Here is a 516,653-nt window from a genome sequence, read left to right on the forward strand (position 1 = left end):
TCTGCTTCTCCTAACCATACATGCGGCTCATCCTGTAACTTCCTTTCGGTTTTTGCTCACCTTCTTGAAAAGGCCTTCTCTGACCATTCTGTTTAATATTCCACCCCGCTTAAACGCTCCTCTGCTTCCCAGCTTTACATTTCTCACGGTACTTACTGATCACCATTTGGCATACTAAGTATTTTATTTGTCCAACTCCCCCTGGAAGAGTGTAAGCACCATGGCTTTTGTGTCGCTCACTGCTGTATTTCCAGTACCTGGCACAGAGTGTGTCCTCAGTACATATTTGTAGAACACATGATTGATGCCCACTTTGTCGGGGTTACCTTGTCAGTTTACAGCTCTGCCTCCACCATTAGACTAGGCATTCCCTAAGGGCAGGGACCACATCTCCTTTGTTCACCTTCAATACCCTAGACAATGCCACTGTGACAAGATTCTCAACAAATGTGGGGAAGAAGAGGCTAGTCTTTTCACTTCACCCCTCTCCACCTTTAGGGCCCAGCAACCCCACTTGCTTGAAGCACCCGCCATGTTGGTTCATGCCTGGGTTTAAGCCCAAATGTCTTTTTCACTCCTTTTCTCCTGACAATTATTTTTTTCCTCCAAAAGATCCAGCTTAGGTGTTATGCCCTCTGGGAAGCCTCCCCTCAGTCCCTGTCAGGTATCTCCTGTGGGATCCAGCTGTCCCAGGGGCTTCCCTCCTCCCAGATAGAGCTGTTTCACTGTGTGCTGACTGCATATTTAACTCTCTTTCCAGGTACACTGGAAAGGAATCTGGTTAAATACAGTTAACATCTACATCCCAGGACCAGTGCAGGACCTGCAGTATTTCATGAATTAAAAAGAAACAGAAAGAGAAAAGGTATCTGGTTTATTTAGGTTGCTGTGATCCCCCTGAGAAATAAGAGTCAGTATAGACCAACGCTGTCCACCAAACAGAACTTTCTGCCATGATGGCATATCCTGTAGCTGCACTGTCCCCTCATGTGGCTGTCTGAACACTTAAATGACTAATGTGACTGAGAAACTGAGCTTTTAATCTGAATTAACTTAAAAAAATTTAAGTTTAGCCACATGTATTTAGTGGCTACTGTACTGGACAGTGCAGGTCTAGCTAGACCAGTGGTTCTCAATTGAGGGCAATTTTGCCCCCACAGATAACATTTGCCAGGGTCTGGAGATATTTTTGGTTGTCACAGTTGGGGGAGTGCTTCTGATGTCTAGTGGGCAGAGGCCAGGGATGCTGCTAAGCACCCTACCATACACCAGACAGGCCCCACAACAAAGAATTATCTGGCCCCAAATGTCAAGTATGAGTTTGAGAAACCCTGGTCTAGACTGTCTAGCACCTGCCTTTTGACAAGGACAGACCCTCAACTGCAGACTGGGAACTGGGATTGGCCAAAGGTCCTGGGCTGCCCTCAGAAAGACAGATGGGTCCAGAGGCCTCAGTGAAGTCCCTAAGCCCTTTATTCCATCAGCCAAACAACAAGCATTACTGGGCATGTGCTGAGCTTGTGCCAGTGCCAGGACAGGACAGAGATGGATCCCATCCTGTGAAGGGCTGCCTGCTCTCCCTCCTTCCAGGGTCCTTCAAGGATCTTGGCAGGAGGATGGGAGGTTGGTGCAGGGAGCACTAAAGGTCCTAGCAGCCATTCATAAGTCCATCTATGTCTCTGGCCCCACATGGTATCAGCCGCTTCCCTCATCCTCATAGGCGATGGCAATCCCTCGTCTTCCACTCACAGCTTCTGTCACTGGTGTCTGACCCAGGCGGGGCTCCAGCCCTTGCCAGCTCCGGGAACTAAGGAATGAGGCTGTAGGGGGAGGGGGCTCAGTCTGAGTGCGCTGCATCTGGAGAAAAAGCTCAGCTGGGAGTGGAGACTTGTACATTTACCTGCAGGACTGCTCTCAGCCAGCTCCAGCTGGGGCCGTGGGGTCAGGGCCAAGCTTCCATGATCATTTGATGACTTCCAGGCAGGTGGGGGTCGGAGATCTCCAGTAATGAGTGACACATCTGGGGTTTCCCACAGCTCTGACTCAGATGGTGGGAGAGGCACATGGAAGGGAGAGCCTGAAAGGGAGGAGGAAAGAAAATCCATACTCGCCCCCTGACTCCGTGCCCCAGGTTTCCAGCTTAGGCAATGCCCCACTACTCACCAGGCAACAAGTCCGCATAATGTGTGAGGTGGGGAGCCAGGCCTGGAGGTGGCCAGGCAGGGTTGCAGGCAGCTTCCAGCTCACATGGTGCCAGTATAGGCTGGAAGAAGCTACCAGAAAGCTGGGGGGCTAGAGCACCCAGAGGACAGGCTAATAGCACAAAGACATCCACCTCAGGGAAGTTGGCAAGCTTGGCAGGGGTGGGCCGCCCCAGGGCCAACACATAGCTACGCTTGCCAGCAGCCTGAGTCAGGTTCCGCAAGTGGGCCAGTGCCTCACGGTGTTGGGCTACACCCAGTGTGCCTACCAGCAGACCTACCACGCGGGCATCTCTGGCCCTCTCTACCAGATATCGTCTTCGTGCCCTTAGCCGTCCAGCCCGGGCACCCTCATCCTGAGTCTTCCCTGTATCTGGGCAGCAGGAGGAGAAGGGTTGACCTGGTGCCCACCCCAAGAGCAGCCGACTCAGGTCTGGGTCAAGGTCCGGGTCAGGGCTGGCCTTAGAGCCCCCTACATAGAAGGCACCATACTCTTCTAGACGCCTCCCTGGGGCAAGGGGGAAGCGGCGCCCAAAACGCTCCAGGGGTTTAGGCTCTGGACTCAGGGAACCCACTGGTAGGGGAAAAGCTGGGCTAGAGACTAGCAGGTCCAGGTACCGCGGGCGCAGGAGAGTAGCCAAAGCCTCTGGAAGAGAAGGAGGTAGTGTCGAGGTTGGAGCCTGGCAAAGCAGGAGCTCCCTCATCCCCAGAAGACTAAATATGACCCAGTAGGCTGAGGCCAACCCATATGGACGGTATATGGAAATAGGGAAATTAAGGCATAAAGCAGTTGGCCCACCCTTTCTGCATACACAGGCAAAACCCCTTACCCAGGGCATGGGCACAGGCCGGCTCACTCAGCAGCACCACAGGCGCTTTGGGGTCTGGGTTCTGGGCCTCAAAGGCCTTGACACAGAGCTCCAAGGCCACAGAACGTCGACAAAGCACGAAGGTGACGGGCAGTGGGCGGGCTGGGGGGCTTAAGCAGGCAGGGCCAAAATGTATGACAGCCTGAGCTCCAGCTTGCTCAGCACCCAGCACATCCACGCAGCAGCTGCAAGGGAGATAGCATCAGAAAAATGGGTTTTCTTCTGGAGGCGAGTTGCTGTCATCACTGGGAAATGTGGTCAGTGAATAAAATGGTTTCACTAAAGGAAGACATTGTCAATGAAGGGAGCTAGCATCAGGAGGGGAGTCATTACCATTATCATCAAGGAGAAACACCACCATTGAAGGCAATCACTGTCATAGAAGTAAAACCCCATGAGCCCCGGATCCCCAGGCCTGGCCCACCTAAGGCCAAGTTCACACCTGCCGTAGGCTGTGTCACCCAGAATGAACATCTTTGACCCTGTCGTCTCCTCCAGTCGTGCAGCCACAGCCACAGCATCTCCCAATAGCTGGTCAGGGAACTGCAAGGCAACCTATAAGCATAAACCATGGAGTCAGGGACAGCCTCTCTCCCACTGAGGGCTTCTTTAAAACAATCTTCCAGGAGCTCCCACTCAACCTTCAAAGCCCCTGGTTCCAGAGGGGCACTCTGTCCCACGTAGTAGGTGGAAGGGAGGGATGGTCAACGCGCTGCGGACAGACTGATTCCCCCACCCTTTCGCCCTCACAAAATCCCCCAAGATCCGGATCCTCTGGGCTACCCATCCCGACAGAGGCAAGCCACCCTTCCCTAAGTCTGTCCTCACTCGTTCACACCCCAGGTCGCGGACAAATCCAGCGACTCGCTCCAGCTCGTACACTCGGTCCAGGTCCGGAAGAGGAGTGAGCAGTCCTGGCATCCCGGCCTCTCGCTGCAGCGCCGCCTCGGCAGGGCTGCTAAACATCGACTCCATGAGGCACAGTTTGGGTGATGGGATGCAGCGGGGACCTCCCTGGGACAGCTTCGGGGCCTGAGTCCTCTAGAGCAGCCCTCAGGAGGTCAAAATCGCCTTGTGGGGGTAGAGGGAATCACAGTCGGCCTTCAGCCGGTGGGTATCCCCCCCAGCCATCCTAACTCCTGTTTCCCCGCTACACGTGGGACTACCGGGGAGGTTACTTCCGGGTTTTAGAGGCGTGGCTGATAGCGATTTTGCCAATCCTAAATCAGCACAGCTCCCGCCCTCCAATCGTCACCACCGCCCCGCACAGAGAACCAATGTTCAGCCTGAGTCCCAGGCCAGCCGGAAGTGCATCGAGGAAGGCGCGGAGCCTTGTGGGCATTGTAGTTCCCCTGGCCTCCTCTCGGGCGCTGGGAGTCCAGTTCAGCCCACCCGCGGCCATCAGGAACACCGACTTCACTGTTAAGCATTTCACGTGCACTCTATCCTCTGGGCGGTATCATTGTATAATTCTTTCATTCAGTCATTCTTTTTTTTTTTTTTTGACAAGGTCTTAGCTATGTTGCTCGGACTGGTGTGTAGTGGCGCGATCTCCATAACCTTCACCTCCTGGGCTAAAGCCATCCTCCCACCTCTGCCTCTTGAGTAGTTGGGGCTACAGGCGCGCGCCACCACATCCAGCTAATTTTTGTATTTTTTGTAGAGACAGGTTTTTGCCATGTTGCTCAGACTGGTCACAAACTCCTGAACTCAAGCAATCCACTCATCTCGGCCTCCCAAAATGCTGAGATTACAGACGTAAGCCACCGTGCCCGGCTACACTGCATAATTTTAAACTTGGTGCCGACCGGCTCGGGCTTGAATATTGTGCTTGGTCACTTGCTACTGAGTATCTTAGGAATGTCCCTATGCCCATTTCCTTATCTGAAGAATGGGGAGTTGTGACAATAGTACCTCTTAATAAGATCGTTGTGAGGGTCAAATTAATTTATATACAAAACTTTACAAAGTAGTTCTTTGGATATCGCATGCAGTGAAAGCATTTGCTATTTAATCAGCCAAATACTGAGCACTTACTGTACATTAGGCACTTCATTTTTAGTGTTTACGGTCTTTGGAGTAAGAATTATCCCGAGTGGTACCAAGGACATGACTAGCACATCCTCAAGTCACAGGAGATGCTCTGCACAGCTCCAGCCATCCTCAAACACTGCTGCTTCCCAGCAATACCCCCAGTGCATACCACAAAGACCTCTACCCTCCAGGCCCTCACATCCCCTCTATCCCCCATGTTTACTCATGTGCAAACACCCCCACATGCACCATCACTTGAAATGCCCTCCTTACATACCTCTGTCAGATACGGAAACTGAGGTTCAAAGAGACTACTTGTGTAATAAGACACTAATTCGGTGGCACAATCAGCATCAAACCCAGATCTATTGAACAGGGAAGGAGTGGGATGAACGAATTCCCCATCACCCACAAGGAGATTGAAAGCTCAAGGGTAAAAGTGGGGAGAACTCAGTTCTGCTCTTCAGATCTTACTGAGGAGAAGCCTGGGGTACCTGAGAGGCAGCCTAGGTGAAACTATAGCTGAGGAGACAGAAAGAGAGGCAACACTGCCAAGGGAGAAAAGCAAGAGTAGGTCAGGAGCTGTCCCTGGTGCTGATTGATCCCTGACCATCCTGTGCTGGAGGTCCTGTGTAAGCGGGGAGCAGCGGACATATGGACAACACTAGGTCCTACTTTCCTCTTTTCTCCTCTGCGGCTGAGATATCTTCTCTCCCTCACCTCCCTGCCACCCACCCACCCCCCAATACACACACACTCAGCCCCTTTCTATAGCCCTCCTCAACCATATGCAAGTTCGATGTTGTATAACTCCACACCAGAAACCCCTCCTAGAAGTCAAAAGTCCACTCCATTTCTTCCTTCCCAAGTGGACCCAGCCCTATCCCACTTGCAGCCCAAAGCCTCAAGTCCTCTACCTAGAAAGCCTGCTATTCCTGTCAAAAACTTTCTCCATGCAGCCTTCCCTCACTTCCTCACCATTCTCCCAGGTTAGCATAGTAGCTATGGACTAGATCCACCTTTGTTCAGGGCAGAACAATGCAGGACAGAGCTAGAGGCCTAATATTCAGCGGTGTTGATTAAATAAATGTATGCATACATGCATGTTGGGATTAATTTAATGGGGATGGGGGGGTTGATGACACTACTGCAACCACCCCACCCCAAGGGCAATGACAGTATTCTGAAGGGCTCCAGCCTAGGTGGCTTGGCTACAGCAGTATCTCTTCCAGTCTGGGAGCTAGAGGGTGTTCCCACCATTCCCTCCCAAGGCCTGGGTCCAAGCATCCTCCCATCCTTCCCCCAGGCCTTCTGGACCCAGGCTTTCAGTTAGGTGGTGGTGATAGCAGAAAGGAGGCAGAGACAGAAGTGAGGGTCCAGGTTTACTCTTTGGGAATAGGGAAGGATGAAGAGAAGGGGTGGGTGGGATGGGGGCACCCCTCAGTAGTCAGCTGTGTAATCTGTGCCATGGAGACCCCGGCACAGCAGTGTGAACTCCTTCACCATCTCTTTCACCCGCCTCTTGTTCACTCGCTCACTGAAGGAGAAAAGGGAGAGCAGGTTAGCACCAGCCACCACCACTGCCCCCTCTCTGCCTGACCCCAGGCCCACCCCAGCTCTGCTCACCGAAGGATCTGCTGGCTAAAGGTATCCTTCTGTTCAGGGCTGAGGCGGGCAGAGGGGAAACCAGGTGGCTGCAGAGCCTCCTTGATCCACATGCTCAGGAGGCTGAAGCAGTGCTTGTTCAGGGCGAACAGGATGTCGGCAAAGCAGTCCATGAGGCTGCGGGAGGCCTGGCCCCCAATGGCCTGAGGGAGAGGGGTTCTCAGCACACCAGGGTGTTGCCCCTTCTGCCCCTTCTGCAGCAAGAATGCCTAACTGCCCCAGGCCCTCTGGACAGTTCCTAAGCCAAACTGCACATCACAGTGAGCGCTGCTTTTTGAGAGCCAGCTGATCCCCACAGCAATCCTAACAACTTTCAGCCATTTAATTGAAGAAGAAACAGAATCTGAGAGCTTAGGGAACCAAAGGCTCGAGCCTCCCAGAAGGCCAGCTGCCTCAGCAGTGAGGGGCCCTCACCCCCATAAACCCCCCTTTGCTCCATCTCACCTCCAGCACTGCTATGAGCAGCATACGACCGTCTTCCTGTACCACCTTTCCCACAGACTCTACTTCCCCACACCGAGGCAGCAGCTCTGTCTGCAGAGGATGGAGAGGCCCATCAGCCCAGCTCCTTCCCACCTCTCCCTGAGGACAAGACCGGTACACCCCAGCCCTACTGTCTGGAGTCCTGGGCAAGGCAGGGCACTGGGGTGGCAGTGGGTCAGGGTTCAGCATGGGACTCACAAAGAAGCCACAGGAGGCCTTGACAGTAGGTGCCTCAGGGAACTTGAGGGCCAGCACAGCTGTGGGAGAGGCAGAGGCAGATCAGTTTAACGATCCTTCTAGGGGAGCCCCAGGCCCACCTGTCCATCTCGCCCCACTTACCACACTGGAACACAGCTTTGACATCCAATCGTTCACACAGGAACAAATCTGGCTTCCGCTTCAGAGCCTGCAGGAGGTGGAGCTGGTAAGCCCAGCCCCAGCCAGCTCCAAGGACCATCCCCCCCACTCACCTGCCACCCCAGCCCCCAACTTCACACCTCACAGGTAGAGGCTGCCAAAACCAGCTACCCAGCCATCTCTGGGGGACCCGGACCACCTCAGAGTTCAGTAGGTCAGGTGAGGACAGCTCAAGGGATGCTATGTACATGTATGTGTACATGAATGCGCAGGTGTATGTGAGAGAGGTTGGGGGTGGTGATCATAATGCAGAAAGTTTGGGTTCCAGACACCTTTCCCTCCCCCTCCATCAGGGCCAGATGTCTCGCAGGCTCTAGGTTGCCAGCAGTGACTTCATGTTGATTCACAGAGGGAGTTAAGCACCCCAGGTTTGTGAACAGGGCAGCAGGAAGAAGAGATGACAGCCAGACAGGGAGCCCTCAGCCCAACAGCCCTCCTCCCATGTCCCTCCTGTATTCCTGAGGCACCCTCCAGCTCCTGCTCAAGAAGAAGAAAAGTATAGCAGGAGCCTCGGCCCCATCTTTCACCCAGGGTACCCTGTATCCAGGCCCTCTTCGGCCATACACAACCAAGGAGCCAGTGCTGCTGTGGGTGAGGGGGAAGAGATGAAGTGAAGGGGGCAGATGGCCTGCCCTGAGTGGTACCAGGACATGACTGTCACATCCTCAGGTCACAGGAGATGCTCTGCACAGCTCCAGCCATCCTCAAACACTGCTGCTCCCCAGCAATGCCCCCAGTGCATACCACATAGACCTCTACCCTCCAGCCCCTCACATCCCCTCTACCCCCCATGTTTACTCATGTGCAAACACCCCCACATGCACCATCACTTGAAATGCCCTCCTTACATACTTCTGTCACACCCATAACATACACACACTCTCCCCATCTGGAACACACCCTCATTACACAGTCATACACCAAACACCTGCACATCCCCAAACCATGTCCACACACCTACACCCTCATCCTTCCCACAGTCCCCCTGTGCACTCTCCCAACATACCCATCCACAAATACACATTCAGACACCCTCCCCATCAAAGATACACCTTTGAAAACACCCACACACATATCCATCCAGGCTCAGAACACTCCCTATTCTTCCCTCCTCCCACCCTCCCCATCCCCCAGAAACTAGACTTGTAAGAACTGTGCCTGCTTTTGCTCACTATCATATCCTCAGTACCTAGCAAAGTACAGCATGTATCACACACTCAATAAATATCTGTGGAATGATTAAGCAAAGAAACACTCCATTTACCCCAATTCACAGGTTAGGGGGTCTGCGTGCTAGGATCCCCTAACACACAGAAGCCGCCATCACACTAACTTCATACCCCCACAGCCCAACATGCATCTCCAAACCATACTCTGATACAGACATACCAATGCCACAACATACACTCCTATCCTCCATAATATACACTCTGACAACCCAACACACACACACCTCCAACACACGTCCACGCTCTAAATCCATCAAGGCCTAACACATCAACAAACAACACAAAACACACATCAACATACAGCACACATTCATCCCAGCACCCAACACAATTCACATACTACTTACAGGTGATTTCTGTTCCCTTCCCAAAGCAAACTCAAAACATACAAAATAAGGTCTCACACACTGAAACACATACAAAATGCAAACACATCCTAGCGTGGAGCCCGCACTCCACCTCCTAGCAGCAGCTCAACCTCTCCAACAGCCCAACTCTGGGCTCCACCGCGCACATTCCTCTTCAGCCCCTCGCTTTGGAGCTGCTCCCGGCCTACCTCTCAGGAGCAGGCTGGGGGCACTGAGGCAGGCAGTTCCCGGCAGGAGCACGGGGACAGTGAACCCCAGACCCTTCAACTCCAGCCCTACCCGTGAACTTCTTGGGCAACAAGAAGCTGCTGGGCGCAGTCACCACCCCCTCCCTTTCCCATTCCCCACCCGACGCCAGCCCAGCTCCCTCCCTTCGGGATCAGCCTCTCCCTGGTCTTTGTAGAAGACTGAGCTAGTGAGGCATAGGGGCACTAAAGGAGGATGTTGGGTTGTCAACTTCCACGGAAACAGATGAAGAAACTCTATTCAACTGAACAGAAAAAAAATTTGTCAACAGAAAGCTAAAAATAGGCTTAAATTGAATTTCAACATAAGAGAAAGAGAAAGAGAGAGAACAGAACGTGAATGAATAAAACTAAAACACACCTGTGCCAGGAGTTGCATAAATGAATCAACAATATCAGGATGATCCCTGGGCCCTAAAATATAATAAAGATGGAACTTAAGAAAAAATTATACAAACAGCAACTCAACCTCATATAGTTATGTGGGACTGAGTGCCTGCAGGGAGACAGCGTGGGGGCACATGAGCAGCAGGAAGCAAGATAAAGAAACAAAACATACAAAAACCATGAACTGGGAGAAGCCCAACAGAAAGAGACGGCAAAGTGAAGGACGGGCCTGCCCCAGCTCCCTCCAAGGGGCCTTCCGCCTACTCCCCACTCCTCCTCAGGCCATCCCCTCATGTTCCCTTGGTACTTGAGCAATTCTAGACTCCATATAGCTGAAGAAACGGCCACCACACTTACTGTGGCCTCTGGCAGGTTTGGGTAGCCCTACACTGCTCCTAGCACATACCTCCCATCAGCCAGTCATCGAAGAGGAGAGCTGGGATGGCGGTGGGGGGTTGGGGGAGGTCAGTCCTTGGTATCTCCTTTTGAGGTTTATCTGAGGGCCCTAGAAAGGCCAGGGCATCAGAGCCTGAGTAAGTGCCACCTCACTTCAATGGCCTTAGGGCTCTTGGTCTGGCAAAGGAAAATAATCTATTCGGTCCACTTAAACCAGAGGACTCTTGCTTAGGTAGGCCAGTGCCCAGCATGCTCTGGAGATGGCCTGGCAAGTCACTGGCAGGGCCCAGAGGAGGAAACAGCATCATAAGGCCAAAAACAAGAGCCCCACCCCAGCAAAGCTCCTCCACATGGACACGGACTCTGCAGAGAGCCAAGCTCAGGGCTGAGGACTAGTTCCCATCATCTGGACATGCCAAGAAACAGGGAAAGCAGTCAATACGTCATCCCATGGTCCAGTAGGAAGGCAGAGCCCGAGGAAGGAATGGCTAAGATTAGGATGGCGTAACAGGTATGGGAGCCATCCTGTCCAGCGAGACAACCAACAAGCCCAACGTATATGATGTTGGACACTGCTGCCTCCAGTTCTGATTATTCCTGAGGCAAGAACATGGCATGCACCTGGAGCTCCTACCCAGGCTTCTCCACTCTCAGGAGGATGTGGTACAAAACCATCTGCCTAAGACACCACTAAGTAGCTGTGTGATCTTGCGCAAGCCACAAATGCTCAGTTTCCCCATCTGTAAAGCAGATAATCTCTGCCCTGCTTCCTTCTCTAGGCTATGAAGAGTCACCAATAAATAAAGTCTGTCCCTTTGGTATCTGAACCCTGAGTTATTTAAGTCCTAGAAAGTGAGGCCCAATGTGCACCATGCAGGTTTGATATTCAGCAGCCACCCTGCTAGAGGTGGGCCAGACAATGAGAAGGAAAGGTTCCAAGGGCAGGGAGCCCTCCCCCTCCTTTATTTAACAGTGTCTGTGGCCTGCTGTATTCTGGCCTCATTCTGGACACTGGGGATGCAGAGAGAAGAAACTCAACCCTACCCTTGAGGGGCTTAAGTCTAGTAAGAGAGACAGACATGAAAGCTGATTATTGTGTGTGATCAGTGCTGTGTCAGCAGTGTGTATGGGATGCAGTTTCAGTACATTTAGAAGCACCCAATTCTGCCTCAGAGAGAAATGACTCTGAGAAGTGATGCAGTCTTCCTCCTTTCTAAGGCATGAAGGAGTGAGAGTTCACCCAGTAAAGGGCATAGGACATTCCAGTCAGAGGAGCAAGGCACAGGGATCAAATGGGACACGGTAAGGAAGAGGCAGTGTGGCTGGAATGCTGGAGTCATGAGGACATTGGCAGGAGAGGACATTAGAGGCATGCCAGAGCCTGTCATGTGGGTGGGAATGGAACAATAAGCTGAGGGCAATGGGAACAACGAAAGGGTTTTAAGCCCGGGATGACAAATGCTCAGACTTGTGTTTTTATGAAGATTATAGCTGCAGTGTGCAGAACAGATTGGAGAGAAGGGGAGATGCCAAGAAAACCCACTAGAAGGTTGCTGATAATCCAGGTGAGACCCTGAACTGAGGCAGTGGCCACGGAGGTGGGTAGAAGTGGACCAACTGAGAGAGAATCAGGAGTCAGGATCAATGGGGCTTGTCCCAGATTGGGTACAGGGAGTGGGAGAGGTGGAGTTGAGGATGACCACACCAGGTTTCTGGTTCAGTTTTCTCCCCAGTTTGGACCTACTCCATGGCCCACAGAAACAGAGGCCAGGATCATGAGACCAGGCACTGAGGATATGAGCCGCGAGTACTCTGGGCACCAACCGAGACCCCTGGTGAGCCTCAAACCTGTGACCACGAATCCAGGCAAGGCTCATGAGGCTAGCTGAGCAGTGCTGTTTTTTTGTTTTTGTTTCTCCAAATTGGAAGCCTGGATTAGACAACACGAGAAGCCTGAATGAAGCCCCTGCTCCCAGCTATCTCAGGCAAAGGGCCACAGTGAATAGAGGGCTAGGACCACAGCCAAAGGTACTTGACTTCTGGCCTAGAAAGTACTAAGCCTCGATGCAGGGAAAGGAACCAGCAGTCTCTGAGTACTTCACTGTGCAAAAGCCCCTGAGCCAGAGGCCCAGAAGATGTGACTTTAATACCTGTAAACAATCATTTCAAGTATATGGTATCTCCGTTTCACAGATAAGGAAATGAAGGCCCAGCAAAGGTAAGTGACTTGCCCAAGGACACACAACTAGTTGGTGGTGATGAACTTAGAATCTAGGTCTAGCTGACTTCAAAAGCCCGTGCTCTTTCCACTTTTCATTATATCCCAAAGTAAAGGAGCCAGCCTAGTGCCCCAAGTCCCTCAGAGCCTCTGCCCACCTCCCACCCCCACCTCCTTCTTCCATATCCAGGCTGGCCCTGAGCCCAGCAGGCCAGCAGAAGACATCATTCACCCTCTTATCCACTTCAACCTAAGGTTTCAACTATTTATAAGGTGTTGTGCTTGATCTCACAGGTTTCCCATCAAGTCCCACGTGTGACTCAGGGGACAGAGAAGAACAGAGTGGGCAGCTTTGGCTCCCCATTTGGGGAAGCAGAGGCAGTGGCAGTGGCAGCAGCAGCAGAGACCCTGGTCAGGACCTACCTTGCTGGAAGAGAGTGAGTGTGACGGAGGTGACGAGCAGGAAGAGGGCCTCAATTGGGGGAAAGTGGGCAGGCTCATGAGCAAAGATGTGGACCAGCTACAAGAAAGCAGGGAATGCTGGTCAGCTGAGAACCAGTCTCACCAGGACAGGGCAATATCCCTGGAATGCAAGTGGGGACCCCAGCCACAGCAGCCATCTGACCCACCCCAACCCAGGGTCAGGATCTCTGCCCCAACCAGAAGGCCCACCTGTCGAGTGAGGTCAAGAGCAGAGGCCTGGGGGATGGTGCTGTACATCCGACCCAGCATCTCACACAGCTGTGGCACCATGGGGGCAAAGTCATCCAGTAGCGTCTTAACAGACTTCTCAAAGATAGCGCACACCGCCTTGGGAAGAAAGCAAAGGGGCCCTGGTCAGCAGGTCATGACTGGCTGGAACAGCGCTGAAGCCCTGCACAGAGGGGGCCTAAGATCGGGCCCTTACCTATAAGCCTTGCCTGGGCCTGCAAACCAAGGAAGGTAAGCAAGTCTGACCCTCACCCTGAAAGGCAGGGGGCAAAGGCCCTTCACTGAGGGGCACAGGATGTAACTGTGGAACTTAACTCCTGCGACTTACATCTCTAACATTTCCTCTCAGGGAGCAGCAACAGCAACAAAAACCTGAATTGAAAAGGGACCAAAGGCAGGTCTTTGGTGCTAAAACAGATGTCTGACTGTCACTCGACCCTAATATTAGAGTCCTTACGTTAAGCACTTCTCATGATATTGGGGAGTTCTAAATGTCTTCCCAAAAGATTCCTTATCTCTATGGGGCAGGATTCACCTCCTTGTTTTCTCCAAACCATTGTAAGCTGAAGTGTGGCAGTAACATCTTACCCTGCTACACCTCTGAGCAGTCACTATGGGAGCGGAGGGCAAGGGTCAGGGCTCACCTCCACAACCTGGGCATCATTCAACCATTTGCTCAGCACCTTCTGGATAAGCTGGAAGACCTGCTGCAGCACCACCACCACCTGAAGGCACAGGAAGAAGTGAGGCGCTTCTGCTATCCATCACTGTGACCCACTTGAGGAGGACTTGGTGGCAGGGAGGAGGGGAGCAGTTCAGACCTATTACCCTGGAACACACATTGAGGACCCAGGGCATGGGACCCCTGGGGGAAGAAGTGGTTTGCTGAACTCTCTTATGAATGAAAAAGGAGTATATCCTGAATTCTAGGGATCATCTCAAAGGAAGCCTCAAACTGCAAAGCAGAGATATCACAAGTGCTTCATAAGGTTACAAAAACTTTGTAAACTTAAAAAAAAAATCTCTCCCTATCTCTGCTCTGTAAAACCAAGGCTATGGGCTAGCCTCTGAAGAAGTGGAGATGCTGTCTCCTCCAAATAGGCTTGAGGTAGGGAGACCCAAGGAATGCACAGATGCAGGCTTAAGCTGCTCTCCCAGCTTATGGAGGAGCAGAGAGCAGACTGAGGTCCTGGGAGGTAAGGAAAGGCAGGATGATGACTACCATGTAAAGAAGCAGCTCTGCGGGATGACAGTGGCCCAGGTGTGGTCTAAAGCCAAGAGGCTAACTGAAACTGGGTTGGGGAGTTAAGCAGAGAGGCCAGGATGCCCATGGCTTCCTTTTCTCCTGGAGAAATCCAGGAGGGAGTTCTGGGAACAATGACCAAAGCAGTCCCTTATATTTGTAAAGAACTTTACAATATGCAAACTACCTTCACTTAAGACCACATCTACTATCCAGCACAGTTCTATGAATTGAGTAAGCCAGACATTTCAATGTTCATAGTTTTTAATGGGAAGCTGAGGCTTGCCCCAGATCAAGCAGCTTGTAAGTGGTCACCCCAAAACCTATGCCCAAGCTTACCACAGGACTTATCACACTGCTTTGTGACAATCTGAGCAACCTGAATTTCCTCTACACTGGGAGCAACTTGAAGGCCAGAACTATTACATGCGGAGGATGTAATGAGCATCCTTAGTGCCCACAGGGGACAGCAAATGTTGAAGTAGAAGGCCCTACAGAGCTAGGGGTTGAACAGGGGCCCATAACAACATCACTTAAGGGTTGAAGGATATAACGTCAATGTCCCTCATGGGGCTGAGGAATCTCAATGACATCACCCTAATTGGGCTAGGGACAAGGACAACATCACACACAGAGTTGAGTGAGATAATGACATTGCTACCTACAGAGTGAGGCAATTATAGGTCATTCATGGAGTCAGAGGACCAAACATATCATGCCCACGGGGCAGGGAGAACAATGACAACATTACGCACAGAATTGAAGAGTGACAATGACACTCCCACAGGTGGGGGTTGGGGGGATGGCAAAGACAATGTCACCCACGGGGTTGGGTCCCTGTGGCACTGGCAGCTTCCGAAGCTCGGGGCCTTCATGATCATCCTCATGATGACTGATGTCCAGTGTGGTGAAGAGGTTGGAGAGAAGCCCCAAGATGTGAACAATGGCCAGCTTGTTGGAGGGATTGGGCTGCAGGGAGAAGCAAACCAAGCTCCAGATCTCCCAGCCCCAGTTTGGTCCCCAGATCACTGAGCCTCAGCTCTGAGGGCCAGCTCCAACCTCACCCCTCATCAGCCACAGCATCTCAGTACCGCTCCCTGGCCCCCAGAGCTCACTCACTATCTCCTCTGCCAGCTTCTCCAGTTGCTGGATATAGGGTGAGATAAGCGAGTGCAGGTTCTTAAGGATCTCCTCCACTTGAAGAGCTGACAGCAGGAAGCCCAGCGCCTGCATCAGCCACATGCACTGGCTTGTCTGTGGGGCAGAACATGGATGGTCAGTCCTGGCCACATCTAGTTGCAGGGTAGGAAGGAAAATGAGCCTCTTGGGAGAAGAAAAACAGAGAATAAGGGATAAGAGGAAGGGGAAGGCCAAAAAGCAGGATTTCAGGGCTAAGTGATTCCCACAAGACCCCCAAGGAGACCCCTAGAAACTTTGAGCCGCACCTTGTGGATCTGTTTCATCAGCACATCCTGCGGGGAGAAAGAAGGAATGTAGTATCAGCACAGTGCAGAGTGTGCTCTGAGGCCCAGCACCATCCAGGGCCCCTGCATACCTGGGACACAGCCACAATGTTGGCAGCATAGGGAGGCAGGTCATACTTGCACTCTCGGCAGATTTTCTTGAGGGTGGACACAGAAGAGACAGAGAGCTCAGGATTGCCTAGGGCATGCAGTACCAGGGGCAGAACACTGTTGATCATGACGGGGTGGTCAGCCAGCCATTCAGACAGAGCTCCTGGAGGAAGGAGGGAGACAGGAGGATCTTTGAGGCAGGCCAGGCTGGCTTTGTACCATGTCTCTGAGGCAAGCAGAGTTCCTGGCAGGGTCAAGTTGCAGCCCCAGCACAGAGCACTGCTCCATTCACAGGACATGTGCATGTGCATGCTGAAACATGAGCCTTAGAGCTGAGAAGCAGGAAGGGGTTACTTAACAGAGGCCCAGTACTGCTGTTTCACTGACAGTAAACTAGCCTCACTGAATTGCAGCTCAGTGTGCCATCAGATGGACCCCCTAGATCTGCCAGTTCAGTCAGTTTGTTACAACACTGATTGTGTGTAGGCATGTGGCTCTCCCATTCTGGATAGGATCCGGCATGCTGGCTGTGGCCAGGGTCGGGTGCTGTGGCTCTGGGAATATGGTCATGGGTGTGTGCCAGGTCTCACCAATGGTGAACATGACAGTGTCTGCCAGCTGCACGTTGCTGATGCTGATCCGTGGGATGAGGCCAATGAGCCCAGGCACCACATCAGAATAGTTGACGTCAATGGTCTCTGCGATGGATTGGAAGCCGTAGAGGAGGGCCTCTGTGTGCTGGGGAAAGAGGGTGCCACTGGCTTGGATGAGGAGGAGGGTGTGACAGGTCTGGGAGGGCTGAGGGAATCAGGCTTAGGAGGTACCTGCCAGGAGTAGGGCTCCTCTGAGCTGGTGAGCAAACGACCCAGCTTGTCATAGAGGTTGCTGAGCAGTTCGGCCCCCAACATCTCATAGACATACATGAGCGTGTCTGAGATGTCCACCCTGAGAAGTAGATGAAGGCCTTTTATACTGCCTGGATCCTGACCCTGGATCCTGCCCCCAAGCCCAGGAGCCTACCCCAGTACCCCCACAACTCTGCACCAATGCCTAGAAAATAGAAAGGAGCCCCAAAATTCAGAAAGCCTGGCCTTGGGCCCCTTCCCTCATTGCCTTCATTATTTCTGGACTCCATTTTAGAGGAGTTGGCCTGCTACCATCACCTGTAAATTCGGAACTGCTCCTTCTCGTCTGAGGACCAGAATCCATATTCCTCATCAGAAGGGAACTGGGCCTTGTGCAGAAGCACATCCACCAGCTGGAAGTAGACTGGCCGGTACACCTGCTGGTATACAGCCTGCTTCTCTGCCTCAAAGGATAGAATATCATCCTGAGAGAGCCAGGGAAGAGAATTAGCCACCTCACCAGCAGCCACAGAAGCCCATGATCCACCTTCTGCCACCACAGCCCAGTCCTACCGGAGGCCACACAGACACACCTGCAGTGTGTACCAGAAGGTGAGGGTTAGGGAGCTGGTGGTCTCATTGACAGGATAGTGGCCAGGGATGCCTGTGCAGAACATAATCATGTTGACGAGTGCCAGGAAACTCTGCCAGTGCTCTACTTGGTCCAGCAAGGCCCTGGGGAGGAGGAGACATAGTCAGGTCATTCTGCCTCTCCAGGGACTTGCAGAACCCCATCTCTTAGAGGGCCCTGCTATCCCACCCCAAGCTGCTCCACCCCTTACCGGGAGTGGTTCTCGCCCAGGGCCACGGCGATGCGACAGATGCCATGGGAGGTCTCCATGTCCCCATTCTGCACTGCCTGCCGCAGTTGTTCCTGCAGACCCAGCACCAGCGGGATGAGTTTCAGGAGTGTGTTCACGTACCTACAGGCAGGAGGTGAGAAAATCCATCAGAGCTCTCTGCTCACCCCCACACTGGCTTTAAGAGAAAGGCATAATCTCCTTGTCTTCCATCAAAGCTCCCCTCCCCTTATCAAATCCTAAGCAAGAAAAGGGTCAGGGTCTACATGGCAGATTTGATGTTCCCAATGTTGGGAAGAACCTTAGGTCAGGGACCCCCAGAAGAACTCTGAGAAGGACGTATGAGAAGGTCGGCATTATGGGTTGAATTGTGTTCTCCAGTTGGACTGAGAGCTGATTCCGGAATGGGTTAAGATTTTTTTTTTTTTTTTTTTTGAGATGGGGTTTTGCTATGTTACCCAGGCTGGTCTCGAACTCCTAAGCTCAAGAGACTCGACCTCCTGCTCAGCCTCCAGAGTAGCTGGGATTACAGGTGGAGCCACCATATCCAGCTAGGTTACAACTTTTGGGGAGGTTGAGATGAAGTGAATATATTTTGCATGTGGTGATAACATGAAGTTTGGGGCACCAGAGGGCAGACTGTCATGGGTCAAATTATGTCCCCACAAAAAGATACATTTTTTGATAAATCCTAATCCCCAGTACCTCAAAATGTGATCTTATTTGGAAATAAGATAATTGCAGATGAGGTTATACTGGAGTAGGATGGACCTGAACTCCAATGTGACTGGTGTCCTTATAAGAAGACATCCATGTGAAGACAGACATACAGGGAGAATGCCACGTGAGGACGAAAGTAGAGAGTGGAGTGATGCAGCTGGAAGCCAGGGAACACTGAAGACCGCCAGAAAACCACAGAGCTAGGAAGAGGCAAGGACGGAGTCTCTTACAGGTTTCAGAGGGAGCACAGCCTTGCCAACACCTTGATTTCAGACTTCTATCCTCCAAAATTGTGAGACAATTAATTTCTGTTTGGCTTTAAAGTCACCTAGTTTGTGGTACTTTGTTATGGTAGCCGTAGGAAACTAACACAGTCTGTCAGAGGTGATTGAACAATTGAACAAGAGTGGGAGGCAGAAGAGTAAACACAGGCTCAGAAGCCCTGATTTAAAAAAAAAAAAAAAAGACTTTGGAAGGCAGCAACAGCTCATGAGAGCATCAATCCCTGCCATCCGCTCCACCCTCTACCACCAAATCCCAACTCTTGAGGAGTGTGGTGGCAGCAGAGAGGAAGAGAAGTAGATAATGAACTCAGAGAGAGCTACCAGGCAAAACAGACAGGACTTGATGACTGACTGGATATGAGGAAGGGGAAGAATAAAGACACCTCTCAGGTCACTGGCTAAACAACTAAGTAGACGGTGGAGCTATTTACTGAGACCTGTGGGGTGAGTAGCGGGGAATAGTAACACCTTTAATGGGAGGTGGAAGGTGATAAGCTCAGTCTTAGACAAGTTGATTCAGACACCTGATAGGTTATGCAGGTAGAAGCATCTAGAAAGAGTTGGATATAAAACCCTGAAGCCCAGCATAGAGGTTAGAGCAAAAGCCATAGATTTGAGAGTCATCAGCTAACAGCTGGTAATTGAAGCTACGGGAATAGATGAGAATTACCCAAGAAGAAAGTGTTGAATGAGAAAAAAATAAGAGGGTCCAGATCAGAGCCCTGAGACACAATGATCTCTAAAGGAGAAGGACAGACAGCCCAGTATAGAAAGGGGACTGAGAGAAGCCTGGCTCAGCCCACTGGACCCCTCTCCAGCACCTTGGTCTGTGGAGATGCGACTAAGCAGAGGAAGCCACACTCTAACAGCGGGGATCAGATGCTTGGGACCCCTCTGTTGTCAATCATAGTGTCACCATAGCAATCTATGTTAGGGAGTCAGGGACTGAGGATCCCAGAGGGAGTTCTATCTGGACTTGCCCCAAGCAGGTTGCTAGGTAGTAGCCTCATATCCTTGGTGGGAGGATGAGAAGGACAAAAAGAGGCAACTAGCCTAGGGACATCGGCCTCCTTCTCCACATCCCCATTCTGGTAGGAAAAGTCATCCATGCCAGGATATCCCCAGCCCAGAGACAGCCCCAGGGGGTGCTGCCTGGAGACAGCCGGGATAGCTTCAGTCTCCTGACCCTGACACGGGCTGTACCACCAGACAATGGGCATTTTCAGGCCAGACTCTGGCACAAAGAGAAGGGGCAGGGCCAAGGCTACGGCCCACAAGCTCCTCAGCAGCTGAGATGGGTGCAGGAGGTAGCGCTCTACTCCCATAGCTTCCCACTGTATTCTAAGACTCCTTCCTCCACCTGCCAAAGTTCACGCAGATGGCAGGGTACTCAGTGAAGGTTCTTAATTTGTCTCATCTGAGCCTCATAATAGGACAAATCAAGGATAATACAGCCTCAAAGCGCTCAGAGTATCATATCACTCAAGGTCATACAGCAACTTAGAAGCAGAATCCAGGTTGAAACTGCCCCTTAAACTGCTACAGGTCTGCTCTTCTTTCAGGGCCCAACCAGAATTTCCCCAAAGGATTTATGTACGTCTCAGCCCATATCTCCAGTCCTAACTGATGGAAGCCCCCAACAGCCTGCCTAATTCACTTTCCCTCCCTCCCCAACTCCCAAGGAAAAGCTTTTCCAGCATTAAAAACATAGTTCAGGAAAAAAAAAAAATACATTTCAAAGGAGAGAGCCAGGAAGCAGCTGTGGAGGAGCAGGAAAAGGGTGACTTGAGTGCAAGCTCAGCCAAGGGGAGGGCCAATGTCAGGACACCTGGGGAAGGCGTGCCTGGATGACCCAGGAGTCAAAGTCACTGAAGGTGACTTTCACAAGCCAAAGGTGGGAAATTAGACTGGGTAGAGCAAGGGTCAGGCTCGGATTCTGGGCTGGATGCAGCTCACCCATGGGAAGAAGTTCTTGCATAAATTTCCTACCACCTAAGCACCTGTGTCTGCGACCTGTGAGTGGACAGAAGAACAAGTCTGAGGTCCTAGAGGTTTCTAGGTTTAGGGGAAGGAGACAGGGAAGATGTCTTTACGACCACAGCTGAGGGTGGGTTCAAGAGGCCTGGCTCCAGTTGGTCAGTTCAAGTAGCCGAGGCAGGGCTGCTGGGACTCCTCTGCTGCTGCTCACACGGAGCTCAGCCCAGACCTGCAATTAGAGCTTCGCTTCAGGAGCAGAGCTGAGAAAATGGGGAGAGTTGCTAAGCAACCAAGGGGCTGCAGCCAATGGGCGCCAAGGAGGCTGTGGGTTACCTCACTGGCTCCTTGCTCGCTCATTCGTTCAGAGGAGAAGGGGCATCAATTACCTGCCAAAGCCCTTGAGACTGGCTGGGCGGGTAAACTTGGGTGTATCCGAGGACACCTCACATCACCCACACACTTGCCCTGATCTGTTTCCCTTAGTCACCAACTGTCGGAGCCCACCCAGCACTTGAGCTTCAGGCTGCCAAGAGAGGCCTTGATCTGGGACTAGGTATCCACCTTAAGCTGGAAAGCCTGGGAAGCCAGGGGATAGGTATCATAATAACTCCCAACACAATAATGAAACCAAATACTGGCAACTGCTGTTTACAGAGTATATAGGAACCATGCTAAAAGCTTCACATTCTCTTATTTAATCCTCATACCGAAACAATCTTTTATTTTTTAAAATCAACCCCAATATTTTGTTTAAAGTTTTAAAAGGCAGTGGTTAAGCACATTATCTATGTGTGTGTGTGTGTGTGTGTGTGTGTATCATATATATATATGTATGTATACACACATATATATATATACGAAACCAACTCCTTTTCAAATTTAGCCACTGAACAACTAGGCACACTTTCTATTGCATGATTCCAGTTCTACTTCTTATGACCAATACTAAAAGTAAACAGCCTTAATCCATTTAATAGTAACTATGTTTCTCTTTTAAAAAATGAACAGTTGGCCAGGCATGGTGGCTCATGCCTGTAATCCCAGCACTTTGGGAGGCGGAGGCAGATGGATCACCTGAGGTTAGGAGTTCAAGACCAGCCTGACCAACATGGCAAAAACCCGTTTCTACTAAAAATACAAAAATTAGCTGGGCATGGTGATGCACGCCTGTAATCCCAGCTATTCTGCAGGCTGAGGCAAAAGAATCGCTTGAACCCGGGAGGCGGAGGTTGCAGTGAGCCGAGATTATGCCACTGCACACCAGCCTGGGTGACAGAGGGAGACTCTGTCTCAAAATAAATAAATAAACAAACAGTTACCATTAACTGATCACATAAAGTATAAAGGTAGAACATATACACACCGTTCCCATTTTAAAACATGTAACGTATCAATAACCCAAAGGTACAAATGCATGCTGCTGACCATCCCAACCCTAGCAGAGACCACAAAAGAACTCCCATTACTCAAGGGGTCAAAATATTCTCTACCAAACACCAGGGGCAGGACTTATGCACATTATCCTATTTAAACCTTTACAACTCTGTAGGGTTGATATGATCATCCCCATTTTATTGATGAGGAAACAGAGCCTTAGGAATGGCTTACCCAAGATTTCAGATCTAATAAGTGAACCATCTGGGATTCAAACTTAGATGTGACTAATGCCAAGGCTTGAGTCATCAGCCACTCTTCCATGAAGTCTCTTTCAATGGTTTTTCTTTCCAATTCTGCCAAGGGTCCCAAAGCCCCATCTCTGAAATGTCAGCGTCAGGACCTCCAGTCTCACTTTTTCTAATCCAGCTCATACCAAAAGTCTCAGTAGGCCATTTTCTCTGCTTATAATCCTTTAATATCTTTGTATTATCTTCAGGATGAAGATCAAAATCTTAAACTTGGCCAAGGTCCTGCATGATCTAGGCCCAGGTCTCCTATAACTCTGGTCCTTAAATCCTGCTGTCTAATCACATCTAATGATTTACAGATCACCAGACCCTCTGGGCTTTCACCCTTCCCTTGCTTGGGCTGGAATGTCCTCCCCATCCATCACTTCCATCTGGCTAACTCTTACACAGCTGGGTTGTCACTTCCTCTGGGAATCCTTTCACAGCCCTCAGACTCAGTGAAAGCCTCCTCTGGGTTCTTCAAGGCCCCTGCGTTCTCCATCAGAGGATTCATCATGTTGATTGTACTTGCCATTCATGTGTCCACTAGACTGTGAGCTCCTGAGACTGAAGCTAAAGCATTTGTCTCTGTGCTCCCAGAGCTCAGCACAGGGCCCAAAACAGGACATGCTCAATGAACATTTGCCAAACACTTCACTACACTCACTTCTTTAGGGCCCTTGAATATATCATGATGCTGCCCACAAGTCTTTGCACCTGCTGTGGTTCCTAAAGCCTAGAACAATCCACCTTCCTCCCGCAATCCCTTCCATCCCCACCCCTCCCAACTCAGGCAACTCCTACTTTCCTCCATTCACAAAATATCAAATGCTACCATGTGCCAAGCATGGCACAATGTGACAAAGTAAAATGACAGAGTCCCTGTCCTCACAGAGGTGAGAGAAATCATGTTATGAGCTAAGAAGGAAAAATACTGGGATCTCTGAGGTAATATAACAGAGAAGATCAAACTTAGCCTTAAGAATCCATTGAGGACTTCCCTATGGAAATGAAGTTTAAGCTGAGGCAAGTTATCAAGTACATGTGATGAGCCAGAGGCTGAAAGGAACATGGGACATTCAAGGAATTAAAGAAACTGTGTGAGAGTGTAGAGAGCAAGGAGAGTAGCATGAGATGAGGCTGGTGATGCCATACTGTGCAGCACCATTATGAGTCACATTAAGGATTCTGAGCTTTAACCTAAGAGCATTGAGAAGCCACTGAAGGCTTCTGATCAGAAAGATTAGATCCCCATTTTCAAAAGATCACTCTGGCTGCTGGGACAATGAAGGGTACAAGAGTGAGGACAAGCTCTACAGTAATCTGGGGAGAGAGATGGTGACAGCTTGGACTAAGGTGGTAGCAATGGAAATGGAAAAAAATAGATTTGCGATATGGTCAGCAGCAGAACAGCCAGGACTTGGTGACTAGTTGAGAGAAGGAAAAGAGAGTCAAATATTTTAATTGAATAACTGATAATTAGTTGTTTAATGTCTGCTTCCCTGTCTGAACCATGAGGACAGGGACCATGTCTTCTTTGGTTCCTTGCTGTATCTCCAGCATAGGACCAGGTATCAGTACACATTCAATTAACGTCTATTGAACAGATGGATGGATGGATGTGTGGCTGGCCAAAGAGGCTGTCTTCTGGGCGAGTGGGGACTAGCTCACCTCTGGGCATCAGGCTGTGAGATGGCATTCACAATGGCCTCCACACTGCTGTCGAAGAGCTCCGAGTCCTGCAGAGCAGCGAAGGCAGCCTGAATGAGCGCCTCACAGTCCTGCAGTGGCACCTCCAGCTGCACCCAGCTGGAGAAACACTTGAGCACCTTCTGACGCACACAGCTGGGTGAGCTGGGCTGCTGTAGCAGCTGCTCCAGCAGTGGGAAGACAGCCCCACATTCCACCGCCAGGCTGGTTCGCACCAGGCCTTTGCGGTACTGGGGTAGGCGACTGGTCTGGAACTCCTCAGGCAGCACTGTCAGCAGCTCTAGCAGGGCTAGGCAGCGGCCCTGACCATCCACTGGTGAGTCCTCAGCCTGGAAGAGTCGTACCATATCTGCCACAGCACATGGCCAAGCGTCAGGCATCATGCTGAGAGCCAGTGAGGCCAGTGCCACGCACAGCCGAGTCAGTACAATCTTGGAGCCACTGGCAAAGCGGGTGATCTGGGTGAAGAGCTGTGCCTTTAGGCTTTCATACTGGTCAGTGGGGATGTCACTCCAGTAGCGAGAGATCTTGATGTGAAGAGCACTGGCCCCAAAGTACTGGATCTCTGGTACTTTGTCAGGCTGCAGTAGCTGCCAGCTGAAGTGCCAGGCCTGTGGGGAGACCTGGGCCTGCATCAGCCACTTCTGAGCCAGGTTCTTGTTCTCAATGTTGGGATCATAGTAGAGCTGGTGCAGCGCCTGCAGGACAGCACAGGACTGAGCAGGTGCTGGCCACTCTGGATCCTGCCAGAGCCCAGAACAGAGGCATGACTTGGTCCTGCAAGGCTGCTCCCTCTCCCTGACTGGGGGGCTGAGCAGGGAGAGCTCAGGGCTCTGCAGTGTTTCTCGGGCCTGGGGTCCTGCTGATATCTTGAGAGCCTGAACCTGGCCCATGCTCTACCATATCCTCTTCTCCTTACAGCAAAACATTATGGGTTCAGAGAGGGAATCTCCACATGAAAGCAAAAAAAGAGGAGGCTGATCTCCCCAAAGGGGAGGCACTTGAGGGCAAGGCCCAGGTGGAAGGAACAGCTTCACAGGGATGAAGCTAAGTCTGAGAAGGGCATGGAACAGCTTGAGGGGACTTGACCCTCCCAGGCACAGCTGCTCCCATCACCTCCAACAGCTCCTTTCAGCTCCCCCAGGATCATCCCTAGGTCACTCCAGATGCTGGCACCAAAGCCAGTGTGAAATCAGAGCAGGACTAAGACTTTTGCCAGGCAGCCCTGGGGCACAGACATGCTGGAGGAGAGGGTGAGAACACTCCTCAGAGGGCACATGTCCAACCAACTGATCCAGAGAAGCCTTGGCCATAGCTGCAGCCCTGGCAAACACCTCGCCTAGTGCTCTCCACTAGCAGAATCCCCAGGGTCTCAATTCCAATGCGACTTTATAAAGTAAGAAAACAGTGAGATTTATCTCCCAATAGCACATGGAACAGTGCGCCACCATGCCAACACTGCCCTGCAGTGTTGGCCAGGACCCCAACCCCTAAGCAGGCTCCATCCAAGTAAGCTTAGCTCTATTTGTACCCCTGACAGCCAGTTATGGCCATTGGCCCTTGTTTGGCCCCTCAGGGACGCCAAAGCAGGCAGAAGAGATGCATCCTCGTTGTTTGTTATGGCAAACGGAGGTTAAGGATAACAAGTGAACATCATTCCCTGCTTTCAAGTAAGGGAGCCCCATCTCCCCATTCATCCCAGGGTGCATGCATTCCTGCATTTCAGGTTGTAGGGAGCAGATACAGAGAAGAACCAAAGAGGCAGTTCAGAAAGATGGGCTGGGCAGTGGGGGAGCCTGGGAGGGCCATGGCAGGGAGGTATGTGGGCAGGCGAGTAGGGAGGAGCCCTGTAAGGCTCCCAGCAGGGCCAGGACCCTTGGACTCAGCACAAAACAAAGGGAGACAGCCCCAGGCCTGCCTGCTCAGGACTGGTCTGGCTTCCATCCAATAAAGGAAGGACCCTTCTCCAAAGAGCCGAAACAACCCAGATTGTTTTAGTTCTAGATTATTTTCTGAGCCTTTGGCTCAACAAAACCAGGTCCAGGATGGTTTGGCATCAGTATAATTCCAGGAGACTGAGCTGCAGGTCTCCTGGGTTCCCAGTTTCCTACTGCACTGCTCATGCAGTTCCTATGGAGCTGGAAAATAGCCAGTCTGGAGGGAAGGCTAAGTCACAGCACCCTGAAGGGACCATCCCAAGACCCTAGAGTATCTATCCACAGGGGACCTGCCTGTAAGGAAAGACAAAAATAGCCCATTAGGGCACTGCAATACTGCCTGCCCAGAAAGACAGCAAATGCCAGGTGCTCTGGGGGCACCATACCAGCGGGCACCCAGCCCAGGCCTGAGCTCTGCCATCAGTGACAGTCCCCAGAACTTCTGCTCTGTCACTGGAGTGCCCACCCCAGAGCCCTCATACCTTCTCCACGTTCTCCACAGTGAAGTCCAAGGCTGGTGCTGCTCCAGCCCCTGCAGCCCCCGGCTGCTCCTCCCGCCGCTCCATCTTTGCTCCCTCCCTGGCAGGGAGGTGGGCCCTGATCTGTCTCCTGCCCCAGCCCCTTGGCTGCTGGCCCCCTGCTAGACCCCGGCTTGGGTGCCCAGGGAGTGGTGGGGTGAGGGGGTGCCCAGGGCGGGCATGGCTGCCGAGGCCTCCCCACCTCGTTTGGGGGTGGGAGGCTTGCCAGAGACCAAAAGCGGTGCTCTTAGGAGACCCAATGAAGGGGTCTCCGAGGAGGGAGCCGTCAGCGAGGAGCTCTCAGGCGGGGATCCTAGTGGTAGGTAACAGCTCTGTCCCCAGAATCTGTGTGGAGGGAGTCACAGGGGAGGGAGGCCTGCGGGGGAAACCGAGTCCCTGGCTCTTGAGGGGTCACAGGGTCGATGGCCTGTACCCACAACACCCCCTCCTGGGTGAGCTCTCGGGTGCTATGAAGAGGTCATGGGGCTGGAGGGTCACGGGAGAGAGAGCCCTTCGTGGTTACGGAGGCGTCCAACGAAGCGCGGAGATGCAGCTCCGCTAGTCTGGGGCGAAGAGTCCGTGGAGTTGAGGGGCTGTGGCAGGTCCCTTCCGTTCGGCCTGGCCCGCGCTGTGCTCACCGCCCAGCTACAGCCCCGCTACAGGCGCTGCCTCCGCCCCAGTGACTGACAAGACAAGCCAGGCCGGCCGGGACGGGGCAGGGACCTCGGCAAGGCGCGGGCTGCCCCGAGCGCCTGTCCTCGGCACCGCCAACTCAGGCCCCCACTCCTGCCAGTTCTGGCTCGGCACGGCCCGGTACAGGCCGGCACGGCCCAGCGGAACTGCGCGGAAACTCATTCCGGGTCCTTAGCCCTGTCCTCGCGCCAGCCCGCGCTCCCCTGAGCAGGCGGTGGAGCGGCTCGCCGCCCCAGGCCGCGGCCGAGTCTAGGCCCCGCCGCTGTTCACCCTGGGAAATGTAGTCCGTGTTGCGCCTACCCGGAAGGCGGCGCCCTGCGGAGGAGGCCGGGAGCACGTGGGCTGGGGACCCGCAGAGCCCCGCCTGTCCTCGGCCTACCGCTGCGAGCAGGCATTCCGGGTCAGACCGGCGCGGGGCGCTGCGGCCCATCTCCTTAGTAGGACAACGTGACTCGAGGGGCCGGAGGACGGAGGTGGGAGCCCGGGCTAGAGGGTGGAGGCTGGGGAGGTTGCCTGGTTACGCTGGCGCTCCGCTGCGGGGGGCATCCTCCGGCCCAGCAAAGGTGCAGCCTGGGAAGAAGGCGTCAGCACCACCCAGAGAAGAGGAGAGGGGACTTGGCACGCCTCAGGAAGAAAAAAAGGAAGGCTCTCGGGACCACCCAATAAGCAACCGGGAAACCACATACCATGGACAGTGCTCGGGGAATTTCGTAAGGTTTTTGGAAGTAACTTTATGTGTAACTAGAGTAAGAGTAGCTTACATTTAAGTGCTAGGAGCAGGACTTTGCATACCTTAGGTTCAGTTTTCTTAATAGCTCTGGGGTGGGTATTTTTATTCATCATTTTCAGATGAGATGAGGAAATCGAGCTTGGGGAAAGTTAGGCTTATCTTGCCCCGGCACACAGACAGGATGGCAGACCCTGCCATAGATCTGGTCTGCCACAGGCCCCGGTAGTTCCTGCCTCTCACCCCTCCAGTTGTATTTTATTGTTTATTAACCCCTGCCAGCTACCCTAGCAGGGAAGAGGAAAAAATTAAAAGTGCAAAGAGCGCCGTAGTTTTGTTCAAATGGAGGAAGCTGGCATTGGCAGTAGCTGCTGAGGCCTGAGAAGGTCCATGAAGGCTTCCTTGAGAAGAGAAACTTGATCTGAGCTTGAAGAATAGAGAGCCTGGGAAGGAGAGGGGCCCATTTAGCTGGTAAGCAAAATCCAGGAGGACTCCAAGTCATTCAGCAAGTCTTCATCAATAAAGAATAGCAAGTAGGCCGGGCGCGGTGGCTCATGCCTGTAATCCCAGCACTTTGGGAGGCTGAGGCCGGCGGATCACGAGGTCAGGAGATCGAGACCATCCTGGCTAACACGGTGAAACCCCGTCTCTACTAAAAATACAAAAAATTAGCCGGGCATGGTGGCAGGCGCCAGTAGTCCCAGCTATTCGGGAGGCTGAGGCAGGAGAATGGCTTGAACCCGGGAGGTGGAGCTTGCAGTGAGCTGAGATCACGCCACTGCACTCCAGCCTGGGCGACAGAGACTCCGTCTAAAAAAAAAAAAAAAGAAAGAATAGCAAGTAATTTATATTCATTTTAAGGGGATATATGTGGGGTGGGGAAGGGGAAGGGTATGAGTAACAGAGATGAGGTTGGAAAGACAAGTTGGTAGCAATAGATTCTTGTAGGAGTTTGGACATTATCCTAAGTGCAATATGAAACCATGATGGGGTTTCAAGTGAGCAATGATGATTACATTTGCATTTTAGAAAAATCTGCAATATGAAAGACAAATTGAAGGAAGAAAGAGAGGCAGGAGACATTTGGAAGGAGGAAATAGAAAGCCAAAATAAAGTAACGGATTCCAGGCCTGTGCCTAGGGTGTGAAATACCTTGTGCCTAGTGCTGGCTGGCGGTTTCACCGGTGGAGGTGGTGGTGGGCCGTGGACGTGGTGTTGGGAGTGGGGTTTAAATGCACAAATTCTGGACTTAGTCCGAGTTCAAAACCTGTTTATGCCTCTTTCTAGCAATGAGACCTTAGCTTCTTCTGAAATTCATTTTAGTTAAGGGGGTTTTAGGGGTGGGGGGCTCAGCCCAGAGACCACAACTTAGTCAGTATGTGTTTTTTTCCTGCTTCCCATCCAGGGCTCCTCCTCATCCCTGGGGGTTCCAGGGATCTGGCAGAGAAAGAAGCCCAGTCTCACAGCAATGACTCCTGAACATCCTTTGCAAACACTATTTAGGACAGATGGACCGAAGTAGGCCCTGGGGAGAGTTGGGGGCATTTCGGGAGGCCAGACCAAAGGTGATCTCCAGGAGATTTGGATGTTAGTGCAGGATAGCTTAGAGCCAAGTGGCAGATAAGTCTTTGGGAGCCAGAAGGGCTCTTCTCTAAGGAACAAGTGTAGACCTATAGGGGCAAGAACCTGTGGCAACCCTGGGAGGGGTCTGCAGACTCAGGAGGGAACATCCCAAAACTCAGCAGAGGGGGAGAGGGAGCTTTTGTTGGTCGCCTGGAACCACTACCAATCCATGTTCATGTCAAATTAAATGATCACTTTGAAATTTTTCAGCCTACCAAAATCATGTGAATTTGGTCTGCAAAACCAGACGACTGCCTGCTTGTAGTTAAGAATTCTCAGGGGGAGGCCGGGCGCAGTGGCTTATGCCACCAGTACTTTGGGAGGCCGAGGCGGGTGGATCACGAGGTCAGGAGTACGAGACCAGCCTGGCTAACACGGTGAAACCCCGTCTCTACTAAAGATACAAAAGTTAGCCTGGTGTGGTGGCGGGCACCTGTAGTCCTGGCTACTTGGGAAGGTGAGGCAGGAGACTCTCTTGAACCTGGGAGGTGGAGGTTGCAGTGAGCTGAGATCACGCCATTGCACTCCAGCCTGGGCAACAGAGTGAGACTCTATCTCAAAAAAAAAAAAAAAGAATTCTCAGGGGGAGATTATTCCCCTTTCTTAGTACCAAGGTTGGATGCAGGCAGTTTTCTTTGTAGTCCCCTGGTTTGAGGTTAGGACAGACAGGGGCAGGTTTCTTTCTAATTCACCTTCACAGTGTAGGCATACACTGGCCTTTGAGGTCCTGGCCTTATGGAGAAGTTTCTAAATAGACTCCCCATGGTGAGGGGGCCCTGGGCTTTGTCTTTCTCATAAGCTCAGGGACCCCTTGAAAACCAATGATCAGGTTCACCGGGTTTCGCAACTGCCCTCAAGATGAAAGCCAATGACAGAGCTTTGCTTACCTTTGTAGCTTCTTGCTTTCGTTTACTTTTTTGGCCTCAATGTGTTTCTTACGTTTTTGCCAGCCTATGGATGCATTTAATTTTAAAGATAGATAGAATCTAGTATTTAAAGTTGTTTTCAGCAGGAAGTTTAGCCCAAGTCCTTAGGCCACCATGTTGCAAGAAAACCTAACGGGCAGTTTTCGGTTCTGATGCAGCTTGATTTTTGCGCTGCATCTGGCCCTGTTGACCAGTCCCTCAGCTCTTCTGTTTGGTTTTGTTTTTCCCAACACTCTGACCACTCCTTTTTGGTTTCCTTCACTGGCCCGTCCCTGTTCCTCCACCTGTTTCTTAAATGTTGGTTCTCCTTAGTCTCCGCTTCTTGCCTTATGCCTCATGATCTCACCACTCCCCCGGCTTCAAGCTGTGACTCCTTGGATTTCTCCAGCCCAGACTGTCCTGGGTTTCAAACCTGCATATTCAGCTGCCTCCTGGCCCTCTGAAGTTGCCACAGGCACCTGAAGTTGAACATGTACAAAACTGAACTCACATTTTCCCCGCATCTTACCCCATCACATGCTAAAATACTACATCCCCTGTGTTCTGTACCAGTCCCCCAAGCTAGACACCTGGAAACCATCTCTCATCCAGCCCTCACCTCTCTTATTGTCCCTCACATCTCTTCTGTCCTTGCACATTTGCTTCTGCCCTAACTCAAGGTACCTGTGCTTGTTGCCTGAACGGCTGTAACTATGGCAGCTCTGGCTGGCTCCCACCTTGCGTCTTCCATCCATACTAGTAGCAAGTGATCCATCTGAAACACATCTCTAACCAAGCCCACTTAAAATCCTTCAGTGGCTCCTTTCAGAGCAAAGGCCGAGCTCCTCGGTATAACATTCAAAGCCCTTTGTGACCTCTCCAGTCTTTTGTCTTGATGAGGACCCTCCCCAAATCCACCTGAAGTTGCTGGCAATCCTGGGAGCGCACCAGGCTGTTTCACACTTCCCTGTCTTTGTTCATGCTACTTCTTCTGTTGAGAAGGCTCTGTGTCATTCTGGATGCCATCAGGAAAGACACCACACAGTCAGCAGGCAGGGAAAGTTTAGTATAAGCATTTTGAAGTGTAACAGGGAATTGAAGCCATGATGAACTGGCTAGTAAGAAGTAAAAAATAAATAAATAAATAAATAAAAATCTAAAGAATATAGGACTAGCAGAGTCTTCAGGCTGAGATGGAGAGCACAAAGAAGAGGTCCTCACCTCTCCACTCCATTCCTGTCCAGGGCTGAGAACCACACCGTGCAGGACAGGACATGGCCACAATGAACAGTGTAAATTTAGAAGTGAGAGGAAATAAAGGCAATCAGCAATAACCAGTTCGGGTTCCATGCCTCTCATCCACCCTATAATCCACCCTGTGCAAACAAACTCATTTTTCAAGACTCAGTTCAAATATCACCCTTTCCACAAAGACTTTTCCTCTTCTGCGTCTGTCCAGGAAAAAACTGATTCCTCTTCCTTTGTGATTATAGAATCTGCCCCCTCCTTGACACACATACCTATAACCTCAGTCATACTTCTACTGGGGTACTTGTTTACCCCCACCTAGGGTTGCCAGAAAAAAATCAGGACACTTATTTATTTATTTATTTATTTTGAGATGGAGTCTTGCTCTGTCGCTCAGGCTAGAGTGCAGTGGCACGGCTCACTGCAACCTCTGCCTCCCAGGTTCAAGCAATTCTTCTGCCTCCCGAGTAACTGGGACTACAGGTGCGCGCCAGTATACCCGGCTAATTTTGTATTTTTAGTAGAGACAGTGTTTCACCATATTGGCCAGGCTGGTCTCAAACTCCTCACCTCGTGATCCGCCCACCTCGGCCTCCCAAAGTGCTGGGATTACAGGCGTGAGCCACCGCACCTGGCCATCTATTTAATTTTGAGTATCAGATAAACAACAATTTTTTTTTTTTTTGAGATGGAGTCTCACTCTGTCGCCTAGGCTGGAGTGCAGTGGCACGATCTCAGCTCACTGCAAGCTCCGCCTCCCGGGTTCAAGAGATTCTGCTGCCTCAGCCTCCCAAGTAGCTGGGACTACAGGTGCATGCCACCACGCCCAGCTAATTTTTATATTTTTAGTAGAGACCGGGTTTTACCATGTTGGCCAGGGTGGTCTCGCTCTCTTGACCTCGTGATCTGCCCACCTCGGCCTCCCAAAGTGCTGGGATTACAGACATGAGTCACCATGCCAGGCCTGAAATCCAAATTTAACCGGATGTCTTTTACTTTTATTTGCTACCCTACCCCTACTTCCATCTCCAAGTATAGTTTCCTTGATGGCAAAACATGTTTCTCACTGGTCTCTGAATCCCTGAAACTAGCCCAGTGCACGACAGTTCATGCTTGGTTAATATGAAGAGAAGGTAACTTATCTGGCTGCAGGGCTGAGAATGGTTGGAGGGAGTTGTGACTGGAGACAGTGAGAGCAGGTAGGAGGATGAGCAATAAACCATCCAAACAATTATGAAGGCTTCAGCAGAATAGCATTGGGGATAGGGAAAGGGGATGGATCTGCAGGATCTAAGGATTTGGTGACCAATGCTTAAGGGACATGACAGAGCTTAAGGAGCCTAGGAGATTGCCCAAGTTTCTGGCTGTGTCACTGGATGAGGTTGGTGCACTCACTGAGCAGGGAACACTGGGGACGGTCTGGAAGCTGGACAGCAGGGAAGCTCATTGATGTGAGGAGCAGAGCAGGCTGGAGAAGGGTGGACAGCAGATCTGAAGGAGCGAAAGGAAGACATCCAGTACGGATATGTTAAGCTTGATATCTCCCAGCATATACAGATAGAGGTATTGGAATTACAGACTTGGGGCTCAGGTGAATGTTCTAGGCTGGAGATAAAATGTGAGCATGGTTAGCATGGAGGTGGTAACTGAAACCATGGGAGTAGACAGTGCTGCTCAGGGAGAGAGTAGAATGGGAAGAGGAGAGAGAGTCGGTATCAGAGCCCTGAGGAACATGAGAGGCAGAGAGAGGAAGAGGAACTCAGAAGTCGTCTGAGAACCAGCCTCTGGAGCAGTGGAAGGAGAACCGGGAGAGTATTGGACCAAGACAGTCACGGGAAGACAGGTCTTCAAGGAGGACTGATACTATCGAATGCTTCTGAGAGTTCAAAGGACTAAATGGCCTTTGGCTTTAGTATTGACCAGAGTCACCTGTGGCCCCAGGAGCTACAATGTGCCACCTGGTGACAGGTTATAGCTACTTTGTGGTAAACAGAGGTACAGCTCTGCAGCCTGTTTCCTTTGGGGAAAACAACCTTTTCTTTCTTGCTTGCTTCTTGCTTTCTGTCTCTCTTTCCCCTTTCTTCCTTCCCTCCCTCCCCCTCCCTCCCTCCCTCCCTCCCTCCCTCCCTGCCTCCCTCCCTTCCTCCTTCCCTCCCCTCCTTCCCTTCCTCCCCTCCTTCCCTCCCTCCCCTCCTTCCCTCCCTCCCCTCCTTCCCTCCCTCCCCTCCTTCCCTCCTTCACTCTCTTCCTTTTGATTTGGGTTGTCCTGAGTTGCAAACTGAGGCTAATTCATATGGGAATGTGTTCTTGGAGCTGTTGCTGTCTTGTTCCGGACTCTGAGATGTTGAGCACAAGCTGTCTGAGGCCCAGAATGCAGCCTCCAGCTGGGGTGGGCCCTATTCCCTCAAAAGTTGGCAGCCTGGGGAATGCTGACAGCCAGCACCTTTGGCTTGGGCTGTGGCCCTCTCACTGTGAGCATTGTCAGAGATGGCTTCAGTCAGTCTCCTTTACTGGCTCTGGAGCAGCCATGTCTACTGAGTGGCAGGGTTTGAGGACTAGGCTAGGCTTTAAAGTCTCACCAGCAGGGGGCTGCCTGGCCCCAATAACCCTGGAATTGACAGAATGTCCTTCTCTGCCTGCAGCCAGCCCTCTGTAAACTGTATGGCCCTGGGGCCATTTTCTTTGCTGGAGGGAAGGTGGAACTAAGGATCCTGAATCCATTTGGAGGCCGAGAGGGGCCAACAGGGTGTTTGAAGGGAGCAAAGGCATTGAAATTTTTGGAGCATCTAGAACTGGGGCAGTGAATGGAGAAGAGTGGGAGCACACACACGTTTCTCCTCCTTGACCCAGAATGGGCACAGCCTTCAGAGAGCTCTTGCCAGCTCCTCACTCTAGCCTGGGTGAAGAGGGCATCTGTGCCAAAGCAGGAAGGCACACAGGCAGATTGGAAGGAATTTCTCTCAGCAGCGTCAAGTGCCGGAGGGATCTCGCCCTCGACCCTCTCTGTCCCTCATGGTGCTCTCATTCACCCCCGGCTGCAGCTCCTGCCTCTGTGCTGACAGCTGTCACATCAATCCAGCCCAGACCTCCCTCGGCAGCTCCAGACCAGCAGATCCCACTGCCTCCTGACAACCCCTCTGGATGTCCCACAGTTCCTCAGACTTAGCATCCTTTCCAAATCCATGCCCCCATCTCATTTCCAAAAAAGAAAAATCATAGAGGCCTCCCCAATACAAATGCATAGGACGTGGGAAACAAGGTTTCAAAGGATATCCAGAAAAGCTCAGAGATAGCCCTGGCCTTTTGGAGGTGACTTAGGGGTGGTATGAGAGGCCAGAGTCAGCACTAACTTCTCCTTTCTTCCCCACGAAGGTGTGGACTTCTTAGCTTCCTGTCCTTTTCGTACCATTTGCCAAATTGAATTTAAATAATTATTACTGTAATTGCTTACTTATTGTCTGTCTCTCCTGGTTGAAGCTTCTCAAGGGCAGGGATCATGTCTGTTTCACTTCTGTATCCTTGGCATCTGTCATATAATCAGTATCTGACATATAATAGGTGCTTAATAAATATTTGTTTGAATTAATGAATATCCTTGTTCATCACCCAAGATGCAGATCCTGCTGGGGCCCTTATCTTTTCCTGCCTCCTTATCCCCATGGAGCTCTGTGCTTTGCTCACCGGAGCCAGCACCCCACCGCACCCTCTCCCAACCCTCAGTTTTTTTCAGATGCCCTCATGCCCTGGGCTGCTTCATGGAATGTGGATAGTGAGTTAACCATGCTGGCCTGTCTGCAGGCAGAGGCATGTGTATATCTGACAAGGCACCTTCAAGACAGTTCCCTGGATGGTAAGACACTGATCAATGACAGTGGGGTGGGGCAATGGGTGCTTCTCTGTGTCTTTACCCACTAAGCGGGGGCCTCAAAGATGCCAGAGGTCACACAGACAGGGCTTTCTCCACAGAAGGCTCTGTAGTCTCTTTCCCCAGAGGTAAGCCCAGGCTCAAGTGAGCAGCCTGCCAGGACTAGTGACTGCACCCTTGCTGCCCGCCCTGCCCCTGCCTGTGTTCCATGCCTCCCATCCTGGAGCTGCTGAGCAGGGGCGGGAGATCCAGGCCAGGTCTGTGATTGCTGAGTCAGCCTGAGGTGTGTGAGTGCGATCAGCAAGGCATGATCTCCATCCAGCCTCTTCTCCCCAACCCCCTACTGCCCAGGAAAGGATCTGACAAGCCACAGAAGTAAATAAATAACTTAGAAATAATAAATAGGGGCCAGCTCCCACGAGTGAGTACAGGCCAGTTCCAGCACAGGCACTTTCAACCAAGCAACTGCAATATGTGTCCTTCAAATGCTGTCCCTACAGGGCCTGGGCGGGGGCTGATGCCTCAGCCACTGTAGGGTTCATCAGAGGAGGGGTCCCAAGTTCGAGGCCTGGCCAGTGCCAGAGTCTGTGAGAAGTGGGTCCGAAGGGCTCCATAGCTGAGGTCTCTGGTGTCTTTTAGGCTGGGATACGCAGGGTGAGGGCTCTGGGGCTGCTCGTCAGTTGTCCCTTCACCTCTCCGGGGATGATGTCCATCACCCACCGGCAGGGGCCTCTCAGCTTTGAGGTCTCCGTCCCTGGCTGAGGCCGCTGGCTAGTGGGACTCTGCGGGAGAGTCTCAGGCAGGAAAAGCCACCGGTAAGGGTCCAGTCTGCAAAGCCCTGGAGCGAGCCCTCAGCCCAGGCAGCCGCACGCGGTGGCCGAGAGGCGGTCCACGGTTCTCCAGGTGCTGTTGACGTCCATGAAGGAGACCGCTTCGTAGCGCGTGGGTCGGCAGCAGGGCTGGCTGACGGGCCGGGAGCCCGGGGGCGGTCGCAGGGCCCCGGCGCCCAGTAGGCTGGCCAGGCTGAGGTCGTGTGGAGAGCGCGCGCGGCGGCAGGAGCCGCTGCAGAAGCGGAAACGCACCAGCTCGTCGGAGCGGTGGCCCAGGCCGAGCGCGCGCACCGGCACCAGCTGCGAGCGCAGGCGGCAGCCCCGCGTCCCCGCTGCCCGAGCGCGGCTGCCCGGGGCCCCAGCCCGCGCCGCGCGGCCCCCGCGGGGAGGAGCAGATGGGGGCGCGGGCGGCGGGGGCGCGGGCCGAGAAGGCTGCGGCGGCGGCCGCCGGGCTCTTCCACTGCACCAGCGGGCCGTGCGTCCCCCTGGAATGAGACCCAGTCACGCGCGGGGTCCTGGGCCAGCCCCGCCCCGCCCCCTCGCCCTCTCACCTACCCGGCAGGTAGCCGGCGGGGGACGCCAGGACAGGCGCGGGGCCTTCGCGGGGGGCAGGGCTGCGGGGCGCGGGGCCCAGGGAGGCCTCTGCGACGCTGCTCAGCAGAGCCAGAGCGGCCAGGGTGGGCCACAGGGCAGGCTGCGCGGAGAGACCAAGTGGAGCCTCAGGGAGAAAGAGGGCGCCCAGGTGGGCTTGGGAAGGAAGGACCTCAAGGAGGGGCTGTCCTCAGGCTGAGGTCAGGCCGGGCATGGGCTCCTAGCTGTGTGGAGGGGAAACTCAGGAAGGGCCTAGGTTCCAGTATAATGGGTTTGCTGCCTCTGGGAGCCCAGGGGAGGAATCACCTGAGTGCACCGACCATTCAGAGAAGTCCCGCTCCTCCTCCCGTTCACCTGGTCCCTCCCTGACCATTTCCCCTCCCACACCTAACCGCTGCCCAAGCCAAGCCCTGCTCTCCCTCGCCAGTCAAGCCGCCTTTCCTCAGTACCAGGTAGGAGTCACTGGGAGAACCACTCACCTGCCGCCTAGGCCAGGGGCAGTGGGACAGCGTGGAGAGGCCTCCAAGTCCAAGTTCCATCTCTGTCAACACCAGGAGCGCCCATCAGCCTTTGTTGAGCTGTTCCCCCACCCTCCTCTTGAGGCAGCTTGCAAATTAAGAGATGAGTTATCTTTTGGGGGGGCCGTCCTGCCACCCCAGTTTCTCCAGGTGAGGAACAAGGGGCCCACACAGCTGGACTCAACCCAGCAGAAGTAGCCGCACTGAGAGCCTTACTATGTGTTAGGTGCTTTGCAGCTATTCTTTCACGACTCCATGAGGTAAATGGTTTAATCCCCTTTTTCCAGATGAGTAAACAAGGCTCAGAGAAGCTCAGAGGTTGTCTAAGGTTACAAGGTCACACAGCTAGAGGGGAGAGAGGGGTCCTCTTTTCCCAGAACTTTCCTGCTCTGTGCTGTAGGGCTGGAGATGCCAGAAGCGGCTGGAGGGAGTTATAGCTGGACACACTTGGTCCTACAGAGGGCTTCACCCCAGGCTGCCGGAGAGGAAGCTGAGGGCTGGAGAAGAATTAGGGTGCTAGCTGGTCACTGTAAGAGTTATCTAATGATAGTGAGCCCCAAGCCTCAGCCTGTGCTGCCCACCCGGAGCTGCTTCACCTTGCCCCTCTGTGAACTGTTTTCTGGACCCAGAGCCACCTGACTTCTCTCCTCTGACCATAGGTGTCCCTCGATGACCACAGAGCCGGGGGATGGTGGGAGCTAATGGGCCCTTTGAAAACATGGGGCCTGGGCCATGACTTCCTGTGGCCACAAGGGGGCAGAGTCAGCCAAGCCTGCAGATTCCAAGCAGGGTGGGCTTTTCCATCCCCTCAGCTACACTCAGGCCTGAGCCACTCCCAGGAGGGCCAGCTAGGCTTCCATACCAGCCTGGTCTCTGAGAGCTCAGCCACCGTGGGAGCTGGTCTAGGTCTGTCCCCCTCCCAGCCTCCTATGGATTTGGCAGCCTAGTCATGCTCCTAGAAGTTTCCCCCTTGAGCCATCGTTCCTGATCCCAGCCAGCCTTCCTGAGCTCCCACTGCTGGCACTCCCAAACACCCTTTTGGGGCCCCAGAGCCTTCGTAAGTCCTCATTAGCCAGCCTCCTCTTGGGTCCCAGCTGCCACCCTCATCCCCATCCTTTAGCACACAGAATGCCTGCACACCTGTGGAACAGACCCCCAGGCCTTCCTGGGGTTGTCCTCCAGGTCCCGGTGTACGCCTCTTGGCTAAGTGGAATCAGGGCCTCTGAGCCAGGCCAGTGACTGTTCTCCGTGATGGAGGGAAAGGCAGGCAGGGAGGGCAGCCTTAGGAGCCCTCTGCGCTAGGGGGAGCCCGGGAGCAGGTCTCTTGAGGGCAGCTTAGGCCCTGCCTCCTACCTCCTTGTGGTCTAGGGCCGTTTGGTTCTCTAGCCCTTGCCTCCCCATCCACCAGCCCGCTACTCACCACGGGGTCCTGCACCGTGTTCTTCTAGGCACCTTTCTGGGGACCAGTGCTGGGCTTTCCCCCGAAGCTCAAACGGCGCATGCCCAGGACTGTACACCTGGCAGTGCCTCTTTTAGCCAAAAGTGTGGCCTTGGCAGCCAGTCTGCACCCTGTAGCGGCAGCGGGAGCGTCACATTACAGTGGGCCGGCAAGGCCAGCACAGTCCAACAAGCGACAAGAGGGACTGAGGGGCTGGGAGGGGCGGAGAACTGTGCCGAGGGCCCAAGAGAGGGAGGATGCAAGAAAGGAGAGGAGGGGGTGGTCCTGTCCACTCCCCCAGCCCAGGAGCGTCCATCCAGGGCTGGGACCAGAAACAGGCAAGTGGGCTGGCTTACCTCGGGTGTGGGGCTCCAGGCCCGGGTGGCAGCGAGGGCTGGGGCCCGAGGGACCTGCTGCTGGCGGAGCCCCCGGGCCTTGTCTGGGGGCCGGGCCCAACTCCATCCCTCAGCAGCCTCCTGCCCGCCGCCGCAGCCGTCCGGTGTCAAATTCCAGCCCCAGCGTCACCAGATCCCGGGGTGGGGCTGGGAGCGCCCCTGCCCCGCCCCACCTTTCGGGGCTCACCTGGCTGCTCCACCCGTTGGATCCAGTCCCCCCTAGCTTGGCTAGGTCCCCTGAGGTTGGGAGGGGGGTAGATGCTGGGAGGGGCCCCTCGGATATGAGTAGAGAACTCGAGCGGTGGAGAGGCACGGAAACTGGGAGTTGAGTTTGTAGACACGCAAAGTAGAGAGCTGGGAGGCCGGGCCGAGGGCGGGAGAAAGTGAGTGAGGGCGGGGAGCGAGGGGTAAGCCGGTCCCTGCGTGGGGCGGCTGACTGTTGGTACGTGGAGATTTGGGGGTCCTGGCTGTCTGCCCTGCAGCAACTGCTTTCTGCTCCACCCGATTCTTCTCTCAGCGGCCAGTTCACCTGCCTTGTTGGGTTGCTTAGCCTCTGCGCAGCTTTCAGAGTCTGACTCTGCTCTAGTCTCCCCACAGCTCATCTCCTGTGCTGCTTAGGGCTTGGAGTAGGGACACACGTGCAAACACGGGGGTCACTGGGGCACAGCAAGGGCCGTGTTGGCAGAAGTGGGTACTGAGGGCTGAAGGCAAGGGTCACAGAGGAGGAACATCTGAGCTGAGGCTTGAAGTAGGTAGCTGGAGGGCAGCATTTCAGATGCCTAATTATGGCAATTTGGCAGGCGGGTTGAGGGCTGGGTGAGTAACATGGATGGAAAGATCCTAACACTGGGGACCATGGGAGGGTTTTGAGCAGAATGGTGTGATCAGACAGGCATTTTTTGTGGATGACTCTGGCTGTAGTAAAGAGGATGGGGTTGGAGAGAAAGGTGGAGGCTGCTGCGGAAAGAGGATGAGGTCTGATGCAGGGTGTGAGGGGAGCGTGGGGCTGCCAGGCCCGAATCTAGAACACGCAATTTTGAAAATTCATTGGTGCCTGACTGGATAGGGTGAGGAGGTAGGTAGGCCCTGCAAAAGTGTGCCTTTGGCGGGGTGACCTGGGGGAGGGGTACATCCCGGCTCCTGGGAGGAAAGGCAGGGGCTCATGAGTTCAGTGTTGGACATGTTGAGTTGGAAGGGCCTGTGGATTATCCAAGTGGAAATGTTCAGGAAGCCGGTGAATTTGTAGCCTGGAGGGAAGCAGAGAGAGCTGCGCTGGCAAAGGCAATTTGGCAATTGTCAACCAACTGGCAATTGGAAGCTGTGGTCAGGGATGAGAGTACTGGGGATGTGTGTGGACCAGCTGTACCCTGGCTATGCTTCCGAACCACTAGGGACCTTTAAAAACTACCCACATCCGGGCCTCAACCCAGACCCAAATCAGACTTTCAGGGTGGGCATGTGCAGTTTTCAAATTGCACAGGTGATTCTGGTGCATGGCCAGGGCTCAGAACCATAGCTGGTGTGAAAGTAGTTTTCCGCGGTGGTGAGGACCAGAAGTCAGACCACAGAGAACTGCTGCTGGAGGTGGTGGGGCTGCTGCAGGCGTGCCAGGAGCCCCCTGGGATAGGAGGCCAAGCAGGGAACAGTCTGCTCTGTCACCTCCCACAACCGGCTGCTCAGTTGGGGCACCTGCCTCGGGGCTTTTTCAGCCAGGGACACCACTTATGGGCATTCAGCCTGTGCCCTGTACAACTCCACGGGGCACCATCCAGGCAGGAACATGTGCATGGTAGTGGCCTTATTTCCGGTAGAAATGGAGGTGGTTTCTGGGTTGACCTGTCCCTCAGTCAGGGCCTCCCTTATCCCCCCAGCCCAGGAGGCTTCTGCCTAAGGCCAGCCACAGTGGGAAGGAGCATGTGGGAGGCTGCTGGTCCCTGGGATGGCCGGGACTCCAGCCTTAGGGCTCACCAGTGGGAGGACAGCCCAGGGCTGCCTGGACTCTTGGATTGGGGTGGGCAGGAGAGAGGAGCAGGAGCCAGCCACCCCACTTACTGCCTGCCACAGTGGCAGTGTGTGACAGGGAGCTCACTTCATGGCCTCAAGTGCAGGTGACAGTCTGGTCTGTCCATTCTCAGGCCTGCCTGGGGATGCTGGGGAAGAGAGGGATCAGACTCTAGGACTCTTAAGAAGGCGACGTGACATTTTTTCTAAAGTATGACAGAGGATGCCTAGAGCAGGGCTGAAGGGAGAGGATGTGCCTCTGTGCTAATGATGGGGGCTGGGGCATGTCCTTCCCTGGACGGGAGTGTCGGTAGTAGGGTAGGTCTGTGAGCCTCTGCTTGCTGCAGGGGCTCAGCAGTATATCTTTCCTGTGCTTGTAGGAATATCTGTCCTTCCAGAGGTGGGGCTGTGGCACCCCAAGGCAATGTCCTAGGGCTCCAGTCCTGTGCCTCTGTCTCCTCTAAGAGTGTGCCCTGAAACCTCTGGTCTCAAAGCAGAGAGGATACAGGAGATGCTCCAGAGGCCTCTGGATGGCTACCTAGGTCCTGCACTGATACAAGAAGTGAAAGGGACCCAGGACTCCGTGGACTGGAGAGAGGGCCCGAGGGTTTGGCATAGTTGCTGAGGCTTTAGGTTCCTGTTTCTTCCAGGAAAGTCAGAGAAGGCAAAAAGAGGCCAGGCTCAGGGAAGAGCTTTATTGCTTCCACGGGGGTGGCCTGGGACGGCTGCCACAGCCTGAGTAAGGTCCTTGGGCCTCACTTCCCTTTGGTCCAGGCTAAAGGCAGAACCCAACCACCTGGCAGTCTTGCTGCTGAAACCTAGAACATGTGGCAAGTTGGTGAGTCCAGGCCTGCGGTAGTCCTATGGATCAGCTGTAGTTGTGGAGGGGAGCTCTTCCCAGCAGGCGGAGCTGGGCATCACCCTCCTGAGCTTTACAGTTCTTTCTGCTATAGCCCTGGGGCGGTCTTGTTGGCTCCGAAGGGATGGCTCCAGGGTTTCCCTATGGGACAGCTAGGGCTGGTGAGTGGGAATACCCCACCTTCTCCCCAAGAAAGGCCAAACAGTGTCATGAGCTGGAGGGGGCTGGCTTGAGATCCTGCCCACCACCCTGTAGCCCCACAGCAAGGTACAGGCTGGTCATGGCACTCCTGCCCCACAGGGAGCTAACTGGTAACACTGCCTGATGGGCCCTCTAGTGGGCCTCTTCCTGCATGGCAAGTGAACCCAACTTGACATCTCCAACCTTATTTAAAAATAAATTATCCCTACCCTCCCCCCTACCCAAATTCACAAAATGATAATACACCAAACACTGATTGGAGAAGTGATTCCGGCAGCAGCCTTGCTGCCCAGTGTCCCACCGCCTGCATGCTGGGCCTGCTGGGCACAGCCAGGAGACTGCTGGCCCTCTGACATCAAGGACCCATGCTGAATGAGGCTGTAGTGCTGGTCTCTAAGACTGGCTGCTGAGCAGGCACAGCTCTGGCTGCTCCACCAAGGCCTCGCTGCCCCTGGGGCCCTTGGCACCGTCCTTCTCTGGGTCTGAAGACTCCTGTGTAGGTGGTGCTGGCTGCTGCTCCTGGTGGTGCCTGGGCCTCTATGGCCATGTGCTGGGCCCACTCAGATGCCACTGCTTAGATCAGTGATGACGCGAGCTTTCACCAGCTTCCGCAGAAACTCTTTCTCTCGCTGAATATTGTGCGTCCAGGACTGAAAGGAGAGATGAAGTGATCAGTTGGGCCTTTGCTCAAACCTTTACTGCCCCTTCCGGGGCTCGGTGCCGTCTTCCAGTCACCACTCTCCAATACTCCGTGACTGTGGAAACCTGAAGGCAGATACTGGTAATCAGTTGTGTCTACAAGGTAATGATGACCCTGCTCTAGGAGTGCCACAGCTCATCCTCCTCCCTTCCCAAGACAGGGAAAAAAGAACCTTCATACCCCTTTCCTCGTCCCAGGAAAACCGTTAAGCTTCCCAACCTCCCTCCTCAGTGCTGGCGGAAGGACCTTGTTCCCACAGACTTCAAGCCACTTCTTGTCACGAAGCACCTAGGTTATAGACACCCTGCGGGCAGGCAGTGTGAGTCACTGAAGTCCAACAGCAAGGGGTGGCTGAGTCACTCCCTGGCCTGATGCAATCTACTCTCCAGGCCTGGGGGCGGCGGATGAAATCCTGCCTCCCAGATCAGAGGAGCCATGAGGCCTGCGGAGAGATGGCAAATCTTTTTTAGAAAATTAAAAATAGGCCAGGTGTGGTGGCTCACACCTGTAATCCCAGCACTTTGGGAGGCCGAGACAGGCAGATCACAAGGTAGGAGTTCAGACCAGCCTGACCAACATGGTGAAACCCTGTTTCTACTAAAAATACAAAAATTAGCTGGGTGTGATGGTAGCGCCTGTAATCCCAGCTACTCCGGAGGCTGAGGCAGGAGAATCGCTTGAACCCGAGAGGCAGAGGTTGCAGTGAGCCGAGATCGCGCCATTGCACTCCAGCCTGGGCAACAGAGATTCTGTCTCAAAAAAATAAATAATAATAATTAAAAATAAATTTTTAATTGAAAGAATTGTACACATTTTTGGGGTAGAATGTGATGTTTTGATAGATGTATACGTTGCGGAATAATTAAATCAAGCCAATCTCACCTACTTACCAATTTTTTATGGTGAGCACATTTGACTATAGTTAATAATAATGTCATATATTTCAAAATTACTAGAAGAGGCTTCTGGGGAAGACTGTACCCGGGATAGGGTCCTTTCCTAACCCCAGGACTCTCACCAGAAAACTTTGATGAAAAAGGCTTGATTTAATGAATGAAGGGCTGAATGACAGCAGCCTTATCAGAGTTTGTCCCCAAGTGACCTCTCTGTTGCGTTTATCAGCATTGAGCTTCACCATAACTGTTTTATTTCTTTCTTTCTTTATTTATTTTTTGAGACAGAGTTTTGCTCTTGTTGCCCAGGCTGGTGTGCAGTGGCGTGATCTCAACTCACTGCAACCTCTGCCTCCCAGGTTCAAGCGATTCTCCTGCCTCAGCCACCTGAGTAGCTGGGACTACAGGTGTGTGCCACCATGCCCAGCTAATTTTGTATTTTTAGTAGAGATGGGGGTTTCACCATGTTGGTCAGGCTGGTTTTGAACTCCTGACCTCAGGTGATCCACCTGCCTCAGCCTCCCAAAGTGCTGGGATTATAGGCATAAGCCACCGTGCCCGGACCACCATAAATGTTTTCATTTTGTTTTGTTTTGTTTTTTTCAGATGGAGTCTTGCTCTGTTGCCCAGGCTGGAGTGCAGTGGCATGATCTTGGCTCACTGCAACCTCCGCCTCCTGGGTTCAAGGGATTCTCCTGCCTCAGTCATCTGAGTAGCTGGGACTATAGGTGCCTGCCACCACGCCTGGCTAATTTTTTGTATTTGTAGTAGAGATGGGGTTTCACCGTGTTAGCCAGGATGGTCTCGATCTCCTGACCTTGTGATTCACCAGCCTCTGCCTCCCAAAGTGTTGGGATTACAGGTGTGAGCCATCGTGCCCAGCCAATAACTGTTAACAGCCACCATTTACTGGTGCTGAGAAGTGAGCTGGATGCAGTGCCCTGTGCCTGTAGTCGCAACTACTTGGGAGGCTGAGGCAGGAGGATCACTTGAGCTTAGTCCACCTGGGCAACATATCGAGACCCCATCTTTTGAAAAATAATAAATAAATGAATTTTTTAAAAAGAACTTATGGCTCGCTCTGTCTAGCCCTTATTCTGATCCAGTCAACCTTCTCCACCTTCCAAATCTTTTACATCTGAAACTCAGGCAGTCATCAGCCAAATTCCCAATATTCCTCTTCTCTGAGCATTCCCTTCAACCTCTTGTGCTAACCACAAACCCAGCTGCCCTGAAGGACAGTGCCCCCATACCCCCTCTCACGTGGTGACCGTTTCTTCCCTCACATTCCACACTCCACAGCCTCTGAAGGCGGGAAGCGTCTTCCTTACACCCCGTTGTCCCTCAGACTCCCTAAAGCCCTCCGGCCCCTTCGAGGCTCCTGTCATTATACTCTGCCATCTGCACTTGCCTCTCCTCATTGCAGATCCCTGGGCGACTCATCCCCATTCTTTGAAGACAGAAGCATCTGGCTCACTGTCTCTCTTTGAGGGTAGGGACTGTTAGGCACAGAGTAGGTGCCTCAATATTTGTTGAATGAAATTAGGTTTTACAGGGAAAACAGAGGCTTGGTGGAATGACAGAGCCAGGATTCAAGCAGATGTGGAAACTCGTTTGCCTCTTTACTGATCCCTCGTCCTCATCACTCCTCTGGAGAAGTAGTAACCAATCTGATGGGTCAGGGTCAACAGCACCCACTAGGAGTCATTGAGGGTTAAAAGGTCAGCAGTGGACTGGACATTTGATGATATTAAGGAATTACTGTTCATGTTTTTAGGTGTAATAATTTAAAAAACAGTCCTTATCTTTTAGAGAAAATGAATGAAGTTTTTTGTTTTGGTTTGGTTTTTGTTTTTGAGATGGAGTTTCACTCTTGTCACCCAGGCTGGAGTGCAATGGTGCGATCTCGGCTCACTGCAACCTCTGCCTCCCGGGTTCAAGCAATTCTCCTGCCTCAGCCCCCTGAGTAGCTGGGATTACAGGCATGCACCACCACCGGCTAATTTGTATTTTTAGTAGAGACGGGATTTCGCCATGTTGGGCAGGCTAGTCTCGAACTCCCGACCTCAGGTGATCCACCCGCGTCGGCCTCCCAAAGTGCTGAGATTACAGGTGTGAGCCACCACGCCTGGCCTGAATGAAGTATTTATGGTTGGAGGGATATATGGTATCTGAGACTTGTTTGAATCAGTGGAGTGGCAGCATGCGACAAAGAAGAGATGGAACAATGTTGGCCGCCTGTTGATGCCTGTGGAAGGTGGGGGCAGGAACGTGGGAGTTCATGATATTATCCTCTGTACTCATAATATGCTTGACAATTTCCATCACAAAAAAGTAAACAGGAAAGTCAGCCCTGGGGTGTAGCTCTCTTGGATCCGGCAATGCCACCTCTCTGGTGCTCTTTTCCTAATTCTATGCAGACTTCGGAGTTCACCTGAGCTCTGAACCGGCTGTGGCTGGTGGAGGATTCTGGTCATCCTGGGGTCTCCAGCCTTACCAGGGCCCTTGATTCTGAGTATTGATGCCCATCCCATGTCACAGTCCACACTCTCAGAAGCTTTTTTTTTTTTGAGATGGAGTTTCATTCTTGTTGCCGAGGCTGGAGTGCAATGGTGCAATCTCGGCTCACTGCAACCTCTGCCTCCCGAGTTCAAGCGATTCTCCTGCCCCAGCCTCCCGAGTAGCTGGGATTACAGGCATGCGCCACCACACCTGACTAATTTTGTATTTTCAGTAGAGACGGGGTTTCTCCATGTTGTTCAGGCTGGTCTCAAACTCCCGACCTCAGATGATCCACCCGCCTCGGCCTCCCAAAGTGCTGGGATTATAGGCATGAGGGACCGCGCCCGGCCAGAAGCTCTTTTTCTTTGGCTCCTCGCCCAACCATTAAGTATCCACGTTCAAGAGTCCTGCCGGGATAAGCTGCGCTTCTCACTCTCTGTCCTCTCTCTGGGAAATCTCATCCTTATATCTGAAGAAGCGGTTGTGCTCACAACTCACAGATCTATACTTCCAGCCTGGACTTCTCTGCTGTGTGACAGATTCCTGTATGAAGCCATGTCATCCTCTAGCTACTGCCCAGTCTCTCTCCTCCCTTCTCTTCCAAGCGTCCTGAGAGATCCCTTACCACGAGCAACATCTGTGGTCTCTAACCACAGATGTAGGTGCCATCTACTCACTGTTCACTACTGCAATCTGGCTTCCACTCCATTATTCCTTTGAAACTGTTCTCACCACAGTCAGCAGTTAACTCTTAACAGCTACATCTGACGGCCACCTCTCAGCCCTCATCTTACTGGGTTTCCCAGCACCACATGGTAGATGCTCTTCCTGGAATGCTGCTCCTTTGGCCTCCACGATGTGGCACCTTCCTGATTCCTCTGTCTCCTTTATGAATTCCCTTGACATCCCTTCCATATCCCCGGCATTCAATCCTTGGTCCATGTGTCTCCACATCCCACACACTCCTGCTGGGCCTGCAGAGTGAGCTGATCAAGGCAAGTGCAGGCGAAGCGAGGGGAAGCCAAGGTGTTGAATGGTCCATGTGAGACACCCCAGGTAACAGAGGGATTCTAAACCCAGGCACCGACATTCTCAGTGAATCCTCTTCTGGGGATTGGTAAATAACAGTAGGGGTAAAATATTAATCATAATGGCTAAGATTTCTGAGTGCTTACTATGTGGAGGCCTTTTTTACACATGATCACATCCGGTCCTTTCCAAATCCTAGGAGGCAGGTGCCGTTACTATCCCTTTCATAGATAAGGAAATGAAGGTCTAGAGTCAGCCCCTGAACCAAGGTCCCGAAGTCATCTTTTATGATTTGAGAAGCTACACTCTTTTTTTTTTTTTTTTTTTTTTTGAAACACAGTCTTGTTATGTCACCCAGCCTAGAGTGCAGCAGAGCTATCTTGGCTCACTGCAATCTCCACTTGAGCCCTCCTGGGCTCAAGCAATTCTCCTGCTTCAGCCTCTGGAGTAGCTGGGATTACAGGCATGCACCACCACGCCTGGCTAATTTTTGTATTTTTAGCAGAGACGGGGTTTCACCACGTTAGCCAGGCTGGTCTCGAACTCCTGACCCCAGGTGATCCACCCGCCTCAGCTTCCCAAAGTGCTGGGATTACAGGCATGAGCTACTGTGCCCCGGCCAAGAAGCTACACTCTTAAGCACTCTGCAGGGAGTGTAGTGCAGCAAATGCTGGGAGCCTCAGAGCCAGTGAGGTTTTACATGTAATGGAGGGACAATGGAGATATGGCAGGTGGAAGCAAATGAAAAGACTCCATCAGAGAGGGCTGCAGAGAAGGCAGTGTCCTACCTCATTCCTGCACCAAGGCAATCCCTAGGTCCTACTGAGTTAAAATCCTATTTCTTGCCTCTGTCTCATCACCTTATACTTCCAGCCTGGACTTCTTGCCTCTGACTAATCGCCTTAGCCAAAGATCTGGATCATCGCCTCTCTCATCACCTCTCTCCTCATTGTCTCAGCCAAAGATCTGGTTCAGGAGTCACCATCTATTGCCCAAAGTGCAGCAACTCCCAACTAGGTTTTGTTCCTGCCTCACCCCCTCTCCTTCATTCTACAGCCACAGTGATCCACTATATGCTAATGTAAGGCCTCAAACTCACCCACGGCTCCCTACTGCCTTCTAAATAAAGTGTAAACTCCTTCTGTGGCATAGAAAGCCCATTGCGATTTGGCCATCGCCCATGTCTATGGCTCTCACCCTCTGCATACAACTTTACATAAAGTTTACATAAAAGGCATTTGTAGACGACCAAAGATATAAATAAACGTAGAAGCCAGGAGGCTGATAAAAGCTGTGAGGGCAATCTGAAGTGGGTGCTGGCTGTGGACAAAGCAGCAAGAAGGCATGTGAAGCGTGGCAGGGATAGAAGACTTTCAGGGCCACGGTGATGGTGAGGCAGTTCTAGAACTGTCCCAGACCCACGATGAGCTTCTCACTCCTGAACCCTATCCGAGACAACAGGAGGCCCAGCTGGAAGGCTGTTTCTAGCTTCCTATGAGATCTCCAAGTGCCTTATATATCCTTGAAATAACTCCCAATCGCTTGAGGTGGTTGGAATAAACCTGCTGCAGACTGAATGTTTATGTCCTCCCCACGAATTCATATAATGAAACCTAACCCCCAATGTAATGGAATTTGGAGGTGGGGGCCTTTGGGGAGGTGATCAGGTCATGAGGGCAGAGCTCTCATGAATGGGATTAGTGCCCTTATAAGACTCAGGGCCAGGCGCAGTGACTCATGCCTGTAATCCCAGCACTTTCAGAGGCCAAGGCAGGAGGATCATTTGAGGCCAGGAGTTCAAGACCAGCTTGGGCAACATAGCAAGATCTCATCTCTACAAAAAATAAAAAAAATTAGCCAGGTGTGATGGCACACACCTGCAGTCTGCTACTAGGGAGGCTGAGGTGGGAGGATCACTTGAGCCTAGGGGTTTATGGCTGCAGCGAGCTATGATCACACCACTGCACTCCAGCTTGGGCAACAGAGTGAAACCCTATCTCAAAAAGAAAAGAGAGAGACTCAGGAGAGCTGCCTTGCCTCTTCCATCATGTGAGGAAAGCAAGAAGACAGCTGTCTATGAACCACCTCTCTGGTGGGTCCTGACCAGATACTGAATCTTCCCGCATCTTGATCTTGCACTCCCCAGCCTCCAGGACTGTGGGAAATGAATTTCTGTTGTTTAAAAGCCACCCAGACTATGGTATTCTGTTATAGCAGTCTGAAGGGGCTAAGAACCAAAAAAGACTAATACAATACAGATGGTACCTGAAGTCATGGACAGGGATGTAAATCTCCCAGAGAACATGCAGAGTGAGAAGAGAAGGCTGTCTGAGATGGAGCCTTGGCTAGTGCCTTTTTTTTTTTTTTTTTTTTTTTTGAGACAGGGACTTACTGTCACCCAGGCTGGAGTGCAGTGGCACAATCGTGGCTCATTGCAGCCTTGACTTCCTGGGCTCAAGTGATCCTCCCACCTCAGTCTCCCAAGTAGCAGGGACTACATGCGCATACTAGCGCTCCCACACAACTCTTCCTATTTTTCTTTTCTTTTTTTTGAGACGGAGTCTTGCTCTGTCGCCCAGGCTAGAGTGCAGTGGCGTGATCTCGGCTCATTGCAAGCTCCACCTCCCGGGTTCACGCCATTCTCCTGCCTTAGCTGGGACTACCCACGCCTGCCACCATGCCCGGCTAATTTTTTGTATTTTTTAGTAGAGACAGGGTTTCACCGTGTTAGCCAGGATGGTCTCGATCTTCTGACCTTGTGATCCGCCCACCTCGGCCTCCCAAAGTGCTGGGATTACAGGCATGAGCCACCGTGCCTGGCCTTTTTTTTTTTTTTTTTCTTTTTTGAGACAGTCTTGCTCTGTCGCCCAGGCTGGAGTGCAGTGGCATGATCTCAGCTCACTGCAACCTCCGCCTCCCAGGTTCAAGCAATTCTCCTGTCTCAGTCTCCCGAGTAGCTGGGACCACAGTTGTCCGCCACCACGTCCGGCTAATTTTTGTATTTTTAGTACAGTCGGGGCTTCACCATATTGGCCAGGCTGGTCTCAAACTCCTGACCTTAGGTGATCCACCCCCCTCGGCCTCCCAAAGTGCTGGGATTACAGGCGTGAGCCATCGTGCCCTGCCTATTTTTCTTTTTTGAGACGGAGTCTCATTTTGTTGCAGTGGTGTGATCTCAGCTCACTGCAACCTCTGCCTCCTGGGTTCAAGTGATTCTTCTGCCTCAGCCTCCTGAGTTGATGGGATCATAGATGCCCACCACCACGCCTGGCTAATTTTTGTATTTTTAGTAGAGACGGGGTTTCCCCATATTGGCCAGGCTGGTCTTGAGCTCCTGACCTCGGGTGATCCACCCACCTTGGCCTCCCAAAGTGCTGGGATTACCGGTGTGAGCCACCGCGCCCAGCCAATTTTTCCTATTTTTAGTAGAGATGGGGTTTCACCATGTTGCCCAGGCTGCTCTCAAACTCCTAGGCTCAAGCAATACCCCTGCCTTGGCCTCCCAAAGTGCTGGGATTATAGGCATGAGCCACTGTGCCCAGCCATGATGAATTTTAAGGCGTAGATCAGAATCGATGATGCTGAGAAAGAGAATGTGAGAGAATGGTGGGTGAAATAAGAGCAACATTGGAAATTACTGACTCAGAAGTTCAAAGAAGGACACAAAATGTTTCTGAGATCAGGAAAGATGACGTTGTGTCCGCTGGAATTGGCCACCTTGAGGTGGTGCCCTTGGTGTGAGCTGGGTCAGATGTGAGGAGAGCCCGACAGACCCGAGTCCCCTCTGTGGCTTCAGTTTCTTCATCGGAAGAGGGAGGAGCTTTTGGGGCATGGAAGGCTCTGGAATAGCGGAGGGGGATGATGGAGAAGGATAGGTAAGAAGAATGATAAGCAGGAATGAGGGCTGAGACGAGAGCCCCCAAACTTACAGAAACAGGAATCTGCACAGATGGGAGGTTCCCTCCAACAACCTCCCATCACCCAGATGTAGCAGCAGAGAAACTGTTGAAGCACTGGCCCAAGATTTCCAGGTTTCAGGATGGGATCAGTGGAAGGCTGGTGGTCAAAGCGGAAGTGTGGCAAGAGGGGTTCAGATTTTCCACATGGGGTATTGGCTAGGGAGGGAGAAATGCCAGAAGAGGCTGGCTGACAGGCTGGAGACCTGTAATGTACCCTACATACAGATGCTTGGGAAGCAATTCTGGGTATGAAGAGCTGCAGTGCTTAGCTGTGGGGAAGGGTGGAAGAGATATGGAGAAGTCCTGAGACCCAGAGGCAGTGTTTAGTTGTGGGTTTTTTGAGGGAAAATGGCATCCTCTGGGGGAAGGCAGGAACTGCAGTAGAGAGGATGGCTGAGCTGGTGTTAGACTAGTGTTCCTGGCTGGGGAATGCAGCGAAGGGGAGGGAGGTGCAGGACCAGGGCAGGGAGAGTCCCTTGGAAGGAAAGTTCAGGGAGAAGGCCCTGGGTTCAGTGGGAGGCTGTGGAGAGGGCACGTAGGATGCTTGGTGTCAGGACCTTCTGGGGAGTTCTGGGCAGCCAGACCACCCACTGGCTCCTCCCTTTACTACTCATTTATGCACCTCCCCCTCATCACCACCCAGGGATTGCCCCCACACCCAGCCCCGAACCTCTTTGATGGCTGCCATACGAACGGTCTCATAGTAGTGCAGGGGTGCATTGGGTGTGTTCATGTCATAGCCAAATCCTGCGACTGCCACTTCGTCACAGCCATGTAGTGCCATGGTCACTGCCACACTGCCAAGGGTAGGGATGTTCTGGAAGATGGGGGTGGAGGGGAGAGAAGGCGTGCAGAGTTCAGCTGGAGGGCTGGGACAGCTGAGACTTCAGCCAAGCTCCCTAGAGCTAGCCTCCATGCCCAAGGACTGAGCCCTCTTCCCCAGAAAGCTATTTTGCAGAAGCACTACCCCACCCACCACCCACCCTTACTTCCAAGGCACTTCTGACCCAGCTTCCCTCCTCCCTCTCCCAGGGCCCAGATATCTCACCCCCCGGCCCATGAGGCCATTGTTGAAGGGCAGGCCAATGAGGGTGAAGGCGGCCTCCTGGATGAAATATGGGTTGAGGATTCGAATCTCAGGGGGCTCCTTGGGCACTCGAGTGGCCACAGATTTCCAGAAGCCATCCGATGCACTCTGTGGACACAGCAAAAGCAGGCCTGAACGAGGCACACAGCTAGGGATGAGCCTAGGGACCCCAAGTAGGGACAGTGAGGCGGGAGCATGAGGCGTTTAATGGGGAACCCAGGGCCTGTGGTGTAGGAAGCCCATCTGTGTTTGGGGAAATGGGGTGTGTGACAGGGACAAGGGGAACGATGGTGAAGAGAGCATGTGGTGGGGCTCCAGTGTGTAACAGAGGAGGACACGAAGCGAGTCGTCGGGCAGGCACAGGATGTGGGATGCTGTGGGTGTGCTGCTGTGGCCTGAGGAGGCTCCTGGGCCAATGAGAAGACCCAGCAGTGCAGCTGCCCTGCCTCCCTATTTGCAGCAGCTGAGGGGCTGGGAGGAGCCTGCCCTCTCTCCTGTCTGCCCTCCTGTGCTCCCACTTCCCTTGCTGCTGTCTCTCCTGGCTCTCTCCATCGACTGTTCTAGAGTGGACCTGAAAAATGGAGACAGAGCGTGAGCAAATAGAGTATAGCAGACCAACACTGCTGTTGACTAGAGTTGGGTGACTGGGCAACAAGCTCTCCAAGCCTGTTTCTTTAACCATAAAAAGGGATCATTCTTACCTGAGGATCTCTGCACTGTACTAGAAAGGCATCACTTCTGAAACCCGACATCCTAGTGTCCATTCTGGGGCACAGCTTCCCCTCCTTCCAAGTCTCTCTCTTCCTCCCTCTCCACGACACAGAGGCCTTTAGCTCCCCAGCCCTTACTGTTCAGTGCGTCCACCCCTCCTTGTCTAGACCCTGAAGTATATTACATCAGCTACTATCATGCGAGCTCCTCCAGTACTCTGCCCCTTGTCCTTCTATTGCCCTAGTCTAGGGAAATCCCGAACTTGGGATCAACCCATACATCCTCTTTTTCTACCTTTACAACTGGGCTCCTGAGCACTGCTGGAGAAGTCACAAACCAACCCTGCAGACTGGAGGCACTGCCAAACCACGGGCTCCAACCGAACTGTTATTTGTATAGAAAACCTAAAAGAATCAGCCGGGCGCAGTGGCTCACACATGTAATCCCAGCACTTTGGGAGGCCAAGGCGGGTGGATCACCTGAGGTCAGGAGTTCAAGACCAGCCTGACCAACATGGCAAAACTCCATTTCTACTAAAAATACAAAAAATTAGCCAGGCACGGTGTCAGTTGCCTGTAATCTCAGCTACTTGGGAGGCTGAGGCAGGAGGATTGCTTGAACCCGGGAGATGGAGGTTGCAGTGAGCAGACATTGCACCACTGCACTCCAAATCCAGCCTGGGTGACAGTGAGAATCCGTCTCAAAAAAAAAAAAAAAAAAAAAGAAAGAAAACTTAGAAGAATCAACTAAACTTAGAATGGATAAAATAATTTACTGCAGCAATAGGAAACAGTCATCAGATATAACAAAAAGATTCTTATTTGCAATCGTAATAAAAAAGTCAACTGTTGAGCAATAAACGTAAGAAATATGTGAGAACTATAGGAGGAAAACTATAATCTTTTACTGATATAAAAAGATGACTTAAAAAATGGGAAAGACAAAATCATATTCCTGGATGGGAAGGCTCCAATGCCAGCTCCTCCCAGATTAATGTACAGGTTTAACATAATTCTAAGAAAAAAATCTCAGTAGGATGTTTTGAAATTTATCAAATGGATTCTAAAAACCCACCCAAAAGATTTATCAGGTAAACATAACACCCTCAAATTAAAAATTAGGTATTACAGTATATTATGGGTTTGCACTTATTACAACAATGACATATATATATGATTCAAAACCAAGATCAGTGAAACAGGGTCGCCTAGAAGCAGTTCAACACAGGTATAGGTTATGGGAACAAATGAGATTGGAATATTTTCCATTTGGGAAGAAGATCCATTTACTTTCTCTCCTCACGCCATATACAAAATAAGTAAGTGTTTAAAAAACAAAAAAAGGGAAATCTAGGCTGGGCGTGGTGGCTCATGCCTGTAATCCTAGCCCTTTGGGAGGCTGAGGCAGGTGGATTGCTTGAGCCCAGGAGTTCAAGAACAGCTTGGGCAACATGGAGAAACCCTGTCTCTATAGAAAACACAAAAATGAGCAGAGCATGGTGGCATGTGCCTGTAATCTCACACCATCGGAGGCTGAGGTAGGAGGACTGCCGGAGCCCTGGAGGCGGCAGCTGCAGTGAGTCATCATCACGCCACTGCACACTCCAGCCTGGGTGACAGAGTCAGACCCTGTCTTAAAAAAAAAAAAAAACAGAAAGGGAAAGAAAAAAATTTAGATGTCTATTTTATCACTGAATTATCTATACATTAATGCAATGGAAGAAATAAAGAAAAAGACATGTTTTGACTTCATAAACATTCTTAAGTGCTTTGGCATACCAAAAATATACGCAAAATAAGGCTGGGTGCGGTGGCTCAAGCCTGTAATTCCAGCACTTTGGGAGGCCGAGGGGCAGATCACTCCAGGTCAGGAGTTCAAGACCAGCCTGGCAAACATGGTGAAACCCCGTTTCTACCAAAAAATACAAAAAATAGCCAGGTGTGGTGGTGTACACCTGTAGTCCCAGCTACTTGGGTAGGCTGAGGTGGAAGGATCACTTGAACCTGGGGACAGAGGTCGCAGTGGGCCGAGATGGCACCACTGTACTCCAGTGTGAATGACAGAGTGAGACTCTGTTTAAAAAAAAAAATATATATATATATATATAATATATATATGCAAGATAGTATAGAGAGGGAAACAAAAAAGTGGTAAAAATTTTGTCACAAATAGTAAGAAATGCATATTTTAAAAACTCATGAAGAATCAATGAGGCCCCATAAAAATGGGTAAAGCACATAAATGAAAGGTTAATAAGCATGGAAAAATTTAACTCACTAATGACAAAGAAATGCACATTAAACTAACAAGTTATTATTTTTTTAACCACTAAAATCTGTGTATGTGTATATTTGTTTATCTATATCTTGGTGCTAGTGGTAGTCTGCTGAGGGAAAATTCTCCTGAACTGCTATAGGAGTAAATTTGGCACAGCCTTTCTAAAAAACAATCTATGTGTCAAAGGCCTCAAAGCTGTTTATATCTTATGACCTCAAAATTTTCCTTCTAAAAATAATCAAAATGAAGACCTTTGTAAAAAGCTCTTTATTACAGCATTACTTACAAAGTGAAAAAACAGAAAAAAATCCAAAAGTTTACAACAGAGGTTTCATTAAACGATACATTTATGTAAAAGAATGTCATAGTTATCAAAATGATATCTTCTAAGAATTTTGGGCCAGGTGCGGTGGCTGGCTCATGCCTGTAATCCCAGCACTTTGGCAGGCTGAGGTGAGAGGATTACTTGAGCCCAGGAATTCAATACCAGCCTGGGCAATATAGTGAGACAGTGTCTTTACAAGAAATAGAATAATTAGCGGGGCATGCGACTGTGGTCCCAGCCACTCGGGAGGCTGAGGTGGAAGAATCACTCGAGTTCAGGAATTCTAGGCTGCAGCGAGCCGTGATAGAGCCACTGCACTCTAGCCTGGGCGAAAGAGAAAGGCCCTGTCTCAAAAAAAAGGAATTTTGTCTTATGGATGTACCATAATGTATGTAACCAACACTGTTGTTGGATATCTAAATTGTTTCTAGTTTCTCCAGACCTCTTCCTTCTCCTTGTTCCCTATCCTCTACTGTCCATCCAGTCTTCCAAACCAGCAACCTGGGAACTGACTTGAGATTCTCCTACACCTTTCCAGTCCATCTTATCTTGTGCTGCTGGTCATCAAGTTCTTTTGAGTCTATCTGCTTAGAACCGTACAGATCCATCCCTTGATCCCAAACCTACTGCCACCACTTCCAGGGTGGGTCTTATCATCTTTCATCTGGACTATATCTGGACTATCCTAATGACTGGCCATTTACAGTGTCTGTCTTTTTGACTGCTGAACACCCCAAAGCCCAGTAGAGTAACTGAAACATAAAACTGAAACATAAATGGTACACAATACATAACTGTAAAATTCTATTCACTTATTCAGCGAGCACTAATGAGTGCCTACGATGGGCTGCCTCTGCCTCCCAAACCACTCCAGGCTGGAGTGCAGTGGCATGATCTCAGCTCACTGCAACCTCCATCTCCCAGGTTCAAGCAATTCTCCTGCCTCAGCCTCCTGAGTAGCTGGGATTACAGGTGCATGCCACCATGCCCAGCTAATTTTTGTATTTTTAGTAGAGATGGGGTTTCACCATGTTGGCCAGGCTGGTCTCCAACTCCTGACCTCAGGTGACCCACCCACCTCGGCCTCCCAAAGTGCTGGGATTACAGGTGTGAGCCACTACGCCCAGCCTCTCAAACCACTTTCTCTCTGCCAGAATGATTTTCCATGTACAAATCAGATCACATCACCACTGCCTAAAGAAGAGCTGAGCCTTTTAGCCAGTAACCTATCTGTCTCTCATTTCAGTCTCAGTCCATCTGAAGTCCCCACTTGCTAATTCATGCCCCACGCTTTTGCTGATGCTGCTCCTTGTCTCTAACATCCTTCCCATCTCTATCCACATGACCCATCCATTTTCTAAGACTCAGCAGCTGCTTCTCCTTCATGTCTTTCCTCACCCCCTCCACCCCAAGGCGGAACTGACATCTAACCTTTAAGAGGTGGTAAAATATGGAGTTCAGATCCTTGGTCCTAGGATTTAACTTCCGATCTGCTCACTCACCATGTGCAGATCCTGGGCAAGGAATGTACCATTTCCTTATGGATAAACCAGGGACATCATGAATATTTAGCTTACAAGCTATTGTAAGAATTAAATGAGCCAATCCAGGCTGAGTGCACACTAGCCCCATAGGGCAGGGACTCACATCTGATTCACCTCTGTAGCCCAGGGCGTGGCCCAGCACAGGCAGCAAAGAGGCATCAGTGACGGTTACTAAAGGAGACCTGACCTCCACCCAGGGCCCCCAGTGACTAGCAGCTCTTCAGCGTCTTCCGCTGCTGCTCCTTTGGTGGATTGTCTCTGTTCCAGCCACTCCCTCCTCACGGATCCCACCTCTGTGGCAACATCTCTTTCTCTGGCAAACTGTCTGTCTTCCAAAGGTCAGTTCAAAAAATGGAACTTTGTGGCAAACTTCTGTTTCAGCCCTGGGCCAGTCAGGCTGAGCAAGCCGACCCCAGTTTTTCCTGCTCCTGTCTCCAGAAGTGGGGTGTGCATAAGGGAGGTAAAGGGAGGGATGCTGGGAGACAGTAGGAAAGGGAAGGGTTAGGCATAGCTGAGGGGAGGCCCCTCTTGGGTGGGCCAGATGTGGACTGACAGGAACAGCAGGTGCCAGCCTGTGCCAAGCACAGCACAGCCCCTGTCCCTTCTCCAGGCCCAGCAGGCCCCAACAGCTTCCCACCTGGGGTTCCTGCCTGTGCCTACCCTGCACACACCTAAAGAGGAGGGAGAAAGCACGGGGGCTGCTCGGGAGGAATAGGGAGAACCCGGATCGGGCACAGCTGGGGACGTGTGTGAGGAGGCTCCAGGCTGGTTTCACGACTGTTACTTTATTATCTCTTTAATTTTCACCCACTTCACAGGTACAGGTCCCAAGATGAAATGACACGACACGTTCAAGGTCAAGCAGCCTGCAAGTGGCTGCAAGTGGATTCAAACCCAAGTGTCCTGACTCCAAAACGGCATTCTTTCCGCCACACCATTTGTATCATTGCTGCAGTTCCCGCCTCTGGAAGTCTGAGGGGTTAGGGGTCAAAGATAAAGGAGACCTCCCCTGTCTCCTCTAAGAGCACTAAGGGAGCTCTTAGCAGTCTCTCTGGTGCCCATGTCCCATTTTTCAGAGGGGACTGAGGCCCAGAATGGTGAGGGGACTTGTCAGGGAACACGCACAGCTGGCGAGAATCTGAGCAGCGTTTGACTTCACAATCTGTTTTTCTGCACATGAAATGCCCTCCCTGAAACAATCCCTCTTGGTCTGTTCCATATGCTAAAAGTCCCGGATTTAATCACCATCTCAAATGGTAGGAAATTCGCTTATTAACTCAACCCCCTTGGCGATCTGATGGGGAGGGGAAAGCTGCCACCTCTCTTCTCATCTTTACTCTTTCCTGGGAGGAGAAATGCCTGATGTGACTGCTTAGATTTGAGGATACTGAGTGTGTCACGATTACTGGTGTGAGGTGAAAATTCTCTCCCACAAAGGCAGCCCTTCCTGACTTGCTGCCTCTGCGTGGCAGTGGGTGAGCTGGGCAGGGCCTCCTCCTTGGAGCAGGCCACCTGTGCCTCTGCCCTTCGTGGCTCACTGCGCTGAGGTCTTACTGCCCTAGGTTCTTACTCAGCCAGCAGCGGCTGAGAGTCATGTTGGGACCCTGGGGAAGGAGCCCTGTTTTAGGTCACAATCCCAGGGAGCCCTGCACTGGAGAACTGGGAGCCCGACACAGCGACAGTCCAGCGCTCCTTTTATTCTTTCTCATCTGCCACTGTCCTGGTGTAGTTTCCTCAGAGATTTCAGGGAAAGGAGAAACAGTAAGACCAAGATATGGTTTGGGCATTTCCGTGTTTCCCCAGCCACAAAAACATCAAGTACCAACAAAATCTCAGCCTGTTTCCTAAAAAACAAGCTGTAACTCCTCTTCTCAGAAAAACGTACACAGGCACATACACAGAACATCTGTGTACCACTGCAGAGGCTTTGGGAGTGTGAAAAACAGAGGCTCAATCCCAGCTCCACATCTCTGTGACCCGGGGCACATTGTGTCCTCTCTTTAAGCCTCAAGTTCCTTGTGCATACAATAGGGCTGACAAGACCTACTTCCCAGATAGCTGTAAGGATTAGAGATGCCGTGCATTTTACAGCATCTGGCACGGGGTCTGGTATATAGCAAGCTCAATAAATCTTACTTATTATGATTATAGTGAGTGTCACAGAGGCCAGGAGAGTGAAGCAGAGGGTGTGGTCAGCAACGTCAGCCACCGGAGAGGCCAGAACACATCCACACATCCACACCTGCACACGTGCATACATCTATCTGAATGGGAGAGCCAGCCTTTCCCCCTGGCTCCCCGTGGGGAGGTGTGCCTGCTGCTGGAGACACTGCCAGCCCTGCTGCCAGCACACAGTCCTATTCCACAAGGCCTGTGCCTGCAAGTGTCCACATCTGGCCCAAGGCTTCTCACATCTCATATCCCCAATCCACAGGACACAACAGAGGCCTATAAAGCCAGCCAGTGCTGCTGGCCCGGCATGGTCCAGCTTCTCCTCAAGGCCAGCTGTGGGCTGCATTCCTTGTCGAATCCCTCCTCCTTCAGGAATGTCCGTGCCTCAGTCAAGTCTGGACCCAGCTCCTCTGTGTGGAGCTGCCAGACTCCTGCTGATGCAACCTGTTCTGCTCTTGTCAGAACATCCAGGAGCAATGGGGAAAACATCTGGGAAGAAAGCACTTTCCCCGCCAGGCTCCTGAGAGAATGTTTCCTGGTGTGCTCACAGGTCTGGGAATAGAGATTAACCATGGTAGGCTTTCACAGCAAGAGTAGGCAGATGTGCCCACGCCTATGCTCCCTGCTGCTACTGCCTTAGGACGGGCCACCAACTCTCCTGGGGTGACTCTAACAGCCATCAGCTCTCTCTGACTCCCTCTTGCTTTCCCTTCAGTTTATTCACATCCCTGCACAAATCTGATCTCGACATTCTCAGGCTGAAAATCTTCAGTGGCTTTCCACTGCCCACTGCAACAGCTTGTGTTGACAATTAAGAGTGCAGGTCTGATTGTGAACCCTCACACCCCCAACTACTCTAACTCTGTACCCCTAAACAAGTTGTTTACCCTTCAAAGTCTCATTATCCTCTCCTATAAAATAAGGGCAGTAATACTAGCTCTCCTTTATAGTGTTTTTGTGTTATGACAGTTTAAAGTCATGCATATAATATGTTTGGCACAAAGTCAGCTCTTGTTAGCTTCTGCTATTATTGGTCCTCAGGATAAGGTCCAGGCTCCTTGATGAGACTTTGGCTTTTAAGACCCTTCACCATCTGTCCCCTGCTCACCTAGCCTCATCTCCAGCCACTGCCACCATGTCACATGACACACATATCACATGTCTAAAATTTAATTCTAAATATCCGAAAGTTATGAGGCAAGCTATCAAGCTGTTAAATATGTTCTAGCACCGTGCGAGGCTGAGGTGGGCAGATCACTTGAACTGACGAGTTTGAGACCAGCCTGGGCAATATGGTGAAACCCCGTCTCTACAAAAAAATACAAAAATTTGCCAGTTGTGGTGGCATGCACCTGTAGTCCCCAGCTACTTGGGAGGCTGAGGTGGGAGGATGGCAGGGGCCTGGAAGGCGGAGGCTGCAGTGAGCCAAGATCGCACCACTGCACTCCAGCCTGGGTGACATGGCCAGACCTTGTTTAAAAAATAAATATATGTATATATAGATAGATATAGATATATCCTTCCTTGAAAAATGTCCTAGAAGGACAGGTTTGAATTTGGAATCCTGACCCTGGAGATCTGTTGTGCTGGACCATGGTGGTCTGGCCCACCTCCCACCCCTGGTCCCATCCCATACCATAAGAAGTCTTGTGCAAAACCCCATCTCTACAAAAAAAAAAAAAATAGAAATATTAGTCAGGTGTGGTGGTGCACACCTATAGCCCCAGCTACTAGGGAGACTGAGGTGGGAGGATTACCAGAGCCCAGGGAGGTGAGGTCAAGGCTGCAATCAGCCGAGATTGTGCCACTACACTCCAGCCTGGGCAACGGAGTAAGACCCTGTCTCAAAAAAAAAAAAAAAAAAAGAAGTATGTGCATGTGTGTAGACTCCTCCTCACTCCACACATCCAAGCTCTGCTCACAGCCTCTGCAAATACCCTTCTTGGGCTTAGGGTACGCACAGAGTGTTATATTCTGCCCTCAAGAAGATGGAAGTGGACTTGGACTTGTCACTTTTAGGGCAAAAAATTCTGAGGTCTCCATTACCTGATAGTGGTCTCTCAAGGCAGATGGACCTGGGGTGGGTACATCCCTCTTGGCTCTGCATATTCCTCTTCACTCCACGGCAAAGGCTGTGGCCAGAGGAGCACCACAGTGGGGCCCGGGGCAGATGCTTCTCTCAGGTCAAAGGGCAGTACCATGCCCATGCCACACCCTGGTTATACTGAATTATTTTTAATTCACTAAATACACCATGCTCTTTGCCAATGTTGTTCTCTATGCCCAAAACATGCAGGTTCATCTGTATCCTGAAGGCCAAGAAACAAGGTGGCAGGACCCTCCTGATCAGGTGGCATCTGTACCCTTGGGCCCAGGCCCTGTTGCTCTCGCCGACACTCTTACTCCTCATCCTGTGGTCTGGGATTCTGCCCAGTGGGCAGGCAATATTTCTTGTGCCCATTCTCACTTCTCAGAAGGTGACTGTCATTGCAAATGAGCACAGTGTGTCGCTGTTCCCTTTGCATTGTCCTACTAGTTCTTATAGCAGAATAACAGGTAGCTATGCAGAGAAGCCTTCATGATTTCCATTTTATAGATGAAGAAAATGAAACTCAAAGATGTGAATTGTGGCAGAAGAAGAGATTTGTTTTCAGTTCCTAACACTGAGGCCAGTGCTTTACCTGCCAATCCTGCCTGCACTGAAGGTTTGGGGATAGCAGCTGTGCTGGCTGGTCCAGCTGCCCACACCCTCGGCAGGACCGCTGTGCTACTGCTTTATACTCCACCATGTAGTGAGACCATAACTCACAGAAAAAAACCCCTTAGGTAATATTTGGGTTTGGCTATTATAAATAACACTACAAAATATAAAGTAACACTACAATAAAAATCTTTGTGCACAGACTTTTCCTGCCTCTGGGTGATGGCTCTCGGTACCAAGTTCCATTTCCTTTCCATAAAACTGGTCCCTATTTGTACTCCGACCAGTAGCCTTTGACACAACCATCACTGCACTCTTGGCATCATCATGCAGGATAATTTAACACATTATTTGAAAACATGGTAGGTGATACATGGCAGCCTGTTTCCTTTACATGAATTTCTCTGACTGCTAGGAAGGTTAAACATATTTCTGTTGTTTACTAGTTATCTTTCTTTCTGTGTGATCTGTTCAGTTTCCTGTCCATTATCTGCTGGGATTCTAATGGCTTTCTTGTTAACTCTCATAATAACCCTTTGCCTGCCATATGTTCTAAATATGTTTCTCAAAGTTGTGTGGCAGTCTTTTTGTGTTAAATTGAAATTCTAATATGTTATCAAATTTGATTTCTTCTAGCACTTGTGTCTTGAAAGTTCTTTCCCTCCAGGGATTTGATTTCTATCCTTACTTTAAAATTCCCTTTGGTTGTATTTTTATATTTCACTTTTTAGTCTGTTTGGAATTTATTTTGATGTGTGCTATGAGAAGAGGGTCAGAAAACTTTTTGAAAGCTATATTTGGAAAAAAGCGATGAACAAAAGGAAGAGCCGGCTTGGGGCGGTCCATGTGATGCCAACAGGCAGCTGAAAGGCAGAGCGCCAGGGACTGTTCGGTTCTCATTTCTTTATCAAGGAGAATGATCTCAGAACTGCATAAAGAAGATCAAACATGGCTAAGAGGAAAGAGATGCCCTGGAGAGGCAAGAAGAGAGCAAAAGGATGCAAGGGTCTGAACCTAAAAGAAAGACCTTCCAGGGCAATGAAAGGAGGCAGCCTAGTTGAGAGGAAAGAGCCTGACTGGGAGGCAGGAGTTTGGGGTTAGAATCCCCACTCTCCTCGAAGGTACTGCTGCACTCTGGGCCTCAGTTTCCACATCTGCTTTTTCACTTAAGTATACCAACTATGCCTCAAACACTGCTGGAGGTGATGGGCTTACAGAGATCAACAAGACAGCTGCTGCCCTCCTGAGGCTTATAAGAAGAGGAGCATCTCATACATCCATGGGTAGGGAAACAGGTAGAACACAGAGGCGTGAAATAGGATCCATAGGTCCATATAGCCAGAGTGGAGAGTACATGGTGGGTGCTAAAGAGTGGCATGGGCCGGGCACAGTGGTTCACACCTGTAATCCCAACACTTTGGGAGGCTGAGGCAGGCAGATCACCTGAGGTCAGGAGTTTGAGAGCAGCCTGGCCAACATGGCGAAACCTCATCTCTACTAAAAATACAAAAATTAGCCAGGCGTGGTGGCGGGCACCTGTAATCTCAGCTACTTGGGAGGTGGAGGCAGGAGAATCACTTGAACCTGGAGGGGGTGGCGGAGGTTTCAGCGAGCTGAGATCGTGCCACTGCACTCCCGCCTGGGTGACAGAGCAAACTCCACTTCAAACAAAACAAAACAAAACAAGTGGCAAGGAGAAGGGAAGGCTTGGAAGGGGGCCAGATCATGGAGTTCTGTGCTGTGGAATTGAAGCTTTATCCTGCAGGCCATTGGTTCTTGAGCTTGAGCCTAAGCAAATCATCCAGAGGTCTTATTAAAAGAGAACGCTGGGCCCAACCAGAGTTTCTCATTCAGAAGCTCTAAGGTGAGGCCCCCACTGAAAAATGTACATCCGACAAGTTGCCAGGTGATATTGGTGCTGCTGGTATGAGAAGGAACTTTGAGAACCACTGCATCTAGGAAATGGGGATCCAAAGCAGGGGAATGAAGCACCTGGTCACTTTAGGAGGATTCTTTAGAATACAGATGTAGAGAATGGATTGGAGAGAGACTTGACTGGAGGCAGGGAAACAGACAGAAAGCTGCTGAAATAATCCAAGCCAGACAGATTTAGAAGGGAGAATGAAAGATTTGGAGACTGAAGAGTTGAATATGGAAGGCAAAGGCAATGGTGGAATCAGGATGCTTCCCAGGTTTTGGCCATGAGTTTTAAGAACCAGGGGCTATCCCTAGAACCCAGCACTGTGCCCACTACACAGTAAATGCTCACTGGATGCTTGCTGACAAGCTGCTCCTTTAAAGGGAGGGCAGAGGTTGAGTCTGCTGGATTTAGAATCAGAAGGTCACTGCCAGGTGAGAGTGGCTTTGGAAGCCATGATGGAGAAGCTGAGAAACAGATGGCAAACAGGGAGACACTGGGACAGGCGATGACTTTTCCCAGAAACTTGAAAGAGAAAAGAAGAGAGGTAAATATAAGCTAAAGAGAGGGCTTTTATTTTTAAGGTGAAAGAGATCCAAATACATTCATAGATGTGAGAGGAGGACCCGGCAAAGAGGTGAGAAAGGAGACAAAGGAATGAAGACAGTCCTGAGAAGGTGAAGGGAAATGGTATCCAGGACAGGAGAGAACTGACCATGAATGGCAGAGGCACAGGAGAGATGGTAGAGGAGGAAGCAGGGATGAATGGGGATGCAGGTAAGTTTGTAGATGGGAAGCAGGAAGCTGAGAGTTCTTGGCTGGTGACAACCTTTATTTTCCCTGTGCAGCTGGACACGCAATTTCTTTGGAATAGGATGGAGGTACAGTGGAATTGAAGATGATGAGGGTAGAGATCTGAGATGATCAAGGACCCCAGACAGGACACAGGAATGGGAAGCAGCACTGAGATGCTACTAAGGTGACACCATGTGTTACCACCTCAGCTGTAGCTTCTCTCCCATGGGTGACATTCAGTCCCTGGTACTAGACTGGCTGGATGTGAAGGAAAGCACTGGGAAAGGGAGCTGTCAAGTGAGTGAGACTGTGCTTGAAGAATGGGACTCCACATGATGTTGGTCATTGCTTTGGATTTGCTGAATCAATGAATAAATGGGAGGTGTTATAGTGCAATGGTTAAAGTGAGACACCTTCAGTCCAAAATGCGGCTCTACTGCTTACTACTACTCATAGTACCTGCCTTGTAGGGTTGTGGAGATGGCTGGCTGAGATGATGCAAATAAACCACATTGTCCAGGGCCTGGCATGGAGAAGAGTCCAGTAAACAGTAGTTCTTACCATCCTCACAGACCACGGCAGATAGGAGCTGACTGATGGAGGATTCTAACCAGGAAGGTATGTGGTCAGATTTATTTCTTAGGAAGATCCCTGAGGCAGTGAGATCTGAGTTTTAATTAGGCTCTACCACTTAACTAGTTGTGTGACCTTACACAAATAACATATGCTCTCTGTACCCTAGTTTCTTAATCTCTAGGATGGGTATAATAACATTACCTAGCTATAGGGTCATTATGAGAACTGAATGAATTCAAGGAAAGCTGATAAACTGAAGAGCTTAATAAGTGACAGCTATGATGATAATGATAGTGATGGCAGAAGGAAGAGGAGAACAAAAGGAAGGAAAAGCAGCAAGGAAAGGAACAGGAGGAGAAAGAGTGGTGAGAAGAGGAACAGGAGGAGGAGGGGGAAGAGTGGCAGGAAGAGCAACAGGAGGAGGAGGAAGAGTGGTGGGAAGAGGAACAGGGGGAGGAGGAAGAGTAGCGGGAAGAGGAACAGGAGGAAGAGTGGCAGGAAGAGGAGCAGGAGGAGGAGGGGGAAGAGTGGCAGGAAGAGGAACAGGAGGAGGAGGAAGAGTGGTGGGAAGAGGAACAGGAGGAAGAGTGGCAGGAAGAGGAGCAGGAGGAGGAGGGGGAAGAGTGGCGGGAAGAGGAACAGGAAGAAGAGTGGCAGGAAGAGGAGCAGGAGGAGGAGGGGGAAGAGTGGCAGGAAGAGGAACAGGAGGAGGAGGAAGAGTGGCGGGAAGAGGAACAGGAGGAAGAGTGGCAGGAAGAGGAGCAGGAGGAGGAGGGGGAAGAGTGGCAGGAAGAGGAACAGGAGGAGGAGGAAGAGTGGCAGGAAGAGGAACAGGAAGAAGAGTGGCAAGACGAGGAGCAGGAGGAGGAGGGGTAAGAGTGGCGGGAAGGGGAGCAAGAGGAGGAGGAAGAGTGGCGGGAAGAGGAACAAGAGGAAGAGTGGCAGGAAAAGGAGCAGGAGGAGGAGGGGGAAGAGTGGCAGGAAGAGGAACAGGAGGAGGAGGAAGAGTGGCGGGAAGAGGAACAGGAAGAAGAGTGGCAGGAAGAGGAGCAGGAGGAGGAGGGGCAAGAGTGGCGGGAAGGGGAGCAGGAGGAGGAGGGCGGAGAGTGGTGGGAGAGGAGCAGGAGGAGGAGGGGGAAGAGTGGTGGGAAGAGGAACAGGAGGAGGCGGAAGAAAAGTGGCGGGAAGGGAAACAGGAGGATGGGGAGGAAGAGTGGCGGGAAGAGGAACAGGAGGAGGAGAAGGAAGAGTGGTAGGAAGAGGAACAGGAGGAGGGGGAGGAAGAGTGGCAGGAAGGAGAACAGGAGTAGGGGAGGAAGAGTGGCAGGAAGGAGAACAGGAGGAGGGGAGGAAGAGTGGCAGGAAGGAGAACAGGAGGAAGGGAGGAAGAGCGGCAGGAAGGAGAACAGGAGGAGGGGAGGAAGAGTGGCAGGAAGGAGAACAGGAGGAGGGGAGGAAGAGTGGCAGGAAGGAGAACAGGAGGAGGGGAGGAAGAGTGGCAGGAAGGAGAACAGGAGGAGGGGAGGAAGAGTGGCAGGAAGGAGAACAGGAGGAGGGGAGGAAGAGTGGCAGGAAGGAGAACAGGAGGAGGGGAGGAAGAGTGGCAGGAAGGAGAACAGGAGGAGGGGAGGAAGAGTGGCAGGAAGGAGAACAGGAGGAGGGGAGGAAGAGTGGCAGGAAGGAGGACAGGAGGAGGGGAGGAAGAATGGCAGGAAGAGGAACAGGAGGAGGGGAGGAAGAGTGGCAGGAAGGAGAACAGGAGGAGGGGAGGAAGAGTGGTAGGAAGGGGGGCAGGAGGAAGGGAGGAAGAGTGGCAGGAAGAGGAGCAGGAGGAGGGGAGGAAAAGTGGCAGGAAGAGGAGCAGGAGGAGAAGGGGGAGGAAAAGTGGCAGGAAGAGGAACAGAAGAAGGAGGGTGAAGAGTGGTGGGAAGAGGAACAGAAGGAGGAGGAAGAGTGGCGGGAAGGGGAACAGGAGGAGGGGGAGGAAAAGTGGCAGGAAGAGGAGCAGGAGGAGGCAGGGGAGGAAGAATGGCGGGAAGAGGAGCAGGAGGAGGCAGGGGAGGAAGAATGGCGGGAAGAGGAGCAGGAGGAGGCAGGGGAGGAAGAATGGCAGGAAGAGGAGCAGAAGGAGGGGGAAGAGTGGCGGGAAGAGGAACAGGAGGAGGGGGACGAAGAGTGGTGGGAAGGAGAACAGGAGGAGGAGAGGAAGAGTGGCAGGAAGGAGAACAGGAGGAGGGGAGGAAGAGTGGCAGGAAGGAGAACAGGAGGAGGGGAGGAAGAGTGGCAAGAAGGAGAACAGGAGGAGGGGAGGAAGAGTGGCAGGAAGGAGAACAGGAGGAGGGGAGGAAGAGTGGCAGGAAGGAGAACAGGAGGAGGGGAGGAAGAGTGGTAGGAAGGGGGGCAGGAGGAGGGGAGGAAGAGTGGCAGGAAGAGGAGGAGGAGGAGGGGAGGAAAAGTGGCAGGAAGACGAGCAGGAGGAGGAGGGGGAGGAAAAGTGGCAGGAAGAGGAACAGAAGGAGGAGGGTGAAGAGTGGTGGGAAGAGGAACAGAAGGAGGAGGAAGAGTGGCGGGAAGGGGAACAGGAGGAGGGGGAGGAAAAGTGGCAGGAAGAGGAGCAGGAGGAGGCAGGGGAGGAAGAATGGTGGGAAGAGGAGCAGGAGGAGGCAGGGGAGGAAGAATGGCGGGAAGAGGAGCAGGAGGAGGCAGGGGAGGAAGAATGGTGGGAAGAGGAGCAGAAGGAGGGGGAAGAGTGGCGGGAAGAGGAACAGGAGGAGGGGGAGGAAGAGTGGTGGGAAGGAGAACAGGAGGAGGGGAGGAAGAGTGGCGGGAAGGAGAACAGGAGGAGGGGAGGAAGAGTGGCGGGAAGGAGAACAGGAGGAGGGGAGGAAGAGTGGCAAGAAGGAGAACAGGAGGAGGGGAGGAAGACTGGCAGGAAGGAGAACAGGAGGAGGGGAGGAAGAGTGGCAGGAAGGAGAACAGGAGGAGGGGAGGAAGAGTGGCAGGAAGGAGAACAGGAGGAGGGGAGGAAGAGTGGCAGGAAGGAGAACAGGAGGAGGGGAGGAAGAGTGGCAGGAAGGAGAACAGGAGGAGGGGAGGAAGAGTGGCAGGAAGGAGGACAGGAGGAGGGGAGGAAGAGTGGCAGGAAGAGGAACAGGAGGAGGGGAGGAAGAGTGGCAGGAAGGAGAACAGGAGGAGGGGAGGAAGAGTGGCAGGAAGGAGAACAGGAGGAGGGGAGGAAGAGTGGCAAGAAGGAGAACAGGAGGAGGGGAGGAAGAGTGGCAGGAAGGAGAACAGGAGGAGGGGAGGAAGAGTGGCAGGAAGGAGAACAGGAGGAGGGGAGGAAGACTGGCAGGAAGGAGAACAGGAGGAGGGAAGGAAGAGTGGCAGGAAGGAGGACAGGAGGAGGGGAGGAAGAGTGGCAGGAAGAGGAACGGGAGGAAGAGTGGCAGGAAGAGGAACAGGAGGAGGGGAGGAAGAGTGGCAGGAAGGAGAACAGGAGGAGGGGAGGAAGAGTGGCAGGAAGGAGAACAGAAGGAGGGGAGGAAGAGTGGCAGGAAGGAGAACAGGAGGAGGGGAGGAAGAGTGGCAGGAAGGAGAACAGGAGGAGGGGAGGAAGAGTGGCAGGAAGGAGAACAGGAGGAGGGGAGGAAGAGTGGCAGGAAGGAGAACAGGAGGAGGGGAGGAAGAGTGGTAGGAAGGGGGGCAGGAGGAGGGGAGGAAGAGTGGCAGGAAGAGGAGCAGGAGGAGGGGAGGAAAAGTGGCAGGAAGAGGAGCAGGAGGAGGAGGGGGAGGAAAAGTGGCAGGAAGAGGAACATAAGGAGGAGGATGAAGAGTGGTGGGAAGAGGAACAGAAGGAGGAGGAAGAGTGGCGGGAAGGGAAACAGGAGGAGGGGGAGGAAAAGTGGCAGGAAGAGGAGCAGGAGGAGGCAGGGGAGGAAGAATGGCGGGAAGAGGAGCAGGAGGAGGCAGGGGAGGAAGAATGGCGGGAAGAGGAGCAGGAGGAGGCAGGGGAGGAAGAATGGCGGGAAGAGGAGCAGGAGGAGGGGGAGGAAGAGTGGCAGGAATAGGAGCAGAAGGAGGGGGAAGAGTGGCAGGAAAAGGAACAGGAGGAGGGGGAGGAAAAGTGGCGGGAAGAGGAGCAGAAGGAGGGGGAAGAGTGGCGGGAAGAGGAACAGGAGGAAGAGAAGGAAGAGTGGCAGGAAGAGAAACAGGAGGAGGAGGAGGGGGAGGAGAAGAGTGGTGGGAAGAGGAGCAGGAGGAGGAAGAGGAGGAAGAGTGGCAGGAAGAGGAGGAGGGGGAGGGAGAGTGGTAGGAAGAGAAGCAGGGGGAGGAGGAGGAAGAGTTGTGGGAAGAGGAGCAGGAGGAGGAAGAGGAAGAGTGGCGGGAAGAGCAGCAGGACAAGGGCGAGGAAGAGTGGCGGGAAGAGGAGCAGGAGGAAGAGTGGTGGGAAGAGGAGCAGGAGAAGGGCGAGGAAGAGTGGCAGGAAGAGGAGCAGGAGGAAGAGTGGTGGGAAGAGGAGCAGGAGAAGGGCGAGGAAGAGTGGCGGGAAGAGGAGCAGGAGGAGGGGGAGAAGAGTGGCAGGAAGAGGAGGAAGAGTGGTGGGAAGAGGAGCAGGAAGGGGAAGAAGAGTGGTGGAAAAGGGAGCAGGAGGAGGGGAAAGAGTGGCAGGAAGAGGAACAGGAAGAGGGAGAGGAAGAGTGGCAGGAAGAGGAGCAGGAGGAGGGGGAGAGTGGTGGGAAGAGGAGCAGGAGGGGGAGGGGGAGGAAGAGTGGCGGGAAGGGGAGCAGGAGGAGGAGAATGACATGGTAATAATTATGAGGCAGTGACAAAGAGCTTACAGAAGACAGTGAGGAAGAGGAGCTGAGGGAGTCCCCATTCTTGAGCATTTTTATCTGAGGGTAGAGGAGCAATGGTTAAGATGTGGCAAAAGGCAGTGACATGAAATCTCCTGGCCCTCCCAGGGATAAGAGGCATGGGAGAAAGAGCTGCGGCCACTGGTGATGGCCGCAAAGGAAATGGTGGAGAATCCTCGAAGGGCTGGTCTCAGAGGCTTGGTGAGAAGCCTGGGCTGGGTGGTGAATGCTGGCTCGGCAGCAGGAGGCCTGCACTGAGTCTCCCAGGAGAGAGTCCACGCTAAGGCTCTGCATCCCTCTCAGGCTTGAACAGGGAACAGGTGCAGGTGCAGGTGGACATCACTCAATCCCCATTTGGGCCTGGTCCAATAAGAGGCCTTACATCTGGGGATGTGGTGGCCCCATCTGCCCTATGGTCCAGCCCTACTGCCTTTCACCAGGAGGCTCCTTGTCTCTCCCTCCTCTAGGCCTGGCCTCTGACCCCTGCTTCTGGGTCACCTCCTAGGTCAAGTCCTACAGCCTGACAGAAAAATGCTTTGCTCCCTGGGATAATTGGGCTTTTCTAACAGCAAAATCACCACCAGTAATAATAAAAAAAATAACATTACTATTTGCTATAGACTGAGAACTTACTAAGTTCTCTATGCTAGATGCTTCTAGATTTCATCTTATCTAATTTAAAAAATAATGCTGAAAGATGCACAGCACTACTCATCTACTGTATCAATGACACTAAATCTAAGGAGGTTAGGTGATGTGCTTAAGGTAGCCCACTAATAAGCGAGAGTCTAAACTTAAACCCAAATCTGTGTAACTCCAAGGCCTAAGCCATTTTCCCCTCTTAAGCCATGTTGTCACTCTAAAATCAGGGACTCAGTCTCCCTGTGCTTGAATGTGGGGTCCTGGCTGGCCTCTTAGATCCTGCCCTCCTCCCTCTCTTCCCAGGGACTGAAGTACAGCTGGAGGGTAGTGCTGTGTCAAGGCTGTTCAGGGACCCACTCCCAACCCTGTCCTCTCCCTTTCCCCTGCAGGGCTGGGACCACCCCACACCCACCCAGCCTAGGCCCCAGGGCCTCACTGAATTGATGACCAGTCAGAGGTGCTCAGCAGCGAGGCTGGCTTTCTGGTTTTAGGAGTGGGGAGGAGGAGGAAGAGGAGGCAGCAAACGGGGCTGGAAGGCAGTTCCCAGGGGCTTCTGTGGCCTGCTGAGGCGCAGTGGGGGAGGCTGGCAGAGGCAAGAGGGCAGGGCCTGAGGGATGGGGATGGGAGGCTCTGCCTCTCACATGTCCTGTCCTCTCCAGACCCCAGGGCTCCGTCCTCTGGACAGTGGATGGGGTGTCTCCAGCCTTCATCCAATAGCAGGAAGGGGATGCACAGGTCACAGCATTGGAGGCATTAGGCAGCACGTTCTGACACACCACCCTCATTGCGCCATGCTTGATCCACACAGCACACCTCCAGTTTCCTGAAGGGAGCATGGTCTCTTGGGTCTACACATGCTGTTCCCTTTGCTTGTAATTCCTTTCGCCCACTCACTCCTAACTCTTCCTTCAGGGTCCAGCTCAGGAGTGACTCCTCCAAGAGGCCTTCTTTTGTCCCCCACCTGCCCCAGAGCTGCATTAGGCCTTCCTCATCATAGTAGCCTCCACACTGTACTGTAACTCTAGCTCTGGGACTCTCCCACTAGACTGTGAGCTACTTTGGTTGGAAACAGTGCTTAATTCCTCTTTGTATTCCCAGGGGCCAATGTAGAGCCTGCAAAGAGAATACCTCAGGGACATCTGATAAGTGAGTGAGTGTGTTGGGGAAGACTGCAGAGGCACCTCTGAGAAGACCTGCACCGGAGCTGGAGGCTGCACCCCCATGTCCCTGGCTCCACCCTTCCTCCAAGCCTCAGCTTCCGTGCTGTGCTTGCCCATCCACTGGTGCTCTTCTGAGCTGCCCTGAGCACACAGCCTGCTGGGAACTCCTATACCTGCTTGCTGGCTTGGCCACGGCTCCTGGGATCTGGGAGACAAAAGGCCTTTTTGTAACCTGTTTGGAGATATCAGTGCCACTGTCCAGTGAGTCAGGGACCCAAATGGCCACAAATGATGAAGAGGAGAGTTCTCAGATGGAAGAAGGTAAGGCCAGCTCTGGCACAGGCTGTTCTCTGGGTTGTTTGGCCGTCCTTTCCTACATCTTCCCCCCTGCCCCTTCCCATATCCTATGAGGACTCCTGGGTACTAGAAAGTTACAGGCTTTAAAAGACTCCTCATGCAGTAAGTGGCAGGAAGCAGCTGTGACTGAGGCCTAATTCCTGTTCCAGCCCTGCCCTGCCAGGCCTTGGCTCCAGAACACAGAGCTGCTTCCTGCCAGAATTCTGCAGGTGAGGCTCCAGACAGGTGCAGAGCTCTCCAGCAGCCCAGAGGCTGCATGACTGGAAACATCCCTACAGGAGCAGGACAAGCTGGTGACTAGGGCACCAGACAGGAGGGGACCTGGAGAAGCAGCCTCTCACATTTTCCTGGGTCTCAGATGCCAGGGAAGTGAGGCAGAGCATGGGTGAGGTCCTGGGAAGGCATTAGCCTTGGGCTTGGGGTGGAGAAGGACACTAAAGAAGAGGTCCCTTGGGCAGCCAAAGGGCCTGGGCAGGTCCACCCTGAGATGGGGGAGGCGAGGCCACAGGCAACCCCAGCATTCCTCTGGCAGCTCACTCTAAAGGGCCAAATTATCTTTCACTTTGGAGCCAAGGAAGGCCCACAGTAATTCAGAGGACTCCTCCCTGTCTCCTGTCTCCCCTTCCCACTCACCCCCACCCACCCTGGGTAGGAGTTCTCACCAATACAAGGCTGGTCCTAGAGCCCTGGGTGTGGCCAGGACGGACACAGATGTCAGCAAGAGTCAGCCTGTGCCTGTGCCTCGTCCTGCAATGCTAGTACCTTGAATCTGCCTGCTGCCAAGGCCAGGCCAGGCGGAGAGCTCCTCAGCTTCCTGGGAAAAGCAAGGCCCTGCTGTCTGCTTCTTGAGTAGCCTGAGTATAGTGAGTTCTCCGACTCTAGCTGGCTTCCTTCCTTTTCTTCTTTCTTTCCTTACTCCCTTGGATGAATTTTAAGAACCTTGAATTAACTGACATTGGTGTTCTTGGAAGGAACATGTGATAACACCCACAACAGGCTCTGACCCACCCCTTTGGCCTGGCCTTATTTGAACTGCCTGGCTTTTCCCAGTCTGCCCAGTAGGAAGTAGGAACTGGTGTTTGAGCCAATTCCAGATCATTTATGGTGACTGAGCACTGAAGGGTAAAAACCAATGGGATCAAGCCCTGCCCCTTAGGAGCTCTTGCCCTGAGGGAGGCTGTGACAGGTGCCCATGGGCAGAGGAAACGATGTGAAAGGAAGATGGCAGAAGGCCAGAGTGAGACAGCAGCCCTTAGGCTCACTGGGGTTCACCAGGACAGACTCTATTTCCTACCATTCTCCCTTAAAAGTGTCTATCTGTGACCCTGATTCTACTGCCCTCAAGGCAAAGAGAGGGACTCTGAAAACACTAGTGTCTCAGTCCCCAGGATTCTGAAAACAGGAGGGTACTCCTGGAACCGCTGTTATTTACCTGGTCTGTGTGGGCAGTGGGCCTGCTTGAAGCTGGGTCTGGCTAAAGCCAAATGATCACTCTGCTGCCTGGCCCTTTCCTCCCCTTTGGGGAGGTGGACTGGACACTGTGGAGCCCAGGTGTCTCATCCAGTCTGGTTCTGAAATGGATTCCCCTTCCCCACTGTCCCACCTACCTGAATTTCTGGACCTGACTTCTGTCTTCTCTCTTGCTTGCTACCTACTTGACACTGCCTGTACTTGGCCTTGCTTGGGAAAGAGCTGTGGAGTTAAACCAAATTGCACTGAGACCCTACAGGCAAGGGAAGCTGTTCCCACTCCCAACTATTCTCTAAACCTCCAGAAAGAACAATTAGCTTCTCACTGTAGGCAGAGGGCTGTCTGTCATCATCCTCCTCTAGTAAGAGGCTTGGGTATTAGAAGATGAATGGCCTGAGCTCTGCAGTACCCCACCCCTGGGGCTGCTGGTGACAGCTGGTTGTGGGGGAGTAGGCCTGGACAAGTTCATGGATGTCCCTGTAGGCCCAGAGCTGGGAAGTAGAGGTCTCGGGAGGGAACTCAGTGGTGGTCTCCTAAAGAGCAGTTGACCTTACTCTGCCACATAAGCTCCCTAAAGAAATGGGCCCAGACCCTTACCTGCTTAGAACAGTCAGTAGAACCTGATCATTCCCAATGATCAGACTCAGTGGCAGGTTGGGGATTCAGCTCTAAGTCAGTGGTAAAAGTACAAAGTGGAAACAGGCCAGGACTTCTAAGTTTGGGAGCTGGCACTCTCAAGTTGAGGGGTCTGCTGTCCCTGCAGAACCCAGGCTGGGAAAGAGGGCAGGGACCACTAAGACCACAGCCAGAGAGACTTACAGAGGAGAAGAGGGGCAAGGGAGGCAGCTACAAGGTCAGGGCAGTAGAGTAGAAAGACTGGGAGTGATACGAAGGCTGGCCTGAGAGACAGAGCTTTCCTCGGCCAGGAGATCTAAGGCCAGGGAAGGGCCCCTGGGGCTGCTGGGGTCTGGCTACAGAAGGCTGAGAAAGGATCTGCACCTGGGCACCTGGAAGCAGGTAGCAGGTTTCAGGCATATTGGCTCCCGGAGTTTGGCCAGTAACCCTGGCAATCTCCTGACCTCTTTGCCCTCTGGTTGCCATTGGGTGATTTCAGCTTTGGGTCATTAATGCTTCTTTTGAAGGTTCTTACTCGTTCTTTGCTGCATTCAAGGGGCGGGACTGCTCAGGAGTTGCGGAAGGCCAGGACAAGAGGGGAAGGAGCTGGTGCCAGGAGAGCTTACCACTCTCTCCTTGTAGACGATGTATTTCAACCACTTAAAGTCCTGCCACTTGAAGCCGGCGAGGACAAAGAGAGAATCTCGCTCGTACTGCTCAGGCCGCTGCATGGCGCCCTCGGGGTAGGTGATGCGCAGTGTTGTTTTGCTGCCCACGTCCTTCTCAAAGCCTTTCACTGGTGCTGAATTCAGTCTACAGAGAGCAGGCCCACTCAGAGCCTGGGCCTGTGTTTGGGAAGGCACCATGACCCCAGAATATCCCAGGCACGGAGAATAGGGAGTCCAGGTCACCTGGACCTATTCTCCCCAGGTGCCACCCCTAGTTGTCTGTTCCAAAGCCCTCCAACCCAGAGTTCTTGAGGCTTCCGTTGACCTCCAGCCCAACTAGCCAGACAGACAGTTCTCAATGGGCTCAGGACTAAGGGTTGGGGCCAGGACACTCACCCGAGGTGCCATTTTGGGGAGCTCACCTCACCACAATGTCATAGTCGTCAATTCGTGACCCCAGAGACTTGTTGGCAAGAACGCCTCCATTGCCCACGATGATGCAGCGGCGGCAGCGGAGGCTGAGGGGAGAGAGGCGGAGACCTCTGTACAGAGAGCTGCCCACCAGGTCTCTTCCCCTGCTCCTTTGGCCCTTGACCCCACGCCCTTGTCCAGGACCAGGCTGGGATAGAGGAAGAAGACCAATGGGCTTCTGGCAGCATTTCTGAGAGAAGGCCTGAACCATACAATGGGTAGCTGAGCCCTTAGACTCTCCAGCATCTCTGTCTAGGCCCAGACACTTCCCCAGGAAAACAGGGCCATGGAAAGGCTTGGGTGCCAGGCCTGGGTGGTGAGGAGGGAGCTTTGGTAAAATGACATTCTAGGGTAAAGGTTCCCCAAGGGGTAGTGGTGTTTAGGCAGGCTTCAGGGGAGGGGGAAAAGTGGGCTGAGCTTGGGGCTATACCAGGAAAGCAAGAAAAGGGGAACAGGACAGGAGGCTCTAGGACTCAAGGCTCCCAGCAGCCACTAGAGAGCTTACCCATCTTGCTTCTCCCATCCCTGGCCCTGGGGCTTCCCGCTCTAGGGTCTGTTAGTTTGGGAGCTGTCACTGCCTTCTGGACTTAAGCCTTGCCCCCCCTTCACCTGCCCCCGCCACCCAGGCCCTCAGTCCCATTGCTGGGCTAGTCCCAGCCCCAGTGTCTTCAGTTCTTACCCTCAAACCTCTGGTATCTGAGGACTGGGATGTCTTGCCAAGTGCTGACAGCCCGTGGGGATGCAAGTCAGGTGGAGTGGTTCCGCTTACCTGCTCCACCCACCCTGTGTGTGTACTGTATGTGCATGTGCGGATGTGCTGGAGAAACTGCCCATGTCCAGGGAAGGCCAGCTGGGCCTCAACACCTTTGCACACCACCAGGCAGCGGTGGGTAGGAGGCTGCGCAGTGTGTGGCTCACCTGTCCAAGGCAGGGGTCAGGCGGTACTCTTTGGTGACTGACAAGATGGCTTTGATCAGATTGTCTGCAGACAGAGGAGAGAGGTTTCTGTTACAGGGTCACTTACGTTTCTATAAAATGTTTACTGACAATCCTACTGGAAGGCACAAGTTCCTAGGGGCTAGAGTGAAAGTGGAAGTGGAGAGAGCTCTGGACACAAGGATGTGTTGGGCCACTGCCCTGACTTTCTTCCTGAGAAAGGAGGTGAAGGCAGGAAACAGACAGGCATATCACTGCCAGGAGCCCGTCCCTAACTGGCACGCAGCTTCTCTCCCAGGCTTCTGGGAGGCTCATCTGGTTTTCTGAGGCTCTGTAGTCAGGCCCCAGGACATACATTCTTAGGCCAGGACCTTCCCTGGAAGCTGGCGCACACAGTCTCCCTGGAATGGGAGTACCTGCTCAGAGCTAGAGACCACCTTGTACTTATCTCTGTGCTCCCACCCAACAGATATCAGGAAACAAATGAGACACCCAGCAACTGAAGAGTTCACCACGTGCCTCATTATCTGACATCACCTTTCCCTCACTTCCTCCCTCTCACATTGCCAACCCTGAATACTGCTCTTTGCCAGGCTGTCTTTACCTCCTCACCTCTTTACTCCCTGAGCCTGGCTCTGCCCACCTGCACTCCACTCAGCAAAGACCCCCGTGACTTCTGTGCTCTCAGACCTATGCCCACTATTTAGACCTCATCTCCTTGGCCTCTCTCTGGCTTTGGCAATAAGGACTGCTCTTCCAAACTCTGGTATCATGAGAGCACTATAATATGATGTATAGTGAATAGCAAGGGTATTGGCTTTGGAGTCAAATACTGGCTGTGCTCTGTGACCTTATAAAAATCATTTCCTTTCTTTGAGCTTTAGTTTCCTCATCTCTAAAATGAAAGTAATTCCTATTTTGTGGAGTTGTTAGGAAGATATAAAATAATGTACGTAAAGACCTAAAAATAAAGTAAACTGGTATCACCACAATGGAGAGCATCTTAATAACATCAAATAACCACGAAGATGTGCATGCACTAAGATCCTACAACTATGCTCCTAGGTGCGGAGCATTGAAAAAGTCACACACTTGCTCCAGGAGACATGCAAAAGTGTTCGCTGATGAACTGTTTGTAATAGCAAAATGTTGGAGGCAAGCTGAATGTCCACCAAAAACAAAAAACCAGATTAAACGTGGTGTATGAAATCCTACACAGCCATTAAAAAAAAAAATCAATGACCTACAGCTATATGTACCAATATAGATAAATCTCAATATTCAGAAAAATGAAGAATATACATACACATATACACAAATATATGTACATATAATGACACCATTTGTAAAGTCTAAAGACATGTAAGAGCGGTACTATATTTTTAATAAATATATAAATATGTAGTGAAAATACATAAACAAGCCCGGGTGTGGTGGCTCACACCTGTAATCCCAGCACTTTGGGAGGCCAAGGAGGGAGGATTGCTTGAGCTCAGGAGTTTGAGACCAGCTTGGGCAACATGGTTAAACCCTGTTTCTACAAAAAAATACAAAAAATTAGTAGTGCTAGTGTGTGCTTGTAGTCCCAGCTACTTGGGGAGCTGAGGTGAGAGGATTGCTTGAGCGCTGGAGTTGAGGTTGCAGTGAGTCGTGTGTGTGCCACTGCACTCCAGCCTGGGTGACAAAGCAAGACCCTGTCTCAAACATATATAAACAAGGCATAAGAATGCCAACAATGAAGCCAGGATAATGCAGAATAATGGCTTCCAGGGGAAGGAACAGAATGGAGCAGGAAGGGCCCCACAGAAGCTTTAATTGTATCTCATGTTTTATTTCTTCAGCTGGGTAGAAGGTACATCAATGCTCATTATTCCTAGTATTTTTTGTATGCTTGAAATATTTCATCTAAAGAAAAGATGTCTCCAAAATTAAAAATAACAAATTTATACTTTTTTAAAGGAGGCAGAGGTAGCCGAGAGGTCATGTTAAGGACTGAGAAGTATCCCTTGGATTTCTCTGGGACACTGAGCAGTTTCACTGGAATGGTGGGGTGGGATGGGCAGGGATGCAGATATTCTTCAGGAGTAAATGGTGAGAAAGAGGAGGCAGTAGGTGCAGTTAATCCTTCCAGAAGTTGAGTGAGAATGGGGTAGGGAAACAAACCTTTAAGCAATGTTCTACACTAAGTGCCTTCAGTTATACCTTATGGTGGGCTTTAGGAAAGGCCACAGATTCCCTCCTTTTCCCACTTCCAATTTCACCTTTAAGGAAGAGCATATTGCTACTAAAATAAGCCAAGGTCAAGGATATGGATTGGGCTTTGTTTTCTAGGAGGAGAACCTCAGCAGAAAGGGCACACATTAGCAGGTGCTCTCTGCTTGCTGGCTGATGGGCTCCATATCAAACTTCCCTGGCCTTTGTAGCTATCCCATCTGAGTCTTGAGTGCAGATTCAAGAGAGAAGAGTGGCCCTCTTGGCTGCCTGCACCCAGGGAAAAGGGGTTCTTCATATGGTTTAACCCAACCCATTAGATTTGTCCTTGAAGGTCTGAGGTCAAAGCTCCAGTTCAACAGTGTTTTTCCTGGCCACTGTCTTCTTTTCAGGGAGAGGTAGTCTGGCTGAGTAGAGGGTTCAGGTATTCTTGAGTCTCCTGGCCAAATGATATCACCCCTTTAGCAGTTATTTTATGTAATTCTGACCACAACTTTACACAGTAGTATTATTCTCTCCATTCAACTGCTGACGGAACTAAAGCACAGACAGGCAACTTGTCCAGGGTCACAGCTAGTAAAGAGGCAGTATGGGGATCTGATCCCTCTCTGCCTGACCCATAAGTCCAGATTATTTTCCACCATGCCATGAAATAGCACAGAACTTGACAAAGAAGCAGAATTGTTTAACTACTAGGGATGGGAAAGTCTTAAGTTAGGAGGGAGCTGTGTGGGTGAGGTCCCCAAGGCAATGGAACAGGAGTTTGTGAGAGTGTAGGGGAAAGGTTAGCCTTGGACAGGATAAGGAAGGGTTGGAAGGGAGACGAGGTTCAGGTGAAAAATATCAGGATGGGCTGATGGGGGGCGTGGGGCACTCCTAGGGGACAGTATCTGTTTTCTCTGGGAATGTCCTTACTATACCTAGTACTCTAGTGTTCCTGTCTACAGCACACCTTTTCTGTGTTCTCACAGCTCCTTGTACTTCCCTCACCAGAGCTCTGCACTCTAAGTATCTGAATCTCCGCTATACCGGAGCTTTTTGAGGAGAGGAAACAATCTGTCTACTTCACTGTTGTATACTCAGCCCCTGGCAAAGCGGTGGGCTCTGTGTAAATATTCCATTAAAGAAGAAGCCGGGCACGGTGGCTCATGCCTGTAACCCCACCACTTTAGGCAGATCACTTGAGTCCAGGAGTTTGAGATCAACCTGGGCAACATGGTAAAACCCTGTCTCTACTAAACATACAAAGAAAAAATTAGCCAGGCATGGTGGTGCCTGCCTATGGTCCCAGCTACTCAGGAGGCTGAGGTAGGAGGATCTTAAAGGTGGAGATTGTGTGAGCCGAGATCATGCCACTGCACTTTAGCCTGGGCGACAGAGCAAGGATCTATCTCAAAAAAAAAAAAAAAAAAAAAAAGAAGGGAGAAAGGTAGAGAAGATTTGTTGAGAGTAGAGGAAGGGTGGATTCTCAGCATGGAGACTTCCGAGGATGTAGCCTTGTCCTGAAGGATAGGGAGACAGTCGGGGGGATGAGATGTTAATGTAGGTCAGGGTTCCCAACATACCTTGACCTTTGATCCCAAAAGGTGGCACAAACTCCCGGATTCTAGCCCACTTGCGAAAGGAGTCGTCCAGGAACATGGGTGCTGGCTTGGAGAACCTGGAATATAACAGGACTGTTGAGGATCACAAAAACGCAACAGTCTGGAGTACTGGTGGCACTTCCGTGTGTCGGTCTTGGCTAAGGATCTGCTGGAAGCCCCCTCTGCAATCCGGCATACCCGCCTCCACCCAGTGTTCACTGGGTAGCTGTTGAGGGGTTTGACAGATCTTGTTCAGTGGAGCCTGAGTCTGAGGGAGTAGGCCTGGTCAGTCTTTATTTGGCCAGCTGTAGGAGTGGAGAGACAAGATTTGCTCAGCAAGGATCAATTTCTCAGAGCTGGAAGCTCTCTGGAAGGTTGTGCAGGCATCCATCAAATAGTCACTGCTGCCCACACTGTTCCTGCAATCTGGGAACACAGAGATGAGACACTGTCCAGTTGAGCAGAAATATATCCAAAAATACAGCCAGTACATGGAGACAGATTTTGGAGAGAATTCTGGGAAGTGGACCACCCACAGTGAGGAAGAAGGAGAATTCATGGTGAGAGGGCAAAGCAGGTTAAAAGCTACAGGAGACAGAAGTTTGGTAGGGAAGAGAAAGAAAAAGCAGAGTCCTAGGAGGCAGGGCCGAGGGGAGAGGTTTCAGACCAGTAGGAATCTGAGTGCATTTGCTGGTGGAGAGAAGGAAAGAGAGGAGGCTAAGTTCCTGTGGAAGTGAGGAGAGACCCAGAGCTTCAGAGGAAGGGTTGATCTAGGCCTGGAGGGGAGATGGGGGGAAAGGCGAGGGAAGGAGGGTGAAGTGATGCTCAGCTGGGGTGAAAGAACAGGCAAGTCTTACTCTTCTTGGAATGGGCAGGGAGGGGACAGGCTTGGGGAGGAGGAAATGAAGTCTGAAGGGAGGCAAAGGGAAGTGAGGAAGAGGGAGAAGGTGCAGCAGGAATTGAGCTCTTCAGAGATGACTGGAGAGCACAACTTCACATGGGCGCTAGCACCCTGCTTTGAAGGCCCTTTTCAGGGAACCTGGCAGCCCCAAAGATGGCCAGTTCCTGATCACTCACTGTGTGCTGAGAATTCTGCCATGGGGCCTGCTCAGGACCTTCCTGGCCATAAATGAATGTGTGGAGGCCTGGGCCTCCATGGCTCTGTGTTGTTATTTCTAACTCACCCTGAATCAGCCACTGAATAACTGGAGGCTGCAGGGGTGGCCCTCCAAGCCCAGAAGCAACCACAGCATGGATTTCTCATCCCTATCATCACTAACACCATTATAACCAGCAGTCCCAGGAGGAACAGTATCAGTTATCACTCAGAGGTCTGGTATTATTAGAGATTTTGACATGAACTTGAAAGAGGCAGAAAACTTGGAATCCTGCTCCCTCCCCCATCACTCTTGCTAGGAAGATGTCAACACTTGGGAGCTCTGAGTTGGGTCCCAGCAACTGAGTCAGTGCACTCCCACTACCACCCCATGTAAAAGGGTAACGCATATTTCTTGTGCCAAGTATATAAAATCTAAGTAAATTAATATATTTGATGTTTTGCTAGAGGCTCTGAGGATCCTGGTCATGGTCTATGTGTAATATCAAAGTAAACATGGTCCCTGGATAAGCCTGCACCAAGAACCTCTTCTTCTGTGTCAGGACTGAGCTTATAAAATTTCTGGAAAGTTTCTCTCAGAGTCAAGCTTGGACAGGATTTTATCTGCTTTCCAATATGTACTAGATGTCATATGCTAATAAAATATGCCTAAGATCTAGCCAAATGATCTCGACATTTTTTTTTCCTTTTCCTCTGCTTTCTTTTTATTCAGATGATTGGAAAAGTTCGGTAAGTTTTACTTTTAAAAACACCTCATTTTTTGTGCAACCTGTATCGTGTTAATTTTGGAAAAAATACAGACAAGCACACATAAAAAATAAAAATACCCATAATTGTACAACACAGAGATAATTAACCTTATGGTATACATCCAACCTGATTTTTCTTTTCCTATATTATTTTGTAGATTGCTTCGTAGACTGCCTTTCTCCTGCTATACAGAGACTGTATCCCAGTTATCTGGGAGGCTGAGGTGGAAGGATCGCTTGAGCTCAGGGGGTTGAGGCTGCAGTGAGGTCAGATCACACCACTGCACCCCAGCCTGGGTGACAGTGTGAGACCTTGCCTCAAAAAAATAAAAAAATTATTGATCAAGATTGGGTTCAGGCTGGGCGCAGTAGCTCGTGCCTCCAATCCCAGCACTTTGGGAGGCCAAGGCAGGCGGATCACCTGAGGTCAGGAGTTTGAGACCAGCCTGGCTAACATGGCGAAACTCTTGTCTCTACTAAAAATACAAAAATTAGCCAGGCATGGTGGGCATGCCGGTAGTCCCAGCAACTTGGGAGGCTGAGGCAGGAGAGTCACTTGAACCTGGGAGGTAGAGGTTGCAGTGAGCTGAGATCACGCCACTGCACTACAACCTGGACGACAGAGCGAGACTCCATCTCAAATTTTAAAAAAGACTAGGTTCAAGTGTTCTTGGCTAGAACTGATAAAAGTTCTCAGCGGCTCTGCACAGAATGCTTGTAGCAGCCACTGAGGATCACCGCCTAGATCTATCCTTTCTTTAGGAGATGCTACAGTACTTCTATAAACTTTCTCTCACTAACTCTTTGGTAGCAGTCCTACAGAAAAGATCAGATAAAATGCTTAATTTTCCCCCTTATTTACCCATTTGCAGAATAATGAGCTGATTCCTTAGCAGCCTCCAAAGATGATTAATGAGGCTTTTTAATATTTTAATCATTAGGAATTCAGACATTTTCATGTATTTGATATATGTCAATCTACTGTAATTTTTGTAGCCATTATTCTTATTTACTTATTTATTTATTATTTATTTTTTTGAGATGGAGTTTTGCTCTTGTTGCCTAGGCTGGAGTGCAATGGTGCGATCTCAGCTCACTGCAACCTCTGCCTCCTGGGTTCAAGTGATTCTCCTGCCTCAGCCTCCCGAGTAGCTGGGATTACAGGCACCTGCCATCATGCCTGGTTAATTTTGTATTTTAAGTAGAGATGAGGTTTCACTGTGTTGGTCAGGTTGATCTTGAACTCCTGACCTCAGGTGATCCGCCCGCCTTGGTCTCCCAAAGTGCTGGGATTACAGGCGTGAGCCACTGAGCCCAGCCAATCATTATTTTTTGATGCTCAGATTATCCCATCTTTGGCCAGTGGAGTCTTTTCAGTTTGGCTCCTGAATCTTCTACACACATCCTAGTAATCTTTGATAATGTCCTGGCTTTCTTGTATGAAAAGATTTTTGAGGTTGATCTTGTACATTTCTTGCCCCGACTTGGAATCAGTCATTTTCCCAGGGAAGCCTGGTTCCTTTTAATTGGTAATGGTATTTACAGATCACCATCAGAGTAGCTAGGGAAGCTCATGTTGTTATGGGTTGGTCATTATTTCCAGGCTCGTCAAAACCAGGACATACACATATTTCCTAGTTCTATGTATACAGGTTATTTGTCCTGTAGAGTGCCCCATATTCCATATTTTCCCAGTTGCATTCAGATATTGTTGAGCACGTTCATCTGTCCCATATACATCTGTTACCCAGGCTGGAGTGCAGTGGCGTGAACACGGCTCATTGTAATCCCAAACTTCTGGGCTCAAGTGATCCTCCCACCTCAGCCTCCCGAGTAGCTAGGACTACAGACATCCACCCCCATACCCAGCTAAGTTCTCATTTTATTTTTATTTTTAATAGAGATGAAGTCTCACTATGTTGCCCAGGGTGGTCTTCAACTCCTGGGCTTAAGTGATCCTCCTGCCTCAGACTCCCAAAGTGCTGGGATTATAGGCGTGAGCCACCATGCTCAGCCTCAAACACTTTCCACTTCGTCTCTCTCTTTTATCAGGCCTTCGGCTTTGGATTTTCTTTCTGTAGCTGCTCTTTCTATTTCTTGAATGATTCAGCCAGCTCTCCTCTAACACTTCTGCTAGTTAGGTGCATTTCTTTGCAAAGGGAACTCATTTTTTTCTCCGGTGTATATATTTTTAAACTTTTCATTATGGAAAATTTCACATATAAAAAGGCAGAAAAAATAGTACTGTCAACCATGCCACCCCCATCACCCAGATTCAGCAATTTTCAATCATGGTCAGTTTTGTTTCTTTTATACCCCATCCACTTTCTTTGTATACTATTTTGAAAATTCCCAGAAATTATGCCATTTCATCCATAAAATATTTCAGCATTATTTTCTAAAAGATAAGGACACCTTAAAACATAAACCATACCTAAACAACCTTTCTTAAAACATTATCACACCTAAAATTTTAACTATAATTTTTTTTTTGAGATAGGCTCTTGCTCTATTGCCCAGGCTAGAGTACAGTGGTGTGATCTTTGTTTACTACAACCTCAAACTCTTGGGCTCAAGCGTTCCTTCCACCTCAGCCTCCTGCGTAGCTAGGACTACAGGCATGTGCCACCACGTCTGGCTTATTTTTTATTTTTTGTAGAGATGGAGTCTCACTATATTGCTCAGGGTGGGAATTAATTTTTTGAGGAAAAGAATACATCATTCATTTGTAACTAGTATTTCCAATTCAAAATTAGGATTATAAGATTTGTATTTATCTTCTTTTTCTTTTTTAAAACAGCTTTATGATATATAATTCACATGCAAAAAATTGTTTACCTACTATATTTGACTTTATATTTGTATCTCTTTTAAGCTGATATCCTTGTTTCCAGTGACATTAACACAACTACTTTTTTTGCTTGATCCTAACGTATACATATAGAAAATGTATATAATGGTTTCAGAAAAACAATACCAGTATACTACTAACACTACCATTACTAAAAACAATTTAAGGTTTCTTTGCAGTTCCTTCTGCCTTAGGGTATACCCCACTAGAAGAACAGACAAATTACTTTGCATTTGCCAGTTGAAATAATTCTGCTGAGTTTAATGTATCAATGACATGATACATAGTTAGGTTCATTTGTTTCATTCTGCTTTTGCTTTTAAGGGAGAGTTTTTCCCTCATTTTCATTGATTTTGTTTAATGATGATATAGAGTTTTGCATAGTTACACAATTAAATTCACAAACAAAATATATTCAAAGAAGTCTAGCTTTCATCTCTGTCAGCCTGTTACTTCTAGTCCCATACAGTATTCATTTTTATTAGTTTTATTGTATCCTTTTTGTTTTCTTGATATAAGCAAATAAATGAAGTGTGTGTGTGTGTGTGTGTGTGTGTGTGTGTGTGTATTCCTGTTCCCTTCTTTATTCACTAAAAATGTAACACAGTATACATACTGTTTTGTCTATTTTTCTTTTATTACTAAACAATATATCCTGGTGAGCACTCCATTATAATTACATACTCAATAATACTCCATGATTGATTATGTACCTTATTTTCTTCAATCAATCTCCTGGGTTGTTTCCAGTCTTTTGTAAAGTAGGTTCTACTAGTAGTGGTTACAATGAATAACTTAATGCATATATCTTTTCTATTTGCCAATGTATCTTTGAAATAGATTCCTAAAAGTGCGTTTGCTGGATCAAAGGGAAAGTGTATATCTTTAATTTTGCTCCATACTGCCAAATTCCCCTCCACAGGGATTGTGCCATTTTGCAATACCCACCAGTGATATATGAAAGTGCCACTCCCCCACAGCCCCTGCAACATCACCAAGAGTACATTGTCAAACATTTCGATTTTGTTAGTCTGATAGAAAAAAAATAGTATTTCACTGTCATCTTAATTTGCATTTCTTTTGTTATGAGTGGAATTTAGCATTATTTCATATATGGAAGGGCCATTTGCAGTTCTTTTTCTGTAAACTTTATTTGTATCTCTTGCCTATTTTTTAGGTATTGTTTTTTTCTTCTCTTTTTTTAAAGTTCTTTATATACTTAATATATAAATTCTCTGAGATACAGTTACAAATATTTTCCCTTGTTTATTTATTTATTTACTTGGGTTATGGTGTTTTCTTTTCTTTATTTCCCCCCTCATTTTTGCAAAAGATTTTTATTTTTTCTCAAAGCAGGAGGCAGAAAGCTGCTGCTATGGTCAGTCACTCTTGGCCTCCCACACAATAGGTTTTTGTTGTTGTTGTTGTTGTTGTTTTAAGTCAAATTTATCAGTCTTTCCCCTATTGCTTCTGGAGTTTGAGTCATAGGAAAGTTTTTCTCATCCCCAGGTTATAGAGAAATTCATCCATACTTTTTTAGTACTTGTGTGTTTTCATGTTTTACATTTAAATCTCTGGTCTATTCTGGTTGGTGTAAAGACCAGATCCAATTTTATCTAGTTCCATATGACTAACAAAGGCCTCTCTTTACCTGTTCTAAGACTATCCTGTGGCTTTTCTTCACCTTTTCTTAGGAGATTTGCACGCTTGTTTTTTTTTTCCTGGTTTCCCCTCCTTATATCATTGATTGCAGCTGCATGGATTCAAGGACTGTTCCCTCAACATGTCCTGTGCTGTGCTCTAGTCTCTTCTTCCTCCTCCTTCTCTTGACCACAGACATGCTTTCATGGTGATGGGGAGATCAGGTTTCAAGATGGGAACAAGGACTTGGAACACTCTACATTCTTGTTACCCTAGAACTCTCAGAAAGGACAGTGGTGGATGTGGAATTTCTAACAATCACAGCCAGCACCATAACTTTGCCCAACATCATCCTCACCTCCATCACTACATCGCCATCACTTTTATTACCAAGTTTCAACCGATCATCTACCAACTCTGCCATATTCATTCAACGTTTCAGCATCTGTCTCATATTCTACGCAAATCCAATTCTTGCTCAATTATTTTCAGAAACTTCAATGCCTACAACTCTGGCCTCAAAGATGACTTACTTGACTCCAGTGACCCTCTCATCTTCACTCCACGTCAGGCACTCAGTCCCACAGCCACATTCTGAAACTCTTCATCACTTTGAAAATATTAATCTCCAATACTCTCTGAATGCAATTTCTTCATGTTCTATTTTCTCTTTCTCTCCTTTGCTTTCTTCACTCCAAACCCACTTGATTTCTATACATACTTCTAGTCTATTATCTCTCTTGGTTAGATCCCATCCATCTCCTCAATCTCACTCTTGCCAGGGTCCTGTACCCGTTGGTTCCACCGTCCTTTTGTCTCACACATTAGGCAAAATCTAACCAGAGATTTATCTAATCTTACACTGTTGTACCTTTTATACTTGAGGGGCTGCGAGAACACACACACATATATACACTAAAGTGCACTGATGCCACCACAAATTTATGAGGCGCTAGGCCCTCAACTTTGCTCAGCAGCTATTCCAAACATTCTCTACTCTCCATAAACTCTATCCTTTTCCAACTCTCTTTAAGCAGGTATCTTTTCTCTTACTTCACAGAAAAACCAAGACCATCAGATAGGTACTCCCTCAGCTTTTGGCTTCCTTACCCACAAATCTATCAGCCCCTTTACCTATTCTTAAATTTGGCCTCCTTACCCCATCCCTATGACACCAAAGCAGATCTTTCTATCATGCTATGGATTCCATTTCTGTTTGTTTCTCTTTATGCACACAATAAGGCTCAGGTCTCTCCCCTGTGAAAAACAAACAAACAAACAAATTCAACAAAGCTTCCTGGCCATGTACCCGCTTTAGCTACCAGCCTCTCTTTCATCCCTTCATGGCAAAAGTTCTAGGAAGAGCAGTGGATATTCTGTCTCCACTTCCTCATCTCCTAGTCACCCTCCAATCCAATGCAATCTAGATTTTACTCCCCTGGAACTACTGTTATATACTCCCAGTGCAGCACTATTTGGAGACATGTCCATCTTCTTGCATTTACACATGCATTATCTCTGCCTGAAATGTACACCTATGCTCTATTTCCCAACCACTTTCCTTCTCTATTTGCCTGGAAAAAATGCATTCTTATTCTTAAAAAAATTTTAATAGGCACATAATAATTGTACTTATTTATGGAGTACAAAGTGATATTGTGATACCTATAATGTATTGTGATCCAATCAGGGTAATTAGCATATCCATCATCTCAAACATTTATCATTTCTTATTTATTTTTAGACAGAGTCTCACTCTGTTGCCCAGGCTGGAGTGCAGTGGTGTGATCTTGGCTCACTGCAACCTATACCTCCCAGGTTCAAGCGATTCTCCTGCCTCAGCCTCACGAGTAGCTGGAACTACAGGTGTGTGCCACCACGCCCAAATAATTTTTGTATTTCTAGTAGAGACAGGGTTTCTCCATGTTGGCTAGGCTGGTTTCAAACTCCTGACCTCAGGTGATCTGCCCGCCTTGGCATCCCAAAGTGTTGGGATGACAGGCATGAGCCACTGCGCCCGGCCAACATTTATCATTTCTTTGTGTTGAGAACATTCAATATCTTCTTTCTAGCTATTTGAAACTATATATTATTGTTAACTACAATCACCCTATAGTGCCATGGAATGCTAGAATTTATTCCTCCTATCTAGCTGTGATTTTGTATAATTTAACAAGTCTCTCCCTATTTCTCCCTTCCCAGCCTCTGGCATCCTCTGTTCTGTTTCATTCTTATTAAGCTGAAAGACTACTTCCTCTGGACAGTCTCCCGACTCCCCCAGGGAGGCTTGCACTCTTCCTCCAGTGTTCCCACCGCACTTTGTTCATCCCCTGTGAGGTGACTTGGCACCTGCAGAGGCCTTGGAAAATGGGCCGGGGCCCATAAACAACAGGAAATGTGGGGGTGGGGTGATGGTAGAGATGGTGTGTGTGTGTGTTAATTATGCAGGTGGCCTAACCTCAGGCTATACCTGGAACAGAATCCAGGGGCTTCCGTCCAGACCAGTGTGCCAGTTTGGGGGCCTGGCCAGGGTGGAGGTGGCCCTTAAGGTGTAGAATGACTGGTCAGACTAGCGGGGGTGGGACGCCTGACCTGCTTGCCCTGGCCTAGAGGGTAGCAGGGCAGGGTGGGGCAGGCTCCAAAAGACAGGCCCCAGCCCGCCAGCCCCGCCAGCACCCCGGCATGCGAGGCAGCCTCAGGATCAGGTTTCAGCAGGGTGTGTGTGAGTGCGTGAGAAGGACCCGGGGAAGGAGGAGACGGAAGTTGCACTGGAACTTGCCTATCCTTTCTCCTTAGATCCTACAGCCTAGTAGTTTGGGGGTTTGGGGCCCTGGGAGAGTACATGCTGAGTGTGGACCTGACCCCCTGTGTCTCTCACAGCATAGGTGGAACCTCAGGAGCCAGGAGGCTGCCCTGCTCCCAGACCTGTAGACTGAAAGAGGACTATGATTAGGCATAAGGGTCAGGCTAACCAGCAGGAAGGGCAACCTGGGGCCCTCCTAAGAGATCTTCCAGCTCACTTAATGCTCAAAAATGTGGCTAAGGTGCAGCGTATAAGGTGAATGTCCTCAACGCTGGCTCATCAACCTAGACTATGTTCTAAGGCTTGGAATATTAAGCCTGTATCCACAGACTGGCAAGAAAGCTGACTGGTCTTATTAAGGAGTGAGGTGAGGGAGTAGTTATGTGTGGGCACCAGCAGATCTAGGGTAGGGTCTTCCTCCTAGTTCCTACCAACCCAACTGAAAGAGGTGCTTCCAGATATGCTTCCAGATATGGGTTTGCTGGATTAGGGTAACAGATGGTTTCAGCTTGACATCTGTGCCTGGTTGGTTGGGTGGCCAGCCTTTTAGCCACTTCTCCCAATGACTGTGACGAGTGCAAGCAGCCCATGAGACAAAGGGAAGGCAGAGCCCAGCAATGACTTCTTAGACCAGGGACCACAGCACATCAGTCTGTTATATTCAACCACAGGCCTTGGCTCCCACAAGGTGAGACTGTCATCCAACAGGATGAAGCCAAATCCCACAGATCCACCTTCCTAGAACCTTCTCTGAGTAGTGGCAGGATAGACATAATGTAGGGAGATAGGTGTTCTAGAGTCTACATGGTCTTGCTTAGGATCTAGCTGCTGCAGCCCCACCATAAAGGGCCATGCACAGGAAGAGCCTGGTGTATGTCTAAGCAAGTAATGTGAACACTTTCTAAATGCCCTGTCAAATATGTGTCTTGCTGCGTTCCCCTTGCTGACCACTTGAATGAACCCCATGGGAGATGGGTCCTATGGGAGAGCAGGAGTCGAAGGAGAAAGGATGGTAAGTTTAAGAGCAGGTGGGCATCATATGTCCTGAGGGAGGCAGCGCAGAGGTAAAGAGACAAACATCAGGTGCCAACCAACACTTGGAACAGTACTATTCCAAGCCTGTTCAGGAAGCTCTTGCTTCCGTATCTTACACGGGACTAGGTGGAGCTGGAAAACACAGCCCCATCCAACAACTGCTTGCCTACTCAGTGCTAGGTCCTGTGCTAAGTACGAGCTTGGAACCTAAAAGTAAATTAGCTTTGGTCCTTTCCTCAAGAAGCTAGTGGTAGAGACAGGTAGAGAAATAATCATAAGAAAATATATGTCCACATTCTATATTCTGGTATAGCATGCTATATTTTGGTACAAACGTCACTGACCAACTTGAGGGTACTGGAAAGACGTCTCAAAGGAGATAATGGCAAAACTGAGCTAAGCCTTGAAAGACAAGTAAATAAACGTAAGCCTGGTGGAGAATGTTGAGAAGGGTAGTTGTAAGACAAAGGCACAGAAGAGAAGAGAACCATAAGTAACTGTCCCTTCAAGATAAGGAGAGAGAATGCTGAGGCTGGAGGAGGGAAGCAGCCCCCATCAAGGGCAGAGGAGCTTCAGCCTGGCACCCTCCCCACCCCGCACCCTTGTAACTCTGCCCTCTAATTCCACCCAGGCAGGTGGAGCAATGTGTGAGGAAGAATGAGCAGGCAAGTGCATTCTGACTAGGTGTAAACAAAGCAGCTGAGATGCAAATACTGCACAGAAGGAAAAGGCCAGGCAGGGCGTGCATCAGCACTGCAGGGCCGGCCTGGTGCCTGAGGCTGTGTCAGGACCAATTTCAAGCTGGATCATCACTGGTACTTTCAGGCACTCAGTTCATGCTCTTTCTTGTTGGCATGTTGCAGTGGATATCCACATCTCTTCCCCTGTCTTCTACAATAGCATCCCCCTTTTCATTCCATATGCTCCTGGTTCGGCTGATCCCCACCACTGCTACTGGGATGGGCACATGTCTGGGCTGACCAATCAGGAGACCCCCCCTTCCTAAGTGGCTCAAGAATGGGCACCTGGCCAGGCATGGTGGCTCATGCCTGTAATCCCAGCACTTTAGAAGGCTGAGGTGGGAGGACTGTTTGAACCTAGGAGTTTGAGACCAGCCTAGGCAACACAGTGAGAACCTGTCACTATGAAAAAAAAAATTGAAAAATTTAGCCAGTCATGGTAGTACACGCCTGTAGTCCCAGTTACTTGGGAGGCTGAGGCAGGAGGACCGCTTGAGCCTGGAAGGGCTGAGGCTGCAGTGAGCTATGACCTTGCCACTGCACTTCAGCCTGGGCAACAGAGTGAGAGCCTGTCTCAAAAATAAATAAATAAATAAATAAATAAATAAAAGAATGGGCACTTGACCTAAGTGCTATGCACCATGATCTTCTCTGAGATTTCATATTTGGATGCTGGGGGCTGTGGGAGTCTCTTTTTTTCTCTAAAATAGTGAGCTATACAAACCATGCAAGCCTAGAACAGGGTCAGGCAAACTACAGCCTATAGGCCAGCTGCCTGTTTCTATAAATAAAGTTTTATTTTATTGGAATACAGCCACACCTATTCGTTTAAACAATGTATGGCTGCTTTTGTCCTACAACAGTAGAGACTTGTGACAGAGACTATATGGCCCACAAAGCCGAAAACATCTACTATCTGGCCCTTTAAGAAAAACAATGTGCCAACTTCAAGCTTAGAACTGCTGGAACCATCTTCTATGGCTGTAGGGAGAAAGACACTGTTTGAGTCCTAGATTCAGGTGGGCCTAAAGATAGTTCAGGTCCTGAACTTCACAGTTATGTAAACTAATACAATTTCCTTTTTGCTCGAATTAGTTTGACATGGGATATTACCAACTGCAACCGCTACCTAGAAGGTAAAGGTTAAGCTCTTCAGTCTGATTTACAAGGCTCCTGTCTACCTCTCCAGTCTCAGATACCCCCTCTTCTCCTCCCTTTCCCTACGCTTTAGTCCCGTACAACTACGTATAATTTCTAGAGTCTGCCAGGCTCTTTAACTCCTCCATGCCTCTACACCTGTTCCCTCTGCCTGGGGTTCTCGTCTCCTTATCGTTCACATGCGGAACTTCTGCTCATTCCTCAAGACTGGACTGCAGCATCTCTACCTCTCTGAGGTCTTCCCTGAGCCACACAGGGCTGACCAAACCCTCCTCTGGGTCATCAGTGTTCTTTGTGCACAGTGACCTCTTAGCACATGCTAATGTTATTGCCCAGTTCCCCAGCAGGCTGTGTGGCACCCCCGGCTCGCAGCCAAGCACATAGCAGGTGCTCAGCAAATGCCTGTGGGCTGCAAGAGACAGGAGCAGCTTGGGGTGACAGCCTCCACCATGTGGATCTTCCAGGGCTAATCCAGGCCAATTCCTGCTCACCTGTGGCGGTCTGGGGACCGCCTCTGTGTGGATCCTCATGGACACTTTGATCTCCCTGTTCCAAAGCACCAGGCTTCCAGTGATGTTTCCAATGTTCACAGATACCCCCACCCCCCGTTCTGAAATACTGCCAGCTACTGCCCCCACCCCGCTTGCCTAGGAACTGTGGCCACATCTGTGTCCAGACAGGCTGGAGCCACATGCATGACATGTGTGACAGGCAGGGAGGCCTGTGCTGAAGGAGGAGAGGAGAGGCTGAGCCAGAGGCCCTCGAGGGGGCAGTGCCTGGGCTTCTGCTGACAGGCTCCCACTGACTCTGCTGACAGCCTGTGCCTTGTGTAGAGGAAGGAGGGAGGGAAGTAGGGAATGTAGGGGAGGAAACTGTGAGCTGAGAAGCTGCCATGACAGGCAGGCGCCCCTGCCCCAGGAAGAGCCTTGTTGATGGCCAGATTGTCTGCAGACGCCACATAACCCAAAGCCCAAAGGCACGGTCCTGTTGGTGACCAGCATCTACCATCCGTGTCTCTAATATATGCTAAGCCCCAGCTTATCTCAGGCTCTGTGCTAGTCATTGGGAACATAAAAAGCTCAGAGGCTGGGCGTGGTGGCTTACGCCTGTAATCCCAACACTTTGGGAGACTGAGGCAGGTGGATCACCTGAGGTCGGGAGTTCAAGACCAGCCTGGCCAACACGGCGAAACCCTGTCTCTACTGAAAATACAAAAATTAGCTGGGCATGGTGGCAGGCGTCTGTAATCCCAGCTACTTGGGAGGCTGTGGCAGGAGAGTCACTTGAACCCGGGAGGAGGAGGTTGCAGTGAGCTGAGATCGCGCCACTGCACTCCAGTCTGGGTGACAGAGTGAGACTCCGTCTCAAAGAAAAAAAAAAAAAGAACTCAGAGTCCCTGCCTTGGTGGATAATGGGTGAGGCAGCCAAACAGAGAGGCAGTTATGAAATATATGATCAACATCACAATAATAACAACAGTAATAATAGCAATAACAACTGAGTTCTTACTGCATTCCTGGCACTGTTCTAAGTGCTCTCTCCATTTTCGTATTTAATCTCGCAATGACCTCAGGATGGGCACTATTTATATCCACGTTCGTATTAACCACATTGCTTCTGGTAATACATGAAAGTCACCGGCCCCTTAGGGAACACACTATTGGGGAATGGAGAGAACAGAACCAACTGCAGGGATTGAGGAGGGAAAGAAGTGAGAAAGTGTTCAAGACAGAGATCAGACAATTTCTAAAGAGACTTGGTAGTGAAGGAGAGGACAGAAGTGGAATGGAGGCTGGAGATGAAGTGGGATGGTGAAGAACTGAGATGTTTGTATTCAGATGGAAAAGAGACAAGCAGAGAGAGGGAGGGGGTAGGTGACAGCGGGCGTAACAGTGGAATGAAGCCTGGGAGGAGAGGAAGGGGATAGATCCAGAGTATGAGGGGAGGAACACAGAAGACAGGATATCTTTTCCCTGAAAAGGGAGGAGGATGTGAAGATGGCTACTCTGATAGGTGAGCTTAGAGGCATGGAGAACCTGAGAAAATGCTCACTAGATGGACTCTTTTCCCTGGGAAGATTTGGGGTTGTGGTGTGAGGGTGTAGACTGTAGGGACTTATGAATAGGAAAGATTTGGGACAGTCACCATGGTAAGTCACACTGACCTCTGAGCACTTAGCACATGCTAATGTTATTGCCCAGTTCCCCAGCACCCCTAGCTCTCAGCCAAGTACACAGCAGGTGCTCCGTAAATGCCTGTGGGCTGCAAGAGACAGGAGCAGCTCGGGGTGACAGCCTCTACCATGTGGATTTTCCAGGGCCAACCAGACCAATTCATGCTCCCCCAGGACAGGGACAAGGATTGCTAAGCTGTGCATAGAGGCTGGAGAGCATGAAGCCACAGTAGCACCAAGGCTGTGTTTGTGTGTTGCCAAGGCAGTGGTGCCAAGCAGCCCAGAAGTAGGAGCGGGAAAAGTCAGATGGATCCAACCACGTTTGGGCCCTGCTGTAGCAGGTTTGATGGAAGGACAGAAGTATGATGGGATTCAAAGCAGTGGTGAGAATACCAGTGATACACAGGGTCACGGTGCAGGAGCAGCGGCTCTGGCTTTGATGGTGAGGAAGGCAGGGGCCAAGCTAATGTAGTTGATCAAGCCAAAACCTAGGCGTCATTCTTTTTTCTCTTTTAGTCCCATATTCCCAGATCCTCACAAAGAGCAACACCTATTTTACAAACAAATCTCTCTCTTGTCAATTGGATGGCATCCCTTGGAGTCAGTCTTGACTCATCTCTTTTTCTTGGCTGCCTCTCATCCAATTCATCAGCAAGTCCTGTTAATACAATCACTAAACATATTCTAAATTCACCCACTTACCTCTCTCCACTGCTACCGCCCTAGTCCAAATAATCATTTCTGGACCACTACAATGGTCAATGTGCAGCTTCCGCTCTTGTCTTTCTCTCAGAGTCCATTCTCTCGAGGAGGCCAGCATGATAAATCATCAACCATACTATGCCAACCATGCCATGAAGATTCGAACCTTCCCACTGTCTCCAAATAAAGCCAAACCACAGGTTAAAGGGCCCAATGCTCACGTCTCACCTCACCCCAGATCCTCTTCCTTCCTCACCCTGTTACAGCATACTGGCCTTCTGTCCAGTCCTTAAATACAAGTCTTTTTCTGAGTCTGGACCTTTCCAGAACAGCTCTGTATCTTCCCAAGGCTGGTTCTATGTTTTCATTCAGATTTCTGTTCAAATGTCACCTCCTCAGGGACATCTTCTCTGACTCTTCTGTCTAAAGTGGTTTTCCTGCCACAGTCATTCTCTAACATGTCATCTTCTCCTGTTTTCTGCATAAGCACGTATCACTCTTTGTGCATTGCTTCCTGTCTCCCATGTGCACTTGTTTGTTATTATCTGGAGGGTGTAATCTCCATGTGAACAGGAGCTGCCTATTCTGTTCACTGTCATGCCCCCCAGTACTTAGAATTGTGCCTAGCATAAAAGGTGCTGAATAAATATTTGGTAAGTGACATCAGAGATCTGCCTTTCACCAAATCTACAAAACTACTGTGTCTGCTCTTCCCTCTTGATAAAACTGAGCAAAATTCCATTCTTCTATCAAAGATCAATATTTCCACATGGGCAACATCTTCCTATCTCAGAGTAAAGGCTGACATCCTTACAACAGCCTATAAGGCCATCTATGATCTCCCTCACCCCAACTTCCTCTCTGGTCTCATCTCCTACCACTCTCCCTCTGTTCACAGTCCCCCAGCCACACTCCTTGCTGCCTTAGGGCCTTGACTAGAGCTGTTTCCTCTGCCTGGAATGTTCTTCCTCAGACACACTTTTGGCTCATTCCTCGCCTCCTTCCAGTCTTTATTCAAATCTCTCATTTCCCGTGAGGCCAACCCTCACCATCCTATTTAATAATGCAACTTGCTCCTGTCACCTTGCCATACTTTCTTTCTTCCCATGGCATTTATCTTGTGGTAATTTACTAAATATTCTACTTCTTAGTTGTTTATTGCTTGTGTTTTCTGGTAGGATGTACACTTCCTAAAGTAAGATTTTGAGATGAGGATATAATCCTGGATTATCTAGGTGAGCCCTAACAGCATTGTGAATCCTTAGAGGAGAGAGGTGGTGTGAGATTTGACCACACACAGACGAAAAGGCAATGTGACCACAGGTCAAGACTGGAGAGATACGGCCACGAGACAAGAGATGCTAGCAGTCACCAGAGGCAGAAGAGGCGAGAGACGGATATGCCCTAGAGCATCTGGAGGGAGCCCAGCCCTGCTAACACCTTGATTTCAGTCCAGGAATACTGACTTTAAACTTCTGTCCACCAGAACTGTGAGGAAATCATCTGTTAGGGCAGCCACAGGAAATTAATACAGATACGTTACTTTCTGAACCCCTAGAAATGGGATTCCTGGAAGGGAAGGTTTCAGCCATCTTTTTTCCTCTGCTAAGGAGTGAGACAACATGACAGAGAATGAGCAGATGCTGTCCTGTGAGATGAGACCCTCTACCTTCAGGGAAGGGGCACGAGGGCAGTCATTGCTGACCACTATCTGCTCTGCATCCCATCATTGCTTACAGTCCCAGGCAGGTTTTAAAAAGAAAAGGCTGGAAAATGTGACTGTTTACAGGAGGGTTCAAGTTCCAGATATCCAGACACATATTTCTAACTGGGGGCTGCTGAATCTCCATCTCAAACTTAGACCTGTATCCTGAGCTCAAGACTTATATATCCAACTGCACCTGGAGTATCTTGCCCAAGATATCCTACTGGCACCTACGCTCAACACATCAAAAAAGGAGCCCATTATCTTCCCCCAAACCTATTCCATCTCTCTTTTCTTCAGTGAAGAGCATCCAAGTCACAGATTAAGGGGAGACCTATCTGCTTGTTCGCTATCTCTGGGGTCTTGAATGTGGCCTCTGTGTGTTTCTCTGCAGGGAAGTGAGAAGGGTGAGCCAACTCTGCTGACCAGGGAAGTCAGAAGACCCTGCACCCACGTGGCTAGATGACATCACAGTCATCATCATCGCCCCAGACTGGGCAATGCATGAATGCAGACTGCTCCTGGAATTTCCCATGGAGGTCCCCCTTAGTCCTAGCTGGGGACTCTGTTCCCACAGGAAAATGCTATAGCTGCCTTCTTCAGTCCAGGGGCTCAAACATTGTTTCTGACTTTGGAGACCTTGGGTGAGGCTGTAGGGGCAGAATCCTCTCTCTCTGAACATCTGATCAAATGGGATGGGTCAAGCTAGTGATAGAAACCTGTCACAGACTATTGTCAAGATACACAGGGAGAACTGTCCCACAATAAGAATTCTAGCCCCCGTACAAACGCAGAGGCTGGTATTCCTACTATTTCTGCCATTTTTCACCTCTGCACGCCTCCTGGGCGAGCTGAGAGGTGACAGTTTTATCACCAGGCCTTGTCTTTAACATCACATGCCTAGTACCTGGAACAGCACCTAGGTAATGAATAAATGAATGAATAGCTACAACAATGGGCCCTGCCCACTGGATAGGGGCCTGTCACAATCATAACTACTGGGCTGCAGCATTCCTCTTTCACATTCGTCCATCCACATGCAACGACCACCCCATGGCCATCCAGCCAACCACCAGGAAGGAGGACCAGAGACTTGCTGTAGGTCATTCTAGATACATGACACCTTCCAGGCCATGGTACTGCCAATACCTGGTAAAGTTATGGAGATAAGCAAGTCCCAGCCTATCTTATCCCTTCATTGGAAGATCTTCAGCAGCTCTACATTACTGACTCAGGCCCAAATCTCTAGCCTTTCCTACCATAGTACCTTACGATGGCCTCTATGGACTGAATCTTTTATACCTGACAGCTAAGAGCCTCAATCTCGATGCTTGACTTGCTCTCTCCCCTCAGGGTCTGCTCTACGACTTAAGCTGCTTTTCTTCCAGTCTTGATGTTCTAGGGCCACAAATCAATTATGATCCCTGTGCTTGGCAAGTCTAGTACCCGCTTCCTTGACAGATCTCTCTCTGCTCAACTATAGGCTCAGTCAAAAATAAAGTGAAGAGAAATTCTAAGCTGGGCGCAGTGGCTCATGCCTGTAATCCTGGCACTTTGGGAGGCGAGGCGGGCGGATTGCTTGAGCCCAGGAGTTTGAGACCGGCCTGAGCAACATGGCGAAACCCTGTCTCTACAAAAAATTTTAAAAATTATCCTGCCATGGTGGCAAGGTAATCCCAACTACTTGGGAAGCTGAGTGGGGAGGATCACTTGAGCCCGGAAATGTCGAGGCTGCAGTGAACCAAGATCACACTACTGTACTCCAGCCTAGATGACAGAGTGAGACCCTGTCTCAAGAAGAAGAAGAAGAAGAAGAGGAAGAAGAGGAAGAAGAGGAAGAAGAGGAAGAAGAGGAAGAAGAGGAAGAAGAGGAAGAAGAGGAAGAAGAGGAAGAAGAGGAAGAAAGAAGAAGAAGAGGAAGAGGAAGAGGAAGAGGAAGAGGAAGAGGAAGAAGAAGAAGAAGAAGAAGAAGAAGAAGAAGAAGAAGAAGAAGAAGAAGAAGGAGAAATTCTAAAGCAATTATCATCAGGTGCAGTATTTTTTGTGTATTCTTTTATCAAAAAGCAGGAAACAGGAGAGATGAATTTTCTTCATGTATTAGTCCATTCTCACGCTGCTATAAAGAAATACCCAAGACCGGGTCATTTATAAAGGAAAGAGGTTTAATCGACTCACAGTTCTGCATAGCTGGGGAGGCCTCAGGAAACACAATCATGGCGGAAGGTGAAACAGGAGCAGGCACCTTCTTCACAAGGTGGCAGGAGAGAGAGTGAGTACAAGCAGGGGAAATGCCAGATGCTTACAAAACCAGTCACTATCACGAGAACAGCATGGGGGAAACCCCCCATGATCCAATCACTTCCCACCAGGTTCCTCCCATGACACGTGGGGTTTATGGGGATTACAATTCAAGATGAAATTTGGGTGTGGACAAAGCCAAGCGATATCACTTCCAAACATAGAAAGTGGTAAACTCCAAGGCAGGCCTGCCTTGGCCTCCCCTCCTCCAGTGATCTTAATCTCTTTCCTATCTCAGCTATTTACTCCTAAATTATATGTTAAACTGGGTCGCTACTAATAGCTAAAGCCCTCTCTAATATCAGTCTCAAGCTCTCACTCCCTGACTGCCTCCATGAATCTATGTATCTATAGCTCACCTGCTCTTGTAGCTAAACTCCAACAATTCTCAACACACTGAAATCATCAAGCCATTGGTTTGGCCATCTTTTCATTGTCCTTTACTTCCTTATATTCTTACTGCAATTCCCATCCAGCTTAAATTCCAAATCAATCATTATAATCACTTCTTTGCATTCACCCTCAGCTTCTTTGTTCCTCTCTCATTTGGGGGAAACACAGCTTTGATTAAATCGAAATTCCTACCTATTCTGGGGATGTACCTACACAGCTGAATATGGCTGGCTGGAGAAAAAGCATGCTGGTTGCTGGCTGGTCTCACTCAAAATTCCAGTGAGGCCCTTATGCTTCCTGGCAATCATATATGTTATCAGCTCAGTCATTCTTCCATTCTCCTGGATGACTACTCACACTTTCTCTTTTCTCTCTACACCTCCAACACCTCCCTCATTCTTGTTCCCATAGATAACCTTGTTTACCATGGTACTGAAATATGTGAAACAAACAGAATAGAATGTTTACAAGCTGCATATCACTACTTGCCTGCATTTGTGCCTATATTCTCTACTTTATGTTTGAACTGCCCATATTTGTAACTAAGGCCAACTTTTGTGCCCTAGACCTTATCTTTTTCATTTACTAAAGGACACTGCTCCAGGAAGTCTTCACTCTTACATCATCTCATTTCTGGATTATCCCCATAGGCAAACAAATATGTTGTTTATCCATATTAAACGCCTTCTCTCTTCTTTTTTAAGGTTTTAAAATTTGCACTCTTCTAACTTTACATTATGAAAAACATTCATACAGAAAAGTTAAAAGAACAGTACAACTATCACCCATATAGTGACCACCTATTCGTTTTATCTCCATCTCTTCACAGAAACACTCCTTCAAAGAGTTATCTACATTTGCCTGTCTCCAATTTCTCTCCTCCCATTTCTCTTGAATCCATACCAATGATCCTTTAAGGTCACGTATTACTTTCATGCTGCTAAATCCAATGGTCAATTCTTTACTTAACCTATCAACAGAGTAACCATACATTGTGATTTGCCTGGGACAATGTTGGTTTATGTGTCTTATCCTGAAGTAATTTATCTTGTCCATTTTCACTCTCAAAAGTGTCCTAGTTTGTATAGTAACTTATACAATCATCCTGCCTACCAGCAACATATTATACAGTTAATTACTCCTTTTGTAATACTTTCTTTGGTTTCCAGAATATCACATTTTCCTGGGTTTCCTAATGTTGTACTGGGCACTCCTCTTTCTCATTCCTTTCTGCAGTTGCTCCCTCCCTCAATGTCCCACACCACTAAGTGTGGGCCATTCTCTGGGCTCAGTCCTGGCTTCTCTCCTCCATCCATATTCACTTATTTGGTGATCTCATCCATTTTCATAGTCTGGACCTCTTCCCTGAACCCCACACACTGCTATATTCCCCTGCCTTCTTTTTGTATTTTTATTTATTTATTTTTTATTCATTTATTTTGAGATGGAATCTCACTCTGTCATCCAGGCTGGAGTGCAGTGGTGCGATCTTGGCTCATGTTGCACGCAACCTCTGCCTCCCGGGTTCAAGAGATTCTTCTGCCTCAGCCTCCCGAGTAGCTGGGATTACAGGCACGCACCACCACACCCAGCTTATTTTTGTATTTTTAGTGGAGATGGAGTTCTGCCATGTTGGCCAGGATGGTCTCAAACTCCTGGCCTCAGGTGATCCACCCGCCTTAGCCTTCCAAAGTGCTGGGATTACAGGTGTGAACCACAACACCTGGCCCTTCCCCTGCCTTCTTGGTAGCTACTCTTGGACGTCTAAGAGGCATCTCAAACTCTGCATGTTTAAACTTGAGTTCATAATGCTCCTAAAACCTGCTCTTCTTGCAGTCATTTCTCCATCTTGGTAAATGGCATCTTCATTCTTCCAGTTTCTCAGGCTACACACTTTTAGTTGGCCTAAATTACTCTCTTTCTCTCATACTCACACCTGTGCTGGCAGCAAACCTGTCAGCTCTCCCTTCAGAATATACCCTGACCTTGACGCTTTCTTACCACCTCCACTGCTTCCACTGTGGTCCAGGTCACAATAATCTCTCCTGTAGGTCACAATAGCCTCCCAATTGGACTGCCTTGCAACAGTCTATTCTCATCAAGGCAGCTAGAAGGATCCTTTAAAACTGAAGTCACTCCTCTGCTCCAAATCCTCCATTCCTAGAGTGACCTCCAACACTCCCATGATTCAGATTTCTCTTTCTTACTTCATCTCTCATATTTCCCACTTCTTTAACACAGGCCTCTTTCCTGCATTTGGATCCCACTTCAGAGCTTTTGCACTGGCTGTTTCCTCTGCCTGGAAGGCTCTTCCCCAAGATTTCAGCATGGCCTTCCCTGATTTCCTTTAGGTTTTTACTTAAATGTCACCTTCCCATGAAGGTCTTTCCCAATCTCAAATGGCAGCCTCTCTCTAACTTCCATTCCTGCTTTTTCTCTAGTGTTTCCCACCATCGAAAATACTGTACACCTTATTTCTATATAATTTCTTTGCCTGCTTCCCACTAGAATATGAGCCCCATGAAGGCAAGAGTGTTGGTCAGTTTTGCTCACTGCTTTACCTCCAGTACAAGAGCAGTGTACTCACTAAATATTTGTTGAACGACTGTAAAAAGGGGCTAATAATACCTACTACCTCGTGGATTATTGTGAAGATGAAGTGAGATAAGGCATGTGAAGTTCTTAGCACACCATGTTGCTCGATGACTGTCAGTTTCCTTCACCTCCCTCTCTCCCCTCCCAGTTTTGGTATCTGCCATGCCCTCCCTCTCCCTCAGGGAATGCCCGGTCAGAGGCAGGGTGAAGAGCAGCAGGTGCCTCACCAGTAGCCCTGGCAGGACTCTCTCTGCCCTGAGACAGTCCTCCCCCCTCACACCCCATCTCGCTCACACCCTTCCCCAACACTCCCCCTCACCTCTCCCCAACACACCCTCTCCTCCTTCCCCCCCTACACCCCCTCCCCACTTCCCCCCCACACCCCTCCTCCCTCTCCTCCTACTCTCAGCCCCCCACACCCCTCCCAATACACCCCCTCTTCTCCCTCACACCCCAGCCTCTCCCTCATATACCATCCTTTCTTAGTCCTCATCCTCTCTCACATCCCAATCATCTCCCCCACACCCCTCCTCCCTCTCCTCCTATTCCCAGCCCCCCACACCCCTCCCAATACACCCCCTCCTCTCCCTCACACCCCAGCCTCTCCCTCATATACCATCCTTTCTTAGTCCCCATCCTCTGTCACACCCCAATCATCTCCCCCACACACCCCTTCCTCCCCGCCATGTCTCCTCCTACCCTCACCCCCTCCTCTCCCTCACCCCCAGCCTCTCGCTCAGACCCCATCCTCTTTCTCACATCCCAATCATCTCCCACACATACCCCCTCCCCCAACACGCCACTCCCCCCCACATACTCCTCCTCCCTCCCACAAACCCCTTCCTACCCTCACACACGCCCTCCTCTCTCCCACCCCATCCTCTCCCACACCCCTCCTCTCCCTCATACCCCGTCTTCTCCCTCACACCCCAGCCTCTCCCTCACACCCCATCTTCTCCCTCACATCCCATCCTCTCCCTCACACCCCATCCTCTCCCTCATACCTCATCCTCTCCCTCACACCCCAGCCTCTCCCACACCCCAGCCTCTCCCACACACCCCAGCCTCTCCCTCACACCCCAGCCTCTCCCTCACACCCCAGCCTCTCCCTCACACCCCAGCCTCTCCCTCACACCCCAGCCTCTCCCTCACACCCCAGCCTCCCCCTCACACCCCAGCCTCTCCCTCACACCCCAGCCTCTCCCTCACACCCCATCCTCTCCCTCACACCCCAGCCTCTCCCTCACACCCCAGCCTCTCCCTCACACCCCAGCCTCCCCCTCACACCCCAGCCTCTCCTTCACACGCCATCCTCTCCCTCACATCCCATCCTCTCCCTCACACCCCATTAGCACAGGTCCAACAGCCCTCACCCATGGGCTCATGTCTCAGTCTCAAAGGTTCATGTAGCACATTGCCTGGCTGTATTCCTAGCCTCCTTCTCCTGAGTTCTCTACCAGGGTTCTTCTGGTCCCCTCGTTGTTACAGCGCACAGCCTGCCAAGTACTTTGGCCACCTCATTCCAAAGAGGCTGGAGTGCTCCATCCACTGGAGCCTGCTGTCATCCCACATGTAGGAGAGTCCTGGGAACTATTATCTGTGACCAGCTGCTCATTTGGGCCATGGCTGCTTCCTTCTGGAATGGCCTGAGTCCTGCCACTGCCCCAAGCCCCAGCACCTTTCTCCTCACTTCAGGAACAAAGGGTGTTTCCTGCACGTGAATCCTAGGAGGCACAATCAATCTGGGCCAAGCTTTCTGGCACAGGGCTTACTTCTCAGAATCCTTACCTCGGTACTGGGAGGACTAAGCCTGTTGGGGAAAACCTACACAAGCAGACAGGTGGCCACCACAGACTCCTGGCCCACTTGGCCTGCTCCGTGCTCAACAGTTTTGGGGTTCCCTAGTACCAGCCTCTTCTCTTTTCCACAGTGGCCCTTGCAAACATTCCACTTTGCCTCTCTGCAGACACCCACTTCACTCCATGGCCACGTGCCCCCCTAGCTTCAAGCCTATCTTCTTCCCATCACAGGCTTTCCCGGGAACAGTTCACATGCACAAACCACAGGTCCTGGCCTGAGATGCAGCCTCATGTCAACCAGCTCCCACCCCCACCCTCCAGAGACACAGCTCTCCAAGAGCTTCTCCATCTCCAGTTCCAACCCCTGAGGTCTCACTCCTGCCTTGCCTCCCTTGGGTTTCAGGCCTTTTATGCACAACATGTGTCCTGACACCAGACCAGTCCAGTGAAGGTGGCCTGTTCTCAGCCTGACTCCAGCCCCTTCTGGCAAGCCTGTGTTCTGCCCTGTCCCAGGTTCCCCTCCCCAGACCTGGGCTTCCCTGCTCCCAGCATGGCCTGTGATTGCGATGGCCTGGCAGCCTAAGCAGACCTCCTGCTGGATCAAAATTCAACAGGGCTCATGGGATTACTACTTATGTTACTTACAGGGCTTACATACTGGCAGGGTTTCAATAAATGTTTATGAAATAATTATCACCACCTCGCGCTTACTGTTTTTCATTATACGATATCATTTTAGCCTCACAAAATTCATTTGAAGTAAGTAGGCAGGCATTCCCCCTAATTTACAGATGAAGACACTGAGGTTTAGAGATTGAGTGACTTGTCCAGAGAGAGAAGGTGCTGAGCCATGTTTGAGCCTCTGATTTCTGACTCTGGGGTAAATGCTCCTTCTAGACTTTGTGGCTCTTCTTTAGGGCATGAGTCCTTGCCTGGAGCTCTCAGGTACCACATGCGGACCATGACAAGGTCTAGGAAAGCATGAGGCAACTGCCCTTCCAGGTGGATTTGGCTACGGGGAGGGCGGTCTGAGAGACAGAAGCTGGTGAACAGCCCTGCGAACTGCCTGCAGCGTAGGGGGCAAGTTTCTGCATTAGGCTTATCTCAGTCGCTGTTTTTATGTGCACTGCTTAGACAAGAACAGAATGGCTTAATCCTCAAATCTATGGAAGACAAAGAGAGAGGAAATGAACAGTTTATACTGGAGAACAAAGAGGATCCAAAATATTCCAGAATGACAGCTACCTTGCCAAGCTTGGTTTGGACCCACACATTCCATCATACGTGCTGAGTAGGAAGGGAGGGAGCTTGGCAAGAGCATGTCAAGAATAGGCTTATGGTCAGTGGGACATGACCATTGAAGAAAATACCATCTTTTGGGTGTGAGGCATTATGAGGAGCATCAAAAATGGGGAGATGCTTCTCCTTCTATACTCCCTGTTAAGCCACTTGGAGCAAGCATGAGCTCTATTTTGGGTGTCCCCTAAATGGAACAGTCATAAGATGGAACTGACCAGAGAAGAAAACCACTGTGATAGGGAGAGGCCCTTTATGATACCCTATAAGGGCAGAGATGTCTGGCAAGAGACATCACCAGCTTCAAATCTCTGAACAACTGATGGAGAAAAGGGATTAGACTTGTCCCATGTGGCTCTGGCAGGCAGAACTAAGACCACAGGGGGAAGCTGCAGAAAGGCAGATTTTGGCTTTTCATAGTTAAACCTCTCCAATTACTGATGAGTATCTTGAAATGAATGGGCTGTTTCTGCAGGTCAAGGACTTCCAGCTATTGGAAATGGGGAATGGACTAGGTAATCTCCATGATTCCAAGATACAGGGTTCTAGAACCACCAAGCCCAGGAAAGTGGCAAGAACCATCTTCTCCCTGGACTCACCCTGGGCTGAAGATAGGCCCAAAGAGGCAGCAGGTCCAGCCTCCAGTCTAACGTCATGGCCAAGGCTGTGGGTTCAGCTGCTCAGTGCTAGCATCTAGGGACTTTCTTCATCGGGCTCTCTACAGTTTGGATTAGTTGTTTTCTCTCTTTAAAAGGAAAAGCTCTGGAAAGGGGCCAGGGGTTGTGGGAGACTATTTCCATCTCGGGTGTCTCTTCCAAAGCTCTGGTGTTTTGCCAGGATTTAAGCATGGTATACACAACACAGTTAAAAATAACCCCTTGATTGAACAGAAGGCGTGGGAGAAAGGGGCTAGCCAGGCAACTTTGCTAGAGGGTGGGGGAGGTAGGCAAGGAGAGGAAACTTGTACACAGAGCCCTGGGAAGGGTTTTATCCCAGAAGAGATATGTAGACTCAAGGGGGTAAGGGTCAGGAAGATACTGTCCCTAACTGCTCCTTTCCAGGAAGAACTGCCCAGTAGGTGCCCTGCTTTGGTATGCCCAGGGTTTAAACAAACTGCTAGTTTTGAAGGGTTCTCCCAGGAATGACTCTGCCATTTTTCAGTCCTCAGTGCCAGCCTATGGGACTAAAGTTAGGGAAAAAAGACAAGAAGCAGAAAGCCAAGAAAGGTTAAACTGTGTCAAAAGCCACAGACAGGTCAAAGGCACAGAGGCTAGAGAAAGGTCTACTAGATTTAGCTATTGGGAAGTTCTTGTGATTTGTGTGTGAAGGCTTCCAGACTTTTCCTTCCATAAACAGACATTTAACATAAATGGAATTATCTTATATATAGTGTCCCATAACTTGCTTTTTAACAAATTTAACAATAAACTGTGGGTGCATGCCAGTAAATACAGTCTGACATCATTTTTCATGACCACATACTATTTCATCATAGGGACATACTACATGAATCATGCTTGGCTCAGAGGCACTTAGGCTGTTTCTAGTTTTTTACTCTTATCATAAACATGTTGCAACAGCATATTACAATAATGCATACACAGATATGATTACTTCTATATGTACAATATTTAGAAGTGGAATTGTTGGATGAAGTGGAATCCACATTTTATACTTTATTATACATGTACGTTGCCTATATAGCCTCCCATAATTCTGGAGAGAAATTCTGTTCTCTTCTGATTTCCTCTAATCTTTCCAGCCATTTTTTCCTATTCTCCTTCATCTTATTCAACCCTTATATATTGGTATTCCCCAGAGTTAGGTCATTCTGTTTTCTTCTTCCTTAAAAAATTACCAACTCAAATGCCTACAAGAGCCAAGAAGGTACGGTAAATATGTCGACTGGGCCAGATATAAGACAACAAGAAGGGGCTGGGTTAGAGCAAGCTAGAATTACACACTGTCTAAAAGTATTATTATTTTAAAACCTGTGCCATAAAGCATGTCTACAGGTAGATTTGTCTTACAAGCTGCCAATTTGGGACCCAGTTAACACACCTTCCCCACACAACTTCACCACTGCCAAAACTTCATCTCTGTGCTGATAACTCCCACTTTAACTCTGACCTCTCCCTGGGAACCCCAGACCCACATATACAAATGACTATCTACATCTTTCCTTAAGTGTCCCAGAGGCATCTCAAACTCATTATGCACACAACCAAATTCATGATCTCTGCCCTTTCCTCCTCCCAAAAGTCAGAAATCAAATATAAGAAAGAAACGATCTTCTTCTTGGGTTCTCTACCTCAACCAATGGCATCTCCAATTTTCCTACTGATATGGTTTGGCTGTGTCCCCACCCAAATCTCATCTTGAATTGTAACTCCCACAATTCCTATGTGTCGTGGGAGGAACCTGATGGGAGGTGATTGAATTATGGGGCCGGGTCTTTCCTGCGCTATTCTCATCATAGTGAATGAGTCTCACGAGATCTGATGGCTTTATTTACTTTGAGACGGAGTCTCGCTCTGTCACCCAGGCTGGAGTGCAGTGGCGTGATCTGGGCTCATTGCAACCTCTGCCTCCCGAGTTGAAGCGACCCTCCTGCGTAAGCCTCCTGAGTAGCTGGGATTACAGGTGTGCGCCACTATGCCTGGCTAATTTTTGTATTTTTAGTAGAGACAGGGTTTCACCATGTTGGCCAGGTTGGTCTCGAACTCCTGATCTCAGGTGATTCGTCCACCTCGGCCTCCCAAAGTGCTGGGATTACAGGCATGAGCCACTGCACCCAGCCTGATGGTTTTAAAAATGGGAGTTTCCCTGCCATGTGAGGGAATGCTGCCATGTGAGACATGCCTCTCACCTTCCACCATGATTGTGAGGCCTTCCCAGCCACGTGGAACCGTAAGTCCATTAAACCTCTTTCTTTTGTAAATTGCCCAATCTCGGGTATGTCTTTATGAGCAGCAAGAAAACAGACTAATACACTCACCTTTGAAGCAAAAAACCTGGGAGTCATTCCAGATTCTTCCCTTTTCCTAGCCTTCCATACTCAGTTAATCATCAAGTCAATTCCATAGGCATAATAAGGACTTGCTGAGCACCTAATCAGTGCCAGGTACTGTCAGGGGCTAGGGCTGGCCACAAAGAGAAATAATATGCAGTCCGTGCTCTGGAGGGGCAGACGGACAACAATGTCATCAGGAAATGCGGTGGTGATGGAGAAGTACCTTTTAAGATGTTCTGGAAGGAAAGAAGGGACACTTTGATTCTATTTCCTCAGTGTTTTTCAAATAGTCTTTATTCTCCATCCCCATGGGACTGCCTTCACCAGTTATCGCAACAGCCTCCTAACTGGGCTTCATGCTTCCAAGTTCCCTCCTCCAATTTATCTTCCACATTGGGTGAGGGCAATCTTTTGGAATAGCAAATCTGATTATGTCATTCTTGTCTCTTGCCTAAAACATGTCAATTATTTCCCATATCTTTTTTTTTTTTGAGACAGAGTCTGCTCTGTCGCCCAGGCTGGAGTGCAGTGGTGTGATCTTGGCTCACTGCAACCTCCGCCTCCCGGGTTCAAGCAATTCTCTGCCTCAGCCTCCCAAGTAGCTGGGATTACAGGTGCCCGCCACCATACCCGGCTAATTTTTGTATTTTTAGTAGAGATGGGGTTTCACCATCTTGGCCAGGCTGGTCTTGAACTCCTGACCTCATGATCCACCCACCATGGCCTCCCAAAGTGCTGGGATTACAGGCATGAGCCACCGTGCCTGGCCTAATTTCCCACATCTTTAAGGATATAATCTAGAGTCCTTTTGGAGTGACTTGTGAGGTCTCCCATGATATTGCTCTAGATTACTTCTAGCCTGTCTTCCAGCATCTAGGATGTAACATATGTGCCAAACGTACCAAACCACGTGCAGTAATCTGAATGTCCTTATGTGCATCATGTTCTCAGTTTATGCATTCCCTCTGTCTAGAATACCTACCCTGTCATTTTTCAACTGTCTAATTCCTTAATCTTTTTTTTTTTTTTTCCTTGAGATAGGGTCTCACTCTGTCACCCAGGCTGGAGTGCAGTGGCACAATCATGGCTCACTGCAGCCTCAACTTCTTGGGCTTAGGGGATCCTCCCACCTCAGCCTCTCAAGTAGCTGGGACTATGGGTGCACACCACCACACGTGGCTAATTTTTTTTTTTTTTTGTATTTTTAGTAGAGATGGGGTTTCACCATGTTGCCCAGGCTGGCCTCAAACTACTGGGCTCAAGTGATCGGCCTGCCTCAGCCTTATAGTGCAGGGATTACAGGTGTGAGCTATCACACCTTGAAAAAAAATCACCTCCTTCAAAAATCCTTCTCTGACCACTTTCCCCCAAAAGATGGCTTCTCCCAGGTATTCTCTGTTACAGATCCTCCCTGTCCTGCAGGCTTACAGTAGGGGAGAAAAAGAAACTTCCAAGGCATTTTCCCAGGCTGCTGAAAGGGGCCATGACATGTCCTTACCTGGGTGTCTTTGAGAACAGGCAGTGCTGAAAATATATGGGAGTGTGGGGCAGACAGTGATGATTCCAGAGGAGGTCAGGAGCCCAGGGAAAGGCCCGGCTGCTTGGCTCTGGTTGCCTGTGGCCTTGAGGGGCCATGAATACTTCAGGTCCACAGACCACGTATCTTAAGGAGCTACTGACATAATGTATCTCACCCACTGACACTTATGGCACCGATCCGTGCCAAAAACAAAACTAAAACAAAAAAGAGAGACTACTTTTCAACTTCATGATGGTGAGTCAGCAATCACCAGCGAACCAATGAACAGGTCTTTTTTGGCCCTTTAATGCTTGAAGCAGATGATCAGAATGAAGGTCAAGAGATCCTGTAAACAATAATGGCAGCAGAAGAGTAAAGCCCAGTGATCTACCTTAGGAAAAAAGCCCCTTCTGACACCTCACTTTGATTAGGTGTCTCCTTTCTGTGTATTCGTGGCACCCTAGACTTTCATTTACCGTCATGTCAGCACTCTCTAATTTTGTTTTCATGTCTGACTCACTCTAGACAAGTTCTGGGGTAAGGATTATGTATTAATTTTCATCCTTAGTACCCAGCATGGTGCCAAATATATGGAAATGCTTATAAAATTAATAATGGAGGAAGGGGAGGGAAGGAAGTTTAAGTATACAGGTTTCAAATTGAGAAGTTTGGTGACTAAAAGGTATAGATACTACAAATTCATGTGATGTAATGAAAAAATTTCTTTCACTATGTCAGAGACAGAGAGGAAGGTGCATAAAGACGTATAAATAAGAATGTTGTGACCGGGCACGGTGGCTCACGCCTGTAATCCCAGCACTTTGGGAGGCCGAGGTGGGAGGATCACGAGGTTAGGAGATCAAGACCATCCTGGCTAACATGGTGAAACCCCATCTCTACTAAAAATACAAAAAAATAAATTACCCGGGCATGGTGGTGGGCGCCTGTAGTCTCAGCTACTCAGGAGGCTGAGGCAGGAGAATGGCGTGAACCCGGGAGGCGGAGCTTGCAGTGAGCCGAGATCGCGCCACTGCACTCCAGCCTGGGTGACAGAGAAGACTCTGTCTCAAAAAAAAAAAAAAAAAGAAAAAGAAAAGAAATTTTGTACATAGATATTCTGTTTGCAATAGGAAGAAATTGGGAAAAAAAAAAAAACCCTTAAAGGACCTGGGTGCTTCACAGGGATCTTCCGCAGGAACTTCAAGCTGAGCTTTCTCCCCAAATGAACTCAACAGCTGCCCCATAAGCGTGCTCTTCTCCCTGTGTTCCCTATGTTAGGAAATGGTGCCACTACCTTGCCAGCTGCCTGAAACAGAAACTAGGAATCCATTTTTACTCATCCCTCCACCAGCCACCTAATGTTGTCATTTCTCCTCCCCTAATATGACATGAACTTGTCCTTATCACCTCTTCCCAAGCATTACCTTCCTCAGTCCCACCTCCTGTAACCCTTTCTCCCCATTTCAGGCAATGACCTTTCTAAAGCACAAATCTGATGCTGTCCTTCTCTCCCTGCTTTGAAACCTTGGCTGACCTCATAATAAATTCAAACTTCTCAGCATGACATTCAAGGCCTCTTACCAAGGACTTGTACTCCAACAGCCAAATTACTTCCAAGTGTGTCTCCTTCCCTCCACGTGATTCCTGCCCTTCCCTAGATTCTCTACCTGGCCAGTTTCTGTCGTCCAATAGGCAGCACAGGTGTCACCACCTCTAGGAAGCCTCTCCTGCTTGCAGTTTGGTCAGGGGCCCTTATCAGAGCACACACAGCTCCTTGTGCTTGCTCTGTTGCTACAGTAACCACACTGCCCACTCAGTTTCTTTGTTTGTTTTTTCCCTGAGACAGAGTTTTGCTCTTGTTGCCCAGGCTGGAGTGCAATGGCGCCAGCTCAGCTCACTGCAACCTCCGTCTCCCAGGTTAAAATGATCCTCTGCCTCAGCCTCCCAAGTAGCTGGGATTGCAGGCGTGCGCCATCATGCCCGGCTAATTTCTGTAGTTTTAGTAGAGACAGGGTTTTGCCATGTTGGCCAGGCTGGTCTTGAACTCCTGACCTCAGGTGATCTGCCTGCCTCAAGCTCCCAAAGTGCTGGGATTACAGGCATGAGCCACCGCACCCGGCCCCCACTCAGTTTCTTATCTGTCGCTCTCCCCTAGACCTCTGCACAAGGCTTGGTAGACAGTGAGTGCTTAGGGGTTCAGGGAGGGGCAGAATACTTGGGGTCTCTGGAGCTTGGAAGTGGGGCAGCAGTCACCATGGGCAGGTCCAGATTGGGATCTATGAGGTACTGATGCAAGCATGCTCTTCTCTGGAGGCCTGGTCGCTGCTCCACAGAGATGGAAGAGGAGGAGGAGGCTTCTCCCACACCCTGAGGACACTCTCTGCCAGACTGGGGCCTCTGTGGGGTCTCCCAGGATTAAAAACATCATACTGAGCAGACAGGCCCCATTCTAGGGGGCGGAAGCTGGCTTAGTGATGGAGCTATGCTTTACCCAACCCATTCTTTATTCTTTATGATCTCCGAATTGCAGAAGCAGAAACTGCTCACCCTTGGTCTGAAGCTTTTCGTGACTTGTGCGAAGAAATGTCATCAACAGCCTTTTGTTTGAACTTGACTTGTGTGAATGTGCCAGGGGACTTGCTCAGAGGAGTCTTTTCAGATGTCATTTCTGTTTGTCTATAACCCTGGTCCATGCAAAGTCATTCACAAGCCAGTTTTTCTGAGGCTCCGGGGCTGTCATAGTCTCATTCTTGCCACAGCCCGCACAGCTACTGTGTGACTGCCTCCAGCCTGGAGTGGGTGCAGGGCTTCGGCCTCCCCACAGCCCCACACTTAGCAATGGTGAGTGCTGTGGCCAGGTCAGAGCCAGGCACTGAAATGCAGCTGTGAGGGAGTACCCAACCAAGTCTCTCACTCTCAACTTGACTTGAATGTCTCTGAAACCCTGAGCTACAACTTCAATTTACTTCCCCCAGACAATGAGCTGGGACCATGCCTACATTTTTTAAAACCATTTCCCAGTGCCCACACAGTGCCCAGCACTCGATAAAAATGTATTACATGAGTGAACAGACAGACATGCAATATCCAGTTATTTGAGTCAACTGAGGGAGCCCATCAAACTCAATGTTTTGAAGGAAGAATAATCCAGAATTTAATATGTTCTTAGAGCCACTTTAGACTCTGTCCACTGTTTTTTTGAAACTGGGTCTCACACTGTCACCCAGGCTGGAGTGCAGTAGCATGATCACAGCTCATTGTAGCCTCAACCTCCTTGGCTCAAGCGATCCTCCTGCCTCAGCCTCCTGAGTAGCTAGGGCTACAAGTGCATACCATTATGCTAATTAATTTTTTTTTTTTTGGTAGAGACAGAGTCTCACTATGTTTCCCAGGCTGGTTTCAAACTCCTGGGCTCAAGTGATCCTCCCGCCTCAGCCTCCCAAAGTGTTGGGATTACAAGTGTGAGCCACCACGCCTGGCTCTGCCCACTGTTGATGCTGCTGGTGTTGGTCCTGGGAAGGAAGCCCAGAGTGCTGGGCCCAGCTGCACAGTGGGACTGGACATGGCAGAACACACAACTAGGTCAGCAGGACCCACCGCTTCCATTTCCCTCCCCAAGACCAAGCCAGCTGCAAGGAGTGTGGTGATAGGATAAAGGCAAGAGAAATGGAAGCTGTCCCCAGTTTAGTCAGTCACCAAGTGGTGATGGAGGGTAAGATAGAGGTAAAAATTAGACAAGGATCAGTAGAGGTCTCAGGAGGGAAATATAATGGGGTATACACAGAACTGTTACAGATAGAGGTGCACACAGAGCTGGGGGAGCTCCAGGGCAGGAAAAGCTTCACAGGGGAGGTGACATCTGAGCTGGAGTTTTAAAGGTGGAGAATGTGAGGACGGACACTCCAGACAGCACATGCATGTGGACAGCTGGCCAAGCTGAGCACCTGCCTTGTCCAGGCCCCTTTGGAGAGGAGAGGCCTGCCACAAGCAGTTCTCTGAGCAGAGACTGCTGTGCCTGATGCCAGGCAACGTTCAAGTTACTCATTGAAGTAAAAGCAGTAGTTCTTTCTCTGTTTTTTTTTTTTTTGAGACAGATTTTCGCTCTTGTTGCCCAGGCAGGAGTACAATGGCGTGATCTTGGCTCACCGCAACCTCCGCCTCCCAAGTTCAAGCCATTCTCCTGCCTCAGCCTCCCGGGTAGCTGGGATTACAGGCATGTGCCAACATGCCCAGCTAATTTTGTATTTTTAGTAGAGACGGGGTTTCTCCATGTTGATCAGGCTGGTCTCGAACTCCTGACCTCAGGTGATCCGCCCGCCTCGGCCTCCCAAAGTGCTGGGATTACAGGCGTGAGCCACTGTGCCCGGCCAAAGCAGTAGTTCTTAAGGCAAAGAATATGGAGAAGCACTCCAGGTTGGGGGACTAGCAGGCACAGCACAAAGGCATAAAAGACTATGGGTTAGTAAGGCATTGGCATCTAGGGGTTATGGCACCAGGAAGCATCAGCTTAAATTATTAATTTAATTTATTAATTTAAGCATCAGCATAAGTTACAAGTCATCGGTTGCATCCTGTGTAGCTGGAGTTGCCAAAAGCCACACTTCCTGATATGTGGAAGTATTTCTGTATCGACAAATGCCAGTCACCTGGGTTTGTATGCAGTCTATACAAGTCCTGACAGCTCCACACCAAGACATATTACTGGAAGGTCTCCATGAGAGTTGAGGCAGTCAGAGCATAAAGACAGAACCACACTTACCACCCCAGACGAAGCACTCACTGCATGCCAGGCACCAGGACACCCATGTCATGGAAATTATTTAGTGTAATCCCCATAAATGCCCATGAGATGGGGGCTGTTATTCGCATTTTGCAGATAAGGAGGCTGATGTTTAACATGACTAAGGGCTTGTCCAAGGTTATACAGCTAGCAAAGTAGCAAAGTTGGGATTCTAACCCAGGTTTGCCTGATTTCAAAACCTAAGCTCTTTTCACTTGCCCAGACGGAGGCAGAGGAGCTCCCAGCTGTATTCCATCTTTGCTGAGAAAGCACGAAGGAGATGCTGTGAACCTGGCACAGGCACACAAGGTCCAGCCACAGGGATTGGTGAAACAGCAGCGAGGCCAGGTGGTAAAGATGTACCCCTCTTCCTCCGACCAGCCTCACCACAGTGCCAACAGATGACAGTCTAAGTACAGTAAGACCACTTTTGCCTCAGCTCAAAAGCTCTCTACTTCCTGCACCTACCCTCAGAAAAGGTCTGAAATTAGGCCCAGTTACAGGCTGGAAAAAATGATCAACCTCTGGCTAGGGAGAACATGGTGGCTGTAACCCACATAGCCTACATCCCTCCACTGCCCTCCCTTTCTGCATCTAGCACTCCAGGGGTTAGGGAAAGGGGCTCATGGCTAGACAGGAAGAGACCTGCTGCTCATGGAGGATGGTCCTTGGGATCCAGATGCATGGCAGAAATGGCCAGTCCTACCTTTCTTCCTTTAGCAAATGCTCCTCTGTGGAGTACCTGATGAGGACTGGAACAGAGATGGATAGAGCAAGGCTCACCCTTTGCTCCTGAACCTCACTCTACATGCAGCTGTGCCTTTGCCAACAGCTTTCCTTGGCCACACTGGGGTCTCTGAACCCTGTGTTTCCTCTCAATAATCTGAGCGGTAGCAAAGGAATGCATCTCTATGAGAGTTAGCAACTTTCCTGGAGGGGGCCCACTGGAGACAGGGCTGCGTCAGGAGCCCAGGCCTCCTGGATGAGCTGTCTTTCCCCATAGCCCTGAGTGTGGGTCACGGTTTGCTGTGCTCTGCCCTACTGCCTCTTGCACTCTTCTTCATTTTGCCCCCAAAATGACTAGGCTACAGCCAGAACTGGCTAAACCAGAGGCAGCTGCTGACCATGTTTAAAAAGGTCATTGCTTTGGAGAAAGGATTCTTTCCATCAGGAGGCCCATATGGGCTCACGGGGCCTGATCCAACCAGTGGTCATTCTTGCATACCCCCTCAGGGGTAGGGAGGGGCAGAGAGAAGCCCTTCAGGGGAAGGGACTTGGGTTTCAGGGGCCCCTGTGTGTGCAACAGCCACAGGGCAGGAAGAGAAGGGCACAGGAGCAGAGGCAGGGGGTTTGAGATGGTCACAAGCGGCCTAAGGGTGAACATATAGCTGGCAGAGTCCTGCCCTTAATCCCTCTTGCTGGTCTTGAGGTACACATGAGGATGGGTGATGGAGATGGGGAATGTGGTGGAGACAGCCCTTAACCTGGCCAGAACCTCACTGATCATAGTCACCCTGGACACATGGGAGCAAGGCCAGTGGAGACAGCAGGTACAGAGCCAGCCCTCATCAGAGCTGGTTTCTGAGCTCAGGCCTCAAGCACATGCCTTGCCCCATTTGGAGGACTTGCTCCAATGGGGCATTTGCTTCTTAGAGCAAGTTCCGCAACTGGCAATTGGCCTCTGACCCAGACACACTATCTGAAGGGGCTGAGCAGCAAAGCGAAAGGTGTCATTTTGTTTTTCCAATCATCTGTTTCTTTTTTTTCTTTTTTTTTTGAGATGGAGTCTCGCTCTGTCGCCCAGGCTGGAGTGCAATGGCGTGATCTCGGCTCACTGCAACCTTCACCTCCCAGGTTCAAGCGATTCTCCTGCCTCAGCCTCCTGAGTAGCTGGGATTACAGGCATGCGCCACCACATCCGGCTAATTTTGTATTTTTAGTAGAGATGGGGTTTCTCCATGTTGGTCAGGCTGGTCGCCGCAATGCCCAGCCCCAATCTTCTGTTTTCAAACTATGTTCAGAAGTTGTCCAGTGTGGGAAACTTCCGCATACTAAGCCCTTGAAACCCAGGGAGAGAGGATGGGTCTATCCCAACACAAGGGCCACAAAGATATCACAGGGCCAGCTGTCAACAGGCCTGCTTTCGTGATGCTGCCACCTGTCAGGTGTGTGTTTCCCTGACCAGGAACTCCTGAGAACAGAGGCCATGTGGCCCAATACTCTCCACATCATCCCTGGACAATCTCATCCACGCTCTGGGGGTTGTGTATGGACCTACCTGCAATTTGTTTTCTTCCAGCCCAGACCTCTCTCCTGAGAGATTCACTGAACTCAGGCTCCCTGTGTAGGGCCGTGGCTTCCCTCTGACACTTCATTTGCCTGGATCTGGACTCTTTGCCTGCGTCAGGGCAGAAGGCAGAGCCAAGGACCCTCATCATGGCAGGCAGGCATAGACTCGTGTCCTGCCTCCACAGTGGGGAGGCAAGGCTTCAGCCCTCCTTCTCCCCTCTAGCTCTGGCTATTTATTTGGGGAGACCAGTCAGAGAGTGACCTGTCTCCCCAGGTGCAGAGAGAGTAGGGAAAGCAGGACACAGTCCTGAAGGTGCCAGCATCTTGCTCTCTGCTGAGCTGCTGCCTCATCGCTGGGACTTGTGTGGGTGGAGCTCAGACCTGGGCCCTCCCTCTCACTGAGGAACTCACAGGGCTGCTTGCTCCTGGCTGGGAGCCTCACACAGCTCGGGAGGAGGGCCAGGATCATGTTCTGTGCTTTCACCAGCTTTTGCTCTTCACAAGGAGCAAGAACTCCCCACGTGGGGATCTTGTACCTGAACCAAAAAAAGCAAAGCTGCTAATCTGACAAGATCAATTCTCAAATACCACAGGAATGCAGCCAGCCTGCCTGCTCTCACCAGGGACTGTGCTTCTAAGCACCCCTACAGTTCCTGCTCTTAGGCTGGAGCCTGGAACTGGTCTGCAAAGGAGGAAGCTGCCTCCACCAGTGTGTCTGGTCTTTCTGCCGAAGCCCCACCCTTCCCAGCATAGCTCAGGCATCAGCCTTCACCAGGACGTCTCCCCAGTCAATCTCTCATCACTCCTCCAGCTGAAAGGCCTTCTCTGTGTCCCCACAACCCTCTGTCCTCACCTCTGGCAGAGCACATATGCCTGGATATGTGTTTGTCTCCATGCACCATTTCTCTTAGCTCTGGGGAAGGTAGGTACAGATGAGGAAGGTGAGGCTCAGAGAGGTTGAGCAACCCAGCCCTATTCACTTCCAAAAGCTGTTCTCTTTTCACTGTAGTCCAACACTTCTCAAACCATCTGTGAAGAGGGATCGGTTGGTTTTGCTTTTTAAATTTCTATTTTGATACAGAATGATAATTTTATAAAATAGAATAAAAATGAATCACTAGAAAAATTAAATAATGCCAGGCGTGGTGGCTCATGCCTGTAATCCCAGCACTTTGGGAGGCTGAGGCAGGTGGATCACCTGAGGTCAGGAGTTCGAGACCAGCCTGGCCATTATGGTGAAACCCCACTTCTACTAAAGATACAAAAATTAGCTGGACATAGTGGCAGGCACCTGTAATCCTAGCTACTTGGGAGGCTGAGACAGGAGAATCGCTTAAATCTGGGAGGTGGAGGTTGCAGTGAGCCAAGATCACACCATTGCACTCCAGCCTGGGCGACAGAGCAAGACTCCGAGGAAGGAAGGAAGGAAGGGAGGGAGGAAGGAAGGAAGGAAGGGAGGGAGGGAGGGAGGGAGGAAGGAAGGAAGGAAATACACATATAAAATATAAGCTCCATTTTTAAAAGTTTTTTGTTTTTTTTTTTTTGGTAACAAATAGCTGAGACCACAGGTGCATGCCACTGTGCCAGGCCTATTTTTTATTTATTAGATTCAGCAACATAAACTTACTCTAATTGCCATAAATGTTTTCAAAAACCTTATTTCCAGTATCTCAAAAATCTTGTGGCAGATCAGTTCAAATCACTTTTGATTCTATAGCACACAACAGGTTCCAAACTGCCTTTTGCCTGTCTGGGACATTCTACCAAGGCTTTGCCTGTCATTCACCTTCCAGTAGAAGTTAGAAAGGGATAAGATGTAGCTCCTCAGGTCCTGTCCTGGGGTAGGAGAAACAATGTACTCTGACACCATCAGAAACAGTTAGCAGGTTGAGGCCTAGAACTTCTCCTACAGCAGATGGATTTATAACCAGCTAGGTCTGCAGGATTCACCTTTGCAAACAAGTGTGGGTCCCTAGTCATCTGGGAAGGAGATCTAAAAAAAAAAAATCCCACAACTTCTGGATGTCTACTGCAGCTCCACCTATGAGAATTGGAAGATAGAACAAAGAGGAAAGAGATTGGGTATACCATTATAGGGAACTGGCAGGCTAAATTCCTTGAATAATGGAGGAGGCAATAAGCTCAGACAAGATGTGGAATTAATTTAAAAGCGGAACATGGGTTAGTTCCCAGAGGAGGTCCCAACACCTGACACTAAGGAATATATGAAAAAAATTGGTGGGCAGAGAAAAGGAGAGGACACAAATGGCAATTCTTCCAGCTGTAAGCTGGAGTCCAGGTCATGGACAGGCATTGAGGTTGTCTAGCCCATGCAGGCTACTCTTAGATGCTCTGCAGAGAAGCTTTAGTTATACAGCGCTCTGCTCTTCCCAGAAAGGTCTGTACCCAAGGATTTCACCACAGCGGGTACCTACTGAATATATTTAAAACATTCTCCAAACAAAAGGAATCTGCATTCCCCTCTAAGTCCATGGTTCAGAGCCTCGATTCAGGACACAGGGTGGGGTTGGTGGGTTTGATTCCTCGCTCTGTTCTACTATGACCTTGAGCAAGTCGTTAGCTTTCCCATCTACGAAATGGGTGTAACAACACTTACTTCACGGGGTTGTTGTAAAGGGTTTTTGCAAATTTGACTCCATAAAAGTGCATTATCACATTGAATTTATGTGTAACGATTGTGTGTGTACATAAAAACACTGAAACTTCCTCGATAAGAGATGATGTCCTTTTTGTATACATGCATTTGTGAAACGTAAAATTTCTTAAGATCTTGGCTCTTTGGACAACTGCATATGCAGTAGTGACCCACTGTGGCTTTTGACTGATCTCGATAAAAGACTGTGATGAGATCAGTCATGGTATTTCAGATGTCTGTCACAGTATTTCAGATGACCGCAGTTGTAAACCTGGGTGTACACAATTATCAACTATAGTGAAATGTGTTTATACGTTTCCCTTTGTACTTATTTCTTTATGAACAGTTTGCCTGTTCCTGTTATATCCATGTGACTCTCATTAGTAACCTGTTCATGCCTGTCGTTAGTATACCTGTTTATGCTAGGCAATAAAATGTGTATGTTATTATTGCCCGTTTCATTGAGTAAAGTGGCCTATGAAGTGTTCTGTAATGTTTTTATGTTTATCAAATAAATCCCTTTTAAGAATGTAAATAAATATATTTTAAAGAATTTTAAAAATTATTTTTTCCAGCGATGTTTTCAAGATTTTAATCCTTCAGAATTGTGATTTTCAGAGTTTTAGAGTTTTTGGGATTCTCATCTTTTAGGATTTCCTTTTTTTTTTAAATTAAATTAAATTTTTTTTTTTGAGACAGAGTCTCGCTCTGTTGCTCAGGCAGGAATGCAATGGCGTGAACTCGGCTCACTATAACCTCCGCCTCCCAGGTTCAAGCGATTCTCCTGCCTCAGCCTCCCGAGTAGTTGGGATTACAGGTGCCCACCACCATGACTGGCTAATTTCTGTATTTTTAGTATAAACGGGGTTTTGCCATGTTGGTCAGGCTGGTCTCGAACTCTTGACGTCAGGTGATCCACCCGCCTTGGCCGGCCAAAGTGATGGGATCACAGGCGTGAGCCACTGCGCCCAGCTGATCTTTTAGGATTTCAGCATTTGGGACTACGGTGTTCATGATTTTGTCTTTTGGAATTATGATCGGCTCCCATTGTAAAGGCTAAATGAAGTAATGAAATACAGTGTCTGGCACACGGTAGGTGCTCTAAAAATGGCGTGACACTTTATGTGCACGGGTTATCTGTGTCTGCCAGTGGAATGTAAGATCTCTGAGGGGAGAGGTTTTATGTAACTTATGCAGTGCTGAAGCTACAGCACCTAGAAAAATATCTGGCACTTTGTTGAATGAGTTTACAGAATAATAGGATCAATGTGGCAACTTTTTAAGAGATGAGAGAGACCTGAATATGATTAAATAGTGGTAAGAAGGAACCAGTGAAGAGAATGAAGATCCAGGTTCCTGCAGAGGTGGGAGAGGTTGGAGAATCAGGGCTCAGGGGAAGGAACTGACCTCAGAAAGAAGACAGTACACAAGTGCCAGGACTTGATGACTCATTAGATATCTGGTTAAGAGGGGAAGGGAAAAGAATTACTCCCAGATTTCTTGCTTGGGTGAGAATGGATAGTGGTGCCATTTTCTGAAATAAGAACATAGGCTGATTAGATTTGTTGGAAATTCGGTCCATTGGATACACTGAGCTTGTGATGCTTTTGAGTCATCCAAGTGGAGCTGTCCAGCAGGAAGTTGGGTATTTGGGTCTAGAGATCAGTAAAGATGTGGGCTGCAAAAAGATTGAGAGTCATCAGCACATATGACGTTAGCTAAAGCAGTGGAGTGAGAAGAGAGGAGAGCTATAACTGAAACCAGGCAAACACCAACATTTAAGGATGGGCATAGGAGAAGAAGATCTCTTGCAATAGAGACTGAGAAGGAACAGAGAGGTAGGAGAACTGGGAGGAAGTTTGAACAAATAATTAAGGAGAAGAGAGAGTTTCAAAATGGAGGAAGAGATCAATACTGCCAAATGCTTCAGAGACATCATAAAAAGAGAAAGACTATCTATCTGTCAGATTTGTCAGTGCTTTTTGGTGGTCTGGATAAGAGCATTCTGAGGAGGAGAGAAGCGAGAGTGGAGGCCAGACTACATAGAGGGATATGAGAAAGCGGAGAAGGTAACTGTAGCAAGTCTTGCACATTCCTGGTAGGGGTATGGGGGTGCCCAATGTGCTCCCAGCCTAGAAGGACAACGATTCTGCAGAAGTAGAGAAGTAGATGGTATTCCATTCTTCTCCGTAATTTATGGTATGGGATAAAATTTGGCAAAGATGCTTCTCAATCTTACCACCCCTCCCTGGTGTTGTAGTGATAAAAATCCCAGGATCTTTTTCTGGAACGGCAGAGAGGGAGGGGCTTTGTAATGTGGGGATACCAGATACTCAGCTATCCTGGCCAGGAGCCCACAAGCTTTCAAAGTCCCCAGGGCAGTGCAATAGGTCTCCTGTACCTTCTCATGCAAGGGTCCCAAATCAGGCAGCTGGGACTGTGTGTCAACTCTCTAGACTTCCTGCCTCAGAGAGCTCTGCAAAGTTTCAAGGGCCGTCTTTGCACTCTGGAAACTCAGCCAGCTTGGACCATAGCAATGATTCCTTAGCAGTATGTGAATCACAGACGCACAGTCACAGATACACACCACACACCCCAGCCTTCCTAAAACAAAATGCATCTCAAGAGAGGTATGGTTTTCCTCTGTAGAGCTGGGTAAGGGAACCATTTCTACATCAGCACCTCATTAGCTACCACCAGGCATCTGGTAGACCTCGGTACCTTGGCCACTAGCCAGCCTGCCCATGAAACGGCAGCTGTGAGACGAAGTAGAAAGCGGTTGTTAAATATGTGGGCTTGGGTTCAAAACCTAGTGTTATTACTTCCTATCTGTGTGACCTCGGGCAAACCGCTTGACTTCTCTATGCCTCTATTTCCTCATATTTAAAACTGGACTAACAAGGGTAAGTCTCATTATATGATTGTTGGGAGAATTAAAACAGAAAAAATAGGAAAAAGTCTCAGCACGGGACCTGATCCAAAGTAAACATCAGTAGGTGTGAGCTCTCACTGTCACTGCTGCTAGTATCACTCTGCAGCATGGACGTGGCTTGGATTAGGGCTCTGCTTTCTGCTGAAACTGTTGGCCACAGGTTTAGCCTGTAGGTGCCTCACTTTCTCCCAACACTGAGTGGCCCTACTGGCCACCAACTAAAAGACATGACACTCAATCATGTCTTTCACCAGAGCACAAAAAGCCACTCAAATGTATGAGGCAAAATATTGGCAGGAAAATGGGGTATGCCAATTATGTGTCAATTTAGGTTTTACGAGTTATATTTTTTCTTTTTAAAGAAAACATTCAAAATGTTTACTGTGACCTACTCTAGGATCTTTATTTTTCTTCCTGAAAAAAACTTATCTAATTATAATGAAAGTCACTGAGAAAACAGAATTCACTTAATTAAGTGTCTAACATTAAATGTTGTTGAAATGATCTAACATTTATGGCCCCAGGACACATCCTCTCATTTCATTCTCTTGACTAATGAGTGAAATAAGGCTCAGACTTTTCCAAGATCACATAGCCTGTGAAGTGAGAAAGCTGTGAGAACTTTCAGTCTCCAAATCTTCATCTCCTTTCAATCTATCATATATTGGAATATGTCACAATAATTAGTTTTCTTCAGTAACTCTCTCCACTAAAAGAGTGTCTTATCAACATTTCCCACATCCTTACACTCTCAATCTCTGGAGGGCAGAAATTAATTTCCACCCAATACCAAGTGTCTACTGTGTGCTAAAGGCTCTGCTAGGTGTTGGCAGCCATGAATAGACCATGCCTCTATGTGATAAGTTCACAGTCTCTATGGGAGAAAAAATACCAGCCAATAGTTACATACACAATAACAAAGCTATGTGTGAGGCACTGTGGTGGTGCACAGGGTAGGGGAAAGAGTAATGGAGTGTATTTCTAAGTAAGGGAAGACTTTGCATTCCATGAGACCAAACAGATTCAAAAGCCCTAACTCAAAATTTAGAGCAAAACAAGTGCTCAATAAATCTGAGTTCCTTTGGACCTACTGCCATCCCCTCCCCATCTCTCTAATTAGAGGAAGATGTATCCAAGTGAGCAATACTCGAGGGAGGAAAGGAGGACTTCCCAGCAGAGAGTACAAAAGTGTGAGAGCAAACAGACTGGCTTCCCAGAGAAGCAGGACTCTAGTCTGGACGGGCGGGCACATCAGCACCCCTTCCTTTACACTGCCTGCTCCCTAGTCTGCACCTAGGGATGGGAGTCAATGACTAGGTGGGCTCAGGGAAGAGTGAAGCATAGGAAAAGAGAATGTACGCTTCACACAGCATTTGGGAATTTTTTTTAAAAAAGGTAAGATTTAGGCCAAGCCTAAGCCTGGTGCAAGGGGTGCACCTAGCAGAGCACTAGCAGTCCCGCACCAAGTTTGGGATTTGGGGTTGGTGTGGCCAGTCACGTGGCTGGCACGTGGCAGCGTACAGGGCATTGGGTCAGCGGGTATGGGACTCTGGTGGCACTGGTGGCGGCGTGGGACTGAGGCTAGGCACGTGTGCGGGGCTGTGTTCCAGCAGCTTCGAACCCATGCAATGGCAATGCCAGTCAACAGGGCCCACAAGGATGCTGACCTGTGGTCCTCACATGACAAGATGCTGGTGCAGCCCCCCAAAGACAGCGATGTTGAGGTTTACAACATCATTAAGGAGAGTACCGGCAGAGGGCTGGATTGGAGCTGATCACCTTGGAGAATTTCGCCAGCTGAGCAGTTTTGGAGGCCCTAGGCTCTTGCTTAAATAACAAATACTCTGAGGGGTACCCGGGCCAGAGATACTAAGGCAGGACTGACTTTACTGATGAGCTGGAGACCCTCTGTCAGAAGTGAGCCCTGCAGGCCTATAAGCTGGACCCACAGTTCTGGGGGGTCAACGTCCAGCCTTGCTCAGGCTCCCCTGCAAACTCTGAGTGTAACTGCACTGGTGGAACCCCATGGGTGCATCATGGGCCTGGACCTGCCAGATGGGGGCCACCTGACCCATGGGTTCATGACAGACAAAAAGAAAATCTCTGCCACGTCCATCTTTGAATCTATGCCCTATAAGGTGAACCCAGACACTGGCTACATCAACTATGACCAACTGGAGGAGAACGCCCGCCTCTTCCACCCGAAGCTGATCACTGCAGGAACCAGCTGCTCCTCCTAAAACCTGGACTATGCCCGCTGCGGAAAAACTGCAGATGAGAATGGGGTGTATCTCATGGTGGACACGGCACATATCAGCAGGCTGGTGGAAGCTGGTATGGTTCCCTCCCCATTTAACACTGCCACGTGGTGACCACCACCACTGACAAGAACCTGAGAGGCTGCCAAGTTGGCATGATCTTCTACAGGAAAGGAGTGCAAAGTATGGATCCCAAGACTGGCAAAGAGATTCTGTACAACCTGGAGTCCCTCATCAATTCTGCTGTGTTCCCTGGCCTTCAGGGAGGTCCCCACAACCACGCCATTGCTGGGGTTGCTGTGGCCCTGAGGCAAGCTATGACTCTGGAATTTGAAGTTTATCAGCACCAGGTGGTGGCCAACTGCAGGGCTCTGTCTGAGGCACTGACGCAGCTGGGCTACAAAACAGTCAGGTGGTTCTGACAACCATTTCATCCTTGTGGATCTCCATTCAATCAAAGGCGCAGATGGCAGAAGGGCTGAGAAGGTCCTAGAAGCCTGTTCTATTGCCTGCAACAAGAACACCTGCCCAGATGACAGAAGCACTCTACGGCCCAGTGGACTGCGGCTTGGGACCCCAGCACTGACATCCCTCGGACTTTTGGAAAAAGGCTTCCAAAAGGTAGCTCACTTTATCCACGGAGGGATAGAGCTAACCCTGCAGATCTAGAGCAACGCTGGCATCAGAACCACCCTGAAAGAGTTCAAGGAGAGACCAGCAGGGCATAAATACCAGGGGGGTGTGCAGGCTCTCCAGGAGGAGGTTGAGAGCTTCACTCTCTCTTCCCTCTGCCTGGCCTGCCTGACTTCTAAAGCAGCTGGCCCACCCTGGACACGCCTGGCGCCACAGAGGAAGCTGCCTGCTGGAGGATCTCCTTGAGAGATGTACAAGCTGCCCCACAAGGGACCCACTGACACTTGTGTCCTTTGAGGGGGTTTCTTTTGGACTTTTTTCATGTTTTCTTCACAAATCAATATTTGTTTAAGTTTCATTGTTAGTAATTCTGGGACAGGTTATTACAGGTTTTTAATTTGAACCTGGCTTTCTCACAGCTGGATATAATTATTCTAGAAAAATAAAAATACTGTGTAGCCACTTGGCCATAATCATTTAGACCGTGGTGTAGGGCAGAGCTATTAGAAAGATTCTAGCATTTTACTCTCCCTAGGCTTTCCTTTGCCTTGCTGCAGCAGAGAGGAAATGCTCCTGTCCACAGCTTGTACACACTGCCACTCTTACTATCTTGTTACCCAGCAGCATGCCAAAGGGGAACTGAATTCACCTCTTAAGCTTCTGCTGTGTGCTGTAAATCAGAAGTGTACATCATTAGCCTAGTGTACACAAGGTGCACCCAGTATGGTGGGAGGGTTTTGCTGTCAGTAGTTCAAAGTATGGTGTAGAAAGGGTCTCCTCCCTCCATCCTGGGAAATCCCAGTCCTCTCCTGGTGTGAGAATCAACCAGGCTTTCCTGCTCCACCTGAGATAACCAACTCCCTCCCATAATCAGGAAACCAAATGTCACCTTCCCAAAGAAACTTTATTTTCACATAGCTGAAGTACAAAACATATACGACCATTTTTAATAAGCACAATCAAATTTTTAACCACTCAATGTCTACAAGATTATAGCTTTAAAAATACAATTTTCATATTTCAAAAATATTTGAACTCAAATTTCTTAAAAAGTTAAAAAAGGTAAGATTTAATGGTTTTTGTAGACCATCTCAAAATTAACACATCAAAAAGAGCTTTATCAAGTCCTTTTCTGTCAAAATATTGATGCTGAAGAAATCAAAACCTTGAATTTACTTAAGTATTTTGTGATCAAAATACCAAGAAATACTAGCTACCCATATGAAAAAAAAAAATCCTAGATCTCAACCTCATTCCTAACACACAAAACCAAAAATAGATGAATTAATAACTTAAATATAAATAACAAAACTGTAAAACAGAAGAAAACAAAGGATGGCACCATCATCAACTACTATGTGTGTATGTAAATCCCAAAATTGACGTGAAGGGCAATTTGCCAATAACTCTCAAAAGGTTCAAGAAGGCAGAAGAAAACACAAACATAATAAGAAATGAAACAGAAGATATAAAAAGACCTAAATGGAACCTACAGAGATTAAAAACACAGTATTTGACATAATAATATACCAGGTGGGATTAACAAATGATTAAATGCTACAAAAGAAAAAGCTATAAATGTGAAGACATAGCAATATAAACTATCCAAAATGAAACAGAGAGAGAAAAAAGACTGAAAAACAAAAACCCAGAGCATCAGTGACCTGTGGGAGAAATAATATAGCATCCATGTAATTTGAATCCTGGGAAAGGAGATGAGGCAGAAAAAATATTTGAGAAAATATGTAAACAAGGTCCAAATGTGATTACAAAGAATAAAACAAAACAAACAAACAAGAAAACTATGAACCTACAGATCTGAGGAGTTAAATAAACTCCAAACCAAATAAATATAAAGAAAATTACAGCCAGGCGTGGTGGCTCACACCTGTAATCCTAGCACTTTGGGAGGCCGAGGTGTGTGGATCACCTGAGGTCAGGAGTTTGAGACCAGCCTCGCTAACATGGTGAAACCCCGTCTCTACTAAAAATACAAAATTAGCCAGGTGTGGTGGCGCATGCCTGTAATCCCAGCTACTCGGGAGGCTGAGGTAGGAGAATTTCTTGAACCCAGGAGGCAGAGGATGCAGTGAACCAAGATCGCGCCATTGCACTCCAGCCTGGGCAACAAGAGCAAAACTCCATCCCTACACCAAAAAAAAAAAAAAAAAAAGAAAAGAAAACCACAACAAGGGACATCGTAATAAAATTGCTGGAAACCAGTGGTAAAGAGAAAAATTTCAACAGGCAGCCAGAATAAAATGGAAATACTACATACAAAGGAATATAGGTAATGACAGAAGACATTTTGTCAGGAATGAAGCAAGTAAATAGAGTATTTAAAGTAGTGGGGGAGGGGTGGTGGAAGTGAGAACAGGGTACTGTCAACCTAGAAGTGTATACCTAGCCAAAACATTTTTAAAAATCTTTCAAAATTGAAGGTAAAATAAAGACTTGTTCAGACAAACCAACGCCGAAAGACTTCACAGTCATCGGACCTGCCCCACAAGAAATGTTAAATGAAGTTCTTCAGGCAGAAGAAAAAGGATACCATATGGAAATATGTATTTACACAAAGGAAGAAAGACCAACAGTAAAGAAAACTTTGTGAGTAAATATAAAAGAATTTTCCCTCTCATTAAAAAAACTTTTAAAATGTTTGAACTGTAGTAAAATACACTAACATAAAATGTACCATCCTAACCATTTTTAAGTGTACAATTCAGTAGTATTAGTTATTTTCACACTGTTGTGTAACCAATGTCCAGAGCTGTTTTTCATCTTGCAAAACTGAAACTCTATATGCATTAAACAGTAACTCTCCATTCCTCCCTCCTCCCAGCACATGGAAACCACATTCTACTTTCTGTCTCTATGAATTTGATTTCTCTACATTCTCATATGAATGGAATCACACAATATTTGTTTTTGTGTAACTGGCTCATTTCATTTAGCATAATGTCCTCGAGGTTCATTCATGTTGTAATATGTGTCAGAATTTCCTTCCTTTTTCAGGCTGAATAACATTCCACTGCTTATGCATACCACATTTTGTTTATCCTTTCATCTGTCAGTGAACACAGGTTGCTTCTACTTTTTGGCAATAATGAATAATTCCTGCTACAAACACCCTTTGGAGCCCTGCTTTCAGTTATTTTGGGTATATACCCAGAAGTGGAATTGCTGGATCATATGGCAATCCTATTTTCAATGTTTTTAGGAACTGCATCCTGTTTTCCAAAGTTGTTGTACATTTTACATTCCCGCAAAGAGTGCACAAGGATTCTAATTTCTCTACATGCTTGTCAACACTTGTTATTTTCTGGTTTTGGGATAATAGCCATAGTATCCTAATGGATGTGAGGTGGAATCTTACTGTGGTTTTGACTTGCATTTCCCTAGTGATTAGTAACATTGAGCACATTTTTATGTGCTTTTTGGCCATTTGCATATCTTCTTTGGAGAAGTGACTATTCAAGTTCTCTACCTGTTTTTAATCAGTTTTGTTGCTGTTGTTGAGTATTAGAAGTTCTCTATATTTTCTGGACAACACTAACCTCTTATCAGGTATATGATTTGCAAATATTTTCTCCCATTCTGTAGGTTGCCTTCCACTCTCATTTTTAAATTATTTTAAATAATTGACTATTTCAAACAAAAATAAATAAGCTGGGCAGCATGGTGGCTCATGCCTGTAATCCCAGCACTTTGGGAGGCTGAGGCAGGCAGATTGCTTGAGCACAGGAATTTGAGACCAGCCTCGGCAACATGGCAAAGCCTTGTCTCTACAAAAAATACAAAAATTAGCTGGGTATGGTGACATGTGTTTGTGGTCCCAGCTACTTGAGAGGCTGAGGTGGGAGGACTGCCTGACACAAATACGTTAAAAAGACAGGCTGCTCCCCAACCACCCCTGGGACAGCTCAAGGGCAAATATAAACATGCTCCTTCCCACAAACAAAAGTAATTGCAAAAACCCCAATTACTTCTGCACCAACCAAATAAAAGGATGGAAAACATACACCATGATACAGCTTATTTTTATAAAGGCCAGAATGGTTTATTAATATCAGACAAGGAAGATTTTGGAACAATAATTATTTGACTATCAATAAGAAAAAGGGACATTTCAAAATAATGAAGGAATCTATTAGAAATGGGATACAACAATCCTAAGTGTGTACACACCAAATGACACAGCTTCAAAACAAATGAAATAAAAACTGATAAATGAAGACTTCATTACCCCTCTGTCAGTAATTGTTAGAAAAAGTGTACAGAAAATCAGTAAGGATATAGGAAACTAGACACATACCATAAACCAACCTAAGCTAATTGCCATTTATAGAATACCGAAAAAGAGAAGTATTTTCTTTTCAAGCACACACAGAATATTCACCAAAATCGACCATATTTTGTCCCATAACTCAGATTTTAATAAATTTAAAAGTATTAAAATCATATAATGTATATTTGGATCACAGAAAAAATAAATCAGAAATCTATAACACAAAGATATCTGGAACACCCACAAATATTAGGAAATTAAGCAAAAATACTTCAAAAGAACTAATAGGTCGAAGTAGAAATCACAAGTAAAGTTAGATAATATTTTTAACTCAACAAAGATAAAAATATGACATATCAAAATTTGTGAGATGTAGTCAATGCAATATATAGAGTGAAATTTATACCATTACAATGTTTATATTAGAAATAAATAAAATCAATGATCTAACATTCTGGCCTAAGAAAAAAACAAATAATAAAGTCCAACTAGAGAAAAGTGAAAAAATAAAAAAATGAAGATAGGCACAGAAATCAATGATATAGTGGAAAAAATATCAATAGACAAGAACCAATGGAACTAAAAGCTAGTTATTTGAGAGGATCAACAAAAAATGATAAACCTCAATCCAGATGAATTAAGAAAAAGAGAGAAAAAAATGCAAATTACTAATATCAGGCATGAAAGAGAGGACTGTCTCTACCCTAGACATTAAAATAATAATAAGGGAATATTATACACAATTTTATGCTAATAAATTCAACAACTTAGAAGAAAGGCAAAACTTCCTTGAAAGACATGCTACTAAAGAAGAAACAGAAAAACCTGAATAACTCTGGAATTAAAGAAATTTAATTTGTAATAATAATAATAAAAAAAAACTTCCCTGGCTAGTCACGGTGGCTCACGTCTGTAATTCCAGCACTTTGGGAAGCTGAGGCCAGTGGATCACTGGAGGCCAGGAGTTCGAGACCAGCCTGGCAAACATGGCGAAACCCCAACTCTATTAAAAATACAAAAATTTGCTGGACGTGGTGGTGCACACCTGTAATCACAGCTACTCAGGAGGCTGAGGCACAAGAATTGCTTGAACCCAGGAGGCAGAGGTTGCAGTGAGCTGAGATTGCGCCACTGTACTCCAGCCTAAGTGACAGAAACTCTGTCACAAAAAGAAACCAAAAACAACAACAAAAGCCTTCCTACAAAGACTGTGCAGGCTATGAAATAATAAAAAATACAAATATTGGTCTTTGCTCCTGGCCCCTATATAAAGCTCCTAAAAATCCTTACAGATAGGGGCACTAAGAGAATCTTTTGTTCTAATATCTAGTCTTCTTTTTTTTTTTTTTTTTTTTTGATGGAGTCTCGCTCTGTCACCCAGGCTGGAGTGCAGTGGCGCAATCTAGGCTCACTGCAAGCTCCGCCTCCCGGGTTCACGCCATTCTCCTGCCTCAGCCTCCGGAGTAGCTGGGACTACAGGCTCCCGCCACCATAGGGCCCACCACCACACCTGGCTAATTTTTTTTTTTATTTTTAGTAGAGACGGGGTTTTACCATGTTAGCCAGAATGGTCTTGATCTCCTGACCTTGTGATCTGCCCTCCTCGGCCTCCCAAAATGCTGGGATTACAAGTGTAAGCCACTGTGCCCGGCCACCAATAGCTAGTCTAGTCTTTGACCCTAGTTTCTGACCCAGAGCTCTTAAGACCTTTGTAATTTCCTGACTGATAAAAGCACATCTGACAGAGAGCTGCTAAATTCCTTCAAATTTCCTGGGTGACAGGAATATCTTTTGTTCTCATGAGGTGGCTTCTGGATAGCCTTATGTTGATGCTGGTTGGCAGGGGAACCAACTATGCAATTAGAGGGCTGGAACTTTCAGTCTCACCCTCTGACCTCTGGGGATGGGAAAAGGGCTGAAGGTTGATTTGATCACCAGTGGTCAATGATGCAATGAATCATGCCTATGTAATCCTCCACAGGGTTTATAGAAGCCCCCATAAAAACCCAAAAGGACAAGGTTCAGAGAGCTTTCAGACTTGTGAACCCCTTACCACACGCCATGCCCTATGCATCTCTTCCATCTGGCTGTTCATCTGTATCCTTTGTGATATCCTTTATAATAAATGGATAAACATAAGTTTCCCTGAATTCTGTGAGCTGCTCTAGCAAACAGATCAAACCCAAGAGGGGGTGGTCTTGGAATTCACAATTTATAGCTGGTTGGTGAGATGTATAGGTAACAACCTACCACTTGTGATTAGCATCTGAAGTGAGGTACAGTCTTGTTCAGCCGTCAACCTGTGGGATCTGATGCCATCTCCAGGTGGATAATGTCAGAACTGAATTGAATTACAGGACACCCATTAGTGTCTGCTGAAGAACTGCTTGATGTGTGAGAAAAACTGCCACACATCTGGTGTCAGAAGTGTGTTCAGTGGCGCATGAGAATAGAGATAAAAAAACTGTCTTTTCTTCAGACAGGCCTAGATTTTGCTGGTGAATTCTACCAAACATTTCATGAAAAATATTACCAACTGTACACAAAATTTGTAGAAAGATGAAGAAATATTTTCCCGCTTATTCTGAAGCCAACATTACTATATTACCAAAACTAAACACATCGCAAGAAAACTACAGACCAGTATCTTTCATGACCAAAGACACAAAGATCCTTGAAAAATTTTAGCAAATTGAATACAGCAATGCGTAAAAAGAACAATACACCAAGACCAAAAGACCAAATGAAGTTTATCCCACAAATGAAAGATTGGTTCAACATTCAAAAATCAATTAATGAGAAAAAAATCAATCAACATAATTCATCATATTAATAGACTAAAAAAGAAAAGGTATATGATCTTCTCAAAATATGTAGAAAAAGCATTTGACAAAATTCAACATCTATTCATGATAAACACTCTCAAGAAACTAGGAACAGAAGAGAACTTCCTCTACCTAAAGAACGGTATCGATGAAAAACCTACGGCTAACACCATAATGGTGAAAGACTAGATGTTTTCCTCCTAAGACTGCGAACAGGCAAGGCTGTTCACTCTCACCTCACCTATTTAATACTGCACTGAACAGTCTAGCCAATACAGTAAGGCAAGAAAAAGGAATTAGACATGCAGATGAAAAAGGAAGAAATAAAACTGTCTTTAGTAACAGATGACAAGACTGTCCATGTATGAATGGTACTGGCACAAAGTCATAAATCAACAGAACAGACTAGGGAGTCCAGAAGGAGACCTACACCTATATGTTCAACTGATTTTCAATAAACATGCCAAAGGTAATTCAATGGAGAAAGCAGAGTCTTTAACAAATGGTTCTGGAACAACTGAACATCCATGTGCAAAAAGTGAACATAAACTCTTTTTTTTTTTTTTGAGATGGAGTCTTGCTTTGTCTAGAGTGCAGTGGTGTGATCTCGGCTCATTATAACCTCCGCCTCCCAGGTTAAAGCGATTCTCCTGCCTCAGCCTCCCAAGTAGATGGGACTATAGGTGCACACCACCACACCCAGCTAATTTTTTGTATTTTTAGTAGAGACGGGGTTTCACTGTGTCAGCCAGGATGGTCTTGATCCCCTGACCTCGTGATCCACCCGCCTCATCCTCCCAAAGTGCTGGGATTACAGGTGTGAGCCACTGCACCTGGCCTCTAAAAAAATATCTGAGACTGGGTAAATTATAAAGAAAAGAGGTTTAATTGGCTCACAGTTCTGCAGGAAGTGTGGTGCTGGCATCTGCTTACCTTTTAGGGAGGCATCAGAAAGCTTACAATCATGGCAGAAGGCAAATGGAGAGCTCAGATATTTTTTTGTAGCAATGCAAGAATGGCCTAATACATAAAATTGGTACCAGGAGTAGGGTATTGTTAGAAAGATATCTGAAAATGTGGAAGTGACTTCGGAACCAGGTAATGGACAGAGGTTAGAAGAGTTTGGAGGGCTCAGAAGAAGACAGGAAGATGAGGGCAAGTTTGGAACTTCTTAGAGACTGGTTAAATGGTTGTAACCAAAATGTTGATAGGGATATGGACAATGAAATCTAGGCCAACAAGGTCTCAGATTGAAATGAGGAACTCATTGGGAAATGGAGCAAAGGTCATAACATGTTATGCCTTAGCAAAGAGCTTGGTTGCATTGTGCCCTTTCCCAAGGAATCTGTGGAAGTTTGAACTTGAGAGTGATGATTGCATATCTGGCAGAAGAAATTTCTAAGCAGCAAAGCATTCAAGATATGACTGGCTGCTCCTAACAGCTTACACTCAGATATGGGTGCAAGTAAATGACTTAAAGTTGGAATTTATATTTAAAAGGGAAACAGAGCATAAAAATTGGGAAAATTTGCAGCCAAGCCACATGGCAAAGAAAGGAAAAGCTTTTTCAGAAGAGGAATTCAAGCAGGCTGTGGAGTAACCACTTGCTAGAGACATTCACATAACTAAAAAAGAGCCAAATGCTAATATCTAAGACAACAGGGAAAAAGCCTCAAAGGCATTTTAGAGATTATTGAGGTAGCCCCTGCCATCATAGGCTCCTGAGGCCCAGGAGACAAAAATGGTTTCATGGGTCAGGCCCAGGGCCTCACCCCTATGCAACCTCAGGACACTGCTCCCCACATTCTGGCTGCTCCAGCTCTATCCATGTCTCAAAAAGGGCAAGGTACAGCTCAGGCTGCCACTTTGAAGAATGCAAGCTGTAAACTTTGACAGCTTCCACGTGGTATTAAGAGTGCACAGAGTGCAAGAATGGAGGATTCTTGGATGCTTCCACTTAGATTTCAGAGGATGTATGGAAAAGCTAGGCTGCCCAAGCAAAAGCCTGCTGCAGGAGTGGAGCCCTCACAGAGAACCTCTACTACGGCAGTGTGGAGGGGAAACATGGGATTGGAGCCTTCACACAGGGTCCCCACTGGGACACTGCCTTGTGGAGCTGTGAGAAGGGGGCCACCATCCTCTAGTCCCCAGAATGGTAGATCCACCAGCAGTTTACACCCTGCACCTGAAAAAGCCTCAGGCACTCAACGCCAGCCCATGAGAGCAGCCACAGGGGCTGCACCCTGCAAAGCCACAGGGCCGGAGCTGCCCAAGATCTTGGGAGCCCACTTCTTGCACCAGCGTGCCCTGAATGTGGGGCATGGAGTCAAAGGAGATAATTTTGGAGCTTTAAGATTTAATGACTGCCTTGCTGGGTTTCAAACTTGCATGGGGCGTATTATAGTCCCTTTCTTATGGCTGATTACCCCTTTATGGAATGGGATGTTTACCCAATGCCTATACCCCCATTGCATCTCGGAAGTAAGCAACTTGTTTTGATTTTACAGTCTCATAGGCGAAAGGAACTCATTTCCAGATAAGAATTTAGATTTGGGACTTAGTATCGGGGGACCTGCCCCGATAATCATGTAGGTTCTTTTCTATTTTTCCTAAGCGTCGGCCGGCTTGAGAAATAAAGGGACAGAGTACAAAAGAGAGAAATTTTAAAGCTGGGTGTCCGGGGGAGACATCACATGTAAGATCCGTGATGCCCCACAAGCCACAAAAACCAGCAAGTTTTTATTAGGGATTTTCAAAAAGGGAGGGAGTGTGCAAATAGGTGTGGGTGACAGACATCAGGTACTTAACAGGGTAATAGAATATCACAAGGCAAGTGGAGGCAGGGCGAGATCACAGGACCACAGTAGGACTTTTGAGTTAATGCTAGAATGAGTTAAGATTTTGCAGGGACTATTGAGAAGGGATGACTATCTGTTGAAATGTGAGAAGGACATAAGATTTGTGGGGGCCAGGGACAGAATGATACAGTTTGAATATTTGTCCCTGCCCAAATCTGATGTTGAAAGGTAATCGCCAGCCAGGCTCAGTGGCTCAAACCTGTAATCCCAGCACTTCAGGAGGCCAAGGTGGGCGGATCGCTTGAGCCCAGGAATTTGAGACCAGCCTGGGCAACATGGCAAAACCCCACCTCTACCAGAAATATAAAAATTAGCCACGTGTGGTTGCATGCGCCTGGAGTCCCAACTACTTGGGAGGCTGAGGTGGCTAATTGCTTGAGCCCGGAGGTCAAGGCTGCAGCGAGCCAAGATCGCACCACTGCACTCCAGCCTGGGTAACACAGCAAGACCCTGTCTCAAAAAAAAAAAAAAAAAAAAAAAAAAAAAGGAAGGCAAAAAAATGTAATCTCCAGTGGGGCCTGGTGGTAGGTGACTGGATCATGGCGGTGGTTTCTCATGAATGACTTAGCACCATCCTCCTGGTGCTGTTCTTGTGATAATGAGTGAATTCTTGTGAGATCTGGTTGTTTAAAAGTTGTAGCACTTCCTCTCTTTCTCTCTCTTTCACTCACTTGCTCCTGCTTTTGCCATATGACGTGCCTGCTCCCCCTTTGCTTTCTGGCATGATTTTAAGTTTCCTGAGGCCTTCCTAGAAGTGAAGCAGATGCCAGCACCATACTTCCTGTAAAGCCTGATGAACCATAAGTCAATTAAACCTCTTTTCTTTACAATTTACCCAGTCTCAGATATTTTTTCATAGACATGCAAGAACGGCCTAATACACAGTACAGAATATTAAATACAGTATGTTCCCACTTTTGGTAATATTGGCTGTCTCTGGGGAAGGGGTCTGGAGTGGCAGTATATACCCTTTTGTACTGTTTGAGGTTTTTTTGTTTTGTTTTGTTTTGTTTCCACATGCCTGTATTACTTTCAATTAGAAAAAGTAAAAGAAACCTATATATTGGTAAAGGAAAACTCACAGGTGTCTGGGCCAAGGGACTGAGTCATACAGGCTTGCAAAAACCTGTGTTAAGAATACAGAACACAAAGCCAGACACAGGGGCACTCAATAAATAGCTGGAGGAAGCAAAATATTTGGAATCAATTCAGAAGGCAGACCCTGGACAAAGAGATCTCTATCTGAGCATCGGATACTCAGCCAGCATAGCCCTTGCTTTACACAAGGAGCTAAGCTGAGACTGCTCACGTTAGAAAAGAAAGGGAGCATAAAAACCAAATATCCTGGAGTTACTTTGGGGCCAGCTGTTTCTCAGCATTCCTTTGCAAGCACATTGTGTGTCCTAACCTCAGCCTTCTAAGAGATGGGAGGCAAGTCCTTCCCTCAGTGAGCAGAGCCCACCCCTAGCACTCCTCTGGTGGTCTAAGTGCCCAGACAATCCTAGGCAGCCTTTCCTCCAGCCCCTCCAAATCAGAAGAAACAAAATGACCCTGACAGTCTCACTGCACTCCAAAGACAATCTCAGTACTTCAGCTCCTTTTCCACACCAAGGCTTCAGAAAAGAAAACCAAAAAGGAGAAGGTAGATCGGTAAGCAAGATCCCTTAGCAGCATTTGGTAAAAGGAACTCCCTGAGTTATGCACAGATTCTTTCAGGTGCCAAAGAAGTCAGCAGCTCCAGAATGCAAAATGGACAGAGAAGGAAAGTGCTAAAACTCAAGACAGCCTCAAAAATTTCTCTTTGTTCCCTGCTTTATTTGGATATGCTTCCCTGAAGCCAGCTAGTTGGTCCCAGCTTCCAAAAAAGTTTGTTTGGTCACTGATACTAGGTCTAGGAGCTTCTGTGCTTGGCAGCCTTCACTGGCTGCCTCTGGATACCTGGCTTGCATGCGGCAACCATGTAGGTTATCCTTCTGCAGAAACAAGCTGTGCCACAAGGTGCAAGCTCCAGAGGCAGGATGAGAGTAAGGCAAAGCAAGGGCATGGAGTAGGAATGGAGTAGGAACCAACTTAAAGGCAGAGTCCTTTCCAGGAACCCATGGTTTCCAGAGCATAGGAGAACATGACTGGCTGTGAGACGCAGAGTTTCTGGCTCTTGGACCCCAGACCAGGCTGTCTAGGCAGTGGAGGGAAACAGGAGCACTTACCGGGGAAATATGGCCGTCATCAAGGCTGAAGCATAGCCAGGCTTGCAAGCTCCCTCTGAAAAGTTTGCGTACTTGGTGGCTAATTCAGCAGGCCTATGGGAAGAGAAGGAAAGTTACAGCTTGCCAGGCACTGAACACTGAGTGGGTTATTAATTCATAAGGAGCTGTAGGTGTTTAAACCTTTTTTTTTTTTTTTTTTGAGACGGAGTCTTGCTCTTTCGCCCAGGCTGGAGTGCAGTGGCGCAATCTCGGCTCACTGCAAGCTCCGCCTCCCGGGTTCACGCCATTCTCCTGCCTCAGCCTCCCGAGTAGCTGCGACAAGGTGTTTAAACCTTGAATGAAGCTTCATTCTCTACAATCAGCACTTCAGGCACTTTTCCACGTTAAGGCTTTAAGGGTAAAAACAAAACAAATTCCCAAACCCTAAAGGAATAGATAGATAAATAAGTCAGGCCCCTGGATGGTATCTGTAAAAGGAACTTAACTGGATTCTCACAGATTTCTTTTTAAGAGACAGGGTTTCATTGTGTTGCCCAGGCAGGTCTTAAATTCCTGAGTTCAAGCAATCCTCTCACCTTGGCCTCCCAAAGTATTGGGATTACAGACATTGAGCCACTGTGCCCAGCTCAAACTCATAGATTCTTTGCAGGAAGCCTGATACCAAGGAAATGAGGAGCTCTATCAAGGCTTCAATATCCCAGGGAGTGGTGCTTGGAGCTCACAGGATACAGCTACTCAGGCTTTGATAGTCAGAGCCCCTGGCCTTTCCACCTTCCTTGTATGTTCCTACATGGCCAGCCTCATCTGCTTTTATTCTCTCCACTCAGGCTATGATCCACCCAGTGGGAACCATTCCCCAGTAGTGGGAACTGTCCCTAACAGTGACTGAATATAGACACGATAAATTATGTCATTGGGGCTACTGACGTAACCATTAGACTTTTAGTTGAGGATGCTTTCCTGGTCTCTCTGCCTGGAATGTTATTCCTTGTCCTTCTTCACCTGGCTAATAACTATTGGTCCTTCATGATTAAGCTTAAATATCATCTTCACTGGGAGTGATTCCCTGACCCTCGGATTGGGCTAAGTGCCTCCTCTGTGCTTGTATAGTCACTCCCCCTTCCCCTCACATCATATACTTACCCCCAGCACTTGCTATTCTGTATTGTAATTTTTGGTAGTATGTCTCCCTTGACACACTGTAAATTTCTAAGGTCAGAGTCTGATTTAACCCTGCCTACCCTCTCCAGTGCCTTGCATAAATGGGCACAGAGAAGACCCCTAAAACTTTCTTAAGGAACAAAATGACCCTGACAGTCTCACTGCAGACAAGGCAATCTCAGGAACCCACAAGGCTGAGACTGCTGCATATTTTTCAGAAGACTTGTGTTCTAATCCTGGCTTGTTGCTGTGTGACCATAATCATGCCAAATCACATCTTTGGGTTTCAACGTCTTATGTGTTCAATGTGGGTCTGGAGTCACTGCCCTGCCACCAAAATCTCCGCACTACGCAATCTAGAGAAGATCACAGCCAAAGAACAGGATATAGTCAGTGAACGGGTTCCATGACTGCCGGGGCTGGAGGCCCTGCATGCTGGGGCACCTGAGTGAGCCCTGGCTGGTTGCCAGTTCTGAGTCCCCACCTCCTCCGCCCCCACCCTTGGGCCTGCTGCCAACACCCTGGTGCCCAGCTGCTCTACTGTGCTGGGGCCCTGTGGCAAGCCTACCCTCCAGGCTGCCTTCTGCAGGGTCTGGACTGGGTGGGTGTGGGGTGGTGGTACCAGAAATGATGATGCCACTGCCTAGTGTGTGTCATGTCTGATTCACCATAGACCCCTCGGGCCTAGCCCAGAGCCTTATACAGAGTAACTGCTCATTGAACAGAGACAAACTCATCTGATCAATGCACAATTTCTTTTAGAAATCTACATTTTCAAGCATCCCCCACCAAGGAAATTCAAAGCCTGAAATGCAAACCTGAAGGCTGAGTGACAAGCTAAGGAGTTGGGACTTTATTTGGTAGGCAAAAGAAAGCCAAAATTCTAACAAGAGAAAAACAATATTTTCTTATGTAAACAACTGTATTTCTGAAATGAAATATAAACCTCAGTGCAATTACGGAACTGACTAGAAGCTTTTTGACTAGGCACAGTGACAAAAACGTTCTAGATGTTTTCAATTAGCTCTCTCAACAACTCTGTGAGTTGGTGCTATGAATTAATTTACACACAAGGCCTAGAAAGATGAAGAGACTAATCCAAGATCATACAAGTGGTAGACACTGGATTAGAACCCAAGGTCTCTAACACTAGTGCAGGAACTCTTAACAGGGCACTGCCACCAACACGGTCATGGAGGAAGGCACAGGACAGCACAGGAGTGGTCAACGCAGTCAGAGACGGGGTGGAGAAGACAGTCCAGAAGGCCTCACTCAGCTTTGGTCTGCGGCAGTGAGGCATTTTGAGTCTCTTCATGTCCTGTCTCCCAATCCCCACCATCTGCTTGCCTGCCTTGTGCTGTGAGTTCCTGTGGTCTTTCTGAATTCCAGAAAGTTTCATAAACAGCAGAAAGATGGACAGCAGGTGCCCTTCTTAACACAGTGCAGTGCAGAAATAAATGAACAACAGACAGACCTTTGGCCACTTCTTTTCTCTCTAGTTTACCCCATCAACTTTTGTCAAGGTGCTTAAAGAATAAGGGCTGTGGGACAGTCCAGGGGGCACAGGATCACATCATCTACAATGGAGAGGGAGCTGGAGCCCAGCAGACAAGGCAGGAGACACTGCTCTCTCCATGGCAGTGCAAGGCAGTCCAATATCAAGGATGATGGGCTCCAAATCAACCCCTCATTTAGAAAGCGACAGTAACTCCTAAAACGTACAACTCTGGGTACAGTGGGTCATGTCAAGTTATTACCAAATTAAAATGCCTTAGAAATGGCCTCCTGACTATCCCAGTGAGAGAAGAATAGGGGGAGTGTTGGGGATTCTGAGTCATCCAGCAGGCTGGGACCTCTGGGGCAGTTAGCGGTCAAAACCACCAAGATTAACGGTCGCCAACTCCCTGGGGCCAGAATAGTTAGTCTCTCTAAGGCACTCACACTCCAAATGCCAGCAGGCCCCCACAGATGTCTGATCAAATCACTCAGCCCTTGTTCTTCTCCTACTGTGCAGCTGGCCTTTCATTTTGGGAGATTTAGCATTAAACCCAGTAAGAGCACCCATTGTCCTGCAAACGTGACTACCAAGCCCCTGGGGTGAAGAGTGTCACCACTGCACTCACAAGAGAAAATCCAGATGGACAGGCTGGAGCCCCAAAGAAGGAACCAGACGCTTCCACTCTCCTGCTTCACTCAGGAGGACCGAGTTTAAGGAATCAGGCCAAGCAATGGGTCATAAATGGAAAAAGCATCCGATCTGAGAAACTGTCACAGAGGACACTGACAAGAAAGTGATGGAAAATCTGATTTTCAACTTCCCCATGTGCAGTGGAAACCACGTAATTCCAAGAATCGCATGAGGATGTGGTGAGGGAGCACATTTGGAGGGGACACACATGCTGTGTGAGAAGCATGGCTGCCATAAGCGCCTGGCTCGGGTTCAGATCCAATCACAGGGAGAGTCACCACATGATATCTAGTGGGAGGGTGCTCTGGCTGAAGTGTTTCTGAAGCATCAGCATTTGGGAGATGAGGAGTAGCATTGCAAGAGGCTGAAAGAGCAGGAGAGTGTGAGGCTGCGGTCAACAAAGTGTCTTAGGAAGGACACAGAGACCAACTGCATCACACACTGTGGAGGTCCAGTAAGGTGTGGCCACAGGACTAAATGCTCGATTCGGCAACAGGGAGGTCATCACCGACCTCGACAATAGCCATTCCACTGGAAAGTGGAGGTGAAATTCTTTTCACTGGGTTTAAAAGAAAACAGGAGGAGACAAACTGAAGTCACGAAACACAGACTATTTTTAGGAGTTCTGCTACAAAGGAACAAAGAAATGGGGCAATAGCCGGAGCGGGGAAGCAGGGTAAAGTGTTTTTTGAGGTTAGAAAATATTTTCCCAAGTTTACAAGCTGGTTAGAATAAAAGAAAAACTCATAATGCAGTAGAGATAGGACAGTTGTAGGGAGAATGTTTCTTTTTGTTGTCTGTTTGTTTGTTTTCTGAGACGGGGTCTCACTCTGTTGCCCAGGCTGGAGTGTGGTGGCACGATCTCGGCTCACTGCAACCTCCACCGCCGAGGTCCAGGTGATTCTCCTCCCTCAGCCTCCTGAGAAGCTCAGGTTACAGGCACCTGCCACCACGCCCGGCTGATTTTTGTATTTTTAGTAGAGACAAGGTTTCACCATGTTGGCCAGGTTGGGGGAGAATGCCTGTGAGAAGGCGGAGGGGGAAAGGATCTAACACAAAACTGGAAGGGCTGGCCTTAGCTCTGCTCCCTTAGCCCACCTTGGCCAGGGATGCCTATTTTCTAAGCACCACTTCCCTTGCAAACTTTCCGTGATACTTCCCTTCTCAGGTAGAACCCATCCCCCTGTGGACCTGCGCTACCTAGGGCAGACCTTCATCTTCACTTGCTCACTTGTTCCCCCACTCTCCTATCGCCTTCCCCTTTCTGCCTCTCATTTCCAGAGGCAACAAATATTGAGAGACAATAGAGTCACTCTGGTTGGATTTTTATCCTGGCTCTCTTAATAGCTGTGTGATTTGGGGCACGTCTTTTAAATAATTTTGTGCCCTTAATTTGCACATCTTTAAAAGTGGGATTATACTAGTACTTATTTTATAAAATTTTTTTGTTAAGAGTTATGCTGAGAAAGAAGGGCTGGCACTGAGTACGGTGCCTGGCCCCTCGTTGGTGCTCAGTACATGCTAACTAACTGGCCTGGGATTAATGATACAATGACGACTAGGACATAGTTAAGGCCTAGCATTACGCTCCATTACACTGAAGAGTAATTGTCCATTTAAATATCTTTCTCTCATAGAATATGATCATTTTAGCAAAGCATGTATGGCACAGAATATACAAGTACCCAATAAAATGCTGGACTGAAACCAGTTGGTTACCTTGCCTTGGAAGGTTAATCAACAGGAAGTGTAAGGGGGAAGTGGGGTGATGGCCAGGGAAACTGGGGAAGGGTCATTGACAGTTATTCCTGAGGACTCTACAGATCAGTGATGGACATTGTGTAACCATCAGTCTAGTTTCTAGAACCATCTCAGAGAGGACTGGACTTAGATCAGCCCCTACCATGCCTGCTCCCTCGTTTCATGTGCTAATTTAGTTTAAAGCATACCTTATGAGAAAAGACCATGTAGGCAGCACTTAGCACACTGCCTAACAACCCAGCAGCTTAATCAAAGCCAGTGTTACCATGCTAGGGGGACATGCATGAGCGTGCAGATGAGCCTCTCCACACAGAGCTCGCTCCATCCACAGAGGAGGGAATTGTTCAGTTCCATCTTCTATCTTCCTCATGAGGATGGCTTTCTCCAAGTACTAGAGAGTTGTTTCTGGGATAATGACATGATGAGGGAAACGGCAGAAGCAGCTTTGCCTAGCTTGAGTAATCCTATTCTGTCATTACATATTTTCACTTTATTTTTTTTTTGAAATAGCCTTTACTGCCATAGATCGTCTCAAGCCCCAAGATGGAAATGTTTCTCCTTAAGGGCAACTTCTATCCCCTCTGACTGCCACCTGTCTGACCTGTTACTCCAGGTCTGCTGGGTCTTGCTTGCATTGTCACCAGTTTCTTCATCTACCCACATATGGGCTGTGCCAATCCATTCTACCCTAGACATCACCGACTCTTTGCTCTTTGTGGCTTCCAATGTAGACTCAGGTTTCTCTACAGCTTTTGCCATCATCATACGTGTACAGCCATCTATGACAAATGCTGAAGCACTGTCAAATGTCTTCTATCACTTTAAGAAAAAAGGGACTGCTTCATCTGAGCCATCTGAAACTTGTGGTATTTCTCAGCTCCAGAGGCCCTGCCTTTCTGCTCTTGCTGCTAGGCACTGCAATACCTTTTCATCAAACCAGGCCACATTCCTATTTGATCAGTGATTCTGGAGCTGACATTAACTCCAGATTACATTTGTCTCCAGAGCCTTGTAATTTACTTCATCTTAGCTCGAGGGATGCTCCCCACTAAGTTCTCTAAGTGCTTCAACAGACAATTTTCACGGAGGCACTCCACCAGAGATCTGCTGTGACTCTCCAATTCAATTTTGCTTCCACACTTTATTTCCTTAAAAATAAAAACACATCCTCTTTCTGGGTGGTAGTGAAAAACACAAGAGAAGTAACATTCACTGAGCACAAACCAGGCAGCAGACAGCAGATCTAATGATCTAATTCAGCTTTACAACAATCCTCTAAAAAGTAGTACCTCCCTTAGACCCAGGCATGTGGGGCTGAAGGAGTCCAGGAGAAGCCATGGTTGGAAGATGCATTGTTCTGTTTACACTATAAAATGTCAAATGATACATTTAATATGACCAGAAAACAAATTACCATTCACACTTTCCCTGCACTCTCTGACACTGGTGTGTGTTCATCACCAACAAAGCAGTCCCATCTTTGAGATACTCCCGGGTCTCAAGAAGGATAGTGCAGCCTCATGAAATGATGCATCCAGCATGAGCTGAATGGTACTGGAGAACTAAAGGGAGAAGATCACTGTTTCCACAAAACAGTTTCCAAAAAGCCATGGCATTGAGTGCTAATAATACAGATACTTGTTGTTTGTGGCAGGAGATATGAAACTTTCCAGCAATGATACATTTGACAATAGAAAACACAAAGAGATGTTTCCTGAACCTTAACAGAAAGAGTTGGTGGTGTCTGGGTAGCAAAAGGAATTTTCATATGCACTGATTGGATAACAAATACATAAGTATCTCTTCTCTACCCATTGTTCTAAATCCTTAGTAAGTCATTATACCATACAGGGACCCATCAACTGGTTTATACAGGCAGAGGCCTTGCAAAACATATTTGGCCAGGGCCCTGTCTACCTTTGGAGCAGTCCTACTCTAAAGTAAGTATTATTTTCATTTTTGACAAGAGAAAACTGACTCCAAAACTCTCTCCTGTTCTTACCAAAGCCCCTACTTTCTTTGATGTAAAGTGTAATCAGCTTAAGGTAAGAAGATTGGAGTTTAAGCCACCAGTTCTACTTACTAGGTGTGCAAACTCAGGTAAGACACAATTGGTTTCCTTAACTCTTAAAATAGCTATAGTAATGTACATTTTATAGGGCTGATGGGAAGATCAATGAATACCTACAGCAATGTGGGTCAGAGTGCCCTTTGAAAGGTTATACAAATATTAGTCACTGTTCCTACTGTTTTAATGTTTGACTTCTGCTTTTACTATTCCTTCTAGATTCATCTGAATTATTATCATAGTTTCAATAATTTAAGAAGGAAAATAACTGCTCCTTTATTTTTCTTATTTGGATTCTTCTTTCTCATTCACATGGCTGTCCATAAATGTATGCCTATTGGGCAGTGAGGTCAAGAGACTTCAGGGGACAGAGAGGGAGGGCCACTAAAACAATTCCATCATCTATGTGCAGGAACTTGTTATAAACTAGCATCCTAGCACTTACGTGAGCCCAGTGGAAGGGCTATATCTCATAAAATGTGTAGTGAAAATCACAGTCAAATCTTCTGTTCAATTCTTCTATAGGTCCCCAGTGTAAGACAGAGGTCACTATCATGATTTCCAGATAACATTGTCCCTAAATCCACTAAGTCCAGGCTCTCAAAGCAGGTGTCACAGTTTGGGGGCTATGTAATAGAGGCTGGAGTTATTCAAAGCCACAGTACAAACCAGTGCATCTTCCTGGAGCAATACATGTACTTGAAGATATGAGGAAGAATGTATTAAGAAAACACATACATACTATGGTATAGAATGCAGAATTTTTACAAGCAAAATGGAAGATCTGAAAGATTCTTTTTTGGGGGGCCAGGTGTGGTGGCTCACATCTGTAATCCCAGTGCTTTGGGAAGTCAAGGTGGGAAGATTCACTAAAGCCCAGGAGTCTGAGACCAGGGGCAACATAGGGAGACCTTATCTCTATTTAAAAAAATTTTTTTTAATTAGCTGGGCATGGTGGCATGTGCCTACAGTCCCAGCTCCTCAGGAGGCTGAGGTTGTAAGGATTGCTTGGGCCGGGGAGGCTGAGGTTGGGAGGATTGCTTGAGCTGAGGCTGCAGTAAGCTGAGATTGCACCACTGAACTCCAGCCTGGGCAACAAAGCAAGACCCTGTCTCAAAAAAAAAAAAAAAAAAAAAGGAATTTTTATGCTTGCAGTGAGTTGCTTTGCAATACATGCTCACTCTCCTCTGCCACTAAGGGTCCTCCGGAGGAAATGTTTCAGAAGCACTGCACTAAGGAACCTAAGTTTTCCATTTTGGTTCCTACTCTCAAAAAGCTTGAATTTCAGTAAGCAAATAGGTAAGTAAATAAGAGATTACCTTTGGATATAAGTACAAACACTGTTATATACAAGGTATGGAGGAGGCAGACAATTTAAAGTGGTCTCGGTAATTAGGGTGGGTATCTTGAGGAGGTACTGTCAAGAAAAGAGAGAAAGTAGAAGGGCATTCTCAGCCGAGGATACAACATGTGCAAGGGTCCAAAGCAGAAAGAGAGCCTGGCACATATTGGGAATTGCAAATATATTAGTATTGACAGAACAAAGCCTGTGAGACCACAGCATGGTCTTGCTGCTAGGACAAGGAGCCTGGACTTGCTGATGAGGCGATGGGGAGCCACTGAAGGATTTTTATGCAGATGAATGACATGCACTAGTCCAAGAGAGAAATGAGGAGACCTGGATGAAGGGGTAACAGTGGATATAGACAGGAAGAATATTTGTAAGATATATTTGGGAAGCAAAATAATAGAGAGTGGAGGAATGTAACTAACAATTATTCAGCAGTACCTGGGGTTTCGTTTTTGTTTTATTTTTATTTACATTATTGTTAATCCTTAAACAGCCCTATATGATAGGTATTATTCTTCCCATTTTATGAACAAAGAAATAAAGAAATTCAAATAGGAAGTGGCAGGAGGAAGATTTGAATATAGAGCTTTCTGATTTCAAAGCCCTTGGATGTTGGTTGTGGCTGTTTTATAAAATACGCTTTTTATATTTCCTGATTTCAAAGCCCTTAGTAGTGTTTTTTGTTTTGTTTTGTTTTGTTTTGTTTTTAACAGACTACATTTCTTTTTAGTGCTGAATAGTAGTCCATTGTCTAGATGTGCCAGTTTGTCCATATACATACTAAAGGACATCTTGATGCTTCCAGTTACTGGCAATTATGAATAAAGCTGCTATAAATATTCATGTATGGTTTTTGTGTAGACATAAGTTTTCAGTTCCACTGGGTAAATACTTAGGAGGGTGACTGCTAGAACATACGGTCATATTATGTTTCACTTTGTAAGCTGCTGCCAAACTGTCCTCCAAAGTGGCTGAACCATTATGCATTCCCACCAGCAGTGAATGAGAGTTCCTGCTGCTCCACATCCTTGTCAGCATTTGAGACTGTCAGGTTTTTGTTTTGTTTTGTTTTGTTTTTTTAGTCATTCTAATAGGTGTGATAGTATTTCACTGTTGTTTTAATTTGCATTTCCTTAATGACATATAATGCAAGCATCTTTTCATATGCTTATTTTCCATCTGCATATCTTTTTTGACCATCTGGAAAGGGTGTCTTTTTGGTTCTTTTGTCCATTTTTTTAATTGGGTTGATTGTTTTCCTAATGTTGAGTTTTAAGAGTTCTTTGTATATTCTGAATACAAGTCCTTAATCAGGTATGTGTTTGCAATTTTTTCCCTAGTTTGTGGCTTGTTTTTTCATTCACTTAACAGTGAACTTCACAGAGTACAAGTTTTGGAGTTTAATAAAATCAACTTACTGATTTTTCTTTTCTGAATTTTGCTTTTGGTTTTATATCTAAAAACTCATTACCAAACCCAAAGTCACATAAATTTTCTATGTTACCTTCCAGAAGTTTATTACAGTTTCAGGTTTTACATTTAGTCTATTTAGGTTCCATTTTGAGTTAATTTCTGTGAAAGGTACAAGGTGAATGATTAATTTGTACATACAGGTATCTAATTATTCCAGTATCATTTATTGAAAAAATTATCCTTTTTCCATTGAATTGCCTTTGTTCCTTTGTCAGAGATCAACAGACTATATTTGTGTAGGTCAATTTATGGGATCTCTATCCTATTCTATTGATCTATTTGTCTATTCTTTTGCCAATACTATGCTATCTTGATTGTATCTTGATAGCTTTATTGTAGGTCTGGAGTTAGGTACTGTCAATCTTCCAACTTTCTTCTTCTTCGTCAGTAGATTCTGGGTCTTCTGCCTTTCCATATAAACTTTAACATAAGTTTATTGATATTCACAAAATGACTTGCTGCAATTTTGATTCTGATTACATCACATTTATAGATCAAGTAGAGAACTGACATCTTCACAATATTGAGGCTGGGCACAGTGGCTCACACCTGTAATCCTAGCACTTTGGGAGGCCAAAGCAGGAGGACTGCTTGATCCCAGGAGTTTGACACCAGCCCCAGAAACATAGCGAGACCCTGACTCTACAAAATAAAAAAAATTAAAAAAAAATTAGCTGGGTGTGGTAGCGCATGCCTGTAGTCCCAGCTACTTGAGAGGCTGAGGTAGGAGGATCACTTGAGCCTGGGAGGTCGAGGCAGCAGTGAGCCGTGGTTGCACCGCTACACTCCAGCCTGGGCAACCCTGTTTCAAAAAAACCCCAAAACCCCCAAAACCCAATACTGAGTCCTTCTATCAAAATGTGGAATATCCATTTATCTAGATTTCTTTGATTTCTTTCATTAGAGTTTTGTAGTTTTCCTCATTCATATACGAATCTATGCACAAACACATTCACACATATTTTATCAGATTTATCCCTAAGTATTTCCCTTTTCTTTGGCACTAATGTAAATGACACCGTGTTTTAAATTTTAAATTCCAATTGCTTCTTGCTGGTGTATAGAAAAGCAATTGCCTTTTGTTTATTAACCTTACAGCCTGAAAACTTGCCTTAATTGCTTATTAGTTCCAGAATGTTTTTGCCAATCTTTGGGATTTTCTACATAGACAATCATGTCATCTGTGAACATAGTTAGTTTTATTTCTTCCTTCCCAATCTGTATGCCTTTTATTTCCTTTTCTTGTCTTACTGTGTTAGTGAAGACTTTAGTATAATGTTGAACAGGATTGGTGAGAGGGGGGACATCCTTGGTTTTTTCTCAATCTTAGGGGAAAGGAATCCAGTTTCTCATTAAGCAAGATGTTAGCTATAAGTTTTTTGATCAAATTGAAGTTCCCCTCTACTCATAGTTTGCTGATAGTTTTTTAAAAAATCATGAATAGGTATTGGATTATATCAAATGGTTTTTTTACATCTATGGGTATGATTATATGATTTTTCCTCTTTAGCCTGCTGACGTAACAGAATATGCATTAATTAATTTTTTAAAGCTGAACCAGCCTTGCATACCTGGAATAAATTCCACTTGGCAGCGACATGTAATTCTTTTTATACATTGCTGAATTCAATTTGCTAATAATTTTGTTGAGGATTTCTGGAGCATGTTCATGAGAGATATTGGTCTGTAGTTTTCCTTTCTTATAATATCTTTATTTGGGTAATAGGGTAATGTCTAGAGTAATGCTGGACGCATAGAATGAGTTAGAAGGCGTTCTTTCTGCTTTGATTTTCTGGAAGACATTGTAGAGAACTGGTATCATTTGGTATCATTTTTTCTCTTAAATTTTGATAGAATCCACCAGTGAAACCATCTGAGACTGTTGTTTCTGTTTTGGAAAGTTATTAATTAGTGATTTAATTTCTTTAGTAGATATAGATTTATTCAGATGGTCTTTTTCTCCTTGTGTCAGTTTTGGTGGTTTGTGTCTTTCAAGGAATCAGTCCATTTCATATAAGTTATCAGATTTGTGAGTACAGAGTTGTTCACAATGTTCTTTTGTTATCCTTTTTCTTTTGTTTTAAGACAGGGTCTCACTCTGTCACCCAGGCTGGAATGCAGTGGTGTGATCACAGCTCACTGCAGCCTTGACCTCTCGGGCTCAAGTGATCCTCCCATCTCAACCTACTAAGTAGCTGGGATTACAGGCACAACCGGCTAATTTTGTTTTTTTTTTGAAGAGACGAGGTCTCCCTACGTTACCCAGGCTGGTCTCAAGTTCCTGGGCTCAAGCAATCCTCCTGCCTCAGCCTTCCAAAGTGCTGGGACTACAGGCATGAACCACCTCACCCGGCCCATTATTCTTTTTAATATCTATGGATTAGTATGTTCACTTCTGATATTAGTAATTTATATCTTCTCTTTCTCTCTCTCTTTTTGGCTAGAGGTTTATCAATTTTATAGATATGTGCAAAGAACCAGCTTTTGTTTTGTTGATTTTCTCTGTTGATTTCTACTCTGTACTTCTATTATAGCCTCCTAAGTACCCTCTCCCTTTCCATTCTTGCCCCTCTCTAATCAAATTACCTTCCTGCGGCCAAAAACATCTTCCTAAGGGTCAAAACTGATTATGTCACTACTCATCTGCTTAAAACCCTTAAGGCATCTTTTGCCCTTGAGATGAAGCCCAAATTTCTCCTTGTTATCTCTAAAACCCCACATAATTTGGTCTCTGCCCCTTCCTCCAGACTTCTCAAGTTCCACCCTCAGGTCTCCTGGAGTTGGCAGCATAGAAAAGACAAATACTACATCTTTACACATATATTTATTTCAATTACAGATAAGGAAGAGATAAATCAGTCAATATAATGTATAGGAAGTTCTTCAATTGGTTGAGATTTTAAAAGACTATTAAGAAAAGCTAGAGAAAAAATTGGTAACCAAAAACTAATATAAAATGAATTTCTGAAAATAGTGTCTAGAGATCTATAGCCCATAATGAAAGTTTGAAAAAATTACAGAAACATCCAAACATATTTTTTCATTGTAAAGGTGTAATAAAAACAATATTTAGAATCAAAACAAAGAAAGTAGCCGCAATTCCACTACCTTAACGTAACTGTTATGATATTCTGCAGTAGTTGTTATATTATATTCAGATATGATTATAGTGACAGGCCTGAGGTTGCTTCACGGTTCTTGACCCTGACACATTAGAATCATCTGGGAGAATGTTTAAACATAAAGGTACCTGAGCCCAATTCCTGACCAACTAAATCAGAATCTCTGGGTAGTGAGGTCTTAGTTATGAATCATCACACATAGACATACTCCTATGTACAGACAGATTTATTCTTGGTATCAATTACCTGGGGAAGTGGAGACTTCCTCAGACAGGAAACAGAATCTTTTATTAAAGCAGTGGTTCTCAATTTGGCTGCATATTAGACTCACCTGGGCAGCTTTAACAATCCTAATGCAAAGGCTGTGTCCTTGCTCAATGACTTCAAAATTTCTAGAGGGTGGGATGCAGGCATCAGTAATTTTTTAGGCTCTCCAGGTGATTCCAACATGCAGTCAAGGTCAAAAACCACTATGCAGACAGAGTCCTTGGTGAGCTGCGAAGTGGGAATTTGGCTTTTTCAGTATTGATCACATAGCTCAAGATGTCTAGGAGAAAGTCTTTGAACAGTGGGCTGTGAAAAAGGCTAGATGTCATGAAGCAAAGAACCTAGCCAAATCCTGCAATGCTGTGCTCTCCTGTTGTGAAGTAAGTATGGCCCTGGTTTGTGCTAGCTATAGAAGAGACAGAATTCTGCATTTTGAAAACCAGCCTACTCCTCTGGATTTCTTGTCCTCTCAAGGTTAATTTCTCTGTTGTCCTCTTTTAATCTTTAGTGAAATATTTTTAGCTTTGCTTAGAGTAGCCAAGAGAAAGTATCCCCCTACCACACACACACCCCTTTCCTCTTTCTTTTTTAAGGCATTAAAGAGAAGCTGGCCCTCTGAAGTCAGCATGATGGTGGCAGAAGTTCTTCAAGTGACAGTCTCTCCAGGAGATGGGGAAAGTCAGGGTTAGATAAAGGAAGGGGCCAACTGACAGTCCTCACCACTGCACTCCCTCTCCCTAAAAATCTTCTAATAACAATACTTGAAAGATCTGGATTTTGTTATTAAAGGTGGCTCTATTCTCTCTTACTCATACCCTCTTCCTTCTGTCCTCGATTGATTGAACAAATATTTACTGAATATTTACCATGCACATAAACACTATACTAGGCATTGTGAATATATCTGTGAGCAGAACATTCCTAGTTCTTGCCCTTACAAAGCTTTCGGTATAGTTAAAACATAGCATCAAACTGACTGAATTTGGAAAAAACAGAAAGCTATGTTGAATAGTGAGAAAAGTAAAAAAGTTTGGAGCCAGGCAGAGAAGGGTTCAAATACTGGCTTGATCACATTTAGTTCTCTGAACATAAACAAATTACTTATCCCTTCTATAGTCATTTTCACATTTGTTAAAATGCATTTAAATACCATCTACTTCATAGAGTTGTCCACCATTTATCCATGCAACAAATATTTATTAATTGATCACTAAGTAATACAGTAGATACTGGTTTTGGTGCTAGAAAATAGTAGGGAACAAAACAGAAGAAACACTCTAGTAGGTGGAGACAGACAATAAACAAGTAAATAAAACATATGTGGCATCCAAGAGTGATAGATATCCTGGAGAAAATGACACAGTAAAGGGGAACAAGGAACGCCAATAGGGGATGGGTCTATGATTTTAAATGGGATGGGCAAAGGAGACTTTATTAAGAAGGTGACATTTGAGCTATGTTCTGAAAAGGCAAGAGAGTGCGCAATATCTGCAGGTATCTGGGGAAGAGTGTTCCAGACAAGGGAATGAGCAAATGCCAAGAGTCTGAGGTGGGAACAGGTCTGGAGTATCCAAATCACAGCAAGGAGCCCAGGATAAAACAATAAACAAGAAGGAGAGCAACAAGAAACAAAGGTGTGGCCATGTAGGGCCTTGATGAGCATTGTAAAGGTTCTGGCTCTCATTCTACAAGAAATGGGGAGCCATTGGGGAGTTCTGATCACAGGAGTGACAAGATCTATCTTGTATTTTAACAGGATCACTTTGGCTTCAGTGTGGAAATAGACCACAGAGAAGCAAGCATAAAATCTGGAAGACTAGTTAGGAGTGCCAAAAATTAGGTAAGAGATGGTGGTTTGGACAGAGTGATGATACAGAGGTAGTGAGAAGTGGCTGGATCTGAGGATATTTAAGGTAAAGCTAATAAGGTTTGCCGATATCAGATTTGAGTGTCAAAGAAATGATGCTACAGTATTTGATGTGAGCAATTGGAAGGATGTAGTTAGCTGCCATTTCCTGGGTAGAAAAGATTCTGGGAGGCAGGGGTGTGAATCTGGAGTTTGGTTCTGGACATGTTAAGTGTGAGATGCCTAATACACATCCAAATGAAGGAAGCAATTGGGTAAATGAGTCTGGAGTGTAGGGAAAGAGAACTGGGCTTGATATAAATATAGGAGTCATCAGCACATAGATGATATTTAAAGCCATGATACTGGATTAGATTATCTAAGCAAATGTTGTGGGAATAGGTAACACAGAAAGTACCTAGTGCACCACTGGGCATATATTAGGTGCTCAATAAATGCTTTCCCCTTGCAGCCCTAGGGAACTTGACAGGCTGTTTTAGAAGTGTTAAACTCACCTCAGGCTATATTTAGACTGCTCCATGTTTATACACTATTACAAATGACCTGGTTTTTCACAAGGCTCTGGGGGATAAGAGTTGTTTGCTTTCATTTTCATATTTTTGTGTCTTCACATGGAATTCCTTATGAAATTAGACTGAGCATTAAAGTCCCCATGCTCTTGCCCACTTGGCAACCGTAAAACACCACATTGTGGCAGCAGACAGGAGCTTTCCCAGAGCACAGAACACCTGCCCACACCCAGAAGAAATAGATGAAACTTCCATTTAATTAAATCTGCTCCCAGAAGGCCCACATCAGCTCAGGAAAGTCACACCTGGACACCAGGATCTGGTTCCTTCAAGGAATCCGGATGGCTCATCTCTCCCCTGGACTAATGGGCACATTCCTGGCTCACTGTGTCATATTCCTTGTAATGGAGACTGAGATTTCCTTAGGGTTCTTCCTGGAATGCTCTGCCTCTCTTCCTTTGACTCTTTGCTCAAATGTCACCTTCTCAATGAATTCTACTTTGACTGTCCCATTGAAACTTGCAATCTCTTCAACAGCATTCCCTTGTCTTGCTCTATTTTCTTTCACAGCACTTATCACCTTCCAAAATCCTAAAAACTTTATTTATAATAATTTTTGTTTATTGATTGTCTTGTTCACTGGTATGTCCTCAGACCACAGAATACTGCCTGATACATATTAGTTGCTCAACAAATCTGTTGATTGAATGAGGGAGTATCCACTTTGTTGTTGGGGCAAGAGCCTTTGACCCTGAGCCTTTTCCCAGGCCCTCAACTTTGAGCCAGACCACAGTAGACCCTTTCAGAGAGCAGATGTGCCTCCTTGGAGGTATCATTAAATCAGGTTGTGGCTGCCTGCACGTGGCAGCCTGAGTGCCCAACCCCTGGGGAAGACGGGGTCAATTCTCAGGCAACCACAAGGCTGGCAATGTCACCAACTCACCAGTCTCACATTCTAGTTATTCCTGTTTCTCTCCAAACCATATTCTTCTCAGTTTTCTTATCCTCAAGTCACTGCTCTCTGCTTCTTCTTGGTCCAATTTCCTACTTCTCCCCCGGCACAGCCCACACTCTAACTTTCAATTATGTGGCATAAAACTGTGTTCCTTTATATCCTCAAACTCTTCGGTGAATGTTCCTTCCATTTTTGCTTTCATAGAAACCTGGGTCTCTTGGGAAAACGCCATTTTTACAGCCCTCTGCAAAGGAGGCTGCTCTTTCATCTATACTCCATGGACCTTGGGATCCCTGGTTATCCTCTTTGTACTCCATTAATGCTTCCAAACCACCAATATGTCATGCTTATTATAAAAAAAGAAACAACCAAAAACTTGTCTGTTGCTCATGCTATCCAGCAATACTACCCTTTACCCTCCCTTCCTGTTCTCAATTGCTTCCTCCCCATTCACTAAGACTTCAGCTCGCAGGATAGCCTTTCCAATCAAGCTTATAAGGCTGTGTCTATGTCTTAGAATTTTCCGTTTATTCCAATTAGAAAACACATAGCTGGTGCTCAAGAAATATCTGCTAAATGAAAGAGTGAAGAAATGAAATCTGGGGTATGGAGCAGGAGGCAAGCTGAAGTCCAGGTCTCATTTTTGGGCTATATCCCTGCTAGTTTACCAGACACTGATAAGGGCTAACTCTCATCCTTGGTATTACTATTGTCACCACTTTAACTGAGACTTAGTAGTTAAATAACTCACTCCAGATTAGAGCTAGTAAGATGTGGAACTGGGCCTCAAAAATTCATGTCTGACTCCATAGCTCACATTTTTAACCACCAAAAAGTTCTGCCTTCTTGAACAACAGATCTTGTAGTAAAAAGACAAGGTTTTGCACATCAGTATTCTAAATAATGTTCACAGCACTAACAAGTGATTTTGTCATGTAGATACAAGCAGCAGGGAATTCTAAAAGAAAATATAAGCCACTCTATTCCAGAAAGACATAATTAAACAAATACAGTGAAGAAAAAAAAATCTAAAATGTCTATTTCCAGGCTTTTGGAATATCACTAGACATAAGGTATTTTAGGAGTATTTCTCCCATTCTGTAGGCTGTCTGTGTACTCTGTTGATAGTTTCTTTTGCTGTGCAAAAGCTCTTTAGTTTGATTAGGTCTCACTTGTCAATTTTTGTTCTTGTTGCAGTTGCTTTTGGTGACTTAGCCATAAATTCTTTGCCAAAGCCAACGATGAAGGGTATGTCCTAGGTTTTCTGTTAGGATTTTTATAGTTTGAGGTCTTACATTTAAATCTTTAATCCATCTTAATTTTTATATATGGTAAAATGTAGGGGTTCAGTTTCATTCTTCTGCATATGGTTAGCCAGTTATCCCAACACCATTTATTGAACAGGGAGTCCATTCCCTATTGCTTATTTTTGTAGGCTTTGTTGAAGATCAGATGGTCATAGCTGTGTGGCTTTACTTCTGGGTTCTCTATTATGTTCCATTGGTCTATGTGTCTGTTTTTGTAGCAGTATCATGTTTAGTTACTATATCCTTATAGTAGAGTTTGAAGTCTAGTAATGTGATACCACCAGCTCTGTTCTTTTTTCTTAGAATTGCTTTGGGTATTCTGGCTCTTTTTTGGTTTTGTATACATTTTAGAATGGTTTTCTCTACTTCTATGAAAAATGATGTTGATAGATGCAGCTGTAAGTCATTACCCTAAACAAATTCACACAGAACAGACAACGAAATATCACGTGTTCTCACTTATAAATGGGAGCTAAATACTGAATACACATGGACATAAAAATAAGAACAGATACTGGGGACTACTAGAGGTGGGAGTGGGCTGAAAAACTACCTGTTGAGTACTATGCTCACTACCTGGGTAACGGGACCATCCATACTCCAAACCTCAGCATCACACCATAAACCCATGTAACAAGCCTGCACATTTACCCCAGAATCCATTTTTTTAAAGGAGTATTTCTATGCAATAGGGTTCCAAGAATAGAAAACATCTGGAGTGAGGAGATAATTCTCAAGATATAGCTGTGTTGCATTCTCAATTAAGGGTGAGCCAACTACACTTGTGGGCCAAAGCCAACCTTTCACCTGTTTTTTTATATGGGCTGTGAGTTAACAATGTCTTTTACATTTTTAATAGATGGGGGAAAAAATCAAAAAGCATATTTTATGACACATAAAAATTATATAAAATTGCTGGGCGCAGTGGCTCACGCCTGTAATCCCAGCACTTTGGGAGGCCAAGGCGGGCGGATCACCCCAAGGTCAGGAGCTCGAGACAAGCCTGACCAACATGGAAAAACCCCATCTCTACTAAATCTACAAAATTAGCCAGGCGTGGTGGCACATGCCTGTAATCCCAGCTACTCGGGAGGCTGAGGCAGGAGAATCGCTTGAACCAGGGAGGCAGAGGTTGCAGTGAGCCAAGATTGTGCCATTGCACTCCAGCCTGGGCAACAAGAATGAAACTCCATCTCAAAAAAATATATATGAAATTAAAATTTCAGGGTCCATAAATAAAGTTTTATTGAAATATAGCCATACTCATTCATCTATGTACTACCTATGGATGCTTTCATGTTAAAACAGCAAAGCTGAGTAGTTGTGACAGAAAAAATAAGGCCCCAAATACTAAAATATTTGCCATTTGGCCCTTTGCCAAAAAAGTTTGCCAATCCCTTTTATAAATAATTTCTTATGTCTTACCTTCCAGTTCACTAACTCTGTCTTCAGTTGTATCTACTCTGCTGCTAACCCCTTTTATAGAGTTTTTAATTTTCATCATTGTATTTTTTAACTCTAGAAGTTCACTGTTTTTTCAAATCTGGTATTTTGCTTTTCATAGTTACCTATTCTACGCATATAGTTCAGTACTGTCTCTTTATTTCTTTAAATACAGTATATTTAATTGCTTTATAAATGATGTGTGGTAATTCCAATTTCAGAAATCTTTGTGGGTACTCCTCTGTTGCCAGTTGTTTTACATGGTTCTCATAAAATCATGAGAACAAGCTTCAATAGAAGCTTGTTTCCTTGTGTGTTTAGTTATTTTTTACTGTGAGCTGCTCATTTCCTTGAAAAGTTATTTGTGAGGAATGCATATGTCTTCCTCTATGGAAAGTCTGCATTTATTTCTGCCAGGTGCTTAGAGGCACTGCCAGTCTGGAATACCTTAAACTGAACTCATGGTTTGAGGTTCCCTAGATCACCTGAGTGATGAGAACTCTGGCAACAAATACCAAGTGTTTTTGTTCTATTGTCATGACATACTCAGTGCTTTGGTAATTGTTCTTGCAGCCTGCTTTGGGGGTGTAGGTTTATTAATAGTTCTAGTTTATCCTTATGCTGAGTCCTCTGGGGTTCCAGTTAATGTGAAAGTAATTAAAAGATGAAAAATATGGAAGATAAGTTAATATAATGAGAAGGTCTAAAATTTAACCAGAATTTCAGAAGAGGAGTAGAGAGAGAGTTGGGTAGAGGGAATATTTAAAGAGATAATGGCTGAAAACTTTTCCAAAACATATGAAATTCATATACCCAAGAATCTAAATGAGGCCAGATACTGTGGTTTACACCTGTAATCCTAACACTTTAGGAGACTGAGGCAGGAGGATCACTTGAGCCCAGGAGTTCAAGACCAGCCTGGGCAACATAGCAAGGCCTGTCTGTACCAAAAGAAGAAGAAAAAACAAAGAAGAAAGAAGAAAGAAGGAGGAGGAGGAGAAGGAGAAGGAGAAGGAGAAGGAAGAAGGAAGAAGGAGGAGAAGAAGAAGAAGAAGGAAGGAGGAGAAGAAGGAGGAGAATGAGAGAAAGAAGAGGAAGAAGAGGAAGAAGAAGGAGGAGGAGGGGGAGGAGGAGGAGAAGGAGGAGAAGGAGAAGGAAGAAGGGGAAGAAGAAGGGAGAAGGAGAAGGAGAAGAAGGAGAAGAAGGAGGAGGAGGTGGAGGAGGAGGGGGAGAAGGGGGAGGAGGAGGGGGAAGAGGGGGAGGAGAGGGAGGAGGAGGAGGAGAAGGAAGAAGAAGAAGGAAGAAGAAGGAGAAGGAGAAGAAGGAGAAGAAGAAGGAGAAGGAGAAGAAGGAAGAAGAACGAAGAAGGAAAAAGGAGAAGAACAAGAAGGAGAAGGAGGAGGAGAAGGAGGAGAAGAAGAAAGAAGAAGGAGAAGGAAGGAGAAGGAAGAAGGAGAAGGAGAAGGAAGAAGGAGAAGAAGAAGGAGAAGGAAGAAGGAGAAGAAGGAGGAGAAGAAGAAGAAGGAGAAGGAGAAGAAGAAAGAAGAAAGAAGAAGGAAGAAGGAAGAAGAAAGAAGAAAGAAGAAGCAAGCCAAATGAATCCCAATCAAGATAAATAAAAAGAAAGCCTTACATTGGCATATTCATTCATACTTTATAGAACACTTTCTTTTATTTTTCATAAAACCATAGGAAGTGAGTGCTATTATCTACATTTTTCATAAAGGAAAATTGGGATTCAGAAAGCTAAAACACAATAATTATCTAAGGTCATGTAATACTATGCAGCAGACAGAATTCAAATCCAGTTCAGATTCAAGTTCAGGTCCTTTCCTATACCTCAGAAATAGAATATAACACAACTAGAGAGGGATTTGGTAAGGGGAGATCTCAACTTTGCTGAGGAACTGCCCCCACCAAAAGCAGAATCCTTAACTTGGAAACTTCTCTCTAGAAGTAGGTGGAAACCTTTCTCAGGTATCTGTGAGACAGCAGAGACAGCACTGGACTTCTGAAGACAGCACTGGACTTCTGAAGACAGCACTGGACTAGAAAAACCTTTGCAGCTAGAGGCAGGACAATTCTAGCTTGTACCTTAGATTGTGAGTTAAATCAAATGAGGCCAAGCCAATTTACTGTGCTAAAGACCAAGTTAACTCACATAGTTCAAAGAACTGGCCTGATACACAACAGAAAGCTACACGACAGCCTACTCTGCAGGACCCAACTGTCAGGACAGCAGGGGACGAGCGTCCTCCTCATCCTCCTCCTTTCACTGCTGAAGACAGTTTAAATACTGTAGTATGTCCTACAGAACATGCCTTTTGTTCATCAATGTGATTCAACTTGGTAAGTACTCTATCTCTTCCGTTCTGGTGGCATTTCACTTGCTTATGGCTTATACTTGATTTGTTTTTTTCCAGAGTACTAAATTTAGGATTTTCTAAGAGTGAAGCCTATGGCTTTCTACCACAATCAAATACCCCATTCCCTAGATGTTAACATGCGGCTGACATCTCTCTACTAGCCTGGTATACAGAACACACACTTTTTCCTTCATAGTTGCCTTCATAATGTGTAAAAGTTGGGAGATTTACAATGCCTGAACTCATAGTATGAGGCACCAGAGCCAAGAAGCCAGATGCCAGACTATTCAGTGGGAAAACCAACCAGCCCCTGGTTTGATGTCTTGTATGTAGGTGTGGCCATCATCACCAGAATCAACTGTGGAAAAGGCCTTATGTAAGACAGAAAAGGAAAGAGACACAATTCTGATCCTTCATGATGTCTGCCTGGTACAGGGCAGGGGACATAGGTGCACAAAGATGACTAACAATAGAAAGGAATCACAGTAGGTAGTAAGGTGGTTCTGCAAAGATTTATTGAGCATCAGCCATGTGAGCAGGCTTGCAGGGACATGAACACACAGAGTAGAGAGAGCTGCAACTCAAGGCATGCTTGTCAAATAGGAAAGTACGCAGTCATCCTATCATCATCCATCCATCCATCCATCCATCCATCCATCCATCCAACCAAGCATTCAGTGTTTAATGGGCACCTGACAAACATACGCCAATACTGTCTAGGTGCTAGAGAGACCAAGAAGGCCAGTAGGGAAGGATCCTGGAAGGATTAGATACTCAATACTTGACAGTCCTCTATGAATTAATAATTTCAATTAAATTCTTACAAAAACTCTGTGAAATGTTTATTGTCATCATCTTACAGATGAAACTGAGGCTCAGAGTGGTTAAGTAGCTTGCCCCAAATCATAAAGAGAATAAAGGTCAGTCTGGGATTTGAACCAAGCTATCTACTAGGCCTAGCTCTGAGCCTGTGCCCTTAAAAAATTAGTAATTATTATGCAATTACAGTATAGTGAGATAATTGTAACAGAGGTAGAAAATTTAAAGGAAGCACAGAGGAAGAGACAATTTTGTGTGGGGAGGAAGTAGTTTTTTTAGTTTTCCAAGTGGGCTAGCAAGGAAAGAGAATTTCAGGCACAGATAACAAGCACATGCAAAGGTAGAGGGAAAAGGAGCGTTCACCTGTGGCAAGAGTGGCAGGAGTTGAAACTGGAGAGTAAGACAGGGAGTGATCACAGAAGGCTGTGCATGTCAGGTGCCAGAGCATCTTTGAGAGGCCCCTACCTCCTGCTGTGACTCAACTGTCCTCTACCCTGCAGGAGAAGCCTTTCCAGGAGCCTCCTAGTCCTTCAAACTCCTGGCAGTGGCCTCCTTCTATAATGAGCTGCCTGTGCCAGCCAAATCGAAGGCCTTATGTTGGCACCCATCATCCCACCCTCTCTGGCCGCTGCAGACTGTAACATGCCCCAAGATTCTGCTGACAGCCTGAGGACTGAGGCCCCAGGGAGTCCCCCAGTCACCAGAAGAGTGATGAGAGCTGACCCTTCCAAGTGAGACCCAGCTCTCACAGATCTCTCTGCCACAGAGCCAAGGTATCTTCTCATTCTACTCACAGTTTAGAGTCCAGATTCAGGAGGAAGCCCAACCGATCATACTCTGAAAAAGAAAAGCAGAAAATGTCACTGAAGTCAAGTCACTGATGATACTAGCATATTGCATCCCCCAGACCTAGACCACGGGGACAGACAACCCTTGGAAAAGAACAAAATTCAACTGCTTCAAAGAACATAACTAAATACATAAACCACAAAACACCAGCTGAACACCTGTTTTGTGAAGGACCAAGTTCAATGCCAGGTATTTCCTATGCATTTTAGGGCAGCCAGTCCTATGTTAGTATACAACTGCCTTCCTTCCTGTATAAATGTGGTAATTGGAACTGAAATTTAGTAAACCATGAAACTGGAACCTGGAAAAGCAAGAGGCTCAGATGCAGTATCTGCTTCCTCTAAGCTCTAAACACAGCATTTGCTGAATCAGCTACCTTAGCCATGGGGTGAGTATGTGGCAGCCAACGGGTCCCCAAATCCATGCCAATTCTGTTCATGGTCATCATAAAGAACCAATAGATCAGATTACATAAAGAACAGCAAGTTTACAATAAAATTTAAAGATAAATTGATGTTTCTAACAAGTGATCAATCAGTATTGTAATTTATTTAAGTTCTTTACATCTTGCTTCATTCTAAAATGAGGTTGAAGCAGTTCTATAAAATTGTATGGAGTACAAGATTTTAAAAAGGAGAAATCTGGGGGCCAAAGTGGACACAAACATAGGAAAATGCAGGTGGGGTAAGGAAAAGAGCAAAAGTGAATATCTTAGGGCTCTGTGTGCTTGCTGGAGGAAGATTACAGATCTGTCCCCAAGATTTTCCATAGCCAAAACTAAGCACAAAGCACTGATTTCATGGTTCAGCAATATTCAGAAAATAAACCAGGAGAATCACAGCTATTCTTGATACTAAGACTTGAGGGAAATTTCCTGTGTCCTCAAAAACATTTGTATAAGGAAAATGATAGGAAGTGTCATGGGATTATTTCTTATGGCTCTGCTCCATAGTTGCAGAGTGTGTGTGTGTGTGTGTGTGTGTGTGTGTGTGTGTGTGTGTCTAGCCAAAGTGTGTGTGTGTGTGTGTGTGTGTGTGTGTGTGTGTGTGTGTGTGTCTAGCCAAAATAAGGTGGCCTATGAATGCAGTTCTTAGCTGGCCTGGCTCAATCTGAGGATAAAACAGAATACCAAGACCAAAATACTGGATGGAAAAGGCCAGGCAGCAAAGCTTTCAAGGAACTCAGGCTGTAATAAGCAGTGAACAGCAAAAAGAGGGAAGTCACACACGCTGACAAGTACCTCCCAGGAGTCGTTCTGCAAGGCCAATTAAGGCCAGACTCACTGCTTTCAAAATCATCTGAGCTGTGGAGAGAGAATAAATCCTCTTCTTAAAATTGAAGATACCAACTAGGACACCAACTCAACTCAAGGTTTGCCTCCCAAGAGAACGGCCTTGAGCAAGTGAAAGCCTTTCCTCAAAATAATTCTGGTTTTGCTCTAATGAAGGCAAATGGATGAAAGACTTGCCTTAACATATCAAGAACTTACAAACATTGGTAAGAAAAACAAAAAAAAGGCTTAAATATAAAATAAAACGAAAAATACAATTTGCAAAGAGTTAGTGTCAAAGTTAAGTGCTCTCTCAACAATCCTATCTTATCAGTCCATAAAAAGGAAGCCTCATCAACTTGCCAAATACCTGTTACTTTTTCCCTCTGTGGTGACAACCCTGGGGGAACTCTCGTGCTGTTCTCCTCAGACCTGAGCTAAGACTCCCTTACACAATGAATCCATACTTAGGCAGATTCCTTCCACAGAGGCCAGAGAATGTTTCCCTCATTGTTGCAAACTCAAATGTCAGGGGCCAAGCAAGAGCATAACACAAATGAGGGAAGTGGAAGAATATAATACTCTTATACAGCAGCTCACACTACTTATTTTAGTTGCATTAAAAAACAAATCCTGTTGCAATGTTTTTTTTTTCAATTCACTGTTTTTCCTCCCATATATTTTCTGTATAGTAAAAATAATTGTATCTGTGGTTTATTATTTGCCAATGGCATCTGAAGTTTTGTTTTGTTTTACACACACACACACACACACTGCATATTAAATTTCTAAGAACTCTGCATTTCTAAAGCAAGTTTGTCCCTTCATGTCTCTCTTGGTCTGTCTATTGTTTTCTCTCTTTCATTAAGAGATATGAGCGCAGGACACAGTGCCTCACACCTGTAATCCCAGCACTTTGGGAGACCAAGCTGGGAGGGTTGTTTGAGCTCAGGAGTTGGAGATAAGCCTCGGTAGCATAATAAGCCCTCATCTATTCAAAAAACTTTTTAAAAATTAGCTAAGCGTGTTGTTGCACACCTGTAGTCCCAGCTATTCCAGAGGCTGAGGTAGGAGGATGGCGTGAGCCTAGGAGATGGAGGCTGCAGTGAGGTGTGATCACGCCACTGCACCCCAGCCTGGGCAACACGGTGAAGAGTCACTGTATCCCCACAGCCCTCAGAAAAGAGACATGAGTACCAGAATAATTTAACAAAAGGTAATTGTGAGCCCACTGATAATAAATGGCAGCTGGCCCTTGGCTCTAGCGTCAGAGCCCAGAGGAACTGAGTCCATCTGGAGAGTGTGTGCCCTGCTGAAGGGCGGCTCCCACCAGCTCCTGCTAACTGTGCCAGGCAGCAACGCAGGCTCCACATTACCCCATCTTCCGATTTTTTTCAAGCCAGGAATCTGGATTTAAGGTAAAATTTCTAAGTTTATAAACATTGGCAAATGGATTCAAGAAAAATGTAAAGATTATGTGGACTGACAGCTCATGAGGGCCGTGGCTGCTCACAGTAGATGCTCAATAAATATTTGTTGACTGTTACCAGGATTATTTGGTCACAACAGTCACAAGTCCAAATCAAATCAGTGTAACAGGATGCTAGAAAGAAAATTTTAGCCGGGCCTATAAGGTGATACATTTCAGACACCACAGTGAAGTGCTAGACTAAGATGCAGATTTTCAAAGGAAATCTCTTAATACTTATCACATAATCTAAAGGCCTTCCCTACATCAAATATAAATAGCAATCAGTTGCTAGAGATGAAGGGAGAGAGGATTTGAAAAACATCTTTGTAGGGAGCTGTGTTATGAACAGGGCAGGATGGGTACCTGTTTCTCACTCCAGCCTCTGAAGGACGCCTAACACGGCCCTAAGGTTTGGAGAACACAGCGGGTTGCCTGGGGCCCACCTCTTACCCAACAAGTCTAGAGGACACAATGGGCAATGGGTGGGCTGGCTGCACGAGAACACTGCCTGGGGACTGGCCTGCACTCCCAGAATCTGTGGCAAAAACTAATGCATGAAGGAGCTGGTGTGGGCTCGTTTCAGGTCCTTTCCAGAAGATCTGCCTGGAGGGTTGACAGGCCCTGGGCCAACAGAAGCAGCAGGTAGATGCTGGGATTTCCAGGAGCTGCAGAAGTGAGGAGCAAGGCAGTGGCATGGGCATTACCCATACCAGGGGAACCGCAGAGAAGAGGCCGCTAAGATGGAAAGGGGTCATCAGAACACTCACAAAAGCACCCCACCAGAGTCAGCTTTAACTGCTTGTCAGGTCCAGAGAGTGCAAACACTCTAGGTCTCTACTGCTCATTCTCTCTCCCTCCAACAGCAATCCCGGAGAGGTCAGAGGCAGCAGCTAGTAGCTGGGAGAGGAGGGAAGAGGAAAGACAGGCAGGGCATGCCCTTTCCCCACCAGGCACCTGCCGGCACTATGAGTTGAAAGCTGTGACTGTTACACAAGATGGGACACTCTAAGTTTGGAAATGGCAACTCACTGTGACCATGGAATTTTTATTACTTCAGATGTATTGAAGACATGAAAACATTTTAAGGGAACAGTAGGAGACAAAATGAAGGTGTCTGTGATGATCCCTTGACATTTCCTGCATGCTCAACATACTGGTTGCACTAACTCAGGGGAACAGGGTGATTTAGTGGTTCACATAACCAAAACGTAGGAAGGGCCAGACTGCGGAGGGTGTCAGGGGTGACCGAAAGTGACTGGAATAGAGGGAGACCATCAGGCCTCCCTCTATTGCCTGTACTCTCTCCTGGTGAGCTTTCTTCGTAAGTGAGGCAACGTGGCCACCAGCAACCTGTAGGCAAACATCTTCCACTTTGCCACTGGCAAGGGATTGCATTCGCCCCTCGCCCCTCTGCTCCAAAGGGCAAAACTCCTGGGGAAAGGCTAGGGCTGGTGGAGCTTGTACCAGCACTTCATTCTGTTCTAGTCACAGAGACTGAGGAGATGGGATTTGTGGAAAATGATGACTCCCATGTGATACACATGGTTACAAGGAGCATTACCAGAAGAAATGTGTTGTCCTGAACAAATAAAGTCCCCTTGCGAACAACAGGAATAATCTTTGGAAAACTAAAGAGCTAGGTAAATCTCCCAGGAAAATGCATAGCCAGCTACAATGAGCCACGGACCCCACTTCTCTCATCCTCAGTCCTCTGTCAAACCCTTCTCATAATGCCCTCTGACTCACGATTCCAACCACCCAGCCCACCCATCTCTACCTCCTGCCACAGCTGAAGCCTGGCAGACCCTACGAGGCTTTTCTTGAGGCTCTCCAGGGGAGGCTGCTTTTCCTCTCCTCTGCCAAGCACCTGTGGGAATGAGAGGGGAGTGCTTATGACATACTTTGCTGCGATTTTCATCATCTTTCCTGTGTTTGGCATCCTTGGGGCTCTTGGATATGTGGGGTTTAATCACATTTGAAAAAAATTTAGTTCTTATTTCTTCAAATATTTTTCTGCCCTTCTCTTTCTTTTAGGGGCTCCAATAACACATGTATTAGGGCTGCTTGAAGTCCCATAGCTCACCAGTGGTCTGTTCATTTTTTTTTCCCCAGTAATGTTTCACTCTATGTTTCTTTTCTTTTTTCTTTCTTTCTTTCTTTTTTTTTTTTTTTTTTTTTTGAGACAGGGTCTCGCTCTGTGGCCCAGGCTGGAGTACAGTGGTACAATCCTGGCTCACTGCAACCTCTGCCTCCCAGGTTCAATCGATTCTCCTGCCTCAGCCTCCCAAGTAGCTGGGATTACAGGCACGCACCACCACGCCTGGCTAAGTTTTGTATTTTTAGTAGAGACGGAGTTTCACCATTGGCCAGGCTGCTCTCGAACTCCTGACCTCAAGTGATCCGCCCGCCTCAGCCTCCCAAAGTGCTGGGATTACAGGCATGAACCACCACGCTCGGCCCTTTTCTTTTTTTAAGAGACAGGGTCTCAGCCTGTAGCCCAGCCTGGAGTGTGGTGGCACAATCATAGCTCACTGCAGCCTCCAACTTCTGGGCTCAAGCAATCTTCCTGCCTCAGCCTCCTGAGTAGCTAGGACTACAGACAAGCACCACCACACTTAGCTAATTTTTGAACTTTTTGTAGAGACAGGGGTCTCACTGTGTTGGCCAGGCTGAACTCCTGGCCTCAAGCTATCCTCCTTCCTCGGCCTCCCAAAGTGCTGGGATTACAGGTGTGAGCCATTGCACCCAGCCCTCACTCTGTTTCATTTTAGATAGTTTCTATTGCTATATCTTCTAGTTCACTATTTTTTTCTTCTACAGTGTCTAATTTGCTGATTATTCATCCAGTACATTTTTCATCTCAGACACTGTATTTTTCATCTCTGGGAGTTCTTTTTCATATCTTCCATGCCTTTCCTTAATATTCTCATGCTTTCCCCTGTCTTCTTGAACATAGGAATATGATGTAATGCCCCTAATTCTCTCATTTGTGTCATCTCCAAGCCTGTTTCTACTGATCGTTTTTTTTCCCTCATTATTGGTTGTATTTTCATGCTTTTCTGAATTGCCTTGTAATTTCTGACTGGCTGCCAGCCATGTGAATTTTACCTTGTTGGGGACAGGATACCTGTGCATTCCTTAAGTATTTCTGAGATACAATTAGTCACTTGGAAACAGTTTGATCCTTTAAAGGCTAGTCTAAGGCTAATTTTGCACTATTACTAATTTTGTCCCACTGCTAAGGCAATACCTTCCTGAGCACACTATAGGATACCCCATGCATTATACAGTTTTCCCACAATTCTCAGTCCTGTGTGACCTCTAGGGATTATCCTGGCTGCCCCTTTCCAGTGGTTCTTTCCCCAAATTCTGGTAGTTTTCCCATCCACATGTACTCATCAGCTGAGAAGTCCAAGGGGGACCTGTAACAAATCCCCTGAGCTCTCTCTCTGTGCAGGTCTCTCTCTCTGATGATCTGTGAATTCTAGTCGCCCTGGCCTCCTCAATTGCTCAAATGTTACCTCAGCTTCAGACTCTTGGGTTCTCCTTCCCTGCAATGTGGACTGCAAACTCTCCAGGAAGTTGGCTTGGGCAATTACAGGGCTAACTTCATCTGCTTCCCTTCTTTCAGCGATCAGTGCCCTGTGCTACCAATTGTTCAATGTCTGAAAATATTTCCATATTTTTTTTTCTGGTTTTTTTCAGTCGTTCCTCCTTTCTTCACTTTTTCTTTATTCAGTCTAGACCTCACCTTGCTCAACACTCAGTTCAGCCTGCCCAATTATCTTTCCATTGCACCCAAACTAAATCTCTCGTTCCTGCTCGGCCTTCTCTCCTGAGCTCCACTTTTTTTTCTTTTTTTTTTTTTTTGAGATGGAGTCTCACACTGTTGCCTGGGCTGGAGTGCAGTGGCGCGATCTCAGCTCACTGCAACCGCCGCCTCCCGGGTTCAAGTGATTCTCCTGCTTCAGCCTCCCAAGTAGCTGGGATTACAGGCGCCCGCCACTATGCCTGGCTAATTTTTTGTATTTTTAGTAGAGACAGGGTTTCACTATGTTGGCCAGGCCAGTCTCGAACTCCTGACCTCATGATCCACCTGCCTTGGCCTCCCAAAATGCTGGGATTACATGTGTGAGCCGCTGTGCCTGGCTGAGCTCCACATGTGTATATCCAGCTGCCTCCTGGACAGCTCCAGTTCAGTGTCCTACAGGCACTTAAAACCTAAACCACACCCCCTAGAGTTCATCTTCATCACCCTCACACACACCCAGAACCTCTTTCTGGATTTCCCACCTTAACGAACAACACCACTATTCACCCAGCTGCCCAAACTTGAAACCTGGGAAAATTCCTTTATTCCTGCTTCTCTCTTCTTTCTTCTAATTCATTACTATGTCCTTTTAATTCCATGTTCTAAATGGATCTCAAATCTACTTACTTTTCTCCATTTCTACCCTTCTCAGCCGAGCCAGCTTTACGTCTCACCTGGATTGCTGTACTAGCCTCCTGTTATAGCTGGGTCTCCCTGCCCCTGTCTAATAGATGCTCTGTGCTGTAATCAGAGCTATCTTTCTGTAAGATAAATATGGCCATATCACAATCCTGCTTAAAACATTTGGTTGGACTCTATTGTTCTCAGAACAAATCCCAGTCTCTTCATCTACAAGATCCCTCAAGACCTGGCCTATAGCTATCATTCCTACTTCATTTATTTATTTATTTATTTATTTATTTATTTATTTATTTATTTTTTTGAGACAGAGTCTCGGTCTTTTGGCCAGGCTGGAGTACAGTGGCACAATCTCGGCTCACTGCAACCTCTGCCCCCGGGGCTCAAGCAGTGCTCCTGCCTCAGCCTCCCGAGTAGCTGGGATTACAGGGGTGTGCCACCACGCCCAGCTAATTTGTGTATTTTAATAGAGACGGGGTTTCACCATGTTTGCCAGGCTGGTCTTGAACTCGTGACCTCAGGTAATCCACCCACCTCAGCCTCCCAAAGTGCTGAGATTACAAGCGTGAGCCACCGTGCCCAGCCTCCTACTTCACTTCTTGATTCCCAGCATCACCCCTGCCATATTCGATGTTCCTGCCAGGCTGAACTGTTTTATCTTTCTCCAACATAACTTCATCATCTCCAGGCCTTTGAACATATCTTTCTCTTTATTTAAAGTATTTTCCCTACCGGGTGCAGTGGCTGACGCCTGTAATCCCAACACTTTGGGAGGCCAAGGCAGGCAGATCGCTTGAGCCCAGGAGTGTGAGACCAGCCTGGGCAACATGGTGAAACCAGGTCTCTACTAAAAATACAAAATATTACCTGAGCATGGTGGTGTGAACCTGTGGTCCCAGCTACTGGGGAGGCTGAGGTGGGAGGATCACCTGAGCCCGGAAATTCGAGGCTACAGTGAGCCATGACTGCACTGCTGCACTCTGGCCTGGGCAACGGGAGTGAGACCCTGTTTCGAAATAAAAAAATTAAATTAAATAATTTCCCAATCCCTTTTCACATTGGTTATTTCCTACACATTATTCCTAAATGACCTACAATTACCTCTAGCTCAAAATGGTGCAAATCAGACTTATCTTTGCCTGTTCCCCAGCCTTCCAGCCTTGATCCTTCCTCTTGTTTTTAAATGATGGCAATATCATCCAGTCCTCCAAGAAGGAAATTTTTGGTGAACACTAACGTCTCTTATTTCTACATACAGACCCTGTTCCCCTCCCTATCCCGTCATTGCTTTTGCTTGAGTCTTCACTGTTGCTTGGTTCACGTGGCCACGTCTTGATCTGTCTTCTCAGCCTCATCTCCTGCCACTCCCTTCTTTTATGCCTGAGAGTCTTTATGCCTGAGAGCTACTGCAGGTGACATTTCTCCTGCAATGCCTTCACTCACCTTGCTTATCCTTCAAGATAAAGCCATCACTAAAGCTCAATTTCACAGATGTTTTTATAGTACAACAAGGAATTTTACATTTTTCCCTAAATTTCCAGCCCTGTCTTATACTATTGTCTCCCCTGCTCTGTGCTCTGGTGATTTTGGCCTCTTTCAGTTCCTTGAATAAGCCACCTCTTTATTTGGTTAATTCCTGCTCATCCTTTAGACCCTAGTTCGAAGGCCCTCTTTTAGAAAACCATTCCTTGCCGGGCACGGTGGCTCACGCCTGTAATCCCAGCACTTTGGGAGGCCGAGGCGAGTGAATCACAAGGTCAGGAGTTCAAGACCAGCCTGACCAACATGGTGAAACCCTGTTTCTACTAAAAATACAAAAATTAACCGGGTGTGGTGGTGTGTGCCTGTAATCTCAGCTACTCAGAAGGCTGAGGCAGGAGAACTGCTTGAACCCAGGAGGTGGAGGTTACCATGAGCCGAGATCGCACCACTGCACTTCAGCCTGGGCGACAGTGTGAGACTCCGTCAAAAAAGAAAAAAAAAAAAAAAAAAAGAAGAGCGTTCCTTGTCCTCCCTATGTAGACCTCACCCTTCACATGCTCCTGTGCCACAGTGTACTTTCTCCAGTTTGTAATTATACATTTACCAACAGACGCCTCTCCTCTGCTAGTCTAGAAGTTCCACTAAGACTCTTCTTCTCCTCACAGGTGCATCACCTAACACTACGCTTGGCATGCGGAAGGAATGTTGAACAAACGAAATCTTCTCTGATCTAACTTGTTAGCCTAAATGCACCTTATCTGTGCTCTCCAGCCCTTCCAGAACTTACTCATGAACCTGCAGTGCACATCTGTTGTTTCTGTCCTTTTAGAAACAAGCCCCTTGGGTTTCCTTCAGGGAACTGCTCTTCTCCCATTGCAGGCAAGTGGTGAGACTGTCGATGGGATTTATGTCCGAAGTGTAGGCACCTGACAAAAGCTAGGTTAGTGGGACAATTTCTTCCTTAAACTCAGCGACACCAGGGAGAAAAATAATGTGCTGAAGAGAAGGACCACTTGTTCCTGCAACCCAGATTCCTGGGGCTGCCCTTCACATTCTTTCTGAGGGCTGGATGTTTAGCTTCTAATCGGATTCTGTGGGTACCCATGTCCTTCTGGTAAATTCCTTTTTAAAAACAGTTATCCCCAGTCAGTTTTTGTTGCTTTCAATTAAACTATCCTAGCTTACGTGTATTTGGGTCCTCGTAAAGGGCAGGGCTCACCTCTGCACCTAATATCACATCTGGCACAGAGTTGGCATTCCATAATGTACTGAATGGATGGAATAGTGGACAGAGTGACCAAATAAGCAAGGCAGCCTAATAAGTAGCCCTGAAACCTGGAATCTTTGTCTTCCTCCACCCCTTGCAGTGAGGGGGCAGTGCTGGTGGTAGCAGTGACGGCAGCAGCAGGGGCTTCCTCTCCCTCTCCTTCTCCCTCGCCTGCCATCTTCGACTGCAGTGATTTCCTTGCTCTGGTCCTTCCTGGCTCCCAGCCTATCTGATTACATCACTGTCACCTGCCCACAGCAAGCCTCCTCTGGCTCTTCTTAGGCGCAACTAACTGTCTGCCACACTGTTTATTTAATGCCCTTCACACCTTCTATTTTCTGGGTTTTGCTTTGGGGTTCCCTTTTAAGAACTCCCAGTTTGCCAAGGTAGTTCCCTCCCATCATGTATAAAGGCCTGAAATTTAACCCTCTCCACAAAGACTTCCTGAGTCACCTGAGTCACTGGCGTCTGTCTACTCCATCCCAACCAAGGTCTTTACCTGACAAGCACTTTACTCTCAGCCCCAGCCTCATAGTCATGTTACTGATTATTAAATCTGTGTGTGGCCCCTCACAGAATTCCCTGATTAGCAGGAAAATTTAAGCATCATCTTTAGGAAGTGTAAATGAGAAAAGAAAGCAATCAGGAAGGCATAGGCATTATGCTCCAGGAATACAGGAGCAGAGCTTCTCTACTGCTGGGGTTGGGCAAGGTTACAGATCCCAGTGCATCTCCTTTATACAAATGTGTTCTTAGAGTTGCATGTGAATTTGCCTTATACAGAGGAACTGCTATTTTGAGTGTAACAACACTTCAGGGACTATTCACCTCTCGGGTAGAGTCTGGGTCTCACCAGCAGCCCAATGATCCCAGATCTGTACTAAGAACAGAACACTCTAGGAATCCCAGGCCAGCCAGGCACAATATGCACTCACATTCCAGCTCTCCTAGCACCTGAAGATACATACTCTCCTCCCCAGGTACGAAAGCAGAAAGCCAGCAGAAGTGTTTAGTCTCATGGCTTAGGCTTCCTGCCTTGGCCAGGCTGGAAAGCCCAGGATTACAAAAATCACTGACCAAAGAGCACGTGTGTCTCTGCCCAGCTCCAGGTAGGGAGTGACATGGCTGATGCAAATCCCTGACCTTCCCCTCCTGCACGTGCACCAAGTCAGAGCTGTGAATGCACAAAGTGCTTTTTCAGATGTCTTTGAAATTAACCATTAACTCTTCCATTGCCACCTTAAAGGAATAAGTCAGTCTAGATGTCATAGCAAAAGACTCATGTAACTTGTTGGATGAACACTGAACACTGATGTAAACTCTTAAAAGGTTCAGAAACTGACATAAACAAAAGGATCCCATGTATTAAAGTGTGAATACATGTAATAATGAAACCTTGTTACATATAAAGCAAAATTAACAGAACTAAAAGAAAACTACACAGTTGGTCTACCTTCATAAACCACTGAAAAATCAGGCTCACAAAGTCTGTGAGAATTCAGAAGATTTGAACAGAACAATTACTAAATTTAAACTAACAGACATACAGAGAACCTTACATCCAACAAATGGAGAATGTACATTCCTTTTTTTTTTTTTTGAGGTGAGATCTTGCAATGCTGCCCAGGCTGGATTCAAACTGCTGGGCCCAAGTGATCCTCCCACCTCAGCCCGAGTAACTGGGACTATAGGTGCGCACCACTGCGCCCGGCCTACAAGCCATGTAGGGAGCATTTACAAAAACAGATCAGGCCAAGCACGGTGGCTCACACCTGTAATTCCAGCATTTTGGGAGGCCGAGGCGGGCGGATCACAAGGTCAGGAGTTCAAGACCAGCCTGGCCAACACAGTGACACCCCGTCTCTACTAAAAATACAAAAATTAGCCAGGTATGGTGGCACATGCCTGTAGTCCCAGCTACTTGGGAGGCTGAGGCAGGAGAATCGTTTGAACCCAGGAGGTGGAGGCTGCAGCAAGCCGAGATGGCACCATTGCACTGGGCGACAGAGTGAGACTCCGTCTCAAAAACAAAAACAAAACAAAACAAAAACCAACCAATTGTGAGGCCATAACATATGGTCAGCCTCCATCCCTGAATTTAAAATTTAGGTATTGAGAAGTTATCGCGTGGAATAACATTTTATTGCCGGCAACAAAATACTGTCAGTTATTTCCCTTGAAGTGATAATGCTCACTTTCATTACTGAGAAAATGTCTGCCAAATTCTAAAGTCGGAAAAACCACAGTCTGTCAATTGTACTTTCAAGTAAAAATTATGTTCCATGAAAAATGTTGCATGAAAAACTCATGGAGCAGAGTGTTGCCCAAGAGGCTGCTGGTCAGTGGCAGGCCGGTCAGGTGGGGACTCCCAGATGAACACAGCTCCAGGTGAAGGGCAACACACCCGTTCTCACATATTGGGTAATATCTCTGCTTATGTGCATTGAATGTAGCCTTTTATGATCTCCAACCAACTCCAGGGTGACTGCTCTAAGAATTCATATACATTTTGCAATAGAGCATCAGCTATTTTAAAATACCTGATACAAAAAAGTGAGATTAGATTTGAAATCCATTTGTTCTAATTGAAGAAATTTCAACCTTACAATTTTGATTAAGGAAAAGGAAGAGCTGTTGGATTTTTAAAATATAATTTCAACTGCTGTAAACACCTGAATAAGTATAAAAATGATTTTATATTTTTGTCAGTTATTTGTGTGAGTGAAATTTCTTTTTGATGATAACTGAGTATTTTTCAAGAGAGTATCATTAAAAAGCCTTGACAGGAGTTATGTGAAGCCTTCCCAGACAAAACTCCTGAATAAAAATTTATGAACACTGAAACAAGCTCTAGTTTTTAATTAAAAACTTGAAAAGATTTTTATGGTATAGCAATTCAATATTTAATACATTTCTTAATACTTTGTGTTTCATTTTGCTCATCATAGTTCTTTTTGGTTTGTTTGTTTGTTTGAGACAGGGTCTCACTCTGTCGCCCAGGCTGGAGTGCAGTGGTGCAAACTCGGATCACCCCACTCTTGACCTCCTGGGCTCAGGTGACCTCCCATCTCAGCCTCCTGAGTAGCTCGGACTAAAGGCGCAATGGGGCTGGGACTATAGGCGCAATGCCACCACGCCTGGCTAATTTTTTATTTTTTTGTAGAGACAGGGTTTCACCATGTTGCCCAGGCTGGTCTCAAACCCCTGGGCTCAACTGATCCTCCTGCTTTGGCCTCCCAAAGTGCTGGGATTACAGGTGTGAGCCACCATACCTGGCCTGTTCATCACAGTTCTGTAATATTTAAAAAAAAATCACAAAAGTTTTCACAACGCCCCACATAGACAACTCCAAGTCCTCTCCTATTTGTCCTAGTATAGCACATAAGTATTACTTCCTACCTACATTCTGAAGTGCAGTTGGGAGCACCAGGTTGTGCAGTCACAACCTGTTGCAGGACAAAAGAGAGAACTTCTTGAAGGTTCCTGAAGCCAGGTGTCCTACTGTAGCCTCACCTTCAGGCTACTGAGCCCCAGAATGGAATTTCAAGGAATACGGTTGTACATGATGAGCCTAACATGCTACTGGCATTTCCGTTGTGAGTGACCCACTTCCTTTTTTCATTGTAATGAACCACCACAAATTCCAATCAGCTGTCACTGTACCTGGCACAAAGAAGATGCTTATTAAATGACTGCTACTGATGACAACCACAAATATTGCCCATGAACACCAGTTTAAGGAGCATTATTGAGGTATATAAAGTTTGGTATTTTATGGGACAAAAACATGAACTTGGTTCTATCAGAAAATTGCAATGCTTCGAATTATAATTCACAAAGCCACATAGGCAGGATAGTCCATGAGGCAAGAAAACTCCATCTACCCAGAGAAGCAGCTCTGCTGCCAGATCTTCTTTAAAGTGGTCTTTGGCTCCAATCTCTGGGCTATGATGAATTGCTAAGTACAAAGGGAATGGCAGTAAATGGAATGAGGACCTACCCTAGCCAAAACAGCTCTATCATTTCTTAAGAAATGTCACTGTACAATCTCTAAAAAAAAGTCATGAGGTATATTAAGCATATGTAATATATGCCATGGCTTGGCTGGAGGAGGAAGTTGGCAATAGTTCCAAATGGGCTGTCAGGCTTGCAGAATGAAGGGACTGAGAGGAACTACTATTTATTGAGCATCTTCCTTTGTATTCATGCTGTTCTTGGTACTGTCACCTACACAGCCCCATTAGGCAGATACTATAGTTTACAGATGAGGAAACAGAGGTTTAGAGGGGGGAGATATGTTCAAGATTCCCCAGTCATGAAGGAGGCTAGCAGAGATGCCATTGAACCAACCCAGGGCTGATTCTTTTCTTTACGTCATGTCCACAATGACTCTCAGAGGAAACCAGAAAAGCAGACCCTCACATTAGCAGCACAGTTTCCATGAGAGCAATGATGTACTATTACCTCCCATCTCCTGCCCCAGGGTGATGTCAGAAGGCCCTGGCCATGCCACACATGAATCATGGGAGTCAAAAGAGGCCTGAGAAGGGCTGGCCAAAGTGCAAATAGCTCCCATATCATCTCAAGTCAGGGAAATAAACCACAGCATGGGATCAATTAATCAAAGAGAAACTAAAAGGAAAAGCATTTTTCTAAAATAAACACAGAAAAGCCCACTGACCTAGACTAAATTAACTGATTCAGTAAAGTAACTTAGAAGTTTACAAACTAAGATCCAATCTCAAATGGGTGTATGTTGGTGTGGGGGAGATGAGAGGCCTAGCTGGAAGCTTCTGGTAACTAAGTCCCCTGTGACTATCAGGCCTCCATCTGAGCACAGTACAGCTCTTCTCCACGGTGGCATACTGGGGGCCAAGGGAGCATGACACGTCCTTGGTCCCAAGTAAGAGAACCACAGGCTACAGAAGGAGCCCTGGAAGCCTCACCCAGTAGACAGAAGCCCCCACCCACGGCAGCCAAAGATGTCACTGCACCCATCTATCTCCCTTCTGTCTTGGGAAAATAGCAGATATCTAGGGCTGAGTACTGCAGTGAATTTAATCCTATTCACAGCACCAACTGTGTCCGGGCCATCCCAGGGCATCTTGCACTAAGCTGCAGGAGGATTAGGAGAGACAGCATGTCAAAACAGCTGCTGGTACAGGAAATGGGAAAAAATGGCTCACTCTGCAGTTTGTATCTTAAACTTCATGGAGCTTACCACCTCGTAGGGTAGATAAGGCATAAATACTCACTGAAATGGTCTGAATGTTAGGTGTCCCCCGTGAATTCATGTGCTGGAACCTGATATCCAATGTGACAGTATTAAGAGGTGGGGCCTTTAGAAGGTAATTAGGTCATGAGGGCTCCACCCCCAGGAATGGGATTGATATTTTTATCAGGGAGGGCTGAGAGAGCCTATTTGCCTCTTCTGTCTTGTTAGGACACACACAGAAGGTTCCATCTATGAGGAATGGACCCTTTCCAGACACTGAATCTGCTGATGTCTTAATCTTGGACTTCCCAGCCTTCAGAACTGTGAGCAATAAATTTCTGTTGTTTATAAATTACCCAGTCTAATGTATTTTTGTTATAGCAGCCCAAAGAGACTACGACAATCACCAAGCAATTATTAAACAAAATAAGAGAGGGCTCCACTCCCTGAACAAAAATAACTTAATTTTTTCCCAGTTATAAGAATAACATATGATCAATACAAAAATCTAAATCCAAAAAACTTACAAAGAATGAAGTAAGAACCATTTGAAACCCCTATTTACCTAGGGTTAACTGCTACAAATATTTTGGTGACTATTTTCCCAGAAATCTCTTTCCATAAATACTGTATATGTATGAATGTACATATATAATTGTACTTACACTTGGCCTTAATATGCATGCTGTTTGTTTCTGTTTTGTTCACTCAACAATATCCTCGACATCTTCTGTGTCAATAAAAGTAAAACTGCACCATCATTTTAAATGATTGCAGTTACTCCAATGCATGGATATGCCATTATTTATTGACCTCAAGCACTCCTTAATTAGTGAATATTATTGTTCCTAATTTTCTATTCTTTAACACCTATTTATTTAACACCTACTTAGCACCTATTATGCGCCAGGTGCATTCTAAATACCAGTGATACAGTGATGAACAAAACAGAACAAGTCCTTGGCCAAAATGAAGCCTACATTCTAGTGGGGGAGATTGACAGTGTGCAAGTAAATAAGCAAATAGTTTGAAAGAAGGAGGCGTGGTAAGAAAAACTGAAGAGATACCTTTTTAGAGAAGGACTGGTTAGAGGAGTGGACTACTTTAGATGAAGGTACTTTAGATGAAGACCTTCGGGCGGAGGTGACAGTGGGACAGAGGCCTGAAGACAGCAATGCAAAGCAGGAGGTAAGAACAGTCTACGAAGTGGGAACAGCAAGCACAAAGACCCTGAGGCAGGAAAGGACCTGACATCCTCAAGGAGCCGCAGGCATGCCAACGTAGCGTGAGGGCAGTGGGCTGAGGACAAATGAACTACAGGGAAATTGGAGAGGTGAGTAGGACCCAGGAAGGAGGGACAAGTTTGGATTTTATTCTGTGTGCTGTAAGGTCACTGGAGAGGCTTCAGTGGTAACAAGACAGGATCCGATTTATGTTTCTGGAAGATTACTCTGGCTACAATGTACAGAAGGCAATAAATAAGTGGCACAGACAGGCCAGTCAGGAGATGTTTCTAGTCTAGGGAAGAGAAGATGGTACCTTGGGCAGTGGTGCTAGAAAGAAGCGGCTAGAGAAGAACACATTGTGAAGACAGGAAAGGGGGAGAGGGTAAAGGAAGAGGAACAATCAGGGTGATTCTAGGTTTGCAGCCTGAACTTTCAGTTGGGTAGATGGGGAAGAAAAAGCGGGAGAGGAACTAGTTTCAGCATACAGGTCCTATATATGTTTCATCAGATTTATATATAAGCATTTACACATAAGTATTTGGTTTCGGGAAGCTGCTATAAATGTGTTTTAAATTTTGGTTTTCAACTGTTCATTGCTAGTACTTAAAAACATGATGAACTTCTGTGTTTTGACCTCGTATCCTGTCATCTTGCTAAACTCAGTTATTAGTTCTAGGAATGTTTTTGTAGATTCCTTGGGTTTCCTATGTAGGCAATCACGTCATCTACGAAAAGGGTTAATTTTGTTTCTTCCTTTCCATTCTGTATCCTTTTTATTGTTTTATTACATTGACTAGACCTTCCGGAAGTGTTTCCTGATGTTAGGGGGAGAGCAGTCTTTTACCATAAAGTATGATGTTTGCTGTAGGTTTTTGTATATGGCCGACATCAGGCTGAAGAAGTTCCTTTCTACGTTTGCTGAGCATTTTTATCATAAATAGATGTTGAATTCTGTCAAATGCGTTTTCTTCATCAATTAATAAGACCATGCAGTTTTTTTTCTTTAGACAATACGGTGGATTATATTGATTTTTTCATTGTTGAACCAGCCTTCCATTCCCAGGATAAACCACACTTGGTCACCAAATTTGGGACGTTTTAGCCATTGTTTCTTCAAATATTTCTTATGGAACTCTGAAGACACAAATGGTAAACCTTCTGGTACTGTCCCACAAGTCACTAGGCTCTGTTTAACTTTTAAAATATTTTCTCTGTTGCTCCAACTGGATAGTTTTATTGCTTTATTTGGTTCTTCTTTATATTTTCTTCCTCTTTTTTTCTTTGCTAAGACCTTCATTTAAAAAAATCTTTTATATTTTTAAATTTTTTTAGAGATACGGTCTCACTGTCACGTAGGCTGGAGTGCAGAGTGCACCTAGGCTGGTGTGATCATAGCTAACTGCAGCCTTGAACTCCTGGGCTCAAGTGATCCTCCTGCCTCAGCCTCCCAAGTAGCTGAGACTACAGGTGTCTGCCACCATGCCTGGCTAATATTTTTCTTTAATTTTGTAGAGAAGAGTTCTCCGCAATGTTGCCCAGGCTGGTCTCAAACTCCTAGCCTCAAGCGATCCTCCTGCCTCAGCCTCCCAAAGTGTTGGGATTACAGGCATGGGCCACTGCACCTAACCTTTACTTTTTTTGCTAAGATTTTCTAGTTTTCTATTCATTTCAACAGAATTTGCCCTTTACTTTGGGGAGCATTTTTATCATAGCTGTTTAAAAAGTCTTTGTTAGATTATTCAAACATCTGTGTCACCTCAGCACTGGTACTGGTTGATTAACTTTTCCCATGCAAGTTCAAATTTTCCTGGTTCTTCATTTTGTTTCATATCTGGGATATTTTGAATATTATTATGAGACTCTACATCTTGTTTAAATCCAGTGGAGAATGTTCATATTTTTGTGTTAGCAGACAATTGACCAGGTTGGGTTCAGGCAGCAAATTCCAACTAGCCTTCTGTGGGTTGTGGTTTCAACATCAGTTCCATTTTCAAAGCCTATTCAGAAGAGTCCTCTGTGTGTGCATCCAGTCTGGGACTTGGGCAGTGGTCTGTCCCTTAGGTCAGTTCTGAAAGTCTTTGGTATGTTGTTTAGAATCAGATGCACACATACACAGCTTGGGTTATCGTGAAGTCCATAAAGAACTTAAAGGGGTTGCTTTCCTGAGCTCCCTTTCCCTTTCTTTTCTCTTTTGTGCCTTCTAGTTTCTTGGGCCTCCCCTTCCTGGGCCTCTGGCCAGAAAGCTGGGGCTTTAGTTACCACATTCTGCCATGAATTTTCTGAACTGCACTCAAATCTGGGGCCAAGCAGCAGGAAGGCAAAGACAGAAAACAAGCAACAAAAAGTGCACCCCATCCTCTTGGGACTATAGCTTCTCTGATCAGAGAGGAAGGATCCTCTCTCTGTTTTAGGTGCTTGAAGGGCCTACTGCTGCCACTGTCCCAACCACCATCACTGTGGGATTGCCTGGGGGCTGGGGCATGAGGGAACAACTCTTGGGATATCCCCCTCTGTCTGAGCCTTGGGAGCCCTTTTCCTACCCCAGAGGTTTAACTAGAGGTCTTTTCCTGAAGCTGTTTGTGCCTTGGTGTCCATTGCTGGGGTTTGGGGGGCCTTGAGTCCAAGACATGGGACACTGAAGGGAAAATAGGAAATTCACTGCCAGTTTAGTAATACACTGAATTCTGGTATTCTTCCCCTATCTGTCTTCCCCTATCTGTCTGCTACTATTTATGTTTCAGAGTCCTCAAACTGCTATTAAATGCATTCTGAACAGGCCTTTAGCTGCATTCAGAGATAGAGTGAGTGTGCTCACTCCATCTTATCTGGAACTGGAACCTTTTTTCTTACTTTTAAGTACCTACACTAACAGAAAGAATGTCAAATAGGGATTAATTCCAAAGTTCTCCTGCTAAAGTTCTAAAATGTTTTTGGCGATGTGGTATGCCCAGCGCTTTGTAAATTCTCACCAAATAAAACAGTAAAGTGGCCACTGTGAAGACCTCTGCCCAGCTCTTGCCTGGTACCATTCCCTTTTAGGCTTGATGCAAAGCATGAGATAGCAAAACTACTGGCCTCTTGCAAATATTCCATGAGAGCATGAATAAGGCAGAACTAGGTGTGGAAGCTGGTAGGTATTGTTGGGAAAACTGAAGGCTAGGTAAACTGAAAACCAGTTATAATTTGAGGCTGACTCTGAATCAACTTGATCTATCCTCCACTAAGAGGGAATCCGTGGAAAAATGTCTGAATTCTCATTCTTTGCCAGCCTTCACTGAGAACCATGTACAAACCTGGGAGACTTATTGCCATGGTCCATAGTTATTTGTAGATTAAGCCCAAGATCTTTTTATAACTCCAAGGGAGATGGAGGATGAGGACCAAAAACCCCTTGTACATTATTAGCTGTACATTGAGGTTTTATGTACTTTTCTATATATTTGCTGTATTTTAAATTTTTAATACAATGCACAGCTAGTGAATTACTATAAAATGGACACCTATATAACCCCTTCAGGTCACTAAAAATAATATATCAACACACTAGAAGCCCGCCTGTGCCCATCCCTCAACATACCCCCTTGAACACCACCATCTAGCTACTATAGAATTCAATTCCTTGCTTTTCTTTATGGTTTTAATACTGAATTATGTATCTAAGCAAATATGGTTTAATTTCATTTGTTTCTGAACTTTTTATGAAAGGATGAACACAGTATGTACTGTTTTGTCTGACTTCTTTCACCCAACAATATGTCTTTAATATTTATCCATATTGTTGCATCTGACTATGGTTTGCTCATTTTTACTGTTCCCTATGAATATAATACAATTTGCATATTCATTCTACTGTTGTTAGGTATTTGGATTGTTTTTGGTTTTTGACAATTATGAACAATGTTCTTATAAACATTCTTATACACGTATCTTGCATATATATGTCCTGTTATGTATAAGCATCCATTTCTGCAGATAATATACCTAGAGGAGGAATTGCTAAGTCACCAGGTATGTGTATATCCAAATTTAGCTAGATACTGCCATAGTTTATTCCACAGTGGTTGTACCAAATTATGCTCCAACAAGTAGAAAATCAGAGTTTCCACTGCACCACATCCTTATCAACATTGGAATTGTCAAGCTTTTCAAGTTTTGCCATTTGGTAGATGTATATTGATATCTCACTGGGATTCTAATTTGCATTTTGCTGAGTACTAATACAATCAAACACCTTTTCATAGGTTTATTGGCCATTTGGAGTTCCTCTTTTGTGAAATGCCTGTTCAAGTCTTGCTCATTTCTGTAATGGGTTGCTCCTTTATTCCTATTGATTTCTGTCATTCTTTGTTCTGGAAACAAGCCTTTTGTTGATTATTTGTGTTGTAAAGATCTTTTTTTCACTCTGGATTTCCTTTCACTCTCTCTCTTCTTTTTTTTTTTTTTTTTTTCAGAGACAGGGTCTCACTGTGTCACCCAGGTTGGGTGCAGTGGTGCAATCATAGCTCACTGCAGCCTCTAACTCCTGGGCTCAAGTGATCCTCCTGCTCAGCATCCTGAGTACCTCAGACTACAGGCACACGCCACTGTGCCCTTACTATTTTAAAAAATTTTTTGCAGAGCTGGGGTCTTACTGTGTTACCCAAGCTGGTCACAAATTCCTGGCCTCAAGCTGTCCTCCTGCCTCAGCCTCCCAAAGTGCTGAGATTACAGGTGTGAGCCACTATGCCCATCCAGCCTGCCTTTTCACTCTCTTAATAGGGTCTTTTGATTAATAGAAGTTCTTAACTTTTATGTAACAAAATGACCAATCTTTTACTATACAAATAGACACAAGTTTTGGATCCATTTAAGAACTCTTTCTGTCTGTCCACTCTACCTTAAAGTGACTTCTCATAGCTTCAGCATTTTGGTGGGAAGCACACAAGGTATGAGATAGAAAGATGCTAAGGGAGAGAGGATGGGCTCTAGAGTTAGACAGATATGAATGGCCCTGAACAGGTTACTTCATGTCTTTGAGCATTAGCTTCTTTATCTATAATTAAAGATATCAAAGCTATTGTAAGGAGATCTAGTATTTGATAGCACAGCAGAGTGATTACAGTCAACAAAAATTTATTGTATATTTTGAAATAATTAAAAGAGTATAATTGAAATGTCTGTAACACAAATAAACTGTAAATGCTTCAGGTAATGGACACCCCATTTACCCTGATGTGATTATTACTCATTGTATGCCTGTATCAAAACATCTCATGTACCCTATAAATATATACACCCACTGTGTACCCATAAACATTAAAAATAAAAAAATTTAAAAAGCGATTGTAAGAGATAGCTGAGAGGTATATAAAGCACTCAGCACAGTGCTGGCACACAGTAAAACAGGCAGGCCCTCAGTAAATAGTGGTGGCTGTGATCATATTCTCTGAATGTCTTTCCTCTTGTCCACTCTACTACAACTGCCTGAACCTCATGGCTGTTTTGTGAATCATCAATCTACCATATCTAAGGATGGCAAAATGAATTAACTGCCCTCAACAGGCCAGCAGTCTCCCTGGCATTCACTGGCAGTACCCATGGTATGAGGCCCACCTGACTTTACCTAAAAACACAGAGATACTCTTCCCTCAAAGTCATGTCATTCTGAGGCTCCCACAGGGACCCGATGGCAGCAAGCTGAGGAATCAAAGTAGTCTCTTCCCACTTCCTGTCAACAGGCACAGTGATGTGGAACAGGTAAACTGCCCCAGACATGGCAGAGCCAGGCTCCACTGGGTCTGGGCGAATTTGGGGCAGGTGTGCTGATCTGTGTGTCCTGCACTGTAAACAGGGAATAGAAGGAGTGTGTCTACCTACATGCATTTTGGCATGAGTACACAGTACAGTGTGGTACTCCTCTCCTGGAAGAGGTCTGTATTTGAATATATGGGGTGTGCGTGTAAACGTGCAATGGAGTGTATGTCCTCAGGAAACTGGGATGCTCCCACCAGCCCAGCATTCTAGTAGAAAGCCCTGATGGTTATCTGCTCCAGCATTCCCACAGCCTGGGGTCTTTCAATGTCCTCTGCCCCACCTTCTGAGACAGGATATGTGCACAGAAAACAGACATCCTTTTATATGACTCTTGACAACTCTGAATGAAGAGGGAGCATCTACTGCAACTCCTCTGTGCACACTTTTAAAGTAACTGGAAAAGTTATCTGGATATGTCCCTCTTCTGCTTCCCTAACCATAAAGTCTCTAGAAAGGCTTCTTGAGACTTCCCCCAATTCTGGGATATCCATTGCCCTCCCCAGCAAACCCATACTTGATTAGGCTTCACAAAAAATATGGCTAATATTGAAGGCCAAAAAGATGATAGAGGGGGAAGAGTTGGTACCTGAGCCTAGTGTTTGTCCAGCGGAGTCAAAGGAAAGAACCACTGAATCTGTAACACAAGAGGACAAGTTCATTTCTTTCTCCTTCTTATAATAAAAAAGCAAGCTCCCACTGGCTCCGCCCAAACCCTCCCTCAAAGGAGAGTCAACTGGAAGGGAACTCAGTTGAACAGCCCAGCCTCCCAGGCCCATGCCCACCCATCAACTGGGCCAGGAGACCCTGCCCAGCCCAGTACCCCTTGCCTCCTGCCAGAAGGAGAGATGTCTCAGGGCAGGGACAGGCCCCAAATTCTTTAGAGGCATTTCTTGCCAGATTAGGGGACAAATTTACTTCTTTTTCTTTCTTCTAGTGAAAATGGAATTAAAACAAAGCAAAATAAAACTTCCTTCCTGAATCTAGTTAAAGGCACTAACATTTCCCCTTTGATCTTGCCCTTTCTTCTACTTATATACTCAATTGTTTAGTTTCTTCCCCAAAAAAGGCTTATAGTGGCCTATTGAAACTTACAGTATACACCAGAATTTTAAAATGAAGACGTCAAAGAAAGGAAAAAGACTATATAGTTGGGGAAATGTTAGTGCACAAAATGCATGCCATGAGTACCTATGCAAACATCGCAGGCAGAATCAGGGTCTGAGCCTCCAAACAGCCAAAGAAAAAAGGAAAAGAACAGTTACAAGATTCACTACTCACAAGGCATTCATTCATTCATTCATTCATTCATTCATTCAATGAAATGTCCAATAAATATGCATTGGGCAACTGCTATGTGCAAGATACTATACTATGACTGAGATACAGCAGCAAACAGAAAAAGCATGGTCTCTATCCTTATTGATCTTTCTGCTATCAGTCTAGGAGAAAAAAATGTCACCAAAGAACAAACTATTTAACTAGAAACTGATAAAAGAGAAAAAAAGAAAGTGCTATGAAAGTTTATATTAGGAACTGGACTGAGTACAGAAGGGGAGTGGGTGCTGGATAGGGAAGACATCTCTGAAGAAGTGACGCTTGAACTCATAGCTGAAGGATAAGTGAGGGTCAAACACAACAAGAATGGAACGGGACTTTCAAAGCAGAGGGAAGGCCATGTGTGAAGACCTGAGGCAAAACGGAGTCTGGTGCTCCAGAGCAACTGAAAGACCAAAACATAAAAGCAAATACTGTACAGTGATCAGAGAGAACTTTCTCTTGTGGGCCTTAGAAAAAGAGATGCCAGCCAGGTGCGGTGGCTCAAGCCTGTAATCCCAGCACTTTGGGAGGCTGAGGCGGGTGGATCACGAGGTCAAGAGATCGAGACCATCCTGGTCAACATGGTGAAACCCAGTCTCTACTAAAAATACAAAAAAAATTAGCTGGGCGTGGTGCGCGTGCCTGTAGTCCCAGCTACTTGGGAGGCTGAGGCAGGAGAAGCACTTGAACCTGGGAGGCGGAGGCTGCAGTGAGCTGACATCACGCCACTGGACTCCAGCCTGGTGACAGAGCGAGACTCCATGTCAAAAAAAAAAAAGAAAAAGGAGATGCCGTATGATGTTGAAGATTGTATATTCTACATTTCTATACAAAGCAGCTGTAAATCTTGTATGGCTGTTTCTTACAACATAAGCCAATGCCAAATGATGGCATAAATTAAACATAGAGTTCAATAAAAACAATTATAAGGGGCACCAAGATGATGTAAGGCCCAAGATAACCCAAGAGACCCCAGACTCAAAAGGGATCAGATGACAAAGACTTACTCACTCCAAAGGAGTGTCAGCTGGATGCAAATGGCACCAGAGTCTAGAGCCACACCCCACCCAAGCATTATGGGCATTTTCTCTCATTGCACATGGACATTCAACACAATAGTTATCATAACTGTACATAACATCTGTTCCCACTGCTAGGTTGTAAGTTTCATAAAGGCAGACACCAAATCTGCTTTATTCACTGCTACACCTGGCACTCAATATTTGCTGAATAACAATGTATAGAAAAATGAATGCATCACAAATCTTCAGACACTCTTTCATCAATATTTTTTTCTCACAACCATGTGTTTGCTAAGAACTGGGTGGCAGAGAGCTGGAGGATGTTGTTTCTGAGGCAGATATTCTGTACTGCCAGTTAAAGATAGATCCATATGCTTTGAAATCTGCCAAGAAAAAGGTAGGGTTGCCACTTTTTTACAAAATGTAGAATCACTATCAGGACACTTGGCTGAACAGACAGGTGACCATCCTATCTCATACAATCAATGTCTAACTCTTATAAATTCTACTTCTTTTTTTTTTTTTTTTTTTAAATAGAGACAGAGTCTTGCCCTGTCCCCTGGGCTGGAGTGCAGTGGTGCAATTGTGGCTCACTGCAGCCTCTAACTCCTGGGCTCAAGTGATCCACTCACATCAGCCTCCTCAAAATCTAGGACTACAGGTGCATGTGCCACCCTGCCTGGCTAACTTTTCAATTTTTTTTAGAGATGAGGGTCTTGCCATATTGCCCAGGCTGGTTTCAAACTCCTGGCCTCAAGTGATCCTCCTGCTTTGACCTCCCAAAATGTTGGGATTACAGGCACGAGCCATCATGCCTGGCCAATTCTACTTCTTTATCAGTATTTCTCAAATTTATCTCCTCTCATTTAGAAGACTGACTCTTCCAACCCCTGCTTTTAAAAACAGCTTTATTGAGGTATAATTCACGTACCACGAAATTCACTCATATAAGTATGCAATTCAATGATTTTTAGAAAATTTACAGAGCTCCATAACCATCATCACAATCCAATTTAGAACATTCTCATCACTCCAGAAAGATCCCTCATGTCCATTCAGTCATTCCCTGCCCCCACCTCCAACCCCAGGAACCACCAAGTTACTTTCTGTCTATAGATTTGCTTTTCTGGACATCTGCCTATCATCTTTTGCTAGGACTGCTCTTATTGCCCCCAAAACACACCTCTGCCTCCAACACAGCCCATTTCCATCCATCCTTTCTACTGATTTCTCCAAAAAGTATAACAGATTGTGTCTCTGCTCTTTAATAAAACCCTTCAGAGGCTTCCTGTGGCCTGTAAGATAAAGTTCAAGCTCTGACATTCAATGTCTTTACCATTTGCCTCATTTACCACCTCGAGTTCCAGATATGCAAAATTACTTATATTTCCCAAGAGATGCATGCCTTCATGTCTTCAGACATTGAACACATTGTCTTCTCTGTAGGTTTGCATTTAAAAAAAAAAATAAAACCTCCCACTTTTCCATTAAGACCAACTCAATTGACCCCTTCTTCTTGAAGCCCTCTCTGATCAATTCTGCTCACTTACTTCTTCAGGCCATCACTGTACTTCTGTTATGGCATTCATTATACTGCATTATAATCCTTGTTTGCTTTTCTTCTTCTTTCATTAAACTGAAAGTTCCCTGAAGACAAAGATTGTCTATTCATTTTGAGGCTTTGATGCCTAACTAACGACTGACACATACAAAGTGGTCAATATGTTTATTCAACTAAGAAATAAGCTAGTAAATATTCTTGCTTTCTTTCAAAGGTGATGTTATCTGAGTGATATTTTACAAGTTGGAGGTAAAATCCATTCTGGGTATTGACTCCCATCAGTTCCAATCAGTCCTGAAGTGTGCCTGTCCTGTGAAGGTTCAGGGGTCCAAACCTGGCCTCACCCTAGGAAAATGAGTGCTCACACAAAGAGTCTCCACAGAGGAGGAATAAGAAAAGCATCCTAAGAGTTTTCTAGGCAAGAGCTCACATTCCCCTGAAGAAAACTGGGAATGGAATTCTGAGGAGCTGACTGCCCAGATGAGCAACACTAAAAACAAGCATTTCAAATTTTTATTGCAGTTGACAAGTATTTTTCTAATTGCAATTTATCTTCTTTGTACTCACAAGGAGTCCTGATATAAAGTCTCTTTTAAACTTTTCAAATGACATGTACAGAAAAAAGGCTAAAAGTTAACTAAAAGACTAAAACTAATTAAGACTAAAAGAGACCAAAAACATGGTTGTCTCTGGGTGGCAGAATTATAGTAATGCTTATTCTCTGCATTTTTGTAAAATTTGTACAGTAAACATGTATTACTTGCATCATTTGAGGGGACAAAAAGTTCAAAAAAGAACTTCTGAATACCACTCTAGGATTTTAACCTCCAACTCACTGGTACCAATGCCAAAGGATGGCAGGATCTCGAATGCCTTCATTATTCACTGTACATGATGAAACGCTGTGAGCTTTTCTCTTTAATTACTGAGGTCATCCTTACAGTTCATGATACTTAAATATACCCCAACAATATCAGTCTAAATGGACTGGGTTTTCCTCGCCCTTCTTTACTTCTCCCTCCTTCTCACAGATATTATCAAGTGGCTATTACGCGCCAGGCCCCATGGAGCTAAATTAGAGATAGCCTTCGCCTTCAAGCCCAGGAAGACAGACCACTTCATAAGCACTTAAGATAAAAATAAAGTGATAAGGGTAAGCACCAAACAGGTGACAGTCTACTGGAAAGAGTCAAAGTCTTTGCAAACATTATTTCCAATGGTAGTGGAATGCTCCTACGATCACACATTTTTCAACTTCAGAAGAGGCAAGTGAGAGGGCAGAAATTTTCAGAGGAAGTTAGTGACATATTCATGTTTTGTGTAAGTTTTTAAATGAAATCTGCTGTGAGCATTAAAGGTTTGATGAATTTTGTTTTGATGAATTTTGCTTTGACTTCAGAAACAGTTTGGCCATTCATTATTTGTGATTTATTCTAAAGGATGTAAGATTATTTTAGTTATAAACCACTTTGACAGCTAACGGGAAAACTTAGTATTCAACAAATTGAGAAGTTTGCTTTGCAAGGAACAGAGCAAGAATATCCAGACTTCTCCCTCTCAGGCTAGCAAATATGTCATTTTTACTTCAGTCATCCCAGGCTCCAGCTGTTCCTGGCTTCCAGGCCAGATGCAGCCATGTGGCATGCCATACAAGTGACCAAACAGAATTCCAGACCAAAGTACAGCACAGCCTTGCTGCACATGACTTTGTTCAATGAGGAAACCTAGAATTTACTGGCAATCTTTTATTATAGTCAGATGTTTCCTGTGTCTGGTTTCTGAAGTGGAATAAAAGGAATCTAAAGGGAGTATGAAGAAGAATGGGGCTCAGTCTTTCTGCCATTGGACAAGTTTCCAGAGCACAAATTATGCAGCGAATGAGCTACCTTCTGGGGTATACTTATCTTCAGCCAATTACCATGTGTAAGCCTGAGAGACGAAAAAATGAACTAAAAGAAAATTGTTCCCTCAAGTAGCTCGCAAACTAACAGGTAAAATAAAAATACATATAAAGCTAAACACAAGACACAGCCATGGGAAAAACAGTAACAAGGGAGATTTCACTGTTTATCAATTTAACAGATGTTTACTGAGAAACTACTACACACTAGGCTTGAAAACACAGTGATGAGTAAGAACAAAAATGTTCTTCTTCTCAAGGAATTTTTATTTTAGTCAGGGAGATACAAAACAACCAAACAAATGAAATGGACAAAGTAATTGAACAGTGATAAGTGGTACGAAGAATATTAAAGCATGTAACAGAGACCAAAGGTAGAGGTACAGGCAGTGTTAGACGGGGTGTTTCAGGAAGGCTTCTCTGAGGAGGTGGCACCCAGGCTGAGACAGAAGCCAGCTAAGAAAAGATCAAGAGAAAGAGTTCCAGGCAGAAGGAAAAGCAAGCACAGCAGCCCTGCTACATCTAAAGAAGAAGTCAGAAGGTCAGTGTTGCTGGCGCACAGAGCACAGAAAGCAGGAGGTGGGAAAACGAGGTCAGAGAGGAAGACAGGCCACATCTGCAGGAGGGTGTACAGGATGCAGAAAGATGTCTGTGTTCTATTTCATTAGCAATGAGAAGCCCTGCTTAAAACCCCGGGAGTAACAGAGTTGGATTTATATTTTTAAATATAAACTTTGGCCACTATGTGGGAAGTAAATTGATTATTCTGGCAACTGAGTAAAAGGTAGATTGGGGAGAGAGACTGAAGACAGGGAGATCAATAAGGAGGAGACTCATGCAACCCTCTGGGTGAGAAGTGATGGTGGCAATGCGAATAGAGAAAAAAGGAGAAATGCCAAAAAAAATGCTTAAAAGGGAAAACTTCAGGATGTAGTGACTGATGGGACATGAGTGAGACAGGAAGGGAAGAGGATGATATCCAGCTTGGGCTTGGGCAAGTGGATGCTGACTGTTCCTTGAGGGAAAGTAGGCTGGCTGCATCCTAACCACATGACCTTTCCTCCCCTCTGGCCACTGACAACTGGCCCATGGGCTCAAGGGAAGGTAATCCATAGACTCATCATCCACCTACAGGCAGATAGGGTCTCTCTTTTGGGAATTTAAATTGGGAAATACAGAGAGTTGGGGGATTGGTAGGAGACACAAGCAGACAAAGAAGTGTAGAGACTTGGATGCTGTAGGCTGCACTAGATGCTAGGCCCTAGGGCCCACATTAGTGGCAGAACATCAGAGCCAAGAGTCACAACCCTGCTGTTGAGGGCAGCAAGACAACTTTAGATTCAGAATGTTCTCCCTGTTCCAGTCTCTGTGACAACCAGCTATCCCATGGATCATCTTTCCACGAGGCCTTGAGGTTTGGCTTTTCTTCAGTTCCCAGAAAGCCTTGCCTATAGTTGATACCCTTCATGTCTCTTGCTATGTTGAAGCGGTCTGCAGCCTGAGCGGCCTCACCTCACCTTCCAGCCCTCATGCTTCAACACCTTGGGGTCTCTGCCTTCTGGATGGCTGTGTGAGGTGAACCTGCCACCAGGCTGGATCTGAGCCAAACATGTCTCATCCACAGGGTCTGAAGCTCAGAAGCAGAGGCTCCACTTGGACTACGGCTCTCAACTTTCTTCTCCAATCTAGCTTTATGAAAGAGCCCTAAACTTTGGAGGTTTAGCAGTCCGTTAACAGAACTGATACCTCAATGTTCACGTTGCCACTTGTTTCTTGTTTTTTAGTCTCTCCACTGTTTAGATCCTGGAGGGATCTCACCCCTAGTCTTAGTCCTTCAATTTCTTCCCTCCCAACCCCAATCCCAAACAAAACCTGAGTAAATGAGATTCCTGCAGACACACAGAGAAAAGTCTGAGGAGAAAAAACATCATCATTCATTTAGGAGGATGTGATAATATGGACAAGGAAACAGTGAAATAATCAGAGACAGGAGTAGCAGGACAGAGAAAGCCAAAGGAGGTGAGAATTGATCACAAGGAGTATCCCAATGTGGCAGAGGCAGAAGAAGCTGATGTCTGAAAAGACAGCACAGAATTATTCACTGGGGGGCATCTGTAACTTCAGTAGGAACAATTTCTGTACAACAATCTGAGGGCAAAGACCCAACTGTGAATGGAATCTGTTGATGCAGTAGACTTATGTCAAGAAGTTTCTCCTTAGATTTCATTAATTTAACTTACCAAACATATACAGAGTTCTTACTAAGCTCGAGAGACTGTATGAAAAGATCACACATGGTCTCTAACATCAAAGAGCTTTCGAACCATCAAAGAGATAATAGAGACATTCAAATAACGATATTACAAGTCTCTAGAGAAGTTGCTATGGGAGTTTATTTTTACTTATTTATTTATTTTGAGACGGAGTCTCGCTCTGTCACCCAGGCTGGAGTACAGTGGTGCGATCTCAGCTCACTGCAACCTCTGCCTCCCAGGTTCAAGCGATTCTCCTGCCTTAGCCTCCCGAGTAGCTGGGACTACAGGCATGTGCCCGGCCAATTTTTGTATTTTTAGTAGAGACGGGGTTTCACCATGTTGGCCAGGCTGGTCTCGAACTCCTGACCTCAAATGATCCACCCACCTCGGCCTCCCAAAGTGCTGGGATTATAGGCGTGAGCCACTGTGCCTGGCCTGTAGGAGTTTAGATGCAAGGAGAATTTTTGGCTGGGAGAAACTGGGAAGATATGGAGGAGATAGTACTTAAGCTGGTATGAGATGACCTTATAGGACAGGCTGTACTGGTAGTGTGGGAACAGCTATGGAAAGGCACTGAAGCATGGAAAGTGAGGGGTGTGTGGTTTCAGGAAGGTAAAATCATACCTAACTAATTTAGTAGGGTTTCTTTCAGGAGGTAAAAATGCATGTGACTGAAAGGGAACCAGTCAATACAATCTATTTAGACCTTCATAAAAAGGCTTTGACACATCAAAGACTATTTTTAAAAAGTGACTCACCATGAAATTGAGGAAGAAACTGCTATGTCATGCCAGGAGACAAAAGGCACCTGGCTGCAGATCAGGGGCAGGACACCCCCTAGGGCAACAGCGTCACAGGGAGATAAGGAAGTCTGGGAGTAGCTGGAATTCTACCAGCTGCTGCCCTCTAAGACTGGGGGTGGGGAGGGGGCGGTGTAAGGGTGGCACTGCTTACAAACCCCTGTGTGTACGACTCAAGCAGGTGGAATGAATATGGAACTAAGCATGTGCTGCTGAAACTGAGAGTAAGATGGTATATAAGGTTTGGAGCTCGGGGATGGGAAAAGTTTTAGTACAGCTGCTCTAGAAACAGGAAAGGAAGCTGATAAAGGAAATGGAAAAGGCAGTATTGCCAAGTACTGAATAGGGCACAGTCTGAAACTGGGAGATGAGTGTGATTCGCCTTTCTATCGAGTCTCAAATGAAAGACAGCCCAATCAGAGACAGATGGGCAGACTTGGTCAGAGCTTGGTATCAGTGGGACATTTTCAGGAGGACAAGGGGGTAAAGGCATGGGGGTTGCTACTGAAAGGAGCCAGCCTGGGTGAATAGGAATGGAAGGGAAGTCAGCCAGGGCTGAGCACTGGGAGAACAGGGAGGGCAGAAAGCCAGCAACCCAGAAGAGGTTGAGGGCAGGGACCTGCAGGTGGCATGGACCTGTGCAGCACAGCAGACAAGGCATGCGTTTGAACCAGGCCACCATGGTGCTAATCCGGGCTCTGCTGTTTTTCCCACTATGTAACTTTGGGCAACCTACTTAATCTTGCTGAGCCTTAATCTCCTCATCTGTAAAAAAAGTAACACAAAGTTCAAAATCTCTTATCTGAGCCCCCTCAAACTAGATAGTACTAGAATCCCAAAGTGTTCAGATTTTAGGAAAGCAGCATACTGCACAAACCATATATTATTTAACATCCCCCTATGAGGTTTGGGGCAGCATCCTGTAATTAAATATTAATATTTCTTCTATGAAATGAATTTTTATGCTAAAAGGGACTATAAATACATTCATACCATTTCAGGTCAGATTTTACTGCCAAACGAATTTTGACACTGATCTTTTGAAAAAAAGAAAACGTTTAAAGATGTTTCAAGTTCATATTTGCCATACTGGTGGACCATTAATAGGACCCACCTCATAAAGCCATGTCATGAGGATTAGATGTCCAAATTAACATAAAGCACTGAACACAGTGCCTGGCATGTAGTTAAGTCCTCAAAACCTGCTGCTGTTAGTGTTTTTCTCATCAGCATCATCACCGTTGATGACAGCGTGGCTGAAGTAAAAGGGGGACTGATAAGTGGAGACGAACATAGAGAGGGAGAAACAGAGTGAAAATAAGGCAGCAAAGCAGACCAGATGGGGTTTTGAATACCAAGTTAGGAGTCTGGATTTTATTGAGTAAAAGTAGACAGAGTAGAGAAAGACACTATACATTTTTCAGAAAATTAATGATATCAACAGATTTTTGCTTCAGGAAAACCATTCTAGCAGCAGTGTGAAAGACAGAGCGTAAGGAGGCTAAGACCTAGCAGGAGAGCTTTGTGGTAAGCCAGGTGACAGAGAAGGAGGGTCTCACATGAGGCTTTTGGGGGCGGGATGAAATTCAAAGGGAGAATGGACAGGATTGGGAAACTGATCGGATGCGGGATGGTGAGAACTAAGAGAAAATACTACCACAGAATACAAGGGAGTAGAAATATTCCAGAAATAGATGGGCAGCAATAATGTTAAATGTAGCAAAAGAAAGGAGAAGATAAGGTGTGGAAAGCATTCTTTGGGTTTCCCAATTAGGATGCTACTGGCGATCTCAGAAAGAGCAGGGTCAGTTAACTCCGTGAGAATGGAAGCCACACGTTATCAAATGTCATAGAGCAGCCAGTAAAATACAGACTGAAAAAATAGGGGGCTGAATTCAGTAACAAGGAAGTTTTCAATGACCTTTCAAATTCATTGCAGTTTGACTTAATGAAGTATTATGGGTAACTGCCAAACCGCAGTGGTTTGGTACAGGGATGGGAGAGTAAGAAGTAGATTGCCCAGTAGATTTATTTTCTGTATGAAATGGGAGGTGATCATTGCATGTGGAAATTGGGAGGGAACGAACTAGCCTTCCAGTTTGAAATAGGAGATTTCAGTTAGGGGTTGAAAAACTTTCTCTGTAAGTGGACAGTAAATATTTTAGGCATTGTAGGCCACAGTCTCTGTCACATATCCTTCTGTTTTTTTGTTTTGTTTTGCTTAGCAACCCTTTAAAAATGTAAAAATCTCTTTTTTTTTTTTTTTTTTTGAGACAGTCTTGCTCTGCCACCCAGGCTGGAGTGCAGTGTTGTGATCTCAGCTCACTGCAACCTCTGCCTCCTGGGTTCAAGTGATTCTCATGCCTCAGCCTCCTGAGTAGCTGGGCTTAGAGGCGTGTGCCACCATGCCTGGCTAATTCGTTGTGTTTTTAGTGGAGTGGGGGTTTCATCATGTTGCCCAGGCTGGTTTCAAATACCTGGACTCAAATGATCCGCCTGCCTCCCAAAGTCTCCTAAAATGCCGGGATTACAGGCATGAGCCACTGTGCCTGGCCTAAAAATATAAAAATCATTTTTAAGTCAGGTCACACAAAAACAAGCTGTGGGCTAGATCTGGCATAGGAACCACAGTTTGCTGACCTGATTTAGATAACTCCCCATTCAAATCTCCCCAAGTGACAGAAACGACTGCATGTTCATTGTAAAACAGAAGCACCCAGGACAAAGACAGAAGAGACACAAAACTGGAAACCAAGTAGACAAGTGGAAGTCAGCAAACTCAAGAAAGCCGAATCCTGTGCTGGTAGTGGGAAAAGTTGAACTGAACGTGAAATACATCGCAGAACTCCCCAAAGACTCAATCACTGGCAGCATCAGGTACCACTAGAAGAGGGAATGAAGATGATACTAAAAACAAGATTCCCGGTTTCTAAATATGAGCAGACAGCCAAGATTGTTTGAGGCATTAGAGGAAAGTATTTGCTATAACGACAGGAGACCAAAACAAATGAAACCTAAATGCAACATGGAAAAACTGAAGAGACTCGGGGGATGAAAACTCAGGAAAAAAAAATCATTAAACTCCTCAGAGAGAAGAAATGTTATTCATGAAACAGGTAGAGGATATCATAAAAAATATATGTGGTGAGGTGAACAAGAAGAAAAAAGTAACCCTGGAAAATGAAACACATAATAGCAGAAATAAAAAGGACCTGGAAAAGGGATTGGAAAGTTAAGGAAATTGCTCACAATATAGAACAAAAAGATAGAGATGGAAAATGATTAAAATATTTTTAAAAGATTAAAGGACAAGTCCAGAAAACATGACTTCTGAATATGGGAGTTCTAGAAAGAAAGAATACAGGAAAAAATGAAAAGGAGAAAATGCTGAAAAGAATAACTCAATAAAGTTGTCCCAGAACTAAAGGTTTTGAGTTTTTTGAGCTTAAAAGGGCCCTCTGAGTGTCCAGCACAGTTGAAAAGAGCCCTCCATCAAGGTACATTATCATGATATTTCAAATTTCCAGAGAGAACAACTACAAACAGGTTTTATATAAATAATTAAAAATCAGAATAGCATTAAGACTCCTCAAGAGGTACACCAAAAGCCTAGAATACAATGGGGGCAGTATCTTCAAAATACTGAGGGAAAATGGTTTCCAACCTAGAATTCTATATGCAGCCAGACTATCAATTAAGTGTGAAATCAGAATAAAGACATTTTCAGGTATGTTCTCAAAAAATTACCTCTCATGTATCCATTCTCAGGAAATCAGTACAAGATGTGTTCCATTAAATGAAACAAAAATGAAGTAAAAAAATATGGGGCCCAGGAAATGAGATATACCACAAGAGGATGGTAACAGGGACTTCAAGACCACAGATGTGCAGCTACATAGAGAGCAAACCATCCAAGGAGAGCATGTCAGAGGCTCCCAAAGAGAGTTCTTCAAGAAAATGAAGCTGATAGACAATCTAATATGTCTGAACATATGGAGAAAGATTTATACAACTGGGGAAGGGTTTAGGGTTGAATTAGTGACAAATACATAGAAAACTAAGGAAAGCAAAAAGCAAGACTTTTACTGACTTCAGGAAAAACAAAACATGCAGTGAAAAACCAGTAATCATGGTATCTATGAATAGTGTTTCTATGGTCATAGTATATAGACTGAATATTGCTCTAACTGTATTAGGAGAATTGGAGGATAGATTGCATGGCTGTGGTAGAGGAGTGGTGAGTATGACAGAGTATTAAATATTCATCTTCCACTGAAGAAAGTCAGTAGGTAATACTCAAAACAGAAAAATCAAGAACTGGCAACATATACTTGTTATTAGAGATTCAGAGGTTAAAAACCAAACAAATTACCTAAAAGAGTTAAAAACGAATGCCTCTTGGAGGTAGGAAGTCAACTAGTGGTGATAATGAGGAAGTGCTTTTTTTGTTGTTGGGAACAAGCCCTGTAAACTATGCACACGTATAACTTCAGTACGAACAAACACTAAAGTAACTTGCACAAGATTACACAGCCTATAGGGATAGGACTGGGGCTTCAAATCTAGTTGATCTGGTTCCTTAATTATTACAGCATATCATATACCTACCAATAAGGCCAATGAAGAGTCTGTTAGAAATCTAGCTGGGCTCAGTGGCTCACACCTCTAATCCCAGCACTTTGGGAGGCTGAGGCGGGTGGATCACCTGAGGTCAGGAGTTTGAGACTAGCTTGGCCAACATGGCAAAACCCAATCTCTACTAAAAATACAAAAATTAGCTGGGCCTGCTGGCAGGTGCCTGTAATCCCATCTACTCGGGAGGTTGAGGCAGGAGAATCACTTGAACTGGGAGGTGGAGGTTGCAGTGAGCCGAGATCACACCATTGCACTCCAGCCTGGTTGACAAGAGCGAAACTCTGTCTGACAAAAAAAAAAAAAAAAAAGAATGGCCGGACGCAGTGGCTCACGCCTGTAATCCCAGCACTTTGGGAGGATGAGGCGGGTGGATCACGAGGTTAGGAGATCGAGACCATCCTGGCTAACATGGTGAAACCCTGTCTCTACTAAAAATACAAAAAAAAAATTAGCTGGGCGTGGTGGCAGGCGCCTGTAGTCCCAGCTACTCGGGAGGCTGAGGCAGGAGAATGGCGTGAACCCGGGAGACGGAGCTTGCAGTGAGCCGAGATCGCGCCACTGCACTCCAGCCTGGGTGACAGAGCAAGACTCCATCTCAAAAAAAAAAAAGAAAAGAAATCTAGATGCCTCACATTTGATTATATCCTATTGAATATCTTACTAAATACTCATATTATTTTGTAATTGTTTTCTTTGTCTAAATATGATTGAAAAGAATTAATCTAGAATGAAAGATAAGTTTTAAAAAACCCCAAATGTGTGGACCTTGTTTGGACCCAGATCCAAAGTGCTATGAAAAGGCTTTTTATTTTTCCCATCAGCTTTTAAGTTCTGAGGTACATCTGCAGGTTGTGCAGGTTTGTTAAATAGGTAAATGTGTGCCATGGTGACTTGCTGCACAGATCAACCCATCACCTAGGTATTAAGCCCAGCATCCATTAGCTATTCTTCCTGATGCTCTCCTTCCCCCCACCAGGCCCCAGTATGTGTTTTTCTCACCATGTGTCCATGTGTTCTCATGGTTCAGCTCCCACTTGTAAATGAGAACATGCGGTTTTTGGTTTTCTGTTCCTGTGTTAGCTTTCTGAGGATAATGGCTTCCAGCTCCAACCGTGTCCCTGCAGAGGACATGATCTCATTCCTTTTTATGGCTGCATAGTATTCCATGGTGTATATGTACCACATTTTCTTTATCCAGTCTATCATTCATTGGCATCTGGGTTGATTCTATGTCTTTGCTCTTGTGAACAGTGTTGCAATGAACGTATGAGTGCATGTATCTCTATAATAGAATGATTTATATTTTTTGAGTATACACCTAGTAACAGGATTGCTGGGTCAAATGGTATTTCTGCTTCTAGATCTTTAAGGAATTGCCACACTGTCTTCCACAATGGTTGAACTAATTTCTCCCATTCTGTAGGTTATCTATTCACTCTGATGATAGTTTATTTTGCTGTGCAAAAATTCTTTAGTTTAATTAGATCCCATTTGTCAATTTTTGCTTTTGTTGCAATTGCTTCTGGCATTTTCATCACGAAATCTTTGCCTGTGCCTATGTCCTGAATGGTATTGCCTAGATTTTCTTCTAGCATTTTTATAGTTTTGGGTTTTGCATTTAAGTCTTTAATCCATCTTGAGTTAATTTTTGTATAATGTGTAAGGAAGGGGTCCAGTTTCAATTTTCTGCATATGGCTAGCCAGTTCTCCCAGCATCATTCCCCATTGCTTGTTTTGTCAGGTTTGTCGAAGATCAGATGGCTGTAGGTGTGTGGTCTTATTTCTGAGTTCTTTATTGTGTTCCATTGGTCTATGTGTCTGGTTTTGTACCAGTACCAAGCTGTTTTGATTACCGTAGCCTTGAAGTATAGCTTGAAGTTGGGTAGTATGATGCCTCCAGCTTTGTTCTTTTTGCTTAGGATTGTCTTGGCTATATGAGCTCAAAAAGGCATTTTTAATAATTGGGGTTATCTGAATATGGATTGTGTATTGGAAGACACTAAGGAATTATTGTTAATTTGAGGTAATAACACATTGGCTTTTTTAAAAAAGATCTTATGACTTAGAGATGCATAATTAAGTATTCATGGGTAAAATGACATGATGTCTGGGATTTGCTTTAAAAACCCAAATAATAAAAAAGATATGAATCTCTCTGACAGCAGGACCTGTAAAATATGCATGTGCCAGAGACCCTTAGACATGATGAGACTCTGAAGTCATTAGCCATATGACATTCCTCCTTTCACCTGGGAAAAAGATGAACTTGATAGGCTGTCCTTAAAAGAGCATGGTACCATACCATTTTCAAGAGATTACTTAGTTAAGCCAGAGAAGGGGCAAAAATGAAAGGTGCTCAACAAACTCTTTATCCTTTCTCATGAGAAATTTTGTGCGCCTAGCAATTTATAATATTTCCATTAAAAAAGAGAGGACACATAGCTTTCAGCGCCCCAACTGAGAAATGTGAAGTTGTAATGGGTTGTCATCACTGTTGATCATTATAAGTATTAAGAATGGAGGGCACAGGGACGAAGGGAACCCTCACACACTGCTGGTGGGAATGTAAAATGCTGTAGCAGCTTTGGAAAGCAGTCTGGCAGTTCCTCAGTAAGTTAAGTATAGAGTTACCATGTGACTCAGCAATTCCACTGCCAGTACCCAAGAGAAATGAAAACAGTATGTCTACACAAAAACTTGTACACAAATGTTCAGTATTATTGATAATAAGAGTTTAAAGTGAAAGTAACCTAAATATCATCCATATTTATCCATTCATCAACTGATGAATGGATAAATAAAATGTGGTGTTATCCTATAATGGAATATTATTTGGCCATAATAAGAAATGAGATAAATGTTATAATATGGACAAAACTTGAAACATTATCCTAAGTGCAAAAACCCATATAGCCAGTCACAAAAGACTACATATTATATGATTCTATTTATATGGAATGTCCAGGACATGCAAATCTACGGTGACAGAAAGTACATCAGTGGTTGCCCTAGGGATACGGGTGACTGAGGGAAAATGGGGCCTGACGGCAAATGGCTGCAGGATTTCTTTTTGGGGTAATGAAAATGTTTAAAATGAATTGTGGTGATGTTTGTAATTGTGGTGATGTTAGCACAGCTCTGTGGATATACTAAAAACCACTGAATTTTGAACTTTAAGTAGGTAAATTGCATGGTGTGTAAATTATATTTTAAGAAAACTATTATCTACAAGAAAGGAAGAAAAAGGAATAGAAGGCAGGTCACCTCACCTGCAGGGAAACACTGACCAGACTGTGGTCAATGGAGGCTGACTGTGGACAAATCTCCTTCACCTGCCTCTTGCAAGATACGGAGATCTTTACTGCTTAGGTTAAGGAAAGAAGATCAGTGAAAGTCATAATTATTTATTACTTAATATTATATTGAGGAGAAAAGAAAAGGGACTTAAAAAAAAAAACTTCTGGTTTGTGTCCTTGGTATTCTGAATCTTTTATTTGGTAACTATGCTGAACAAGGGTATGGACAAGAAAAAGGGAACTTCCTTAATCTTTGAATTAGAATTCTTGCATAACTATACTTTTGTGTCCCCCCAAGTAGAAGTTGTAAACTGGAGGCTCACAGATGTATTAGGTTTAGCCCATGAAGCGTTTGCAAATGTGTGAATTTGTTAACACTTGTAAGTCAGGAGATTTCACATAAAACTTCAGATTTCCGGCTGAGCGCGGTGGCTCACACCTGTAATCCCAGCACTTTGGGAGGCTGAGGCAGGTGTTCACCTGAGGTCAGGAGTTCAAGACCAGCCTGGCCAACATGGCGAAACCCCATCTCTACTAAAAATACAAACATTAGCCAGGCATTGTGGTGGGCGCCTGTAATCCCCAGCTATTCTGGAGGCTGAGGCAGGAGAATTGCTTGAATCTGGGAGGCAGAGGTTGCAGTGAGCTGAGATCATACCATTCCACTCCAGCCTGGGTGACAAGAGCGAGACTCAGTCTCAAAAAAAAAAAAAAAAATTCAGATTTCCAGCTTCTCTTGAAAAATAGGGAGGTTCTGGCAATCAGGAAGAGCTTCTTTTATTCAGCAAGGGTAACAAATTATCTTTATAAATTGATATCCAAGGTACTCATGGATTAAGTTAGCTGGTTCTCACTCTTACACTAGGAAAGAGAACGTGCCAGAATCAGGGAGTCAGGGACTGGAAGTAACTAGGGGCTGAGGACAGAGGTGTGGCATAAGCATCTTCAGAGCTAGACTCTGAGATAGCATCTCAGACTGGCATCTTTCTGGTATTCTCACGCTCCCTGCTTTTACTTACCGCGGATGTAACTGAAGGTTTAGCTGTGTTTAATGTTGGTTTCCCCGTCTAGACACATAATGCCTTTTCCATAATCCTTTTCACTTGGCACAGTACCTGACACACAGCAGACACTCAGTATGTATTTGCTGAGTGATAAATTAATGAATGAACGAACAATGCTATAAAACAGGATCTGGAAACAGGTCATCTTTAGGAAACAAAAATCCTACCACTCACTTTTCCAAATGAAAGGATGGCCAAATTCTACACAGAACTATAATAGACTTTTACAAATCTGTATTTTAGGACATCTACAGCCCTGGAGATGCTTGGCTCCACCTTCCACAGAGGTGAGTCATCTATTTCTTCATATGAGGCTTGCCCACGCTTGGCCTTGACTCCTCTCATTCTTTTGCTGGGCCCCTATCCTAAAAACTCCAGTCCACGATCAGCAATGCAAAGGTCCTGAAGATCCCAGAGAGTGGAGCTCCCTCAGTGATCCACTCAACACCTGAACAGGCAGCAAAGTGGCGGCCTTCTGGAAACAAATCATTACAAAACCTTCCACAAGGCAATAAGACAGAAAATACTTCCTTTTTAAATTAAAATATAAGATATATAGTTCCATGTGCTCAGTGAAACAAGAGTAACAATAGCAAAATAAAAAACCAAGTTAGAACTGGAATCCAAAACTACTACTAACGGGGATTTATTATATATAAGAATAACAAGGAGTCAATATTGTCATTATAGTCTATATTAAAATGTACCCAATTGCCCCCCCAAGTATGTCTTTTTCCCTTATATCTGTGTTTGAATAAATTTTACTCAATCCATTTGGCTATTCTGTCTTTTCTGCCTCTTATAATTAGAAACAGCTCACCCTCTCCATTTTTGTTTTCTCACGTGACTGCCTTCTTTTGAAGAGTTCAGGCCAGCTGGCTTGTAGCATGTCCTGTGTATTGAATTCATCTGATTTTTTTAAATGATCAAATTCAGGTTAAACACCTTGGCACAGACACTATGTAGGTGATATGTATTTCTTACTGCATCACATCAGAAGGCACATAATGACAGACTGTCCCACTACTGGTGATATTAAATTGGATCATTTGGTTAAGGTGTTGAACCACAGAACAGTTTTGCTCTTGTGATTAGTAAGTTAATTATTAAATAATTAATGTAAGAATTAAGTCCATTGTCTTAGTGTGATAATGGTACCATGGCTATGAAGGAGAAAAACTTTTTTTCAGGAGGTGCAAACTGAGATATTTGAGGAAGTATCAAAAACTCTGCACCTTACTTTCAAATTGTACAGAAAAATGTCTGTTATCTATCTACCTATCTGTCTATCTCTATCTATCTATCTATCCATCTACAAAGATAGGACAAATGTGGAAAATGTTAAAATGTAAACTGGGGAAGCTAGTTAACAGGATCTTGATGATCATCAGCTTGTTCTTTCAGCTTTTCCAATGGCTTGTAATTTCTCCAAAGCAAAAAGCTAAGAGGAAACAAATAAATAAAAAGGATTAACAATGGGTCAGAACTTGAAGCCCTGGGACCAGAGCATGTAGTAAGCTCAGTAAGACAACACTGAGATGCCAAGGAAGGCACGAGTTAGTATCCTTCCAGTCTTTAGAAAACAAAAACAAAAAGATCACAGGTAGGATGTCAATCAGGAGCCAAAATCACGCCCGCTGGAGTGAGGTGGATGTGGCTCCCCAGATCCAGCTATCTCAGAAGGCATTAATTAACTAGAGTTACAACACTCAATACCCCTCACATCTTCCTTTCTCACTTCCACTTTCTCACTTATCAGAGGATTCAAAACTAACTAGGAAATTCATAAATAGAGTGATTTTTCAAAAAAAAATTTGAGAACAGGCCTGGCGAGGTGGCTCACGCCTAGAATCCCAACACTTTGGGAGGCCAAGGCAGGCAGATCACGAGGTCAAGAGATCAAGACCATCCTGGCCAACATGGTGAAACCCCATCTCTACTAAAAATACAAAAAAATCAGCTGGGCCTGGTGGCGCGTGCCTGTAATCTCAGCTACTCGGGAGGCCGAGGCAGGAGAATCACTTGAACCTGAGAGGCGGAGGTTGCAGTGAGCTGAGATCACGCCACTGCACTCCAGCCTGGTGACAGAGTGAGACTCTTTCTCAAAAAACTAAAAATAAAATAAAGTCAGTATCTGCCAAGAAAAAGTATTTCCTCATTTTATTAAACAACTCTACTGAATACAAATTTTAAAACTTTCTCTAAAAAAAAATCACTGCAAGGGACACTGGGGCCATGGGATCACTTGAGCCAGGAGTTTGAGGCTGCAGTGAGCTATGATCACACCACTGCACTCCAGCCTGGATGACAGAGTGAGAACCTGTCTCAAAAACAAAAACAAACAAACCAAAAAAATCACTTCAATAGGAAAGGGCACCAAGAGTGTAGCTGGAGAGAACAAGACGTTAGCAATGAGCTCATGACGGAAGGCTGAGTCTGTCACAAGCGCTCTAGATTCCAGGAAATCTGTCCATCATGACAAAAAGCAAACATACATATAGGATTAAAAAAAAGGATCACCGGCCAGATGCAGTGGCTCATGCCTGTAATCCCAGCACTTTGGGAGGCTAAGGCGGGCAGATCACCTGAGGTCATGAGTTCGAGACCAGCCTGACCAACATGGAGAAACCCCATCTCTACTAAAAATCAAAATTAGCCGGGTGTGGTGGCGCATGCCTGTAATCCCAGCTACTAGGGAGGCTGAGGCAGGAGAATCTCTTGAACCTGGGAGGCGGAGGTTGCGGTGAGCAGAGATTACGCCATTATACTCCAGCCTGGGCAACAAGAGTGAAACTCTATCTAAAAAAAAAAAAAAAAAAAAGACCACCTCTGCAGGACACGCTCAGTTTCAAGTCAGTTGACTTCTCATATTCCCCCTTATTTTTTCTTTTAACTTCCATGCTCCTGAAAGAGAAAAATGATGACCCAACATCCAAGGAGCACACACCTTTGAAACAGGCCATCTTCTGTAAAAAAACAAAGGGAGGTGTTCATTTGTCTAAGAAAGTTATTTTCCTCAAATTAACACTATAAGCATCACAACTATAACAACCATGATCTGGATAGTGCAGATACTACACACACACACACACACACACACACAACTTTATTAAAACATTATAATCTGAGTTCTGGACTAAATTAGGGGTCAAAAGTGGTTTCCAAAAGAAGTCACCCAGCCGGGCGCGGTGGCTCACGCCTGTAATCCCAGCACTTTGGGAGGCCGAGGCGGGCGGATCACAAGGTCAGGAGATCGAGACCATCCTGGCTAACACGGTGAAACCCCGTCTCTACTAAAAATACAAAAAATTATCTGGGCGTAGTGGCAGGCGCCTGTAGTCCCAGCTATTCGGGAGGCTGAGGCAGGAGAATGGTGTGAACCCCGGGGGCGGAGCCTGCGGTAAGCCGAGATTGCGCCACTGCACTCCAGCCTGGGCGACAGCAAGACTCTGTCTCAAAAAAAAAAAAGTCACCCAACAGTCTTGCTAATTTAAATATAATGATTTCCAAGAATCACTTTTATAGTACCTGGAAAATAAGTCTCTAATTCATGTTTTCTAAGCTAGCCATTCTATTTATAACAGATATATTCAGACACTCAATTTGAATATAAAATACATTCAGTTTTCATTCACGTGTCAATAAGCATGTTTATTGCCCAAAGCGAAACAGCCATGACAAAGTAGAGGATAAAAATGTCCACAAGAAGGGGATAACTGATGAGGGACAAAAGAATTCCACTGGAAATGGCAACTACAGCTGGAAGAGTGAAGATCTGATTAAGGAACGTAAGGCATGCAAAGCACTTAAACTCAATGGATGATAGCTATCTTTGTTACGTTGGAAGATAAAACTGTAAAGACAGTCAGAGATCAGAATATGAAGGGCCTTGTATGCCATGAGAGGACGTTCTGGATTACCTGACAGAGATCAGGGCTCAGAACTTTCTTTTGGCTCAGAGATCGAACTTCACCAGACATAATATCCTGGGTACTTGGCAAAGTACCTGGCATGCAGCAGGAATTCAGAAATGTTTGCTAAATTGAATAACTTCTCCCTTCCAAGCAATAAGAAGCAAGGCAAGATTTTATTAGATGCTTTGTTTCTAGAGTTAACAATCAATCAACAACTATCCAAGTCTCATGTGCATCTGTAGTACTCTCAGCTACTTGGGGAGGCTGAGGCTGAAGGAACGCTTGAGCCCAGGAGTTCAAGACTAATCTGGGCAACATACTGAGACCCCATCTCAAAAAAAAAGAAAAACAACAACAACTGTCCAAGCAATTTTCATCCCTAGTCTTGCCTCCAGGACAGCTTGCTTCTTTTTCTCCTTTAAATGTAGTCTTTGAAATGTCCTATCTTTTTATCACCCTGTTTTTGTCACCAGTCCCACCTCGACAAGTCATAATGAGGTTGAACCTTCCCTCCCTCCTATGTCAGTGCTTTTAAAATCTGTTCTGTTTGTGTTTGTTAATTTACGCACACAGCTAAAAACTTGAGGCCTGTCCACTGGTCTTCTCCCTTCTACTCCTTCCCCTACTCATTCCCCTCTCCTCCCCTTCCCTCTCCTCTCCTCACTTCTCTCTGTCTCCTCTCTCTCTCTCTTTCATAGTTAGTCTTACAAAGACTTTTACTAGAGAATATTCTGCTTGATTCCTTGAACCATGCTTCCAGGACCCCAACATATTTCTGTTTCAAAAATCTTTTGATTATGTGCTTTCAAGTTACAGTTTAAATTATTTACTCCATGGTTCAAGTTATAGTTTAAATTATTTACTCCCTGGGATGAAAGATTAAAGTTTCAGTCCCATATTGACAATTGAGCTAATCAGTGTAATTCTGTACTTGCTTCTTTATCTATAAAATCAGAAAAAGACCATTTGCCAGACTTTATTCTACTTCAAAGACCTGCTATATGAATAAAAATGAGAGACAAAAAATAAAAACAGAACTACTACATAAAATACATCCTTTTATACCTAAAAACAAGCTTGAACTAGTATTTTACAATGGGAATGATTTTATGCAAATATATAGTATATTACCTTTTTCTTATGTAGTTTCCCTGGTGACTAATTACAGGAGTTCTCAAGATAGCAAAGAGAATATGTGAATGAAATAAGCTAAAACACTTGAACCATCTAGTCCAGCATCTTCATGGGGTAGGAACTGAATAAATGTTAGGCCCCTTTCCTTTGCTTCTCTTTCCTACTTTCCCTATTACCAGATATTATATTTAGTCTATATGTGTTGAAAAAAAGAAATGAACACAGGAACCCAAGGCATGACAAGGCTTCTTCCCAAATGTCTCCTAAGCCCATGCCCTCCCCTCCCCATCCTATTACTTCCTCAGTTTAGATTTTCATCATGGGTTTTTCTTGCCTCAGTGCACCAGGCTAGGCATTCAGCTCAATATTAGAAAAAAAGTGGTTTGGGAATGTTCTTGTCTTGTTCCTCCTGATCTTGAAGGGAAAACTTTCAAAATTTCACCCTTAAAATACTTGCTTGTTTTACAAACAGATATCCTTTTTCAGATGAAAGCTCTCTGCTAGTCCTAGTATGCTAAGCAGTTCCAGCACCAACACATGCTGAATTTTATTAAATGCTTGTTCTGTATCTACTGAAATGCTTTTCTTTTTAATCTATTAAAACCTATTTAACCTATGAATGTGATTAATTACATTGATGGATTTCTCTAACGTTAAATCCCCATGTATATTAGGATAAGCCCAACTATTAGATGGTGATACATTATCTTTTTTATATATTGTGGAATTTGCTAAATGTCTGTTGAGGATTTTTACATTTATATTTGTAGGTAGCTTGGCCTTTAATCTTCCTTTCTTGAGTTTGTCTTTCTTCAGTTTTGGTATCAAGGTTATGCTAGTCTCAAAAAAATGAGTAAAGAGTGTCCCTCTTTTTCAGTTCTCTGGAACTGTTTGTACAAAGCTGGAATTAATTATTCTTTTCAATCTGCTGAAGAAATCTCCAGTGAAGCCCTCTGGGTTTGAAGTTCTCTGGGGAGAAAGATTTTGGATTATTGATTCCATTGGTTTAAAAGGTTTACAGGATTCTAAGGTTTTCCATGATGTCTTGAGTCAGTTTTAGTCGGATATTATTCTAGAAATGGATCTATTTTCATAAAATTCTCAGGACTTTTGGCATAAAATTGTTCATATAGCCTCTTTTTATCTTTTTCAAGTCTATAGCTCCTGCAGTGTGGTCTCCTTTCCTGTTCCTGGCATTGTTCACTGGCACTTGTGTTTCAATTTCTCTCCTCCCTGACCTCCTCCACAATCAGTCTTGCCGGAAGTCTGTCAATTTTAATTTTGAAAAATTTATTTTTTATTTTTAGAGATGGGGTCTTGTTCTGTTGCCCAGACTGGAGTGCAGTAGTGTGATCATATCTGACTGCAGCCTTGAACACCTGGGCTCAAGTGAGTCTCCTGCTTCAGCCACCTGGAGTAGCTAGGACTGCAGGCACGTACCACCACACCCAGCTAATTTAAAAAAAATTTTTTGTAGAGACAGGCTCTTGCTGTGTTGTCCAGGCTGGTCTCAAACTCCTGGCCTCAAGTGATCCTCAAATACTGGCCTCTCAAAGTGCTGGGATTATAGGCATGAGCCACTGTGCCCAGCATTTGTCAATTTTATTAATCTTTTTTTAAAAAAACTTGCTCCTCAGAAAAGTATATTAATCTTTTGAAAGAACACATTTTTGACTTTGTTGATCCTCTGTATGTTTTTTTTTTCTTTTTCATCAAATTATTATGTTTTGTTTTCCTTCTTTGGGTTTAATGTGCTGTACATTTTCTAACTTCTTGAAATTCATGTTTAGATTACTAATTTTTTTCAACCTTTGGTTATTTTTCTAACATGCATTAAAGTCTACAAACTCCCCTCTATGCTTATAGGTTGGTTATAGTAGCATCATACAAGTTTTGACAAGTTTTGATATTTTCTTTTTTTTTTTTATTATACTTTAAGTTCTGGGATACATGTGCAGAACGTGCAGGTTTGTTACATAGGTATACACATGCCATGGCGGTTTGCTGCACCCATCAACTCGTCATCTACATTAGGTATTTCTCCTAATGCTATCCTTCCCCTAGCCCCCCACCCAAGTTTTGATATTTTCAGTATCATTCAATTCAAAATATTTTCTGCTTCTCATGATTTTTTCTTTGACCCAATGATTATTTACAAATTCATCTCTTAATATTCTAGTTATCTTTTTGTTATTCATTTCTAGCTTCATTTCACTGTGGTCTGAGGATTGATTCTGCATGGGATCAATCCTCTGACACTTGTTGAGACTTGCTTTATGTATGGTCTGTGGCTTCCCCTTCATTTACCTGATGAAGTCTGAACTGTTCACTGTTCACTGTGACATATAAAGAAGGCCCTTTGTGACCTGACTCATTACCTACCTGCCCAGGGAGTACCAACCCCCAGAGACTCTATATGCCAGCCACGTCCATCTTCCCCTGGTTTTCACTCATGCCATGCCTTGCACTCTTGCGCCTCTATCCATAATCTTCCCTCTACCTTTCTGCTCCTCCTAGCCCTCCCTACTCAGCTCAGATGTTACCTCCACCACAAGGCCTTTCCAAGCATCTGTCCATCCCTGAAACTCCTCAAGCGGTGAAGTGCTGTGGCTGCCGGTATCCCTACCTCTTTTCTTTCTCTCTCAATCTAGCCTCCACACAGCTGCCAAAGTGAGCCTTCTAAAATGCAAATCCAACCACATTTCTCTCTCTCCTTTTCATCGGCTGCTTCTGCCTAACTCTAAATCCAAACTCTGCATTCCACACAAGACTCTCCCAGCCCTTTTCCAGGCCCCTCCACTTTATTCATGCTACTATCACTGCCTAGAATGCACTTCTCATCTTATTCAGTCATCTTTCAAGTCCAGGCTTGAGAGTAACTTCCTCTTATTTTGCTGAGGGAATAAAGGAACACAAACCTCCCATTTTAAATTCTAGGTGCTCAACAGAAATTCCAGAACAGATCTCTGTGTTCTGTTAATTTTCCTTCACACAAAAGTCCAGAACACTGTTTTTCCACCAGGTCTTTCCATTAAGGGTAGAAGCCTTTAATGGCCCTGCTGCATTAAATCTAAACTCCACACCTCACCTTAGGGCCTTCTATCATGGACTCTGCCCTGCTCTGCAATCCTCGGTCTCACTACTCCCCGCCCCCCACCATTCCTCACAAGCCGCTCTCAGCTCTCACTGAAGCTTACAAAATATTTCTAGTGTTCTGTCTGCTAGAGCACTTTCCGGGGTCCCCAAATGTCCTATCCCAACCGCCAAGTCCTTGCTTCAGTGCCCATCTCTTCCTCAAAGCTTTCCTTGACATCACTTCTTATTTATTTATTTACTTATTTTTTTTAAAATCGCCACTTCTTTGTTGTCTCTGAAACACTTCATCTCATTGTCTTGTCCTTGGTTACTTCCTATGAGTCTCAGCTTTCAGTCTTTAAAATTCCCAGGCCCAGGTGCCTCTCCTCCTAAATGCCCCACACTGCCTGGAATAAAGCTGAGTAAGTAACCAGCTGTTAGTCAGCAGTAATCCTCATAGACTGACAGAAGAAGTCACTGATATCTCTCCCTTGGCCTCTGTTCCTCTGACTTAAGGGCTACTTGGGTGGTTTTCATGTGAATCCGGGCAAGGAGCTGTCAGGGCTATTTGAATGACTATTTCCTTGCAATTTCCTCCACTGGATTTTTTATTCCAGCTCTTAGAGGAGAAATAGGAACATGGAGAACGGTGCTGGTCTCAGTGAAGAGACCTGTCTCTTCAAGCTTCTTTCTTCAAGCACAGAGAAGCTCATGTGCTTCCCTGCAGCACACATCTATCTCCATGTTACCATGTGAAGGACATCAATACTGTTATGGCTGAGGGAAAGAGGAGCTTGTTTTTAGAGCTACATGGCAGGATCAGAAGCTTCTCAATCTTCTCCTATACCACTAAAAAAAAAGCAAGCGCATGCACACACACACACACACACACACACGCACACGAAATTGTTTTACCTTTTTTTGCCTTTCCAGAGCAAGGAATCCTTAAATTCTCAGCTCTGTATTCCTCCCTTCTATTCCTTCTCTCTGATAAAGTTTAGCTTTCCTCAGCCTTTTAAAATGTCCCCAGGTAAGTAAAACTATGATACTATGATGGTGGCAATTTAAGTATTTTAAGTGTGGGGAACCTGAAACATACAGTTTTAGAAGTGTCTTTGGTTCAGCAATAGTGATGAAATGGAGCCACCACACAGGCATGAGCAACATCACAGTGTAGCTGTGAGGGCTACGTGGCCTCCTCTCAGTTAGGTGGGACCACGCGACTGAGTACTGATCTGTGGAACGTGCACTGCAGGGAAGTACATGAGCTTTTCTGTGCTTGAAGAGAGAAGCTTGAAGAGAGAGGTCTCTTCACTGAAACCTGCACAGTTCTCCATCTTCCTGTCCATTTCTCCTCTGGGAGCTGGTTTAGAGAATCCAGTGAAGGACTTCAGGCCCTAGGGCCTGGGGGAGTCACTAGATGAAGTCTGTGGCCCTAAACGAATTAGGTAGAGCAGAATCCCTCCCCACCAATACAGAACTGCACCAGATTGTGACAGGAGAGAAATAACCTTTATTGTGTTAAACCACTGACATTTGGGGGTAGTCGGTTACACTAGAGTTCACCCTGACACTAAAATGATAAATGAAAAATGAAATTATTTTTATTTTTATTCTTAAAGTTAAAAATAACAATTATTCTTAAGTATTGCTTCAAAGCAATTCTGTCTAAAGCTATCTTCTATTACTCTACCAGCCCTTTCAGGAGAGCCCTTTGGGCACTATCGTGGAAGCTGTAGAGGCCACTCAGTAACTGAAGGGCTTATTCCCCAGCTGCTGGGATCGTGAAGGACAGAAAGGCCTCAACTGTCAGCCCTCTTCAGGGAATGCATCTGCTGAAGAGCGCTGCCTGGCCCACGGCCATGCCCCTTCCTGGGGCAGCCCTCGTCCAATGACGGGTCAGGAAGAGCTGTAAAGGCACAGCTCTCTCACTCTATGGCTTAGAAAACATGGATTATCTGAGCCCTAGTCCCCATGGGGTGGGCTGAGGCCTTTTACTGAGACTGAATCACGGCCCGATTTTTCCCTCTATACAATCTCCACGTCTTTCCCTTTTCTTTTCCCTTCTTCTTCATTTCCTTTCTTTTCCTTTCAGGAGTATTGATTCCATAACCACTCCCTAATAAGCTTTTCACACCCTAATCTTTATCTCAGAGTTTGCTTCCCCTGGATCTCGGCCTGAGACAGGTACTATATCCTGAAGCAATATTGTGTTGCCCGACTCTACCTCATTATATAGCCCAAATACTATATTTTCCAATCAAAAATACACAAAATCACAGTGGGATGGGAACTTTAAAATTGAGACTCTGCAAAAATTCAGAATGTACTATACTATTAAAAGACTATTTGTAAGAAAGTAAGAAATACCACAGACATTTTGAGGGCCCCTCTGAGAAAAGGAGCTCTGAAATTGTCTTAAGGAAAATATTACCTCCTTGCTTATAACCAAACAAATTATTAAATATATAACAGAGCCACATAACAAAAGTTATTAAGGATCTATTAATATTATTCATCTGTGCTGATACCTTGTACTATTGTAATTATAGCAGTTACTTTCTGAGTGTTCACAACACAGTGCTGAGAGCTCTACACACACTATCTCATTGAATACATGACAGTTAAGAAATGACCCAAAGTCACAGAGCCGTTAGGTGGGACTCAACGTTAGGTGAGGTGGATTCCAAAGCCTCAACTCTTATGTTCCATTATGTTGTAATGCCTCTACCGTCTTGCATATTCAAGCTCTGAGAGAGGTTAACACTGTAAGGAGTATAGTTCACTAAGTAATTTGCAGAGGAGCCTGGAACATAAGGCAGATATAGAGGATTCCAAAACACACACTCTCTCCTCTCACCCCTCCATTGCCTCCTCTGATGGCTTAGACACTGGCCTGCCTTTGAATGCTCACGGTCTAGTAAGTGAGTTGAAGAACTACTCCATGCAGGATTTTGCCAGAAGTGATTCCAGCGCTAATCTGTCCTGTGGCAATCAAAAGGTTCTTCTGCCCTCTTGTGGCTCAGGGTGACTGCTACATATCAAAGCTCCATTAAAAAGCTGAAACACCATATAAAGGCACTTGGCAGCCAGGCACAAAACAGCAGAAGGCAACGCTGATTGGCTTGAAATGGAGCCGATTTAATAACCTAAAAATTTGATCTGCCACTCCTCCATGCCAACTATTGCTCATAATAAGAAAATTAGAAAGAATAACAGAATACTAGAACTCATAGAAAAACAAACCCAAGAACCCAGTATCTCGTAATTGTAAGGAATATGACAACCAGCTATATCCATTTACAACAATGATAAAAGTTTAAAACATTATAAGCCCCAAAGAAAACTCCCCATCCTTGCTTTTTTACACCTAACAGTATATTTCAGACTCTTTTCATATTAGTGTATACAGAGCCTCTTCATCTTCAGGTGCAGAGTACTCACCGGATGGGGGAACCATGATTTAATTAACTTGTTCTCTACTGGTAAACATTCTAATTGCTTCCAAATTTTTGCTATTAAAAACAATGCTGAAAATAAACAAACAAAGTGCTGAGATGGGTAACCTTGTGCATATATCATTTTGCAAGTGTGCAAGAATCCCAGTAGGGGAATTCCTAGAAGTGGAAATGCTGAGTCCAAGGGCAAGGGCACATACATGCCTTTGCACGACTTCTTGAAACTTTTTCTTCTGTTGGTTTTCCCTCCTATCTGTCTGGCTGCTCCTTCTCAGGCTTCTTCCCATTGTGTCCTTCCTCCTGCTTACCCCTCCTTGGTTATCATTTCCCCAGGACTTGGTTTTTGGTCCCCTTTCATCCTATCTCCTCTCTCCCCAGCAGTCTCACCCACTCTTATCTTCCAGCTATCAGTTTTCTTCCCAGAAAGAAACCAAAGTTATTATTTCTGGGTTTTATGCTTCCAGTTATTTTATGCATATGTATGCAAACCTATATAGAATATATATGCTTATGTATGTATAACTATGAATATACACACAGACAACTTCCCCGTCCCCTTGTTATAAATGGTAGCGTTTATATCCTCAATGGAAGCAGTTTTAAGGGGATGCCGCCAAGAAACAACCTTCACAGGAAATAAAACTGTGGCCCCCAACACTTTTCAACCTATAGTTGAATTCTTTGCCAGGCAACTGGAGTGAACTCAAAGGGGAAGATTAAAAGTATTGTCTCCCACCCTGGACTACTCGCCAAGTAGCCATGCATTAATTTAAGGGCTAGAGGGAAGGATAGAGCACAAAGGCCAATAAGTAAAACATCAGAGACTAAATAAGTCTCTGATACCTTCGCAGATATGGTTACATACCTGTGTAAAGGTTTGGTTTGACTTTTTGGTTTTTCATTTTTTTTTTTTTTAATGAGACAGGTTCTTGCTCTGTTGCTAAGGCTGGAGTACAGTGGCTCACTGGAGCCTCAGTCTCCTGGGTTCAAGCGATCCTCCTGCCTTAGCCTCCCAAGTGGCTGGGACTATAGGCACGTGCCACCACATCCAACTGATTTTTCATTTTTATTTTCGGTAGAGACGAGGTCTCACTATGTTCCCCAGTCTGGTCTCAAACTTCTGGGGTCAAGTGAACCTCCTGCCTTGGCCTCCCAAAGTGCTGGGATTGCAGGTATGAGCCACCAAGCCCAGCCTGACTTTTTTTTTTTTTTTTTTTTTTTGAGACAGAGTGATGCTCTGTTGCCCAGGCTGGAGTGCAGTGGCGCCATCTCGGCTCACTGCAAGCTCCACCTCCTGGGTTCATGCTATTCTCCTGCCCCAGCCTCCCCAGTAGCTGGGACTACAGGCGCCCACCACCATGCCCGGCTAATTTTTTTGTATTTTTAGTAGGGACTGGGTTTCACCGTGTTAACCAGAATGGTCTTAATCTCCTGACCTCGTGATCCGCCCACCTCAGCCTCCCAAAGTGCTGGGATTACAGGCGTGAGCCACCACACTCGGCCCAGCCTGACTTTTTTTTAATGAAAGTTTTTAACCACAAGTAGAGAGAATAGTATAATGAACCCCATCCTACAGATTCAACAATTAAAACATTTTGCTTCCGGCTTCCTTTCTTCCTTTGTTTTTTCCTTCCTTCCCTTGCTCCCTTTTCTTTTCTCCTTCTCTCTTTTTTGGCTGCATTATTATAAAACAAGTCCCTGACACCATGTCATTTCATGCCTAAATACATCCTTCTGGACATTATAAAACAAAAGACATTTCCTTACACGACCACAATATCATTAACACAAGGTAAATTTCTTAATTTCATCAAATGCTCAAGCTACATTCATATTTCCACAATTATCTAAAATAAAAAATCTTTTTACAGTTAGCTACTTAAATTTTGAAGGAAATATATAGCCAAATAAACTCCAAGCCCAGCCTGCAATGGCTTGTGACTATTAAATCTTACAAGAATTCCCAAGCTCCCAAAACCCCCAACAACAGGAAATGAACTGCTGAAGCTGTCCAGCTCCCAGGAGGGACATTTTTCCACTGCTCAGCCTGGTGTGGCCTTGGCAGATAATGGTTAAGGACGAATCACCCTATTTCTCTTAGATATCATCCTCCTATCCCCTCCAACCACTAATCTACTTTCTGACTCTATAGATTTGCCTGTTTTGGACATGTCAGTGAAACCATTAAATATGTGGCCTTTGTGGCCTGCTTCTTTCTCTCAGCATAATGTTTTCAAGGCTCATCCATATTGTAGCATTATCAGTATCTCATTCCTCTTTATTGCTGAAAAGTCCATCGTTTGGATATACCACATTTTATTTTTTTATTTATCCCTTCTTCAGCTGGTGTGTATTTGAGTTGTTTCCACTGTTTGGCTACAAGAAATAATAGTGCTATCAACATTTTTTTTTTTTTTTTTTTTTGAGAAGGAGCCTTGCTGTGTCACCCAAGCTGGAATGCAGTGGTATGATCTTAGGTCACTGCAACCTCCACCTCCTGAGTTCAAGCGATTCTCCTGCCTCGGCCTCCCGAGTAGCTGGGATTACAGGTGCCCACCACCACGCCTTGCTAATTTTTGTATATTTAGTAGAGACGGGGTTTCACCATGTTGGCCAGGCTGGTTTTGAACTCCTGATCTCAGGTGATCCACCTGCCTCAGCCTCCCAAAGTGCTGGGATTACAGGCATGAGCCACTGCGCCCAGCTCAACCTTTGTGTATAAGTCTTAATGTGGACATATGTTTTCATCTCTCTTGAGTTCCTATCCATCTAGGAAGGTACTGATTGTTCTTCTATAGCAAGAAGTAACCACAAGAACTGTTTTAAACCCATCTGAATTGACCATTGGTTATTTCACACCAGTATACAAGGTTTTGAAAGCCAGCCAGTTAACAGCAGCTTCACTTCAATGACTGTGCTTCTGAAAGCTATCTAAAAATCAACAACAGTCTAAATCAGTCTAACTGTGAATCCACAGATAAAGATTAGCCAATACCTACTCTTACTTCTTACGGCCACCAATCCCTTATCTCCACTGAAGACTCTAAAAAACAGTGTTTCTAAAACTTTTGGCTTCAGGACTCTTTACACTCTTAAAAGTTAGTTAGTTAGTTAGTTAGTTAGTTAGTTATTGACAGAGTCTCTCACTGTCACCCAGGCTAGAGTGTAGTGGCGTGGTCTCAGCTCACTGGAACCTCTGCCTCCTGGGTTCAAGCGATTCTTGTACCTCAGCCTCCCAAGTAGCTGGGACTACAGGTATATACTACCATGCCCAGCTAATTTTCATATTTTTAGTAGAGATGGGGTTTCACCATGTTGGCCAGGATGGGACACTCTTAAAACTTATTGAGGACACCAAAGAGTGTCAGTGTGTGGGTGTTAAGAATTATGTTAGTATTTATTACATTAGAAATTAAAACTAAGACACTTAAAAATATTTACTAGCTCATTTAAAATTCACAATAATAAACTCATTAAATACTGTAACAAGATAATTTAATGAAAAAATATTTCTAAAACAAAAAAATAGTAGGAAAAGAGTGGCATTGCTTTAGAATTTTGCAAATCTCTTTAATTTCCAGCTTCATAAGAGAAAACTGGGTTCTCATTTGTTTCTGCATTCAATCTGTTGTAAAACAGTTTTGAATGAAATGTAGGAAAAAAAACAGGCCTCTCACAAAAATAGCTAGAAAAGGAAGGGAGGGGTATTATAATAATCTTTTCAAATGATTGTGGATATTCCTCGTTGACACTACACCAAAACTCAAAACTGGTAGTTTCTTAAAAGTTGGTTGCAATATGGAATCTGAAGCTGTATCAGTGACCATTTTTATACTCTTACATTAAAATCCATTGGCCTATCTTATACTTTGAATGGATTTTTTTTTTTTTTTTTTTTTTTTTGAGACAGAGTCTCGCTCTGTCACCCAGGCTGGAGTGCAGTGGTGCCATCCTGGCTCACTGCAAGCTCCACCTCCCGGGTTCACGCCATTCTCCTGCCTCAGCCTCCCGAGTAGCTGGGACTACAGGTGCCTACCACCATGCCCGGCTAATTTTTTGTATTTTTTAGTAGAGACAGGGTTTCACCGTGTTAGCCGGGATGGTCTCGATCTCCTGACTTCGGGATCCACCCGCCTCGGCCTCCCAAAGTGCTGGGATTACAGGCATGAGCCACTGCACCTGGCTTGAATAGATCTTTTATTCATGCATGATTCTGTAACATCCAAACAGTAGTCATTTGTGCATTATGGGTTCACTGAGTTATACACACCTTCCAATGATTTCACATTCATTATAAAATATCAAAAAATCTCATTTGTTAATATCTCTACTGATCGTATCAGAAAAGTGTTTAAATACTGAGATGTCAGGCTTATGGCAGCAGATATAAGTTTTTCAGAATTCTAGTCTTCACTTGAAAGCCAGAGTTTTCTCACTGCAAAAAAATACTGCCAGTGGTTTCCCTTGAAATGACAGGCTTACTTCATTCATCTTTGAGAAAAGGTCTGTCAAAACCCAGTCTAAATAACCATACTTTGTCTATCATTGCTTTCAAGTAAAAATGGTACCCCCAAAAGAGCAGCTAGTTCAGCTTGTAGTTCAAACAATCCACACCATGAGGGCTCTTCCTTGGGGCAACAATAAAGCTTCAGTGTGCAGGGTAGTGTTTTATGTGTATTTTTCCCATTTCATCACCACATTTTTTTTTAAATGGGGTCTCACTATGTTGCTCAGGCTGGCCTCAAGTGATCCTTCTGTCTCAGCCTCCTGAGTAGACATTTGTTTTTGAGTGAAATGACGCATATCCAAAAATTGAGATTTCATGAAATTAAATGTTTTGTCAATAACATTTTTAAGTAAAATTGGCTTTATTTTATTTCCTACCGCGTGTGGCAGTAAGAAATATAATGACAACTATAATAGCAGTTTAGTGCTACTGCTTTGACTTGTGCTAGGGGGCAAGCAGCTTTACCTGCCATCGCTTTGTAGCATCAGTGCAGATGCCAACACAGTCCAACAGGCAACCAAAATACACTTGACCAAACTTTAAGAACCACTCTACAAAAGACAGTAGTTCTCTGCTTTGCTCAGAGAGACTAAGTCTTATAAGCACAGCTCTTCTTGCTTAAACTACCAATACACTCAGCTTTCTGTTTCAGATATTAAGTGTTGGCCTCTTCCCTCAACATTAGTTTTTTGTTTGTTTGTTTTTTTGAGATGGAGTCTTGCTCTGTCACCCAGGATGGAATGCAGTGGCGTGATCTCAGCTCACTGCAACCTCCACCTCCCAGGTTCAAGCGATTCTCCCGCCTTAGCCTCCCGAATAGCTGGGATTACAGGCACGCGCCACCACGCCCAGCTAATTTTTGTATTTTTAGTAGAGATGGGGTTTCACCATGTTGGCCAGGATGGTCTCGATCTCCTGACCTCCTGATCTGCCTGCCTCGGCCTCCCAAAGTGCTGGGATTACAGGCGTGAGCCACCACGCCCAGCCTAGTTTTTCTTTTATTGAGTTTCATGCCTTTTTTTCATCACTATATATCCCCTTCTGTGTGTGTGTGTGTGTGTGTGTGTGTGTGTGTGTGTGTTTGTTTGTTTGTTTGTTTTTTAGGAGACGGTCTCGCTCTGTTGCCCACACTGGAGGGCTGTGGTATGATCGTAACTTACTGCAATCTTGAATTCCTAGGCTCAACTGATTGTCTTACCTCAGCCTCCTCCTGAGTAGCTAGGACTACAAACACATGCCACCACGCCTACCTGATTTTTAAATTATTTATCATTATTATTTAGTAAAGACAGAGTCTTGCTATGTTGCCCAGGCTGGTCTCGAACTCCTAGCCTCAAATGATCCTCCTGCCTGAGCCTCCCAAAGTGCTGGAATTATAGGTGTGAACTATCATGCCTGACCTCTTCTAGTTAGTTTTTAAGTTATGCACTTTACATACTCTTTCTTTCCTTGTTGTGGTTGACCTAGAAATCTTTAGCCTACATAATTAACTGAAAAAAGTCTAAGTTTATCAACATACTTAACTGACCTACCAAAGGATATGAGAAAAATACTTTAAATCTTAATGCTGTCTCTCAATTTAAATTTTACTATTAAGATTAGGTGCAGTGGCTGATGCCTGTAATCCCAACACTTTGGGAGGCAAGAAAGGAGAATCACTTGAGGCCAGGAGTTCAAGACCAGCCTGGGCAATATATCAAGACCCTGTCTCTACAAAAAATTTAAAAACATCAGCCAGGTGTAGAGGCACACTTCTGTAGTCCTAGCTACCCGGGAGGCTAAGGTGGGAGGATTGCCTGAGCCCAGGACTTTGAGGTTGCAGTGAGCTATAATTGCACCACTGCACTCCAGCCTGGGTGGCAGAGCAAGACCATGTCTCAAAAAAATTGTTTTTAAATTACTAACTGGTAGTATAGTTCCATTCTTCTGTTTTTATAATGCCAAATATTGATTGGATGATACTGCCTTTTTTTGGGGGGGGGGGTGGTATGCAGCCAATGGAGTATAGTATAGTATAAGAATAGTGTCTTATTGTGGTTTTAATTCGCATTTTATACTAATTTGATGCTGAGAATCTTTTCAAGTGCTTACTTGCCATGTGTATGTCTACTTTGGTGAAGTGTCTATTCATATCTCTGTTTATTTTTAGCTGGCTCTTTGTCTACTTATTACTGAATAGTAAGGTACAAGACCTTTGTCTTGTATTGACTTTGTTTTGTCTTTTTATTGACTTAGTAAAGTACAACAGTAAAGTACAAGACCTTTGTTGTAGATGTTTCACAATATTTTCTTCCAGGCTGTGGCTTGCCTTTAAATATTTGTAACAGTGTTGTTTAAAGCGCAAAAGTTTTTACTTTTGATAAAGTTCAATTTTTTTTTATGCTTTTCTGCCCTATTTAAGAAATCTCTACCAAACTCAACATCACTAACATTTCTCTCCTATATTTTGTTCTATGTGTTTTTTAGTCTTAGCTCTTCCGTTTAGGTTGTATGATCCATTTCAAGTTAATTTTGTACATGGTGAGAGATAAGAATCAGTGTTCTTTTGTTTGTTTTTGTGCAACCAGTTATTGAAAAGACTATACTTTCTCCTTTGAATTGCCTGGGCACCTTTGTGAAAAATCAATTGGCCATATATGTGTGGGTCTATTTCTGGGCTCTGTTTTCTGTCTCATTGATCTATATATCTATCTTTATACCAGTACCACTTTATCTTGATTGCTGCTGGCTTTATGATAAGTTTTGAAAGCAGGTAATGTAAACCCTCCAACTTTGTTCTTTTTCAAAATGGTTTGACTACTGTTGAATCTCTGTATTTCTATATAAGTTTTAAAATCAGTTTTCAATTTCTACCAAAGCAAATTTTTTTTAAAGACAAAAAAACCCAAGCCTTCTGGGATTTTGATTGAGAGAATGTGTTGCATTTTAAAACACACTGGGGGCCAGGTGCGGTGGTTCATGCCTGTAATCCCAGCACTTTGAGAGGCGGAGGTAGGCGGATTACTTGAGGTCAGGAGTTTGAGACCAGCCTGGCCAACATGGTGAAACCCCATCTCTACTAAAAATATAAAAGTTAGCTAGGCGTGGTGGTGGGTGCCTGTAGTCCCAGGTACTCAGCGGGGGGCTGAGCCAGGAGAATCACTTGAACTGGGAGGCAGAGGTTGCAGTGAGCTGAGATCACGCCACTGCACTTCAGCCTGGGTGACAGAGCGAGACCCTGTCTCAAAAAATAAAATAAAACACATTGGGGAGATTCAGTAACATTAATAGGTCTTCTGACCCATGAACATGGTATGTCGATTTCAATATTCTTTAATTTCCCACAGTAATCTTTTGTAGGTTTTAGTGAACATCTTGGCCATTCTGCTCCCTAGAGGGCCTTCCTCCTTGTGCTTAGATGGGCCATCCTTCTAACCATCAGGGAATGTATAGGTATACAGAAACAATTATCCGACCATATCAAGTGAGTTGCAATGAACCCTATGGAAATAATATAAATCAAGTCTTCACTTTTATTCTCCCTTTTCACTATGTCTCTCCTCCTGCAAAGGCAACCATTCTATTTTGTTTAATGAGTGTGCGTGCGTGCGTGTGTGTGTGTGTGTATGCAACACATATATAGTTTATGTTCTCTTAATACATTTATGTTTTATGTCAGGTACTTTTTCTTATCAACTTTATAAAGGAATAATTTACATAAAATAAACTGCATCAATTTAAAGCACATGATTTGAAGTTTTGAAAGTTGTACACATACATAAAGTCACAATCAAGGTAAAGGACATTTCCACTGATCCCAAAAAAAATTTTTGTGTCCGTTTGCAATCCATCCCGCCCTTCACTCTTCACCCCAGATAAATACTGATCTAAGTTACTAATTTAGTTTCCATTTCACATACATGGTGCCATACAATACGTACTTTTTTAAATATCAGATTTCTTTTGTTCAGCATTAGTTTGATATTTATCTATTATGTCATATGTATCAAGTTTGTTCCTTTTATTTTTCCTTTCCTTTCCTTTTCTTCTTCTTCTTCTTCTTTTTTTTTTTTTTTTTTTTTTGAGACTGGTTCTCGCTCTGTCCACCAGGTTAGAGTACAATAGTGCGATTATAGACCACTACAGCCTGAAAATCCTGGGCTCAAGTGATCCTCCCACCTCAGCCTCCTGTACCACCATGCCTGGCTAATTTTTTATTTTCAGTTTTTGTAGAGATGGGTGTCTTACTATGTTGCCCAGGCTGGTCTCAAACTCCTAGAAGTGATCCTCCCAACTTGGCCCCCAAAGCACTAGGAGTCAATGCGCCTGGCCAATATTTTTAATTTTGGTAAAGTTTATCAATTTTTAATTTTATGGTTCATGCTTCTTGTATCCTATGTCTGTATCTTTCTAATTTACGTAAGTGAAACTGTGTTTCTGTTTCCTTTTTGATTCCAACTATGTTTTCTAAGTCTCATCCATATAGTTTTTGTATATTTGGTCTGTTATTTCTAACAACTGCATATCATTTGATGATATAAATACCCTACTTTTTGCCTACTGAACCCCCACCCCAGGAAGGAAATACATTCATCCTCTAACTCACTGGGTTCACAAGTAATGCATGTTTCTGGTAAGTTCTGTGGAATATAAATAAAAGACTTGCTGAGCTAAAGCATATGTGTATACTTAAGTTGATTAATTATTGCTAGCGTGCTCTCCAGAATGGCTGTACCAATGTATTTTTCTACCAGTAAAGGATATAAGTTACAATAGTCTCACATTCCAGCCAACATGTGACATTATCTAGCTTTCTAATTTCTTATCAGTCTAAGAGATATAAAACAGCTTATTTTAATTTGAATATTTTTATAGCCCACGAGTTTGACTATCTCTTCATATGCTTAGCATTATGGGTTTCCTATTCTGTAAACTGCCTGTTCTAATTCTTTGCCTTTTTTCTACTGGGGCTGTTCTTTTTCTTCTTGATTTGCAGGAATTCCCTGTATATTCCTTGTGAATTTTAAATATTGAAAATGTTTTCTCCCAGTAAATTATCTGTGTATTAACCATGTCTACGATGTCCTTAATAGCACAAAATCCTTAAATTAGATTTAAACAAGTTTATCAACTTTTTGCCTACAATTTTTGCTTTTAAAGTTTTGTTTAGTCCTTCCCTTAGACACCTAAATCACAAAGATAATCTTTTATTTATTTATTTTTTTGAGACAGGGTTTTGCTCTATCACCTAGGCTGGAGTGCAGCCTCGACCTCACAAACTCAAGCAATTCTTCCACCTCAGCTTCCCGAGTAGCTGGTACTATAGGAACACACCGCTACACTCAGCTAATTTTGTAATTTTGCGTAGAGATGGGATCTCACTATGTTGCCCAGGCTGGTCTCAAAGTCCAAGCCATACTCCTGCCTCATCTTCCCAAAGTGCTGCTGCACCAAGCCACAGAGATAATCTTTTGTTTTCTTCTGTTACTTTCTAATTTTACCAGTCTCATTTAAATCTTTAGTCTGCCTGAATTCTACACTTGTACCTGGAGTTAGCGATGGACTCAGTTTTGTTCAGCTTCATCCAGCGAGCCCATATGCCCTTTCTCCTTTGACTTGTGTGCCATCTTTATGCTCTATTAAATTCCTGTTATACATGATGCCAGCGTGGTGGCTCATGCCTGTAATCTCAGCACTTTGGGAGGCTGAGGTGGGTGGATTGCTTGAGGTCAGGAGTTAGAGACCAGCCTGCCTAACATGGTGAAACCTCGTCTCTACTAAAATACAAAAATTAGCCGGATGGGGTGCTTGGTGCCTGTAATCTCAGATACTCGGGAGGCTGAGGCAGGAGAATTCCTTGAACCTAGGAGGCAGAAGATGCAGTGAGCCAGGATTGTGCCACTGCACCACTCCAGCCTGGGTGACAGAGCAAGATTCCGTCTCAAAAAGCAAACAAACACAATTCCTATTATACATGAATTTTGTCTCTGAGTTATTTTTTAAATTGGTTACTTTTTTGGTCTTAGCACAACGCTACTATTTTTAATTGTATGGCTCTAAGAATATCTTAATATCTGAGAGAGCAAGACCCTCTCCTTTTTACAGTGAGAAATAAAGCTAGCCCATAATTTTGGTATATATACATACAGATTTCTCTAATGAACTGAGGTTCTGTGAAGGTGGCTGGACTGGAGAGAGAGAAGACAGTAAGTTACCCGAGAGTAAACCAAGGCAGGAGCAGGATCTGGGCAGGAGGGGGTACAGCCCTTCCAGGTACAGCAGGAGGGTGTGCCTGAGCATCCTTCAACCCAGCTGCAGCCCTCCTAACCCAGGGCACTTATGAATCCTGAGAAGGCTATGATATAAAGAACAGGGATACCAGAGGCCCAGCTAGGGGAATCCCTTCAGAAAGAGCAGCTCATTAGAAGCAGGAGGAACTTTCATCAGGTCAAAGAAGGAGAAAGCCACTGACAAAATCTATTCTAGCAGTCTAGAATAGATTACAGTAACATGAAGTTTAGAACATGACATTAGCAAGGATGGAAAAAGTAGTAGAGAGCAGCAGGAAGGGAACTGAGACCTATCTGCATTCCTCCCACCATCACATACCCTCTCAGAACAAGTGATGATTCTCAAAGTATGGTCCACAGCCTATTGATGGGTTCTTACAATGGCCTATAAACTGATCCAAAAATGCAAGTCTTTCTTTGTGACACACGACACGGAATCCACAAACTTTCACTTTTATTTACAATTAGGCCTTACTTAGTTACTAGAAACCCACAAAATAAATTACTGAGTTACAAAAATGTGCTATAGGTAAAACCAAAAATAGCACTTTACTGGAGTGTACTCTGAGCCCTATACCACTATTTCATTAAGCAGTCTGCACACCAGGCAATATTCAACTGCACTGCACAGCAGCTCTAACTCATGCTCACACGTGTACAGGGTTCCTACAGTTCTCTGGAATATACTCTGTTATCAGTGTGCCATCAGTGCTGTCTTGAATTGGACATGGTGTGCCATTGTGTTACTGCTTTTAAATTATAAATTTGAGTTAGCTTAGCCATTAGTTCAGTTTCTGTAAATTGTTTAGTTATAACCTTTACAATGAGTACTGATACATATTTACATCAATAAGATTTCTGACTTAATTTTCCAATTACAAGGTCTCAAGGCATATATGAGTTACTGTTCAAATATGAATAATCTTTTAAAGATTTATACATAATCCTCTAAAATTTGTTTGTAGACAGACAGTCCATCCCTATCATCCAGTTCTTTCACTACTGAAAAGTGAAATTAGATGAACAAAAGGTTTTTTGCCTTAAAGTTTGCTATAGTCAAGAAAACTTGTTGGCTGGACGTGGTGGCTCATGCCAGCAGTTTGGGAGTCTGAGGTGGGAGGATCGCTTGAGCCCAGGAGTTCAAGACGAGCCTGGGCAAACATGGTGAGACCCATTCCTACAAAAATATAAAAATTAGCCAGGTGTGGTAGTGTGCACCTGTAGTCCCAACCACATGGGAGGATGAGATGGGAGGCTTACTTGAGCCCAGGAGGTGGAGGTTGCAGTGAGCCGTGATTGTGCCACTGCACTCCAGCCTGGGACACAGAGCGACACCCTATCTGAGACAAACAAACAAAATATTGTGAGGGAATAAGTGAGGAAGAAGAGCCAAGGAAAAAATATTTAGTCTATGAAACAGGTGGGTGAATCAGGGGCTTCAGATATCAAGTATTGTTACTGAGAGCACAAACTTTGAAGATAGGAAACCTTTAGTTAAAGCTTTGTCTCTGTTAGTGACCAACCCACTTAAAATTGTTTTCCCAACTGCAAAATGGAACAAGAGCAGTCCCCACTTTACCAGTGTGATCTCAAAAAAGGCATTAACTTGTTGAGCCTCATTAGCCTTACCTGTAAAATGTGGAAATACTATCAAACATACCTAGTAGGTTAAATAACATGATGCATGCAAAGCGCTTTAGAACACTGTGAGCTCCAAGCACATAGCTGAATGTTCAAAAAATTTAGGCCAGGCGCTGTGGCTCACACCTGTAATCCCAGCACTTAGGGAGGCCAAGGCAGGAGGATCGCCTGAGGTCAGGAGTTCGAGACCAGCCTGACCAACATGGTGAAACCCTGTCTCTATTAAAAAGACAAAATTAGTCGGGTGTGGTAGCAGGTGCCTGTAATCCCAGCTACTGAGGAAGCTGAGACAGGAGAATCGCTTGAACCTGGAGGTGGAGGTTGCAGTGAGCCGAGATCGCGCCACTGCACTCCAGCCTGGGTGACGAGAACCTCCGTCTCAAAAAAAAAAAACAAAACAAAACAAAACAAAATGTAACTCATTATAACCTCGTAAGGTTGCTAGATTATAACGACCATGAGAGTAGGACAGGCCTATATTCATCTTTCTATCCCAAAGACCTGACACAAAATATGCCAGGAATACTCTAACTGCCAATTAATGTTTACTGCTGTTGATTTTGAGCTTCCTACAAATAAAGTGTGGGATTGACCTATCTGTATACATATGCATTTGAGTGTGTCTCTGTGTGTATGTAAGTGAAAAAGATCATCCTTATATACTTTCCATCTTCATGTAGGAGTACATGAAGATCTACCTTAGCCATTTCAATGGCTGCAGAGTATCTGTCAAATGGACATGCCATTATTCATTTACTCAATCTTTCATTGTTTCCATTTTTTTCTTATAAACAATGCAGTGTGCACACCTGTACATATATCTGTGCATGCTTGTTCTGTATTTCTTTAGGAAGTAAAACTGATGGATCAAAAGGTATGTATACGTACACTTTTGAATGCACACTATTACATTGCCTTCCAGAAACCCACTTATATAAGAATAATGGCTTACTTATGCATGTACAAGGCATTATCATTCTAAACTCTTTGCCAGCATGAAAGGTACTGTCGATATGGAAGAATAAAATAACAATTACGTACCATCATTCTTTTATACTTTGTATTTCTTTAAAAAACAGTGAGAATATTTTTGTAAATAAACACTAACCACTTATAATTTTCTTTCTGTGAAATTAAGATGTTCCTGCATTTTATCAATTTTTCTATTTAAGTGTTGGTCTTTCCAATTTATATAAGCTCTTTATATATATTAAGAATATCATCTCTCTGCCATATATACCAAAAATATTTTTCCTGGCTTGTTATTCATCTTAACTTTGCTTAGAATTTCTAGAGAATTTTTTAAAACGGAAGTTTTAATAAAAGATAGCTTTTTTTTTTCTTGAGACAAAGTCTCACTCACTCTGTCAGCCAGGCTGGAGTGCAGAGGCACGAGCACAGCTCAGGCATGAGCATGGCTCACTAAGCCTCCTAAGTAGCTGAGACTACAGGCGCACACCACTACGCCGGGCTAATTTTTTTTTTTTTTTTTTACTTGTTGTAGACACAGGGTCTTGCAATGTTGCCTAGGCTGGTCTCAAACTCCTGGGCTCAAGAGATCCTCCTGCCTTAGCCTCTGAAAGTACTGGGATTACAGGCATGAGCCACTGTGCTGGTCCAAAAGATAAGATTTTTCATTCTTTTATGGTTTGGTATCAAGCTAATAAAATCCCTTTCTCAACCCCAATATCATATTCTTTATTGTTTTCTAGTACTTTAATTTAGTTCTTTATAATTAAATATCTAATCTAGCTGAAATTTATTTTTGTCTAAGGTGTATATTTGTTTTACTTACCTATTGATGGAAATTTAGGTTGTTTCCAGTACCTGGCTATTGTTAATAAAGCTGCCACCAACATTTGTTTACAACTATTTTTGTAGGCAAAGGTTTTCATTTATCTTGGGAAGTATGAGTTGCTGAGTCATGTACTAAATATATGCTTAACTTTAAAAGAAATTGCCAAATTGTTTTCCACAGTGGTTGTACCATTTTACATTCCATTTGAAACCACAAGAGAGTTGCTAAATTGAAGCATGCCAATCTTTAAATTTCAGCAATTCTAATGGGTGTGAAGTGGCATTTCACTGAGGTTTTAATTTGCTTTCCCTGACGTCTGATGATGATGAATCTTTTGAGGTGTGTCTTAATCCACTGTGTGTGCTATAACAAAATACCTGAGACTGGGTAATTTATTTTGAAAAAAAAAGAAATTTATTTTCTCATAGTTCTGGAGATTCTGAAGTCAAAGATCAAAACATTAGCAGGTTTGGTGTCTGGAAAAGCCCCAGTATTCTCTTCCAAGAGGGGACCTTAAAACGCTGCATCCACAGGAAGGGAAAAACACTGTGTCCTCATATGGCAGAAGGCAGAATTGGCAAAAAGGGACCAAACTCTCTCTGTCAAGCCCTTTTTATAATGGCATTCATTCATTTATGAGGGCAGAGCACTCATGACCCAATCACTTCCCAAACGGTCCCATCTCCCAACACTGTTGCACTGGGGATTGAGTTTCTAACACATGAATTTTTGGAAGGGACAAGAACATTCAAACCATAGCAAGGTGCTTATCAGTCATTTGTAATTTTTTTTGTATGAAATATCTGTTCAAGTCCTTTGTCAGTTTCTTTTTGTTGTTGTTCGTTTTTTTGTTTGTTTAAGATGGGGTGTCACTGTGTTGTCCAGGCTGATCTTGAACTCCTGGGCTCAAGTGACCCTCCCACCTTGGTCTCCCAAAAGTACTTTGTCAACTCCTTAACTAGGTTGTTTGCCTTCTTATTCAGTTGTAAGAGTTCCTTATATCTCTGGATCCAAGTCCTTTGCCCAATGTATCTTGCCAATATTTTTCCCAGCATGTGGCTTTTTATTTACTTGATGGAACAATTTGAAGAGCAGAAAGAATCTCAATGGATACAATTGATAAGTATTTCTTTTACGGTTAATGCTTTTTGTGCTACCACAACAGCAGGAATATTTTCTCTTTTTCTATAAATTTTACGCTTAGGTCTATGAGCCACTTAAAATTGATTTTTGTATATGGTGTGAGGTAGGAATTGTGATTCCTTATTTTTCTATATAGATATCTAGTTATTGCACCATAGTATGTTGAAAAGACTCCCTATCCCACTGAATTATGTTATTACTTTTATCAAAATTCAATTGACTACATATGCATGGTCTATTTCTGGACCCTATTCTGTCTACTCATCTTTCACCAGTACTGTATTGTCCTGATTACCACACTAAGACTTGAACTGAAGTAGTGTAAGCTCTCTAACTTCTACTTTCCAAAGTCTAGATTCTTTATGTTTTCATATAAATTTTAGAATCAGCTATTGATTTTTTTAAGCCTGCTGAAATTTTAATTAGGATTGCATGAATCTATAGCTCAATCTTGAAAAAATGAGGATCTTCACTTAAGGCCAGGAGTTCAAGACCAACCTGGGCAACAACTCAAAACCTCATCTCTACAAAAATAAAACATAAAAATTAAAAACAGGTCTGGCAAGGTGGCTCACACCTGTAATCTCAACACTTTGGGAGGCCAAGGTGGGAGGACTGTTTGACAACAGGAATTCAAGACCAGCCTAGGCAACAATGTAAAACCCTGTCTTTATAAAAATTTTTGTAAAAAATTTGGCTGGGCATGCCTGTAGTCCCAGATACTTAGGAGGCTGAGGCAGGAGGATCGCTTAAGCTGGGGAGGTTGAGGCTGCAATAAGCTGTGATCCTGCCACTGTACTCCAGCCTGGATGACAGAGCCAGACTCTGTCTCAAAAAAAAAAAAAAAAATGGGGGCTGTTTTAACAATATTAAGTGTTCCAATACATAGGCATCATAAATCTCTCCTTATTTAGATGTCTTTATTTAATCTCTTTAGATCTTTAATTCCTCTCAGCAGTATTTTTATAGTTTTCAGTGTAGAGGTCCTGCATATGTTTAGATTTATTTCTAAGTATCTTATTTTTTTGATGCTATTGCAAATAATGTTGTTTAATCTTATTTTCTATTTGTGTGCTTCCAGTATATAGAAACACAATTGAGTTTTATATATTGTGTGATATTGTTATATAATAAGAAATATATATTTGGTTTCTGCTCCTAGTTCCTGAGATAGGGCTCCTAAATCCCTTGGGATTTCCTGGGTGGTAGGAGCATTTTTTGTTCTAATGAGGTGACTCTTGGTGGGTTCCTGGACAGTCCCTCGTGATGAGGGCTGGTTACGAGGGGAACCAACAATGTGTTTGGAGGGCTAAAAGTTGAGTTTATCACCAATGACCAATGATTTAGTCAATCCTGCATACATAACGAATCCTCCATAAAAATCCCTGAGCTGGCCAAGCATGGTGGCTCACACCTGTAATCCCAACACTTTGGGAGGCCAAGGCAAGCGGATCACCTGAGGTTAGGTGCACACCACCATGCCCGGCAGGCTAATTTTTGTATTTTTAGTAGAGATGGGGTTTCACCATGCTGGCCAGGCTGGTCTCGAACTTCTGACCTGGTGATCTGCCCGCCTTGGCCTCCCAAAGTGCTGGGATTATAGGCATGAGCCACTGCGCCTGGCCTCATTTTTTTGTTTTACGTTTTTATTGTGGTAAGATATATGCAATATAAAATTTACCATTTTAGGCTAGGTGCAGTGGCTCACGCCTGTAATCCTCACACTTCGGGAGGCTGAGGCAGGTGGATCACTTGAGGTCAGGATTTTAACACCAGCCTGGCCAATATGGTGAAACCCTGTCTCTACTAAACATCCAAAAAAAATTAGTCAGGCATGGTAGAGCACGCCTGTAGTCCCAGCTACTTGGGAGGCTGAGGCAAAAGAATTGCTTGAACCCAGGAGGCAGAGGTTGCAGTGAGCCAGGATCGCGCCACTGCACTCCAACCTGGGTGACAGAGTGAGACTTGTCTCAAAAAAAACAAAAACTAGGCCAGGCACAGTGGCTTATGCCTGTAATCCCAGCACTTTGGGAGGCCAAGGCAGGTGGATCACAAGGTCAGGAGATCGAGACCATCCTGGCCAACATGGTGAAACCCCATCTCAACTAAAAATACAAAAAATTAGCCAGATGTGGTGGAGGGCTCCTATAGTCTCAGCTACTCGGGAGGCTGAGGCAGGAGAATGGCATGAACCCAGGAGGTGGAGCTTGCAGTGAGCCGAGACTGCGCCATTGCACTCCAGCCTGGGTGACAGAGCAAGACTCCATCTCAAAAAAAAAAAAAAAAAATTACCATTTTAAGTTTACACATCTGTGGCATCAAGTACATTCACACTGTTGTACATCCATTACCACCATACAGCTCTAGAACTCTTTTCATCTTATAAAACTGAAACTCTGAACCCATTGAACTCTCTGCTCCCCTCTGTTCCAGCCTCTGGCAGCCATGTTTTACTTTCTGTCTCTATGAATTGACTACTCTAGGAACCTCATATTAGTGGACTCTTACAGTATTTGTCCTTTTGTTACTGGCTTATACATTTAACATGATGCCTTCAAGGTCCATCCATGCTGCAGCATGTGTCAAAATTTCTTTCCTTCTTCGGGACTGACTAAATATTTTTTAGTATTCCATTTTATTTCTTCTGATAGCTTCTCAGATATAGTCACGCATCACTTAACGACAGGGATATATTCTAAGAACTGCGCTGTTAGGCAATTTCATCGTTGTGCAAATATCATAGAGTGTATTTATACAAACCTAGCTAATATAGCCCACTGCACACCTAGGTTAGATGGTATAGCCTATTGCTCTAGGCTATAAACTATAAACTTATACAAACACATATGATTGTACTGAAATACTGTAGGCAATTGTAACACAATGGTACTTGTGTATCAAAACATATCTAGGTCTGGTGCAGTGGCTGACGCCTGTAATGCCATCACTTTGGGAGGCCGAGGCAGGTAGATCATTTGAGGTAAGAAGTTCAAGACCAGCCTGGCCAACATGGCGAAACCCTGTCTCTACTAAAAATAGAAAAATTAGCTGGGTGTGGTGGCACACACCTGTAGTCCCAGCTACTCGGGAGGCTGAGGCATGAGAATTGCTTCAACCCAGAGGGCAGAGGCTGCAGTAAGCCAAGATCGTGCCACTGCACTCTGGCCTGGGCTACAGAGCGAGATTCTGTCTCAATCAATCAATCAATCAATCAAACATATCTAAACACAGAAAAGCTACAGTAAAAATATGGTATTATAATCTTATGGAACCACTTTTGTATATGTGGTCTGTCACTGACCAAAACGCTGCTATGCAGTGTATGACTGTTTGTCTCTTTTTGTTGTGTTATTTAAGTAGTTGTTCTAGAGCTAACAATACTCATCCTTAACTCATCAGAGTCTCTTTAGAGTCAGTATAATACCTCTTCAAATCTCACATTTCATATTTATTACTTTACCCTTTTCTCTTCTCACTTTATAAAAAACATTCTTGTTTCCCACTTACTTCCTTTTTCACAAATATAACCTTGTACAGTAAAATTACATTTACCCATCCCCCATCCCTTACGCAAGTGTTGACATATCTTTTACCTCTACATATGTCCAAAATCTCACTTTACTGGGTTATTATTTTTGCTTTAAACAATTAGTTGTCTTTTAAGCAAGTTATGAGAAGAAGGAAAGAGAGTCATATTTGCCCACCATTTACCATTTCCAGTGGTCTTCATCTTTCCGGTACAGCCCAGTTGGCCAGGCTGATTTCAAACTCCTGACCTTAAGTCAGGCCTCCCAAAGTGTTGGGATTACAGGCATGAGCCTATTTTTCCTTTCTTTCTTTCTTTTTTCTTTTTTTTCAAACACAGTTTCACTCTGTCACCCAGACTGGAATGCAGTGGCACGATCTTGGCTCACTGCAACCTCCGTCTCCCGAGTTCAAGCGATTCTCAGGCCTCAGCCTCCCAAGTAGCTGGGATTACAGGCGCGTGCCATCACGCCCAGCTAATTTTTGTATTATTATTAGTATATATGGGGTTTCATGGTCTCAAACTCCTGACCTCAGGTGATCCTGCCTGCCTCAGCCTCCCAAAGTGCTGGGATTACAGGTGTAAACCACCACGCCAGGCTATTTTATTTTATTTATTTATTTATTTTTTTTTTTTTTGAGAGGGAGTCTTGCTCTGTCCCCCAGGCTGGAGTGCAGTGGTGCAATCTTGGCTCACTGCAAGCTCGCTGTTTATTTTTTAAACGAGAAGTTTATTTAAAGAAGATGATGCCGCCAGGTGTGGTGGCTCACGCCTGTAATCTCAGCACTTTGGAAGGCCAAGGCGGGCGGATCACCTGAGGTCAGGAGTTCGAGACCAGCCTGGCCAACATGGTGACACCCCGTCTCTACAAAAATTAGCTGGGCATGATGGCGGGTGCCTGTAATCCCAGCTACTCGGGAGGCTGAGGTAGGAGAATCAGAGAATCGCTTGAACCCAGGAGGTGGAGGTTGTAGTGAGCTAAAATCACTCCACTGTACTCCAGCATGGGCGAGAGAGCAAGACTCTGTCTAAAAAAAAAAAAAAGAAGAAGAAGATGCTTGATTTGAAGGAAAAACTAGGATTCATTTTTAAGAGTAATTATCCCTCCTTAAAGACAGACTGCTCTATATGAAACACCTATATATAAAAAATTCTAAAACTGTCTTTGGTTTTATGATGATAAATAAAAACATTAAAATTCTCCAATCAAACAAGGTATGCAAGGCTTTTTCGTGTTGGCTTTTTTGTTGAAATAGTGAGAGGAAATTAACTTACTGGAATATAAAGATAAGCATGCCACTAAGGGAGAAAGAGTATTTTCACAGAACCGGTATCTTTCCCCATCCCATATCCATTTGATGGTAATCAAAACATACCATTGGCCATTTTGTTTTTTTAAAAGTACAATATGCGTGTGCACATACACCACTTACTCTACATGCAATATAGGAATGGGGGGGAGAATGAAAGAATAGAGAATACTATACTGTCGCAGTCAGGATGTGGCGGAACCAAATTGCAGTTTTCTAACTGAGAATGTGTTGTTGCTCTGTAAGAATGGAGTTCTGGACTAAAGTAGCAGGTTCCTTTGTAGTAGACACCTGTTTGCTACTGGAACATGGCAATGGTACTTTCATCCTCCACTTCCAGGTGTGCGAGTGTGCCTGTTTCATGGATTGGCCACCTGTCAAATGGGAATCTGATCTGCCTCACTGACAGACCCTCTCATTCACAATAAGCTTTCATTAGTTTACTAAATGGTGTATGCCTCTTAATCTTAAACTGCACCACAGAACCAATCTGCCCCACCACCTTCAAATTAGTATGATCGTTGCTCTTAGTGTTGACGCCTCTCTTGGCATTTCATGGGCCACAGGGAACACCAGAGATATCAGTTGCTGCTTCACTAAAGAGGCACCAGGTCCACACCAAACGAGCTCATCAGCAGCACCAGCAGCAGCCTCTCCTTATTTTTAGATTTCAGAAGTCTAACTACGACGTACCTAGGTTTGCTTCCCCCAATATTTATCTTTCTTGGGGTTGGCTCTATAAGGGGGCTCTGTTTTGGATCTGTAAGTCAATGTTTTTCAACAAACTTAGGAAGGTTTCAGCCATTATTTATTTATTTTTTCCTTCAGATGAGTAGGTATGGGAAATTAATTTTCAAAAAATAAAATGTTAATTTGTTTCCTGCCCAATTGTCTTTTTTTTTTTTTGAGACGGAGTTTCGCTCTGTCACCAGGCTGGAGTGCAGTGGCGCGATCTCGGCTCACTGCAAGCTCCGCCTCCCCGGTTCAAGCGATTCTCCTGCCTCAGCCTCCCAAGCAGCTGGGACTACAGGCGTGTGCCACCAGGCCCAGCTAAATTTTGTATTTTTAGTAGAGACAGGGTTTCACCATGTTGGCCAGGATGGTCTCGATCTTTCTTTCTGTGGTTCAGGCTGGATAATTTCCACTGTGTTCTCTTCAAGCTCATGGGCTTCTTCCGTTTTATCTAATCTGCTGTTAAGTGAAACTTCCATTTCAGTTACTACACTTTTCAGGTCTAGAATTTGCATTTGGTTCTTTTTTATAGATTCCATTTCTCTGCTGAGACTACTCATTGTTCACTACTGTATTTTCCTTTAATTATTTAAATATATTCATAATAGTTACTTTGTCTGCTAAGTGCAACACTGAGGCCATCTTATCCATAGATTTTTCTTCTTGAATATGGATATTCTCCTGTTTCTTTGCATGTCTTACTAACTTTTTTTGAACATTAGCCACTGTGGATATTACACATAAAAACTATGAATACTGTTATCTTCCTATGAAGAGTGTCAATTTGTATTTTAGCAGATAGTTCAATGACTACCTGATGGCCCTGAACTTGTGTGGTCTTGATTTTATGCATCATGAGTGTGGATCTGAGGAAAGCCCATGGCATTTTTGACCTCTCTTGATAGGACCCAAACTTCGAAATCTGTCTTACTGGGGGTTGGCTTTAGGCCTTGTTAGGGCGGGTCTACAGTAGATCTTACTCCTGGGTAAGATCTTTATTCATAAGGCATGGTCTTTCTGGGGTCTCAGCTGGACGTCAGGGGTGTTAACAAAGTGTTAATGAGATCTTTCTACTGGTAGGGCTGGACCATCAGCGTTCCTGGCATTGCTTTCACCCCAACAAACTTGACCTCTAGTATCTCTTTTCTATTCATCCTGTACCAGCTGCTCTCTATATGGTAAGCTTCAGGTGGTTTCACCCCATGTATAAATAATAGGCCAGTCCTTAGCTTCAGCCTCACAGGAATGCCCCTACGGACTTCTGAAACCCTCTTGCTGAACAATTCCCTAGGCTATGATGGTCCACCCCACAGATTCCAACTGCTTCAGCTGCCCAAACTCTGACCTCTGCCTCTTCAGCTCAGGGGAAATCATCACAGCCTGTTTAGACTCCACTCACAGAACAGGGTTGGGAAACTGTCCTCAGACAGAAAACTGAGCAAATGTGGCGCTCACCTCGAGTTTTCCTTCTCTTACGAACTGAAATTTTACGCTGCCTATTGTCTACAGGCTGACACAATTGCTTCATTTCTTTTGTCCAGTTTTATAGCTTCCTATAGAGAGGAGGCTAGTTCTGATACCACTTACTTCCTTACCATCAGAAGCAGAGTACCTCCCTAAGCCAGAGGCCAGAAACACGGCCAGAAATGCCAGCCTCCTCTTCGTTTTTAAGACAGAAAACTAAGAGTTAATACAATGTCCTATGTCTATTAAACTCACCTCAACCTGTCCTCCTAATATCAGATCCAACTTCTGCTTATGTGCCAAGAGTATTCTCCAGAGCAATCAGATCAACAATGTGTACTTTATAATTTGAATGCATATTTTATAATTTATCTGGTTATAATCTTTTATAAATATGGGGAAGAACACAAAGGGAGTTGTAATAATTGATAAACACAGTAGCATGAATTTAATTTTTAAAACATTTTTGAGACACGGTCTCACTCTGTCACACAGGCTGGAGTACAGTGGCGTGACCACAGCTCATTGCAGCCTTGACTTCCTGGGCTCAAACGATCCTTCCACCTCAGCCTCTCGAGTAGCTGGCGCCATAGACATGTACCACCACATTCAGCTAATTTTTTATTTTTCTGTGGAGACAGGGTCTCCCTATGTTGCCTAGGCTGGTCTTGAACTCCTGGGCTCAAGCAGTCCTTCCACTTCAGCCTCCAAAACTGCTGAGATTATAGGCACGAGCCACCTCACTCAGTCATGAATTTTTAAAGGTCTCACAGCACAGGAAACTAATCCTATGAAAGATCTACTTTATTAATTAGAAATGAATTTCTTTCCCTCTTTCCTTCTTTCCTTCTTTCCTTCCTTCCTTCTTTCCTCCCTCCCTCCCTTTCTCTCTCTCTCTCTCTCCCGTTCTTCCTCCCTCCCTCATTCCCTCTCTCCTTCTCTCTCTCTCTTTCTTTCTTTCTTGAGACAAGGTCTCATGCTGTTGCCCAGGTTGGAGTACAGTGGCGCAATCATAGCTCATTTGCAACCTCGAAATCCTGGGCCTAAGTGATCCTCCTACCTCAGCCTCCCGAGTAGCTATACCACACGCCGTACACGTGTGCACCACCATGCCTGGATAATATTTTTTAATTTTTTTGTAGAGACAAGGCCTCGTGACATTACCCAGGCTGGTCTCAAACTCCTGGCCTCAAGTAATCCCCCCAGCCTCAAGCAATCCTCCCTCCTCAGTCTCTCAAAGTGCTGGAATTCCAGATGTGAACCACCATACCCAGCAGAAATGAGTAAAATTTTAAATTAATAAAAATATGCAAGGCTTCCATGAAATGGACCATTGTGAAATAAAGGCTATTGCAAAAAGGCAACTACCCAACTCCTATACAAGGTACTGACCTAAATAAAGCATCAGAGCAAAGAGAAATAAGTATTTTTTTTTTTTTTGAGACTGAATCTTGCTCTGTGGCCCAGGCTCACTGCAACCTCTGCCTCCCGAGTTCAAGCGGTTCTCCTGCCTCAGCCTCCGAAGTAGCTGGGACTACAGGGGCGCGCCACCACGCCTGGCTAATTTTTTGTATTTTTAGAAGAGACGGGGTTTCACCGTGTTAGCCAGGATGGTCTCGATCTCCTGACCTCTTGATCCGCCCACCTCGGCCTCCCAAAGTGCTGGGATTACAGGTGTGAGCCACTGTGTCCGGCCGAGAAATAAGTCTTTTACCTTCATTTTGGAGATGAAGAAACAAGCACACCCAACTCTTTCTAACTCCAGATACTGGTGATTTCTTCATTAATTAAAATATATATTAAAAATATATGTATGCATACATATTTTATCATACTACATGTATAATAATTCTACAGTACTTTTTAAAACAGGTTGGTAACTAGACTATTCTCATACTTGAAGCTTTTCACATTAAGCATTTGACTCAAGTCTTGGCAACCTGACCAAGCCTAGGTCACAAGTGTCTCTAAACCACCCAAGGCAAAGCAGTTTGTAGCCCTCTACAATACACCTTGGAATTAATGAAAACATAAATTTTCTCTCTGGAAGGAATCCTATGCTCCAACACAGCATTTCACCAGATTGCTCTTTTAGAACTCAATATATTATAATAATTGTTTTGTTTTGTTCTCATATTATAGGCTAAGAGTATGAAGGCCTACGTTCATCTTATATCCAGTTTACCCAGAACAGTACGTGGACCATAATAAGAACATACTGCTTATTGAGTGAATAATTTAATAATAAAAAACTCTAGCCTCAGGCCAAGTGCAGTGGCTCATGCCTGTAATCCCAGCACTTTGGGAGGCTAAGGTGAGAAGACCACTTGAGCTCAGGAGTTTGAGACCAGCCTGGGCAACATGGAGAAACCCCATCTCTACAAAAAAATTTTGAAAAATTAGTTGGGCGTGGTGGTGCACACCTGTAGTCCCAGCTACTTGGGAGGCTGAGGTAGAAGCCCAGGAGGTTGAAGCTGTGGTGAGCCGAGATCACACCATAAAACTCTAGCCTGGGTGACAGAGTGAGACCCTGTGTCAAAAACAAAAACCAAAAACCAACACTAGCCTCTTCCCCCTACCATGAAGAAATTCCAATAGGTTATCTGAGTAACTTATTAATATTCTAAACATTAAGGAAAAATAATGCTAAAGACATTTATTTTTCTAACTTGGGACTGTCCTCAACCTCCTCAGGTGAAAGGCATACAAACTCTTGATTACACAGCCTCTCTGAAGCCTCAGTTTCTATATCTGTAAAATGAGGATAATAATAACCAATAAAAACTATGAGGATCAAATGAGATTCCGAATATAAAGACCCTGCTATCTTACGGACATATAGTAGATACAGTAATCAATAAATTACTATTTCATCTTATCATCATCAGTATTATTAAAACGCAGCCTAAATTTCACAACATAACAGTCTTTGGGGTTGTAACGCTTCTTCAGCTTGACTCTAAGTAAAGGACTCCTCTCTGGCCAGGCACAGTGGCTCATGCCTGGAATCCCACCACTTTGGGAAGCCAAGGTAAGCAGACCACTTGAGCCCAGGAGTTTGAGACCAGCCTGGACAACATGACTAAACCCCATCTCTACAAAAGGCACAAAAATTAGCCAGGAATGGTGGTGTGAGTCTGTGGTCCCAGCTACTTCGAGAGGTTGAGGTAGGAGGATCACTTGAGCCTGGCAGGTCGAGGCTACAGTGAGCTATGACTGCACCACTGCACTCTGTCCTGGGCAACACAGTGAGACCTCATCTCCAAAAAAAAAAAAAATAGAGGACCTGTCTGATTTAGTAAGCCATGCAGTGTGGGTCCTATTACTCTGTTCTCTGATATTACAGCACAGAAAATGGTATGCTTTGGTGAGATGGTCTAAACAACCTATTCAAAGTCAAACATCTAAAAGGCTTAGGAGTCAGAATAGAAAAGCTATAAATACTGGTTAGTCAGCTAACAATTAATGGAAAGGACAGCAGATAACTAGCAATAAACTTCTGAAGCCTACAGCCTAAGTGAATAGCACCTTGTGCAAACCTAATAAGCCTCTCTGTCTTCTTTTGATAACTTTCTGTCTTTCTCTCCTTTTCTTTTCACATGCCCTTCCTGACACTCTCTACTATTACTTCTCTGAGCCCCTTTCTCTCTCTCTTTTTACCAGGTAGAATATTAAATTAAGTCTTGCCTTCAGTATTTATTATATTTTTCAATAAAATAATAAACATAGGTTTTAAAGACAGGAATTGAATTCCAGTTCCAACAATATAACCTTGGTAAATTAAAGTGTTTCAGTTTGCTCAACTGGAAAATGGGGATAATAATGGCATCCTCACAAAACTGTAGTAAGAATTACATCAAATGAAATTATATTTGTAAATTGTCTAGCCTAATGCCTGAAACACAATGAGTCTTCCATAAAGTTAATTCCCTTCCCTACTGATCTAGGAAAATCTTATCTGATCCTTGGTTATATCTTCTACAGGTCAGCAGCTCTTAGCGGAAAAGGAGACCCTTGTTCTTCACACACATTTCCATCTATATTATTGATACAGATGGATCCACCACTACCAATACAGACAATGAATGCCTCTAAATACAGAATTCTGCATTTCACTGATATAAACACTCCTTATCCTGGGTAGTCTCCTTGGTTTTAAAAATAAATCAGTGCAGAGAAATTTAAGTAAACTTTTGAAACACAAGTAATTAGTGATAATTATAAGCTAAGCATTTAAAAGGCGCTTAAACATTCTATATAAAACAATAAATTAAGGATATAACACTATATTTTAAAAACTGGCTTGAAACTGCCTCAGTAGTTTGAGCCATGGGAGAAATAAATGAGCTGCTTCATCGTAATACTTCCCATGTTAGGGTCTTAGAACAACAGCAGGCTGATTGCCCGTTGCTTCTTCCCACTCACTGGAGCTCACTTTCACCTCGTACCTAGAGACTGACTCTCTTCTCAAGTGAGTTCTATACTGGTATCTGGTAGATGTTAGTAGAAAATAAAACTATTTTAAGAGAAGACATATCACTGCAGGTCAAAACAGGCCACTCTGTTCTGATTTGATATTATTTCCCACACCAAGCTCAGGTAACAGTCAGACAAAATAGCCAAAAAGAAAACCACTAGGGTCACTGTGTGATATTTCAAGCTACAGGCAAGAAAACAACGTGCAAATGCTGGTGCTGATCAACGTAAGCCCTTCGACTGCAAGCCTAGAACCAAAACACAGGCCACATCAGGTAAACAGAAACCAAACCAGTGGGATTCTGGCTATGTGGAAAACACTGTGTAACACATGAGACAAAGTGCACAAAGAGAAGAAAAAAATTAGGAGTTACTGGGTAGGGAAAATAAGCCATTATTGTAGCCAGGTGCAAGTTCAATAGCAGCAACGGCTACAAAGATTCAGTAGATAAAGTTTCTTTAGGGAAAACAAAACAGAGACAATATTATGTTGAAAATTCAACATAAAGATGAATGTTTTAAGGGCAGATGGAAACCAACTTCAATACTAATCCCTAAGGCAATAAATGGCAAAATAGAGTGGCAATATGCTACAGCAATTAGAAAGAACAAAAGTGTTCAAGAACTAGAAGTATGAGTATAGTTTGGGTTTTTATTGAAGAATAGCACATTCTCACCAAGTTTGTAAAAGGAACTGAGATTTGTCATGGCATGCAGTTTTTAAAAAACATCAAAGTTCTCAGCCTATACCAGCTAAAATGGCAGGCAATTTCTAGGCCAAAGTCCCAGAAATGTTCAGTTTACTCTCATTGCCCATCTCTGAAGAATATGAGACGCAGCCACACGAAAAACCAGTAACTGACCTGCAACAGGCTTCTCCTGGGGTGAGCTAGAGTGACTATACTTACTGGAGTCCTCCTCCCACTGGAGTAAGTGTAGCTTCCACGCAGAATAATACAAAAATCCCAGTACCAGAAAGAGGCAGAGGGCTAGCAGCAGATTGCGCACAAATACCAAGAGTCCCATCTTCACATGATTCACGATTTCCTAAATGACCTAGAAAAGAAAAAGTTTTCAGTTCTTAAAAGACAAAGCACTCATCTTATTGATATATTCTCTCTTAAAGTATCTATAGAGAGAATTTCCAAATGAAGAATAACTTAGAGTTATCACTTTCATATCATGGCATCTTCTAACCTGCTCATCCCCATCTCAAAAAACAGCTTCATCATCAGCCAGCGCCTAAGTTAGAAAGCAGCGATCATCTTTGCTTCCCCACCCCAGCCGCCAGTCCAGTCCCTGACTAGTTCTGGCAATTCTAGCCTCCCAGATATATTTCAAATCACATCCCCTTCCCATGATCACTACCCTAGACTGTGCTATCACAGCATTCCCACAAACACGTTTCCCTGCCTCCAAATTTACATTCTCCAAATCCATTTCCACATGGCACAAGAAGTCTTTTAATAACACAAAATCTGACAATATGCCTGCTTAAACCCCTTTGCATTTGTTCTCTACTGCTGCTGTGGCAAAGTGTCACAAACGTAGCAGTTTAAAACAACACAAAATTATCTCAGAGTTCTGAAGTCCAAAATCTGGGTATGGTGAGGCTCAGCTGGATCCTTGCTTAGAGTCACACAAGGCCAAAACCAAGGTGCTGGTAGGGCTGTGTTCCTTTCTGGAGGCCTTGGAGAAGAATCCACTTCCACGCTCACTCAGGCTGTTGGCTGAATTCAGTTCGTGCAGCTGTAGGCACAAGGCCCCCGTTTCCTGGCTGGTTATCCGCCAGGGGCCAGCCTTCATGCCTACAGTCCTTTTCATGCTTTCCATGTGGTCCCCTTCAGGCTCTCTCACTCTTTGAATCTCTCCAAATTCCCACTCCACCGTATCTTGCTTCTCTTCCAGCTGGAGAAACTTCTTTGCTTTTGGGGGCCCATGTGATTATATTGGGCCCACCTTAATAATCCAGGATAATCTCCCTATTTGAAGACCCAAAACCTTAATTATATCTGTGAAGTCCCTTGTGCCGTGTCGAGTAACAAATTCATAGGTTCCAGGGATTAGGGTGTGGATATCTTTAAAGAGCCATTCTGCCTAACACAGCTTTCGTTCAATTCTCAACTCCTCTGAATAAAGTAATTGCTCCTTAAAGCCTAGCGGCTTCTGACTGAGCCTCGATTTACTCTCCAATCCATCTCTTGCTGCCCTCAACCTCATTTGTGCCCTATGCTCTAGTCATTGTACTTTCTATTCATTGAACGCTGCCTTGTTGTTTCTATCCTCAAGGTCTGTCTGGAATTCACCCACCCTGCTACTGTACCTGCTATGCATCCTCTGATGTAAAAGGATGCATAGCAGGTACACCTTAAATGTAAAATGTAACATTGGCCAAGAAGACTGCCCTGGGTCAGGCCCCCAACCAAGCCCAATCAGATATCTCAGCCACGAAATGACAATGACATAAGAGGAAAAAATTATGTATAAATATTAATAATGGTGTGACAAAACATTATAATTTACAGATAATTGTCCACCTAGGAAAGCCAAGAGAATATACTAAAAAATCATTAGAATAGGAAGTTCAATAAAGTAGGTGATTATGATTATAAGATTAATTTATAAAAATCAACACATTCTTAAAAATCATACCAGCAATAACCAATTAGAAAATGTTAGGTGGGCTGTGTACAGTGGCTCACGCCTATAATCCCAGAACTTTGGTAGGCTGAGGCAGGAGAACTGCTTGAGCCCTGGAGTTTGAGGCCAGCCTAGGCAACATGATGAGATCCTATCTCTACAAAAAGAAAAATTAAAAAATTAGGCAGGCCTAGTAGTGTGTGCCTGTGGTCCTAGCTACTCAGGAGGCTGAGGCAGGAGGATCCTTTAAGCCCAGGAGGTTGAGGCTGCAGTGAGTTGTGAGCGTGCCACTGTACTCCAGCCTGGGTGACAGAGCAAGACCCTGTCTCAAAAAAAAAAAAAAAAAAAAAAAAGAAAGAAAGAGAAGAAAGAAAAGAAAATGTAAAGTGAAAAAATTCCATTCATGATGGCAACAAAATCTATAAAATAACTAAAAATAAACTTAGCAAGAAATGGGCAAGACTTTCACCAAAGAACATAAAATATCTGAGTAAATAGACAAAAGAGGTTCTTTTTTTCCCCCGCCGAGACGGAGTTTCCCTCTGTCGCCCAGGCTGGAGTGCAATGGCACGATCTCGGCTCACTGCAACCTCCGCCTCCCCGGGTTCAAGCGATTCTCCTGCCTCAGCCTCCTGCGTAGCTGGGATTACAGGTACGTGCCACCATGCCCAGTTGATTTTTTTGTATTTTTAGTAGAGATGGGGTTTCACCATGTTGGCCAGGATGGCCTCCTGACCTCATGATCCGCCCACCTCGGCCTCCCAAAGTGCTGGGATTACAGGCGTGAGCCACCACGCCCGGTGAAAGAGGTTCTTAAGTGAGAAGGTTCAATTTAAATATGTCAGTTTTCCTGAAATGTGAGTTTTCTATATTCAGTTTCATTCCAGTCAAAATCCATGAATTTTCTGAACCTGGATCTAAAGATAATCTGAAGAGTTCATGCCCAAGAAGGGCAAAGAAATTTCTTAAAACGAAAAATAATGGGATGAGAATCTGCCTTGCCAGATATCGAACCAACTCAAAGCTATAATTACTAAGGTAGATAGGTACTGGCAGAGGAAAAAACAGGTCAATGGAAGAGAACAGAGTCTAGAAATATGTTAAATAGAGAAAGAGATACATACACACACATATACAAATGAGTTTACTTTATACATACAAATGTACTCAATTTACTCTATGCTAAGCATGTACATATAAAAATGGGAGAAAGGCCTGACAGGCTATACAGCTGTTAGCATGCTTACCTGTAGGGAATAGGATGGGATGATGAGAAGCAGGTGAGACTCGGAGGACTTTTACTTTTCCCTTTGTACACTTCTGAATTAAATTTATTTGTCACAGGGCCTAGCATGACAGCTCAGACCTGAGAGGCCGAAGCAGGAGGACTGCATGAGCCCAGGAGTTCGAGACCAGCCTGGGCAAGATGATGAGATGAGACCCCCATCTCTACAAAAAATTTTAAGATTAGCTGGACATGGTGGCATGTGCCTATAGTCCCAGCTACGTGGGAGGCTGAGGCAGATTGCTTGAGCCCAGGAGTTTGAGGCTGCGGTGAGCTACGATCATGCTACTGCACATCAGCCTGGGCAACAAAGAGAGACGCTGTCTCTTAAAAAAAAAAAAAAAAAAAAAAAAAAGTATTTTTTATAAAGTCACAAGTACTGCCTCCATTAATTTTTTACTATTAAAAAAATCAAACAACACATTGTAGAAATGTAAATTGGTAGACTCCTTCAGGAACAATTTAGAAGTATCTATTGAAATTTATAATATTCATATACCTTAACCCAGTCTTTCTATTTCTATGACTTTTTTCTCAAACAATACTCCAACAAATATTAAAAAGGACATGTACATGAATGTTCATTAGCAACTCTGAGTATAACAGCAAGATATTAGAAACAGTTTAAATGCCCAATAATAGGGACCCAATAATTAAATTATGGTAAGTCTCCCTGGTCACATCCATTGAGGTCTTAGCAGGAAAGAGATGGCATATGCAAAGAAGTAAACTGAAGGAAGTTTAATGACAGGATTTTTTATCGCTGTTGTGAGCAGCATTTAAAGGAACCAACAAGGAATGGTGAAGCAGCCAGGGACTAGCAACAGCAGGAAGCTATTTCTTCAACCCAAAAGGGCAAAAGAAGAAAAGGGTGTCACTGGAGCCCAGCAAGAGCTGGCTGGAGAAGAGAAGCCACCCTGCAAGAGCAGCGATCACAGACAACGAGCACAGCTGCTACTAGAACCATGGCAAGGGACAATGGGGGATAAAACATAGTCTGACTCCTCCCAACATTGGCCCTCAGATTTCCTGGCAGTGTCTTTTATCAGCTGATCCCAGCTGGAAGCCAGAAGGCAAGGAAGCCCAGATGATGCAGGTAACAGAGACCAGCTGCCAGTACACAGAAGAAACGAAGGTGAATAAAGTATCTGCCAGGGCAGGAGAATAACAGTGTAGAATATAATGTACCAGCTGGAAAGAATGAGGCATGTCTGCATGTACTAACAGGGAAGTATGTCTAGAACATACTGCTAAGTGAAAAAAATCTAGCTGTAGAATAGTATGTATATATATGGCCCCATACTGGCAACAACAAACGAAGATGACGATAATATTTAAACATTAAGATTAAGGGCTGGGCGCCATGACTCATACCTGTAATCCCAGCACTTTGGGAGGCTGAGGCTGGTGGATCACTTGAGCCCAGGAATTCTAAACCAACCTGGGCAACACAGTAGGACCCTGTCTCTACAAAAAAATTTTTTTTAAAAATTAGTCAGGGCCGGGCGTGGTGGCTCATGCCTGTAATCCCAGCACTTTGGGAGGCCGAGGTGGGTGGATCACGAGGTCAGGAAATCGAGGCCATCCTGGCTAACACTGTGAAATCCCATCTCTACTAAAAATACAAAAAATTAGGCCGGTGGCTCACGCCTATAATCCCAGCACTTTGGGAGGCCGAGGTGGGTGGATCACGAAGTCAGGAGATCGAGACAATCCTGGCTAACATAGTGAAACCCCGTCTCTACTAAAAAAAAAAAAAAATTAGCCAGGCATGGTGGTGGGCGCCTATAGTCCCAGCTACTTGGGAGGCTGAGGCAGGAGAATGGCGTGAACCTGGGAGGTGGAGCTTGCAGTGAGCCTAGATCGCGCCACTGCACTCCAGCCTGGGCGACAGAGCAAGACTCCATCTCAAAAAAAAAAAAAAATTAGCTGGGTGCGGTGGCACGCACCTGTACTCCCAGCTACTTGGAACTCTGAGGCAGGGGAATCGCTTGAACCCAGCAGGCGGAGGTTGCAGTAAGCCGAAATCGTGCCACTGCACTCCAAGCCTGGGCGACAGAGCGAGACTCCATCTCAATAATAAAAATTAAAAAATATTATTCAGGCATGGTGGTATGTGCCTGTACTGGTGGTATAGCCCCAACTAATTGGGAGGCTAAGGTAGGATTTGTTGAGCCCAGGAGGTTGAGGTTGCAGTAAGCCAAGGTTGCACCACTGTACTCCAGCCTGGATGACAGAGTGAGACACCATCTCAAAGAAAAAAAAAAATAAGACTAAGTATCTAGTACATACATAAAAGAATATGCACCAAACTATTGACAATAATTATCTCTGAAAAGTGGGTTCAGATGGAATACTTTGACAACGTATTTATTTATCCATATATTTATTTTTAATGTTTGTATTTGTAAAAGTAAATACATAAAGTTTTAAGTGAAATAGAAATCAGAGACTTGATGGCTAGGCATGGTGGTTCATGCCTGTAATCCTAGCACTTTGAGAGGCCAGGAATTTGAGACCAGCCTGTGCAACATAGTAAGATCCTGTCTCCAGAAAAAATTTAAAAATCAGCCTGTAGTGGGCCGTAGTCCTAGCTATTTGAGAGGCTGAGGTAGGAGGATCGCTTGAGCCCATAAGTTTGAGGTTACAGTAAGCCATTATCACACCACTGCACCCCCGCCTGGGCAACAGAGCAAGACTCTGTCTAAAAGAAAAAAAAAAAAAAGAAGAAGAAAAAGAAAAAAAGAAAAGAAAAAGAAATCAGAAACTTGTATTTCTAACTACACAAGGAACTATATATCTTGTCCAAACTTCCCACTGAAAACAACTAAAAATTTAAGTTGTAAGTAGTCTGCGCACAAAAGGCAAGTGGTTCTTAGAAAGAATTTTCTTTTCTTTTAGAAGGGGGCAGAAGTGGCTGGCACCACCCCTCTCCTTCTTTCTGTGCCAAATGCAAGAGATGTGATGCTGAATTGTCACAACCATACAGTGACCATAGCCCAAGGCTCTGGCAGACACACAACAGTCAGGGAGTCAACAGATGTACCCATTCTTTTCAACAAATACAGCAGTGAGAAGGCTGAAGTAATCACCTGTTTTATTTCAGTCTTTTCCATTAGGGAAAACAATCTTCAAGTGACAAGAGTAGAACAAATCCCAAGGAAGAAACTGATTTCTGAAAGTAGACAACATACAAAAGAGCAAAAAAGAGCTTAAAGGAAGCCAAAGCCTCCAAGACAAGGAGAACAATATCCCAAGATCCTGTGAGAGATGTAATTTCAAACTCGCCGCTAGGACAAAAGTCTGACACATTCTAGAAGTGAGGCTGTGGGGTAAAAACAGGCTCTTTCATACATTACTGGTGGTGGAAGGGATTTGAAAATATCTAACAAAGTTACACATGCTTTTAACCCTTTAACCCAATAGTCTCACTTCTAAGAAACTATCCCAAAGATACACTGACAAAAATACAAAAAGTCTTATGTGAATGGCCACTTATTGTAGCACTATTTGTAACATAACAGAATAAGACTCAATGTACTCCAAATGTCCTTCAACAGGGGTTGAATCAACTATGGTACATACACAAAATAGGTACTAAGCATCCATAAAAGAAATGAAGTCCCTCCATCCCTTCCTTTCTAAATAATTTAATCTAAAAACCAGTAGGCTTTAGGGAGAGTCACACGTGCCTGGGGTGAAAGGGGAGAGAGGGACATTAGTCCATGTGAGGGGTCTAGGTTGTGGCAACAGGTGATTTGGGATTGACCAGATAAGTAAATGTATTGAAGCTAATGGGAACAAGATTTCCCAATGATGGAGAAGGAAGTTACAAATATGGAAAGGGAAAACTGGAATTAATCTTTTGACTTGTATTGAAATTGGAGGTATTCAGTGGGAAAAAAATGGTTTTTAATATATAACCAGGCGTGGTGGCTCACATCTGTAATCCCAGTACTTTGGGAGGCCAAGGCATAAGGATCACTTGAGCCCAAGAGTTTGAGACCAGCCTGGGCAATAGTCTCTACAAAAAATTGTCTCGATAGCTGGGCGTGGTGGTGGACACCTGTAATCCCAGCTACTTGGCAGGCTGAGGCAGGAGAATCGCTTGAACTGGGGAGGCAGAGGTTGCAGTGAGCCCAGATCATGGCACTGCACTCCAGCCTGGGTGACAGAGTGAGACTCTGTCTCAAAAAAAAAAAAGAAAAAAAATTGTCTCTACAAAAAATTTAAAAATTAGCTAGGCCTGGGGGCACGTGCCTGTAGTCCCAGTTACTCAGGAGTCTGCAGTGGGAGGAGCGCTTGAGCCTAGGCAGTGAAGGCTGCAGTGAGCTGAGAACATGCAACTGCACTCCAGCCTGGGCGACAAAGAGAGACTCTGTCTCAAAACTAACAATAATACAGAAATATATATGTGTGTGTGTGTACATGTACATATGTGTGTATACATATGTGTATATATGTGTGTCTATATATACAAAGATATAAAAATAAATATAGTGCGGATAGTGTATGTACATTTGCATGTATACACACATATAATTTTTTTTTAAAACAGAGTTTCTGTCGTTCAGACCAGAGTGCAGTGGCGTGATCATACCTCACTGCAACCTCAACCTCCTAGGCTCAAGGGATCCTCCCATCTCAGCTTCCCAAGTAGGTAGGACCATAGGCACGTGTCACCACGCCCAGCTACTAAAATTTTTTTAACTTTTTGTGGAGACAGAGTCTTGCTATGTGGCCCAGGCTGGTCTCAAACTCCTAGACTCAAATGATCCTCCTGCCTTGGCCTCCTAAAGTGCTGGGATTACAGGCGTGTGCCACTGTACCCACCCCCACAACATATATTCTTTAGCTCTGCCCACAGAAAGAGCCTGGCAGTGGTCATATCCCAACAGCATGAAGCATATCTAGTACCTAGATTTTGGTGGTGTTTTTGTTTTTGTTTTTGTTTTCTGAGACGGAGTTTCACTCTTGTTGCCCAGGCTGGAGTGCAATGGTGCGATTTCAGCTCACTGTAACCTCCGTAGATCTTGGTTTTGAAACACTATTCTCCACTAACAAGAAGCAGGGTACAGCCATAAAAAAGAATGAATTCAGGTCTTTGCAGCAACATGGTTGCTGCTGGAGGCCATCATCCTAAGCAAATTAACGCAGGAACAGAAAACCAAATACTACATGTTCTTACTTCTAAGTGGCAGCTAAACATTGGGTTCTTACAGACACATAGATGGCAATAACAGACACTGGAGACTACTAGACGGGGATGGGAGCGAAGGCGCAAGGGTTGAAAAATGAACTGTTGGGTACTATGCTGAGTACATGGGTGACAGGATCAATCATACTCCAAATCTCAGCATCACACAATACCCATGTAACAAACCTGAACATGTACTTACTGAATTGAAAAATAAAAGTTGAAATTATTTTTTTAAAAAAGGTTTAGGACACAGATAGAAAAAGGCACTTAATATTCAAGAGGAGTCATGGGTCTTCGGAGAGAAAAAAAAAATTTGAGACACCTAAAACCCAGAACAATGTGAAGTTTGGGGAAGGGATGAGGCTAAAGACAGCATAAATGATTTTTCAAAGTTATGTTTGAAGCAAGAAGAAAAGATGAGGAATAGGTTTAGTTTCATCTCTGATACAGCATTTCTTGTTAAAACTGATGGCTTTCTCTGCAGGCACCTGCCTTCTGAATGCTGGTCCCACTCAGCCATCCACTTTCACTTTTTACCAAGTTGATTTCTACTGATTCTTCAGATCAGTTAATTACTGGTATGCTTCCCCTCCCCAGTCAAGGACCTTTTATTACCCTATCATAGAATCACATTTCTTTCCTTACTGCACTTCTCTCACTTGAGAAATGCCCCCATTAATGTTATTACTTGATTAATATCGACCTCCCTTTTCTCCTTCCAGGGCTGAAATTGTGTCTGGTTTTGCTCATCATCTTATAGCATATAGCAGGAGTTTAATAAACAATTGTTTAAAAAAAAAAAAAAAGAAGCAGGTCTCCTTGGAAGAATGGCTGACTCCAAGGCTGGGGCAGAGAAGGCGTAAGATAAGTCTGGGCCACCTTGTTGTGCCTGAAAGTGGGAAAACGCTCAGTGAGGACAGGTCAAAAGGAAAAAGGAATCAGCCTGAGGAGCTCCTACTGGTCAGATTTGGAGCAATTCAGCATCAAGATAAAGACTGAAAATAACAGATTATAATCCATTAAATAAGAATCTAATAAACAAAGAGGGGAGAAAGCTCTCAGAGTGAAATGACAGCTGATGAAAATAGAAGGACTAATGTAATTAGAAAATCACCATTTAGGAACCATTATAGTAATAATTCACCTAAGAAACATCAATGGATGCTAAAATTAATGCATACAAGTTTTACAAGAAATGGGATCCAGGACCAGACACAGTGGCTCAGGCCTGTAATCCCAGCACTTTGCGAGGCCGAGGCAGGCGGATCATTTGAGGTCAAGAGTTCGAGACCAGCCTGGCCAACATGCGGAAACCCCATATTACTAAAAATACAAAAATTAGCCTGTAGTCTCAGCTACTTGTGTGGCTGAGGCAGAATAATTGCTTGAACTCGGGAGGCAGAGGTTGCAGTGAGCCAAGATCGTGCCACTGCACTCCAGCCTGGACAAGAGAACAAGACTCTGTCTCAAGAAAAGAAAAAGAAATGGGATATAGGCCAGGCACAGTAGCCCATGCCTGTAATACTAGCACTTTGGAAGGCCAAGGTAGAAGGATCACACGAGGCCAAGAGTTCAAGACCAGCCTGGGCAACACAGCAAAATTCCATCTCTAGAAAAAATTTTAAGATTAGCTGGGCATAGTGGCATGTGCCTGTAGTCCCAGCAACTCAGGAGGCTGAGGTGGGAGGATCACTTAAGACTGGGAAGTGGAGGCTGCGGTGAACTGAGACCATGCCGCTACACTCCAGCCTGGGTGACAGAGTGAGACACGGTCTCAAAAAAAATAATTAATTAATTTAATTACATAAGAGTATCAGGCACTCAACCATGAGAGATAGAAAAAGATAAATAAAAAATAAAAATGCTAGAAGTAGATTAAGACAGAGAATTCTGGCTGTGGGACTGCACTTGGCCTCCCTGTATGGTCAGAAAAAAGCATGCAGGCCAGGCGCAGTGGCTCATGCCGTAATCCCAGCACTTTGAGACGCCGAGGTGGGTGGATCAGCTGAGGTCAGTTCCAAGACCAGTCTGACCAACATGGTAAAACCCCGTCTCCACTAAAAATCCAAAATTAGCTGGGCGTGGGGACGCATGCCTATAATCCCAGCTACTTGGGAGGCTGAGGCAGGAAAATAGCTTGAACCTGGGAGGCAGAGGTTGGAGTAAGCCGATTGCACCACTGCACTGCAGCCTGAGCAACAAGAGTGAAACTCCATCTCAAAAAAAAGAAAGAAAAGAAAAAAGAAAAAAGCATGCAGGTAAAGAGTTGCAGATGCTCCCTCTAGAATGCAGATGGAGCACAGAGATCTGGACTCATCCTCTCCACATACATGCACCTTATCCCAGAGAGGGAAGTGGCTCTCTTCCGTCCAAAGCTAATAGGACAAACACTATGTGCTAGGGATTACACATGGCAGTGAGGACATTGAAACACAGAAACTCAGGCCCCACCTTAGAGGACTTCTGACTTCTCTCTTCTCATTAATTCTTCAACTCTGTGATCTGATCTGGCTTCTAATCCCACCTGTCACTGTGGTAAATGAGTTTACCACTGACCTCTTAAGTGCCAAATCCACTGGACACTTTACAGTCCTCCCGCAATTTGACCTTTATACAGTCCCTGAAACTGTGAGAGGTGGTAAGAGCCTTTCTCTGCCTTCTTTGCCACTCATCTTTTACGACTGTGTTCAAGTGTTAGCTCCTTCAGGAAGCTTTCCTTAATCACAGCCCTACACCATGACTGTGCTCCATAACATCTCATGCTCACCTCTATCATAGCATTTAGAAACCATCTTGTCTCTTTTTCTGTCTTTGCAGATAATTAGCATACAATTTGAAAAAAGAATCTATAACTTAGGTCTGTTAAACCACTAGCATTTATCAGCATAGTGCCTCAAATATAGTAACACTCAAGAAGAGTTTGTTTAAAAATAAAATAGCCTGTAATCCCAGAACTTTGGGAGGCTGAGGAAGGCAGATGGCATGAGCTCAGGAGTTTGAGACCAGCCTGGGCAACATGGCGAAACCCCATCTCTACAAAAAAAAAAAAAAAATGAAAATAGCCAGGTGTGGTGGTGAGGGCCTGTAGTCCCAGCTACTCATGGGGCTGAAGCAGGAGGATCACTTGAGCATGGGAGGCAGACATTGCAGTTAGCTGAGATTGCACCACTGCAATCCAGACTGGGAAACAGAGTGAGACCCTATCTCAAAACATAAATAAATAAATAAAATATATTTCCAATTATATTCCCCAACTCTAGATACAATATAATTTGTACATATTCCAAAAAGTAATACATTCTAAAGGTATAATTTGAATGCATATATATATATATATGCATACATATATATACATACACACACAACAATTTTAAATATAGAGAGAGCAGCTCAGGGTGCTATCTTAGGCTTTCTTACATTCTCATTCTGCAGATATCCCCAAAGCAATGTCATCCTCTTCTGTGACTTCATTTACCACCATTATGCTGACTCTTAGTCCATTTGCTTTGCTATAAAGAAATACCTGAGGCTGGACACGGTGGCTCACGCCTGTAATCCCAGCACTTTGGGAGGCCAAGGCGGGCAGATCACCTGAGGTCAGGAGTTCGAGACTACCCTGGCCAACATGGTGAAACCTCATCTCTACTAAAAATACAAAAATTAGCCAGGCATGGTGATGTGTGCCTGTAAACCCAAATACTTGGGAAGCTGAGACAGGAGAATCACTTGAACCCAGGAGGCAGAGGTTGCAGTGAGCTGAGATCATGCCACTGCACTCCATCTTGGGCAACAGAGTGAGACTCTGTCTAAAACAAAAGAAAAGAGAAATACTTGAGACTGGCATAAAAAAAGAAAAAAGAAATACCTGAGACTGGGTAATTTCTAAAGAAAAGAGTTTATTTGGCTCACAGTTCTGTAGGCTGTATAAGAAGCAAGGCACCAGCATCCACTTTTGATGAGAGCTTCAGGGTGCTTCCACTCACGGCAGAAGGGGAAAGGGAGCAGATATCACATGCCAAGAGAGGAGGGAAGGCCGGGCATGGTGGCTCCCTCCTGTAATTCTAGCACTTTGGGAGGCCGAGGCAGGTGGATCACCCGAGGTCAGGAGTTTGAGACCAGTCTGGCCAACATGGTGAAATCCCGTCTCTACTAAAAATACAAAACTTAGCTGGGTGTGGTGGTGCGTGCCTGTAATCCCAGCTACTCAGGAGGCTGAGGCAGAAAAATCACTTGAATCTGGGAGGCTGAGGTTACAGTGAGCCCAGTTCATGCCACTGCACTCCAGCCTGGGCGACAGAACGAGACTCCATCTCAAAAAAAAAGGAGGGAAGAGAGAGGGGGGAGGGTTGCCACCCTCTTTTAAATAACCAGCTCTGAGGGAGAAGTCACTCATTATGCAGGGACTGCACCAAGCAGTTCATGAGGGATCCGCCCCCATGACCCAAAGACCTCCCACTAGGCTCCACCTCCAACACTGAGTATCAAATTTCAACATTAAATTTGGAGAGAACAAATATCCAAACTATGTCACTATCCCAAATTTTACATATTCAGCCTAGATATCCCTTCTGAGTTCCAAGTCCAAATATGTAACTTCTTGCTATACTTCATCATTTAGATGTTTCACCCCGAGGAATTCCTCTTCCTCCAGCATTTACTATCTCAATCAAAGTCAACCCTTTCACAGATGCTTCTGTAAGAAACCTGGAAATTAGCCTTGACACTAGACTCCTCCTCACTCTCATCCTGCACACATAATCAATCAAGTCCTACAAATTTTATCCCTAAATACTTCCTGAAGCTACACTCCCTCCCTCTTCACTGCCACCATCCTAATTCAAGTCACCATAACCTTTTGCATGGACTACTACAATAGCCTAGTAAGCCTCCTACATCCATTCTTGCCCCTGCCCAATTCATTCTCCACACAGCAGCCAATGCAATAGGACTATTTCACTCCCAGGCTTAAAGTTCATACATTTCCCATTTTCTTTAGGGTAAAGTCTCAGACTCCTTAAACAAAGCCTAGACATCTGGCCCCTTCCCACCTCTCCTCCACATCTCTTGCCACCACATCTTTTTACGAGCCTGTAACATGGAGCTTCTCTCAGTGTTTTCAACTTATCATGCCCTTCCAATGTCAGGCTGAAGCCCTTCTGACCCACCGCTTTATTTACCTCCCAATGTCAGGCTGAAGCCCTCCTGACCCCACCACTTCATCTAGCCAACTCTTACTTATCTTTTACGTCTCAGCTAAAACCTTAATTCTGTAGGGAAGCACTACCTGTCTCCAGGCTTTAGGTTAGGTCTCCCTGTCATATAGTCCTACCACACCTGTATATCCCTATCCCATTACATTGTGCACTTATAATTTTCTAAGTATTTACAATAATTTAATATTTATATTCTGGCTGATCCAGGCAGGGAACATGTCTATTTTGTTCACCATTTTATCCCTGGTAGGTGCTCAAAAACTGTCTGTTGACTAACTGATTATTCAATCAGTTACAGTGTGCTTGAAAAGAAATACATAAGGGGGCCGGGCATGTGGCTCACGCCTGTAAGCCCAGCACTTTGGGAAGCCGAGGCAGGCGGATCACCTTAGGTCAGGAGTTCAAGACCAGCCTGACCAACATGATGAAACCATGTTCCTACTAAAAGTACAAAATCAGTCAGGCACAGTGGCACATGCCTGTAATCTCAGCTACTCAGGAGGCTGAGGCAGGAGAATCGCTTGAACCCAGGAGGCGGAGGTGGCAGTGAGCCGAGGTCACACCATTGCACTCCAGCCTGGACAAGAGCGAAACACCGTCTCAAAACAAAACAAAAAAAGAGCCGGTCACAGTGGCTCATGCCTGTAATCCCAGCACTTTGGGGAGGCTGAGGCGGGCGGATCACCTGAGGTCGGGAGTTCGAGACCAGCCTGACCAACACGAAGAAACCCCGTCTCTACTAAAACTACAAAATTAGCTGGGCATGGTGGCGCATGCCTGTAATCCCAGCTACTCGGGAGGCTGAGGCAGGAGAATCACTTGAACCTGGGGGGGTGGAGGTTGCAGTAAGCCAAGGTCATGCCATTGCACTCCAGCCTGGGCAACAAGAGGGAAACTCCGTCTCATTAAAAAAAAAAAAAAAAAAGATTTAATGATAAGTACTTCATTTCTTTTCTTCTTCTTTTTTTTTTTTTTTTAAGAGACAGGGTCTTGCTCTGTTGCACAGGCTAGAGTGCAGTGGTACAATCATGGCACACTGCAGCCTCCAACTACTGGGCTCAAGTGATCCTCCCACCTCAACCTCCCAAGTAACTGAAACTACAGGTATGCACTACCACGCCTGGCTAACTTTTTACTTTTGTAGAGACGAGGTCTCACTATGTTTCCCAGGCTGGTCTTGAAATCCTGGCCTCAAGCAATCCTCCTGCTTCAGCCTCCCAAAGTGCCAGAATTATAGGCATGAGCCACTATGCCTGGCCCAGTACTTCATTGCTTTTTATTGCTGAATACTATTTCATCCTAGGAATATACCATATTTTATTTATCCATTCATCAGCTGGCAAGACATTTGAGTTGTTTCTACTTTTTGGCTGAATAACGCTGCTATGAACATTCACGTATACATTTTTGTATGGACATACTCTTGGGCATACACCTAAGAGTGGAAGTGGGTATGTAACTAGAGCTGTGGTTTGAACATGTCCCCCAAAAAAGCATGTGTTGGAAACTTAATCTCCAATACAACAGCGCTGGGAGGTGCAGCCTAATGAGAGGTATTTAGGTCATGAGGGCTCCACCCTCATGAACGGATTAATGCCAATTATAAAAGGGCTTGAGGCTGTGAGTTCAGTCTCTTTCTCTCTCTCCCTCACTCTCTCTTGCCCTTCCAGGTCCTGTCATGAGATGATACAGCAAGGAGGCCCTCACCACATGCCAGCCCCCTTGATCTTGGACTACCCAGCCTCCAAAACTGTAAGAAATAAATCTGTTTTTTATAAATTACTCGGTCTCAGCTATTGTTATAGTAACACAAAATGGACTAGGACACCTAGAATGACATCTACTGGTTGTATGGTAATTCTATGTTTAACTGCTTGAAGAAATGACAGCGTATTTCCCAAAGTGGCTACACATTTTACATTCCCACCAGCAGTGAATGAGCATTCCAATTTCTCCACATCACCAGCTCTAACGCTTATTCTTTTTATCTTTAAGAGACAGGGTATCACTCTGTGGTCCAGGCTGGAGTGCAGTGTCATGACCTGGGCTCAGTGCAGCTGCAACCTCCTAGGCTCAAGCGATCTTCCTGCCTCAGCTTCTTGAGCAGCTGGGACTACATGCCTGGCTAATTATTCTATTTTTTGTAAAGATGGGGTCTCACTGTGTTGCACAGGATGGTCTCTAACTCCTGGGCTCAAGTAATCCTCCCACTTCAAATCCCGAAGTGGTGGTGGTGGGATTATAGGTGTGAGCCACTGCTTTTTCTTTTTTTTTTTTTTTTTTTTTTTTTGAGACAGAGTCTTGCTCTGTCGCTCAGGCTGGAATGCAGTGGTGTGATCTCGGCTCACTGAAACCTCCGCCTCTCAGTTTCAAGTGATTCTCCTGCCTCACCCTCCAGAGTAGCTGGGATTACAGGCATATGCCACCATACTTGGCTAATTTTTGTAATTTTAGTAGAGACGGGCTTTCGCCATGTTGGCCAGGCTGGTCTCGAACTCCTGACCTCAAGTGATCCGCCCACCTCAGCCTCCCAAGCCACTGCTTATTCTTTTTTTTTGAGACAGAGTTTCACTTTGTTGCCCAGGCTGGAGTGCAGTGGCATGGTCTCGGCTCACTGCAACCTCAGCCTCCCAGGTTCAAGCAATTCTCGTGCCTCAGCCTCCCACGTAGCTGGGATTACAGGCCACCACACCCGGCTGATTTGTTTTTGTATTTTAGTAGAGACAAGGTTTCACCATGTTGCCCAGGCTGGTCTCAAACTCCTGAGCTCAGGCAATCCGCTCATCTCAGCCTCCCAAAGTGCTAGGATTACAAGCATGAGGCACCGTGCCTGGCCCCAAGCCACCGCTTATTCTTATCTGCTGTTTTGATTCCAGCCACCATAGAGTGTGAGGTAGCATCTCATGGTAGTTTTGATCTGCACTCCCCTGATGGCTGATGTTAACCATCTTTCTGTGTGCTTATTTCTTTACTTCTTATTAGCCAATCTTGCATTACTCCAATTCTCTGTAATAGTTAAGTAATTCTTACATTAAACCATATCTATTCAAATTACCATGTGATTTATCTCTTTTAATTGGATCCAGACTCCTGCAAGATGAGTAGTCAGTGACTTCCTGAGTAGAAATCAGATGACCTACAATGGTTTTAAAAACAGAGAACAGAAGAGTAAAACTGAAAAATACTTTGTCACTGGCCAGGTACTCCCTTTAGAAGTAGGTAAGAGGGCTGGTGTGGTGGCTCACGCCTGTAATCCCAACACTTTGGGAGGCCAAGGCAAGCAGATCACCTGATATCAGGGGTTTGAGACCAGCCTGGCCAACATGGTGAAACCTTGACTCTACTAAAAATACAAAAATTAACCAAGCGTGGTGGTGGGCCCCTGTAATCTCAGCTACTTGGGAGGCTGAGGCAGGAGAATTATGTGAACCTGGGAGGTGGAGGTTGCAGTGAGCCAAGATCACTCCACTGCACTCCAGCCCGGGTGACAGAGTGAGACTCCATCCAAAAAAAAAATGTAGCAGAAGGATAAAAACACGTATGGGAACTTTAAACAACTTTAACTCAAACAGTGGCTTTTTTCTGTTGAAGGAGGGAGAAGAAGGGAAAAACACATTAGGAAGCCTTTCAGTAAAATTGTAATGTTCTCTTTATTTAAAAAATAAAAAAAAAACTCAAACAAGATGGCATATTAAGATTTAATTATAGATGGGCACGGTGGCTCACGCATGTAATCCCAGCACTTTGAGAGGCCGAGGCAGGCGGATCACAAGGTCGGCAGATCGAGACCATCCTGGCTAACATGGTGAAACCCCATCTCTACTAAAAATACAAAAAATTAGCCGGGCATGGTGGCGGGCGCCTATAATCCCAGCTACTCGGGAGGCTGAGGCAGGAGAACGGTGTGAACCCAGGAGGGGTAACTTGCAGTGAGCCGAGATCGCGCCACTGCACTCTAGCCTGGGTGACAGAGCGAGACTCCATCTCAAAAAAAAAAAAAAAGATTTAATGATAGGGCCAGGCATGGTGGCTCACGTCTCTAATCCCAACACTTTGGGAGGCCGAGGCGGGTGGATCACCTGAGGTCCAGAGTTCAAGACCAGCCTGAGCAACATGGAGAAACCCTGTCTCTACTAAAAATACAAAAATTAGCCGGGAGCGGTGGCACATGCCTGTAACCCCAGCTACTCCGGAGGCTGAGGCAGGAGAATCGCTTGAACCCGGGAGGTGGAGGTTGCAGTAAGCCAAGGTCGTGCCATTGCACTCCAGCCTGGGCAACAAGAGTGAAACTCCATCTCATTTAAAAAATAATAATAATAATGATAGGTATAATTATTTGTTCTGTTCTTGTATGTGTAAAATACATCATTAGAAAATATAGGCCGGGCATGGGGGCTCACGCCTGTAATCCCAATACTTTGGGAGGCTAAGTTGGGCCTATGACTTGAGTTCAGGAGTTTGGGACCAGCCTGGGCAACATGGCAAAATCTCATCACTACAAAAAAAAACACAAAAGAAAAAAAAAAAATTACCAGGGCATACTAGCGTGCACCTGTAATCCCAGCAATTCAGGAGGCTAAGGTGGGAGGATCACTTAAGCCCAGGAGGTCAAGGCTGCAGTAGCCGTAACTGCACCCCTGCACTCCAGCCTAAGCAACAGAGCAAGGCCCCATCTCAAAAAAAAAAGAAGAGAAAAAGAAAATATTAATGTTCCCTTTCCTTGCTATTATTTCTGAGACTTTACATGTTTTAGGCCTATGCAGTAGTTCCATATTATTTATCTGCTCATATATTTTTTTAGAAAGGAAAAACATATTTTAGAAAAACTATGCTGGACTATTGCAAAGTAACTATGCTGGAACTATGCTAGCAGCTATGCCATCTTATCAGTCCCAGCAAAAGCCATTATTACACACCTGAGTAAAGCAGCGGGCACACAAGGAGTGGTGCCTGCCCTCAAGGAGCAGGGTGATGCGTGCAGTTATGGAATAAACAAGGAACAGATGTTATGAGATTATGGCAGTTAATAACTGTCTGGGAGGCTCAGGAAAAGCTTCAGAGGCTTTGCCTGAATTAAACTGACTCTGGGAAGCTGAAGCAGAAGGGCAGGAGAGGGATTATAAGCCACGCTAAGGAGTCTGAAATTTATCCCACTGGCAATGAGGAACCACGTACATAGACAAATGACATAAATCTATGTTTTAGAAAGGCTGCTCGTGTAGCAATATGGATAAGACTGGAGAAGGCTAAGCACAGAGTGAGAAGAGGCCATTATAACAGCCCAGGCCATTTGCCCTCAAAGAGGGGATGTACGGGATGTATACCTCGAAGGGAACTCAAAGTGATTCAGCAGGGTATTGGAAGAAAAACACCACACCTCCTATTTATAAACTTCTCTGGTATTTAATTTCATGGACACCGGCCTCCTCACGCAGTCCCTAAGTCAGATGTCTGTGGCACATGAGGTTCAGGAAGACTCCTCAGGAAGTGTGAAAATTCCACAGCGTAGAGCGTGTGGTACCGCCATTCACTCATTCACGTCCTAATGTAGTACGGTTCATGCAGTACAGATGACATCAATATGGTTAGTTCCGTAAAAATTGGATGTTAAAAAGGTTTTTTTATGGAACACTTCATAAATTTGTGTGTCATCCTAATCTTCTCTGTATCGTTCCAATTTTAGTATACGTGCTGCCAAAGCAAGCCCGTAATAGGATCTTTTAAATAGGATCATAACTAAACTTGACAATGAGACAGCGAGAAACTCTGAAACCTGCACCACGAAAAAGTTTTCCAGTTATCATGTCACCAAGTGCTTATAAGAGTTCTAGAACTTAAAGAGCAGTTATATATTTTTCTTCTACAAAAATGTTGTTGTTCTCAGTTTGGTGACCTTTTCCTGGGATGGCAAATGTAAGCAGTATGGCACCTAGCAGATACTCCAAAAATACACACAGCTGCCCTTCCAAGATAAACATCTATTTTGGTTGGTGCAAAAGTAATTGTGGTTTTTGCCATTAATATTATCAGAGGCTAGAAACTAGCTGTTTTTTAAAGAAAACTGTTGAGTGCATTTTGAAAATAGACGTTTTTAATGTTTCCATCCTTATGTTGCTACCAAAAGAATATAAAAGTCCCACAAAAACTCGTATCTATATACCAGCAGTTCTCAAAGTGTAGTCCAAGGACCCTTAAGGGTCCCCAAGACGCTTTTAGGGGGTCCACGAGTTTAGAACTATTTTCACAATAATTCTAAGACATTCTTTGCCTTGTTCACTCTCGTTCTCTTATGAGGGTCCAGCAGTTTTCTAGAGGTTACATAACATGATGAGGTGACCACGATTCTTCTCACAGTTAACAGTATGCATGCTTGTGGGTTACTGTGATTTTTGAGACAGGGTCTCACTCTGTCACCCATGCTGAAGTGCAGTACCATGATCACAGCTCAGTGCAGCCTCAATCTCCTAGGCTCAAGCAATCCTGCTGTCAGCCTCCCTAGTAGCTGGGACTACAGGGATGTGCCACCATGCTTGGCTAATTTTTTAATTTTTTTGAAGAGATGTAGTCTCACTATGTTACCCAGGCTGAACTTTTTTTTTTTTTTTTTTAGACAGAGTCTCACTCTGTCTCCCAGGCTGGAGTGTAATGGCATGATCTCGGCTCACTGCAAACTCTGCCTCCCAGGCTTAGGCAATCCTCCCACCTCTGGGGAGTACACCTCTGGGGTACCAGAGGCATGTGCTACCACGCCTGGCTAATTTTTTTTGCATTTTTGGTAGATATGGGGTTTCACTTTGTTGCCCAGGCTGGTCTCAAACTCCTGAGCTCAAGTGATCCCCCTACTTCAGCCTCCCAAAGTGCTGGGATTATAGGCGTGAGCCACCGCACACAGCCATGAACATTTTTTATCATTTTTTGTTTGTACTCAGTGATTTTTAAAACATTAAATATCGACAGACAATACTCACAAACATGAAAGTTATTTGGGAATACTCAATAATTTTTAAACTTTAAGGGAATCCTGAAACCAAAGAGAACAACTGCTACATACTTTAAATCCTCAGTAACAGAATTTCCTGATTTAACATATTCCAAACAAAAGGGTTCAGTGAGTTTTTAAGCTGTGTTAAAAATACATAAACATTCCACCTTTCAGTTACTTTGCAAGAAAAACTGACATCAAGGAAGAGGAAATTTATGATATATAGACAAATAATGGACCAAGGCAGTAGATGACATTTCATCAGAGTAACATAAATTAAGTTCTACAGAAGTTGAGAGAGGAGGAACTCATGTCAAGCCAGGATGATCAGATAAAGAATCTAATGGAAAATAAATATGAATTAAACTTCCATTATCATCTTTTAAAAAATCATCAGAAGATGACTGACGAGGAGCAAAATTTCAGGGGGAAGAAGTCAGCAATGACAGGCCGAGGAGAAGTGTGTATGTTTTAGCAACCCCATCTAGTGAGTATATTATGGTCACACACACTTGTGTCACTTCTGAGAAAGGGTTGGGAATAGCTAAATGCCATATAAACTGCTGGCATTTAAACAATGTTTAAATTTTTTATTTTTGGAGATGGAGTCTCGCTCTGTCACCCAGGGTGGAATGAAGTGGCGTGATCTTGGCTCACTGCAACCTCCACCTCCCAGGTTCAAGCAATTCTCCTGCCTCAGCCTCCAGAGTAGCTGGGACTACAGGTGCACGCTGCCATGCCCAGCTAATTTTTTTTTGTATTTTAGTAGAGACGGGGTTTCACCGTGTTGCCCAGGCTGTTCTCGAACTCCTGAACTCAGGCAATCCACCCACCTCGGCCTCCCAAAGTGCTAGGATTACAGGCATGAGCCACCGCGCCTGGCAACAATGTTTAAATTTGTATGGTATTCTTTTTTTTTTTTTTTGAGATGGAATTTACCTCTCTTGTCACCCAGGCTGGAGTGCAGTGGCACGATCTCGGCTCACTGCAACCTCCACCTCCCGGGTTCAAGCGATTCTCCTGCCTCAGCCTCCTGAGTAGCTGGGATTACAGGTGCCTGCCACCATGCCCGGCTACTTTTTATATTTTTAATGGAGACGGGGTTTCAACACATTGGCCAGGCTGGCCTCGAACTCCTAACCTCAGATAATCCACCCATCTCGGCCTCCCAAAGTGCTGGGATCATATGTATGAGCTACTACACCCGGCCCGTATGGCATTCTTATCAACCGTCTCTTTTTGATCTCAGAGTAATTCCCTTATGCCTAACACTCCCAGCCCAGCATCATCCGTCACTTAAAATGCATATCCTTGTCAGTAAGACCAAAATCAATGCATAAATAAAACCACAACGTGGCTGGGCGTGGTGGTTCATGCGTGTAAACCCAGCACTTCGGGAGGCAGAGCTGGACAGATCACTTGAGCCCAAGAACTCGAGACCAGCGTGGGCAATATGGTGAAACCATGTCTCTATAAAAAACACAAAAAATTAGCTGGGCGTGGTGGTGCGTGAGTGCCTGTGGTACCAGCTATTTGGGAGGCTGAGGTGGGAGGACCACCTGAGCCTGGGAGGTTGAGGCTGCAGTGAATCGTGATCATATCATGCCAGTGCACTCCAGCCTGGATGACAGAGTGAGGACTTTTCTAAAAAAAAAAAAAAAAAAAAAAAAAAATCCCACAACGTTGGCATCTTTAGGTAGTGAGATTTAAGACTAGTGATCACCTACCATGAACCAGGTAATATACTAAAGATTAGAAATATTATAACTGTTTTTATTATTAAACTATTATTTGTATATATCTACTAATAGCACAAGACCAGGCTTTTTACACCTATTCCCTCCAATCCTCAGAGCAACCTGGCAAGGTAGGAATTTTTGTCCTCATTTTCCAAATTTGAAAACCAAGAAGACATGAGATTCTGAAGCCTATCCAAGGTGACACAATAGAAACTGGTGAGGCTACGATTGAAATCCTGGTCTGCTGCTCATCTAGCCCTAGGAAGCACACAGACATGCCCCTCACTTGTTGCAGCAGCGTAACTATCCTTCCGTCCAGTCTTACCTCATTCTAACCTTCATCCTGCCTAAGTATTCTATGACTCTTGTGTAGTAGGCCTGGTACTATGGCTGCAAACCTCAGCACTCCCCACGTGAGGGAAATAGCTATTCACTATTCTGCCTCTTCCACACAGTGATGTTCCTGAAAGGCGAAGCTGACAAAGTAGTCACTTTCTATCTTCAAATCCTTCAGTGGCACCTAATCACCTTCAGGATAAAGCTCTAACTTCATAACTCACAAAGACCTTCACAATCTATTCTTGACCGATTTCTGCAGCCTCATTTCCCACACTCCCCAAACAGGCTCCATACTCCTGCCACACCAGTGTCTTTAGGATGTAGCCACATTCTTTGCTTCTAGGCCACAGCACACATTGTTGCCTGTGTGAAAAGCCTTTTAAACCCATATCTACCCAGCTAATAACTACTGATTTTTCAAGATGTAGGTCAGATGTGAACTTCTCTAGAAAACCACTACTCATATTCCCCACGATATCAGGTGTGCTTTTAGAAGATCCCACAAGACCCTTAACCACAGCCCTTGTTATAATGTATTCTGCTTCTTCTGGTTATAATGTATTCTTTACTTGCTTCTGGTCCTACTAGACTGGAGGCTCTTTGAGGCCAGGGACATGTCCTTCATACCTATCAAGCCACCACCTAGCACAGAGCCTGGCAGAGCTCATGTTCAGTACACATTTGTGGAATGATGAGAGCACCTGGTCTGTAGGAGAGACAGAAATGTATACACTCACATAAAATATGAAAAATGTAAAAATAAGAGATCGTAGGGATGCTGTCCAAGGGAGAAAAAAGGTGGGGAAATCCAAGGTAACCCTTCTACCTGTATTTCTGAGGGCTCCTTACCTGATTTCTCAAGTTTCTTCTAACCTTGCTGCAGCTGGTTAGAAGCACTGTGATCATGAGTACTTACTGTGAACCACGTGCTCTGCAAAGCACTTTACATGAACTGACTTGTTTAATTCTCACAACTGCCCCATGCATTTCACTGATGAGGAAACTTAGGCTCAAAAATAAGATTCCTGCTTAATGTCAGACAACCATTAACAGTGGAAGAGCCAAGATCTGAACCCAAATCTTCGTCTCCTGAACCAGGGCTCCAACCAGCACTGTTTCTATTGTCTGTCAAAAGTGAAACCTCTTCCCCAAATACCAAGTTTGCTAGGTTCAATTAAACCAATAAGGTTAAACTAAGATTATTTTTTAATTTTAACTATTTGAGTGAAAATGCACCTAAAATTATTACACATTTCCCGATTTCTTATAAATTGAATACCCTGAATATAATTTAACTTTTATTTTTTGCTATCTCAGAACCATTGCTGTATTTGTTACTAAGAATGCTGTAACATAGTAAGTTTTGTAAAAGACATTCCTCAGGAATGACTGTGTTATAACTGGGATGCAACAGATTGCCCTTGTATCAACACCCTTGGCCTGTGAGTATTTACAAGTGCTTGTTAAGAGTTTTGACTCTGAATCTACCATTACCCCATGTCTGGTTAGAGCTATTATTTCTTGCTACTGTCAATGTTTGTCTCTAGCAGCCCATCTGATGTGCTACCTCTAATCTTCAATGGGCTGTGATACCACAGATGAGGTAGTAGTCATTAGTGCTATGCATGAAATATTTCTGGCTCCTTGCTTCCCAGACATATGCTAACACTGAAATTCTCTAACCTTCTTTAAAGTTAAGCGTGGCTATGTGACTTGCTTTGGCCAATGAAAATGTGAATAAAAGTGGCATGTGCCATAGTGGGACAGAAACTTGAAAAGCCAGTGTCCACTTGACCACTATCTTTTCATTTAATCAAAATGGTCATGGCAGTACCATATTAAGATGGAGTTTCTATCAGCCTCAGTTCCTGAGTGACTGTGAAGAGTTTCCTGTACACTCATGCTGGACACGTCACACAAATGAGAAGTCAAGTTTTGTTCTGTTACGCCACCGAAGTCTTGAGGTTTTTGTTAGTGCAGCCTAATCCAAGCTATCTATGTCAATACAGATCTCTCAGTAAGGGATTCTCTCACATAAACAACTTTATTTATAGATTTTAATGACAAACATTTTGTTTGGATAAAGAATTATCTTTGCATCCATCCTGGTTCAAAGCTATTTTCAAAATAAAATATATTTGCCAAGTACCTACTATGTACAAAGTTGGATGATGAAGAGGACAGTCTATGTCTTGAAATAGCTTCAGTCTTATACTATGGGTAGAAGCAGGATTTAAGGCAATTATCGCAAAAAGGCAGACTCTAATGTTATGGTGGTTTAAACTTAAACTTAAAGAAGAGAGACATCTCATCTAGATGGGAAGAAAAAGTACAGACAAGCTTCAGAAAGGAACTTCCGTATCAAATGGCCCTGAAACATACGTAAGAACAATTAAAGTCAAGGAGACTATTTAAGATAGAAAAAGCCAACATGAGCAAAGATACAGAGCACAAACAGCAAAGCACAAAGAGCAAATAGTTCCATTGACCTGGAAAATATAACAGAATGGCAAGAAATCAGTTTGCCCATATTGCCCATGCCAGGCTGGTGTGTGCCTAACGCAACAGATAATGGGGAGCCATTCAAAGTCCTGGCTGGAGAAGTGACAAACTTGGAAGTGATGGCAATACACATGATAAATGGAAGGAAAAAAATGTTAGGGGGTTTCTGTGGTAATTCACAGGAATGGTCCAATGGCCCCAGATCAGTGTGATGACAGTAGGAGTGAAAAGAAGCAGATGCCAGGCTGGGTATGGTGGCTCACGCCTATAATCCCAGCACTTTGGGAGGCTAAGGTGGGCAGATCACTTGAGATCAGGAGTTCAAGATCAGCCTGGCCAACATGGTGAAACCCCGTCTCTACTAAAAATACAAAAATTAGCCAGGCGTGGTGGCACGTGCCTGTCGTCGTCCCAGCTACTCAGGAAGCTGAGACAGGAGAATTACTTTAACCCAGGTGGTGGAGGTTGCAGTGAGCTGAGATGAGGCCACTGTACTCCAGCCTGGGCGACAGACGGAGGCTCTGACTCAAAAATAGAAGCAGATGCCAGAAACAGTGTGGAAGTAGGGTCAACAAGACCTGGCACCCAACCAAAAACACAGAGGAGAAAAAAAGAAGAAAAGTAAGAATAAACTTGAGGTGCAGCTTCCGGGTTGAGAGAACTGTTATTCCAAGTAGCTGAGGTGGATCAGAAAAGCGACAATGGGCTAGGTGTGGTGGCTCACGCCTATATTCCCAACACTTTGGGAGGCTGAGGTGGAGGATTTCTTTCTTTCTTCTTTTTGACCGAGTTTCACTCTTGTTGCCCAGGCTGGAGTGCAGTGGCGCAATCTCTGCTCACTGCAACCTCCGCCTCCCGGGTTCAAGCGATTCTCCTGCCTCAGCCTCCCGAGCAGCTGGGATTACAGGCGCCTGCCACCACACCTGTCTAATTTTTTGTATTTTCTTTTTTGGTACAGACGGGGTTTCATCATGTTGGCTAGGCTGGTCTCGAACTCAAGGTGGGAGGATTTCTTGAGCCCAGGAGTTCAAGACCAGCCTGGGCAACATGGCAAGACCCTGTCTCTACAAAAAAATTTTTTTTTAATTCTGCAGGTCACCTGCCTGTGGTCCCAGCTACTTGGGAAGCTGAGGCGGGAGGCTCGCCTGAGTCCAGAAAGTCAAGGCTGCAGAGAGCCATGTTCACTGCACTCCAGCATGGGTGACAGAGGGAGACCCTGTCTCAAAAAAAAAAAAGAAAAAGTGACAATGGCAAGTTAAGTGTTACTGTATTCCTGATAGTTAGCTCCAGCTTCCTTTGAAGTAAATTCTATTACTTGTTTACTCTTTGCACCACACAGGACAAAGGTACCTCTTAGATTTATGCCATCAACCTACCTTTTGTGCAACCTCATATCCTGCTTTTTCTGCTAAGAAACCCCCTGGAACCACCCATGAGCATCTCAGGTTCCCTTGCACCTTTGTCATCCTCACTTTCTCATCTGCTCACTTCTTCCTCTTCATCCAGCCAGGCCTACCCACTCTTCATGACCCAATTCAAGCCTCAGCTTCCCTGTGAAACCTTCCTTGAACACATGGATTTCTCCTTTTCTCGGTTTCTCAGAGTACCTACCATCTTGGAATTCTAGAGACCATATCACAGTTATCATTGTCATGTGCGTGCTTTATTCCCTCAACTATATTATAGGCCCATTAGAGCAAGTTTCTTATCTTAAATGGTTTTGAGTTTTCCCTCAGTCAATGCCTTGCATAAAATACGTACTCAAGAGGCGTTCCATTGATTGGTAGAAAGTCTGTTAGTCTCTGAGAACATGAATGCCTTGTTTCATCATTAACATTTTATTTTTATTAAATCATGGTTAGACAGACATGTGAAATGGAGAGATTCACCACTTAATATCTCAAAATATCCTTGAGTTAAGAATCTCTAATCATAGGAGGAGCTGTATTGCCTTAAGAGATTATTTGAAAATATCATTTGGTTATAAATTTCTGTGCCAGCTTCCTTTTAATCCTCTGTTGACTTGAAAGTACACCAAACATTTCAGTGATCATCTCTACAAGATAATTCTGACTTAGAAACAACTAATTTGTCATGGGGACTATCTTAGTAACCTAATATGAGTTTTTTCCTACCTTCATGTCCAGCTATCTATAATTCACAGTACATCCACTGAAAAGTTTGAGTATTTTACTTTCTGAGGTAATAGCTGCCTTCACTGGTCCCTCCCTCAATTAATTACATTCAGTTATCAGGTTTCACTCCTTCCTCATACGTGAAGGAAACATAAACAAAAATGAGGATTACTGAGGAATCATAAAAATGGACATTGTTGTAAAAAGGAATCCAAAATGTTCATGGGACACTCTCCTAACCAAACCTGCTCTCCTCCCTAAGATATTTTCTCTTGCAAGCAAAAGCACCGAGGACACAACGGGGCAAAGTGCCAGAAGGAAAGGAAGCAAGAGAGGCGTACTTTGCCGATCAAACTAACCCCAGTTCTGGCCCCCGCTATAGCAGTAAGCAATGACAACCGCTACCCATACGCTGCCGATTCCCGCTCAGGCGCTCCCAGGACTTTTCTTTCCTCTTCCCACAGCAGGGCCCGAATGATGGTGTCCGTGCTCTGCGCCAAGGTGCGCAGCGCTGCGGGGTTTCACACGGAGATGACCTCAGACCTCCTGGCCTGCGTCCGGCCGGCCTTTCCCCCAGGCTCGGCGGCCCCCACCCAGGAGAGGTCATCCAGGTACCGGGCCCCCAGCCCGAAGGACGACTGGGCCGTGCCCCGACCCCGCCTTCCCGGGCACTAGCGCGCGGGCTCCGCGCCCCGCCCAGCCCGGGACCCGCGGCCGGCGGGGGAGGGGCGGGGCGGCGCGGCGACCGTTATTCGCGGTCAGCCATCGCGCTCCGAAGCGCACTGGGCAGGCCCTTACCACAGCGGAGAGGGAGGCAGGGGGGAGGTGGCGCCCGGCCCGACGCGGGGCAGGAAGGCGGACGCGGCGGCGTAGGCGGCGGCGACAGCCGCGGGGGACCCCGGCGGGCGCCCACGACGCGGTGGGCTGCATGGGCGCCGCCATAGTGAGGACGCAGCGGCGGGCGGAGCGCGCGGCCGCGACCCGGTCGGGCGCCTGCGACCAATGGGCTCGCGGAAGCCGGGCGGAGCGAGGGCCTGGCCAATGCGGAGCTGCGCTTCCCCGAGCAGCCCAATAGACGCAGGAGCCGCGGATTTGCCGTCCCGCCCACCCCGCCTACCACTAGACCAGTGCTGCGGCGAGTGCGGGAAGAGAGGTTCGCGCTGGTGGAGCACCCCAGCTTGCAGGTTCAGCGTGGGTATCTCTCCCAGGCACATCGAGCTGTCTAGAGGAACCCCTCTTCCCCCGGCTTCACGGCCTAGAGGACGCACGGCTCTCTCCCCTCGAGAGCCTGTTCCGTCGCCCGCGCGGGGAACGCGAAGTGCTAGGGTAGTCACGGCCACTTCACGCCGAGGGACATCTCATCTCGCCCTCCAGGTCGTGAGCGTACCCATTCCGCTCACTGAGGCCGAAAGCTTTGGACCTCTGTGGGCCCTGGTGGGTAAGGGGGCACGGGGGTGGGCGTTAAGAGACTCGTAGAACATTTTTAGTCTGCGCATGGCACAGGGCCTCCAAGCCCCACGTACACTTTGCAGCCCTCCCACTCCTTTTTCATTCCTGCGGCTGAGCCCTGGTGTTATCCGCCTGGGGCGGAATTTAAAACTTAATTCCTCAACAAAGTCGGGGTGGTCTTAACTGCAACCTTGGATCCAAAGGCCCCACCTTACAAATGAAACGCAGTTTGCCCTACAAAAAGGCTTCCGGGAGGAGCTGCCTAAGGCAGGAAGGGACTGGCAGGCCGGGAGGTGCCGCTTTTGGCTGGGGCCAGTTCTCTTGAGGTAGACCCGACTGCGTAGGCAGCCAGTAGGGGAGAGAACGGGCCGGTCTGTGTGATTTGGATCACCTGAGTTGCAGTTTCCTAAGAGTTATTACGTTGACCAAAATAAAAAGTGCAGTTTCTGGAAAACTGGTCAGCTGTTGAGTAAAAACTGCTGGGATTAAACCCAGCGCCCACCCCTGGAGGCAGTGGGGTCATCGAGAAAGGTAGGGATCCTGTGTAAAAAGCCTGGTGAAGTGTTCCTCTCTTCCAAAGATGTATAGATTAGTGTTCTCTCACCAATCCACTAAGGCCTGGTTCTGCCCAGCCTCCCTTGCTATATCCCCTGGGAATCCCCAAGTGGAGTGTGGGCAAAAAAAAAAAAAAAAAAGGCCAACTTCCCTCTCTGGGCCCCAGGAGGGCGCTGACATAGAAAAGATCACCTCCTGCACCTCCCTTTCTCCACAATGAGATACCAAGTAGCAACCATCTCTCAACCCCCAGGGACACAAGGAAGCATCCAGAGCAGCTGAGCTGACCTAAGCCTCTCCTGCACCTGGACAGGGCCATGCCGCAGGAAGTGCCTGGCTGTTTAAGGGCCAGCCGGTGCAGCTCCGGGGCACCCAAGTCCTGCACCTATTCATTGCCCCCTTCCCTGCTCTATGGTTCCCCATCCTTGTCCACTTTGACCTCAGGGAACCACCAGCCAAAGGAGATTGGGTCTTCCTCCAGGGAAGCTTCTCACCAACTAGACAGCTCGGAGAGCAATCTGAGGATCCCACTGGAGGTTGAGTCCCTTGCTTTTCAAGCACCTAAAATGCACCCCATCCTTCACACTGGTTCCACAATTTGTATAGAACACAGATGCTGGCATGAACTTAGGCCAGTTCAACAAAGATGTATCAAATGGGGCAGCAGTGAGAGATACTCTGTTGAGAGGACTCATTGGTCTGGTGCTTCCTCTTACCTCATCCTGCCCGTCTCTAAGGCACAGCAAGCACAACAAAGAGGTGCTCAGAGCCAGAAGTGTCCCTGTTCCCGTGACCCACCATACTTGGCCTAATACAGAGCTTGACAAGCAAAGGACCCACTCTCTGGAACTTCCTAGGGACTGCCTTACTGATTTGTCTTAAAATACACAGCCCCGCTCCAGAGCCTATGACTCTAGATACACCCCCAGCCTGACATGGGCCACGTGGGCTCCTTGGGGCAGACAGCCAATCCTCTGCTCAACACATTTTATTGCTAAGGACAAGGTGATGCACCAGTTTTCAAAATAATTTGGTTTATAGTGTTCATACGTAACAAAAAAGGGGAAGTATTATAAATCTGATTCTTGTATACACAGGGTATTGGTGTGAAGCCCTCCAATCCTGGGCCCAGGCAAACAAATTCTTGAGGAGCAACAACCTGTTTAACCCCTTCAGTATTGCCCTCTAGTCCCACCCTCCACCCCAAAATCAGCTCCCTCCCACCCACAGTGGGCCTCCAATGGCCCCAGTTTTTTCATCCTAACCCTCCCAGCCCCTGCATGATTGCAATTTTCTGTTGACAGAATCACCCACCAGGCTCTGCCTGCTTCCATCATTAAAATCCCCGCTTCAAGGTAATCCCCACCCACACCCTGTAATACTTTGCCACAGGGGCTCTGCACCTAGAGTGTTGTGGGCACACACACGTTATCCCCATGTTCTCCTTTAGGGGAAGACAAAGGTGGCATCAGCTCCTTAGCATCTCAATACTGCAGCTTTGCCAGCACTGTCTTGAGGCTGTTCCAGGCCCGGACAGATGCCACACCCATCTCCAGCCAACCCCCAGGAGCCCTTACTCAGCTCAGCTGAGGGCAGAATTTCACATTTTGTTTGCCCTGCATAGGCAAGGAAGAAAGTAAAGGCCAGGGGCTGGCAGAAGCTGGTCCAGACCAAACATACACACACACACGCACGCACGCACGCACACACACACACACATAAATACAAAAGTAGGGGTTGGGGCAAGTACCAGCACCTCAGCCTAGTCGGTGCAGGTGATAGTTACGAAGCTAAGTCCTAGGCCAGGAACAAGGCAGCCAGTCCAGCCAGCATAGTTGACCCCTCTATGGACTGGGGCCAGTGCAGCCACAGCATTCCAGTGCTCAGCCCCTCAGCTGGGAGATCAGCGACTGCTGCCACGTGCCCAGAAATGGCTCGTCCTTTCACTACAGCGGAATGCAATGAGGGTGGGTGAGAAGATGATGGGTCGGTTATTTCATTCCTTTTCTTTTTACAACTTCACTTTCAGAGACTTCAGAGTTCCATGTCTGCTGTGCTGTGGAACCCAGAGTGCTCTTGCCTGGATGGCTGAGAATCCCTTGGACCCTGGAAGCACCTACTCCATGATGGCCCGGTATAGTGCAGGCTCAATATAATCTTCCCGGTATCTTGAGTTGATAACTCGTTGCCGTTTCTTTTCTTGCTTAACCTCTTTCTCTGTGAAAATCTCATTGAAGCGCATGTCTGAGGCTACTGACTATAGAAGAATAAGCAAGCCAAATGTCAGCTACCCCAGGAACAATACAAAGGGATGCATCCTTGACTTGTTCCCTCCCTCCAAGACAGGAACTGGGGACACACAGAAAATACTCACCAGTCTAGATTTGACTCTCTTGGGAAGCTCTTCATCCAGTGTGTATACATCATCTCTCTTAACCACAAGCTGTGAGCCATCCTCAAACTCCACCTACCAAGGAAACAGAGGCCTTTTGGCTAGGATATCCCTGACTCTTTCCCTGGTCCACCATGCATAGTGGCAGTCCCCTACAGTCAAAGGAAGGAGTTAGAACACTAAAATAACGACTACCTTACTTCACATTTGGCAGACTGGACACAGGGCAGACCCATAGCTCTGAAAGGGTTACCAACCTATTAGTTCTCCTAAGAGCAAAGACTCGCCTCTGGCCCAACAGGAAGCACAGAATTAATCAAGCACCCCCAACTCCCTAGAAAGGTAGAACTTTGGATACCTGGTACATTTGGATAGGGTGGGAGGCCACAAACTTGGCTCCATAGACTTGGCCATCTGTCCATCTCACTTGGACCACTTCCCCTTCAGCAGGAGGACCAAACTGGAGACAGTCCTGGCTCTGAGAAACAGGAAGGAAGGAGGGTGAAAGGAAGGTCCACCTGCACACAAAGGTAACTGTCCTCTACTCAGGGAAGAGTGAACCAGAACAAAGTAACTGTTTTAGAGAGCAAGGCAGCTCTCTGGGCTGAAAAATGTTAACAGTTAAAGACCTTGCTAAGTCAAAGTCTGCCCCTATCTCTGCCCTCTCCTGCTTCTAGGTGACCAAAAAAAAAAAAAAAAAAAAAATTCCAGCTATAACAAACTTAGTAAACACAGGAGTTAAGTGCCAGAATCAAGAGTCCTTCTTATATTCCCTCAACTGTTCCCTGAGGGTTCTCCAGGGCTCTGCCATGAAGAAACACTAGAACCGTACTCAACTATAAGAAATGGTGTTTTTTTTGGCCAGGCACGGTGGCTCATGCCTGTAATCCCAGCACTTTGGGAGGCTGAGGCAGGCAGATCAAGAGGTCAGGAGATCAAGGCCATCCTGGCTAACATGGTGAAACCCCGTCTCTACTAAAAATGCAAAAACTTAGCCAGGCATGGTGGCAGGCGCCTGTAGTCCCAGCTACTCGGGAGTCTGAGGCAGGAGAATGGCATGAACCCAGGAGGCGGAGCTTGCAGTGAGCCGAGATTGCGCCACTGCACTCCAGCCTGGGCAACGGAGCAAGACTCCATCTCCAAAAAAAACAAACACTTTTTTTTTTTTTTTTAATGAGAGGGAGCCTCGCTGTGTCGCCCAGGCTGGAATACAGTGGCCTGATCTTGGCTCACTGCAGCCTCAGCCTCCTGGGTTCCAGCAATCCTCTCCTGCCTCAGCCTCCCAAGTAGCTAGGACAACAGGCACGTGCCACCATGCCCAGCTAATTTTTGTATTTTTAGTAGAGACGGGGTTTCACCATGTTGGCCAGTCTGGTCTCAAACTCCTTACCTCAGGTGATCTGCCTGCCTCGGCTTGCCAAAGTGGTGGGATTACAGGCATGAGCCACTGTGCCCAACCAAGAAATATGTTCTTAACAGGAAAGATGAAAAAGAATCACCTACCATGGGAGCTGGCAAAGTACTTCAGAACTTTTATTCCTTCCAGAAGCAGGTAAGTACCCCAAGTCCTCATCGTATTCCCAGCACAGGGCTTGGTATACGGGGGGATATTTCATTCAGCATATTGGCTGAATGAAAGGTCTGATGGGTATACCTGGGAGAAGGTCCTTAGGGACATGGCTTAAAAAATAAAAATGAGAGAGGGGCAGGGCAGTGAGTCTAAAAGGATGTGGATGCTCACATCTGCTCTTACAATCATGCTACAGTTCATTTATTGAATGGAAACAGTTCCCTACTTATTGACAATTCATTTATTGAATAGGTAATCAGTTAATACATTTTGTATCAATCTAACAATTAGGCATAAACTACAGCCTCCTACACCCAATATCTGAGGTGTTCTAAGATTTAACTACTCAAATGTTTGATATTTGATAAATTGCTTAAGTTCTCTGCAATTCAGTTCCACTTCCTATAACAGCACTTCTGAAAATGTGGTCTGTGAACCTCTGAGGGGTTCCTGAGACACTGTCAGGGAGCAAGTGAGACATGACTATTTTTATAATATAGGTACAACTGCTGGCACCTGAGCACAAATCAAGGCACTGACCCTAAGCTCTACTAGTTGTTATTGCATTTTTCACCACTGTACATTCATAATTTAGGAGAAAAGAGCAAAAACTCTCGATTGCATGTAACAATATCCCTTGATGAAGCAGTAAAAAATTATTAATTTTGTTAAATCTTAATCATTGAGTACATGTGTTAAGTCCTCATAAGACACTTTTGGTTGTCTCAAAGAAATCTATCTGTGTTGTTTGAGTTGTGAATTACACTAGCTGCTTTGTTCATGGAATACCAGTTTTATTTGAAAAAAATTACTAGGCCAGGCACGCTGGCTCATGCCTATAATCCCTCACTTTGGGAGGCAGAGGTAGGAGGATCGCATCAGCCCCAGGAGTTCAAGACCAGCCTGGGCAACAGGGGAGACCCCATCTCTACAAAACATAAAAAATTAGCCAGGTGTGGTGGCACGCGCCTATAGTCCCAGCTACTCAGAAGGCTGAGGACTGCTTGAGGCCAGGAGGATGAGGCTGCAGTGAGCCATGACCACGCCACTGCACTCCAGCAGTGGTGCTGCGCAACAGAGCAGGACCCTGTCTTTAAAAAACTCTATAAAAATTTTAAAAAAGAAAAAAAGTGACTGACAAACTATGGCTTTTCAGACTTAGGTATCTGGCAGACATCTTCTTGAAAATGCATGAAGCAAATGCCTGTCATGTCAAGGAAAACAAAAGTCAGTATCTGTTGCCAATAATAAAATTCAGGCTTTCAAGCAAATATTAGCATTTCAGAGAAGCGGCATTCACAACTGTGAGCTTGAAACTTCCCAAAATTCCAAGTTTTTTGATTATTTTTAGTGATACTAACAAATGTAATTTTTAAAATATTTATGGCTGGGCGTGGTGGCTCATGCCTGTAATCCCAGCACTTTGGGAAGCCAAGGTGGGCAGATCACGTGGTCAAGAGATTGAGTCCATCCTGGACAACATGGGGAAACCCTGTCTCTACTAAAAATACAAAAATTAGTTGGGCGTGGTGGCGTGCACCTGTAGTCCCAGCTACTTGGGAGGCTGAGGCAGGAGAATCGCTTGAACCTGGTAGGTGGAGGTTACAGTGAGCCAAGATCGCACCACTGCCCTCCAGCCTGGCGACAGAGCGAGACTCTGTCTCAAAAAAAAAAAAATTAAATTTATAATAATATTTAACAACATTTGGAGGCTGTCCATAGGCCAGTGCACCAATATTTTCTAAATGACCAATATATGATGTTATGAAAGGATGCATGGGTGAAAGATCCATTCAGAAGAGACCAATGGGTTTTAGTGTTAACAGTATGAAACGTTCACTGACCTTTCAGATTCCACACTGCAACTAACTTTTAAGAACCTGCCAGGAGCAGTGGCTCACACCTGTAATCCCAGCACTTTGGGAGGTTGAGGCAAAAGAATCGCTTGAGCCCAGGAGTTTGAGACTACCCTGGGCAAGATGGCAAGACCCCATTTCTACAAATAGCCAGGCATGCCTGTAGTCCCAGCTACTCGGGAAGTGCTTGGTCAACAAAGCAAGACATCATCTCTTAAAAAAAAAAAAAAAAAAAAAGTTATTTCCATTGAGTTTTGGTGGATATCAGAGAATAATAAACACAATTACCTGAAAGACTATTAAAATACCTCCCTTGGCTGGGTGTGGTGGCTCACAGATGTAATCCCAGCACTTTGGGAGGCCGAGGTAGGTGGGTGGATTGCCTGAGCCCAGGAGTTTTGAGACCAGCCTGGGCAACAAGGCAAAACCCCATCTCTACAAAAAATTTAAAAATTAGCCAGGCGCCAGTGACAAGCGCCTGTAGTCCCAGCTACTTGGGAGGCTGAGGCAGCAGAATCACTTGAGCCTGGTATGTGGAGGTTGCAGTGAGTTGAGATCACTGCACTGTACTCCAACGTGGGTGACGGGAGTGAAACCCTATCTTAAAAAAACAAAAACAAAAAAACTCCTTTTTCCAATTACATATCTATGCAAGGCTGAATTTTCTTCCTATACTTGAATCTAAACAGTGTATCACGATAGATTGAATCAAGAAGTGACATTAAGGCCGGCACAGTGGCTCACGCCTGTAATCCCAACACTTTGGGAGGCCGAGGCAGGCGGATCACAAGATCAGGAGATCAAGACCATCCTGGCTAACATGGTGAAACCCCATGTCTACTAAAAATACAAAAAATTAGCCGGGCATGGTGGCGGGCGCCTGTAGTCCCAGCTACTCGGGAGGCTGAGGCAGGAGAACGGCGTGAACCCGGGAGGCGGAGCCTGCAGTGAGCCAAGATCATGCCACCATACTACAGCCTGGGCGACAGAGCGAGACTCTGTCTCAAAAAAAAAAAAAAAAAGACATTGAAGAGATTTGCAAAATTACAAGGAAATGGCAATCTTTTGTTTTTGTTTTAGAAAAGTTATTTTTAATCTAAAAAAATTGATTATTTTAAATCAATCTGCTTTAATTTCTAATAAGAATAAATACGTTTAGATATAACCCAGAGAAACACAGGCTCTTTGGGGTCTCTAACTTGTAGAAAATGGAGTCCTGAAACCACTGTAAGTTAGAGATAATACCACATCCTTCTCACAGTGGGTATGAGAAGATAAAGAGATACTTGAAATAACCACTTAGCATAGTGCCTGGCATACTGTACCAGCTTAATAAATTATAGCAAGGGCCAGGTATGGTGGCTCAAACTCTTGTAATCCCAGTGGTTTGGGGACCCAAGATGTGAGGATCGCTTCAAGCTAGGAGATCGAGACCAGCCTGAGCAACAAAGCAAGACCCTTGTCGCTACAAAAAATTTAAAAATTAGCCAGGTGTGACTGCATGTGCCTGTAGTCCCAGCTACGTGGGAAGCTGAAGCAGGTGGATCACTTGAGTTCAGGAGTTTGAGATTGCAGGAACTATGATACAGCCACTGCACTCCAGCCTAAGTGACAGAGTAAGACCTGGTCTCTCAAAAAAAAAAAATAAGGCCAGGCACAGTGGCTCACACCTGTAATCCCAACACTTTGGGAGGCCAAGGTGGGCAGATCACTTGAGCCCAGGAGTTCGAGACCAGCCTGGGCAACACGGCAAAAGCCCGTCTCTATAAAAAATTAAAAAATTAGCCGGCTGTGGTGGTGTGTGCCTGTAGTCCCAGCTACCAGGGAGGCTGAGGTGGGATGATCACCTCAATCCAGGAAGTTGAGGCTGCAGTGAGCTGAGATTGTGCCACTGCACTCCAGCCTGGGTGTCAGAGTGAAACCCTGTCTCACAAATAAAATATAAATAAATGATAGCTATACTACTGCTACGAGTACTACTAATGTCGCCTTTTCTATAAGTCTACCTTATAACTAATGAATGTGCTTTTAGCAACTGAGTGGCTAATGTGGTATAAACATGGGACAATACCTGATTTGTTAAAGGAAAAAATGTTTTCATTCCTCTCTACTTTGGTGGTTAGACTACCAACTAAAAGGCAAGGTGGGGTAGGGGAAACCTGAACTAAGTCCAACTAAGTCCTCAATACCAAGCCAGACCTAGGACTGGGTCCATGTGGGGCCACTGTGTCTCAGGTGTTGATAACATAAACACGCCAAGGGTATCTCCAGGCAGTTTCTACTTAGCCCTAAAGCCCACTGTGAAGAGACAAAAGCAGATTCTATACATCTACTAAGAGGGCCTGATAGAAAAGAGAGTTGGATAATTCTCCTAAAATCACACAGCTACTAGGCAATGAAGCTGGTATTGGCATATTTGATTCCAAAGCCTGAGCTCTCCTATTGCACTAGAATGCCCTCAAGGATAATTTAGACAGCAACAGATGCAGGTTTCAAGGAATTGAAGAAAATACTGATTCCTAGGTACTTCTAGGGAAAATAGGGTACCATAGCAGCACACAGTTTTCTATGCAAAGAAAGACTGGTACAGATGATTCTTTCTGTTTGAGGACACGGTGATGGGACCATGGACCTGGCTAGAAGAAGCAGGCACACACACACAGTCTGCCAGCCAGACCTTAGAAACATCCCCCATTCCAAACTGCCTGAGAAGCTCCTTGCAGATATTACCACTATGTCCTCAGGATAAAGATTGTCGCTGAAGGAGCCATCATCAAAGTTGACTTCATAGAAGGTCTCGGTGGTGAGCCTGACCACTTCACACTGGTAGAAGCGCCCGTTCTTATGCTTGCTGATGACTTTCTGGCCTGCAGTGATGCTTTGCAAGGCCCCCTTGGCACGCTGGAAAAAAACAGAGGCTTTGGTTACTCACACGTGGAGTTGGCAGGCCTGGTATATGGAGACGAAGATCAATTAGTTCCTCCTTATCAGGGAAAGATAAGCATGGGAAAGTAAAAGTGAAAAGGAGAGAAGAGATGGGAGCTAAAACAAGCCTTTCCAGATACCCACCATCCCAGCCAGGACATTGGAAGAGACCAGTACCACATTTTCCTCCATAAATTTAGCTCGTCCACAACTGGCCCTTATGCCATATTATCTTACCCAGAACTCTCTGAACAACAACAAGGACCTCTGATCTTGCCAAGAACTGACATCGAAGTATTGAAGGAGAGACTCAATAGGGGCCCTGAGGCCTGGGTCGCCAGGCAAAGCTGCACCACATCTTAGCACCTGCAGCATTACCCTCAGGGCTAGGGCACAAAGACTTAGGTTTCCCAGATGTCTCCAGCTACACACAACGAACTGTCCCCCATTCCAAGGGCCCTGCCATTGCCATCTCCGGTGCCCTCACCATGCCCTTCTCATTCTGAACTTGCCCTTGATGCAAACAGGATCATAAAGTATGTGACAGCCTCATTTCCAAGCACGCCTGCTAGCCTGCCCAGGCACTCTGCCCTAGCCATGCTGGCCCCCCTTGCTGTTCCCTGAATGAGTGTGCCATATGTGCTGCCACCCAGGGCTTCGGCACTGCTGGTTCTTCTACCTGAGATGCCATCCCCAGTTACTTGCACACTGACTCCCATCCCAGTGTCAACTTATTGATGTCATTGCTTACTACTTCATCTTCCATTCCCCTTATCTGACTTAATTTTTATCCCTGCACTTCTCACCATCTGCTATACTGTGTATTTACTTGCTTCTATGTATCCTGCAACTATACTGTATGCACCAGAAGGGCAAGGACTTTTTTGTCTTGTTCAATGATATAGTCCTGGCACCTAAAACTGTGCCTGGCATATAGTAAATGCTCAATAAACATTTGAAGAATAAATCAGTGAAAGAACTACTAACTCATCAGTCCCCCCAATTTCCTCATAGCACCAGCAGTCTACAGCTGCCAACTTAAGCATGTGGAGTACTAATGATTGTCACAAAATAACTATTCTGTGTATGAAAAAACTCTTCCCTATCATAGCTGTGACTCAGTACTACCTCAAGTTTTTACTTGCATCAAGGGCAAGTTCAGAATGAGAAGGGCATGGTGAGGGCACCAGGGATGGCTATGGCAGGGCCCTTGAGACACTCCGGAGTCTCATTCTCACATAGAATATGTTCCCATCTTCCTAAGGTCTTAACCATACCCCTGACCACCTGTCATGTTCAACATCTGTATGAAAAAGAATACAATCAGCCAACCAGGACTTTTCTGCAATCCCGAATGGCAGAGTGAAAAGTTCATCCTTCTGGGCTGACCGCCTATCACGTTCTTCCTTTGATTATTTACCACACTGTTGTCAAACCTGTATGATCGCCTCTTCTATTAGATTGTAACTCACTCATGGCAGAACCTTCCCCAACTATGGTCTGGCTTCTGACCTGACTACCCCACAGGGACACTCCAGTTTGTGGTACTTAGTGACCACCACACCAGCCCTGCCTTCTCTGTTGGATGTGACCCTCCTTCCTCCCACTGGCTTGCTTCACTTTCTCAGCTGCTTTCAATGGCTCATGCTCTGCTACCTGCTTCTCCCACTGGGAATCTCCAGAGCCCAGTTTCTAATGGGAACTAGATTTAACTATGCTGTTAAATGCTAATAGCCAAATCTTTACCCTCACAGTTACTCTCCAGAATGCTCCAGCAACCTCAGCATTTACTTTCCTCTTTCTCATCCCTCCTTCTCTCCCTTGCAGAGCAACACTGCTTCAACTCAGTTCCTGATTGCAGTTACTAACATCATATTAGCATCCTTCCCATCTCTCAAGGGAGTAACCTGAGTCATCTTCAATATTCACTCCCCCTTTCCTCCTCCTCTCCCCTTCTCTCCTCAACCCACGAGGGTCAATAAACCCTATCAATTCTACCTGTTGGAGGATCTCAAAGTTAAATGTACCCCAAAGCCCTGCCTATGTGTTCCCATTTCAGACCTCACTCTCTCCTAGGCTAACTGGTTTTCCGGCCTCAAATTCTTACTCTGAATCCTCTCTTCAAACAACCACCTGAGTGATTATCAAAAACTATAGTGCAGAATCAAAATATTCAATAAGTTCTCCTCATCCAGTGAAGAGAGGTCAGAGTCCTGAGAGTGGGAGTGCAGGGCCTTCATCCTCTGCCATTGTCCGCCTCTCAAGCATCACACACCCACACACCGTCACACTCCCATAACCAGTCTTTCATGATCCTTCTTCTGCGACCTGCTCATTGTTTCTCAAGCTCTGCACACAACAGTCTCTGCATACAATTCCTTCTTATTGTTTAAGACTCACTTCAAATGCCACTGTCTACCCAATCCTCTTCATAGCTCCTCTAGCTAACATTACATATCACTTTTTCTCTAAGCTTTACCATTCAGAGAACTGCAGAAATCTCTACTGCCCGGCAATTCATGGTTAACTCTTGGGAGCTCTCCCCATTTGTTCTCAACATTTTCAGAGGTTCTGCATGTCCCGGACACTAGGTTAAGTAATAAGGATGCCCACATTAATAAGATATGGACCCTCAAGGAGTTTATTCTGATGGAGAGGCAGACAAGTAAAGAGATAATCAAAAGGAATCAACTACAAGCAGTTTGGTGTCACTGGCTTATGGAGTACAAGGCAGGGAGTGGGGATGGACGGGGGTCACCTCTCAATCTCTGAACTCATTAGCATTCTTCATAATGCAGAATGCTTGAGGAAATAGCTGCTGACACAACAAATGGAAAACATGCAGAGTAAATGATCATGGAAACTGTCAAGAGGATTCTAGAATGGCACCCTCTCTCACCTCCAAATTAGGAATCTTGTGCCGAAAGCAGGTAATGAAGACCACAAAAGGCCAGTCGTCAGGCTGCATCATCACACCGGCAGCCTGGGCGCAGCTCACATGGAAGGCAGTTGGGCAGCGGCCATGAGAACACTGCACACAGCAGCCAGCAGTTCTTTTCCTCCGCTTCTTACAGAAGATACATTTCTGTAGCACAGGGGAAGAAAACCAGTGATTGCAAGAACTGGCACTGCAGCTTCCTCTGTTGTTCCCCTCCCAAATGCAAAGCCAAGCAAGCAAGAGCCAGCCCCTTCCCAAAATACAAGGACACACCAGCCTGCTCTAATCCAGGTCTGGTTACAACTTTATCCGCCAAGGAATTTTTTTTTTTTTTGAGACGGTGTCTTGCTGTGTCGCCCAGGCTGGAGTGCAGTGGCACAATATCAGCTCGCTGCAACCTCCACCTCCCGGATTCAAGTGATTCTCCTGCCTCAGATTCCCGAGGAGCTGGGATTATAGATGCGCACCACCACTCCCGGCTAATTTTATATTTTTAGTAGAGTCGGGGTTTCACCACGTTGCCCAGGCTGGTCTTGAACTCCTGACCTCAAGTGGTTCACCTGCCTCGGCCCCACAAAGGGCTGGGATTACAGGCGTGAGCCACCACACCTGGCCTCCACTAAGGAATCTAACCACAGAGTGAGAATCACAAACTCTAACCAAAACCAAGGGGTACAGGAGGTCCCTGTTCTCTTCTACTCAGAGACTTGTAAGTCGGGAAATTATGTAGAGTCTACAAGCCCTTACCAGTTTGAAGCGGGGCAGGGGGATTTTGCTCACATCCACCGGACTTCTTTCTGCAATGTTGACAAACCTTGCTTCCAGAATTGCCACAGCACATGAAACGTGGACCCACCTGCCAAAAGGCAAAGGCTACCTCAGTCACCTCTGGGCCTAAGGCTCTGTGGCCTTCTCTTGTGGGCCTGCTGACAGCGCTTCCTCCCTCACCTGGGTGACCACTGACTTCTACCAGCACATGCCTGGGACCCAGGAAGGTAAGAACCAGAACCGTCTCTCCTCTGAGTATGTGAAAGCAGTGCCACCCCCACTGCTGCCACTGCCCACTGCCCTAGGTTAGCACAGGATCATGCTTCTTACACCACTCACTCACTGTCTGTTGAAAAATGAACAGGCTAATGGTGTGTGGCAGGTTTCAGGGAGTGAGAATAAATTGGAGAGCTCTATGCAGACCTCTTTACCATAGGACCCAAGTGCTTCCTGAAAACATCCCCGGCTGTGCCCCAATCTGCCAGTAATCACAGCTCTCTCTCTTGGCCTCTGCCCAAACCTCTCCCCGAGGCTGAAATGACCTCTCCCTTCTGCTCCCTTTTTCCATAGCTGACTCACTCTTTAATCTTTAAGGTCTGACCCAAGCCCCACTTACTCTGAGAGGTCTATTCAATGGACATCCTTAAGAATTAAAGTTTTGGACATTTTGGGAAACCAGCATGCATCAAGAGGAGAAGAACGAAAATGGTGACAACTCTTAAAACCATGCTACGTGAAAACCTACACCAGACAACACTGGGGCTCCATGCAAGGTGTCTGCAGTTCTAGTGGGGCTGTCTTTTTAGAGTGGGAACAGATTTCTTCTGTGTGGCCCTGGAGGGTAGAACAGGCATTCAGAGGTAAAGGTGAGAGGTTCAAGCACAGCCATTTCCGCTCCAAATAAGAAAGAATGTTCCCAGCACTATCTTGTGATTGTGAGGAACACAGTGACCTCAAATAATGGCAGCAAGTGCCTTTGAAGGAGCAGAAGCAGCAGGCAGAGTAGCCATCTCTCAGGGACAGCATAACTGGGACTCTTGAGGGCAGGCGGCTGGACTGAACATATGCTGCAAGTTGCCACAGGATTCTACTTGGAAGCAGGATACTCAGCACTGACCTGCATGCACCATGCCCTAGACAGCCAGCTCTTCCAGGTCAGAAACCTCATTCATCTTACGTTTCCACCTCAGGGCAACCAAACACATGCCTAAGCACAAAGATTCACTCCATGAAAACGAGCTGCCCAACAGCTGAGAAGCCCAGAAAATTCAGCAGATTCGGTTCCATAGTGGGTGGGCCTGTCTGAGCTCTCCTCAGTGTCCTCCTTGAGCACACTCGCCTCATTCCAAACAGCAGGTCTGAGCCAGGGAGTTTGCCACGTGGAGAAGTGCTTGCTAGCCTGTGGCCGCCTCTGCACACCAGCCCCAGCTGTGACAAGGTGAATGTCCTCACTCCAGCCCACACAGTCCCTGCGCATCATCTTCAGTCTTCATATTCTCATGAGTCCATTCTTAGCTCCTCCAAAGGAGGATGTCACTGACATCTCTGCTGCAGAGGAGCAGCTGGAGTTGGAAAGTCTGGGACTGCTTGGCTCCCTTAGCATTCCATTTTTAAAATGAGTCTTGGAGATGCTATTCCAGCTCCACATGATGTGCTTCCCAAATCTTCATCAGTCATTCAGAAGAACAGCTAGTACCCTCATAAAAACACTGTGTGCTTCGGAACTGAGCCTGTGCATTCCAAGGCACTGCTCAGGAAACTTACCTGTCATCATTTGCTCTCTGCAGGGCCCCTCCTCGTAATGAGCATAAACAGCAGTCCTGCCAAGAAAGGAGAGGGAGGAAAAAGTGGTTAACACCAAGTCATTAACATTCAATCTGCTCTCCCCTGGACCTGCTTTGGGCAACTCCTCCACATAAGAAAGAAGCATAATAGCATGTGGGGCTTCACCCAGGGAGCCCCTGCACCAAGACGCCCTGTCAGAAGGAGAGGCCACTCAGGGCTAAAGTGTGCCAAGTATTCGCGTGACTTCACATAATCCTCTTCACTGTTGCTGCTAATAACAACTCTTAGCAAAGTCACAAAAGATACTTTGCTCAAACTAGAGGCATGACAGGGCTCTGACTGCTTCTTATATGGGCTAGGTACATCCAGGTTCCAGGGGGTACAGTGAAGAGAAAACAGCACAATGAATCATCTGAGCCCCTTTCTGAGGCTCCAATTCAAAATGGCTAAATTCTTTTAAGGGAGTTATTGTTCCTCCACAGGAAGACCACTAGTTGGTCTTTACACAATGGAGCAAACACAGCATCCAGACTCCGTAAGTGGGCAGCAACCATTCTCACTGTCATAGGATTTACTCTCACAATGCTCGCTCTCCAACGTCACCGCGTACCAGACCCTATGCAGACTGCTGGGAATACTGAGTCCAACAAGAAATCGTCTGGCCCTGAATATGCACCAAGACTCATGGTGAAGACAGTAACAGTGTGGGATCACTCACCTCCTCTAGGGCATTGGCTGAACACCGAGAACACATCCAGTCTTCAGAAGCCTTTGCAGGGGGAACCCCATAGCAACCTAACAGGAACACCAAGATGAGCAAATTAAACCCAGTGGTCAGAGTCAAAAGGTAGATTTGCAATTCCTTTCCATATACCACCTCCCAAAGCTACAACCACATCTCACAGAAACCCCTTAGTTTTCTTTAGTCTGAGTCCCCAGGGCTCAGGCATACAGTATGGCTCAAAGTCTCAAAAAGTCAAAAACTGTAGATTCACTGGTACAAACACCTAGTAAGTGGCAGGGACTAATCCTTTTCTGCTATCTGCAACCAAGAGGATGGCACAGAGATGACTAGTGCCAGTATGGACCCCTGGAGACGCAGTGAAAAATCAGCTAGCAACAGACTCCCCAATAAAACATCAACAATCTTTTAGGGCTGGGAGGCCAGGAGGTGGCAAGAACTTCCAGTGAGCAGGCCCATATTCCTGGGACAGGGCACAGAGAAAGGTGAGCAGCACTCACTGGCATGGACCCGGACGCTGCACTTCTTGCAGGAAACGAGTATGCTGGTGCCATCCTCCTCAAGGTAAGGAGTAGAAAGGTTGATGTCCGTGCTGCAGCCAGTCGAAGTGAAGCACATTTCTGGAATCAATGGCTTGGTCCTCTGCTTCTGGGGGGCTAAATCTGAAGCATTTCCACAGTTCTGATTAAAGCCTCCAAACTCAACCTAAGGGGAAAGAACAAGTGTACACCTCAGTGAGCACGTGCCTATGCTCTTAGCCTTCCACCTGCTCTATCAGCAGAAAGCTGGCTCTCTTACCGATCTGACTATGGCTACAGCTCCCGGGTGCACAGCCATTATCCCGGAGCTGCTAATTGAAGTTACCTCTAAATGACTCAAATTCAATTTCTCACAGCAGCATCATACAAAGGCCCCTAGGGGACAACTGAGAAAAGGGAGCAAGGTAAGAGGCAACTGGGATTTCAATCTTCCCAAAGCAAGTGGTTAATAAAATGCACTGAGAGGCCAGATGAGGTGGCTCACACCTGTAATCCCAGCACTTCGGGAGGCTGAGGCGGGTGGATCACCAGAGGTCAGGAGTCCAAGACCAGCCTAGCCAACATGGTGAAACCCCGTCTGTACTAAAAATACAAAAATTAGCTGGGCGTGATGGCATGTGCCTGTAGTCCCAGCTGCACTCCAGCCTGGGCAACAGACTGAGACTCCATCTAAAAAAAAAAAAATGCACGGAGATGTTAGCAGCTAGGCTGCTACTGTGGGCTCCCTTATGTGCTACACTGTGCGGTGACCCCACCTCAGGAGTGTACCCAGAGCAGATGCTCCTAGTAGGCCAGCACTAATTGCCTCTTGTGGTGCCTGTCAGCAGGTCACCTGAGCTGCAGCACTGTTACGTGGCTGGAGCCCCACCTGTGTGATTCCTGGCTCAGGGTCCCTCCAGGAAGAACTTATATCCACATACTTCCCTTGGCAAACTATACTGATTGCAAATATCTGCTGGATGGCACCTGCATCCCCATTCCAAGGATGAGGCCCAGAAAGATGTCAACCCCAGAGCCTATGCCATTCGTGAAACTCCTACTTAGTAGATCTGCTTATAGTAAGAACCCAGCCATTCACTCCCCTCATAGGCAAAGGCTTTGGTTTTGCTTTTTGTCAATGGAAAGGTTTAGTGAGTTCCTAATCCAAAGTGTGTTGGTCTGAGGTTCCATTTTCAGCAAGCATGAATCTGGGGCCCTGCCAGGCTCAGCGGCAGCCATGCCACTTTAACCACCAGAGCAGGTAAGGACCACTTACCTACCTGCCACGCTGTGCAGGTCCCAGCTGAGACTGAGCTGGTCTCCTGGCACCTGCTGCTGTGAATGCCTTCCTGGCATCCTAGAGCTGGACCCAAAGAGATCCACCAATGAAGCCACAGATGCCCCAGAGCAGGCAGCACACAGCTGAACTCAGCAATCTTGCTTCCCAGCCCCTCCTCACATATCAGGCCCTTGCTTCTACCCCTCCCAAGTTCCTTCTGCTACTGGCAACACCCATTGTGGCAATGGGAAAGGAAAAACAACATTAGAGGATCTGGCTTTTCAGCTGAGGTTCAGACTGTGGTAAAGAAATCACAGTTCTCCACACTGGCCAGGACTACAAACCACTTGGCAAGAATAACCACGGACTAGAATAACAGAAATGCAGATTGCTCTGCAAACTGATGTCTGTGATGACTGCATGTGCAAAGGGGAGCCTAAGCCCACCCTCAGCTCATCTCCAAAGCATTCTCAATTGAAACCCACGTTGCTGGGTTATCTGCCTGGAGAAGACTGACCAATACACAGATGGGGCAGAGAATGCTGGGGGTGGAGGTGGCCTTTCCCAAGACAACCAGTGACAAGCTATATAGTCATAATTAAATCTAGCTTCCCTATGATTGCTGGTCCGGGGTAAACAGAGTGCATGGAGCTGGCTTACCTGATGATAAGTCTGGAAGATCATACAGACAGCACAGTGAGGGGCCTGCTGGGCCATGGTCTCATTGAATTCCTTCTCAGCCTCAAAGTTTGGAGGTCGGTTCTGCCACAGTTGGCTCAGAGGCTTGGCCCAGGCCTCTGTCTCCTCAGCCTCTTCCTCAGGGGTCAGCTGTTCAGATGTCTCTAGAGGAGGAAACAGAAATGTGAGTCAGCACCAACCCTGCACATCTGTGGCTCTGCCTGGAGAGCAGATGAGTTCAACTAGGACTCCTGGTCCTAGGTTTGGACCAAGGGTGACTCCTGGATTCCTAAGGATGATAAAGGCAAAGGGTGGAAGCAATTGTCAATAGACTCCTTCAGTATCTTGATGATGTGTAGGGAGTCCTGCCAGTACCCCATTCTCTGGCCAGACTGACTCCATTCTTCCTCCTGCCCCACGAGCTTAGCTTGCTCTACTCTCCCTTAACAGCTGCCACATTCAGCCCTTCTGCCCAAGGACAGCAGAATGAAGCACCATCTTGCCAGAAACCATCTTATTTGCTGCCTCCAAAATGTCAGCCTATTAAGTCCTTTACCTTGTAGAGTTTTCCCTTTAGTGCAACTAAACAAGGAAGGAAAATAATAGGGAATTGGCAAAGCTTAAAAGTTGTAATATCATGGTCCTTGGCCAGGACTTACCAGCTTCCTCTGGAAAGGTCAGCGGTATGTACCTATTCTGGACAAGGCTCCCCAACCCCTCCTAGCTCTGTCTCAGAAGAAAGCAGAGCTGCATGTCCAAGATGAATCCTCTTCCCAGCCACAAGATGTGATGCCTGACGCTGGCAAACAATATCCTGCAGGCTGAATCTAGCCCACTCAGGAAGCTAAGAATTGTTTTTACATTTTTATGATGGGGTCTTGCTATGTTGCCCAGGCTGGAGTACAGTGGCTATTTACATGTGCGATCATAGCCCACCACAGCCTCAAACTCCTGGGCTCAAGTGATCCTCCTATCACAGCTGCCCAAGTAGCCTGGATTACAGGCATGAGCCACTGCATCCAGCTTTGTTTTTACATTTTCAGCATTGGGGCTTAAAAAAAAAAAAAAAGACAGTGACAACCACAGAGACCAATGAGGATTGTAAAGCCTAAAATACTGACTTCCTGGCCCTTTATATATCCCTGGTCATGAGATAGTGTCTCCTAGGTATGCTAGACAGCAGGGCATGCAACTCATCAGACTTCACCAAGGCCTGGGAAGGAAAAATCCCCTCTGGGTGCATCTTCCTACAAGAAAGGGACATACGGCTGAATGGAAAACAAAAAAAGTTTGCTCACAAAACTCATGTAAGTGATAAAGGTGCACACTTCCCAGTTCTTCCTAAATCAGTAAAACAGAGGCATAGTCCACGAGCTCCCAGCAGAAACAAGGAAACAGAAACAGGGAAGTAAAGCAAACGCCATAATTCTGAAGGTATAAGTAAATGAGGGCAGTCTTTGGTAGATGTCCAAAATATTTCTCCAGATGCTCTACCATGTGAGGGAGGTATGAAGCTACAGTTGCTATGCCTTTCTTTGGCAAGTGTGACCAAGCAAGGCCCAAGTATGCGGCCCCTGACAGGAGACTGGCTCTGTGCCAGCCCCATCACACGGGGCATCCCAGGGGATCCCTGCATCTCGCTTTAAGTGGCATCATCAGTCCCCAGCTATGACCCTCCTTCTTCCCAAACAGAAGTGCTTTCCCAAAGGCCCCTGAAATCTGTTCAAAGCAGCCAAGGAAAGCTCTGGTCTGTACTTCCATTAGGTGCCTGTTTCTTCATTTCTGGCAACTCCAGCTCAGTGCAGATAGTACTCTACGCTGCCCTCACAGTCATGTTTAATCTGAAGGCATCTGGCAGCTGCCATTGTGCGCCACCTCAGTGTACCCTAAGGACACCAACGCAGAAAATTAAAATCAACCCCTATATGCCCCATTGTTCAGTTGCAATCAGGAGCCACGGTGCCCAGAACCCAAGCACAGATTTTTTTCTTTATCCTGGCCAAACAGGAGTGACCAAGATAGAATGGAAGAAACAGAAACAGACAGGCAGGCTCACACTCACAACTAAAAAATTAACACACTGACATCTGTTCCATTTACAAAGCCAAAAGTGGCCCCAGATCATTCCATTTGTGCATACTGAATGATGAGGGAAAATGTTCACTACGTTAAGTGAAAATTGCAGGAAGCAAAATTATACAGTTTACATATGTAAAATTTCATTGAGCTGTACAGTTAAAATGTGTGCATATCACTGAATTGTTATGCTTGAATTGAAATTGTTTTAAAAGTAGCGGGAGGGGCATACAACAGTAAAGAAACATAACTTCCAAATATAGTATGTGACCTTAGCTTGATTTATATTAGAGTTCAAAAGAAATAATTATAAAACACATTCTTGGGACAAGCAGGGAAAGATGGGCATGGACTGAAGATTAAAGGATATTGTGGGGCTGGGTGTGGTGGCTCACGCCTGTAATCCCAGCACTTTGGGAGGCTGAAGCGGGTGGATCACTTGAGATCAGGAGTTCGAGACCAGCCTGGCCAACATGGTGAAATCCCGTCTCTACTAAAGATACAAAAATTAGCTGGGCCTCGTAGCACACACCTGTAGTCCTAGCTACTTGGGAGGCTGAGGCAGGAGAATCACTTGAACCCAGGAGGCAGAGGTTGCAGTGGGCCAAGATCACGCCACTGCACTCCAGCCTGGGCAACAGAGTGAGACTCTGTCTCAAAAAAAAAAAAAAAAAAAAAAAAAAGGCTGGGAGTGGTGGCTCGCACCTGTAATCCCAGCACTTTGAGAGGCCTAGATGGGTGGATCACGAGGTCAGGAGTTCGAGACCAGGAGGCAGAGGTTGCAGTGAGCCAAGATCACACCACTGCACTCCAGCCTGGGCGACAGAGTGAGTGAGACTCCGTCTCAAAAAAAAAAAAAAAAAAAAAAAAGTAGGGGGAGGTTGTGTATTATCGTATTATCTCAACTGCATTATTTTAAAAAGATATACATGGACATACTCTAATATCTGACTAGAGAAAAGTCAGGAAGATAATATGTTAATATATTCAAAATGGTCATCTTTGAAGGGTAATTTTGTATTCCTCTTGGTAACTTTTCCAGTTTCCTGAAGTCTATATTGCTTTAAACCAATCAGGAGATAGGCTGGTGCTACTCAGAGAACCTGAAGCTCCTGTCTGAGCTGGAATAAGAACACAGAGAACTTCCTAGGACCTGACTCAGGGTCCTGCCACACTTCTGACTGGAGGACAGAAGGGATATTCCCCACCCTGTTTATCATGATCTTTTTTGTTGTTGTTGAGACAGAGACTCGCTGTCGCCCAGGCTGGAGTGCAGTGGCATGATCTCGGCTCAATGCAAACTCCGCCTCCTGGGTTCATGCCATTCTCCTGCCTCAGCCTCCCAAGTAGCTGGGACTACAGGTGCTCACCACCATGCCCAGCTAATTTTTTGTATTTTTAGTAGAGATGGGGTTTCACCGTATTAGCCAAGATGGTCTCGATCTCCTGACCTTGTGATCCACCCACTTCGGCCTCCCAAAGTGCTGAGATTACAGGTGTGAGCCACCACACCCGGCTATATCATGATCTTTCTACTGAAAAAAAAACAGCAGAGATGGGGCACTGACATCAGATCAGGAAGGAAAGGACCAGTTAGGACAGGGCCTGATGTTAGTCAAGAGTAACATGTATGATTGACTCTGCTCTCCCTGAGGGTGCCAGGGCCCAGTCACCAACCAAGTTGGAGCTGAGGCTGGGCAGTGCTGATCATCCTGGATCTCTGGGCTTCAGGCAGCCAAGGAGACCATGCTCCACTGATGTCAACACACCCTGAGCTTCAGTGCCACATTTCCTGGTTTTCCTTACACATGTCTGCTTACCCTGCTTCTCTGCCTCCTTCACAGGCTCCCCTCCCTCCTCTGTCCATCTAGCCCCAGCCTCTGCTCACCCACCTTGGTCCCCTCCCCAAGAGCGGCCTCATTATTCCAACAATTGTATCCAATGTCACCTCAGTGCCAACTCCTAAGTCTACATCCTTCATAGACACTGAACTCAGGTTTCCCCAACCAAAGCTACACACTGGGGAGGCACTCAACTCATCCTCCTCAACTACCATCCTCGTAGCTCCACAACCAGTCACCAAATCCAGTTGATTTTATCTTCCAAATATATTCCCTACCACCACCATCCTATTTCAGACCTTCATATTGCAGACAGACCATTACGGAAGCCCATGTGGTCCTCTCAAAGCCATCCTCAAGATGCCAGCACTAGGAGTGATCTTTTCTGAAGGAATCTAAATGACCATGTCATTCTTCTGCTTAAAATGTGTCACTGGCTCCTGAATGCCAGTAAGACAAAGTCCTCACTCTGGCCTCCATGACAACGCTGTCCAGGATCTGGGCCCCCTCCTCCTACCCCACCTATCACTCCCTGGCCTTGCCCTCCAGCTCTAGCCACACTGAGCTGACTATAGTTCCTCTGACTACAGCCTCCTGCTCCTCTTCTCCATGGCATACTGTCCTTCTGCCCCAGAGTAACACCTCTTCTGTTTTTTTTTGAGATGGCGTCTCACTCTGTCGCCCAGGCTGGAGTGCAGTGGCGCCATCTCGGCTCACTGCAACCTCTGCCTCCTGGGTTCAAGCAATTCTCCTGCTTCAGCCTCCTGAGTAGCTGGGACTACAGGCGCGTGCCATGACGCCCAGCTACTTTTTTGTAGTTTTAGTAGAGATGGGGTTTCACGTGTTAACCAGGATGGTCTCGATCTCCTGACCTCGTGATCCGCCCGCCTTGGCTTTCCAAAGTGCTGGGATTACAGGCATGAGCCACTGCACCCGGCCACCTCTTCTTTCTTGAGATCTGTTTACCTGTCCAGTTTCCCCACTACCTTGTGAGTGTCTTGAGGGCACGGACCTATCTTAGTTATCTTTGCAGCCACATATGCAGCACAGGGCTTTGCATCACTGACAGGATTTTCTGTCCTGAAAAATCAGCCTTGTACCTCCCAGGAAAAGAAAGGAAAAAACCTGCCTGCAATTATCCCCTATTAAGGTACACTGCAAGATACTCAACCTTATAATGAAATCTGGTTAGTCAATTAGATATAAGGATATCCGGTCCTCTTTATGGATTATCTGGAAGAGCAGCTAAGCCACAGGCCCACCCTTATCCCTCAGCTTGGCCTTCTGATGTCCTGTCCTGTCAAGTCTAATGTGGTGAGCTGCTTTCCTCCTGGTGAAGAAAAAACACTTACCATCATCACTGACACACTCCTGCAGCACAAGTGGGTGATGGCGGGGGAGCTTGCTTAAAGGCTGACGGCGTCCCTTGGACTTCTTATTCTCTTCTAGGGAAAACATGTATTCATCTGCAACCTGGGCAAACCACAAGAAATTAAATTGGTCCTGTCTCCACTTGAGACACGGCACAAGTCACCCTTACAATGAAAACCAAAGGAAAGAGAGGGGCACAGAGAAACAAAAAGACATATAAAACCAAACAGAAAATACCTATCTTAGAAAAAGCCAAATGACAATACCACATACCAAACTAGTCTTAACTAGGATTATGTAAATTTAGGGCAAAACCCAAGTGTAGTTCTTGGCCTTCTCAGGAGCAGCCTGAAACCAATGTACCAAAAACAAGCCTGCTCCAGCTCTAAGAGAGCCTTGCCCTGTCTCTTAAGCTCACTGCCATGAGACTACCAAGGTGGCCCAAGTGAGAGAGCCCCCAAGGAGCCTAGGTGCCCCTTTCCTTGGCCCAGTAGGTCAACAGTACCTGTTACAATGTGCCAGGCAGCTGGGCCAGGAGTGTCTAGGGGACACCCAAAGGGGTGAGCAGCAGCTGACCTATTAAAAGTAAAATAGGCCACCTTCTCCTTATACACTGCCAAGACTTCAGCTCTAGCAGATACTGTTCATTCCTCAGCTGCTGCTTCTCCAGGGGAGAACATCAGCCAGGACAGAAAGTACATCTGAAACTCTGGCCTAGCTGCAAAGAGAAAGGTTGATTTAACACTGCATTTACATAATGTCAGAGCAAATGTAATTAGATTTAAATGCACAGGATTGACTCAGAAACACTACAGAAGGGTTTCTTTCTAATCAACATATTTAAAACTTGGTTATACTGACATTAGGAGATGCAGGGTTAGCAAAGTCCATTAAGCAAGGAAATGAGGCCTGAAAGAGGGCCACTTTGCAACTGTGACAAAAACCAATGCCATAAATGCTGCAGTGCTACTTCAGAGAACACACCCTGGGCCTACAGACTCCATGTGCAACTACACAGAGCCCCAGGAGTTACGGACCACAGTTGGAATGCCAAGAGAAAACAACTTCTGAGCAAGCCATGTCCAGGAAGAACAGAACCTGCTCTTCCAAACATAAATTTTGCCAACAAGTTTTGCCGTCCATTTGCCATTCATTCGACAAATATTCACAGGGCACCTACTGTGTGCAAAGGCCTGCCCAGGAAAAGAAGAAGGTATAGAGAAGCAAAGATGTGATCTGTGCTTATGTGAGTAAGGATGCTGCAGCAGTATGGAGGAGTATGGTGGAGTGAGGATATTAGGGACCTTTTCCTACTGATGTCCGTGAAGACTTACATGACCGTAGACTTAATCAGACCTGAACTATATCAACTGTCTAAACCCATGGTTTTCAAAATGTACATCCGGAAAGTGCCTCAGGAGCCTCCATTAGAGTGAACAAAAAGGGCTTGAGGCCCCACCTTCTTTCCAACCAGAATGGCTCTGCTTTTGATTTATATGTTTTAATTAAGATTTCACTTAAAGAAAGGGTTCTGGCCAGGCACAGTGGCTCACGCCTATAATCCCAGCACTTTGGGAGGCTGAGGTAGGCGGATCCCTTGAGCCCAGGTAACATGGCAATACCCCGTCTCCACAAAAAAAAAAAAAAAAAAAAAGCCAGGTGTGGTGGCATGCACCTGTAGTCCCAGCTACTCAAGAGGCTGAGATGGGAGGATTACCTGAGCCCGGAAGGTCAAGGCTGCAGTGAGCTGAGACTGCACCACTGCACTCCAGCCTGGGTGACAGAAGTGAGACTTTGTCTCCAATCAATCAATGAGTAAGTAAGTAAAAGCGTTCTTTGGCTAAAACAAACCGGAAAACCCATACTTGCCCGACAGTCTTACCATGTAAATAGAAAATTTAGGAGCATGTACCCCCAACCTATATATTACTTACTAATCAATTACATATAATAATGTTAATGCACATATGCACATTTTAAAGCAAAAACAGACTATAAAAGGTTAAGATAAAAACAAAGTTCATTTTGCTTTATTCCTATACCCCAATAATATTCTTGTTTCCCCCTGACCTGCCCCCGCCATCACTTTGAGGGCACCTGGACAATAGGCCTAAACCTGTGGGCTGTGGCAGACTAGGGAAAAAAAGAATGGGAATAAAGAAGCCAGAAACAGTGGGGATTTCTAGCCTGGACCACCAAGGTGACAGGCTTTAAGAGGGCTCATGTGGAGGAAGTGGGGGCTAATAACAAACCAGGTTAAACAAGCTGTGTGGGGTACACAACATGTACCCAAGGGTCATTTCATTTGGAAATACCCAGGGGAGGCAATAAGAAATTCAGACTGGGGGTTCAGAAAAGAAGTCAGAGCAAGATCTGGGAATCCGCAGCACCAGGTTCAGAATTACAATGGTGGGAGAAGATGAGATTGTCTTGGATGATAAATTGACTAAGCCTTCCAGGGACAGGAGGAAGAAGAGAAGGGAGAAAAGGAGACTCAGAAGCAGACAGGTAAGAGGAATACCAGAAAGCCAAAAAGGGGACGGCTTCAGGGAGGGGAAGAACCACAGGCCGAAGAACACAGAAGAGCTGAGCAGGGAAGTGGCCAAGGGACTCACTCGGCAACGGGGAGCTATCAGGACTGTTTTTTGAGATAAGTTCCGGTGGACAAAGAATAAGAAACTAAGGAGTGAATACATCATGGAGTATTTTTGAGAAGATCAAGGGAAAAATGAGATCATAGTTTGAGAAGGAAATTTCCTCTAGAATTGTATTTTAGCTATGATAGGGGCTTCATGAACTTGGCTTTATAGGCAAAGAAGCAGCTTGTGAAAGGAAGATAGTAGGATATTTGGTAGAGAGAATAATGGTTCCCCAGTATGCCCACATCCCAATCCCTGTGAATATGTTATTCTAACATGGTAAAAGAGAATTAAGATTGCTAATCAGATAGTGTTTAAAATAGGGAGAGTATCCTGGATTATCCAGGTGGGCCCAGTGTAATCCCAATGGGGCTTACAACAGAAGAAGGAAGCAGAAGAGTCTGTCCGAGTGATGTGATGCCAGAGACACTTGGCTGGATGCTGCTGCCTTTGACAATGGACCTAGAGGTCCAGGAGCCAAAGAATGTGGGCAGCCTAGGGAGGCTGGAAAGGGCAAGGAAATGGGTCCTCCCCTGAGAGCCTCGAGGAAGGTACACAGCCCTGCTGACGCCTTCATTTTAGCTCAGTGAAACCCATCTCAGACTTCTAAACTGAAGAACCATAAGAGAACAAGTGTCAGCCTCTGTGTTTGTGGTACCTTGTTACAGCAGCAATAGGAAACAAATACAGGGTAGGAGGTACCTAAGATCCAAGTTCCAGAGGAGGTGGAAGGGTGAAGGTCAAGAACACCAGAATGCAGCTTGGGAAGGGAAGAGGACACCTTTTCCATGATCAGTATATTCACAGCACCTCCTATATACCCAGTATATGGTGGGAATACTTGTTTTGGCAATGTAGACAAAAACAAGACATGATCTCTAACCTCAGGGAAGGAGACCTGGTGTCCAAGTCTGAAGTCTGAGCCCTTTCCACTACCGTCATGCTGCCTCTGACCAAAGTAGTCAGGTCCATTCAAATATTTGAATATCTTTTCACATTTCCTCATCTCCTGGCCAGTACTACTCCTGCTACCACGGCATCCACACCCTTCTCATGGTGCTGCCTTCCCTGGGATTGCTCCAGTTTCTAAATTCCCTCAGTATATAACAGAAAGGTCAGGGTTCGACCAACTAACAGCTGTGTGAGCCTGGACGAGTAGCAGCCCCACCAGTAAAATGGTAGTAATAAACCCTTCCCCAGAGGGCTCTTTTTGCAGACAGGGTGGGATAGCAGGCAGACTCTCAGGGCCCTGCCTGCAAGAAAGCTGGAGCTCAAGGCTCCTGAGTTCTTTCTTCCCTCATCCAACATCTGGCACCAGGGTCAAGGTTAGTGTTCCTGACAGGGTTTATTCTGTACAGAGAAGAACCAATTGTTCTCCCACCTTGTTTTGGGAACTCACTTTTCAAAGCAGCTTGACCTAACAAGAACTTCTGCAGCAGACATATGGCTGTGGCTCAGTCAGTAGGTAATGAAAACTCTACAGCTTTGGCAGTGTCAGCCAGCCAGCCAGGGTGCTTTTACCAAAAACTGCAGTTTACCAGACTGACCTAAAAAAGGCCCTTGACATAGATGGTGGCATGGAAACTGAACAGCAGGCAGCCCAAATTACAGCTTGGGGATGCTTAAAGTGGGGGTGGGGGAATATAAGGGTGCTCTAAGGAACCCAGTTGTCTACAAATATAGATCCAGTGCTATAAGACCTCTCCAGGGATGGGCAAAGTTGCTCAGCTTCTGCCCCCAAACCTTGACTATCTGTCCCTTATTCCTCCCAGTCAATTAATTCTGATGGTGGCTTCTTACTGAAACAAACCTGACCTTCCATTTACTCATTCCATCCTCATTACAGAGGGTTTCATAGGCCAAGCCCTATGGACCGTGCTGGTTAACTCAAGAAATGAGGATGAACGTGGCACAGAGCCCAGCTTCTAGAAGGTTATACTCTTCACCAGCCTATGGCAAGGGCATTAAGATACAAGTACTCTAGGGCTTCAAAGAGGAAAGGGAACTAGATGGAAAGCAATGAAGTGTTTCTAAGAGTAGTGGCTTTTGAAAAGGGCTGGGTTGCACTAAGCAAAGGTAGTTACCTGACTACTCTAGGCGACCCTCAGAGATAAATTCCCCGTCTCCTCCCACCTCAAAACCATCTACATTCTGGTGACAGTGGCCCAACAAAGTGAATGTACTTACTGCCACTGAACTGTATACTAAAAAAACTGTTAAAATAGGTAAATCTCATACCATGTATATATTACCACAATTTAAAAACACAGGCTGGGTGTGGTGGCTCATGCCTATATCCCAGCACTTTGGGAGGCCGAGACAGGAGGATCACTTGAGCCCAGGAGTTTGAGACCAGCCTAGGCAACATAAGGATACCCCATCACTACAAAAATAAAAAACGCAGCTGGGCATGATGGCACATGCCTATAGTCCCAACTACTTGAGAGGCTGAGGTGGAAGAATCATTTGAGCCTGGGAGGTCGAGGCTGCAGTGAGCTGAGATTGCACCACTGCACTCCAGCCTGGGCAACACAGCAAGATCTTTTCTCAAAAAAAAAAAAAACCTATCTGCAGCCATCCCCTCCTGTCCCTCCACCTGCACTCCCACTTCCTTAGATACCCAGAATCCAATCACTACCTCTTCAACTTCCCCCACTTGGCAAGACCCCGCCCTTTAATACAAGGCACACTTGGCCATATCTCCCACTGTCTTGAACTTTTCTCCTGCCCTGGCACTGGATACACTATTCTTTCCTAGTTCTCCTGACCTCTGGCTGCTCCTTCACATTCTCCTACCTGGGCCCTCTCCCCTCACCCCACACTGTGAAACTGTTCTTCACACACATTCTTCCATGCTCACCAGTGCCCTCCCGGTGACACCCACAGCCCAACCCTCCCACCCCAGCTTCAAGGCTATGTCTATGTATCTCCATAGCCTACCTCACAAAAGTCCCCCTCCAGACGCACCCAAACTCAACTCATCTCCTGGCCCACACTAAAAACCCTTTAGTTTTCTTATAACCACTATCCTATATGGATGACACCACCATCTATCCCAAGAACTCAAAGCTGGAAACCCGAGTCAAGCCCCATGCTACCCTCTGACTCACCCCCATCCAGTCACCCAGTCCTATGCGCCTACCTTCCAAGTAGCTCTCAAGTCCATTTTCTGCTCCCCATCCCTATCACCACCACCCACAGGTCCTCACTACCTCTCTCTCAGACTAAAGAGACAGGTTCCTAATTGGTTTCCCTGTTTCAAATCTTTTCTCCTCCTTTCCTGAAGTAGAAGTATTTAGTTATAAAAATAACATGTTAATCATAAAAATATTCAAATGATGCATAAATGTAGGAAGTGAAATCATCCATAATTCCACCTTCAAGAGAACCTCTGTTAACAATTTCTAATTTTGCCTCCTTCTTCCTCCCCCCAAAATCTTTATACTGCCTCCAGAACAATCTTCCAAAACATCAGTGCAGTACTTAAAAAATCCTTTACTGGACAACCAATGACAGCTTCTTGATGAAGTCAATGGTGAGGAAAAAAAGGGGAGAGGCGCTGGCCTACATTAAGGAAGACTTCAGAACATCATCAGCAAATCAAAGGTGTGGGCCTTGATTTAATCCTGATACAAACCAATCAACTGTAAAACAGACTGGACAATGAGGAAATTTGATTATGGACTGGATAGTAAATTATGCTAAAGAATTTCTGTAGTTTTCTTAGGTATAATAATGGCATAGTTATCATCTAAGACAGTGACCATATTTTTCTTTTTCTTTTTTTTTTTTTGAGGTGGAGTCTCACTCTGTTGCCCAGGCTGGAGTGCAATGGCACGATCCCAGCTCAGCGCAACCTCCGCCTCCCAAGTTCAAGCAATTCTCCTGCCTCAGCCTCCTGAGTAGCTGGGATTACAGGCACCCGCCAACACGCCCGACTAATTTTTGTATTTTTAGTAGAGACGAGGTTTCACCATGTTGGCCAGGCTGGTCTCGAACTCCTGACCTCAGGTGATCCACCCCCTTGGCCTCCCAAAGTGCTGGGATTACAGGCGTGAGCCACTGAGCCCAGCCAAAAGTGACCATATTATTCAGAGATACACAATGAAGTAGGGAAGAAATGACAAGGTATCTGGGATGTGCTTTCAAATACTTCAGCAGAGAGGCAGATTAATGGGCAGAAATATATAGTCTGATAGAAGAAATAAGACCTAGTGTTTAACAAATCAGTAGGGTGACTATAGTTTACAATAGTCTATTGTACATTTCAAAATAGAGTAATTTGAATGTTTCTAGCATAAAGACAAATATTTAAAGTGATGCATTTACCAATTACACTGATTTAATCTTTACAAATTAATGTATTAAAATATCACATATACCCCAAAAATATGTACATTATATACTAATGAAGATAATATAATTTTCATATAAATACTTCAGCAAATTGAAAACAGGACAAACAAAGCAAATATGGAAAGATCCTGACACCTGTTAGAATATTTGTGGGTTTGGCCGGGTACGGTGGCTCACACCTGTAATCCCATCACTTTGGGAGGCCGAGGCGGGTGGATCACGAGGGCAGGAGTTCAAGACCAGCCTGGCCAAGATGGTGAAACCCTGTCTCTACTAAAAATACAAAAATTAGCCGGGCGTGGTGGCAGGAGCCTGTAATCCCAGCTACTCAGGAGGCTGAGGCAAACAATTGCTTAAAGCCGAGAGGTGGAGGTTGCAGTGAGCCAAGATCATGCCACTGCACTCCAGCCTGGGCAACAGAGTGAGACTCTATCTCAAAAAAAAAAAAAAAAAATTATTTGTGGGTTCACTGTATTATTCGCTCTGCATCTTTCTAAGATACTGTGTCATTCTGTCACCCAGGCTGTAGTGCAATGGTACAGTCACGGCTCATTGCCGCCTCAACCTCTCAGGCTCAAGCGATTCTCGCACCTCAGCCTCCCAAAGTGCTGGCAACCACAGGTGTGTGGCACCCTACATGGCCTCCCTCTGAATCTTTGTGTGTGCATTTCTTTCTTTCTTTTTTTTAATTTTTTTGAGACAAAGTTTCACTCTTTCGCCCAGACTGGAGTGCAGTGGTGTGATCTCAGCTCACTGCAACCTCCGCCCCCCACCACCCCGGGGTTTAAGCGCTTTCCTGCCTCAGCCTCCCAAGCAGCTGGGATTATAGGCGCCCGCCACCACACCCGGCTAATTTTTCTGTTTTTGGTAGAGATGGGGTTTCGCCATGTTGGACAAGCTGGTCTCAAACTCCTGACCTCGGGTGATCCACCCGCCTCAGCCTCCCAAACTGCTAGGATTACAGGCATGCACCACGGCACCCGGCCCTTTGTGTGTGCATTTAAAAGAATGAATTATGAAAGTTTTCAATTTCCAAATCCATATGGTGCATATGGTGGGGACCCTTCTGCTGTTCCCTACACCACAACTAGGAGGTCAAACTGCTTCACAGAGCAACAAGGCAGACCCTCTAGGTTCTGGCTCTTGACATCCCCCAACAGCACCACCTGAGGCCCTCTCCAGTCCTATATGCCTGAGACAAACTAAACCACTGCAGATCCCCAAGTGCTTTGACCCTGGCATGAGCTATCATGAGCATTTAGAACACCCTCCTCTCCCAGATTCTCTCTTTGATTTCATTCTATCCACCTGGCATTCTTCTAACCTCAGGCCTAAACTGTTTCCTTCTCTCAGGCAGTCCAGAACTCTACACTGCAACCCCAGGCTGAGCTGCTAACTCTCCCACTTGTACCACAACACGTATCATTAAGTACTGGAATGATTTGCTCTTATCTATCCATCCTAGACTATAACCTCCTTGAAGGCACAGTCCTGGCCTAGAGTAGGCATGCCATAAATGATTACAAAGTAGAGGGAAGAGGCAGGGCAGCCAAGACAGTTTTAGAGACTTTTAAGTAGTTCAAACAAACAAGCCAGCACATGTTGGAGGTGGAGGGATGGTTGGCGATGGAGCAGAGATGGGTATTTATTAGGGTATTATCATCAGGCTCGACCTGAAAAGTACATACCGAAATAAAAAGGAACCAAGAAGATACTCAAGGGTCTTTGAGCAGAGGACTGAAAAAGAGAGACATGTCAGAGAGAAGACCCCTTCCCCCAGCATACTTCCACATGGAAGGAGTCCTGGCTTTTCTTCTCCCCACCCCCTTGAAAGCTGTGCTTCACTTCACTAGGATCTGTCTTTTGGAGAGGGAGTGCATCCTGGCCTACATCCACACCACATGGAAGCTGAGTGCTTCCATGGAAATGCTTTGCCTCTAGAGGGGCCTGGAGACACAAGAGTAAATGAGTAGGCCAGGCGCGATGGCTCACACCTGTAATCTCAGCACTTTGGTAGGCTGAGGCGGGCACTCAGGAGTTATAGACCAGCCTGGCCAACATGGTGAAACCCCATCTCTACTAAAAAAAATACAAAAATTAACCAGGAATGGTGGTGCATGCCTGTAATCCCAGCTACTCGGGAGGCTGGGGCACGAGAATCACTTGAACCCAGGAGGTGGAGGTTGCAGTGAGCCAAGATTACACCACTGCACTCCAGCCTGGGCAACAGAGCGAGACTCAGTCCCCCCACAAAAAAAAAGGGTAAGTAAGTAGCAGGGCCATTTAGCCACAGGTTAAAAGTCACTTTCTTCAATCATTTTAACTTGTAAATAAAGCGACATTCTGAGCTCCATATGCCTGACTCTTGTATCATCAATTAAATAGTTCCAAATTGAGAGGAAAAAGGACAGGTGTTATTTATTGGCTTCCTGCACCTCCCACCCCAAAAAAATCCCACAAAAACTTGACTCTGTAATGAGATTAATTAAGCAGTAATACAAAGACTGAACAATGCATATAAAGTATTTAACAGCTGGGGGGCAGTGGGGCGCACCGTGGCTCACACCTGAAATCACGGCACTTTGGGAGATCAAGGGAGGAGGATCACTTAAGCCCAGGAGTTCGAGACCAGTCTGGGCAACATGGTGAAACCCCATCTCTACAAAAAATACAAAAATTAGCCAAGAGTGGTGGTATGCACCTGTAGTCCCAGCTACTTGGGAGGCTGAGGTGGGGAGGATGGGTTGAACCCAGGAGGCAAAAGTTGCAGTGAGCCAAGACTGTGCCACTGCACTCTACCCTGGGCAACAGAGCAAGACCCTGTCTCAAAAAAGATAAAGTATTTAATATACAGTGAGCTCTTGCTACTTCTTAGCTGCTTTTTGTGATTGTGATTGCAACTAGAAACAAGAATGTCAGGAAGACTCAGCAAGAGGACAGCATGAACTGTAGTGAACAGTAGGATGGATGAAATGGCCCAGGGCCTCTGAGAAGGAATAATTGCTAGGTGGCAACTGGGAGTTAAAGAGACTGGTTTCCAGGCTGAAAAAGCCCTCCTTTATGGAAGCTGCCATAAGAAGGCACAGAGAACTGCAATCAGAGGCAATGAGAAGGAAACACAGTAGTTATTAGCTCATTAGCCTGCAACCACAGTGGGATGGAAAGAGGAACATTCACAAGGAAAAAAGGAAGTCTACCAAAACCGTACCCTGAGATTCAGAGAAGGCACCAAGAAAAGTTATGAGTATCAACAACAAGGAGACAAACCTACCATAAAAAGGGACTATTGGCAACACTAGGGAAATGTGAATATGACTGAGTGTCAAGTACTGCAGCCAAAGAAAACAGAAAGCAAATGTGCCAAATGTTAATCATACATATGATGAGTACACGCGGGGGCTCGTGATGGTATTCTGTACGTACGTCAGAAATTTTCCATAGTGAAGATTTTTAAGATACATTTTTAAAACTAAAGGTAAGGGAATACGGAATAAAGAGGACCTTCTGCACTGGCTTCTTCTATCTCCCACCCCTCGCCAAAGGCTGCAGCTTGACCCACATAAGCTCCAAGGCTGGGGAGTCAGGGAAGGTTACTTGGGTAGTGTAGGTCCAGCTGCATCTGACATGACTGATCACCCAGAGTGGCAGACCCACCAAGAGCCATTTTGCACAAAAGTAGGAATCAGCTTTTGGTGACAACATGTATTTAAGGAGGAAGCCTGAACACACATGTTCGTATTTATAGCTTTGGGAATGCATCTTGGTCTCCAAAAGGATACCCTATCAATGTCATACTGGGAGTCTACAGGGCAGTCAACGGCTGTAAGAAAAAAACCCTTGAATTTCAAGGTAAGAAAGGCCATCTCATCTCATCCCAAACCCCCAAACACGTGGGCTCCAACGGCAGCCATTCTAACCCTTATGCCACTAAGGCAATGAGGATCAGAGGAAGAGTTCCCGCCCACCCCAATTGAAAAGGCCAGCCACGGTGGCTCACGCCTGTAATCCCAGCACTTTGGGAGGCCAAGGCAGGCGGATCACGAGGTCAGGACATCGAGACCATCCTGGCTAACATGGTGAAACCCCATCTCTATTAAAAATACAAAAAATGAGCTGGGCCTGGTGGCAGGCGCCTGTAGTCCCAGCTACTTGGGAGACTGAGGCAGGAGAATGGTGTGAACCCAGGAGGCGGAGCTTGCAGTGAGCCAAGAATGCGCCACTGCACTCCAGCCTGGGTGACAGAGCGAGACCCCCTCTCAAAAAAAAAAGAAAAGGCCAGCCACAGTGGCTCACGCCTGTAATCCCAGCACTTTGGGAGGCTGAGGTGGGCAGATCACTTGAGACCAGCCTGGCCAACATGGTGAAACTCCATCTCTACTAAAAATACAAAAATTAGCTGGGCGTGGTGGCACACACCTGTAATACCAGCTACTCGGGAGGCTGAGGCAGGAGAACTGCTTCAACCTGGAAGGCAGAGGTTGCAGTGAGCCAAGATCATGCCACTGCACTCTAGCTAGGCAACAGAGCAGAGACTCTATCTCAAGGAAAAAAAAAAAGGCATTGTGATCCAAGTGGGCTGAGGAGGATCTGCTGCTGTGACTCAGGCTGCATTGGTGCAATTCTTGGAATCATTAGCCACAGGGATAATAGAAAAGCAACTCCCAGCAAAGAACAAGCTGGGAGAGTGAATGCCACCCAGGCTTTTGTTTGACACAACCACTGCTGGCTGGAGGCACTGACTGAGGGTCTCTCTGCCCTCCTGCAGCACCTCCATCACACAGATCCACCTCCCTCCCCCACACAGATCCCCTCCCCAACAGGGTGTCCTCCAGGGCAGCTCCCCACCCCACACCACTGCCTGGAGCCCATACCTCTGCCAGCTCCCGCTCACTGAAACTTCTGGCGGTGCTTCCTTTCTTCCTCATGCATGGCTCCCCCACAGTGACCCTGCCATCCCCTTTGGCATAACTGTGCACAGTGAGAACTCCTGTTTGCCCTTGGGCTCGGCAGGAGAGAGGCTCACTAGTTTCTGAATCAGAAGAGACAGAATCCCGTGAAGAGCCAGAGCCCAGGCTAGAAGATGATTTCTTTTTGGAGCCTGAGAAGACAAGGCGTCCCCCTACAGACGCAGGATTCACAGAAAGATCCAAGGCAGCTGCTTCTTGTTCTTCCTCCTCATCCTCCTCTTCTAGTTTGACATTTTTAAGCTCTTCAAATTTGACTTCAGTGGAGTCAGAATAATCTGAAACACACATACGCATTAGACAGAGCCAAGTTCCTCCTGCACATGTGAACCTGATGAAAGGCAGAGTGGCAAAGCACAAGGAACATGGGCTGGGAATGGGACCTGGCTTCCAATCCTGGCTCTGTCACTGAGGGGCACTGTGAGCCAGGGCTACCTGCTCAGCCTCCTGGCCTCCAGCTTCTTCCTCTGTAATGAGAAGATGCTACTACAGATCTACCGGGCTCATAAATAAGACTCCCAAGCACCGCCTGGCACTCAGCAGACACTCAGTAAGGGGCAGCTGCCCTTTCCTCCGAAGACTCCTGCAGGACATGCAAGTCTGAGCTCAGCAGAGACCTGGCTACCTAGCCCATGCTAGAAAATCTAAAGATCTTGAAAAATATTAAGAGGGTGGATGTTAAATGTTCTCACTGCAAAAATGACCACCATGTGAATATGTATTTTAAACAGCTAGATTTACCCATTCCACAACTTATATATACTTCACAAATCATGTTGGACCAGGAGCAGTAGTTCAAAACTGTAATCCCAGCACTTTGGGAGGCCAAGATGGGAGGACTGCTAGAGCCCAGGAGTTCAAGACCAGCCTGGGCAACAAAGTCAGACTCTGTCTCTACAGAATTTAAAAATTAGCCAGGCATGGGCCAGGCGTGGTGGCTCACTGCTGTAATCCCAGCACTTTGGGAGGCCGAGGTGGGCGGATCACGATGTCAGGAGATCGAGACCATCCTGGCTAACAGAGTGAAACCCCGTCTCTACTAAAAATACAAAAATCAGCCAGGCGTGGTAGCACGCATCTGTAGTCCCATCTACTTGGGAGGCTGAGGCAGGAGAATCACTTGAACCTGGGAGGCGGAGGTTGCAGTGAGCCAAGATCATGCCACCGCACTCCAGCCTGGGAGACAGAGTGAGACTCCATCTCAAAAAAAAAAAAAAAAAAAAAAAAAAAATTAGCCAGGCGTGGTGTATGCCTGTAGTCCCACCTACTTGAGAGGCTGAGGCAAGAGGATTGCTTGAGCCCAGAAAGTTGAGGCTGCAGTGAGCTGTGTTCGCACAGGCTTGGGCAACAGAGTAAGACTCCGTTTCTAAAACAAACAAAAAAATTATGTTGTACATGACAAATATGCACGAGTTTATCTGTCAATATAAATAAATAAATTTGAAGAGAAAAAAGGGAAAGAAAATCTGCTGAAGAGAAGCCAGCCCAGCCCAGGATGTCAGTCCACAGTGCTGCCTGGCTGTCGGCGGACCACGTCTTTGAGTCATACCTGATCCAAGACAGATACAAGCCTTTCTCTAACAAATCTAGCCTCAATGACCTTCCAAGTGACTGCTAAACAGCACTGATAACACCACTCCCTCTCTTAAAATGTAAATGGCTTCTTAAGCTTCCAAATGAGCAAATGAAAATGGCAGACAGCCCTACATCATCTCCTATTTCTCCAGCGTCACCTTCTGGTCACACAGCTGCCTTCCAGCCTAATATTCAATTAAGGGAAACTCCCCACCAGTTCCCCCAAGTGGACCATGCTATTAATATTTCCAATCTCTGCTGGGAACAGTGGCTCACGCCTGTAATCCCACTTGGCACTTTGGGAGGCCGAGGCAGGCGGATCACCTGAGGTCAGGAGTTCAAGATTAGCCTGGCCAACATGGTGAAACCCCACTGCTACTAAAAATACAAAAAAAAATTAGCCAGACATGGTGGCGGGCACCTGTAGTCCTAGCTAGTTGGAAGGCTGAGGCAAGAGAATCACTTGAACCCAGGAGGCAGAAGTTGCAGTGAGCCAAGATTGCGCCACTGCACTCCAGCCTGCATGACAGAGCAAGACTCCATTACAAAAAAAAAAAAAAAATTTCCCATCTCCACGCCTGTGCCCTGCTCCTCCCCTCTGGGACACCCTTTCTACATCCCTCCTCTCTCTCTGTCTGCCTGGGAAGGTCCTACTTACCTTGTAAGAGTCATCTTCACCAAAACCTCCAGTGTTTCCCTGACCCCTGACCAGGCAGAGGGAGGAGCTTTTCCCTACGTGTCCAGTCCACCACATCCCTACCCAAAGCACTTCTCACACTCCAAGTACGCTATCTGCTCACGGACCTGTCACTCTGCTTTTTTTATTTCTGACCCAGCACTCAATATGGCATCTAACACGGGACACATATATGAGTTAGGGTTGTGGAAAATACACCATAGTCAACTAACCTGGGAAGGTAAGACCATCCTCAACTTGCCGCACAGAGCTATGGGTGGGCCTCACAGGGGCGAGGGCTGCCGGGCACTCCGTCATCTCATACTGCTCAGAACTCAGATCCTCCTTGGGGAAGAGCTCACTCTGACTCACCTCCTGTGGTATTTCAAGACAAACTCGGTGCCTCTTTGTCCCTATTCGGTGCTTGGCCAGGCTGCATGGGAGAGGGCAAATCTTTTAAGAGCCCACATATACATCCACTTACTCAAACACATTCATACACATCCACACACAACCCAAAGTGAATGGCCAGAGCCTGTCAGGCCTGGCTCAAAACTCAGGGACACCTCTTATTTGTGACTTGAGACAAGGGACTTCACCTCTCTGACCCTGTTCCATCATCTGGAAAATACAGGTATTACCACCCACCTAACAGATTTGTTGTGAGGATTAAGAAAAGGTATGCAGAGTAGCTGGCAAAGTGCCTGGCATATAGCAGGTACCAAGGAACAGTTCCTCCTTTCCCATATGGCCCAGGATAAATTCTCCTCACAGCACAGATCCCCTGGCTCAGCCACCAATGGCACTGCAGACTTAAATCACGACATTACCAATGCCCTTGAGTCTCATCCTCACTACACTTCTTTTTAAAAGACTCTCCGATATGATGAGAAAACATGACTTTTCTGGCTCAGAGGGAGCCCGACCTTCGCACATAAATGCCCCTGACCCTCATATAAATGACGCCTTGCTCCAGCAGACTACACATCCACTACAGGTCTCTCATTCAGAAAGTGCCTGAATGCTCTGGCTCTCAGGTTTCTGGAGCCTTTACCAGAACACTCCCTTAACCAAGGCACAAACAGCATCTTAGAAACAGCCTCGGCCGGGCGGGGTGGCTCACGCCTGTAATCTCAGCACTTTGGGAGGCTGAGGTGGGCGGATCACGAGGTCAGGAGATCGAGACCGTCCTGGCTAACACAGTGAAACCCTGTCTCTACTAAAAATACAAAAAATTAGCCAGGCGTGGCTGCAGGTGCCTGTAGTCCCAGCTACTTGGGAGGCTGAGGCAGGAGAATGGCCTGAACCCGGGAGGCGGAGCTTGCAGTGAGCCGAGATCGCACCACTGCACTCCAGCCTGGGCGACAGACCGAGACTCCGTCTCAAAAAAAAAAAAAAACAAGAAACAGCCTCTCCACAGATTACAGGACCTATCCAGACACCCCTCCCTCACAGCCAGGACAAAAGGGCCGCTGGGTTACCTTGTCTTCAAGTCTCCTTCCTCTCCATCCTCCACCCCTTCCATGTCGTCCTCTGGGCACTCCTCCTCATTGCCAGCTCTTGGAGGCAGTTCACTCTCCTTAAGAAACTCAGCTGCTTCTGGCGTGGGCAGAGTATGGTCAATAACTGTGTTGTCCTTCCCAGCTTTCCAAAGTTTGTACCTTTCTGGCTGGAACTTCCTCACAAACACATCCATGGAGATCTTCACCATGTCCTTTCTACAGGAGCACTGTCAGCAGGAACCAGAAGAGCACCAGGTGAGCATACCTGGCTGCTTCCAACTCACCCCCACGTCCTAGCTCCTCCCTCCACATGGAAACAAGTGCAAGATGGTTTATAACCAGATTGTTTTGGTTCACAGGCTGAGGGCATATTATCCTTGCAGGACCTTCAAACATGAAAGGAAGCAGGGAAAAAAAAGGCAGAGAGTACATGCTACTGGGGCAAATCTACCTGGGCACTAACTCGGGGTCACAGAGGGTGGTTAGGCTCTGCATTTAGGCCCCCAGTATGGTGAGCCACCTGCCCTTGTTCCCTGTCCAAGACAGGAACACACAAGCAAGTCTGCTACTATCAGGCAAAGGCCCGACTCTGCTGCTTCCCTAGAGTAAAGGAAACCCCGAAAAATTTCAACAGAGAAATCTCGGAATGGATAAGGCAAGAGTATTAACATGTGTGGATGTGGTTTTAATGCCTAATGGACTTAAGAACCTCATTTTATACTTCCCAATTCTGAACACATTTTTAAAAATTCCTTATGAACACAAAATGTTAGTACTCTGACACATTGCTAGCTGCTTGTTTCTGAATTCCAGCAGCTCAAAGAAATATTCTAATCACCAGCCAATGTATCTAACCAGAATTTGCTCATTTTTGTCATGGTGTTATAGAAAGAAATCAAGCAGACTTACCAGCACAGCTTGCTTGCCATACTCAATCCACCGACGGGTAGCAAAATTGGTAGACTCCGCACAGTTAAAACCATGGTTAAAGCCGGCATGGTAACCATAAGGGAAAGTGATCATAAACTCTCCAGCCTCTTGAGTCACCTGAACAAGAGCAGACTTGAAGCAGCTGCTTCAAATGGCAGAAGTCCACAGAACTGGAATTCTGAGCTCCACTATTACTTAGCTGAGTAACAAAGGGTAAGTCATAAAACCCCAGGGGTCCTTGCTGTCTTCTATAAAATGCAAAGCCCAGACATATCAGATGACATGACTATAATTAACCATTCCTCCAAATGAACACTGTTCAAAGGGATCTGACTCTCCTCTGGCACCAGGAAGCTACAGTGGCCCCACCTTTAATGCTCTTAGATCGAAGTGTTATTATATAGTTTATTTAAGCTTTGGCCCCCTCTTGGTATAGTGATGAACTAGAATAAAACTCTGTAAAACAAAGGCCAGAAAGGGTGGTGCCTGAGAACTTTGGCATGTAACATCAGCTCACCTTGTCAAAGGGAATTCCATATTTCTTCAGCATTAACGGGGAAATCAGGGTCATCTTGTGGCGGAGAAATGCCTCACAGCTTTGAGCACTTCCTGGGAAAAAGCCTATTTAATTGAAAGGGTATGGGTTAACACAGTGCTCCACACTAGCTCCGCAATCCTGGAGTCACTTCACACCTGTGCTTCTCATTGGAATGATAAAGAGGATGAATCACCAGTGTGACCTCCGAGGATCCTTATAGCTTCGCACCAATTCTAAGATTCTGCAATGAGCCTCTAGGCTCACTCCCATATAGGGCATTACATGGGTAATGAAATCCTGTTTGGGAAACCAAGGTCACCCAAGCTGCCTCTGTTCTGATAGAGCTTTGAAACTATTTAGGACCTTTTCTCCAGTCACTTGTATCCCTGATGTTTTTTCAGTAATGCAGCTATAGTATCATCTACCCAGGCTTTCCTGTGTTCTCTAGACGTACAAATCTAAGTCCACTTAAAAGAAACAAAGCATAAAGTTCAATTTTTTCTTTAACATTTGGGTCTTTAGTGGAAACACCAGTCATACTAGGTCTGGTTCATTATCACTGGTCAAAGAAACACCCCTGCTCATTAAAACTGAGGCACAGACAATCAGGACAAAGGAAGAAAAGGCTCTGTCTCTGCCCTCTTAAGGTAACCAATGTGGCTCACCCCCGTCTGCAGGCCTGCGACAGGACCTGCAAGAATCTGACCATGGGGAATGCACATTTTAGTGTAAAGCAAGGAGCACAGCTCATAGGAGGGTCCAACCCAGCAAACAGAGGAGACACAGTACCTTTGGCGAGGCGTTCCAACCGTTTTCCATGCTCAGGTGGAACAGAGTACCTGCAATCACATGAGAGCATCAGAGGCTGGGCGGAGGACAGGTACAGAAGCTAAGGGACTTATTCCCTCTCTCAAAACACCTTGAAATAGCAGATTTTTTTTTAACTTCCCAAGCAGTAGAAAGGAATCTGAAAAAATGAAATATTAGACTGTTTGGGCACAGGAGTAAAGAGCCCATAAAGAAGGTGAGTGGATTTATTTCTTCTATATTCATTCACTTAATAAGATGTTTATTAAGTGTTCACCATAAGCCAGGATTTATGGTACACAATATTACTCTCCTTTATAATGTTGTTCATATAATAACATTTTTTAAAAGAAAAAAAAAAAGAAGGATGTCACTATATAACCTCAGTATTTAAAAATGCTCAGTATTTTTAAATGCTTGAAAGGCCTAACTGGGGGCGGGCTAGAGGAAGATGGAAAACTAAGTGAAAGATGGATCTGACACTTAAGAGACCTAGCCCCGTATCTGCTGATGAACCCACTTTCCCTTTATCTCCCCAACAGCTACATATACTGATTACCCAACAATCAACTACCTCTCTACCCAGTAGGGTGTCTAAACACCATACAAACTGCTCTTCCTAAAAAACAAAAAGAAAAAAAGAACACCTAGGACTATTAAACTTTTGCAAAATTGTTACTTTATATTCTGAAACTCACAGTAACTGTTTTAACCTTTTTAATCTCTTCTAAAGATTATTCCACAGTAACAACAAATCCTCCCACTGCAAACAGCTTCATTATAAAAGAAAACAGAGGAGAGTTGACAAAAATGTCACCTAAAGGACTCTGGGATCCATCAGGCAACCCTATACAGAAAGCTCTGGAGGTCCCACTTCAGAGGACCTAAGAATGCATATAATAACTGGAAAACCTTCTTTTATAAGAGAATTCAAAAATCCAGGAGCAGTGAATTTTGGAGTAAACAATGGTGAAGACACAAAAGCTACATTTACACATCCTGCAAGTCTAGCCTTCTGAGGAAGGAAAAACAGGACAGTAGTTAGGACATAATCATAGGCTCAAAAGGTTCTTTCCCCCAAGATTAGAAACTGGAAAGCACTTGAAAGGAAGGAAAACCCCGAGAAAGAACATGGCTGAGGATGCTGAAAAAAGACACGAAAGTGGATATGGTTTTCATGACTCCCCATAATGCGCCCCATGATGTCCCCTCCGGCCTCATCACTCACTTCTCATCGTTTTACACAGCACCCAAACTACAGCAGACTTCCCCTAGCTCCCTAAACACACCATGCCTGGCTAATTTTATATTTTTAGTAGAGACGGGTTTCACCATGGTGGCCAGGCTGGTCTCCAACTCCTGACCTCAGGTGATCCACCCACCTCGGCTTCCCAAAGTGCTGGGATTACAGGTGTGAGCCACCATGCCTGGCCCTCATGTGCTGTCTTAATCCAGGAGCTCTGCATCTGTGGTTCCAGCTGCCTGGATACACTTCCCTCAGTCTCTCAGCTGCTAAGCCCACCACCATTCCACCCGGGTATGCCCTTCTCATGTTTTGGATCTCACTTGTCACCTCTTTGAAAGAAGCCTTCTTTAATCCCACCCATCTATCCTTCTTATGTGGACCTTAGCACCCACTTCTTCTCCTTCAGAGCTGTCCCCACACCGTATGAGCATTCTCTCACACTTTCTACCTCCTGACCAGTCTCCTATCTGTGTGAGGGTAGGTATCTCATCTATCTTATTCACTGCTGTTATCTGCAGCACCTTCACTAAAATGCTGAGATGGGCCGGGTACAGTGGCTCATGCCTGTAATCCTAGCACTTTGCAAGGCTGAAGTGGGAGGACTGCTTGAGCCCAGGAGTTTGAGACCAGCCTGTGCAACATAGTGAGACCCCATCTCTACCCTAAAAAAAAAGAAGGAAAAAAATTAGCCGGGCATAGTGGTGCACGCCTGTAATCCCAGCTACTTGGGAGGCTGAAGTAGAAGGATCACTTGAGCCCAGGAGGTCAAGGCTGCCGTGAGCCATAATGGTGCCACTGCACTCCAGCCTGGGTGACAGAGTGAGACCCTGTCTCAAAATAGAAAAAAAAAAAAAAATGCTGAGACTCAACGATGGGTCAGCACAGAGAGAGGAGAGAGAATCAATGTTTGTCTCACCAACAAGAATAACACTTTGGAGAACAGGAAGCATGCTGAATAGCCTCACAATCCCTCCTGTGTTAAGCACACACTGCTGCTCCCCAAGTATTAATATTTTTTCCATGACAAAAAGAAAGCTTTCTGTCGTCTGAGGGAGTGACTCTAGTCTTGGAAGTCTGCTGCTAAGAAATGCCTCAGGCCTGTTCAGAAAAAAATTAGAAAGCAGTGGGATAGCCTGGAAGAGGCCCCATGTCTTTGGGTAACTCTGCCAGCACCCTGCTCTCTAAAGCCTCCCTACTCAAAAGGTGGTCTGAGCACCAGAGCTCCAACAGCATCTTAGCACTTGGAAGTATGTTTAAAACATGGAATGTCACCCCAAGCCTGAACCAGGGTCTGCCCTTTAACACAATCCTGAGGTGCTTCCCACGCACGCTGAACGTGAGCCCGTGCTCTAGCATAGAAGCCCGGTGCCGACTGCAGGCAGACTGTACCAGGACTTTGGTTCTCCAAAGTGCAGGTAGTTGATGCTGTAGAGGTCCATGTCTTCAGTGTGCCAAGCAAAGGATGTCTTCCACATGCCAAAGTACAGGTATGGGGTGTTCACACCCTCAATGGTGATCCCACTCTCCTTTTCCACCAAGTCCAGGATTGTTCTCAGCCGGCCAATATTCCACTCATCAACATGCTGCAAAGGCAATGACAGTCCAGGGCAAGTTATATTTGCATATAAACCGAGGCTCTGAACCTACAAATCAGAGTAGGTCACAAGTAAGCTGTCATCTCTGACAAACATTGGGAATAATGTCAAAACACTATGGATGTGAAGACCACAGCACTCCTCATTCACTTTCACAGCTACCACTGGAACTGACACCATTTACCTTCAAAGGGCAAATATTACTTTGTGAATACTAGTGTAGGAAAGATGAATAAAGAGATGACAGTCACCTGTTTGTTTCTGAGACGGAGTCTCGCTCTGTTGCTCAGGCTGGAGTGCAGTGGCATGATCTCGGCTCACTGCAACCTCCGCCTCCCGGGCTCAAGCAATTCCCTGCCTCAGCCTCCCGCGCAGCTGGGATTACAGGCACCCACCACCACGCCCAACTAATTTTTCTATTTTTAGTAGAGACGGGGTTTCACCATCTTGGCCAGGCTGGTCTTCAACTCCTGACCTCGTGATCCACCCGCCTCGGCCTCCCAAAGTGCTGGGATTACAGGCAGGAGCCACCGCGCCCAGCCAATAGTCACCTGTTTTAAACCCCAAGAGGAAAAGTTTGAACTGATGCTAAAGAAATTTAGGTCAAAATAGAAAAAAAAACTCTATGACCACAAAAAAAAATTGTAAAACATGGGAACTATGACAGTGGGCCAGGTGTGGTGGCTCACGCCTGTAATCTCAACACTTTGGGAGGCCAAGGCAGGATTGCTTGAGCCCAGGAGTTCAAGACCATCCTGGGCAACAAAGCAAGACCCAGTCTCTACAAAAAAATTACAAATTAAAAAAAGTAGCCAGGTGAAGTGGCATGTGCCTGCAGTCTCAGCTACTTGGGAGGGTAAAGTAGGAGGATCCCTTGAGCCCAGGTGTTTGAGGTTACAGTAATCTATGATCATACCACTAACCTCTAGCCTGGGTGGCAGGGCGAGACTCTGTCTCAAAAACAAAAAAACCAAAAACTATGGTAATGTTGTGGCTTTTTAGCCCTGATTTCCACCAGGCAGTGTCTTCATAAAAAATGTGCAATATCCTTTTCCTGAGTTGTAATGGCCAGCTGGGAGCCCATCTCCCATAACTAGGTCCTGGATTATTATTATGCCTGACTTTTGTAGTTCTCCATCCCGGATCCTTACTGCATCTTCCTGCCATTCATCCCTACAAGCTTGACTTTCCCTGACCCCCAAAAAACTGCTATCAACAAAACTGGAATTCTTTTTTTCTTTTTTTTTTTGAGATGGAGTCTTGCTCTGTCGCCCAGGCTGGAGTGCAGTGGCGCAATCTCGGCTCACCGCAAGCTCCGCCTCCCGCCAGGTTCACACCATTCTCCTGCCTCAGCCTCCACAGTAGCTGGGACTACAGGCGCCCGCTACTGCAGGCTACTTTTTTTGTATTTTTAGTAGAGACGAGGTTTCACCATATCAGCCAGGGTGGTCTCAATCTCCTGACCTCCTGATCCATCCGCCTCAGCCTCCCAAAGTGCTGGGATTACAGACATGAGCCACCACGCCCAGCCTGGAATTCATTTTTTTAACTCTTCCAATAATTGATAAAAACATTAAAATATGGGCCAAGCGCAGTGGCTCACGCCTGTAATTCCAGCATTTTGGGAGGCTGAGGCAGGTGGATCACCTGAGGTCGGGAGTTTGAGACCAGCCTGAGCAACATGGAGAAACCCCATCTCTACTAAAAAATATAAAATTAACCGGGCATGGTGGCACATGCCTATAATCCCAGCTACTTGGGTGGCTGAGGCAGGAGAATCACTTGAACCCGGGAGGCGGAGGTTGCGGTAAGCTGAGATCGCGCCATTGCACTCCAACCCAGGCAACAAAAGCGAAACTCCATCTCAAAAAAAAAAAAAAAAATTAAAATATGAAAACAATTATGAGTGATAATCCCTGAAATGCCCTACTGTTTTTCAGTCATCCGAAGATATTCCCAAATATTCTCCCCTTTCACCATATTTAAGGCAGGATTTCAAGCCAATAAAAGTGGTTAAAATAGCTTCTGCCACAGAATCTTGTTTGAGGGTTCTGAAAAATCTAAATGTATTTCTCTTCTTAAATGTATACCCCTTTCATTAGATTAGTCAGTCATCTTTTTTCTGCAGAAACCACACTGTCTCATTTCATTATCTGAGAGCCAACCCACCCTTTCAAGAACTCATCAGCTACCACCCACCGACTATGCTAACAACCCTTGAAAAGAACACCACATCATCCAATTCACATGTAAAGTAGGAGAAATAAAACTCAGTCACATGCAAAATGGCCCACAATTAGGCCAGCACAGCAACATCAGCTGGGGGTAGATCATCTGTTCATCCATCCATTCACCAAACAGCTTTTAGGTGCCTACTATGTGCCGGGCCGAAAAAAAGGTATTACAAAATTACAAAAACACTGCACAGAGGGTTTCCAGTGAGCCTCACCTTTTCATAGAGGGTACCATTCACATCTGCACCATAGATTGGAGGATTGAATGTAAGATTTTTCCAGTATTTCCGCTCGAGCTCTTCAAACTCACTATAGCGTGGGGTACAGTACCTTTTGAAAGTAAAAAGAAACATGTAAACCACTTACAGGGGTTTATTAGGCATTATGAACATTACAAGACATAATCCCCTATTCCAGTGACAGCAAGAATTTCAAATGAACAAGGCATAATCTTGGCCTTCAAGGCTCTAATACGTAGTCAGTCCCTCAAAGTCCCTTCCATGAGCACTGGGCCCCAGGAAGCCTGAGGAAGGTAATGTACACACAGATGTAAACCGGTCTTCCTTAACAAGCACAACATCCTCAACTCTCTAGAGACCTTACTTAAACTACACCTTGCTAGATTCAGGTGGCCACCCAGGGAGAAAATGGGCTTACAGACCAAGACCCAAGGTCCCCACATATCCACAGACAACCAAAACCCAGCAGCATGTGAAGAGCTGAGGCTTTCCAACAGCATTCACCTCCCTGAACCAGCCAAAAGGAAGCTGCTCCAAGAGGGCTCATTTGTAAGTACCCCTGCTATATGCCCAAGCGCCCTACGCAGTGGCTGACACTCACTAAGTAATCACTCCTAACAACAACAAATATTTTAGTAAAAATATAAAATAGCTCTAAAAATATAGATTTTTGCACATCAAATATTCCAATTAGGAAAATACGTACTCACATATGCGCATATTTATATCTACCTATCTACATATAAAGCCATAAAAATATCTACACTTTGGCCAGGGGGGTGGCTCACACCTGTTATCCCAGCACTTTGGGAGGCGTGGCGGGGGCGGATCACCTGAGGTCAGGAGTTCTAGACCAGCCTGGCCAACATGGTGAAACCTGGTCTCTACTAAAAATACAAAAATTAGAGGGGCGTGGTGGCACACGCCTGTAATCCCAGCTACTTAGGGTAGGGGCTGAGGCAGGAGAATTACTTAAACCCAGGAGGAGGAGTCTGCAGTGAGCTGAGCTAACGCCACTGCACTCCAGCCTCAGCCATAGAGTAAAACTCTGTCTCAAAAAAAAAAAAAACTATACCTTAAAAAGACAAGATCCTTGCTCTGCTGCCCAGCCTGGAGCATAGTGGTGTGATCATAGCTTACTGTAGCCTCGAACTCCTGGGCTCAAGCAATCCTCCTGCCCCAACCTCCCGAGTAGCCAGGACTGCCAAGTGTACACCACATCTGGTTAGTGTTTTTATTTTTTGTAGAAATGAAGTCCTGCAATGTTGCCCAGGTTGGTCTCAAATTCCTGGCCTCGAGTGATCCTCCAACCTCGGCCTCCCAAAGTGATGGGATTATAGAAGTGAGCCAATGCACCCAGTCTAAAAATATCTATACTCTTTAGCTTCATATTGAAAATTTAATTAAAAAAAAAAAACAAAAAACTTCTTTTAGATTCAAACCAGCCAAGTACAGTGGCTCATGCCTGTAATCCCAACACTTTGGGAGGCTGAGGCAGGAGGATCACTTGAGCCCAAGAGTTTGAGACCAGCAACATGGCAAAATCCTATTTCTACAAAAACTTTAAAAATTAGCAGAGCTGGCCAGGAGCAATGGCTCATGCCTGTAATCCCAGCACTTGGGAGGCTGAGGCGGGCGGATCACGAGGTCAGGAGATCAAGACCATCCTGGCTAACATGGTAAAACCCTGTATCTACAACAAATACAAAAAATTAGCCGGGTGGGGTGGCGGGCACCTGTAGTCCCAGCTACTTGGGAAGCTGAGGCAGGAGAATTGCTTGAACCCAGGAGGCGGAGATTGCAGTGAGCCTAAATAGCACCACTACACTCTAGCCCGCGTGACAGAGTAAGACTCTATCTCCAAAAAAAAAAAAAAAAATCTGACTAAGTAACTGCCTTACACTTTAATGTCAACCTAGGGAATAATAAATTTTAGAGACCTAACATTCTCTCTGAAATATAATTAACTCCCCTATTGTCAACTAATCTGTTTCATGAATTTAGGTTTTTAGGTCGGGCACGGTGGCTCATGCCTGTAATCCCAGCACTTTGGGAGGCCAAGGCGGGCTGATCACTTGAGGCCAGGAGTTCGAGACCAACCTGACCAACATGGTGAAACCCCATCTCTACTAAAAATACAAAAAAATTAGCCAGGCGTGGTGGTGGGCACCTATAATCCCAGCTACATGGGAGGCTGAGGTAGGAGAATCGCTTAAACCTGGGAGGCAGAGATTTCAGTGAGCTGAGATCGTGCCACTGCACTCCAGCCTGGGCAACACAGCGAGACTCTGTCTCAAAAAAAAAAAAGTTATGTTTTTACCTTAAAGGTAATCTGCTATGTATTAGGATGAAAGGAATAGACATAGGGCTGGTTAATTTAAAAGGAAAACAAGTGTGCTGAAAGAAGAAAAAGCGAGACCAGCCTGGCCAATATGGTGAAACCCATCTCTACTAAAAATACAAAAAAAATGGCCGGGCGTGGTGGCGGGCTCCCAGCTACTCAGGAGGCTGAGGCAGGAAAATCACTTGAACCTGGGAGGCGGAGGTTGCAATGAGCCAAGATTGCGCCATTGCACTCCAGCCTGGGTGACAGAGCGACGCTCCATCTCAAAAAAAAAAAAAGAAAAGAAAAAGCCTAGTGTGTTAACAAAAAGGGAAGAAAGGCTGAGGAGACTGAAGCCCCTGGTTGAATTCCATGTGAGAAACAGAAGGCAGGTGAGTTTCCTCCTCATGCGTAGCAAAAATCAGACAAAAAGGATGGCAGGAAGGATACAGCCTTTCACCTGCAGAGCCCCACATTTCTTCAACATGCCTTTATGTAAATTCTCTCATTGGTCAGCAGGTTGGCCAGCAAGGTAGATGTTTTAAGAGTTAAGGTTGGCCGGGCACAGTGGCTCACACCTGTAATCCCAGCCCTTTGGGAGGCCAAGGCGGGTGGATCACGAGGTCAAGAGATCAAGACCATCCTGGCCAACATGGTGAAACCCCATCTCTGCTAAAAATACAAAAATTAGCTAGGCCTGGTGGCGGGCGCCTGTAATCCCAGCTACTCAGGAGACTGAGGCAGGAGAATTGCTTGAACCCAGGAGGCGGAGGTTGCAGTGAGCCGAGATCGCGCCACTGCACTCTGGCCTGACGACAGAGCGAGATTCTGTCTCAAAAAATAAAAATAAAAAGAGTTCAGGTGTCAGCCGGATGCAGTGGCTCATGCCTATAATCCCAGCACTTTGGGAGGCTGACGCAGGAGGATCGCTTGAGCCCAGGAGTTCAAGACCAAACTGGGCAGCAAATAATAAAAAAAATTAGCTGAGCGCGGTAGCACATGCCTATACCTCCAGTTACTTGGGAGGCTGAGCAAGGAGGATCATTTGATCCTGGGCAGTCGAGGCTGCAGTAAGCCATGATTGCACCACTGCACTCCAACTTGGGTGACAGCGACACCGTGTCTCAAAAAAAACAAACAAAAAGAGTTCAGTTGTCAATAAAACTAGAAGACCTCAATTACAATTGTGATAAGTCAAGTGTGATAAGTCAATGAAAAGAAGGCAAAGAGTAGAGACAGAGTGAGAGCTGATGAAGCACAGGAATGCCACCCCAGCAGCGTGAAGACAGGCAGGCACAAGACCTGACGCTGGGCTATTAAAAGTGAAGGCACAGTATGTGTGACAGCTGAAATCAAGGCATGTGCAGATCAAAAGGCTCAGGAAAAGCAACAAGGGAAAAAGGAAAAACTCCTTGTGGAAACTCAAAATTAAGGAGTCAGTGGAAAGTGAGAAGATCCAAGGAAGAGGATTAGAAGGATTGGTCAAGGCTGGGCACGGTGGCTCACGCTTATAATCCCAGCACTTTGGGATCAAAGGTGGGTGGATCACCTGAGGTCAGGAGCTCAAGACCAGCCTGGCCAACACGGTGAAACCCTCTCTCTACTAAAAATACAAAAATTAGCCAGGCATGGTGGCAGGCGCCTGTAATCCCAGCTACTCGGGAGGCTGAGACAGGAGAATTGCTTGAACCCGGGAGGTGGAGGTTGCGGTGAGCCAAGACTGCACCATTGCACTCCAGCCTGGGGAACGAGCGAGACTCCGTCTCAAAAAAAAAAAAAAAAAAAGATGGAGTAGTCAGAGCTGAACAAGGAAACACAAAACTTATTCTCTGTGAATCTCAGGAAAAATGAGAACTAAACATTAAAAACAGCGGAGAAGGGCCAGGAGTGGTGGCTCTTGCCTGTAATCCCAGCACTTTGGGAGGCCAAGGCAGGAGGATCACTTGAGGTCAGGAGTTCAAGACCAGCCTGGCCAATGTGGCGAAACCCTGTCTCTACTGAAAATACAAAAATTAGCCAAGCATGGTGGCGCATGCCTGTAGTCCCAGCTATTTGGGAGGCTGAGGCAGGAGAATCACTTGAACCTGGGAGACAGAGGTTGCAGTGAGCCAAGATCGCTCCACTGCACTCCAGCCTGGGCAATAAAGTGAGACACTATCTCAAAAAACAAAAAAAAAACAACAGCAGAGAAGAACTGAAAACAGGCCTACACAAAGAAAGATATCTCTAAAAGAGACAGGAATGTACAGAGAAAGAAGAATGGAGTGACAGAAAATAGCAACCAGCTTGGTGGTTTACTCACACTTTGTTAATGTCAAAACAGAAATGAGCTAGCAGGCTGGATGGGCAGTGAGAAATTCCAGCACAATTAAACACAGAGCGTCCTGAGAGAGAGGAAGTGGAACTAAAGCACTTTTGATGAGCAGGTGGTTATCAATACCCAGCAAAAGCTCCTTGTGCACCACATCCAACTTTCTCCTTGCAACTTTAGAGTCAGAAAATGATTCCACTTCTGATGGAAAAACAATGGGATTTGTTGTTATAAGAACAGGAACAGGTTTAGACTGGGACACAGTCCTGAGAGGAGGGAATGCTTCCATAAAAAAAGCAGAAAGGGAGACAGCTAGAACAGAACCATCCTGCTGAAGACACTGTTCATCAGGACAGCAGCAGTCCTGGAGATGCTAGGAGGATGAGACACCAGGGTCCGAGGTGCTACGTCAGGTAAGAAAGGGTTTCCACTCACTTATCACTATTGGCTATCTTGCGGAACTCTCGAACAGTCATGGCTTTCTTCTGTATGTTGTACTGAGTAAAGAGGCCAGACTGCCCCGTCACCAGCTGTTGAATGGGGGCAGGAATGACCAAATCATCAATGTCATCATAGGATGCTCGTGGCTTCCACTCTTTTGGAGGAACAACCTGAAGGGAACACAAGAAACAAAAAGACAGATGAGAAACCTGGCAAGCCAGTCAAGAGTCCAGGAAGCACGTAGTTACCAGCCAACCTAACAGTCAATTTTACTAGACAGTTACTATGATTTACCCACATTCACCGAAACACAGTAAGTCACAGGCATGCTAACCCTGATCCACTTTTGCCACCAACCAGCTGCCTAATTGCAACAACCTAAGGTAAGTAATACTTGTTCCCAGCTTCAGTATCTTATTTGGACACCAAGAAAGGAGACTGAAGACTTGATTCTCTCTCAATCTCCTAGCCTAGTGCTCTCTTTAAAAAAATCACAAACACAATTTTACTTGATTTGGTCAACTCTATACTTGTACAGAATTTCCTTTTTTCACACACTAGATTACAGTTTAATTACAAAGCAACATAACATTCTTAAAAATCTAATCTTGAGGCCAGGCACAGTGGCTCATGCCGGTAATCCCAGCACTTTGGGAGGCCGAGGCAGGTGGATCACCTGAGGTCAGAGTTTGAGATCAGCTTGGCCAACATGGTGAAACCCCATCTCTACTAAAAATACAAAAATTAGCCTGGTGTGGTGGCACTCAACTATAATCCCGGCTATTTGGGGGGCTGATGCAGGAGAATCGCTTGAACCCGGAGGCAGAGGTTGCAGTGAGCCAAGATAGCGCCATTGCACTCCAGCTGGGGTAACAAGAGCGAAACTCCGTCTCAAAAAAAAACAAAAAAAATCTAATCTTGAATAGTTAAGATAGATCTGCTTTATGGAATACTATACAGCTTTTTTTTTAATTAGAGAGTATTGTTTTACTTTATTTAACAAGGGAGAAAACAACACACACACACACACACACACACTCACAAGCATCTGCATAAGGCAACACTGAAAGGACATACAAGAAAATACAGAAAGGGAGCAAGACTCTACATTAGCTACCTTCCAATAACATTCTGTTTTTACTCACATAGTCAAATTACCCATTCCAATAGTAATAAATTAACAAGACAGTTGACATGAGAAAAAAGAAGAATGAGTTGAATCCATAATTGACCTAGAGGGAGGAATATATGTTGTTAAAAAGGAAAAAAAAAAAGAAAAACGAATGAACGAACCAACACAGGAATGTATATGGCATGATGCCATTCTCTTTTAAAAACAAAACAAATAACACTATTTTATATGCGTGTATGTTTGTATGAGCAGAGAAAAAGGTGTGGAGGGAGCTATTACCACTTAAGGAGACGGCACTGGAGAAGGTGGATGAAGATCAGCCTTTTCTTTATCTGCGTTTGAAATATTTAACTTGTAATAACCGACATTTTTTTTGGTAACTTTTTAAATCTAATAAAGTACAACCGAGAAAAGCAATGTGCTATGAAAAACTGCACTGCAGGCCCTGCTATTCCCGCTTGCTGTTATTAACCCAGCAGTAGCCGTATCTGCAGATAAGAGGAAAGAGGATGTGGTCGTCTCAAGTCTCTGGAGGCACCAGGGTCCAAGACTGGTCCTCAGCTTTGTAGCCAATGTTCTTGCTTTCTCTTTTCATATTGAAAATGTAACAAGCACATATGGTAGGAAATTCAAACAACATAAAATGGTGTAAAAAATTTCCTCCTGGCTTAGACTGAGGTCCCTGCCTCTCAGTTTCTTGAGGATCTCTCCAGAAATGCAGTTCTTTCAGCTTCCAGCACTCAACCTGATTGTGACAGAATATATGAAAAGCTGATTTGACTCAGGAAAAATAACGAATCCAACTCACAGGAGAAAGAAGTACAAACCAGAAACCAATTTCAAATTACAAGGACCAGAATATTCATGTTGGCTGGCCAGTGCATTCTCTCCCCTTGAAGAAAGTCCACATGGGAAGCCAAATTGCTACTAGAGTGCTGGAAGAGACTGAAATGAGAGCAAGAGAAGTCAGATGGTATAAGCACTCACTGGCAGTTCAATAACACCACAGCACCCAGCTCCACCAAGAGGGCTGAGGCACAACAGCAGCCAGGCCTGGAGACACTAGCTCTTTACCTCCCCCTTTCTGAAGATTCCAAGTAGCTCTCTTCCTACCTAAAAGCAGAGATGCTTCTGATGTTAACAACGGGAATTAACTTGCAAATAGAACCTCATTCACTAAAGTCATCACCCCACCCAACTTTCAGTAAAACACAGTTCCGGCCCAAATTTAGGAAAAAAATCTTACTGCTCTGCCCTAGGTAACAAAACCATTTGAACAATCCCAGCTCCTTACCTTGGCTAGCCCTGCCCGATGAGCTCCTTGGGATTCAATGTAGGCAATGTATCTACTGAAGTTTCGGAACTCTTCCATAGTTGGATAAAAGGTCATTATCCTAGCACTGGGATTCAGAGTTTCAGACTCAGAAGCCATTTTCCCTCCTTTTTGAGGTCCCTTTAGTCAGACAGGAATCTGAAGAAACACATTAAGAGTATAAAATAATATAAAAATTAAAATTAAGTGCTGGAAACATCAACTCTGAAAACAGTAAAAGATAATATAGAAATTCAAAAGACACAGTTAAGACTTCACACCTGGACTCTACCTCTAGAAAAGTTATTTAGGGGCCGGGCACGGTGGCTCACACCTGTAATTCCAGCACTTTGGGAGGCTGAGGCAGGTGGATCGCCTGAGGTCATAAGTTTGAGACCAGCCTGGCCAACACAGTGAAACCCCGTCTCTACTAAAAATACAAAAAATTAGCTGGGCATGGTGGCGGGCACCTGCAGTCCTAGCTACTTGGGAGGCTGAGGCAGGAGAATCGCTTGAACCCGGGAGGCTAAAGGTTGCAGTGAGCCAAGATGGCGCCATTGCACTCCAGACTGGGCAACAAGAGCGAAACTCCGTCTCAAAAAAAAAAAAAAGAAAGAAAGAAAAGTAATTTTTAGGGTCTAGGTGTGGTGGCTCAAGGCTGTAATCCTAGCACTTTGGGAGACTGAGGTGGGCAGATCGCTTGAGTTAAGGAGTTTGAGACCAGCCTGGGCAATATAGTGAGACCCTGTCTCAAAAAAATTTTAAAAAAAAACAACAAAAAGTTATTTAAATAAACTAGAAATACAGATTGAAAAGGTTCTGTTTAAAAAGAACCTGATGTATCAAAACTGCATGGATTCAAACTTTATTTCAACAGAGACATTGTTATTGCAATAGGATTGTTCTTGAAAGAAAAAAAAAAAGAAAATTGTTTCAGCTAAAAAAAGGAAACTAATTATTTAGTTGTTGGTCCTAATAGTACAGCTAAAATGCCCATATTTTACCCTTATCCTTTCAAGCTACTCCCTTATTAACACCTTGCTAATCACTTTTCAGAGTATTAAACAGAATATACTACAACCTGAAAGCCACCCATGGCTGGGTGCGGTGGCTCACACCTGTAATCCCAGCACTTTGGGAGGCCAAGGCTCCTCCCTAGGGCACAGCTAAACCGGATACCTAATAAAAGTTACGTAGCTACAAGATAACAAAACTTAAGGGTTCAAAAGTACTTTGATATTAGTAACATGATTTAAAAACCCTTTGATATTAGTAACATAATTTTAAAACCCTAAAGTGAAACTGTTCTGTCGAAACTAAGATGCAGTTTCAGCAGTACTTAATGAAATCAAGCTACAGACAAGTTCAATTGCACTGTACCCAGAACTCAAAGGACAAAATTTAAACTGGCAATACAGGGCAAACTTCATAACTGATTGGAGAAAGCAAAATAAATACTTTGTTTTTAGATGAGAACTTCAGTTAAGTGGGTGCATCCCCACAGCTCGGTAACACAATAGAGCATTTCGACTGAAAAAAGACAAAGCATATCAGTGAAAACAGCCCATTCTAGAAGGAACACCAGTATGTCCTTTCCTTTACCCACCCTCCTCACTGAGGGTCCAGCAGTTCTGTACCCCCTATCTAGGGCCCAAAGCTATGGCGGTTCAGCTCCAAGAGTCTCTTTGAGAGTTGGAGAGCTCAGAAAGGAGAAAAGTGCCTCCAATCTACCAGAAATCTAGTTACTGCCCTGGGAGCAGAACAAGGAGCACAACTGTGTAAGGTAGGAGAGAAGGCAAATCCAGTTACCCGTATCTCCTAGGCTTCTTTTCTATCAAAAATAAGGCGTGTTTCTAAACAGGCGCTTTTCATGAACCTGGCAGAAACTTTGCATGGCAGGTATACTGTTATCTCTGTTTTACATACCAGGAAATTTGCCTACAGCCCACTCTAAAGTGCACCTTCCACTGCTCTATACTGCTTACATCCTCATCTCCACCTGGACTAAGTCCTTTGCAAGGGCAGCTCCAAGTGTGGAGAAACCCGAAGTTTATTTAATTTTGAAGACCCTCTTAAAAAGAAAAATGAATCCAAAATATCTTTTGCAAATTTTATAAAAACATACAATCATGTGAATACAATGTTGGGGCCCTTCCCTGGGCCTTCAAAGGGGCCCTAATGGGCTTCATCAGCCTCTGCCCCTATTCATCTTTGTATGCCTAGAACAATGCATGGCACAAAGTAGGCAATCGGTAACTGTTGAAAAACTGATTTCCTCACCCTCACCTCAATTGTTCATCCCTTCTTCAACCCTAGGATTCCCTTCCCCCAATCTGTTCCCTGGGGAAAGCTCCCGTTTCATGACACCTTCCCTCCCAATCAGTAACAAAGCCTAGTGATTCAAGAACACCGGCTCCGAAGTCAAAACTGAATACAGATCCGGTCTCTGCCGTTTATTAGCTATGTAACCTTGGCTGTGTGAGCTGACCGAGTCTCAGTTTCTCCACCTGTAAAATGGGGATCCCAACCCCCTGCCCTGCAGGGTCGCTGTGATTAGCTCAGATGATGCAAGCGAAACACCAAGCACTAGGCCCGGTACTTACCCACTCAATAAAGCTAGCTGTTGCTAACAACCCCCTCGGACTCCCGCACCCTTCCCTCGCAGCCGCTCCCGCGAGCATCACTCCAAAGGCAGCGCACCCTGATCCCCAATGTCCCCGAACCTCACCGCGCACACGTTCGGCCCCTCCCGGCCCCGCCGCCTTGGCGAGTGAAGCTCGGCCGCAGGAAGAAGAAAATAAGGCCCAGATGACCCGCCCCCCTCTCCCGAGGTCCATTGGCCTTGAAGATTGGAAAGGGCCAATCTCAGAACCCATTCTGGAAGCTCCTTCTCCTATTGGCCGAGAAACATGCCGATCACTCACTGCTGGAAGAACCACCCCCCACCGCCCCTCCCCCACCAAAGCTCACGGTCACGGCTACAGCGGCAATGAGCCTCGAGAATTCCCAAACCCTATAGTTCTCACCTACAGCCCAAAGCCCCGCCAGGGCTTAGGCGCAGCTCCTGCTGTCGCCACTGGCCGATCCTACTGCTTTTCCGGCAGGCGAAGGCCGAAACTCCGCCTCCTCTAAAGTCGGCATCTGCGCAGCCGCACAGAGTCAACCAATTCAAGGGTGGCTGCAAGCCATACACCAGCCAATGAGCACGCGCCGCAGCCGCCTCCCAGTCCCGACCTCAGTGTGCTCAGCCTATGAGCGCCGGCTCGGGCTGTTGCCAGGAGGAAACGCTGTACCCCACTAGGGACCGCGGCCAGTGAGCCTCTAGCTGGATCGCGAAGTTGGCCAATCATAGGCGGGTTCCTGGTCACCCGTAACTAATCAGGGTTGAAAGAAGCTCGTACCTGGAAGTGGGCCGGTCCGGTAGATGGGTAAGGGCGGTGAGGGCACTATAGGATGTCGCTAACGAAAGGATGGGCCAAAGTTTTCTTGGGATGAGTATCCTCTTTGCCTAACGTGGAAATGTGTCGGGGCTCTTAGGGGCAGCTTCCGAGCTCAGGGAGTGCTGAAAAGATGACCGTCTTGTCCCGGTTTGTCCTGGGTGTCTCGGTTTTCAAAACAAAATCCTGTGTCCTTGGAAACCCCTCATTCGCTGTCAAGCCTGGACAGGGAAGGGAAGCTGCCCTGAGGGTCATTAGGACAGACCCTGAGGGAGGCTCTCCTTAGGGTCATTAAAAAGCAATTCCTGGCCGGGCGTGGTCCCTCACGCCTGTAAATCCCAGCACTTTGCGAGGCCGAGGCGAGCGGATCACCTGAACTCAGCAGTTTGAGACCGCCTGACCGACATGGAGAAACCCCGTCTCTATTAAAAAAAAAAAAAATACAAAATTAGCCAGGCGTGGTGGTGCATGCCTGTAGTCCCAGCTACTCCGGAGGCTGAGGCAGGAGAATCGCTTGAACCCGGGAGGCGGAGGTTGCGGTGAGCCGAGATCGCGCCGTTGCACTCCAACCTGGGCAACAAGAGTGAAACTCCGTCTCAAAAAAAAAAAAAGCAGTTCCTCAGTGAAAGGGGATTTGGGGAATCATTAGGAGCAGCTCTTGGAGCGGAGACGGGGGCATCCTGGGAATCAGAAGAGGCACTTCTGGAGGGCGAGGGGGCTTCCTGGAAGTCATTAGGAGCGGTTCCTGAGGGGTAGCGTGTCGCCTTAAGGAGTTCCCAGATTGTCAAGGGTAGTGGGGAAGGTCAAGTAGGAAAGTAAAATACCCACAACCAGAGTCATAAAAAATGTGCAAAATTACCATGGATGAATAATGGGGTAGTGCCCTGGAAAAAGCTATATGAAGTCAGGCCTGTGTTCAAAACTAGTAACTTCTCTGAGCCTGGGAGTTCACATCAATAAAATGGAAAAAATAATGCCTCGCAGATTTTGTAAAGATAAGAGTTAATGAATGTTGGCAAAAAGAACATATTACATAGAATGCTATGGACCAATCATGATTTATGCCTCAGGCTGGGTACATGCCTACGGAAAAAAAAATGTTTTAAAAAAATAGTTTCAAAAACAGAAATGACTGTTTCAAAAAGAATGGCCGTTGGCTACACAGCCACAAGTCTTTCACAATAGGGGTTTTCGCCCTTACCCGGTAAGGTAATCGACAGTATTAGATAATAGATTATACTGAGTGGCTCACAAAAGTGCCGAGTCTGAAGAATCCAACTTGCAGGACACATAAAGAAAACCCAAATCATGCAGTAGAATTCATCCACCACTGTCCTTCCTGCTGCCACTAAGCACAAGATACTACAGGTTGCTTCACAGACTCCACTGTCCTGGACATGGATACAGTCGCTAGTTACTGTTACTGTGTTCCATAAACTGGATTTTGCTGTATTTCCTGGTGCTGCCAGATGATTTCCAAGGGCCCTCTACTGTGTATCACTAGCTTCCAATTGATATGTGCATGTGATAGGTGGAGCCTAAATCAAGTTCTCCTGATATGCTCCCATTTTTCTGACCAGTTTTCCTCTGTTTCCTTTTTAAGCTCACCTTTCCCTTTGCACACTTTTTTTTTGTTTGTTTGTTTTTGAGACGGAGTTTTGTTCTTGTTGCCCAGGCACGATCTCGGCTCACTGCCACCTCCGCCTCCCAGGTTCAAGTGATTCTCCTGCCTCAGCCTCCTGAGTAGCTGGGATTACAGGCGCCCGCCACCACACCCGGCTAATTTTTTTTGTATTTTTAGTAGAGACAGGGTTTCATCATGTTGGCCAGGCTGGTCTCAAACTGCTGACCTCAAGTGATCCACCCACCTTGGCCTCCCAAAGTGCAGGGATGACAGGCTTGAGCCACCGTGCCCAGCCCCTTTGCACACTTTAAATGTCGATATTCTAAGCAAAACTAACCTATAGCAATAAAAGTCAATGTTCTGGTTACTTTTAGGTAGGGGACAGGGAATGATGGGGAAGGGTGGCACAAAGAATGCTTCTGGGGTGTTGGGGATTTTTTTTTTTTTTTTTTTTTTTGAGATGGAGTTTCGCTCTTGTTGCCCAGGCTGAAGTGCAGTGGTGCGATCTCGGCTCACTGCAACCTCTGCTCACTGCAACCTCTGCCTCCCAGGTGCAAGTGATTCTCCTGCCTCAGCCTCCCAAATAGCTGGGATTACAGGCACGTGCCACCACGCACAACTAATTTTGTATTTTTAGTAGAGACGGGGTTTCACCCTGTTGGCCAGGCTGGTTTCGAACCCCTGACCACAGTGATCCACCTGCCTCGGCCTCCCAAAGTGCTGGCATTACAGGTGTGAGCCACTGCACCCAGCGGCAATGTTCTATTTCTTCATCTAGATGGTGGTTATGCTAGTGTGTTCACATTGTAAAACTTATTTTTATTTATTGATAGAGATAGATAGATGTGTTCACATTGTAAAACTTATTTTTATTTATTGATAGAGATAGATAGATAGACAGACAGACAGACAAATAGATTTTTTTTTTTTTGAGACAGTTTCATTCTATCACCCAGGCTGGAGTGCAGTGGCGCCATCTCAGCTCACTTCAACCTCCACCTCCTGGGTTCAAGCGATTCTCCTGCCTCAGCCGCCCAGGTAGCTGGGATTATAGGCGTGTGCCACCACGCCCAGCTAATTTTTTGTATTTTTAGTAGACACAGGGTTTCGCCATGTTGGCCAGACTGGTCTCAAACTCCCAACCTTAGGTAATCTGCCCACCTCGGCCTCCCAAATTGCTGGGATTATAGGCATGAGCCACCACACCTGGCCATTAAAATTTTAAATTAAAAAAAAAATTCTTTTTTTTTTTTTTGAGATGGAGTTTCCCTTTTATTGCCCAGGCTGGAGAGCAACGGCGTGATCTCAGCTCTCTGCAACTTCCACCTCCCGGGTTCAGGTGATTCTCCTGCCTCAGTCTCCCAAGTAGCTGGGATTACAGGCATGTGCCACCACACCCGGCTAATTTTGTATTTTTAGTAGAGACGGGGTTTCACCATGTTGGTCAGGCTGGTCTTGAACTGCCAACCTCAGGTGATCCGCCTGTCTTGACCTCCCAGAGTGCTGGAATTACAGGCGTGAGCCACCACGCCCGGCCAAAAAATTATTAATAGAAGTGGGAGGCTGGGTGGGGTGGCTCATGCCTGTAATCCCAGCACTTTGGGAGGCCAAGGTGGGCAAATCACCTAAGGTCGGGAGTTCAAGACCAACCTGCCCAACATGGGGAAACCCCATCTCTACTAAAAATATAAAAAATTAGTTGGGCGTGGTGGTACACACCTGTAATCCCAGCTACGCAGCCGACTGAGGCAGGAGAATCGCTTGAACCCAGGAGGCAGAGGTTGCGGTCAGCCAAGATCACGCCACTGCACTCCAGCCTGGGCAACAAGAGCAAAACTCTGTCTCAAAAAAAAAATTGAAGTGGGGTCTCCCTGTGTTGTCTCAGCTGGTCTTGAACTTCTGAGCTCAAACAACCCTCCTGCCTTGGCCTCCCAAAGTGCTGGAATTTCCAAGCATGAACATGCAAGGCTGTGAAAATTAACTCATCTGTATGCTTGAAAGTTGTGCATAACTTTTGATATACATATACCTTAGTTTTTAAAACTAAATTTAAAAATTTTTAGTTAAAAAAAAGGAAAAACATGTTAATGTCCTCATGGCTTTAGGTCCTTTGCCCTCTTCTCTCATTCTACACAGTCTTCTTAGGTGCTTTTGTTTTATTTTTTCTTTGAGATAGGGTCTCCCTCTGTCACCCAGGCTGGAGTGAAGTGGTGCAATCACAGCTCACCGCAACCTCAACACCCTGGGCTCAAGCGATTCTCTCACCTCAGCCTCTCAAGTAGCTGGGACTACAGGCATATGCCACCAAGCCCAGCTAATTTTTGTATTTTTTTGTAGCGATGGGGTTTTGCCATGTTGCCCAGGTGGGTTTTTGTTTCTGTTTTTGTTTTTGTTTTGACAGCTGCCCACGTGCAGGTGTTTCTGGCTGTATACCTCACTAGCAAGTTACTTAATTTCTCTAGTTCTCAAGTTTTCTCATAACTAAAACTGGGATAGTACTTCCCTTTCTGGGTTGTGAGAATTGAATGAGATAAATGAAGTAATGGGATAATGAAGTAAACCAGTTAGAAGTCTAATTGGCACGTAGTGAGTGCTCAGTAAATGTCAGCTCAGTAAATGATGATGATGGTACAAAGCACTTAGCACAGAGCCTGAAACAACAGCTCAATACACTTTCACTCTTAGGCTGCACTCATGTGCACACTGATGACACCCATTGTATATCCCAGACATCTTCTCCCTGGAGCTCAGATCCATGTATCCTGCTGTCTCTGGATCCCTCCCCCTAGTTGTCCTACAGTTACTTAAAGCTGACATACCCAACAAAGAGCTACTCTTGCCCCACAAATAAGCTGTACCTCCTAGGTTTCCTATCTCAGTTAGTGGAAGAGCCATGACCTAATTGCTTAAGCCGGGTGCAGTCCATTACCTCACCCTGTCCAGAGCTCCACAAAGCAAGTATTTTACAAATGCATGGATTTGTTTACATGTTCATCTTTCCCCACTAGACAAAAGTCTCCTGAGAATATCATTTTGATCTTATTGGTAATACCGTTTAGGAATGTATTCCATTGCCAAAAATAGAAAACCCTAGCAAAAGTGGCTAAATACAAGTTTATTTTCTCATGGTATAAGAGGTCTGAAGGTGGTCAGCCTTAGCTCAGTGCTCAACAAAGTCATGAAACATACAGGTATGTTCCATCTTTCTCTAGCACCCTTCGCAACGTGGCTTTTGCCACCCTCTTGTGCAACTCGTGATTGTAAGGTGACTGCTGCAGCTCCAGAAGGAGGACAGAGACAGTGTCCTGTTTCTTCTATCACACTAGCAAAAAGACTACCAGAATCTGCCCACCTGCCAGTAATGAGTGGAACAGACCCTTTCCTGCACTCATGGTTTTTATAATCTAGTAAGAGAGAGACACGAAGCAAGTGCTCGCACAAAGAAAGAAAATTACAGGCTGGGTGTGATTCACACCTGTAACCCCAGCTATTCCTGAGACTGAGGCATTTGAGGCTGCAGTGAGCTATTATGGAGCCACTGCACTCCAGCCTGGGTGACAGAGTGAGACTCTTATCTCAAAAAAAGAAAAATTGCCACAAAGTTGTGCTTGCTATGAAGGAAAAGAACAGGGAAGAACACCTTTAGAGTGACTTGCCACCAATGGCAGCAGGATTTGGAAATAAAGCTATCATGGCATAAAGTGTATGCCATGTTCCCAGTCCAGGGGTTCCTTTCCCAGAGCTTCACTTTATCCAGCACTCAGTACAATGCTGAGCACATGGCAGGCATGACATAAGTAATCATAATGGCAATATTATTCGCTTAAAAAGTTAACTACGCCCAGGCTGGGCGTGGTGGCTCACGCCTGTAATCCCAGCACTTTGGGAGGCCAAGGCGGGCAGATCACGAAGTCAGGAGATAGGGACCATCCTGGCCAGGCGCGGTGGTTCACGCCTGTAATCCCAGCACTTTGGGAGGCCGAGGCGGGTGGATCACGAGGTCAGGAGATCGAGACCATCCTGGCTAACACAGTGAAACCCCATCTCTACTAAAAATACAAAAAATTAGCCGGGCGTGGTGGTGGGCGCCTGTAGTCCCAGCTACTAGGGAGGCTGAGGCAGGAGAATGGCATGAACCCGGGAGGTGGAGCTTGCAGTGAGCTGAGATTGCGCCACTGCACTCCAGCCTGGGTGACAAAGCGAGACTCCGTCTCAAAAAAAAAAAAAAAAAAAAAAAAGTTAACTACAGCTGGGTGCAGTGGCTCACTCCTGTAATCTCAGCACTTTGGGAGGCTGAGGCCAGTGGATCACCTGAGGTCAGGAGTTAGAGACCAGCATGGCCAACATGGTGAAACCCTGCCTCTATTAAAAATGCAATAATTAGCTGGGCGTGGTGGCAGGCGCCTGTAATCCCAGCTACTTGGGAGGCTGAGGCAGGAGAATTGCTTGAACCCAGGAAGTGGAAGTTGCAGTGAGCCGAGATCATGCCATTGCACTCCAGCCTGGGCGACGAGCAAAATTCAGTTTCAAAAAAAAACAAAAAACAAAAAACAAAGTTAACTACATTTATTGAGCTGTTATATTTCAAACACTGTGCTAAATGCTTTATATGCACAAAAATTGTTTACATTTAGATATATGCTACCATTAACAATGTTCTTTTTAATAGTATAATTTAATGATTTTTAAATACATTTACAAAGGCACGTAACTATTACCCAATCCAGTTTCGGAACATTTCCATCACCTCAATAAAATCTACCACCTCAAAAAGATTACCCGTGCCCAGTTATAATCAGTCTCCATTCTCACCCCCAGCCCCAGGCAATCATTCATCTATTTTCTGTCTATATAGATTTGCCTTTTCTGGACATTTCATATAAATAGAACCACAGACTATGTGGTCTTTTGTGTCTGGCTTCTTTCACTGAGCATAACTTTTTTGAGAGTCACCCATGTTGTAGCATGCATCAGTATTTCTCTCCTTTATATTATTGAATAGTATTCCACTGTAGTGTTGATTGATGTTTGGGTTGCTTCCACTTTTTGGCTATTAGGAATAGTGCTGCTATGAACATTTACATGCTAGCCTTTGTGTAAATGTCTGTTTACATTTCTCTTGGGTAGATAACAAGGAGTGGAATAATTGCTAGGTTGTATAGTAAATTTGTGTTTATCTTTTTAAGAAACTGCCAAACTATTTTCTAAAGTAGCTGTACCATTTTACATTCCCATCAACAATACATGAGGAGTCCCATTCCTCCATATCCTTGCCAGCATTTGGTACTGTCTATCTTTCTGATTATAACCATTCTAGTGGGTGCGAAGTAGTATTTCACTGTGGTTTTAATTTGCATTTCCCTAATGACTAATGATGTTGGGCATCTTTTTATGTGCTTATTAACCATTCATATATCCTCTTTGGTGAAATGTCTATTCAAACCTTTTGTCGATATATTAATTGGGTTGTTTGTCTTCTTATTATTGAGTTGTAAAAGTTATTTATATATTTGGATACAGATCCTTTATCAGATGTAGGCTTTAAAAATATTTTCTCTCCTTCTGTGGCTTGCCTTTTCATTTTCTTTAGTGTCTTTTGAAGCACAAGAGTTTTCATTTTGATGAAGTTCAATTTATCAGTTTATTTTATGAATTGTGGTTTTGGTGCATTGACAGCAACATTTACATAGTTCTGCTCTGCCCCTAAAATATGTCCAGAATTCAACACTTCCCTTCACCTCCACTCCATCACCCTGCTCCAAGCCATCCTTAGCCTGAATAGGATAATTGCCACAGCCTGCTAATGTCTCTGTATTTCCGCCCTTGCCCCCTGCAGTCTCCTCAACACAGCAGACTGATTCTTTTTAATTTTTTAAAAAGTTATTTTCTAGGCTGGGCACGGTGGCTCATGCCTGTAATCCTAGCACTTCGGGAGGCCGAGGCAGGTGGATTGCTTGAGGTCAGGATTTCAAGACCAGCCTGGCCAACATCTACCAGAAATACAAAAATTAGCCAGGTGTGATGGCATGGGCCTGTAATCCCAGCTACTCAGGAGGCTGAGGCAGGAGAATCACTTGAGCTTGGGAGGTGGAGGTTGCAGTGAGCTGAGATCTCGACACTGCACTCCAGCCTGGGGAACAGAGTGACACTCCATCTCAAAAAATAAAAACAAACAAACAAAAAAATGGGTTTTCTAATTTTTTTTCAAGTGATTCTCCTGCCTCAGCCTCCCGAGTAGCTGGGATTACAGGCGCCCACCACCACACCCGGCTAATTTTTTGTATTTTTAGCAGAGATGGAGTTTCATCATGTTGGCCAGGCTGGTAGTGAACTCCTGACCTCAGGTGATTCACCCGCCTCAGCCTCCCAAAGTGCTGGGATTACAGACGTGAGCCACTCCGCCCAGCTTAGTGATTCTTTTTTTTTTTTTTTTTTTTTTTTGAGATGGAGTCTCACTCTGTCGCCAGGCTGGAGTGCAGTGGTGTGGTCTTGGCTCAGTGCAACCTCTGCCTCCTCGGTTCAAGCGATTCTCTTGCCTCAGCCTCCCGAGTAGCTGGGACTACAGGCATGTGCCACCATGCCCAGCTAATTTTTGCATTTTTAGTAGAGACGGGGTTTCACCATGTTGGCCAGGATGGTCTCAATCTCTTGACCTTGTGATCCACCCACCTTGGCCTCCCAAAGCGTTGGGATTACAGGCGTGAGCCACCGTGCCTGGCCAGAGTGATTCTTTAATACTAGAAGCTACATCATGTTACTCCTCTTCTTACAACCATCACATGACTTCATCTCATTTTGAAGAAAAGCCAAATCCTTTTATTCTTTTTGTTTGAGACAGAGTCTTGCTGTCACCCAGGCTGGAATGCAGTGGTGTGGCTCACTGCAGCCTCTGCCTCCCGGGTTCAAGCAATCCTGCCTCAGCCTCCCAAGTAGCTGGGATTACAGGTGTGCACCACCACACCTGGCTAATTTTTTTTTTTTTAGACGGAGTCTCACTTCTTCACCCAAGCTGGAGAGCAATGGTGCGATCTCAGCTCACCGCAACCTCCACCTCCCAGGTTCAAGCAATTCTCCTGCCTCAGTCTCCCAAGTAGCTGGGATTACAGGCACATGCCAGCATGCCCAGCTAATTTTTTGTATTTTTAGTAGAGACAGAGTTTCACCATGTTGGCCAGGCTGGTCTTGAACTCCTGGCCTCAGGTGATCCACCCATCTTGGCCTCCCAAAGTGCAGGGATTACAGGCATTGAGCCACCGCTCCTAGCTGAAAAGCCAAATCCTTTTAACAGCCTACAGACAATCGTCCCCCACCCGCTCTCTGCGCACTCTTCCAGGACCCTGTTCTCCCTCAGGTCTGAATGGCTTGCTCCCTCACCTTTCTGGGCCTCATTGAAATGTCACCACCTCAGTGAAGCCTTCCCTGACCACCAGTATATCCTTTATTTATTTTTCTATTGTTTAGTTCTCTCCATTAGAATGTCTGCTCCATGAGGGCAGGGACCTTTGCTTTGTTCACCACCATCCCCAGGCCTTGGAGCAGCCCTGGCTCCTTGTATGTGCTCATTAAATATTTGTTGAGTCAAGGAATAATATTCCTTAATTTCATCCATGCAATGAACTTTAGAAGGTGGCATTATTACTGTCCCATTTTAAAGCTAAGGAAACTAGAGTGTAGGGAGGTTAAGTAATTTGAAATGAGCAGTCAGCCTGAGGAGGTATGTGCAATAAAATAATGGGCTGGGCGTGGCAGGTCACACCTGTAATCCCAGCACTTTGGGAGCCTGAGGCAGGTGAACTGCTTGAGCCCAGGAATTCAAGACCAGCCTGTCTTGGACAACATGGCAAAACCCTGTCTCTACAAAAAATACAAAAATCAGCCAGGTGGTGGTGTGTGCCTGTGGTTCCAGCCACCTGGGAGACTGAGGTGAGAGGATCACTTGAGCTCTGGGATGTGGAGGTTGCAGTGAGCCGAGATTGCACTCCACTGCACTCCAGCCTGGGCAACAGAGCAAAACCCTGCCTCAGAAAAAAAAAAAAAGAAAAGAAAAGAAAGGATGAATGATAAACGGAATCAATAAATGAACAAGAAGGACTATGTTTGTATACTAATGATGCCTTCAGCCTTCACCTCTGGGTCATTTACATTCAACCCTTGCCAGTGGGCACTAGCAGCTGAAAGAAAGTAAACAATCTTCTCTTGTACTTTGGGAAGCTCTGGACAAAGAGCCTGACAGGAGCCGCCCAGATAAGGAGCCGTGAGAGTAAGCACCAGGAACACACTGACACACTGTGACCTGGTCAGCCTGGTTCCCTGGGGAGCGGGCTTCTGAGGTCAGTTTAGTCCATGTACATAAGAAAGAAAATTTCGCCTTAATTCAGCCTTGCAGACAAGGTCAGTTGGAAATACCAGGGCCCTCTAGCCTATGAAATATAGAAACATAAATATAAAAATGCTTAGAGGGCCGGGCATGGTGGCTCATGCCTGTAATCCCAGAACTTTGGGAGGCTGAGGAGGGCGGATCACCTGAAGTCACTGGTTTGAGACCAGCCTGGCCAACATGGTGAAACCCTGTCTCTATTAAAAATACAAAAATTAGCTAGGCATGGTGGTGCGTGCCTATAATCCCAGCTGCTTGGGAGGCTGAAGCAGAAGAATCGCTTGAACCCAGGAGGTGGAGGTTGCAGTGAGTTGAGATCATGCCACTTCACTCCAGCCTGGGCGACAGAGCAAGACTCCATCTCCCCACCCCAAAAAAAAAATGCTTAGAGGCAGACACACACATACCCACAAATACACTGAGTTCCAATGTTTAACACAGACATCGATTTCTTTCTTAGCTGATGTATTCTCTCTACTCTGCAGAGGATGGCTTGGTGTTACAGGCAAAGGGCACAAAGAGCTTTGGGGATGGCTGGGGGTGGTGGCTCACGCCTGTAATCCCAGCACTTTGGGAGGCGGATCACCTGAGATTAGGAGTTTGAGACCACCCTCGAACATGATGAAACCTCATCTCTACTAAAAATACAAAAAATTAGCCTGGCATGGTGGCACATGCCTGTAATACCAGCTACTCGGGAGGCTGAGGAAGGAGAATCGCTTGCATCCAGGAGGCGGAGGTTGCAGTGAGCCAAGATCACGCCACTGCACTCCAGCCTGGGCGACAGAGTAAGACTCCATCTCAAAAAAATAAAAGCAGAAAGCCTTGGGGAGCAGCAACAAGCTGCCCCATGGTCCATGTCTACCTTGCACTCATTCCTTTATCCTTTGCTTCCACCCTGTGTTCTATTTGTTTGTTTGCCTTTTTAATCTCGGGCACTAAAATAACTTCTTCTCAAGGCCAAATGCCATCCATTCTTTAAGACTTGGCTTAAATTTTACCTATTCATGCATTTTTTTTAAATTTACTTAGTTTTTTATTTATTTATTTTTATTATACTTTAAGTTCTAGGGTACACGTGCACAAAGTGCAGGTTTGTTACATATGTATACATGTGCCATGTTGGTGTGCTGCACCCATTAACTCGTCATTTACATTAGGTAGATCTCCTAATGCTATCCCTCCCCCCTCCCCCCACCCCACAACAGGCCCCGGTGTGTGATGTTCCCCATCCTGTGTTCAGGTGTTCTCATTGTTCAATTCCCACCTATGAGTGAGAACATGCGGTGTTTGGTTTTTTGTCCTTGTGAGAGTTTGCTCAGAATGATGGTTTCCAGCTTCATCCATGTCCCTACAAAGGACACGAACTCATCCTTTTTATGGCTGCATAGTATTCCATGGTGTATATGTGCCACATTTTCTTAATCCAGTCTGTCATTGATGGACATTTGGGTTGGTTCCAAGTCTTTGCTATTGTGAATAGTGCCGCAATAAACATACGTGTGCATGTGTCTTTATAGCAGCATGATTTATAATCCTTTGGGTATATACCCAGTAATGGGATGGCTGGGTCAAATGGTATTTCTAGTTCTAGATCCCTGAGGAATCGCCGCACTGTCTTCCACAATGGTTGAACTAGTTTACAGTCCCACCAACAGTGTAAAAGTGTTCCTATTTCTCCACATCCTCTCCAGCACCTGTTGTTTCCTGACTTTTTAATGATCGCCATTCTAACTGGTGTGAGATGGCATTCTTTTATTTAAAGACTTTTTACTAAGCATCTATTTTGTGCTGACTCTGGAAATACAGAGATAACAACTCCATGCCTCTACTTGGGACAATTACAGGTACTTCAACTCAACAAAAGTAAACTCTTGGCCTGGCATGGTGGCTCACGCCTGTAATCCCAGCACTTTGGGAGGCCAAGGAGGGCAGATTGCCTGAGCTCAGGAGTTTGCGACCAGCCTGGGCAACACAGTGAAACCCCATCTCTACTAAAATACAGAAAATTAGCCAGGTGTGGTGGCATGTGCCTGTAGTCCCAGCTAGTTGGGAGGCTGAGGCAGGAGAATTGCTTGAGCCCGGGAGGCGGAGGTTGCAGTGAGCCGAGATCGCGCCACTGCACCTCAGCCTGAGCAACAGAGCAAGACTCTGTCTCCAAAAGAAAAAGAAAGTAAACTCTTGGTTCTCCCCTGAGTCTACTCTGCTGTTAGTGCTCCCCACCTCAGTAAAGGCACCAATATTCACCCAGGTGCCCAGAGTCATTCTTGATTCTTTTAGCAGCCCACATCCAATCCTATTAGCCTTACTTACTTTTAAAACTATATCCCGAATCCTTCTCTTACCTCCGCATCACTCATTGTACTTCAAGCAGCCATCACCCTCCACCTGGAACACTACAACAGCATCCTGACTGGACTCCCTGCTTCTGCTCCTGCCCCTTCCAATCTGTTCTCCAAATAGGTGCAGAGTGATCTGTCAAAAAAACAAGTCCCCAGCCTGGGAACATAGTGAGACCCTGTCTCTACAAAAACATTAAAAAATTAGCCAGGTATGGTGGTGTGCACCTGTAGTCCCAGCTACCTGGGAGGTTGAGATGGGAGGATGGCTTGAGCTTGGGGGGTCAAGACTGCAGTGAGCCGTGATTGTGCCACTGCACTCAGGCCTGGGCGACAGAGTGAGACCCTGTCTCAAAGACGAAGAAAAGCAAATCCAATGAACTAACTAACTACCTTATTGAAAACCCCTTAAAAGCTTTCTGTGCCCCTATCCTGAATCCAAAGTGTCTTGCTCGTGTCTGCGAGAGCCCCTGCCCATTCTGCACCCCATCCTGCCCCCCTCTCCCCTTGCACTCTGGGCTGCAGCCACGCTGGCCTTTGTTCTGTTTTTCTAAAATACCCCTTGAAAGAGCTATGTTCCCTCGTGCCTCAGGATCCTTACACCCTGTTGAGCCTCTTCCTTGCAGAAGCCTCCGATTCCCCATGCTTGTCTGGGTCCTACTGTCCCATACTGCGGGACCCAGACTAGTGTAGGGAGTCAGAGGCTTCTGTGAGAAAGGGACTCTCTATGCATTCTGCACACTTCCTGCAAAGCATCTGAGCTTTTGAATGTGTGTGTGTAAGATTTATTTGAATGATGTCTGTCTTCCTGCCAGTTAAGGTTTCTAAGGGTACTTTGGGCTGGGCACAGTGGCTCATGCCTGTAATCCCAGCACTTTGGGAGGCCGAGGCAGGCAGATCACTTGAGGTCTGGAGTTCGAGACCAGCCTGGCCAACATGGTGAAACCCCATCTCTACTCAAAATACAAAATTAGCCAGGCACGTGCCTATAATCCCAGCTACTCAGGAGGCTGACGTGAGAATCACTTGAACCTGGGAAGCAGGAGGTTGCAGTGAGCCCAGATCACACCACTGCACGCCAGCCTGGGTGACAGAGCGAGACCCTGTCTCAAAAAAAAAAAAAAAAAAAAAAAAAAAAAAAAGGGTAGGGACTTTATTATTTCACCATTGAATCTCAGTACCTTGGACAATGCCTGGTTCATAGTAAGTGCTCAATAAATATCATTGGAATATGATTTGTGGAAAGAATGGACAAATGAAGCTAGGTGGGTTGTAGTTTGTATGGTAGTTAAGCATTCAGGCTCTGGACTCACAGAACCAGGCTCAAATCTAGATTCTGCTCTCTTCCTAGCTGTGTGACTTAAGAGTGAGTTGGTTGACCTCTGAGAACCTGTCTTCAATCACAAAAGGAGATCATAATACAAGCTACTATACAGGGCTTTTGGAGGAACTGAATGTTAACAATGCAGGTAAAATGCTTGTCATATTTAAGTGCTTAATAATGCTAGCAGGTATTATTACAGAACATAATAGGTATACACCATGTTTGTTGGATTTAAATCTTTAGGACCACATAGGAGCTCAGGTGGGGGTAATTACAGGGAATGCCCTGAAAATGTGCCAGAGGGGGGAGGCTGGAAAGGACAAACCCTGAAAAAGCATCTGGGACACAACGTCTTTTGGGGAGACTGAGGAGTATCCCATTTCTGGGGCTAAAAACTTCCCTCCAGCTCAAGACTGGGTAACCCTTATTTATTTTAGGGATGGGGTCTTGATATGTTGCCCAGGGTGAAGTGGGATGGCTATTCACAGGCAAGATCATGGGACACTAAAGGCTCAAACTCAAGGCCTCAAGCAATCCTCCTGCCTCAACTTTTTTTTTTTTTTTTTGAGACGGAGTTTTTGCTGTTGCCCAGGCTCAGTGCAATGGCGCGATCTCAGCTCACTGCAACCTCTACCTCCCAGGTTCAAGCAATTATCCTGCCTCAGCCTCCGGAGTAGCTGGGATTACAGGCGCCCGCCACTATGCCTGGCTAATTTTTGTAATTTTAATTTAATTTCACTATGTTGGCCAGGCTGGCCTCAAACATGGCTACCCAAAGTGCTAGGATTACAGGCGTGTGCCACTGCGCCTGGCCCTGCCTCAGCTTCTTGAGTAGTTGGGATTACAGGTGTGTGCCACCACACCCAGCCCTCCTTATTATTATTTTTTTAAATTTGAGATGGAGTCTCCCTCTGTCGCCTAGTCTGGAGTGCAGTGGCCCATTCTCAGCTCACTGCAACCTTCCCCTCCCGGGTTCAAGCAATTCTCCTGCCTCAGCCTCCTGAGTAGCTGGGATTACAGACACACACCACCATGCCTGGTTAGTTTTTTGTATTCTTAGTAGAGATGGGGTTCCTCCATGTTGGTCAGGCTGGTCTCGAACTCCTGACCTCAGGTGATCTGCCCTCCTCGGCCTCCCAAAGTGCTGGGATTACAGGCGTGAGCCACCGCGCCCGGCCACCTCCTTACTGATTTTAAACGTAATGTTCCTTGGTGAATCTCCACGTAAACTATTTCTACTGTTGGTGTCAGGGACTGGGAGAAAAGCAGCTTATCATGGTAAGGGTGAAGTTTGGTGTGGTGGATGCAGAGATCCCTTGTGAGATATAAAGTCCCTCTTGGAGCGGACTAGGGTGTGTCTCAGGGAGGGAGCAAAAGGGCCTCTGAGGAGTTGGGAGTGAAGATTCTTGAGGATTGGGTGCTGGCAGCTGCCAGGCATTCCTTCTGACAATCAGACTGACCTCCCACCACAGGGCTGGCATCCACTCAGCAAACATTGATGGAGTCCCGACTCTGGGCAGGCTCTAAGCTGGGAGGCAAGTGAGACACAGTTCTTGCCCTCAAGAAGTTCACAGTCCAGTGGAGACAGATGAATCAAATCATAATTATAATGCCAATTTTCATTTCCTTTCTGCACGACAGCCTGGATAATTTTCTTGGTATTTTCCCCCTATTTTGCTATTTGAACAGCTGAGGAAGCACAAATAATAATTTCAGCACAGTGCTATGGTTCCTGGACCAGCAGCACAGCTGGATGTGAGACTAGTTGAGCAAGGAAGAGGAGGGGCTAAGGAGGGACTCCTGGAAGACTGACCTTGGATGAGATGTGCCAGGAAGGGCTCCAGGAAGAGGGGATAACATGCAATCACAGCATGCTGTTTTTCTATGTGACACACACTATGAAAAAAGTGCGTATCAGAGGTAGGAAAATTAGAAAATGCATTTAAAATAGGGAACATAACCACCCAGAAATGTGCTAACATTTTGGCGTCTATCCTTGCCAGTGTTTCTCGAATTTTAATGCTCATACAAATGCCATACGGAACTGTCAAAACACAAATTCTGATGCAGCAGGTCTGGGGTAGGGCCTAAGATTCTACATTTCTACGAGACAGGCACATTACCACTTGGCCACCGTGCCTGAGTTAGAGTCTACTTTTTTTTTTTGAGATGGAGTCTTGCTCTCTCGCCCAGGCTGGAGTGCAGTGGCACTATCTCGGCTCACTGCAACCTCGCCTCCTGGGTTCAAGTGATTCTCCTGCCTCAGCTTCCCAAGTAGCTGGGATTACAGGTGCCCGCCACCACGCCTGGCTAAATTTTTTTTATTTTTAGTAGACAGGGTTTCACCGTGTTGGTCAGGCTGGTCTCAAACTCCTGACCTCAAGTGATCCACCTGCCTCAGCCTCCCAAAGTGCTGGGATTACAGGCGTGAGCCACCACACCTGGCCTAGATTCTACATTTCTAAAAAGCTCCCAGGTGATGCCGACACTGATGGTCTTTGGATTCCCTTCAGCAAGGTTGTAGCCTATATGTGTGTGTGTATAATATGTTCAATTTTTCAGTATTATGAACGAGGATGTAGTGAATCTTTCCCCACAGATTTTTAAATTATTTGTACAATTTTTTAATATAAATTCCTAAACATGTATTGCTGGGTCAAATTAAAGGATAATTTAAGGTTTTGATAGATATTGCAAATTCTCCTCCAAAAATGTAGAACCAGTTTATATTCCCACTAGCAATTTATAAGTGCCTAATTCCCTGCATCAATATTGACACATAACTCTTGCCAATTTTATAGTCAAACAGTCGAACAGTTGTCCCTCAGTATCCATGGGGGATTGCTTCCAGGACCTCCCACAGATAACCAACATTTGCCCATGCTCAAGTCCCCAACATAAAATGGTGTAGTACTTGCATATAACCTGTGCATATCCTCTCTTATACTTTAAATCATCTCTAGATTACTTATAATATCTAATACATTGTAAGTGCTATGTAAATAGTTATACTGTATTGTTTAGGGAATACTAACAAGAAAAAAATTCTGTGCATGTTCACTGCAGATGAAAGTTTTTTCCCTAATACACATATATACATACACATACATGTATACACATACACACATACATACACATACATGTATATACATACATGCGCACACACATATATACATATATATATATATATATATATATATTTTTTTTTTTTGCTCTGTCGCCCAGGCTGGAGTGCAGTGGTGCAATCTTGGCTCACTGCAACCTCCACCTACTGGGTTCAAGTGATTCTCGTGCCTCAGCCCCCGCCCAGTAGCTGCGATTACAGGCGTGTGCCAATACACCCAACAAATTTTTGTATTGTTAGTAGAGACGGCGTTTCACCATGTTAGCCAAGCTGGTCTTGAACTCCTGACCTCAAGTGATCCACCCGCCTTGGCCTCCGAAAGTGCTAGGATTACAGGTGTGAGCCACTGCGCCCAGCCTTTCCTGAATAATTTTGATCTGAGGTTGGTTGAATCCATGGATGCAGAACCCATGTATACAGAGGGCCGACGGTACCTCATTCTTGTTTTGATGTATACTTCTTTTATTAGTAGTGAGGGTAACAGCTTTAGTATTTTTACTGGAATTTGCCTATCTCCTTTTGAAATTGCCTATCTGTGTCCATTTTCTATTAGGGTGTTTACTTTTGTTCTTACTGATTTGAAAGAAGGCTTATCTATTAGGGTTATTTAACCCTTCGATTGTTATGAATGTTTAACATCGTGTGCTTAGGAAACCACAAGTATTTACATAAGGCTGGAGTGAAAAAGAGAGATGGACCATGTATGGAAGGTTAGACAGACAGCAGGGACAAGGGCATCAAGTGTCAAAAGTGCCAGCCTGCCGTTGCTGGGGGACCATGGACAGGTCCCAAGTATCCTCGAATTACATCACAGCTCTCACTCTAGAACCTGGGATGGTTGTGTAAGTCAGACAGCGCTTCCTCACTTTCAGCAGGGCTGGAGGAACACAGCTTTCTTTTCATCAGAAAGTTTAAGCTTCATTTAGACTCCAACCTGCTTTTCTTTGTTTTATGTTAACACACACATGCATCAGAAATGTTATTGTCAACTTTCTTGAGTAAAATAAATATTTGCAATTAAAATTGAGGGAGAGGAATTTTCAAAAAGTAATCTAATGTCCGTTTGGAAGAAAAATAGGGGAATGGCACTAATTAATTTTGAAAAAATAAAAATTAGTTGTGTCAGGTAATAAAGCCACAAACGTTAAATAAGTAGTTCACCTTAGACTGAACAGACACATGAATGAAACAGACTCGTGGCCCAGAAGTCAACTCTGTACATATAATTTATAACACAAAAAGTAGCCAGGTGTGGTGGCGGGTGTCTGTAATCCCAGCTACTCGGGAGGCTGAGGTGGGAGAATCACTTGAACCTGGGAAGCGGAGGTCGCAGTGAGCTGTCATTGCATCACTGCACTCCAGCCTGGGTGACAGAGTGAGATTCCATCTCGGAAAAAAAAAAAAAAAAAAAAAAGGCCGGGTGTGGTAGCTCACACCTGTAATCCCAGCACTTTGGGAGGCTGAGGCCAGTGGATCGTGAGGTCAGGAGTTTGAGACCAGCCTGGCCAATATAGTGAAATCCTGTCTCTGCTAAAAATACAAAAATGAGCCAGGCGTGGTGGTGCACGCCTGTAGTCCCAGCTACTTGGGAGGCTGAGGCAGGAGAATTGCTTGAACTTGGGAGGCAGAGACTGCAGTGAGCCAAGATTGCACCACTGCACTCCAGCCTGGGCAACAGAGCAAGACTCTGTCTCAAAAAAAAAAAAAAAAAAAAAAATCAACGTGGGTCATGGGACAAATAAACATCAGGGTAATTTGTTGCTGGACAGCCTTTCTCCTTCAACAATTGCTTAACACAGAACTAGCAGCAATGTCTTCACAAGTTTCTGAGGAAAATTATCTTGTATAAGGAAGCCCAGACCAGACAAAGTTAAAATGGAGTGTGAATGTAAAAGATATTTTCAAGGCTGGGCGCAGTGGCTCACGTCTGTAATCCCAGCACTTTGGGAGGCCGAGGCGGGCGGATCACGAGGTCAGGAGATCGAGACCATCCTGGCTAACAAGATGAAACCCTGTCTCTACTAAAAATACAAAAAAATTAGCCGGGCATGGTGGCAGGCGCCTGTAGTCCCAGCTACTGAGGAGGCTGAGGCAAGACAATGGCGTGAACTGGGGAGGCGGAGCTTGTAGTGAGCTGAGATTGCGCCACTGCACTCCAGCCTGGGCAAGAGCAAGACTCCGTCTCAAAAAAAAAAAAAAAGACATTTTCAGACATGCAAGAACCAGAAAGTTTATAATGCTCTGTGAAAAAATTATGTGAGGCAGAGTACTCTACCAACGTGAAAAAGAATCCAAGAAAGACTGTCATGTGTTACAAGAGGTGGTGGCAACTGAATATGATCCAGAAGTGAAGAACATAGAGAAAAAAGTAAAAGTTTGAAATTGTTTGAAGTTTGTTTGAAATTAATGTTTGAACGATTTTTCATAAACATACAATTAAAATGCTGTTTATTGGTTTTCAATTTTTAGAATGAAAGAACTAATTATATTAACAGAACAGAAAGTATTAGAAGCCTTGACAATGTGAAATAACAAAAAATGGTAGTCGGAGGAAGGAGAAGGGAGAATCAAGGAAAGTGAGCTAATTTTCTCATTCTTGAGAGCAGGTAAATCAACAGATACTGCCAAAAGGTGATAAATCAAGAAACAGATGTTTAAATATAGTGTTTAGCCAGGCGCGGTGGCTCACGCCTGTAATCCCGGCACTTTGGGAGGCTGAGGTGGGTGGATCACCTGAGGTCAGGAGTTCGAGACCAGCCTGACCTACATGGAGAAACCCTGTCTCTACTAAAAATACAAAATTAGCTGGGCATAGTGGTGCATGCCTGTAATCCCAGCTATTTGGGAGACTGAAGCAGGAGGATCACTTGAACCGGGAGGCGGAGGCTGCAGTGAGACGAGATGGCGACACTGCACTCCAGCCTGGGCAACAAGAGCGAAACTCCGTCTCAAAAATAAATAAAATAAAGTGTTTAAAGTCGTGAAAGGAACTCTAGAAGAATTAAAAGTAATAACATATCTAACAAAATCAGGAGTAGTGGTAGGAGATCACGTAAGTTGACTAAATTCCACACATTTTATAGCCAAGGAGCCAACAGGCACCATCTATTAATGGCATGTGATGGTTGCCACTGGAAGAATTAAAATCAGAAATTGCAGGAAATGAAACTAGAGTTGGGGAGAGGAGGAAGAAAAGCTGACCTTTTATTTTGGACCCTTCAAAACTGAATCTTTTTTTTTTTTTTTGAGACGGAGTCTCGCTCTGTCGCCCAGGCTGGAGTGCAGTGGCGTGATCTCAGCTCACTGCAAGCTCCACCTCCCGGGTTCATGCCATTCTCCTGCCTCAGCCTCCCGAGTCGCTGGGACTACAGGCGCCCACCACCACGCCCGGCTAATTTTTTTTTTTTTTTTTGTATTTTTAGTAGAGACGGGGTTTCACCGTGTTAGCCAGAATGGTCTTGATCTCCTGACCTCGTGATCCACTCGCCTCGGCCTCCCAAAGCGCTGGGATTACAGGCGTGAGCCACCGCGGCTGGCCCTGAAACTTTTTTTTTTTTTTTTGAGACTGAGTTTTGCTCGTTGCCCAGGCTGGAGTGCAATGGCGCGATCTTGGCTCACCGCAACATCTGCCTTCTGGGTTCAAGCAATTCTCTTGCTGCAGCCTCCCAAGTAGCTGGGATTACAGGCATGCACCACCACGCCTGGATAATTTTGTAGTTTTAGTAGAGACAGGGTTTCTCCATGTTGGTCAGGCTGGTCTCCTACTCCCGACCTCAGGTGATCTGCCCGCCTGCGCCTCCCAAAGTGCTGGGATTACAGGCGTGAGCCACTGCGCCCGGCCTCTGAATCATTTTTATTTATCATATGCATCCACTTAATAAAAAAGCTATATTGATAACCATTTTTAAAATTATGGGACATCCATAACAGAATAGTATATAGCAGTTAAAAAAATGAGCTCCTGGCCGGGCACGGTGGCTCACGCCTGTAATCCCAGCACTTTGGGAAGCCAAGGTGGGTGGATCACGAGGTCAGGAGATCGAGACCATCCTGGCTAACACAGTGAAACCTGGTCTCTACTAAAAACACAAATAAATTAGCCGGGCGTGGTGGAGGGCGCCTGTAGTCTCAGCTACTCAGGAGGGTAAGGCAGGAGAATCGCGGAACCCGGGAGGCTGAGCTTGGAGTGAGCTGAGATCGCGCCACTGCACTCCAGCCTGGACAACAGAGTGAGACTCCGTCTCAAAAAAAAAAAAAAAAAAAAAGGAGGATAATAGACTAAACTGTTAACAGTGACTCTCCTCTAGGGAGTTGGCGGGAGGGAAGAGAATGGGGACTTCAAAGTTGCACACCTGGATCCCAGTCAAAAGTTTTCTGTTGTTGCTTTAATAAATAAAAATGTTTTTGTTTTTTAAAATTAAAATACTGGCTGGGTGCAGTGGCTCACGCCTGTAATCTCAGCACTTAGGGAGGCTGAGGCGGGCGGATTACCTGAGGTCAGGAGTTCGAGACCAGCCTGGCCAACGTGGTGAAACCCCGTCTCTACTAAAAATACAAAAAATTAGCTGGACGTAGTGGCATGCGCCTGTAATCCCAGCCACTTGGGAGGCTGAGGCAGGAGAATTGCTTGAGCCTGAGAGATGGAGGTTGCAGTGAGCCGAGATCATGCCACTGCACTCCAGCCTGGCCAACAGAGACGCTGTCTCAAAATAAATAAATAAATAAATAAATAAATAAATAAGTCTTCAGGTCGGGCGTGGTGGCTCATGCCTGTAATCTTAGCACCATGGGATGTTGAGGCGGGCGGATCACCTGAGGTCAGGAGTTCGAGACCAGCCTGACCAACATGGCAAAACCCCGTCTCTACTAAAAATACAAAAATTAACCAGGCATGGTGGCGGGTACCTGTAATCCCAGCTACATGAGGCCGGAGAATCGCTTGAACCCAGGAGGTGGAGGTTGCAGTGAGCAGAGATTGTGCCAGTGCACTCCAGCCTAGGAGACAGAACGAGACTCCGTCTCAAAAAATAAAAAATAAAAATAAAAATAAATAAATAAATAAAGTCTTCATAGAAAATTTGGAGAATTACAAAGAACAAGCCACCTATCCTCATAACCCTCTGGTGTATTTCCTTCCAAATATATTTTTCTTTTTTTTCTGAGACAGAGTCTTGCTCTGTCGCCCAGGCTGGAGTGCAGTGGTGTGATGTCGGCTCACTGCAACCTCTGCCTTCTGGGTTCCAGCGATTCTCCTAACTCAGCATTCCGGGTAGCTGGGAATACAGGCGCGTACCACCACGCCCAGCTAATTTTTGTATTTTTAGTAGAGATGGGGTTTCACCACGTTGCCCAAGATGGTCTCAATCTCTTGACCTCGTGATCTGCCTGCCTCCATCTCCCAAAGTGCTGGGATTACAGGCGTGAGCCACTGCGCCCGGCCCCAAATATTTTTTTCTTAATGCATCTGACGATTTCTAGCTTTAGGCAGGTAGCAGTGTGAAAAGAGCCCTGGAGTTAAGCAGAGCTGGGAGTCCTACCAACTCCACCAAATTCCAGTTGGGACCCTCGAGTAGATTACTTAACCCTTCTGTACAACCTTCCTCATCTCAACAAATGGTAACTTTATCCTTCCAGCTGCTCAGGCCAGAACTGTGGGGTCAACCTTGACTCCTCTCTTTCTCATCAAGTCCATCAGCAAATTCTATCAGATCTGCCTTAAGATATAACCAGAATCTGGCCACTTCTCTCCACTACTGGATTTCTGCAGTCTTCTCAATGGTAAAGGAGCTGGCCCCACTTCCTCTCTAACCTCATCCCCTGCTACCCTCTTGCCCCTTGCTCAGGATGTCACAGCCACACCCACCCCCATACATCAGGCACACTCCCACCCAGGGCCTTTGCTATAGTTGCTCCCTCCGCCTGGATGCTTATCTCAAAGATACTTAGGCAAAACTCCTCACCAGATTCAAGTCTTTCCTCAAGTCCCATCTTTTCAATGTGTCCCCTGACCACCCTAAATCAAATAGTCAAACCTTCCTCCTGGCCTCAGGTGATCCACCCACCTTGGCCTCCCACAGTATTGGGATTACAGGCGTGAGCCACCGTGCCCGGCCCTTGGTCCTTCTTATTGTACTCCCCACTAATTAGGCTTACAACCTTTTAACAAACTATAAATACCTTTATTTATTTCTCATATGTAACATCTGCTTCCTGATACTAGAGGATGAATGCCACAAAGGCAAAGTCTGTTCCATTCACTGATGTATTCCAAGCACCTAGGATAATGACTATCACACAGCAAATGCTCATTAAATATTTGTTGAAGGAGTGGATGAGGTCAAATTTTCTTATCAATAAAATGGACTTCATACATTGTTGTGAGAATTAAGTGAAATACTATATTCCAAATAACTTGCATAGCAGTCATCTAGCCTCATTTAGGATAGTTAAGGATGGCTTCTGAAGGAAATATTTTCAGGGGAGGGTTAAACAATGAGGGGTTAGCCAGGTGCAAGTGGGGGAAAATGTTCCAGAACAGCTTGTGGGAAGGTCTGGAGCTGAGATAGAATGGTGAGGCAGGGCCGGGCGCAGTGGCTCATGCCTGTAATCCCAGCACTTTGGGAGGCTGAGGCGGGAGGATCACCCAAGGTCAGGATTTCAAGACCTGCCTGACCAACATGGTGAAACCCCATCTCTACTAAAAATACAAAAATTAGCCAGGTGCGGTGGCCCATGCCTGTAATCCCAGCTACTTGGGAGACTGAGGCAGAATTGCTTGAACCCAGGAGGCAGAGGTTGCAATGAGCTGAGATCGCCACTACTGCACTCCAGACTGGGTGACAGAGTGAGACTCTGTCTCAAAAAAAAAAAAAAAAGGGTGAGGCAGGCAGGAAGCTTAAAGAATTGACTCTGTGGTGGCTGGAGGGCAGGGGGCGAGAGGCGAGAAGGAAGATAAGGCCACACAGGCCAGGTCCTGCAGAGCCTGGAAAACCAGGGGGACAGTGAGGACCTGGCAGGGTCTCCTCAGGACAGTAACTTGGTCATGTCTGCCCTGCGAGGCAGAATCACTCCCACTGTGCTGAGAACGGGTTGGCCCAGGCAGTGCTGGGGCAGGCTGCCTGGTAGGAAGCACAGCGGCAGTCCAGGCAAGAGGGAAAGTGGCCTGGGAGACAGCCGTGGAGATGCAGACAACAGGCGTGGAGGACAAGCAGGCAGGGTGTGACGATGAGTGGACGTGGGTATGGGCACGCAAGCGATGCCTGCCTGGAATACTGGGTGGGTGGGGTGCCAAGCACTGCAATGGGGGTCCTGGAGGAGCAGCAGCTTGCAGCGGGGAATGAGGAGGGAGGGAAGTAGAGGAGAGAGAAGGCTGACACTGGCAATGAAAAGGGCAGGGACTCTGAAGCAGACATCAGCAGACGTGGGTCCCAGCTCTGGCGCTTACCTGCCCTGTGGTCTCTGATGAGTGATTCCACATAAGCCTGTTTCCTCATCTGAGTGCAGAGAGAAGGATCCTTCTGCCGGCTGCTCCCAAGGACTGGCGAGCAGGCCCATCGCGCCCTCTGCGCAGAGCCTGCCTGGGGAAGTCCTGACTACCGGTCTTCCTCAAGCGAACACCTGGTACTTACCCCTTACTTGAAAATGTTTAATGGCTTGTTCTTTTATTTAGCAAAGTTAATCAAATTTTCTACCATCAACAATCATGTAATGATGGTGCCTTTTTTCTGAATAGAATTACACCGGGCACCGAACTAGGTGCTGGGGATACCCAGAAGAGACTTGGTGCCAGGCCTCAGTCACTCACAGCCCCCAAGGAGATGGCTGCCAATACTAGAGCGTGGTGAAGGACTCAATGGAGGTGGCCCAGGGTGTTAAGAACAGAAGCACTGCACCTGCCAGGGATACCTGCATCCCTCTGACAATCACCTCAATCCCCTTAGCTGCACAATCTGGCTCCATCCGGCCCACCTTCCTAGCCATGCCTCTCTACTCCAATCTTAATGCACTTCCTGGAGTTTCTCACGAAGTTGGTCTGTTACAAGCTTCCAAGCCTTTGTACGTGTTCCATTGGAAAACCTTTCCCTATCTTTAAAAACTAACTGCTACTTTGGCTGGGCATGGTGGCTCATGCCTGTAATCCCAGCACTTTGGGAGACTGAGGTGGGTGGATCACCTGAGATCAGGAGTTCAAGACCAGCCTGGCCAACATAGTGAAACCCCGTATCTACTAAAAATACAAAAATTACCTGGGCTTGGTGTCGGGCACCTGTAATTCCAGCTACTCAGGAGGGTAAGGCAGAAGAATTGCTTGAACCCGGGGGGCAGAGGTTGTAGTGAGCCGAGATCATGCCACTGCACTCCAGCCTCGCGACAGAGTGGGACTCCATCTCAAAAACAAACAAAAAAAACCTAACTGCTACTCATTCTACGAAATACTCTGAATGCCACCTCCTCCAGGAAGCCTTCCCTGGGTCAGGCGCTGCCTTGGTGTGGTCGTTGCTGACTTATGCATTTCTCTTCGCAGCTTGTTCTGGGTCTCCTTCATCTGTATCCCTGTAAGTTCCACAATTTGACAACCTGGTAGGACTTGTCTGCTCACCAGTGGAGCAGCTGCACAGCTCAGTGGGTGATGCAGCTGTGTGTCCAGGGGCCAGATGGACACACTTTTTTGTGTCCATTATCCACACTGCAATAATTACAGGAGATCTCACTAACCAATTTCCACACAGTCAGTCTCTACTGCCACAGGGCCATCCCTCTCCTCCAAGGTAGTGGGAGAGGGGCAGTCCCAATGCCCTGACAGTGCAACCCACAGAATCTTAAAGGGAAAGGGAGGCAAAGGGTATGCTCCCGGCCTAGGGTGCTATTCACATGCACTGGTGCCTCCGGCCTGGCTGGCTCTTGGTGGCCTGGTTTTCAGGGTTTATAACCACTCCTTTCTGAAAGTGGGTAGCCATGCCAGGAGCCTACACTGGCACAAATACTTAGGATACCCTCCCCGTCTCCTCAGGAGCAGGCAATCTCCGGAACCCATCCTAGCTACTGATTTGGCCCAGACTCTTTGGTTCCAGAAACAGCTGAGACAAGAGTCCTGGTTTGTAAGAAATCTGATTATTCAAATTTATTACCATCAAGAATTATGCAATGATGCTGTAGTTTTTCTTAACAAATAGAAAACAGACTGTGTACAACAGTGAACTCTACAGCACTAGCATCCACAAGGTAAAAATGAATGTTTCATCATCCAACATTACCAACCCTGGAATGTTGATCTTGACTTATCCTAGCTAGGTTCGGGGACGTCGGCACCACGTCCCTCAGCTAAAACAGCTATGCACCCTTCCCCGCCCCCACTTACCTATCTAGATAGCGCTGCCCAGAGGAAGAGGCCCTCTCCCTGCCCCTCAGCAAGCTGGGATAATAAGGACTGATTAGAGTACCATTGATAGAAGTCCAGTAGTCTTGCCACATTGGTTTATGAGGGCATCTTGGAGTGGAAAAGAGCGATTATCGGGGGCTTTGAAAACAGCTGCAAACCAGGGAGGAAAATCATCTGGCCCCTGCTCTGAGGACAGACATGTGCTACCAGGCCCACTGGCCTGGACCTGAAAGGCCAGCCACGCCCCCGCTTGGCCCTGAGGTGCATGGGGTGTGGCACACACCCTGACCTGTGCTATTCACCTTGGCCACACAGCCGGACCCCACAGCCTACAAACACCACACCATACTGCAATGCTGGGGACCAAAGCCAGGCTCTGTGGGCCCAGGTCATCCAGCAGCTCCCTCGGGAACCCCAGGCACACGGAGTTGCTTCCCCTCTTGAGGGTTTGAAGCAGAAGCCAAGGGCTGACTCTTTTTTTTTCTTGGGTTTTTTGTTTTTTTGTTTTTTATTTTTGTGGTTTTTTGTTTTTTTTTTAACCTTTGCAAACACGATGGTGATGAGGAATGCCTTGCCAGGCTCTCCCAGACACGTCTGTGGTTCTGGGCTGTGAATGTTAAACACACACTGGGATAGACGACCAGGGATGAGTGTTCCCTATCTTCTCCCCGCCCACCACTGTCAATGTGGCCTAAAAAAAGGCTTTTAAGGGAAAACAAAACTTAAAAAAAAATTGAGTTTCCCTGCATTTAGCTGAAACAGGATCTCGTCTGAAGGGCTGGAGGAGCAGCCGGATCAGCGCTGCCTCCCGGCCCACAGCCGAGCCTCCGCTCAGGCTGGCAGCCCCAGCTCTGCACGAGGAAGGCAATGTTCTGTCCTTCAGCAGAAGTCATACAAAATAGGATCCAAAGTGAACTCAAAAAAAAAAAAAAAACAAAACAAAATAAACCCCAACCCCTACAGTGGCCCATTCTGCAGATACGGATTCGCAAAAGGAAAAATCAGAGGGAAGAGGCTAGAATCCCTCAGTCTACCCCACTTAATGTATTAAAAAAGAGGCTTTGCCCCAACCCCACCCCATGAGAAGAAGCATGAGAAACGCGGGAGCGCAACAGAGAGCTTGAAGCGGGCTCCAGGCCTGGCGGACAGAAGGGCCACAGTGCCTGCCTGCCGGGCCACCCACTTGCCCAGGGATGTTCTAGGCTCTCTGATTGGTGTGGCAACGTTCCTGAAACGCTGTGATCCCCGTGGGCTGTGCTCTGCCAGTGACAGCATCTGCGTAGGAGGGCTGGACGATGGTCGGTATGGCTCAGAGGAGCTGGGTCCCCTCCGGAGCCCCACGGCGGGGGTGGCGGAGGAGAGGGGAGCGGTAGTTACGTTGCATAGTGGTCAAAGCTGCCGAGGTACTCCAGGGCCGCACGGTAGCACAGCTGATACTGGTCCTGCCAGGATAGGGGGCTGGTCAGTGTGGGTCGCACCAGTGGACACCCCCACTACACAGCTGACACTCACACTGCAGCCATGGGCCATGGAGTTAGCCTCTGCTGGCCAAGAGCAGGCGCTGGACCCTGGCAGCTACATCAGGCAGTGTGCGGGGGAGCCTGAAAGAGCCTCTGAAGGCTCATCTCTCTCCTGTCACTCTCCCAGGCCCCCACATCTACCTGCCTTCCATCTGCCATCCCAATAATGTTTCTCTGCTCCTGACTGGGCACCCCATAAGGACTGCTCTGTGCAACCTTGCCCAGAGCCAGGCACACCACTGGGGCTCAGCAGAGAGCTGCCGAATGAAAGAACACATCTTACTCATCTCTCCCCTGAGCCCCCAGGCAGCATAGGCAATGTTGCAGCATTTTTGTTTTGTTTTGTTTTGAGCAACAGGGTCTTGCTCTGCCACCCAGGCTGGAGTGCCGTGGTATAATCATAGCTCACTGCAGCCTTGAACTTCTGACCTCAAGTGATCTTCCCACATCAACCTCCCAAGTAGGTAGGACCATAAGCACACACCACCATGCCTATCGCAGGCCACGAGAAAGACTGGCAGCATGAATGAATGCACATGCCTGTGGGCATCAAACTGCAGCTGAACCCTAGGGTTCCCAGCTGGGCTGCTGCTAAGGCCCTGGCCCTGCAGGCTGGTCTGTGTTACCTCTGTCTGCACCATGGCAGGACGCTGTGTACGCAGGGTCTTCACAGTCTGAAACATGTCGACCACACCCTCGTAGCGCATGCGCTCCAGGACAATGCTCAGAGTGATGAACACCCCGGTGCGGCCCACGCCAGCGCTGTTCAGAAACACAGTTGAGTCAGGAGTCCTGCTTGTCTCACGCAGTGGGTCTGCCAGGCCTTCAGGCCCACCCACCCCAGCCCTCCACGGGGCCAGTCCCACCTGCAGTGCACCGTGATAGGCCCATCCTGTCCAAACTGCTCCTTGGTCTTATGCACCTGCCCGATGAAGTCAATGAATCCCTCGCCTGTCTTGGGCACGCCCTGCTCTGGCCAGTCTGTGAACTGGAACTGCCGGATTGTCCTTGACTGCCCATCCTGGGAAAGGTGGGTGGGGTACATGATTAGAATTTGTGCCTTAGGCTGCCACCCCTCTGGACTAGACCACGGTAGTACCATGACACAGGCATGCATCTGTGTCACTGCACCCGAGGCCACTGAGAGAGATGTGCTCACACCCTAATACCCACCTCCCACCTCATATTTCTGAAGCTTCAGCTAAGGTACCATGCAGGCAGCCACCCACCCTGCGTGTGGACAGGCAGCGTTATGGACACACTCAGTGCGCTCACTCACCCGGGCATCCGTGACCTTGAACTCACGCAGGATATACTGGGGCATGTTGTACTCAGCCATCGGGTCAACAACAAAGTACTGGTAGCGAGCGGAGCGCTCTGCTGGCCAGTACTGGTGGCATTTCTCCTGTGGACAGAGGGTCGGGCCCCCATAATCAGGTGAGAAGGAATGGGGGAGGGGTGCCAGGCTTCACAGGATTCTGGGACAGATGCCTCAGGTGGTAATAACGGGCGCCGGAGGCCATGCTGACAAGCAGCTGGGGTGTGAAAGGACACAGTAACATAGGCGGCAGCTCCCCCAAGGGTGGCTGGTGTTCTCCCAGGTATGACAGGGGCCCTGGGGGAAAGGGTGGGCTCACCCTGCCCATCTCCCGAAGCTTGGTCAGCATGACGATGATGGTGGAATTGTGCTCCCATAGCATGCGCCAGAAGTCCTCGGTGCTCTCTGCCAGAGGCCCCTGTGTAGCTATGTAGGCCTTCTGCTGTCTGGGGTGGACATAAGACTGGACATGCTGGAGGTGCTGCTGCCCCTAGAGTCTCCCCTTAGGCTGCCTAGCCCCTTGGGGCCCTGCTCAGATCACCCCTCCTCCAGGAAGTCGTCACTGCTCTACCCAGCCCTCTCTGGCCTCCTAGGCTGGCCTGACTCTGCTGCCCACCCCCACACCAGGCACAGGCCTAAGCCCCTGTAGGGCGTGGTGGGGCAGTGACATGCATGCTGACCTATAACCATCCAGGAAGCTGGCATTGATGTAGTCAGAGCCCTCCACACCACGGATGGGCTGCAGACACACACGGGTCAATTCGTAGGGCATGATGTTCACCAGCCGGTTCTTGAACTTGTTGCAGGGCAGGTTGGCGCTGATGAAGCGGGATGTGTGGGCCTTGGAGCTGGCCAGCAACTATTGAGATGGAGGGGTTGGTCAGGCCAGGCTTCCTGTGGGGGTGGCGGTCATCCGCATGACCCAGTCTAGGCCCTGGAGCCAAGCAGGCCCACCCGAGCCCCACCTTGAACTCGAGCTCCATGGCGGTCACACTCTCCCCTGGAGGCACTTGGCCCAGCTTCTGGATGTGGGCATAGAGGTTGCGGGCAGGCACCTCTGTGTGGCCGCACGTGGCAGCCTCCAGCAGCGCCTCGTGGATGAACACGTACTGGTCCTCCGTCTGCACCATGTAGTTCCTCTGTGATCGCATGCAGGTCACGTGGCCATAGATGTCCACTGTCTTCTCGTGCTTCATCCGCTCCAACATGGCATCAATCACGATGAAGCAGCCGGTGCGGCCCACGCCCGCGCTGCAGGACACGGGCTCAGCTTGAGGCACAGGCGCCCCCACCTCCCACCCCACCCCTCTGGGTGGCACTGTACCCTCTCACCTGCAGTGCACCACCATGGGCCCTGCGTCTAGGGGGTTGCAGGCCTTGACCCGTCGTAGGAACGCCAGGATGGGAGTTGGGTACTCAGGAACTCCATGGTCTGGCCAGGCCATGAACTGAAACTGACGCAGCTCACGCTTCTCACTGGAGCCACTCTGGGGGACAAAGTGGGGACATACTGGCGACTAGGAGCCTGCCTGCCATAGACTCAGGACAGAATGACCTGATGCTGAGGACAGACCCGCCACTTCCTGATGGGACTCAGAAGCTACACAGAGTAGCCTGAAGCTCCTAGCACTGTTCCCATAACATAGATCACACACCTGAGCCTCCGACCCTCCAACACTCAGGCTCCAGCTTCCCCCCGACCCAGCACACCACACCCAGGCCACTGTCCTTACAGTGTCTGGGTAAGAGATATGCACTGGGGAAAGGCTATACCTTGTGGAGTGCGAAGGTGCGCACAGTATATGTGGCCAGCTCCACTGTGTCCAACAGGGTCACCTGAATAAGGCCATAGGTCTCGGTGCCACGGGCTGGCCAGTACTGATCACATTTTACCTGCAGGGGGATGAGCAGGGCAGGCTGAAGGAAGCCCACAGGCTCAGACGGGCAGAAGCAGGGTGGAGGCTGGTCTACTCCCTGGCTATAGCCTTTCTGGCTACAAAGCCCTCCAGCCCTGAGCTCTCAGATCCATTGCCCCCTGTCCTCCACAAGCCACATGAGGTCCTCAAGCTACGTCACCGCCCTGCCCTAGCTAGTGGAATAAGGGCCATAATTGAAAATTATTTATTCAAGGCCAGATCGCACCAGGCACATTTTCTGCCAAATTTACCCATAACGTTTATGTGCCATTTTCAAGCTCTGTAAATTTTACGTTCCAGTCGATGCTTTGCAGTCCAAAAACAGAAAACAGCAGCTCTTTCCACTAATTAACTTAGGAGATGTGTTAATGCCCCAGGAACACGCCAGCATCTGGGGAACACGTGAACACCCCAGGAACACGCCAGCAACTGGGGAACACATTAACATTCTCAGAAAATGACAGCATTTGGTGAAACATATTAACATCCTAAGGAACCCACTAGCATCTGGGGAACATGCTCTATCCCAGAAACACTCCAGTATCTGGGGAGCATAATACCCCCAGAAACAATAGCATCTGGGGATCCCTTGAGCAACTTCCTCCACAGAAGAAAGCGGCACAGAAGAAGGTGTCCTGTATCACCTTGTGGCTGGGCATTTCCCACTCGCCTCCTGGCAGGGCCCTGCAGCCTCACCCGGGACTTCTCCTCCAGTCGTGTCATCATGACCACAGTGGCCGTGCGCTGTTCCCACACCATTCTCCAGAAATCGCCCATGGTCTCGGGCAGGGGGCCCTGTGTGGCGATGTAGGCATTCTGCTTGCGGTAGCCATCGATGTAGTTGGCATTGATGTAGTCACTTCCGGGGACACCTATGGATAAGAAAGGAGGTGGGAGGGCATTACTGCAGGGTCCCCAGCCCAGCCCACCATGGTTCAGTGCACCCCTGAGACTCGTGGACATCCTCTGTAGAATGACATGTTGCCCTAGCTAGCAAGGGGGAGGAGAGCAAGGGGATGGGAGGGGCACCCCCTTGGCTCACCATCGATGGAGGTAAGGATGACTCGAGAGTGGTCATAGGCGATGACATTCGCATAGCGGTTCTTGGGCTTGTTCACCTCCAGGTTTGAATTCTCCCACGTGAACTGCTGTCCAGGGTCGATGGACTGCAGATAATGGAGAAAGCGGGTGGGGTAAGAGCCGAGGTTGACCTGCTTCTCCTGCAGGGGACCCAGCCTTCCCGGTGATGCTCACATCCTGCCTTCACTCCACAGGCCACAGCCAGGCCCTCTATCTTGTGGTGCCAGCCACGGAGCTCACAGGTTGCCACATCACCTATCAGAAAAGTGATGGACTGGGGCCTCCTCTGACCATGGTACCAAATCCCCTTGCCTGGTAGAGTGGTCTGAGCTGGGTTAGGGGCAGGGGAAGGGTCTCTCGAAGGGCCCTGCACTCACCTAAAGAAATGAGCTAGGACAGGTTGTGGCCCCCTCTCAGGCAGTCCTGAAACTGCTGAGGGCTCTGAACACCCAGAGTCCCTCCCGAAGCCCTGCATTCACCTAATGAAATGAGCCAGGACAGATGGAAGGGATGGTGGCCCCTCTCAGGTAGTCCAGGATCCCTCCCTGCTCGGCTCTCTTCCTTTCGGCTGCTCCTTCTCTGTTTCCTCTCTCCCCGCTGCCCTTCCTGTGGGCAGGACACAGAGCTCCTCCAGGGTTCCTTCTAGGCCCTCTTCTCTCTCTACAACCTTTCCTGGGTGACCTCATTTGCTCACCTGATTCTTACACCATATGCTGGAGCTGCCCATAACCTCAGCAGCAGCACAGAGCTCTTCCCCGAGTACCCAGCAGCCTCTCTGACACCTCCACCGGGAGGTCCTTCAACCGCAGTCCTTTCAAAGCTGACTTCATCAGCTTCCCCTCCAAACCTGGTGCTGCTGCTGGGACTCCACCTTAGCGAAAGGCACCCTCACCCCTCAGTGCCAGGCCAGAACTTAGAAGTCAACCTCAAAATTCCTCCGGCCTCCCCCGACCCCGCCCTGCCAGTCACCAGGTTCTGGTGCTCCGCCACCCCCTCAGCTCTCTCCAACCTGCTGCCACTGCCCTGGGCCAGACCATCCCAACTGAGGCTCAGCCTCCTCCTGCCTCTTTCCTCTTGTCCCACTCTGACCCACTCAGCCCCACAGCCAGAATAATCCTTCCAAAATGCAGATGTGAATATCAATTTCCTGCTTAAAGGCCTTCTGTGGTTCTTCTTCACCTCGGAGAGCAATAATGATAATAGCGAAGAGTTAGTGAGGATCCGCGGTGTGCCTGGCACCGCTGTGAGCACTTTGCATGTATTCCCTCCTCAAATTCTCATATGAGATAGGTTCCATTATTATCTTCACATTTTCCAGATGGATACGATCTGAAGTTCTCAGCATAGCACGCAATGTCCTCCATATGTTGTCCCCAGCCTCATTACTCTCCACAGGACCGCGTCACTGCTTCCGTGAGACCCCACAGCACACCTCACCCCTCGGGCTGCTCTGGTGCTGTCAGCCCACCTTTTGCACACCTATCGGTCCTATTCAACACCAGGGCGTGCTGTCAGAGTCACATATTCAATGCTGATTATCTGTCTGCACGTGCTCCCCACGACTGGGTTCCCTGAGGGCATGTGTCTCCATATCCCCAGCACGGGGACTGGCACATTGAAAATGTGTGATCAATGACTGACTGAACGTTAAAGACAACAGAGTAGGCCTGGTGCAGTGGCTCACGCCTGTAATCCCAGCACTTTGGGAGGCCGAGGCGGGCGAATCACGAGGTCAGGAGATCGAGACCATCCTGGCTAACACGGTGAAACCCCATCTCTACTAAAAATAAAAAAAATTAGCCGGGCATGGTAGCGGGCGCCTGTAGTCCCAGCTACTCGGTAGGCTGAGGCAGGAGAACGGCATGAACCCAGGAGGCAGAGCTTGCAGAGAGCCGAGATCGCACCACTGCACTCCATCCTGGACGACAGAGTGTTTTTTTTGAGACTCCGTCTCAAAAAGAAAAAAAAAAGACAACAGAGCTATGGGATCCTGGCTGAGGGAGAGCCCACGGCAGCCTTGGGGAGCCTGAGAAGGCTTCCTGGAGGAGGAGGGTCTTGTAAGGAAAGCTCTGATCAGAGGAGGGAAGCAGGTAGAAGATGGAAGGGGACTACTGTGAGCAGAGGCCCCACAAGCCCAGATGGGGAAGCAGGGCTGCGCTGGAAGGAAGGGCAGCTGTGGGACACGGTACAGATGAGTGTGGGCGGAGGCCACAGGAGGCAGGGAGCCCACCTTACAGGCTCCGTGACCCAAAGCCCAGCCTTGTGTGGAGCAGTGCCCCAGGAGGGCCCTATAGGCAGAAGCAGCACGGTTGCTGTGCTGCAGACATACTCATCCATTTGCCTGCCAAGCCCAGCTTTCTCTTCAGAAACCTGGCCCATAGCCCTTGGAAAGGCAATCTTTGAGCCCTAGGACACATCCCCCAAACACAGCTGAGGGTGGACATCAGAAGGGGTGCAAACTCACAGGTTAGGCTGAGCCAACCCCTCAATTGCCTGTCCACCAACCATCTACTGAGGCCAGTGCCAGGTGCTGAGGAAACAGCTGTGGACAAGGCAGAAAGACAAGCACAGGCTGCTGCTTAGAGGAGGTGGAAGAGGAGGAGGTCTCTCTCTCTTTTTTTTAAAGTAAAAATACTCTTTTTTAAGAGTATTTTTTTATTTTATATTTTTTGAGAGGGAGTCTCAACTCTGTCACCCAGGCTGGAGCGCAATGGCATGATCTTGGCTCAATGCAACCTCCGCCTCCCGGGTTCAAACGATTCTCCTGCCTCAGCCCTCACAAGTAGCTGGGACTACAGGCATGTGCCACCACAGCCGGCTAATTTTTGTATTTATAGTAGAGATGCAGTTTCGCCATGGTGGCCAGGCTGGTCTCAAACTCTCGACCTCAGGTGATCCACCCGCCTCGGCCTCCCAAAGTGCTGGGATTATAGGCGTGAGCCACTGTGCCTGGCCAGGAGTCTCTTCTTTAAATCACCTCCTTCTCTAACAAATCCCCTTCCTAGATGGGCAGCCTGGAGATGCTCAGAGTCACCCCGACACCATCTGTGGGTGGGAAACCCTCAGACTCTTGAAGGCTGAGCCCCCAGCAGGCTTCTAGGAGTTAAGTCCAGAGCAAGGTGAACGTGTGGAGGGCTCCAAGCGGGACTTGTGCAGCCTGAGCAGCCAGTCTTGAGGCCCTGACTCCCGCTGTGAGCTGTGGCATCCGGAGTACACACGTGAGCACATGCATGTGCAGAGCACAGGGCAGCAGGCAGGCCTGGGTTTGAATCCTGGCTCCACTACTCATCAGCTGTTTGACTTGGGCAAGTCACTTCCCCTCTCTGAGCCCCCGCTTCCTCATCTGGAAGATGGGATAATAACAGTCCCCATTTCTGAAGACTGTGGGGGAACCAAAAGAGATAATGCATGCCAAGTGCCCAGCCCGGTGCTGGCCTGCAGGATGCTCTTGATAGATGCCAGCTACTGTGGCTGTTATCACTGATCTATGTCTGTATGTCTGTGGCCTGTGTCTGCCTGTGAGCACTTGAGCACGTGTCTGAGTGTCCAGACCCTGGCGTCACTCACAGCCTTTTGAAACCATCTCCTAAGGGTGACCCCAAGAAGGTGCTGGGCCAGGCTATGGCCAGACCCAGCATCTGAGGCACCCGGTTCCCAGCTGATCCTTGCCACTGCCAACCCTCCTCTCTGTGCTCCTGAAAAAGCTGGACCCCTGCTTCCTCACCCACCACAGCTGGGACCTAGGACAGGACAGAAGCTGGTTTGGGTAGGCCTGGGCCAGGCACATGGTAGGGGGCGGGAACATCTCACCTCATACTCCTGGGAGAACTTGAGGCCATCATTGGCTTTGAGGCGTTCGATGTTGTCTGCCAGGTCGGTGATGGGGATGGGTGGGTGGTCTCGCATACCTGGGGGAGGTAGGGCATACACAGGCAGCGTTAGTGTGAGACTTGAGCAGGGTGGCAGAGAAAGCCCCAACGCATGTATGTGCACATGTGAACATGTGTGACCATGGAGCACTTGGAACTGGTGGCATGGAGACAGCAGCACATGCGGCGACAGGGATGGCGGAGGGTGGGAGAGGACAGAGGGCGGTGTTGTGCCGTGAGCATGTGGAGCCTGTTTTGGTGGCGGGGTGCTGAGTGGGGGCACTAGGCCCTGCCTGGCAGGTCTCTCAAGATGGAGGAGAGGCTTCCTTCCTCCCAGGAGGGGTGGGACGCCCAGGTCGGTGGCAGCAGACGTGACAGGAGCTGGGCTCCATCGCACCTGCCTGCAGACAGCCCTCCTGCCCCTCACTGGTGGCAGTCGCCATGGGAGACTCACGGCCATCGTCATCCCGGGCACCAAGTGTGCAGATGGAGTAGTCATGAAGTACAGACACAATAGAGAGAGAAGCAGACATCAGGAGGGGGTGTGAGACAGAGGAGAGGAGATGAGAGGTAGAGGCACGCAGAAGGAAGGGTGTTAGGCCGGGACTGGAGGCCAGAGAGGCAGAACAGAGATGGGGCCGGTGGGAGAGAAAACAGGCCTGGAGGAAGCAACGTGGGCAGAGGGGAGGGTGGGGAAGGAAAAAGGTCAGGAGACAGTGGGATTGGGGGAGAAGAAGGGAAGGGTAGAGAATTCAAGGAAGGATGGAGGCGATGGGGTAAACAAAAGTAAGGAGTGGAAACAGACACAGAAGCCAAAGTATCCCCCAAACACGGGAACTTTGAAAACTAACTTGAGGTATTCGGGCAACTGGGGACACTGGAACCTGCAGAGAAAAAAACAAACAAACGAAAAAAACAACGGGGCAAGAAAAGAGAGCCCGTTAACTTTTTCTGCTTACAGCACCGTCACATGCAGTGGAGGTGCCGAGCGGGCTTGCGAGGGGCTGGCGAAGAGGATGGGGCGGTGCGGGGCTGGGGCTGCGGACAAGTTCCGTCAAGGCTCCTTCTGTCTCCCAGTTAATACAGATGGGGTGTCCCACACCCAGAGGCGAGCACTTCTAAACCCTGGTGGCCTCGGCAGCCTTGGGGAGCTCTATGACTAAATACTTAAGTCCAAACCAGCCCTGCCCCTTTTGGTACCAAAATTTGGCCTTGGCGATTTTCAGATGATTTCCATGTTGGAAAAAAGAGCTCTCCTTCTCAGATCCCACACCCTCTCCTCTCCCACTGTGCCCTGCTCATTGCCTTCTTCCCAGGTATCCTCCCAGGATCTTTGAAAGGGGTTTCTCCACTTTCTCACCCCCAACTTGCCACGCTGTTCACTGAAACACTTCTGCCCACAGGACGTGGCCACCACCCTCTCTTCAAGGCCCCATCTGCCAAAGCCAACGGTCCTCCCACTGGGTGTCCCCACTGCCCTACCTCATTAAGTCCTCTCGTCCCTTGCACAACTCCCCCCACCCTGGCCTCAGGGACACTGTGCTCCTGCTCTCATCTGGCTGTGGCTGCTCCTTCTCAATCTCCCTAGTTGCTCTCCATCCATCTTTCCTTAACGCTGCACCAGCTTCCCTGCCCTGGGCTCCTTTTTGGTCCCAGTCTCCTTCTGGCCCTCACCCTGGGAGAGTCCATCTATTCTCAGGCTTTGACTACCACATGCTCCTTGGCCCCTCCCACAGGGCTTCAGCCTTGATGTCAGCTCAGAAATCCTCAGACCCACAGACCCATTGGCCCCAGGACACCCCTATTCCCTGCTCATTCAGCCAGCAACTGCAGAGCCACCCTCACCTCTCCCCACGTGGACTTAAGCCCGGACTCTGCTGTCCTCACCTCCTTCACGTTTCCCAAGTCTGTCCCCTCTGTTCCCACTGCCACCTTTCACTTGGTTGGTGGCCTTTTAAATGGTCTCCCTACCTCAATTTCTCCTCTCTAATCCAGTCTCCTCAAGGAGCTAGAGTGACATTTCTAAAGCATGGTTCTGACCATCTGGCTCCCCTGCTGAAAACCTTTAATACCTCCCTGGCATCCTCAAGAGGAAGTCTAAGCCCCTTAGCCTGACATTCAAGGTCCTTTTGACTGGACCTCTGCCTAGCCCTCCAGTCTTCTCTTGGCTCAGTATTTCCCCAGCCCCTAACTCTCATGCTGCAGAAACCCTCAGGTGCTCATAATCTGATGCACATGCAATCCGCCCAAGCTTCTGCACATGCTTCCACTGAGGAGCTCTCTCCCACCCTTCTTTTCCAGACCAATAATCACACGGCTCAGCATCCCATCCCCAAAGAGACTTCTCTGCCCTCCAGGTCCCAGCATCCTGGTGCTTGATTCTTCAGAGATCTAATCATGCTGGGTTGCAATAACCTGCTAGGTCTGCCTGGCACACTCTCCAGACATATGCTCATGAAACTCAATCACCATGTTGTGAGGAAGTCCAGGCCACCTGAAGAAGCCTCACGTTGGGTGTCCCAGCTGACAGCCACAGCAAGGCTCAGAGCTGGCTCATCAACCACCAGTCACATGGATGAAAGAGGCTTTAGAGTCCAGGGGTTGGCAAACTTGGTATCCAAAACAGGCCAGAGCGTAAATAGTTTAGGCTTTGTGGACATCTGGTATCTATTGCATCTATTTAATGGTGCCTTCACAGTGCAAAAGCAACCATAGGTAGGCAGCATATAAATAAATGGGTGTGGCTGTTACAGTAAAATTTTATTTATTTATTTGTTTGTTTGTTTGTTTTTGAGACGGGGTTTTGCTCTTGTTGCCCAGGCTGGAGTGCGATGGTGCGATCTTGGCTCACGCAACCTCTACCTCCTGGGTTCAAGTGATTCTCCTGCCTCAGCCTCCTGAGTAGCTGAGATGACAGGCGCCACACACCTGGCTAATTTTTGTATTTTTAGTAGAGATGGGGTTTCACTAGGTGGTCTTGAACTCCTGACCTCAGGTGATCCACCTGGCTCAGCCTCCCAAAGTGCTGGGATCACAAGGCATGAGCCACTGCACCCGGCCAGTAAAAATGTATTTACAAAAACAGGTGGTGGGCTATACTTGGCCATGGGCCATAGTCTGCCAACCCCTGCTTTAAATGACTCTAGCTCCCAGCCTTCAAGTCTTCCGGCTGAGGGCCCAGACTTTCTGGAATAAAGACAAGCTGTTCCTGCTGTGCCCCTGTCTGAATTCCTGCCTCACAAAAACCGTGACAGATAATACATAATTATTGTTGTTTTAAGCCACTAAGTTTTGGGGTAATTTGATATGCAGAATAACCAGCTCATCCATACACAAACCCTGTGTGTATGCATTAGTTCACTCATTCCTTCATTTGTCTGTGTGTTCACTTCACAGGCATTCAACAAGAACCCATCGTGTGCTGAATACGAGGGATGGGGGATGACAAGACACAGTTCCTGGCACCACAGAGCTCAGAGACTGTCACTGAGGTAATCCCAGCTCACTGTGAGAGCTGTCAAAAGGAAGAAGGAGGGAGGTTCCTGGAGCCAAGAAGAGACACCTAACCCTGTGGGGGTGTGGGGAAGAGGAGAGGTCTGAGCTGTGTCTGCTGGGTGTTGGGAGGAGTAACATTTCAGGTAGAAGGAAGAGCTGGACAGCACCGTGAGAGTGGCTAGGAGAAGGGGCAGGTACGTGGTATGGTAAACCTGGGGTCGGCCTCCAGGAAGGCTCAGGTGCAGGCACTTCATCTCCCCACAAGTGTCTGGTGAGGCATCTCCCACTGCTAACATGCCCCTCTTTCATGTGGAGGGGCCAGAGCGCGGGCCAGACACTGGCCACCCTGTGGCAGAGACATGGGCTCTGGGAGGTCCTTAGCCCATATTCAGAGGCCTTGACTGAAGACAAGGCAGTGGCTAAGTGGCTTTGCCACCTGAGACGGTCCTAGCCTGGGGCACCTGTCCAGCTGCAGGATATGGGGACTCCTCAGTCATTCCAACCAAAGTGGATGAGCACAGGGAGAAGGGCAGAAAGGAAGAAAAGGAGCAGGAACAAGTGCATGCGGCCCAGGAACTTCAATGGCGACCTGAGACCTGCAGAACGGACCCACAGGCCTGCTAGGTCTGGGCTGGGGGCACACAGGCCATGGGAGTGCCCTACCTGGGGTCTGGTAGTTGAGCCTCCGCATCTCCACAGGGTCAGAGGAGTGGGCCAGCAAGGAGTCCTTCAGTCCGATCGACTGCTCATCCTTAGAGGATGGGGAGTGGGTCCTTTTCCTAGAGAGACAGAAGGGAGGCTGGTGAGAACCTGAGGTCCAGGCTGAGACAGTGACACATGGCATGGCTGGCTGCCAAGGAGCCCCCATGTCCACGGCTCTGTCCTCCTACTGCCCCACCTCTTCCCAGGATCTCTGAGTGCGGAGGAGCCAGGGCCAGAACAGCCTTGACATGAGAGAACACAGGGCAGGGAAGGGGTAGGGAGAGCAGGAGTGTGGCGTGAGCAGAGGGGCAGTGCAGCAGGGAGGAAGGGGTTGCAGGGGCGGGCAGCTCCTTTGGATAGAAGGCAGGTCACTGTGGGACAGTGGCTGCTATCTCCAAGGCCACCCAGCTGAGTAGCAGGAACCACCAGGAATAAACATGCAAATGACACATAAAATACACAAACAGCACAGGAGACACGGCCCCAGCTTTTTGGCCCTCAGAGTATCAGGGTAAATGCCCAAGGCAGCAGGGGAGGGACGGGAAAGGCGTCACCCTAGCTGGGCAGAGTCCTCTCTCACTGGCCTCAGTTTTCCCACCTACACGGACAGGGTCAGAGACAGACCATAGGGTTCAGCTGCCAACAAATAGCCAGAGGCTACTTGTGGTCTGCAGACGCATGTGCTTGGGGAAGAAGAATTTGAGTGAGTGTGCTCGGGTGGGTACCAGGACACGCCTCTCTGCTGTTCCACACAGTGACTGCTCTTTGCTCTGTGGAAGACTGTCTCTCGCAGCACTTAGGCAACTTCTCAGAGAACTGGGAGCCGGGTGATGGTTCTGGTGAGCTCTGTACGCTCAGGGAAAGCAATGCAGTCTGTATTATGCATGTGCCCCAGAGAAGGAGCATCCTCTGCAGAGTTGAACTGGCAAGAGTGAGACAAAACCTGCCTCCTCACACCAATGAGGACTCAGTCCTGAACCGGGGAGCCTGCTGAGCTGACTGGACAGTTCGCTGCTTAAAGCCATAGGCCGGGGGCTTCTGGTCAAAGCATCATCCCCCCCTGCTGGCCCAAGGATTAGAAGTAGAGGGGGAGGTGTGTGAAGACAGAAGGAACAACTCCTACCTTTCTTGTTTACTAGGTCCCGAAAGACAAGCAAGGACAGAAGAAAGAACGGTCACAGTTTCCACCAAGCACTCAGCCCTCTAATGACATGGGGACCCTGCAGACCCCTTATATGACACCCACGTGACATTCACAGGGAGGGGGTCTACCTCTGGACAGACCCAGAATGCAGGTGGAAGTGGGAAGGATGAGTGCGTCTTCGGGACACTCCTCAGGGACCCGCCCACAGGTCCATCCACCCTGGGAGGAAGGAGTGGACTCTTTAGGAAGGAGCAGAGGGTCCAGGGTAGGCGCACAGGATATAGGCACTCCTGCATGGTGCAGAGATGTGCTCAGACACACAGACTAGCATATCTTCATCTGCCAGGTGCTCACTGACATGCCTGTGGGCTCAGCCCAGTGCTGGGGGCTGAAGGCTTGGCACACAGGCCCAGCTGCATTTGCAGTGGAGCATCACAGGGGACAGATGTGGGGCTGTGCAAGGAAGGGGTAGGGGCCAGGCAAGGCCTTGCAGGCACCAGAGCATGGACTTCAGTCCTGAACGATGAGATTGCTGTTGCCAGGTGGGCAGGGGGAGGGAGATCCGCACAGGGCACACCCTGTGTGGGCCTGAACACTGAATGAGTTCAGTGTCGCAATGTGAGGAGTGTGGCAGGGGTCAGATTAGCCAGGTGTTTGGCTGTCAGGCTACAGAGGCTGGGCTTTACGTGAGGAGCCATCAAAAGGTTTTAAACTGAGAGTGACAAAGTTAAATCTTTGGAAATCCCTTTCAGGCTGGAAGGTGCACGGATAGGAAGGGAGACTCCTAGGGCAGGTGGTGGCCACTGCTGATAGAGAAGTGAGTGGGAAAGACACATTGAGGCTGAGGCCGCTGCGGATGGCACGGGCACAGCAGGCCATCAGTCATGTTTGTTAGTGAGCATCCATGGCCTGTGGGCCTCCAGCTCGACCTGTCTAGGCCTAAGCAGGAGAGCAGGGCTGGGGAATCATCCAGGAATGGTGGCAGAAGGAAACGATTCGAGGTAGGAGCTCAGGAGATGGCGGTGTCTTAAAATTGAAGAGGAGACGGACGCGCTGTTATCCACAGAAACACAGAGACAGACAGACGTGCCAGGGATGCACATGAGACAACCCTCTGAGGCTTTAGTTCCTCAAGCCCAGGCTGCTGCAGAGGCTCCCTCACCTGACAGATGCAGGCCTGCAGACACAGGTAGGCACACACACTGCTCCTGCCCTTCCTGCCTTCCTGCTGAGCCTGAGGCCCAGGGTCCAGGATGCAAGGCTGCACACTCTCCACAGGCACCACACCCGGAGAGAGCCTGAAAGGTGAGGGGCAGGTGGCTATTCCCGGAGCTCTGAGGGCAGTGCTCACCTTTTGAACAAGAGGATGGTGATGACAATGAGGATGATGAGGATGACTGCCAGCACGGGACCCGTCACCCACAGCATCTCCGGCTCCTCCTGCTGCTGGGCTGGTGTCACCTGGACCACGATCTCATCCGAGTAGGGGCTGGAGGCATAGCGCTTCTGTGGCCCGGTGGAGAAGAGCAGGCTGTGAGCTCAGCGTGAGAACCCCCCACCCTCTGCCTATCAATCCTGGAGAAAGGGCTCTGGGTCTGGGTTACCCTGGGCCTGGTCTCCCAGACCCTACAAGGTGGACCTGGCAGGACTGGGTGCCTGGAGCCACATTAGGTCTGGCCTCTGGGTCCCAGGGCCGTGTCTTAGGATCCCCGGGACAGATCTTGGGTCTTTAGTGCTGCCCCAGGATCTCGAAGCCCCCAAACTGATAAAGACCTGGGGTCTTGTGGTGTTTGAGACTGGCGTTGTCTAGGCCAGGCCCAGGGGATCAGGGTGCTGAAAGCCAAGCCGGCTCAGGCAGACCTGGTCCATCGGTTCCTTCAAGGAGGCAAGCACAAAGCACTGGTAGCTCAGGTCCGGAGACAGGGGCCGGTTGTAGAAGCCCCGGTAGTTCTTCTTGTCCCCCAAGGTGAAGGTCTCGGGGAGCACATCCAGTTGAGCAGCCACATATGGCTTCAGACGTTCTGCCTGCCGCCGCCGCCGCCGCTGCTCCTCTCTGCCTTGCTCGATGGCTTCTAGAAGCTGGCAGAGCAGAGCACGGGGGTCATACGCGGCCTTGGAGCATGCCGGCTGGCCCTGGGGCTGTGGCCTGGGATGTCAGCTCCCTGGGCCGAGATCAAGGCTCACCTTCCGTGTAAGAGCCCACACCTGCCCAACCCACTGCCCCTACAGAGTAATAGACACCGTGAAGCCACTCCTTCCCACCAGCCCATGAGAAGCAGCCCTGTGTGTAAGCTGCCCCACCCTAACCAGGCTGTTGCCACACTGGCTATGAGAAAGGACTGAAGGATTTCAAACTTTCAGGGACTCCTGGCTATAAGGCTCACTAAGCCCTCCATGGCTTCTAGATCTGCGAGGCTCTGCAGTGTCTACAGGGCTTGGCATTCTCTAGATCTGCAGAGGCATCTCCACATCCCACCCCAGGGATTCTTCATAAGCCCTCTGGGAGTTCTGTGAATACTCCCAGACGGTTTTCTCAGAGTCCCTCTCTCCAGAGAGGGGTGGGCTGCCAGCCAGAGCAGCCAGGAGAGAGATTTGAATCTGAGTGTCAGTGGGACAGTGCTCAGGGCAGGAAGGCCACAGCCGACCACTGCAATGGGGCTGTCAGTGTCCCCATCCCCTCCCCAGGTACCTCGTCCAGCTCCAGTTCCTCGGGTGTGCTCCACCTTGGCGTCAGCATGCTCCCGCCCACACGGTCAATGGGCACCACAACGATGTAGAACCAGCTGGGTGGGCAGGGCAGGAATCAGGACTGTCACTGCCGGTTACCTCCAGCCCTGCCCCGCCTCCCCCGATACCTCGTGTGCACACCTGACAAGCGAGGGGTCCTGCACATGGGGCATGGAGAGGTCAAAGCGGCCGTCCTCTATGTAGGCAGAGGCGGGCAGCGGCTTGTGAGGCAGGAGGTCGGGGGCCGTGCGGATGGACACCAGGTGCTGCAGGCCCCCTGCGCTGCTGCCACGGTTCATCAGCACAAACGAGTACTCCGTGTCGGGCTGCAGGTCTGCGATCAGCTTCCGCATCGAGTGCCCGTCCACCTCCACACTCTGCCCGTTGTACAGAATCTGTGGGGGACGGGAGGGGCAATCAATACCTTTGGGTGAGGTTCCCTACCACGGGCTGCAAGGCACAGTGCAGATACACAACCACAGTCCTGCTCCACAGCCGGATGCACATGGGTTAGGACTGGCAAGACAGCACCCAGCAGGCCTGTGTGTGTGCCAGGCTCAGCTGGCCGTGGCCCTTACTCACCTTAAAGGGCACAGCTGACTTATAGGAGTCGGGAACCTCCCAGCTGAGCAGCACAGACGTCTTCATTGCAGCCGCCACCCGGAAGTTCTTGGCAAACACTGCAACGGCATAAAGAAAGAGTCAACTCTGTTGGGTATATGAGGTGGGGTGAATGGGCTGGAAGGGTGGAAGGTGAATGGCCAGGATGAGACACTGGTTGGGGAACCGGGGGTTGAAGGATGGCTGCAGAGTACCAAGCGCCCCACTCCCAGCCAGCTTCAAACGGCACAGTTGAACTCCCAGCCCAAGCTCTTCCACAGTGAGCACCAAACAGGGCGGGGGATGCCACAGCAACCAGGGTCAGAATCTCCAGAAACGCAAGTGTAAAAGCTTGAGCCGATGGACACCAGGCCAGAGTGATCAGAGGGTCAGTGGGTTTCGGTCATGAGAAGCATGTGGCCACACACCAGAGCGTGGTGGAGCATGTTCACTAGAGGTCGGTGGGTCATGGCCCCAAGAGATTAGTGTCACACACCAAAGATCAGGAGGTTGCACACCCAAGAATAGTGACACAGTCAAAAGAGATCAGTGGGTCAAGGTTACGAGAGATCAGAAGGTCATACAGCAGAGGTCAGTAGGTCAAGGACAGCAGAGGTCAGGCACCAAGAATGTGGTGCCCATTCACTAGAGGTTAGTGATCACGGTCATGAGAGATTGGAGGTCACACACCAGAGGCTGGTGGATCACAGTCGCCAGAGGTCAGTGGCTCAAGGAGAGCAGAGACCCCCAGATGCAGCCACGCTTGGGAAGGGCTGCCATGTCCACAGCACACACCTTGCTCCACTGGCATGGTCCGGGACTGGATGCTGGGGCTGAGTGGGCCAGAGCCTTTGCTGGTCCGTGCACGGACCTTGATGTCGTAAGTGGTGTCTGGCTTGAGGCCAGTAAGGGTAAAGCGGGTGTCTGTCGTGACGTTCTGCAGCTCCTGTTGGCTGTTGATGTCTCGGAACACCACGGTGTAGCTGGTGATGCGCCCGTTCCTCTCCGCCAGCACTGGCGGGTCCCAGGCCAGTTCTGTGGTAGACGTGGTCAGTCCTGTCACACGCAGGTTTTGGGGGAAGCCGCTGGGCAGGTCCTCGGGGGTCCTGATCTCCTTCTCGAACTCCTCACCCAGGCCAGCCCGGTTCTTGGCAGCAAGCCGGAAGATGTAGGTAGTCCCCTTGTGCAGGCCGGTGACTGTGAAGTGCTGGTCATCCTTGCCGAAATCTATGGTGTTGGGCCGCGCCTCGTCGGCCCGGCAGTACTGCAGCCGGTAGCCCAGCAGCTCGCCAGGCAGCTCCTTGGGTGGGTGCCACTGGAGCAGCGCAGTGTTCATGGCCGTGGTGCTGATCATCATGGTGGGCCGGCCTGGGACTGAAGGACCACGAGCTGGGCTCTGGCGCTGCCCTCCTGCTGCCCCACCCTCAGGTCCGTCCTGACCCCTCACTCACCTGCACCTGTTGTAGTAACAATTTTGGGCTTGCTGCGGGCACCATCCCCCTTGGTGGTATAGGCAGCGACAGTAACGGAGTAGGTGGTCTCCGGGGTCAGGCCGCTGATAGTGGTTTCCTGAGGGAGAAGGAGGGGTCCATTCCCATCACAAGAATGCAGGGAGAGGCCAGACCTTGTCAGGGACCTCAGGACCCTAGCCGGAGGGGAGCCCCTGGGCACACAAGGTCAGGGGTTGTGGAAGGTGGGGCTGTACAATGGTGGCCTCTGCTGGAGAGGAAGCAGGCAGGTAGGATGCAGGCCTGGGAGGACCCCGCCCATCCCAGGAGCCGCACGCCTGGGGCAGACAGCTCATTATTCCTTTCAGACAAGAACAAAGGGCCAGACTGTTTCCCTCACTCCATTGTGCTGTGAACTGAGGCTGAGGATATAAACAGGGCACAGCCTCGCACGTACCCAGCACCTTGCGTGGCTCTTAGCACCCACACGCACACAGCCTACAGCTCCTGTGTAAGCAGACATAAAGCCACCTGTGGACACCAGGGCATGCATGCACACACAGAGCAAGGTGGCGGGGTGGGCTAAGGTGCCATCCTATAGGACCTGGGCCTGGTCAGGATTCTGCTGCCCCCATATAGGCCACTAACTCTCTGAATGTCTATACCCTGCAATACCTCGAGAAAGGCGGGGGAGGGGCCAGGAGAGTAAGAAAACCCCCACACCTGGGGAAACCAGCTTCCACATCTGTTCCCAGTGATGCCTGAGACAGCAGCCAGGGCAATGTCCTCCCCCCTTGGTAGACCCTGCCCATATACCCATCTGCAGCAAAGGCATCATCTCTGGACATGCAGAGAAACACCATGGGAGGTCAAGCCACAGCACACAGAGAGAAGAATGGGAAGCAGGGCAGGGACCACCGTGCAGTGGGAACAGAGCCGTCACCAATCCTGGTATCCCTCCAGCTCTGGCCTTGAGTGGGGCCCCTGCAGCTGCCACCACCCCATCATGGGCCCCTCCTGCCCCAGCTGGAGGGTCTCCCAGGGCTGGGGCTCCAGAATGCACCAATGCCAGAACCCGACTCTCCAGACTGCCCTCCCAGCCTGGGCCCTAAAGCAGGTGATTTTTCACTCCAGGGATCAATAAGGCCTAACGATCAGGATCGGATTTAACTCCATCCCTGTCTGGCCGGAGCAGGGGCCGGGCCCTGGTCGATCATGAACACTGGCCTCAAATTGCTGCTCGACAGGCAAGAAGTAAGGATTAGAGGAAATGCCAATCGCTGCTCAGCTCAGTGCTCGTGTCTAAACGCCAATTTTCTCCGGATGTGGCTGGAGCCCTGTGGATCTTGGCAGCGCAGGCTGGCAGGAAAGGAGGGAGAGGAGGAGTGTCCCACGAGCCCAGCTTGACCCATGTCTTGTCTGCGTTCGCACACCTGTTACTTACATAGTCCTCGGACTCCTCTGGCCGCCACTGACCGCGGGAGAGGGAGAGAAAGGGAGACAGGATGGTGAAGGACGCTGACCTGGAGGGGGCCTGGCCTGGAAGGGACCTGGCCCAGGGAGGACAGAGGGAGGGCTTTTGGGCCTCGAAGTACCCATGCGGGTAGCACCCTAGGACAACTCCCGGTTCAAAGATTTGAATCCCTGCCTCACTGAGCACCAACTGTGTGTGCCAGGGCTGAGGAGGGTAGGGAGACTGGGAGGGCAGGCAGCCTACAGGGAGAGAACCTGCTGACAGAGGGCCCTAAGAACACAAAGCAGCTACAGATGTTCTGACAACTTTGGGCTTGCTGGGAGGGAGAGGCTGCCAGACGAGGAGGGTGGGTTCAGCAGCTCAGGCTGAGGGGAAGGAAGACACTGAGGGGTGAATGGGGTGCCCATATGCCCTGGTTTGCCTCGGACAGTCCTGGCCTGTGCTTGTTGCCACGGAATGACTATTCAGTGTCTCCTTCCACCCGCCAAAGCATCCCAGATGTGATCATACATTATACAATCACCCCAGGCATGAGACGCGTCCCACAACAGTAAGAGTTGGGGGTGAACAGGGTACATGGCCAGGGTTGGCCCAAGGGCAAGCCAGTCAGCAAGACTATGAAGGCTGTGAGTACCAAGCTCAGAGCCTGAGCTGTAGCCCACAGGCACGGGAAACCACCTATACCCCTGTTCCTTCCTCGAGGTGTCTGAGAATTAAGGTAGGAAGGAATGTTTCGGGGCTGGCAGTGTTGTGGGCCTTTGGTGCATGTAGATATTCTAGATGGACAGGTGGAGGGACTGTGAGGTCTCCATTCTGAGGCCCCATGAAACATCACAGGGAGATGGTCCAGGATGTCTCCAAGCCGGAGGTACCTGGGGTCCTCCAGCCCAAGCACCCCCACAGTGCCTGTCTGGCCTCTGTCCACTGGCCTCCATGCTGGGTGGCCTAAGTTCCTCCGGTCCGGGGACACTCTGTTGGAAAGTCCTTGCAAGAAGCATGGAACAGAATATGAGAGGAGACTCTGGACAAGTCCTTAGTGCATGGCCACTTTATAGGGTGTGGCTGGGCCCACCTCCATTCCAGTCTCCTTGCCTGGGGGCAGACCTGGGCTGTCCCAACCAAGCCTTGGCGTGGAGGTTCTCACATCACATGGACCCTGTCCTGCGCTAGAGGCAGAGCAAGAAAGAAGGGAAGGACAAAGGATGAAACCAAATGGAGATGAAGGGAAGGGGTCAGAGGAATGGCAGGGGGAGGAGGAAAGGAGGGAGGAGAGAGAAGAGAATGAGCAAGACAAAAACAGAGACTCCAAGGAGAGAGAAATGAAGGTCATGAGAGGGGAAAAAGGGAGGCAGGGAGATGGAATCAGACATAAAAGGAGACAGGTCTGGCTCCATACTTCCGGGGTGGGGGTGGGAACACGCACCACATAGTTCTTTCAGGCCTGATGGGGGCCCTGAGCTGAGCAGATGGTGCTGTTGCGTGAAGGACAGAATGTGGTACCCTTGACAGAAACGCAGGGACAGCTGGGCCCTGTGGCCAGGCTCGGGACCAGGCCCCACTACTCTCCCACTGGTGAGGAACAGAATGACCCAGTCCCAAGAGGGCTACGGAGCAGGCCTCCATCTTCTGGGTCCTCCGGGAGCCCAGACTCGAGTTACCCCGCCATGATGGGATGTCTGAGACTAAATGGGCAGTGTCCCTGAGCCTCTGCCCCAGCTCCCTTCTGAACCTCTTGGGACCAGAAGGGAGCACTTGAAGTGGCTTCTCTGGAACCCCACTGGCCGCAGCTGTGGCCACTGGCCCCCTCAGAGAGGAGGGGCTGGGGAAACCCATTCCTGGGATGTTTCTGGGTAGGTGTGTTCTGAGGCTCCACAAGGAGCCCTCAACCTGCCCCAGGAATGCAGGTGGGTGCCACATGCCCGCCTCCTCCACCCCAGATGCCTTAGCACTTGGTAGGCTGAGAGGGGGAAGAGAGCACCCTCTGGGCAGAAAGAATTTTGCTTCAGATGGCTGAACCCAGCCGGAGGGGTGAGGCTCCTGTCTGTGTGGGTGACCCCACCCCTCTGCACAGTGTGTACAGCATTGAGTGGTACATGCACCCCTGCTCTGCACCAAGGCAGGGGTGACAGGCTCGATGGGGAGGCCCTGCTCCTGGATGGGGAGACCTTGAGAACACCACACCAGGTGTTGTGACTCTCCAGCAGGGTCTTTTGGGAGGGGGCTCATGCCAGCAACTGCAGCCCTTTCCTAGGGGTCCACAGACACGGCTTCTTATCCAAGCACAGCCACCTACTTGCTGAATAATTCCATACCACTCTCATAACCTCCCAGCATTCCAAGTTCTTCATCTGAATAGCAATCAGTGTTCAGAATACCCCAGGGACCTCACCCCAAACTCAAGGGCAGGACCATCCTCCCAGGAAGACAGACGTGCACAGAGGGAGGTGTGAGGTGGCCAGCAGGCCTAGCTCTTGAGGGTGAACACCAGGGGCTGAACCGTTCCCTACAGGGCCAGGAGCAGGGCAACACTCTACTTGGCTACTCACAGAGCTCTGCAGCAGCCAGGGACCCATGGCCACCAGTGGGGTAAGACAGCCCTGGAGCACTCTCTCTACCCTTTCTGTGGGAGGAGTGGATGCCAGCCCAGCACTGTCTAGGGGGAAGGCACATCTCAAAACCCCCTGGTGGGACACGGTGGCTCACACCTATAATCTCAGCACTCTGGGAGACTGAGGCAGGCGGATCACCTGAGGTCAGGAGTTTGAGACCAGCCTGGCCAACATGGTGAAACCCTGTCTCTACTAAAAATACAAAAATTAGCTAGGCGCAGTGGCAGACGCCTGTAATCCCAGCTACTCGGGAGGCTGAGGAAGGAGAATTGCTTGAACTCAGGAGGCACTCCAGCCTAGGCGACAAGAGTGAAGCTCCATCTCAAAACAAACAAACAAAAAACCCACACCCAAAAAACCCTAGCCTAACCCCTGATGCTGCAAAGCATCTCGGGTCTCACAACCAAGGAAAGGCAGTCACAGCACTGCCGAGGGCAGGCAGGGGAAGAGGAACATATCTGGGCCCCAAAACGGAGCTTGTGCATGCTGGTCTGTGCTCACCCTGCCACCCCACCACCACCCAATGCTGCACCTGGGCCTCGGCTAGCATGACGTCTTGGATGATGGGGAGTCCACGGGGCTCGCCATTCTCCAGCCGCACGTAGGTGACCTGGTAGCCGCGGATCTGGCCATGCTGCTTGCTGGGGACAGGCAGCTTCCAGTAGACATGCACAGCAGTGGAGTTCAGTGGCTCCACCTCCACCTTCCGCGGAGGCCCGCTGGGCACTGGGAGTCAGGTAGAGAAGGAAGTCAGGCCTGGAGGTATCGACCCTGGCTCAGGTGGGCACAGCAAACTCGAGGGTCCTGCCTAAGCACCCCACTCCCCCAGGAAAGGTCCTGATATAGTTTCCTTAGATCATCTGTTCCTGGTGAGGCACACAGAAGGCTCCCTCTGCCCACCCCTCCGGCCCAGGTCTCTCACTTGGTGGGGAGGGTCGACATGGGGGAACAGGTGGAGGTGGGGCACCAGGTCTCTGACCACCCCGTCAGCACAACCTGTCCTGACTCCTCCTAGGCCCCAAATCATGCCAATGTCCAGCCAACGTGGAGTCTTGCTGATTCTACTTTGAGTATCTTTTACACCAGTCTTCCCAATCTTGACCTTTCAAATCTTAGACAGGGCTGCTTCTCCCATCTTAGCCTGTGAAGGCTTCAGGGGCTTTGGAGACAGCCCCAAAGGCTGGGATTTGGGCCTCAGTTATCCCATAAGTGACATCCCCCAACTTTAGGCCATTACACCTGAATCAGAAAGATGAGTCGACCTGGGCCTGTGTTCGGGAAAGGAAGGCCCTGGGGAGCTTGGTGGGTGGTGTCTGAGGCAGAACGCCTCCCCTCCCGCCCCGGTTGGCACTGCCTACCGTCCTCATCGGTGCGCACCAGCACCGGGCTGCTCTCGGGGCCGGGGCCCACGTCTGTGTGTGCCCGCACCCACACCCGGTACTCCGTCCACTTCTCCAGGCCCACCAGGTCCCAGCTGGAGTGCTCGCGGCTGATGCCATCCACCACATGCCGCCCGCGGTCCTCGCCGTCCACCGCCTCGTAGGCCACGGAGTACTGGGTGATAATGCCGTTGCGGCTGTCGGCAGGCGGCGGGACCCAACTTACCCGGACCGTGGTGGAGCCCATGCTCACACACATCACCTTCTGGGGAGGGGCGGAGGGGGCTGGGGAAGACAAATGGTGGGGAAGCAAGCAGATGGAGGGTGGGGATCACAGGCACAATGACTGAGTCACAGTGGACTAGAGACTCACCCGGGCAGGTTACCCCTCAGGTGCTGAAATGGCCATCCCAGGGTCCCTCCAGGCAGGCTGCTGCCACTCTCGCCAAGGACGCCTGACTCCCTCTGACCTGCCTTCCTCTCTCTCTCCCTCCCTCTCTCACACACACGGTGATACACACACAGTATCACACACACTCTCACACAGCCTCACACAGTGTCTCAGTCTCAGTGCCTCACACACATCTCTCACACAGTCACACGCTGTGTCACACGCACAGGGTGTCTCATACATATACTGTCTTGGTGTCTCACAGTGTCTCTCACACAGTCTCACACATAGACATAGTGTCACATATACATAGTGTCTCACACACAGTCTCCACATAAATAGTGTCATATACAGTGTCACACATATACAATGTCATATAGTGTTTCACACACACAGTCTCACACATATACAGTGTCACATACACAGTGTCTCACACACACGGTCTCACATATACATAGTGTCATATACACAGTGTCTCACACATGTCTCACACAGTCTCTCACGGTAAACACACAGTCTCTCATAGTGTCTCACACACACTGTCACATACATAGGCTGTCTCACACATATACTGTCTTGGTGTCTCAGTGTCTCACACACACACGTCTTGGAGTATCAGTGTCTCTCACACAGACTCACATATACAGAGTATCACATACCTGTAAGTGTCTTGGTGTCTCACACACGACATCTGACACACAGTCTCTCTCACACACACAATGTCTTAGAGTTCTGACACAGCATCTCTCACACGAGGTCTCTCCCACACATATGCCGTCTCACACAAAACATACACGATATCAGATACACACAAGCATGTGGCCATCCTACTGCCACCCGCACACACAGCCACATATGGAGAACTGCTTCATGTCTGCTGTGCCCACAGTTCTGCTCTTCTGAGGAAGAGTGGCCCCAGTGGCCCTTTTGGCATAAGGCAGCCTTCACCTGTGCCTGCCTGGAAACAATCTCTTTGCCAGTGCCACAGGTAATCACCAACCAGAGGCCGGACATGAAGGCCAACAGCCCCTGGCGTGGAGAAAAAGTACCCACCAACAGAGGTGCCCTCACTCAACAGCTTCTTTGGGAATTAGGAGGCAGACGCATGTCTCCTTGTGCCCAGTGATGTGTCCAGACTCCACGCCCACCGAGGACTCTGCTGCAATGCACAGGTTTCCTCTTCAAGTTCTGTCACCACCCCCTGCCATGGAGACTTCAGCAGCCCCTTGACCCACTGGCCCCAGAGCCCCTCATCTCCAGGACTTTCTCCTCCCCTGCACAGCTGTCGTCATGCCCTGGAGGCTGCCAGTACTGGGGACGGCCCTCCCTCCAGAATCACGGGAGTGATTCTGCACATCCCCTTGCAGACCCCACCCTCCTGTTCTTGCTCAGTCACTCCAGGCCCCGGGCACTGCGCCTGCTCGCCAGCTCCTCGGGATGCCTGTCCATAAACCTTGTCCTTCCCACCCTCCATGTTCAGCTTCCACAGTCCACCACCTACCACACTCTTCCCAATATCGCAAAGTCCCTCGCCTCCTGATCTTTCCATGCTCCTTCCTGGCCTCTGCCAAGCCCTTGATGAATCCAACTCTCCCCCACCTTCTCTACAGGGGCACTGAGGCAGGCTGGCGTCCTATGCACACGTCCCCAGAGGCCTCATCCTCCAGGACTCTCCATGCTGCCTGTTTCTGCCCCCTGCCTGGCTCGCTCTGCCACCTCACACGAAACAGTCCCCCTCCTCCATGCTCCCCAGACCTCCAGCTCCCTTTGCCTGCCTCCTCTTGGCGCATGACCATGTCTCCCACACTGCAGAGAAGACCGGGCTTTCAGAGCAGCTCCCTCCATCTCTTGCTACAACCCCCCACCCTACTTGCATCTGCAGCAATTCTCTCTCCTTTCCACCCATGAGAATGGAAAGTTGAGCCACCCTGTCCAAGGCTAAGCTCTCTCACCACCCACGCTGTTTCCCTTCTCTCCACCTCCCGAGGCTCCACCAGTTACCCTCTTTTCCATGGTTTCTTTTTTTCCTATTGACTGTTTCCAATAGCATTTAAATATGCTTGAAATTTTCCCATCTTAAAAGAAAAATCCCAGGCCGGGCGTGGTGGCTCACGCCTGTAATCCCAGCACTTTGGGAGTCCGAGGCGGGCGGATCACGAGGTCAGGAGATCCAGACCACCCTGGCTAACATGGTGAAACACTGTCTCTACTAAAATTACAAAAAAAAAAAATTAGCTGGGTGTGGTGGTGGGTGCCTGTAGTCCCAGCTACCCGGGAGGCTGAGGCAGGAGAATGACGTGAACCCAGGAGGTGGAGCTTGCAATGAGCCAAGATCACGCCACTGCACTCCAGCCTGGACGACAGAGCAGGACTCTTTCTCAAAAAAAAAAAAAAAAAAAAAAAAAAAAAAAAAAAATTAGCTGGGTGTAGTGGTGGGCGCGCCTACAAACCCAGCTACTTGGGAGGCTGAGGTAGGAGAATCACCTGAACCCGGGAGGTGGACAGAGGTTGCAGTGAGCTGAGATCGTGCCATTGCACTCCAGTCTGGGAGACAGAGCGACACTTTATCTCAAAAAAACAAAAACAAAACAAAACAAAATCCCACCCTCAGCTCTCTAGCCATAGTGGTCCCCTCGTTCAGAGCTACACTTTCTGGCAACGTCTGGGCTTGCTGCCTCCACATCCTCAACACCCACAGAGGCCTCATGAAACATCCACCAGCTTTGGTCCTACCATGCACCAAGCTTCATCTCCAGGGCCACTCCTCCATGTTGCTCGGTCCAACAGGTACTCCTGACCGCTCAGCAGCATCTCGTCTACTTCTTGAAACTTTGTCTCCTTCCAACCTCCAAGTCGCTCCCCCTCCCCTGATTTCCTCTCATCTGCAGTCTTTCTTCTCAGGGTCCTTTAGCTCCAGCCCAGCCCTGGATTCCCACAGCCTGCCAAGCACTGCCATGTGGATGGCACACGGCATCTTGAACTTGGGTGTCTGAGACCAGCTGCAGTTTTCACACCTGCCTCTGCCCCATTTCCCATTCTATGCTAGCACCACTCTCCTCCCAGATTAACACACCAGAAACAAGATTCACCTCCACTTCCCTCCCCCTGGGCCCCTATTCATAACCCATTACCAAGTCTGACCAGTCAGCATCCCTGACGGTTCTCAGATCCACCACCATCACCTCACCTGGGCCACCATCTTTTCCCTGCACCGCTACAAAGCCTCCTAACCGGTCTCTGCTTCCTCACAGGCTGCCCTGTCCATTCTCACAGAGCAACCAGAGTCAGCTCTCCTGCCTACCCTGTGTCCCCAAGGCCCTGACTGCCATAGCTCCAGCAGCTACTGCAGCCACACTGGCCTGCTGCTTACCCTGTGACCATAACCATGTGCCTTGCAGCTGGAAGGCCTTCAGGCCTGCAGACTCTCCTGGAGGCCTGTGTGCTCCCTGCTCCTGTTCATTTACCAGTTGGCTCCCACCCTTCCTTCAGACCTTGGGGAAGTGTCACCTCCCCAAGGCAACCCTCTTTGACCCCTCAGATCAAAGGAGGTCTCATCATCTCTCCACCCTGTGTCTTCCATCCTACCTTTTTTTTTTTTTGGAGACGGAGTTTCACTCTTGCTGCCCAGGTTGGAGTGCAATGGCTCAATCTTGGCTCACCACAACTTCCGCCTCCCAGGTTCAAGCAATTCTCCTGCCTCAGCCTCCTGAGTAGCTGGGATTACAGGCATGTAGCACTATGCCCGGCTAATTTTGTATTTTTTAGTAGAGACGGGGTTTCTATGTTGGTCGGGCTGGTCTTGAACTCCCGACCTCAGATGACCTGCCCGCCTTGGCCTCCTAAAGTGCCAGGATTACAGGCGTGACCCATTGTGCCCGGCTCTTCCATCCTACTTTACACAAATGTCATTAAAAGCTCATTTGGAGGCCAGGCACGGTGGCTCACGCCTGTAATCCCAGCACTTTGGGGAGGCCAAGGTGGGCGGATCACCTGAGGTCAGGAGTTAGAGACCAGCCTGGCCAACATGGTGAAACTTTGTCTTTACTAAAAATACAAAAATTAGCCAGGCGTGGTGGTGGTTGCTTGCAATCCCACATACTCGGGAGGCTGAGGCAGGAGAATCACTTGACCCCAGCAGGCAGAGGTTGCAGTGAGCCGAGATGGTGCCATTGTACTGCAGCCTGGGTGACAAGAGCAAAACTCCGTCTCGAAAAATAAATAAAATAAAAAAGCTCATTTGGGTAATTACAGGTGCAATGTCTGTCTGCCCTGCTGGAATGCGGGATCCCCATGGGCAGATACCATGTGTCTGGTCACGCTGCCAGCCCTGTACCGTGCATGGGGCCTGGCCCCCAGCTGGAGCACAGCAGGTGCTTCTGGAATGAATCCATGAACACAAGGTCACACACAGCCTCCAGACATCACTGGTACATGCACATGGTCCCGCTTCATAAGGACCACTTCAGACACCGCCATGTTTATGGCCATCACATGGCCACATCAGATGTGGTCACCATCTCAATCCCACAATGCTACCCAGCCAGTCACATCCATGACACTCTATCACACAGAGTCTCACACAGCAGCTGAGTGTGGCTGTGTGACCACACACAGGACGCCCAGCAGCAACCACAGAGTCACACACACACACAGTCTACTGTCTGGGGGGCTACCGAGACCCACAAACACGGTCACAGGATCAGGCCACAGAGTTGCCCACAAAGACAAGGGTCATGCCCAAGATCCACTGATGCACATACACAGGTGCTGCACAGCCAGCTGGTCAGGTATGGTCACACACTCACACTCATGGGCAGTGCCACTCCCACAGCTGCAGCATCGGAGTCTCTCACACACAACACCAGAATCATCACACAGACAGCCTTGCAGACAGTCCCCTGCATGGCCACGTGGTCACAATTCAAGGCACACGTGGGCAGGCTGGGTCACATGGCTGCATTCTCAGACCTGTCCCCGAGTGCAGTCAGCTCAGGGTGATCACATGGCTCCTAGGTAACTTTCATGGGGAGTATGAGGAAGGGAATGTGGGTGATGGGTAGACGAGATGCGGGGCCATAGGGAGGAGAAACAGCCGCCAAAGCAGGTCTGGGACACGGCAGACCCACCAAGGATGGCCCATCAGCTAAGCTAGTGTGACCAGCACAGAGTGGGGACGGAGATGAGGCACAGACACAGAACTTACCTGGGCAGTGTGTGGGGCATGGGCGGGAGGAGGGCAGGAGGCTGGGCAGGGAGCAGGGAGGGCAGCAGCTGCCTGGACTGGACAGACTGGGAGGCACTTACCTGGCCCTCTCCCGAGGCCCAGACTCAGAGCCCAGGCCAGAGTTCGATTTGGCCAGCAGACCTGACCACCCCACCCGCCTGGTCGAGGGGGAAGGATGTGTGTGCGTGTGTGTGTGTGTGTGTGTGTGTGTGTGTGTCCCAGCCCAGGTGTAACAGGCAGCGGACTTGGGAGACACTTACTGGACTGTGCTGTGCGGGCCTCAATGGTGGGGGTGAAGACGCCCACCCCCATATCCGAGCGTGCAGCCAGCTGGAAGCGGTAGAGTGTGTCGGGCTTCAGGTCCTCTAGTGTGTAGGAGGAGGTTGGGTCGAAGGTCACCTTGTGCTGGGAAGAGCAGGGAGCACTCACTGACGGCTCTGAGCTCAAAGTCACTCAGAGGTTGCTCCCCAACACGCGCTGCAATGTGACACCTCTGGACCCACCATGGCTCCAGGACTGGCTCCACACCATAAGGCCACATGGAGCACAAAAGGAACCCAGGGCTCAGCCCATGCCACAGGCGCCTCACAGACCACATGGCCACAGGAGCCACCTGGGACACATGGCTTCTGGGGAAACTTTAGGCTCTGCCAGTCATGTGAGCCACAGAGCCTAGGAAACCCAAAGCAGACCCTGGGGACTTTGCCCCCAGCACAGGGTGACAATGACTCCAGATTCATACAGGCTGTGCGGGCCACATGACACGCATGCACCACCAAGCCTCCAGCAGAAACCTTAGAGGCTGTGCCCACATAAGCCACAGAATCCAGAAAACACCCTCCTGGGTTAAGCCCATCACAGACCCTCAGGAACCAGGCGACCCCCTCAGCGCTTCTCTGCCCGCTGCACACCTGTTGGTCTTCATCCTCTGCCGCCCAGTACACCAGTTCATACATGATGATCCGCTCCTGAGGGGGCAGCAGCCACGAGAGCTGGATCCTGGTGTCCGACTCTACCTCGGCCTGGAAGTCCGCGGGCTGGGCAGGCACTGCAACACCCCATACCAGGCAGGTCAGCCTCGTCTGCGTGAGGTCAGGGGTGCCCAGGGAGGAGGGAACCGAGGAAGTCAGGTCTTAACCTCACACCCTTATCCTACATCCCAACTGACCACACATCTATGGAATACGGCACCTTGATCCTCCCAAGAGCCCCCAGCCTCACAGCTGAGGGAGGGGGAAAGGTGCCGCCACAACCTCAGCCTCCCCTTCTCTGCCGTCAGCTGCCCAGCTGGCATGCCCCCACCTACCTCCCTGCTGCGTCTTGACCTGGATGGTGGGGCTGGGAGGGCCATCGCCCACAGCGGTGAAGGCAAGCACACGCAGGCTGTAGGTGATGCCAGGCAGCAGGCTGCCCACGGTTGTGAGGAGCCCCGCATCGGTGTTGTGCTTGTGCCAGGCGTTCGGGGGGCGGCGGGAGTCCGGAGTATAGTAGACGCGGTATCCCCGCACCAGGCCGTTGGGCTCCTCGGGAGGCTCCCACTGCACCAGCATGGTGCTGGCGCTCAGCATGCGTGCCTGCACGCGGCGCGGTGGGCTGGAGGGCGCCTGTTCTCCCGTGCGTGCCCGCACTGCCTCGCTGGGCGGCCCTCGCCCGATGCTGTTCACCGCCAGCACGCGGAAGGCATATTCCGAGAAAGGGCTGAGGCCGCCAATGCTGTAGCGGGTGGTGGCCACACCATCCACCTCCTGAAAGGGGCCCTCCGTGCCCGCTGCACGGTACTGGATGCCATAGTAGGTTACAGGCTCCGAGTTCCCAGAGTCCCAGGTGAGGGTGACACTGGTGGCAGTTGTCTCTGTCACCACAAGATCAATCGGAGGCTTTGGAAGAGCTGGAGACAAAGTGGAAGGCTCAAAGCTGCCCGAGGTCAAGATCCTTAGGAACCAACCCTAGACTTGGGGATTATCCAGGATACCTGGTGGGGCCACCTGAGTGTGGCTGATACCCACAGCCTACCTTGAAAAATGGCTGGAAAAGCTTATGGTGACCTCTGAAGGCACAAGTGGGGGATGGTGGCCAGGCCCGTCAGTGCCCCCCCAGGCCTTGGGTCATTTAGTATGTACACATATCAACTGTGGGATTCACTGGACCCTCCCATCAGCACACATGACTCATCTAACAGACCTGGAGGTGACGTGACCCTTGCAGTCCCATGTAGATGAAAGGCACCCAGACTGGGTAGCAGCTATCTGCCTCTGCAGGTCACCTGAGCCCACCTGGTGGAGAGTATGTGTAATAGGCAGGGGAAGGGGAGACATTTCCTTAGGGACTGGCCCGGAATTTTAGAAAGTGTGATGGGGCTGCTGGCCCCACAGACTGTGTGGCTTGGCTCAAATTGAAGTGGAAAGGTCCTGAGTCCACAATCATTCAACAAATAATTAACAAGCACCCACTCAATGCCAGACACTGTGCTGGGGTTACAATGCCACACAGTCACATCCCTGCTCTCACGGAGTTTATACCTCAGTACAAGAGAGAATCAATAAACAAGTCGATCATACTCATGATTCTGCCATGTGCAAGGACAGCAGGAATCAGGGTGCTGAGGTGGAGTAAGATCCAGGGAATCTCCTTGGATGGGGTGATGAGGGAAGGAAAGCATCACCAAGCTGAGGCCTGGAGGGGGACATGGAGCCAGTGACAGAAGGGGCCGGGCAAGGAGCACGGCAAACGGAAAGCAGCATGTGTCTGGGCAGCTGGTGCGTGACAGGGTGGGAAGCCAGTGGCCCTGGGAGACCACAGTGAGGATCCTGATCTGTATCCTAAAACAACGGGAAGCCACTGGAAGGTGTTTCTCCCTTTCCTAAAAGGGAGTGACTTGATCCTGAATTACATTTTTTAAAGATCACTCAAGCTGCAAAACAGATAATGGATCAGAGGCTGCTGAGAATTAAAGCAGGGAGACCAGGAAGGAATCTGTTTTTGTTTTTTTTTTTTCATAGGGTCTCGCTCTGTCACTCAGGCTGGAGTGCAGTGGTGTGATCACGGCTCACTGCATCACTGTAGCCTCACCCTCCTGTGCTCAAGTGATCCTCCTGTCTCAGCCTCCCAAGTAGCTGGGCCACAGGTGTGTGCCACCATGCCCAGTTTTTTTTTGTTTTTTTTTTTTTTTTTTTTTTGGTAGAGATGGGGGTCTCACTATGTTAACTGGGCTGGTCTCAAACTCCTGAGCTCAAGCAATCCTTCCAACTTGGCCTCTCAAAGCGCTAGGATTACAGGAATGAGCCACTGTGCCTGGCCAGAATCTGTTACATATTATGTGACATATGTGTAATATATGTGTGCCTGTCTCCAGGTATCAGGGCAGAGAGAACACACTTCCCCCTACTATTTTACCACACCCTTCTTGCTGGGAGGCTATTAAACCTGAAGGTCTGGTACTATGCAGTCGTTAGGAGGGTGAACTATGGATTCAGACCACACTGGGTTTAAGTCCCTGCTCTGTCATTTATTTTTGTGTGACCCTGGGCAAGTGATACACCCTCTCGTGCCTCGGTTCCCTCGTTTCAAATATGGAAATAATAAGAGCACCTATCTCCCAGGGTAAAACAGAAAAAAAAAATCAACTGTGCTTGCTAGCATGATGTCTGCCACCGACAAACTCAATATGCCTTAGCTATTATCATTAAGCCGACTAATAACGGAAATCCCTCCCTCCCTCTAAGGGCTGGAGGACCCCAGGGCAGGGACACCCAGGAAAGGGTAAGAATCCCTCAGCCATGCCTGTGCCCATGGCAGCCAGCTCACATTCGCCCACCACCAGGACTTCCCAGATGACGGGAGGGCACTGGTCACAGCACCTGCCACACTCACCTTTCACTGTGACCTGGGCTGTGGCCTCGATCATGCCCAGGGAGGAGATGGCCACACAGGTGTAGTTGGCGGAGCGCACGACATTGCTGAGCTCTAGGACATTGCGGCCGACTGGCATCTCATCCTCCTTGGTGAGCTCCTCGGCCCCCATCATCCACTTCACGTATGGCATGGGTGCACCCACTGCCACGCATGTCAGGTTCACGCTGCCGCCTGGCATCACCTCCTGGCTGCTGGGAGGGATGGAGAAACGAGGAGCCACGCGGCGCACTGCAGGAGGAGGGAGAGAGGCACTCACAGGCCGGGCAGGACACGACTGCATGGAAGGGCAGGGGCCCCTCATCCAGGAAGCCCCTCTGGTCAGAGCCAAACCCATGCTCAGAGACAGGAGGGGTGGCACCGCCGGACCCCAGCTCACCATCCACTCCCACCCCACCCACTTCCAGCCTAGAAGTGGCCCCCACACTCAGGGACTGTCTGGAGCACAATGTCTTACTCAATGAGAGATCTTGCAACCAAGCTCCCATTTTATAGCCTAGGAAACAGGCCTGTCAGGAAGGTCCTGTCTGCCCAGGGTCACACAGGGACTCAGTACAAGGTCCAGGCCTGGTCAGGACCACAACCCAGGGTGTCCTCCAGGGCCTATCTCTGCCTGCTCCTGGCTGGTGCACCAGGGAGAGAAAGCAGGCCCTAGGGTGGAGGGTCCTCAAAGCATGGCTGGGCAGAGCAGAAGGCCAGTCCAGACGGACACAGCCACCTGCTGTGGAGTCACTGCCTCCACCTCCAGGCCATGGCCTGAGGGGAAGAAATAAGGCAAGCGGCAGGCCTGCCTGCCAGGGTCTCAGCCATGCTCAGTGCACAACCTGGGAACCCAAGCAAAAGGGCTGCCCTCAGGAGGACTGGGGAGGGGCAGGGGTCAGGGCAGGCCAGGGACGTGGTCTGCGGGCAGGATGGGCATGACGATGGCAGTAACATGATGAGGGCGCCGAACAGACGGCTTCCTGCGCCAACAAACAAGGGTCTCAAGGGGAGGGGTGGCTGTGCCTGGCCATGACCTCCAGCCTTGGACTCCCCTGACCAGAGCTGTTCTGAGCTTCTCAGTCCAGGGTACAGCCTGGAACCACCACCCCCCTGAAGTTGTAAGCTTGGCACAGACACAGGAGCATGCAGAGGGAAGGAAGGTGACGAAACCCAGCCGTGGGCAGGCATGTCTGGCATGCAGATGGGCCATGCAGCTGGTGAGCAGAGGCCAGGGTGTGTCCTACACGGGCACTCTCACACGCAGGGCCAAAGGCGGCAGGCAGCAGGCTAGTCAGTACCCAAGAGCACTGCTGAGAGCACTGGTCTCTGAGGACCCTTGCCGGGGGGCCCAGGCATGCAAAGACCCTGCAGCACCACATCAGGAGCATCTCCACTATAAGCACCAGACTATGCTGCTCACACAGTCCCAAATCACAGAACCAGAGCTAGAAGCAACTTCAGAGACCACCCGGTCCAACGTCTGACCTCACTATACAGGGGTCAAAACTGAGACCCAGAGATCAGACATTCAGGAAGTCACCAGGTCCTGTCAACAGCGCGGCCTAACATATCTTCCAAATCCATGTATTTCTCTCCACACACACAGACAACTGCCACCACCAAAGTCCAAGCCACCATCATCCTTTCCTGAGTTGCTGCAATGGGTTCTGCGTTGGTCCTCCTGCTTGTTGTCCCCTGCCCCAATTCCTGCTCACAGGCCCGTCACAAACAGCTGGCACAAATCTGATGCCACTCCCTGTTTAACAAGCTCCTGCATGGCTCCCAGTGACTCCTCTGCCCAGCCTACGAGACCCTACCTAACTTAGCACTCGCTTCAACTCCTTCCACAGCCTGCCTTACTTTGGTGCTCCAGACAGAACCAAACCCTGGCAGCCCGAGACCAGGCCTGACAGGTGCTGGTGGGCTGGATCTGTGTCCCCAGGTTCACCTACGGCATGAGAGTGTCTTGTAGACATTCAGGGTTCTGCCTTCTCCTCAAATCAATCAGCATTCCCATTGTCTTTAAGGAAACCACTTCTACCTGCATTCTTCGTACATGGGGCGTGTGACCCAGATCTGACTATGGAGAAACAGCCTTTGGACTTCCGCAGAAACTATTAGAAAAGCGACCTTCTCTCTCTACTGAGGTAGCTAAGCTTAGAGCAGCTGGGGATGGCTTCTCCCAACACACAGGAAAAGCTGCTTGAGAACAAAGATGTCGACAGAGGAGAGGAGAGCTCAGAAACAGACAGACAAATGCCTGGCCAACCTGTTTAAGTACCTGGATCTAGCCCTGCCCAGCACCAAATCTACTACACTTTTCAGGTTTGTAACACAAGAGTTCCTTCTTTTGCTTACGCTGGTATAAGTGGGTTTCTGTCATCTGTTCTAGTGCCAGGAGTCTCTACCAATGATGACAGCATGTCACAGACACAGTTCTTGTGGCAGAACAGGTGGATCCCGGGGCATGGCTGGCAAGTGTCTCATGGCAACAAAGGACTCTCTGAGCGCGCTCCCCAAATGGTCCAAGGTGAGAGCAGGAGGCTCAGCCAGGATCACCACCCAGCCTGGCGGTGCATGCCCTCCCTCTGCTCTGGAGATGGGCCTCAGGGATGGGCACAGGGAGGCAGGTCTGTTTGCAGATCAGGTCCAGGCCTGCCACAGAAGCAGGGTGGGGGTAGCACAGAGGAGCAGCCTTAAGGAACCAAATTTCTCCTGTCCTCTCAGCCAGTGGGTGCCCTGTCTCCTCCTCTTCATGGGAAGGGAAGCTATGCTTAAGCACCTACTAGGTGCAGGTTTCCATGCTGTAGATGCTATCACCTGCCAATTACAGTCAAGGGAACTGATTTAAAACCAAGCCACGTGACCAAGTTTATATACGTAGTAGGAGTAGGTCTGTGTGATGAAAAACTGTCACCCTTTCGAGCCCTGGCTGACAGGCCTGAAAGAAGACCCAGAAGGCTCTGGGGACAAGCATCAGAATTAGCAGAGGCTGGCAGGAGAGGACGTTGCTCCAGCAGGCATAAGGATGGGTTTAGACAGCCTGTGCCAGGGAGAGGTCATGACTGCAGGCTTGACCCCAGTCAGTGGTGGAATCATGGGGCCTAATCAGGTCGCTGGATACCAGGACAAAGAGCCCCAGCAGAAGGAAGTAGGTCCTTGGCCAATAAACCTTGGTCATCAACCTAGAAACTTGACTGGACTTTACCCCCAAATTGTCCCTGGAGGACAGGGTCTTCAGGCCAAAAGACAGACTTCATGGATCAGCCCTGGAGGTCAGGCCAATGCCCTGAGCCACACCTTCTAAAGCCTCCAACTCCTGTGGCTGTCAGGAAATTGAGGCGCTTCACAGAAGAGTTGTGTTTATTTTTTCCCTCCTAGATGCAGGTGGCAGGGAGAACTCTAGGGGCTAGGGATAAGTGTGAGAGGTCAACAGTGGCCTTTAGGGTCACCTGCAACACCAAGCAACGGCCTCAGGTCCAGAGGCTCCTGGGCACACCACCTTCACTCTCACAAGGACACTGGGCTTCAGCCACGCAGAAGCTTTACTGAGACTGAGACGTTTTCCATGTGAGGGAGGTCAGGGTATGTCTACAGAAGAAGGATGGGGGAAACAGGCAAGGGACAACCTCCTTGTATTCCAAGTGCCAACGGGGACCCGCATCCTAGACCTGCCCAGATAGCCACCCCCAAGCCAACAGGCTGGAGTGGCTGGCATCCCACTGTAGCTGCCCCAACCATCCTCCTCCCACTGCTGCAGGCACAGGGCCTCCAAGAAGGAGCAGGCCTCACCCTGGACAGTCTACTGACAGAAGCAACAGCAGGGAAGGAAAAACTGGAGCTGGGAAAAATGCACTTAGGGTCTAATCTTAGGCTCCAACAATGCCGGTCTATTACCGTTCCCCGTGCATCCTCAGTGCTGACATTTTATAGACAATTTCCAAAACAGGGCCCTGCCATTTCTGGATTATATTTCAGCTGTAACTTTTAAGTCTAATTATTTGCACTGACAACCCCCTATAATAGGGCGGTGCGGCACCCAGAGGCATCAGCATTCAGTAGAGTGACAGCCTAATAGCAGGGGGAGGCAGCCCCGCAATCTGCATTCACTCAGAGAAATTTCTCTGATGAAAATAACACAACATTAAGGAGGGGATGAGGGGCAGGATCCACTGTATCAAGATAAAATAACTCTTTAATAAATAACCTTGTGGCTGCCGCAGAGCAGTAATTAAATGCCGGCATACCCGGCACACAGTTTTAAGTAAAGCTGGAAAAACGTAAGATGCAATTATCAGCACCAAACAAATTACCAGCCCAGCAAATCCCCCTGGAATATTTAGAAACTCATTTCTGCCTTCCCGCTGAATATTTGTGCATGTGCTTATTTTTGGTGGGACCATAGGGTGGGGCAGCGGTGGGGTGGGGGAAGGGAGGGGACGAGGGACCAGGAGGGTAGAGGAAGAGGCATGGAAGGAGCCACTGTGGGCTGGGCTGTCTTTGCTGATGACTGTTTTCTGGACGCCCTGGCAGATCCGCCCGGTCAGCAAAATGGTGTAACAGAAATGCCCCAGTGCTCAAGAGTGCATATGGATGGATGCTCAGGGCTGATATCTGAGCCGAGATTATAGCCCTCCTCTCGACTGGCTCCCTCATCCTCACAGAGGAAACTCAAGCCACGGAGGATGTGGCAGAGGGAACCAGGATGGCCTGGGTTTGCTCCCTGAGGCTCAGCCTGTCCTACACTGCTATCCTGAACCCCCAAAACCCAATGGACAGGTGAGTCTCCTCTGACCACACAGACCATGTGATACGTGAATGACCGCTAGCCCCTGCTGCCAACCCCAGCATCAGGGGTGGGGGTCTGGCTCCAAGGGTGGGGCGGAAAACCAAGCCCCAAACAGGCCTGCTCTAGAATGGGCTCAAGGACAGTCTCCAGGAAACCCTTCCTAACCTGTGGCTGAGTCAGGGGCCACTTCCAGGCTCCCATATGGATCCTGCTAAGTTGCAGCTGACCGTTCAGTCACTCCAGGTGGAAACAACTTGAGTCTGAATGCAAAGCATCAAGCTAAGGAATGTCAGTTAGCTGGCTGGTGGGCTAAATTCCACCCTCAGACAGACACGGGAGCTAGCTGGGAAGCTTGGGCAGAGGGGCCTGGGGCAGGTAGGAGGATCTTAATTTGGATCTGGCTGGAGAAGGAAAAGACAACCTTATGGGAGACTTCCTCCGGGTGCCAAGATGATGCTACAAACCCTGTGCCATGGACACCAAGCTCCCTGAGGCAGACCAGCGCTGACTGCCCCATTAAGCCCTGGTGGGGGACCTGAGGGCCTCAAGGACAGGGTACACACTGCAAGACTTTTGCCCTGTGCTGCAGGATATTGGGAGGACAGCCTACTCTAGCCTCTTGCCTTAATGTTCCAGTAGTTTCGGCTGAGCCTGGGTCTCTAGGCGAGGAGGACGGTGAAAGGTCCCACAGGTGCACACAAAGCGCTACAGCTCTTACGCCTCTCTCTGACCACAGCCCCCGACAAACATTCCTGAGCACCGCCTGGATCAGACAGCTGGCCCGGCCTGGGTGCAAAGGTGGGGTGCAGTTTCATGCCATGCAGCATGCCCACCCCACCACCCTTGCAGGGGAACCAGGCTAAGGGGACATGCAGACACGTGGTGCACCAGGGACCCAAGCAGCAGGAACATGCAGGTCAGGGGTCTGCCCACCCATCCCTGGTCCTGCCTGCCCGCCGGCCCAAACAACAGAGACTAGCAGGCAGGCACGGCGCAGTGAGCCTGAGGGAGCTGACCGAGCCCACTGGGCCCTACTGACAGGCGCGTCCCACCGACGGGCGAACTGTAGATGGATAAGAAGTGAAAAGGACCAACCTTCTCGCTGATCTGAGAGATGAGAGTTTGGGTTGATGGCAGAGTGCGATGAAGATGAGGAGGGAATAAAAAAAAGACAAGGAGAAACACAGAGAGAGTAAAAACAGGCCAACCTTCATCTGCCCACACACACGGAGACGAGACGAGACTCCTGTGCCCCCTCGCACACACACATGCACACAGGTGCACACGAACCACATCGCTGACAAAAGACTCAGGACTCATGGAGGACATGGTGGACAGGGCTGAGGCCCGCCAGCAGGCGCCAGGGAGGCCAAGGGTGGGCCGGGGCAGGTGGAAATGGGGCACAGGCAGGCCCCCAGGCCTCACACGCACCCCACAGCTCAGACAGACCCTGTGGACTGGGCTCTGGGGTCAAGGCCCACCCAGCCCACAAACCTGCCAAGGTACACGAGCCACTAGAAGCCACCCCCACACACACCACCGGTGTGAGGAGCATGTCTGGGCACCTGTGGGGAGAAAGGCACTGTCCCTGTTTTAGACAGCTGTGGCCCCGCAGCCAGGTCCCTGGAGAGAAGGGGGAAGGCTGGTAGTCCTGGCACAGGTAGGCCAGGCTCTGAGGAGGGCAGGGCTCCACCCTGGCCCCAGCAGCTGTACACCCAGAGAGCTGTAGATGGAAGGAGAGAATGAGTCACTCAGGGAGAGTCAGGTGGTGACGGAGAAAGGCTCTGGCCCACCCAGCATGCCTGGGCCTGCTAGACTGTGGGTGGAGCTGCGGGCAACTGTGAACAAAGTCAGATGTAACTGGATGACACATCCCCCCACAGTGCTATCCGAAAGGCTACTGACTAGTAGCCGAGTGCTAGCCGCAGAGGCTACTGACTAGCAAGTGCTTCCTGTGTGCCTGGCAATGTGCCGGGTGCTTCACGTGTACTGTCTCATTAAATGTGGCGTGGCCTCAGAGAGCGACACTGGGACCCCTGATAATTTGGGGGACAGAAGGGAGATGTGAGGTAGACACCGAAGCCAAGTCTGATGAGGAGACGAAGGCTTGCGGCCAGTGGACACAAGAGAAGAGAGTCAGATGGGTGGAGACAATGGCAGTGGGAGGCCATCAGTAATTTCCCCCAGGTGACATGTGGCAACGTTTGTTTTGACTGAGCGGTGCTACTGGCATCTAGTGAGCTAGAGATGCTGCTAAATACCTCCAATGCACAGGATGGCCCCTCACAACTAAGAATTGTCCAGCCCAAAATGTCAACAGTGCTGCGACTGAGAAGCTCAGGGATAGAGCCCACATCAAGCCATCTGAGGCTCAGGAGCCTGCTGTGGGAGGAAACCTCGAAGCCTCTCTACTGGGAGATGAACGGGGTGCAGGCCAGCAAGCAGGCTGGCACTGGGGACTCCTCCACGGCCATCCACCCACAAGCAGGGCTCAGGAGGCAGAGCTGGTGGTCAGCCCAGTACAGGCTGTCCCCAGGCGCTGGGGCTGAAGGGCCCCTAGTACTGCTGAGGGCAGAAGGCAGGGGTTTTGCCAGCCATGAGATGACGAGGGGTGGGGGAACCAGAGGCAAGGGACCCAGGGAGCAGGGCCTTTCAGGTGTGCGGAAGTCCTGTCAGTAGGACAGCAGGCCTATCCTGCGCCTATGGGGCAGGTTGCTCTTGGCAAAGCAGGGTGGTGTAGATTCAGTTAGGGTCTACATGAAACAGGTCCTGGGGACAGAGCTTAGAAACGGTCCTGAGACATCAGGGCCCACAGGAATGTCGTATGTGTGTGTGAGAGAGACAACAGAAGTCAGGTTTGGCTGTTTTGGAGTCCCTGGCAAGTGGGGTTGGAACTAAAGGAACCCCCATATTTCCTACCAAAAGGCATGTGGGGATGGAGCCAGAAGGGTAGATTCAAGAAGAGCTGGTAGGGGTAGGGGATGGGCCATGGCAGGAGCCAGTCAGGGCCCTGCCTGAGTCTACCATGTGTAAACAGGGAGCCCCACAGACAGGGATGCTCCAAGGGGCTGCATGTAAGAGCTCCCCGGGCAGTGACTGAGCTGCCAGCTACAGCAGCTGAGCTCAGCAGATCTCCAAAGAGACCCACTGCCCTGCATCCAGGGCTGGGGCCAGTGTAACAGTGACTTCAGAGAATGCTGCCTAGTCAAGAGGACAATGCAGGGGTCCATCCACCTCTGGGCCTTCTCCTGCCTCAGCATTGCCTCCTGTAGCTGTGCCCTGGGAAATGTGCCCATAGGCCACGCCCTTGCAGCTGGCTTGGGTTTACAGTGGCTCTACTGGGCCTCTCCTCTCCCTGGTGCAGCCACATGCAGACAAAGGCTTTCTTGCTGAGGCCTGGAACTGCCACTCTCTCGACCCTACAGTCTTGGGAGGAGAGCTCTAGGGAGCAAAGCATTTGCGATGGCCAGGATGGGAGGAGGCAGATCTTTGAGAAGGGTCATTCCAGCTGCTCCTCTGTTGGAGTGGACTCGCCAGCCCCCATGCCTGCCAGACACTCTGCCTGGGGCAGGGTGGGGCCGAGGCTGTGCCGCTTACAACTCCACTCCTCTAGGCCATTTGGGAAGTTTTCGGGCTCTTGTTCCTGAAGACAGACAAGCTGACCTAAGGCCTGAGCCTTGATGAGCAAGACACCTGACAGTAAGCTAGGGGACCTCCCAACCCATGCCCCCAACTCTCATGAAGCATCTTTAATAGTCTCTGAAGCACAATTTGCCCACCACAAATAGCTCCTCTGCAGCTCAACTGGTCACCAAATAGGCTGGCAGCCTGTGGCCTCTCCAGAACCACCCTCTCCCATGACAGACAGCAACCCCTTGATAAGTGTATTTTGGTTGACAGCCTAATTCTCTCTGCTCTGAGTAAGCAAGTCTGACCACATGGCCCCAAAGAGTCGGACAGGCCACCGCCATCACCCACCAAGTGCACTGGGTGGAGAGTCAGATGACACCCCTCAGGAAGCCGCGCTAAGCACTTGGCGTGATGGAATCATCACTGCAAGGTGCCACGTCCACTTTCCTTTACAAATCCCCTGGGTGGAGACAGTTTTACTTTTTTTTTTTTTTTTTTGAGATGGAGTCTTGCTCTTTCACCAAGCTGGAGTGCAGTGGCACGATCTCGGCTCACTGCAACCTCCGGTTCAAGCGATTCTCCTGCCTCAGCCTCCCGAGTAGCTGGGATTACAGGCACGCGCCACCACGCCCAGCTAATTTTTGTATTTTTAATAGAGATGGGGTTTCATCACGTTGGCCAGGATGGTCTCGATCTCCTGACCTCGTGATCTGCCTACCTCAGCCTCCCAAAGTGCTGGGATTACAGGCGTGAGCCACCACACCCGGCCGACAGTTTAACTTTTAATGACATCCACCTGTACAGGAGGGCTAGGTGAGGGGACAGTGTGAGGGTAGAAGTGGCTCTCAGGGCCCCTCCTGGGCACATGTATACCAGATCCAGTGTGTTCTCAGGAAAGGGCAAGGTGGCCAGCTTTAGTCACCCTTAGGCTGTGAGCATAGCAGAGATTGGAAACCCCAAAACAGTCCCCAGGCTCCCCTCTGCTGGGAACTTTGACTTCCAGAAAGCACACTGTCCACTCGCTCCCAGCAAGAAACATCTGGAACACACCAGGTGCTCACCCGAGGCAACATAACCACAGGGGCTCACAGCTGAACACAAGGGTTCCTCCAGGAAGGCCCCAGGCAGACCTGGCCAGAGGATAGGTTCACCTGGCCTGGTCCGTTCCTGAGGCCTGACTACCCCAAAGCCCAGAGCCATGGTGGTTCTGGAGCCCACCATGCTGCGGTAGGCAGGAGGATGTACTGAAGGAAAGCCAGGCCAGGTATGCATGCATTTACACACAGATAAGTGTGCCCGTGTGTGCACACACACATGCACATACACCAAGAAGTCGGCTTGGATGGCTCCAAATTCCCATGAGGCTCCGGGCCCATGCGGCAGGACCTACAAGAGATACAAATGCTCCCAAGAGTGGCTGCTTCCCCATGGGCCTGCAGGGAAGGAAGGCAAAGTAGTGGCAGACGCCAGGAGCTTGCCCAGTGGGAGCTGTTGCTGCTGCTGCTGCTAACGCTGCTGCAGAAAGAAGCAGGAAGGAGAAGAGACTGGGCCCATGGCAGTCCCTTGCATGTCTGCACCAAGGGCTCTGGGCAGAGAGCCCGGCAGGTGCAGCACAGCTCCGTGGTGACAGGGGCCAGGCACTGCCTGAGTCCTTACCTCGCACATACAGGTTCGCCGGGGCTGAGTAACGTGTTCCTGCCGAGTTGGTCGCCACACACTCGTACTTGCCTTGGTCGGATTCCTCACTGCTCTCTATCTGCAAGGCACCTGTGGGGACACGAAGTGAGAGGTCAGGCACGGCCCATGTCGAGTGTGGCCTGGAACACGCTGAGAGGTCTCGACAGCGTCTGTGGCTGATGTTGACCAGATGTCGAAGCTCATCCAGGCCACACCCTGGCACCCCTGCTGCTTCCAGGAAGCTCTCCCTGAAGAGTCCAGTGGCCTCCTGGCTAGAACCAAGGGTTGTGCTTTGGAGCACAATCTCATGCTCCCCACAGTCCAGCAAGACCCGTCTTTGCTCTGCCAGGGACCGTACCCCAACCCCCAGCTCCATTCAGTTTCTGCCATACTCTTGCCAGTACTGGAGCCTGTTTCCCAATCAACATCCCTGTTAAGTGTTCCTGGCCCCGCAGCCCCGCTAAGCCAGTCAGAGCCAGGTGTGGGAGCAGCCTGCAGACTGGCGGGCCTGGGATTCACAAGCACGCCATGCCCTCATCAGGCTGGAGCTTGAGAATTTGCCGCCCACCAGTAAGGAATGGGCTTGCCCTGGGGGCCTGGTGCCCAGCAGCCTCTGCTCCCAGCACCATCTTCCCCTCCTACTCCACCCCCTCCCCGCCAGCCCCACCCATTCCGGCTCCTCTCCTCAGCCCAGTGCTGCTAAAGTGCTTCGACCCACCACGGCTCCTGCATAATTCAAGAGGCTAATGGAGGTTGGAGCTCCCACTCGGGCCAGTGCCCTGAGGGGCTGCTCTGGCCGCAGACGGACAGACAGGAGCCAGGATCGGGGTGGGCAGCAAAAGGACCCTCAGAAAAGGTGGAGGAATCTTGGCCTTAAGGCCAGTTCTGACAGGTCCCGGTGGGGGAGGCCAAGGCAGAGCAGCAGGGTGGGGGCGGACCCACTGGACTTGGCCATCCCCTGGCCCCACCAATAAACACTTTAAAAAACTGCTTGTGAAAGCACACTGGGCAAGCTGTCTGTGACAGACACACCCCCGGGCACAGGCAGCACACCCCTCCCTGGAACAATCCAACAGACAATTACACCCACACAGGATGGTCCAACAGTTAAGAACCCCCACAGGACACAGTCTGACAAAACCACCTCCTGCACAGAACAGCCAGCCTGACCTGACAGCCCCCACCTTCCCAGGGCCCAGGCTGATGGACAATCACACCCACACAGGACAAGGACAGAAGCTGCCGGGCCCCCCTGCCTGGACTAGACAGGAGCCAGAGGAAGAGTTCCAAGTCATGCTCTCACGGTTGGGGCCCAAAGGGGTACCACCCTGGGTCTGACCTATAGCCACCTCACTACCTGATGTCCCTCTTCCACCATCTAACCCAGGGCAGCAGAAGGGACTGGGAACCCCCAGGGGGCTGGGAGCTGGAGGTGAAGAAGAGGGGAGGCCACCAATGCAGGATGCAGGACCAGCCTGCCTCTTTGGTGCTGGCCTCAGCCCTCCCTACCAGGTGCCAGGGAGCACCAGGGCCCAGTGCACATGCCAAACACATCTCCTTTAAGAGCAGCCCTGATGGGCATCCAACAGGTCATGCTGATGGGATGGATGGACACTGGTACAGAAAATGTTCATTCAAGCAGGTGGGGTTCAGGCCCCTGAGGGATCGAGGCTGCCCTAAGGTCACCTCAGTGAGGCAGGGGGGTGTGGGTGGAGTGGGGGAGACCTGGTGGCTGGTGCCACAGGCTTGGGGCAGAAAGTGGTTCCTGGGTGGAATTTCTGACCCAGAAAACAGGAGGTTCCTCTGCAACAAGAGCCTAAGAGTGGTCAGGGAGCCTAACAGAGACCGGGTGCCTATTTGCATACAGAAACCCCCAAATCTGGAACCAACACCAGGACCCAGGAGCAGGGACAGCAAAGAGTCAGCACAGGCTGAGTAGATGGGCAGGGGGTGGGGGGGCTGCCAGGTGAAGCAAGAGCCAGCCTCCAGGTGATGGGCAAGATAGCACCCAGGAAGGCAGCTGCTCTTCCCTGAGACCATCCTGGTCCTGAGCTCTGAAGGTCTAGATGTGCCCAGACACTGCGAGAACTGGAGAAAAATGATGTGAATAGACAAGCCACCATTTTACAAGTGTCTGCTCTGCGCCAGACACTACACATCCTCCTCTCCTCTAATTCTCATGACCCTGTGCGGCAGGTGGCCGTGAACCAATTTAAAGAGGAAACACACTTCTGAGAGATGAACTGAGTTTCTGAAGATCACATAGGTGGTAAGTCAGACTTGAACCCGGATCTTCCTGAGTCCAGAATCTGTGCTTTTAACTCTTAGGCTGCAGGGCCCTGCTGTGTGGAGGCAGCCTAGCAGGGACTCTGAGCTGACAGGTCAGGTGATGGAGTTACGCACGAGCCTGTTTACCTCCCTGTTGTCATCCCAGCACCTACACGGAAGTCTTAAGTGAATGTTCCTCCTAATCCTTGCCAGGCTGAAGGGATGATCCTCATTCTACCACAGTACAGAGCCAGAATACTAAAGGGAAAGTCAAGTAATAATTGAGGTCCCCCCAAAAGAGGAGACTGTCAAGAGAAAACGCAAGGCTTGGTCATGCTCTTCAACCTCACGGGAAGCTTTTCTGTCTAGGGAAGCCAGGGGACAGGAAGCTAAGTTTCACAGTAGGAGCTGATGGGGTCCCTTCTGTGGGGATGGCCTGGAAGGCCTGGGCAGCAGGGCTTGCCGTCCAAGGCGGGGCCCGGCGAGTATCTTCACAATTCAGACTTGCAATGGATGAATCCACAGGAGGGAATGACTGAGAGTGGATGTGTGTGGTGGCTGGTGGTGTTGGGGGTGCTGGAGCTGGAGATGAGGAGGCTGAAGAGGTTGGGATGGGGATGGGGAGGTGACAGACTGGACGGGATGGAGTGGAGGTGACGGCAGTGGCAAGGCGTGGTGTGGCGAGAGGCACGGACAGCATTCTTACCTCTGATTGGTGAACCACCTGGCGAGGTAATTTGAATGCAAATAAGATCAGAGAGAAGCATTAGTACAAAAGGAAGGAAAGCCACACAAAGCCAAATCAGGTAAAATAAAACACAAGAAAGGGCCTTAAATACATGGAGAAATTGAGGCCTGAGTTAGGCCGACACGGACGATGTGTGAGCAAGCACCAGGCAGAGCCAGGCTGAGTGTTGGTGAAGCTGTGTCCCAGGTCACTGGCTCTGCTCTGGGGAGGAGGAGGGGGCTCAGTGGGGCTGGGGGTGACAAGAATCAGGGAGGTGAGTCAGGACTCCTGCAGACCCCACTGGCTGGGGCCAATGGAGGGGGAAGGTGAAGAAAAGAGGTAGCAATCCCACCCCACAGGGCCACCCAAATCCCACCGGTGGGTAAGATTCCAAAACAAAGCACTTACCAAAACAAAGCCTGGTGTTAAGGCAGACAGGACACAAGCTAAAGGGAGGGCTTGCCATGGGCTACTAGCACACTGGGCCTCCCACAACACACAGCCCAGCCCAGCCCAGAGGAACAGGCAGCAGGACTCAGCAAACTCACAGCCCACAGGCAGAGTCCCTAGAAAGCCCACTCAACCCTGCTAAAAACTGGGGGACTACTGAACTTCACCACTTTGGCCTGGCTGGCGAGAGGCAGAGATCAGGGCCCACCCTTTGTCTGTCTAGCACCTCATAACCCTGAGGGTTGGTAACCCAGAGGGCCAGGTGCTCACCCTCCATATCCAGGCCTATTAGCAGATCTGAGCGGGTTTCATTCCCAACAGGTACCTTCTCTGAGGCTCAAGCCCCCTGTGCAACCAATGCCTCCCCCAGAGGAGTGAGGAGCCCACAGATGGGCCCAGGTCCAGCCCAGGTCTACCCTGGGGATTGGGAAGTGTGCAGAAAAACCAACACCAATCCGTTTCATAGGACTTGACAACAGCACCTAGAGGAATTCTTCATCTCTAAGTTCAAATGAGAAAACAGAGGCCAAGAGACATTCAGGGAATTACCCAAAGCCCAAGGTCACACCAGCTTGTAAGTGAAGTGGAAGGACTTGACAAGGTCCATCTAACTCATAGCCTGCCCACAGGATGAGGCTGCCAGTCCTGCAGATGCAGAGGCAGGGGAGAGGGCAAAAGCTGGGACCTGGCAGTGAGGGTTACGTGGGAAGAATCTGCACAATGAGTCTCTCTCTCCAAGACACCCTTTCAGGAGGTCCATAAGGAGGTCCACAAGGTCAAAACTGTTTTCATAATACTAAGAAATTATTTGCTTTATACACTTTCTCTCATGAACATAAAGTTTTTCAGAGGCTACATGACATGTGCTATCACAATTGGCCTAATGCAGAAGTAGCTAGGAAATCCAGCTGCCTTCTATATAAACCCCAAATTAAAGAGATTTGTAATAAGGGTAAACCAATGTTGTCCCTCTTGGTAAATTTTTTTGTTTTAAAAAATGTAACTATTTTTCCTTAAAAATATTATTTATGCTAACATATAATAGGTTTTTATTATTTTAAAATGGATTAATAAATATTTTAAAACAATCTCAGTCTTAATATCTAATATGGTAAACATCAATAGAAATAACTCGCACAACGGCTGGGCGCGGTGGCTCACCCCTGTAATCCCAGCACTTTGGGAGGCTGAGGCGGGCGGATCACCTGAGGTTGGGAGTTCAAGACCAGCCTGACCAACATGGTGAAACCCTGTCTCTACTAAAAATACAAAATTACCCAGGCGTGGTGACTCATGCTTGTAATCCCAGCTACTGAGGAGGATGAGGCAGGAGAATTGCTTGAACCTGGGAGGCAGAGGTTGCGATGAGCCGAGATTGCGCCATTGCACTCCAGCCTGGGTAACAAGAGCGAAATTCCGTCTCAAAAAAAAAAAACAAACCCCACACAAACAAACCCTCTTTGAGGTTCTCTGATATTTACAAGTAGAGGTCCCGAGACCAAAAAGTTGACATTGCTGATCTCCTGTCACCCACGCCAGGGCTTGGTGGGGGTGGGGGCAGTGGATATGGTCCAAGGCTGGCACCCCTCGCTCCTGGCCTCAGCTCTTCCAGAACCTAACCTATTCTGAAAGAATCTAACAGTAATTTCCCCACCAAACAGAGAATCTGCCTTTTCCATTTCACAAGATGGGTGTGGGGGACTGAAGGGGCCCAGGAGTCAGCATCCCTAGGGGTGTACTCGTGTCCAAGAGGTGCCACGGAGCTCTGGGCCAAAGGGAAATTGTGAGCATGCACTGGCAGTGTGCCCTCCTGGCAGGCCCCGCAGATGGCAGAGCAGAGTGGGGTGGGGACAGGCTCTTCCAGCCAGAGCTGGAGCCAGCCAGCAGGGTGAGGGGCTGCAAGACCTCTGCATCCTACCCACGGGCCTCCTCCTGCAGCCAGATGCTGCATCTCTTCTTAAGACCCCCAGGTTTCGCCTCAGGGTGCTGGGGGTGGGGAAGAGACTGCTCTCTGGACGAGCACACGGACTCAGTGAGTTAGGTTGTCCTCTGTGACAAAGGATGGCAGCTCATATGTTCAGGCCACAGCAGGACTGCGGGAATCTCCTCAAGCCCTGTCCAGGCTCGGCACAGCCTGCAGGCCAACAGCTCCTCTCAGGACCCAGCAGGGGCTCTGAGCCCCTGCTCACAACTCCATTTCCACTCTATAAGCTTGTTCCTGTTCCTCCTGGGCCTACCCCAGTCTCAAGTTCCAATTCTCCAGGAGGTAGTTTTGGCAGCATGTCACGTCACTACAGAGAAGAAAAGGCCTGCTGAGCAGAGCTCACATCTGGGCAGTGCATGCCGTCAGCTACCTCCTGTCCAGCTCCTGCTTGGGGGGTCATGCCCTTGTTAGATGTGCTGTTGCTCAGGTCACAGATGGTGGAGGACTTCTGGGTACTGGTCAGTGGGGGCCTGGGGTCTGGAGAAGCTGGGAATGTGCAGCTCTGAAGCCCCAGAAGGGTCCAGCTGCTCCTCAGGTCCCCAGGTTTGCTATTGTGATACTAGGTCCTGAGGTGATCTCACAGGGGAGCTCCTAGGCCGAGTCTCGATGTGTGACCCCAAGTGACTCCCTTAACTCAGCTGTGAAGTCGGCATGGTAATAATCACAGCCTGTCCTACTTCACAGGGCTGCAAGACAATCAGCTGCAACAAAAGTGGGGAAAGCTCTGTTGTAAACTGTCGGTGATGCGTAAACCGTGAAGGTCCCTGTAAACAGCTGAGTGCTCAGGGGCCTGAGTCCACTCCATGAAGGGCCATCCCTGAAAAATGTGCACGGAATAGCCTCAGCACCCTTCTAAATGGTAATGGGATAAGGCCAGCAACAACTGAGGCCAACGGTCCCAGGCCAGGTCAGGCAGGGAGGGGAGAGAGCCTAGTTATTACTGCAGAGGTGGGATGGTTGAGGCCCCTTAGGTGCCATCTGGCTCCATCCCAGGAGCTGGACACTGGGCCCACGACCCTGAGATCACAACTTCCAGGTGGCAAGAAAACAAATAAGGAAGTCTTCCTTGGACCTGGAAAGCAGGAGGAGGAGTGAACATCAGAGCAGATATTAGCCTACAGGGACAAGTGCCAAAGGTCAAGTTCATGAAATCATTCACTTGACAAGGGCTCAGAGAAGACCTATCCCACAGCTGACCTCACCAAGTGTGATCAGACCCAGGCCCTCCCTGCAAGGCCTAGCTGAGCAGAACTGGAGCCAGATGGTGACAATGTAAAGCAAGGTGAGGCCTGAGGCAGCAGCCAGAGGCTGAGCAGGGTGGAGGCTTTCAAGTGGAGCAGCCGGAAGGTAAGCAGAGGGCCGGAGGTGGGCAAGGACCAAGGACGGGTCAGCACAGCTCAGTGTTAGGAGGGTCGAGGGCACAGAAAGCAGAAAGAGCTCCATGAAGCCCTTACCAGAGGCCAGGCCATCAACTCAAGGTTTGACTGCCATTGACTCACTCACTGCTTACTGTAACTCCTTTTCAAACATGAGAAAACTGACACACGAAAAAGTTAACCAATGCCAGAGAGCTGGTAAGTGGTGTAGCCAGGACCCGATGAGACACAGGCAGGGAAAGACCGAGAAGGGCCCTCCAAGCCTTGCTCGGGAGCGTCACTTGACCAGGTAGGCAAGGAGACACCACCGAGGCACAGGAAGGTATGAGCAGCAAACCTGACCTGCAGGATGATGGATTCTCGGGAGGGCCTGGAGGCAGTGAAAGCAGTGTCTGGTGCCTGGGATATGACTGACGCAGCAGGAGGGGAGAAGGGGGCCAATTTGAGAGCCACGAGGGTGGTACATTTGAGAGCTCTCAAATCAAACCAACTTGAGACCCATGTTCCTTAGGTTGGAGGGTGCTACTTACGGAAAGAGGGTACAGCTGTCTGAAAAGAAGGTCATCACTCATCACTGATCATCACTGGTCAGGGTGACCAGAAGGCAGTTCGAATTTTGGATCTAGAGCTCAGGTAAGAGCTTTGGGCTGGAAAGACTGAAGCTACAGTTGCAGGTGAGGAGATGGCAGTTGGAGCTTTAGGAGGGGGTGAGCTCGTCCAGGGCAAGGCTGTGTCCATAGGGCAAGTGCAGGGCTTGGTGGAAGGGAAGATGCCGCTGCAGGGAAGGGGCACTAGGAAGAGGGAAGTCGCAAGAGACAGAGCCCTGGAAGGCTAGGGAAAAATGGGAGTATAGGCAGGAAGGAGGGAGGCATGTTAGCTGCTGCCGAGAGGACAAGGAGGATGGGGCCTGAGTGGCATCCAGTGGAGTGATAGGCAAGGAAGGGGTGGCCCAGGGCCGGGCACCCCAAGCACTATATAAATACTAGATGAACCAACGTGTGAGCGAGCCTTCCCAGAGCTGCTGCCAGATAAGTCCATGTGGTTCCGTGGAGGGGCCCAGGCCTGCAGGGAGGAGCGTCTGGCTGCTTGGGGAGCCTGCCTGGAGGAACTATGAGAAAACGCAGAGAAGCCGAACTGTGCCGGCCGCTGTGCTGTGCTGGGCAGCGGCTGCAAACACTGCTGGCCGTTTGCTGCCTTGATTATGGCTGTTTTAATTAACTGCGCTACAGCTGCCTCCATCTTGTTGAGTTTTAATTAAATTAAATGAGCTAACACTTCGTGGGCTGTCTCAGGCGGCCGCGGCTGGGGCCAGAATCTTGCCCTGCTGGGTAGCTTGTCTCTCCTTCCTCCTGCTGGGCACCAAGGGGCTATGAGCCTGGTGGGAATTGATGGGGAGGGGCTGGCATCCCAGGGAGTGGGAGGGCACCTCTGAAGCCTGCAGGCCCCTGAAAGGGGCAAGAGTCATGTCCTCCAGCATTGACATCACAGCTGACAGGCAGCAGGGTCTCTGGCCATCCTGCCCGAGGCCAACCATCCCATAGCTAGCAGGAGGGCTTCTGAAGCAAAGACTATTGGTCCAGGCCGTGCTGGCAGCAGATGCAGAATGCAGCCAAGCCGATTCTGAGCCTCTTTTCCCGCCTGCTCTGTTCCCACAAAAACTGAATCAATTATCCTGACAGGAGCCTCACAGGCAGATCGATCAATGGGGCGACACCTCCCTCCTGTACGATGGCATCCTTGCTCCCAGGGCTCCTAGCTGGCTCGACGGAGACATCCAGAGGAGACAGGTGGCTCTGGTGGTCGAGGGACAACAGCAAGTCCCCTTAGTTCCAGGCCCCTGAGATCCAGCCTTTTGAAGCCTGATGAATCAGGCACCTTTGGCCTCTTTTCCCAGCTAAGCCCTGCCATATGAGGAAGCAAAGAGAAGCATCATCCAGGCCCTGTCTCAGGCCAGGCTACAGGGAAGGAGGAGGGTGAACATCCATAGAGCACCCTTGAAGAGTCCACCACACTGGCACATCACATGTGCTGGGAGGGGCAGAAGTGGCCCAAAGTCTGGAGTCTGACAATCCCAAGAAGGTAAAGGCACAGCCAACCAGAAGCTCTCTTCCCTGAGCCAGGCACACCTGCAGTAAGACCCAGCCCACCCCACCAGGTGCCCTCCGCTCAGCCCTGGAGGCGCCCAGGCCCAAGGGAGTAGGCTGTGCTGGGATCTGACAAGACGCTTGTTCTGAGGTCTGCATGGCCCCTTGACCCCTGCCCTCTGCTCACCTGAACGCAGCTGCTTGATGCGGCCGTTGCTCGTGGCAGGGTCTACAGGAAGGAAGTCCTTGAACCAAGAAATCTCAGGGTCTGGATTTCCGCCTGCGGCACATAGCATGGTGGCTGTGCGTGCCTTCTCCACCACCTTCAGCTGAGGCCCCATGTCGATGGAAGGGAACCCAGGGGGCAGCTGTTCCTCTGCAGACAAAGAGCAATGTGTGTATTAGGGCTGGCTCTGCCTGCCCCCTATGACCCCTCTGGGGGTAACCTCCCCAACTGCAGGTTGGCCAGGGCCCTCAAGAATCCCCTCCCCGATCCTTGACTTCTAAGCATGAAGCATACCCCGATTTGAGGAACCAGGGTCCTAAGCCTCTTTGGCAGGGCAGAGGCTGCAGTGGGGCCCACGCCTGCCCTGTCAGGGAGTTTCCAGGTCTGAGAGGCAATGCCTCAGACTGAAGGCGTCAGCACTTATCTCTCCAGGCCCTGAGCAGAACGAGAATCAGTGCTCTGCTGGTCACAGCAGAAAGCACTGCATGAATGCTGGGGCTGCAGGGGGTGGTGGGGGGGCTAGCGGGGAGCTCATGCAGCATCCAACAGCCACAGCTCAGCCTGAAGGCCTCTGTGCTGTCCAGCCCCCTCTCCCCTGTCCGCACACACAGTGTTCCCTTCATCCAGCCTTCAGCTCTATCACATGGCAGAGCCCCAGGTCACCACCTGGTCTCCAGCCCTGACCCGGGGCACCCCCAGCCCTACCAATGATCCCCTTCTAACTCTGATCCTGACCTTGACCTATTCGCTACTGCAGCCTTGACCTTGAGCTTTCTCCCTCACTCAGTCCTGACCCTGGGAGTCACAGTCAGGGCTGCGGACCATGCCTGAGCGTGTGGAGGCAAAGGAGATAAAAAAGCTCTAAAGACACGAAAAGTTGGTAGGGGGAGACAAAACTCCCTCCTGGCTGCCTTCTCCCAGCTTGCTAGGGGTTGGCGGCACACAGAGGAGTCACTGGCATGGAGTAAGAGGAACAGATGTCAGCAGCAAACCCACTCCCACTGTACATGGGCTCCCATACCAGCCCCGAGGGGCTGCAGGGCAAGGCTATCCACTCTCCCCTCCTTGGAAGCACAAGTCCAGGACAGGCTCAGGACTAGCATAGACCAAATGGGACTCCCACCTTCACCACGAACTAGCTTTAGGGCCTGGCATGTTACTCATTCTTTGTCTCCTTTATCTGTACACGGGGTTCAAGTGCCCACCTTGATGGTAAGGCCACTGTGACGTCTGTATCTGATCATGCATGCAAGGTGTTGCAGAGCATCTGATGCAGAATTCACTCCCAGTGAACATCAGCTGGTGTGACTGGTAAGGGCTGAGCCACTGGGGCAGACAGGTATTGAGACTAGAGTCAGGAGCTCCCTTTTCCATCCTAGGCTGGTGAGAGGCCCTTCCCACTAGGACCAAACCACCAATTTTCTTTCTTTTTTTTTTTTTTGAGATGGAGTCTCACTCTGCCGCCCAGGCTGGAGTGCAGTGGTGCAATCTCAGCTCACCGCAACCTCCACCTCCTGGGTTCAACCGATTCTCCTGTCTCAGCCTCCCGAGTAGCTGGGATTACAAGCGCCCACCACTACGCCCGGCAAATTTTGTATTTTTAGTAGAGACGGGGTTTCACCATGTTGGCCAGGCTGGTCTCAAACTCCTGACCTCTGGTGGTCCGCCCGCCTCGGCCTCCGAAAGTGCTGGGATTACAGCTGTGAGCCACCATGCCCGTCACCAAACCACCAATTTTCAAGGCCTCAGCAGAGTGTCTCCCCCATTGTGGATGCCAGGCACACCCAATGTGGGGCAAGGGGAATGTGTGTCCTTTGTCTCCTGGGGAAGGGGAGGAGCTGGGCTCATGGTGGGGGAGACCAGCACCACTCTGTACCTCCTTTCCACAAGCCCAGCACAAGATGGGTGTGTGGGAACATGTGCCAAGGGAAGTCAGGCTTCTATGCCAGAGTAAAGGCACATGGCATCCTCAGACATGAAGGAGGTAAAGGCTGGCAGAAACCAGCCCTCCCTGGAGCCTCTTGGAGACCCGAGGAGAGTGACTGGGGGGAGGGTAGAAGAGGGAGTTGGAAGGGCCCCAACAGGCAGGAGCAAGATACCTATCTATCTGCTGCCAGACCCCAGGGGATGCTCCCCAAGGCTCTAGCTGCCAGGGACATCCCAAAGGGACTGTGGCCCATGAGGAGCAGAGGTCTCAGGCTAGAGAGCAGTAGGATTCCCAGCACGGCCTTGCCGCCCCAGCCTTTCCTGGGACCTGGCTGTACATTTCCCCACCTGCAGCCCTAGAAGTTCTGGATATAAACCCAGTGTCTCCTTGGCTGTAAATACGATCCCACAGTGCCCTTTCAGATTTTTAAGAGTAAAATGTTCAACAGTGGCAAGAGAAGGGAAGGAGGACGGAAATGAAGAGGACTGAGATGCACCAGGCAGGGGATCAGCCTCCTTTGGCCCAGCTGCTGCTTGCTTCCATAGGAAGGCCTGAGGGGGACCAGAGGTGCAGGGCTCACCTCCCCAACACCTGGGGACACTCAGGGCTGCTAGGGCCATCCTGGGTGCCCTCCAGAGCACCAGTCTAACTCTTTCAAGACCTCATTCCTACCTGCCCGGCTCATGGGGAAGACGTGGCCACGGCCTGCCAGAGTCAGGGCCCAGGAGTCAAGTGGCCTTCATCTCCACCCGCAGATACGGAAGCGAAGGGAAGTACAAATGTGTGCAGCCCCGTGTCTTGGAATCTACTCTGAATTCCTTACACGGGGAAGGTCTTTGGGATTTACGCCAAATTAAGGACAATTAATTTTCCTCCCTCAATTATCACGCCCTCAGTGGCTCTGTCCTTGGCTCAGATCATCCCTCAGGCACTGCCGCCAGAGCCTAAAACCAGAATGTGTGGAGAGCTGTCCATAAAACAGCGGGACACAAAAGCCAGTCACCTGTGCCAACTAGGCTTCTAGGCAGCACTCGGAAGTCTGCCATTCTGCCACCCGGGAAGGGAAGTGGGTCTTACAGGAGGGCTCCAGCCCCTCAGGAGCGACTCGCTGCTGCCTCTTCCTTCTCTCCCACCCAGGCGCCCCCGAACATTCAACTCAGCCAAGTACAGCAGCCCTTTCCTGACGCCCACCATGCGCCTGGCCTGGCTGAGCACTGGGCATCCTGGTGTAAACTGATCTATCAGCCAAACTGGCACACTTAACGCCTTCCCCCACGGGCACCCGCAGGAGCTGGGTCTACCGCGGCCTCAACATTCAGGCTGAGGACCTGGGCAACTCCTCAGCTGATGTCACATGATCACTCCAAACCCATCAACAACTGGGAACACTGAGACCCAGGTATGAGGGACAGTAAGATTTATGGAGCATTTACTAAGTTCCAGGTACTATGTTAAAATGCTTCACAAAATGACTTAAATCTTTACCAAACCCTTATGAGGCACATGGGCAACCAGGGGCTTAGAGAGATCTAGACATCTAGACACCTGCCCAAGGTCACACAGCTAAATCGGAGGTGGGGCTGGGAGGAGACCGGGTGGTAGGCGCCCAACCCGAGCGCTCTAGGAATGAACACCCCGCGCGAGAGAGGGCCGGCAGCCCTCCCCCACACCATGCCTCGGCCGGCAGGGCTCAGGCTCCACTGCAGAGCCCCGCACACGCGCCGCGGCGTTTGCATTTACCGCAAAGCGAACCCCAGGGTCCCCCACATATGGACAGTCGCAGGCACGCACCCACGTTCCCACCCCGGGATGCACCAGTCACGCTGAGTCCCCTCAAATCGCCTCCTGTTGGCGCCGAAGGGGAGGAAAGGCCCCTCCCCGCTCCAGGCCAGCCGGTAGCCATGGCGACGGTGGAGCGGCGGGCGCCGCGGCGGAAGGGCTGCGTGTGCCCGAGTCCGTGCAGGCGCGCGCGTCCGCTGTCCGCCCCGGCACCGCCCTTCCCGCCCCCGCCTGGGTGGAGCCTCTGCGCCCCTTCCCAGGCCCCGGCTCCTCAGCTCCAGGGAATCCTCCCACTAGGCTTTCCCGCTTCACAGACGCGGCCCTCCCCTCCACCCCCAACCAGGTGCCCTGCACAGTGCGGGGAGGGGCCATCTGCCTCCGCAACCTCAGCGCCGGGGGCGTCCGCAGTACGCGTCTCAGGGCCATGGCCTGATAAGAGGGTCCCCTGAAAGGAAGAAGAAGCCCATGGGGACTTTAGGGGCCTTCAGAGGTACCCAGGAGCCCGAGTCTCCACATCGTTTGCGGAGTCTACCTGCAAGCATAGGCAGCATGCACACACATTCCCTAGGGTCTCCCCGGCTCGCGCAGATATGTGTGCAACGTGGGGAGTGTGCACGTGTGTGTGAATGCCTCCTGCACCTAACTGCGCTGGCCTTTATCCACTGCAGCAAGGAGACCTGTCCCCTTCCGTGGAGAGGTTTGGTTGCCCCATGGGCAGAAGACGATGACAAGCCCTAGCGAGGGGAGGGTCAGGGGTCGATGGTGGGAATCCAAGGTTCAGAGGTGGATGAGCGCTTGGCTAACCTCCCACAGCAGTGTTGGAGCTGATCGGTTTGACTCCACAGCTCACTTGCTATCTTGGTGGCTTCCTGGAGGAGGGAGATTCAAGAACAGGAAACACATGAGCATGGGAGGCAGAAAGCTTTCCAGGGAGGAGGGGAAAACTGCCTTTGTAAAGGCTGTTGTGGGGGAAGGTGGTGTGATGACAGTACCAAGGCGAGTCTGGTGGGAGCTGGGGCATGTGTTGGGGTCCTGACAGATGAGCCTAAGATGGGAGTGGAGGCTGCTGAGGCCCCCTACAAAGTACACACAGGTCTCTTTGTCCGGCTCAGCCTTGGACGCCTGAGGGTGAGTCTCTGGGCCAGAGGGAGGGGGCTGCACCAGGGAAGCCGACAGATGGAGACGCCTTGCAGGGTCCTGGGGCAGGCAGCACCGTCTGTCAGTATGACCTTTTCACCCATGTTTACCCAGCTTCGTGGCGTCTCCGTGCAAATGCAGGCACGCACCCACACACACAGACACAGGCTCCCTGGGGTGGCACCGTCTGTGAGCCTGACTGCCTCCCTAAGCTTGAGTGTTGAGCCTGGCCTCACCCTGCCTCTCAATACACACACTGTAGAAACATGGACAGCCAGGAACCCACAGAAATATACATGGAGAAACAGACAGGTGTAAAAATAGAAACCGACATGTGCATGTGGAGGGGCACCTGCAGTGACTAGCACCTGTGGAAACAGGCGCATGCAAGCAGATCCAGAGGCGGTGCACACAGAGACACGCAAACACACATGTGGAGACATGCAGAGCCAGACACACCTATGCCAAAACACGTGTGCCTGGAGACACATGCAGGGACGAGACACATGAAGGAACCTCGTAGGTGGCAGGGCTGCTGGCTCCCCCTGCCCTTCAGCCGCTCCACAGAAGCCAAGGCCACCCTCCAGCGGCTCCATCCTCAGCAGGGCCAGGGCCAGATGCCTTCCAAAAGTCGAAGGCTGCCAGATCTGCACGCTCCCACACTCTCCCAGAGAGCCCAGCCCCACCCCCAGGCTTCCAGGCAGTAAGGGGGGCCTGGGGAGCCTTGGGCCCATCTCCCTTCTCAGCTTTGAGTCTCGATTTTCAGCTGTTTTTCCAAGAGCAAACTCCCACCTCTTCCAGCACTCAGATTTCATCAAACTTGGCATCTTAAAAGCCTGTTTTGTTTTTCAATCTGAGCTGTTTGGGGCCTGCTGGCAGGCACGGCCTCCCCCTCCCAGTCATCCCCCCCTTCCTCGGGTTTCCCTGGCACCCCACATCGCCCTGCTCAACCTGGTTGAGGCCTCCCCACCACATGAACCCAGGGGCCATGCCTTGCACATACACCCGACCCACACTGCAGTTCCAGACTCGGGCCCACAATGGACTCTCCTTCAGTGGTTCCCCAACCTCAGTCCTACTCCAGGGAGACTCTTGTCATCCGTTCACTCCCTAGGTTCGGGCCCTGCTTCCAGTCACTATAGACACTGATAGCCTCTCTCTCACTTCTCAGCCCTGCTGTCTCCCAACACCAAAGCCAACAATGGCTCCACAGAACTAACTGTGAAGGACACATGCTGGGCCTCTCGGCAGCACCCCGCCCTGCTGACCACTCCTCCTCCTTCGCACACTTTTTTCTCTTGGCCTTCTTGGCCTCACACACTCCTGGTTTCCCTCCAGTCTCTCAGGAACCTCCTCCCAACATGAAGAGTCGGTTCCTGGGGCTCCTTCTGTCCTGGCTCTGGCTCCCTGAGATTTGCTGTTTCTCAGCCTGCAAGATTCCAACTCCAGATGTCCCCCGGAGTGCCAGGCAAATGTGTACAAGGCCTCTTTGACACCTCCCCGGATGCCTGCGCATACCTGGCTCTACAGATTTCTAACTGGACTCACCAACTCACCTCCCCAAACCTGGTCCTCCTGTAGTACGTGAATCTTAGAAATGGCACCCCCACCTACCCAGCCCCAGAGCCAGGAACCTGGAGCCTTGCACCTCCCCAATCGTACAGATAGCCAGGCAGGCCTCTACTCTTTCTAATCTTATTTTTTTTTTTTGAGATGGAGTCTCGCTTGGTCGCCTAGGCTGGAGTGCAGTGGCGCCATCTCATATCACTGCAACCTCTGCTTCCTGGGTTCAAGCAATTCTTATGCCTCAGCCTCCAGAGTAGCTGGGATTATAGGCTCCTGCCACCACACCCAGCTAATTTTTAGTTTTAGTAGAGACGGGGTTTCACTATGTTGTCCAGGCTGGTCTTGAACTCCCAGCCTCAAGTGATCTGCCCACCTTGGCCTCCCAAAGTGCTGGGATTATAGGCATGATCCACCATGCCCGGCCTCTTTCTAACCTTCTAGTGATCTGCTCCCCTATCTTCCTCTAACCATACCCAGATTTGCGCCAATGCCATCACTCACCTGGACTGCAACAACCTGTCATTGGTTTCCTTCCAGCCCCCACTATGCACCCACACGGACCTTTCTGAAGCTTAAGTTTGATCACGTCATTCCTCTGATTAAAATTTGGCCAGAAGCAGTGGCTCATGCCTGTAATCCCAGCACTCTGGGAGGCCAAGACGGCGAATCACTTGAGGTCAGGAGTTCAAGACCAGCCTGGCCAACGTGTTTTCGTGAAACCCCATCTCTACTAAAAATACAAAAAATTAGCCAGGCGTGGTGGTGCATGCCTGTAATCCCAAGCTATTTGGGAGGCTGAGACATGAGAATTGCTTCAACCCAGGAGGCAGAGGTTGCAGTGAGTCGAGATCACGCCACTGCACTCCAGCCTGGGTGGCGGAGCGAGACTCCATCTCAAAAAAGTCCTCTCAGGGCCAGGCGTGGTGGCTCACGCCTATAATCCCAGCACTTTGGGAGGCTGAGGCGGGTGGATCATGAGGTCAGGAGGTCGAGACCATCCTGGTTAACACGGTGAAACCCCATCTCTACTAAAAATACAAAAAATTAGTCAGGTGTGGTGGCGCGTGCCTATAGTCCCAGCTGCTCGGAAGGCTGAGGCAGGAGAATCATCTGAAGCCGGGAGGCGGAAGTTGCAGTGAGCCGAGATTGTGCCACTGCACTCCAGTCTGGGCGACAGAGTCACACACCATCTCAAAAAAAAAAAAAAAAAAAGTACTCTCTCCCCAGCAAGCAAACCAGTAGGAGGGAGCACCTTACCAAGGATGGAGAATGTGCACGCACAGGGCCTTTGGGCATTTAAACCGCCATCCTGGTGAGCCTGTTCCCAGAGCCATTGGATCCACCGTGGTCATGAGGCTAGGGAACACGTACAGTGGGCCTTACAGGTACTTGTGACTATAGGGGCAGGGGGGCAGGCTGGGCACAGGGGAAGTGTCCAGTGTCCATGGCTAACAGAAGAGACAGGAGTACCACCTACTAAACAGGAGCACCCATTCGGAAGGGAATCCACTTGGGTGCTTCAAGGCAGATCACAGCTAATAAAAACAGGAGAACTTACTTAATGTCTCTCCCATCTGCATCCCTGGGGCCTAGAACCTCCAGGAAATGGATGTAGAACCTCATGTCTGCGTGGATCTGAAATCTACCGTGGTCATGGGGGTGTAAGGACAGGTCACAGAGGACCACAGCAGCTGGACCAGGGGTATACAGGTCATGCCTCAGTTGCTGAGGGGTAGAAGCTGGCTTGGGTTCCAGGTTCTGGGGCCACTTCTACATCCTCTATGCTGCAAATCAGGTAGGTGACAGCCCCAGCTTCTGCCAAAGCAGACTGTTACCCCAGACACACATGTAGACAATAGAAAGGGATCACATCTTGCCACTTGGGAAGCCATCTTGTGCCTGCAATAGCCCTTTACCCAACTCCCCAGCCATTAAAGTCAGGCCTGGGCCAAGTCATTCCACCGTGGGTGGAAGGAATATACAGGTTTGGAGCAGGGAAGGAGGTGGAGCAGGGAGAGATGACTCCTTGAGAAAACACACATGCACCCATCTTGCAAATGTAAGCTCCCTCACCAGCTCTGCTCCAGTTCCAGCCCAGCCCAGGATACCTCAGGACAGGGTCATATGTCTATCATTGGCCCTCTGTCTCTAGGGCTATTTCCAAAAGGACTGTGTTGGGGAGTGGTCAGGGGGTATATCAAAAGGTCCTTCATCATCCTACGAGCCCCAAAGCCAGCCAGGATCAGAGCTCCTGCAGAACCCAGAGGTCCAAGCCCAGTACAGCACTGATTAGCCCCCACCCTGGTCACTACTTCATGTGCCTGACAGCCTTTCCCCAGAGCCTGCTCCAAGGCTGGCAACACCAGGCACTCCATTGAGACACCTGGATTCCCTGGCCCGCATGGCATAGGTGGTATGGTCCTGGCTGGACACTGAGGCCGGGTGGGAACAGACAGAAGGGAATGTGGGCTTGGTGGGGTAGGGGAGGGAGAGGAAAGGGTCCCAATACCTCCTGCAGGCAGGTCTGGGCAGGATCCCTATCTGGTGCACCCCACCTCCTGGCCTGGCTACAGAGGAGCTGCTGAGGTCGACCACCACAGGTGCTGAGAACAGCTCAGCCAGACCATTCTGGCCACATCCAACTCTGTCGAACTTCCTGGCTGACCAACAGCTCCAAACAGGGATCCTGCGGGGTCCCAGAGACAATGAGCCCAGACACAGCATCTCTGACCTCCTGCCAGTGCCAGACTGACCCCACCACACTTCAGCTCGGGCTGCTTGCTGCCCACTCCTGCTGCTGCCCACACAGCTTGTAAGGCACACACCACCTGCTGTCCACTCCCACCCCCACACACTCCCGAGGCACACCTACACACACAGCCTGCTGCACATCACCTGCTGTACACACCACACACATGCACATGCATTGTCTGACATCCACACACATACACTATGTGCTGCATGTACAAGCACACAGCCTGCTGCACACCACCTGCTGTACACACCACACACATGGCCTGCTGCACAAATATAGTGCCTGTTGCGCATGCACATGTGCATGTACACACACACTGCCTGCTGCACACACATACGCTGCCTGATGCATACACAGTCTGCTGCACACCACCTGCTGTACACACCACACAGCCTGCTATATGCACACACATGCACTGCCCACTGCATACCACCTATTGTACACACACACGCACACACACTGCCTGCGGCACATGTACATACACACACCGCCTGCTGCACACCATCTGCTGTACATACCATGCACACTGCTTGCTGTACACCCCTGCAAACTACCCGCTGCGCACACAAACACTGCCTGATACATACACAGCCTGCTACACACCACCTGCTGGACACACACATAAACACACTGCCTGACACATACACACAGCTTGCTACACACCACCTGCTGTACACACACGCACACACACACAGCCTGATACATACATAGCCTGCTACACACCACCTGCTGCACACCCCACAAACTACTTGCTGCACATAAACATGCATACACACACCACACACTGCCTGATAAACACACTGCCTGCTGCACACCACCTGCTGTACAAACACACACACAGAGCCTGATACATACACAGCCTGCTGCACACCACCTGCCGTACACCACACAAACTACTCGCTGCATGCTGCACATAAACACACACCACACACCGCCAGATACGTACACACACTGCCTGCGGCACACCACCTGCTGTACACACACACACACAGCCTGCTGCACACAGTCTACTGCACACCTACTGCATACCCTTGCTGCACATAAACACACACTGCCTGATATAAACACAGGTAGCCTGCCGCACGGCACACTGCACACATATACTGCCTGATACAAACACACACACTGCCTACTGCCCACATACTGCGTGATGCATATGCCTTGCTGTATACATGGCCCATAAGGTACTCACTACCTGCTTACACACCACACCCACGCACTGCCTGATGCACACACGTGCACACAAACACTGCACGCTGCATACACAGCCCATAAAGCATGCAGTACCTCCTGCACACACTGCCCCTTCCCCACTGCCTGATGCTAACGTGTGCACCGACTACTGCACACCCCATTCTGTGCACACAGCTTGCAAGGCAGCACCCCTGCTATATACACTGCACCACACACTTCACACACACACTGCCTTAAACATGGCACACAGGGCACCCACACCACACAAACAGTGCACGTTATCTGCCCTATCAATGACCCCAAGACAAATAATGCTACCTGTACTCAGAACCCTTGGAGCTAGGCCCCCCAGGACAAGTCCAAAACAGCTCATCTCTGCTCCACAGCCTCTTTCTTCTCCCACCTCCTTGTCCCACCCAGAACCTACCCAAAGTCATCAGTGCCCTCCCCACGCCACTGAATGTCTGGCGGCCTCCTGGGCTTTCCCGGCCAGTCCTTCCAGGCCTGAAATCTGCGGCCCCAGGTGAATCCATGACTTACAGACTGAGCTCCAAGACCTTCACTGCCCCCCAAACCTCCTGGAGGGAAAGGCCAGGAATCCAGGCCTGCCTCCCTCCCCTCCCCCAAGGCTCCCCCTCCCTGGTGAGGGAAAATGTCAGATTCCCTGTCTCAGTGGCAGCAGCGGGCGGGTTGGAGGGGGAGTGGCGGGTTGGAGGGGGAGTGATTCTGCCGCCGCCTCAAGAGTGCCGAGCGAGAAGAGCTTTTCCTGCCATTACCCGGCGAGGGAGAGGCTGGCGCGCTAATGGCTTCAATTACCACTCAGACAGGAACGCTGGGCGGCGGGCCCCACGCTCATCACAGCCAGGACGGGCTCACCCCGGCCAGCTTGTGCTGGGCACCCCCACCTCGTATGCAGTCCTGGCGGGGGTGTCAAGGGGAGGCCACACTGGGAATGACAATCCTGCTCAGATGCGAGGCAAAGGGCATGGCTGTGGGGGATTTGGGGGTGGGCACTCCCACGGGCTGTGGTGGGAGTAGCCCTGGAGCCACAGCAGTTGGGCCTGGTGTGACATGAGGCAAAGGCAGAGGGCACAGAACAGACTGCAGGCCTGGGCTCCTTTTTGGGGGCACACTGATCTTCACCTGAGCCAGTTCACCCCAGACAGCCCTCAGCCACTCTCCAAGGAGACCAGCTCACAGGGAGAGCTGTGTGCAACTCAGGAAGGACTCTTACTTCCCAGACCCCAACTAGCTCCATCCCCTCCCCAGCCCTCCTCGGACCCTGTGGTGGCCTCCCAAGAATGGCCCTGGCTCCTGCCGGCCCCACCCCAGAGCTCCAGTCCAGCCATCCTTTCACCCAGTTCCTGCAGGCACCCAGCTTTCCTGACCCTCCTAGGAGGGAGGGGAGGGGTGGGGTGAGGCGGGGCAGGGGGCGGGTGTTCACCCGCTGGGCTGCTTCCCTCTGGCCCTCCTGCAGCATGCCTTTCTGTCAAGCCCAATGCTGGTCAAGGTTATACAGACCAGCAGGATAAGTCAGCGTTTTGTCTTCCTGGTGCTGTGTTTCAGAAGCAGGAGGGGCTCACTCAGGCCCACAGCTCCACACCCTTCCCCGGAGCAGGGACAGGGTCTGGGTACTTGCGCCACACTCTCCCCAGCCTCATCAGACACTTCTCACACCCCAGAAGCACAAACATATACTGCTGGCCCCTGGTAGAGAAACCAAATGGAGGCACCTCCTGCAGGTCCTCTTTTTTTTTCTTTTTTTTTTTTTGAGATGGAGTCTCCTGTCGCCCAGGCTGGAGTGCAGTGGCACAATCTCAGCTCACTGCAACCTCCTCCTCCTGGGTTCAAGCAATTCTCCTGCCTCAGCCTCCCAAGTAGTTGGGACTACAGGCGTGCACCACCACGCCCAGTTAATTTTGTATTTTTTGGTAGAGATGGGGTTTTGCCATGTTGGCCAGGCTGGTCTCGAATTCCTGACCTCAAGTGATGTGCAGGCCTCTGCCTCTCAAAGTGCTGGGATTACAGGCGTGAGCCACCACACCCAGCCCCTCCTGTCAGTCTAAAGTCGGTCCTCCTCACCCCAGGCCTGAAAGACCACCTCCATCCTCCTCAACTCTTTGAAAGGTAAGGCTGCCCAGGGCAGTGGCAGAGGTAAGAGGGCTCCTGACACAGGACCTGGGGCTTAGGCGCTTTTGAAGGACTCCTCTTTCAGTACTAACAAGGAGGCCCTGTTCCTCAATCTGAGAGCCTGAAAAGAAGCCCTCTGGGGCCTCTGGTCCTTCAGCCACCTCCCAAATGCCAGGGCAGGGCAGATGGCTCCCTGCTAGGACAGATGCCAATAGGAGGACTGGGCAGCATTGAAATACTTGCCCCCAGGTCACGAGTGGGGAAACAGGTCAGGAGTGGCAGGGAGGAGCCTGAGAATACTCAGCAATCAGTGATGCTGGCTCAGGGCCTGTTCTCTGAGTTCCTATTGCACAGGTAAGTCCCCCCCGTGGCAGCAGGCAGTGGGGCTGCACCACCTGGATGACGCCAGGCAGCACGGGGTCCAACCACCTTCAGCTCACATGGTGAGGCCTCAAGATGTACAGCTTCCAGCCCCACAGCAACCACCACCACACTCCTGGGAAGCGCTTCATACACAGCATTCAATCTTCCAAACCAGCTTGGGTGGTAGCCATTATATCCATTTACAGATGGAGCAAATGAGGGTCAGAGGCATAGTTACTAACCCAAAGACACACGAGAAGTGAGTGGTCCAGAGTCTTAACCACTGCCCTCTATGGCTCCTCTAAGCTTGTAGAGCCCACGGACTCATACGAGACACAGATGCAAAAGAGTAACCGACACTGGGCGCAGTGGCTCATGCCTGTAATCCCAGCACTTTGGGAGGCCAAGGCGGGTGAGGTCAGGAGTTCGAGACCAGCCTGGCCAACATGGTGAAACCCCGTCTCTACTAAAAATACAAACATTAGCTGGGCGTGGTGGCACCTGCCAGTAGTCCCAGCTACTTGGGAGGCTGAGGCAGGAGAATCACTTGAACCTGGGAGGTGGAGGTTGCAGTGAGCCGAGATCTCGCCACTGCACTCCAGCCTGGCAACAGAGTGAGACTCTGTCTCAAAAAAAAACTAAAAAACCCCCCAAAACCAAACAACAACAACAACAAAAAGAGTAACTGAACGGAGATGTGTGTGTGAACAGATAAAGCCACAGCATAAAAATGGCCAATGTGAAAAGATGTTCAGCTGTTCTTGTAATCAAAGAAATGCAAATTAAATTGAGATGCCATTTTTTGCCTATTAACTTGGCAAAAAATATTTTTTTGATGATATTTCCCAACAGTGGGGAAGATGTGCAGGAAAGAGGCCCTCTTCTGCCCTGCTTGGCAGGAGTATGAACTGACACAATCTTCTGGAAATATCGAAAGGCTTAAAAATGCATGTGCCCTTTGACTCAGCAATTCCACTTCCACGAACCTAGAATAAGGGAATAATCAGGAAGGTGAACACATCCATCTGCAACGACGTGTATGGCACCTTATTTATAGAAACAAAAAAACTGAGAACATATGTGTCCAACAATAAGGGAAAGGCTAAATAAACTAGGGTACTTCCATGTGACAGCTTACCCATAGCCATTAAGGATAATGATACAGGCCGGACATGGCGGCTCACGCTTGTAATCCCAGCACTTTGGGAGGCCAAGGTGGGCGGATCACGAGGTCAGGAGTTCCAGACCAGCCTGTTCAATATGGTGAAACCCTGTCTTTACTAAAAATACAAAAATTAGCCAGGAGTGGTGGTGCGTGCCTGTAGTCCCAGCTACTCGGGAGGCTGAGCCAGGAGAATCGTTTGAACCCCGGAGGCAGAGGTTGCAGTGAGCCAAGATGGCACCACGGCACTCCAGGCTGGGCGACAGAGCGAGACTCCGTCTCAAAAAAAAAAAAAAAAAAAAAGAATGATACAGAAGAATATTTAGTGGCAAGGAAGATGTTAGCCATATGTTGTTTTTTTTTAAAGCAGTCTATAAATCATCAGACAGTATGTGGTCCCATTTCTGTTCACACACACACACATATATGTATGCACAGAAAATGGGCCACGAGTAAATCACCAAATGTTATTACTAGAGGTAGACTGAGATATTTTAATTTTTTCCCCTGTGCTATTCTATACTTTTCAATTTTTCAAAAAGGAACAGGTATCGACATCACATTCTTAAAAAGAAAGCAACAATCGGCCTGGGTGCGGTGGCTCACACCTGTAATCCCAGCATTTTGGGAGGCTGAGGCAGGCGGATCATCTGAGGTCAGGAGTTCAAGACCAGCCTGGCCAACATGGTGAAACTCCATCTCTACTAATAATACAAAATTAGCTGGGCATGGTGGCGCATGCCTGTAATCCCAGCTACTTGGGAGGCTGAGGCAGGAGAATCGCTTGAACCCGGGCGGCAGAGGTTGCAGTGAGCTGAGATCACACCATTGCACTCCAGCCTGGGCAACAAGACTGAGACTGCATCTCAAAAAAAAAAAAAAAAAAAAAAAAAAGAAAGAAAGAAAAAAAAAGCAAGCAACAATCGATGCTATATTTTGAAAACATAAACACATTCAGACTGATGAATCAGTTGTGGCTGGGGTCTCATCATCTCACCCCCGCCTTGTTTGTGGCTTCCTATGTCCCTAGGAGAGTGTTCATTTCTCAGCCAGATCCTGTGTAATCTGCCCTCCAAACCTCTCCAGATTCATGCTGAATTGCTTTCTCCTTCTTCCCGTGCTCTCTAGCTCCCCCTCTGCCCTCCAGAAAACCCAAATTGAACTACTCAGAGCTCTCTGAAAGCTCCATCCTCTCTTGCTTCTGGGCCTGGGCAGCTGCCTAGCTGCCAACTGCCATCCCCAACTCCCACCTGTCCTCAAGACTTGGCTTAGACACAGCTTCCTCCTCCTCGGTGCTCAGAGGACTTCAAGGTGGTCCAGGGAGTGTTTGTGAATGAATGGAGAAGCCACCAAATGAGAGAAGACACTAAAATCTGCGGACAGAGCCCCAGCCCTCAGCTCACAGGGGCAACAAGGAACACATCTGCCTGACACCTACGGCCAGGCTGGCTCCACATGGAAATCCGGTTCACTGCCAAACAGCCACAGCCATAACCACGTAACCCAAGGGATACACAGCTGCAGCTCCACACCTCAAGTCAGACCCGAGACCCCACCCAAGCAACGACCCGGCTCAGCAGGAGAATACAAAGGCATCATGCCCCACATGGCTGGCCTCAGCATAAGCCGCACAATCCAGGCCAGATCCAATGACTATCCCTGTCCACCACTGACTTTCACCGACCCCAAGGTGGCCAGTCCTCCTTTCTGCCAAATGCACATGGGCCCAGGACAGGATCAGGGCTGGCTGGCTCTTCCCACACCTCAGCCCAGCAGCCCACCGTGCCACGTCTCCCTAGCACGTACCTTCAAGCACTGAGAGCTTGGCACTAGTGTTGATCTCGCCCAGGCTGTTAGTAGCTGTACACTCATAGATGGCTTCATCTCGCTGCACCCGCAATGGCTGGATCCGAAGCACTGACCCTGCCCCATCATCAAACTCAATGACCTGTCAGAGGACAGACATGGGGTCACAGCCTACTCAGGACACAGGAGCCTGCTCAGGGTCAGTCGTCCTCCCACCTCCAAAAGGTCCATGAGGAGGGAGACTGAAAGGAGAGAATGTGGGCAGACCCTGAGCCCTGTTGACCCCTTCCCACCACAGACACACCTCGAAGCGCTGGGAACTGACTTTCTTCCCCTTCTTCATCCATGTGATGCGCGGCTTGGGTTCTCCTGTGGCTTGGCACACGAAGGAGGCTACCCCTCCCGACAGCCCAGTCTGGTCCTCAGGGACTTTAATGAAGACAGGTTTGCCTGGAAGAGATGGAGACACCAAGTCACCACAGCACAGTCACTACAGGAATGGCCAGTGAGGCAGGTGGCAGTCATGGGGGCAGAGAGAAAGACCTACAAAGAAAATAAGGACACCTCACCTTTATGTAGTGCTTAGTATGTGCCAGGCACTGTTCAGAGAGTTTAACATTTTTTAACTCTGTTAAGCATATGAAGTGGGTGCTACAACTGTTTCTGTTTCTAGAGGCCCAGAGAGGTTAAGGGATTTGTCCAATATGACACAGCTGGTAAGTGTACATCCGAACCCAAGTGTTCCAAGTCTGGAGTTCACACTACCACTGCACCCTTCTGTTGCCCGCTCCACATCAATTCCAACCTCCAGGAAAAAGGCGTGCTGGAGTGCTGCTGGGAAGAGCTCCAGCTCTCCCTGAGAGTTGTCCCTCCCCCTGCTCTCCATCTCAGTGATGGCACCACCATCCACCCCGGGGCTCCGGCCAGGAACCGTGACTCCTCCCTCTCTCCCAGCCCCCACATACCAGCAGCAGTCCCAAAGGCCTAGACAGTCCAGTTCCTAAGTCTCTCTGGATGTCTTCCCAGGTGAATGCTTTCCTGTAAATCTGCCTCTCCCATCCCTCCCCCACTGACTTAGTTATTGCCTTCTGACAGTCTTCTCAAGGTGTCCACAGGGAGGCAGAGGGAGGAGAAGAAAGGTAGGGGCTCAGACATGGCGCTGCCGCACCCTCATCACCTCAGTACACATACCAGGGCCAGTCCACAGCCCCTATCCCTAAGAATTCCACCACCTAGGGTCATGAACCCAGAGAAGCCCAACCCATTTGCTATAGTCTTGTAGCAATAGCTCGTTAATCTTGACAGCTGATCCGTTTCCTATTAATCAGGCCAATGAACAGCTCCAAAAAGGGCTAGTGCTGTGAGAAATGACCTTTCAGACCACCTCTTTGGTCCCCAGGAGCCCAGGCCTAGCCTGGTCCCTGGCACAGAAACGTGTGCAATGATGACAATCCTTTGCCAAGCACCCACTCTGCACCAGGTTATCTTTAGTCCTTCATTGCTATTATCCCCAGTTTACAGGCTCAGAGGGGTCAAGTCACTTGTCCAAGATCACATGCCAGTGAGGGGCACATCTGGGACCTGAATTCAGGCATGTTTGACTGTAAAACACCTGGTACAAAACAGTTCACACAAGATTGTCAGGGACCTTGACAAGAACAGAGTCAGTGGAGTGGTGGGTGGGGGCCAAAGCCAGACCAAAGAAGGCCAAAGAATGACTGGGAGGCGATGAGGGAGAGAGGGAAGTACAGGTGACTATACAGCCAGCAGCTGGAAAGGATGAGGCAGGAAGGGAAGTTTGTGAATTTTTTTTCTTTTATTCTTGAAGACAGATATGAAAGGCAATGTTTAAATACTGATGGGAGCCAGCAGAGAGGGAGAAGGTGTTGATCCAGCAGAGAAGGGACGGCAGATGGGGCAGAGTCTCCAAGGAGGAGAGGGTCTATGGGAGCGGGGTAGGGAGTGGCAGCTGCAGGTACCAACAGAGAAGGAACTTTTGAGAACTCCAGGGGCCAGGGGCTCTGGGGGTTTTATGTAATTATTATGCAAATCACTCACCATCTCTGAGCCTCTTTTTTCCCATCTCCAAAACAGTGACACAGGATTCTGTCATAGATGGAATGAGATGTCTGTGGTGAGCCTTCCATGAGGGAAGCCATCACTCGTACCAGCATTATCAGTCTTACAGCAATCCCATAAGGTAGGTGGTATTATTATCCCCATTTAAGAGGTGGGGAAATAGAGGCTTAGAGGGTGAAATGACTGGCAAGTCAGAGGGATGCAGGCATGGAGCCAGGCTTTGATCCAGCCTTCTCACTCCTAAGCTCACCTACAGCCTTCCCTGGGGGGAGACCTTGGGACTATGTTCTTAGAGTGCCTAGTGCAGGCTCGGGCAGCCAGCTGAGAGAGGCTGTAGGGACCAGAAAGACAAGGAGACACCACAGAAGGTCCAGAACCCCCCAGCGTGCCTTGCCCTTCCCCTGAATGCCCTTTGAAGGAGGCTCCAGGCTCTCCCAACTGCAGCTGTCTGCAAAGTTGGCCTCTGTTGCTCCTTCCAGACAGGCTCTCTCAGACACGACTCTCCTGCTCAGGCTCCACTGGGGGTGTCTCCTGTCCCCCACCCCCATACCATGCACTCTTCCCCCACACTTGAAGCCCTCCACAAAGCAGCTCAGGGTTCTCCACCTGTGCTGCCATACCCTAGTCCAGATTCCACCTTCCCTTGACTGGCACTCCACTGGCCTAACACGTGGGAGCCCCTGCCTCCAGGCCTGCCCCATGCCTCCCGTCTGTTCTCTACTCAGCGTCCAGAGTGAGGTGACAGACTCTCCCGACACCCCGCCCTATCAAAACCCTCCAAAGGCCTCCCAAATCACTCTCAAAACACCTGTTATGGCAGACAAAGCCACGGGGTTTGACCGAATTGCTCTCCCCAGAGCCCCAGCTTTGGCTCCTCTAAAGAAGCAATGTCATGTTCCCTGCAGCCACAGGGCCTTTGCATAAGCTGCTGCTTCTGCCAACCTCCTCCATACACTCTAACTTCCATTCATCCTTCTGCTCTCCATTTAAGTATCACTGCCTTCTCTAGTCCCCCCTGCCCCCAACCCATGAGCTCAGTTCTTAGTTTGAAACTCCCGGGTAACTCCCTTGCCTCCCACAGCACTGCTCCTAGCTTATTACCTACCTGCCGAGCTTATAACTTTCACTCACGGTTTATTATGCACACGTGTGAGGTTATTACTTTTCCACATTTTTGGTGTTTGATTAATGGCTGCTTCCCCTCCTAGAACACAACCCTGGGCAGGGCGGATAGCATGCCTGTCTGGTTTCCTGTCCCAGTGTCTGACCCAGTTCCTGGCACCCAGGGGTGGAGAACGAAAGAAGAACCGAACTGAGGAACTGAGGAGGATGAGGACCGCGGCCCCTGCTGCACCAGGGAAGAGAAACCCAGGGAGAAAGTGCCCCTTCAGCTCCTGCCGGGACCTGCAGCGGCAGAAACCGGGGGCTGGAACCTGCTGAACCGGAATGGCCGGGCTGGTGCGCCTGGGGGCGGGGCCTCCGCTCCAAACAAAGAAGGGGAGAGGAGACGCTGGGGAGGAGAGCCAGGTGCGGGTCACCGGCGGCCTAGAAGGAGGAGGGCCCGAGAGCCGTGGGAGGCTGGGCTGTGCCCAAGGCCTGGGGCTATCGAGGAGGCAGAACAACTCCCCTCTCTTGGAGGCTGGAGAGGAGCCTGCACCCTGCCCGCCCACCCTAGAGACTCGGCCAGGCTGGCCCAAGGCAGCCCGGGGGACCAGACAGGCAAGCCCCGCCCCTCAACCAGGCCTCGCCCTCCGATTCCCTCCAATCCACCTCCACCCTCAGGACACAGCATCGGAGACAAGGCGTTGCCCCTTATGTTCAGCAGAGTATCTTTGGGGAGCACAGATCTAACGGCACCTTTCCTCAGCTACCAACGGGCCTGATGTTCCTCTCTCCGCTCCCCTCTGAAATGTGCTCCTCCTAAGCTCTCAGGCTCTTTTCTTTAGTCTTTTTTTTTTTTTTTTGGGGGGGGGGGTCTCACTTTGTCACCGAGGTTGGAGTACAAGTGGCACAATCTCAGCTCACTGTAACCTCCGCCTCCACCTCCTAGGCTCAAGCAATCCTCCCACCTCAGCCTCCCGAGTAGCTGGGACCACAGGTGCACACCACCATGCCTGGCTAATTTTTTGTATTTTTGGTGAAGACAGGGTTTCACCATGTTGCCCAGGCTGGTCTCAAACTCCTGAGCTCTGGCGATCCACCTGCCTTGGCCTCCCAAAGTGTTGGGATTACGGGTGTGAGCCACCACACCCGGCTTCTTTACTCTTTCAACAAGTATTTTTTGAACACCTACTATAGTACAGGCCCAGCACTGTGCAGAGCACACAGCTTGGACCCACCACCCAGGCCACCCTGACAGGCTAGGCCCTCAGACTCCTCCCTGCCTTTGAGTGTGCCCAGCCCAGCCCCTCTCTCATGTCCCACCCAGCCAAGCTGCTGTAGGAGCCTGCTCTGTGTCCCATGGCCTGAGGTGCCCAGGGCTTCCCATCCCAGCACTGACCAGATCCCACAGTGTCAGGTCCCCAGGCAGGCAGCAAACCAAGCTACTTGGACTACTCTGCCCGTGCCTGACCCATAGCTGGTGTTCAGTGAGGGTCTGAACACAACTTCTGAGACTGGGTCAACAGGGTGCCACCAGAGCACACCAGGAGGGCCTTTCTGCCAGTTACCCACCACCACCTGGCCTGACACCCCACGAGAGCGTGCCCCCTCCCTGACACACACAGTGGTCAGGGGCCGCACAGCCCTTTTCAGCACAGCTCCCGGGGTATGGACGGCAACATTCTCGAGCCACCAAGCCCACGCAGGGTGGGAGGAAGTGGCCTAAGAAAGGAGTAAGTGGAATTGGCTGGAGAAACGGGGCTGCAACCACCTCCCAGGGAGGTTGTAGGGGTCCAGCCCCAGGGAGAGTCAAACTGGGCCACCATCAAGGCTCTTCTGTGGAGAGACTGACTGCTATTTTGTGCCTTTCCCATGGAGTACACATACACATGTACACACGGAGGCAGGGCCGTGAGGGCCGGCGAAGGCAGGGCAGGGAGCTTCTGGAGAGACAGATATCCCCGGGTCTGAGCAGCTTAAGCTGGGACTCAGTGAGCTCCTGTGACTGTTCCTGGTACCCCCCTGGAGCCCACTCAGAGACAAGCCTGGTTCCCAGGGACAGAGCAAGAGCCCCAGGTCACGGCCTCAGATAAGGGGAATACACACTAGGTTCCAGGCGCCTCATCCATGTGACCTCAGTTAACCTTTCCAGGTAGAAGTGATTATCCCCATTGTGCAATAGGAAAACAGGCCCAGAGAGAGAAAGCAACGGAATCTGCAGGAAGTCCCACAGGGAGCAGAGTCTAGACAGGCCACCCATAGAACGAGGGAGAGAGCATGACGACAGACGACAGACCCTGTGTGCTCCACAGGCTCTGGGGAGGAGGGAAATGACACAACAGACACACTCCCAGCTCCTCAGCCTCTGCCCACCTCTGTCTACCCACCCGCCACCCACCCCTCCAGCCAGCACGCATCCTGCTCTGAGCTCCTAGGATTCTGGGTAAATGGGCCATAACCAGGGTCTCACTCCCACCTGGTCTTGGGACCCCACCTCTGTCCCATGCTGTCGAGTTCTCAATGTGGCTCTCCCATGAGTTCCACAGAGAAGCCCAGCCACATTCGTGCTTCTTCCCCCCAATCCCACCTCATTATGCAATACCCCCCCATTAGCAAATGTCCATTCACCCTTCAGGGCTCTCCTCTTCCAGGAAGCCTCCCAACTCCTCTCCGAAGATGCTTCTGCCATGGCCTGTGTCAGTACCACCCACCCACACACCCTGTGGTCACTGCTCACAAGGCTGTGCCTCCACACTGCAGGTCTTGCCAGAAGGCAGGCACGCGACACGCACTTGCGATCAGCAAAAACCTCTGCCCTGGCTCAGGATACCTCTGGCCCCACAACCTCACCTCCTGAGAAGCCACGAAGCCTGGCTGGGGAAGCTGCGCTGCAGCAGATCCTACCCCAATGTGTGCCCAAATCTCCACTGGAGCTGCGCGTGCGGCACTGACACTGGGGCCTCTGGGCTAACTCTTGGCAGCTGCTTCTCCACCCGCTTCCCTCCACTCCCCTCAGAGGCCAGGGCCCCCATTCATTTGTCTCGTTAAGAGGCCTATTGAAACACATTTGTCCGCTTCGCGCTTCACTGCCCCAGCTGTCAATTCTCTGGGGTGCCTACCCTATCTTCTGCAGCGGCCCTGTCCGTGTATGGCCACTTGCCCCTGGCTAGTAGTTGCCCAAGCTCAGCCTGAGCCCGGCCTCAGTGCAGGGAGAGATCCAAAAGTGTGTGCAGTGTAAGACAGGCCTGGAAGACAGACCCTGGCTCCTGGGGCTCGGTCACTATGAACCCCAGCCCAGGCTCCTGCCCCATGGCTCTCTGCCTAGGAGAAGGCCTGAGTCCCCCGAACCCCCTACCTGGATAAGGCAGGATTTCAGCTTCTTCAGCTGCTTTCTACCTTCAAGACCTGGTCTTTGGGCTTTGGTTCCTAAGGAATCAGCATGGAGGTTCTTTGCTTTAAAAACTGTTCCGCCTTGCCCCTACCAATTACTACTGGGAATTGGTGAGCCACTGAAAGAAGTCAGCATGGTGGGTGAGTGGGGTGGGTGGGGGGACAGCGAGGGATGAGGTTGATAGAAGCTTGATAATGCAGGGCCTAGAGAAGGGTTACGACCCTGGGGGCCTGGGGGCGGGAGAAAATGAAGGATTCTAAACTGAAGAGTGACATGATGATGTTTTCACCTTGTGACATGACTCTACCTTTGGAATGCAGAATGGATTAGGAAGGAAAAGACTGGAGGCAGGGAAACCGTCAGGAGGCTGTTGCGTGCAAAAGCCCAAGAGCTGAGGGTGGCTTGGATGAAGGCGGTAGAGAGAGAAGTGGATGCATTCCAAAGATATTCAGAAGGTAGAAGCGACGGAGCTTGGTGATGGATTAGATGTGGGATATCACGGAGGGAGGAGGCTGGAGGAGGCCCAGGTTCTGACTTGGGTGACCGGGTGGGTGGTAACGCCTTTCACGGGAGAGAACATGGGAAGACAGCAGGCTGGGGGATGAGAGTGAGGGGTACTGGTTGGGGCGCGTTGGGTCTGAGGCAGAAGAAGGAGGGCAGTTCTTCTCCCAGGATGTGTTATCTGTTGAAGCCCAACTGGGCCATCCTTCCCCTGCCCTAGAGCTCCTGTCTGAAGGCCCTGAAAGTGCCTGGGGTTGGGTCGGCGGGGAGGGCAAGGACAGTACTTCAAGGTCCAAGAGCTGCTGACCACACCTGGACAAGCCTTCACCTTCCTGCCAACCATGGGGGTCACACCTGATAGGGCTTTCTACTCCAACCTGACCCTGCAGGTTCCAGCCCGGCCTGGAGATCCCCTGCCCCACTTCCCCATGTGATTCCTCACCTGTCTTTTTTCCTTGCTCTCACCTGCCCAGCCCTCTCTTTGGTACCTGGTGCTCCCATGACCCTTTGCCCCACCCCTTGGGAATGCCTGCCCCTTCTCGTTTCCCTTCTAGCTCCACCCAGGACCCAGCACTTGAGGACAAAGGGCGGGACCACACCAGTCCCACCCCACTCCAGAATCAGTTCCTGAATAGTTAATGAGCCATTAGGAGAAAGAGCCCTGGTGGGGCAAGGGGAGAGATCTGTGCCCAGAGATACGGAGGCGGGTGGGGGAGCCCTATGGCCTGGTGACCCATGGGCTGACCCCAAGGTTGGCCCTGGATCACCCCTGGGCTCTGGACAGGCTGGGAACGGCCCCTTCCCCCAGGGACCTTGGCTCCGACCTCGCCCCTCCCCCTCAGCCTGCAGATTGGCTAAATCTGCCCTGTGCCCCGCCTCCCACCAGTAACCAAGCAGTGGTAACCATGGTGACGGGGCGGGCTGCGGCCAGTCTCATAGTGCCAGGCAGGGGGAAGGGCAGCAGGAAAGGGACCAAAGTTCGGAGTTGGATCTGGATGGGGACAATTCCACCCCCCTCCAACACAAACACACACAGAGGGGGCGTTGCTCAGCTTCCTGCCGGCCAAACACAATCCTCCCCCCCGTTTCCAGGGCTGAGGAGCTGGGGTGGGGGGGATGCTCCTTTGCCTAGAAGGTCCCCATGAAAGGAGAAGGAGGGGCACAGATCTGCATAGGTGGATCCTGAGGGTCCAGTGTAGGGGAAGAGCTATGGGTGGCTCCGGCTTCTGACCCTCCTTGGGCCTATGGACACACCCCCGTCCTGGGCACACATCCATACGCATGCCCTGCGTGCCACCCCCCATTCCCATGCCAACCCCTGGCTGTAGTTCACACTGCCTTCAGCACAGATCTGCAACAGTGCACACAGTACACGCACATCACACAATCACCACATGAATCGAGGACAGGTCTTGCCCCAGCCCCATAAGACAGGGTCACGATTCGACTGCCCCGCTCTGGTGCCTAAAGATGCTCCTAAGTACCCAGGTATTCCTTAGAAAGAGGCTCTCCAAGCAGTGGGGGCTCTCTAGGACAGAAGGTCTAAAGGGTTTCTGGCCATCCTGTCTCTCCTAGTAGCTGGTCTGTCCCCATCCCACAGTCCCGCTGGGAAGGATGCCACCTTTCAACCTGGGAGATCTGTACCTTGAGGGGTCAGACTTACTGTCACCATGGGCGCCTGCCACCAAACCAAGCATCACCAGTGCAGGCACAAGGGGCACCATCGTCCTCCCTGGGGCTGGCTCAGGGGCCATCCAGGGCTCTAGCTCCACAGCCAGCCACAGCCCAGGACAATCAACCTGTAATGGAGAGAAGGGCAGAGCCAGTTAGCTGGTATTTACTGCTGTCCCTAATGCCCACCCCTGATGCTTCCTGACCCCCAGTCATCCTCACTGACCATCCAGAGCCTAGTTCAACAGAGCCCCCAACTTGGGCTGTGCAATGACCACCTAGACCTTCTGACCCCAGTGACCACCCAAGCTCCTCACTTATTCCCCAGCACCCATAAGGACAGCTCAACAGTCACAGTGGAGGGAGAAAGAGTGCAGGAGGCCTTCAGGCCATTCTCCAAACCTGAGTAGGGGGTACAGGGAGCGGGTAAGACCAGAGAATGTACAGTGTGTTCCATTCCAAACCTTGAGCTTCTAACTCACCCCCATAAGAGGACAGGGAAACAGGGTCAGAGAGACGCTTACGTGGGACAGAGGACAGACAGACAAGACAGTGACAAGGAGAAGTGAAGGGCAAAGCCGACTGACTCTGGAGTCTCCCTGGTAGAATTCTGTTGCCCCTCCACTCCCCAGCAGGGAGGGAGAAGGTGGGAGGCCAGACTCCACAAGCACGCTGAGCACAGGCCCCTGAACACAGGCTTGTTAGCCGAAGACGGGCTCCAGGTATCAAAGGCTTCCAGCCAAAGCCACAACCCATCAGTGCTCGCCAGGACGTGCTCTTGACAAGCTGCTGCTGCCCTGCCTGGCCACCCTCGTCCTACCCAATTCCCATGGCACCTTCCCACTCCACAGAGAAACCACAGGGAGGCCTCAGTGTCCAGGAATGGGGTGTTAGACCCTAGAATTCAAACCTCACACCTCTTCTGCCCTTGCCCCAGAAGCCCGGAGCCAAACAAGTGTAGGGAGAACGGGGTGTGAACCTCAGGGGCTGATGTTTGAGACAGGAAGCTATGCACAAAAAGACTGAGTAGCGTCTGGGACTGGCTGAATGCCTCTAGGCCTTTACTTCCAATGCTCCTGGCCTGAAGTGCCTGCAGGCACCAGGGTGAAGCCTCTAACGTGGCCGCACTATACATGGGAGATACGCTGCTATCACTCCCTGGCCCCACTGGTGAGCTCCCCAGGGTCTCTCTCCCATACCCCTCACCTGGGGGGCACCAGGGGATGTATGGAAGTGCCCACAAGCTCTGATCACACCATGCTCTGGGCAGAGGGGTGAGACGTGGTCAATCCCTCATGAATGCTGTGAAGACACAACAGAGCAGAGTGCATGATGGCGGACACGCCTTGGGGCCCGCAGTGATATGCATGGACTTTGATAGGGGAGTTGTGATCAGATCCAGGTCCCTGCTGACCCACAATGGTAAGAGAATTTGCAAGGTGACAGAGCAGGTGAACAGGAATGGGCAGGGCTCAAAGGTGCTCCAGTCGTTTCTGAAATTTGAACCCTTGTCTCAACTGAGATAATCAAAGGTCATGAGGTCAGAAGGCAGCAGTTGAGCAAAGGTGTTGGACAAAGCAGGTGGGACTGCAAAGTGGGATGGGGCCAAACACAAAGGAAAAGGGTGGGAGTTGTCCCCTGTCCCAGGATCTCACCAAAAATCGGAGACAGGAGCTGAACAACAAAGTAAGAACGTTGAAGGGTGTCCAGCCTTCATTTACACCAGTTCTTCAAGTAAGAACGTTGATAGGTGTCCAGCCCCATTTACACCAAGCTGGGGATGGATCTGCTCCACGATCCCAAAGCTCAGGTGGCTGAGACCACAATGACGCCTGCAAGGCCACACTAGGATGGAGGTCACACATCACTAAGGCCCTGCCTGAGCTTGTACTATGGTGCCACATGCAGCCAACAATGGAGCACCTTCCCAGCAGCCATCAGGTGGTGGACTATGGGTGGCTCTTCCTCCCTGGGCCTGTGGACACATCTGGTATCCTATGCCAGGCCAGGTCATCATGGGGGTATGGTCCCCTGATGGGCCATCCTGGAGCCCGATTGAGACACATGAGTTTATAACTCAACAGTTGTGTTGCACCAAAGGACAGGGCACAGTGGCCTCGTACCGGCATCATGGGGTATAACAATATAATAGTCACAGAGGTTAACTCCCAGCAACAAGCTTTCCAAGCATGCAACCCCTGCCAGGCAGGCTTCATAGGGACATAGGTCCCCAGCATGGGCATATCTCCCTGCTATGAAAATAAAATGCACAGCACCGTCATCACGGGATACAGCTCCCCAGTACAATGAGCAGAGGCTTAATCCCCTGTAGCCACCTTGGTGCAGTAATCATAGCAGTATAACTCCCAGGTGCAGACATCATGGAGGTGTAACCATGTGGTCTAGACATCACGTGGGTGGACACAGAAGGTACAGACATCATGGAGTGCAGCTGCCTGATAAGGACATTACAGGGATGCAACTCCCCATACATTATCAGAGGTGTAACGTGCTGTTACAGACATCATGGTGGGGGCGGAGCTCCCTGGAGAGCCATCATGGGGGTAAAACCCCCAGAATAGACACCCATGTGGTACAAGCCTGGATGAGAGTCTGGCCATGGATGTTGGAGAACCTGGGCCTCAGGTAACCCTACCCCCAACGTGGGGCCTCCAGGAACCCCTGTGTATCTGGGTTAGGGTGCTCAGGACAGTTTGTTCAGATCCAGAAAGTAGAACAGAGAGCTTCTTCCAGTGGTCCATGATGGACACAAGGACACAGATGCCCAGGGAGATGGGGAAACACAACGGACACACACACACACATTCTCAGGCAACTACTCTGGCAGCCACACAGCTGTACGAGCCAGGGCCTCTCCCTCACCAGCTCCTGGCGAGAGCAAGCTGCCTCCCACCCCGAGACTCCGGGCACAGAGCCTGCCCTGGTGTCAGGCGGTTCAGGCCACTCCCAGCTCCAGGGCCTCCCTCATCAGAGCAGAGCAGCCCTGGATCCCCAGGCCTGGCCTCAAGTCTAGACCTTGGCCCTACACCAGCCCCCAGAGTCCCAGGGTCACCTGCGGGGAGAAGGTGGGAGAGGAACAGGGGGCAGGGCTGCTGCTAGCCTGACTGTGGTTGCGAGGTTGAGCACCTTGTGAATCCATGCAACGGTGTTCACAGCAGAGCACCCACTTTACCAGCATGGCTGGGTGAGCCTGGGCTTTCAACAACCGAGATAAAAACAAGGCCGGAGCACTTGGGCACTCAAGCTTGTCTCTGAATTGCACTGTGGACCATCCGTTCGGCCAAGCTGACATACTTGGGCAGGAACACAATTACATACGGTATGATATTATAGAATATAATTGGACACAATTTTTCCACATTCAGAATGGTTTTAATATATCCTTTTCCTTTGCTACGTCAGTGTAAAGCTGCCAACTGCCCTTTCTTGGGAAGAACTGTCCTTTATTCTCAAATATTGTCCTTGGTGTTAAAATGTTCTTTCCTGTATGAAATGATGGGGATAGCAGAGAGCAGTTGTTTTTTAATAATGCCTTTACTTGGCAAAATAAAAAATTGCCAACCCCATGTCTGGCTCTTGAGTACTTTTGGAAATTGTATTGGTTCGTGAAACCAAAAAGCCTGGGAATCACTGCTTTGAGGGAAAAGGAAGAAGCAGGCACTAGACCAAGCCACAGCATTCGCATATGAACGTCACAGAAGATTCACGTTACAAAACACAGAAGCCATGTTACCTCCATGCAGCCCACCCTAACCACCCTGCCAACCTCTGTGGAGGCCCAAGGGACCATGTGATGGGGGCTTCCCTGGCTGGAGAACAGCTGGGATCATTCCTGAGTCCGCGTCATAAATACGCAAACACAGATTGATTTGTTTTCCTTGGGCGTGCATTATTATTCACAAATATTAATTAGTCTCCAAATACCACCTGTTTCTGTAGCCTCCCCCACCTCACCTCCCCAGGCCAGGACCCTGGGGCCCAGAAATGGACATGAGCAGAAGGAGGGGTATCCAGGGCCCTACAGAGCAGACGGCCAAGAGGAAAGGCCAGCACTTGGGCAACAGGAAGGGAAGCGCCTGTCGGCAGGGAGAGCTCTGAGCCGTTCATCTTCTAACCAGCGGGCAGCTAACCGAGCCCTCTTGTCATGTCCTGGACAGTTCACCGCGTGGCACTGCAGCAGCGGCCGCGGAGGCAGAAACAGGCCTTGTTATACTTGGGAAGGGAAAACCAACATGTTTCCAACTCTCACCAAACCAACCACTGGATTATGACGGGAATAAATTACAGTCTCAGCCAGGACCCCTGACCCAGGGAAGGAGGGGCCTGTAGGGAAGAGGGTGAGGCCGCCTTCCCTCCTCCAGCCAGTTGGCCAGAATCCGTGAGCAGAGCCAGGAAAAGCCCTCCCTCCCACGGCTGGTATCGGGGCTCCCACCAGCTGGACTGAGCCCCACCCTGTTGCAGCTCTCAGTTTCTCCATCTCACTGAGGAGTGGAGGGGGAGATTAGGAGGAGTGTCTCAGAGACTTGGAGGCGGCAAAGGGTCAGCAGGAGACTAACTCTGGAGGCAAATGTCCAAAGGGGACCAGCAGAGGTATCTTCCTGCAGCTGTAACCCCTAAGCCTCCAGGCCTCTTCCTCTGGGGCTGGGGTCCCCCCTTGGATTACTGTTTCCCAACTTTGTGCCTCCAAGTCTCTGTACTTGCTGTTCTGTCTATTGGAAAAAAATGTCCTTCTCCTGCCCCAGCACTCACTCGCCCCTCAGAACTCTGCTCAAGTGGCCCATCACTATCCATCTTCCCCACTGACCCTTCCCAGTTTTCCAGGTTTGTACAGTATAGTGAAAGCAGCAAGAGGCTGTAGACCAGAGGTTCTCAATTCAGGGTAATTTTGCCCCCATGGGACATTACACAACGACTGGAGACATTTTTGATTGTCGAGACTGGGGAAAGCGGGGAGATGCTACTGGCATCTAGGGGGAAGAAACCAGGGATGCTGCTAGACACCCTACAATAACAAGCCCCGCCCCCACAATAAGGGGTTATCTGATCCAAAATGTCAACGGTGCTGAGGCTGAGAAACCCCAACACAGACAACAAGATCCTTTGCCAATTGAGCCTAGAGCCTGACCTGGCCCCTGCCCCAGAACCCAATCCCCTGTGGGCACCCTGGGCCTTGTACCCAAGGAAGCTCCAACCTGGCTTAACTCCTGTATTAGCTGGTGCCTGGCCTCAGGATCTCAGAGTATCTTCCCCTGTACCCCTACATCAGCCCTACCCGGCTTCCAGAAGTCAGGCCCTATAGCACACCCCATCTGCACCCCACCAGACATGCCATCGGCTAGTGGCCTCCCGAGAGGACAGAGGGCTCCACCCTCAGGTACCTCTTCTGGCAAGACTGGACTTTGAGTTAGGTCAGACCATCATCTGAGGATGGAGAGGCGAAGGGACACATGGCGTCTCTACACCCACCCTCCCCATCTGACCTTTCCAGCCTGTGACACAGCCCCTCTTGCTGCACCCTCTACATAATGCCAGTGCCCATCTCACCAAGCGTAGGGTCTGGACCCCAGGAGACACCCAGGACATATACATTTCCTTCCCCTACCCAGGCCAGACCCATCTCTTCCACAGCCTTGTCAGTTCAGCCACCCGTCCAGATGTTCAGTGGGCAGGGTGATGAACAAGATAGTCACAGGTTCTGCCTTCAAGGAGCTTACAGAGGGTGAACAGACCCACCGAGCTCTTGGCTCAGGATGGCCCAACCAGAACTCATTTGCCCCAATCCCCACTCCTCCTCCAGGGTGTCCAGTCTTGGGGACAGCACCACCATCTGCTCAGTCACCAAGCCTGCAAACCCTCCTTAAATGCTCCCTTGTCCTCATCCCACATATCTAACCCATCAATAAGTTTGAATCTGCCCTGCCTCCATCCTCACTGCCACTGTGTTAGTAAGACCTCATCACTTCTTGCCTCTTCGGTGGGCTTCCTGCCTTCAATCACTCCCTTCCAACCCATCCTGCACACAGACCAATGCCACCTTTCAGCACATATAAATGCAAATCTGCATTTTTGTTTGCCACTTTATTCCACAGCAGGCATTCAGATAGTGTTCCACGAATGAATGAACGGATGGGCAATGGACAGATCAACAAATGGATATTGCTTCTCTGCTTAAGAACCTTCAATGCTGCTGTATTGCCCTAGGAAGAAGTCTAAAGTCTTTAGCCTGACATCCAAGGCCCATGATGCTGACTCTAAACCAACTCACCAACCTCATTCTCTGCAACTCCAGCCCACCCATTCTGTGCTTCTAACAGACAGGAGGACAAGGGGACATCAAAGAGATGCAGAGGACATGCCCAGATTCTGCAGGCACCATGCTCTTTCTACCACAACCTACAGTCGATGGGAACAGTCTTTTCTACAGAAACGTGGTGAATGGAGAAGCAGAAGACAGATCCTGGTGTAAGTCCCAGGACATCACCCGGAAGCCTATTTCACACCTACAGTAGCTGACGAGCTGTATGTCATTCCCCATCCACCTCTATCATCCACTCCAGCCAGAAACTCGGGCACCATCCTTGACACCTCCCCTCCTTCATGCCCCACATTCAATCCTTCACCACGTCCTGTCTACTCCACCTCCCTAAATAGCACTCACATCCCTTCTCTCCACTTCTGTCACTGCCTCCCTGGTCCAGGCCTCCACAATCTCTCACCAGTGCACACTGGATCATGTCATGTCCCCTGCTGACACCCCCTCTATAGCTCTCCACTGACTCTGCATCAAATCCAAGCTGCTCAGCCTGGCCCACAGGACCCCTGTGCACCCCTGCTCCTGGCCACTCTGTGGGGCACACTCACCGAGTCTTTGCTTCTTCACCCCAGTCACTCTTGCTGGATACTCAGCACCAAGGGCAGGGCACCAGGGCCTCCGCTCCTTCCTGGACAGAAAGGAAAGCATGAGGAAACATCAAGAATTTCATCACAAAGGCATATGTATTGACACAGAAAGACACTAAAAATTTGCTGTTTATGCAGGAAAAAAAAGCAGGTTATGGAAATGTTCATGTAGAACCATCCCCATCTGGTAAAAATGCCCATCTTTTCCCTTCACTCCCTCGCTCATTCATTTTGATACTCCCTAAGCACCTACTATGTGCTGGGCGTCCTTCCAGGCACCAGCCACATAGCTGTGAGCCACAAAGACCAAGTCTCTGACCTCAGCAGTAGACTCTGTGGCCCAGCTCCTCAGCATGACCCCAGAACCAAGCAGAGTCGGCCCCTCCCACCTCTGCAGCCCTACCTGCCCATGCTCTCCTCCTGCCAGAACGGGAACTTCCTCTTCTGATCCTCAAATGTGCCAAATTTCTTCCTGTCTCCCAGCCTTTCTGGTGCTGAATGCCACTGCCTGGCACAGGCTACCCATGCTCTTCTGGCCAATTTACCCTCGGATCTCAGATCCAGTGGCACTTTCTCAGGAAAGCCTTCCACGACGTCCCAGACTACCTGCCTGGACCTTGGCTTGGAGCCGTGACCACAAACATGACTATTTATATATTTTTACAATTACTGAGTCACTATCATAAGCTTGATAGGAGCATGGACTGTGGCTGCCCAGCTCATTTCCGTATCCCCAGCGCCTGGCTGACAGCCGGCACATAGTAGGTGCTCACTCAACATACACTGAATGAGTGGATGAACGCATGAATGAGTTCAAAGAAAACAGCCCAGCCTGGAAGAACACACCCCAACATACATGCCAGTCTTCAAAGAAGCTTCAGAAGCAATATTTATTTTTGACTTTCTGCTTCTCTATAATTTTTAAAATGAATGTGTGCCCCTGGATGCCTCCTCCACTGGCACACACGCAGCGACAGAGCCCAGCCCCTTCCTTCTAGAGCCATTATTGAGTCCCCACCAGCGTGGGTACCATCCTGGGTGGGGGTGGGGGTCAGACACACCCACACCACCTCATCACCACCTCACGGAAGCTCAGCTGTTTGGCCTACTCGATGCAAGCTGCACCTTGTAGCAGGCTTCTCACCTCAAGCCCCCACATGCACAGTGATCCCCGCCCCACACCACTCTGCCACCTTGGCTCCTCCTATAACGGACACAAAGAAACCCCAGTGGGAGGGTGGTGCATGGGAATGTCCTCACCGGCCCAAGACTGACCCTCATCATGAAATCAAGGACACACCTCTGTACCTGGGAATTACCCTCAAGTTGCACTAAGCACCTCTGCCAATATGGGGGTGCTCTCACCGACTGAAGGCCATCCCAACTGACCCAAGATGGCCCTCGCCAGCTCGGCAACCCAGCCTCCACTGCCCCACCTACCTGCACCAGAACCCGCAGCCCTCTCTGCATGCTTCCCTCCCTGCTCCCCAAGCTGAGTTTCCAGCAGCTGCGGCTCCCAGCATACAGGCTGCCCAGCGGGTCTGGCCAGACAAACCAGCTTCCAGGCCCCAAACTTAAAGGCCCATTTGTCTAGAGATGCCCGCAGGGCCTCACAGTATTCAAGTGAGGTTTTTGGCTGCACCATTGTGCAGAGACCCTCGGCAGAGGGGCAGAGTCCAAGGCAGGGAACTGCGTAATGGGAAAGGCCCCCCCAAGCTGGCCAGGCGCTGCTGCCACACCCAGCCACAGCAGGGTCTCCTGCTTGGAGATTGAGATAGGCCCTACATGGAGCAGAAGCCACACCTGGAAAGAGGTGTGTACCCAAAGTGGCCAGGGGCCATTTTAGAAGACTAAACATTTGCAAAGACCCTGAGGCACACAGAACAGCATGAGGGCAGGATCCTAGAAAAGCCAGACAGTAACTTTGAACCACATCAGTCTGGTATCAAACTGGCCTCAAAACAACCTATCAGGCAACCAAATAAAGACTCAGATTCACCAACTGCAGCTCCCAGAACCACTCTACACTCACATTGGGACAGAGCCCAGAACAACCAGGACAACCAGATACACCCCGAGAACAGAGCCAGAGCTGACACCTGGAAGGCTGACTTGAAAGCTACTCAGAAAGGGCCTGAATGGTTCAGGACCCAAGTTAGAAATCACACTGCTGGCCAGTCACAGTGGCTCACCCCTGTAATCCCAGCACTTGGGGAGGCCAAGGCAGGTGGATCACTTGAGCCAGGAGTTCAAGAGCAGCCTGGACAACATGGCAAAACCCTGTCTCTAAAAAAATACAAAAATTAGCCAGGTGGGACTACACCTGTAGTCTCAGTTACTCAGGAGGCTGAGGTGGGAGGGTCACTTGAGCCCAGGAGGTAGAGGCTGCAGTGAGCCACGACTGCACCACTACACTCCAGCCTGGGCAACAGAGTGAGATTCTGTTTCAAACCAAAAAAGAGAAAAAGAAAGAAATCACACTGTTTGGCACCCAGGAAGGCCTCAGAAGGGGTGAAGTCCACAGTCATGTCCAATATCAAGAAAGAAAGCTCTTGGGGCCAACGCAGGGCTGGCCCCGGTAGGGTTCCCCATCATCTGCCAGGCCTGAAACCTGGCCCAGCAGTGGGTTGGGAGCAAGTTGATGATATCTAGGGGAACGCAGGCACAGCTGCCCTCTGGAGCAACCCCCAGAATGCCCCTGTGGCTGCACCAGGAACAGTCCCCAGAAACAGCAGCTAAAATACTGCTAAGGAGCTAAAACCGAAGTTCTCAGGTCTAGAAGTCATGGTCACACAGAGACGTGGTGCATCTGGACCACAGAGGCAGATGCTGGCAGAAAGAGCCTCAGTAGAAGCCCAGGGCCCAGGGAGGGTGGGAGGAAATGGATAACTCAATCCCCCAAGGCTGCCCCTTCTCAAAATTCCCTTCCACCTACCCCAAACATGAAGTCTCTTCTGCAGGCCTCACCTCTAGTCTTCTCAAGCCCACCCACCTGAAGGTCAAACACCTGAGCAACACAAACAATCCCATCGATAACAACAGGGGTGGGCACCCCCTTTGTTGAGCTCCTCGACCTGCTAATCTCAGCTCAGAATTGCAGCTACCTTAAGCAGACAGGGACCCTAACCTTAGCAGTCTATCTTCTTATTAAAGGCAACCTCATGTGATCCCTGATGGGAGGGTGGGTTTACACCATCCCTGTTGAGGATGATTACAGTAACTGTAAACGCAGACAACAGTACTCACTAGATGCCAAGGCCTGTGCTACACACACTTTATGCATACTATCTTTAATCCTCATAACAACCCTTATAAGGCATGGGTTTTTATTATAATCATTTGACAAATGAGAAAGCGGATTCAGAGAGGTTAAGCCACTTGCTTAAAGTCACGCTGCTAGTAAACAGAGTCCAGTCCTAGCAGTATAAAACTCGAGCTCTTCACCACTGTCGGAGGTTACTTTCTCTCAATGTGCACAGCTCTATGCTCTCTCATACAGCTCTTGCTTCTCTTTGGCCGGCCGACATTTCTCTCCCATACCCTCACACCAAAGCCCCTCCTTGATGCGCCTCCCGCACTGAGCCTCAAATGTCCCAAGTACCTCAAGGGCCACATGGTCCAACTAAGAGCTTATTCTCTGCCCCTCCTCACCAAGTCCCTAACACAGTGAAGCTTCAGGGCCTTCAGTGAAGGCCCGCTCAACCACTCCCAGGAACCTGGACTCCTTCCTCTTCCTCTCCTTCACTCCCACATCCAATGAATCATTCTGTCCTGACACGTATACCTTCAAGATGGCTCCATGCTACCACCTATCAAAGCCAGCATCTTCTCTCACCTTACTTACCTGCACCCTCTTGCCCCACTGGGCATCATGTCTCCATCCTTTTCCCATAGCCACAGAGCATTTTCTGGAAACATAAACCTGACCACAGCACACTCCACCCTCCCTATCCAAGCTTTAAACCTTTGGTGTTTTCTCTCTGGGTTCTCAGAGTAAAATTATAGGTACTTAACAGGGCATTCAATGCCCTCTGTGATCTGCCACATCTCTGAATACTTCACAAGTGACAACACCTCCCAGTCTTTATTCATACTGGTTTTTATCTATCTCAAGTCCTTTCTCTCTTCTTCAAACTCCTATTCATCCCTCCAAACCTAGTTCAGATCACTTCTTCTTGGTCTCCTCTGGGACTCACCTCACCCTGACCTCCGAACTCTCCCCCGTCTCTTGATGAACTCTTGCAATGTTCTAACCCAACTCAGAACCACAGCTGCTTTAGTTGAGCAGATGCCTGAACCTTAGGGGTGGGCTGCCTCTTCTACATAGCTGTTAGTCCCAAAGGAAGCAAGGCAGCCAGGGCTGAAAGTGCCTACCCCAGGGTCTGGCACACAGTCAGCAATCAATGACAGGTAACTGAATTGCTTTTGCATTCCCATGGTGCAACCTGCTCCCCCAAGGACCACGAGCTTCTCGAAGACAGGGCCCTGACTGCAAGCTGGAACCAAGCACACAGCAGTGTCAGTCACAAGGGAAGTGACTGCCACTGCTGACGATGCACTGCCATACAGTTCCCTTGGATTCTTAAAACAGCCCTGGGACCCAGTCTGGGTTGGATTAGCTGCCCCATTTTACAGGGAGAGAAATTGAGACTCAGGGAGAAAGGGGCCTCTTTGAGGCCTGAAGCTGGAAAGTGGAGGAGCCGTGGTGTGTATCACAACCCCTCTATTGCAGGAGGTCTGGGTCCCCTCCTCCCCGCCCCCAGGGAGGACCCTCAAAGCTACACTCCCATAGTTCGGGCTGATGGAAAAAAGGGTGGACTGTGCCCAAACTGCCAGGGCTAGTATTTTGCTGCATATCAGTACGATTCCCAGTAAAAGATGTGTAGCTAGTTTACGTTTGCTGCAGTCTAACTCTGCCCCGCCAAATTCCTTCACCAACACCCAACCACCCCCTCCTCTCTTGGCAGGCTTGTACACCAAGCCAACCCGCACAGGGCACACAAAGCTGGATAAAGGGGAGGTATCAGTAGTTGCAAGAAGAAGGAAGAAAGGGAGGAAGGAAGGAATTACGTTAAAACAATTTTGTTGTTAAAGGAAAGAAAGAGGGAAGAGGAAGGGCAGTTGGAAAAGGAAACTATAAAGGAAACTAAAAAAAAAACCACTATAAAGACATTTCAAATGATAAAGAGGGAGATTGAGTAAGTAAAATGTGCAAGAAAATGCATATACAAAAATACACAAGGATGACTGTGCATGTGCACAGGTGTGCTGCGAGAGTGTGCAGGCACAGATTTCTTGAGCCCTGGCCGGCATGAGGGCCCAGGTATGCGAGTAGGGGCAAGAAAGCAGCTGAATAGGGAGTGTGTGTGGGGGTGGAGGGGGTGAGTTCAGTGTGGAAATGAAGGGAAGAGGGTACGAGAAAGTGTGGCCTGTGCCTGGGGCTGAGAATGTAGGGGGTTGTACTTGGGGAGTTACACCTGCTCCTTCTTGAAGCCCTAGGCTCATTCATATAATCAGTAAAAAACAGGGATTTTCATGCTCCCTGAAGCAAGAGTTAATAAGGAGCTAAGCACAGAAATTTCCTTAGCCTGTCAGAACTCTCTTCTGGATCCCTCAGATCCCCGAAGCCTCCCAAAGGATTCCCCACCAGATCTTCCCTTCTCAGCAGATCCCTCCCCATGAGTACCCGCCTGGAACCAGCACCCCACATCCTTTTCTACACCTCTCACCCCAGTGCACTTCCCTGGTTCTCAGGCCAGATCCGACACCAGGTCGCTTTGGATCCCTGCCCTTGTTTCTTCAGAAGTGGAGGCTTCCTCATCCTGATCCAGCCTCCCGGCCCTGCCTTGTGGCCCCTCAGGGAGATCCAGACAACCCCCAGGCTGGGGCAGCCTCCCTCTCCCATTTCACAGCTCAGGCAGGTAGCGCTCCCCACCCCCAACCTGCTCCAACTCAGGGGCCCTGCACTGGGGGGCAAGGGGGCTTGAAATGTGGAGAAAGTCTAGCCCCTCCTCCTCCGGGGTGGAAGAACCAGAGGGGCAGCATTCCAGGGAAATGGGGGGGCGCCTAGCACAAAGAGTGCAGAGACACCAAGAGATGGGTGAGAGACAAGAGGCAGAGAGAGACTTAGGGAGGGAGACAGAGACCCAGGGAGAGGAAACAGAGAGACCCAAGGGGAGAGAACAGAGAGACTCAGGGACAGGGAACAAGACGACCCAGGGAGACAGAACGGAGAGACCTGGGGAGAAAGAACAGAGTGACCTGGGGAAAAAGAATGGAGACAGCCGGAGAGACCCTGGGATTGCAGGGGCGTGAGATTGGGAGGCACTGACACGAGGAGGCAGAGACGCCGAGGAAAACAGAAAGCAGCCGAGACAGAGACGCGGGCACGGCGATGGGGAGCCGGCACGGGACGGGACGCGGGGCGGCCACTGAGTGAACTTTCGGAGCGGGTCCGAGTCGCCACGTCCTCACGGGACAGGTCGCTCCAGGGCCTCCAGGGCGTTGCACCCGGTTGGGGGCGGGTACAGCCCGTTCGGCCCCTCCCCATCCCGTGCTCGCGAACGAGGGGGGTGGGGGGCTTCAAACTCGCGCCCGGCGCAGCCCGGGACCGCACGTGCGCCGGGGCCGCGAGCTAGACCCGGGCGCGCCGGCTGCGGATCCCCCGCCGGCTGGGAGGGGGCGCCTGTGCGGCGGGGGCGGGGGCGCGGCCTGGACCCGCCCGGAGCCCGGGGCTGGGGGGTCTGAGGGCCGCCCCCGGAGCGCGTCCGCGCTAGAAGGGGGGACGAGGCGGAACCGATGAGGGGGAGCAAGAACGCAAACGGGAAACTTTGCGCTTTGCGCTGGGGGTGGGGGGGGGCGGGCTGCGGTTAAGGTGCGGCGGAGAGGGAGGGAGGCGGCGAGGGGCGGCGGGGAGCGAGCCAGCCGGCAGCGCTGGGGGCGCGTCTGCCGCGGGGTGAGCGGGGAGGAGCCGCCAAGCTGGGGCGTGGGGGGGGCTTCGCCGAGGCTACGGGCGCGGCAGGTGGGGGCGCGGCCCGGCCTCAGCGGCGCCCTCGTCCCCCCGGGACCGCCCCCAGCTCCTCCGGGTGGACTAGCGGGGAGGGCAAGGAGAGCGGGGAAGGGACGGGCGCAGAGGGGGCTGGCGGGGGGCCCGGGGGTCACTCACCGCCTATCCAGGGGCCGTCGGTCCGCATGTCCCCCCGCAAGCCGCTGGGGCCGCTGCTCCCACTCCTCTGCCGCCGCCGCCTCCACCTGGTCCCGCTCCCGCCACCGCCACCCGAGCTGGAGCCGGAGCCGGAGCCGGAGCCCGAGCCGGAGCCGGAGCCGGAGCTGGAGCCGCCGCCTCTGCCGCCGCCACCGCTCCCGCCGCTCCCGCGCCAGCTCCAGCCGCGCGCTCCCTTCGCGCTCGCGCTCGCGCTCGCGCCCGCGCCCCTGCCCCTGCCGTGCGCGCCCCCGGCGCCGCCCCTCCCCTCGTGCACTCTCGCTCGTAGAGCCGCGGAGCGGCTGAGGCCCAGAGAGGCCACAACCCAACGCCAAGTCGGAACCGACTGGAACCTCAATATTGAACCCGAACCCCAATAATGAACATGGACAGACCAAACTCTGATACTACATCCAGATCCTTCAAGTGGCTCCCAGCCCTAGCATGAACCTAATACCACTCTAGGACCCCGTTTCCTCCCCATACAGATCTGAACCTGATACTGAGCCCACACCTTGCCCTAAGCCCAATATTGAGTCCAAAGCCCTTAATCTGCCCCCAAATTAGCACAAGTAGTAATTTTGTTCTGAACCTCTATACTGATCCCAAATACCAATTCCGACTCTAAACCTCTTTATTACTTCTACCTGCCCTAACCTTGATAGTGACGCCAGCACCAACCCTGGACCTTAAATGGACCCCTGTACTAATGCTCAGCCCCCAGTCCCTAAATGAACCCTAAAGTCCAAAAGCTACCTTGCTATGGACCCCAGTTCTCTCTCTTCTGAACCCCAAGCGTTACATAAAACTCCAGTACTGCTCTCCCATTCCCAGATCAACACCAATGCACTCCGAATTGGGATTCTCAATTCCAGAGTTGGGATTGGGTCACCATAAAAGGGCCCCCAAACACAGATACTGACCTGAAACCCCACCCAACCTTGAGACCATTTAGGACCCTAAACCAACCCAGCTTTAATAATAATCTTGGAACCCGAGATAAGACTGGCTTTGCAGAAACTCCACACAAAGCCCCTTCATCTTCATGTCCACCCTCCATTTCTCTGACCTAGTGTCAACCCCAAGCAGAGACTGGCTAATACCCCAATATTATACCAATTCCAGCTGTGAACCTTACATTGGTCTCGGAATTAAAGACGTGATAATGCCCTCCAAATCTAATTTAAATCTCAGTACTGAGTTTCTGACTTCTCATACCAAACTCAAATGATGACCCTAGAAATGTCTGGGTGAAACCAGTAAACTACCTGAAGATTTATTCCAAGACCTACTGATCAGAGGGATTTGATGAGCTTCAATCCAAGAGCCCCTGCCTCCAGACCCCGCCCCCACGCAATCCATGTTACAACCACTTAAGAGTCAGCCAAAGCCACACCAGCTCTTTCCTATCTACCGCACCCCTCCTCCCCCACACCGCTTGCTAGGCTTCACCATGAAGGATGGGGGACCTACCCCCACTGCCCTGGGTCAGGTAACTGAGCAGAAGAAGAGATGAGTTTTCTCCTCTGTGGGGTTTCTGCTGTGGGGTCTTTCTGACAACCCTGTAAGTTTGGAGTCAGGTGAGAAATAAAATTTGGAGATTGTTGAGGTGCCTGGATTCAGGGATCACGTGGTAATGTGCAGGGCAAGGTTGCTGTGGTGTTCAGGGATCTGGGCTGAGGGATCAGGTTCTGGTAACCACCTGATTCACTGCCCGTTTTTGTCCTGAACTTGAATTCACAAACAGTGCTTGTGCGCCCCCTGGTGTGTGAAGAGGGGATGGGACTGGCTCCAGTGATTCTGGACAAACAATTTGGTTTGGATGACAAACAGATCAAAAATGAATATTTCCAGTGAGTGGTTTTTCACCATTGGTAATTTTGGTGCACCATAGGGGAGGTATTGCAAATTTTATGCATCTTTAAGCATTTTTGCCTTTTTTTCCAGAACTTTGAGGATTTAGAGATTCCCTCTTGGCCCCCAAATTTTAAAAGTACACTCTTCAGCCAATTATGCCTGCCCATTGCTGAGTTATTAAAACAGTTATTTTCCTTGGCTTCATTGGCCCACCCTCTCCTCACTGGCTACTGTCTCTGATTTCTTTACCACCTCATCTTCTGCTCTTCCAGGACTCTGTCCTAGGCCTCCTCTTTTCTCCTGCTCTGCCCCTTTTCTCTGGATCATCTTGACCACTACTAACCATATGCTGATGACTTCCAAGTCTCTATCTCCAGTCTGGGCCGCTCCTGTGAGCTCCAGATCCATATAACTAAGAGCCTCCTCTGTCCCCCCCACCCCAGATCTGCTTACCTTCAATACTGCCGGTCTCAGGCAGTGGCATCTTCAGCCACTTAATCACTGATATGCAGAGACCTTCCCTCCTGCACCACTGTCCAATCAGTCATCAGTCCTGCAAATTTTGAAAAACAGAGACTAGAGACGATATGGCTCCATGAGGGACACATGCAGAGAGTTTCTGGCTTTTGGGTTTCAGTCCACACATGCACAAAGCCAAACTGATCCTAACTTCTCTTGCATGCAGTTATAATATAATGCCCCTTAAGACTTGCTCTACCGGCCAGGCATGGTGGCTTACGCCTATAATCCCAGCACTTTGCGGGGCTGAGGTGGGCAGATCACCTGAGGTCAGGAGTTCGAGACCAGCCTGGCCAACATGGTGAAACTGCATCTCTACTAAAAGAAAAAAAATACAAAAATTAGCCAGGTGTGGTGGTGTGCACCTGTAATTCCAGCTACTTGGGAGGCTGAGGCAGGAGAATTGCTTGAACCTGGGAGGCAGAGGTTGCAGTCGAGATTGCTCCACTGCGCACTCCAGCCTGGGCCACAGAGCAAGACTCTGTTTAAAAAAAAAAAAAAAAAAAAAAAAAAAAAAAGACTTGTTCTACCTTTAGTGTGTTTTGACACCTCAGAGCCAACTGTACCTGTTTGGAACCGTTGTTTCCTCCAGGAAGCCATCCTGGCTGTCACCGCTGTTTGTATCTGTGCCTGTCTCCCTGACCTATGGACAGCAGGTTCCTTGCAGGCAGGAGAAATGAGTCCACCTTGTTCCCTGTCATATCCCAGTGGCCAGCACAGGGTCCTCACATACAATAGATACTTGATACATATTTGTTAAAGGAATGAAGATTGACTTTCCTATCTGTGCTCAAGGAACCATCAGACATAAATGACTAAGTGAGGGAAGAGCTCCCTGACCAAGTCTTAGAACTCATCCAGCCCCAGTCTTCTGTAGCCCTGGCATGCACTAGAAGAGGGGCTCGTGCTGTTTGCTAGCCTGTGTGCCTGCTAGCCCGGGCCTTGGTAGTCCTGAAGCTCTGGCAGCCCTGTTCCCTCTGCCCCGCATTGTCAAGGCTACTGAGCACAGTACTGGAAGGTAGGTGAGCTGGGAACCCTGGCTTCCTGTGGTTGAAGTTAGCAGATGTGCTCACTGCTGTGCCAACCAGGCTCTTGCTCCAAACCCCACAGGGACACAGGGGTCTCAGAATCCTAACCCATTGGCATCTGCCCTCTCATTCACCCACATGTGGCAAAGTGTTTGCCGAGGCAGGGCAAGAGAATGCCTGTAAGCAGCCTGCCCAGATCTCTGCATGTACGCCATCTGGAACTAGATACAAACCCAAGGTAATGAAACTAGAGGCCTAGGTTCCAAAGCCACATGGATGAGAAGCTCAGGTGGCCGGGCCTGGGAGAGCATGATAGCTGCTGAAGGAGAAGAGCCAAGGCTCTGTCCAGTTTGCCAAACTGTGAGCACAGGGTCCGTGTGGGGCTGCCCTACTGCCCTGCTCCTGGGCCTGGAGGGGAGGGATGTCCTTGTGCTCATCTGTGAAGGCCGAGTGGCACCACGTGGTCATTGTGTGTCTGCCGTGTTCCAGCCCCAGGGTGCATGCAGGGTGAGGAGAGAGCCAGATGTCAGCTCCCACTCACTGCTCACCCTTTGTCCAGGTCCTGGGCCCACTGGACACTCTCTGCAACTCATGACATAAATACATCTCTTGGTCATCCCTTAGTTGGTCTAAACCAAATTAAATTCAGCTTGAGTCTCTACCCATCAGATCAGCAAGATTTCCCTATCACTCATGGCTGCCCTTCACCTACCTCCGATCATCCATGAACTCCAGGGGTTTGCACAGTCCCAGAGATGGTCAGTCCGTGCTCCACAGCCTTGCAGAGAAAGGTGGAAGGATTTTTCAGGCTGCTGCTGCTGCTGTTGCAGACATCAGTGATCACAGTCACAGGGCTTCCACTATTTTTCGCCCATCTGCACGGCCTCACTTGTCCAACCTGGTCCTTGGGAAGATAACCCTCTACTCCCTCCATCCCAGCTCTTTCAAGAGGACCTCTCCCACAGGCCCCCACAGTTGCAGCCCTTAGTCCTTGGCTTTCGAATCGCATGCAGCCACTTTCTTGTGGGGGCAGGTCAGGGTGGGATGGAGAATGCCTGTTCCCCTGCCCCTCTCCTCCATGCCAAAGCATCAATTCCCCAAGACACAGTGGTATTCTCCCTCTTAGCTCAGGCACAAGAACTACAAAACGGCCTATTTACTTTCTCAGGTATGAGGTGGGAGAAAAAAGTCCCAGGACTTAGAACACAAAAGCCTGACTAATGCTTTTTTCATTAAAAAAAATTTTTTTTTTTGTAGGGACAAAATCTCATGATGTTGCCCAGGCCGATCTCGAACTCCTGGGCTCAGGAGATCCTCCAGCCTCAGCCTCCCAAAGCGCTGGGATTACAGCAGCCATGAGCTGCAGTGCCTGGCCCTGGCTAATGCCTTTCATTTCTTCCGGCTGAGTCACTATGGGCAGGGAGAAATGATACAGGAGTTAATTTCTCAATGAACACTGCTCATGTTTCCCGGAGAAAACAGAAGCCACCACAGGAGGACTCCCTCATCTCCCACTACCAAATCCGCAAACCCACACACCTCTCCTCCTTCCGCTCTGTCTCCCCTGTGCTCAGGGTGCTCCGGCGCCTCCAGGCTTTGCTCTCTATTCCCCGTCCACTGCACCCTCTTCACTATAGCATTCCCATCTGCCCATGCGCATGTCTTTCCCATCCTAAAAAAAATTCCCTCCCTTGGCGCCACGCGCCTCTCCAGAGTGGGAGAGACTCAAGTGCCTCTCTGTTCTCCTTCCTCACAACCCAAAAGCCATTTCTACAGGACGCCTCTATTCCTCCAGCTCCTGCTCAGTCCCCAGCCCACCACAACCCTGCTTTCTGGCTTTCACAGATGTGGCTCTATTTTTTTTTTTTTTTTTTTGAGACTGAGTCTCGCTCTGTCACCCAGGCTGGAGTGCAGTGGCGCCATCTCGGCTCACTGCAACCTCCACCTCCTGGGTTCAAGCGATTCTCCTGCTTCACCCTTCCAAGTAGCTGGGATTACAGGTGCCTGCCACCACGCCCAGCTAATTTTGTCTTTTTAGTAGAGACGGGGTTTCACCATGTTGGCCAGGAGTTGGTCTCGAACTCCTGACCTCAAGTGATCTGCCTGCCTTGGCCTCCCAACGTGCTGGGATTACAGGCGTGAGCCACCCCACCTGGCCTGATGTTGCTCTTGATATAATGACTCTTCCCCTCCATTTTGCCAAAGCTAATGGCTGAGCCTCTGTTTCCAGCTTAGTGGACTCCTCAGTGGCCATCAGCCTGGGTTACTTCAGTGCTGGTGCAGACAGGCAGCTCCTGGACCTATCGTCACAATGGCCGACCCTTGAAGGCTGCCCAGCCTACTCTTTCTAAGCATCCCACGCTGTGTCCTGTCCTCTCCCAAAACTGCTCCTCTCCTGCTCCCACCTTGCTCCCTCTACCTCGCGATCACTGCTCCGTCTCATCAGATCTCTCTGCTGTTGACCTTGTGTTCTCCTAGAGAGCTCTCCTCAGCTCTCTCCTTTTCACTTTTCTCCTGGTCCAACTTAGATGCCAAGGTCCAACATTTTAATAACACTCTTGTCAATACCCCAAGCCTCTTGGCCTCTCTGCGTTTTTATCATATCTGTCTGGCAAAAAGCCAGCTCCAAGTGAGCCCTTCTGTCTGCCGTCACCGGGCGGTGCTCAAGCAACCACGTGACTCCGCAGGTCCGACGGATGTTCCCTTAAAGCAGGGCCTACATAGGGGCCCTCTGCGCAGTTCTCCAGTCAGCTTGGAACCGCACTCTCTGTAACGGCTATTCCAGCCCTCCCCATTCTCTTTACACCTTGAGCCAGCCCACTTTCCCCTCGCTGTCAGATGGAACCTTGCCACCTCTTTATAGAGAGGTTTAAAGCCACTACGGAATTTCCCCAGCTCTCCACTAGCACATTCACACACCTCCCCACATCTGCCCTCTCTCCTGCTGCCTTACAGGAAGCACCCTCCTCCTCTCTCAGGCCAGTGTCTCTGCCAATCCTAGATTCCCTACCCCCTCCTGCTTCTCAGGCCCCTCACCTATCCATTGTCCCCTCCTTCCCTGAGCACCACCCCCAACCTTCAACTGGAACCATCCATAAACCTACTCCCTGCATGCTTACTTTCTCCTCCATTTCTCCATCAACTTTATTTATTTATTTTATTTTTGTAGAGGTGGGGTCTCTCTATATTGCCCAGGCTGGTCTCGAACTCCTGGCTTCTAATGATGCTTCCCCCTTCGCCTCCCAAAGTCCTGGGATTACACATGTGAACCACAGCACCTGGCCTTTTCTTTCTTTTACATTTAAAAAATTTCAATAGCTTTTGGAGTACAAGTGGTTTTTAATTATATGGACGAATTATATAGTGGTGAATTCTGAGATTTTGGTGCATCCGTCATCTGAGTATTGAACATTGTACCCAATATGTATCCCTCACCACCGCCATCCTCCCCCTTCTGAGCCTCTAAAGTCCATTATACCACTCTGTATGCCTTTGCATACTCACAGCTTAACTCCTGCTTGTAAGTGAAGATATACGGTATTTGGTTTTCCATTCCTGAGTTCCCGGCCTCTCTTCTTTCTTTCTTCCTTCCTTTTTTTTTTTTTTTGACAGAGTCTCGCTTTCTCACCCAGGCTGATGCGATCTCAGCTCACTGGAACCTCCACCTCCTGAGTTCAGGTGATTCTTGTGCCTCAGCCTCCCGAGTAGCTGGGACCACAGGTGCATGCCACCATGCCTGGCTAATTTTTTTTTTTGCTTTTTTTTTTAGTAGATTTAGGGGATTCGCCACGTTGGCCAGGCTGGCCTTGAACTCCTGGCCTCAAGTGATCTGCCCGCCTTGGCCTCCCAAAGTTGCTGGGATTATAGGCGTGAGCCGCTACGCCCTGCCCCAGCCTCTTCTTTCATAAGAGTGTTCTGTTTGCCATTATGGCATTCCTACTCACTTCATCCAACATTTGGTCAAATCTGGCTTTTACTATCTCTGCCCCCAACATCTCCCTGAAACACAATGTTTGTGCTATGATCTCCATGTCTTAAAATTTGAAGGCCATTTTTTTTTTCAGTATTCATTTTCTTAGACCTCTTGATTACTGCATTCTTCAAACCCTAACTTCTTTGGCTCCCTTGACACCATACTCTCCTGGTTTGCCTCTTAACTCCTTGGTCTTCTTCTCAGTCTCCTTGGCGGGGTCATCCTTCTCCACTCAATCCATCAAGTGCTCCTGTCCCTCAACGCCCATGCCTTGGCCTTTCCCCTTCTTACTGTGGACTCTGTCCCTGGTGATCTCATCCGTGCCTACCGCATTGAGTACTGTCCATCTGCCGATGATTCACACCTTTATGACTCTTACCCGGGGAACCTCTTGTGTAAGCCCTTGATGGAGAGGACCCCAGCCAGCTGCCTAGTCAACATCTCCACCTGTGTCCCAAAGGCACCTCAGCCCCAGCATGCCCAAGACCTCCCACCAGATCTTCACTCCCTGATTCCTTTCTTGAGTTCTCTGTCTGAGTCAGTGGCCCCACTGTCCATCTATAGGCAAGCCAGAATCCTGTTCATTTTACCTCCAGAGCACCTCTCTAATCTGCACCTTTCTCTTCAACTCCGCTGATGCCTCACTGGTCCTAGCCACCATTAACTCTTATCTGGACCTCTGCAGCGCCTCCTCACTGATCTCTCTACATCTGCTCTGCCCCTCCCCCATCTTATCTCTGCGCTGCAGCCGCAAATTGGGTTGTCTCACTTCCCCATGAAAACCTTTGAATGGCCTACATGGGGCTGGATTAGGAGCCAGCTCCTCCACGTGGATGAAACGCCCTCTCTTTGCCTACCTCCCCACCTCATCCAACACAACGCTCCTGGCTCAGTCCTCTGCGGTGGCGCCAGCTTCCTTTCAATTCCTCAAACATACTGCATTTCCCCCTTCCCTCTCCCCGTTCTTTCTAGAAGACTTTCCACCCCACCTCCTTCACATGATAACTCATTCTTCACTTTTGGTTCAAGCATCACTACCTTGGGGCGGACTTCCCTGACACTTAGTCTGAATAAGTACAGGGCCCTGTTGCTGTCTGCCAGAGCATTCCTTTACACTTCTTGTTACACATTTAATGGATTGATGCCTGTCATCCATGTCATTCACTCAATAGCTATATGTTAAATCCATATAAGGTGTCTAGAGTAATGTCTGGCACCCAGTAACTACCCAATAAATGTTAGCTATTGTTATCCTCAATATCTGGAGACCAAGGAAAGGCGGAAGAGCCCACAAAGGAGAAAAAAGGAACGGTCACTAGGAAGGAAAGAAGAAAAGCAGGGGAGAGTTACTCTTTCACTCATTTGCTCTATTAGGCTCACCCTTCAGACGCCGCTCCTCCTGTGGCACCCGGAGCTGTTTTCCCAGATATTTGCGTGGCTGGCTCCTTTTCATTTTTCCTATCTGTCTTAGGTCAGGTTTCCCAGAAGAAGACCCTGAGATGAAGTGATTTATTAAGGAAGGGTTCCTGGGGGAAACTGGCAAAGCAGAAGGGGAAGTCGAACAGAGAAGGGGAAGAAGCCAAGCAAGGGGGGATTTCAGACCATGTTCTTGGAAGGGTAGCTTCAGCCTGACCTCAGGGGGACCCCTGAGTGGAAATTTATGCCTCAGTGTTGTCCCCACCCCTGCCAAAGGCATTGGAGCCTTCATACCTCCTAGCCTCCTTAGTCATCTGTTGAGGGCTACCAGTGGGGCTGAGAATGGTGGGTGATGAGTACACCCTCTTCGGGGCCTTTCTAGCTTACATGCAGACAGAGTGGCTCCAGGAAGTCGAGGACCATCCTCCATAAAAGAACTGTTGCTAGCTGCTGGAAGGCAAGGCACGCTGAAGGTGGGGCTGTGTCTGCCTCTCACCCCCTCACCAAAAATGGTGGAAGGGCATCTGAGGGGTCTATCGTGTCTCCACTGAAATGTCACCCTCTCAGAGAAGCTTTTGCTGACCACCCTATCTAAAATAGTTTTCCATCACTGCAACAGCACTCTCTTTATTTCCTTCACATAATTTAGCACAATCTGTAGTTAGTTTGGTTTCATTTTTGTTTAACAACTGTTTCTGCTGCTAGACTCTAAGGTCTAGCAGGGCAGGAATCTACATTACTTTATTCTTGCCAGATCTTTAGCACTAGGACAGTGCTTGGCATATAGGAGGTGCTCAATCCATCTTTTTTGAATGAATGCATTAGTGAATTAGGCACATGCACTGAGCGCTCAGCTGGGCGAGAGGCAGGTAACTCCAGATGTATGTATAGGGGGCTAGCTGCACCGCGCTGGCCAGAATGTGGCCCCCACAGTTGTGCTTGTGAAGGGGCCATAGAGGATCAACTCCTCTCTGAGGCAGCAGACATCACCCCAAGGCTCTGTATCTCTCTGGGTCCCCAGCCCTTTGTGCAAAGTGGGGTGGAGCCCATGGGGATCCAGGCATGTGGGCAGTGGGATTCAGAAGTATAGGGGAGCTTCTGGCAAGGGGCTTGAAGCTGCGTAGGTGCATGTCATGGACACCTCCCCACACACATGCCACCACCACCACCGCCGCCCAATGCCTCAGGCTAAACTGGCCTCAGTGAGGGCAGACTAGGCTGCGAGAGGGCGGCCTTGCATTTGGGAAAATATGGCCCTGGCTCTGAGTAAGACCCATGGCACTTATTAGCTGTATGGTCTTGGACTTCTCTAAGTCTCAGTTTCCTCTTCTGTAAAAAGGGAATAATACTTACTTTGCAGCATTATAGGAAGGACATGAAATTGTGTTTGTAAAGAGCTTCATCAGAGCCTGGCACATTGTAGGTTCTTGAAAATAGAAGCTATTTGATGATTATTAGAATTAGCATAATCAAGCTTCTAATAGCACCAGTTTGGAGAACTATTTAAAAGCTAATCCCACCAGGCCCCATACCCTGGTAATCCCCGACTGTCTGAATGAGAGCCCGTTTCAGCATCCATCCACCTTCTTCTGCAGTTGCCCTCCCCCATCCAGCTCCCCACTGCTCCTTCCTCAACCTCTTAAACTCTCAGCCCCTTCAGACTTCCTCCCTGCAATTCCTACCTGAGGACAAAGCAGCTGCCTCCAGGGGAGGCCACCATTCCACAGCCACAGAGTAGTGAGGCAGAGCAGAGCAGCATCTTTCTCACTCTCAAAAGCCACTCCCAGATCATTATTCCTTCAGCCTCATGGAAAAATCCCTGCTCATTTAAGGCTCATGCCATCTGGCTCTTGCAATTCATTTATTCAACTAAGATTTATTGAGTGCTTTTTCTTCTTTCTATTTCCATACTTTACCTTCTTTCAGAAAAGATTTCAGTGACTTATAAAAAAACATGTAATAGAAGATGCCTGGCACATAGTAGGGCTCTCTATCTAACTGACTAGATGAATACACTTTGAAATGTCACATAGATGTTCACCTGTCCCCAGTGCCCCTTCAGAGGTGGGTTTCATCGAACGTAAACAGTGAAGTAGAAGACTCAGTCTTATGCCTCTCTTGAATTGTTCACTTGGGAGCTGGCTCACCATTTCAAATGTTCTTCTAAGCTCTACAGGGAATCACATACCATAATGCTGGTCACCACCTGGAGCTTGCAATATCCTACCTCAAGAAAATAAATATTTGCTGTCGTTATTATCCATAAGAAACTCTATAAGCAAACTATTACAAGGGCATGTGATACATTTTAAGGGCTGCCACGTGTTTCAATTTGTCTCTGCTGGTAAGGATTTCCATGGGTCCCAATGAAGAGGTGGGGGATGAGGCAGGTTCTCTGCCCCTTCACCACGGCCTCTTTTTATTCTCTTTAAGACCATTGCCCAACACTGGGCTGCCATATTTACTTGCTTTAATGAAGGGCAGTGCAACTTGAAAGAGGAATTACAATGCAGGAAGAGAATGTGGTAGCTGGGTAATAATGAGAATTTTCCCAGAGACCAAAGAGAAAAGTACCTAAGAGTGGAGGGCCATCTTCTCTCTCCTGTCCTCCATTAGACAGCCTCTCTCCAACTGCATTCTTCATCAACCCTTCCCACACCCACCAATGCAGCTTTTTTCACTTTCAGAAAATCCCTTCCTTCCCCACCAGTTTCCTGGATTCCTTCCTTTCCCCTGCGCAATTCTCCAAGTCAGGACAACACCTTTGGAGTCGTGTCTGCAGGCTTCGTCAAGTTGCATCAGCATCAGTAATGCTCGAGTTGGAACCTCCTCCCAAGATCATTCTTGTGGAGAAGGGTGTTAGCCTTTGACAGCCCATCCTTCAAGATGCGTGAGGGCCGTCTAATAGGGCTTTCTTTTCAATATCCAATATTTCCATTGGCTTCTTTACATACTGAACCTGCTAAATAAAATGCATTCGTATCCATAGCTCAAACACAGACATTACTTCTTAGGTCTAGTACATTCTAAAGCCACATTGAGAAAGGAAATAATTCCTTAATTGCCTCATAATTAGCAGTGTGTCTTCTCTATTCCCTGGGAATCAGTAAATCCGATTATTGTGGCAAGGGTAGATGTCTGTTCCTTTCTTGATCCCCTTCGGGGTTTGTTCGAATAAGAATATGGTCATAGTCCCTTTAATGATTTCTCAATAATTTTCGCAAGAGAGGCTTTGATGGTTTGATTTTAGGGAGCCTCAATTACATCCTTGCCAAAGGTTGATATCAATTTGGGGAAAGGGAAAGGGGAGGACCTATTCTCCCAGTTACATAAAATTAAAGATTAATATATGAAGAAAGAGAAAGAATGACAACAAGAACAGGAATCAAGACAGTGTGATACTGGCATGGGATAGACATCAAATCAATGGAACAGAAATGAGAATCCAGAAATAAACCCTTACACTTACGGTCAATTGATTTTCCACAGAAGTGCCAAGGAAATTCAATGGGAAAAGGATAGTCTTTTCAACAAATGGCTCTGACACAATTGAATATCCACATGCAAAAAATATGAATTTAGACTGTTGTCTCATGCCATGTGTAAAAATTAACTGGAAATGGGTCATAGACCTAAATGTAAGATATAAAATTATACAACTCTTAGAAGAAAACATAGTAATAGTTCTTCATGACTTTGGGTTAGGCAGATTTCTTAAATACAATACCAAAAAGCACAAATAATTAAAAAAAGGAAAAGTTGGACTTTATAAAGATTAAAAACTTCTCAATCCAAAGAACACCATTAGGAAAGTGGAAAGACAAACCACAGACTGGGAGAAAATATTTGTAAATCATATGTCTAATAAAAAGATTTGTACCCAGAACATGTAAAGAACTCTTAACAACTAACTAATAAGAAGGTAAATAACTCAATTTAAAATTGCGTGGGATGGCCGGGCATGGGTGGCTCACGCCTGTAATCCCAGCACTTTGGGAGGTTGAAACAGGCTCATCACCCCAGGTCAGGAGTTCAAGACCAGCCTGGCCAATATGGCGAAACCCCGTCTCTACTAAACACACACACACACACACACACACACACACACACACACAAAATTAGCCGGGCATGGTGGCGTGTGCCTGTAATCCCAGCTACCTGGGAGGCTGAGGCAGGGGAATCCTTTGAACCTGGGAAGCGGAGGTTGCAGTGAGCCAAGACCATGCCACTGTGCTCCAGCCTGGACAACAAGATAGAAACTCCGTCTAAAAAAAAAAAAAAATTCGTGGGAGGCTGACACAGGTGAATTGCTTGAGCATGGGAGGCGCAGATTGCAGTGAGTCAAGATTGTGCCATTGCACTCCAGCCTGCAAACAGAGCAAGACCCTTTCTCGAATGAATAAATAAATAAATAAATAAATAATAAAATAAAAAGAAATAAAAATTAAAACTAAAATTAAAAAAAATTGCAGATGGACGCAGTGGCTCATGCCTATAATCCCAGCACTTTAGGATACTGAGGTGGGTGAATCACTTGAGGTCAGGAGTTCGAGACCAGCCTGGCCAACATGATGAAACCCCATCTCTACTAAAAATACAAAAATTAGCCAGGTGTGGTGGCAAGTACTTGTAATCTCAGCTACATGGGAAGCTGAGGCAGGAGAATTGCTTGAACCCAGGAAGCAGAGGTTGCAGTGAGCCAAGATTGTGCCACTGCACTCCAGCCTGGGCGATAGAGTGAAACTCTGTCTCAGAAAATAAAATAACATAAGGCATAAGAACTGAAGAGACATTTCACCAAAGATCACATATAAATGGCCAATAAGCACTTGAAAAGATGCTCAACATCATTAGTCATTAGAGAAATACAAATTAAAACCTCAGCAAAATACCACTTCACACCCACTGGAAAGGCTATAATAGAAAAGATAGGCAATAACAAGTGTTGGTGAGGATGTGGAGAAACTGGAACTCTCATACATCGCTTACGGGAATGTAAAATGGTGCCATACTTTGGAGACAGTTTGTCAGATTCTTCACATAAATTTACCATGTGATCCAGTAATTTCACTCCTAGGTATCTATCTGCCCAAGAGAAACGAAAACATATGTCCACAGACGGATTTATGTGAGAATGCTCATAGCAGCATTATTTGTAATAGCCAAACAGTAGAAACAACCCAAATGTTTATCAACTGTGAATGGATAAACAAAATGGAGTATGTCCATACAGTAGAATACTATTTGGCAATAAAAAGGAATGCAATATGGATAGATGCTACAGATGAAGCTCAAAAACATTATGCTCAGTGAAAGAAACTAGACACAAAAATCATATATTGTATGATTCCATTTGTATAAAATGTCCAGGGAAAGAAAACCTATGGAGACAGGAAGTCGATTAGTGACTGACTGTGGGAAAAGGAACTGACTGGAAATGAGTGCAAGGATTCTTTGGGGGATAATAAAAATGTTTTTAAACTAAATCATGGTGATAGTTGCACAATTCTATAAATTTACTAAAATTATTGAACTGGCCAGGCGCGGTGGCTCACATCCGTAATCCCAGCACTTTGGGAGGCCAAGGAGGGTGGGTCACGAGGTCAGAAGTTCGAGACCAGCCTGGCCAACATGGTGAAACCCCATTTCTACTAAAAATACAAAAAAATTAGCTGAATGTAGTGGCACATGCCTGTAATCCCAGCTACTCCAGAGGCTGAGGCAAGAGAATTGCTTAAACCTGGAGGTGGAGGCAGAGGTTGCAGTGAGCCGAGATTGTGCCACCACACTCCAGCCTGGGTGACAGAGCAAGACTCTGTCTTGGAAAATAAATACATAAATAAATAAAAATTATTGAACTACACACTTTTTTAAAAAGACAACAGGGTAGAAAAAAGAAATGGAACCGAGGGTAATATTAAGATCCAAAGGTACTCACAGTAGAGATGGACTCTAAATATGACTGAGCTTCCTGACAGTTAAAGGAAAAGGGAAACAGCCTTGATTATGTGATTCCTAGGTATCCTTAAGATTAAAAACCAAAATAAACTAAACTAGGTGTTAAGGAGCAGCTTTGTTTTTTCAGTTCCTTAGACCTAAGAAAAATTTCTTCTAGTGAGAGGATAATACATGAACTAGTGAACATCCTGGATACTAGCCTACAGTGAATTTTATTTATTTACTTATTTATTTTTTTGAGACAGAGTCTTGCTCTGTCACCCAGGAGTGCAGTGGCGTGATCCTGGCTCACTGCAACTTCCGCCTCCTAGGTTCAAGCAATTCTCCTGCCTCAGCCTCCTGAGTAGCTGGGATTACAAACGCCCATCACCACGCCCAGCTAATTTTTTGTATTTTTAGTGGAGATGGAGTTCACTATGTTGGTCAGGCTGGTCTCGAACTCCCAACCTCAGGTGATCTGGCCGCCTCTGCCTCTCAAAATGCTGGGATTACAGGCGCGAGCGACTGCGCCCAGCCTACGGTGACTTTAAATATTTTTTGACAGTTTCATGTAATGCCTCTTATTGTCATTGGAGGAATTAAGCTAGAGTTGTGCTATCCAATACGGTAGACACCAGCGACATGGGGCTATTTAAACTAAAATTAAATAAAATTGGAAATTTGGTTCCTCAGTCACCCTAATCAGTTCCAAGTTCTCAATGCTTACATGGGCTAGTGGCTTCCATACTGGACAGTGCCTGTAGAGAACATTTCCCTCAATGCAGAAAGTTCTGTTGGACATGCTGGTTTGGAGGGCAGTTTAGTAAAAACACATAAAAGTTTGGAGTTGCAAATGGTGGTGAAAGAGTGATGCTGTCTCAACTTTGGCCAGGGCAGAGCTTTTAAACCTACTTTCATAACCTCACACATTGAGAACAGGGACAGAAAGACGGCTTGGGGAGAGGAGTAGAAATTTTATTTTTAAAAATAGGACAAGGCTTAACATAGATATATTTGGGCTTTTGAACATGGAGTGGTAGGATAAACTGAGGTCCACCAGGGCACACTTGGGGAACAATGTTTTAGTTAGTTGAGCTGTTTAGCTAATGACTGTGCTTTTGTTTTGCAGAGCACCCTTTGGCTGGCTTCTCATTTGCTGAATGGTATATTCAGGCTGGCACGATTTTTATATACAAAACAGAGGAGGGCCAGAGCCAGCCTGGCAGGGAGAGGCTGTGGAGTGGACAGTGGGTGGGAGAAGGGGAATGAAAAGGGGAAAACTGTGGCTAATGCCTTTGGGAGAGATGCTAAAGTGGCATGGATTTTGAAGGAGATTCTCAAGGGATTCTGATGTGCATAGGGTCATGTAACCTTCTCCTCCAGCTCTTCAAGAAATGTTCAGTCACTTTGGAGTCGGGTTTGTACTGAGGGGCATTTCATGGTATGTAGGGACTGACTTCAAGTCTGGTCTTGGGTGTCAGATGCAATGGCTCAAGAGGACCCAATCACGTGTGGGTTAAAGGCTGGGCCATGTCTGGGATTTTCTCCCCATCGAGTGATACCCAGCTGCATCTTGGTTAAATTGTTCCTTTCAAACTTCAGAGTATCACTTCACTAGGACTGCCAAGCTTGCAGATTTACAGCACAAAGAAATGAAGATTGATCAGTCTGAGAGGGGATGGAATTTGGAATACCAGCTCCAAATCAAGGGGAAACCGTGGCAACCACCTTGAGATAGAAATGACAACTACGGTGGTGCAAGTTCTTCTCTGTGCCCATATCTGCCTTCCTGAAGCATGAGATGTACGATGACCAGGGTAACCAAAGGGACATGTGGTCACCTGACTTGTCACCAGACAACAGCTCTTTCCACATCATGACACAGGCCATATGCCAAGAGGGGATGGATCTTTCTTGTCGATATTCCACCAACAAGTGGTGCCCATCGCCACCCAAGCCTTCTTCCTCTGGAGAGAAACTGAGGGACTGAACAGCTGATAGCTTGTACCAGAGTCCAAGGAGGTAGAGGCAGACTACTGCAAGAGATTAAAGGAGACAACCAAGCCAGAGAAAGTGCTAGGTGGTTGGAAGAGGTTTTCCTCCTTCTGGCCTTGAGCAGGTGGCCATTTGGGGTGCAGTGAATACCCGCATGAAAAGGCCCTTGCTTACTAAGGTGCTGTTTGGGTTCAGCCATTTCTGAAAACATTTCTCTGGCTACTCTCCTCATGTGTTGAAAGAAACACTCAAGTCAGATGTCAACAATGATTTCGTACATTTTTCTTTGATTTTTTTGTTTGAGACAGGGTCTTGCTCTATTGCCCAGGCTGGAATGTAGTGGTGCAAACACAACTTACTGCAGCCTCTACCTCCCAGGCTCAGTTGATCCTCCCACCTCAGCCTCCTGAGTAGCTGGGACTATAGGCATGTGCCACCACACTTGGCTAATTTTTGTTTTGTTTTGTAGAGAAGCAGTCTCACTATGTTGCCCCGGCTGGTCTCAAACTCCCGAGCTCAAGTGATCTTCCTGCCTTGACCTTCCAAAGTGCTGGGATTACCACTGCGTCCAGGATTTTGTACATTTTTCTATGCTTCAGGTGTGCATTTTTTGACTGATATGGTTGTTTATGAGAAATTTTTTCCTTCCTTGCAAGCTTAGATTGTATCTTGGAGTGAAATCATCAAGAAGTGTGGAGCAAGGCCAGTGTCAGCTGTGACCAGATTCCATCACATCTGTGAAGTGAGCCAACATGGTGGCATCTGAGGCATGGTGAGCAACACACCTAGGAACAAAGGGTACCTGGCATGAGAGGGAATAAGAAGGCACCCTTGGGGGAGGCTGCAGTCTCTCCTGGCACTGGTGCTGCCAGGGAGTGTGGTTGTTAAGAACTGACGGTTCAGCCAGACAGCCACAGACAACCTTCAGGACAGGCAGCCAGGAAGACAGCTAGGGGGACACATGTGATCTGACCAGGTCTGGGGCAGCAGCCGCAAATTGTTGTCACTAACGAACCATATGGTGATCCACTGCCACTTTCCAAGGCCTGTCTTTCTTTGGCTACAGCCAAATTGGAGAATTAGCTGGTATGTGATAGGAATCACCAATTCTGTATATTTCAAGCTGTTTCTGGTTTCACTAACATCTCTAATTATCCCAGGGATGTAGTATAGCTTTTATTTTGTTTGGCTAGGGAAGGAGAAGGCAGGACATCACACTAGATCCTTCCTCTGGAAAAAAAAGAAAGCTCTTAATCCACGTAGATCAAGGATCTGGTGTGGGAATGCAGGCTGCTGGTGCTACGGATTTCAACGACACCTTCAGAAACCAGGAGAATGACTGCAAGATAGGGTTGGGGCCTTGCTGGGCCTTCCATGGGGTGGACTCAGGTCAACAGCTCCATTTACCCTGACCCCATACATTCCCACTCTGACCACGGCATAACAGTAGCATTCTGGAGTTCTAGAAATTGGTGTTAGCTCAGAGATGGTATCCAGGTATCTTGAAAATGTCAGGGGCAGACTCAGGCCCTGAAAGAGGATAGAGTATTAGGAACAGTAGGGATCAGCTAGTCCATGCACCCACCTCACCCTGCTGACCCACCTAGCCCTTGCCTACCTCACCACTCCCCCTCAGAGGGTGTATTACTCAAGATTCTTTCTGTTGCACCTGAATAAGAAAGGACAATATATTGTTTGACATAACTCAAAAGCCCAGGGTGTGGAAGAAAAAGTTTAAATTGTGCATTGTGCTTTTAATGTGAGTCTGTTATAACCAGTATTTGTTTTTCTTGTATAACTTATGCAAGGGGGAAAAAACACTTTACAAATACTTTTTTTCCCAACACCAAGAAACTATACCAGCCTTGTACTGCTGTTCGGTTTAAATAAAACAAGAGCACTGAAGTCATACTCAGCTCAGGTGAAATATTACAGGGTTGCTGGAAAGTTCAATTCCTTATAACAAACTTACAAGGAGTAAATACAATTTGCTACAATAAACAAGCATCATAGTCTCAGGGTTAAGGGTTGTAAAACAATAAACCATTGCAGTTAGAGTAGAATGTCAGAGGAGAGCTTCATGCATACAAACTACTCAATATCATGATGACAAGGTATAAAATAAGAATAAATGTAATTTGAAATAAGATCTTAACTCCATATGGTTAATAGTCTCTTTCTTTCTCTCTCTCTCTCTCTCTGTGTGTGTGTATATGTGTCCCTCTTTCTCTGTACTTTGTACCTTTCACCTTACTCCTAATTTTTGCCACACAAAAAATTATGTCCAGTCCAGTGTTTTGCATTCTCAAAAGCACTGTGTCAATAACTATTCATTCTCTGAAGATTCCTTATTTATTGGGATTGAAACCTCTGGTTTCAATTACAATGTTAAACAAAGATGAAATAATAGACTGGGGCTTATAATATTTTGTTTTCTCAAAGCCTAGACTAGATACTCAGAAATGGCTGGGTTCGAGGACTCAATTAACAGTCATCACGTTTCTCTCTGTTTCTGTGCCTGTCTCCATCCCTCTCCATCTCTCATCTTGGTTTATTCTCTGGTTCACATTGCTTGTTGGCCTCATTCTCTTCTATTGCAGAATTATTCCTTCACATGGACAGTGAAAATGGCTAAGGCAGCTCCGTCTTCCTCTCTGAGAGAATACAGGAGCATTTTCTTGATAGTTCTGACAGAAAACTCCCAGGGAAGATTCTGATTGGCTCAGCTTGGTCATGTGCCCATCCGTCAACTAATCACTATGGCTAGAGATTGGAAATGGAGTAGTCTGATTTGCAGGCTCATATCACACACCCACCTTTGGGTCTTGAGGATGAGGACTGAGTGGGGATCAGTGCCCCCTAAGCCACATGGAATGAGGGAGAAGTGGTTCCCTAAAGGAAAGAATGCCAACAGACAATCTTGATCTAGGACAAACAGATGGAAGGTGGTGTTATATCAGGTCGATGGGGATAATAAAATTGTGATGTTGCTCATCAATGGCCATTTGGCAGTAAGGCCCAATACTCCATGAACAGACCAGCTTTTTTTTTTTTTTTTTTTTTTTTGAGACAGGGCCTTGCTCTGTTACTCAGGCTGAAATACTGAAAAACAGTGGCTTCATCATGGCTCACTGTAGCCTCGACCTCCCAGCCTCAAGTGATCCTTCCGCCTTAGCCTCCTGCGTAGCTGAGACTACAGGTGCATGCCACCATGCCCAGTTAATTTAAAAAAATTTTTTTGTAGAGATGAGTTCTCAGTATGTTGCCCAGGCTGGTCTTAAACTCCTGGGCTCAAGTGATCCTCCTGCCTTGGCCTCCCAAAGTGCTGGGTTTAAGTGTTGGCCACCGCAGCAGGCCCAGACCAGCATTTTTAATGCTGATATGGGTTATCAGAATACATCTAAGGAATGTGAATTTGGAGCACCCTTCAGGTGTGGGCTGTTGCACCCTTCACTTACCAGCACTGGATTGGGTACTGGGAGGCATGCTCGGGGGATGCTCCAGTGGCCTGTAATTCCAACGTTGTTTTCATGTGCTCCGAAGGTGCAGCTGCTATGTTACAAAGGTCATGTCCTCGGATCACCGAGACCATCTTTAATGAGGAAGCGTAGACCATTTGCAACGGCAAAAGGGTCTGGAAAAGAGGCTTGGCTGACAGCCTAGGGCAATGCTCAGAAGCTGTACTTATAGCCTTGAATTATATAACCCAAATCTACCTCTCTGCCCCAGATGAATGTGGGGGACTGGCAAAGAGCTTTGCTAGGAAGATGTCTAGCTGTGGTTGACAGTGAAAGGGAAGAAGTAGGTCTCTTGGCAGGAAGGGTACAAAGCTTCTCTTACGGCCCGAACGCCATTATCTAGGAATGACAGAAATTGCCCTAATTATTAGGTATTGTACAGGATTCCTTGTGCCTCATACATGGACTGTGGAAGCAGTTGGTACTGTTTCAAAAAGGCTGCCCCACGGCACTGAGTCCACGCATGATGATTTTAGGCCTTGGGGAGGGAACAGATGCTGGGGCTAATTAGGGCATGATTCCTCTGGCCCAAGATGGCAGAGGATGTCCAAATAAAAGGTGACACCTGCGCCCCAGTGCAGTTCATAGAAAACACTGCCCACCAACCCGCCCTTTTGGAGATGACTCAGCGTGGGATGCTCTTTGAAACTGGCACACTTTGATTGCTGTCTTCTGAAACTGGACAGTCAAGTCTGGAGGGCGTACTTCCTCCCATGCCCAGCTACCCCAGCAAAGATCAAGAAGCATCCTCAGTGGCAGGAGGGTGGTGGGAAAACTTCTTATCAGTTTTTGGGTTTTCGGTTTTGAGATCATCTCACCAAAAAATGGTGAGATTTTAAGAATTATTTTACCTGCAGAACTTCAATTGGCAAGACTAGAATTGCTATTCAAGGGGACTCCCCAGCCCAAGGGACTGAACAGAACATGATTAAATGTGCTTGGCATGCTCTGTGCAGATCACATAGGGCCTTGGGGCTGGTGTGAAGATGTCCTCATCCACACACTGCCCCCGGAACGGTGCTGCTGACTGAGCACTCTCTATCGTGATAGTCAGGCTGTAGCCATGATCACTTGTTGATCTTGTTTTGGGTTTGACAACCAGGAGACATGGACAGTCTCATTCAGGATGCCACCAAGCTGAAGGATAAACTCCAAGTGGCTTATGGCTTGTCAGCACACAGAAAACAAGATCAGAGCCTGTAGAGCAGACATCTGTTGTTTTGGCCTGCTCCAAAGCCATTTATCCTTCTCCCCAGTCTTTACTTGGGGAGTCACACCTCAGCCACTCTCAGTCTTTGTAGTTTAGGGGGAAGGGCAAGGGCACTAACGACAGCCTTTAGGCAATGAGAGATAAAGACAGATTCCTGATGATATTGTTCAAGCCAGGGGTTGGCAATCTTTTTCTATAAAGAGCCAATAGTAAATATGTTCAGCTTTGTGGGCCATGTGGTCTCTGTTGCAACTACTCAGCTCTGTGGTTGTAGGGTACAAGCAGCCATAGACAATATGTAAACAAATAAGCACAGCTGCGTTCCAATAAAAAGTTATTTACAAAACAGGTGGCAGGCTAGATTTGGCTCACAGGCTGTCATTTACCAACTCTTTGTTTAAGCACCTGGATCCAGCTGAGCCTGAAGCTAACTGCCTCTGTGATTTTTTTCAATGAATGAACCAGAAAATCCCCCTTTCTCCCTGTAGTAATTTGAGCTGGTGTTCTGTTATTGCAACTGAAAGATTTCTTGCAATTTATCCAGGTGTAGAGCCAGGTTTGCAGACTGGAGATTGAGTTTCAAAATGGGTTTGGTGGCCCCAGATAGGCAGAAAATAGCTTAGCAATCGAGAAAATTCCATATCTGAGAGGAGATGGGGCAGGACTCCTAACAGTTTCTAACATGCAGCCAGAGGCCAGGGCTGTTAAGGTGGTATGTCCAAACAGCAAGCCACCCAAGAGAGACCTGGAAGAGTGGGAATCCACCTGTCTGAGGACACTGACTATACCTCCCATGACAAGCTGAACAGGAAATGCCCCAGAGAAGCCAGCCTTCTTTTTTAATGAGGCATGAGTAGGAGGAGAGGGATGGTGAGGAGGAGGATGGAGAGACAAAGTTGACCGGTGACCCTTTGAAATGAAAACCCAGTGACACCTTGACCCCAAGTTGGGGCGAGACACCCATACATCTGTGGGGATGTGGGAAGCCCTCTCTACCACACTTTCTTTTTTTGAGATGGAGTCTTGCTCTGTCACCCAGGCTGGAGTGCAGTGGGGTGATCCCAGCTCACTATAACTTCTACTGCCCGGGTGGGGAGATGAACCAAGGCCTCCTAGGGGGCCTCTGGCTAAGGATGCCCAGGTTTTACAACCCAAATCAGAGTTGCCATTCTTGTGCCTCAGTGTCCTGAGTAGCTGGGACCACAGGTGTGTGCCACCATGCCTGGCTAATTTTTGTGTTTTTAGTACAGACAGAGTTTCTGCCATGTTATCCAGCCTGGTCTCGAACTCCTGACCTCAAGTGATCCTCCGCTTTGGCCTCCCAAAGTCTCTCCACTACACTTCATCTGGAGACAGCAAAATATAATGAAGAGGAGAAGAGGAGCATCAAAGGACCAGTGATTCCCTCCTAGCCTGAGTGGTGGGTGGAGAGCTTGGTGCTGAAGCAGAAGGGCATGAGCTCCCCTGGGGGCTTAGAGAAATCCACTGGTCATACAGGTGAGGGTTTAGAGGATGGTTTTGCCCAGGACAAACACTCCCACTTGTCTAGAGGTTGTCTGCTCTGTGGGGCAGGTGGTATGCCAAAGGCCCTTGCTGCCCTTCATGTGGAAGGGATTTCCATCCCCCTTTATGAGGATATAGGAAACTCCAACCTCAACAGACTTCCCATTTCTTAAGGGGTTAAATCCTTTTCTGGAGGGGAGAGGAGCTGGCAGCAGATGCCCCTGGACTGGATCGGGTTCCAGGCCTGCCTCACCAGCTGGTGAGCAGATGCCAGGCGACAGACCCTGCAGCAAGCAAGGGGCTCTACTCCCAGGACGGGAAGAGGCTGAGAGTGGAGGCTGGAACATGCCAGGGGAGCATGAGAGGTTTGCAGGCCTGGGATAGGAAGAGTTTGCACTGAGAAATGATTACAGAGAGACTCTGTAGCCAATGCTGTCTGCATTCTGTCCCTATACCCCTGGATCACTTTTGCACACCAGCAACCTGAGTGCTTTCACCTCTAACAGCCTGCACTCCATCTTTGCCAGAGGCAAAGGAGCTCAGGCTCCTGGAACCCATTTTAAGTAAATGCAAGGAGGGTGCAAGTGCCTGGGAATGCATGTGGGGCAAGGGCAAGCTTTACCAGTGACTAAGGGGCTCGGGCTATAAACCTTGCAGCTCCACTGCTCCCTGGACAGGGTCATCTGACATGTGAGCTGCACCAGCCTCAAAGTCCTGTGAAGGGATTGGGCCAAAGTCACCCTCTGTGGGACACTGATCAATAGCCCACCCTTAGTTAACCCCCTTCCTTTCTTGGTCCCCACGCCTCACTCTCCTACTGGCTCTTCCTGGGAACTCTTCTTAAATCACCTGCATGCGAGTCTTCCTTCCAGGGTTTGCTTCTGAAGAGGGAACCCACATCGAACTCCAGCTGCTAAAGCCATTGTCCCTGTGGCTCTGTGAGCTGAGGGCTCTGACCCCTGATGGTGGAGAGCTAGGAGGCCAGGTCTTGAGTTAGTAACCCCAGGTTACCAGGTGTGGGAAGGCGCTCCACACATGTGCATGAGTTGCAGAGGCATTTGGAGTGAACCATTTGACAAGGGGCGCTGCACAGCTTCGAGAATCTGGAATGTCTGAAGCCAGCTGGAGTGGGAACAGTTTAGCCAGGATTTCCTAACAATGTTAGACCCTCCGGAATCTGGAGGGTCACCTGCATTCCAGCCCTTAGTGAGCGGGCAGAGAGAGAGGCAACTCAAATCAGAGTTGGGATCAGAAGGGAGATGTATGTGGGGAGCTGGAGGTGAGCAGGTCCCAATCTCAATAGACAAGGCCCTGCTCTGAGGGTTGTCTGTCAGCCCCTGGCCCTGGCAGGACACCGCTCCTGGTGTGTCTCTGAGAGGGCAAGTTTTGTCCGTTGGAATTGCAGGGCCAGGGTCATACAGCCTCAGGGACAGCCCAGAATGGCCCAGGGCTTTGTGGCACCCTCCACCCTGTCATGCCCTGGAAACATGTATGGCTTATGGCAGTGAAAGCCATCTGTGGCAGACAGTGATGTGGAGAAAGAGCTTGGCAAAGACTACCTTTCCCCTGGGAGGGATGGGTGGGAGTGTCATAGTGGGTGGATGGAGCAGCCGCCCCAGGCAGAAGGTTGGGCAGGCTGGCTCTGTTCCAGGTGAATCCCAGGACTTGTGGATGTCCTTCCACAGAGTCAGACAGGCTCCAGGACATCACCTGGAGCCTGTCCAGGGTGCTGGTGGTAATCACAGGGGTCCCCTGCGGGCCAGGCTGGGGCTGGCAAGAACATCCCTAAGCAAAGTTTCAGAGTTGAAGGCAATGGATGAGGGGAGGCCGGGAGGGGACGAGGGTGCTGTGGGGCTGGGCTGGAGCTGGAAATAGCACACTCAGTTCTCTTTGCTGAAGACCACAAGTATTTCCATCAGGAGAGGGTAGGGAGATGAACCAAGGCCTCCTAGGGGGGCCTCTGGCTAAGGATGCCCAGGTTTTACACGCTGACTTTGAGGGTGTCAGGGAGGAGGCTGGAGCACACGGAAAGAGAAGGCAAGGAAAAAAGTTTGGAGAGCAAGGAGAGGAGTGTGCAGCCGCTGTGGATGGGGAACTTGGGGAAACAAACTTGTGGGGAGCATGATGACTCCTGTGTCATCTCACATAACCTTCAGTAAAAAGTCCACATTATCCGTCACTGCCTTTGGAGTTGGAATTTTGTTTATTTGGGATGCAGCAACATGCAGGGACAGTCCTCAAGGCTGTCAGGAGGAGCAGGCCCAGCCCGGCGCAGTCCACTCACCAGGCGACATGATAAGCCGGCGAGACCCAGAGAAGGTTCAAATGGGGACGTGAGAGAGGACCTTGTGCTTGGAATCCAAATAATCCAAATGAAGACCTCCTGTTTCTGCTCCTCTGTTTTCCAGAACAAACATGATTCCATGCAGTCCGAAAGAGGGCTGTTAGGACAGAAGAATGGCTACGGGATTCAGAGAAGGCGCCCAGCTCTTCTCTAGCATGGATGGGGAGTGTGGTCTGTGTTGATTTGGAGACCACCTCCAGCCAGACTGCCTGCCCTGGCCTGGAGAATATTTCAGGAGACCTGTGTCTGGGGAGAAGGGGATTGGGAAGCCCCCAGGGCCTGTCTTGAATTTGGTCCTAGGCCCATGAAGTGTGAGTCCTTCACAGCTATAAAGGATTCAGGAAAAAATGGAGGGACTCCAGGAGATCCTGGGAAAAGCAGTGGCCTTGAGCAAGTGATAAAGCCACTGGTGAGTGGAGGAGGGGCCCTTTCCAAGCCTGGCCGGTCTGTCACTGCCAGGACTCTCCGTCTCCAGGGCTGGCCGGCCGGGGAGCAGAAATGTCTCGGTGTGATGCTTGTGAGAGTAACAGGTGGAGGAATCGGAAGCATGGTGCTCTTGGCACCCCAGCAGTATCAAAGGCTGACACTCCTGGTGAAAGGCAGGTCCTATGTCTTTGCTATGGGTCTGTTATTAAGAAAAGTAAGACTGGGCCGGGCATGGTGGCTCATGCCTGTAATCTCAGCACTAGGCCGAGGCGGGTGGATCACTTGAACTCAAGAGTTTGAGACCAGCCTGGCCAACATGGAGAAACCCCGTCTCTACTAAAAAATACAAAAAAAAAATTACAATACAAAAAAAAATTAATTAGCTTCGCATTGTGGCATGCTATTAGGGAGGCTGAGGCAGGAGAATTGCTTGAATCCAGGAGGCAGAGGTTGCAATGAGCTGAGATTGCACCACTGCACTTCAGCCTGGGTGACAGAGGAAGACTCCGTTTCAAAAAAAAAAAAAAAAGAGAAAAGAAAAAAGTAAGATCGTTCTGAACAACAATAAAAAATATTCCTTCTTGTTGCTGATATCTGCCTAACTTCTAGGCTTATTGTTCTCAAGTCTATCATACCCAATTCATATTTATAACAAATGTTTTGGACCAACCAAATAACATTCTCTTTACCATCTTGAAACAAATACATTAATAGGCCGGGCGCGGTGGCTCACGCCTGTAATCCCAGCACTTTGGGAGGCCGAGGCAGGCAGATCATTTGAGGTCAGGAGTTCGAGACCAGCCTGACCAACATGATGAAACCCCATCTCTATTAAAATACAAAAATTAGCCGGGCGTGGTGGCGGGCACCTATAGTCCCAGCTACTGAGAAGGCTGAGACAGAAGAATTGCTTGAACCCAGGAGGTGGAGGTTGCACTGAGCCGAGATCACATCCCTGCACTCCAGCCTGGGCAACAGAGCAAGACTCCTTCTCAAAAAAAAAAAAAAAAAAAAAAGAAAGAAACGCATAAATAATATTACCTACTATGTATATAGTTTCACACATCCAACATGTTCAAATGTCAAAATATCCAAATAAGGGCCCGACAGTAACATAAAGGAGAAATAAAGGGAACGTGATATAGGATGAGATCTCAATCGCGACAGCACTGCAGACATCATGAAGAGGCCGCAGGCTTCTATGTGGATGTACAGTCACTGAACATCACAGGCATAAATGTAGCCTGAGACACTGTGATGTGTTGGCACGAAAATACCTCAAGGGGCTTTGCTCCTGGTGGTTTTCCTAAATGCTGAGCAACTACTGGAAAAGTTCTAAGCAAAACAAAGGTCACTCTTCCCTTGATTTACACGGTAGTTGCTGTGTTCCTGGAGAGGGGATCCGTGAGGGAGTGAAGTGGCTTGGGGTACCAGCAGGACTTGGGGGTATGGGGAGCAGTAAACCCAGGTTCAACACCTTCAAAAGATGAGAAGCCATGTGTAGACAGTCCCCCAGCACTTAGGAAATTGTGGGGGACACTTTTTGGTGGTCACAATGATTAAAGGGGTGTGTGCCATTGGCATTTAGTGGTCAGGGGCCAGGGACACTGGATGCTTTGGGAGCCCGGGACGATCCTGCACAGTGGGGAATGGCTCCATATCCTGCCTGACTCGGGAATATCGTGCTGGACTTTCATGCAAGTGCATGAACGACCTTTTAATGATCTGAATCTAGACCCTAACTCTGTGTTATACAAAAATAGTGTGTGGTGTCCTCAAAACCGTGTGGCCCTGGGACTTGGAGCCTCTAAACTGATGAGGCAAATGCCGAGGGCACTGCACATGCATGAAGGGGCACTCTAGCCTGTGGCCTGGCCCTTGAACACAGCCAGGGAAGTGGGCATCTGGGCAGCCCCCCTCCAAATGAAACACTAGCTCCTCAACACCTGAAATCAGAGGGGTCATGGGGGGTGGGGGCGGTTCTACTCACCTGCTTTTCAGGCTTAGAGGGGCAAAATGACTTGATAGAGTCTGTGTAGCTCTTCTCTGGTGGATCATTACCATGGTGCCCATAGTGCAGAGCTTCCCAAAGTATGAAGAAGCCACCTGAAGCCCCTGTCCTCAAAATGTAGCTTTGTGCAGAGCAGGCACAGGGTGCCTTGGACTCCTCCATTGCTCACCCTCAGCACGAAGCCAGCTCCTTCAGGAAACTGTTACTAACGAAAAGACAGAAGGGGCAGGCTGAGAGGGAGGGAGATGTGAAAAGCACTGGCTGCAAAAAGTAAGGAAGGCAAGAAGCTCATTATGCAAAAATATGGGGTAGCTACTGCATTTGTCCAGGTGGCACACTTCTTTCTTCTTGTTGGTAATACCTGTTATTCCTTTGGGGAATACCTCCTGAACTCTGAGACATCCTGGGGCAAAGGTCAACAGTGGTGTCCTGCCTACCTGACTTCCCCAGACCCTCAGAGAGAGGTGGACCACCCAGACCTGGCCAATCAGAATGCTTTTTTCTTTTGGACAGAGCAAAAGGGGTAGGGGATGTAAGCTGGACCAGTCCCCAGGTGTCTGGGCCCTGTGTATATACAGATGCCTAGAGAAACAAGTGCTTTTCTTTTCTTTTCTTTTCTTTTTTTCCTGGTGTTGCTAAGCTGAGAATATGTGAATTTGGAACTGTCAGTACCCATCTCCCCTGGCAACATGGAGGAAATCCATCTAGAGCTGGAGAAAATAAGATCAGCACACGCAGGGGAGCAGAGGGAGCCCTGTTGGCACTGAGCAAGTCTCCGGGCCCAGCTGTGCAGGATGCTAGAGCTGCCCACAGCCTTCCCAGCTAGTGAGCTGATAAATCTACCCCTTGTTCTTTTTTTTTCTTTGCTGTAGCTAGTTGGAGATGGATTGCAACATGAAAGAGTCCTGACTTCCACAAATAGCATTAATTCACCCCTCAAACATCTATTATATACCAGGCATGATCTTATATCCTAGAGCTACAAGAGTCAACAAGTGGATTTGATCTCTGCCCTCATAGAGCTTACTGTTTTGTGGGGGAGACAGAACAAAAACAATTTCACAATCAATTAGTTTAAATAATAAGTCTGAGAAATGCTATGAAGGAGCATCTATGAAATTAAGCTCCATGAGGGCAGAAACCTTTGTCTTTTTCGTTCCCGGCAGTATCCCTGATGTCTAGAATGGTGCCTGGCACGTAGTAGGCACTCAATAAATACTTATGGGGAAAAATGAATGAAAGACAAAGTTTAGGGAGCTGTAACAGAACATAAAGTGGAGGAGTTAGGGAGAGTTTTCGTGAGGAAGCAACGTTTCAGCTGACATCTAAACAACCCTGACGGGTTGGCCAGACCCTGAAGGCAGAAGGAATAGAAAGTGAAGAGAAGGCAGGAGGGAACAGGCATCTGTGAAGGAGCAAGCGGAGGCCAGTGCAGCTGCATCACAGGCAGCAGGGAGGAGTGTCATGGCCAGTGAGGCCACTGGGGACACTCGCCAGAGGCTGCCACGGCCACGCTAAGGAGTTTGGGTCATATTCTGAGAGCTGTAGACAGCCAACATTCGCAGTAGTGAGTGAAACCGTCAGGGGCTTTGCCCTCAAAAGTCATGAATGGAAGTGGAGAAAATTAGTGTCTTTTCAATCACGGGAGATGATAAAAGAAATAGAACATTCTATATAGGAAAAAGCAGAAAATAAAGTATTCCTAAGTAATAGAGATGCAAAGGGAAAAAAGATTTTTAAAAACCCTGGTACTGGCTGGGTGCGGTGGCTCACGCCTGTAATCCCAGCACTTTGGGAGGCCAAGGCGAGTGGATCACTTGAGGTTAGGAGTTCGAGCCTGGCCAACATGGCAAAACGCCGTCTCTACTAAAAATACAAAAATTAGCCGGGCTTGGTGGCGGACCCCTGTAATCCAGCTATTCAGGAGGCTGAGACAGGAGATCTCTTGAACCCGAGAGGCAGAGGTTGCAGAGAGCTGAGATCACGCCACTGCACTCCAGCCTGGGTGACAAAGCAAGACTCCATCTCCAAGAAAAACAAAAGAAACAAACAAAAAATCTGGTACTAAGATCTCAAATTATTTCAATAAAACAAGGGACATGAGGCATGGGAAATTGGGTTCAAGTGTATTAATGATCTTTTCTTGTTTACGGGAGGTTATGAATTGATTTGTTTCCTGACATTGACAGAAAAGGAAGTGGGCTGAAGGAAAGCAGAGAGATCCATCTGAAGGCTGTTGCGTTCCTCTGGTGGGAGCTGATGGAGAGGAGGGCACAGCCAAGAGATATTTGTGATCATGACAACCAAACAAACGGACGTAATAGTCACATACCCAAGAGGAAGTGATTTCCAGAGCTGAAAATGATTGGGCAAGCCAATCAATAAGTTCCAGAGAAAATTTATACAGAATTATATACCAGGAGCTATCCTTACTGAAAAGAATCTTTTCAGCTGGGGGTGCGGTGGCTCACGCCTGTAATCCCAGCACTTTGGGAGGCTGAGGCAAACAGATCACTTGAGCCCGGGAGTTCGAGACTAGCATGGGCAAAATGGTGAAACCCCATCTCTACAAAAAAATACAAAAATTTTGTATTTTTTGGGGGTGGGGTGGCACATGCCTGTAGTTCCAGCTACTTGGGTGACTGTGGTGGGAGGATCACCTGAGCCCAGGAATTCAAGTCTAAAGTGAACTATAATCATGCCACGGTACTCCAGCCTGGGTGAGAGAATGAGACCCTGTCTCAAAAAAGAAAAAGAAATTTTCCAAGATTAAAGAAAAATATTAAATGAATCTGGCTGGGCGCGGTGGCTCACGCCTGCAATCCCAGCACTTTGGGATGCTGAGGCGGGCGGACCATGAGGTCAGGAGTTCGAGACCAGCCTGGCCAACATAGTGAAACCCCATCTCTACGAAAAATACAAAAAAAAAAAAAAAAAAAAAAATTAGCCAAGCATGGTGGCGTGCGCCTGTAGTCCCAGCTACATGGGAGGCTAAGGCAGGAGAATCACTTGAACCCAGGAGGCAGAGGCTGTGGTGAGCCGAGATTGTGCCACTGCACTCCAGCCTGGGCAATAGAATGAGACTCCGTCTCAAAAAAAAAAAAAAAAATTAAATGAATCCATACATGAAATTGTGTTACAAAGCGTGAAATTTGGGCTGGCCTTAGGTTTTGCCTTGTCATTTCTAAACACCGGAAGACAGGCAGCAATGGTTATAGTTTTGAGTAAAAAAGATGGTCACAAAAATTTTGTACCCAACAAGTTGTCATTGTTGTGCGAAAACAACAGAAATATCATCCAGATTTATGAAGAATGATGTAGAAACGTGTTCTCCCTAAGTAAACAACTTGAAGACAAACTTCAGCTACTCAAGAGATAAATAGAAATTAAATCTTGGAAATAGGAACGTCGTAATATAGAAGACTGGTTGCGAGCATTAAAACCAACTAAGTAAATCAAGAATTGAACAAAAAATCTATTCTTAAAAAAGATGCACATAATTATAATGCTAGTTGGATTTATAAACCCACAGTAAATTTTAAAAGACTGGGAAATGAGTGAGAAGTGGGCAAGGCGGGTAAAGGTACATTAAAACCTTCATTTGACATCAGGTAAAGGAGTCAGGAGATATTGATTGTTTTTACCTTTCATCATCAGAGAAATTTCAGGAATATAAAAGTCGATCAGTAGTAAAATTAAAAACAGGATTACTATCTTTTAAATCACGGGAGATGACAAAAGAAATCACAGAACTTCTATATAGCAAAGAGCAAAAAATAAAGTATCCCTAAGTAATAGAGACACAATGTGAAAAAAGATTTTAAAAAACCCAATCTGATATTAAGATCTCAAATGATTTTAATAAAACAAGGGAAATGAGGCCTGGGAAGTTGGGTTCAAGTGTATTAATGATTTTTATTTTGTTTAGGGGAGGTTATGAATTGATTGGATTCCTGACATTGACAGAAAAATTTGTTTCAGTATTTAACAAAATATGCAAGAGCAACTACAAGAAGCATAGAAACAGAACACAGAACTTCTAGACCACGAAAGGAACAAAGAAATGCTACCAAGCGTCAATAGTCAGGCAATGAAAAAAGAAACCAGAAAGAATGGTCAATGGAAAATATAGAATAGAGGCCAGGCACGGTGGCTTAAGCCTGTAATCCCAGCACTTTGGGAGGCCAAGGCGGGTGGATCACTTGAAGTCAGGAGTTCGAGACCAGCCTGGCCAACATGGCAAAACCCCATCTCTACTAAAAATACAAAAAATTAGCTGGGCGTGTCCAGGCACGGTGGCTCATGCCTGTAATCCCAGCACTTTGGGAGGCCGAGGTGGGCGGATCATGAGATCAGGAGATCGAGACCATCCTGGCTAACATGGTGAAACCCCGTCTCTACTAAAAATATAAAAAATCAGCCGGGCGTGGTGGCGGGCGCCTGTAGTCCCAGCTACTTGGGAGGCTGAGGCAGGAGAATGGCATGAACATGGAAGGCAGAGCTTGCAGTGAGCCAAGAATGCACCCTGCACTCCAGCCTGGGCGACAGAGCAAGACTCCATCTGAAAAAAAATAAAAAAATAAAAAATTAGCCGGGCGTGGTGGCAGGTGCCTGTGATCCCAGCTACTCAGGAGGCTGAGGCAGGAGAATTGCTTGAACCCAGGTGGCGGAGGTTGCAGTGAGCCGAGATCGCACCATTGCACTCTAGCCTGGGCAACAAGAAAGAAACTCTGCCTCAAAAAAAAAAAAAAAAAAAAAAATATATATATATATATAAAATAAAAATAGTAGGCATAAGTCCAAATACATCAGTAATCACAATAAACCATTATTGCAAATGATACGATAGTCTCCCTAGGGAAAAAAGATAATCAATTGTAAAACTATTAAAATCAAGAAAAATCTTCAGGAAGAATGCCAGAAATAAGACTGATGTACTAAAAATCAATAGCTTTTCTATTCATCTGTAGTAATCATTTACAACAACTTCAAAATACCTAGGAATAAACTTAAAACAACATGTGCAAGATAAGGAAATGACAAACGATCCAATAGAAAGCAAAGGTTATGAATAGTCAGTTTACAGAAAAAGAAAAACAGCCAATAAACATAAAAAAAGTTCCACCTCACTAGCAACCAGAGATATGGAAATTGAAACAATACTAATATCAAAGATGAAAATGATTCTTAATATTTAGTGATGGTGATGGAGGGGGGAAACAGACATTCCTATTGGAATAAAAATTGGTAAAGCATTTTTATAGGGCAATTTGGGAATGTTTTAAATTTAAATGCTTATGTCTTTTGACCCAATATTCTACTTTCAAGAATCTAGTCTAAAGAAATATTTTGCACTCATGCCAAGATATTCATTGCAGAATTATTTATAATAATAAAAAAGGAGGAAAAGAAATATCCAAAAGTAGAGGAACGACCAATTAAATTATAGTACATCCATATGTAAGAGAGTGCCAACGGGCTGCCCCTCTTCTCTGCTTATATGGATTGAATGTTTCACCTTGAAACAGATCTCTTCCTTTCAGGGTAGGATAACTTTAGTGGTATCCGTTATTTATGGCAGTGTATATTAGATAGGGACTCCTTGCCCTAAGAGAATGGTGAAATGGAGCCTTTTATGGCTTCATAAAAGCAGGATTCTTACATATGTCTTCAATATGTAGACTTGGTTTTTGAGGAGAAGGTGAACGGATTTGCAAAGAAGTCCAAGGCCTCCCGGGAAGGAGTGGATGGTCATCTTAGCCCCTCTTCTCTGATATTTGGGATTGGGGAGAGACCTGGTCACGGGGAGGGAGCGTGATCCTGAAGTAGGTCTGCTGGCAGGAGAACATCCCATGGTTTCCAGTGGGGAAATCACCACGAAGGTAGAATCTGGACTCAAAGCAAGTATCCAAGAGATCATAGGGAAAGCTGCTTTGAGAATCTATAGCTAAGTTGCAGCACCACTAAGAAAGACTCAGGCCAGCAAGGGAGCACAGAGCAGAGACACATTCATGGAACTGTGGGGGCTGGGGCTCAACAGGAACACCCTGTGGTGTCAGCTGAAGTGAAAGGGGATCCAGCTAACCCCCTTCCATGGAATGACATGTAGAGACAGGAAACTACAGTGGCCTCCAAGGCGCGGCGCCACTTGGGCCTCTACAGCAATCTGACCTTATCTCTTACTGCACCCGCTCACTCCACATCACACACACTGGCCTCTTGACTATTCCCCCAAACACATTGGCAGGCGCCTGCCAAGTCCTCCCTCCTGCTGTTCCCAGTGCCTGGAGAGTTCTTTTCTCATACCACCTCACTTCTGAGCCACTCAAACGTCACCTTCCTTGTTCACTCTTTAAATAATTTGCAAACACCTTCTCTTCCGAGATGGTTAGCAATCCTATTGCCTTTCCTGCTTAACTTTTCTCCACGGCACGCAACACCTTATTTATTTTGTTAATTGTTTATTTCGGATTCACCTCCTCCCACTCTGGCTAGACTATAACCTCCATGAAGGCAAGTTTTTTTGTAGGTTTGGTTCACTGACTTATCTCCAGGACTTAGAACAGTGCCTGATACATAGCAAGTGCTCTGTGAATACCTAATGAAAGAATAAACATGTACTCACAGAAAATCTCTAAAAAACATACTAAGTGAAAACAAAGTAGATTACTAAATAATACACATGAAATCATACCATTCATGTAAAAGCCATATATGTGTCTGTGTGTGTTTGTAAGGATACATGCCAAATTATCATGGAGAGGGGAGTGGGATGGGAATAATTAAAGTGATTAATTTTTTAATTACTTAAAAACTAACTTTTCTTTTGTAGATTTCTGTATCATTTGGCAATTTTTAAACATATGAGTATTTATTACTTGTACAATAAAATAGATAACGAATACCTAATAACATATTACAAGGGTAACAGTTATGGAACAAGGTCTTAACTTTTGGTATTGGCAGAGTGGTTTATATCAGACTAGTCCTCTTTAAGATAACAATGATAAACTCTGATCTAAATATTTTTTAAAATGGTTTGAAGCTGCTGGAGAATGACAAAAACAAAAAAACAAACAAACAAAAAAACCCCAAAAAACCAGGCATAAACTTGATGGGATTTAATTCTTAAAAGAAAGGAACCATGCTGGGTGAGAGCCACATTTCTATGGCTTCTCTTTGGAGAGCACCACCCAGTTCTTGTGGAATGTGGGGACACAGAACAAATAGAAGCTGTGGCCTGAGGAGTCTGAGGAGTCGGAAGACAGAGTTGGAGGCTGCTGGAGCAGCAGGAAATTGAGGAGGGAGAACCAGACTGGAGGGAGCTAAGCAGAGCACTGCATCTATGTGCATATTTTTCTCAAATCTGCTGCTGACCCCTAACCTACATGAGTGAAGATTCCAAAGAGATTAGGGGAAAATAACAGCTGGAAGCCTGAAATTGCTGAGTAGAGATGCCTGTACCTGTGCACTTCAGGGCAAACAGTGTTTGGAGTTTGAGTCTCATTATGTTAGGCGAGCTTGGTAAACACCTCGGGCTTTCCATTGACATCCCAGGGGGACCATGTCCAGGTCCAAGAGATTCTCCCTAGGAATGAGGACAAAACTAAAATAAATGCATCCTAATAAAGGTGAAAACCAAGCCTCCACTAGTTCCGGGTGATATGCCAGTAATCTAACTGTCTGCTAGAACAAAACTCAACTCTGTTTGAAGGCAGGTAATAGAATCCAGAATCTCCACAATGTTTTACCTGCAACATCCTGTATGCAATAATACATTACCAGACATGTGGAGAAACAGGAAAACATGACTCTTAGTTAAGAAAAAAATAAGATAATAGAAACAAATTATCAGATAATCCAATTTTGGAATTAGCAGGCAAGATAAGTGATAAATATGTTAAATATACCATAGGAAAAGTTAAAAATAATGCGTTAAGGGATGGAGAATTTCAATAGAGATATAAAAATGGTTTAAAAAAAACAACTACAACTCTGTGTTATACCACAACTCTTAATGTGAATTGAATTGCACACTTTAACTGGTGAACTGTATAGTATATAAATTATGTTTGAATAAAGCTATTTTATTAAAAAGAAAAAAAGCCTGGCCTGGTACAGTGGCTCATGTCTGTAATCCCAGCCCGAGAGTTTGAGACCAGCCTGGGAAACATAGTTAGACCTCATTACTACAAAAAATTTAAAAATTAGCCAGGTGTGGTGGCACATGCCTATAGTTCCAGTTACTCAAGAGACTGAGGTGAGAGGATCACTTGAGCCCAGGGGGTTGAGGCTGCAGTGAGCTATGATTACACCACTGCACTCCAGCCTGGACAACAGAGTGAGACCCTTGTCTCAAAAACAAAACAAAACAAAACACCCTAATGAAAATTCTTGTACTAAAAAACATACTAACTGAACTAAAAACACTCATTGGTGTTACAGGCCGAGAAAATGGGGGTCGTGACCAACTCAGTATACCACTGGAGGCTATATGAGTAAACGGAAAACTGTCCTCGTGAAAGCAGGATGTTGGAAAACTGACAACTGCGTCTGCTGCCAGAAGGGATGCTGAGGGCAGTCATGTCCCCAGCACAGTGTTCCTTGTGATTATCTATAGGAAATCTGAAGCCTGTTGTACAAAAAAAAATTATGTGTACCTGTGATAAATCAAGCAACTGACCAACTGTTACCTCTCCCTCCCTGCTCTTTCCACCTAGTAAATATGAAGGGCTGTGGAAGCTCAGGGCTGACTTTGCTCACGAGAAGCAAGGAGCCCCCTGACCCCTTCTTTTAAAATAGATCCTCTTGTATTTGTCTTTATTTCTGTGTTCATCCCCCTTCGTTTACTCCTGTAGAAACCATCAGCGACATATTGGCACTGGGCATGGTGGTGCATGCTTATAGTCCCAGCTACCCAGCAGGCTGGGGCAGGAGGACTGTTTGAGCCCAGGAGTTCAAGTCCAGACTGGGCAACATAGTGAGAAGCAAGACCCTGTCTCAATAAATAAATAAATAAATACTCATTGGACAGGATTAAAAGCAGATTGGGAAAACGGCCTCCAAAAGACCCTCCAAAACTTTACCCCTTGAGGCCGCATAAGCAGCAATAGCAATGATAACAACAATAAAAACTGGCAAAAATGGGTAGAATCAACTTTTTCAAAATTCTGGAAATTAACCGAAGGCTTGCAGCTACTTGGGGACAATGTACTTAGAAGAAACAAAAGTTGAATCTCAGTAAGAACAGCAAACTTTGTGCCATTTTAACTTGCCCTAGTCTCATTCCCCACTCACCAGCTTGGCAGTAGCCTTGAAAAATAACAGCTTGCATTCCCTCTTAGGAAGTCCTCTTGGCAGCCACTAGAGGAGGCAAATAGAGGTGGAACCCTTCCAAAGACCTGTGCTTAAGGAAATTGTCATTATTTGGCTTGTCTGGTAGTTCCTTGGAAGACCCCAGTTACAAGGCTGGCTTGAAGCTAGCTCATTGTGAACAGCCTTCCTCCTGGGGTAGGAAGAAATATGTGTTGGAAACAATTAAAGGCAACTGTTTTAACTTCATGGCTGCCTGAAGCAATGAATAACTGTTGGGACACACACACACACACACACACACACACACACACACACACACAGAGAACTTCCCTTCCATCCCCCACAAACTCAGACTAACTAAAAGGCTTAAAAGGAAAAGCTGGGAGATTAGATGTCCACAGGAGCCTCAAAGAACTCTGCCATATTCCTGGAAATCTGCAAGGTGACATACATGTGTAGGGCTGTGTGTGTGCTTAGGATAGAATGGGAAAGCTCTAAGCTCTCACTTGTGGCTGATTTTGTTTTTCTGTGCAAGTAGGAAGTGAAGGCTAAGGTGTAGTTGGAGACTACCAAGCTGAGTGTTAAAGGTGTGTCCTAGGCTGGGTGAGGTGGCTCACACCTGTAATCTCAGTACTTTGGGAGGCTGAGGTGGGCAGATCACGAGGTCAGGAGTTTGAGACCAGTCTGGCCAACATAATGAAACCCTGTCTGTACCAAAAATATAAAAATTAGCTGGGCATGGTGGCAGGTGCCTGTAATCCCAGCTGCTTGGGAGGCTGAGGCAGGAGAATCACTGGAATCCTGGTAGTGGAGGTTGCAGTGAGCCGAGATCATGCCACTGTCCTCCAGCCTGGGTGACAGAGCGAGACTCTGTCTCAAAAAAAAGAAAAAAAAAAAAAAGGGTGTGTCCTAGCACACACACACAAGCACACACAGCACCCCTCAGTAAAGACTGGGATGACTTTTTTGCTTCTAGTTAATAAAGGAAATCATTGGCCAATCATTAACTGACCACTAAGATGGCTGACTAGAGACTTCATTAGCCACATACAACAAAGAATATAGACTTTACAGAATTAATCCAGAGAAGTCACGGAATAAATAAACAACTGTAACAACAACAACACAGGAGTGGGGGGAAGAGTCTGACTTTCAGGGTACCACATTATAGCATTTAAAAAGTCTAATTTCAACCAAAAATTGTGAAACAAAAAGGTATTCACAAGAAACAAGGAATACATAGAAATTGCCTCTGAAAAAAGCCACATATTGGACTTACTAGGCAAAGACTTTAAATCAACTATTTAAATATGTTCAAAACAATGAAAAAAATCTATGTCTGAGTACTACATATTATAGGAAAGTATGAGAATATATCTGTATCTGTAATGTGTCACCAGGTATAAAATATCAATAGAGAGATATAAATTATTATTATTACTATTCTGAGTTGGGGTCTTACTCTGTCACCCAGGTTGGAGTGCAGTGGTACAATCTTGGTTCACTGCAATCTCTGCTTCCCAGGCTCAAGCAATTCTCCCACCTTAGCCTCCAAAGTAGCTGGGACCACAGGCACATGCCACATCTGGCTAATGTTTTGTATTTTTGGCAGACATAGGGTTTTGTCATGTTGCCCAGGCTGGTCTCAAACTTCTGAGCTCAGGCCGTCCACCCACCTTGGCCATCCAAAGTGCTGGGATTACAGGCATGAGCCACCATGCCTGGCTGAGAAATCAGTTTTTAAAAACAGAAACTCTGGAGTTGAAAAATACAATAACTAGAATAAAATATTCACTAGAGGGGCTAAATAGCAAGTTTGAGCTTACAGAAGAAATAGTGATTTTGGAGATAGCTTCAAATTACAAATGCAAAAATTGACAATTAGAAAAAAGATCAGAAAGAAAAAGAGGAATTAAACAACACTATAGACATCTATAGAACACTCCACCCAACCAATAGCAGAATGCACATTTTTCTTAGATGCACATGGATTATTCCCAAGGATAGATCATATATGAGGCCATAAAACAAGTGTCAATAAACTTACAAAGATTGAACTCATACAATATATGTTCTTCAACTGTAACAAAATGAAATTAGAAATCAAAAACAAAAAGAATGTGGAAATTCATAAATATGTGAAAATTAAACAACACACTCCTAAATAACCAATTAGTCAAACAAGAAATCACCAAGGAGCTGGGCAGAGTGGTGTGTGCCTCTAATCCCAGCTACTTGAGAGGCCAAAGCAGGACGATCACTTGAGGGCAGGAGTTCAAGACCAGCGTGGGTAACATAGAAAGAGACTATCTCAAAAAATAGAAATCACAAGGGAAATTAAAAATTACTTTGAATGGAATGAAAAAAAATCACAACATGACAAAACTTATAAAATCCAGGAAAAGGTCAGGTGCAGTGGCTTACACCTGCTATCCCAGGACTTTGGGAGGCCAAGGCAGGCAGATCATGAGATCAGGAGATCAAGACCATCCTGGCTAACACAGTGAAACCCTGTCTCTACTAAAAACATAAAAAATTAGCCAGGTGTGATGGTGGGCACCTGTAGTCCCAGCTACTCAGGAGGCTGAGGCAGGAGAATAGCGTGAACCCCGGAGGCAGAGGTTGCAGTGAGCCGAGATCGTGCCACTGCACTCCAGCCTGGGTGACAGAGCGAGACTCCATCTCAAAAAAAAAAAGAGGAAATCCAGGAAAAACAGTGTTTAGAGGGAAATTTATAGCTGTTAAAGGCATACATAAAACAAGAAGGGGAAGATCACAATTCAACAACCCAAACTTCCACCTTAAAAACCTAGAAAAAGAAAAGAAAATTAAAACCAAAGCAAGTAAAAAAGGGCAATAATAAAAATTAAAGCAGAAATAAACAAAATACACTATAGAAAAATAATAGAGAAAATTAACAAAACTAAAAGTTCTTTAAAAAGATCAACAAAATTGACAAACCTTTACTAGACAGATTTAAAAAAAGAAGACTCAAATTATTAAGATTAAGAATGAAAGTGGGGATATTACCACTAACCTTACAGAAATAAAAAAAGGACTATAGTTGTATGTCAATAAACTAGATACTCCAGATGAAATGGACAAATTGATAGAAAGACACAAACTAGGCTGGGCACAGTGGCTCACACCTGTAATCCTAGCACTTTGGGAGGCTGAGGCGGGCTGATCATGAGGTCAGCAGATCAAGACCATCCTGACCAACATGGTATATGAAAAATACAAAAATTAGCTGGGCACGGTGGTGTGCACCTGCAATCCTAGCTACTCAGGAGGCTGAAGCAGGAGAATCGCTTGAACCCAAGAGGCGGACGTTGCAGTGAGCCGAGATCATGCCACTGCTTTCCAGCCTGGTGACAGAGTGAGACTTTGTCTCAAAAAAAAAAAAATACTGAAACAGACTCAAAAAGAAACAAATAATCTCAATAGACATATAACAAGTAAAGAGATTGAATTAATAGTAGTAGTAGTAGTAATAGTAATAATAACAATATACTATCCACAAAGAAAATCCCATGCCCAGATGGCTTCATTAGTGAATTCTGTCAAACATTTAAAGAATTAATACAAATTCTTCACAAACTCTTCCAAGAAATAGGAGAAAAGTAAACACTTCCCAACTCATTTTGTGAGGCCACTACTACTCTGATATCAAAACCAGACAAAGACATCACAAGACAAGAAAACCACAGATCAATACCACTTATGAATATGGATGCAAAACTTCAACAAGATAATAAATGGAATCCAGCAACATACAAAATCAATTATACACTTTGATCAAGTGAGATTTATCCCAGGAATGCAAGGTTAGTTTAATATCTGAAAATCAATTACCATAATGCACTTTATCAATAGAGTAAAACCTCAAAAGTACATGATCATCTCAATAGGTGCAGAAAAAGCATTTGACAAAATCCCACCCCTTTTCATGATAAAACAGTCAACAAACTAGAAATTAATTTCTGAATTTATTCTACTGTGGTTGGAGAAGATATATTGTATGAGTTCAATCTTTGTAAATTTATTGACACTTGTTTTATGCCTAACATGTGGTGTATCCTGGGGAATATCCATGTGCACTTGAGAATAAAGTGCATTTGGCCTTTTTTGGGTGGAAGAGCACATCCTCCACCTGATAAGGGGCATCTATGAAAAACCCATATCTAACTTCATATTTAATGATAAAAGATTAGATGTTTTCCCACTAAGATCAGGAACAAGACAAAGGTGTCTGCTTTTGCTGTTTATACTCAACATTGTACTAGCGGTTCTATCCAGGGCACTTGGACAAGAAAAAGAAACAAAAGTCATCAAGATTAAAAAGAAAGAAGTAAAACTATCTCTATTTGTGAGTGGTATGACATAATGCTGTATATAGATAATCCTGAGGAATCCACTTAAAAACTATTAGAAATAATCAACAAGATACATAAGGTTGCAGAATTTAAGATTACATACAAAAATCAATTGTATTTTTTTTTTTCTGAGATGGAGTCTCACTCTGTCACCCAGGCTGGAGTGCAGTGGCACAATCTCGGCCCATTGCACCCTCCTCCTTCTGGGTTCAAGTGATTCTCCCACCTCAGAACCTGAGTTGCTAGGATTACAGGTGTGGGCTGCCATGCCCAGCTAATTTTTGTATTTTTGGTAGAGACGAGGTTTCGCCATGTTGGCCAGCGTGGTCTTGAACGTCTGACCTCAAGTGATCTGCCCACCTCAGCCTCCCAAAGTGTTGGGATTACAGGCATGGGCCACTGCACCCAACCAAAAATCAATTGTATTTCATAAAATATACACTAGCAATGAATTCTGAAAATAAAATTAAGAAAACAATTCTATTCATAATAGCATCAACATGAATAAAATACTTAGGTATAAATTTAACAAAAGATGTACAAGACTTCTAATATGGTCTGCTTCTGTGTCCCCACCCAAACCTCATCTTGAATTGTAGTTCGCATAATCCCCATGTGTCATGGGACGGACCTGGCAGGAGGCAGTTGAATCATGGGGGCGGTTATCCCCATGCTGTCCTCATGATAGTGAGTGAGTTCTCATGAGATCTGACGGTTTTGTAAGGGACTTTTTCACCTTTGCTCGGCACTTCTCTCTTCTGCCACCATGTGAAGAAGAACGTGTCTGCTTCCCCTTCTGCCATGATTGTAAGTTTCCTGAGGCCTCCCCAGCCATGTGGAACTGTGAGTCAATTAAACCTATTTCCTTTATAAGTTACCCAGTCTCTGGTATTTCTTTATAGTATCGTGAGAATAGCCTAACACAACTTCTATAGTGAAGACTACAAAACATTGTAGAAAGAAATTAAGGGAGATTTAAATAAATGGAAAAACATTCTGTTTTCTTAAGTTGGAAGACTTAATATTGTTGAGATGGCAATATTCTCCAAATTGATATACAGATTTAATGCAATTTATATCAAAATTTCAACTACCTCTTTTGCAGAAATTGACAAGATGATCCTAAAAGTCATATGAAAATGCAAAGGATCCAGAAGGGCCAATATAATCCTGAAAAGGAACAAAGTTGGAGGACTCCCACTTTCTGATTTTCAAAACTTACTGTAAAGCTACAGTAATTAAGACAGTGTAGTACTGGCAAAAGGACAGCCATATAGGTCAATGGAATAAAAGTGAGAGTCTATGGTTAATTGATTTTCAACAAGGATGCCAAGACCATGCAATGAAGAAAAGAACAAAATAACAATCTTTTCAACAAATAATAGTAGGACACTGGATATCCACATGCAAGGGAATGAATTTGGACCCCTAACTCACACCGTGTATGAAAAACTAACTCAGAATGGATCAAAGATTTTTTTTTTTTTTTTGAGATAAGTTCTCACTATGTTGCCCAGACTGTTCTTGAACTCCTGGGCTCAAGCGATCCTCCCACCTTGGCCTCCCAAATTGCTGGGATTATAGGCATGAGCCACAGTGCCCCTACAGCCAGATCAAAGATCTTAAGAGCTAAAACTATAAAGCCCTTGGAAGAAAATATAGGGCTAAATCTTCATGACTTTGGATTAGGTAATAGTTTCTTAGGTATGACACCTAAAGCACAAGCAATTAAAGAAAAAAATAGATAAATTAGACTTCAAAATTAAAAACCTTTGTGCATCAAAGGACACTCACAGGAAAATGAAAAGACAACCCACAGAATGAGAGAAAATATTTGTAATTTATATATCTGACAAGTAACTTGTATCTAGAATAGAAAGAACTCCTACAATTCAATAATTAAAAAAAGACAAATAACCCAATTTTAAAATGAGGGCTGGGTGTGACATCTCATGTCTGTAATCCTGGCACTTTGGAAAGCCAACACGGGGGCATTGCTTGAGGCCAGAAATTAAAGACCAGCCTGGACCACATAGTGGGATCCCATTTCTACCAAAAAAAAAAAAAAAAAAAAAAGGTAGCTGGGTGTGGTGGCCTGTGCCTGTGGTTCCAGCTACTTGGGAGACTGAGGTGGGAAGATTGGTTGAGCCTGGGAGGTTGAGGCTACAGTGAGCCATGATCAAGTCACTGCACTCCAGCCTGGGCAACAGAGCAAAAACCCATTAAAAAAAAAAAAAAAAAAAAAAGGCAAAGGATCTGAATAAGTATTTCTCCAAAGTAGGTTTACAAATGGCCAATAAGCACATGAAAATATGCTTGATGTCATTAGTCATCAGGGAAATTCAAATCAAGGCCTCAAACAGATATCACTTCACACCCACTAGAATGGCTATAATAATAATTTTAAAAGAGCAATAACAAGCATTGGCACAGCTGTGGAGAAATTTCTGCCTCATATAATGCTGGTAGAAATGTAAAATGGTGTAGCTGCTGTGGAAAACAATTTGGCAGTTCATTTAAAAGTTAAATACAGAGGCTGAATGCTGAATACAGGTGGCTCATGCCTGTAATTTCAGCATTTTGGGAGGCCAAGGAAGGAGGATCATTTGAGCCCAGGAGTTCCAGACCAGCTTGGGAAACAGTGAGACTCCATCTCTATAAATAAATAAATAAATAAATAAATAAATAAATAAATAAGCCAGGCATGGTGGCACATGCCTATAGTCCCAGCTACTTGGGAGGCTGAGGTGGGAGGATCACTTGATCCTAGGAGTTCAGGCTGCTGTAAGCTATGATCACACTACTGCATTCCAGCCTGGGTGACAGAGTGAGACCTTGTCTCAAAAAAAAAAAAAAAAAAAGAAAAGAAAAGAAAAAAAGATAAACACAGAGCTATGATCTAGTAATTCTATTCTAGGTATATTTCCAAGAGAAATAAAAACATATGTCCACATAAAACTTATACATTAATGTCAACAGCAGCATTATTCATAGTAGCTTAAAGGTGGAAACAACACAAATGTCCATCAACTAAATAATGGATAAGGAAATTGTGATACATCCATACGATAGAATATTATTTATGCATAAATGGAATGAAGTGCTGATTCATACTACAATATGATGAACTTTGAAAAATGATGATATGTGAAAGAAGCCAGACATGAAATGTCAAATATTTTATGATTTCATTTCAATGAAATGCCCAAAATAGGCAAATCCATAGAGACAGAGAGTAGATTAGTTGCCCAGGGATGGTGGAAAGGGGAAATAAAAAGTGACTGCTAATGGTGACAGAGTTTCCTTTTAAGGTGATGAAATGTTCCGAAATTAAATAGTGATGGTAGTTGCACAACTTTGTGAATATACTAAAAACCACTAATTGTACACTTAAAAAGGTGAATGTTATGGTATGTGAATTACATCTCAATTAAAAATAAACAGATTAGACACAATCAAATAAAAGATTAGGGAACTTGAAGATAGATCAATATAAATAATCCAGACCAAAGCACAGAGATAGAAAAAGGAAAAGAGAGATGAGAGAAGGGCTCATCAATGAACAATGTGAGATTTGATGCAATGTGAGATTGCATCAAAAGGTAACACCCATGTAACTGAAGTCCCATAAGGAGAAGAGAAATAGAGTAGAGCAGAAAACATGTTTGGATTCCATTTAAAGAAGTGTTGGAGGTCAGGTGTGGCAGCTCACGCCTATAATCCCAGCACTTCGGGAGGCCCAGGCAAGCAGATCATGTGAGGTCGGGAGTTTGAGACTAGCCTGGGCAACATGGTGAGATCCCGTCTCTATTAAAAATACAAATATTAGCTGGGTGTGATGGTGGGTGTCTGTAATCCCAGCTACTCAGGAGGTTGAGGCAGGAGAATTGCTTGAACCCGGGAGGCGGAGTTGCAGTGAGCTGAGATTGTGCTACTGCGCTCCAGCCTGGGTGACAGAGCAAGACTCTGTCTCAAAAAAAGAAAAAAAGAAAAAGAAGTTTTGGGCTGGATGTTGTGGCTGACGCCTGTAATCCAAACACTTTGGGAGGCCGAGAAGGGAGGATTGCTTGAGCCCAGGAGTTCCAGACCAGCCTGGGCAACATAGTGAGACCCTATTTATACAAATAAAAAAAATTTTTTTTTGAGATGGAGTCTCACTCACTGCAACCTCCGCTTCCTGGGTTCAACCAATTCTCTGCCTCAGCCTCCCAAGTAGCTGCGATTGCAGGTGCCCACCACCACGCCCAGCTAACTTTTTGTATTTTTAGAAGAGACGGAGTTTCACCATCTTAGCCAGGCTGGTCTTGAGCTCCTGACCTTGTGATCCACCTGCCTCGGCCTTCCAAAGTGCTGGGATTACAGGCGTGAACCACTGCTCCTGGTCAAAATTTTTTAATTAAAAAAAAGTTTGCCTGAAAATGTTCTAAATTTGATAAAAGTATATAACAACTCAAGATCCAAAAAGCTCAGAAATTCCTAAGCTGGATAAACACAAAAATAATACCACCAATGCACATCAGGGTTAAACTGTTGAAAACCAGAAATAAAGGAAAAAAATCTTAAAGGCAACCAGAGAAAATGGACACATTATACATAGAGAAATGATGACAAGAATGTCAGCCAAATTCTCATGAGAAACAATATAGTTCAAAAGACAATTGAATGGCATCTTTAAAGCACTGAAAGAAAAAGATCAACCTAGAACTGTATATTGAGTGAAAACATTTTATTTATTTATTTATATTTTTTATTTTTATTTATTTATTTTTTGAGACAGAGTCTTGCTCTGTCGCCCAGGCTGGAGTGCAGTGGTGCAATCTCAGCTCACTGCAACCTCCGCCTCCCAGGTTCATGCCATTCTCCTACCTCAGCCTCCTGAGTAGCTGGAACTACAGGCGCCCGCCACCACACCCGGCTAATTTTTTTTATTTTTAGTAGATACGGGGTTTCACCGTGTTAGCCAGGATGGTCTCGATCTCCTGACCTCGTGATCCGCCCGCCTTGGCTTCCCAAAGTGTTGGGATTACAGGCGTGAGCCACCATGCTCCACCGACTTATTTTTAAATTTTTATTTAGAGATAGGGTCTCACTCTGTGGCCAAGGCTGGAGTGCAGTGACATGATCATGGCTCACTTACAGCCTCAACTTCCCAGGCTCAAGTGATCCTCCCACTTCAGCCTCCCAAGTGGCTGGGACTACAAGTGCCTGCCACCACATCCAGGTAATTTTGTCTATTTTTTGTATAGATGAGGTCTCACTATGTTGTCTAGGCTGGTCCCAAACTCCTGGGTTCAATCAATCCTCCCTCCTTGGCCTTCCAAAGTGCTGGGATTACAGGCATGAGCCACTATGCCTGGCTGAAGATGTATTTTAAAAATGAAAGTGAAATAAAAACATTTTCAGAAAGCAAAAGCTGAGAGAACTCTTTGCCCACAAATTGCACTACATGAAGTGCTAAAGGAAGTTCTTCAGCTGGAAAGAAACAATTACCGGATAGAAAACTGGATCTACAGAGAAATAAAGAGTACTGGAAAGGGTTTGTGTATATTTAAATATAAAACAACTTTTTTCTTTTTGGCTGGGTGCGGTGGCTCACACCTGTAATCCCAGCACTTTGGAAGGCCAAGGTGGGTGGATCATTTGCGGTCAGGAGTTTGAGACCAGCCTGACCAACATGGTGAAACCCTGTCGCTACTAAAAATACAAAAATTAGCTGGGCGTGGTGGCAAACACCTGTAATCCCAGCTACTCAGGAGGCTGAGGCAGGAGAATTGCTTGAATCTGGGAGGTGGAGGTTGCAGTAAGTAGAGATCGCGCCACTACACTCCAGCCTGGGTGACAGAGTAAAACTCTGTCTCAAAAAAAAAAAAAAAAAAAAGTTGCATCCATTGATTAAAATAAAAAAGGATCTTTAAAGAATACGCTTAACTTTTCTCCCATATCTTTCCTTCTAAGTGGAATTGAAATTTTGAAAAATTAGCTTGGTTTGAGAAGTCTTCTTTGTTATTTTTAGCTTGACAGAGAGCTAATCAAATAAAACCCAGCATGTATAGGCCTTCAGAAATTATTATTTCCCTGGGATTGTGCTTTCCAAGTAACAATTTAACGTGACTGAAGCTATAAATCTATGTTGTGAAAACTGCAACAGATGTTTTCCTTTAAACGTCTGTCTGTCTATGTGTGAATGGGGCTGAGCAGTGTGTAATTCACTCCATTTATATTAACATTTATGAAAAACACATGGTAAATTATTTTGCAACGTGTTCAATTTTCTTTCCTTTGGTATGAATTTGGCTGATATGAAGTTGACTTGGTCTTCAAACTGATATTAAACTCTGTTCCAGTATAATTTTTGAGAAAACAAAGTTATGAATTCTTTCTTCTTTCAGTTATGAATTTTTAATGCAAAATGCTGTTGACCTGTGTTTGCTTCATCTCTAGGTCAGGAGAGGATCTAGAACCCTTTTCCCTCTGATCAAATGATAAAATTGGATTGTTAGGGAAAAAAATTTTTGTTATATAGATTTTGAGATATTTATTTATTTATTTATTTATTTATTCTTTTAGATTCTCACTCTGTTGCCCAGGCCGGAGTGCAGTGGCGCCATCACAGCCCACTGTAGTCTCAACCTCCTGGGTTCAGGGATCCTCCCATCTCAGTTTCCTGAGTAGCTGGGACTACAGGTGCATGCCACCATGTGTGGTTAATTTTTTGTAAAGACGAGTTTTCGTCATGTTGCCAGGCAATCCTCCTGCCTCGGCCTCCCAAAGTGCTGGAATTACAGGCATGAGCCACTGTGCTGGGCCAATTCTTAAAGCAATGCACAGGAGTAAAAAACTCAGAGCCACTACGCCAGTCAATAGTATGATAATTTTGTTTTCGGGATATTTCACTTAAAAGCAGGTTTCTATGACTTTTTTAGATATCCAGCTGGCAATGAGCAACAGAAAATAGTGAGGAAATATTGTTTTAAAAGTTGATTCAAAGATATCACTTCTGAGCAAAAAGAAGGAACAGTGAAAATGGTAGCAGGACTCTTAGACCTCTGCTTTGTACAACACAAAAATAAGTTCCAGATGGGTAAAAAAACATAAATAGTTTATTTCAAGCAACTTCTGTCTGGAGAAATCCTCCCAGTATAGAGCACTTAACATGCTGGATGAAATACAAGAAGCATCTTTCTTTTTAAAGGCATGGCAATGTTGTCAGAAAAGGAAGAAGAATGATCAGAAATAAGGAGAAAACACCACTCCAGAAAAATTCCAACCAGAGCTGGTGTTTGCCAGGTGACATCTGCCAATCCCTGGAGAATTAGCAAAGTGCAGAGGACAGGAGTTGAAGTGTGAGGCTTAAGGAGCAGGGAGGTTGGATTGGAACTCCCCACATAAAGCTGGGGTTCCCTGAGGATAAACTAGAGAATTGAGCAAACTAGAAAACTCCCACCAACAGAAAAGGACAATGAAGATTACCTGTTTCCTAACCATGGGACTGTCCTCACTTGGAAGCAATGCCTCATAACTGTGTGCTTCAAAACGAAAATCTTTAAGCCTAAGATTTAAAGTGATTCTGGGATTGTAGTGCCCCAAACTGCCCCATGGAAACAAATATAAATTGGCTGGGCATAGTGGCTCATGCCTGTAATCCCAGCACTTTGGGAGGCCGAGACGGGAGGATCACTTGAGGTTAGAAGCAAAAATAGCCTGGCCAACATGGTAAAACCCCATCACTACTAAAAATACATAAATTAGCTGAGTGTGGTGGCAGGCACCTGTAACCCCAGCTACTCAGGAGGCTGAGGTGGAAGAACCGCTTGAACCTGGGAGGCAGAGGTTGCAGTGAGCCGAGGTCACGCCACTGCACTCCAGCCTGGGTGACAGACTAAGACTCCACCTCAACCAAAAAAAAAAAAAAAAAGAAAGAAAGAAAAAGAAAAAGAAACAGAAACAGACATAAATCTTCCATGGAGGAACACATTTTCATCCAGGGCTCAATTCTCACAGATCAATTTCCAAAGAATGTGAGTTCACACAATTTAAAAAAAAAAAAGTCCTCAAACATAAGAGATAATAAGCCACTATGTGTGAATCAACAGAAACAACACACAGCAGAAGCAGACCTGTACCTACGATAGCTACCAGAATTATTAGATGAGTTGGCAATGGAACAACAGACCACTGAGAGGGGTTAACCAGATTTGAAAAGAAACCAGACAGAACTTCTGGAAACTGAAAATAAAATGGGAAAAAAATAGAGGTCAAAAAGGTAGTTTATATACAGGCGGAAAGAAGATAAATCTGGGAAATTGCCCAGAATGCATTAAGAAGAGATGAAGATAGTGAAAATATGAAAGGTTAAGAGACATGGAGGAGTTAATGAGAAGATCTCACAAAAACCTAACAGGAATTCTAGAAGGAACAGGAGCTGCAATATTCAGAGACTGTGGCTGAGAATTTCAATATTAGATAAAAGATGCTAATTATCAATATCAGATTCATAAGGACACACTATTCCCAGACAGTGTAAATAAGAAGAAATATACATCAGCACACATCTTAGTGAAACTGTAGAACATCAAAGATGAAGAGAAGAGAGAAAAGACAGATTATTATATGAGGAAATATTATATATATATATATATAAAAAATATAATTAGACTAAAAGCTGACTTTTCAATAGCCTCAGTAGAAGTTAAAAGATGGGAGAATTGGCTGGGCGTGGTGACTCATGCCTGTAATCCCAACACTTTGGGAGCCCAAGAAGGGCAGATCACCTGAGATCAGGAGTTCGAGACCAGCCTGGCCAACATGGCGAAACCCCATCTCTACTAAAAATACAAAAATTAGCCAGGCATTGTGTCAGGCACCTGTAATCTCAGCTACTCGGGAGGCTGCAACAGGAGAATCACTTGAACCCGGGAGGCAGAGGTTGCAGTGGGCCAAGATCATGCCATTGCACTCCAGACTGGGTGACAGAGCAAGACTTCATCTCAAAAAAAAAAAAAAAAAATCAGAAAAAAAGAAAACAAAGCTGTCCAGCCAGTGCCAAACTGTGAACTTTCCACCATATCTCAGAATCTGCTATTCCCCAAACTACTTGCCATTTTCTTTTCAGTAATCTTTCTGAAGGGCCTGTTGTTTAGTGAATTTTTTTGTTATTTTAAGCCTTTAAACTGTAAATTCCATCTCTTGCAATAAATTTATTTCTTTTTTTGCTTTACTTTGTTCAGAATTTCAGGTATTTAGCTCCCTTTTTATTATATGTCTATATATGCATATATATATAATTTTAAGACAGGGTCTCACTGTATTGCCCAGGCTGGAGTGCAGTGGTGCAATCTCAGCTCACTGCGGCCTCAACCTCCTGGGCTTGAGTGATCCTTCTGCCTCAGCCTCCCAACTACAGGTGCACACCACCACACCCAGCTAATTTGTGTGTGTGTGTGTGTGTGTGTGTGTGTTTTGTAGAGTTGCCTAGGCTGGTCTTGAATTGTGGAACTCAAGGATTCACCTGGCTTGACCTCCCAAAGTGCTGAGATTATAAGATGAGCCACCGTGTCCAGCTCCTTTTATGTTATTTTTAAATTTTTCAAATTATCTGTTATAGGGCATTCCTCCAGAAACAAAGGGCAAAATTCAACTGTTGTGATGAACCACGAGGACTCTAATTTTTAATTCTATGCATTTAATCATTGTCTCTTTATTTTAAGACTTTTTAAATACAGATATCATTTTTAAAGAAACAAACAAAAAAGATGGGAGAATATCATCTACAAAATACTGGAAAAAAGTAATTGTTCAATTGTATGCTCAGCAAAATCTTGTTCAAAAGTGAGAGCTGGCTGGGTGTGGTGGCTCATACCTGTAATCCCAACACTTTGGGAGGTGAGGGTGGGAGGCTCCCTTGAGGCCAGGAATTCCAGATCAGCCTGGGCTGGTTATGGTGAAACCCTGTCTCTACAAAACACACAAAAATGTTCCAGGTGTGGTAGCATGCTCCTGTAATCCCAGCTACTCAGGAGGCTGAGGTGAGAGGATCACTTGAGCCCAGGAAGTCAAGGCTGCAGTGAGCCATAATTGTGTCACTGCACTCCAGCCTGAGTGACATAAGGAGACCGTGTCTCTAAAAACCAGAAATAAAAACAAAAGGGAGGACAAAATATAGGCATTTTTCAGGCAAACAAAACCAGAATATACTGTATTTACTTTCAGTTGACTAAAGAAACTGCTAAAGGGTAATCACATGACATACTCATCATTAGGGAAATACAAATTAATGCCACAGCGATACCACTACAAACCCACTGGAATGGCTAAAATTTAAAAAGACTGACCTTATCAAGTGCTGGTGAGAAAGTGGAGCAACTGAAACTCTCATACACCGCTGATGGAAAATATAAAGTGGTACAATCACTTTGGAGAACAGTTTGGCATTTTCTTAAAAAGTTAAACACACATCTACCACATAGTCCAGCCATTACATTCCTTGGTACTTACCTAAGACAGAAGCAAATATGTGTCCACACAGAGACATGCTAGTGTTTATAGAAGCTTTATTTGTAATCGCAAAAAACTAGAAACAACCCAAAGTCTATAAACAGGTGACTGGATAAATAAATTGTGAATATACGTATGATGTAAATATTATCTGGCAATAAAAAGAAACGAATACTGATACATACAAAAGGATGCACTTCAAAATAATTATGCTAAAAGAAGCCAGGCCAAAAAGAGGACATTCTGTATCATTCTATTCATATGAAATGCTAAAATATGCAAATTAATCTTTAGTGATGGGAAAACATCAGTGATTATCTGGGAACGGGTGGGGATCAGGCAGGGGTGGGAGGAAAATGAGGAAACTTTTGTAGGTGATGGGTATGTTCACTATCTTGATTTTGGCGATGATGATGTGAGAACTTATCTAATTTAAATACATATAGTTAATTGCACATCAGTTATACTTCAATAAAGCTGTGAAAAAAAAAACAGAAAGAGAGAAAAGAAAAGAAAAAGAAATAATTCAGTGGTGTGCTGGAGCCCACAAAATTTGAACATCTCTTCGCACCTGCACATTCAATGATGTTATATTGATGGCTTAGAATAAGCCATGGTGCGAGTACATTTCCACACCAGAAACTGACTGCAATTCAGCGCCCTTCCCTGCCCCTAAGCCAGTTTACTCATCACCACTGGATGTTTATCAGGCATAAGATAACATCGCAAATTTCAAAAGCAGCACCTTAAATGCAAGAAAAAATTTGTGAACAGACATGAAAAGCATATGAATAAATCTAAAAATAAAACTACAAAATTTTGTTGACGTCAAATTTGTGAGGTTAAAGACAACAACGTAGATCTAACACACAGGATGACAGTAGCACGTATGTCTGAAGCGGGGCAATTGGAGTTCGTATATCCCCAAATCCTTGACTTGATTGGGAGGATGATACAGATACTGACTTTAGACATTTTTAGGTAAAATATGAATGCTAAACTGGTTTAGAGTGACCACTAAAAGCACACAATTTGAATGCATGCTTTCAAAACTTGTAGAGGAAAAATGCAATGAGAGAAAAACCTTAATTAAGTCCAAAAGAAGGCTTTGCCCTTCACCTGCAATTCTTCACATGCTCCCATCACTGATAACGTGGGTAATGATGATGTCACCACATGCCATGGATTACTCACTTCCTCATTCTTCCCCAGCAAGGTTATCGCTGTGTTCCTCGAATACATGAGCAACGGAATTCCAGAATCCCGTTTTGAGGAACTATTTTCTGATTTCACAATTGCTATGTCAGTCTGAGTTCAAATAGGAAACAGATGGCACACTGAAATTAGTATAATTCAAGGAGGCTTTTATGAAGGGGCCATTTATGAAGGTTTGGACAGGGTATCGGGGACTCACAAAGGATAATGTAATCATCCAGAACTAATAACAGCAGAATTACTGACATCCCTAGATGAAGACAGGGAATGGTTTCTGGAATCCAGAAGGAAATTCCTGTAGAGTGGGCCACGTGGAGAGCAGTGGTGACTTGTGGTCAAAGGACACAGCCAGCCCAGGACCTGTAAGGGAGCTCTGTGGCTGGGGATCTGCATTGGCTGAACCCAACACGAAGCCAGGAGGCAAGGACTCCACTGGCATAGACCATGCAGGGCCTCTCCTAGGAAAACGGAAGGGGAGGAAGGGTGGAGAGTAATTTTTTTTAGACAGGGTCTTTCTCTGTTGCCCAGGCTGGAGTGCAGTGGCGTGATCACAGCTCACTGCAGCCTCAACCTCCTGGGCCCAAGCGATTCTCCCACCTCAGCCTCCAGAGTAGCTGGGACTACAGGCATGTACCACCATGCCCGACTAATTTTAGTGTTTTTTGTAGAGACAGAGTCTCACCATGCTGCCTAGGCTGGTCTTGAACTCCTGGGCTCAAGCAATCCACCCACCTTGGTCTCCCAAAGTGCTGGGATTACAGGCGTGAGCCACTGTGCCTGGCCAAGAGTATTTTATATCTTTCATATACATATACATATATGTGATATATATCCATTTGTCTATATCCCCTCATATATTTGTCATATGTCATACATATAGTGTATGTTTAAATGAATATTGATTGTTTAAAACAACAACAATAATGTCTTGTGGAGTTTAAAACACATGTAGAAATAACAGGCTGGGCGCAGTGTCTCACCCCTGTAATCCCAGCACTTTGGGAGGCCGAGGTGGGTGCATCACTTGAGGTCAGGAGTTCAAGACCAGCCTGGCCAACATAGTGAAACCCCATCTCTACTAAAAATACAAAAATTAGCCGGGAGTGGTGGCAGGAAGCTGTAATTCCAGCCCCTTAGGAGGCTGAGGCACAAGAATCCCTTGAACCTGGGAGGTGGAGGTTGCAGTGAGCCGAGATCACGCCACTGCACTCCAGCCTAGGCAATGAAGCAAGATTCCATCTAAAAAAAAAAAAAAAAAAAGAAATAACATAGATGACAAAAATTACACAAAAGGGAGGAAGAGGAGGATAAATGGAATTAAACTGTTGTAAGTTTCTTTCATTGTTTGAGAAGTAAGAAAAGTACTAATTTAAGGCAAACTCTAGTGAGCCAAGGAGTTCTATTTTTAAAATATACTTCTTATTTTAGATAGTTTTAGATTTACAGAAACATTGAGAAGATAGTACAGAGGGCTTTCTTGTGCCCCACATCCCCTTTCCCGTTATTAACATCTTACATTATGATATATTTGTCACAAGTAATGAATCAATATTGATACATTAGCTAAAGTTCACACTGTATTTACATTTCTCTAATTTTTACCTACTGTCCTTTTTTGTCCAGGATTTGATTTAGGATCCCACATTACATTTACTTGTTATGCTTGCTTAGGCTCCTTGTGGCTGTGACAGTCTCTCAAACGGATATGTATATAACATACACATATACATTCATGTGTCCTTGTTTTTCACAGTTCTGAGCAGTACTGGTTGGGTAGTTTGTAGAATGCCCCTCAGCTGAGATATGTCTGATGTTTTTCTCATAATTAGATTGGGGTGATCTGTTTTCAGGGGGAGGAAGGAAGAACAAGTGGTAAAGTGTCATTTGCATCACATCCTATCAAGAGGAACACACTATCCACATGACCCATCGCTATTGATGTTGACCTTGATCACCTGGCAGAAGTAGTGTTTGTCAGGTTTCTCCACTGTAAAATTACTTTATTTCACCTTTCAGTAGTGTATTCTTTGGAAGGAAGTCACTATGTACACCCCATAATTAAGGAGTGGGGTATTATTCTTTCCCTCCTCTTCAAGGGCAGAGTATCTACATAAATTATTTGGAATCGTGGTGCAAGAGAGATTTCTCCTCTCCCATTTATTTATATATTTAGTTATTCATTTATATCAGTCTGGAGTCTTGGATATTTATTTTATACTTTGAGTTATAATCCAGTACTATTTTACTTATTTATTTTTTTGCTTAAAAATTTTCAGCGTTGCCCATTGGGAGCTCTTTGATTTGACTCCTGTGTCCTTTTGGCATACTCTCATCATTTTTTAACATTCCTTTACTTTCTGGTGCTACAATATGATTCAGGGTCCTCCTGTATATTTTCTGTTTCAATTTGAGCCATCCATTTCTCTGAGGAGCCCCGGTTTCTGCTATGAGAATGGCATTAGAACTGGATGCTAGGGGCGTTCTTTGCTCCTAGGCCTTCTCAGCTGACAGAGTAAGGGAAGATATGTGTGTGCACTAGCCTGTGTACACACACGTATATATATACTTGTATGTCATATACAAGTACGTATGATGTATGTGCCTATGTATATATGTATGTGTGATATATAAACATATTTCTGGATGTAATTATCTGTGTCTATATTAAACTAAACATGAGTTCATAGTGATGTAAGGAGATATTTTAATCTCTATAGTAACCATTAGAAGAATAAAGACAGAATGTATTAATAAAACTAACAAGGTAATAGAGGAAAAAAATAGAATAATAAAAGTAATTAGTCCTGAAGAAGGCAAGGACAGAGAAATAAAGGAACAAAATCCAGATGAGACAACTGGAAAACAAAGAGCAAGACGATAGATTTAAATGTAAAGAAAAATAAACAGTAACAGTATCGGAAAAAGTTTAGAGGAACATTCACCAGGCCAAATCCACTCTCCACGCTTCCTCCCCCTTCGCTTTCCTAGGAGAGCCCCTGCATGGTCTATGCCAGTGGAGTCCTTGCCTCCTGGCTTCGTGTTGGGTTCAGCCAATGCAGATCTCCAGCCACAGAGCTCCCTTACAGGTCCTGGGCTGGCTGTGTCCTTTGACCACAAGTCACCACTGCTCTCCACGTGGCTCACTCTACAGGAATTTCCTTCTGGATTCCAGAAACCATTCCCTGTCTTCATCCCTTCAGGCCTAGGGATGTCAGTAATTCTGCTGTTATTAGTTCTGGATGATTACATTATCCTTTGTGAGTCCCCGATACCCTGTCCAAACCTTCATAAATGGCCCCTTCATAAAAGCCTCCTTGAATTATACTAATTTCAGTGTGCCATCTGTTTCCTATTTGAACTCAGACTGACATAGCAATTGTGAAATCAGAAAATAGTTCCTCAAAATGGGATTCTGGAATTCCGTTGCTCATGTATTCGAGGAACACAGCGATAACCTTGCTGGGGAAGAATGAGGAAGTGAGTAATCCATGGCATGTGGTGACATCATCATTACCCACATTATCAATGGTGGGAGCATGGGAGGGAATGCAGGTGATGGGCAAGGTGTTAAGAGATCAAGTGGCGCTGGCACTTAATTGCTATGGCAACAACAGTGATTAAAAAATAGTAGAACCAACTGGATTCTTTTTACTATCCTAAGAAGTTTATATAGGGAAAAAGAGAAAATCAAAGCTATGGAAATACAATTAAAAAGACGCATGGAAAACCAGAATGCCTCCATAGTGGCCCTGAGGGGTTCCTTATTTCCAGTAATTGAAGGGTAAATATGGCTAAGAACTAAGTCTAGGGTCTGACTGTTAAAGTTGTAGATTTGCAGCAGCAATTAAATGCATAACGCGGCCAAGTCTCTTATGCCAAGGCAAGGTTCTTGGGGAGGAGTGGGACTCTCAGATACAGGAAGGGGATACAGGATGCCCGAAAGGCAGGCCTGATGGGACTGAGACTTTTGAACCTCTGCTCCTCCGAACCTTTTATTCTGGCTGAAGGAGCTATCTCTCCTCTGCATAAAAGCCTTACAATCATTGTTCCCAGGGCAGTTGCTCCATAAGCTAATGCTAACTCTCCTCAGGTCCCCTCCCTTACCTCTTATTACCTTCAGGCCCACAACAAAGTAGAAGGCCTGCTCCAGAAAAAGCTAGCTGTGCTCTTAAAGACGTGCAAAACCCCAGTCAGGATAGTCAAGGGAAAGGTCAGGGAGTGGACTGGGAGGATGGTAGACAGCCGCTTCTCTAGGTGTGGTCCCTGGACCAACAGCATCAGCATCATCTGAGAACTTGTTAGAAACACAAATTCTCAGGCCTAACCTCAGTTCTATAGAATCAGAAACTGCAGGGGTGAGACCCAGAAATCTGTGTTTTAATAAGCCCTCCAGGTGATTCTGATTTGCACTAAAATTTGAGACCCCCCCCCCCGACTTAATAGATCCATTAGATTCTCATGTTCCTGAGTCTTCAGACACCTTCCTCTACAGCATTACTACTCAGAGCTGTTGTTCCAGATCAGAGGCACTGGCATCACCTGCATCAGAAAATGCAGAACCTTCGACCCCGCCCTAGACTTATCAAACCAGATTCTGCATTTAAAAAGATCCTCAGGTGCTGTGCATGCACATTAAAGTCGCAAAGGCCCTGTTCCACAGCGGTGGCTCTCGAACTTTGGCATGGATCAGAATCACCACACTGTGAGCACCACTGTGCTGTGCAAACCTGCTCACTTCTCCCTCACCACGGCCCCTGAGAAGGTCTGAGGGACACTTCCCTCACTAAGGTATTCGGAAGTCCTTGAAGAGCTCTGTGGTGACTGCGATCTATAGGCTGGAGATGACAGATGGGGACAATGCAAAGGAATTGGGTTTCTTGATCTTAAAGAGAATATTGGGACCCCACAGTAGATGAGGCAAGGTGGCCATACTTGCTGGTCAGAGAGGAGGTAGCGCCCCGAGCTGCAGAGATACAGTGGCCGTCAGAGTGCTGGAATCTGTAGTGAATTGTGGCGCAGCTGTCTAGAAATGAAATACTTGGGCAGCCTGTGAAGGTGCTGCCTGACAAATACAGGTGAAAAATTCTAGGTTTCTGGGTAGAAACTGGAGGAAGATTCATGGCCTTTTACCCAATTCCTAGACCTAAGTCAGTCCATAAACTCGGAGACCCACAGCTGAGGAGGGACCCTGCAATGTGGTCACGGATGTATATTGTGTGTCTTCTCCAAAGCCTTCCTCAGAATGGCCTGCAGCCATTTACCAGGGCAGCTATACACTAGTGAGAAGGAAATATACTAGATATTCCCAAGGTTAATAAATATTGACCCTGAACTCACTCTGATCCCCAGAACCCTGAAGTGCCACCATCATCCACCAGTGAAATTTGGAACTTATGAAAATCAGGTGATGTATGGAATCCTAGCCCATACATCCTAGTCTGTCTAACACAGTGTCCACAGGATCAGGTATTTATCCTGTGTTTTTCCCTGACTCCTAGAATGTGTAGAGAAAAGAGAGATATGTAATAACTGGCAGAATGATTATATTGGTCCTTTGACCCATGAAATGAAGGCTTTTGTAGTGAAAAGGAGGGCAAAGTGGAAGCTCTTGTTGATGGAGATCCCTCCAGCGCTCACTTCCATGCCTACCACACCAAGAAAGTAAAAAATAGTTCAACCCAGGGGAGACTACAGTGACTAATGCCACCACCAGCAACTTGAGATATGCACAGGTGGCAATTCCCAGTACATCCCCATTTAATTTACTTATCTGGCTAGTGCAAAAACCAGATGGGGCACAGAGAAAGAGATCTTTGTACATTTATTCACATAGCGATGTCAGTCACAGCTACAGCACTAAATGTGGAATATTTACTGTGGCAATTCAACACAGCCCATGATATCTGGCATTCAGCTTCTGACCTAGAAAACATTTTTTCCTCCAGGAAAATCCGAAGCAGTTTGCATTTACATAGCATGGCAAATAGTATACCTCTACTATCTTACACCAGGACAATATCAAGTTTCCTTTTCTCTGTCATAATATAATGTGACGGGAACTTGATCATCTTGTTACCCTACAGGATGTCATTCTGGTCCATGACATTGATGGAATTATGTTAACTAGACCTGGTGAGTAGGAAGCATCAAGCACTCTAGATGCCTTTGTAAGACATATGTGTGCCTGAGGCCAAGAGGCATACTATATAAGTGAAGTTTCTAGAGGGTCATTGGTCTGGGTAATCCTTCTCTAAAGTGAGAGACAAGTTGCTTACCCTTGAATTTCACAACACAATGATGGAGACACACTTCGTTTGGGGGAAGCCTACCTTGGACTCCTCCATCTCGAAAGGAATAGAATGTTGCTTTCATGCAGTAAACGTGTATTCTGGGTACACATTTGTCTTCTCTGCCCGAAGTGCTTCTTCCAGCATCACTTGTAGACTTACGGAATGCCTTATTCTTCACCACAGTATCAAATACAACATCATCTCTGATAAGGGGACCCATTATCAGAAGTATGGTCATTATCAGAAGTAAGGAAGTATGGCAGTGAGCTCCTGCCCATAAAATTCTCTGGTATTATGATGTGGCATATCAATTTGATGGCAGTGGCAGCCTGTCTGGAGTGGCTGCTGCCATCATGCCAGCTGCAGCAGGGAGGTGCGGCCACGGCTGCACACTCCACAGAGCCAGCAGGAGCTGGGGACAAGTGGGAGCCCTGCCCCTTCTGCATTGGTGGGGAAGGAGCTCCATGGGAGGTGCACCTGCAGCTGCCCAAGTCATGGCTGCGGACTCTGGCCTTTCACTACACAGAGCAGGAAGAAGCCCCACCCTTCCAGGTACAGCTACAACTGCCCAAGTCATGGCTGTGGACCCAGGCATCCCTGTGCTCTTGGAGGGTCCAGGAGCAGGCAGGAGCCCCACCTATCTGGGTGTAGCTGCAACAGCTCAAGCCACAGCTGTGGACCCAGGCATCTGGGCACTCTCAGGGGCCTGGGAGAGTCCCCCTTCCTCCTGCAGACTCAGAGGCGTCTGCTCCCACTGCCTGGCCTCTTCCCACTCCCGTGCCTGCTCCAATCTCAGAGCAAGGTTGGGGCCAAGCCTGGGTGCTCTCATAGCCTGGCTGGGTGTGAGAACACTTGGGGCAGTGCTAACATGCCAGCCCCCTGCCACCTTGGCCCCCTCCAGACTTTGGGCACTAATAAGCATAGGAGCGAAGCCAAGGGGAAGTTGAGGGAATCTTGGCACAGGCCTGCAGGTGCTCCTTGGCATAAACAGCCTGGGCACCATCAACAGCAGCAGGAGGCAGACAAACTCCTGCACAGAAGGGATCCTGCACAGAAGGGAACGGGTCTGTGGTGAGGCCAGGGAGGGCCTGAAAGCTAGGGGTGGGACTGCCAGTCTGAACTTGTGGTGCCTTTTCTGGGCTCATCCATGGCCACCCATGGACCAATCAGTACACACTTTGTCCCTTCTGAGGCCCATTAAAGCCCCAGGCTCAGCCAGAGCTGAGCAGATGTCCCGATGACCAGCTGCAGAGAGGAGCTTCCCACTCCAGGGCCTCCTCTGAGCTGTTGTGTCACTCCACACAGCTCCTCTTTGCCTTGCTCATCCTGCACTTGTCCGTGTACCTCATTCTTCCTGGACACAGGACAAGAACTTGGGACTGGCTGAGTGGTGGGGCTGAAAGAGCTGTAACACAAACAGGGCTGAAACACATCCCTTGCTCATCACATTGCAGGAGAAGAAGAAAGAAGAGCTGTGGCCCTTTGGGGATCCCAGACCTGGGAGCTCCCCGAGCCAGGGCTATGACTCCCTCTTTGAGGCCCTGAAGTTCCTGAAGTCTCTAAGCTTCCAGGTGCCACCATGTTCCCTGGTGCCAGCCATAGAAGCTACTTGTGGTGCACCTGGTCTAGCTGCAGCCTTGCAGAGAGCCAGCACCTGTGCTGACACCTGGAGCTGCCCACCCCGCTGCAGCAGCCAGCATGCTTGCCTGTAAGCAGTGGCCAGACCCCATGCTTGCTCACTCACATACCCCTTACTGCTCCACGCCTGGCTTGCCTTTGGCAGACACGGCATCCTGGTCAGTGGCATAAGCCGAGTGCAGCCTGCCAGGTTAAGTGGGAGGAATGAGCCTAGTGGGCCCAAGCAAAACTTGGGCAAAGGCGCCACTCGCCACAGAGGTTTCCAGCCAGAAATGCAACACTCCAAGGATCCTGCAACAACTTGGAAGCAAGTAGCTTGAGAGAATGGTGAAACAGATTACTAAAGGCTCATTACAGTGCCCTCTGGAAGGCAACACCCTCCAATGTGGGGGTGCTCTCTCATAGGGTACAGTGTATGCTTTCAATCAGAAGTCAATATATGGTGTCCATAGCCAGGCTGCATAGGTGTAAGAACAAAGAGATAGTGGTGGGAGTGGTCCCTCTCACTATCATACCTAATAATCCACTTAAAGGCTTAAAGACTACCCTTGCAATCTTAGGCTCCATGGATCTGAAGGTCCTAGTGTTCAAAGTAGTAATTCTTCTACCAGGAAAAATGACCATTGTTCCAGTGAACAGACAAATAAGAAGACTTCTTTCTTCACTGGGGCAATTGGTCCTGATTCCCAGGGGATAATTGTGTTGCTGGTATATGTTTAGGGCACCTCTTAGTCTTCTCTTGCTCTAAAGTCCTGGTCAGTGGAAAACTGTGACAATCCAATAACGTCAAGACCATCAAAGATTCAGATCCTACAAGAAAGAATGTTAGGGTCATTTCACTAGCTAAAGACACCCATCCACTTGAGGTGCTGGATGAGGACAAAGGGAACCTGGATCGGGTGATGGAAGAAGGCAGAGGTGATTAGCAGTTTAGGCCCCATTCCCAGCTATAGAAATGGGGACTATAAAAACTGGTTTTATGTTACCTTACTGTTTGCTCCCTGTATTAACTTCTTTTTTCTTTTTAGAAAGGGTCTCACTATCACCCAGGCTGGAATGCAGTGGTGCAGTCTTGGCTCACTGCAGCCTCAACCTCTCAGGCTCAAGTGATCTTCCCACCTCAGCCTTCCAAGTAGCTGGGACTACAGGTGTGCACCACCACACCCAGCTAATGTTTTCTCTTTTTGTAGAGATGGGGTCTCACTATGTTGCTCAGGGTTGTCTTGAACTCCTGGGTTCAAGCTCTCCTTCTGTGTCGGCCTTCCAAGGTGCTGGGGGATTACATGCATGCTCCTGGCCTCCTGTATTAGTTTCTAGGATTATATAACAAATTATCACAAGTTAAGCTGTTTAAAGCCACACCCATTTATTAATTCACAGTTTTGTACATCAGAAGTCTAGGCCTGGTGTACACGGCTGGATTCTCTGCTCAGGGTCTCACAGGACTAAAATCCTTGTGCTGCATGGGCTACCTTCTCATCTGGAGCTCAGGATCCTTTTCCAAGCTCACACGGTTGGGGCAGAATTCAGTTCCTGTGGCTAGAGAACTCAGGCTCCATTTCCTTGCTGGCTGGCAGCCAGGGGCTGCTCTTAGCTCACTGAAACCACCCACACTCCTTACTACAAAGCCCTCTCCATCTTCAAGGCCACCAATGGAGAATTTTTCATGTATCACACTTCAAATCTCTTTCACCAGGAAGAGCCCAGTTCCTTTTAAAGGCTCACCCAATTAGGTCAGATTTACCCAGGATAACCTCCCTTTTCTAACTAATTTGAGAACTCAATTGCCTCTGCAAAATCCCATCACAGCAGCCCCTTGATTTGTGTTTGATTGAATAACTGGGAGGAGGTGTGCGGCACTGAAGGGTGCAGGAATTTGGGGAGGCTATCTCTGAATTCTGCCTGCCACACCACGCCTCACTTTTACCCAATTCCTTATTTGAAGAACTCCAGTGGAAGTCATGCTCTAGGTTTCAGGGGGAATTATGACAGATTGAGATTGCCTCTTGATAAAATAGTAGCCAATGGGACTTTGTGCATTCCCTTTGATGAGGACATGAATTTTTCACCCGTTATCAAAGATGAAAGTGTATACTGAGGGAAGAAAGAGAACTGTGCCAGATATATTCTATTTATGCCCCCAGATCTCTTTCCTCCTCTCTCTCTGCCCAAGTAGATGGACCTGTGTTGGTTACATCAATGGCTTCCCTTGCCCTTTGGCTCTGTTTGCTTTATCAAGCAGGGAGGCCTAGCAGGAGATTAGAGGAAAGAAAGAGAGTAAGGTCAGGTTATTTATTTCTCGAGCTTCCTCCTTGTAAGCTTGCCTTGGCCACCTGTGTCCCGCAGCCAGGGGCTTCTGCTCCTCTGAGGGCAGCTATGACTTTCTCCTCCTGGATTCCAGTAACTCCTGTGCCCCCCATCACACTTGTAGGCCTCAGAGGCCCTAGGTTGCTGCAGTATCCTCTGTATCTCCTCTAGGTTCTGCCCACACCTTCATAAATAGTCCTGTTATTAAATCTCCTGAATTATCCTAATTTGAGCGTGCCATCTGTTTTTTGTTTGGACTCTGACTGATTCAAGAACCTATTAAGAGATAGACACAGGAATGTGGCAGATGGAAATACAAATATTACTTTTATTATTATCATCAAAACTGATACTGGACAATATGGCCCAGGTCTGCTAGGCAGGCAGGTTTGCTAATATTTCACTCCTGAGGTCAACTGCAAGGGCCAGCTTCTGTAAAACTTATGGGCAGGCAAGGAGGCAGAGCAGGGTGCATGCTTTTTCACAGAGGGGAGGGAGGATGCAGCTGAGCTGAGCGTTTCGGCTTCTTTTTCTGCCAAAGTTACCCACCAGATGAGTGACTCCCCATCCCCAGGGTAAGACTGGGAAGGTGGGGCAAGAGGCCGGGAGCCTTTTTCTCGAAGGCTCCTTCCACAAAGGAACAGAGCCCCGAGAGTGCCAATATTTTGAATAGTGAATGACACTTTAAATAAAATCAAAAGATAAGCAAAAACAACTAAAGGCTTAATATCCAGAATTTTTATGAATAACTCCTCTAAACTGATTATTTAAACACTGAGAATCCAACTGATAGCCAAGCACACTGGCTCACGTCTGTAATCACAGCACTTTGGGAGGTTGAGGTGGGAGGATCACTTGAGGCCAGTGGTTTGAGACTAGCCTGGGCAATATAGCAAGACCCCATCTCTACAAAAAAATATAAAAATTAGTTGATGTGCTCCTGTAATCTCAGCTACTTCAGAAGCTGAGTAGGCAGGATCGCTTGAGTCCGGGAGTTCAAGGTTACAATTGTGCCACTGCACTCCAGCCTGGGCGACAGAGTGAAATCTTATCTCTACAAAAAAAAAAAAAAAAAGAAGGCGGACAAAGACTTCAAATAAGCAACTCACAGAATTTTTATTATTATGACTCCTGAGGTTGAACATCTATCCAGATACTAATGGCCAATAAATATCTGGAGAGATGTTCAACCTCAGGAATAGTTGAGGACTTGATTCTTACAAATGTTTTTTTCCCCTTCAGGTTGGTAAACATTTTAAAGACTGATGTTATCCAGTGTTGCTGAAGACGTAGGGAAACAGACACTCTTAGGGGTTGTTAGTAGGCATATAAGTTGATAAAGCTGAAGGACAATTTGGCAGTGAATTTGAACCTTAAATGTGCATATGCTTTGACCCAGAAAGTCCACTTATGGGGACCTAAGCTGGAGAAATATGCAAATGTGTATGCTAAAAGCATATACAAGGATGTGTATTGCTTGTTATAGTAAAGATTTGGAAACAATATTGTTATCTATCAGTAGGGAAACAATAAAAACATATTTTTAATATAAACACAATTAAAAGACTGGCTAAAGGGAGAGAGCACAATAAAGTAAATTGATTTTTTATTTTTATTTTTTTATTTTTGAGATGGAGTCTTGCTCTGTCATCCAGGCTGGAGTACAGTGGCATGATCTTGGCTCACTGCAACCTCTGGCTCCTGGATTCAAGTGATTCTCCTGCCTCAGCCTCCCAAGTAGCTGGGACTACAGGAGCCCACCACCACACCCGGCTAATTTTTGTATTTTTAGTAGAGGCGGGGTTTCACCATGTTGGCCAGGCTGGTCTCAAACTCCTGATCTCAAATAATCCACCCGCCTTGGCCTCCCAAAGTGCTGGGATTACAGGCATGAAGCCGCTGCACCTGGCCTGATTTTATTTTTTAAGGGAAGACTTCCTATATATATTGCTAAGGGGAAAAAAACAAGTTGTAAAAAATACATACATAACACCATGGGTAGAATTCATGAGTGTAAACATTAAATGAGGGAAGGATAGGATTGTGTAGTCAGGGTTACTGAGATTTTTTCCAAATTACAAACTTAATGTAAAAAACTGTTTACACCTGTACCCTTTGAGCTATACAAATGCTGGTTGTATTTAACTAAGTTTGCATGTGGTTGAGTGTGCCGTTAGTTAACATTCCATAAATTGAGACTGCCGAGGGCCTTTGTGTGTTACCAACAGCATGCAAATGTAAGGGAGGGGCCCCAGAAAGGTTTCTGGATGAGATCCAACCACTGAGTAGTAGAACATAAACTAAAGATACAGGGCCAGTGATAGGAACTTCCTTTTAAAGACAAAAATGTATAATATGGAACAGCAAATATTATAATATTCTTCCAAGAATATAGATGATAGCTCATGCAAGCACAAATTTTGTAAAGTGACTCAATGCTGTTTTGTATAATGCTATTATTATTCAATGCACTGTGTGTGAGATGATTCTGTTTAAATCTACTGAAATTTTAGTTATAGAGTTCTAACGTAGATGTGCCATGGATATTCCTGTATGAATGCTTGGATACAATAGAGAACTATGAAAGAAAAATTTTACCCAAGATTTAGTTTCCTTTTTGACATTGTTACAAGCTGTCATGAATCCATGTGATATGGACTATTACTTGTAAAATTGAGTAAAGTAGGAAAGAAAAATTCCGAAGCTTTAGAAATGCAGGCTCAATGGCTCAAAAAATAATAATAATACAGTGACACTTGAATGTTGATATTCCTAAATCTAGACAGCTATAACTGAACACATGGTTGGGTGTGAAAATACATAACATGATATATGGAATCTGATTTGAGCAGACTGTAGGAAAGTAGTAGAAAGATTAGTAGCTCAAACAAGAAAGTTAAATAGAAATGAGGATGCTCTTGTTTAGAGCAAGATAGGAAAGAGTTTAAAGAAGACTGGATGAAATAAAAAAACATTAGTACAATGTTTGAAAGACAAAGATTCCTCTTAGACACTGAAGTCCCTAATGCGCTGTGGGGTCACCCAGCCTCCATTATAAGTTATATTAAATTATATAAATTCATGAAATGATATAAACACATAGCCCCAACGCCCAAGGGTTTGGGTCTTTAAATTTCTTTTTACTGAGAGATCCAAGTATTTCCTGCAATGTGCACAATGCTAGATCTTTGGATGGGAAAAGCAAGTTAGTTCTGGGTTATCTTGATTTTTGGAAAGGGTTAAGATGAAGTAAGAAGGCCAACCTGGGTGGGCACGGTGGCTCATGCCTGTGATCTCAGCACTTTGGGAGGCCGAGGCGGGCGGATTACAAGGTCAAGAGATCGAGACCATCCTGACTAACACGGTGAAACCCTGTCTCTACTAAAAATACGAAAAATTAGCCGGGTATGGTGGCGGGCGCCTGTAGTCCCAGCTACTCTGGAGGCTGAGGCAGGAGAATGGCGTGAACCCGGGAGGCGGAGCTTGCAGTGAGCTGAGATTGCACCATTGCACTCCAGTCTGGGCGACAGAGTGAGACTCTGTCTCAAAAAAAAAAAAAAAAAAAAAAGAAGGCCAATCTGGTTGATTCCCTTATAGAAGCTCCAAGTGCTAAACAATGTAAACACAATGCATCTCTTGGTTTTTCTTTGCCACTTCTCTTTGTACATTAGCTTTATTCTCTCTGGCCGACTGTCCCCATGAGTATGGTTCTATTAGGATGGAGAAAAGAGGAAACATATATTGGAAGGGCAACCTGCAACAACTGAAATGGTATTATGCCTGGGCCAGCTTGGGTCAGGTGCCCACTCATTGACCAATCACTATGGCTCAGAAGAAAGAATCATATAAGAAGATGATAGCTCCATTCACACCTTAAGGTGAAGAAATGGTGAAAGTGATATAGTTCCCCCGAACAAGGGAATTGTTCCCAGAAAAAGAAAGAGATCCTCTATTAATAATCAACTGTGGCTAATAAATTACCCTGAAACTCAGTGGCTTAAAACAGCAAACATTTCCTACCAAAGAGTTTCTGTGGGTCAGGAGACCAGGTGTAGTTTAGCTGGGTATCTCTTACAAGGCTGTAATCAAAGCATGGGCCAGGGGACAGGCATTTTAAGGCTCAGTCGAGGGAGGATCTGCTTCAGAGCTCACTCATGTGGCTGTTGGCAGGCCTCAGGTTCTTGCCAGCTGTGGGCCAGTGTATTAGCTTGGGCTGTGAAAACAAAATACCGTAGACTAGGTGGCTTCAACAATAGTTATGGATTTCACACAGCTCTGGAGGCTGGGAAGTCCAACATCAAGGTGCCAGCAGATTTGGTTCCTGGTGACGGCTTTCTTACTGGCTTGCAGATGCTGCCTTCTCCATGTGTCCAGAGAGAGAGACAGAGAGAGAGAGAGAGAGAAAGAGGAGAGAGAGAGAGCGCGCAGGGGGTGGGGAGCAAGCTCTGGTCTCTCTTCTTTTTCTTACAAAGACACTTATCCCATCATGGGATCCCACCCCATGACCTTATCTAGACCTAATCACCTCCAAAGGCCTCATTCCTAAATGCCATCACATTAGTGGTTAGGGCTTCAACATACAAATTTTGGGGGAACGCAAACACTCAGTCCATAACAGCTAGAACATCAGTTCCTTGACACACAGGTGTTTCCACAGGGCAGCTCACAACATGGCAGCGGGTTTTTCTCAGAGCGAGTGAAAGAGTGAAAGGAGCCAAGATAGAAGCCACAGGCTTTTTGTAATGTAATCTCTGAGATGACATCACACCAATTCTGCAATATTCTGTTTGTTTGAAGTGAGTTGCTAGGTCCAGCTCACAAACAAGGGAAGAGGGGTACACGGGGGCATGAATACCAGGAGACAGAGATATAGGGAACCACTTTTTATTTATTTTTTTGAGATGGAGTCTCACTCTGTCCCAGGCTGGAGTACAGTGGTGCGATCTCTGCTCACTGCAACCTCCACCTCCCAGGTTCAAGCAATTGTCCTGCCTCAGTCTCCTGAGTAGCTGATATTACAGGCATGCGCCATCATGCCCAGCTAATTTTTGTATGTTTAGTAAAGACGGGGTTTCACCATGTTGGCCAGGCAGATCTCGAACTCCTGACCTCAAGAGATCCACCCACCTCGGCTTCCCAGAGTGTTGGGATTACAGGTGTGAGCCACTGCGCCCAGCTAATTTAAAGTTTTTATTTTATTTTCCATAAGTTATTGGGGTACATGTGGTATTTGGTTACATGAGTAAGTTATTTAGCGGTGATTTGCGAGTAGTATATGCTGCACCCTATTTGTAGTCCTTTATCCCTCACCCCCTCCCACTCTTCCCCACAAATCCCCAAAGTCCGTTGTATCATTCTTATACCTTTGCATCCTCACAGCTTAGCTCCCACATATCAGTGAGAACATACAATGTTTGGTTTTCCACTCCTGAGTTATTCCACTTAGAATAATAGTCTCCAGTCTCATCCAGGTCACTGCAAATATTGTTACTTCATTCCTTTTTATGGCTCAGTAATATTCCACTATATACATATATATAATATATATAAAAAATTAACCATTATAGATATATAATTTATATATATAAAAATTTATATATATAAAAAATTCACCATTATGCTGAATTTTGTGATAATTACTCACTTGTTCTTCATTGTTTTATCAGAGATGTCCGTATTCCTACAAAAGATACTGTTGGTTTTCCCTGCCTTTGACTTTATATCAATGGAATCACACTGTAGGTATTTCTCTGTGATTTGCTTCTTCCTCTAGAGATTATGTTTCTGAGATTTATCCACTTGATGCTTTCATACTGATGTTTTTCAGTTCCAATCAAACTTCACTAAGCTCTTCATATATTGTCCTAACACAGGAACAAACTCAGTTTTATCATGTGAGCCACCAGCTTTCTCTGGTACAACATGGTATGACTATACTATTACACAACTCATCTATGTATGGATGGATGGACATTTGGGTTAGTTCCATCTTTTTGCTACATAGATAGTTCTGCTGTGAACATCACTTTACTTTTTTCCTGGTACACTTGTGCAAAACTTTCTTCAGGGGATACACCTGGGGAAGGAACTGTTGGATCATAGGCATATCAGCTTTAAGAGACAATGCCAAATTGTTTTCCAAGGAGGTTACAGTGATTTACACTCCTATCGGCAGTTGTTCCAAATCCTATCCAATATTTGATAATGTCTTTTTTATTTTTGCCCATCTGGAAGGCATAAAGTAGAATTTCATTGAGGTTTTGATTTGCATTTCACATGAGTTGTAATATGTTTTACTGCATTGCCAAATGCTATCCAATGATCAAATGAGACTCTGAACTCTGTACTAAAGTTTTTGCCATTATCCATGCAACTATCTACAAGTTGTTATTACTTTAATATCACACCTGTGCAAATTATTTGGTCAAAAGTCAAATACGTACCTGTGAAGCACAATAAAGCAAAAAAAAAAAGGCAAATGCAAAGAATCAAAACTTGTGATAACTGAGTGTCATGCCTGTGTTGCAAGGTGGGATAAGACATAGTCAAAGGTGAATAAAGCAAATAATTTTCATGGACATTGCACTCCTTATATATTTATTTGGGCATATTATGTGAAGGTGGAAGGTGTTGTAAGGGAATTAAGGGGAAAGTGAGTCACGTATGTCTAGTTTATGTAGACTCTTTACTGCCCTAAGGCATGTCCAAGGAAAAAAGGGGTGGACCATTGGGAGTTGGACACATTTTGTTTCTGACGCAGAGCTCAGCAGATGGTGGTGCTGTCAACATCATAAATAGAATTTGCATACTTGGAGATCAACAGTGAGGTGGTAATAAAGGAATTACTTCCTCTAGATGTTACTCTTTGTTGTCAATTTTGGATTGCAAACACACTAAAGTTGGGATTGATTACAATGTTAAGCTTAGTGAGATCTTGATTTGACGAGAAACACGTTCCAAGACAAGGCAAAGGTCCTAGTGTAAAACCAGCTGCAAATGAGCATGAAATCAGGTAATCAGTGTCAGCTGGCAGCAGTCTGTTCTTGGAGGCAGAGCTGAAGAAACAGAACCTGCCAAGAATTTGGGTTCACCACGGGATCAGGCTGGATCCCTGGTGTCTGAGTTGGCCTCATTTGAGGTGGAGTTGAGTGTTGACAGAACAATCAGTGGGAGCTGGGTGTTCCTAATGTTGCACTTGAGGCTTCTCTGTCAGTTAGCACAGACGATAGATCAAGATGACGTTTACTCATGAATTGTTGGGATATAAATTTATATTTTTCAAAGGAAATTAAAGATATCAACAACTTAAATATGTTCCTATTTTTGACCATGTAATTCAACCCGTAAGAACCTGCCCAATCAGTTGGGTTATTGTAGATGAAAGTAAAATCATTCAAATTATCTCAAGAAACATTAAGAGGCTATACAGACACAGAAACCCAGGAAAGTCTAAGCATCCCAGTCTTAAGTGCACAGACCTGGGAGCAGCTATGGGTTTGGGCA

General features: G+C 47.5%; 6 protein-coding genes, 3 long non-coding RNA genes and 2 pseudogenes across 72 annotated transcripts; 3 read left to right on the top strand and 8 right to left on the bottom strand.

Moving 5' to 3' along the window:
• Positions 1-857: 857 nt before the first annotated feature.
• Positions 858-4,258, bottom strand: DPH2 (diphthamide biosynthesis 2). 3 transcript variants are annotated; one of them, NM_001131432.1, is given in 6 exon segments: positions 858-1,820; positions 1,901-2,077; positions 2,164-2,847; positions 3,032-3,255; positions 3,513-3,625; positions 3,899-4,218. In NM_001131432.1, coding segments are annotated over 6 exon segments (1,470 nt in total). In that variant the 5' UTR covers positions 4,046-4,218; the 3' UTR covers positions 858-1,695.
• A 1,946-nt stretch (positions 4,259-6,204) lies between these two features.
• IPO13 (importin 13) lies at positions 6,205-27,254 on the bottom strand. Of its 9 annotated transcripts, none has more exons than XM_054523950.1 (21): positions 26,520-27,231; positions 24,062-24,798; positions 17,728-17,868; positions 17,479-17,620; positions 17,204-17,370; positions 16,865-16,985; positions 16,631-16,778; positions 16,022-16,203; positions 15,912-15,938; positions 15,586-15,789; positions 15,292-15,435; positions 13,868-13,948; positions 13,185-13,322; positions 12,936-13,032; positions 10,305-10,403; positions 9,873-9,925; positions 7,592-7,658; positions 7,451-7,509; positions 7,214-7,303; positions 6,731-6,912; positions 6,205-6,641 (listed from the first exon to the last, which is right to left on the bottom strand). In XM_054523950.1, exons 1-21 carry the CDS (start codon positions 26,601-26,603, stop codon positions 6,545-6,547), a joined length of 3,060 nt encoding a protein of 1,019 aa, XP_054379925.1. In that variant the 5' UTR covers positions 26,604-27,231; the 3' UTR covers positions 6,205-6,544.
• A 6,741-nt stretch (positions 27,255-33,995) lies between these two features.
• ARTN (artemin) lies at positions 33,996-41,982 on the bottom strand. Its single transcript, XM_024257045.2, has 5 exons — positions 39,350-41,982; positions 38,976-39,124; positions 37,517-37,643; positions 37,002-37,140; positions 33,996-36,931 (listed from the first exon to the last, which is right to left on the bottom strand). Exons 3-5 carry the CDS (start codon positions 37,574-37,576, stop codon positions 36,468-36,470), a joined length of 663 nt encoding a protein of 220 aa, XP_024112813.1. The 5' UTR covers positions 37,577-37,643; positions 38,976-39,124; positions 39,350-41,982; the 3' UTR covers positions 33,996-36,467.
• Positions 41,983-42,070: 88 nt separating this feature from the next.
• On the bottom strand, positions 42,071-268,895 carry ST3GAL3 (ST3 beta-galactoside alpha-2,3-sialyltransferase 3). Of its 30 annotated transcripts, XM_054536434.2 has the most exons (14): positions 268,728-268,864; positions 240,758-240,950; positions 184,184-184,231; positions 161,369-161,411; positions 159,414-159,420; positions 151,373-151,527; positions 137,918-138,010; positions 80,587-80,681; positions 76,793-76,856; positions 75,826-75,921; positions 75,362-75,548; positions 52,581-52,727; positions 52,203-52,349; positions 42,071-43,099 (listed from the first exon to the last, which is right to left on the bottom strand). In XM_054536434.2, exons 2-14 carry the CDS (start codon positions 240,918-240,920, stop codon positions 43,010-43,012), a joined length of 1,335 nt encoding a protein of 444 aa, XP_054392409.1. In that variant the 5' UTR covers positions 240,921-240,950; positions 268,728-268,864; the 3' UTR covers positions 42,071-43,009. The 30 variants fall into 30 exon arrangements, 27 of the variants coding, with proteins under 27 accessions (XP_054392409.1, XP_024103481.1, XP_063568830.1 ...); XM_024247713.3 differs by lacking the exons at positions 151,373-151,527; positions 159,414-159,420 and having other exon boundaries at positions 240,803-240,950; positions 268,728-268,895; XM_063712760.1 differs by lacking the exons at positions 151,373-151,527; positions 159,414-159,420 and having other exon boundaries at positions 42,071-43,214; positions 240,803-240,950.
• On the top strand, positions 124,477-125,918 carry LOC100441123 (serine hydroxymethyltransferase, cytosolic-like; annotated as a pseudogene).
• LOC112131153 (U6 spliceosomal RNA) lies at positions 259,850-259,935 on the bottom strand (annotated as a pseudogene).
• A 2,008-nt stretch (positions 268,896-270,903) lies between the features above and the next one.
• On the bottom strand, positions 270,904-326,611 carry KDM4A (lysine demethylase 4A). 4 transcript variants are annotated; one of them, NM_001131648.1, is given in 22 exon segments: positions 270,904-272,190; positions 272,308-272,400; positions 272,684-272,803; positions 278,482-278,652; positions 281,576-281,761; positions 282,362-282,470; positions 284,147-284,202; positions 284,886-284,962; positions 285,410-285,614; positions 287,367-287,548; positions 292,654-292,774; positions 304,539-304,909; positions 307,116-307,315; positions 308,364-308,611; positions 309,294-309,431; positions 309,832-309,935; positions 310,642-310,691; positions 313,295-313,488; positions 315,950-316,064; positions 321,043-321,218; positions 323,475-323,651; positions 326,519-326,611. In NM_001131648.1, coding segments are annotated over 21 exon segments (3,195 nt in total). In that variant the 5' UTR covers positions 323,613-323,651; positions 326,519-326,611; the 3' UTR covers positions 270,904-272,049.
• Positions 282,440-283,982, top strand: LOC134759596 (uncharacterized). Its single transcript, XR_010136037.1, has 2 exons — positions 282,440-282,609; positions 282,977-283,982. It is a non-coding gene; the product is annotated as an uncharacterized LOC134759596 (long non-coding RNA).
• LOC134759598 (uncharacterized) lies at positions 321,990-322,982 on the bottom strand. The gene is made up of 2 exons (XR_010136038.1): positions 322,460-322,982; positions 321,990-322,280 (listed from the first exon to the last, which is right to left on the bottom strand). It is a non-coding gene; the product is annotated as an uncharacterized LOC134759598 (long non-coding RNA).
• Positions 326,612-326,806: 195 nt separating the features above from the next.
• Positions 326,807-351,962, top strand: LOC129051321 (uncharacterized). Its single transcript, XR_008515486.1, has 3 exons — positions 326,807-326,920; positions 340,621-340,738; positions 351,450-351,962. It is a non-coding gene; the product is annotated as an uncharacterized LOC129051321 (long non-coding RNA).
• Positions 351,963-352,809: 847 nt separating this feature from the next.
• PTPRF (protein tyrosine phosphatase receptor type F) lies at positions 352,810-445,940 on the bottom strand. 22 transcript variants are annotated; one of them, XM_054536500.2, is made up of 36 exons: positions 445,743-445,940; positions 438,539-438,618; positions 431,649-431,784; positions 423,218-423,363; positions 422,914-423,055; positions 407,056-407,244; positions 400,954-400,971; positions 397,959-398,069; positions 387,863-388,132; positions 385,299-385,880; positions 384,904-385,040; positions 384,253-384,397; positions 378,357-378,662; positions 377,531-377,724; positions 374,360-374,386; positions 372,919-373,036; positions 372,263-372,841; positions 371,450-371,547; positions 371,009-371,262; positions 370,830-370,923; positions 370,001-370,219; positions 369,492-369,646; positions 366,958-367,073; positions 363,651-363,683; positions 362,741-362,838; positions 358,893-359,016; positions 358,547-358,722; positions 357,708-357,827; positions 357,267-357,421; positions 356,900-357,185; positions 356,615-356,793; positions 356,254-356,380; positions 355,896-356,021; positions 355,483-355,637; positions 355,243-355,378; positions 352,810-354,538 (listed from the first exon to the last, which is right to left on the bottom strand). In XM_054536500.2, the coding sequence occupies exons 3-36, from the start codon at positions 431,737-431,739 to the stop codon at positions 354,470-354,472; spliced, it is 5,775 nt and encodes a 1,924-aa protein (XP_054392475.1). In that variant the 5' UTR covers positions 431,740-431,784; positions 438,539-438,618; positions 445,743-445,940; the 3' UTR covers positions 352,810-354,469. The 22 variants fall into 22 exon arrangements, with proteins under 22 accessions (XP_054392475.1, XP_054392485.1, XP_054392487.1 ...); XM_054536510.2 differs by lacking the exon at positions 438,539-438,618; XM_054536512.2 differs by lacking the exon at positions 400,954-400,971 and having other exon boundaries at positions 445,743-445,939.
• Between the last annotated feature and the right edge of the window lie 70,713 nt (positions 445,941-516,653).

Source organism: Pongo abelii, chromosome 1, assembly GCF_028885655.2.
Source record: "Pongo abelii isolate AG06213 chromosome 1, NHGRI_mPonAbe1-v2.0_pri, whole genome shotgun sequence".
Classification (NCBI taxonomy): domain Eukaryota; kingdom Metazoa; phylum Chordata; class Mammalia; order Primates; family Hominidae; genus Pongo; species Pongo abelii.

Coding starts and splice junctions, on each gene's coding strand:
- PTPRF (XM_054536467.2), bottom strand. CDS start 429,160: ATGTGTTTCAATAGGCCTCTTAACGAGACAAATGAATGGGGGCCCTGG. Junction 371,548..372,262: donor GACCATGCCAGTGGAGCAAG/GTGTGTGCTGTG, acceptor ATGCCGTTGCAG/TGTTTGCCAAGAACTTCCGG. Junction 369,647..370,000: donor TGAAGGAACCGATGGACCAG/GTCTGCCTGAGC, acceptor ACCGGGCCACAG/AAGCGCTATGCCTCCAGCCC.
- ARTN (XM_024257045.2), bottom strand. CDS start 37,576: ATGGAACTTGGACTTGGAGGCCTCTCCACGCTGTCCCACTGCCCCTGG. Junction 37,141..37,516: donor GCCCCTGGCCTAGGCGGCAG/GTGAGTGGTTCT, acceptor CTCTCCGCGCAG/CCTGCCCTGTGGCCCACCCT. Junction 36,932..37,001: donor CCCCGCCGGCTACCTGCCGG/GTAGGTGAGAGG, acceptor GTCTCATTCCAG/GGGGACGCACGGCCCGCTGG.
- ST3GAL3 (XM_054536434.2), bottom strand. CDS start 240,920: ATGGGACTCTTGGTATTTGTGCGCAATCTGCTGCTAGCCCTCTGCCTC. Junction 80,682..137,917: donor ATGACGGCCATATTTCCCCG/GTAAGTGCTCCT, acceptor GTTATATTCCAG/GTTCTCCAAGCCAGCACCCA. Junction 43,100..52,202: donor GTATGGCAGCCATCAAAGAG/GTTCGGGGCTGG, acceptor CTCTCCTTTCAG/TCCTGGACGCACAATATTCA.
- IPO13 (XM_054523950.1), bottom strand. CDS start 26,603: ATGGAGCGGCGGGAGGAGCAGCCGGGGGCTGCAGGGGCTGGAGCAGCA. Junction 13,323..13,867: donor ATGATGCCCAGGTTGTGGAG/GTGAGCCCTGAC, acceptor TTTCTTCCCAAG/GCGGTGTGCGCTATCTTTGA. Junction 6,913..7,213: donor TGCTCATAGCAGTGCTGGAG/GTGAGATGGAGC, acceptor CCTCTCCCTCAG/GCCATTGGGGGCCAGGCCTC.
- DPH2 (XM_063717805.1), bottom strand. CDS start 4,045: ATGGAGTCGATGTTTAGCAGCCCTGCCGAGGCGGCGCTGCAGCGAGAG. Junction 3,626..3,898: donor GCGACCTGGGGTGTGAACGA/GTGAGGACAGAC, acceptor TTATGCTTATAG/GTTGCCTTGCAGTTCCCTGA. Junction 2,078..2,163: donor TTATGCGGACTTGTTGCCTG/GTGAGTAGTGGG, acceptor CCTCCCTTTCAG/GCTCTCCCTTCCATGTGCCT.
- KDM4A (XM_009251288.4), bottom strand. CDS start 323,612: ATGGCTTCTGAGTCTGAAACTCTGAATCCCAGTGCTAGGATAATGACC. Junction 285,615..287,366: donor TCTTCCAGACTTATCATCAG/GTAAGCCAGCTC, acceptor CTTTCCCCTTAG/GTTGAGTTTGGAGGCTTTAA. Junction 272,191..272,307: donor AGAGAGTCAAATCTAGACTG/GTGAGTATTTTC, acceptor ATTCTTCTATAG/TCAGTAGCCTCAGACATGCG.